At 39.7% G+C, this 576,716-nt stretch overlaps 5 protein-coding genes, 1 long non-coding RNA gene, 1 other non-coding gene and 3 pseudogenes across 19 annotated transcripts; 6 read left to right on the forward strand and 4 right to left on the reverse strand.

Annotated features, from left to right (window-relative positions):
• Positions 1-21,150: 21,150 nt before the first annotated feature.
• Positions 21,151-79,918, reverse strand: LOC109455937 (X-linked retinitis pigmentosa GTPase regulator). Of its 3 annotated transcripts, XM_019747893.2 has the most exons (18): positions 79,702-79,918; positions 77,857-77,982; positions 77,335-77,427; positions 75,820-75,882; positions 73,503-73,661; positions 71,881-72,030; positions 68,775-68,933; positions 62,738-62,893; positions 59,344-59,468; positions 57,021-57,206; positions 55,559-55,730; positions 49,390-49,490; positions 48,965-49,030; positions 45,730-46,668; positions 35,311-35,457; positions 33,840-33,897; positions 32,451-32,539; positions 21,151-21,804 (listed from the first exon to the last, which is right to left on the reverse strand). In XM_019747893.2, the coding sequence occupies exons 1-18, from the start codon at positions 79,862-79,864 to the stop codon at positions 21,601-21,603; spliced, it is 3,156 nt and encodes a 1,051-aa protein (XP_019603452.2). In that variant the 5' UTR covers positions 79,865-79,918; the 3' UTR covers positions 21,151-21,600. The 3 variants fall into 3 exon arrangements, with proteins under 3 accessions (XP_019603452.2, XP_074179653.1, XP_074179652.1); XM_074323552.1 differs by lacking the exon at positions 45,730-46,668 and having other exon boundaries at positions 79,702-79,917; XM_074323551.1 differs by lacking the exons at positions 75,820-75,882; positions 77,335-77,427; positions 77,857-77,982 and having other exon boundaries at positions 21,458-21,804.
• On the reverse strand, positions 43,960-45,585 carry LOC141569702 (uncharacterized). The gene is made up of 2 exons (XM_074323989.1): positions 45,573-45,585; positions 43,960-45,160 (listed from the first exon to the last, which is right to left on the reverse strand). The coding sequence occupies exons 1-2, from the start codon at positions 45,583-45,585 to the stop codon at positions 44,097-44,099; spliced, it is 1,077 nt and encodes a 358-aa protein (XP_074180090.1). The 3' UTR covers positions 43,960-44,096.
• On the forward strand, positions 64,666-64,739 carry TRNAI-AAU (transfer RNA isoleucine (anticodon AAU)). Its single transcript has one exon. It is a non-coding gene; the product is annotated as a tRNA-Ile (tRNA).
• A 3,708-nt stretch (positions 79,919-83,626) lies between the features above and the next one.
• LOC141569739 (uncharacterized) lies at positions 83,627-288,575 on the reverse strand. Of its 11 annotated transcripts, none has more exons than XR_012493501.1 (9): positions 288,442-288,575; positions 281,553-281,636; positions 254,685-254,915; positions 253,790-253,964; positions 239,957-240,119; positions 179,074-179,286; positions 169,220-169,316; positions 104,563-104,687; positions 97,932-101,938 (listed from the first exon to the last, which is right to left on the reverse strand). It is a non-coding gene; the product is annotated as an uncharacterized LOC141569739 (long non-coding RNA). The 11 variants fall into 11 exon arrangements; XR_012493500.1 differs by lacking the exon at positions 104,563-104,687 and adding an exon at positions 109,791-109,852 and having other exon boundaries at positions 97,933-101,938; XR_012493505.1 differs by lacking the exons at positions 104,563-104,687; positions 179,074-179,286 and adding an exon at positions 83,627-83,740 and having other exon boundaries at positions 101,472-101,938.
• On the forward strand, positions 103,026-159,681 carry OTC (ornithine transcarbamylase). Its single transcript, XM_019747855.2, has 10 exons — positions 103,026-103,243; positions 112,708-112,846; positions 114,313-114,394; positions 124,936-125,023; positions 140,556-140,709; positions 142,817-142,939; positions 149,784-149,837; positions 149,918-150,067; positions 152,619-152,756; positions 159,512-159,681. The coding sequence occupies exons 1-10, from the start codon at positions 103,167-103,169 to the stop codon at positions 159,569-159,571; spliced, it is 1,065 nt and encodes a 354-aa protein (XP_019603414.1). The 5' UTR covers positions 103,026-103,166; the 3' UTR covers positions 159,572-159,681.
• On the forward strand, positions 129,047-129,468 carry LOC141569703 (thymosin beta-4-like; annotated as a pseudogene).
• Positions 202,486-218,262, reverse strand: LOC109455909 (uncharacterized; annotated as a pseudogene).
• A 124-nt stretch (positions 288,576-288,699) lies between the features above and the next one.
• On the forward strand, positions 288,700-417,026 carry TSPAN7 (tetraspanin 7). The gene is made up of 8 exons (XM_019747856.2): positions 288,700-288,857; positions 393,049-393,237; positions 397,235-397,309; positions 400,313-400,408; positions 401,825-401,980; positions 407,901-407,984; positions 415,735-415,810; positions 416,078-417,026. Exons 1-7 carry the CDS (start codon positions 288,777-288,779, stop codon positions 415,801-415,803), a joined length of 750 nt encoding a protein of 249 aa, XP_019603415.1. The 5' UTR covers positions 288,700-288,776; the 3' UTR covers positions 415,804-415,810; positions 416,078-417,026.
• Positions 417,027-455,384: 38,358 nt separating this feature from the next.
• Positions 455,385-455,720, forward strand: LOC109455919 (protein FAM136A; annotated as a pseudogene).
• Positions 455,721-516,185: 60,465 nt separating this feature from the next.
• MID1IP1 (MID1 interacting protein 1) lies at positions 516,186-518,535 on the forward strand. Its single transcript, XM_019747894.2, has 2 exons — positions 516,186-516,444; positions 516,703-518,535. The coding sequence occupies exon 2, from the start codon at positions 516,963-516,965 to the stop codon at positions 517,512-517,514; it is 552 nt and encodes a 183-aa protein (XP_019603453.1). The 5' UTR covers positions 516,186-516,444; positions 516,703-516,962; the 3' UTR covers positions 517,515-518,535.
• The last annotated feature ends 58,181 nt before the right edge of the window (positions 518,536-576,716 follow it).

Consider the following 576,716-nt stretch of genomic DNA (forward strand, 5'->3'; position numbering starts at 1 on the left):
AAAGAGATTTCTTCTCTTTCTAGAATGAATATTCAGAATGAAACAACCCAAGCTCTAGGGGATGAAAACATTCTGTATCATAAGGGAAAGGGACTATTTTTACTCTAAATATAAAAAGGAAAACATCACTTTTACGAAAATAATAAGCTACAAAAAAGGAAAAGCAATTTTAGAAAATATCAATTTGGTGTATTCAGTAAAACAGTCAAGAAAAATGCTTTTATAAATAAATAGGAATAGGTGATCATGCAGATAATTGAGACATGCAGGCATACCTCAGAGATATTGCGGGTTCCGTTCCTGACTATTGCAATAAAGTGAGTCGTATCATTTGCTCATGGAGAATCTTGCCTTTAATTTGTAGAAAATGCAACATCTGTGAAGCACAAAAAAAATGAAGTGCAAGAAAATAAGGAATGCCTGTATAAGAATGCAAAAATTAACCACTTGTGGTTTCAATTGCCACATGCTTGGAAGTCATCGTTGTTATCCTAACAACAAGAAAAAGCTAGGCAAACAGAAAAATCACTCTTCTCTGATCCAACAAAGAACTGAGTTTTCAGGGCAAATCGTCACCCATCACTACCTAGAAAGATAGGCATATCCAGGAAGTCGCAGCCAAGATCTGCTTACCTAAATCAGAAGACATTCAGGAGCTTACACTGGTAGGAATACTTAAATGGCAATTTAAAAAATTGCTGGAAACTGAATGTAGGCTAATAGGAGAGTGAGAAACTTCTGGGGGCTATGTTATAGGAGCACCCAACCCCGGCTGTGGGCTTTACCTCCAGAACCCTGCCAGGTTTTCATGATAAAGGTCCAGAGTAAAGACCCTTCTGCTGTGGCAGGAAGAAAGGAAGAGTAATCACTCTGAAATACGCTCAGAGACTTCTCCATTAAAAAGAACTACTCTACAAGGGGAAAGACTTCACCAGGGCCTTAGCACCTCGAGAAGGGCATTTTCCTTACTCATCTTGATGATGAATTCCCAGAGACACATTTGGGGAACTGCTCCTGTGGTTTTGGAGGGGGCCTGCCAACCACAGACACTCCAAATCTTGGTCATAGGTGTGGTTACGTGAATCAGGCTGGGTCAATAGTAGAACTTTGTCTCCAAGCCACTGTAATTAGAGGGGTAAGTCTGGGTCTGAGACAGGCCAATCAGAGGCTTGTTCAGAGATGTTCAAAACTGAGGCTGGTTGAAAAAATCCCTCTTATCTTCCTCTTTGGTTAGGCATTGTATGGACGTGACATAAGAAAGGCTAGTTTTGAGTGGGGCTCACAACAGGAGAAGACTGCAATATGTCTAGGCTTCTGTGCAAGCTGCTCTGCCACTTGGACCCTGTGATCCAGGCGATGTGGTGGTATTCAAAGTGTCAGTGGCAGATAGAGATGCATTTTGAAGTCTTTGGCAAGCCCCTATAGGCGAGGAAAAACCTGATCCCTAGAATTTTGTAGCAAATCCCTGCCATCATTTGTGGATAACTACTCTCCTCTACAGAAACAACATTTGGCTTGCAACTGGGCCTTAATAGAGACCAAACACTAAACGATGGACTACCACGTTGCCATGTAACCTGAGCTGCCCGTCATGAACTGGGTGTTGTCCAACTGACCAAGCCATAAAGTTGGGTGTGCGTAGCAGCACTCCATCATCAAATGGAAGGGATACACACGTAATCAGGCTTGAGCAGGCCCTGAAGGCACAATTAAGTTGCACGAGGAAGTGGCCCAAAAGCCCATGGCCCCTATTTCTGCTACATTGCTTTCTCTCTTCCAGCCCTGATCTCTGGCCTGATGGCGCATTCTCTGTGACCAGTTGACTGAGGAAGAAAAAACTCAGTGGAGAGTGGTAGCACTACAGCCCTACCCAATGACAGGCCTGAAGGGCAGCCGTGAGGGGAAATCCTCCCAGGAGGCAGGACTTTGAACAGTCTACCTGGTTGGTTACTTGCATAGACACACTAGCTATGGGTTTTCCTTCTCTGTCCACATGCTTCTGCCAAAGTTACCATCCATGGCCTTACAGAATACCTTATCCACCATCACGGTGTTCCAGACAGCATTGTTTCCAATCAGGGAACTCACTTCACAACAAATGAAGTAAGGCAATGGCCCACGATCATGGAATTCCCTGGTCTTACCATGTTCCCCATCATCCTGAAGCAGGTTAATAGAAGTCGAGTGGCCTTTTGAAGACACAGTTTATGGCACCAGCTAAGTGGCAACACCTTGCGGGGCCGGGTAAGGTCCTCCTGGATGCCGTATATGCTTTTCAGTCAGCATCCAATATACGGTGCTATTTCTCCCATAGCCAGTATTCATAGATCTACGAGTACAGCGGTGAAAATGGAATTGGCACTGTTCACTATAACCTCAAGTCATCTATTAGAAAGATGTTACTTCCCATCCCTGCCATGCATAGGTGCCACTGGTCTAGAGGTCTTCATTCCAAAGGGAAGAATGCTTTCCCCAGGGACCCAACAATGATTCCACTGACATGGAAGCTGAGACTGCTGCCTGGACACTCTGGGTGCCTCGTAACTCTGAATGAACAGGCAGAGAAGGGGGTTACTGTCCGGCTAGGGTGATTAATTCTGACTGTCAGAGAGAAATCGTGCCACTATTATCACTCAATGGGGCCAAGAAGGAGACGAGCTGGAAAGCAGGAAATCTTTAAGGCTGCCTCTTAACATTCCCATGTCCTAGAATTAAAGTCAACAGAAAACTTCAACAACCCAATTCAGGTGGGACTGCTAATATCGCAGAGCCTTCAAGAATGAAAATTTGTGTCATTCCACCAAGCGAAGAATAATGAGGTGCTTGCTGACAGCAAAAAGAATACATAATGGTAGACTATGGTAAGAAGGTATCATAAATATCAGCTATGACCATGTCACCATTGCAGAGACAAAGACAGTAGTAGATATATCTCGTCCTCATTTTAATACAAATGTGTTTATACATAGCAGATATTTTTGTTTTCCGTCCTTTCTCATCACTTTATCATCTAACACAGATATATTAATAATACTTAACTTTATATCTCACTATTTAAGTTATAAGATATTAAAGAAGTGTGTGAATCAGCTTGAAAAAGAATGAACATCACCCAGGGCCAAAAAAGGAACTTCGTATTTTCTTCTGGGGAAAAGAGTTAGCATTTTTTGACTTGCCTGAGGGATAGTTGTATCTTGCTGGGCAAAGTAGCACTTTGGTATTATCTTTATTCAGAGATGAAGTATACTTTAAGGAGATGTGTCTGGATGCCAAGTTGACTAGGGGTGGAGTTTAATGGCTTTGTAATGTGTCAGCTTGGCGAGGCTGAGCTATATTTCCCAGAATTCATTCTCTTGTTTGCTTCCAGTTAAGATCGGCCACAGGGAGATTCTTGGGGGATTTGGAGGCTGGGAGGAAAGCAGTGGCCATTTTGTAGCTCACACATGGTGCTGATTTGCTGACTTACCTCGATGGTATGAAGTAGCAGCTGGGCCTGCAAGTGCTCTACTATCCCTTCAGATCCTCCTTCCGTTTCTTAGACTCCTAGGCCAGGTGGGTGTGTTTAGCTCTGTGGCAAAGAGCCCCACTTTGGCTGCATATCCTCATGACCAAGGGCAGCGGCAGCAAGAGCTAATACCGTGTTTTCCCGAAAATAAGACCTAGCTGGACCGTCAGCTGTAATGCGTCTTTTGGAGCAAAAATTAATATAAGACCTAGTCTTATTTTAATATAATGTAAGACTGGGTATAATATAATATAATAATATAATATAATATAATATAATATAATATAGCATAATATAACATAATATAATATATATTGGGTCTTATATTAATTTTTGCTCCAAAAGACACGTTAGAGCTGATGGTCCGGCTAGGTCTTATTTTCATGGAAACATGGTATGAGTTCCAGTTCTTCCTCAGGGGGCTCCAGCTCATGCTTGTTGGTTCCAGCTTGCCCTTGATCTCCTCCCTCCACTTTATATCTTTCCTTCCCTATTGCCTGCCCTGTGAACTTCAAGCTCCAGCAGAGACTCAGAGACAACAGCCACACAGAAACTGCTTAGCAAGTTTCCACAATTGCATAAGAGCAATTCGCTGTAACAAATCCATACTGGCCTTATGTGGTGTGCGTATATCCCCTACTGATTCTGCTTCTCTGGTTGAACTTAGACTGATACAGGTGAGGAGCCAGTATATGGAGAAGATGAGTTGAATTTTGAATATGTTAAGGTTGCAATGCAGGTGAAACAACAATGTGGAGATGCCTAATGCTAAGATAATTTGAAATTCAGAGGGAAAGATGACAAGAAGTGTATAGGTTTGAAATGCTTGCATAGACGTGAAAGCTGAAGTCACAGCAGTGAATGAGATCCTTGAGGACACTGGAGAAAAGGGAATAAAAGGGAAAAAACGATATACAATTCAAGGAGGGAAAAGTGAGGGAAGCCACAGCAAACATTAGCTTCTGGATCTTGACAGGGGACATCTGAGTCCCAAGGACCTGTGTTTGTTTTTTTTTTGCGTGTTTGTAATTTTTTTTTAACCAAATTAAAGCTGTGGAAACGATGTAGGTGATGTTGGATGTGCCGGCAGTTTCTGAGTGTGGGCCGGGATTGTGTCTCGTGAAGCCAAAGAATGGACACAGGGACCAGGGAGAGGCAAAAAGTTGTAAAGGAGGATAGTTTATTAGAGGCAGGAGAAGAGGTTGCAGCTCCCGAGCGGGACGGGGTCCCGAATGGGGGTGCCCGTGACTGAGGCAAAAGCTCTTACTTTTATACCTTCCCTTGCCTGCTTGGGGAAGGGGAGCTGTTTGAAGAACGGAACTTGTTTGAAGAAGGGAACTGGCGCCTTCTAATGAAATTCGCCTGCCAGGTTTGTTCTGCTTGCCCATCCTAAAGGAATTAGCAAAGAACCCACTCTTATCTATCAGATCTGCTCCGTTTGTCAGGCCAAAATGAATTTTATGATTAACCTCAAGGCCTTGTTACATTATGTCCTAGAGTGAAGGAGTGATTTCAAAATCTGAAGTTTTAGGATATGACTGTCTTTGTTTATTCTACCAGGGACCTCCCTGTCTACCTAGGGACATGCTAACTCTCCTGTATCAGAAATACATACAAGGGAACATGACCCAGAACTAGAGGCTGATAGAAAATGGAACAAAGTGAGGGCAGATCAGTTAGATCCTGTGACATAATCTCTTTCCTATAAGGATTGAAGGCCAAACTTCAAAGCCCTCACCTTGGGTTGTAACTGTGATTTGTGGCACTAACCTCCCAGCCTAACAGAGGAACAGAGAGGCAGGAGGCCAGGACACTTCTGAGGCAGCAATACCTTAATGTGGTAATAAGGACACACTCAATTTGTATTCCAGAGGCTGTGCATTGGAAAAGGAGGATAATAGTGTGGGACTGGGATGCTTTTGCATAAAAAACTATCCTCAGAGACAAGCCTCCATCAAACTACTATGACATCGATTTCCCAAAGAAGATCCTAGTCCTTGGCCCCGTGGGGTCCACCCAGGGCCCTGAAGAGGTAATTCTGGCCTTTTCTCCCTTTATCCTCAATAAGATTCTTGGGCTGCCAACTTTGAAGATAGGGTAACTGACACTCCGCAGAAGTCTGCGTCCACGGAACTGTCTGTCTCCCCACTCTCTTAATTTTGCTGATTCTGTTGATGGTGGTGCATCCTAGGGCCTCTGTCTTTTAGAATGCTGATTCATCCAGAAAGCATCTGCTGGAGGTAACAGCCTTGTCATGTGTTTCAACTCAAAAAAGGATGTGCTGGAGGACAGGGAAAGCTTTCATTTACTCTCTTGTGAGCAACCCAAAGGTCAGCATCTCTGTGAAAACTTAAGGCTAGGAAGTTAGTCCTGGCGGCTAAAGAAGGGCTTCCAGCTGCCAGAAGAACAGCGAACACACATCTCCTGTATGTGTGCGCACAGTATAGGCTGTCTCTCCCTGTGGTTGTGCCCATGGCCTTTCTCCTCTTTTTCCTAAAGACCTCTCTTGGATCCTGAGAGTTTCTGGCTCATTGTGAGGTCCTCAGGGAGGCCAGAGCACACGCAGAAGCCCTGCTGTTTGGCCAGAGCTCTGAGGGCTCCAGCCAAGTACAAAAACAAGCCAAGTTTCGAAACAATGAGTTAATAGTCCTTCCTGGGTTATATCATGCTGGTAGTGATAACTAATCAAGTGCTTCATTTAGTCAAATCCTGTTGGATATTTTTTTGTTCCAAGTGCTTTTCAAGGATCAGCCTTTCTCTGACCCTGGTAAGTAGCCAAAGAAAAGTTGATGCATGGAAAAATTACAAGACTTGCACAAAGGCCCACAAGAGTTGAACACATCCAAGCTGAATAAAGATTCTGAGCTATCAGCCTTGGGATTTTACAGTAATATTTTTCAAGCGGCTGCTTGAAGCTTTCCTGTACTGCTCTGGTCCTTCTCTCTCTATGCCAGAGTGGGTCCAATTTCTGTTTGTCTGGACAGATAAGATATAGGCACTTTCCCCAGTTGCCTCATGCTCCTGTAGAATACACAGTGATACCTGTCTCTTGAGTGTATGATCTGGTACAACGAAACCCAAAGTTTGGAATAGCTTATTCTCAAATGAATGCTATTATGTGAGGGTCATATTATATAGTTTTCCTCCAACTTTTTTTTTTTCCTTTCAGAAATGTTATCTAATCACTCTGACTCCATCACCCTACTCCAGTCTGGGTTGGCCCACATTGCTCCTCTCAAATAATTCTTGCCATCATAACCTGCATGTCATTTGCACCAATAGACATGTTTCAGTCCTCATCTTTATATGTCTCAGAAACACTCAACGGTAATGACTACTTGTCACTTCTAGCAACACTAATAATTTTTTTTAAAAAGAGGAACAGGACTTTATTGAGGAACAGTGTGTACTTCCAGGACTTTTTCCAAGTCAAGTTGTTGTCCTTTCAGTCTTAGTTGTGGAGGGCGCAGCTCAGCTCCAGGTCCAGTTGCCGTTGTTAGTTGCAGGGGGCACATCCCACCATTCCTTGTGGGAATCGAGGAGTCGAACCAGTAGCCTTGCGGTTGAGAGCCTGCGCTCCAACCAACTGAGCCATCTGGCCACCAGGGAGCTGAGCTACAGCTCATTGACTTCATTCTAGTTGCGGAGGGTGCAGCTCGCTGGCCCATGTGGGAATCGAACCCGCAGCCCCGTTGCCCAGAGCTCGTGCTGTAACCAACTGAGCCACCCGTCCACCCCAACATAATAACCTTTACCTTCCAGGATACCGAACTATCATGCCCCCAACCTCTCTGAATGCTGCGTAGTCTCTTTGGCCATCCATCAGTCTCCGGGCAACCATTAAATGTTGAATCCCATGAGAATCTCTGTATTCTCACCCTAGATGACCTCATTCACACAGAGTTTTAATTACCAGCTAAACACTGAGAACTCATAAATCTGTATCTTTAGGCCCTCTTATGTGTTCTTAACCCTACTACATAACTTCTCTTGATTGTTCAAATGCACCTCCAACTCCACATATATTGAATAGATTTAGGACTTCTAACCTGCAAACCTAATTATACTCTAATATTCTTTGTCTCTGTGACTGGCACCACTATTCATCCTGGACTCCTTCCATTCCACCCAACCCATCCCTAAGTCCAGTTGATTTTCCTCCTTAGGCTGCTTCAATTCTGCCATGTTGCTCCATCTTCATTGCCATCCACTGGATTCCTATCAATGACTTTCTAAGCTGTCTCCTGCATCCACTCCTGTCTCTCCTCAAACCTCAGGATACTCACCACTTGCCGCAGCCAGAGCAAACTGTCACTCACCAGCTTAAAACCCTTTGCTTGATTACTGGTGCAGGTAGATGAAGGAACAAGATTTTGAGCACAGCATATAAGGTTCTACTGATTTTGCACACTGTCTACCTAGCCAGCCTCAACTCTCACCACCATTCCCATCACTCTCTGTACCGCAGTCACAATGAGCTATTTTTGGCTGTGCTCTGTTACTTTCTGTCTCAGAATCTTTACACATACTCTTCCTTCTGCTTGTTTTTCCTACTCCTTATTCTAGATAACAACTCCTTAGTCTCGGATCTTATCTTCAAAGACATTTCAGGGAAGTTTTCCCAGACTCTCTAGAGTTTTTTTCTTACTTCCATCTCAAGCCAAGGAGGGGTAGTTCATGCAACAGATAATAAGGCTTGGAAAACTTGTAAAGAATGGGAAACAAGGCATAGGTACAAGAAAGTACAAAGAAAGTATCCGTAACACCTAGATCCTGACAGCGTATGGGGCATGATGATTTCTTTTTTATAGTAGCCACAACCTTGTTTTTGGAATGGCCAAATAAATTAGATGGGACCAATATTCTGGCAAATAGTTTAAGTTATTGATATGGTAGATATGTGTTTTGTGATAGCCTGATACCTCTTCTAAGGGGTACCCCAATTTCTTTCTGGGGAACTACTTCTCCCTATTGTGAAAAATCTGGTGGTATGAGAAATTCAAAAGGTTCCTTCTCTCTGGACACCCAAAGGGTTTTAGGAGGTAACATCCATTTGATTCTTTCTTATTTCCCCAACACAGTGTAAGGCAGGCATCTTTCCCTGGTCATTTGGACCTCGAATCTAGAACAAGTGACAGAAAAATGACAAAATATTTGGATTTTTAAAAACCCAATAGCAGTGCCTTAGACTGTTCCTATAGTGCCCATTTCCCTGTGCACTCCACCCCCACTCAAAGCTGCCCTCATTTTGCTTGTTTCCAAATCTTTTTCCTTCTGCCTTCCTGCCAATATTGTGCACTCCTGAAATCCAGCTCACTTTCCACAAATATCCAGTCACTCTCTTTAACAACAGAGCTCGTGAACTTTAGCTAGGAACTCGGATTCCCAGCTCAGGATGATATTTCAGCCTCTCTTGCAATTTGGTGTGGTCAGGAGACTAAGTTGTGGTCATTGGATGTGAGCAGAAGTATTATATGCTATTTCCAATTTGTTCCCCTACAATGGAAGGTTCATGTGCTCTCCTGAGCCTGTCCCTTTAATCTTGGCTGGGAGATTATGAGAACTGGACTCAGGCCATCATGAGCCATGTAATGGAAGCCCCATATTGAGGATCACAGAGCAGCTTTACTCGCCTTGGGCTGCACATTTTAAAATTGTGATCTGAGAGAGAAACATATACCTTGAAAAAGTCACTGAATCGTGGGTCTCTGTTGCAGCATCTTGGCATGTGCCTGAATAATATCATTTCCAATAAGTCAGTTCTTAATTTATGATCAAACTTATCTGATGTACCTAAGAAATTAATGTTAATATCAAAATATTAATAAAATTCGAACTTTTATGGGTTTTGGTAGTTCAAATATTGGTGGCCATGAACTATTTAAACAGTTCTGCAGCCAAGAGAAGCTGCTGCAGACACTGGAATATTTATAGTGTAAGACAGGAAGAGTCATGCTATTTGTGTTTCCATAAGGCTAAGGAACCATTTTCATCTTGGATCCAATCTAGAAATGATTTTTCCTGCCCAAGCCTAACTTGGATAAAATCCTCTCCTTCACCAATGTGAAGCAGAAGCCATAGGAGGAGAAAACTGAGTTTCCACTCAACAGAGAACAGAGCCACAGCACAGAGCTTGTGATCTTATTTCCAGAGTTGTATGATGAAAGCAATGGGCCTTTTGCAGAGTGTTAGAGGGGACAAACCTGCCTAGTAATCTCGTGGCTACATCTCAGGACTTTAAAGTCAACTTCGAGCAACTACTCATGTAGACATAATTTTCTAGAAATTTTCTGAAAGACCCTATGATACAAACATTTATTGACCACCAAATATCTACGTGCACCCCTACATTTCCTAGCATTCTTGCAATTAAGTAGAACCATGTGGCTGGTTCTGGCTATGAGAAGTATGATGCGTCACTCGTAGGCTTTAGCATTCAAGAGCCAACATGTAGTTAAAAATCTTCCCACAAAAAAAAAAATTCCAGGCCCGCTTGACCTTATTGCTGAATTCTACCAAATATTTAAGGAAGAAATAATACCAATTCTCATAAACTCTTAGAGAGAAAATTGAAGAGGGAGGAATATGTCCCAACTCATTCTGTGAGGCCAACATTATTACTCTGATAGCAAAAGCAGACAAAGATATTACAAAAAAAAAAAAAAAAAAGAAAAGAAAAGAAAACGAAAACTACAGATCAATTTCCCCCATGAACACAGATGTAAAAATTCTTTAAATGTTAGCAAATTGAATCAAACAATATATAACATAAAATATAAAAATGTGTAATAGGGAGTTTATCATAGGGATAAAAATGAGTTTTGCATACAAAATTCAATTAATGTAGCTCACCACATTAACAGACCATAAAAAAGAAACTATATGATAACCTCCAAAGAAAAAGTATTTGACAAAATTCGACAGCCATACCTAGTAAAAATTTTCAGCAAACTGAGACTGGAAGGAAACTTCTTCAGCTCAATAAATAGTATTTATTTACAAAAGCACTGCAGTCGATGTCATATTTAATGGAGAATGACTGAATGTTTTTCCAAGATCATAACGTTCACTGTTGCCACTCCTATTCAATATTGTACTGGAAATTCTAGCCAGTGCAATTAGGCAAGTAAAGGAAATAAAAGTATTCAGATTGGAAAGAAAAAAGTAAAACTGTCTATTTTTTAAGATTAAATGATCGTCCATATAGAAAATTCAATGGCATCTACAAAAAAGTAATTAAAACTAGTAAGTGAGTTCTCTATCCTATATAGTATACAAACAACTGGAAATTTAAATGTAAATGTAGTACCACTCTTAATAGCATTAAAACTATGAAATACTTAGTGATAAATCTGACAAAAACTTTTTTTAAAAGATTTTATTGGGGAAGGGGAACAGGACTTAATTGGGGAACAGTGTGTACTTCCAGGACTTTTTCCAAGTCAAGTTGTTGTCCTTTCAATCTTAGTTGTGGAGGGTGCCGTTCAGCTTCAAGTTGTTGTCCTTTCAGTCTTAGTTGTGGAGGGCGCAGCTCAGCTCCAGGTCCAGTTGCCATTTCTAGTTGCAGTGGGCACAGCCCTCCATCCCTTGCCGGAGTAGAACCGGCAACCTTGTAGTTGAGAGGATGCGCTCCAATGCAATGAGCCATCCGGGAGCTCAGCGGCAGCTCAGCTCAAGGTGCCGTGTTCAATCTTAGTTGCGGGAGGTGCTGCCCACCATCCCTTGCAGTAGCCGAGGCGTCGAACCAGCAACCTTGTGGTTGAGAGCCCACTGGCCCATGCGGGAATCGAACCGACACCCTTTGGCATTAGGAGCACGGAGCTCTAACTGCCTGAGCTACCGGGCCAGCCTAAAACCTCTTTCTTTCTTTTTTTAATTTTTAAGGAGGGCGTAGGTCACAATGGCCCATGTGTGGATCAAACCGGCAACCTCGGTGCCACCTGCACCACGTTCTAACCAACTGAGCTAACCAGCCACCCCAAAATTCGTTAAGATCTGAATACCAAAAACAATAAAATACTGTTGAGAGAAATTAAAATTAATGGATCAGACTCAATACTATTAAAATATCAATTCTCCCCAAAGTGATCTATACATTAAACTCAATCCAAATGGGAATCTCAATAGGCTTTTAAAATAGAAATTAACAGACTGATTCTAAAATGAATGTGGAAATACCAAGGACCCAGAAGAGCAAAAACAACTTTAAAAAAGAACTAATTTGGAGGAATAACTTTCCTTGACTTCAAGATTTATTAAAAAGTTACATTTATGAAGACAATATTGTATTTGCATAAAAGTAGACAGATAAATGAAGCAGAATAGAAAGTCCATAAATAGACCCACACGTATTAGGTCAGTTGATTTCTGACAAAGGTGCAAAAGAAATGCAGTGGAGAAAAGATAGTCATTTCAACAAATGGTGCTGTAACAATTAAACATTCATAGGCCAATAAAAAGGAACTTGAATCCAAACCTCACACTAAAGACATTAATTTAAAACTCATTTAATTTGATGATGAATAAAAATAAATTTTGAATTCACTAATTCAAAAAAGATTCATAGTGGGCAGCCAGATGGCTCAGTTGGTTAGAGCACGAGCTCTTAACAACAAGGTTGCTGGTTCAATTCTTGCATCCCTGGCAACTGGACTTGGAGCTGAGCTGCACCCTCCACAACTAGAATAACGACTTGGAGCTGATGGGCCCTGGAAAAACACACTGTTCCCCAATAAAAAAATTTTTTTTAATTAAAAAAAATATCTTTAATAAAGAAAAAGATTCATAGTTCTGATTGTTAATAAAACTATAAAATATCTAGAAGAAAACATAGGAGAAAATCTTTGTGGCCTTGGGGTAGGGAAAGATTCTTAGATAGGACACCAAAAGCACAATCCATAAAACAACAAAAAAAAGTTAAATGGACTTCATCAAAATTAAAAACATTTGCTCTTTTAAAGACAGTGTTAGGAAAATTAAAAGACAAGCCACAGATGGAGAGAAAATATTTTCAAATCACATGTCCAGCATATATAAAGAACACTCAAAACTCAATAATAAGAGGGGAAAAAAAACAAATTTGGAAAAGACAATTCACCAAAGTAGATATATGGATGGTAAATAAACACAGAAAAGATGCTCAACATCATTAGGAAAATTCAAATTAAAACCATAATGAGCTCACTACAACCGCTTAGGATCACTAAAATTTAAAAGACTGACCATATATATCAAGTGTTGGCTAAGATGTGGAGAAAATGGATTGCTTCTATATTGCTGATGGGAATGTAAAATGGTATAACCAATTACTTTGGAAAATAGTTTGGAAATTTCTTAAAAAGTTAACCATACACCTACCATATGACCCAGCCATCCCACTCCGAATAATTATGCTGAGTGACTTTAGCCAGATAAAAAAGTACATAATGTATTATTTCATTTATATAAATTCTAGAAAATGCAAACTAAACTATAGTGACAGAAAACATATCAGTGATTGCCTGGGAGAGGGGCGGAAAAGAGAGGTTACAAAGGGGTAAATATTTTGGAGTGATATGTCGAGTATGTTGATATATACATGTGTGTATATATCATATATACATATGATATATATATATATATATATATATATATATATATATATATATGTGTGTGTGTATATATATACATATACATACATATATATATATATATATATATATATATATATATATATATATATATATATGAGAGAGAGCCAAAAAATGTATACACATTTTAAGAAAGGAAAAAACTGTATTAAAATTGTAATACTCGGGTGGCCGGTTAGCTCAGTTGGTTAGAGCGCAGTGCTCTTAACAACAAGGTTGCTGGTTCAATCTCCACATGGGCCACTGTGAGCTGTGCCCTCCACAACTAGATTGAAACAACTACTTGACTTGGAGCTTATGGGGCCTGGAAAAACACACTTCAATAAATAAAAGTTAAAAAGAAATGTAATACTCAATATATACTGATAACAAAAGATGAACACGAGTCATGTGTATACCTTTTCTGGCACCATATATATATATATATATATAGTACACTTGTCAAATTGCATATTTTAAAATGCGTACAGTTTATTTTATTTCAATTATATCTCAATAAATCCACTTTTTCAAAAGTGGTATTGGGTAAAGAGGAGATTAAGGATGTGGACCTCAATAAAATTACTCACTTGAATAAAATTACTTGGGGAAAATACCTGATTAAGATTATGGTCTTCTCTGACCTCTTTTAGATTCCCTCACCATTGAATCAGGAGAAAGATATGGGATTTAGAAAATAGCAAAAAATGTGCCAGATCTGTTAACTATGTCCCAAAAAGAATTGTGGGTGTGATTGCTATATGGAATTGACTACAATCACATATTAAGAAATCTAGTACATTTTTATTGAGTTTATTTTTAATGTATAATTCAGTGGTGTTTAGTATGTTCACAAAGCTGTACAACCATCACCCCAACTATCTAATTGCAGAAACTTTTCATCACTCCAATTAGCAGTCCTTTCCCTTTCTATCCTCCTCCCAGCTTATAGAAACCACTAATCTACTTTATGTCTATGGATTTGCCTATTCTGGATATTTCATATAAATAGAATTATATAATCTGTGATCTTTTGTATCTGACTTCTGCCACTTACCATAGAAGTCGGACAATTAAGTTCGTGAACTTGTTGCAACGATGTTGCTAACTTCTTTGATATCAGAGGCATTATTCATTATGAGTTTGTACCAACTGGACAAACAGTTAACCAAGTTTACTATTTAGAAGTGCTGAAAAGGCTGCATGGAAAACTTAGATGACCTGAACTTTACACCAGCAATTCATGGCTCTTGCATCACGACAATGCACCAGCTCACACGGCACTGTCTGTGAGGGAGTTTTTAGCCAGTAAACGAATAACTGTATTGGAACACCCTCCTTACTCACCTGATCTGGCCCCCAGTGACTTCTCTCTTTACCTGAAGATAAAGGAAATATTGAAAGGAAGCCGTTTTGATAACATTTAGGACATCAAGGGTAATACGGCGACAGCTCTAAAGGCCATTCCAAAAAAAAAGTTCCAAAATTGCTCTGAAGGGTGGACTAGGTGCTGTTGTCAGTGCATAGCTTCCCAAGTGGAGTACTTCATGTGAAAGGTGACCATACTGATATTCAGCAATGAGGTATGTAGCACTTTTTCTAGGATGAGTTCGTCAACTTGTCAGACCTCATCATGCTTTAAGGTTCATCCACATTGTAGCATGTGTCTCTACTTCATTCCTTTTTATGGCCGAATAATATTTCATTTATTTATCTATTCATGCATTGACAAGTCTAATAAGTTTTTAAGAGTCTTGTACTGCTAGAGAAGCCACAAGCAAAAACAAAACAAGCCTTTGACTATTCAAGATTGAAAACAAATCTTCTAATTTTAATTTTAATCCCCAATCTTCTAAGGGTAGCTGACAAAGCTACATAGACTCAAGGAGGGCATATATGTTCTTCAATAACGATTTCAGACATGGCAAGGAGCACAATAGAAAAAAGGAAGCAGCTCCAGACGGCAGATACAGGGACCATAAAGAAAAGTGGACAGTGGAGTTTCTCCCAGAGAGAAAATCAGGACCTGATTCAGAATGTCCTTCACTCTTGGCATCTGAAATGATCTACAGAGCAGGGTTTTAAAATCATTACATTCTGGTAACATTTATGTGTCTCCATTCTTCCACTTTCCAAATAGGAGTATTTATTTCTGCCATTATACCTTAGGTGTTTGTTGGAGGGCAGGCCAGATAATTTGTCTTTTTTGTTAGTCCCCTAGACCAAGAAGAACTGGTCCTGATGTGATTACCATGTATCACCCAGAGATGCAGGGTTGTGAGCTAGATTCATTGATTAGATGGGACTTTGGTGGTCTCCCTTGGAGAAGGGTGGAGGGTGTTCTATGTGTGGGAATGTTTTAGAACAGATTTCCTAGAAGTAGAGTCTAAGATTCTTGTTCAAGTGATTTGTTGGGGGCATGTTCTCAGGATAAAGAAATTTAGGGAAGGAAAATAGAGCAGGAGAAAAATCTAAGCAAAAATGTGGTATGAGGTATAGAATAAATTTGGTCTGATACTATGGAATAGTTGTAGAGCACTAGAATTAGCCCCACCCCGAAGCAAGGGAGATTGGCCTTTGGAACTCTGTGTCATTCAGTCATTGGCTGAGGTCCACCCCTCAGGGATAGAGGCATCACCTTCCATTCAAACAGGCTTCCCTTTGGCCAAGGGCAACTTTCCAGAAGAGGGAGAAGCTGGGGATATGTGCACCTTCTTGATGAAAGGCATCAAGGTGGGGCACCAACAACGTCCACTACGGGAAGATTGCACATAGGGGTATTTGGTGAACAGAAGTGTGGACTGTGGCAGAGACATATACTGCTCATTGAATGTGTTTCTCCATATTTCCATGTCCCCTTTATAGTTAAATGTAGTCATGTAGCTAAAGGGCTTGAGGAAATAACATTTATCATTTTTTAGCCAAAGAATTTCAAAGTTATCCAGTCTCTTTTTCTTCTCAGCAATCATAAAGCCTACTTGTTGAGATGTCAGGCTGCCCATTGATTGGCCTGTGTCCCTGAGTCACTATGTGGATCGGAGCCACCTTCAACACCCACCTTGTTGACTTGCATTGAATATGTGATATGGAATTTGGAATTAATGATAAGGATTAGACCTTAAGCAATTGTGGAAACTGGTGAGAAACTGTATAAAGAACTGTTGTCTCTGTATATGGTGATGAGCCTGAAGTCACTCTAGGTAGCAGGGCGAGCAGTCAGAAAAGCGAAACTGAACATGAAGAGGGAGCGAGCAAGGACAAACAGGAGCCCAGAAGGACAAACAGGAACCCACAAGGACGAACAGGAACCCACAAGGATAAGAATCTGTGGGCCCAGCTGCTGTCCCCCGCTAACAAGGTAGGCCAGCATGTCAGCAGCAATATGTGCACTCTCCAGCACTGCCGGGTACCTTCTGCTGACCTTCCGACAACAGTTACTACTTAATGTTTACCTTCTAAAATCTCTTGTGGCCAACTTGAAACCAGAACCACACAAGGAAATCCTGGGAAACAGTTCTGGGTTAGCTAAGTTGACACAGTACAAAGGTAGCTTCACTTACCAGATCTCAATGGAGATGACACGTGAGCCCAGAAAAGGATTTAGCAACAGCACTTGAGTAAAAGTAAAGCAAAACAAGATCCAAATGAAGACCATTTTCTTAGCTACACCTGGCTAAGGATATTCATTAGTTCCTCAGAGAGGAAAAATGGAAATGAATGTAAGAAATTCATTACAGTGCTCTACACAATTTAAAGTATAGTGGTTAAGAGCACAGGTTTCATAAAGTCAGAAATCCAATTACAATCGGTGTGTTCTTATGCAAGTTAATTATCTTCTCTGTGACTCATTTCTACATCTGAAAGTGGGGATAATAAAACTTTTCTCATAGGCTTGTTGTGAAGATTAAATGAGTTAATAAAGAGAAAGCACTTAGAACAGTGTGTGGTGTATAAATGCTTATTAAATATTAATGTTATTACTCATAATCATGCTTTAACTTTACAACAAAATACATACATTTATGATTCTCCCTAAATTTCTAGCTCGCCTTCATAGAGTTCTGGATGAAATGCTTCATCTGTGTGTTATGTGTCTCTGCCTGTTGTTTGTACACAAGATTCTGGTGTCTAATGGGGTGAAGGCGAAGGGATTAGAAAGTACAAATTAGTAGTCACAATATAGTCACAGGGATGTGAAGTACAGTTTGGGGAATATAATCAATAATGTTGTAAAGATTATGTGGGATGCCAGATGGGTACCGGACTTATTAGGGAGACCACTTTATGGTCTGTGTAGATGCCTGACCACTGTGCTATACACCTGAAGCTGAAGTAGAATAATATTGAATGTCAACTATAATTAAATATATATACCGGGGGTGCCAAAAACATGTATACAAGTGGACACTTTGGTCAACGTTGCTCAAGCAGTTCGCTGTAATCAGAAGCGTGGAAGCTGATGGTAACCACTTTGAGCACCTCTTGTAATTGCAGAAATCAAACGTGACTTGTATTCATCTTTTATTATCAGTATATATTGAATATTACAGTTTTAATACAGTTTTCTTTTCTCTGTATACATTTACAGAGAGTGCCAAAAAAATGCATACACATTTTAAGAAAGGAAAAAACTGTAATAGAATTGTAATACTCAATATATACCAATAACAAAAGATGAATACAAATCACATCTGACTTCTGCAATTACAAGAGGTGCTCAAAGTGGTTACCATCAGCATCCAGACACTTCTGATGACGGTGAACTATTGCTTGAGAAACATTGACCAAAGTGTCCACTTGTATACGTGTTTTTGGCACCCCTCATATATCCATATATATAAAGTACAGCATAGGGAATATAGTCAATGTATTGTAACAGTTATATACAATGTCAGAGGGGTAGTAGATTGGGGGGGTTATCACTTTGTGAGGGATGTAAATGTGTAACTATGACATTGCTTTGTATACCTGAAACTAAAAAAAAAGATTCTGGTATCCAGAATGGGGAAAACCAAGTCTGCTGTCTCTCTTGCTGAATGCTTTCCATTCAATAAAGTGTCTGAATCAATACACACCTCATTAGCAAAACTGATTACCACTTCTGTATATTTATGTCTCATCAACAGAGGACTTCTAGAAAAACAATATTTACACTCTATATATAATCACAGAGAAAGCAAAAATGTTCTACTTAAAAAAAGACTTCTGAATTCTGCCCTGTGTGTTCAGTGAAGACTTCTTCTTGGGTAAATAAAACCAAGATGTTCAAGCAGGTGCAATTGTGGTTTATCAGACTCAATTCTGGATCTGGGATGATTTTCACTAGACTGTGTGTACATGTGTGCATGTGTATGTGCATGTGTGTATGTGTTTGAGAGGTTGTTACCAAATCAGAGTTTGTATTTAACACATTTTCACAGCTGATTTGTCTGATTCTATGTGTTACTTTAAAACATGCAGTACGTATTTGGGGGTAGGCCTGGGGAGCCATGATTGTGTTAGACAAAACTGGTTGAGGAAGTTTATAATAGAACCACCTCCTTTTTGTAACTTAGATGTAGCTGAGCCTTTCCAATGTCTGTTACCCAAAAGAAGTCTTTAATGACATATTAAAAAATCATGGAGTTGCATCTTATAAAAATTTTACAGTATATAAAATTATCCATAGCCATAACATGTGCACCATATGTGTTAGCACATAGGAGTATGATAAATTGGATGTGGTCAATGGGATGGGCATTAAGAAGTATTCCAAGAAGAATGCACATATGGAACATCCCTTATCCCATTCTTTACTCTGCATTGAAGTGCTAAAAAATGATTTTAAGCATAACAGTACTTCAGTCTGGGAGCAACAGATCACACACAAAAAAATATTCTTGTGCGGCCAGATGGCTCAGTTGGTTAGAGTGGGAGCGCTCAACAACAAAGTTGCCAGTTCAATTCCTGCATGGGATGGTGGGCTGCACCCCCTGCAACTAAAGATTGAAAATGGCGACTGGACTTGGAGCTGAGCTGCGCCCTCCACAACTAGATTGAAGGACAATGACTTGGAGCTGATGGGCCCTGGAGAAACACACTGTTCCCCAATACTCCCCAATAAAAATTATATTAAAAAATGTTCCATTGTTTACAGTCTCTAGTCTCTTACATTCTTACTGTTGAATTGTGTCTCCCTTATAAGATATGTTGAAGTCCTAACCCTTAGTACCTCAGAATGTGATATTTGGAAATGGGGTCTTTAACAAGGATAATTGTTAAAATGATGTCTTTACAGTGGTTTCTAATCTAGTATGACTGATGTGTACGTACAAAAAGAGAGTATTTGGAAATGGAGCTAGACACACACAGAAGGAAGACAATGTTAAGAAATGTAAGTAGAATGACGTTGAGGACACAGGAGTGGAGTGATGAATGGTGTATCTACAGGCCAAGGAATACTTGAGGCTGCCAGAAGTTAGGAGAGAGGCATGCAACACCCCTAACTCCTTCAGAGGGAGCACAGCCCTGCTAATACCTGGATTTTGGACTTGCTAGCAGACTCTCCTGACTCTCCCTTGCTGGCGTTGATGAAGGAAGCCACCACATAGACAGGCCCTTCTCCAGAATAAAACTGGTATTAGTTTCTATGGCTGCATGACAACTACCATAAACTTAGTGGATCAAAACTAGATATACTTATTATCTCATAGTTTTCATGGATCAGGAGCCTTGGCACTGCTTAACTGGGTCTTCCACTCAGGGCCTCTCAAGGCTATAATCAAGGTGTCAGCCAGGGCTGTGCTCCAATCTGAGGATTGGGTTCCTCTTCCGGGCTCACTGGTTGTTAGCAGAATTCAGTGCCTTCCAGGTGTAGGACGGAGGCCTTCGGGTCCTAGAGACTTCTCACCTTTCCCTGGCATATGGCTCTCTCCTAATGTGGCAGTTTGCTTCAAGATCAATAGGAGGGCATCGCTACTTCTTTGAATAGTTCTGACTTCTTCCATCTCTGCTGTCTAGAGCCTCTTTGAAAGGGCTCACCTCATTAGGTCAGGCCCACCTAGGGTTATTTCCCCTTTGCTTAAAGTTAACTGATTAGGAATTTTAATTACATCTACAAAAACTTTAACCTTTTCAATATAAATAACCTAAGCAATGGAGTGATATTTCATCATATTCACTGGACCCACCCACACTAAAAGGGAAGGCTTTATTCAGGGCAAGTACACCTGCAGATGGGAACCTTGGGGCCATCTTAGAATCCTGCCTACCACAACTGGCATGTCTAAGTACTATCTGTGAGCTTTACTTCTACTTGGCTCCTGTAGTTTATATTTTAGCAAAGTATTTTTGCAATACTGTACTAATATTATACTATAGTGGCAATAGCAAAACATTTGATTAAATTTACCTTTAATAAAATTAGATTTCTACTAAACGTAATATTTACATAAAAGCTATTTTGTAACAATTCAAAACCACATCTACTCTAGACTAACATCCTCACAATCTGTGTGCATGAAACACAAAGACAGAGTTATACTTTTTTAAAACGGGGCAATGGTCAGTGATTGAAGAAGAAACTGTTCAGAAGCTAGAATGGGGAAAATGAAGGTAGTTTGCTCCATTAAATAAGCATCGTCTGTGAGCATAGGGAAGCAACGTCTGTATCAGCGTAGACTTAACAGCTTTTCCTTTTTTATTCCTGTGGCAAAGCACTTTGTGATGGAGCCAACCTTGATTACTGCTGTTGAAATGGCAAGCCTGGCTATGTTTGGTCCTCCTGAGGTGGCAATCTGTGGCGAGGTCAAACACTCCAGATCACACCACATAATTTGCAATGTCTTTATGCCAAATCACCTCACTGAGGGAAGGAGCGGGAAGCAAAGAAATTTCAACAGTTTCTCTATAAAGATGTACTGTTTACACAGTTGTATTTTCTTTACTCAGAGGTAAATGCATTTTATGTCTTTGAATAGTTTTAAATTAGACAGATTTTTTTTTTGCCCGTTTTGTCAACTGATAACTCCAAGTACATCCAAATTTCACTCATATTCATTCATTTAAATGGCAGAACTGACCAGATAAGTTTATTAAAATACGTTGTTTGAAAACAATTTTGACTCAGTTTTTAAAAATTGCAAATACATGAAAAATTGTTACAGTGTTATAAGATTGTACATAATGGCCTTATGAAATTATAAGAGGTAAAACTGTTTCATAAAAACTATGAAATATCTTAATTCAAACTTCACATATGAAAATATACTCTTTATGCAACACTGAACAGTTAAGGCCACAACACTTGAAAAAGAGTCTGACATACACATATTTTGAAATTGCTTGTCAAAAATATTAGCATAAATAAATATCAAAACTGGTCATACAATTCAAAGCAAATAAAACATATTATTAACTTATATCTTTAAGATTTTTACCAGAAATATTTCTTCAGAAGTTATGTTTTTCACAGATAAATTATACTGTACTTGGTGACCACATATGTATTTAAAGTATTACACAATATTTTGATGTTTTTGCTGAATTTTGGCGTGAAGTAGCTTGACGATTTTGCCCCTTGTTGTCCTGGTAGTCATCTCTGTTGTTTTTATAAGGTATTTGATCTCCCATTGGTTTTATTTCTGAGAGTGGCTCATTATTATTCTCCATAACTTTTTGACTTATCGATGACAGTCGCTTAAAGAAGAAAATCTAGAGAAAACACAGAAAGAATGCATTTCATTAAGTGAGATATTCACTTAATAGTATTTTGGGTTATAATTTTCAACAAGTCTTAATATTGTTGCATCACATCTTTATGGGGCATCATATATACATTCTTAGCATCCATCAGGATTTTTTCTTTGACCAATGACAATCATCATTCCTCCCTAAAACAAGACCCTTCAAGGTTTACCCTTCAACAACAACCCATACTATCATCTTCAAGTGAACAGATACTGAAAATGTTAACTACAAAAGAAATCTATGACAGAACCTTCTAAAACATTTCTTCAGAAAGAAGAAAAAGGATCCCAGAAAGGACATCTGAGATGTAAAAAGGAATGGTGAGTAAAGGAAGTGGTCTAAAAAATAATAATAGCATTTAATTTGTGAGGTTAGAAAAATTAAAATTCTGGATACATTAACATCTAAAATGGGAAGGAAGGGGTGACAGGAGAGAAAATACTTCTAAGATCCTGGTATTATTTGGGGAAAAGTTAGGAACATTGATTAGCTTTAGATTTTAGGTATGTGTGTTAAAAATTTAAAAGACAAAACAAAGCCTATACACCATTTACAAAAGACACATCTAAAACACAAGAAAAAGTAAAGAGTGAAAAAGAAAAAGATTCATTTCCAGTCAAGATGGTAGAGTAGGTAAATGGTGTGCTTGCCTCCTCTCATGACCACATCAAAATTACAACTAAACTACAGAACAACCATCGAGAATCGCCTGAAGTCTAGCTGAATAGAAGCCCTACAACTAAGGACATACAGAAGAAGCCACCATGAGAATGCTAGGAGGGGCAGAGATGCAGAATGGACTGGTCCCACACCTGCACATGACCATTTAAAATCGTAAGAGATAACTTGGCTGCAGAGATACCCCCTGGAGGAGCGAGGGGTCCCAGACCCACACCAGGCTCCCCAGTCTAGGGTTCAACTGCTGGGGAGAAAAGTCCCCACAACATCTGGGTGCAAAAACCAGTGGAGATTGTGGCTGAGTGAGAGGAGGGCGACTGGAGTCCCAGGCATTCCTCTTAAAGAACCCATGCACGGACTTACTCGCTGACTGACTCACTTGCTCTGAGCTCCAGCACTGGGGCAGCAGCCCGAAAGACACCAGGGACAAATGGGAAGGAAATGAATTGTCTGGGTTCGGGATGGGATGGAGAGACAGCTTTTTCCTAGACAGAGGAGCTGGTAGAAGCCATTGTTTCTTTGTTGAGCCCTCCCCCCTCCCCAAGTAGGCTGCTGCCATATCTGAGTCTCCATCAATCTGGCTAACACAGATCGTTTACTCCACCCTGGTGATTCCTTGAGACCCAACCCAACCAACTTTCTGGCATACCCAAGTCGCTTCCAGTGGCTTTCCCATATAAGTGACCTGTCTTGGCCTATGCTGCAGACTTTCCTCAAGTCTTTCAAAGGTTCACAAACTCCAAACAAGCAGCATCTGCCTTGGGCATGCCCCGTACCTCTTTCTGAGCAGCCCTAAGCCCTGCAATAGTGACAGCCTGCCTTGGGTCGTGGCTTGGTCTCTCAAGGCACCTTCAAGCCCAGCATGGGTGGTGGCCATATGTGGATTGCTTTGTGGCTCATGCCAGGTGGCTCTGGGAAGGGCACAGCCTGTGCCTGAAATTGGCCGGCAGTGGGGCCCCTCCCTGAAGACCACAGGGCAGGCATTCCTGGCAGGCAGACCAAGCTGGAGCAATACCCAGCCACCTCCAAGGATGACACACCCAAAGGGCAGACTAGGCAGGCACCAGAGCCCTCCTAAAGCGAATCCTGCTCCATAGGGTCATCCCCTGCACAACAACTCATCCACTGTAGTCACAGCCATGCCTCACAACCAATCAGCCTGAAGGTCAATCCCTTCCACTGACATGTAAACAGCAATCAAGGCTCAACTACAACAGGAGGGCACACAAGACCCACACAAAGGACATACCTGGAGCACCTGGCTCAGGTGACCAGGGAGGCTGCGCCACTGGGCATCACAGCACACCTACTACATAAGGCTACTCTCCTAAGACCAGGAGGCATAGCACCTCCACCTAATACATAGAAACAAACACAGGGAGGCAGCCAAAATGGGGAGACGAAGAGACATGTCCCAAATGAAAGAACAGAACAAAGCTCCAGAAAAAGAGCTAAACAAAATGGAGACAGGCAATATACCAGGTGCAGAGTTCAAAACACTGGTTATAAGGATGTTCAATGAACTCAAAGAGAACTTCAACAAAGAGATAGGAAACATAAAAATGGAGATAGAAAACATAAAAAAGAACCAGTCAGAAATAAAGACTAGCTGAAATGAAGAATATATTAGAGGGAATCAACAGTACGGTGTTTCCCCAAAAATAAGACCTAGCCAGATCATTAGCTCTAATGCGTCTTTTGGAGCAAAAATTAATATAAGACCTGGTCTTATTTTAATATAATGTTAAGACCGGGTCTCTATAATATAATATCCGTCCTTATTTTAATATAATGTAAGAGCAGGTATAATATAATATAGTACTGGGTCTTATATTAATTTTTGCTCCAAAAGACGCATTAGAGCTGATGGTCTGGGTAGGTCTTATTTTCAGGGAAACATGGTAGATTAGATGAAACACAGGATCGAATCAGTGATTTAGAAGATAAAGTAGCCGAAACCATCCAATCAGAAAGAAAAAAAGATTCCAAAAAAAATGAGGATAGTTTAAGGGGCCTCTGGGACAACACGAAGCATACCAACATTTGCTTCATAGGGGTACCAGAAAGAGAAGAGAGAGAGCAAGGAATTGAAAACCTATTTGAAGAAATAATGATGGAAAACTTCCCTAACCTAATGAAGGAAATAGACATACAAGTCCAGGAAGTATAGAGAGTCCCAAACAAGATGAACCCAAAGAGGCCCACACCAAGACACATCATAACTAAAATGCCAAAGGTTAAAGACAAAGAGAGACTGTTAAAAGCAGCAAGAGAAAAGCAGTTAGTTACCTACAAGGGCACTCCCATAAGACTGTCACCTGATTTCTCAACAGAAACTTTGCAGGCCAGAAGGGACTGGCAGAAAATATTTGAAGTGATGAAAAGCAAGGACCTACAACCAAGATTACTCTACGCAGCAAAGCTATCATTTATAATTGAAGGACAGATAAAGAGCTTCCCAGACAAGAAAAAGCTAAAGGAGTTCATTGCACCCAAACCAGCATTATAAGAAATGTAAGAGGAACTTCAAGTTGAAGAAAAATAATAATAAAATGTCGATAACTACATATCTATCAATAATTACATTCAATGTAAATGGATTAAATGCTCTAATCAAAAGACATAGGGTGGCTGAATTGATAAGTAAACAAGACCCTTACATATGCTGCCTACAAGAGACTCACTTAAGATTGAAAGAGACACACAGACTTAGTTACAAGATGGGAAAAAGTTATTTCATGAAAATGAAAACCAAACCAAATCAAAGCAAGCTGTGGTAGCAATATTTATACCAGACAACATAGTCTTTAAAAGAAAGGCTATAACAAAAGACAAAAAACCCAGTAATCCCACTTCTGGGTATTTATCTGAAGAAACCCAAAATGCTACTTTGAGAGGATGTGTGCATCCATATCATCCATATATTCATTACAGCATTGTTTGTAATGGCCAAGATGTGGAGGCAGCTTGGGCGACCGTCAGTCATCGAATAGATAAAGAGTAGGTCGAACATATATATAATGGAATATTGCTCGGCCATGGAAGGGAATGGGTTTTTGCCATCTGCGGCGGCATGGATGGACCTGGAGGGTATTGTGCTGACTAGGGTAGTCAGACAGCAAAAGACAGAAGCAATGTGATTTTACCTATATGTGGAATCTGAAGAACAAAATGAACAAACAAAACAGAAACAAACTTACAGATACAGAGAACATTTTGATTGATGGTTGCCAGATGGGAGGGAGGTTGTGGGGGGTGAGTCTAAATGGGGAAGGACTTAAGAAGCACAAATTGGTAGTTACAAAATAGTCATGGGGATGTAAAGTAAATAGGGAATATAGTTATTAATATAGTAATAACTATGTATAGTGCCAGGTGGGTATTAGATTAGTCGGGGGATCAGTTCTTAAATTATATAAATGTCTAACCACTATGCTGTACACATGAACTTAATATAAAATAACATATATATATATTTCCCTTCTTCTGCCCGCCCCCTCCTGTTCAAGCCGTTGTTTCTCAGTCTAGTTGTGTAGGACACAGCTCCCTGGCCCATGCTGGTATTATGAGCCTTGTGCTCCTCCTGGCTGAGGCAGTAGGTCACCGGTCATCAGTCGGCCACTCACAGCAGCTCACGGCAGCTCTCGCCGGCTGCCAGTCACTCATGCTGGCCACTGGCTGCTCCTGGCAGCACACGGTAGCCCACGGCAGCACAGCACCCTACAGCAGTTCACGCTGACCTCTGGCTGCTCACGGCAGCCCAGTTCCAGGGAGAGCTGTTGTTCACAATCTTAGCTGTAGAGGGTACAGCTCACTGGCCCATGTGGGAATTGAACTGGCAACCTCAGCTTTAGGAGCACTGCACTCCAACCACCTGAGCCACCGGGCGGGCCCAATATAAAATAATATTGAATGTCAATTGTAATTGAAAAATTAAAAGGGGTGGCGAAAGGAGCAGGGAAGTAAGAGGTTCAAATTTCTAGGTATAAAACAAATAAGTCATGGAGATATAATGTACAGCACAGGGAATATAGTCAATAATATTGTGATAGCAATATTATTGTGGTACAGTGTCAGATGGTTGCTGGACTTATCATGGTGATCACTTCTTTAGGTATATAAATGTTGAATAACTATGGTGTACACCTGAAACTAGTATAATATTCTGTTAGCTATATTTTAATAAAAATCTCTAAAAATGAAAAGAGATACATGAGGAAAATGCTAATATAGCTATATTAATATCAGACAAAATAAACCCGCATTTTTTAGGGATGAAGAATATTATAAATAGTAAGATGATAGATTTAAACCTAACTGTATCAATAATCAGATTAAATATAAATTGTCTAAATGCTCCAAAGAAAAGGCAGATATTTTTCAGATTAGATAAAAAAAAAAAAGACCCATCAATATGCTGCCTGTATTAAATGTATTTCAAATTTTTAAAAAAAAATTTATTGGGGTGACAATTGTTAGTAAAATTACATAGATTTCAGGTGTACAATTCTGTATTACATCATCTATAAATCCCATTGTGTGTTCACCACCCAGAGTCAGTTTTCCTTCCATCGCCATATATTTGATCCCCCTTACCCTCATCTACCACCCCCCACACTGCATTTCAATTTTAAAATCACAAATGGGTTAAAAGCAAGAGGAGGGAAAAAGATATACCATTATAAGTAAAATCAAAAGAAAGTGAGAACGGCTATATAATATCAGAACAAGTAGATTTCAGAGCAAATATCATTGGGATAAAGAAGGCAATTTCATAATAATAAAGGGGTCAATTAAAAGACTATAATTATCCTAAACATTACGGAATCTAACAACAGCTGTAAAATATATGAAGCAAAAACTAATATAAGTACAGGATAAATCTACAGTTATAGTCAGGTACTTTAATAGCCCTCAAGAACAGAACAAGTACAAAGAAAATCAAGAAGGATAACGAACACTTGACCTACTTCACATTGACAGGACAACTCCACCCAACAGCAGCATTTTTCGCAACCTTCTTCTCAAGTGCACATGGAATACTTAGCAAGATAAACCTGATTCTGGGCCTTAAAATTTAAAAGGTTGGGTCACTAAATTTAAAAGGACTCAAGTCAAGTATGTTCTCCCGTCACAACATAATTAAATTAGAAATTAATAACAGAAAGATCTCTGGAAAATTCCAAACATGCTGAAAATAACCCATGAGTGAAAGAAGAAATCATATGGGAATTCAGGAAGTTATTTTGAATTGAATGAAAATGAAAATCAGTGACCCCAACTTTTATGTTAAGAAACTAGAAAAAGAATAGGGCCGGCCCGGTGGCTCAGCTGGTTGGAGCTCGGTGCTCCTAACTCCGAAGGCTGCTGGTTTGATTCCCACATGGGCCACTGGGCTCTCAACCACAAGGTTGCCAGTTCAATTCCTCGAGTCCTGCAAGGGATGGTGGGCTCCGTCCCCTGCAACTAAGATTGAACACAGCACCTTGAGCTGAGCTGCCGCTGAGCTCCCGGATGGCCCAGTTGGTTGGAGCGTGTCCTCTCAACCACAAGGTTGCCGGTTCGACTCCCGCAAGGGATGGTGGGCTGTGCCCCCTGCAACTAGCAACGGCAACTGGACCTGGAGCTGAGCTGCGCCCTCCACAACTAAGACTGAAAGGACAACAACTTGAAGCTGAACGGCACCCTCCACAACTAAGATTGAAAGGACAACAACTTGACTTGGAAAAAAGTCCTGGAATTACACACTGTTCCCCAATAAAATCCTGTTCCCCTTCCCCAATAAAATCTTTAAAAAAAAAAAAAAGAAACTAGAAAAAAGAAGAGCAAATTAAATCCAAATTAAGTAGAAGGAAGGAAATAAGAAATAATAAAGACCATAGGGGATATTAATAAAATAGAAAACAATACAGAAATATCAATGAAGCCAAATACTGGTTCATTTAAAAGATCAATAAAATTGATAAACTTCTAACAGTTAATCAGGGAATAAAAACAGAAAACACAAAATAAATCTGACAAAATATATGCAAGACCTATACACTGAAAAGTACGAAACATTGCTAAGAGAAATTTAAGAAGACATCAATAAATGGAGAGAAATATCATCTTCATGAGTTAGGGGACTTAATATTGTTAAGATGTTAATTCTCCCCAAATTCATCTATAGTTTCAAAGCAATTCCAATCAAAATCCCGACTGGCATTTCTGGTCTCAGTAATTGACAAACTGATTCTAAAAATTCACACGGAAATGCAAAGGGTCTAGAACACCTAAATCAAGTTTGGAAAAGAACAAAGTTGGAGAACTAACACTTGTTGATTTCAAGACTTATTATAAAGCTACAGTAATCAAAACAGTGTGGTATTGGCGTAAGATAAACTGATCAAAGGAACAGAATACAGAGTGCAGAAATAGGCCCACAAAAAGTCAACTGATTTATGACAAAGATGTAAAGGCAATTCAGTAGAGAAAGGCTAGTCTTTTTTCCAACAAATAGTGCTAGAACAACTGATGTCCATATGTTAATAAACATGAACTTCAATCCCTACCTTCACCATATAAAAAAATTAACTCAAAATAGAATATAATTCTGCAATAAATATAAAGGAATTAACTATTGATACTGCATGGATGAATCTCAAAACAATTATGCTGAACGAAGGAAGCCAAACCGAAAAAGAGAGTACATAGTGTAGGATTTGCAAAAACCTAGAACTTGCAAAATAATGTATGATTACAGAAAGCAGATGAGTGGTTTACTGAGGATGGCAGGGGATGGGGGGTGTATATAGGGATCACAAAGTGTCACAAAGAACCTTCTGCCTATAATGGCACTGTTCACTCTCTTGATTGTGATTATGGTTTCCTAGGTGTATACATATATCAAAACTAATCAAATTACATACTTTTAATATGTGCAGTTTATTATATATACATTATACCTCAATAAAGCTACTTTTAAAAAGCAGAGGCGTAATTATTGGGTGAGCCTGAAAGAGACAATCTCAGGTTGTAAGCCTGGGAAAAACTGAGAGACCGCATGTATACTGCAGATTTTCCTCACAAGGTAAAGCTGATTGTGTGCTTGAGGTGAACATGCGGAGCTACAGCTGTGATGGTGAACAAAGCGTAGCATCAGAGAAAGGTAGTTGCCAGGAAAGGCAAGTATCCACAGGCATAGTTTTGGTGGAGAAATTCTCCTCTCAGACTCTTTTATTTATGGTAGTGACAATGCATAAGAAATCTATTCACTGTGAACTGGCATGGGGAACTATCCCGGGAATCTGCCATGTTCCAGCTAGTTTCTGAGGGAAGGCACTGGATCTTTAACCTGTGTATCTGCAGCCTCTAGCCTTGTGCCTGGCACATAAGATATACCCAATTAATATATGCTAAATAAATACACACATAAACTAACTCCATGATGGAAAAAAGTTCTTTTTAATAACTGAAAAGCTTATTGCTTTTTTCATTAACTTACTTGGGTGGAAGGAAATTAAGCCAGTAACACAATTTCCTCAGTGGCTAACTGTGGATCCAAATAATCAGCACTGACTACACTTTAGAAAAGCAATATTTGGTAATTTCCAGATGTGACAATCACCTATCAAAAGATTGCTGCTGCCAATTAAAGTCATGAGCCCTAACCTGGCTATCTGAAATGTTAAAATCATCAAAACAAAATTCAATGGTGAATTCTGTCTTGCAGATACCAAGAATGCAATTCTTTCTTTTTCTTTTTGTCAGATTATCTTTGGAGTGTCTGTCTAATTAAGTGGGTGTGTGGGTGTGTGTGTGTGTGTGTGTGTGTGCAGAATCTCAAACACATGTTTATTTTGATATGAGTTAATGCAACATTAATTTTCCAAGTTTTAAAAAGTTTGATTTGTTTGGCTTGGATGGTGTAAATAGGTCAAAGACATTCTAGATTAAAAAAATGTCATGCGGGAATGATAAAAGTCTCACCCAAATCATCTACTTCCTTTTTAAAATATGAAGAATAACAGCATATTCCTTAAGTAGGGAATATACTTATTACTGTTTTTTGATTTTTAAAATATAATTTTCATTACCTTTTGTTTCCTTCCTTTAACCTAGGAAATATGTGTTTGCTGAAATATATTTTTCCATTGGGTATAAATGAAAATTTAAGCAGAATCGAAGTTTAAGATGAATTCTTCAGCCTGGCACTTGCAGCCCTGTGTATCCTCACCTTTGTCCCATCGACTGGTGCTGGCACTAGGGGGCCTTGCCTGTTGTGCTCCTACAGGCGCCTGCCACTCTGCCTCCCACACGGCATCCCTTTCCTGGCTCTGCCCTCTCTCCTGTCTTGCGCACCCAAATCCTACCACATATGGACAATGATGAAGACTGGAGAGTCTGAAACATTCCTGAAACTTGACTGCGTGTTCTAGAATACACATTTTCATTCGGTTGGAGGGTGTGTTTTCAAATACTTTTTTCTGCTGTTTCACTTCACTTTTCCTCTCCTTAGATTTTTACGTCTCCTGACTCCTTTACTTTTCATCTTCCTCCCTCATATTTGATTTTCTTTTCCTGAGTCTTTCCCTGAGCTCTTAAAATTGGAAAATCTATTCACAGCGACACTATGAAGCATAGTAGAGTACCTGTTAAATGTTCTGGTTTCCTAGACAGAGAATCTAAAAAGTTCCTAAACCTTGATCAAATGCTGATGATATATCTGTTATAATTCTAAGGACAATTCCAAAGTGTCATTTGAGCCAGGTCATGACTACCTTTTTGGGTAAAATAATCCAAATTTATAAGATAATGTTTATAAACATAAAAATGGTCATGACGTAATTTTTAGGAAAAGATAACAACATGGGGATCAGGGCCAAAATAACTTGAAATTGCTGATGTAATTCTGAGAGGAATTTCAGAGTGGCCTATACCTCCAAAGATGGCAAGACAGGTTGTTTACTACTCTAAGCGTGGCTCCTAGTTTTGCATCATCATCCTTTCCTCTTTCTTACTCCCTTACAGTTTACAATTCAATGTCAACCAAAAACGTCTACTGAGCATTTACCACGTACCAGGAACTGTGATAAGTGCTAAGGATATACTGGAAAGCAAAACAGAAAATCATTTCTGTCCTCATGGAGCTGAAGGCCAGTGGGAAGATAGAGCCATAAAGCAAATATATAAATGACTATGTAATTGCAAATTGTGTTAAATACTAAGAAGAATAAAAATGGTGTTTATGTGACAGAATAATAGTGAGATATAATAATTTATATAAGTGCTGCTGGTCACAAAAGGCCTCTATTTGGAAATAACATTTAAGCTGAGACCTGAAGGTTGAACAGTAAGAATTAACAAGGCCTTTCATTTATCTTTTCTTCCACGTTTCCTCTTTTACTGTGAAATGTAGTCTCATGATTAAAGAAAGTTTTCCTGCAAGTGAAAAGAGTAACTTACTTCCAAGGAGAAGAAATGTATTCATCAGACTTTTAATAACTCCAAACCAGGTATTAGTCGTCTCCTGAGAGACTGAAGTAACATGGCATAATGTTTTCTAAGCACAATTATCTTTATGTTTTCATTTATCCTCTCTATTTTGTGGCTTTGCCTTACCCTCTTCTAGGCTGTCATGATTATTATACTCTTATAATTTAATAAACTTCATTTATGAATCTTTTATTGCATGATGAATCAGCATGGATGGGATGATTGAAAGAAATATGCTATTAAATTTTGGCAGAACAACCTGAGTCACAATCTAAAGTCCAATAAAGAAATAAATATCCACGTTAAAAATGCGAAACATCACCTGAAATTCTTCACATTTCTGGGCCATAAAAACTTATATTAAGGGAGTTAAATTATGTGGATTACCACATCAAAAGTAGAAGGAGCAATTCAATACTTTGGTCTTAACATTAAAATGAAAAGTTCATTTCACTTACCTTCTTTGACACTTTAATGTCTTTACCTGGCGTGGGTTCATCTTTCAGGAATTCTGAAGAACTGAAATTTGCACGATAATACATGCTTCCTATAATAGAATATATTTAGAAAAATTTTTTCTAACTAATGAGACAAAGAAAAGCCCTGATGTTTTCAGCGAAACTCTATCAAGTCTGAATTATGGGGTAATACTAAAAAAGCGTATCACTGGGGTAGTGGACAAGGTCTACACTGCTTATATGCTGAAAAGTTGAGCAAAAAGCTCAGAATGACCTGATCAATTCTGTAAATATTTAAATGACCAGTACCCAAATATAGCTACAAAAGTAACAGTAAATGTTAGGGAAGACTTCTGTAAAATATAAATTACCTTTTTAAAAATTAACCTAGTTATAATTAAATTCTTTTTACTCAACTGGACGTGTTATTTTTCCCATTCCAAATTAATCCACATGTTATATAGTGGAATAATGATCTTTAAAGTATATTCATGAAGCATATGCATTCTTTTAATTTATATTATCATCTACTTAAATCGTACATTTAAGTTCTTTTTAACATTTTAGGCTATATGTTAAGAATACTTAAGAGATGACAAATATTTTAACCTTTTTCTTTAAACATTCTAAAACTTACTTCTCTTTCTATAGAAGTTAGAAGGGAAAAATATTAAGGGAACTTCCTTCTCTGCTTAAGTTCAGATCAATTATCTACTATTATGAAAGTTATTTTTAATGAAAACACAGTAAAAGGCACCCTGTGATGTGATGGTGTGGAAAGAGGGGTCATACCGCAAAAACGGATGATTTGGGTGTAGAAAACATAGGTCTCATGGACAATCACAGTCTCTTCTATCTTGTGGCACCTGTTCTCTGACACCAACAGCTAAGCCTGGGTAAGGATTCCTCTTAAATGTCCGGGGTAAGATGGAAAACTCAGGTCTGGGCTCTGGGGGAAATAACTAGATGGCTTGGTGTGGCGCTAGGCCAGCCTGGTCATCGGCAATGGGGTCTGGCAGTGCTCACCAGAGATATAAATCGAAATTTGGGGCAAAAGCTCAAGTTAATACTACTAATTGAAAAAAAAAAAAGGTAGTTAAAAGATTGTCCTAAACCACTTGACATTGACACATGAGCAGCTAGGAGTAATGCGAATATTTTTATATGAAGGACCTATGGTGGTTATCAATGAGAACAAACAAGCCTATGTCACATACTTCATAGCTTGTTATGAGGGTCATGTGAGAGTAATAAGCGTAAAATAGAATACATGTGTGTAAGCTATAATTACTCAAGTATGGCACATATACGCATATAGATATATGTATGCATGTTATGTATCTAGCCTTTTTTAAAAAAGTCTTCTTTTGAAGTCAAATGGGCTCACACCTTTTGGATTTTCATTGTAGTCACAAACTGACCATTCCTCTTCGCTGGGTTTTTTGTCCTATAAACAATAAAGAAACAATATAATAAACATATTTGTGCTGTACTAGAAAACCTAGTCTTACTTTCTAAGCGGGGTTCCAGAGTTGGCCTGCAGCTAACAAAATAAACATGTGACTATTACTTCACTTTGCTGGGCTCTTGTCTTAGATAGCAAGTGATTGTTAATGTCACTCTTAGCTTAAAATTGTATGAGTCAAAAAAAACACACTATATGATTCAAGAATTCTACTAAAAGAAGATTTAGGAACATTAATCAATATATGAATTAGCTCAGTATCTTACAATACCAAATTGGACTTTAATGAATTCAAAGGTAAAGAACTTTAGGGACCACTCTAACTAGAACTCATAAATGTTCCTTATAAACAGAATCTTTCCCTCCCTCTTAAAACTGCTAGAATACTTTTTCAGTGCGAGTTAGAAAAAAGAAGGATCGAGAAAGAGAATGACCTCTATAGCACAATATCATTTTTTAAATTAAAAATACATGCACACAAAACACACTTTAAAAGGACACATTCAAATAAAAGGACAAGCATGTTTCAGTGGTTGTTTATGTTAGAGAGAAGGGGAATGGGGTTAAAAGGAGACCGATTTAAACAAAGGGAGAGGAGCCTTGCTCAGACCAATAACGACAGTGTTTCATCAACGATAAGGCATGATTAACTAACTCAGTATTCCACGCAAGAGGTCCAAAAAATGAAAACGAATCAATACAGTGTCGTTCAGTTTGGGTTTCTGAATTCTACGCCTCTGAAATTAATCCAGGGTAGTGACAGCAAATGAATGATTTCAAACCTACCAAAGATCTCCTAGCAGAGTCACTGTTAGGCAACACTGCCAAATGGAAGAGACGTTTCTGGCATCCCTTGCTCTACTTCCAGGATGCCTTTTTCTTCCTCAGTGATACCGCCTCCTATTCCTCCTATAAATGCTTCCTTCTAGACTACAGCTCTGCAGAGCTGGTCACAACCTCAAATACTGCTGTGGGCAACTTTCGTTTCGCCCTATACATGTAAATACACATGTACATCGGCACGCACACATCCCATTTCTGCCACCAGCACCGGGCTCCTAACTTTGTAATTTCATCATTTCAAGGACCCAGTGCGGAACTTGTTAATTTCTCAACAGTACACGACACTGGCCTGTATCAGTTAATTTCCACTCCTGCAGGGAAAAGAATGCTACCAAGAAGTGTGGAAAGAAGGCTAGAAACAAAGTGTGCCTCATTCATAAAATTGCCAAGCTTTTCCTACAGTACCCGAACAAAGTTATTCATAGAAGTATTTCTGCTTCCACAGAAGTTGGAATCTGCCCTCTGCAGACCAGGGAACCCATATACTTTTTCTTAAGCATGATCTCAGGATTGAAGCATGTATCATCATACATTTTCAATGGTTGCCAATACCTTTTCAACTGAGTTGTCACTGGTTTCACTGCAGCTATCTGCAGGAACATTTTCATTGTCTACCACAGCTTTCTTCTCGCCTTCCAGATGTGCACCAATTTCCTCACCGCTGTCTTCTGAATCTTCGTCTTCCGAAAGTCTGTTATCCTGTCACAAAATTGACAATTAGGGAAGTTAGATTTTCTTTTTTAAAAACCAGAGATTTGATACTACTTTCATAAATAATGTATACCATCTCAAAGAACACACAGATATGAATTCAAAAACTGAATTCAAAGAAATAAAATACTGCATAACCCACACTGCATATCAAGTGACTATATTACCAAGGATTTTGTACATGTTGCTCGATTTCATTTTTAATGACTAGGATTCCCCAAATTCTATTAGCACCTATGGAAAGGTTAAAATGGAAAAAAAAAAATGCTTTCAGGGCTGTCTCAAAAGAATGCTTTTAAACTTTAAAGAAGTTAAAAAGCTTTCTATCTACTGTCACATTATACCATAATCATGTCTACATATTCATTATGTTCATTTTCCAAAACATAGGGATTTAAAATCACTTCAGAAGTACACTTTACTGATATTCACGAGAGGTAAGTATAATTACTTACATTGCAGGAAAAAGACAAAGGGACATAGGCAGTTTAAGTGGTTTGCTCTTAGTTACTTACAGCAGAAGGAAAACCAAACTGAAGCACAACTTAGTCCATCTGACTCCTGCCCAGCTAATCCAAATGATATAACAGCCTGTCTGTTGATTTGATAGTCTGGGTGCAAATCATGTGATGCTTAGTAAGTATAGACATGAAACATTAGTTTTATCCTTTATTCTATATTGAGATTTCTTTTTATTTGCAATTTCATATTTGGGGTGGAATACTGCTTATTTTTTGTCATTAAGAGATTAGGCTCATTGGATTTTGTCCTATGCTTTTCATTTATGTGCATCACTGAAGGTACAATGACCTCTGATAGGTGAGGCAGCAAGTAATTGGAACCATTCGCTCCCTTGAAGAATGGTTTTCCAAAGTTCACCTTGGCCCCACTTGCCTCACACCACATGGAACTTTATGTCCCTTCAACACTAACTGCCTTCTCGTGGTCCAATTCCTAAGTGGCTGTTTGGTTAAGGACCAGCCTGACACCCAACAGAATCTTTAGTGGATGGTTTGAAAACAATGCCTCTAATAATTAACTCACCTTTCTTCTGGCAAAAACAAAAATACTACAGCTCAGACTAGGAGAGGATATGTTTATATTTCACACCTTAGTAACAGATCTAACTGGCATCCTCAAGCCAGTAGCCCTAACAGTGTGGCCTAATCGCATTCCCAGTGAGGACAAGCAATCCGGAAGTGAGGCCTTGAAACTTAAAAAAGAATTTCAGAAGTTACTCTGGGAGGGCTTGACTTAGGTTAATCAAAGGCCAGGAGAAGTGCACGCTAGAGGGGAACGCAGGAGAGGAGAACAGGGTACCAGGGCAGACATGCTTAGGATGGGGAGGGTTAACTACAAGGTAGCTACTATTTACCAAGAACTTCTAAGGCTTTCTTTTTTTCTGCACGGTTTCCCCCCTAAGTGACTTATATTATTTATTAGGCCTAGTCAGGTATACATTATGGATAGCTAAAATGAACAGACACAGCTTGACTCTGGAAGGGAATGGAAAGCAAGATTACTAGATTTAAGACTTTGGGCTGATAAATAGATGTATTCATAAATGTATATAAATGAAGGCCAACTAGAAAGAACACTGCTCATGACACAGAATTTCAGACTCTGCCCTTCTATTTCCCAGAGGGAGGAGCAGTGAGCTGTGTTCAGGCAAAATCCTCATTACTTGGAGAGTTTGGCTATTCTAGCACCTGGGGCAATTCCAATTGTGCTAGTTAACTAACATATTAATGTAACCATGGGATATCATGATATTATAAAAAGAAACATGGAATTTTGCCTTATTTTAGAAATAAGCAAAACACTCATCTCTTTTAAATGAACTGTAATTTTACCCATTAACTTTATGAAACTCTGTAACAATGAAGAACTGTTAGAACTATATAATTTTCTAAATTTGAGAAAGCTCTTAGCAAAGGACATTTTCATGACAAATCACACCATTAATCGTAGCACTTCACACTTATTAAGCACATTTAAATTAATCTATACACATCTGGACAAATACTTTAACTCGCATACAGCACTTACCTTCAAATACAAACAACTTAGGAGAGCTTGGAAGAATACTGTCATTTTATAAAAGAAAAGATAAAAGTTTAAATACGGTCTTGTCACCAGCACCACGTAAGATGTAAGGTCATCTGGAGTGGTCAGTGGACACGCATCTTGTGTTAAGACCACAGTAAAGAAGCGTATGGGCCTGGGTACCACAAAAGGACCCTTGTTTCATTGGTCAGACAGCACTGGAAGCTGCAGTCTTTGGTCTGGCCCAGCGCACTGCTTTTTACATTGCTTAGGGGAAATACCAAGAAACCAAAGGTTCCTTCTGAGGTTTCAGTTTCCTTAGGAATCTGATCACATTGTATGCTTTAAAAACTAGAGATTGCTATCAGAAGTCAGTGTAGAGGTCACCCTGGGATGGGGGATGGGAAATGGCTGGAAGGGGGTTAAAGGGGAGCTTCTAGGGAGCTGACACTGCTGTTCCTTGATCTGGGTATTAACTACATGGGAGTGTACAGTTTGTGGAATATACATTAAGTTATACATGCACGAGATACTTTCCTGTGTGTATATTAACTTCAAAAGAGTTTTTTTTTAAGTTTTTAAAAAAGGACTATAAGGCGTAAAATTTTATGCTACAATTCTGGATTTATGACATGCCTCAATGTCATATAGGGTAGAAAATATTTTCCAAATAGGTTAATAGAGCATGGACCTTTATAACTAAGTCATATCAGGTGGGAAAATGTGTATTTTTAAGTCTCAATTTCAAGGTTTCTTTAGGACAAGAGTTAACATGTAAGTTCATGCTTAATTACACTAGAAATCACTGAGGCAGGAGTAGAGAGTGGGAAGGGCATTAAGTACAAAGACCTCAGCACTGCTTTCCAAGCCTTTCTCCATGACTCATGGCCTGAGCAAGGCACCTAATTAATGTACTTTACAGTCTATCTGTAAAATGGGCAAATGACATTAGCAACACCTACCTTGGAAGGTTTATGTCGAGATTAAAAAGATTATTTACAGAGAAAATAACAGGAGCAAACAGTATTTGTATGTAAATGTAAGTGTTTGGTGAAGGCCCCTCCGTAAAAAGTAAGATAGGATCCCTAGTGCACACAGAGGACCGTCAAAAACCAAGAAGTGAGGACACACACATTTTGGCATAATGTCCCAGGTCTTAGCACTAGAAAATAGTTCATTGAAAATGTTCACTTGTGTATTCTACGCTCTTGTACACATCCCTTTGTTCTTTTGCCCGGCAGCCAGAGAGAGTGAAGGAAGAGGGTGGCACGCCTGTCAGGAGCAGCCGGGACAGCAGGGGGACAGCAGGGAAGTGGCGGAATGGCCTGGGCTGGACTGCAGGCCGGTGCTGCTGCAGGGTATGGTGCTCCCAGACCCTCAGGTTTTCCAAGAGAATCCATCCCCAAAACATCTTTTCTATGTAAAATCTGATGTTTCAATGTTGGCAATGGATTCACATGTTTAAAAAATCACTATGTATACCAGACAAAAATAAATCTGCAGATTGTACCCATGGGCTGCCAGTTGCGACTTCCCAATTGTTAGCTTCCAATGACACTACTTTAGAATCTCTAAACTTTTCCTTCTTTTTATGTACCAACCCCTTCCTTCATTCCTAATCCTGTATTTTACCACCAAATACATTAAAGTTTGACTCTGATGAGCAAAAAGGAACACAACGCTCAGGGTACAGAACATCTTGCTGGTATAGTTTTATTCTCGTTTCACTTTTACTCTTTTATCCCCCCTCTTTTTTCTCAGAAAAATTATTTTCCTTTTAGCTTAAACAAATGCATGATACATGATTGCGCTTCATGTGTGAATTATTTTTTAAAACTATTTTGATAAAAAACCTTAGGACGCAGAGATAAATCTACGGTCCCTGTGACAGCACTGACATGTAAATTGTAGGCAAACCATAGGAGTGCGATCGGCCCTTCATCACACTATCATCACGCTGAGGGGCAGTATTTGACCCGTATATGGTGTGTAACAGCAGAATTTCATTCTACTCCGTATTTACGGGTTCTCATTACTGTAATCCATTGCATTCCCACAGATCTATTTCCATAAGCCAATTTGGGGGGGCAGTTGCTATGTTATAATTAAACAAAAGTGAGGTTCATAGAACTAAGCTCATGAGATTCAGGAGGGTATTACTGCACCTGACTCAGTGGGATTAGAAAGGAGAATTAAGAGTGGTACAGGTCACCATTTGCTGAGTACCTCCAATACATTTCATGTGTTAACTAATTATCAAAAGACCCCCCGACCCTCTTTACTAAAAGAGGGAAATAAGACTCAGAAAGGTTTAAAAAAGAAAACACTTTTCCAAGTGTCCACAACAGCTAGTTAGTGAAAGGCTGAGGTTTGAACTCATGCCTGCCTACTGGACTCCAGAACCTATGCTCTTTCCCAACTCTGTTCAAATAAACTGAAGACCATAATGGCTACTCTCAGAGTCCCCCCAACACCACTGATATTGAAAGCACTGCAGACTCCTTTTTGCTGACAGCTCACTTCAATAACATCCCAGTCTTATATACCATTGTATATAGTAACAGCAACTAAACATTTAGGATTTTCCTTTCCCAGAGCACCAAAGTCTCTGGAATACATATCCCCCTTCCTAAATTGAGAAATATGCCAATAGCACTCTTTGTCTGATATTGATTTTTCAAAGTCTAGTTCTGATTCCATGTCCCTGCAAAGCAGACTTGCTGGAGCTCACTCTTTGCTGGCTATGTGGGTTCTGCCTGGCCCTCTTCTGGGCCTCTCGCAGGCCCTCTCTGCAGCCTTCTTCTTCCTCGGCTTGGGCAGTACCTCTTTCCTGGAAAGTGTTGCTATCCCAGCTCCTTCTCACTTCCCTTTCTCAACCTCCCCTTACCTACAGATGTTGCCCTGCATTTTGTCTTCAGCTCTCTTTCCACCCTATGACTGTTGCCTCTCATTCAGCTGCACAGTTTTATCTGCATACATGTGCTGGTGACACTCAGCCGTCTCCCGAGCTCCAGACCCAGGCGTGTATCCGACTGCTGAACATCTCCTGGATCAACAAGCCCTAAAAGTCTCCCGAACCTGCCCCTACTCTTCTGTTCTCAGCCTTGGTGAACGGCACTCTTTCCAGCCAGTTCTCCAGGCCAGAAACAAGAAAGGCTTGGCCTTTTCACTCCCTCCAAACTCCATCTTTTACTAAGCCCTCCAATTCTATCCCTAAATCCCCTCGATCACATATGTACCCAATTCTCCATCCCCACTGTCCCAGTCCAGCCCCTCTCCAGTCTCTGCCTGGTCTCCTCTTACTGCCTCCTAACTGGCACCCCTGCCTCTGGTTCCGTTCCCTTCCAATCCACATTGCTGCCAGAACGATGTTACAAAAGCCCAAGTGTGGTCATATGACTCTTGCTGTCTCACGTCCTCTACAAACCCACAAGGCCCTTTGCTCTTCTAACCAGGACCAAAAATGCCCTAGGCTGCACTGACATGGACACTCTAATGGCTTCCATCAGCCTGGAAAGTCCTTGCTCTCCACACGCCCTCTGCCTGCTTAGCTTTCACGTTCCATGACTCAGTTCACTTTTCACCACTGCTCCTTGGAAGCCCTTTCCTAGCCTTTCTCTGTGGCAGCTGCAGTGCCACTCCTGAAGTACTCTCTCATACTCGCAAATTTTCTGGTCAGCCTATAGAAATAGCCAACGGTTCCTTGAGATCAGAAGCCATATCTTACTCTCTGCACACCCAGGGCACAAAACCTTTTCTTCTTATTAATTAAGGGATTTAATAAAGGAAAGTCATCGATCTGTTTTCAGATCATATTTTTATCTTTGTGCAGTCCTGGCTGAGCACATGGGGGTATCAAGAAACCAAAGGGCTTTGTTAAGCAACAGTTAAGGCAGAGTCACAGGAACTCCTCTTACCTGTTCCTTCAGGAAACCTGTGCCTACCGAATGCCCCTGACAGGGAAGAGGGCCGCAGGAGGCTGACTAAGCGGCCCTCGCTTCTTCAGAGCCACCTGGTTTGGGGAAGCATCTGCTCGCTTTTTGGCGCTTGGTATATAAATGTCAGTTGAATGAATACTATGCACCAAATACTAAGTTATGTGTCAGGTACTGGGCATTTAATACCACATTGAATTTTCACCGTAGAAAGAATGAAGGAAGGAATGACAGCGCCTTCCTCCATGGTAGCATTTTGTTTTGTATATACGTGTCCAGCAAGTTTTATCTCTCTAGTGAAATAATAACAAACATTTCAATTGCACTCACCTTAAGGGCTGCTGTTCAGCAGCAGTAGAGCCTTCTGGGGTACTCCTTTGTAGCTTACCTTTAAGTATTTTCTGCCAGAGTCCTCATTTGAAACTGTAACTCAATAGATTCTATGTACACAACTCACACTTGCCTCAAAATGATCACTGATAAACTACAGCGAAAGCCTGATCAACCAGCAGATGGGGCAATAAAGAAGGAACCAGGCAGGTATTTCAGTCTATTTAACCAAGTATTAATTCAGGTCTAGGACAGTGTTCTTTTGACCAGAACACTATGCCAGCACGAATTACTGCTTCTGAAAGTACACAACATTTTTTTGGCCAGGGAAATGTGAAGAAATGATGTTTAAAAAAATGGTTATCTAGATGAGTTCGAATACTGAGGTGGACACATTTTCTGAACATCATTTCAGTATTGGTGGCTGATTATCACTTCAGTGGAAGATGAATAACTTGCGTTTCAGCATTTCTTATCTCCCTGCAGGTTTGTCCTTTGTGAACTTCACTTCTGTCATCCATCTTAATAACCTTTTTAAATAACCATGCTTCTCACTAGAATTAACAACACAGCACATATATCTTTTAAAAGTATGAATTCTATTCTACTAACACTTTATGAATGTGGTAGAATGTGGCAGAATTTGGTAGAACCCTGCAATGCCAAATCAGCATATTTGGTTAGTTAGGGGAAACTACCAGAGATCCCTGCAGCTAAGACAAAATTTACAGTTGCTTCTAAGAATTTCTTCACTTCATATTCTAGTCTTTCTCCTTTTAGTCTTTCTCATTCAAGGAGAATAAAATGTGCAAAGAATTCAACTACACAAAATTCACAGGAAGTTTACCATCAAAATCCTCCTTGAGAAAAGAAAGTACAAGAAATCCCTCATGTCCAAAGAAGGACTGGGGAAGGAAATCAGTTGAAAAGGGAACTATGAATAAAGAACAATCAAACAAACTAGCTGCATTATATACATTGAAAATGTTAAGGGTAGACTGAAATTAGTGGAAATCTAGCCTCCAAAATTCAATATCTAAGATTAGTTTCTCTTTTCACAATTACTGACTGTATACACTTAATTTTTATTTCACTTGAAACATTCTGACAAGCAACAAACAGAATTACAGAACAGTCAACAGAGAATACATTGATAGTACATATACATCCTGGGAATGAGGTTCTGACAGTACAGTTAAAGCATGGAAATCATAGGAGTTTAGAAATACAGAATTACAGAAGACAAGAGACATTAAAGCTGACATAAACTTTTAAGAGGCAAGAACAATATTTTACAGAAAACTAGATTAATTTTAAAGTGTAATTTTTCTTAAATATTTCTTATGCAAACAACAAACATGATAGAGTAAATCATCAACCTAATAGAACGAAAGAATTTAAGAGTTAGAAGTATTGTTTTCTTATTATCGAATCCACTCCATTTTACAGATGCGGACACAGAGGCCTAATGAGTAGCTTTGCCTGGCCTATAAATACTTAAAGACTTACAATACTTCCCAATTATATGTTTAAGTTAATCCCCATTTCATTAGATAAACTGCCATTTGCCTAGACAGTAACTAAAAGAAACTACATTATTAAGATCTGAGCTCTGAATCCAACTGTCACTTGGTCGATTGTTGCAAAAGGACACATAAAATGTAGAAAAGACATCACTGTTTCTTTAAAATGTGAATTCCTCATGGTATCTTTAGAATACCATCCTTTCCTTTTTTTTTTTTCACTTTTATTTATTTATTTATTTATATTTCAGGATGGCGCAGCTCACAGTGGCCCATGCAGGGATTGAACCAGCAACCTTCGTGTTATGAGCACCCTGCTCTAACCAGCTGAGCTAACCGGCTAACCTACCATCCGTTCTTATAAAATTACGCTATGTAGTAGGTAAACGGTAATCAGACTGAAAATAACTGTGCTAACAGATTTATAAGAAATCAGATATCTTTATAGCCCTTAAGGATCTATGTCATTTTTGTTTACACGACAAAATACTCTTCTAGTGTACTCCTATTACCTAAATCTGTCTTGAATGAGGAATATATAATTATCTGCTATGACCTTTTGATATTTTCTAGTTACAGATGAACAATTTTTGGTGAAAATATAGCAAGGTATTCGTCTAAGAGGAGCCAAAACTTAAGAGTCCCTTGTGTTGTTGTTATCAGTCACTACTGTACCACAGGGAAGGTAACCATGACATAAAATCAATTTAATAAAATGTACTGAGGGCCTATTACATGGAAGGTGATCAAATTGTTTTTTGGCTGGACATAATCAGGTCAAATTTTAAGCTTGTTACTTCAGTTCCAAATAATGTGGTAATACATGACTCCAGAATTTTTTAGAACCTGGTGGCCTGTTTTCTAAAAGTTGTTTTGACTGTACTGGCATTCTGAACCTCTGTACTTGATGCTCTCGCCCCTTTCCCTCTGTGTTAGTAACCAACTTTTTTGGATATGTTTTATCTTTGTTATATATCACAGACCCTTTAATTTTGCTCACTTTTTTGGACTCTTTGCCTTCACCCTCTCTTCCCCGCCTTTCACTCTCTTCATTGACCGTCTTTCGGCATTTCCCCTCCTCTTCCTCATTGTCCTCTTCTTCCTCTTCCCTTTCCTCCCCTTCCCCTGTATCATCCTCCCCTTCCTCCTCTTCCCCCTCCCCTTCCTCCTCCTCCCCTTCCTCCTCTTCCACCTCCCCTTCCTCCTCCCCTTCCTCCTCTTCCACCTCCCCTTCCTCCTCCCCTTCCTCCTCTTCCCCCTCCCCTTCCTCCTCCTCCCCTTCCTCCTCTTCCCCCTCCCCCTCCTCCTCCTCCCCTTCCTCCTCCCCTTCCTCCTTGACTTCCCCTTTCCCTTCCCCCTCTCCCTCCTCTTCTTCATCCCCCTCTCCCTCCTCTTCTCCCTCTCCTTCCTCTTCTCCTTCCTCCTCCTCCCCCTCTTCTTCCTCCCTTTCTTCCTCCCCTCCTTCTCCTTCCCCATTCCCCTCTCCCTCTCCTTCCTCTTCTCCTTCTTCCTCCTCTTCTTCCTCTTCTGTGTCTCCCTCCTCTTCTTCCCCCTCCTCCTCTCCTTCCCCCCCTCCTTGCTCCTCCTCTTCCCTTTCCTCCACCCCTTTGTTTCTTCCTTCCTCATGGCCTTGTTCCCTCTCCTTTTGCTCCTGTTTCTTCTCCTCTTCTAAATCTTTCTCTCCCTTACCCTGGCTCTCCATTTCTCCTCCTTTGTCTTTGGCCTGTTGTCCCTCCTCATTTCGCCTATGTTCCACTCCTGAATTACCCTCCTTCCAGATTCCCTCATCTCCAACTTCAGGCACATCCTCCGCTTCTCCCCCTGACTTTCCATCACCTTCACTCACCTCTGCTACGTCTGTAAGGTCGTCTGACAGGATCTCTGCTTCCTCCTCCTCCTTCCTCCTCCCCTTCCTCCTTGACTTCCCCTTTCCCTTCCCCTCTCCCTCCTCTTCTTCATCCCCTCTCCCTCCTCTTCTCCCTCTCCTTCCTCTTCTCCTTCCTCCTCCTCCCCTCTTCTTCCTCCCTTTCTTCCTCCCCTCCTTCTCCTTCCCCATTCCCCTCTCCCTCTCCTTCCTCTTCTCCTTCTTCCTCCTCTTCTTCCTCTTCTGTGTCTCCCTCCTCTTCTTCCCCCTCCTCCTCTCCTTCCCCCTCTCCTTGCTCCTCCTCTTCCCTTTCCTCCACCCCTTTGTTTCTTCCTTCCTCATGGCCTTGTTCCCTCTCCTTTTGCTCCTGTTTCTTCTCCTCTTCTAAATCTTTCTCTCCCTTACCCTGGCTCTCCATTTCTCCTCCTTTGTCTTTGGCCTGTTGTCCCTCCTCATTTCGCCTATGTTCCACTCCTGAATTACCCTCCTTCCAGATTCCCTCATCTCCAACTTCAGGCACATCCTCCGCTTCTCCCCCTGACTTTCCATCACCTTCACTCACCTCTGCTACGTCTGTAAGGTCGTCTGACAGGATCTCTGCTTCCTCCTCCTCCTCCTTTCCTTCAGGCACCTCCATATTTTTCTCTATCTTTTTTTGTTCCTCTATTCCACTTCCTTCTGAAATCTCTGCTCTTTCCTCCTCTGGGACCTCTGTCAAGTGGTCGCACTTAACATCACATTGTGCCCCAAATTTGGACATTTTGTGTTCAATCTCTTCCTCATGTCCTTGTTCAATAACTTTTGTGTTATCCCATAAGGTTTGCTCAGTTTCCACTTCATCATCATCTTTTTCTCCACTACTAAATTCTAGTGACTCAGGCGGCTCGAAGCCATCTGTTGTACCCTGCTGACTTGCATTTTCACCTTCTACGTCACTGTCTGGCTCCTGTATAGATTCTCTTTCACTCCCAAAGATCCCGTCTTGCTTGTTCCTTTCCTTAACAAAATCATCATTTTCTTCAATATCCTCATTTGGTAAGTCCTCAAAGGATGCACTAATATTTTTTATATCCTCTTCACTTTTTCTTATATCCTTCAGACCTGCCATTTCTGCCAGCTTAATTTCCTTCTCAGAGACTATTTCTTCTGCTTCTGAATCCTGTTGACTGCATCCTCCATCACTTTTGCTTTCTACTTCCTTATCATCAAGTGGATAAATATCATGCTTATCTTTACATCTAAATATCTGCTTTTGCAAGCCCTCCGCATTGGTGTCGGCCTCAGGCCCAGACTGGCTTGAGTCATGACCTACATCCTCATCATCTGAAAATGCTTTCACACACGTAGATGTTGATATCATGTATGTTCCTTTCGCCAAATGTTGTTTATACACTTTCCCTTCTTTTGATCGTTTGGACATCTCTTCACTTTCATATTCACTGCTATCATCGCTTTCAGTACGAGCTGTATGCTGCTTCAGTTTCTCAACTGTTTCTTGTTTCTGTAAATTTGTTGAAGTAATCATCATACTACTATTAGTTGACAAAGGTAACTTACCTACTACAAAAACTGCCAAGATTTTACATTGTCATCAGTTTCACTAGGAGAACAAAAACATCCAGTTTTACTGGACATTTCACTCAGATTTTGTTTTCTTTGGGGATAATTTATGCCACTCTCTAAGTCTGTGGTACATCTAATTTTGATTTAGTAACATATGTCTGTATTTAATTTTCAAATTCTTAGTACCTGCCATAATTTTGCCATTACTCACAGTACCATTAATATTGATTCTCTGACCCTTAATCTGAGTCAATTCTTAAATGTAATACATTTCCAGACTGATTTTACAAAATACTGTTGAAAATGTATACTTTTCTTGCATGCAGTGTAGTTCAGTTTAATTTTTTCTACCTTTCCTATCACTTTGTCAAACTTTGATTGACCTTTTGATTCCATGAAATTTTATATAATTAAAATAAATGAAAATGTGAAAAATTTAAAAATTGAAAAAATCAATAGCTTATTTCTAGAAAAAATAACAGAACTAAAAACTTCAAATGAAATCTTTATTGATGTACTAAATAATAATGAATATATTTTTCTTTTCAAAACAAAATCTTGGGTTCTCAAATTTTTGATCTTATCTGTTATATTTTTTAAATATAATTATTTGCATATATGAAAAAACCACTATAACGAAAATACTTAAGGTAAACTGTAAGATTTTTATAAAAACTATGAAATTACACATTGGGATTTGAATGATACATTAAGAATTTGAAATTAATTTCCTTCTGGACAAAATAAGGCAAAAATCAAATTACTGACCTAAATTCTAAAAGCTAATGAATTGAAATATTCGATGAACTTGGTGGACAGTGAAACCTCACTAAATCAAGTTTCAAAAATTGTGATCAGTGCTAGGCCCGGAAGAGGTAAGTTTTGCTGCTTAAACAATTTATTTAGAAAGCACAAATTAAAAATTTCATATATAGAAATACTATAATGAATCTTTTTTATTCATCAAAGTAGGCCTGGTAGGGCTTCTACTTAAAGGAGTATGTGAAGTATAAAATATGTATCAATTTAAAAAGAAGTGCCTTCTTTTCCTCTTTGTTCTAGGTCCTATTCTTTAAATAGTCACAATTCTTTCAAGAGCCCTAAGAGAGATACAGGCCTAGGTGCCAGACACGATTTCCAAATGTAAGTGCCTTTATCTCCGTAGCACAATAAAGCAGCACAGAAGAGGAAGAGCCCAGAGTCTAAGACAAGAGGAAGGAAAGACACAGGAAAGCTGTTTGCTTGGAAGTATAGTCAGTCTATAAGTCAGTCAGCATTCACTGAGCTTCCACAACTGTGTTAGGAGAACAGCTCTCCCACATTAAAAAAAAAGAAAAGCTCTTATTTACCATGCCTCTCAGTAAAATATAGATAAGACTAATGAGGATTGGCACTAAATTTTTTATAATTTAGCAAGATTCTCTTGCATTTCGGTGACTTTGATTTTTAAAGGATTTTTAGCTTAACAATGTGGCAAAGGCACTAGAAATATAAATTCAATGTTTTCTATGGCCTCCTTCCTTCAATTTACATTTCTCCAATTTAGTCTTCTTATCCCCAAGCCCCTCATCCTTTCACCCAACTGGTCCTTAAAGTCAGGAAAAGCAAAGGATTTTTAGGGTAGGCCTTTATCTCTCCAGGGTTGTGAAAACAAAACTATTCCTTCCTTTTGCTATTCATTAAAGGTCTTTTTGTAGCACCGTGCACAGTTTGACTCATTTCCAAATGTTTAATCTTGTTTTTATGCTATCAATTCATTGCTAAATTAAAGCCTATTCCAAACACTGGAAAAGCAATTGTCAAATATTTTCACCAAAACCACAACATTTTAGAGCTAGAAAAGATGTTAATATCATCCTGTAAGGTGAGCACAGTAACTCACCCACAGTCATACTCAATTAAAGTCCGAAGAGCCACTCTGATAAACAGTAACCTCTTGGAATGCTTAAGACCTGCAACAGTAATCTCTCACCCTGGTGGCAAGAAAGTATGGCTATTATGACTTGTTAGTGACTCCAAAGAGCAAATTTCAGCAATGAAATTGTCACTCTTGTTGCATCACAGAAAATATATACCAACAAGCCAAAATTGAGGCTATCTACATTGTATTCCTCTTTAAAATTTGAAAATAAGTTAATGCTTACCTTTCTTGTATTCTTTCCAGAAACCTTTCAAGAAAAAAAAAATTACACTGTTCTTACCCACCATAATAAAAATAACTTTCCATACTATACCTTTTGTTTTTGAATTGGTGATAATTTTAAACACTTGTCATTGGAATTTAGACTCATCACGTGTGTCTGAAATAAACAAAAAAGTATATGTTCTAAAAATAATAAAGACTACACATGATTATATATTTATATATTCTAAAATATATATAGATAAATAATATAAAACAGTTCAGATAGTTACAATACAATCAACTCTCAACTGTAAGGAACTCTCAAGCATACTTATGATGTTAGGATTGACATAAATTTTCTTGTATGTAACCTATACCTTAATAAAGCTTATTTTAAAATAAAATGAAACCAAAACAAAAAGCTTTTTATGCATATAACAGAATAGGAAGTACACAGATACACATACACACACAAACATATAATGAAATAAAATTCAAACTTATATCTAGATACAGAAATAAGAAAACCATTACCATATTTAAGACATCAGTAGTTTCTCCAAGGCTTTCTGAATCCTCTGCTGAAGAACTCTCATCTGCCTCTTCCCCTTCGGTCATTTTATCTTGAAAATTATCTGAATGATTAAAGGGAAAAGAGAAAATCAGATTCCAAAGGAAAAGGAAAAGACAGCTGGACAATAAACAGAAATTATTCTATAATATAAAGTGCAGCTATAATTTTACTGAAGGTCCTTTAACCCCATGTTAATGAAATTGAACATGATTCATTCATAGTAATAACAGGTTTTAAAACATATTTTTGAAAGTTTGAAGATTTTGACACTGATGAGATAATAATTGCTTCATTCACATGAACAGGCAAACACTATTCCTTCGGGATAAATACTACCCAGGTATCAAGCACTATGATAGCCAGTCCTCGAAAAGGGCCCCAGTGACCCAAACCTTCCTGGTAGGCATACCTCAATGTAGTTCCTTTCCACATTTTATCAGATTGGTCTGTATGGCCAATAAAATAAAACGAACACAACTATGATGTTATTGTGGTTTACGTCTAGCTCCCCCATACTGTCTTTCTTGATCACTTTTTCCGGGGGAAGCCATGTTGTGAGGGAGAAGCCCATGTGTTCAGGAAGTGAAATCTCCTGACAATGGCCACATGAGTGAGCATGAAAAAGGATCCTCTAGCCCAAGTCGAGCCTTCAGATGATTGCTGTCCCATCTGACAGTCTGACTGCAACTGCATGACATGACCTGAGCCAGAACCACTCAGCTAGGCTACATCTGGATTCTTAAGCTTCAGAAACTGTGAGATAATAAATGTTCATTGCTTTAACCTGCTAAGTGTTAGGGCCATTTGTTATGTAGCAACAGATAACTAGTACAAGCACCTAGAAACTTTCATGGAAAACTGCAAGGTTCTTACATCACAAAGTAGATAATTAAAAGTTATAAACTATATTGACCTTACATTTTTCTCAATTATTATAACCCCATTTAGCACCCATATATTTATTTGAGAGGAGCTCCTTAATGAAATCTTCACTAAAAATGCCAGTCCACATTGATCTATCCCCTTGTAAATGCATTCAATATAAATTAGCAAATAATCAGTTTGTGTTTGTTCCATGTGATGTAATATGCAGGAGGTATCAACTGAAGTTAACTATTAATTCTTAATGAGCTTGTAGTATAGAAGGGAATGTAAACTATTGGTAAAGGAGAATGAGAAATCACATCTGACTGCTGGGAAATCAGGACGTTTCACTACGGAGGTGCAGGGAAGGATGAGTAGAATTCTGAGAGGCAGAGATGAAGGTGGATGGAGAAGAAAATGAAGCCCAGTGCTACCAGACGCAGAATGGCTTGTCCTGAAGGGTTACCATGCGCTGGGAACATATGCTTTTATGGTATGTCAGGTTAACCTTAACCCTGTGACAACAAATGAGGCAAGTATTCTATCTCCATTGTACAAATGAATAAATTAAGGTTCAGTGACCCTTTTGGTACTATATGTCAATCTTCGGTCTGTCTTGACTTCATAGCCTCTCCACTAAGTCTGACTGTGAAGAGTTCAGTTTGATCAAAATTAGGGGTTGGCAAACTTCTCTGTAAAAGGCCATAAAGTAAACATTTTAGGCTTTGTGGCCATATAGTCTCTGTCCTAACTACTCAAACTCGGCCATTGCAGTGTGAAAGCAGCCATAGACAATACATTAAAGGAATGGGCATGACTGAGTTCCAATAAAACTCAGTCCAAACACCGGGGACTGGCTAGATTTGGCTCATGGGTCATAGTTTGCAGACTTGTGACCTCAATTAAACTTCTAAGAAAAAGACTATTGAGAGATGAAGCTAGAAAAGCAGGTGAGAGTCATATGGAGAAATTTACACTTATTTTTTAAAAATATTGGGGATCTTGTGAAGACACTGGAGCAGATGGGAACTGAACTGCATCTGAGGAAGATAAATGTAGAAAGTGCTAAGCAGGATAGACTGGAGAGGGCAGAGAACAAAGGTTTGAAAAACAGACAGTAGATCACTTAAGTTCATGGCCTTGCCTTATACTTGACTGAGAAAATAGAACTCATCATCAGACCTGATCTGCTTTCTCTTCTCACCAACAAATATACACATTTACCTACATTTTCCTGTTAAAATGTAGGATGTGCCTTTCCTCTTATCGAAGACTGATCTGTATGTCAGCCCCTCCTGTCTTCTCAAGAGCTCTGCACTTTTTATTACAGCCTCCCTCTCAAGTGCTACCAATCTCTCGGGGTCTACTGGCTTGTGTCCATTAGCATACAAATATGCTCTAATATTTCCTAGTGACCTCACATCTCCCTCTAGTTGCCAGCCCATTTCTCTGCTCCTCTTCATGACCAAAATATGCAAAACAATTATCTACACACCCTATCTCTGCTTCACTACTTCATTTCCCATTCATGCCTCAACTGTTCAGCTTCTGCCCTGATCGTCTCCTTGAATTACTCATCAAGATCACTGGCAATCTCCATGATGTGGAACCATGGGCTGCTCCTTTGAGCTCTTTTTCCTTGACCTTTGCTCGGTACTTTGAAATCATGACCCTACTCTCTCCTAATTTCTCTCCTACACTACTGGCTAATGAGGCTGAGGAAGGCTTCTTTGTTGGCTCTTCCTCCTCTACCTTCTAAATGTTAGATGTCCTCAGGGCTAAATCCTGGGTTTCTTCTCTTCCTACCCTACTCTCTAATAGGTGATTTCACCAACTCTCATGGACTGTAAAGATCATCTCTATGCTGATGGTTTCCAAATTTATACCTCCAGTCCAGACCTCTTTTGTGAACTTTAGGCTTGCATTTTCAACTGCCTGCTTGATATTTCTGCTTGCATGTCTCACAGATACATCACCCTCAATTTTTAATTTTTTTCCCCTCAAAATTGTCAACCATCCTCCTGCCTAGGAATCATTTCTTTAAAAATAAATTTTGGGCCGGCCCGGTGGCTCAGGCGGTTAGAGCTCCGTGCTCCTAACTCCGAAGGCTGCCGGTTCGATTCCCACATGGGCCAGTGGGCTCTCAACCACAAGGTTGCCAGTTCAATTCCTCGAGTCCCGCAAGGGATGGTGGGCTCTGCCCCCTGCAACTAAGATTGAACACAGCACCTTGAGCTGAGCTGCCTCCCGGATGGCTCAGTTGTTGGTTGGAGCGCAGGCTCTCAACCACAAGGTTGCCAGTTCAATTCCTCGACTCCCACAAGGGATGGTGGGCAGCACCCCCTGCAACTAAAAATTGAACACGGCACCTTGAGCTGAGCTGCCTCCCGGATGGCTCAGTTGGTTGGAGCGTGTCCTCTCAACCACAAGGTTGCTGGTTCGACTCCCACAAGGGATGGTGGGCTGTGCCCCCTGCAACTAGCAACGGCAACTGGACCTGGAGCTGAGCTGCGCCCTCCACAACTAAGACTGAAAGAACAATTTGAAGCTGAACAGAACCCTCCACAACTAAGATTGAAAGGACAACAACTTGACTTGGAAAAAAAAAAAAAAGGCCTGGAAGTACACACTGTTCCCCAATAAAGTCCTGTTCCCCTGCCCCAATAAAAAAAAAAATCTTAAAAAAAAAATTTTATTGGGAAATATTTGGGGACAGTGTGCTTCTCCAGGCAGTTGTCCTTCAATCTAGTTGTGGAGGGCGCAGCTCAGCTCCAAGTCCAGTCACTGTTTTCAATCTTTAGTTGCAGGGGGTTCAGCCCACCATCCCATGTGGGAATAGAACCGGCAACCCTGTTGTTCAGAGCTCGCGCTCTAATAAACTGAGACATCCCGCCGCCCCTAGGAATCATCCTCCATTTTTCCCTTCTCTTCACATTTATCAACAAGTTTAGCAAGTTCAGTTGTTTCTGTCTAAAATGTATTTCAAATCTGTCCCCTTCTCTCCATCTCCACTGCAAACACCTTGGTCCACACACCATCTCTTACAAAAGGCTCCCAAGTATTCTTCCTACCTCTAGTCTGGCTTCCCTACAATCCACACAGACAAAAGGGATCATCTTAAAATATAATTTGGATTGGAGCACATCACTCTACTGTTTAAAACCCTTTAATGACTTTCTGTTGCACTTAAGAAAAACACTCAAATCATGTAGGCTTGTCGTGGCCTATAAAACCATGAATAATTTTTCACTTTCTCCATCATCATCTTGTCCTGCCTTTTCCCTCATTCTCTGGCTCCAACAGTTGTCTTTCCTTTTCTTAAAAATTGCCTTCAAACCTTAACATATATTATTTTCCTTGCCTGGAACACATATACTGTCATCTCTCTTTGTGTGGCTATCTTTCATATCCTTTATGTTTTAGCTTAAATGTCACCTTCTCAGCAAGGTCTTCAGTGACCACCTTCCCTCCAAGATAAACACCGAAGTCTGCAAATTACTTGAGAAAAAAGTCACATAGTATGTTGGATACAACTTTCAAAATGCTTCTTTTTAAGATAGTTTTAGCAAACAGTCACAAGATAAGGGATGGCTTTTCCTTTTGATTTAGCTACAAAATTCTGTATATCTTCACATTCAAATCTCAAAGTGGGAAACAACCTCCCTCAAACCACAACCTTCTCTTTTCCTTGTACACACTATTGTCAGAATCTATTTTTCCTGTGTACAGAGCTAAAGAGTGCCAGTGATTCTTATCTCAAAAGGTAACATCCAGGGGGCAGCCAGTTGGCTCAGTTGGTTAGAGCGCGAGCTCTGAACAAACAGGGTTGCCAGTTCAATTCCCACATGGACCAGTGAGCTGCGCCCTCCACAACTTGATTGAAGACAACAAGCTGCTGTTGGAGGGGAGGCAGGATGGCTCAGTTGGTTAGAACGTGAGCTCTCAACAAGGCTGCTGGTTCAATTCCCACATGGGATGGTGGGCTGTGCCCCCTGCAACTAAAGATTAAAAACGGCAACTGAACTTAGAGCTGAGCTGCGCCCTCCACAACTAGATTAAAGGACAATGACTTAACTTGGAGCTGATGGGCTCTGGGAAAAACACACTGTTCCCCAATAAAACATTTTTTTAAAAAAGGAAACATCCAAAAGTTCTAGGTGAGATGCAGGAAACTGTCTCATTATCAAGGTCCTAGTTGTAGATAATATTCCATTCCCATGGCCCACAATTCTTGCCTGATTCCTGATCCTTTATTACCTCAACTTTTTGTCTAGGTTCCTGATGCCTATGATACTAAAATTCATCGGTGCCATGGTTCTTAATCCCAGAGGTCTAGGTTACCTTCGTAATTCCAAACCTACTGCTTACTCTGATTTCCTGGTCTTGGCTTCTTGTTCTGCACCCTATCATCCAAGCACATGCCCTGAAGTAACATATACACTCTCCTAAGACACACAAATGTCTATAAACAAAAGTATTTACAAGAGATGTATAATAGCTAAAGAGCTGGGATTATAATTTAAAACATAAAAGCTATATCGACTAGGCAGTGAGGTAGAGGTATTAGTAATAACCACGACTATGTGTACTATGGGGTTTCTAGAGGTGTTAGGCTCAATGCTAAGTATTTTATATGCCTTATTTGTCACAATCACTTTCTAAAGTAGGTATTATTAAACTCATTTCAAAGACAGGGAAACTGAGGCTTAGGAAAATTAAGTAACTTTCCCAAAGTCAGTTACATAGTAAATAAATGTCACAGCTGGCATCTGGTCCCAGAACAGTTTAACTCCATATCCGAGGCTCTTAACCATTATGCTATACCGCCTAAATGCAGAACTTCACATAGGTCCTGAAGACCTGCATTCAAACCTGTTTACTTCATTTATAAGCAGAGCGACCTTGGACAAGTCACTCAATCTCTTCAAGCCTTGCTTTTCTCATCTATAAAAATGAAAAATATAACTCCCACCTAATTCACAGAGTAGCTCTAGGGTTTAAAGGAGATAATGTAAGCGAAAGTACTGTGTATGCCAAACTCTGCCCTATAAAGATATGTTGATGTTGTTACATGGTATTTTTAGAGTCATTGACGATGCTTTCCACTTTTAAGAGCATTCCTGGATTTGAGTTCAAATGAGAGATGTCAGTCTCTAGGAAGAAAATTTAATTGGAGAAAACTTTTTAAGATAAAAATGAAAACAAGAGGCATAAAAGGTACTTTTTTTTTTCTTTGGTGAGAGCAGGCAGAGTATCAAATGTTACCTGGTTCCATGGGCTTCCTGGGATCCTCGTTTTCAGTTATCATTTTCTCTGGCAAATCATCTGTAGACTGCCATGTAGGAAATGAATTGGGCTGAAAACAAACAGATGATCTAAGAGTCCCTCCAATTGGAGGTAGTACTGGTGTCATTTGAAAAGGATCTGGAGATTTCTCCTTTAAAATAAAAGGTTAAAGAAACTGTTAGATGATGTTATATATTTAATATAGACATAAACTACCCTGGGGTTGCTAAAAATATTTAAGAGACGTCAAAGTTGGCCAACGTCCCACACCTTTCACTTTAAAATAATCCCCAAAGGCTCAAAAATGTTTTGTTCTGTTGTTTCTGTATCTAAGTTGCTCTGAATTGTCAATTTGGAAGCCTGTTTTTCACATGACAGGGAAAAGTATGTGTGTGTTGTCTCTGCCTTCCCTGAGAAACAAAAAAATTACTCATGAGACCTAAACAAACAACAACTACAAAATACTTATGGGAAATTTCTCAATCTTTCCACAGATATTTTTTCATAATAAAAAGCCAAACTTAATCTTTTACTTTAAAAGGAGTATGTTTTGGAACTTAAAGTACTTTTTTTAAAAAAGGAATGGCTCCTTTAAAATTATTTGGCATTTTATTTTTAAAAAGTATAAGTATCATTGAAATAATTTATTTATTTTTTAATTAAATTTATTGAGGTGACAATTGTTAGTAAAATTACATAGATTTCAGGTGTACAATTCTGTATTACATCATCTATAAATCCCATTGTGTGTTCATCACCCAGAGTCAGTTCTCCTTCCATCACCATATATTCGATCCCCCTTACCCTCATCTCCCACCCCCCACCCTAGTTTTTAAATTTATTGGGGTGACAGTTGTTAGTAAAATTACATAGATTTCAGGTGTACAATTCTGTATTACATCATCTATAAATCCCATTGTGTGTTCACCACCCAGAAACTCATAGACATTGAAATAATTTTAAAGTACACAATGAGAATCTCTAAATTTAATTGCGGAAAAACACTGCCTCTCTCAAACTGAAGCCCGCCTTTCTCTCTCTTTCTCTCTCTCTCTCTCTCTCTCTCTCTCTCTTTCTTAAGTTTCATTGTTTACCGTATATAATCTTCCACTGCTCATGAGGTATAACTAAAGATAAAAGCAAGGCAGAAGTCATTCCACATAAAGTTGAGAAAACTCAGCATTCAATCTGAGTTGATAAGACAGTGACCAGTATCACTGTTTATAAGCCAAGATTATCCATGATAATTTGAATTTTGTACTTTGCGTTTAACAGTTTAACCTGAGCTTCCTTTAAAAGTTTGTAAGCCCTTGACTCTAATCATTTTATTTAGTAACTTTATCTGACAAGAACCTTATTTTAATTAAAAACAAGGATGTTCTTCCTTGTTTTCTTTGCAGTGCTAGACAACACTATTATATAGAATAGACCACAACCATACCCTCACTCTTCGCCGCATACGTGCTGATAAAGTTCGATGAAGTACATTTCCTGAGGTCAGATCGCTAATGGGCAAAGAAGTAAATGTAGATACGCTAGAATCGTACATTTCACCAAACTCAATTTCTTCTGCCATACCAACTCGTGGAGAAGCAAAAACTAGCATGTGACATCCACCACAGGCAACCTGCAGCATAAATCCACAGATAAATTCATTGACATTGGCTTCAAGTACAAATGGGTTTTAAACAGTTTTCAGCTACAAAACATTTACTTAGTGGTAGACTTACTAGACTGAATGACTCTCTCTCTCTCCACACACACACACACACACACACACCACATACGAATTACAATATACAGTTGACCCTTGAACAACGTGGGTTTGAACTACATAGGTCCACTTATATGCAGATTTTTTCCAATAAATAGACAGTCGGCCCTCCATATCCCCGGATTTCACATCCATGGCTTCAACCAGCTATGGATTTATTATAAAACAGTATTTCCAATCTATAGTTGGGAATCCATGGATGCAGAGGGCGAACTCTTTGCACTATTCTACACCATTTTATATAAGGGGTTTGAGCATTTGTGAATTTTGGTATCTGTGATGGGTCCTAGAACCAATTCCCCCATGGATAACCAGGGGTGACAGTGGGGAGGGGGTGGCAGCCTTAACCCCTGCAGTGTTTAAGAGTCAGACATATATTCTTTAAACACTGATTGAAAATTAGAACAAGTTTAACACACTATTTTACTTTCAATTTGATATAATATAGAGAAAAAAACTATTTGGCACTTTATAGTTCTCCTTACAAGTTAGAAAATGTTATTTTAATCTGAGAACAACATTAACAACTTGAAAAAAATTACTCAGAGAAGTTCTACATGGAAAAAGTGATCCAGGAATAAATCAGTCTCTTGGGCTAATTATGTCTCCAAGCCTTTTTCTTTACATGAACATTTTTTAAGTTTAATGCTTAAAAGTCCTTAGAGCAAAACGCAAACATGCACAATGATGGAGCATGGAAAAATGACATCATCATTCAAAGGATTTTGAGAAATAACTGATTTTCAATAAAGTGTTTAAAAAACATTGTGTAGTATGTGCAATACACAGATTTTTAAAAGCAAGTTTATAGTGTTGTACATGGTGGCATAAGAATAGCATACTCTGAATCTTTCCTTTATAATACTTTCAAAGTTAAAATTTCTATATTTTTGTATAGTACTTTAAAAAAATGGTCTTCCTTATAAGACCATTTATAAGCTCAGTGAATGAGGATTTGGTTATTTTGGTCATCACTGTATGCTCTGTATGCCTTATACTCAGTCCAATATCTTGTATAGAGCAGGCATTCATTAAGTGGGTGTCATATCAAGGAATGGAAATGTTCCATAGTATGACGCACTGAGTTTTAGGAGAACAAATTCCAAGTGATATAATCATCACCAAAGAAACAGAATTTTCAAGTCTATAGTTCTTAACTGGCAAAAGTGTTAGAAACAGGGCGGCCGGTTGGCTCAGTTGGTTAGAGCACAGTGCTCATAGCACCCAGGTCGCTGGATCAATTCCCATATGGGTCAGTGAGCTGGGCCCTCCACAACTAGATTGAAAACAACGACTTGACCTGAAGCTGAGCTGCGCCCTCCACTACTAGATTGGAAAAAAAAATGACTTGACTTGGAGCTGATGGATCCTGGAAAAACATACTGTTCTCCAATATTCCCCAATTAAAAAAAAACACATTTAAAAACCCACAAAAAACAAAAAAACAGAAAACGGGTGGTTTTGTTTAAAAACAAAAAAGTGTTAGAAACAATAGAGACATAATGCCTGCTGGGGATGACACTGAAACAATACCTTTTTATCCAAATAACATTTACACAATAAAACACACTTCCAAAACTCTTCATTAATTATCAGATTTTCTCTTGTGCAGGACTTGAGAGTCTCAGTACTATCTAATTCACCAGATAGCTACAGATGACTACTGTGAATAAGGCACCCTGCTGGGTGCTGCAGGAGTCACAGAGCTTTCAGGCACGGCACAGTCCTGGCTCTCAGGAGACATGAGAATGAAGCAGAAGAGTCAAGATTAGGCCAAAAAGGAAGATGTTAAAGGAGGAAAATTCGGAAAGGAACAGATTTTTAGAGTGACATGATGTCTGACATTTGGCTTTTAGGAAACGAGTGTTTTTATTAGATATAGCCGTAATCTTCTTTCATATAAACATAAAAGTACTTATTTTCTATGAAATAGTGAAAGACTCAAATAAAGGAATATGAAAATGTAAATAGGGAAATGTGATACCCTTACCAATTCAACCATAAATTTCAAAAAACTAGAGCACAGTGTAGGAATGAACTGATTGGTAAAATTCTCCATTCCAAGTCCTAATTTTCCGTATTGGCCATTTCCAAAAGTATAGATAAGGCCTATATCTAAAATGCAAAAGAAGAGAGAGAAAATTATAAAAGTATTACTTGTATGAATCTATTTGTAAATACAGAAATATATTAACTTACATCGTAATTGTAACATTCCCCTCAAATTCTGCACTGAATTTATCCTGATCCACTGATGTTTCCATATTCTCTATGGTCTCTGTGGTCCCACACAAAACATCAGACCACAGATACTGTGAGAATAAATCCCTAAGCCCTTAGTGGTTTGCAAAGTTGAAACCCAGTTGTGCAAGGCCTTGTGTGGAACAGTAGCAATCCAGCATGAGATGTCACGATACACACCATCTTCTCAAGGGGAAAGAGATTTCTGTTTTCTGTCTCTCTACATCCCAGTACAATCTATTTTCTTTTCTCATTTCATTGATTAGATCAGGGTTTCTCAACCTTGTTACTACTGGCATCTGAGGCCAGATAATTCTTGGTTGTATGGGTTTGTGCTGTGCGTTGTAGGAGGTTTAGCAGCATCCTTGGCCTGTACCTAATAAATGTCCACAGAATACCAAGCTTCTGCAGTTGTGATAATCAAAAATGTCTCCAGACATTGCCATGTGCTCCCTGGGGGGATAAAGTCACCCCTGGTAGAAAACTACTGGGTTAGATCAATCCAACTGTCGTTTTTACTAATTCTGCTCCTGGGCTGTGGAACGCTGCTGGCAGAAATGCCATAAACCAACCATGCAGATTGGTCCCTATACCAATACTAGGGTCCCTCTATATATCTGGGCCCACAATGATGATGAGTAATTTTGTTGCTTCTCTCCAGTTTACCTTTTGCCCCACTACAATAGTGGCTATTCTGAACATTCACTCCTCAAGCCCTTCCTTCATACCCTTCATCTCAAGTGGGATATGTGCCATGGAAGCAAAAGTAAAGGGAAAAGTGCCAGTATGGGTGCAGAGGAGGGGGATTGCCTACTAGTCCAGGGATTAGGGAAGGCTTTCAAACTGGAGCGTAAGGATGATTAAACTTTAGCTGCAAGAAGACGGGAGCAAAGACTCTTCCAGGAGAGTCAGCAGTACATACAAATGCTCTGAATCAAGAGAAAACAGCACAGTTAAGAAGCTGAAAGGCAACCAATGTGCCTGTAGTACAAAGGAGAGAGTGGTAGAGATGAGTCTGAAGAGGTAAGAAGGAACCACAACACAGAAGATCTTGTTATTTCATACCAAGAATTTCTGAACTCTGTTAAGGGTAATCATAAGCTAAAGGAATGGTTTTAAACTGGGACGTAGTAAGATCACATTTGGGGACTTCTAATAGCTGAGGATGGCAAAGTAATTGCATACTAAGAAAATGCAAGAGGACTGAAAAATGATTGGATAATAATATAATTCTTTTAAGTGACAAGTTCAAAAAATAATACGCAAAAATGGATTCTGCACAAATCAGCAATGACCAGTGTTTAGGCTCTAAACTAACTCTTACAATTTTTACTATTAGACATTTATGTCCATTCTTTACACTGTGTTTCCCCAAAAATAAGACCTAGCTGAACCATCAACTCTAATGAGTCTTTTGGAGCAAAAATTAATATAAGACCCAATCTTATTTTAATATAGTATAAGACTGGGTCCTTATAATATAACATAACATAACACCAGGTCTTATGTTAATTTTTGCTCCAAAAGATGCATTTAGAGCTCATAGTCCGATTAGGTCTTATTTTCTGGGAAACACGGTATTTACCTCTTAAAATCTTTTTGCCTTCCTTCTCCTTCTTTTGACCCTGATTTATCCAAAACGTTTCTTAAGGCTTGCCTTATAATTTCATTATCTTTAGTCAGAAAAAAATTAAAATCTGGTTGAAGCTTCCTGACTGCACTTCAACCTCAGAGAAGCTTTCAAAACATGAGCCACTGGCTATAATGGGGGAACTGGCAAGAACTTACAGATAGCTCACTACATACCTCTCATTAGTCCTGGAGAAAAAAATATTCTCTACCACCTGTCCCCTGGGGAGGCTTCATAAGCAAAATGGGAAGCAAAGTTAATGTTCAATTATTTGTGCTATAACTTCTTTCATCAGGAGGAAAGGTATTATGAAAGTTTAACCAAATAATCTCTTTGTATGTTAGATGATGCATAAAATGTGTGTGTTTACCATCAATGGCAATTTACAGCTGATGAAAAATGGCAGTAAAGGCAGAGAAACTGAGATTAAGATCCTGTAGTAAGGGGTACATATCAACAACCCTTCTGGGAGTATGAATGAATAATTCTTTACAGTACATATAGTTCTATTTCATGCAACATTAACAAACACTCGGTACTTGAAAATGGGCAGGTAGGTCTCTCTGAAAGGTTCTTGGAAAAGAAGAAACAATGTATAGTAGTACTCTGTATTTGCTGACTGCTATGTCCCCTAACCAGGTACATTTAAACGAGCTCCATTGTAGCAGTAGCTTTTTTAAAAGAAGGAGGAAAATGTAGAAATACAAGTATCTGGATTATTCTAAAATACTATATGATTTCTAATTTTTTAAAAATAAAGCTTTACTTCATTTTTAAATAGAAATGTGAGCTAGAAATAGTGAAATTACAGAGCCTTCTGTTCCAAAGCAATTAAAATTGTGGAGTATATCAATTACCTACAAGTAACTGAGTCAGTCATTTTAGGAAGGACCTTCATTGAGTCCTACATTAGCAGCACCTTGTTTCTCAGATTGAGAAGTCAGCTCAATGCAGCATCTCCCTGGATAAAGGAGAAACTACAGAGTGGAAGGTCTAGTGGACCCAGGTATTCGCTTAGGGATCTTTGAGGTGTCTTTCTATCACTGTGGAGAAAACAGGGAAGTCACTCCTCAAAGCGCCTCCTAGTGGCAAAAGCATCATAAGAATTTACTCAGCCTGAATGCAGCTCTGTCAGATTGAACAGGAATGTTTTAAAATAACTTCTTTCTTGTAAGATTTTTTCCCCTCTGGTCTGAGGGAAGAGTTAAGAGCCTTCAAATTGATACAATTTTAAAAAGATTCCAGCTTTCTGTCAAAGTAAAATACTATGCTCTTACCACTGACACCACTGACATATTTTGAGGGTCTAAATCTTTGGATTATTTAGACTGATTTTAAATAGAATTGAAATTAAAAAGGAGTTTACAAATTCATACTTTGGAAAATTAAAGAATTCCATTTCCTCAGTTATTAACTCATTTGTTTAAGTTAGATACATTCATTCCATATAGTATTTATTTTGTAATAAAATGTACACAGTTCTATAAATATATAACAGAAATCCGATCTGTACCTGTTATCAAAGCTGTGTGATTTTCTCCACAGGAAACATAAATTATCTTCTGGTCCTTAATAGGCTCAATGACTCTGGGTTCTGCTGTTTCAAAGAGAAACGTGCCAAGACCAAGCTGACCGAATTGTCCCAGCCCAAAGGTGTACACAGCTTTCTCTGGAAGGGAAGGGGCAAATATAAGAAAATGATTGCAGGGAAGCACTGTTACCATTAGCTCTAGAAAAACTGTAATATTCAATCTTCTACAATGAAGATTAAGTGTCTCTGAAAGAAATACCCATATAAGAATATCTAATACTTAAGTATACATTTCTCAATGATGAAGGATGAGAAAGACGACAAGGTACACAATTGTAAATACTATGGCGGGGGCCTGATTTAATCTTTTACATATAACCATAAATGGAATTACTAAAAAATACGTTAAGTTGGTAAACTACATGCAATGTCTCTAATTATCATGCAGCTCTTTAAAAAGCATCAATTGTCACTAAGCTAAGTCCCTTCACTGTCTTAAATAAAAAATGAAGTGTTTCCTACAGAAAAGTCCTTACTTTCAAAAGTAGTTTACTAGAATAGTGTATTTTATAAAACAATTTCAGAAGAGAATTTGCATGAGAATTAAAACTTGCAGTAGATACTACTAGATTTATTCACAGGTAATTCTGCTTTACCAGAAAATGCAATAATAATGAAAGAAGGGTAAAAAAAAACTTTCACCTATATTATAATAATATTTTTAAGTGATTCCAAAGGACCTCCAATAACTTAGTAAATATTATGCACATATATTCTCTAGAAATGGAAGAGCACAAAAACAGGATAAATAAGTGGTGATGAAAGGGTCCTTTTAGACACACTACTCTGGCTAGCCCCTGTGTTAGGAAGTGCAGTGTTTATTACATTAGTCTACTCCAGAGTTAATACATTGCCTCTCCTGATATAGAGGAGCCAGAGCTTTGGATTCAGACAGGAGCCCAAACCTTCATTATTAGCAGCAGTGGCAAGTAGGCAAGTTACATGAATTCTCTGACGTTATAATCCTTTTCTAATAGAGTTGCTATGAGGATTAAATGAGAAAACATTCAGGCAGATTTTAAAACATAAAGGGATGCTTAGTTGTAAAGAACATTTTTCTAAAAAGTAATTACCTAATCAACTCATCTTATTCTGACAATTGAGGATACTGAGGAATGCATTATTGTCATATGGCTTTATATTTTTTCTGCCTAATAAGAATGTTTACTTCACAAATAAGACATACAGATATTACTTCTTAAAGAAAATATGGTGTGTCAAGGATATGAAGCCACAGGGAGGCAATGGCAAAAACAGATCCTTATTTCAAGTGTCAAAAATACCATCTCTTAGTTTCATTAATAATCACATGTCATACCTCCAGTTCTGAATGTTTGGCTTAAGAGTAAAATGTTAGGTAAATTAAAACAACTGTCTCTCTAGCTGGCCAACAATTATTGTAAGTTTCTTGAGCCATCTGACATTGGCCTGTAAAATTAGGTCTTTTAGGCCGTCTGAATCGTGTTACAAAAATTTTGTTCCTTATCCTGTTAGGTTCGCTTTCAGGTGCTTGGATAATTAACGATGACAATAGTTTCTATTTTTTAAAATGACCTAAGACTCTTTCATCTAAGAACATTACATATAACAACTAATATAATTTTTGGTCGTATCACCTTTGTAACATTAACAATTCAGTTTTAATAAATATTATTATATTGGGAAAACAGATTTTATTAATTGGCTTCAGATCAATACTACTCTAATTTCACACAATACATTTGATTTCATGACTAGTAACTTGTTGCCCTGTAGAGACCTTGAATTTGTCCAAACATACCGGATTTTGCCATGCATAATGCACACTTTTTTGCCCAAATTTGTGAGGGAAAAATAAGGATGCATGGGGTGGCCTGTTAGCTCAGTTGGTTAGAGTGTGGTGCTAATAACACCAAGGTTGCTGGTTCAATCCCCGCATGGGCCACTGTGAGCTGTGCCCTCCTTTAAAAAAAAAGATTCTTAAAAATAAGGATGCAGAGGCGGCCAGGTGGCTCAGGTGGTTGGAGCGCTGTGCTCCTCACACTGAGGTCGCTGGTTCGATTTCCGCATGGGCCAGTGAGCTGCGCCCTCTACAGCTAGATTGAGAACAACAGCTCGACCTGGAGCTGGGGTGCCATGAGAAGCCAGCGGCAGGCGTAAGCTGTCCTGTGCTGCCATGAGTGGCCGGAAGCCGGCGAGAGCTGTAGTAAGCGGCCACCCAGCGGCCAGCGACCGACTGACTCAGCCGGGTACAGCCGAGTGCAATGATCGTAATACCATCATGGGCCAGTGAGCTGTGGCGTCCTCCACAACTAGACTGGGCACAACGGCTTGACTCGGAGTTGGGGGGAAGGGGGGAAAAGAGAAAAAATAAGGATGCGCATTATACACAGGTAGTATTAATTCTGTATCTATATAAATGTTTTTAATTCTTTCATTTATGCTTATGAGTTAAAAGTGTAACTCTAGAAATCAATAACAATATCCATATGCAAAATAATACCCTGGAATATGATAATTGGTTTTTTTAACTTACAACAAACTTGCAACGACAAAGAGTTCTTGGCCTTCTATGATGTGTATATATCGTAAATTTATTACTGGTACATAAAATTTCTTGTACCTTAATGTTAAAAAATAAATGCTAAAATTCCTTTATAATACAAAAAACAAGTACCTAAATGTAAACAAACAGAAATTTGAATTAAAAAATTAAAACGAAAGATTTTTTCCCTGAAAGTCTGGGCCAAAAATGTGGGTGCGCATTATACACGGAAGCACATTATACATGGCAAAATACGGTAATCTGGAGAAGTGAAGATAAATTCTTATTTTCCTTGGGATTCAGATTTCATTACGGACCCCATCTTATAACCAGGACTTTCTCATCTGTTGGTAACTACTGTGGACGACATACACAATGATATCTACCACTCTGCCTCACTTAGTGTGTCCCAAGTTCCAATCTGACAACTTCTCAACACCAGTCCATTGTTTCCCCAATTCTAAGGAGAAACTAATATCATCACTACAACCAGTAGTTGTATTTTCTAATTTATCATAGTCACATTTAAATATGTTTTAAATAAATTCATCAACAATTAATTTAAATTAGTTCTTTGAATTATTTTAGTAAATTAAATCTTTCAAGCATTTTAATGAATGACAGCGAAATAGATTTTAAGATCAGAGTTACAGACACAAGAAAAAACAGAGGTAGGGATGACGCCCATAAAAGCATCTAACACAAGCCATTTTCTTTAGTGAAGGGAATAATCTAGAACAGATGGTTAGCTATTCTATCCTTACAGGTCTTGCAAAGTACTGTATAACTGTTAGGTACTTAGTCAAATTGATGGTCAATATACTCTTCAGGTCTATTTCTTCATCAGGTAGAACTAAATATTTAATATTTCTATTCACACTGTGCTCCAGAATACAGGTTTTTCATCACGGCTGGCTCATAATAAAGCTCTCACAGGTCCACAGAGAAATGTGAAAAATAGGCAAAGTAGTGAATTTTCCACACAAATAAATTTATACAATTTAAGGGTATGTCTTCTATTATTAAATTAAGAGCTTAATTATTGTTTTGAAAATGCCCCTTACTTCATGATAAAATGGTAAAAACAGACTGCATTTTTTTTACAATGTCCCCATTTAGCCAAATGCAAATCAGAAGTTGGCAAATACTGTTGGTCCTCATATTTTTACAAAAAAAAAAACACACTAAAATATAAAAACTTTACTGGTCTGTGAGATCCCAAAGTCTGTAAAAATCTGGAAAAAACAATCAGTTTCTGAAAATATGGTTTTAAACCTCAAAAGAAAGTCCACAGGAATATAAATGTCGATAATGTTGTTAAGAAAATACAACACACTTAAGTGCAATTTTTATTTTAAGTATAATTAAAAGTATCATGGATTATCTTGGTGCTCATTTTATATGAAAATATTTTATAATGTATGGTTGAATGACATTATTATTGTATAATCAACATCTGTATACTTCAGAATAACCTTCAATCACCTAATAAATTTCTCTAATCTTTGTATAAACTAGAGAAAATACATAACAAGTTGCATTTTTGCCTATAGAATGAATTTTCAGATGATTTATAAAGGTTAATTTCAGTTTAATTCCTAAAATAAATTTTCTGTGGGGGCCGGCCCGGTGGCTCAGGCAGTTAGAGCTCCATGCTCCTAATTCCGAAGGCTGCCGGTTCGATTCCCACATGGGCCAGTGGGCTCTCAACAACAAGGTTGCCAGTTCAATTCCTCGACTCCCGCAAGGGATGGTGGGCAGCGCCCCCTGCAACTAATATTGAACACGGCACCTTGAGCTGAGCTGCGCTGAGCTCCCTGATGGCTCAGTTTGTTGGAGTGCGTCCTCTCAACCACAAGGTTGCCAGTTTGACTCCTGCAAGGGATGGTGGGCTATACCCCCTGCAACTAGAAATGGCAACTGGACCTGGAGCTGAGCTGCGCCCTCCACAACTAAGACTGAAAGGACAACATCTTGAAGCTGAATGGCACCCTCCACAACTAAGATTGAAAGGACAACAACTTAACTTGGAAAAAAGGCCTGGAAGTACACACTGTTCCCCAATAAAGTCCTGTTCCCCTTCCCCAATAAAATCTTTTAAAAAAAATGTTAAAGAACTTTAAAAAAAATTTTTTTTCTGAAAATATATGAAAATTTATTTTGTCAGCAAAAATTCAAAAAAAAAAAAATCTTAAACCTCAGAATTATTTCCAAATTTAGAGTTGAGGCCTTGAAAAAAAATTATTTCTAACTTGGAAAAAGACACCATCTGGAAATTGTAATTCTGGGAAACCATAGCTTAATATGCATGACTGGGACTAGAACACGAAGTCAAGGGAAAGCTGTGTTAGAGAGGAAAATCTAAAAATATGCCTAATTACCTCGGGACATTAAGCATATCATCTGAGAATTGGATATTACTCAAAATGTGTCTGGAACACTTCGAACCTCGGGTTACTGAAGATTAAATGGCAATTTCAGAAACCATTCATTTATCTTCAACCAAAAAAAATCATAATTCACTACCTAACTATATTACCTCTATAATACTCATCTAAAATAAAGTTAATGCTAAACAAATTTGGGAACATCAATTTAGTAAGCATATTATCAAGTATAAGTATATTTTAATATATTGACTAGAATCCTGAGAAATGACATGTCACACCAAACACAAAATTCAGAAGTGACATTACTATTAAGGTTCTAACTTCCTTTTATTATCTGTAATTTTCTGTAATTTAAAATCTTAGCACTTTTTAATGAATTACTATAACAGAACATAAAAATCACAGAGAAGTCACCAAGTTATACATGGTGAATATCACAAAAAAAAGAATTATCAATGACTGTGGAAAATAGCATGGAAAGGGGGCTTTCCAAAAGAAAATTTTTCAGGAAAAAATAACATCAATTTTAGATAAATATGGAATATATATATGGAAAATGTATATATATGTAAAACAGTTTGTCCTTGAAAATGAGCTAAAAACCATGTCATTTGCTGCCATTAAGGTGTTAAGATCATACAAATATCAATTATGTTATTAGCAAAACCAATTCAACAAGATTCATTTTTTTCTAGTTAAGAAATTCTTCCATAGGCCAGAAATGTATATTAACTATAGAAATAAAAGGTTGGTATCTTAACAATAAAAGATTCAAGGCCAATTTATATGAGTTATTTGAAATAGTGAAATGTAGGAGCAGAGACTGAAATGGTGGTTGCCAGGAGCTGGGAGAGGGTATAGTTTCAGCTATGCAAGGTAAGTTCTAGAGATCTGCCACACAATATTGTGCCTATAGATAATACTGTATAGCACTGTACACTTAAAAATCACTTAAGAGGGTAAATCAGATGTAAAAAAATAGCACTTTTTTTTTTCGTTAGCGACTACAGAAAGCAAGGAACGGGGCAGCAGGGTCCACACATACCTGTGAGAACCACCGTGTGCCCTCCGCCACAAGCTACTTGGATCACTTTATCAGGAATTCCAGGCACCATCTGTGGCACTGTGTGATTCATCAGCAGCTGTTGGGGAAGACCTAACTTCCCACACTCAGTTTCTCCAAATGTATACAGTTCCCCCTCAACTATTAAAGGAAAAGAACAGTGATCAATGATGACATAAATATAAACAAGATACTGGTCTTTTTAGTACAGGTTTTCATGTTCAATAAAAAATTTAGGAAACGGCAACTTAATCAATTTTAACTTTCTTGAGATATTTTTACTGTATGGTGAGTAAATACAGCCAGATTTTCTTTTCCCCTTGATTATTCTAGTCCAAAATCTTCATGAATACTTCATGACCATCACTAAAAATTATTTCAGCTGTTTCACAAAAGAGAGACCATCTTACCTCTTTGACTTCCTTTTAATCAAACAAAATGACCAGGCATGCAGCCCACATAAGGACATGGATTTTGTTTTGCTCATTATGGTATTCCAAAAACCTAGCAGAGTGTCTAGTATGCTGAGCGTTTAATGAATACTTGTTGAATAAACGAGTTGCTTTTTATAAAACTTGTTTCAAAAAACTCACTTATGTGAGTAAATATGTGGTATAGTCTTAAGATAACAGATTTTACTCAGTGAGATGGTACTTCCTCCAGAAGGGCTCTCTTATCAAGGAACCACTGACATTTCATCACTGCCTTTTCCATACCAACACTATTGATTTGCTTCTGTTTTTACACTTACCGTACCATGACCACGAGCTTCCTGAAAGTAGGATTTCTTTATTCATTTCTATGAACTGAACTGAGTTCTATAAAGCAGCAACTTAAAATCCTTTGTAAATATATAATTTAAAGAATGACACAGAACATATCACCACTGGTGTGAGGAAAGAGGTAACACAGCAGGTCTTGCGGCTGATTAACTACATGTCTCCAAGAGAACCACCACTGACCACTGACCAATCACTGGGAATATGGCCCTTGGAGTGTTCTTTACGTTAGTGATCGATGATTTTGTTGTATACACTTGGAGCAATGAATTATAACGTCTTAGCTTCTTAGGGTTGCTTTGCACAAACATCAACATTGATGAGGTACACCTGGTTTCACCGTTGAGGGACCTGAGTTTCAGATGCTGTGGCCAGTTGCTAGCCGGATGTACATACATGACCTGCACCCCACGTAAAAGCCTCAGACCCTGAGACTAGCGTGGGATTCCCCGGGCAGAGGCATTACACACATGTCCCTAAAGTTGGCTGCCAAAGAGGAAGCATGTCCTGTGTGGCCTGGGAAGAGGAAGGATGAGGAAGCCTATGCCAAACCTCTCTGGACTCTGCCAATACACATTCTTTTACTGTTGCTTTAGCTCTGTAATAACTGTTAGCCGCGAGTATAACCTGCTATTGAAGCTTAGGAGTCCTTTTAGCAAATCACAGAACTTAGGGAAGTTGTGGGGCATCAAACACACATGGTATGCGCCACTTAAAATTTGGTCAAGCCTGAAACTAATATAATATTGTATGCCAACTATACTTTAATAATAATAATAAACTTGGTCAAAAACTGCAAACATAGCTATACTGATGTTTTGGATTGATCTGTACAGAAAATGAAGTTTTCTCGATCCCAGTTTTCTAAGAAGTATTTAGCAAACACTGGCACAGGGGAGGTGCCCAGTAAGGCAGCCCCTGCCCTTTCCCATGCCTTTTGCCTCGCATGTGAAATGAGTTACTGAGTCCACATGAGTCTCTTTTCACCTCTATCTAGAAATTCATGCTGCTCTTTGTACATTAACATGGGTGAATCGTATGCTAGGTGAGCTGTATCTCAACAAAGCTCTTTTTTTTTGAAGGCATGTAAACAAAAAAACAAACCAAAAAAGCGCAATTTAATGCGTTGGTTAAGAGGAACAATTCCACTTGTTCCTCTACTGACTAAAGCACAGTTTAGTCATAAAAGTGATTCTGGCAGTTTTATTAGAACCCAAGAAAGACAATGCTTTTGATTGAGATTTTTGTTTGTCTTTTTCCTTTTTGTTTTGCTTTATGAACAAAGCGAGCATAGACTACAACCACCCCAGGAGCCCTAAAGTTACTAGTAAGTTGGTAGATGGTATTGCCCCAAGGAACACAATCAATTGGTCATTCCTTCACTCGCTCCCTCACTGGACAATATTTACCGATTATCAGCTTGTTCAAGACACAAGCTGATACAGCGCTGAACAATATCAACCAAGCAGGATTTCACCCTCTCTTGGTACCATCCTGCTACCAGTTCACTGGTAAACCTGGGGAGCACTGGGATCAGTCAATTGGCACTTCCTAAAACTGAATCTGAGGTACGTGGAATAAGGAATAAATTTTAAAAAAAGATTTAGAGAGATTGCTAACAGGGGCCACAAAACTATTTCCTCTAGGTGTTATTACTATTAGAAAAACCATCAATAAGATGGAAGGCCATGATTGTACTTCTCCTATTATTACTAGTGTTAATGTAGATTATAGTAAAGTCCAACATTTCAAATATTTTAACCAAGGTAAAAAAAGTTGCCAGTGAGCCCAGGAAAGAGAGACATTGAGGATGCTGAGAAAAGTCTCACCAAAGAAATCGTATCCCACACTGACCTCGCTTCCTTTCCATCTAGTCTTCACTCCTGTACCCACAGTGAAAGTATATGCCTCACTTATTGAAACAATAGAAGAAAATGATCAGAACAAGAGGAGAATAGGTCAAAGTACAGGGGCAAGTGGATCCAGGGGAAAGCAGCCCACAGGTCTCGTTTTTCATGCCAAGAGTCTAAGAAACTTAGAAGGATTTCGAGCACAAAAATTTTGTTTTTTTCTAATATACGTAATAGTCATGTAAAAAGTTAACATGTCAGAGAGAGTTGGACACGATAAACTCTCATTATTGAAATGGAGAAACACTGTGACCTAAAACAGACCAAATTATTTCATTACAAGGACTACCATGGGTATTATCTGTATGGAACTGTAGGATGGCCTATCATTTTATTACCAATTTAGTAATAACTTAGAAATGGGAGATAACATGATGAATCCAAGATATTCTCTCTTACTTGTTACAAAAGCTGAATGGTAATATCCACAAGAGATCCAGGCGACAGGTTTTCCAACGGTCACTTGATGGGGAAGACACACATTAGGAACGTTTTCTAAACCAATCTGTCCTTCAGAATTATCTCCCCACATAAAAAGCTTTCCATCCTCTATAAAGAAAACAAGGAGGAAAAAAAAGTTTTAAAAGTGGCAGGGCTATCAAGTAATTATATTTCCAACAGCCCATTTATTTTTTAATTTAGAAAAATGATGTGTCTTGAAAGAAAGTACTACTAAGACATTTATACCAGCTAGTTACTTAAGAGTTCAATTTCTATTATGAAATGCTTCTATAACAATAAAGGACAGAGAATACCCTGATGTAAATCACTTTAGTCATGTCCATATTTTTATCTCAATAGCAAAGACAGAATGTCCTTTCCTATAATAACCTTTTCTTATTTTAATGTCTCTAAATAGAAAATGGTTTTATCCTTTCGAGCAGTCTGAACTGAATGACAAGTCCCAGGTCGCCATGGCCTGGAAGAGCTGGCTCTGAGAACGCTGCGGAAATGCTTTAAAGAAAGAAAAAAATAAATGTATCCCCTCCTTTTGTTTTACAATTTATACTTGAAAACATGTAATTTAGCTTCAGAGAAAAAGGAGATATATAGCATCTCAAATACAGGTTAACTTATGTTCTTTCTTGAGCAGGGTTTCGATGTCAGAAAAAGCTAACCTAGAAAAATTATTTTAGAAAGAAATCATAGGGGGGTGGTAGATGAGGGTAAAGGGGATCAAATATATGGTGATGGAAGGAGAACTGACTCTGGGTGGTGAACACACAATGGGATTTACAGATGATGTAATACAGAATTGTACACCTGAAATCTATGTAATTTTACTAACAATTGTCACCCCGATAAACTTTAATTTAAAAAAATCATCTAGACTTATTTATTTACCTTTTAATTAATTTTTAAAATTTAACCTTTGAAGGAACTTAATAATAAGGCAAATAAAAGGCAGATTGAAAATAAGAACCAGGAGAAGAATGTCAAAATGCTAACTGTACACGCTGACAGAACTGAGGGATGGAGCCATGGAGCCGACTCTGGCTCCTAACAGCCAGAGGAACAGCGCTCCGGACTGGGACGAAGAAGCACACTGGCAGCTTCTTCAACGAGACCAGGTTTATCTTGGCTCCAAATGTTAAAGTTGTTTCTCATACAGGCTTTTGATAGGGAGGCAGAGAGATGCAATGACTGCTACAAACTGTATTTCAACAACATATATCCAACAGATTTCTAAGATGTTTCTGACAGCAACTTCATTAAAGCTGCAAGTATAATTTTCAGAACATACAATAAAGATATTTAACAATATTAAATAAGTAGATAGACAGCATAACTTAGAATTTATTTAACAATCACCTTCAAAATGTAAGTTGACATCTAACTCTAAATAAGCATAAAATTATAATGTATGTCATGATTTAAAGTTCTACTTAAAATGCATCCTGAAAACACATCGTCAATGAAAGAAAACTAAATGGCAATGGTGTCTTCAATTTACTGAATTGGTAATATTCTGGTCTAAAGAAAAGGGATGTGCACCAGCTTGAAATGGAAAAATGTCTCACCGGTTAGTGCAGCTGAAGTGTTAGATCCAGCAGAGAGCTGTTTAAGCTGATGCTGGGATGTGAAAAAATCAATTGGATGAAAAGTGCTTCTGTCTTCAGTGTCACCAAGTCCTAGCTGTCCTTCATTGTTTCCTCCAGCTGCATAAACTTTGCCTTCTTCTGCACGTGGAAAAGAAAACATCAATATACTATAGTCACCATCTTAATAAGCAGACCAATGTATACCAGCTATTTCCTCGATTAACAGTGAAGAAAGTTGAAAGCTGACATTATCCTATAATTTGGTACACAACTTCATTCCATCATCAAAAAAAGAAAGAAAGAAAGAAAGAAAGAAAGAAAGAAAGAAAGAAAGAAAGAAAGAAAGAAAGAAAGAGAGAGAGAAAGAAAAAGAAAGAAAGAAAGAAAGCAAAACAAGCAAGGCTATATATACATTTTTGTGAGATTTAAAAAATGATTCTAGAGTTCCAGTAGCAATTGAAATGCACAGAATGTGTGGAATGTATTTTCTTACTCATGCAGCACTCGATTAATTCAGAGCAGAAAAGAGGAAAGTAATTTCCAAATTAGTTTACAATCCAAGTCAAACTATTTTAAAAGTGATATGGTTCATTAATTTTAACTTCCATACCTATTAAAGCTAAGATGTAATAGGTAACAAATAAGTAAAATGAGGCAAATCCAAGAAGAATATAATTAGAAACATGAAAAATCTATGTTGTTTAATTCTTTTAATTTTCTAGCTAAGTAGGAAGGCAGTATAGCATTGCATTTAGGAGAGAGGACTCCACAGCCAGACTTCCTGAGTGCAAATTCTGGCTTGTGTGACCTTGGGCAAGCTATACCTAGCCTCTCAGTGTCTCCTTTTCCTCATCTGCAAAACAGGGGCAATAATAGCGCCTACTTCATAGAGCTGTTATGAAGATTAAATTGGTAAACATTTATAAAATTGTTAGAACACCATTTGGCTTATTGGAAGCACTATATAAATGTTTGTTAATTATTTTCTTAATTAAGAAGTATATCACGCCAGTAAGCTCAAAAGTAATGAAGACTTTTTGAAACATACACATATTAAAAATTAGCAATATATGTCATAAAAGTGCACATGAAGTTAAAGCCTTGCTAAATCATAGGGGAAACTGAGGGCAAAAATCAGCCTGAATCAGTAAAAATTTAAAATCAGATATTATATTTTTAAAAATGAAACCTAACTGAGGAAACAAGACTAGCTTTTAAATGGAAGCTACTACGAGGCCACATGGAATTGGACCACACAATTTAACACATATGGAGCCAACCAGAGTTGGTGAAATGCTTAAAGCAGTTCAGAAAACCACATGAGTAAAAAGTTGAATAGTCACAAAAAGCTCCATGGAAGAAGTAAGACATATGGCTGCATCTTGAAAGATAAGAATCTGAGTAAGTGAAAAGACATTTCAGCAAGGGAAAGTATGAATGCAGGCAGAGAGCTAAGGAGGAGCCAAGGCAGTGAGAAGAGCCTGAAGACAGAAGCTGTTGTGGGGAGGAAAGGAGATAAGAAGGACTGCTCAGTGGTCAGGTGTCTAATTGTTTCGGCAGCATTTGTTGACAAGACTACCTTTTCTCCATTGAATTACCTTGACACCTTTGTCAAATATTAGTTGGGCATATACATGTGGGTCTATTTCTGTACTCTATTATGCTCTATTAACCTTTGTCTATCTTTTCACTAATAGCACACTGGCTTGATTACTGCAGGTTTACAGTAGGTCTTGTAATCAGATAGTGCTAGTTCTCCAGTTTTGTTCTCCTCAAAACTGTTTTGCTAGCCTAGGTCCTGCGCTTTTCCATCTAAACTTAAGAATAACCTTGTCAATTTCTACATATACTACCCCGCCCCCCACCACACACACACACACATACACACACACACACACACACACACGCACACAGAGCCTGTTTGGATTTTGATTGAAATTGTGCTGACTCCCATCAGTAGGGGTGGATGTGAGGGTGGGGGTGGCTCCCACTCACCCTCAGAAAAGAAGAAGGAAGAGTAAGATCAGGAACAACCAGCCCCTGAGATGTGCACACAGGTAAGGAGATGCTATCCCTTGACATAATCCAAGAAAACAAGCTTTTTCTTCAGCCATTTAACATTTATCTGCATATTTTCAAAGGCAAACAAGTGTACTAAGCACTTACATTTTTAAAAAGTCCTAATCTTACTGTTGCCAAGGTACGATTACTATTAATTTTACAAAGCTACGAATGTAGTGGAGGGGGACCTCAGTCCTCACACTGGGCAGGAAGTCATACAGATTGAATACCATACCTGTTGAAACGAGGGTGTGGTTCCGACCACAGGCAGCCAATTTCACCTTTTCAGGTTTTAAGGCTAAAAATATGACAATTAAAATATTTTTTGGTTATGAAAATGATAAATAACATAGGTCAAATGGTAACTAAGTGGTAGAATTGCAAATTAAACCCAGGCCTGTCTGACTCCAAAGTTGATTTCCAAACTACTAAACCAAAAGTTCTTAGAACTAGTTGTGCATCATAATAACCATTGGATCTCTGAGAAAAATACAGATAGCTCAGCCCCATCCCTGAAGAATGAGTCAGAAGGTCTAAGCTAAGGCCTAGGCAGCTATGTATTTTTAAAAACTCTGAAGGTAAGTAATATGTGCGGAGATCTATTACATTCTGTTATACTGCCTCCTTACCAACCTGTTCTATCACCTAATCTGCCATCACCATCATCACGTTCACCTTTTACCTCACTCAATGAAACACTGTAAGTCCAATATTCATAGGCGTACACCTATGTTAAAGTTCTACATTTATTCATTTACACATTAAAAAAAAACCTTTATAGAACATCTCTGAAGTGCTTAGCATAGCAGTTGCAAAAATCACTAAGACAGAATCCCTGGTCTCAAGGATCTTGTCATCTAGACGATCCTGTTAGCTTGTCTATTAGACATTTGAGAGGAAGAATTATAGGCATGAATATACCCAACCGCTTAGTAGACTGTGCCCAATACATATTTTTTGACAAAGTACAGTACTTTAAAAGTTCCATAGCAACACCTATAAATAGCATGGGTATGATAAATTACACTGAAATTTTTAAGCTGAAATTAAAAATTTAGCCAGAAAGATAAAGTACTGCTCTTGTCATATCCCAAGGAATTTCTATCGTCATTCAAGTTTAGTTGATGCTCATAGGTTATATCTAAACAGAAGCTTTACACATAACAGCGAGAAAGCTTTGTAAAGGTATTATATGTTCCCTATTTTCTAGGACAGTCCTGATTTAAAATAGTTTGTCCTGTTGTTCTTATAAGATCACTAGTACTAATCAACCACTAGTCTTGGTGTTTTGTTCAGTACATCTACTTACTAGATACAGCAGGGTCAAGTGTGTTTTATAAAACCAGCAACTACAAGGAACCATGACGTCCACAAGTCTAACAAATGAGACAGAGCTCAAAATTCTAACATTACATTGCTTGTTCTCTTTATATAGAAAGATAGTAATATTTAAGTGGATTTACAAACAAGGAAAAAATGTTCAAGTGCAATACTATAGAATCATTACTTCCTTTATGGCCTCTAGGTTTAAAATCAATGTGATTTTTAGATCCTAATATATAAAAGTAGTTCTAAGTATCATATAAAAAATAAAGTTAAATGCCAATAATATTCAAGTAAATATCAGAAAATAAAAAACTAAAGGCTTTATTACTTATAATATGACATTAAAGGAGTACACAATCAATATAAAACTACTTTATATAGTTTGTTACATATTTAAAGTGATAAAGAAAAAAAGACCCCAAACCTTTGACACACGTTGGTTTGCTAACAGTTGACTTTGATCCTAATCCTAACTGGCCCCAGTTGTTACTGCCAAACATGTAAAGTTTATTATTTCCTGGTGGAGAGGAAAAAGAAATAATAAATTGAAGCATTTTCAACATAAAGTAATGTGAGATGAAGTCATCACAAAGCAATAAAAATGTTATACTTAAAAGGTGTCATTGTTTTCCATGTTGAAACAGGTTAGCCAGATTCTGTTAGTTATAAAAGAATTTCTAAGATTATATGCTAACAGTTTTTTTATTATATGGCTATAATAAAATAGATTTATTCAAAAAGGTTGTGTGTGTAAAAATTATATTTAAATATACCAAGGAAACTTAAAATTTAAAAGACTCTTGATGAGATTAATTTGTTAATTCTTTGGCAAAATACAAAACCCCAACACTTTCTATATATTTTCAATATGTTTAAAACACGGCACATCTATAATATTTAGGATTCTCTAAGTATTACTATCCTCATTTAGGATTTTAATACTAACCTGTAACAATAGCAGTATGTTCATCTCCACATGCAAGATATGTAGGTATATCATTTTTAAACCAGAATTTGCTGGGAATATTTTCAGCAAATTTTGTTTTTCCAAATGTAAACACAGCACCCGAATCTGCAAATATATGATAGTTTCTATTTTACAATTTTTACTATGTTGCCTGTTGCTAAAATATTTTTTCAATAATTTATTCAGATTCCTCACCTCATGATAGTTTTGCCTCCGCTATAACACTGTTTACACCCTCCTCCCTCTGCCTTAATTCAGTCTTACTCCTCAGACTTCATTCTAGTTTTATTTATGACATCTACTAAATTAAATATGTATTATTCAGTTACTGGTGCAAAGTTAAGACATATACCATCACAAGGAGGGTAATCCTTGACTACTAACAGTCCTGCTGTCACCAGGTGGACCATCTGCTCCCTGGAATGAGCTGATACAGTTGGTGCCCTACTCACACTGGTGAACCCTTGACTGAGGATTGTTTCTTCACACAAAGAAACAGGACAGTATTGAGTTTCATCATTAGCATCACGAGGATGCAAGAAGTTTCGTCCAGTACCATTTGGAGAACCAAAACTCGTATCAGTTCACAATAATCATTTAAATACACACACACACACACACACACACACACGCACGCACGCACGCACACACCCAAAGCCAGATCCAACTTTTGAGGAAACCTCAAGGAGGGTGATCACACATAAAGAAACTAATAGGTACTAGAAAGGATAACATAGTGAACATAAGTATTAATAATAAACATTAATGTGCAAGAGAGTAGCCACATGGAAAACCTTTAGAGAATAACTGTGAGGCATCTCAGTTCTGATAATTGAGATTTGGGAGGCCAGGTTCTAGAATAGGCTGTGGGTTTCCCTAGAATGAATAATTTTTAACTGTTTTGTCCTGCTCTGGCTTCCCAGGAAACCCTCCCTAACAGCCTCACTCCAAGTCAGGGTTTGGTGGTTCTGCTCTGTCCCCCTGGCTTCTATTGTCAAATGGTATGGGTATTGTCATTTTGTTTACTTTCTTGTATCCGTCACTAAGCTGTGAACCCTAGGAGGGCAGGAAACTATGTTAGAGCCAAAAGCATGGCAGAAAATGCAATACTTTTTTTCTGTGAATTCATGATTCTGCTCTAATCCAGTGGTTTTTTTCTTTTCAAACTGTTAGTCATGACCCAGTAGTGGATCAGAAAGTCAATTTGGTGGGTCACGATGACCATTTTTAAAGGACTGTATTATAGAAAAGATCTGGGCGCATCCGAAGTGCTTCGAATAAGCACGGCTTCATGAAACGTCTATTTCAGTTAGAGCTTGTATTCGGTAACGTATATATGTCGTCACAATGCCAAACGTATTTTGGAACTCAGGGAAAAAAGACTTTAAAAATCACTCGCTAACGGTTCCCTCCTCGACCCCTTTCTCTAAGTCGTTTTCCTCATCCTTTTACCTCCAGCCCTAGTATGACCCACTCTTTATGGCATTCAAAACATAACTGGATCCTGGGGACCTCGTAGGAGGTACTTTGGGAAGTTTAGAGAGAGATACAAACTGGCCCGTGCCTTCGAGAAACTCATCGAAAGCGTATTTTAAAATAACGAAAAAGACAAGCACCCCCTTCTCCGTTGTTCCCGCTCAGGTCCCTCCCTTCCTTTTCCCCCTCAATCATTCGCGGGAGCTCGGCCAGAGCTCCGGCCCCACTCGGGCGGCCGCGGCCCGGGCTTGTCCCCCGCCGGGGCCGGCCCGGAGGCGGGGCCTGGCTGCCCGCCCTTCCGCAGACCCTCCCTCTGGGCCCGCCGCCACCACTGCGGGCGCGACTCACCGGGCACCACCTCCTCAGGTTCCACCATGCCAGGAGCGACAAAGGGAGACTGCCTCTGAGCCGGGAAGACGATAGGGGCAACTCGACTGGGCCTAAGGCAGCGCCATAGCTCCAATTCGGGCTCCGGAAGCCCCTCGTGCCCCCACGGCGATACTCTAGGCATTTGCGACGGCAGCGTTCCCGGAAGTCAACAAACAGAAACCAAGGGCAACGAAGGCGTGGCGTAAATTCGAGGGGCGGGGCGAATCGGGCGAGGCGGGGCGAACCGGGGCAGGGCGGGGCGAATCGGGGCGGGACTAATCGGGGTGGGGCGGGACTAATCGGGGCGGGGCGGGGCTAATCGGGGCGAGGCGGGGCGGGGCGAATTGGGGCGGGGCGAATCGGGGAGGGGCGAGTGGGACGCAGCGGGGCGGGGAGAGCGGAAGCCGGGGGTTGGTGGGTGCGCAGGCGTAGACGCAGCGGAGGGGCGGGGAGGCCGCGCGCCCCCTGGTGGCCTAGAGGGGTGGGGCGGCCACGCCGCGCGGTGTTGCTCCGGAGCGTCCAGGCTTGTGGTGGTGGGTATAGTTCAAGGCCCCGCTGGGACCCTGTCCGGATAGTTTCAGACGTCACAAATATCACATGTTCTCACTCAAGCTCTCACATAGGCAAACGTCGACACACAACTGTAATAATACTAGTGATAGTGACCATTTATAACTAAATGAGATAGGCACTCTGCTAAACATCCCAAATCGCGTTTGTATCCCTGGCATCTAACAACAAAGTGGGCATATACTAGATGTTCATTAAATCTTTATTGAATGAGTCAGCCCTCCTACAGCCCTATAAAGTGGTTAATGTCACCCCCGTTTACAGATGTGTAAATTATATAATGGGAGAGTTGGGGTTCAGTTTAGCCAGTCCAGCCTGTGTGCTGAATGGCCCCCTTGTATCCTCCCACAGGAGAAGACTAAGGTGTACAATCTGTGACAACAATATGATCAAAGAGGTTCACCAACAGCAGAACATCATTGCTCTAGAATTTGCCCAGAGATGTTATATTTTTCTGGAGGCAAACAGTTTCCAGTGCATCAACACCTCACCATCATAAAACAAAAAGGCAAAAAGCCATCTTCCAGGATGAGATGTTATGGGCATAGGCTCTAGAATTAAACAAAGCTGTATTCAAGGATCCCTGAATTCCTGTGTGTATGGAAGTGTGTTACTGACTTTTTTAGGGCATTTGAATTACAGTTGGGAGGGGGGAGATGCCACTGGTATTTTGATAGGGGTTGCATTGGATCTATAGATTGCTTTGGGTAGGATGGACATTTTAACAATGTTAATTCTTCCTATCCATGAGCATGGTATATGCTACCATTTATTTGTATCTTCTTCAATTTCTTTCTTCAGTGTCTTATAGTTAGTTTTCCGAGTATAGGTCTTTTATCTCATTGGTCAAATTCATTCCTAGGTATTTTTTTTGATGCAATTGTAAATGGGATTGCTTTCTTAATTTCTCTTTCTGACATATGATCTCACTTATATGTGGAATCTAAAGAACAAAATAAACGAACAAACAAAACAAACAGACTCATAGATACAGAGAACAAACTTATGGTTGCCAGAGGGGAGAAGGGGTTGTGGATCTCAGTGAGAAAGGTGAAGGGAATTAAGAAATATAAATTGCTAGTTATACAAAATAGTCATGGGGATGTAAAGTACAGCACAGAGAATATAGTCAATAATGTTGCAACAACTATGTATCATGCCAGGTGGGTCCTGGACTAATTGGAGGATCATTTCATAAATTATATAAATGTCTAACCACTATGCTGTACACCTGAAACGAATATAAAAAAATAATATTGAATGTCAACTGCAACTGAAATGCAATAATTAAAAAAATTGGGAGGGTAGCTTAAACTATCCAATACACAAATAACTACTTACAAAGCAAAGTGCGAACTACTATGAAAGTTTAACAAAGAGCATTGACTTGGTGTGAGAGGTTAAGGAAAGCTTATGAGAAGAAAGGACATTAAATGTAAGAATTGAAGAAGAAGCTGGGAGGGGTAAGAAAGCTCTGGGCAGAGAGTAAATCACATGCAAAGGCTCATAAGGAGCTTGGCTCTTTCCAGGAGCTCAAATAGGTGACACTGGCTCATGGCAAGGTGGCAGGGTCTTGGGGCTGTTAAGGATCTGAGATTTTATCCTGAGGACCATTGGAAGCCACTGAGGGCTTTCAAACAGTGGATTGCTAGGATCAGTTATGTGTATTCCTGGAATCATTCTGTCTGGCTGCTTTGTGGAGAATAAATTGGAGCAGGGAGGAGGTTTCAGAGACTATTGCAGAAATTCAGACAAGCAGTCACACTGGCTTGGAATACAGGGCATTGGCACCAGAGAGGAGGAGGCAGATGTGAAAATATTTTAGGACGTACAATCAACAGGAAATGGCGTCTGACTATTGACTCCTAGGCAGAGCAGGAATACCAAACAGGTCTTAGAGCAACAGCAAAGAAGGGGCCCTAAATTATTTTGCAAAGGATTGGATATTATTTTTTAAAGTATTATTGTGTCACTATGGGAAAATCAGAATTCTTAAAGGCTTACTGTATATGATATGCATTGATTTGTTTCTTTTTCCTTTCAAAATATAGTAAAGTGCATTTTGGTGCTGAGCACTCCCGAATATATCGAGGTAGCCCTACTCTCAGGTTTCCAAGATAGGTAGACAGGGGAAAGGTGGTGCTATTTACTGAGTTGGGGAACACCGAGGAAGGAGCAGGAGGTTTTGGAGTTAGGTAGGTCTCGTGGGGAGAACATGACAGTTCCTGACATCAAAGTGGAGGTGCTGAGCTGAGCAGGCAATTGAGCAGAAGCTCCAGATGGAGGCACATTTTTGGCAGATGCCGGGGTCTGGGTGGTGATAGCAGCCTTGGGAAAGACTGCTAGGTGAACAACTAGAAAGTGACTACAGAATGAGACGAAAAGTGAGGTAATTATGAGATGTGATGAAGGCCCAAATTTAATGGCCCAGCAACAGATGCTGAGGCTGAAAAGAAGATAGAGTGATTAGAGAGGGACAACCTATGGAATAGGGTTTCAACAAGGAGGGTGTGGTCAGTTGTGTCATGTGATGCTGAGAAATCAAGTAAGGTGAAAACTAAGTGCCCACTGAATTTAGGAATGCAGAGATCATTAGCAGTGTTGAAAAGAGCTGTTTGGTAGAGTGCTGGAGGAGGAAACAATGTTGGAGTAGTCAGAGAGTGGGAGAAGTTAAGGGAAAGAAGTAAGGGTGAATGCTTTGGAGAGAAGAGATGGAGATGGTCTAGGAGAAAAGGGAAGATAATCATTGGAGGAAGAAGAGAGGTGGATGGAGGGCTTTTGTAAAGCTTGGAGAGAGTTGAGAATCCTGAGGGACAGACACACTGAATAGAAGGGGAGAAAACACAGGTTCAGGAGACCAAAGGAATAATCAATATTGTAAGGGAGGAAGAGATGGCATCCAGATCTCATGTGGAGGGACTGGCCATAGCTCGAAGGAGAGACACGACTTCTAGCATAACAAGCGGAAAGGAAGAAAGCGTCCTTTCACAGTACGCTCCTGAAACATATGCTAGATCTATATCTGCATATAGATGATATGTATAGACTATTGATATGTATGATACAGATATATATTATATATGTCACATAATATATGATAATACTATTGTCTATCTCAGAAGGTTGTTGTGAGATATTACGTAATGCATGTAGAATTCACAGCTTGCTGCCTGCAATAGAGTAGCACGCAACAGTGTTAGCTATTATCAATAAGGCAGAGTCGGCTGTGTTCACTATATTCGTCAGCATAACCCAGGCTATGCTGCAATGCAAGCAACACCTCGACCTCAGTGTTTAACACAAACGAAAAGTTTCTTTCTCATTGATGCTACACGTCCAGTTGAGTCAGCGAGGGGATCTGCTCCATCGGGTCCCTCGGGCCCAGATTACTGGTGGAGGTTCAGCTGTCTTGTAGCTGCACCAGATGGGATCCTGACCTCTTCGGTTGCTGTAACAGGGCAAGAGAGAGGGAGCAGGCAAGTCAGTGCTTCAGGCCACATGTGACACGTGTCCCCTTCTCACAACCCATTGGCCAGATCCAGTGTCCTGTGCCCCTGCATACTGTCGGGGGGCTGGGAAATGTGGGAGCACCCATGACATTCAGTAAGTAGGAAATACCTCTGCCACAATCCCTGTAGCCAGATGGTTTCAGCCTGTGGAGTCACCTCCCTCGTGTTGGAGAAGGCAGAGACTTCAAAGGTATAACTTTGTGACTCTCCTTTGTGTGCTCTTTTGATAACTCCTTCATACGAGGTCTGACAATTACGTGCGCGAACTTGTTGCAATGACATTGCTGACCTTTTTTGATATCACAGGGATTATTCATGATGAATTTGTACCAACTGGACAAACAGTTCACCAAGGTTACTATTTGGAAGTGCTGAAAAGGCTGTGTGAAAAAGTTAGACGACATGAACTTTTGCCAATAATTCATGGCTCTTCCATCACGACAATGCACCAGCTCAAACGGCACTGTCTGTGAGGGAGTTTTTGGTCAGGTAAACAAATAATTATTGGAACACCTTCCCTGCTCACCTGATCTGGCCCCCAATGACTTCTTTCTTTACCCGAAGATAAAGGAAATATTGAAAGGAAGACATTTTGATGACATTCAGGACATCAAGGGTAATACGATGACAGGTCTGATGGTCATTCCAGAAAGAGTTCCAAAATTGCTTTGAAGGGTGGACTGGGTGCTGGCGTCAGTGCATAGCTTCCCAAGGGGAGTCATTCGAAGGTGACAGTAGTGATATTCAGCGTTGAGGTATGTAGCACTTTTTCTAGGATGAGCTCACAAACTTAATTGTCAGACCTCATACATAGCCAACCACTCATATACTCCTCAGGAAATCATGTTGATGTACAGAAGTCACCACCCATCTGACAACATATACAGCTCTTGGCAATTTCCCCTATTAATTCTAGTTGTTATTCATTTCTGAAGAATTTTGTGTCAACTAAAAATAGAGACATGTATGAACAAGGAAGACATTTGATTGATTATACTTTTTAGCTGAACGTGTGCCTTTTTTGACAGCATTCAACAAAACTTCCAAGGCTTGTATTTTGAGTTGCATTACAATGCAGCCGCCATCGCTGTTTATTTCCCTGTTTGGAATCAGATAAACAGGTGTGTCTCCACTTTGAGAACTCCATTATGAAATCCCATAAGCATCTGAATTTACAAATCAGATTCTTATGGCTTCTTTAATTTTTGAATGTTTGCTGTGCAGCTCCAAGATATATGAAGTGAACATGCTCAAGTCCAAAGCCAGGGAGTTTTACATAAAAAGAGTAATAGGTAATATTTAATGAGCATTTACTACTCATACGTGACAGGCACAGTTCTAAGTACTTTACATAATATGTTAACTTATTGAATCCTCACAAAGCTTTCTGGGTTATATTTTACTCAGTTTCCCCATTTTGCAGATGAAGACAATGAGGTATGGAGAGATTAAGTAACTTGCTCAAGGTCAAACAGTTACTAAGAGATGGAGCCAAGATTTAAATTCATGTCTGTCTGACTACAGAACTCTAGCTCTTAGGACTATACCATCTGCCTATTAAGGAAAAATTAAAATATTTGAGGAAGGAAAAATATGTTAGAAGATCCTAGTTGATACCAATCAGAACAAACTGGCTATCCATTGATTACTGTACAGATTTTGAGCATGGACTAGTAATGACTGTGTCCCTTTAGTGCTTTTATTGTATATCAGTTATGTACTTGAGGCCTTTTACCTACATTATCCTTTTAAATATATGCTCAGAGAGTTCTAGCTTCCAAATATATCTGCAAACTCATCACGTCTCATCACCTCCACTATTACCACCCTGTTCCAAAACACCATCACCTTTCACCTGCACTACTGCCATCACCCCTTAATTGGTGTCCCTGCTTCCACCCTAACAGTATTCACAACCCAGGAGTCAGAATGATCTTTTTAAGGGCATGACATGCCTTCCCCTTTGTCAAAACTCTCCAATGGCTTCCCCACTGACTCAAAATCCAAAGTCCAAACAGCGTACAAGATGCTGCATCGCCTGGCTCTCCACCTCACTGAGCTCATCTCCCTCTAAACCTGCAAGCAAGGAATTACAAAATACAGATGTTAGTGACCTGTAAATGATTCTATTAGCAAATTTTGTGCCAGGAATAGAACCTAGTTTTATTTGACACTGATTATTGGATTCCCTACATTACACTGTGCTCTGATAAAAATGGTTATTTTTTTTTGCAGTAAAATGAGTATTATTTTTGATAGATAACTCAGACATTTCCTCTTCTTGGGGAGGTAATTTAGTCTAGCATTGCTGAAATTGCTGATAACATGCTTTGCCTCTTCTCTTGGAAGAGACTAGAGCTAGGGGTATGTTTTTGTAAAAAGTCACAGAAGTGAAAATCCTTAATCACTGCATTTATATTAGATTTTAGAATTATTTTACAGAATAATTTGAAACTTAAATAGACAAAACATATAAAGGATTTTCAAGAAGACAAATATCCTTTGAGGTGACAAATAAAGGGTGACTATAAAGAAATGGCTCTGGATGATCTTGGGTAGCTCACGCACTAATTCAGGAGACAATTCCAAAAGAAGAATTGTGGGAGTGGGGGGTGGGGGAAAAGGTGAAGGGGAATAAAAGGTACAAAGTTCCAGTTATAAAATAAATGAGTCACGGGGATGTAATTTACAACATGGGGAAAATTATCAGTAATATCATAATAACTTTGTACAGTGACAGGTGGGTACTAGACTTACTGTGATCACATCGTCAGGTATGTAAATGTCCAATAACTATGTTGTACACCTGAAACTAATATAATATTGCACGTCAACTATACTTTAAATAATAAATTAAAAAACACAAAAGAGTTGTGAGGGATCTATGGCAGTAGTTGTATGACTAGGTAATTTCCTGAATGATTACTTTGAAGGATCATGTAATGTGATGATAAGGGCTTAGATTATTAGACTCATGTTATGTGCCAGATATTGGTCTAAGCCCTCTCTGTAGTAATTCTTTAAATTTGCACATTACAGAAGAGAAAACTGAGGTACAGAGAGGTTAAGTTACCCAGGGTCTCCCAGCTAAAATGTGGCGGGGCTGAGGTTCGAACACACGCAGTCTGGGTCCTGAACCTATGCTTCTAACAATTGCACTATACTGCCTCTTGAACGAGCATGGAGCAGGGGGGCTTGAAACTTTTTAGATTACACATCCTCATTCATAACCAACCAGAAGCCAGAAGACTCGAGAGCTCATTGATGTAGCCCATGCAAATCAGCCTGCCTGGGTAGGTACCTAGCACTTGAGGCCATCAGCTGGTGCACCTTATCAGTGAGAAGATTGAGGAATGACGCTCAGAAAGAAATAAAGGCAGAGATCAAGGAAAGCTATCCAGCAGAAGCAATACATGGGTATTTACATATTTGTATGCATGTACTACTGTACTCATATATTTATATTGTAAAACATGTACAAAAAGATTTAACATGATGAGATAAAAATAAACATAACTAAAAGTTCTAATATTTGGTTTGCACCACCAAGATGGATGTTTTCAGCATCCCCTGGGGAACACCTCAATTTGGAAAATAGTCTTGGGATAGCATGGTTTTAAATTCTGGCTTTACCACGTATTACCTGAGTATTCTGGGCAAGTTGCTTACTCTTTGCCTCTGATTCTTCATCTGTTAAATCAGGATAATAACTCCTAATTTGCAGGATTGTGTCGCTGAAGTGAGATGATGTGTGCAAAATCTGTAGTGCCAGCCTTTCAGTAAGCTGTTTACCTATTATTTACTTTCTCTCTTAATTTTAATTCCCATTATTTGTTTTATGGTCTGTGTTTTAAAAATTGTATTATTTTGTACATACTCCTATAATGAAGCTGGAGGCAGCTCTGCAGTTAGCCTTGGTGCATCTAGATGGAGCCAGATTAATAGCTTTTTCATGCTCCAGCATTACAGACATGGTGCAGCTGCGTCTCTGACAGCAAAGAACACTGTGGAGGAGACATGTGGAAGAACCTATGTGCATTTTACTTTGTGCTAAACGCCATATGAATTGGGAGGGAAGGAGGGAGGACTTAATGACTCTTCCGACACTTAAAAATGAATGGCCCGATTGTTCAGCAATTATATATCTGTAACAGAAGCTCCCTTTCACACCAGCTGGTAGCCATTGCTCTTTCGTGATTGGCAGTCAAGCTTGAAGACTCTCTAACTGGATTTTGAGCTATTTTTTATCTGTGCCTTTCCGTGGGTGACTTTTTCCTCACAGGGTTCCTTGGCTACATTAAGTGTCATTTATTACCATTCACTGAAAATTTCACTTTTGATCCCAACTCTAGGCTTTTGTTTCTTCTTTCTCCTCCTCTTAAGATGCTAAGCCTGTTGGGTTTCTTCGGCTCACAGTTAACCAGAAAAGACGTGCACTCGAAGGCGTATCAGTCAGGTTTCTGACAAACAGATGGCACCCTCTTATTAGGATAATCTGAGAAGGTTTTCTTATAACAGAACTAATTTCAAAGTATAGGAAGGGGATTGGAGCAGCCACAAGGCATAGTGCAAGGACCCAGGAGTCATAGCAGTAGAGCGGTCACTGTCCCTTGGCCCAAAGAGATGAAGGGATGGGCAGGCATCTACACAATCTATGAAGTGCGCTGTACACCTGAAGCTGAAATAGAAGAATACTGAATGTCAACTATAATTAAATATATATGTACATACATACTGGGGGTGCCAAAAACATGTATACAAGTGGACACTTTGGTCAGCATTGCTCACACAGTAGTTTGCCATCATCAGAAAGCACCTCTTGTAATTGTGGAAGTCACAGGTGACTTGTATCCATCTTTTGTTATCGGTATATATTGAATATTACAATTAATAGTTTTTTCCTTTCATAAAATGCGTGTACATTTTTTTTGGCACCCTCTGTATATATAGTCACGGGATTTAAAGTGCAGCACAGGGAATATAGGCAATGGTGTAGTAACAGCTATATATAATGTCCGAGGGGTAGTGGACTTGGAGGGGTTATCCCTTTGTGAGGGGTGTAAATGTCTATTACATTGCTTTGTACACCTGAAACTAATATAAAAAGATTAGAAAAAGAGATGAAGGGATGGAGAGTTTATTAGAATATGGAAGGGGAGAAAGGAGAGAGGAGTGTGAGGCAGGCCACCTTGAGAGGAACAGGGAATTTGTATTGAGGAACAGCCAATGCAAGGTGACCTCACGGGAAACCATGCGAACAAATATTCCGACTTCACTCTCCTCTCTCCCTCCATTTTCCAGCTTGGATTCCAATAGCCAAATTCCACCCAAAGCTAGAAGACATGAGAACTCATTGAGATAGCTCATACAAATCAGCTTTCCTAGGTAGATGTCTAGCACTTGAAACTATCAGCTAGTACACAGAATCAGAGGAAAGATTGAAGAATGAGGCTCATAAAAATAAAAAGCAGAGCTCAAGGGAAGCTACCCAACAGGAGCAATCTAGCTAGGTAGGACACCACTATTGGATGCAGCCACTGCTTTCGCCATCCTTCTGATCTCACTGTTCTTTCATCTTTCGGTCACATTTTTGAGAGCAGAGTCCGGGGGAGGAGCATCCAATTGGCTGAGGCTAGTTCACTTACTAGTTCACCCTCTTTGCCAAGGGGTGGAGACGGAGTATTGCCTCATTTGGCTTCCCTGGGGGAACTGGGCTGCTGCCTTCTTTCAAGGCTCACACATTTGAGGATTTGTGAATATTAAGAAAGAGCTCAAAAACAAGGCAGGTCAAGTATATGGTAATACATGGAAACTAGACGTGAGGTGGTGAGCATGCAATAGAGTGTAGAGATATCAAATTATAATGTTGTACACCTGAAACTGATATAATGTTATTAACAAATGTTACCTCAATAAGAAAAAAATTTAAAAAGAGGCAGTTCTGTCTCTTCTAAAAAAGACAATCTCCATTAACAGATGACCTCCTAAATCTCCTTTACTAATCTGCAGCAGTAAGACTACTAGACAAGAGTATGGAGATTTGTTTTTACTTCCAGTTCTCTATCTCTCATTTCCTTCTTTCCCTCATTTCCTGATCTTAGAAAGATTCCTTAATCTCTTTAGATCTTTATACAAGACAGCAGGACTAAGATCCTCAAACCTAGTTGGGGGTTCAAATGCTGGGCAGCCAAATATATATATATATATATATATATATATATATATATATATATATAATCTCAACAGAATGCCTTAATGTTTTCTTGATAAAACGCCTATTAGGCTATTAATACCTAAACTCCATTGAACATGTGTCATGCGGGGTGGCCTGCGGGGTCTCTGGTCCTACTCCCCACATAACGCAGGATATGGTGAGGCCAAAAAGGAACACCCACGGAGCCACAGGCAGGGGACTCATACCACTATATTCTCTCTGGCAGCACTATACTCTCACTAGAGGCTGGATCCACACTGTCCGCAAACCGCCATCCACACTTGCCAGCCCAGCCACCATCTTGCTAGCCCCCATTCTTCTCTCTTTCCTCTCTCCCTCTGCTAGCATACCCACAGCAGTTATATTAGTGGCCAATGGCTCACTGGTTACAGCTGACGGCCAACTAGCCACAGCTGATGGCCATGCAATCACAGTTGGCCATTTACTACCTGAGCCAACACCTTTCTACGTGAGGCCGAGAGCCTGGAAACTACTTTCTGGGGCTCTGCCCCCACACTCCTTGTCTTCAGTCTTTAATCTTTTTCCTTTGATGTCCCTAATCATCTGGTCAAGCCACTAACAACTGCTTATGACTTGGTATAGACCCATTACTCGAGGCTTCTCTCTCTCCAGGTAAGGTGCCAGTGAGGTGTACTGCTTGAAGTTTTGTCCACTGGAAGCATTTCCCTTCGTCACCCCTCAGATTCAATATAGCTGCTCAATCCACAATGAATCTTGAATTGTTGGATCCAGACCAATCCAAAATTACATTTGTCATCCTTGATCAAGTATGCTTATACTCTATTCCCACACACACTTCCCTAGAGTTTTTCCAATATAAACTAGAAATCCAGGAGTTCTTTGGCCTTCTATGGCTTTTGCCTTTTTCATTGCCACTCCCCTCCCATCCAGGGTTATGTGGAAATCTGACAATCTTGGGAATTGGTGGGGGGAAGGAGGACGATGAAGTGAACTGGCTTCATCTTACGAGGTAACTCCCTCAGGTGAAAGAGCATCTCCAATCAAGGGAAGAACTGTTTCATCAGACAAGCTAGAAGAGATTTCTTGAGCTGGCAAGGGAGATTCAATGAGAATTAAGGGTGCAGCATTCTTAGGGTCCTCTAAATCCTTTCATATATTTCCATGTCGATTTTCCAGCTTTCAGTCTAACCCAGATAATGCCACAATATGCACTGAAGAAACCTGTCAGGACTGTGAATACCACTGTGATATTATAATTCAGCAGCACACAGGATCAACCCAAAATCTGAGTTTATCTTTGACCATCTCAGATCTGCTGAGGCAGAGGCCTTTTTTCACCATTAAGCTATTCATTATAAGAATCAGCCACTTCATTGGCTGTCATTAAACTCCTCACGCCCTTCATACTAATCTCCTTAAATCCTACTCTAAATCACCATTCCAGGTGACCATAAGCAAATGTTTAATCAGCTATATTGCTACTGTATTTCTAAGGGGGAGTTTTAATGTCAGTGAACCAATCCCGGTTTTATCACTTTTCCTTGAGGGGTCAGTTGCCTGCAGTTCACTTTGTGGTACCAATTTCTGAGTGAGTCAGAGTTCTTGGGGGACAAAAGGAATTTAGTGGGAAATCATCAAGGAACTCATAGAATTAACAGAGTGTCTGGAGAGGAATGCTTAGGCAAACGGCGGGGGGGGGGGTAACTAGGGAAATGAGGCAGCGGGAAATGGGTTTAGGATGTTGCTGCGGATTTTGCTGTAATTCACAGCCACCACTGGGCCTCATCACCATGACACCATGACGAGTGTGCTAGCCACGGGGCACAGCCAGGAATGCTGGTAGATTACAGTTTTGTGCATTTCATCGCACTGGCTCTTTTTCTTTAATCCTTCAAGATTCAAAGCCCCAGGTGAGAGCATGTGCTGGATCACGTGCCCCGTGACCTGGCTTTGCGGGAGGTGGAGAGAGGGAGGGAACATTTTTATACTAAGATGCTACAGTAAGACTCACGATGAGAACTGAAGGGGATTTCGGATGCTGGGCCCTAAAAAGCCCTCTTATTCTGTCAATAAGTAATGGAAAGACCAAGGAGTTCAGAAGCTTTTTCTGTTTCTCACTCTCTCACTTGTGTTCTTTCTCCTTTCCTACCCGATTTTAAGAAAGTCACTGTATTTCCCTGGTCCTGTGGAGGAGAGAGTTTGACTAAAATATTTAGGGTCCATCTATGTCTAAGACTCCATGATCTCAGACTTCTCAAGAATCTAGTAAATTAAAAAAAATTTTTTAGAAGGCATTATGCTTACATTAAAAACTTAATAAATGCATAGGCTCAGATCTTTCCTTTTATCTAATCACTAGTTTAAAATGATCATTTTGACCCAGTTTTTCATTGTATATGAAACTTCTACATACGTCAGCAAGTCATATTTGTGGAGTTCCTTCTATAATATTAGACATTGAAGCATTTTAACCTTAATTGCCTTTGGATAGTTCATGTTGATTTTAATAGCTTTCTCAGTACTCCCGCCAAAGTTAAAATGAACATAAAAATCAAGGTGAACCTTAGGAAGAACAGTGATAAAGGAAGTTAATATTCTGGGAGGCCTTAGGGTCTTATCAGGGTTGGTGCATCAGTTTTACTTTAAATCTCTTATCTATCTAATTATTTCACCACTTTGATTAAATGAAGCTAAAATTGGTATTGATGAAAAGAGAAAGCACAATCAAAGAAGCAGATAAGCAAATAATTGAATGCAAATAACTCTTAATTATACTCACTTAATAAAGTTAAGGAATAGTGTCAGGTGCCAACATTACTTTGTCAAATCAAAGGGCAGTGTCAGGATAAAAAAAAAATAGCACGGAATGTTCTGAAAATTGTGGTCAATTTCAAATTGTTAAATACTTTCATATGAGTTTGGTTCCAAAACAACCCTGAATCCGGGGCTGTGAGTGTGTTCAGATACTCCAATGGAAACCCAATTCTTTGTATCCCGCCATATGTCTCAATCATTTGTAAAATCTTAACTAGAGTCCTTAGGCTTCCCCAAACACAAAGAAATAGATGGGCTTCCACGTATGGCAGTTACACCTGGCAAGTTTAAAATGCTGTCCCATTTGCAATTGTAATAGGAAAACTACCAAATAGCTTTCACTTTAAGTTGATCAAACAGTTTCTTCTAAACTCAATAATACATTTACACTTTGTCCCCTACCTAACCCAAGGTTACCGGGATTATTTATCCTCTCTGTCCAGTGTCCTGCTGCTATGATGCATGGTGCATAGGAACAAACATCTGGTAGTGATATAAACTAATACGTGCAGAAGAGATATGAACAGCACATTCATTACAGAAAAACAGCTTGTGTGTGGGGAAGAGACGAGCTGCCTGCGCTAGCTACTCAGCCAATAGACTGACACAGGAGTTGGGTCATAGAATAAGCGTTTATTACCGGTGATCTGAGAAGGCAGCGGGTTAACACCTCCAAACACTGCCTTAACATTCTCAGACTGGCTAGGGGTATGGAAGGGAAAATCATGGCACTCTCCCAGAGGCTGCATGACAAAGTCCCAGAGGTCTGTTTTCCTTTTGTCATGCTCCCTGTCATCCTATCTCTTGTGGCGCCAGCGGTCTGGGAACAGTGGGGGAGTAACCTGGGAAAATGCTAAGCGATAGAGTTTGTAATTAGCAAGCATCTACAAGGTGATAATCTAAGATAAGGAGCCGGAACCTGGACAGGGCATCCCTGAGGCATTCTGAGCTCAGCCACAGGGGGTGTGGAGCCCACCTGGATGGGGGCAGGGCACCCCGGAGGCATTCTGAGCACAGGAGGCCCAGCTGGGCCCTGCTTCATTGTCATTAGAAACTGAAGGTGATCATGATGCATTATTCTCATGTGGACTTTGCAAAATGCATTGCTGATGTCTCCAGAGTAATTTTGTGTGCAATTGATCAGAGACACATAGTTTAGAAAACGACTGGATTGTTTTTATGTCCCTCATTGCTTTGAACAAACAGGCTGCAACTGTAAATTTAACTGGCTAAAAGAGCAGTGGCCATGGTAGCAAAGAGATTTTATGATCCATTTTTATCATACCGTTTCATTATACTAGAAGGCAATAACGACCCTTGGCATTTATAGAGTCCTTTGTATTTTCAAAGCACTTAACAATCATTAATTACTTTATCTCGTTGCCATCTCAAATAGGATAGGTTGGTTAGCAGGACAGGGTTACAGAAGGAAAATAGTATCAGACCATGAAAGATTAGAAACTTGTAAAGTTAGGCAGTTGAAATACTGAGGGAGAACAAAGTCCCTGGTTTTCCCATCATTTAGGAGGAAAACGAAAAGAGAGAAGAAAACATCATAGGTCCTCATTGAGAAACTTTGTTTCTGTTTCTTATTTTTGATTAGTTTAGAGGACTAACGGTAAAAACAACAAAAAAGCAGCGTACCTCAATACCTTTATAAGCCAACAACTGGGCTAGGGGTGGGGACTCTCACCACGTGTACTGATGCTAGTAAATAAGGAAACATAGATAACTTTGAACACCGAGCCAGGTACTGTGCTACAGTACTCGATATCCATTATCACATTTCATCTGCACAATCAAACCATGAGATAGGAGCTGCTAGTACCACCAATTAACAGAAGAGGAAACTGAGGCTTAAAGATGTTGAGGAATTTGCTCACAATAAATAGCTCTCCAACCTTAACTGACTCCCCAATCCCTGGATTAATTCTCCTCATATGGCTTCGAGGTGATCTGCATATTCCTGAATGGTACTACTCTGGGTAACAACCGAGGCTGACCTAGCAACCCATTAACTCCTTGGTTCTCTGGAAGACAGGATGCTGAATTCCAGTTGAAGAATTCTGGAGGATGAAATCTGTAAATATGAGTGCTCGATCTCCATGATCCAGGCTCCAAACAGTCAACAAAACTCCAAGAAAGGGGCTTGTTTCTCTCTTGTTTTGGGGACATGATTCCCATAGTCTATCTTCTGCACCATGGGCAGGGCCCATCTTTACAGGCCACAGAATTGTTACGAGTGGAGCAGCCTTAAGAGAAGAAGGCTGTGTTTAACCAGTAGCTTGAGATGAGGGCAGAGCCCTTGCTTAGCAGACATGGCCTCATAAAACAGTCATGAACAGATCAAGAGGGCTTCCCAGGTAGTGTCTAGAAAGAGGCAGCAACCACAAAGATGACTGTAGGTTTCTCCAAGAACTAGAAATAGGCAGGAGAGGCATTCACTAAACAGTGATTGTAAGGACATCAAGGATATGTGTCCTGGACTTGAGGGGAGAATATTGCCACGGAAATTATTATCGGGACAGCGCTTGTAGACAAGCCCTGGGCAGTAGGAAGCAATGCCAATAGCTTCACGGGAGCCCCACATCACTCAGACTCTAGAATTATCTGGCAATTCTAGGGAGCATCAGGGAGGATCATTGAGACACTGGTGAAATTTGAACCCCTGTGAGTTCCCTGTTTGCTTAATGTTTGATAGCCTTTGGTCTGCTAATAAATCTTTATGCACAGCGTGACCTCTGTGCTTCCCAGGGGAGGAATTGGAATCAGCCTATGGGGGAAGAGATGGCTCGAGGATTCTGGGTGGGAGCTTGAGCAAATAAAAGGGCACCCACGAAAGATAACCTTGCCTTTTGCATCTCATCTGTTTATGAGACAAAAGGTTAGATCATTAACCATATTTATGTACCCTTTTCCTACCTCATAAATTGTGTGTGCATTTCCTAGTCTTTTCTTCTAATGCCAAAATTTATCAGATCACAAAATACAAATTATCCGGTATGAAAAGTTGCCTTTTTGTCCCTATCTAAGCTCTGAAAAATTCTAGGCTCTGCTTCATATCAACAACTGCCAGAGTAAATGAATAACAGAAGAGTGACTTCCATAAAAATGTGGTTTACATGACATGAGAGATGAGAGATTGCACCTGAATTTGATGAGCAGCATTTTATGCTCTGGTTCAGAATTTTGGTCTTTATACAGGACCCTGTTTACCTTTTTCACACGCCTCAATTAAAAGGGTATGGTGGGAAAAGGGGTGGAGAGAGGGTCAAAGATAATCTTCACTGATTTCACAATTGCCCCCAGGGTCCGGCATGTTTGAACAAATACTTAGCAGTGATGTAGCAAGAAAACACCCCTGAATCAATATTTTGACAAAGTCCCATTACCATCTGTTAATTAAAAAGTAATTTTCAGAGTATCTGTAAAGCAGGAGCTCTGTGGGTGACATATATACAAGTGAAGAGGAAAATAGTAGCCAGCAGATGGGTGATTTACTTCACTATTATAATTCTAATTTATTTTCTTTCGTCAATTCCCATGCAAATCCAAGTCACATACATAATAAAACATTCTTACAGTAGGCTACAGCTTTATACTTTATGCAGCATTCCAGGTACATGAGCACAAAAGGATTTTGTAGATTCTTCAGGAAATTGTATATGACCTAGGCCATAGAGGGCCTTTAAGAAAAGGAAAATTGGACATCCATATGCCCCCACAAAAGTTTCCACCTGAAACTACACTTTGAATGAAACTTAACTCAAAATGGATCACAGATCTAAATGTCACTTGGAAGGCTATAAAAATGTCAGAAGACATAGGAGAAAATCTTTGTGACCTTGGGTTAGGTAACGAGTTCACAGATATAGCATCAACATTGTTATCCATAAAAAGAAAAAATGGTACGTTGAACTTGATCAAAATTAAAAACCATTGCTCTGCAAAAGGCACTATCAAGAGACTGAAAAGACAAGCTACAGACTAGGAGGAAATATTTGCAAAACACATATCCAATATAAAAGTCTTGTATCCAGGGTAAAGAACTCTCACAATGAAACAATAAGAAAACAAACAACTCAATTAAAAAAATAAAGTAGGCAAAAGATTTGACAGACACTTCATCCAAGAAGATGTATGGATGACGAATAAGCACAAGGAAAGATGCTTAAAATCATTAGCCTTTAAGGAAATGCAAACTAAAACCACAGTGAGAAACCACTATATATCTACCTCAACAGCAACAATGAAAAATACTGACAATCCCATGCATTGGTAACTGGAGCCCTCATCCAGTACTGGGAGGACTGCAAAATGGTATAGTCACTCTGGAAAATATTTTGGCAGTTTTTTCTAAAGTTAAACATCTACCTACCATGTAATCCAGCCATTTTACTCCTAAATATTTACCCTAGAGAAATAAAACTTATGTTCACACTAAAACCCATACACAAATATTTGTAGCAGCTCTATTTGTAAGTTCCAAAACCGGGAAGCAACCCAAATGTCCTTTAATGGGGGAATAGATAAACTATGATATATCCATACAAAGAAATACTACTCAGCCATAAAAAGGAATAAGCTAGTGACAAACGCAGCAATGCAGGTGAATCTCAAAGGCATTTTGCTGAGTGAAAGAAGCCAGTCTCAAAAGATGACAGATTGTATGATCCCATTTATGTCACATTCTGGAAATGGCAAAAGTATAAGGGAAAGAGAAAAGATCAATATGCCAGGAATTAGTAGTGAGACGAGGGTGTGACTACAAAAGGACTTAAAGGGGAGTTTTGGGGGGAGATAGAATTGTTCTGTATCCTGACTGTGGTGCTGGTTACACAAATCTATATGTTTACACTCAGCACTGTATACCAAAAAAACCCACTTACATTTATTGTAAGATAATTTTTAAAAATTAAAAAAAAACTCCAAACATATCAAGTACATTCATTCATTCAACAGACATTTTAAAAATAAAGGAGAGAAAAAGAATATTGTTTCCATTTGCAGGTCAGGAAACTGACTTGCCCAAGGTCATTCAACCAAATGATAGGTTCTAAACTAGTCACATCTTTGAAGGACATCATTCTTTTCCTGTTGTTACATGAGAATAAAAACCTTCGAAAACCTAAGCTCAATTATGTATCAGCATGCATTTGATTGCAAGCAACAAAAAAACCCAATTCAGAGTGATTTTTAAAAAAAGGATATTTATTATTTCATATAACAAGGTGTCCAGTTGTAAAGAGAGTCATGAGGTCGGTTGGTTTTGCAACTAAATGATGTCATACGTGACCAAGATTCCTTCCTTCTTCCGCTGCCAAACTACAGCTTCATTCTAAGGCTGCTTTCTTCCTGCTCATAGTATGGCCACTGGTCTCAGGTAGGGATCCGTGCTTCTTTGTTCATATCCAGTGGAAGCTAGATCACCAGCAACAATCTCACAAAGCTTGTAACCAAAGTGTGTACTGCATGCAAATGCTGTGGTTTCCTAGGGTCTTAAAGATTCCAGACGACCAGCTATAAAAAGTACTTATGTAATTAGCAACACTCTGAGATAAACAGAGTTTCTCACTGCTGTAACAGCTGTATGTCTTATTTGCGCAGAGCTCAAATTTGCGATAGATCTTTGGTGATAACCACGCTGACGCTCGTAGACACTGTACCTCATGTTTGGTTAGCATGTTAAAGTTTACCAAGCAGTGTAATAGCTCATTTTATAAAACTTGTAGTTGAAGAGAGGAGGATTCTCAGGGTCTTAGGAGTCAAGTGACTTGGCCAAATTCACCTTCAGTTAGCGATGCAGCCAGAGGTCACATTCGATCTTCAAACATCCTTTTCATAATTCTTTCCTTTACATCTCATGGATTCCGTCTTCAATGCTTAGATTTCACTAGGGAGGCACAGTAGCAATTTCAAAGAAATATTGCAGCTTCATACATTGATGCTTACAAACTTTAAATGTCGGCAAACTCACACTGTTTATATCCCTAATGGTAACATTTGGCTATTTGGAATTTTAGACTCAAATGAGATAGGACAAACTTGAAATCCTGAAGTCTCATCAACTTGTCCATCTCCCTTCCCTCAGTGTCCAGTCAACTGTCCTGATAGGTGGATTCTAATCCCTAAATATCTCTTGCATCATCCCGTTTTTTATATCCACAGCCCCAGTGTGTGCTCAGGCCCTTGTTATAACACAGTAACCTCTGTCCCTTTGACTCCCTTTTCTCGCCACCGTTACTTCTTACACAACGGTGCTGGATTAATGTTTTCGAAACACAATGCAAGTAATGACATGTGTCTCCTTGTCTGCCCCAGCTCTAAAACTTTATTAATTTTCCTTTTACTATAAATTCTTCACTCCATAATCTTTCTATGGCCCTCAACAATCTGATTCCAATATTCCTTTTTATTTAATAAATTTTATTGGGGAATATTGGGGAACAGTGTGTTTCTCCAGGGCCCATCAGCTCCAAGTCATTGTCCTTCAATCTAGTTGTGGAGGGCGCAGCTCAGCTCTAAGTCCGGTTGTCATTTTCAATCTTTAGTTGCAGGGGGCGCAGCCCACCATCCCATGTGGGAATTGAACCAGCAACCTTGTTGTTCAGAGCTCGCGCTCTAACCAACTGAGCCATCTGGCCACCCCCAATATTCTTTTTCAAATCTTGACAAAATCCTCTTTCTGGGTGCGGGTTGTAGGCAGTAGCGTACTGGAGTCAGCTTACAAAGCTTGTGAGAACCAGTCTTACACCTCTCTTCCCAACCCTGTGTTCAGTGATGTCACATTGGTTGCTTGAAGCTGACCATGTTGCAGGGTAACTAGGACTAAATCTGAGAGTAAAGGTTCCTTATTATATGGAGGGAGGGGCAAAGATGTTGACACTGAAAGCCCTGTACCAAATCAGAGCTAAGAGGGGCTGGGGGAAGCGAACAACAAGCAGAGCGTTGAAAAATCGTTGAGAAGGTAGACTTGAGCAAAGATCGAGTTCCCACAGAAGCAGCCGTTGAAAGGGATTTGAGTTCAGGTGGTTTATTTGGAAGATGATCCCGGGATGCACTGGTAGGGGAGTGAGGGAAGGGAGACAATGAAGGAAAGGCAGCTAATACGGATGAGCAGGTTTCTATGTGGGCAATTGAGGCTCAGTCCCACTGGGGCATTGGGGGAGTGGGTAAAACATGCCTCATGGTTGCCCACGCAGGGGTGTTTATCCTTAGGCAGACAGCTGTGGGTGCTTGCATTAAGAAGCAGCAGGTATGTAGGGGAAGACCAAATGCAAAGGAGATATGAGTAGGACATGGACACTCATGGTTTTATGTTGTTCATAACTTGCGTGGTAGTGGCAGGGCTTCATATAAATGGTCAATGATGGGGTGGGTCCACCCCTCCAGTTGTTAACCATTTGTTGCTACTCCACACACCCTATTTGTTCCTTCCTCTGGGTCTACTCCAGGTTCCTTCCTTTGCTATATAATATTCTTTGTAGGTCCCTCCAGTTTTGATAATTCCCTAATTCTTCCCAAGTCATCAAGGATCAGTGCCACCTCCTCTAGGAACCCCATTTAGTCCCTACCCCAACCTCCCCACCCCACCCCCGTGCTGCAAGCTGGATGAGGAACAAACCAAGCTGGAGGTCCCAGGAGGTCTGAAGCAAGGGAGCAGGGAACAAGCCCCTCCCCCTTGGTCAGAATGCATGGGGTCAGGGGAAAGAGACAGAAGGCTTGCTGTGGGGTCATTGCAAATGGTGAACTCCATGTGAGAAAGAGACTCATCACTACTGTTTATCACTATATCCCTCAGAGCCTCCCCAGCACAGACACCAGGCCTATTGTGGCTGCACAGTTGTTGGTGGCAGAGAAAAATGAGCGAATGGAGGGCTGGATAGACAAAGGGAACTAGGTAGCGAGCCAAACCAGGAAGTTGAAGAGGCATTAGAGGAGTCACGGAGTGAGTGGGTCAACAAGAGCACCTGGATGCATTCTGAGGATGGACGTTGTGGGGGCAGAGCCCCAGAAAGTAGTTTCCAGGCTCTCGGCCTCATGTGGAAAGGTGCTGTCTCAGGTAGTAAATGGCCATCAACTGTGATTGCATGGCCATCAGCTGTGGCTAGTTGGCCGTCAGCTGTAACCAGTGAGCCATTGGCCACTAATATATAACTGCTGTGGCTACGCTAGCAGAGAGAGAAGAGAGAAAGAATGGGGGCTAGCAAGAAGATGGCGGCTGGGCTGGCAAGCGTGGATTGCAGTTAGGATGGCTGGTTGCGGACAGTGTGGATCCAGCCTCCAGTAAGAGTATAGTGCCGCCAGCGAGAATATACTAGTATGACTCCCCTACCTATGGCTCCTTGTGTGTTCCTTTTTAGCCTCACCATATCCTGCGTTCTTGTATGGGGAGCGGGAGCAGAGACCCCGCAGGCCTCCCTGCACGACACATGGCGCAGCGAGCAGGGTCCCCCGCATGACAGACGTCAAACCCTGTAAGGTGTTTTTCCACATGTGACCCAGATGTCATTTGAGATATATTGTTTTCTGAAAGTCAGTGAAATTGCCTTTAGCCTCATCCTACTTTTGGGGCAGCTCCTCTCTTCCAGTCTCTCTGGGGGTTATGGGTGGTTTAAGTTTGTTTTGTTGTTAATCCCTCTGATGGACTGAGCACCTACCTCCATAGAATTACGATGGTTCATGGGTTGATTTGGCGTCTTAGAAGTTCTGCTCACACTCTACCACAGCACTGCAGACTCTTCTTGATTTGTTCCCAAATGTTGTTGCTCATACAAGTTGTTTGTGTAGGTAGCACAGTTGACTGAAGATATGGGCTTTCCCTTAGCATGGAGTTTGATCTTTTCTCCCTCAGTCTCCCTGCAAACATTCAGTTTCCTTCCCCGTATTACGTAGAGCAATTTCGCTTTCTGAAACAACTGTCCTGTTTCGCCTCTTCAGAGATGCTTTGTGGTCTCTTCAAACAAAGCAGCCATCCGTTCTCCCACTTGGAGCATTCGCTCTATACCTTTTTACCTCCAGGCCTTTGCAAACACTTGCCTCTGTCTGGAATATTCTTTCCAGAACAGAAGATTTGGCAGAGGTTTGGGAATTTCAGTCTTTCCTTCTCTTTATCCCACATCATTCTCTGTAAGTAGAAGGGAATAATGTCAGGATTTATTTCCCTGTTGATGTTAATTATGACATCACAACCATTCCTGCCCCCGAAGTGGCCATAGTTGGTTTTTAAATAACACTTTTCTTGCATTACACACACTTCTAGCAAGTCCTTATCTGGGTTTGTTAAAGTCAAATGAACTGACCGGGGAGGCAGCCCACACCCCTTTTTCTTTTTCCCTGCCTCCCACCTTTCCCAGTTTAGAGCATTCATTCCCCTTTCCTGTGATGTGGTAGCACTTTATCTGGACCTCTCCTATGGGCTTATGTTATGGATATTTAATTACAAATCTTATCACCCTTACTGAACTGTAAACTCTGCAAAGGTGGATCTTCTTCCTCCTCTGAAATTCTAGGCTAACCTAGTATCTGACACAGGATAGATTTTGAAAACATCCAATTTATAACTGAATGAATGAATGAAAGTGAAGCTTTGGATGGCCCCTTACTGATCTGGAGAGGCTGCCAGGAGAGGAGCATATGGTACCTCCCCTCCCTACATCTACTGATTCTGGGTTCCTGCTAGAATTAATAGGCGACTACTAATTTATTGAAGACCTACTATGTGCAAGGCACAGTGGGAGCTCCAGGACTGAGATCTTTTTACTGTACTTCTATCCAGCTTCTTGCCACCAAAACCAACCAACCAACCAACCAAACAAGCCAAAAACAACTTCCAGGGCCCTTCTTTCAACACTTCTTTCTATTCGTTTTTGTGGAAAAGCTGGGGCTTAGAGGTAGGAAAGTGATACCACAGGAAAGTCAGGGCTGTCACGTCTACATCTGGCGGTTAGCACTGCCAATTCCTATTTTCTGAATGAGTTATTTCTGTGTGCCTTCTCGGCAGCCATCACTGCAGTGCCTTGCATATATTATACGCTCAATGAATACTTGTCAATTGATTTTGTACAAATATGTGACAGCATAAATATATTATGAAAAATGAGGAGTCTGGGTACCAAAAGAGTCAGGATTCCTTTTCAAAAAAAACAACAAACAAAAAGGAAGTGGTGGAGCTCGGCTTAAAGTTCAAATGCCCCTGTACTCTGCCCTGCAATATCTCTAAACAGGGGAATTTGATAAGGTAGTTGAAGGGTAATACTACCTTTGCTCTCAGTGCAATTGAAAGCATTCCTAGCTTTTAGGTGGACTCCACTGGCTACCTTCGTGAGGCATTTTCAAGAGCATAGCAAAAGAAGATGCTGTTTAATTTGAGGAGCCTACTGAACAATGCAGCTCTTAGAAATGGTCACAATTTCATGGTTCGAAATTTTCGGTAAGTGATGACAGCCAGAGATTTGAGTCTGATGTCGGAACCATGGTGATAAATGAAATTTATCTATTCTGCAGCTTCAAAAGGCCTCTTTCTGCAGGGTGTAGTGCCAGGTTCAACCCTTATTTGAGACAGCTGTCTCTAATTCCTGCAGAGCTTTCATTGCTCAGTTCTCTGTAATCAGATTTCATTGTGCACTGGGGGGTGTGTGTGTGTGGGGGGAGGGGGGGACTAACCACGCAGGTATAACAGACTAAATGTTCTTGACATTTTCCGTTTGTGTACATTCCAAACGAGCAACTGGCTGAAGAAAATTAGAGGAACTAATTTACGTAGGGCCTTCAGCTTGTATTCGGGTTTGCTTGAAAACAATATATGATTCTAGGGCATGGGGATTAATCATTTCTTTAAAAGAACAGACCCTAAATAGCAACTAGCTTTATATTTATAGAGCTCCTGCAAAGGGGCCTTGTGTGTGATGAGGAGAATGATGTTTTAAAAACAAAGTACAAATTGGAAATCCATCCCTGGAATTCTCAGTAGCATGTGCAAAGGAGGCTGTCTCCACTGAATTCACTATAAAATCTCCATTCCGCTTATAGGCATGGAGCCTGTGGTGGAAATTGGTGCAGGATGTTTCTATGGGGAAGGAGACATGAGGGGTGAGCTAGTTGGGTAAGCAAGGCTATCAAATGTGGACTTCATTGCAAGAAAGCTTCTGGAGTAGCTAGAACAATGAGAGTTTTCCCAGAGCCTCTTTACAACTGAAACCAACCTCAAAACAACTTCACTAACTTCCTAAAGGAGGAAGCTTCTAGTCTGAATTCTTTTCCCACTGTTAGGAAGCGGATGTATGACAGTGGCCCTGGGCCTCCCTTCTCTGGGCCATCTCATAGTTCTGAGTTCTCTGAATTTCACCATTAGCACCACTTCCTCGGTGTATATGAGACTCAGAAGCCAGAATGACATTGTAAATGATGTTGTAAATTAAGCCCATAGTATTAGACGTAGGTGGGACCTCAGAGCCACAGAATCATGCCTCCTTATTATGCAGGTAGGGTAAATGAAGTCCAGAGAGATTAGGGGCTTTACCAATTAGTGCCGGAGTTAGACCATATATCCAAGAACCTGGAGGAAAGCTCAGGTTTTAGAGTCTCAAGAACTAGGTTCAAGGCCTGGCGCCACCACTTGCTGGCTATATGACCTTGAGCAAGTCACTCAACTTTTCTATAATGTTGCTTCACCTATAAAACGGGAAAAAGAGGAGTATCTGCTCTGCTCTAGCACAGGGTAGTTCAATTATTCATTTAATAAATACTTACCGAGCACCCACTTTGTGCCACACCCTAGGCAAGGTGTTGGAGATAAGAGTGGTAAATAAGATATTTCATTCCAGACACATGAAGTCACAGTCTACTGATAATCAATGAGATAATGTGTGTGAAAACTGTAAAGTGACAGACAAATATTCATTATTTTATTATTCTGTCTCACTGAGTTACATCAGATAAAAGTGTGATGAAATTTTATTCCATAGTCTTTAGCAAAGAATCATCACTGAGCTGAAAATAATCAACTGAACGAATAACCAAAGCTTGAAACTTAAACTTATATTCTTTGTAAATTTCAGTGATGATTGATTTTTTTTTTTTTTACAATTATTACAAGTTAAATTTTTGCAAGCAAAACCTCTTCCAAATATTGGGGCTTTTTTGACATTTACTAATATTCTATTGTCTATATCCAGTAGCCAGACTACAATTCTGGAACTCCTGGCTAGCCATCTGTCACAGTGAATGGGGGCTGACGATGAATCAGCCCGAATCCATACTTGCTATTTGAAAATGTGAAAGCGTCGAATCACCCATCTTATTAGGAACTTGAGAGTGTGAGTCTCTGTTGAAAAATGGAATAACATTGAAATGGTGTTGTTCTCATGTGGCATGGCTGTTTTTCTTTTTCACTCTTTTAGTTAGCCACACTACCTGCCAGCTAGATGAATTCAGAATGGCTGATCTCCAATAAGACCTACAGCATTTGATGACCCCTCAACAACAGAGAAAAGCTCCCTGTCAACTCTGCCTATATTGTACTTTTACTTTGATTTTCAGCCTTCCACAGAGATTGGACTACCCCCCCACCCCCACCCCCCCGCCGCGCTGCCCCATCTCTCTTGGGAATGGTGGAGGGCCCTTCTTACAAAACCTACCACACGAATTTACCACTAGAGAGTAATAGGAAATATGTGGTTAGGGTTTGGAAATGTCACAAAACAGGGACTACACAATTTTGAAATGAGCAGTCATATCACTATGGACGAGATAAAATAACAGCTTAAGTGAAGGTGAAAGCATCCACGCTGCCTCCTGGATCAATCACTTTTAGTCAATTATTATTATTATTATTTTTTACAAAATCAATAGGATCAGACACAAAGACTGCCGAAAACACCCAATCCATAGGCTTTTCATCTTACAAACGAGGCTCTAGAGCCCAGCTGTGTTTGGCTAATAGACAGTGTCCTATGATTTGTTGCCTATTAGGAAAACCACTTATAGCTTTTAAAGAAACCACTAAAAAATCTCTTTCTTTATCAGAGAAGACCAATTTGTCAGTGCAGTTCAATTTCATCTTACAAATAGAAATTTCTTCAGAGAATATTGAGCTAAGCCACACAATTCTGTGGAGGTTATGGATTGGAGCCGGAGGTGACTGGTTTTCAGGTATTTCATTCCAGACCTATCTAAGGGCTTACATAACTCATTATGTTCCCTTCATCCCCCACACATGCCCATCTATACACACATGGACACACAGACCAAGCAATCACAGGCCATCCGTGTTCTTGCATAGAGAAAAGAATCCTCTGATTATTCACATTTTCTGTCATAACTGAACATTATTGCCTTTAAAAAAATATATTTCTTGACTTCAGAAAACTATATATAGCATAAGACCAGGCATGGAGTGGGGTCATAATGTTTCCCTTGGCCAGCAGTAGAATTTGGGTTTTATTTCTAGTTTGTTGTTTTTAGTAATTCAGTAATTTAACTAAGATAAAAGAAGTAGAGGCAGCCACAGATTTTCAACAGTTTTGGGTTTCCATCCCTTTAATAGGAGGTCTGCACAAAGCTAACCCTCATCTCACTCTTCAATTCTCAGATGAGGGGAAATCTCACAATTTTAGAATATTGACAACGTAAGGTATCTTAGAAACCACCTCGTCATCCAATTATCAGTAGTAATTTATACCTCACGTGAGTATGTGGCAACAGTGAGAGAGGTTTCAAGTATATTTTTATTAATACATTATTATTATTATTATTATTAAAGAAATTTGGAAATGATTTGCACTTTTTTTAATCAGTAGGATCAGGTTCAAGGGTTTTGTGAAAATAAAGTGACTCTGCCTTGCATGTATTGCAATATGCCTTCTCGAGATGGAGAGAAAGTAAGGGATGGAGGAAGTAAAGTTAGGCCCCTGAGAATTCAACGACGCCAGTATGGCCTGTGGGAAATCTTGTGTTTATAAACTTCATGAATGTTGTGGAAGACAAAGAGATGCAGGATCACTGACTTTTAGTACATTTTCTTAATTTTTCAGAGGAGGAATTGAGGCTAAAGGTGGGCAATAGTCTTCCCAAGGTCATACTTGAACTAGGACTAGAATTTGAGTATTCCAAACCACTGATCTTTCCCATCCACTGCTTTGCTTACTTTGATCCTTCCAAATTGATCAAGTTGGCCAATCTACCCTTGCACAATATCCTTTTTTTTAGGTACAGCCAAAATATCTCAGTAAAGAAAAACACACCAAGAAAATATGCCTTAACTGTTGCATCAATCTGCACAGTTAAAGTAACACCAGACTCTCAGCCATAGGGGCTATTGGCCCTCTCTTATGCCTCCAGAAGCTAAAGTCTTTATCTTAAATTCTCCACGCTGATCAAAATATCATTTAACATGGAATTTTTTCCTACTCTGGCAAAGTCTGTTTCTGACTGACCACATTTTACTCAAATCAAGCATTTTTTCTTCCAACAAAATACAATTAGACAAGGGAACACATCCAGGTCTCCCCCCTTGCTCCAAACAATTTAGCAGAGTTGGAAAATGTAGACTCTAGTAATGAAAGGTTCATTCTGCCAATAGAGAATACTCTTCCATTTTCTAGCTGGGAAGATATTTGGGTAAAGCTAACACATGGATCTACTATTACCTTGGCTTAACTTCTTAGTATTCAGTGATTTGGGGTGGAGAAATCTCTACAATTAGTTTTTCAAGGCATAAAATTAATGTAAAGAACTAGTCTTGCCTTTTTCAAAAGTTCTGGCTTTAACCGGGTTGCAGTGACAGTTTTGACAGAAAATCTGCACGTGGTTCCCATTGTTTTCTAGAATACTGTCCTCCCTATTATGTGTTGGCTGAAGAATGATAATGTGGTTTAGGTCTGGTTTACCAAGGAGACACATTTGAGTACAAAAACACCATGCATTTTATGGGAATACTAAAATAGTGATTCTGGCCCTGGTCTGGGAGCTTGTGAACCAGACTAGGCTGCCTCCAACTGAGGCATGGGGTCTCTATGAGAACATAATAGCCATTTATGCCAGGGGTTTTTACTGGGCTAATTCTCGTGTGGGTTTATCACCAGATAAACAATAAATGCTTGATAGAGACCAGAAAAAAGGGCCTGTGGTGGAGGCATTTCAACATGGTACAATTGTGGAGCTCGTCTACTTTTCTCTAATTTTTAAGTAGCTTAGGAAAGGGGTGTGGCAGTCTCATTTTGGAGCCAAGGGGAGGTCTAGGAGGAGATAGAAAACAGGATAGGAATTTAAACTGGATCCATTGTGTTTGCTTTCCTTCCAGTGATAAATTTTCCTGGTTAGCTCTTGATATCTATGAAAAACAGCTCTTTCCCAAGCAAACATTTCCTGCCCCACCTCCTGGATAGAACTGAGAAAGGTGGTGACTACTCTAATGATTTTTCAATGGTGTAAACAGTATGACCCCCTTCACCAGTTGAGGTATAATTAAAAAAAATTTTTTCCGGTTAATCACTCATGCCCTCACATTCCAATATGACCAGATGTACAATATCTATCTCTCCACCCTTTTTATCCCCAAGAACCTTGGGGACGTGTTCTGTCCTAAAGGGGTTAGTGGAGAGAGGGAACTGAAATATCGGTATACTGTAGTTCATGATTATAGCACTTTGGATTTTGGCTCTCATGGTGCCATGGGCAAAAACTTTTCCCGTCACATCCTCTCACCAGTTTCCCAGGTTTCCTAGGATCCAAGGTTATAATGGTCTCGTTTCACACGCGCATGTCCAACCATTATTTCCAGTAGTGCAAATACTGTACTGGAGTGGTGGAGCCCTAGGGGATTTCAACTGTAGCAACACAGTAGGCTACAATCAATTCTCCTCTGGGACTCTTAGGCCTGGGCCACAGCCGATACTTGCTCTTGCCTCAACATTCATTCTGTTTTGGGGTTCTCCGTGTCTTTTTTTGGTCATCAGATCTTGGTAAGGGCATTGAAAATCCATCATGACAAATTTCTAAATTCATTCCTAGAGATCTGCTGAATTTCTTACACAAATTGATTTACTTCTGCCCCAGAGACATACTATCATTCATTCATCCATTTACTTAAGAAATATTTATTGAATACCTACTATATATCCCAGACATTTCAATAAGCACTGCGTAAATATTAATGAATAAAATAGGCAGGATCCCTGACAGCATGGGTCATATAATCCAATGGGAAGATAAAAAGTAAGCAATAAATAGACATAAATACATATGAAAAATTATGGTCAGTGTTATGAACAAAATGAAGGCAAAGCAGAGACTACTTAGTACAGTCAGAGAAGAAATCTCATAGGAGGTGGTATTTAAGCTTCCAGCCTAAGGATGAGAAAAAGCCCCCCTTGAGAGCTGAGGGGTGAGTGTTCTGGACAGAAGAGTCTTACGATGGGAAAGCATTTGAAGTACAGGTCGTCCTTCCTTTGCATGGTCCCCATGTGCAGGAATTTCAATTACCACAGTTTAGTTAAATAAGTCCAGTATTACAAGTACAATGTTGAAATTTCAGTTGCCATGGTATATTCATCTTGAATAGCTGCAGAAAGTAAAAACTTCACTGCTATCTCTTCAGTCCACAAATCACTATGTAAATAACTGATGCACACCATGATCAGTGACCAATCACATTCCTTCTTCCGAAGTCTGTTGTTTATTGCTCACTGTGCATATGTTATTCAGTTCGCATACAGACAGCAAAAAGTACATAGTCGTGCTGCCGTCTTGTCTCCCAATGATAAACCCATGTGACATTTTATAAAAATGGATGACTGAAAGAGGGAATTGTCTGATGGAGATGAAAGTGCAGCAGAGAAAAAAAAATAACACTGGCCGTTAAATTTGAATCAAATGTTAATGTATTTATGAAAGAAATAGCTGACTGGGATTGTTGACCCTGCTGCTGTTTGGGAGGCTCTAGATATGCAGCTAGGGGAAGTTAGTGAAGACAAACTTACCGTCATAAATAGGGAAAGTGGTTGTGACAAAAAGTATGAAGACGTTCCAGAGGAAGTGACACCTGCAAAACACTTCACATTAAAAGATTTCTCAGAGATATTTCAAAGTATTGAAAGGACCAAGGATAAAATGTTGGAAGTTGATCGAAACTTCCAAAGGAATATGACGTTTCACCAAAGCATAGAAAAGATGCTTGCTCTGCATCATAAATTTTATGATAAAAAGATGGCATGCATTGTTCAAACTACTCTTGACAAATAAAACACTATAATTCTCAATGTTTCTAGTGTTTTAAATTACAGTGTACTAAATATATATCAGTTTTACTATCTTCCTCATTTTCCTATGTATTTAGACTGACAATAAGAGACTTTTTAATGTTTTGATTAAAAAAATTAAAGTCACAGAACAATTGTGATTTTTCCCATTGATTATTAAGATTGCTTTGCATGGGTTCAGATTTAATGGTTATTCACAACCCCACACTACGTCTCAAGGCCAGAACTGTCTGTATATAAAAAGAAAAGCTTATCTGCTAACATTTATTGGAGGTGTAATGCCCAGGCAACAAGAATGAGGGCGCCATTATCAGTGGCTGGAGTCCGGAAGAGGTATTCTTCTGATTGTTTGTGGTCTAAGAAAAAGAATTTGAAATAAAGTTTCTGTCCCTATACAAATTTGAAAATGAAAGGTCTGGACAAAAAGGAAAGATTCAAGCAGGATGTTTGTGTTTTCTTTCTACCTTTTATACTCAGATCTATCAGTGCAGAAATGAAAGGAGTAGCATCTCATCATGTGATCTCAACAGCAGAACATTAACCCGAACCCTAAACCGAATCCTAACCCCACCTCCAACTTAGAAACTCCTTGAAGTGTGTAGGGACAAATTGGAGAAAAACCCAATCTGTCTTGTAATAAAGGCTGGAAGTTGGAGCTTTTTTTGAAGTAGCTAAAGGTGTTGTTCATCCTCTTTCACTATTATTTTCTATTTCCTTCCATGGAAAGGGGAGAGAAAAGTTTAGTTCCCTGCAAAATTTTCATTTCTAATTATTTTTCTCTGTGATTCAACAACTCAATTCTAAGATCTATGATATTTTCTTAAATGAAAGCTGTAGCCCCATGAGCATTTAAAAGGGAGTGGATACAACAAAGTCCTGTAGGGCCTGAGACTGAGGGAGGGTACTGAATCCCTTAAGTGTAGCAGTTTCGAGACTCAGCTTTTGTGGGCTCCAAAATAACTAGGAGTTTGAGCTGGAGCTCTAGGCAAAAAATAAGGCCTCAAAATTAACCCATGGCTTGTTTTTCCTGTTGTTGATGGATATGAGCTCAACAACTATAGTGATGTTTCCCAAATTCCTTGAATCTTGGGGACTGAGATTATCCAGTGAAGTTTCTCCCCTCATTTAAAAATAATATTGAAGGAAGTGTTAAACCAAGGACTATTAATGTATTATTGCAAGACATAGAGTCAGGAGAGTTTATCTTCTGTGACTTTATGTTGCTTGGACCTTATTCCAGAAGAAAAAATAGTTTCTGAACTGCCCTAAATATGAATGGGGAAAGACGAAGCTACCATGACTCCATTCCAGGGCAGACCTGTTAAACCTGTTTACAGATCCCCAGAAGAAAAAAATCCAGTGGACTCTGAAAAATGCATGAATATCAGTCAAATGATTACTTCTCAACAATATCAGTACTTGTATATTCTAGGCATTGCTTAATATTATGACTAATTAATATTATCAGAACCAAACATATAACGAAAACATGTATGTAAAAACAAATTTCCTGCTTAAACGCTATGCTATGTCTCTACAGTTATCAAATTGCTGATTGCTACTGTCTAGATTTTGGACAGTTTTGTAAACTTTTTACTAGGGTTCCAGTAGAAAGAAGAAAATGAAGGTCTATTCTAGAAAGTTCTTTAGCCAGCAAAATATTTTTCGTATATTTACAATTTATTTTAAAAACATTTTGTTCTTCTTAGTCTCAACTTTTAATTTTTTTTACTTATTTTCTTTATGTTGTGCTATGGACATAAACTATTAGGATAGTAATGCATATATTATAAATAAATAAACATATTGTAGATCCATTTCAAACACCTACTCAAGCACCTTCACCAATGCTGGATTGTTAGAACAGAACCAGACTTTGCCTGGCCCTTAACTCCTCAACTTCCCTTGGCTTTACTTGGAGAAACTGAAGGCAAGGAATCAGAAGAAACAGCTCATGGTCCCTCTTCCCTCTAGAGAGGAGGCCAGCTTGAATTAGGCATGGGCTGCAAGGAAGAAGCTGCTAACCTGCAGTACATTTCTTGAAGTTCAAAAAAATCATTATTATTATTTCACATCATTTTACTTGGACTCTTGGGACAAGTAAAAAGAACAAATCTCCAAGAATAGATTTGAAGGGCAGTAGGGGAAAATGAATGGAACTGTTTTCTATTGTATGTACATTATAAATTCTGATTGTCCAATCTAATGATTTCAATAATAGCTAAATTCTATCAAATGCTTATTATTTGCCAGGCATTGTCTGATTTCCATGTATTAAATTATTTCATCCACACAACGACCCTCTAAGATTATTATACTCATTTTCTGGGTGAGAAATTTAGGTGCAGAGAGAGCTTAAGTAGTAAGTGGCAAAGCCACTTGTAGGGCTATTTACAACAAATAAGAATTCAATCTCTTTCTTCAAATTCTTCTTTTCTCTCAAAAGTCAAAATATTGGATGTCTAAAATGTAAAGCACAGCCATATCAATTTCAGTGCATTAGCACTTTGCAGACACACATGAGGCTACATGTAATTTACTATGTTTTGTTTCAAGAATAAAACGATGAGTCACCACAGGACATGTTTTGTTTTTTTTTTTTATGGAAATATATATTTCTCTTTCTCTTTTTTTGTAGAAGTGGACAACCGCTACAAAATAAAGTACAGCTGAAGGGTCGTGACCTCCTCACTCTAAAGAACTTTACAGGAGAAGAAATTAAGTATATGCTATGGCTATCAGCAGATCTGAAATTTAGGATAAAACAGAAAGGAGAGGTATGTAGCATTTTCATCTTACTTTCCATTACTGCCAATCAGCCTTTTTAAAGACAACCTTTCCAAAGAAATATGGAAAAGAAAACACATTAAAATTCCGAAACAGTAGCAAGTAGTGAAACCACACAGTCAAGGTAATTGATTATCACTGAGTGTACAGGCATATAAAAAGCATAAAAATCAGTTATTCAATGACAAGTCATTGTACTTCTTTCATGTGGAATGTTGAAATTCATTATTAACTGGGTCAGAACCTAAGGAATCATTTCTCCAGAAAGATTTTATTTTTATACTTCCTTTCTTTTCTCTGTGTGTTTTCTATTAAGTTAAAAATAAGCATGATACTTTTTTTCTAGCAACAAATTTCAATTGTGAATGCATATCATATATATGATTATTAGGATAATGTAAAAAAATGTACAATGATGTGACAGTGTTTAAAGAAAATTAGCAAAGAAACAATTAAATGGTAACCCAGTAGGAGAAAAGATGGGACATGGTGCTTAGCTATAATCATTATTCTGCATTTTGAGCAATTCATGTTTGAAATACGCTTAATTAATGCAGTAGCTTCATTTAGACTGCTTAATCGCAAAAACATTGTCATATTCCAAGCTTGTTCAAAAGCTTTTTTCAAGAGTTGGTTGCAGGTTGAGAAAGTTGTATACGACTTTCATTTTCTTATCTAGTTCACAAGCTCTCCAAGTTCCTGAGAACAAATTGCAAACAGGAGAGAGTCCAACTGAGATGAGTTGATGTCCCTATAGAAGACCTGAGATACTGAGAAAAGGTCTCCCAAGATTCCAGGCCTTTGTTATCTACACTGTGTGAGAGGAAGCTTAGCTGGCAGCAATCTATTTGTTCCAGAACTCATCCTATCGGGAGTGTCCATCCATAGATGAGGAAGGAGGAAGAGCCCCACCCCACACCAAACTCTCCAGATTGTTTCCACAGGACTTTCAGAAACAAAGCCTTTGCATTCCCATGAGGTTGCACGAGGAAAGTGTAGCTGACACTCTGAGGCTGTATCATCAGGAGTCTTGGTGCCCCATGTTGTGATAGGGTAGCGTGTTCCTAGCTGAGAAAACACTTCTGAACCATGCATCTTCAAGGTCATTGGACATTGATGGTCATTTCCATGCATTTAAGGAAGAAGATGGTTCCAGTGTGAAATATGAATATCCTTTGGAACAACTGTTCACATTGAACCCCGGGCAACTAATAATCCTCTCTAATTATATGTCAATAAGCTGTGGGAGTTTCTGCTCCCTTCCCCCATTTGTATAGAACATGAAAAAAAACACTTTAAATTCACTTTTTAAATACCATTTTGAACACTTATATGGAAGCAGTGATGAATTCTACATTTTCTGATAACGTAAAGAATTAAGTTTTGAAACATAGTCCTTGATATTGGATATACATATATTTTTCCTTTTAATTGCATTTTTGTCCTTGGTTTTCAGTATCTGCCTTTATTGCAAGGGAAGTCCTTAGGCATGATTTTTGAAAAAAGAAGTACTCGAACAAGATTGTCCACGGAAACGGGTGAGTGCACAAACTCACCTTTGTGTTGAAGAAGGGGCTGGAGGGTGAGGACCTGGGAAGTGTAACCCAGTGGGAGGATTTGTCTCTTTAGCAACCACAGAGGGGAAACGCTGGCCCTGGAGGAGCAGTGCAAACCTCTGAATGCCTCTTCCAATTCTCACAGAAGCTGCAAGTGGAAAGATTAGCTTCCTCTGTAGGAATTCGATGAGGACTTGAGCAGAAGTCCCAAACAGCAATTCATGTTCGGTACAAAATGCAAGCAGGCACAAATTCTCAGGCCTCAAACTCATGTGGGAGATAAATGTGTATTATTTTTAATATGTAAACAACTTTTCCTTGTTTTTACCAATGTTGCTGGATGGTGGAAACCTAATCTCTGCAATGTTAGGCAATCCTCAGTCATTTCAGGGTTTGCTTTGCCACCTAGGGTTTCCTCTCCCTTTCCGCGCGGTCATGGTTCCGTCCTGGAGACTATCTGAATGTCAAGACATCGAGGGCTATGGGGATCTGGTCATTGGTCATCAGGACATCATCATCCAAGATCCATGCTGGAGACTACGGGGACTTCTGTATCCCCATTGGACCTTGGCTGTCTCCCATTCACTGTGGAGTTGGCTTCACTCTGATTACCAGACCTGAAATATGTCTTAGTTTGGCTCTCTCAACCTCTTGCCAGGTCTCCAAGCCACACTGGACACAGAGACCCTGCAAGGCTCTCTCTACTCATGCTGGGTACTAGGGAGTTGTATAACATTTGTTGCCTCCTGCAGCTCTGTCTTAAAAGCACAGCACAGGTGTTCTCATCTCTGGGGTTCCCCAAATTCTTCTGAAATTTTCATCATGCTCCCCACCCTTCAGTACTTGGCCTGGGGACGGACAGGAGGGTACAGTGTCAAAGGTCCATCAAATTCTACTTCCGTTGCTTCTCTCTCGCTCTTCTTTTTCCCCTTCCAGTTCCCAGTATTGGGGGCCCAGCGATAAAGTAGGAGGGAAAACTTGCTCTGACTTTCCATGTAGTATTCTTTCAAACTTATTGTTTGTGCCTGGACTCCTAGGCTGTTGAAACTCAAAATTTCTTCTTTCTCAAACTAATATCTGTGTACTGAGTTTCAAAAAGTCTATTTTGAAACGTGTAACCTACACCTTGCCTTTTTTCTTTCTCTCCGTGTTTCTGTTCTACCAGACCTCCCTTGAATCAATGATATGACTGCCCCCGGCGGCCGGTTAGAGCATGGTGCTCTTTACAACAAAGTTGCTGGTTCGATTCCCACATTAGCCAGTGTGAGCTGCGCCCTCCACAACTAGATTGAGACAACTACTTGACTTGGAGCTGATGGGTCTTAGAAAAATACACTTAAAATAAATAAAAAATTAAAAAAAATAATATGACTGCCCAAATGGGCAAATGGATAGGACTGAGGAGGAGGTACCACTGACAAAAATGCATTGGTTGATTCTTCAAATCAACAAGCATCAGAGCTTTCTAGGGCTTAGAAACAAACAACAACTTCACGCAAATCTTGCCTTGTAATGATCAGTAATGAAGTTCATCAAATATATAACAAAAGGAAGTTCAGAGGGATTAAGTGATTTGCTAACTTCACTCAATTAGCACCACGCTCTAACCAACTGAGCTAACTGGCCACCCCACTTCACTCAATTAATACAGATAGCACCGGGATTCAGATGTCAAGTTCAATGCTCTTGCTAATGCACGCCCCATGTCCTCTGAGAGAAGGAAAGAGGAAGAGGGGAAACATGTACGGTGTCGCCTAATCTCTAAAGTCTTAGGAAGAAAACATGAGAACATTTTGCTATTTACAGCTGGCTCCTTTAAGAGATCATGTTGACATCTACCATACAGTAAAAGGAAAATGAATATTGCGTTAAGCAGTTGGTAATTCTCAAATTCTGTTCCCTTTTAACAGTGGTCTTCCATGAACTGGGCAGAATTTTATTTTATTTTATCATTTTTAATCATTAGTACATAAGAGGGGTGTTCTTTTTTGAAGTTATCAAATCAAATTAATGCAGAGACATTTCTCAATTTTAAATATTTTTAAATTAATTTTTCTTAGTTGTTGGTATTTTCCCACCCGTCTTCTCTGTTCAAATGTTATGTTGATATCAAATATCCCTGAATAAGTGATCAGTTTTACCATTCACATATAATGTGGTTGTTAAGCTATTAATAAAACCAAGAGTGAAGATTTAATAAGCCTTTAGGTGAAGACCCTGTGCCAAACACTCTACATTAATTACATGGATTATCTCGCTTAATCCTGACAACTCCATGAGGATGAGACCATTGAGAAAAACAGGCTGAAACAGGTTCAGCAAGTGGCCCACTGACACATTGCTAATAAATGGCAGCCTCGGGATTGGAAGCTATTATTAAATGTATTTTTTAAGTATCTAATTTAGTTTGGGCATGTGATAGTCATGTTTTATTCCAGGAAAATTGTTTCTATAGGTGGCATTAAGCATTTTGTTAAATGATGGCTTTCTATAAAGAAGGGCTCTGAAACCTGCACAAAATTGCCAACTGTAACAACAAATACATGAGGAAAAGGAACATATGATCATAAAAAGTTATGGTTCACAGAGTATTCATTATTAGCCTCAATAAATATCCGTGGTTTTAATTGCGTATGGCATCCTGCCAAACTCAACAGTAGGAGAATCAGGCAGAGGAAGTAGCTGCTTTAAACGTTTACAGAAACTGTAAACCTCAAGCAAGAAAACATGGCAGAGCATTTGTGTTGTGTACACGTGCATCTTAATAGTTGTCCCCTGGCACAATTTTTCATTAAAACCTGTTACCTTGGTATTTAGAATGAAAATAGGATGTAATTAAAACTGCCTGTTATTGCCCCGGCTTTGTGCCAGCTTCTGGGATGGGGTGATCCTCACAGGACAATCCGTGAGGAGTCCATCCCAAGCCTGAGTCGTGGAGATACAGCCGTATTCCCCTTTATCTCAGGGGACAGAATAAAATTCTCCACCCCACTTAAGCCATATTAATTGTTCGTGTAATATTTTTATTACAGTGTAACCCACCTACGGAAAAGTGCACAATCAATAAGCGTATAGTTCAATGAATTCTTTAGGTGAACACTGCCTTGTAACTAATACACAGATAGAGAAACAGGATACTAAATAGCAATCAGAAGCCCTCCCTTGTATCTTCTTCTAGTTGCTACTCCCCCTAAAGGGTTATCATTATCCTGCCTTCAAACATCACAGATTAGTTTTGCCTGTTTTTGAACTTTATATCATTCAGCATATGCTCTTTTGTGTCTGGCTTCTTCGGCTCAGCATTAGGTTTGTGAGATGTATCGATGTCTCTGTGTGTAGTTGTAGATCATTCATTCCTCACACACTCTTTGTGTATGCCTGCCTGGCAAACCGTGCAATTCTCCTGTGTGTCTACTGATGATTATATTCTTTCACTGCAAGTTAATTGAGCAGATAGACGGGTAGATTTATTAATCTCGGTAAGTGCAGTAGCTGATACAAAAATGCACAGGGCATCCTAAGAGACGGCTCTTTTCATTATTTAACATTGGTATTTGACTTTCAAGGTGACACAGAAGCCAGTGCTTCCCAAGCTCTTTCAAATTCATCATCTTTACAAAGGTGGCAATATGACAATTGTGATACTGCTCTGCAGGTGGGAAAGTGAAGCACAGAGAGGTTAACGACGGCCTTAGTTCTATCAAAAGAGCCCTCAGATTTCCAGTGCATGAATTGTATTTATACCCTTTCTTCCAAAGCTTGCAGGGCTCTGTGAGGAAAAGAAAGAGCAAAGTAAGATGTACTTTTATTTTCCCAGACAGAAATTATTACTAGAAGAAACCCTTCATTCAAAACTATCTGATGTGAATATACAAACAAATGAAACAGATAAAAAAGCAGACTTCTCTGGATGAAGCGTGAAGAAAGAGTATAGATAGACCTGTCCCTTTGCTCTCCTCTCCTCAGCCATGGTAGCTCCTGGTGGCTTCTGGGAACCTCTGATGCCCTGGTGAAGCACTTATTACCACCCAGGTCTGATAAACTGGTGAATACTTGACCTGTGATTTTGGACTGGAGCCTGAGGCTTCTTTCTGATCAGTGACCAGAACTGCAGAGGCAATTCTTTCCTGGAGGCAATGGCCCCCATTTTATCTCCTTCAGGAACTGCTGAAGGCTTTGACACTTTCTGTAACTGCTCTTCCTACCCCTACCTCGTAAGTCCAGTCTTGATGTGAATCTTTATAACACAAAGAGAGAAATGAAAAGGCAAAAAACGAATCTTGGGTTATTACAGCAAAAGGCTTCTAGTCAAAGTAAGAGTGTGACTTGGAGCAGACATGCCAGGACGTCTTAAATTTTGTGTGAAACGTTCCTCCATAGTCTTCAACCCTTAATGACATTCATCCCCTGTGCTAGGCACATAGTAGGTACAAAATAAATACTGTCTTAATGAATGTGCAGTATTCATATTTGTTTAGGTGACTTTACCTGTTTATAAACAGATTAAGTGCTCAGGAGTGATTAGTGATTACAATCACCACTAAATTCCATTAGCTCACTTCACATATAATAGAACATTCTGTTCTTTTTGTTAACAAAATTAGGAGATGTTTGCAAGTGAAAAGAATGAGTCCTTGGGGTGGCCGGTTAGCTCAGTTGGTTAGAGCTGGTGCTGGTGGTACCAAGGTTGCAGGTTCGATCCCCGCACGGGCCACTGTGAGCTGTGCCCTCCTTAAAAAAAAAAAAAAAAAAAAAAAAAAAAAAAAGAATGAGTCCTCTCTCCATAGTAAAAATCCCTTCTACATTCATTCAACTAGTATTTGTTGAGAATTTATTATGTACCAGCATTTATTCTAGGTTCTTAAGAGTGATACACCAGTGAACAAAAGAGGAAAATCCCTGCCTTCATGGAACTTACATCCTAGAGAGTATACAGACAACACACAATAGACATAATAAATAAGTGTATGATACCTTATGTTGGAAGGTAAGTGCTCTCAGCAAGGAGAAGTATGTGCCTGGAACTGAGGGAAAAACATGTATTCCCTTATTTAAACTTTGGCTTTTACTCCGAGTGAAATGGGAAATCTTTGCAGGGTTTTGAATCAAAGAGGGCATGATCTAACTTGCTTTTTAAAAGAATCTCTCTGGCTGCTCTATTGAGAATAAACTGTTGGGGTGGGTGTGGAGACAAGATAGAAACAGTGAAACTTGTTAATAGGTAACTAGTACATAGAGGCTGGGGCCAGGGTGGTAGCGATGGAGGGCTAAGAGGGACACATTAGGGCTATGTTTTGAAGGGAGAACCGATGAGATTCCTGACGTATTGGGTAAGAACGCGACATCAAGGCTGACTTCAAGGTTTCTGTCTAGCAACTCTGAGCAGGATGGAGCAGGAGAGAGGGGAAGATCGGGAGTTCGGTTTTGGAACGATTGAGTTTGAGATGTCTATTAGACACACAGGCAAAAATGGGGAAAAGATAGTTAGATATTAGTCAGGAATAAGGGAGTGCGACTTGGCCTACACATATTTGGAGTCATCAGCATACAGGTGACATTTAAGGTCATGAGACTGGCTATCATTGTAAAAGGAGTGAGTGTAGATGGAGGGAAGAGGCCAATGACTGGCCCTGGGGCACCTCAACATTAAGAGGTCAAGGAAAAGAGGATTCTCAATGGAGATTGAGAAGGAGCAACTGCCGAGGTAGATGTAAAGGTAAGAAAGTGTGATGTGCTGGACAGCGTGTGAAGAAAGTTAATTAAGGAAAAGGTGGTAGACAACGTTGGTAAATGCTACTAAGAAAAATGAGAACTTACATGGCCAGTAGATGTAGCGATGTAAAGTTTATTGGTCACCTTGGTGAGAGGAGTTCTGGAGCAGTGTTGGGGGGCCACTGCCTTATGGGAATAGATTTGAAGGAAATGAGAAAAGAGGATCTGGAGAGAGAAAGAAAAAAAAAAGAGTTTTTCTGCAAAGAGCAAAGAATTGAAGGGATACCTGGTGGGGGAAATAAGACAAGAGAAAGTTTGCATTTGTTTTTATTAATGAGTGAAAAAGTGAGAATGGCCTATTCAAGATGTAGGTAACGTAAGGGAGAAAGGGAAGAACTGCGAGAGCAACATCTTTGAATAAGCAAGGGGGTATGGCTTCTAGTGCATTCCTGGGGCATGGAAGGTTCATCTATGCTTAACAGGAAAGAAAGCAGAATATATGGGTACAGATGCTGGCAGGTGGGGAAATGGAGTGGGGGAATCTGGAAGTCCTCTGATCGCTACCTTTTTTCTCAGTGAGGTAGAAAGCAAGGTCATCAGCTTAGTGCTGGCCCCACTTTGAAAATACAGAGGGTGCCAAAAAAATGTATACACATTTTTAAAAAGGAGAAAACTGTATTAAAATAGAAATACAATGAATGACGCTAGCATTCATTTGATTAACACCATCTTTTGAGCGAACGTCATACTACACATTGCTACGTAATTCAATTCAACTTCGAAAAGTAATACATAGATAACATCTCTCAAAATGTGTATACATGTTTTTGGCACCCCTGGTATATCAGAATCCAATCACTTTCTCATCACTTCAGCTGCTACTACCCTGATCCAAGCTACCAACTCTCACCCAGATTTTTTTTTTTAAAAATTTTATTAGGGAATATTGGGGAACATTGTGTTTTCCAGGACCCATCAGCTCCAAGTCAAGTCATTGTCTTCAGTCTAGCTGTGGAGGGCGCAGCTCACTAGCCCATGTGGGAATTGAACCAGCGACGTTGGTGCTATGAGCACTGCACTCTAACCAACTGAGTTACTCAGCTGGACTTCACCCAGATTTTTGAAACAGTCTTCTGACTAGTTGCCTTGCTTTGGCCCTACTACAGATGTTCGATGAAAACACAAACCCAATCATAATTATTCCTCTGCTCCAACCTTCCAATGGCTTCCCATCTTATTCAGACAAAAGTCATAGTTGTTGCTTCCTCCCCACCTTCCTCCTGTAACCTCAGCCCTTACTATCCTCACACACACTGCATGTTACACACCAACCTTCTTGGTGTGCCTTGAACCTACAGTCATGACCCTTCCTCATGAGCTCAGGACATGCTCCTCCCACTGTCTGGTATGTTTCAGTGTGGCTTCTTTGACCACGTGAAGATTACAACTCCTATTCCTTATTCTCCCTATCCCCCCTCCATCCTCTAGTTTTCGTATAGTACTTATCAATATCTGCCATACAAGGCATTTACAGTAGTCCCCTCTTACCCACAGGGTATACATTCCAAGACCCCCAGTGGATGCCTGAAACCGCAGATACTACCAAACCCTCTCTCTCTATTTTTTTCCTATGCATACATACCTATGATCCAGTTTAATTTATAAATTAAGCACAGTAAGAGATCAACAACAATAATGCAGTAGAAAATTATAGCAATATACTGTAATAAAAGTTATGTGAATATGGCATTAGTAAGTAAAATAAGGGTGACTTGAACACAAGCGCTGTGATCCCGGGGCAGTCAATCTGGTCATCCAGATGGCTACTAAGTGACTAATGGGCGGGGAGCGTATACAGAATGGATACACTTGACAAAGGGATGATTCACATCTTGGGCAGGAGGGAGCCAGACAGCACAAGATTTCATCATGCTACTCAGAATGGCGTGCAATTTAAAACTTATGAATTCTTTATTTCTGGAATTTCCATTTAATATTTTCAGACTGTGGTGGACCACGGGTAACCGAAACGTCAGAAAGCTAAAGCACAGATAAGGACAGCCTATTGTAATTTACTCATCCAGTTTATTATCAGTCTTTCCTCACTAGAATATAAGTTCCATGTAGGCAGGGACTTGTACCATGTTTACAGTGCTTTCCGCGGTGCCTAGAACAGCACCAGGCATGTAATTTTAGAATGAATGAATACATTTCAGAACCATGTTGTGAGGCCAGGACCTGCTTGGTCACTCCAGACAGACAAGATGGTCTCCCACCAAAATTGGTTTGATTGTTGACAGTGAGGGCACCACACATGCACCAAGAGAGTATGAAAAGTTTTATTACTCACATAATGTGGTTTTCTGGGGAGACTAGGGGTGGCTCCCAAGCTGGTCCAGAAGTGGCATTAGAGACTGGGGAAATGCTACTGGCCTGGACTTCTACTGTGGTTAGGGGTGGGGCTGTGGAAAGGATTACCATGCATAGGCCAGGACTTGCATAGTTGGAACTTCCTGCTAGCGCCAAAGGAGGGATCACCTGCACTTTCTTATTGGCTTGCCCAGATGTAGGGCAGATGGAGAAGGGAAGTGATGGCAGGCTTGAAAACTTGTAGCAGTCAAACATCACAAATGGAGTCAGATGCTTTATTACAGGACCCTTAGCAAGTAGCACTGTTATTGTGTTTCATGTTCTCTGGTTCTACTTGGGACGTAGCTGCCAGGGGTCTTAGGGCTCTAGACAAACTGCCTGATTTTTCAGATGAAGAAGACTGAGTCCAGTTCCACCAGGTTGTCCTGTCTCTGTAGACCCCACTGTAAGTTGGCTCAAGGACTGGCTCCCCTATGGCAAGCCCTTGGACTCTAGGTTCGCAAAAACAATCTTGAACACATTTTTAGACTCTCTGACTCTTGGAAGATGTCAGAGGGGTCCTAGCTTGGGGAAGGGGGGTTTTCACTTTGTGAGGGGTATAAATGTCTAACTAGTATGTTGTTTTGTACACCTGAAACTAATAAAAAAAATAAAATAAAAGAGAACACCTTTAAGTACAAAATAGGTAGATTATAATTATTTCATTTTATGCAGTAACAGAAATGAGGACTATTGTTTTAATGTGGATTTTTCTGAGTTTCACTTTTAATTAAGAGTTATTAAACAGAAAGTAGAAAGATTAGCATAACGAGCATACCAATGCCCCTTACATCAATCTAACAACTGTTAATATGTTGCCTTCTTTGATTTATCTACGCATTTTTGTTGCTGAAGTATTTTATAGTAATGTAAAGCTATAATGACATTTTATCCCAAAATATATCAGTAAGCATATTTTAAATAAACAAGGATAGTTTCCTATATAACGATAATATCATTATCATACCTAACAAAAATGATTCCTTAGCATCATTTAATATCCATCCATATTCAAATTGTATCATTCAAATGTGTTAAGACTTAAATGGGGTGTTTCATGAGATTTTGGGTCAAATTCCCCTTCCAGGGTCTAAAACTCCTCATTCCCCAGTTCACTATGAAATTATTTCCTCCTTTCTCATGGGAAACAGATGGGATTAGAAATTTCTGACTGTTGTTTATTTCCCGAAAGACAAATTAGGCATATTACAAATAAGAAGGAAAACAGTAATGTCTGCAAAATTCCTCAGACATGTCTTTATCTTGTAATTATACTTATTTGCCCTTACATTGTGTATCGAAGGTCTGCCTACTGAAGCAGTCTCAAATGAGAAAGTAAAAGTTTGACTGGATGTCACCATTTCCCATCATTTTGCCCCAGGGTGTGTTATAAAAGGGCTCTGCTTGCACTAACAGAATTTAGCTGTGGCTTTGGGTGACACAGGATGACACAGCCCCCCTGTGTCATCCTCTTCTGACGAATGGAACATGCGGTGCAGGTGGGGCAGGAGCCATCCTCATCTGGTGAGATGGCTGCAATGATTGCACATTCCACAGAGAGTTGAGAAGTGGTGAGGGTAATATGTGAGCACTGTTTAGCTTTGTCTTGGTTGGAAGACACATAAAACAGTAGAGGGACACTTTGACTTGGCTGACTTTTAGTGACCCGAAACCACCATTTCAATGCTTACTTTGTTTTAATTTAAAAAAAATTAAAGTATAATTTATATATAGTAAAATACACAGGTCTTAAGTGTATAATTCAATCAATGTTAAAGAATACATACACCCATGTAACCTACAAACTCTATCAAAGTATAACACATTCCCATTACCCCAGAAAGTTCACCAATGCTCCTTCCCAGCCAATCACCCTCCCCAAAAGCAACTATCGTTGTAATTTCTGCCACTCTGTTTGTTTTGCCTGTTCTAGAACTTCATATAAATGAAATTATACATTGTCTAGCTTCATTCAGCATAAAGTGTGTGAGAGTCATCTACACTGTGTGTATTCATAGTTCATTCCTTTTTATTACTGAGTAGTATTCCATTGCAATCCGTGATATCCCATGCTATGGTTTATTTTTCTGTTCTCCTGGATAGACATCAGTATATATTTTAAACAATAAATACCAGGAGTAGCCTCTGAAAGGGGAACAGTGCCCCATTATTTCCAGGTTCTGAACAAGAGGGTGGAAAAATGGGCACACATCTGAAGGAGAGTTGAGTGTTTGTACAGAAAATTCCCTCAGTTGCTCTGCCTAGGAATTCCCTATCAGAGAAGTTGGAGAACTTGAAAGATTTTGACTTTTCAATTGAGATGGTGCCAGCTCCTCATAATTGTGTTTCCTACTTCAGTTCCTTTTTTCAAAATGATTTTGTTTCTCTTTCTTTTATTGTAGGCTTTGCACTTCTGGGAGGACATCCTTGCTTTCTGACCACACAAGATATTCACTTGGGTGTGAATGAAAGTCTCACAGACACAGCCCGGTTTGTACATTTTCTTCTCTTCAAAGCTTATTTCAGAATTGATGGATACATGTCAAAAAGAAACTATGCTTCTCTTCTAATAGTGTTTCCCCCTTTCACTGTCCTTTGTACTGTTCTCTGTTTTCCTTCTTTCCCTCTTTACTTGATGTTCTGAATGCCCTTCTCTTATCCTCTGACCACTTTCCCTAGATTAAGATCATTTTTTTCTTAGCAATTTGAAGAGGTTTCTGATTATAAAATTTCAAATTTCGGGAAACTTAGAAATCATTAAGCATGACTCTTACATTTTACAATTGAAGAAATGGAGGACCAGGGAAACTGACATGTTCAATGACTCATAACTAGTTTGCATTGGAGCAGGGCATAATATTAATAGATATCATTTACTGAGCATTTATTATGTGTCAGCATTGTTCTAACTCATTGAATCCTTATAACAGCCCACACAGATTGGCATAAAGAGGTGAAACTTAATTAGGGACATACTAGCTACTTCAACACAAAATCTCAAAATGTCAATGGCTTAACATAGTACAGGTGTTCCTCATTGGTAAGGGAAAGACTGATTATTTGTGTGGCCACTGAGAGACTCTAGATGAAAGTATTTCTACAATCTTTAACATGTGGCCTCTAAGGTCACCCTGGGTGTCAACATCCAGCCACAAGCTAGGGGAAGAGAACATGGAGACGGGATACTTGCTTCAAAGCCACCTTAGCAGGGAAGTGGCACAATCATTTCTACTCACATTCTGTTGGCAAGTATTAGTAGCCCACCCCTACCTAGATGAAAGCAGAGGTGGGAAAAGGCTCGTAACCACTATATTATAAAGATTGAATGGGCGGTCGGGTGGCTCAGTTGGTTAGAGCACGAGCTCTGGGCAACGGGGCTGCCGGTTTGATTCCCACATGGGCCAGTGAGCTGCGCCCTCCACAATTAGAATGAAGTCAATGAGCTGCTGTTCAGTTCCCAGGTGGCCAGATGGCTCAGTTGGTTGGAGCACGTCCTCTCAACCACAAGGTTGCCGGTTCGACTCCTCGACTCTCACAAGGGAGGGTGGGCTACGCCTCCCGCCCCCAAAAAAGATTAAAACACAGGCCCCCTGACTCCCTATGCAGTATTCTCACCATTATATCATGTCTGGTCGAGAAATGCAGAGCAAATGTCTTTGTTTAAATATTTTACCCTTGATGTGGAAGCCTACTGACTTTTTTTCCTGAAAATGATGTGCCATAAAGTAACTCCTTGCAGACACTTCCTGCTTTTTATGGCATCTACCCTAGTATATACTAAAGAAACCGCCTCATTTGAATTGCTAAAGTGATTTGAAATCACTCATCTTTAAACATTTTTGTCACATTATTTCAGATGAGACAATATTAGTATTAAGAAGTGTGGTGTTCATCTTCTGGATGTAAAGGACAAAAAGAATAAATAAACATAAATGAGGTTTTCTTCCAAATATGCTGCCACTGACTGGGATTTATATTAGCCTAATAATTCTCTTTTCACAGAAGTGAAATACAGTTTACTCGAGAGCAAATATTACAAGCTGGTTAAGGAATGAAGCCAGGGATACAGCCAGGAGAGAGTTTCAGTGGGGATCCTCCGTGTAGAACCAAGTGAATGAGAGTGAATGAGTCATGTATGAACTAGTGGTTGGAAAAGGGTACAGTTGGAGGAACAGCTGAGCATCCAATAAAGAGTTAAGGAGTGCAGACTGGCAGCCAGACAGAGGTCAGGGCCCAGAAATCAGTGGAGTGGGCAGGACGCCAAAAGCAAGAGACCAATAGCCAAGCATAGCTCAAAAGCTGCGGATGAGTATAAACAAGTTCTTTTCTGTGCTTGCTCTCCACGTAACGATTCCCACCGCAAGTTCTTAGAGGAGCTCTGCACAGATCTTGAGAAAAACAATATGCTCACAAGTTCCAACGTCATTGGGACCTTTTAGTCCATATACATAATTAGTTCCATTGCTACATGGATATATGGATACATAAAATTTGACCCATAGAATTCCTTCTGATCATTGCATCTTATCCAAAAAACTCTGAATAAAAACAAAAGCTCCTTCTTAAAGGGTGTATACTATGGACCTCTTGTGATATTATCTCAAATCTTTGTAAAAACCTTACAAAGTATTATTGGCCCGATTTTACAGATGACAAAACCATGACTCAGAGAAGTAATGGAGCTTAGAAGCTAAGTCAGAATTTAAATCAAGTTGTTTTTTGTTTATTGAAGGCTATGCTGTTTTGACTACCCCTACTGCTTCTTGCATACATCCCATGAGAGGGACAGTGAAATAAGTTGTGGCAATCATTGGCTTCTGTGTCATTAGGTCCCCAAGACCACCCCATGTTTGATGATTCACCTGCAGGATTCACAGGACTCAGCATATAGTCCTGCTCATGGCTGTGATTTATTATAGTGAGAAAGTATACCAAGCACAAGCAATGAAGGGAAAAGGCACATGTAGCAAAGTTCAAGGGAAACCAGGTGCAAGCTTCCAAGAGTCCTCTCCCAGGGGAGTCACTCAGGACATGCTTAATACCCTTCGCAATGAGTTGTCACAACACATGTGAAATGTTGCTCCTTAGAGACTCAGTGCGCAGGGTTTTCACTGGGAGACAGTTATATAGCATCCTCTGTTTGACATGTACCCAAATCCCAGACTCCCAGGAGGAAAGCAGGTGTTTACTTTAAACCACATTATTTGTAAAAATATTTTAGGCACAATGAGCCACTCTTATCAGTCCTGGAAATGGTGGAAACCCTGTCAAAATCGAAGTTCCCAGATGCCCTCCAGGGGATTCTTACAAGCAGGACTTTCAAAGGACAGCAGTCAGGCCTGCTCTGTTACCTCTTTTCTGCATGGCTTGGGTATCACAGGACTTGAGATCTAGTCTAAGCTTTGCCCCTTACCTACTTTGTGACCTGACTAGGTGAAAATTTTCTGGATCTTAGTTTCCTTTTCTAAAATGTTAGGGAGTTCTGATCCTTAAGGTTCACTTTATACTCTCAAATGCACACAAATGTATCAGATACAAAGTTATAGTCTTTACACAGAGGTGTGTCCCAATGTAAACCATGTGTAGAGAAATGTGGAGTAATTTGGATAGGGGTAGAGACAGAAAGTAGAGAGATAATTTCTAATTTTGCAGGTTAGGGTTTAGATGGTGTCTCGGCACCTACATTTTTTATTTATTTATTTATTTTTTTTTTAAAGCAAATGCTTTTTATTGTTTTAAAGGAGGGCGCAGCTCACAGTGGCCCATGCAGGGATCGAACCGGCAACCTTAGTATTATTAGCACCACGCTCTAACCAACTGAGCTAACCTGCCACCCCCTGGGCACCTAATTTTAACAAGCTCCTCAAATGATTCTGTTGCCAGGGTGGCTGGACCACACTTTGAGACCCTGAATTGTAAGGTTGTACTGTAATCCTGAGCTGTTGTGCTGTCAATCTATGCTAGTGCATTAGGGAAAGGGATGGTAAAGAAGAAACAGCTAATGAGATATTTTATATGGTTTCATGATAACTGATTATGAAGGGTGCATTGACAGTGGAGACAAAATGATTTCAGATTAGTTATTATTAAAATATGTATGTATATATTAGCAGAAGAAGGAAAATGAAAGGAGTTTCTGCTTTGGGGAGGAGGTGATAGATTAGGTATTGACCTACTGCATTAAAGGTTGAACCTCCAAGTACAAATGGCCACAGGCCACTGGGGATAAAGGCCTTGAGTGAAGTTGAAAGCTGGAGCAATAGAAGTATAAGCTCAGTGGTAGAAAATGAGCTCCAGCATCTCATTGTGGGAGAATTGCAGAAGGCTGAACCTTGAGGAGAGCTGCAGTTACGGAGGGGCGGGAGGAAATCCTGAGAGTACAAGGAGAAAAGGATAATGCAATCAGAAGAGGCTAGAATGGGAGATGGGCCTGTCAGAAAGGGGGATAGAGTAGCTGCTGTGGAAATCTGACTTTCTGTTGTGTACCGCATTACTGCTTAATCTGCCAAAATATCTGACAAACAAGATATGGCTGAGATTCAGAAACTCAATACATTTAAATTGAAGAAGACAAGAGAAACCCACTGCCTTTCACAGAAGCAATTGAACAGGAGAAGCAAGGAAGTGAATCTTAATGACATCTACCCTGCTGATACGCACCGTACCATCCATAGCAATTGCCTCCTTGCTTTTTGTAGAAGTTAAACTTTGTAAGATGCAAAAAGACTGGATGATGTTTAAATGACAGTGCTGGTCCTTTCAAATCAAGAGAATAGCGCACACCTGACAGTGACTGATGGCTTTGCTTCTCCATCTGCCTGTCTGGCTGCTTTGGGGTCTTGGTGGAATAAAAAAGTGACTGCCCATTGGTGAAAGAAGAACCTGACGGGCAATACAGTGAATGTGGCAACAGGAAAAGAAAAAAAAAAAAGGCAAAATTGGGCCAGTCTCCTGAAAGCTGTTAAATGTAATTTCCAAGTGTCTCTCTTATTTAGCCAAATGATTTAATTATTCATTTATTCAAAAATATTTGTTGAATGCCTAGTTTTTCTTCCAGGCATTGTTTTAGCACTGAGAATAAAATGCTGATCAAATCAAACAAAATCATTGTTTGAGTGGCAATTATAGTCTAGAGGGAGGAGGCTTTCACCAAACAAATAAATAAAGCATGAATAGACTAGCAGGTTGAAATAAGTGCTATGTTGAAGCTTCAAACAGGGTGATCTGTGGGTGGGGTGGAGGCTACTTTAGATTGGGTGGTCAGGAAAGGCATCTTGGAGGAGGTGACAGTTGAGAAATTGTAAAGACAGAGTCAGGTATGCAAAGCTCTGGGAAGAGCATCCAGACAGAAAGAACTGCTGATACAAAAGGTTAAGGCAACAATAAGCTTGATGTATTCAGGAACAGAAGGACAGCCAGCAATGTTTTAAAGTCTGCAAATAAACATATTTTAAATCCGCACATAAAAAAATAAGTCCACTTATGAGTTGGTCCTGTCTCAACCACCAAAGACAGGAAAAATAAAATCAGATCAAGGAGTAAAAAATGTAAATACACATTCAAAATAGAACGTGTTCCTCTTTTCTTTCTTGATTACGATAATAAACTTTAATTAAAAAAACCCCAAAACCTGTTATCTTCAAAATATTGTGGGCAAATCCTCCTTAGTTAGTTGAGTATTGTGTAATCTGAGGGGATGCTAGCGGGGAGAGAAGGGGGACACTGAGATGGAGTTGTGGGCTGGTACTGTGGACGAACTGGTATGTCAGGGGTCCCCAAGACCACCCCCAGGTTTGGTGATTCATTAGGACTCACAAGACTCAGCAGACGATCATACTCAAGAGCTAAGACTCATTACAAAAAAAGGATTCAAAGCAAAGTCAGCAAAGAGAAAAGGCACATAGGGCCAAGTCCAGGGGAGACCAGGCACAAGCTTCCAAGGGTCCCCCTCTCCCAGTGGAGACATACAGGACATGCTTAATTCACCCAGCGACAAGTTGTGGCAACACGTGTGAAATGTTGTTTACCAGGGAGTCTCTAGTCAGTGCCCAAGATTTTTATCAGGGGCTGGTCACACAGGCATCCTCTGCCTAGCATGAACCCAAATTCTAGACTCCTAAAAGGAAAGCAGCTGTTCAGCACCATCTGTACTGTTTATACAAACAGTTTAGGCAGTGAGCCATCCTTATTATTTCTGGGAATGGTAGGAACCCTCCCCAAGTCGAAGTTCCCAGACAGTGGCCAAGGGCCAAACTTGTAAGCAGACCTTTCAAAGATAACCATCTCAGGACTGCTATGTTAACTCTTGTTTGCACAACCTGGCTCTCATCTCTCTTCTGGATTTTGGTAACTGTCCTTTACCTCGATCTACCCTAGCTGGTAAGGGAGTGCGTCCTACACTGATGGGGGACAACAGCCTTAAGATTTGAATTATTTCCTCAGTTCAATGTGGGTCCCTGTAGGGCCAGACACCCATCGGATATAATCAACCATTGCTTACTTCCCTCTTTGGAAAAGTCTCTCTTGGCTAATCTCTTCCACTCCCTAACATGTCGGAACACACAAAACATATACACATACATTCAGTTACATTTGCTTCAGATTTGAGGGTATTTTCAGATGTTGCCAATTCTCTGGTGCTCTGCTGGAGTTAAGAGTTGGATATTTTATGTTTCCCCCTTGCTCTGGGCTTATTCTTTTAGGTGTGTCACCAGAAGTGACACCTTTGCATGACTCAGACCACTGGTTTTTTTGAAGTTGAAAATCGGATGGACCTTAGGAACAGCAGAGAGACGTTATCAGTCCAGTTTGAAGGCTTTCTGTTTCTTCTATAATGACAGCTGTTCATGCCTAATGCTCTGAGTCCACTATTGAAAGGGACGTAATAGCTTCACAGTCATTTTCACTTTAATACAGTTCGTAATGCAGCTTCAGAAACCACGTGTATGAAAAGCTCCATATAAAACCAGAAAATGTAACGTTGTTCTACTCTAATTACTTTCCCTACAGATGTAATTTACTTATGGCGGTGATTGCTAAAGTGTGTTCTGTCAGTGTAAAACTCGTAGAAAGTAAAATCAGCACAAACCACTGTATTAGTTTCCTAGGGCTGCCAAAAAAATGACCACCAAACTTGGTGACTTTAAACAACAGAAATGTATTCTCTCATGGTTCTGGAGTCCAGAAGTCTGAAATCAAGGTGTCAGCATGGCTGCGCTCCCTCTGAAGGTGCTAGGGAAGGATCACTGTCGTGCGGGAGACCCTGCTCACTGCGCCATTTGTCGTGGGCGGAGGCCTGCTCGCCGCGCCATTTTTCAGGCGGGGCGGCCTGCAGGGTCTGTGCTCCCGCTCCCCACATAAGAACGCAAGATATGGTGAGGCCAAAAAGAAACACCCACGGAGCCATAGGTAGGGGAGTCATACCACTATGGTCTCACTGGAGGCTGGGCCCACTGGTCGCACGGCCTGCCGTCCACCTTTCCGCCAACCGACCGACCGAGTCTCCTCCACTCTCCGCGACTCTGTTCCTCTCCTGTCTTCCGCTCTCCTCGGCTCTGCTCGGCTCTTCGGCAATCCTTGGCAGTGCTCGGCTCTCCTCCGTAGCCGCAGCAGTTATACCAGGGGCCAATCTGCTAACCGGCCACAGCCGACAGCCAATCTGCCACAGCCAAGCCAGCACCTTTCCATGTGAGGCCAAGAGCCTGTAAACTACTTTCTGGGGCTCTGTCCCCACAATCACTCCTTGCCTCTTCCCAGGGCTCCTTGGCATCCCTTGGCTTATAGTGCATCTGTGGGGACAGGGTCCCAGAGAGCAGTTTCCAGGCTCTCAGCCTCAGGTGGAAAGGTGCTGGCTCAGGTAGTAGATGGCCATCAGCTGTAACTAGTTAGCTATTAGCCACTGATATAACTGCCGTGGCTAAGCTAGCAAGCGCGGATTGCAGCTAGTAAGTGAGGTTGGTTGGCAGAGAGAAGTGGACGGCAGATTGCGGATTGTGTGGCTCTTGCTTCCTGTGTCTCCAACCCAGCCACCAGCGAGACTATAGTGGTGTGACTCCCCTATCTATGACTCCGTTGGTGTTCCTTTTGGCCTCACCATATGCTGCGTTCTGGTGCAGGGAGCGGGACCAGAGACCCCGTATGACACCCTGCGTGACAGCATCACTCCAAACTCTGCCTGTCTCTACCTGGCCTTCTTTTCTGTATGTGTCTGTCCTCTCCTCTTATCAGGATATCAGTCATTGGATTTAGGGCCCACCCTTCTCCAGTCTGACCTCATCTTAACTAATTACATATGCAAGGATCCTACCTGCAAACGAGGTCACATTCTGAGTTTCCAAGGTGGACATGAATTTGGGGGACATCACTCAACCCACTGCAAACCACATATCCACATGCCCTGCAGCAACATGGGAGGGTTTCAAGTCATTGTCATTCTGAGCGTTCAAATAATGGAAGTTATGGAGGAATTTGTGAATGAGACAGTCTTCAAAGAAAGAGTGAACCACTGTCATATTGAAAAGAATGTTTAAAAAAGCTGTGATATTGTTATTAAGGTATTTATAGCAATGATAGTAAGACCAAAAAAGGTAATCTTTCCTAAGTTTTAAAATATTGGCATTTAATGGGAACTATGTACCTAATGAGGTATGAATAAATTGGTCTCTAACAGGAAATATGGTATTACCAGGAATCTTTACAGAGGCCACCAAGAAGCTAGCAGGCTTGGCCTGCTTTGACAAAAACATCAAAATAGGAAACATCCATTTTTTTAAATGATTACAGGGTTATCAATGGTGTCATTAGGCACAGCCAAAAATTCCTCCCACTGTTTGCCAGTCAGCTCATCTACTGACAGGAGATGTCACTGGTAACAAACTGGAATTTAGGGGGCACGCAGTCTGATTCAAGGCAGGATGGAGTCAGAAGGAAGACTGCATGGCAAGACCCTGTGAGAATATAACTTGTGTTTCTTTTTGGCTTTTGCAACCGATTCCCTATGTTCCAAAAGTTTAGGAACAACTGAAGTCTAAAGAGCATCAAGATTGCTGTGTGATTGTCCATTTTATCAATATCCATGTTTGCTCTTAAGATCTGGCTCAGCATACAGCATAATATTAGAGGTTTTTTGTTTGTTTTGAGTATTTGTTCACCTACCCACAGAAACTCTGCAGCAGGCGTGATTGAGGCCATTGAGGCCATGGAGAACTTGGCTTATGGTGTTTTTTGTTTTGTTTTGCTTTGTTCTGTTTTGGCCTTCTGGATGTTTTAGTTAAATCATAAATAAGTTTTGATCTTATATTAAAGGAAAAAATATCAACAAATAATGGAAACTTGAGGTTGGAAAGGTCTTTATGAGTTACTTAGATCAACCATGCTTTTCATGACTCCACACCATTCCTTCAAAATTGTCCTTGAGCCTGCATGAAAATATCCAGTATCAGGGTACTCTTTACATACTGAGCTGTCATACTCCATTTTTATACAGTCTCTGACTGTTCTGAGGAGAGTTTATACAAACTGACTGAGAATTCACTTTCAAATTGAGTTGAAATTGGTATTGCTATGTCTTCTCAATGTTCTTCTGTCTTTTTAGTATCTTTATAAATTCATGCATTTTAATATATTTTAAAGTTTCAATTCATTGTAGTTGTTCTTACTGATGCTCAAATTGTCCCATATTTAGCCAATGTGATTTGTCTTCAAGTTGGCTACTAGATCATTTTGACATAACTCTTTTAGTCTTGGATAGTTTCCTTGCTTTTTGATATGACAAGATATTCCAGGCTCATCTTGCATATTTCTTTACCAAAGCCAAGCATTAGTCATTGCTCTAAGAAGCCCTTTCATTTTCAATTTCTTTCAAAATCATGTTTAGGAGGATGTTTTTTGAATTTTTTCCCCTGGTTATTACAATACTCCTTTTGGTAGAAACTACGAGATTTTTTTTTTTATTACACAATATGTTTTTTTTTCAATTAAGGTTTATTAGTGTGATAATGGTTAGTAAAGTTACATAGGTTTCAAGTGGAACTACCAATATTGCCATCATCTAGAAATAATCAATGTTAACATTTTATCTCCTGAACCATTTTTCCATTTAAAGTCCTATGCCATGATTCTTTTTATAAACAGTAGGAAAGAGAGATGATTGAGGGGGAAAAAACACCACATTTTAAACATTTCAGCAAAATTAAATTGAATCAACTTTTAAATTTGTTAATTATTAAAAAAAAATCATATTGTTAGCTTTAAAAATCCAGAGGGAAATGATATGTGTGAGAAACTTTAAATTTGGATAATTTGGATTTTGCAAAAGCAGTTTTGTTACCATTGTGGACAGATACCTTAAGATTGTCTGCAAAGTTTCAGGAATCAATCAGAAGGCAAATAGCACTCTCTATATTCAAGGGAAATGAAAAGAGACTGAATTAAAAGTCATTACAGAGCCAGAGAGTATTTTTAACTGGTCAGCCTTTTATTTTGTAGCACATATAATGAAGCTCTTACGATGTTTAAAGCCGGGGTTTCAAATTGATGGAGAGCTATAGAAAGCCCAATTACTGTAAATGTGCCTATAAGCCCAGCTCTATTTACAGGTTTCTTATTTTACCAGGGAAAAGGTTTTCGTTTTGTTTTATTTTAAAGATCTTGAGTATCCTGGAAGAAGAAAACTAAGAATGGTGATTTCTCTCTGATTTATATCAACTTTAAACATAAAGTAGACAGCAACTTCATTGACAAAATATTATGAATAATTGTCTAGTTAAAGATCTTTAATGTCTTTGTTTCCCCAAGAGATTACAATGTGAAGACAACCTGGGATCTGCGCCTCCCCCGTGTCCCAGATTCCACTTCACCTTCTGTGCCTAAAAGATTACAGGGCCATTTTTTTTTAAATCAAGCTTTTGCCCATAGATGCTTTACTGTCCAAGGGGCTTTCTGTGTTTATAGGAATATTGCCTACTCTGCACTTTTTTTACAGTCCAATCTATTAACGTTATGAATTATCAACCATTAGCATTACTTTAAACACAAAATTGCAAACATTCCTCAGTGGTTCTCAAAGTGTGGTCCCCAAACCAGCAGCATAATTTGCTGTTAGAAATGCAAATTTGGCGGGGAGGGGACCAACCCAGACCTACTGAATCAGAAACATGATTGGCTGTGTTCTAACAAGCCCTCCTGGGGATTCTCATGCATGTTCAAATTTCAGAATGTTTGCTTTAAACTTTCACATGTTACTTATCCAACCAATAAATCAAATACATATTAAATGAACAAAACAAGTCTCCTCAACCGGTTAAACACTGATTGCAAAATTAATCAACTGCTTTTAAACATTTAACTTAATCACAAACCTAGCATTTCAGATTTCCTTGAATGCTCTACACATTTTAAAAAGGAAAAAATACACATAAAATACCACTTTGATTACAGAGCTGATTAATATTTAACAAGAAAACTGGGCATAACACTGTTAATATCGTACACTTAATATTGTTTTACATTATTATCCCTGCTTTTATTTTATCCTTACATGGTCCTGGAATTGAAACTTTATACACTACTGGGTTGCAAGGATTTCTACTGGAGATTATTTTTATACATTTTCATGGTTTATATATGTCATTTTACTGGAGTGGAAGGAAAAAATATCTCAGGAGGCTAAGAATGCAAGTGAAGTGGATTGCTGACCACTTAATCTTGGTTGGGTTTTGGGAACTGGTTGCTTTTAAGTTCAAGATGAATTAAAGTCAAGGTACTGGCCACTAGGATGAATATATTTTTATCACATAGTTTTCACTTTTTATCATGAGCTCTATATTGGATTGCTATTACTGCTTTAACAAATTACCACAATATTAGTGGCTTAAAACAAAACAATTTATTGTCTTACAATTCTGGAGGCCAGAGGTCTAAAATGAGCCCACAGGGCAGTGTTCCTTTTGGAGGCTCCGGGGGAGAATCCATTTCCTTGCCCTTTCCAATCTCCAGAGGCTGCCTATATCCTGGGGCTCCTGGCTCCCTTTCTCCATCTTCAAAGCCAGCGGCATAGCTAGCATCTTCTCTCATTTCTGACCACCTGCCTCCCTCTTATAAGGTCCCTTGTAATTATATTGGGCCCACCCCAGGATAATCTCCCTATCTCAAGTTCCTTAATTTAATCACATCTGCAAAATTCCTTTTGCTATGTAACATATTCAGGGGTTATGGGGATTAGAGTGTGGACATCATTGGGGTGCATTATTCTATCTTAAGATCCTTATTCCTGTTTTTCATATAAATTCTGATTTCTTAAAGAGATTTTATTGGGGAAAGGGAACTGTGAATTCCCAGGACTTTATTGGGGAACAGTGTGTTTTTCCGAGGACCCATCAGCTCCAAGTCAAGTCATTGTCCTTCAATCTAGTTGTGGAGGGCGCAGCTCAGCTCCAAGTCCAATTGCCGTTTTCAGTCTTTAGCTGCAGGGGGTGCAGCCCACCATCCCATGTAGAAATCGAACCAGCAACCTTGCTGTTGAGAGCATGCACTCTAACCAACTGAGCCATAGTATTTTAGGTGTCATAAAATTAACCAATTCTTACGAAATAGGAAATTGATAATAATTATAGACTTTTTTGGGATAGCTGCCTCCATTGACATTACTTTCTCACGATAGAATTAAACGACTGCATTCTATAGTATGAAGCATCAGTATATCTGTACTGGGAAGGGAATTTGTATTAAAGTCTTGAAAAAAGTAAAGATTTAAAATTCTTTTAACATAATAGCCTATGCCTTAGAACAATGGTTCTCAAACTTTGGAAGGTTATCTGAGTTACTTGGGAAACTTGGTAACAAGTAAAACTACCCAGACTCTACCCTATTTTGGCAGCGTGGGCCTCAGTACTTTAAGTTCTTCACTTAGTTTTGATACACACAAGTTTGGGAACCATTGTCTCGGGGCATCCAATTGGTCAAGGTAGCTGGTTACTCTAATGAGGGGGCCTTCAGGGAAGGGAGTGGATTCTTCATTTCTTAGGATTTGAGATGCTTTTCTCCTTCCATTGAACTAGAAAGCACTCCCTGCCAGTGAGATTATGGACCAAGTCCTCTGTCTTTCTGGGCTGCCATCTCTTGAATTTTTTTGGCGGGCTGGTGCTGCTTAGGGTTCTAAGAAAAAAAAAAAGGATGGTACTTTCAAAAATATGGTGGCCTCAATTCCCTCTTTTTGGGAGTCTCAAACTTTAATATGAAAATGAATCACCTGAAAAGTTTGTTAAAATCCATATTCTGATTCAGTAAATCTGGGCGGGGTCTAAGATTCTCCAGTTCTAACAAGCTCCCAGGTGATGCCGATGCTTTTGACCTGAGGAGCCAGGTGCTAGCTTTGGTTCTCAACCTTGGCTGCATATTGGAGTTTCCTGGAAAGTTTTTAAAAATACTGATCCCTAGGTCCTACCCTTCAAGATTCTACTTTTCTGACATAATTGATAGAGATTATGGCCTGGGTATCAAGAGTTTCAAAAACTCTCCAGGTGACTTTCATGTGCGGCAATATTTGAAAACTCTTTTCTTAATTAACCATCAAACATCACCTGTCTTGCAAGAGAAATTATAAAGTGGCTCTTTTATGCACCTCTTTCATGCTATAACATAGACTGTGCTTAGATAGTTCAGAGCACTGGTTCCTAAATCTTGACCCCTCCACTGATACCCTGCCATGAGAAGTTTTCATCAGAAATGGTAGAATAAGAAAAATAAAGACAATATAGTGAACTCCACAAAGCAAAATTCAATTTCAAGGTCGTTCACACCTTTTTTTTGGTGTTAAAATATCGCTTTATTAAGTGAAGATACTAACATATTACATGTGTTTATTTGCTTGTTTCCCATTGTCCTTAATTTGCCAAACAAAAAGTTGGAAATTTTATGTTGATCTCCATGTTATCGGAAATTTTGCTGATCCATGAAATCTGAAAATCTGGGAACTATGAGTATGAGAAATCAATGAAAATTTGAAAATATCTGAGTCTAGAAAATATTATAACAATATAGTTTTCAACCTTTGATTCCCTAATCCCTGGTAGCAAGGAGTTATTTTGTGGTCCTTGAATTTTTTAAGCACCAATAGTTTTCTATAGACTGAGTAAATAATATGTCTCAGATATATGAGAGACTAATTTTCCAAATATATATGATGATTAAAGTACAAACTTGTGAAGATCTTACTAAATACATACTAGCGTTAGTTTTTATGCATTTTCTTTTGACACAGTAATAATATCTACTACTTTTTGATCTCTTACTATGAACAAGGCATCATACGATGCATATAGGGTCTCTCATGTAAATCTCACAGTAACCCAGTGGGATATGTATTGTTATTATGGTTTTACAGACCAAGAAACTAAATCATAGAAAAATTAAATGACATGTCCAAAATCACACAGTAACTTACAGAGCGAGCTGTAGAACCCAAGACTAACTGGATATCTTAAAATTATGACTCTATTTTTAATATAACTACCATCATGGGAGGCTTTCCAAATTTTTTTGCTATTAAAAAGAGTTTCTTAAAACTGAAATGATTGGAAGCCTCTGTTGTGAGGGTTTCCCTTAAATAATAAGAAACCAAGATTTTAAATGAAACGCCATTCTTGCTATTTTTATAAGGCTGAAGCGTTAGCTGAGGGACCACCACCACTCTTACACATGGGAAAAACTTAAAATCTGGATCCCAGTCTCTCCTTTCAGATGTTTATCATCTGCAAATTTGAGGCCGTGTGTTGTAATGGTAAAAACATGGACTTCTGAGTTAAACTGACTTTGATTTGAATACAAGCTCCTCCAACTTATTTAGCTGTGTGATTCAGGGTAAGTTACTTAATCTGTGTCTCAGGTTCTTCACTATAAAATGAGAATAATAATATCCATCTTTCTAAGAATTACTTGAATTTGTGGCCATGATTTGACTTGTGTTGCTTTTTTTGGTGTAGTGTGTGTATGTGTGCTTGTGTTTGTGCTATGATATTGAACGCTTTGTGTCTTTTTCAGAGATGCTGATAGCTATGCAGAGAATAGGAGTAAGGGCCAAATGCCTTCTCAGGCTAAGCCCCTGCAAGAGTTCATTGCTAGCTGTGTCATTTCAAGTTTACTGAGAAGCAGACTCCAAGGTGGAATTAGATATGCAAGAGATGCATTTGGGGAGAACAACTGTGAAGAATTAAGGAGAGAGGAAGCAGGAGTAGGCAGGGAGAGCCTTCAGAAGGTGATGCAGCTCTGACCCCAGTGAAAGGAAAGGAGGAAGGAAGGAGTCAGTTGGAAAGCAGCTCAGACACAGTACAGCTCTGAGAAAGTCTCAGCCAGGCTGATGAGGAGCCTAGAGCAAAGACTGCCCATCACAAAAGTCCTGTGTCAGGCAGAATGGTCCAGCTCTGGTGTCCACACCATGCTCAGTTATTGATGGGAACAGCGTGGGGAGAGTGTGGTCTCTGCAGGAATGCTGCAGTGGATCCTGAAGGTACAGCAGTTGAGGGCTGTCAGCTAACAGCACTCCTAGAAGGTTCTCTCTTGTGAGGCAATCTGTGTGCACCTCTGTGGCTCCCCCATTTGTACTTTCAATTTTATAGTGAAAATGTATTTGTCTGCAGGATGGTGGAAAAGAAAATTAGCCACATGCCAGGTCATTAACATTTTTCTGTACATTAATGTTTTTCTGTTTTTGTCTTGTTCCTTTTAACTTTACCAACTGCCATTTATCAATTATAATTCATCATCATGACTGTTAGGCCCATGGTTAATTTCTTATCTTTGTAAAAAATAGTAAAATCAGTGGTCACTGGATATCAGTGGAACAACAGCTGCCTTCTGTAATGACTACATGTATAATATTAGCTTTTAAATCTGTCGCGTTGATAGGTAGTTGTAACTTAGTAAAAATTCTAATTTATTAGCATGTTATTACTGTTAAAGATCCTGTATTAAAGAAGGAATTAGTAAGCATAATTCACTTAGATTATCTTTTCTTGGTTTGCTGCAGCGTATTGTCTAGCATGACAGATGCAGTGTTGGCTCGAGTGTATAAACAATCAGATCTGGACACCCTGGCTAAAGAAGCATCCATCCCCATCATCAATGGGCTGTCAGATTTGTACCATCCTATCCAGATCCTGGCTGATTACCTCACGCTCCAGGTTAGCTTATTTCCTTGCTTATACAAGAGCAAAATCAATAAATAGTCTTGACCATCTCTAAACGGAACCATTTAAATCATGGTATTGATATTTTGTTTTCAAATATCATCTTGGCAAAGAATTATAGCACATGGGTGTATATTAGACATCCAAAGAACAGATAATTGTTAAAAACAGATTATGAGAGCCTACTGTTTTCAACCCGATTCCCAACCTCTTTCAGTCCATCTCTCATCACCTAGTTTTTAATTGTTTCACTTTTTGGTGACATATTTAACACAGTGGATGAATAGGGAATGCTGGAACATACAGATAGGAAAAGCTTTATGTAATCCTACATATCAAGCTCTGTGGTTTGGGAGTGAAGACTGGTGGAGTGTGCTTTAAATACTCAAAATGGTCAATTACTAAATCACTTTCTAAGAAGGAGGCCATTTTCTATCATTTTAATAAACTGTTTAAGGCTAGGATTAAGAACATGCAGATCTTATGGAATTGAGGCTCAAATTTAGCCATGTCCCCCCCCAAATTAGGAAGTTGAATAACTTTGAAAGATTGATCTTGTTTGTTTTGCCACAGTCAATCTACAGAGTTTTGCCACTGGGAATCCTGACAACCACGGTTTCTCTGTCTATGGACTTTTCTGGGGAGATAGGGAAAACTGCATTGGTCCATATTCGTCTTCATTTGAATAAGCTACACACATGTATATGTGAGGTTAAACTAAAAATGAAACTCAATTGGTGATAGGATAAAATTCATGCAGAGAGGGTAATACAACGATGTTAGATACGAAGTGGCCGTGGCTTTACATGTACAGCAGATAATTTAATGCTTCGCCTTGAGGCTTTATCATTACTAGATTATAAATTCACTGAGGGACAGTGAAATGTCCTAGTCATCATATTGTCCCCTGCAGGATATGGTGCAATGCCTTCACATAGGAGATACTCAAAGTGAGAGTTGAATGAATAAATCGTTTATTAAGAACATGGAATCTAAATCAGATGGACCTGGATTTAAATCGTAGTTTAGCCACCTAGTAGTTCTGTGATCTCCAAATTGCTTAGTCTTTCTCTTTTTTATCTTATATGTATAAATATAAATACATATAAAACCTACAGATACTTCAAGAAAAATAAAAAATAAACCCACATGCCATCCACACAGTTTTGTCAAATCTTACTTTAGAATTTTTTTGCTTTTAAATACAATATTACAGATAAGAGTTGAAGCCCACTGTTTAACTCTCCCTGCTCTCATTTCCTCCCAACCCTCAAGGAAATTATTATCCTGAAGTCTGTATTTATAATTCCCAGGCATGTGTTTATACTTTAGCTATACCTGTCTATATTAATAAACAACCAAGATTATTAATGAGAATGTTTTCCAACTTTGTATAAGTGGGAACATACTCAACTACCATGCTACACTGTTTTAGGTGCATTGTATGTCCCCTTTCTTACACCAACGAATGGAAGCTCCATAAAGGCAGTGACTGATTTCTCCTTTGTTCATTATTATATCTCCAGGGCAAAGAAAAGTGTCTGGACATGGATGGTGCTCAATTAGTGGAATGAATGAATGAATGAATGAATGAATACAACAAAGATTCAGATTTGAAACGTATGAAAATATGAGTCTCATACAAGTTCATATGATGTCTTGGTTTAAGATATTAGGACATTTTGCTATTTTTTTGTGATTGTACATTTATGTTATTGAATTGCTCAGTATAATGCAAGAAATTAGTACAGTAGTACCCCGGTTTTCGAACGTCTCCATTGACGAACATTTCGGTTTATGCACGCCGTAAACCTAGAAGTAAGTGCTTCGGTTTTTGAACATGCCTCGGAAGTCGAACATGTCATGTGGCTTCCGCTGAGTGCAAGATCCTGAGGCCTAGCTGTCGGCTGTTTTCGAACGTTTCAGAACTCGAACAGTCTTCCAGAATGGATTACGTTCGAAAACCGAGGTACCACTGCAGTTTAATTATTCCAACAAAGCATTAAAATTGAGGTGAAGACCATTTATTTTAACCCTAATAATTGTTTCACATCAGTGGATTTCCTCCCAGATGTAATCTCCTCCATCCCTTCCCTTTCAGGAACACTATGGCTCTCTGAAAGGCCTTACCCTCAGCTGGATTGGGGATGGGAACAACATCCTGCACTCCATCATGATGAGTGCAGCGAAATTCGGAATGCACATTCAGGCAGCTACTCCAAAGGTAGGGAAACTTTCTGTCTTGAATTCACCTCCCCTTAAATCATCCCCAAATGCAATTACCCAGTGAAAACAAGCCTCTCATCCATTCAAGAGCACAGGTGAGGCCACAAAATTTAGGTTGTGTTAACAGTCCTACTATTATAGCTATTTGGCCTCTTGAGTGCCCAATATGCCCAATATCCCATCTCTACAAAGAGTCTTGGCTGATGCCTTTCATCCTGTGAGTTTATGTTAGAAGTATGTCTGAATTATCCTTCGGAATGTGCCGAAACCAGCCAGTGTGATGACTAAATCTTTGTGCATTGCTACCACAAAGTCTGAAAAAAGCAAGCAAATCCAGACAAGACAGAATTCCCAAGGCACAGGGAGGGCTGTCATTCTCTAATACAGCAGTCCTCCCCTATCTGCGGGGAATAGGTTCAAAGACCCCCACTGGATGCCTGACACTGGGGATAGTAACAGACCCTCTATATAGAGGGTACCAAAAAAATGTATACACATTTTAAGAAAGGAAAAATTTTTAAAACTAATACTGAATATATGCATATACCGATAACCAAAGGTGAATACGAGTCACATTTGACTTCTGCAATTACAAAAGGTGCTCAAAGTTACCGTCAGCATCCAGACACTTCTGATGACGGCGAACTACTGCTTGAGCAACATTGACCAAAGTGTCCACTTGTATGCATTTTTCTGGCACCCCCGGTATATTACATTTTTTTCCTATACATACATAACTATGATAAAGTTTAATTTATAAGTTAGGCACAGAAGAGATTAACAATACTAAGAATAGAACAATTAGAACAATATGCTATAATTAAAGTTATGTGAATGTGGTCTCTAGCTCTCTCAAAATATCTTGTTGTTCTGTACTTATCTTCTTCTTCTGATGATGATGTTAGATGATAAAACGCCTACATGATGAAGTGAAGTGAATGAGACATGATTAAGTAAAATAAGGCTGACTTGAACACAAGCGCTGTGATACCGGGACAGTCAATCTGATAACCGAGACAGCCGCTAAGTGACTAAGGGTGGGGAGGCTGTATTGTGTGGGTACGCTGGACAAAGGAATGATTCATGTGCCGGGCAAGATGGAGTGGGTGGGCGCGAGATTTCATCATGCTCCTCAGAATGGCACAGAATTGAAAACTTATGAATGTTTGTTTCTGGAATTTTCCATTTAATATTTTTGGACTGTGGTTGACCATGGGTAACTGAAATGGCAGAGAGAAAAACTGCAGACAATGGTGGCCTACTATACTACAATCTGATAGAAAAACGTCAGTCTAATATGAAGCTCACAAAACTCGTCTCCAGGGACCCTTCAGCTTTTTAAATCCAAGTCCCATATGGCTGTGAACCTGACTCCCATATACTTTCTATCTTGCTGCTAATCTTTCATAGAATGTATAGGAAGCATGATTTCTTTCTTAGACCCAAAGTGACCTTTCTGATACTCAAGAAACTGGTAATAGTTGTTGCCTCTGAGAAGGGGAACTGGGAGGTTCAAGGATAGAGGTAAAAGGATGACTTTCTTTTCACGGTATATCCTTTCATGTAGTTTGAATTTCTTAACATGTAAATATGTGTTACTTACATAAAAACATCCATCCATAAATAAATACACCAAAATAAAAAAAGTCAGATCCCTTTAGGAGAAGCCCTGTGTTACGATACCTGCACACTCATACAAAATAAATAGGCCTTTCAGATGATAAAAATTAACCCTACAAGAGATTCATACAGAAACCAGTCTGGAAGGATTCCCACAGAACCTTTGAAATATCTCATCTCTACTGAATTGTTTTCCCCAATATGTTTCTCATTGGCTACTGATATTCTATCAGGAGTCTTTTGAGTGGAATACTCCCCTAAATAGAAACCATTTCAGAAACAAAGTAAAAGACAGAATTGACCCTCTCATTAAGAGACGACTATTCAAAATTATTGTGTACCAGTGTGTTTCTGACCAAGCATGCATTTGCTGTTATTTCAGTAGTTGCCGCCGTGGTTAACTCTGAAAAGCTAAGACATCCAGAGATGACTATATGAGTCCTGAAAATTCCTCCTTGCCTCTGCTTCTTGAGTTTGAGATGTTTATTTGCCAATCAACTGGGAACTTGAATTACACAATGTAGATTAATAGCTAAATTTCTCCAACAGGAAAAACTCAAATCCTTGAGGCGTTCATGCACTCTTCACCCTCTACCAGAGTTTTGGGCCAGGTTCTCCACAAGGAGACCTACCATGGATTGGTGTACAGGTGATTTATTAAGGAAGTACTCCTAAGGCAGACCTGTAGGAGAATAGGGGGAGCAGAACAGAGAAAGGGAAGAATCTAAGCAAGAGTGCCATTTACGGATCAACCATTCTAGTTTTCCTGGGACTAGGGATTTTCGGGGACATGAGTGCAAAACTGGGAGAGTCCTAGGGCAAACCAGGATGATTTGGTCACTCTAGTGCCATGTCAGGTACAGTACCACAGAAAGGAGCGTCAGTGTGATCCCACAGGTGCTCTGCAGTTTAAATTATGCCCCCAAGTTTTCCCAACCTGAGGCAAGGAAGGCGGGTTTTCATCCTTTGAACCAATATTTGGTCAAGGGCAGCAAGGGGATGAATCTCCCGGGTGGTGAATCTCCCGGCACTTTTGGCAGGAAAAGAAGCTGGGTAGCCAGAGGGTCATCAGAAGAAGAGCTGCGAGTGCTGTGAAAAGCACACTGAAACGGGGATAGGGAGGAAAAGTTGTAAAAATGGACCCTCTGATGGCATCTGGGTAGAGCATCAGCATTGTCTGCTGTACCCTGCCAAAACAAAACAAAACAAAACAAAACAAAACAAAACAAAACAAAACAAAACAAAACAAAACAAAACAAAAATGTTTTTTCCTCGTGTTCTTGCTGGACTGGTTTGAGTCAATACACCCTGTAGCCTTAGTTTGCAAGGGCTGCCATAACAAATTACCACAAACTCGGTGGCTTAAAACAACAGAAATTTATAGATTCACAGTTCTATAGACTAGAGGTCCAAATTCAAGGTATTGGCAGGGCCCCACTCCCTTTGAAGCCTCTAGGGAAGGATCCTTCCTTGTCTCTTCCCACTTCTGATGGTCCCAGAAATTCCGTGGTTTGTGGCTACAACACTCCAGTCTCCGCCTCCATCTTCTTCCCTTTATGTCTGTTTCTCTTTACAAATGTCCCTCTTTCTATGAAGACCGTAGTTACCGTGTTTCCTCAAAAATAAGAGCTAGCCATAATACATCTTTTGGAGCAAAAATTAATATAAGACCCGGTCTTATTTTACTATACTATAAGACTGGGTCATATAATATAATATAATATAATATAATATAATATAATATAATATAATATAATATAATATAATATAATAAATAATATAATACCAGGTCTTATATAAGACCGGGTATAATATAATATAATATAATATAATATAATACCGGGTCTTATATAAGACTGGGTCTTACATAATATAATATAATATAATATAATATAATATAATATAATATAATATATATAATATAATATCGTGTCTTATATTAATTTTTGCTCCAAAAGACACATTCGAGCTGATTGTCCGGCTAGGTCTTATTTTCGGGGAAACAGGGTATATTAAACTTAGGCCCAACCTGATCCAGCATGACCTCATCTGAACTAATTACATCTGCAAAGACCCTACTTCTAAATAAGGTCACATTCTCAGATTCTGGGTGGGAATAAATTTTTTGGAGGACAGTATTCTACCTGACATACTTGCCATAGAACAAATGACAAGCATAGGCAACAGCATGCATTGGAAGCCACCCTATTATAGTAAACTTTGGGGACTCAGAGAGATAATGTTTACAACAGCTAATTCTCTATTGTTCAGCATGAACTGAAATAAAGGGTCAGATCTGACATGTGCTTAAGGTGGTTCCTCCCTTTATGGAAAGATTTAACACACTCTCACTACAAATCTAGTTTGAAGAAAAAAAATCTATATTAATGCAAACTATTACTGCATTTAGTTTTAGTTTTTACAGATAAAACATACATTAACAATAATTGTTCCCTGCTATAAGGTGTTTTTATAAAGGCTTTATTCTGTTGGAAAAATATATGATTTAAACATTTTATTGCATGTCAGAGAGTTTTATTAGCATCAGAAGAAAAAATTCCAATATTACAGAGTAATTTCAGCATTGTTCTTATGTAGAAACTCATTTAAATGATAAAGAGTACTAAAACCTGGTTAAATCTCGGTGGGAGTAAGAGTTTTAAAAAGTCTTCTGGAAAGACTGATAGTATAGAAGTTGTTCCATCAATTTATAAGTAGAACTATTTCCTTTAAAGATAAAGCTAGGAGATTTATTGTAAATTTAAGAAGCACTGAAAAGTTTCCAAGGCCATAATTCATCTATTTCTCCATTCTTCAACCAAGAATAACTTCCATGTTCAAGAAAACATCATTTTGTCCTTGATTGCAAAAATTGCTGCATAAACTATTGATGGTAATGATTTTAACATTGTTCTAAGTGAATATTTAGACTGAACTAGGTTTGTTAATCACCTTCGTCTGGTTTGAAGATTTATGTTAAAGCCAATGAGTGATTTAGTATTGAAAGCTGAGCTGTGAGTAAAGAATTCCTTTTTGTATTCTCAGTCATAGCCCAGTGGATGCAAGGTTGGGTGATTTTCTAATTTCCAAATCTCTCTGTTGGTTCTCTAAGTGCTTATTGATTCCTTCTCTAAGACTGATTATAGTTAGGGAGTATAAAACCTGCTCTCCAAAGGGAAAGCTAAATTTTCAGGGCAGGAGGCACATGAGGTAATAGCCCAGTCTCTTAATTTATGTTTACCAGTATGAATGGTCACAACATTAGTTACTAAATTAGCAAGCCTTTATTAATTACTTCCCCAAATCCCGATAAACAAAGCCCCCAAGTTTATGGCTATTTGAGGGTGGTGAACCTGCTAAAATGTCGGCAGCCATCATCAGCAACATATGAGTAGTTTCTTTCCTCAAGAATTTTGTAATGAGAGAAGAAACTACGGTAGACAATCATATGCAAATAAGTACAATTTCAAACGAATAAACTTGAATATACTGTCACAGGTTGAGATTCCTGGGAAGCAGACTCTGAGACAGAGTTTAGCATGCATGATGTTTACCAGGGCGTGCCCTTGAGATCAAGGCCTGTGGAAAGGAGGGAAAGGAAGCAGGAGTGAGCAGAGGGAGAAGCCGCGAGCTACGATATAGGCCCTACCACCACCTAGGCTGACCTTATGGAGAGTTCTAGATCTGAGATGGCCATTCACAGCTGTCCGGATTGGGAGGAGGGTGTCAGATTTTCATACCCTTCTGTCAACCAGTCACGGAATGTAGGTTGCCCTGGAAAGGTATATGACCTTGGGTGAATCGGCTTTCTGCTACTGAGGCAGTGCCCAAAGAGACTGACAGCCAAAAGCCATCTTCTAGCAGCATTCCCACTGCCTTTATTCATGAAGGGGGATCTGGGTGGCATATCGCAGCGTCCACCACAGTGTCCTACTGAGAATTTATAAACACCAACTCATAATCAGTGCTAAGAATTCAGGAAAATGAAAAGGATGAAGGAAGGTGAGAATAATTATGGGGTTTGGACTGACAAGACTACCATATGGAGGGTCTGAAGGTGAAGCTGGGCTAGAGTTTTGACAAAGGAGGAGCTGACGTGTTCCGATGAAGACGCCCCGGAGAGGAGGACAAAACGGGAGGTGAGAGGCTGTGATGGCAGAAAAGGGCAAGACATGTGCAGGGATGACAATAATATTGGCTTTCCTGCAGCAAGATGTTGAGACGAATTAAAAGAGACAGAAACAGGGGATGTCAGTGGGGAGCCTTGATACTCTTAATCAGCTTTGACTTAAGAAACAAGTAGTAAACATCGAAGGCTTCAAAGAAAACAATTCTTGCTGCTGTGTACAGAACAGATTAGAAAGAAAAGATGGAGACAGAGGGGCTACCTGTTGTGTATGGAATAGCTTGGGGGGCTTTCGTTGCTTCCATAATGGCCCCTCACCTAGAGTTGAGACGAGGGTGAGCAAGCGAGGCACCGATGGTGCAAAATCTGTGCTTTCACGACTCTGACAGTGAGCACTTCCTTAGACTTTGTGCCTTAGGCACTTCGCTTGCCTTACCCAAGTCCTGACCCTTCCCTCACCAAGCCACCGTACACAAATGTATTTCAGCAAAAACAGTGTGCTTGCTGTGTAAATGCCATTTCAGAGCAAGTGCCCGGCACTCAGAATACTTGTTGGTGAGTGCAAAAGAATAAGATGTGTGCGTGTAGACTGTTAGTACTTAGCTGTAGTGATCAGGGAAGGTTTTTCTGAAATACTTGAACTGAGACATGAAAGTGTTATGATACGGAGTGGATATGGAAAAGCATTTCAGACGAAAAAGCATTAAAAAACAAAACAAAAAAAAACAGCTCATGGAAAAACTGAGACCAAAATGCATAAGGTAGAATTATATATATAATCCTCTTAAGCTATTACAGGAACAAGAAAAGGTGCTACCGAGAGCTCAAAAGCACCCCACCCTGTTTGTCTTTATGACTAAGGAGGTCAAAAACGATAAAAGAAGAATGGGGCAATTGCTTATTTTTTGAAATTCCCCAAAGCAATATAAAGGTTTGAAATTCTAGATGTAAATCATATACTACTGCACATGGTTGGGCTTCAACTTAAAGCAAAAAAAGGGAAAGAGAGTGTGACTATTGTTGAAAGGAAAGTAACGCATATGTAAGAAACCATATAGAATAACATTACCTAACAGTTACACTCTTCCCCCTGCAGGGTTATGATCCGGATCCCAATATAATCAAGGTGGCAGAACAGTATGCCAAGGAGGTATGCTCCTTATATGTAAAGTCCTAATTGCCTTTCTCTGTCCCATGAAGTTGTTTAACTGGCATGCTTGTGTATGCTAGAACAGTACCAAGCTGTCGCTGACGAATGATCCACTGGAAGCGGCTCGTGGAGGCAACGTATTAATTACAGACACTTGGATAAGCATGGGACAAGAAGAGGAGAAGAAAAAGCGGCTCAAGGCTTTCCAAGGTTACCAGGTTACAATGAAGGTACAAATTGATGCCTCTCTGAAGGTTCATTAATTCCATTCATAAAGGCCAGAACCATCTAATCACTCATTCACTTTGGGGAGAGCAGACTGTCCTTTCATTCCCTATGAAGGACTCACTGACTGTATCCCCCAGGGATTTTTCTCCTCCCTAAGATTAGCTATGTCCTTTGCAAAGACACTTTTGTCCTGGTTGAAGGAATTTGAAACCCAGGCAGAAGAAAGAAGCTGGTTTTCCCCTCTCACAGCAGTGAAGGCATTGGAATGCTTTTACTCTTTTTGTGTTTAGAGACATAAGGTTACTTCTGTTGCATGCAGTTTCTTCTGATTTCTTCTAAGAAAAGCCCCGTTATTATGTTCTTTAGGCTGATCCTTGCTTCTATTTTCTAAGGACTCGCAAATCCAGTTGAGTTTTGCTAACTGACTCCAGGGCATTCCCAGGGGAATCCCACCTAAGCTGATGCCTTTCATTAATTAAAATCTGAAACAATGCTTCTCAATCTTGAGCATGCCTTGGAATTGCCTGGAGGAGGTGTTAATACACAGCTGGCAGTAGGTCACTCCCCTGTGGATTCTGAATCTGTAGGTCAGGGGTAGGACTCAAGAATTTGAGTTTCTATCTAGTTCCCAGGTGATGCAGCGCTGCTGCTCTAGGGTCACACTTTGAGAACCATCATTCTGGAGGAGGACCCTAAAAGTCAGGTGTGCATTGGGATTTTGTCAGCAGAGAAACTAATCTGTTTAATGGAGAAAGGGATTAAGCAATTATAGTAGACATCTTATTGACAAAGTAATATATAAATACAAGCTCCTTATTTAATATATGGCAATATAATGAAGTTTGAAAAATAAAAAGTGAAAATGTCTTTCCCTTCATCCCTTACCAGTGACTATTCCCCAGAGGTAGCCAGTGTTTTAACACTTTGATGTGTCTCTTTGCAAATCTCTTCTGTGTGTTTACATAGTATGCCTACACACACACACACAATTATTGATTTATCATAAATGGTATTTTAAAATATATTATTCTGACTTACTTTTTTCACTTAACAAATCTTAGATTTTCTTTTCCATTCATTTAGATATTTTTCATTCTTTTAAATGGCTGCATAAAATTCCAAATTATGAGTCGACCATAATTCACCTAAAATGTTTCCTGTTGATAAATTAGGCGATTTCCAGTTATCCCAATTACAAACAATGCTGCAATGCACATTCTTATACATATTTCTTTGTGCAATTATTACTAGAAAATAGATCCCCAGAAGAATTTCCGGGAGAAATGGCAGATACTTTTTTAAAATATGGGAAATGCTGCTAAATTACCCATCCAAAAACGACTGGCAAAAACAAAACAAAACAAAAAAACGACTGGCAACTTATGCTCCCTCCATACTCTCTCTATTCTTAGCTATTTACATTTTTAATTAAGAAGTTTGTACCTCATATTTTTAAAAATTTGCGTTTTCCTGATTACTATGAAGTTAAACATCTTTTCATGTTTATTGGCCATTTTCCATGTCTATTTCTATAAACTGCTATCCTATCCTTTGCCCATTTTCTATTTTTCTTGTATGTTTTTTATTATTGGTTATAGGAGTTATTTATATATTATGGCCAATCCCTTGGCACATATATGGCAAATCTTTTCATGGAGAAATTTTAAGTTCCCTGTGGTTTACCTCATACCTACTTTGACCAAACTTAGATGTTTTTCTGGTGCTCGAACTGTAGGCATGAAGAGCAGGAACCTCACTGATGTATGACAAGTTAAAATATTACTCCTTTCCCTTGTCACTTTTCCAGTATTTTAGAAACTCAGAAGGTTCTGAACCTAGAGCTAGAGTGGGAGGTAAAACAAAATTTTAGTATAAAGGTAATAATTTTGAGGTAAGAAATTCTGATGGAATGCAGTTTTGAATTGTTAAGTGAACAATGGAAATGGATGGGAAAATGTAACTTTCAGGAATCAACTGTTGGAGAAAATGAAAACTGTTAGGATATTTGCATTAAGAATGAAACATCTAGTTCAGAGTGCTCATAATCCTGTTTAATGCATTCCTATCTCAGCGCTCTTCTTCAAAAATGTTTAACTAGTGATAACGTATGCTCCAAGTGCTAAAAACCAGAATTTGGAAATAAGCTCAAAACGTAACATAATTACATAAAAGCAACTTGTAAAATATATTGAGGTATAATTGGTGACTTTTGCTATCAACCACATATTACACTACTAGAGTTCTTTACTGAAATGTCCACTATCCCACTAGACAGAGTAACAGAAAACTGAGTTAGTGGTTTAATTTGGAGTGACGATCTCCCAAATAATCATAATAAAAAGACTATAAAGTTCCATAAGTTGAAAGTACCATGTACACCCCTGGGTGCCTTGAGCTTACACCCTCCTTTGTCTCTTTGCATGGCCTTTGGTGTCTCCCTTTGCATTGATCTGATCTCTGACTCCATGCCATATGTGTTTTTAAATACTGAAGACAAATGTGATAGCCACATATAAGAGTCAAAACACAGACTTATCCCCATCTCTTCTTTAGACTGCTAAAGTTGCTGCCTCTGACTGGACCTTTTTACACTGCTTGCCCAGAAAGCCAGAAGAAGTGGATGATGAAGTGTTTTATTCTCCACGATCACTGGTATTCCCAGAGGCTGAAAACAGGAAGTGGACAATCATGGTAAGCAAGAAACGGAGAATGGAGAACAAGGAGTTCTCTGTGTGGCCCCAACTTGGTCAGTTACACCTTTTGAAATTATCCACCTACATTACTTGCTCATATGGAATATATTTTTTCCAGAAAGTTCGTAATAGATTTTTATTGCTTATTATCATTTATAGCATATTTTAATGAAATGAAACTAACCCCCTTCAAAATATATCTATTTTAATCAAAATTCTAACTCCTCTTTATCAGCCTGAGCACCAGCCACCATTGCCTGCCAAGCATTATAAGTTGCATAACTCTTATTTTACAATTCCCTTTTAATGTTCATAGAAGTGCCTAATTCAGCGCCTGGTACAAAAGGGGCATTTGAAGTAATCTTATTTCCTTCCTCTTCTCTTTCTTCCTTTCATAACTTGCCTAGATAATTGTTTTGGTTCTCTACTTGACTTTGGCAATACAGACACATTTGTTTTTAGGCATGGAACATTTTCAGAATTGCAACAAAACTAACTTAAAATTTATTCGTCCCTTTAACAATGCTACTGGTTTCATCGTCATCTCTGCTATTCTATAGTAGGAAATATTAACCTCATGTCTCTGCTTTACAATATCCCAAACTTCCCCTTCTTCTATGGAAAACTGAATACTCAAGTGCCATAATTTGGTACCACCATTTTTTAGCTTTTAGTGATTTAACTGATCTCAATTACTATACCAGCTAGGGTTTTACTGGCAAACAATACAGTTAACTCTAGTTAGGTAAATGGAAAGGAATTTATTAAGGCACTAAGCAGCTCCCAGAATCTCTGGGGAAAGACAGTACAGCAAATCATTCTTGGACACCCCATATTCAGAAACAACACAGGCAGGAAAATTGCCCAACAACACTGTGGTTCTTTTATAGCCAAACACCACTGACACAGCCACCCATAACCTGGTACGTAAGGCCCTTGAAACTAAGTGCTAGATATTCCATTATAGCTGCCCCAGATGAACCAGGTACCACCAGCTGCATTATGGATCAGAAGACCCAATGTTCCAGAGAATGAGTTCCACTGCATTTGGTTCACTTATGGCTCCCAGTCTTGAGTAGATGCAGTTGAGTGGCAGCTGCAGAGGAGTCTAGGAAATGTAGTTTATAGCTTCCAACTTCTGGATTAGAGAAAAATGAGCTAGAAAGGACTGTCTATTAATTATTTATATATTTTATAATTGAAGAGAGATAAAGTTATTGTGAGTATTAAATACATGTAAAGCATTTAGTGTGGTATCTAATACACCATAAATACTGTGATTATAATTAATAAATTAGTATCCCCATCAGCATCTTCATTGTTGATCTAATGTAGTGACCAGAAGAGATTCGAGCTCCACTATGGCTTCTTGGAAGCCATTCATGACTCCCTTTGCTGAGGAAAGTTGTATATCAGGCTTAAATTTGTCATATCTAATAAGAGGGATGATTGTTTTTCTTATTGTTCCCTTCAGCTTGCCACTTCAGGACACTAATTTTGGCTAAAATGGGAATTGCCCTGTCATCTAGACCAGTGCTTCTGAAACTTTAATGTCCATTTCAATCACCTAGGGATCTTGTTAAAGTATAGATTTGGTTTCAATAGGTCTGAGGTGGGACCGAAGATTCTGCATTTCTAACAAGCACCCAGATAATGCAGATGCTACTGTCCTGTGAACCACATTTTGAATAGCAAAGATCTAAATGATGAAAAGGAAAATGTGAGCAAACAGAACAGAAAAGGTAGAATCACACTCAAATCAGACAGCTGCAGGCATTCAGAAGGAATATTTTAAAAATGGAGAAAGAAGACAATTGATGTGTTGATCACTGTTCAGGCAATATGCTTACTCAGCAAATGCTTTAAAAAAAAAGAAAAGAAAAGAAAAGAAAAGGTGAGCTCTCCAATCATATACCTCAGGAAGAGACATAGCAAAAAATTGTCCTCAAGTTCTATTCTTCTTATTTTAATTTTTAAAAATTTTTCATTAAATTTATTGGGGTGACAATGGTTAGTAAAATCACATAGATTTCAAGTGTACAATTCTATAATACCTCATGTATATGTCACATTGTGTGCTCACCACCCAGAGTCAGTTCTCCTTCCATCACCACATATTTGAACTCGAGCTCTATTCTTTATCAGAAGATGATTGAAGTTACAAAGAAATCAACCTAAATCCGTTAAAATAGGTCCTTTTAGAAATTCAGGGAGGGGAGAGCTAAAAGAAAGTTTTCTAAAATATCCTTTATGGAGAAACTGCGTGTCTGAATTTTTAAAGAGCTTATTAAACATCTTTAAATTAAATTTACTTAAGAAATTAAATACGTAATGTATTCACATGGTTGAAATGTTTACAAGGTTACACACACACACACACACACACACACACACACACACACACTGAAACCTTATGCCCACCCATTTTCCATCCATCTAAGTTTGACTGCCATCTCTCTATCCCCCGCCTTCCTGAGGTATTCACTATTATTAGGGGAAGTTATATTGTAAAACAAACTAGAGGCATAGTCACATTAAAATGAATGTGGAGAGTCGAAAATACAAAGAAAACTGGGAGTGAGGAGCCGTGAATTCTAGAACTTTCTGTAAGAGTAGTCAGCTGTGTCATCTTAGATAAGTATTATCTTTCCATTCCCCTGTTTCCTCGTATATAAAATAATCAGATCAAGCTGTATAGATGGCAAATAAGTTTTAATTTTAGGTCCTCAATCTCATCAACAGGCTACTTGGAGTCCTGTGTTCAGAAGGTATTAATAGTTCTAAGCCTGCCTATGGTCTTGGAAAGAAAGAGTGGCATCACTGACTAGTGATACTTGACATGGATTCTGGAAGGGAGGTGGTGACACACACTGCACTCTGTCTCTAAGCTAGATGTTTTGGAGGCCCATTGAGCTAAGTTCATTTTAGCAATCATCTACGGAACATCTACTTGTGCCAGGCCCTCTGCCAGGAATTGGAGATGATAAAAAAAAAAAGACTATTGTGCGGTCCCCATGCAGCCTGTACTGTTCATAGAAGCATAACATTTTCAAGTGGGATGAGACCTTAGAGACTGTCTAGCCTAAATTCTTACTTTATAGCAAAGAAATTATCTTCAGTTTATTTAGAATGGCATTGAGGCTCAGCACCTCTGTGATCGATTTTTCTGGGATGTTCTAAAGGCACAATACTTGTTTTCCTCTAGAATGTCCTTATCCAATATAGTAGCCACTAGATACATGTGGCTATTTAAATTTGAACTTAAACTAGTAAAAAAACAACAACTTAAGATTCAGTTCCTTAGACACACTAACCACGTGTTAAGTGCTCAACAGCCACATATGGCTAGTGGCTGTACTATTTGTACTTGACAGAACACACATAGAACATTTCCATCATTACAGAAAGTTCTATTGGAAAGCACTCCTGTCTAGAGAATGATTTCCACACACACACTTTCATTTAAAAACAGGATGGAAGAAGGAAGGAAAGATATAATCTAGCTTCAAGTTCCGAGATGCCCATAATGACTGGTATATAATAAGGTATAAAATTAAATAGGGTGAAGGGCTTGCACTAAAAGCATATATAACCTTTTAAAAGTAAAAATGCACTCTTTCAGCACTCAGAGTAGCTTTTTAAGACCTCCATGCTGGGTGATTCCCAGCAGTGCTATTCAGAACATTCCAGTAATCACATCATTTTCTCCATAGTACACAGGCCTTTTGATCCCCGCCCCCCTTTTTTAAATATACCCTCTCCTCCCCACAAAGCTGGCTTTTGTATTTTTCAGTAATTAGTAAGGCTATAGGACTCAAAAATCAGGAGTGTTTCTTCCTCTGCCCACAATTTACTGTGGGGCTAAAGTAACCTAAACGGACCCTACAAAACAAGCTGACACTTCAAAGCACTACTATCAGGATGACCCTCAGGTACACAACACCATTGCGAATGTAAGTCACAGTATTTTATAGTCTCTTACTTCTCTCCTTGTTAGGGGTGCCCGATACATTACAGTTAAACTGAAATTTCAGATAAACAAAGAATTCTTTAGTATAGTGATATCCATGTAACATTTGGGACATACTTAGAGTTGAAAGAAATTGTTTACCTGAAATGTCAATTGAACTATCTGTCTATTTATTTAGTTAAATCTGGCAACTCTATTCCAAGTAGATGTCCTAAGATTTTGCATTTGAAAATAAATTTGACACATGCAATGACAATTAAAAACAAAACAAAACATGAGATATGTTCCCAGGAATCCATAAGAAAGTTTAAAATATTTTACCTGAAAGAAGCTTTTATCCCAGTTTGGCCTTCCTACTTTCTTTTTGTCATTCAGATCTCAACTTAAAAGTCACTCCTTTAACAAGGTCTTCCCTGGCCACCCACTCTTAAGTGATTCCCCAGGCCCCTTTATACCATTTTTAAAAAAAAGATTTTTATTGGGGAAGGGGAACAGGACTTTATTGGGAAACAGTGTGTACTTCCAGGACTTTTTTCCAAGTCAAGTTGTTGTCCTTTCAGTCTTAGTTGTGGAGGGCGTAGCTCAGCTCCAGGTCCAGTTGCTGGTTGTTAGTTGCAGGGGGCGCTGCCCACCATCACTTGCGGAAGTTGAACCAGCAACCTTGTGGTTCAGAGCCCACTGGCCCATGTGGGAATCAAAGCGGCAGCCTTCGGAGTTAGGAGCATGGAGCTCTAACCGCCTGAGCCACTGGGCTAGCCCCCATTTTAAATTTTATTTTATAATGACATTTATCATTACTTGATATTTTCTTGTTTGTTTGTTGCCTGTCCCCTCGCCATTATAATGAAAACTGCTTCATAAGAGCATTGATCTAGGCTGTAGTGTTCTTCATTATACCCAAAATCGTGCCAGACAAATACCCTAAATATGTGGTCAATACATTTTCATAGCCTGACGGCATTATAAGATATTGGTTCTAGAACATAAGCTTTGGAAATCAGGTTAAAGTTCTGGCTCTCTGTGTGACCTTGGGCAAGTGCTGTAACTTCTCTAAGCCCAGTTTATTCACATGAAAATGAGGATAAAAATAGACACAACCTCATGTGGTTGTGGGGATTAAATGAGGTAAGTAATCTGAACATAGTGGTGAAGGTCTAGGGACAAAGAGATACAGATCCAGCCCTTACCAGCACCACTCAGGAAAATGCCCACGCCTCGGTTTCCTCATCTGTATTTTATATCTCTGACCGCCTCACACAGTAGGAAAGGATATTAAATGGTAGGATGCACAGAAAGCATTTAGTGCAGGGCCCAGCACATGGTAACTGCTCAGTTAATGCACTCGATGAACACCTTTGAAATATAAGACCTGCCCTTTTTGTTTTAATTAAAATATGTTGGGGTGATACTTATTAAAAAAAACTAGTGATGCCAAGATTGCACTGAAATAAACCACTAATCTATTACTGATAAGAATCTAAATTGAGACAACTTTTCTGGACATTAATATGTAAACTGTACCAAGCATTTTAATAATGTTGTGTAGTATTGATCTATTAATATTATGTCTAGGAAGTGATTTTAGGAGATTATTCAGAGATACGTATAGAGATTAATAATAGGGAAGTTTATCATAGTAAAATAAGAATGATGAAAGTTCATTAAAATCCTAAATATCCAATACAAAGAAAGTAAATAAATGAATCTATATCTATATCTATACCACATTAAAAAATATGTTGGGGTGACAATGGTTAGTAAAGTTACATAGGTTTCAAGTGTACAATTCTGTAATACATCATCTGTATATCACATTGTGTGTCAACACCTACACTTTTGCTATAGGCTAGGGACACATGCAGAGTATGGTCGGAAGGAAAGAGCAAGTACGCGAAAGGCAGTAAAACAACCTCTTAAGAGTGGAGTCAGAGAAAACTGGGTCCAAAGCCAGTTCTGTACTATCTGTTGTTTTCAGGATTGATTTCCTCTTCTATAAATGATAATAACAGAAGCTACCTTAGAAGGTTGTTGCATTAAATGAGATAATGCATAAACATTTATCTCTAGCTCACCACAGCACCTAACACAGTGCCTGGCAAATATTTCTTAACTAACTAACGCATGATAAGGCACTTAATTTGGTACACAGTAAGCACGCAATAAACATTTGTCACCATTTTTTCTGATATTACTATTGTCGTTATTGTGGAAGTTGGGAAGAGTGAAAGTGAAAATTACCATTTATGGCTGACAGCCTAATGAGAAGCTGTACTCTTGGTTCTAAATATTCTTTCATGAGGACCCAGATTCAGATAGACACTACTTGTTAGCCCAAATGATTGACTTTTGTTCTACAGCTGATTTATTCTAAACTTCTTTAGGTTACAGGTGACCAAAGCACAGTGTAAACACAAGGATGGGAGGGATTGCGTTTCTCTGAAACTAGCCCATACCTAGGTTTTACTTATGACTGGAAAATCTAATCATGGCTACTACCATAGGATCTCATGTCAACTCTCTAACCCACGAGTCATGGAAAGAGGCCTAAGTAAGCATGGTGTTTGTGCCTATATTTGGTCAGTCTGATCCCTCCTGACCTTCCTTTATCTAAATAAAAATAAGTATTAGATCGGAACTGTCCCCTTATCATTTCATCAAGTAAACACATCATAACCGTAGGCTTTCAAAGCTAGAACCCAGTTCCCCTTCCTTAGGTCCTCGAGCAGACTCTTAGTAACGCTTACCCATTTCTTCATTTCTCTCTCTTTGTTGTATCATCCTAGGCTGTCATGGTGGCCCTGCTGACCGATTATTCACCTCAGCTCCAGAAGCCAAAGTTTTAATGCTGTGATGCTTGTCAAGAGGGAAACGATGTTCTTCAGTAACAGAATGAGTCAGTTTATGGGGGAAGGAGAAGGTAATCTAAGAAATAAACAAATCCTGATATGTGGTATATGTGAACAATATATTGCTTTGCCATTCTGAAACTTTCCTAAAGGCCTTTATTTAAGGGTTGATGCCCTGTAATACGTGGCTTGACTTGGTTTATACTCTCTAATTCACAATTTCTGAGTTACATTTGGGTGTCATATTAATAATCATATACATTTGCTTCAACTAAACATAAAATATTGTGTTCATAATGTATAATGTCTAAGCCATTAAATGTAATCTATGCTTATTACCTTAATTAATTATCACCCACGCTAATTTATAAGTAAATATTTACCAGGCAGTCAGCTGCTGGTAGATCTGTGGGCTGTGTTCATATCCCTCAAGACCAACAAAGAAGCCAAATCATCCATCTTACTGATTTAGTGCAATTTTCAGGCAAATGAGGTAGATAGACTTTCAGTTATGGAGGCAAATGATGAAATTCTTAGAAAACAGCTATAATTATGCCCAAACTCTGGAGTTCTTTCCAGTCACTTGTGGGAAGGAGGGTCCTTCTAGAGCACACATCTCTTTTCTGTAATGAATACTTAATGTTACAAGACTAAAGAAGCCTTTGTGAACAAGTGGTAAAATCATGGATGCCTGGGTAGGAACGTAAGATCCATCAGAGAGTGATATTTTCGTAGGTTCAAATTCTCCAGCAGGAGCAATTTAGTTTTTCATGTTTGTGCTTATCATGCATCTATTCATACCAGATAGTGGATATTTCCATAAATCCACTACTTGCCACATTTTAGCCCATTTTTTTCTCCAATTTTTTTCAGGATAATAAAAATTTGCATTACTGGATTATTATAATATAATTAAAGCTAGGTGTCTCTTGTGGGTGGCTAAAATTTGAAATGTTGAATTATTATGACATAATTTGAATTTTTTTAGTTAAAATTTTAAATAACATAAGTGGAACTTTAAAAAAATAATGTATTTTATAGAGGAGAAAAATAGTAATTAACTTTGCATTCTACCTCCACTATTAGAAGAATGTTTCCAGGCTGGTTGGCTGATACTTTTCAGGAGATAGCTATGACTTAAATGACTGAGTAAGGGGTGAATTACAAATTAGATTTGTAATGAAGATGCAATAAAACATATTTTGTAGGGGAAAAAAGGTTTGTAATGTTACAGGGAAAAAAATCATTTTTTCTAGTAAATATCAAAGGTGACTTTCATGTCTATGGTAATTTATTGGGAGCACTTAAGAAAGAAAGAGTGGGGTGGACGGGCGGCTTAGGTGGTTAGAGCGCGAGCTCTGGGCAACGGAATGGGGCTGCCGGTTCGATTCCCACATGGGCCAGCGAGCTGCACCCTCCTCAACTAGAATGAAGTCAATGAGCTGCCTCTCAGTTCCTGGGTGACCAGACGGCTCAGCTGGTTGGAGTATGGGCTCTCAACCACAAGGTTGCTGGTTCGACTCCTCGATTCCCGCAAGGGATGGTGGGCTCTGCCCCCTGCAACTAACAATGGCAACTGGACCTGGAGCTGAGCTGTGCCCTCCCTAACTAAGATTGAAAGAACAACAGCTTGACTTGAAAAAGTCCTGGAAGTACATATACACTGTTCCCCAATAAAGTCCTGTTCCCCTTCCCCAATAAAATCTTTTAAAAAAAGAAAGAAAGAGTGGAGTTGTGTGGGCTATCTTCTTTCAGCAGAGTGTACAGGAACCATTTAACCAGATAGTAGAAGCTCTCCTTTAAACTGCCTACATGTACTTTCTAAATGGTCCCCAAGATGATGAGCTGTTATCTGTTTACTGGTTATTCTTTGAACCAAGTGGAAGTTATAATCTTCTTCCCTCCATCGAAAAGAACTTATAATCATTTTCTTGCCAAAATATGGTCACTTTACCTCAGAAAGCCCCAAAGCTTTCTTTTTAATGTACACACAAGTTAACATCTTTCTCAACCCAAACATGTAGAAATTTGCTTTCTTAACTTTTCATCTTAAAAATATATTATTTATATTACCAGGAATAAAGAAAAAAAGGAAGGAAAATTTAGCCTTAACTTTTCCAAGGCGATTTTTATCTCCTGTTTCTGTTTACCCTTTCTTCCCTCATTCCTTTTCCTGTTGAACTACTATGACAACAAAGATGAACGAAAATTCTAGCAATGAACCTTGGGTCTCTGGTATACATAACAGATCCTATCTATTTCATTAATATAACTAGCCAAAGTGTTCCTTTCTTCCAGGCTTTCTCTATTGTAACATTGGAAATAAAAACATCAAGTGATTACACTGCAATGATTTCAATGTCAGGGAAGAATCATCAATTTTTTTTCAGTGATAAGTTTCCAGAACTTTAGAAAAATAATTCAATGTCAGATGTTTCTAATGGACATTGTGCTAATGATATGACTATTATAAAACTCCCAGGAAGAAAGATCTGCACAGATTAGCATGGCAGTGCCACATGAGAGCTCATATGCAAGCAGGTGACCGTAGAATCTCAGTGAAAATGGCAGGGGCGCCTTGACCCAATGCTGAAGTTCCAAGGCAAGGCTTCTCATGTGATAAAAATGAATGAAGAATACATACAGAGAGGGTATCCAGAACACATTCTTTTGGGGGCCTTTTTGTCTTAGAAGTTCTCATCAATGTCTAGATTATGGAGATGCTTGAGGTGCATGGGATTGATGTCTTTTGACAAATATGAAAGGCCATATCAAAGAGTGAAAAACTAGTCAAGTCACAATGCTCAGACTCCTACAACCAGAAACACCAAATACTGATGTGCAAGTTGTGCTCTGTGCAAAGGTCTCAGGTGAAAGGTCTGAGTAAGGGTTGAAACCTGGTCTGTACTTCAGTTACCAAGTCTTATGCCTCCTTCCAGGCCTTACAGCCAGGAGGAAGGCAAGACTTCTTTGTGAGTTGTTCTCCTAGAGCGGACACTTTTCAGTATTCCATAAGCCTGAATAGGTGCTTTGTTTTAGGTCACACAAGGGGCCAGTATCTGGTGGTGGGGGGGGCCCGACCATCAACTATGTATCAGGATTTTTAAAAAATATCACATCGTATTTGATTAAAAAGATACATAGGGACACTTCAGTGATGGTGTTGGTGTTTGCCTCAGTTTCTGCCACAGTTTCATTAAGACTGCGTAATGATAATGTTTGTCCATCTTCGTGTGTCAAATACATGACACAGATCATTGAAGCAGGAATTTGGGACCAACTCTGCAGTTCTTTAATATTTTAAAGAAATTCATCCCTGATAATTATCCAGAAAAATTTTTTTTCTTTTTTTAAAAAAATTTATTGGGTTGACAATTGGTAGTAAAATTACATAGATTTCAGGTGTACAATTCTGTATTACATCATCTATAAATCCCATTGTGTGTTCATCACCTGAGAAAATTTAATGTTGATTATTGGTAAAAGAATCTTGGTCAGAACATATGGAAGTGAATTCTCTGATATGGACTAAATCTTTTCACAGTTTTAATAGTGCCTGACTTATATCAATGACACCAGACTCAGTTTCTGATCAATACTTTTTTGAAACTCATTCCCAGACGAAATATGCAAGCACAACAACTGCCTTCTACAGTGAAATCGTTAGGCAAATGGATTTTTCAACCGGAATGAGGTTAGAAATAATCCAGACTACCACTTCATTTTACAAAAGAAGAAAATAGGAATAACAAGAAAATGTTCCTAGGATAGGAATATATTCTATCGGGAGCGATAATGCATGTGTTCAACACCCTTCTGCAAACTATCTGGGATCACACAAATGCAGCCACTTGATTTACCTCATAGCTGAGTGGGGAATAGGAAGCTGGCTGGTCCAAGACTATGGTTCTGTGAGGTCAAGGGATAGAGAGGAGAGGTCACACCTGAGGCAGGGATGCATACAGATATCCAGGGATATGAACAGACATCCAGAGATATGAACAGACATCCAGGGATATGAACAGACATCCAGAGATATGAACAGACATCCAAGGATATGAACAGACATCCAAAAGACATCCATATAGTAGATGCTGTTGGTGCCCCATCCAGATCCCTTTTACCTGGGTTTGTCTACCCCCCAGCTGCTGTCACGGTTGGCTACTAATGGCTCACAGTTACTTCTTTTTCTGAAGAGCTACCCTCAGTTACCAGGAACCACTTAGGCCAGGAGGTTAAGCTCTCAACTCCATCCCACCACAGTCAATGAGTGACTGAAAGATGTAACAAAATTTGGCTCCTTTCCTTCCAGGTAGGACCAACTCTGGTAAAATTCATTCAACAGAGCTCCCCATGGGATCAGGCTGAAGCTAATGTCTGAGACCACATCCTTGGTTAGCTTTCCCTGCTGCTAAGCTGCAACCCTTGCTTCCCTTCCCCTCAGAGTGCTCACTCAATAAATCATTTGCACCAGAATCTCCATCTCAGGCTCTGTTTCTAGGGAATCTGATCTCAGATGATCCACAAATAAGATTTTTCAGACGTCTGTACTATACTGCTCATCCTTCAGGAATCGAGGGCACAGTAGACGGGGTAAGAGGCCCACTGGTAACAAATGGTGAAAAGCTTGTGCTTAGCAAGCACAAGCTTTTCTAGTTACCAGGATCAGTCTTTCTTAGAAGGAAGCAGAACATTATATGTAACAAATATTATTTTCTGTCACAGGTTCAAATTCATAACAAGGAATTTATTAGCTTCATGGAATAAGAAACCAATTTGCTTTCCCCAGAGAAGAGTATATCTGAGTTAACTGACACAGTATTTCTGATTTATTTTTGTGATATTTTAGTACCTTTCTAGATTGGCAACCCTGGCAGCTATTTAGTTGGCCTGCCCTTTGCATTGGCTTCTTGGCTTGCCCCAAATTTAGCAGTTCTAGACTGGAGCCTGAGAATCCGTGTGTTTTTAAAACTAGTTTCAGGTGTACAAAACAACATAGTGATGGCTATGTCTGGTGTCAGATGGGTTGTGGACTTGTTGGGCTTATCACTTTTTGAGGTGTGTAAATGCCTAATCACTATGTTGTTTTGTACACCTGAGAATCTGTGTTTCTAACAAGTTCCCAGGCATGCTCATGCTGCTGGTCCAGAGACAACACTTGGAGAATCACTGGCCTAAGACAATTCTAAAGACTTATATGAGGGGTTTTCATCCCCACATCCATAAAGTACCACCATAAAGCATCTGCCACAACCCAAATCCTCTAACTATGAATCTGTCTTTGGAGCCACTGAGGCCTGGGTTGCATTCCTCATCTGCTATGTAACAGCTATCGAACCCTGCTATCCTCCTCTGCTAAATTGGAATAATAATGCCCATCTCATAGTGTTGTTGGGAGGATTAAATGAAGTAACATGGATAAGAGTATTTGGCTTAGAGCAAGTGCTAAATCAATATTAGCGCCTTTTTATTTGAACCATTGTTTCTAACACTTCATATTTTTTCTTTGGTCCTTGGTAACAAAATTGTATCCCAGCATGAGAAATATATTGAATGGAATACTTGGTATCCAAAAAAGTGCAAGGAATGAGCTTGTCTTCTGAAGTTGGCAGAACCCAGCAGCTGATGCTTCGGCTGTGCCATCTCCCTCTAGGATCTGGTTTGTGAATAGGTGACCCAGGTGAGCGACCTGGCTCTTTGCCAAAGATGGATGGAATCAGAGATGCCAACAAGCCCAAAAATCTAATCAAGGTGACTATACACTGCTTAGAAAATCATAGCAGGAATATATATTTATATAAGACAAATCAAATATATTTGGCAATTGTCAGCCTTGGGGTCTAGCTGATAAAAGGGGGAAGGGATTATGGAAACCTCATCAGGGTTTATCCATCTTTGTCTGAGGCTACAATTGCTCCAAGGAGTTTTCAAACTGTTCTGAAGGCAGCAGTTCTCAAACATTTTGGTCTCAGGACCTCTTTACATGCTCATAAGTTATGAAGATCTAGCTTTCGTTTCTGTGGGATATATCAATATATATATATATATATATATATATATATACCACATTAGAAATTAAAACAGAAATATTAGACGTATTTGCTTACTGATTTTAAAATAACAATAGCAAACCTATTATAGGTGTTATATATATATGTGTGTGTGTATATATATATATATGTATATATATATGTGTGTGTATATATCTGTATATATACATATACATATATATGTATATATACATGTATATACACACACACACATATATATATAACACCTATAATATATATACATACATATATATATCAAAAATAACTGCATTTTCCAAAACAAAGTTAATGAATAAGTGGCTGACCTTGTTTTACAATTTTGCACGTGTCTTCGATGCCTGTCTTTATAGACGACAGCTGAATTCTCACATCTACTTCTGCATTCCATCTGTGGCACTATGTTGGTTTGAAGTACAGGAAGACTATCCAGCCTCACACAGATAAGTATTTGAAAAGGGAGGTCTAGCCTTTTCAAATAATCACAGATATTCTTTGATGTTATACTGAAACTCCACAAGTGATAGCTCCTTAAACATTAGTTGCAATATGGAATCTGAAATCACATCAACGAACTTTTCTACACTGTTACATTAAACTTCATGTCTATTTTGCAGTTAGAATAGATCTTTTAACCATGTGTGATTCCACATTGGTCATTTGGAAAATATGAGTCCACTGAATTATGCAGATATTCCAAATGACGGCACATTATATTATAAAAAAAAAATCACAGTTGTTAATATCACCACTGCTATGGTAAATGTTTGCATCCCTTCCCCAAATGCATATATTGAAATCATAACCCTTAAAGATTATGATATTAGGAGGTGGAACCTTTGGCCATGAGGGTGGAGTCCTCATAAATAGGATTAGTGCCTTATAAAAGGGACCCCACAGAGCTCCCTAGTCCCTTCAATCATGTGAGGACACAGTGAGAAGGCACCAGCTATGAACCAGGAAGAAGGTCCTCACCAGAACATGACCATACTGACACCTTGATCTTGGACTTCCCAACCTCCAAGACTGAGAAGAAAATGTCTGCTGTTTACAAGCTACCCAGTCTGTGGTACTTTGTCATAGCATCTCAAATGGACTAATACAACCACCTATCTCATTAGAAAAATCTTCAAATATTGTGAAGCAAATACAAATTCTACACAATTCTGACTTTCTTTTGCAAGCTCGAATTTATCTTTGGCAAAAAATACCGGCAGTTACTTTCCTTGAAGTGACAGGTTCACGTTCATTTTTAAGACGATGTCTGCCAAATCCCCAGGTTCTAATGACCATAGTTTGTGAGTTGTTTTTTATCTTTCAGTTAAAACTGATGTACCATACAAAAGGCACTAGTTCAACAACTCAAAAAATTGCACAAGTACTTTTCAATCATCACATTTCCTTATACAATAGAAAGGCATAATGCTTACTTCTCATGTCATCACACAGAATATTAAAGAGGTGAGTACTCAAAGGCTGAAACTTAATATTAATAATTTTTACTGCTTCATCAAGGACATTTGTAAGTTAATTTGACTTTTGTAAAAACTGCCTGTCTGTGTTAGTGAAGAATAAAATGACTTTTGGTTCTACTGCCTTGCTTTGTGCTAAGGCGCCAGCGGTTTTACTCACCAACCCTTGTGTACCATCCACCGCTGCTGCTTGTTCAGAGATCACCCATTACAATGCAAGTTCCTATACTGCCTTCAGGGATCCAAGGGAGGCCACGTGGGAAGAGCTCTGGAACACTCTTCTGATTAAAGCAGAATAGCTGACTCTACTCTGATTTTATCTGTATTATTCAGTAGCATTCCCCAAAAAGATTCTGCTGGAAAATAAAACGTTTATGACTCACTTCTATAAAGCAAGTCTTGGCTGCACTAACTATGGATTTAATCCATATTGAAATCTCTTTTTATTCATCTTATGCACCCAAGCCGTCTATTGCTTTGCATCCCAGCTTTGTGCCAGACACTATAGTGGGCATGGGAGGACACAGTAATCGACAAGAAAGACATGAACCCTGCCTCACGGTGCTTATAGTCTAGAGGGGAGACAGACAAGCTTATGTGAGAAGAGCTGTGAGGGATACAAATAGGACACTCTAATGGAGAATAAAGGGACAAAAGAAAAGGTACACATTTGGATCAATACTTCTCAAACTTCGGTGAATATGAGAATCATCTGGAGAGCTAATAAATAATACAGAGGCTCTGGCTTATTGAAGTGTGTGTGTGGGGGGGTGGGTGGGCAGGGGCTGGGCCTCTGTAGTTTTACCAAGTGATTTTCCAAAATTTGAGTAGTGCTGTTTTAAATGCAGTGTCCAAAGAAAGCCTCTTGGGGAAGGTGACCTTAAAACTAAGTCTTGACTAATGAGAGTGATTGGGGGACCTGAGCTTTTCCCTGGATGTGAATCAGATTTTTCTGAGGTGATGCCAGTTCTTCTACAGCTGTAGGAGGAGCTGTAGGGCCGGTAAGTTCATTTACTGCTTAAGTGAGCCCATTCCATTTCTTATTACGAAAATATTTTACACTTAAGTGAACAACAACAAGTTCCTATAATAAACATGTTTTATGCGCAGAACTTACGCTAGTCATTTTGTATTTACAAGCCTTGTCAAGGAAGACCTCACTAAAGTTCTTCTCCCATTAACAAAGGACAGAGCACATAACTTTATCTTTAAAAACTTACGCCCCTACTGACTGTTTTTCCCACAGTGCCTTTTTATGCAGTTACTGGCATGCAAATGCTCTCTAACTTCTTTTTGTTATCTTCCTGGGACTTGTACAACCATCACAACACTTTGAGTTAATTCTCAAAATATTTATGCTAGTAAAATTATCTTCACTCAAGCTTTTCATTAAATATAATTCTAAAAATTACGTTTCTTTAACTAAGGTCAGTAAAAGAAATTAAGGTATTTAATTTCTGATCCCCACGTAATTCAGTGAAGAATGGCAGAAAAGTGTATTTCAGCTAGAGGAAATAGTGTAGAGGTTGGCGCTGAGGTAAAAAAACACAACAGCTTGGCTTCTTAAAGGAACTGGAAGAAGATGAATATAGCTAGAGTGTAGTAAGCAAGAAAGAGAGGAACACAAAACAAATCTGGAAAGTTTAAAAGGGGTTAGCCAATGTAGGCCTTTGAGGTGAAGGCAAGAATTTTGATTTTTGTTGTAAACGCAATGGGAAGCCATTGATAGGATGTATCCATTAGGAGTATTCTGTGAAGACAGCTATGAGTGGAGTGTATTGTAAAATAAGCATCATTGTGTATGAATGAATACATTGTTAACTGGTTTATCCATTAATCTTTTAGATATTTAGTTGGTATGAGTTAGTCCTTAAAATCTACTCAATTCTTGACAAACCAATCAAATGGTATTCCCACAGCTTTAAAGCTGAGAACCAAGTATCTGACTGAATTTGAGCCATTTAAGAATCATCAACAGGTCTGTTTATAAAAGGAGGACTCTGAAAGACAAGTGTTCACAGAACCAGCTCCAGAATCCTAAGCCCCATGTTATGGACTCATGCTTCACTCCATCTTGTCATTTCTCCGCTGTTAATTCCTGCCCTCTTCTGCTTCATTGTACTCACCTTCCTCTTAGTCTTCTGGTGTGTTACATCACTCCAGTCTCCTGGTCTTCCTCCTGGAGCAACTGGAACTTCAGATCACATTTAAGTGCACGATAACCTAAGAGATAAGAATATGGCTATTTAAATGACACCTCTCCTCTACAGTATGGGGAATATAATCAATAATGTTGTAAAGACTATGTATGGTATCAGATGGGTACTAGACTTATCAGGGGGATCACTTCTTAAATTACATACATGTCTAACCACTGTGCTGTACACCTGAAACTAATATAAAATAATATTGAATGTCAACTATAATTACACACACATATATATATATATATATATATTCATGCGATATAAAGTGCAGCATAGGGAATATGGCCAATGGTATAGGAATAGCTATAAACAATGTCAGATGGGTAGTAGACTTGGGGTGGTTATCACTTTGTGAGGGGTGTAAATGTCTAATCATTATGTTGTTTTGTATACCCGAAACTAATAATAAAAAAAGAAAAAATATCCCACCTCTCATCTTATTAGCTGAATGACCTTGGCTAAGTCCTATAACATCTCTAAGCCTCAGATTCCTCATTTGTAAATAGAGGATAATAATAATGTCTACTTATAGAAACAAGTATGCAAGTCCAGGAAAAATAGCACATGACCTGCTGCATAGCACTTGCTCCAAAATGTTACTAATATAGCTTTAATTTTCTAATTAAAATTTCCATTTATATTGTCACCTCACATTTTGAGCTCCTTCAGTTCAGGGAGTATATAATTTATTTTCAAATCTGCCATGCCACCTTTCATTCTGTTGTTACTCTGTAATTAATTTGTTATCGTTTAATACAACTGTGAAATGCCACACGACTTCAGGGAAAGGAGAAAATACCTCCTGTGCGGGACTGATAAGGAAACCCTTTAGGTCGGTGGAGTGATGTGATTCCATCATGGCAGGACTGGCAACATTTGGATGGGCAAAGAAAAAGGTAAAGGGCATTCAGGTTGGCAGGACTGTGAGCAAGGGTGTGAGATGGAAATGTTTCAAATGGGAATTCTTGTGTGATGGTCAAGCGAGTAGTCCATATTGTATGAACTAGAGGATTTGTGAATGCAGACATTTGGAAAAATATGTTGGTGTGAAACAGAAGTACCTTTGTCAATAAGCAACTAAGCTTGGAATTTTTCCTGTAGGCTTTGGGAAGCCATTGAACAGTTGGGTATGAGAGAGAGACAGAATGAAAGCAGTAGTTCATCAATATTGATCTGGTGATACTGTGAAGACTTATTTGGGAAACCAGTCTCATAATTATTTTGTTCCCTGAACTAGAGTAGCAGTTGTGGAAATGGAAGACTTGATCCAGCAGTAAACTAACAAGACTTGGCAGCTGAATCTAAAAGTCAAAGAGAAAGAATAAATATTTTGAACTTGAAATTATCATGAAACATATAAAAGCAGATCACATCACCTCTTTGCCTCAATAGATCTATCTTTAATAAAATATAATCTCTTAGCTTCACAAGGATAAGAAGAGCTTAAGCAAGATACTTGGTGTGAAGCATAAATATGGTAACAGATGCAAGGACCCCTAGCTCCTTACCTAGCACAAGCAAAGCAATTAATAAACATTTTTTTGTTTTTAATTATCTTGATACCTTTGGAAATAGAGCCCCATAGACAAATCAATGCAGTTTTATAGGGTGAAAATAGTTAAGGGAAAGTATTAAAGGAGATGATTGATCTATATTTCTTGTCTTCAAATCTTGATTTACAGATTAATAGATCAAACAAACATATTTCCTGTTCATGGGTGTGAGTGTAGAGCACAGAAGGGAAACTACTTAGTTATAATTATTAATGGCTTTCCTGTCCTTCCTCTTTCATCAGTAAAACTTCAATAACAGCAGAGCCTTATGGATGTAAACATCTGTTTCTCTGACCTAAGTTATTTGATAATTAAATTATTAATCCTTTAAATGCCATTGAGAAGAAGTTAGACACATTTAAGTAAGAGTGGATAGTTATTTTCAGTAATAAAATACATGATACATGCCTTCCTCTGGAGCTGGCCACTTCTCTGGCCCCTGAAGTGGCCGTTTCCCTCCTTGTACCACTTGTTTGGGTCAGAGACTCAATTTTCAGTTTCCAGGAATCATTTCCAGTGGATTTTCTAAGGGCCTTCGTAATTATAAAACTTTCTTTGGTTATTCTGTAGGCCTACTTCCAAAGAACTAAGAATGCCGTAATAAATAGTCAATAAAATAAATCCACATGAGAACCCTGTGTATCTAGCAGGATAAATCCACCCCAAGCTCTCTAAGAGGTTCTGAGAGCACTAAGGTGCCTTTTTCCTGACTGATAATAGCTCAGTTAGTCTTACTTAAAAGTGGGGAATTCCCAACAGAATGGCTGAAATTTAAAGGAATTACAATACCTACTGTCAGTGAGGATAGGATAAGAAGGGAACAACTAAAACTCTTACACCTTGCTGATGGGAATGTAAACCGGTGCAACCACATTACAGAACTATTTGGCAATATCTAACAAAGCTGAAAATACATGTGCCACATGACCCAGCAATTTCACTCCTGGATATGCAGTCAGAAAAATGAGTGCTGAAGTCCACCAAAAAACATGTTCAAGAATCCATAGCACCTGTTTTCATAATAGCCTCCAACTGGCAACAACTCTAATGTTCATCAACAATAGAATGGGTTGGTAAATTATAGTATATTATATAGTATATAGCAATGAAATATTACACAGCAATGAAAATAAGTGGATACGTCCAGTTATCCACAAAAACATGGAAGAATCTCACAGACATATGCAGAGTGGAAACAGCCAGACAAAAAGGAACTCATGAAGTTCAAGGACAGACAAAATTAACCTGTGGTTATATAAGTCAGAATAGCGGTTACTTTTATGTGGATGAGTATTAACTGGGAAGGAGCATTAAAGAGCTTTCTGAGGGTCCTGGAAATGTTCTATATCTTGACCTGATTGGTAGTTACATGAGTATATGTAACAATTAATTGAGATGTTATTTTAATATTTGTGCACTTTGAAGTATATAAACTTTACCTCATTTAAAAATAAATAGATTTCCAGTCAAGATGGTGGAGTAGGTAAACACTGATTGCCTCCTCTCATGATTACATTAAAATTACAACTAAACTACAGAAAAACCATTGTTGAGAATCACCTGAAGTCTAGCTGAACTGAAGTCTTACAACTAAGGACATACAGAAGCCACCTGGAGACTAGTATGAGGGACAGAGATATGGAACAGGCTGGCCCCACACCCACGTGTGACCATTAAAAATCAAGAGGTATATCTTGGCTGCAGAGATCCTTCCAGAGGAGCGTGGGGTCCCACCCCCACACCACACTCCCCTGCCCAGGGTTCCAATGCCAAGGAGAGAAATCCTCAGAACTTCATGTTAGTTTTGCATTCACCAAAAGAAAACCTAGTAGTGATGGCCTGGTGGCTCAGGTGGTTGGAGCTCCATGCTCCTAACACCGAAGGCTGCCGGTTTGATTCCCACATGGGCCAGTGGGCTCTCAACCACAAGGTTGCCAGTTCAATTCCTCGAGTCCCGCAAGGGATGGTGGGCTGTGCCCCCTGCAACTAGCAACGGCAACTGGACCTGGAGCTGAGCAGCACCCTCCACAACCAAGATTGAAAGGATAACAATTTGACTTGGAAAAAGCTCTGAAAGTACACACTGTTCCCCTTCCCCAATAAAGTCTTAAAAAAAAGAAAAGAAAAAGGAAACCTAGCAGCTCTGATAGACTCTGAAGACCCAGCTTCAAACATTCGTTGAGTACCCTGAGAGGGAAAAGAACAGAGTAAAATGTTACTAGCTAATATGATCACATCAGACCCCTGCTAAAGTGAACCCTGCTCTGTAGGGTCAGCCCCTGAACAACAGCTTCTCCACTGTAGTCACAGCCAGTCCTCACAACCAATCAGCCAGAGGGACAATCCCTTCCACTGACATGCAAACAGCAACCAAAGCTCAACTACAACAGGAGGGCACACAACGCACATAAATGATACACCTGGAGCACCTGGCTTAGGTAACCAGGGTGACTGTGCCATTGGACCCCAAAGGATACCTACTACATAAGGCCACTCAACTAGGACCAGGGCACATAGCAGCTCTACTGAATATATAAAAAAAAAACACAGAGAGGCAGCCAAAATAGGAAGACAAAGATTAATGCCCCAAATAAAATAACAGAACAAAGCTCCAGAAAAAGAACTAAATAAAATGGAGATCAGTAATCCACCAGATGCAGAGTTCAAAACACTGGTTATAAGGACGCTCAATGATCTTAGGGAGAACTTCAACTAAGAGATAGGAAACATAAAAATGGAGATAGAAAACATAAAAAAGAACCAGTCAGAAATAAAGACTACCATAACTGAAATGGAGAATATGTTAGAGAGAATCAACAGATTAGATGAAGCAGAGGACTGAATCTGTGATTTAGAAGATAAGGAAGCTGAAAACACCCAATCAGAATGCAAAAAGAAAAAAGAATCCAAAAAAAAAAAGAGGACAGTTTAAGAGGCCTCTGGGACAACATCAAGCATACCAACATTTGCTTCATAGGGGTACCAGAAGGAGAAGAGAGAGAGCAAGGAATTGAAACCTATTTGAAGAAATAATAACAGAAAACTCCCCTAACCTGGTGAAGGAAAAAGACATACAAGTCCAGGAAGTGCAGAGTACCAAATAAGATGAACCCAAAGAGGCCCACACCAAGACACATCATAATTAAAGTGCCAAAGGTTAAAGACAAAGAAAGAATCTTAAAAGCAGCAAGAGAAAAGTAGTTAGTTACCTACAAGGGAGCTCCTATAACACTGTCAGCTGATTTCTCAACAGAAACTTTGCAGGCAAGAAGGGAGTGGCACAAAATAGTCAAAGTGATGAAAAACAAGGACCTATAACCAAGATTACTCTACCCAGCAAAGCTATCAGTTAGAATCGAGGGACAGATAAAGAGCTTCCCAGAAAAGGAAAAGATAAAGGAGTTCATCACCACCAAACCAGTATTACAAGGAATCTTACAGGGACTTCTTTAAAATGAAAAAAAAAATTAAAAAAATGAATAATAAATGGCAATAAGTACATATCTATCAACAATTACTTTAATGTAAATGGATTAAATGCTCCAATCAAAAGACACAGGAGGGCTGAATGGATAAGAAAACAAAACTCCTACATATGCTGCCTATAAGAGACTCACTCACTTCAGATAGAAAGATGTACACAGACTGAAAGTAAAGGGATGGAAAAAGACATTTCATGGAAATGGAAAGGAAAACAAAAATCTGGGGTAGCAATACTTATACCAGACAAAACAGACTTTATAACAAGAGACAGAAAGGACCCAGTACTCCCACTTCTGGGTATTTATCTGAAGAAACCCAAAATGCTACTTGGAGGGAATGTGTGCATCCATATGTTCATTGCAGCATTGTTTACAATGGCCTGGACGTAGAGGCAGTTTAGGCATCCATAGATGGATGAATGGATAAAGAGGAGGTGGTACATATACTCGTATACAATGGAATATCGCTGGGTAAGGGAAGGGAATGGGGTCTTGCCACATGTGGTGGCATGGATGGACTTAGAGGGCATTATACTGAGCAGAGTATGTCAGACAGAGAAAGACAGATACAGTGTGATTTCGCTTATATGTGGAATCTAAAGAACAAAATAAACAAACAAAACCGAAAAAAATTCATAGATACAGAGAACATTTTGATGGTTGTCAGATGGGAGGGGGTCGGGGTGGGGGTGAAGAAGAGGAAAAGATTAAGACATACAAATTGGTTGTTACAAAGCAGTCATGGGGATGTAGGGTATAGCATAAGGAATACAGTCAATAATATTGTAATAACTATGGGTGGTGTCAGATGGGTACTAGATTTATGAGGGTGACTGATGGTAGGGGGGTTGGGGGCAGGGTGAAAAGGGGGAAGGGATTAAGAAGTACAAACTGGTAGTTACAAAATAGTCACAGGGATATAAAGTAAAGCATAGGGAATACAGTCAATGATACGGTAATAACTATGTATAGTGCCAAGTGGGTCCTAGACTAGTTAGGGGGTTCATTTCTTATATAAATGTCTAACCACTATGCTGTATACCTGAAATTAATATAAAATAACATTGAATGTCAACTGTAAATCAAAAATTAAAAAGTGGGATTAAAGGTGAAGGGGAATAAGAGGTCCAAATTTCCAGGTATAAAACAAATAACTCATGGGAATGTAATATACATCATAGGGAATGTAGTCAATAACAATGTGATAGCATGGTACGGTGTCAGATGGTTGCTGGACTTATCATGGTGATCACGTCTTTAGGTGTATAAATGTTGAATAACTATGGTGTACACCTGAAACTAATCTAATATTGTATGTTAGCTACATTTTAATAAAAATAAATAAATAAATACATGCATTTACATTTTTAATCATTAAAAAAGGTAGGGGAATCCAAAACAGGATTTAAATGTTAAATGAGTTGTCCAAGGTTATCCTTCGTCTAGATTTGGAAATGTACTCCACTGCACTGCTTCAACTGCACTGCTTATCAAAGAAGAATTACATTTTGAAAACATTTTATTTGATTAAACAAATTTATTAGAATGAAGGTCTGAACCTTCTGTAATTGATAGATTCACCAAATTTCTGCTCTGCGAAACTGCGAGATAAGACAGGTCTTCAAGATTGAAAAGCCAGAAGGTTACCAGAGGGGATGGGGTTGGGGAGCTGGGTGAAAAAGGTGAAGGGATTAAGAAATACAAATTGGCAGTTACAAAATAGTTATGGGGATGTGAAGTACAGCACAGAAAACTTAGTCAATAATGTTACAACTATGTATAGTGCCAGGTGGGTACTGGACTAATCGAGGGGATCACTGTATAAATTATATAAATGTCTAATCACTATGCTGTACTCCTGAAACTAATATACGATAATATTGAATGTCAACTATAACTGAAATAATAAATAAATAAACAAATAAACGATTGAAAAGCCACTGTTTCTTCCCAAATCTACTGCTAAAACTATCCCCAAAATAGGACTTTTCAGCTGGGATCCTTAGTGGATATCCATTCAACATATTTGGTTTATCTACAATGTATATATTACTATACATTATATTAAGAGGATCTAGGCCCCACCCCTTTTTAATGAAGAGGCTCTAATACATCCTTAAGGAATTTATAGTGCCTTAAAGAGGTGTTGTTTATGTTTCAAATAAAAGCCCACAGCTATCTAGTCTTGTTAAATGAGATCAGCAATAAATTTTGAAAACAGGCATTCTTAAGCGCCCATGGGGTCCAAGGAATGGACTTGAGAGGGTCCATGAACCCCATGAAATGACACACATTTTTACATGTGTAGATTAGTATTTTTTTCTGTGAAGGGAAACAAAGCTTTTGTGGCAGCCATGAAGACAGATGTCTCAGATCTCCTGCGGCACCCATCAGATGGTTCCGCTCCTGCAGTCTGACATCCATTACTGTGTTGATGCCAAGGCCACACGTCTCACAGCCTGCTCCAAGCCAATGATGCAGGGCCTGACAGCACCTCTGGCTCAAGGATTCTCTGACAGCCTTGTAGGACACCTTCAGAACTGTGCTGCAGTCTAAAATGCTTCCACCCGACCTTCGTACCATCTTCCTCCCTTCTGTCACTCCTTCACCCAGAGTCAGATCTGCTTTGAGGTCTTCAGCCTCCCGCGGTTCTGTGCTCGTATTACCTCATAGGCCCTGTCCTAATACATCTCTTGCGTGGCTAGTTCTGTTGTGGTATCTACTTCTCCTAAGACCCAGACTGCATAACTGCTACCAGGAATGGTCTGAGGATATAGACAATAAGATATGGAGCTGGAATTTGGTTATTTATTGCCCTGCAGATTAAGATGACACTGCCCTGGTTGGGAGGTGGGACACAGATAGTCCCTGGCACAGAGCAGTGATTTAACTGCTGAAGATTTTATTGGTGGTGATCCCTATGGAGGGGTCCAGCGGTCAGGCACACTTGGGAATACCCCCTCCAAAGTAAAAAACAGTGCTGAATCTTACAACCTCTACCACAGAGAAGGAAGCACAGCAACTGGTAGACTTTTGGGTTCTGGAGGGAGCTAAAGCACGTTTCATTCCTAAACATTTCCCTCTGGCATGGAAGACTGCCAGCTTTAAGTGGGGTCCAAAGCAAGAAAGGGTTCTGTAGCAGGTCCAGGTTATACTTCAAGCAATCTTGCCACTTGGGCCATATCATCCAGCAGATTAGATGGTGTTAAAAGTGGAACAAGATACTGTATAGGGATTATGGCAAGCTCTAGCAGGAGAAAAACAATGTAGGCCCTAGGGGTCTGGAGCAAAAGCATGCTTCCCATAGCAGGAAATGATATGCCATTTGAGAACAAGTCCTGGTATGTTACCATGCCCTGGTAGGGACAAAACCTTTGACCACAGGCACCAAGTGACCATGCAGCTGGAGCTATCCATTACGAGTTGGGCTCTTTCTGAACTGTCAAGTCAGAAAGTCAGAGAGGCCTAGCCATCAGTCCATAATAACATGAAAATGGTACATCCAGGATGGGGGCCGGGCAAGACCAGAGAACACAAGTAAACTGCATGAGCAGGTAGCCCAGATCCCCGAGTCACTCCTAAGAGTGGTACCAGTGCCCCACCAAGGCTTGAACCTATAGCCATACGGGGGAGGGTTCCCACACAGACAGCTGGAGGAGGAGAAGAAAGCTCTTGTTTACAGATGGTTTGGCTCAGCGTGTGAATGAAGCTGAAAATGGATGGCAGTTACATTACACCACATACTGGAGAGGCCTTAATTATAATGAGAGGGAAAATCTTCCCAATGGGTAGAGCAGAAATGGTGCATCTGGTCATCCACTTTGTGCGGGAGGAACAGGGCTCTGAGGTAAGAATATTTAGATTCATGGGAAGTGGCCAATGGCCTGGAAGGGAAGGCTACAAGATCAGATACAAGGAGTTCTGGGGTAAAGGCTTGTGAGTAGAAACATGGGAAGGGGTACAAAATGTGAAGATCTTTGTATCACACATAAATGTCAACCACAGAAGAGGCACCATAAAACCAAGTAGAGAAAATGAGTCAGCCAGTTGACAGCAGTTCTCCTTTGTCATCAGCCCCCCCAGAATTGACACGATGGGCATATTCATGAAGTGGCCGTGGTGGCCGAGATATAGGCCGATAACATTGACTCCCACTTACCAAAGCTGATCTAGCTACTGCTACCTCTGAATGTCCAACCTGTTGACAACAGAGTCTCATAATGAGCTTCCTGATATAGCGCTATCCCTTGATCATATGGTGTCAACAACACTGAGCCCCTTCCATCCCAGAAGGGTCAGCAGTTTGTCTTCACAGGGATAGATACTTATTCCATGCGTGGGTTCAGCTTTCCTGCCTGGAGAGCCTCAGACAGTTCCATTACCCAGGGGACTTTGGAGGCCTGATCCACAAGCATGGAATTCCACATAGCATAGCATCTGACCAGCGGACCCATTTTACAGCAAAGGAGGAGTGAGATGGAGCCCATGACCAAGGCCTCCACTGGTTGTATCACATACCACACTATCCAGAGGCAGCCAGCTTCCCAGAACACTGGAATGGCTTTTGAAAGGAGTAACTGAATTGCCAGTTTTGAGGCTACACTCTGAAAGAAGGGGGTGCCCTTCAGGATACAGTGTAGATATTAAATCAGAGACCTCCATCTGGTGCTGTGTCCCCTGCAGGAAGAATACATGGATCCAGAGAGCAAGGGGTAGAAGCATGAGTGGCCCCACTTACCACGTGAGGACTCTGTGCTTCCAGTCCCATCAGCTCTGGGCAGGGCAAGGTTGGTGGTCATGGTCTGCAAAGAGGGCACACTTTTGCCAGAAGATGTAGGAAGGGTCCCATTGAACTACAAGCTATGGCCACCACCAGGACACTTTAGGCTCCTTGTGCCCAGGGATCAGCCAGCAAGAAGAGGAGTCACAATGGTGGCAAGAGTAATTGATGCTGATCGTTAAGAGGAAGAAAAAAAAAAGACACATTAAAATAAAAAAATAAAAATAAAATAAAATATAGGTATTATATTTAATATAACATATAACTTTCAAAAGTATATAGTACTTAAATGGAAAGAGTACTTCATTTTCTCTTGAAATGAACATAGTGAAAATGAAAATAGTGAGGCATTGAATGTTAATGAAGGAAAAGAATTAATATCTGGTACAGTGTTTTACAAACTATAATAAAGTAGAAATTTAAAAAAAAAAAAGAGGAAGAAGTCTGGCTGTTTTTACATGATGGCAGCAGGGAGGAATGTGTGTGTTACGCAGGTGGTACACCTGGGCACCTATTGCTACTCTCTTCCCCAATTATGACTGTGAATGGGCAAGTGTAGCAATTCCAGCCTCGAAAGAGTATGATTCCCAAAGGCTTAGGCTTCTCAGGAATGAGAGTTTGGGTTATACCAGCAGGTATAGCCAGTAAGACCTACAGACGGGATCGCTGAGGGCAAGAGAAATTTAGAATGGATAGTAAAGGAGAGAGGATGAATAGCGACTGTAGCTCCAAGACCAGCTGCAGCAACAGGAGTTGCAATTCGTCCCACTAACCCTCCTTTTCTGAGCTTTCCCCTCAGGATGAGAGGTCCATGGGAACCATAGAGAGTGTTACTGAATCTGTGAGAAGTAGATCTGTGCAGCGCAGGGAGTAGACTGGCAGCCATGAGAATGACCCTCTTAGGAGTGTACGTGACTGAGAGCCCCAGTGGCACCGAGGGCAGTGAGTGAGCATGGCAGGGACGCTAAGGCATGCATGTTCCTGGGAGTCGTGACTCCTCTGATAGACAACTTTGGAGCTAGGACACCTGAAAGCCTTGTAGAACTCTCTTAAAACTGCACTGAAGTCTAAGATACTTTCACCTAATCTCCCTTCCTTCCCTCTCTCCTCTACGTGGGGTTGGATCAGATATCCTTCTCGGCTCTCCTAGCCTCCCCAGTTCTGCCCTCCCCACTCATTTCCCCTCACCAGTCTTTCTCTCAATAAATCTCTTTAACAGCGAATCCCATCTCAGAGGACCCTGGTCAATGCAGCTTTCATCAGATACTCAAAAGGTTTGTGACCTCAAAATGGTTACAACCCGTTCGCCAGATGCTGAGTTTGCATTCCTGCCTTGGAAGATGAGGAACAGAATTTGGAAGAGTTCTTGACTCAGGTCAAGGGTCTCATTTTTGCCATATACTTGATCAAGGAAAATCAGATTGTGCTGATGCATTTGGGAAGATGAGTCAACACTGGGAATAAATTTAGGCCCAACAGTGATTTTTCTTCCCTCTGGCCAGGCAGGTCACCCTAAGCAAAAGCAGTCAGTCTTACTATATAAACTATGGGGACTCAATGGGATGTCACAAAACCAATTCAGCTGGAGGAACAGTCTTCTTTAAATTTACATATTAAAATAATACATTAAAGAGCGTAAACATCCTTCCTGAATCATCCAAGTTGCAGTGCTATCAGTCACTCCAAGAACTTGAAGTGTACCATAAACACACTGTCTTTCTCCATCCTGAAAAATGCAGTGACAAGGGAAGATAATTGCAAACCATTTCAGGAGCAAATTAAATACATCCATTTTAGAGTTCAGACAGTTGAGCTTTTTTATAAAATGTGCGTTCCTCGACCACCCTTGAGCTTTCCCCATGACATGAATTGTGTTCTGCTAGCAGGGAGAGGGACAATAGCTACCAAATAGATCTGTTACCCATGGGAGAGTGTTTAAGAGGTTGGTGACGTCCTCCTCTTATTAGTGACAAGGCTGATTCAGAGCAGTCCTTCCTGACCCATTTATTCATGGGTATGTTATCAAGAATAATCTTAAACTTTCTATTTCATAGCATCATAAACAACAAACAAACTCAAGCAAAATTCATACTCTGTCCCACTTTTGTGCTGGTAATATTTCCTGGGTCTTTGCTACTCAAAAGAGCAAAATCAAAATCTTATTGTCTAACATTCCATTTCTGAAATCCCTCCAAATTTCAGTCTACTTAAAGTAGCTGAGGGTATGTTTCTTCTAGGGTAATGTGTGGAAAGAGGAGAGATTGCAGGTGGGGTCAGGATATAGGCAGGAGTGAAGGGAGTGAAGCCTTTTTCAAAGCACAAAAAGCCCCAAACGTTATTTCCTCGAGAGTAATGTCACCCTAGTGTTCACGGCAGAATATTAGGGTGAAGAGGCTGCTGGAACATCAGTAGGTTTGATCGGATCTTCCCCTCATTCTTATATCTGATGTAGCTGATCCAGTTGCCAAAATCATCTGGGTATTCTCTTAGGGAGAAAGCATTACTGGAAGTTGATTCCAACTCTGCAATTTAATAAATCAGGAGACTCAATTCATCAAGTGACCCTAGAGAAAGCAACTAATCTCTTGCACCTAAATTCATCCATTTGTAAAACTAAGATCATGTTACTTATCGGTTCTTCACTTAATAGGTTCTTATGAAGGGGAAAAATGGCCCAATTGTAATTGAATCAGGCTAAATGGCCCAAATAAAGTTTCAAATCTGATTCATGGGAATCTTTCACCATTATCCATGTTAGCTTTGCATTCACCAGAAGAAAACCTAGTAGCTATCACAGACTCTGAACACGCAGCTGCAAACATTCGTTGAGTACCCTGAGAAGGAAAAGGACAGACTGAAAATGTTACTAGTTAGTATTACTACTTTAAAGGCAATACTATTAGTGTTATAAAACCATTCCTCAAGTGGTGTTTTCAAAAGAGCACATTTCATACAACTAAAAGTACATTTTAAATAGGTTAAATGTTTTACTTATGTTTCAGGAACTCCATGAAGGGAAACACACAGCCCTCAGCAATAAGCCTTAAAACTCCCGTTTTTATTCCTCTCCCATCACACATCACAGGTGCTTTCCCGTCTCTCTCCTTCCAACCAACACCTTGAACATCCATGCTTACAGGGATGTGTTAGCCACATCTAACAACTCTTGATTCCATGAAACTCTTGTCCACAAATCTGCTTCACCATTTCCTTATGATTCCTCCAGCACAGACGCTCTCAAAAACAGTGTGTCACCAGAATTCCCTCCTTGGATGGCAAGAAAAGGAAAGGGCAAGAAAATGGCTCATTTTAAAGGGCATGGGAAGAGTAATGGTCAGAAACTCTAAAGCGTCAAGAATTTTGACTCCATCACACTATGATCTAGCTCTCATCTACCATATTACATATTTATAAATCCTACAATATTTCCTAAATGCTTTTCACTAGTAGCATATGAAGAGAAATGGTTCTTATGGGAGAGAGAAACAAGCCATTGGAGAGGGAAATAACAATAGACTCTGTTTCTAGCTGGTCAGCTGCAGCTCCAGCAGTAACTGGATGTTTTCCAAGTCTTCGTTCACCAAGAATTGTTCATAATGATGCCTATGAGAGGAATTTTTCCTTTTAAATTTCACAGAAATATGTTCATGTGCTATGAACTAGTTTCTGCATTGGATTCTACCTTGTATTATTGTTATTTGTTAACAGGCCTGTCTCCATTAGCTCATAAACCTCTTGAATACAAGGGCAGTATCTTCTATTTCTTTGTATTCTCTAAAGCAGTGCATCCCCAAGACTTACTTGTTTTACATGTGGAAATTTGGATGTCTTATTCTCCTTCACCTTTCCCCCCTTTTTGTTAATTTTTCAATTACAGTTGATATTCAATATTATTTTATATTAATTTCAGGTGTACAGCATAGTGGTTAGACATTTATATAATTCAAGAAGTGAACCCCCTGACTAGTCTAGTACCCACCTGACACTATACATAATTATTACCATATCATTGACTATATTCCTTATGCTTTACTTTAAATCTCCATGACTATTTTGTAACTACCAATTTGTACTTCCTAATCCCTTCACCTTTCTCACTCAGCCCCCTAACCTCACTCGCATCTAGCAACCATTTGTTTGTCCTATGAATTTATTTCTATTTTGTTTGTTCGTTTATTCTGTTGTTTAGATTCCACATATGAGATCATATAGTATTTGTCTTTCTCGGTCAGACTTATTTCACTGAGCATAATACCCTCCAGGTCCATCCAGGTTGTTGCAAATGGTAAGATTTTATTTTTTTAAAGCAGAGTAATACTCCATTGTATAAATGTAACACAATTTCTTTATCCAATTGTCTATTGATGGGCATTTCCGTTGTTTACATATCTTGACTGTTGTGAATAGTGCTACAGTAAACACAAGGGTGTATATATTGTTTTCAATTAGTGTTTTGGATTTTTTTGGATAAATACCCAGGAGTGGAATTGCTGGGTCATAAAGTACTTCTATTTTTAATATTTTGAGGAACTTCCATACTGTTTTCCATAGTGGCTGCACCAATTTGCAATCCGATCAACAGTGCATGAGGGTTCCCTTTTCTGTACATCCTCTCCAACACTTTGTTGATTTATTGATGATGGCCATTTTGACAGGTGTGAGGTGATATCTCATTGTGGCTTTAATTTGTATTTATTTGATGATTAGTGACGTTGAGCATCTTTTCATATGTCTGTTGGCCATCTGAATGTCCTCTTTGTAGAAATGTCTATTCAGGTCTTCTGCCCATTTGTTAATTGGATTGTTTGTTTTCTTGGTGTTGAGTTATACGAGTTTCTTAATAAATTCTGGATATTAATGCCTTATCAGATGTATCATTGGCAAATATCTTTTCCATTCAGTAGGATTTCTTTTCATTTTATTGATGGCTTCCTTTGCTGTGTAAAAACTTTTTAGTATGATGTAGTCGCATTTTATTTTTCATTTTGACAACCTTTGATGATTGTTTCTAGAAATGCTGTGCATCAATTATGTAGTTATCCTAAAATATAGCTTATACAAGGAACAGAATATTTGATTCTTTATTAATCAATTTTTAGAATAATGAATTGATATTCCAGTAACTTTCAAAGAAGCTCACCTTTTTTTTCAAATATTATGAACTCATGAATATTTATATATTAGTGTGCTTCATTATTCCTTTTGATGCTCAAATTGACCTGTCTTTCATCAGCAGGAATCTTTTTGTCATAAACCCAATAGATACTTTGATACCTTCCTTGCTTTCTACAACATGTTGTCTCAGATTCGTTTTATACATTTCTTGCTCCAGACTTGGAACTAAACATTATTCTAAGGAGTTCTGTTTCCTTTTTGTGGCAAATGCTATTTAGACCATAATTGGGATGTTAGTGGTCCTCATTCCTACTGGATTTTCATTGGCTCTACACTTTTTCAGTGAATAGAATTAGGAAATAAGTACATTTTTAGAAAGTGAAAAACAAATAATGAGTTTATATTGATACTTCTAAGACAAATTTAAGTTTACAAGATTTTTAACTTATTTGATTTTATATTTGTATCCCTTTTCTTTTACAGTGAAAAATAATTATTTCTAATTAAATTCACATAATAATTTGATTTATCCTACTTCATGTATCATAATCTCAAAAATGACTCTGGGTGATGAACACACAATGGGATTTATAGATGATGTAATACAGAATTGCACACCTGAAATCTATGTAATTTTACTAACAATTGTCACCCCAATAAATTTAATAAAATAAAATTAAAAAAACAACAACACTATTATTATTAAAAATAAGAAAATTGAGTGCAGTGTAAGATTTCTTTGAGGTTATTTGGTCTTTATGCTATATTCCTCAAAGAATGTAAAAGGATTTAGAAGGAATACATTTTAAGTCACTTGAAATAATTCTTCTGTGGTTATACCACGAAATTGATCTATAATTAGGTCCTATCATTAAAGTTTGTTTTATATTTAGTGATTGCTTTGCTTTTTATTCTAGCTTAATTTTGGTTTTTATTTGTGTAAAAAATATCTATAATTCCAAAGTCAAAATTATAGAATAAAATACATTTAGAGACTTATAGCTTCCATCCTTGTTCCTACTCACATATTCCCTCCTTCCTCTCATAAGTGATACTCTGCATTCGTTTTTTTCCCCATTGTTTCTTTTGAAAAGAGGGCAGGCATGTGTGCATGTGTATGTGTGTCCTAAGACCAAAGGTAGCAAGCTATACCACACATTTTACTTCACTTTTTATTTATTTATTTATTTTTTTACTTTTAACAACGTATCCTGGAGGTTACTCTATAGCGGTACATAGAAATCTGCCTCCTTTTTAACACTGACTAGTTCTTCATTATTTAGATATACCATATTTTATTCAACCAGTCTCCTATTAAGGAACATTTGGGTTATTGCCAATTTTTTGCTATTAAAAATGCTGGTGAAATTAATAGTTTTTTGCTTAGCATTATATTCTCAAGATCCATCCGCGTTGTCACAAATGGCCCTATTTCATCTTTTCTTACCGCTGAATAGTATTCCATTGTGTATATATACCACAACTTCTTTATCCATTCATCTATCGAAGGACATTTTGGCTAAGAAAAATAAGTGAGACAGAAAAAAGCAGAGAACCATATGATTTCACGGATATGTGGTATATAAACCAAAAACAACAAAAGAACAAGACAAACAAATGAGAAACAAAAACTCATAGACACAGACAATAGTTTAGTGGTTACCAGAAGGTAAGGGGGAGGGGGTGGTAGATGAGGGTAAAGGGGATCAAATATATGGTGATGGAAGAAGAACTGACTCTGGGTGGTGAACACACAATGGGATTTATAGATGATGTAATACAGAATTGTACACCTGAAATCTATGTAATTTTACTAACAATTGTCACCCCAATAAACTTTAATTAAAAAAAGAAATTAATAGTTTTTTAATGTATGTCAGCTTGTATTTTTGTTAGATTTCTAGAAGTGGGTTTGCTTTTTAAAAGGGTATATGTAACTTCTTAAAGATGCTCCAAATGCTCCAAAGAACTGCAGTTCTAACAGCTCTGTAATGCAAGTGCCTGTTTCCCCACACCCTAACCAAAGGAGTATGCTGTCAATCCTTGAAATGCTTTGCCCCTCTGACAAGTGAGAAATAGTATCTCAGTGTAGTTTTAATTTGCATTTCTCTAATCATGATCAACGTAGATCATCTTTGCACATGCTTGAGGGCCATTTACATGTTAAGTTGTATAAATCTCTCTTTGAGACAGGAAAGATTGGATGCTCTTCAAATTATGCAACATGAGTGTCTCTGGTTAGGTTGCCCAAAGGCAGACCTTGAGACAAGGATTCATGTGGAAGTGAATTATGAGGAGGTATGGAATAAGGAAGGAAAGGATGCCAAGGCAAGGTGTGATAGGAAGCACAGTTCCAAGGAATATTGTTTTGGGTTAATCTGATAGGGGAGTTCTGGAGACAATGTGAAACACAATTGTCCCCATCAGGGGGCAAAAGGGCTTGGATATTCATTCTCTATATTGTCATTCACTGGTTAAGGGCTGCCCTCAGGGATTACAGATTCCCAGGCCTAATTTTCTATGTCTCCAGGCAAAGCAGGCCCAAGTTGCCTGAGGGGAATCAGCCAACTAAGAGATTTAAGAACTGGCTGTTGGAAATGGTAAAGGGATTGGAAGGGTTATGGTGGAGCACTAGTAGCATCTGCTTCAATGAGTGACTACCCTCCACACTCATGGCGGGTTAGCACTGTACAAAAGGAACGTTTATCAGGCATGATTTCAAAATCAACACCAGTGTCTATGCTGAATGAGAGAGCATCACTGGCATTTTATTTACTTTATTTGACTTCATAACTATTTGCTAATCACATGTGTTAAATGAAAATTAGTGTTATTTTGTACAGCCAGTTTTCCCTAGTCACACTGTGGAGTTAGATGGCTCCTATGAGGCTTCCTTAGAACTTCCACAGTTGCCTAAGCTAATCCCTTTGTGTGAAATCAACACCCAGGTCTGTGTTGGAATTAAACCAGGGTCCCCCTGACACTAGCATGAGGAATAAACAGAACCTTGTTTTCCCAGGTAATGAGAGCAAACAGCTTTATCCCGGGCGGCGGGTGGCATTCCTTTGAGGTTTTATAACTGTAAGATAATCACACACAAGCAAGAGGCGCAGTTTAACTATCTTAAATGAGAAACAAGGAAAGGAATAGGACAAAATGCCTTGCTTGAGACTATCAAGTGTATTAACCCTGTGGCAAGTTTCCTGACAAAGCAAACATATGTGACCTCTTAGGCCTTTGACCTTGGAGTCCATGTTTTGATTCATAAAAGGACTTAAGAGCTGAAAGATCTCAACATCTCAGAGAAGAGAGCTGTTCTTCACTTCTTTTCTTAATACTTAAAACTAGTGAGTTGAAATAGAGATTATGAGAGAAGAGCTAACACTAACGGAAGTTGACCTGAAGGGTAATTTCCCCATATCCAGACTTTTCCCCCTTCATGCTAAAGTTGAACCTTGGGCAATTTTAGGGTGATCAACTCATCTCAATTTGCCTACGACTTTCTTGGGCTTAGCTCTGAAAGTACTAAGTCCAGGGCAACCCCTCAGTCTCAGGAAAACCATGATGGTTGTCACCTTAGTGATTTCTTGAATAATTGTGGTTATGCTGATGGTTTAGGACAGGGCCTCTCAAATTAAAGTGCATCCAGATTTCCTGGATTCATTGTTAACATGCTGATTCTGATTCAAGAGGTCAAGTTGGGCCTGTGAGTCAGCATTTCTAGTTCCCAGGTGATGCTGCTGCTGGTTTACCCATGGACTACACTTTGAGTGGCAAGGGTCCAAGGCAGCCATAATATTGATGCCATAGCTTTGCTGTAAATCTCCAACACTTGAGATTTAATTTTAGTTCATCTCTGCTTTTAACTTAAGGAAAGAAACGTGCTGTGTGATAATATTATTCCTTTATGAATATTTGTAGTGAAAAGAAAGACATTAATTTACTTGCCAATTGTGCATTTGTGTCTATGAAAAACATTTTAAAGAAAGGGTACTCAACTTACAACAAAGCAAATTTTAACTGATACAAAAATTGTAGATGATGGTTGTTGCTCTATTTTTTATATTGTACTTACTATTCACCTTTTATTTAGTTCTGTTTTTTGGATTTTGAACAAATTTTAAACTTGATATTTTTAGATAATTTTAGTTTCATGAACATGTCTGTATTGTCCATTCCTATCACAATCACATGCAGGCACCATCTGTATCTTCTAATAGAGGTGTGTGTGTGTGTGTGTGTGTGTGTGTGTGTGTGTGTGTGTGTTTTGCCTGATTTCCTTATTTTTAGTTTACAGGGACATATTTCTTTATAAATTTTATATATTTCATATAAAAATATGAAAGTGCTTAATAAGGCTTCTTCCTAGATTTGTTTCATCAACTCCTTACCTAAAATTTCATTTATTTACTTTTCTTTGGACACATTTCCCAATAGCAAATCTCCTTTGAACAGTACACTTGATCAATGCTGTAAGACAGCTTTGATTCCAGGAAAGAAATGCTAATTTTGAGTATTCCTAAATACCACAGCAAGGCTTATAGCTATTAATTTTTATTGCAAACACTAACATGATAAACATATCAAAATCCATACCATAAATTTCCAATGAGTTGTCTAGTATTATTTCTTGACAGTTTCTCAACTACAGGGTGTCCACTATTTATATATGTGTGTGTATATATATATATATACACACACATACACACATATATATATATATATATGGTGTTTTTTTAAATTGCTATCTATTTAGGAGAGGATTCATAGAAAACAGCAAACATTTCATTTATTAGTTCTATCACAGTTAAGAGATATCCTCTCAAATCCATCAACTTCATTGGATTTTTAAATCTATTAATGGTTAATAAGTGTGTCTGTGTATATACTAGTATGTGTATAAGTATAGTGAGGCAAAAATACATATTATTTTTGTTTGTAATAAAAAACCCAAATAAATTTATTTTATTTTTAAAATTTATATTTCACGTTGTACTAGAAAGGATTTGATATAACTTGCATAGATGTATTTCAACATAAAAAATAGCAAGCATTAAAAATGGGGTGAAAAAATAAAATAAATCAGAGGGTAAAGTCAAACTAGACGTAAACATAGAAGTAGTACAATAATAATATTCACATCTAGAGTTTAAGCTTCTAGAATCAGATATAATAGTACCCAAGAGATAAAATCAGGCAAACTGATCTATATCTTGTACAGGATTAGTTCATGTAATATTTCATCTTGTTCCAATGGCATCAGTGCCAAGAACAAAGTATTTGTCATAAGAAAATTAAACTTATTAATCAATGAAATCAACATGTTGTCTACATACATTAAAATTTACCTGTTTTAAGTGTATAATTTGATGAGTTCTGACAAATTTACATATTTGTGTAACTACCACAATCAAGATGCAAAACATTTTCAAAAACCCTAAATGTTCCCTTGTGCCCCATCCTCTCCACCTTGGATTAGATTTGTCTTTTCTAAAATGTCACATAAATGAAATCATTGAGTATGTATGTGGTCTTTGTGTTGGGTTTCTTTCCTTCAGCACAATGTTGTTGAGATTCAGCCATATTTTTGTGTGTATCAAAAGTCCCTTTTTTAAATTAAAATAATATTCCATTGTGTGGATATACCACGATTTGTTTATCTATTCACCAGCTGATGGACCAATGGTTGTAAGAGAAGGAAATTTGAAACAAACAAACAAACAAAACAAACTGTAAATCTGCCACTTTGGCTTTATAAATAACAGAAGATATAAAGAGAGTGGGATTCTTGCTAATATATTAATTAATATCAAAAAACTAATATTTTGGGCTGTAGCAGAAATTTAGGACTGAAACGAGGAATAAAATGTAGGTTTCCCAAGCCCAATGTGACTCCTCTACTCTGTTCCTATCCCCTTACCCTGGAGTGGACTCAGCAGGCAACTCACAGCCCCCTTCTTATCCCCACCGCAATTACCTCTACTCACTTCAATGCAAGCAGCTGGTCTATAACTTGTTGTATCTATTGAATTTTCCATGCAAGATTTCACTTGCTAAAATGGTTCTCAGATTAAAAAATACTGAAAACCCATTGAACCAAATCATCCCAGAAAAATGAGGGTTATCTCTGTTTTAAAATACAAACTTTCAGTGATAGAACAATGCCTGCCACTTATATGACACTTCTACTTCTTTAAAGAGCCTCCACAGACATTTCATTTGGCCAGAAGAACAAAGTTAATCAATAAAGGCAATTAATTAAGACTGCACTCGAAAATGTGTTAAGTCCAGTTAACATTTAATTATCCTTGTTAATGGGAAATACGCGTGCAAAATCTAGACACAGACTAAAAAACTTAATTAGAGCAAGTAGTTTCTAACTTCTCTCTCTTTAAACTTTGACTGGAGGTCCTAAAAATTATCCACAGTGGCAAAAAAAAAAAAAAAAAAAAAAAAAGGCACTATTCATGGGTTTCGTTTTCTGTCTCTCCTGCAAGAGAGTGGTGGTGAAGAAGTGAAATAAGAACCTTGGGAAAGCAGATTTTTTAAAACCCTGAAAATATGACTTTTCAAAAACGGATTGCCAAAACTTGACATGACAAAGACAAGTTTTTAAAAAGTGATTTAAAAGTCTTCCAACAGGCAAATATTAAAACATCAACAACAGCATAGCTTAACTTTGGGCCATTACTGAGACCAGGAGGAGAGGCAGGCCGTAGCTACAGAGTGACAACCGGTCCCAGTTTGCCTGGACGGTTACGGTTAACAACGGTTGTCCTGGCATCATTGTTAGCAGTGCGCTCTTTCACTTTCACAGGTGTCCTAATTTCGACAAATTATACGGTTATCCTAGCTATAAGGAAACAGCACTGAAGCACAAATAGCCAAAATGGGAAAATTTCCTGCCTTTTTCCCATTTCTCCTGCCCCAAAGATGCTCAACTGAAACACTGCACTATCTAAACTGTACCTATGACAAGACTTCCTGTCCCTTTTATTCATTCCAATCAGTGTGCTCATCAGAATCACTGAAAAGCTTAAAAGTACTGATGCCTGAGAAACAACTTGGAACAATTAAATCAGTGTCTCTGGAGGCGGGGTCTAGTCCTTGATATTGTCTCAAAGCTTCCCAGATAATTCTAATGTGCAGCCAGGGTGAGAACCACTGATTATGATAGTTATCAAGTAATTATTTCTATTACAAGACACCTGATATTTTGAGTGATGTATGAAACTTCATATCTCCTTGGGGAAGAAAGATGTGCCTGCCTGCCACCCTTAATCAAGGACCATGGCATACCCCCCTTTGTTCCATCTTCTGGGTGGCCAAAGGTCCTGTTCATTCTTATTTTCTTTTCACACAAGGATAAACCATTCTACTTTTTCCTCTGAAATCTTCAATACCTGGAGTGATAAAATAACAAAGCTTGAATTATAATAGTCCAAACGAAGAGCTTCTTTACGCTGGGATAAAGGCACTTGAAGTGATAAGTAATAAAGAAGTTTGAAGGGACCTTCAAGTTGGCCACTCCTTGTCATTTGATGGAAGCTCTGATATTCTGAAAGCTAAGCAACTGAAGCTAGGTGGCAGTCCTGCTTAGGCAATTAAAGACACCATAAAGACAATGATAAAGAAGACCCACACAGAAGGAAACCAAAAAGAAGTTACCACTGATTTAACACGGGCATGGGAACAACAGGGCAAAACTGACTTGCTAACATTGTGCCTTTCAATAGTCTTCCTTAGCCAAGTTGGGGGATTTCCCTAAAATTATGGGCAACTCTTGAACTTTTCAGATGCTTCTCAATATTCTTTATAACTTCTTCACATTCCAGGTTTTTGGAGATTGCCCTCCACCACCACCACCCCTCAGGCGTGTCTACAAATAGATACTGGCTAGTCATTTATCTTACTTCTATAAAATGAAAGAATGTGAAGAGGTTCTGGAAAATATTGGGAAGCATCTGAAATGGCAATATATGTTACAGACACTCAAAACAATGACGAAATGGGATTTTATTTTTTTAGGAGGGTGCAGCTCACAGTGGCCCATGCCCGGGATCGAACTGGCAACCTTGGTGCTTCCAGCACCATGCTCTAACCAACTGAGCTAACCAGACAAAATATGATTCTTTAAAAGGACTTATAGAACTATAAGGATGTTTACCAAAATATTAGTAGCATTTATCTCTAGGTCAAGGGGTTTGAGGAGATTTTTATACTCTTTTTTATACTTTTCTGTCTTGTTTAACTTGCTTTACAATAAGCATATATCCTTTTATTTTAAAATTTCAGTACTTTTATGAGTTATGTCCTTCAAGTCACTAATGTCCATTAGTAATTAGACAATTAGCAGATCATGACTTTTTTCTGTCATGTTTATTCTCAGCCCAAGGCTTGCTTTACTTCAATTGATGGCTCTCCTAATTATAGTTGTTAATTGATGATGCCAGTATGTGTTCACCCCAATCAATAGATTGTGCTTGTATTCACTCTAATTTGGAAAACTAACCAGAAGTTGATGTTTTTGTTTGTTTACTGTTGTTCTGAGGAATACCAATGATGAAGCTAGGGCGTATTTAGTTGTGTAGGTTTCATACATCCTTAAGTGTTTAAGAAACTATTCCTTAAAGAAGACGTAATTTTAGAAATTACAAGATAAATTGCTATATGAGAACTAAGAGGTCAGAATGACTTTGTGATTCATATATATATATATATATATATATATATATATATATATATATATTCATTGAGTTATTTGAATTAAGCATAGCACATTAATAAGTACAAGTACAGATGGGAACACAACTGAGAGTAACAGTTGTGTATCCCAACGATCGATCAACTGTTCTCAAAAAAAAGCTTCAATATTTAATGAATCCCAAACAGGATAAATAAAAATTGATCTATACCTTCATATATCCTAATGAAATTGTGGGATAACAGAGACAGAGAAAATATCAATGTCAGCCAGAGATAAAAGACGAATAATCACTTATAAAGGAATGTCTATTAGATCAATAGCCACAACTGAAGCCAGAAGGCAGTGGAATAATAGCTTTAATATTCTGAAGTTAAATAACTGTCAACTTAGAATTTTGTACCCACAGGAACTATATTTCAAGAATGAAAATGAAATTTAAAAAAAATTAGCCAAACAAAAGTTAAAAGATCTTTATCAATAAATGCTCATTAAATTCTAAAGGACTACCATTCAAGCAAATAATCTCAGAGGTAAGACCTGAAATGCAAGAAGGAAAAATAATGGATAAAATCCATTGAGTACTGAGTATATAAAACAAGTGAATATATAGCTAGTAATGTCTAATCTTTAAAGTGGAAAATAACATAGAACTGAAATACTGGATAACCAGGTAAGTATGGAGAGTGGCCATCAGATATAATGCGAAGGTCCTTGAGTTGTTCAGTAGGAGGTTAAAGATGTTTTTATCTTCCTCCATATTTTATATCATCAAGATAATATACAACTTCTAAATTTGTGTGTGCCTAATATATGTAAGAATATGAAAAAAAGGTGAAATAAACAAATTCACTAACTTGGGGAAATTTTAACACATTTCTCTTTGGAATTCATAAAATAAGCAGAAAAATCAGTTAAGAGATAGAAAATTTGAACATGACAATCAATAAGCTTGGTCCGATGGACATACATGGAACACTGTATGCTGCAAAGCACGTTTTTTTCAAGCACATAGGGAACACTTATATGTTAGACCATAAAGTAAGCACAGAAAGAGGAGATGCACCTCAGCTCATTTGATGAGGCTAGCACAACTTTGATTCCAAAACCAATCAAGGATAGTACAAGAAAGGAAAATTATAGGCTGTTCTCCTTGATGAACATAGATGTAAAAATCCCAAATACTGTGTTTCCCCGAAAATAAGACCTAACCAGACAACCAGCTCTAATGTGTCTTTTGGAGCAAAAATTAATATAAGACCTGGTATTATATTATTATTATATTATATTATATTATATTATATTATATTATATTATATTATATTATATTATATTACATTACATTATATTAGACCTGGTCTTATAGTATAGTAAAATAAGACCAGATCTTATATTAATTTTTCTCCAAAAGACGCATTGGAGCTGATTGTCTGGCTAGGTCTTATTTTTGGGGAAACACAATCCTATATTAACAAACTGAATTTGGCAGTGTTTAAAAAGATGACCATGTTTAGTTTACTCCAGAATTCAAGATTAATTTAATATTAGAAAATTGATGAATGTAATTCACTACACTGATAATTTAAAGGTGAAAAACCATTTGGATACAGAAAATAGGTCTGATAACAAAGTCAATATATACTCATCATAGTAACACTCAGCAAACAATAAAAGGGACCTTCTCTAACCTGATAAAGCACATCTCTGAATATGATAGCAATTATTACACTTAATAGTGACAAAATTAAAGAATTACCTTTAAGATCAGAAAGAAAAAAAAAGACAAGGGAGACTTCTATCACCACTTCTATTCAACATTATACTGGACATCTTAGCTAGTACAATAAAACAAGAAAAACAATTTTAATGTATAAGAATTGAAAAGGAAGGAAAAGCTGTCATTATGGCAGATGATGTGATTATCGGTGTAGGAAATCTGACAGAATTTATCATTTATTAGAGTTAAGAAAAGTTTAGGACAACCAAGAGGGCACAGTATGTAAACGCTGTGTTTACCTTCTCTCACAACCACATCAAAATTACAACTAATCTACAAAACAACCATTATTGAGAATCGCCTAAAATCAAGCTGAACTGAAGGCTTTCAGCTAAGGACGTGCAGAAGAAGCCACCTCCAGACTGGTAGGAAGGTCAGAGACGAAGAACAGGTTGCTCTCACACCCGCGTGTGACCATTAAAGATCGGGAGGGCTATTTCGGCTGTGGGGGTCCCCCGGATATAGAAGCCCCCTCACTATAGAAATTTTAAGTCTCCTTTTCCCTAGTTTTTTAGCTCCTTAGCCCCTGGCTTTGACTACACTTCTAATCAGTTTGTGAATCCTAGACTAAAGATTGCTCCTAGCCCGAATCACAGAATGTCTCTCACCCCTGCTTCAGATAACTACTTAAAAGCCTGTGACTTCCCAACATCCCCCAAGCCATTCTGGACCCCCCAGACCAGCATACTTGTTGACTGTAAACACTAAAGCCTAATGTTCTTTCCAACCCAATCTGGGCCCAGCTCCTGGACAACTGAGGCCACCTAAACGACTGGTTGAATGGCCACAGGCTCTATAGAGCTAAGGGATTTATTAATTAAAATATATTTTTCCTCATTCAGGGGCCTTGGGGATACAGAGGATACCCCAGCAAGATTGCCAGTCCCAACCAAAGAAGCCAATACGGGCTTCCAGGTGGATCCTGAGACCCCTTTCTCTCATCTGAGATCAGATAGGGCGAGAGTTCCGTGAATCCCCCAATAGGTAGAGACAGCTCTACACCCCTGTCCAGCAGGAAGCAGATACTGAAAAACAGAACTTCTGTCCCTCAACTTCCCATAGAGATTTTATGGGGATCACGTCTCTCAAGGGGAAAACAACGCAGGCAGTTAGACATCGAGTCTCTGCATTACCGACCAAAAGACCTCCCCTCTCTGTCCAAAGCTTTCACTTTTCATTGTAAACAAATGGGTACAAGATACCTAACTAGATCAAAGCAGCCACTCACACCTGCTGTGCAGTCTGAAAAAATGAGGTAATAGCCTCTTGTCAATCACAGGTATCAATCAAGTGGTCCCACGCCCGGAAAGGAACAGCCCATTTGAGAGAAAAAGATAAAAACTCCAAGTCCTCGCCAGTCAGGGCCTTTTGTGAGCCCGAGCCCTTGCCCTTTGGGCCTTTGAGCCTTTTGAGCCTCTTCTTTTGCTTGGCTCGCTCCAAACTCTTTGGAGTGTACTATCCCTTTTAATAATGGCCCTTGAGCCACTGCTTTCTGCCTGGGCCCGCTCCTATTTCTTTGAAGTGTACTATCTCTTCAAATAAACTGCTTTTCACTACTTTACTTTAGTATCTCATTCAATTCTTTGCTTGAGACGCCAAGAACCTGGATCCTGCCCTGAGAAGAGCCCACCCTCCGGTAACACCCCCATCCCCTAAAGAAGCGAGAGATTCCAGCCCCACCCCAGCCCAGGGTTCCAGTCCTGGGGAGAGAAGTCCCCATAATTTCTGGTTATGAAAAATAGCAGAGATTGTGACTGAGTGAGACAGTGTGGCTGCACTCACAGGAGCTCCTCTTAAAGGGACTGCGGGTGGACTTAACCACCAGTGGAATCACTCGCTCTGAACTACAACACTGGGACAGCAGCTGGAAAGGTGGCAGGGACAAACGGTGGGTAATTGAGTTGTCTGGTTTGGGACGGGCTGGGGAGGTGGCTTTCTCCTGGATGGAAGAGCTGGCTGGTGGAGGCCATTGTTTCTTTGTTGAACCCTCCCCCTTCCTGGCATGTGAACACAGGCGGCTGCCATTTCTGAGTCTCTGCTGTGTGTCCACCCCACCCTGGAGATTTGAGACCTGGCCCTGCCAAACTTTTGGGCACAGCCAGGCTGCTTTCAGTGTCTTTCTCATGCAGACCACCTGCCTTGGCTCAAGCCTTGGCTCAAGCTGCACTTTCCTAGGGTCTCTCAAAGGTTCCTGGAGAGCAGCATCTGGTTTGAGCGTATCCTGTACCTTTGGCTGAGCAGCCCTAAGCCAGCACTAGTGGCAGCCGGCCTTGGTTTGTGGCTTGGCCTCTCAAAAGCGCTTCCAAGCTCAGCACGGGTAGTAGACATCTGCGGATTTCTTTCTGGATCTCACTGGATCTCCCGGGTAGGGCACAGGCTGTGGCTGAAGTAGACCTACAGTGGGTCCCCTCCAAGGTGGTCCTGGGGCTGGCACCCCCAGTGGCCAGCTTCAAAACGAGCTGGAGTATCACCTAGCCGTTTCCAACTACGACACACCCAAGGGGTGGATTGAGCAGGCACCGGAGTCCTGCTGACACAGATCCTGCTCTATAGGGTCAGTCCCTGCACACCCTGCACAACAACACTTCCACTGTAGTCAAGGCCAGTCCTCACAACCAGTGAGCCCAAGGGTCAGTCCCTCACACTGATGTGCAATTATCAACCAAGGCTCAACTACAAAAGGAGGGCACACACAACCCACACAAGGGATGCACCTGGAGTGTGTGGCTCAGATGACCAGAAAGACTGTGCCACTGAACCCCCAACACACCTACTACATAAGGCCACTCTACTAAGACTGGAAGACATAGCAGCTCTACCTAATACACAGAAACAAACACAGGGAGGCAGCCAAAATGGGGAGACAAAGAAACATGTCCCAAATAAAAGAACAGAACAAAGATCCAGAAAAAGAACTAAGCAAAATGGAGATAAGCAATCTATCAGACACAGAGTTCCAAACACTGGTTATAAGAATGTGCAGTGATCTCATAAAAATGGAGATGGAAACCATGAAAAAGAACCAGTCAGAAATAAAGGACACAATGGAAATGAAGAATATATTACAGGGAATCAATAGATTAGATGAAGCAGAGGATCCAATCAGCGATGTAGAAGATAAGGTAGCAGAAAACACCCAACCAGAACAGCAAAAAGAAAAAAAGAACCCAAAAAATTGAGGAGAGTTTAAGGGGCTTCCAGGACAATATCAAGCGTATCAACATTTGCATTATAGAGGTACCAGAAGGAGAAGAGAGAGAGCAAGGAATTGAAAACTTATTTGAAGAAATAATGACAGAAAACTTCCCTAACCTGGTGAAGGAAATGGACACACAAGCTGAAGAAGCACATAGAGTCCCAAACAAGATGAACCCAAAGAGGCCCACACCAAGACATATCATAATTAAAATGCCAAAAGTTAAATACAAAGCAAGAATCTTGAAAGCAGCAAGAGAAAAGCAATTAGTTACCTACAAGGGAGCCCCCATAAGACTGTCAGCTGATTTCTCAACAGAAACTTTGCAGTCAAAGAGGGAGTAGCAGGAAATATTCCAAATGATGAAAAGCAACGACATACAACCAAGATTGCTCTACTTATCTAGGCTGTCATTTAGAATTGAAGGACAGATAAGGAGCTTCCCAGACAAGAAAAAGCTGAAGGAGTTCATCACCACCAAACCAGTATTACAAGGACCTTTAAAAGGGACTTCTTTAAGATGGGAAGGGGTTTAAGGATGGATGAAAGGGGAAGGGATTAAGAAGAACAAATTGGGTGTTATACAGTAGTCATGGGGATGTAGGGTATAGCATAAGGAATATAGTCAACAATATTGTAATAACTAGGTATGGTGATAGATAGATACTAGATCTATCAAGGTGATATTTGGGAACAGGGTTGGGGGCAGGGTGAAAAAAGTGAAGGCATTAAGAAATATAAATTGATAGTTAATACACCATGGGGAATATAATCAACAATGTTGTGAAGATCATGTAAGGTGCCAGATGGGCACTGGACTTATCAGGGGGATCACGTCATAGACTGTAGATGCCTGACCAATGCGCCATACACCTGAAGAGCTGAAGTAGAATAATACTGAATGTCAACTATAACTAAATATATAGGTATATATAGTCATGGGATGTAGAGTACAACATATGAAAATAGTCGATAGTATTGCAACAGCTATATAAGATGTCAGAGGGGTAGTAGCTTGGGGGGTGGGTTATCATTTTATGAGGGGTTTAGATGTCTATTACGTTGCTTCGTACACCTGAAACTAATAAAAAAAAAAAAAGAAGAGTTTAGCAGGTGGGAAATGTAAAATGTACTATTATTTGCAGAGTCTCAGTCTCAGCATCACCACGTCTACCTGATGGGTCTACAGGTCTACAGAAGGGTATGTTTGGAGCTGAGAGATTAATAATTAGCATGCTCATTCAGTATCAAAATTTCCAGGGATATAGTATGCTATTCCCATCTGTATATTCAAGGCTCCTTTTGTTTCAGCAATGTTTCCTGGATTTATATCTGTGAACTTTTCTGTTCCACTGTTTGGTCCTTAGGGTTTTTTTTTCTTGTGGGCTACAGACAGGTGAAAAGAAGCCACTTCATGCATATATGCCATATGGTAATATAGCTAAATTAATGTTCAGTTTGTTAACAATGGCATATGTAAATCTAGCAACATGAAAATGGCTACCCAGTGCAGCATGGCTCTGCACAGCTTTCAGAGGTCATCACCATCATCACCACCACCAAGCCCTTAACACGGGAACTGCAGGGACAGAGCCCCAGAGAGCAGGTTCCAGGCTCTCGACCGCACGTGGAAAGGTGCTGGCTCGGGTAGTAGTTGGCCATCAGCTGTTACTGGTTAGCCATTAGCCACTAATACAACTGCCGTGGCTGAGCTAGCAAGAGCGGTTAGCAAGCGGATTGTGGGTTGCAGATCCTGTTGATTCTACTTCCTGTGTCTCTCCCGGCCACCACCGAGACTGGGGTGCAGAAAGACCCTTCGTTGGGGTACTGGCGGATGTTTGCTTTTGTGTCTTGACCAGCCGCCATCGAGACTATAGTGGTGTGACTCCCCTATCTATGGCTCCATCGTTGTTCTTTTTGGCCTCACCATGTCCTGCGTTCTTGTGCGGGGAGCAGGATCTGAGACCCTGCAGTATAGGAACATAGCTGCCATTGTCAAGGTCTGCACAAGGTAGGGTCTTTCTGTGTCTAAGAAGATTAATTTCATGTTTGCAATCCAGGATGCTACTCTGGGACAATACTAATAATGTCACAAAGATAGCTTTACTTTCTTTATTCCCAGGCCCACTTTAGAACACCAAATCCCTTCTCCTGGTATCTGAGAAAAGAAATCCAAACAATGACAACAAATATATATATATATATACATACACACACACACACACACACACACACACACACACACACACACATATATATATATGATAAAAATAGTATAGGGACTAGTTTTAAGATTCTTTCATTTCTGGTTCTATTTAGAGTCTTTGACTAACAAACTTGTCTCCAAATCCTTACCTTTATAAGTATCAAGAGTGACTGGGCACATGAAGATCAACTGAAGGATATTTTACCTGTGTGCTAGTGTAACCTTTAGTTAGCAGAGAGAGCAACAATTTGATGTGGAAATTGTATTGTTTTGGAGTGGCTGCTCTCCTCCATAATGATGAATGTGAGGTGGGTGGATTTGCGAGCTTTCACTGCTAGCAGGCATTCACTATGCCTCACCTTGATACAGTCATCTTTTGCAAATTACTCTCTCAAATGGCAAGCATCATCTGAAATTAGGCACTTTGCTAGAGACACTATTTGAGGAACAGTTTGGAAGATTCTAAGCTTAAAGGGAATGGAGCGGGAGTGATAACTACATCAACCACAGGAAGCTGTAATGAGTTTATTTACCTGACTGGTGCCTGCAAGGACAGGAAGAATACATATGTTCTCTTGACCTCAATCCCTTCTGGTAACACTTTAGATCTACTATATCAATTTATATTTTTAATTACTTCTGTTTTACTGTCCCTTTCCCTTGCTTACATTTTTAGGTCTATCCTATTAAAAAATAATTATATCCTAACTCCTACAAGCTTCCAAACTCACTGCAATCAAATTTCTTGAAAGAAATTATCATAACCTGCTCATTGCTTATCCCTTTGAAGTGTGGATTCCATTTTTGGTGCCCCACTGCAATGACTCACCAATGTCACTGATGACCTGCTAATTGTCAATCCCACTGCTGTCTTCTCTCTAGCCTCCTTCACCATCCTTCTCCTTTTTTTTTTTTTTTTTTTGGAGTGACTGATTCCTTATGTTAAAAAACGTCAATTTTCTTTTTTTTTTTTTTAACATTTTCTTATTAGTTTCAGGTGTACAAAACAATGTAATAGTTAGGCATTTATCATTTATATCCCTCACACAGTCATAACCCCCCTCCCCCCATCTACTACCCTTCTGACATTGCACACAGCCATTACATTTCCACTAAGACATATCAATTTTCAGTATCAAAACATTGCAGTCTTGGTTTCTCTTTCTCCCAGTCAGCCCCCAAACAGACCACACCAATGGAGAACATTTTAAGCCAATAAGCTGCAGGATGCACACCTAACAGACCTCACAGAAACCTCACCAAAAAAGGGGGTACTGGGTAGGGAAAAAAACTTTTAAAGATCAGCACTTTGCCAGAGCACAGGCTATCGAGAGCTCTCACAGCCAGATGGGGTGGCCAGTGTGTCCCAACCCCAAAGAAGCAAAGTTTCAAAATAAGATAAAATTTAAAAACAATTTTGTACATAAGCTATTCAAGATTTCTCCAGCACTATCTGATACAAAGCACAATGAGATGGCACTTTTAGAGACAGCAGCTTCAGACCCAGAAAACCATGATGAGATGACTTTCATATGGCTACATCAGTGGCAAAAACCATCACTTTCTTTCTTTTGAGGAGGCAGGAGAGCAAGTAACTGGTCACCTCAATATAAGGGGCACATGATCCATTCTGTGAGCTGTTGGGAAGGGGGGTAGAGATGAGACAAGGATTTGATCTCAGAGGTCTCTTCATTTAATTTTATCACTTTTTGATGCAAAAAATAAAAATAAAATTGCCCAAAGATACCTTAAAGCTAAAAACCTGAACAGCACTTTTTTTGGGGGGGTGGGGTGGGGTGCTAAGTCCTAGAATCACCTTTCTGGTTTGGCTGGTACTCTGTGCAAAGCAATAAGTTTCCCCATGGTGGAGTCTTTCTCTGGGCTCTGTTTGGCTCTCAGTAAGGCAGACCCATACCTCTTTCCCTCCTCTGTGGAAAGGACAATTTGCATTAAGCTGAAAAATTACCTTCTAAAAGTGAGAAAGGGATTAGACTGCTACTTCAGAACTGTGGAATTATTTGGAATGCTTCCAAATGGTTGCTACATCAACAACAATAGAAAAGGTAATTATAAAACGTGTACATCCCATGATTTTAAAGACACTTTGCACTGTGCTCACATCCCCTTAAATGCTGTTCCCAAAGGTACTCAGCTTCTAACCCAACAGGAATCTCTAGGGAGAGGCAGAGACAGTTTGGTGTAAAAGATGCAGGGGTTGGGGTGGGAGGCAGTAAAAGGAGAAAGGAGCCTTTCAATTAAAGATCAGGCCTCAGTTTAAAGGTCAGCTTAGGCAGGCTGGCCTCTGGTGGAGTCCGGGTTGGAGGGAGGAGCAGTGGCAGCGCGGGACTGGGGCACTCTGCATCTCATTCAGGTCAGGCAGTTTGGTTGGGTCTCCTTTGCGTAGAGAGGTGTTCCTCTTTGGTGCATTTCAGTTTATCTTCCAAATCATTGGTTGTCTTTTCCAGCTTGGCTACCGATCTCTCAGCAAACTCCGCCTGGGTCTCTGCCTCCTTGAGTTTATCAGTAAGAATCTTTATCTCTTCTTCATATTTGTCTTCTTATTGAGAGTACTTTTCTTCAGCGGCACTCAGACACTTCAGGTTCTGGTCCCCGAGTCTGATCTGCTCATCCCATCTCTCAGCAACGGGACTCTTCCAGTTCAGCTCATTCCTCTGTGCATTACAAGGCTCCCTCAGTAACCAACAACTTACGGAGCCACCTCTTCATGCTTCCTATCTGCCTCTTCTGCGATGTTGAGTTCTTTGAGTTGGATTTCCTAGCGTTCCATCTTTTCTTCATCTTCTAAAGCTCAGTTTTCAATAACCTTCATACCTCTCGCTCTCAGCAGCTTTCTCAGCTTCCTTCAGCTTTTGCAGAGCAGTGGCCGTGTGCTCCTGAGTGTCATTCAGCTCCTCTTCAATCAACTGAATCCTAAGTTTCAAGGATGCCGCCTGAGCCTCGGCCTGTTCCCGGGACCTCCTTTCGCCCTCCTGTTCCTGCCGGAGGCGCTGGGCCACGTCCTCTGCGTCATGAGGCTGCTGCTTCAGAACCTGGATCTTGTGCTTCTCCGCCTCAATGGTGGTGATCCTGGCCGTGGCGCCCACCCAGCTCCTGCCTGCGCTCAGCGCTGCAGCCTCTTCTCTCCATTTTTTTCATGTTGTTCTTCAGCCTCTCTCTTTTCCTAACTTTTATGACACGGAAGTCTCTTTGTTCTATCTTGTTCTGGATGCTCTTTCTCTGTCTCCTGCACTGATTTTCTTCCTCCTCTTGCTCCTAAAAGTCTTCCAAGACTCTGCCATTGGTCATTATTTTTTCTCTCCCTTGAACCTTGGTGAGTTTACCAATGTTCATCGCATTATCTATCAAACCTACATCTCTTAATTCAATGATTTCCTCAAGCTCTATCCCTATGTTCACAATTTCCCAATGGACATAAAACACCCTGGATAATCCAACAGCATCTCAAACTCAACAGGTCCAAAGGTAAATTCATGTTTTCCCATAAATTATCTCCTTTCTCAAAGGCTTGAAGCTTGTTCTTTGCTCCTCCCTATATCTAATCTGTTGCCAGATCTGTAAACTGTCTGCCTTTGTAGCAGCTGCGCCTGCCTCCTATATCCCATTCTCACTACCACTGCCCTACTCCCAACCCTCACAATCACTCATATTGTACTTTGTAATAAGCTTCTAATTTCTCTCCTCTACCCTTCCTTTCCTATTCCACTATATCCAGCAAAATCAAAATAATTTCCTAAAGTAGGGCAATGATGTCTTACTTGCTCAAAACCCCTCAGGAGCTCCCCAGTTCCTTTCTCAGTGAGTCTAAATCTATCCCTCCTACATTCAAGCTTCTTTGTGATCTATTCCCAACCTATCTGTGCTTGGCTTTTCCCCTTCTCCTACTATACAAGAAAACTGAATGACTTGTTCCCTAGACCTGTCCCCAGATTCTCTACCTCCATGCCTTTTTTCATACCACTTCCCTCCTCTTTGCTTGTTAAAATCCAGACCAGTATTCAATGTCATTTTGCAAGCCTTCTCCTCTGTCTTCTCTTATAAAGACCTGGTTGAAACCTTTGCCAAGACCCCATCTGAAAGTTCAATTACAGCAATTATTACATTTTGCAATTAATTACAGCATTCTGTGAACCTGTTTTATTCCACTACTCAGCCTGGAACCTCTGTTTTTTAATTGGGCAATACAATGGGTAATACATGGGGAATACCCCCAGGATCCCCCCATATGTAATCCCCTCCCCTTGAGTGTGAACTGGACCTAGTGATTGTCCTCTAACAAACAGAATAGGGCAAAAGTGTTGAGAAAACACTTCCCTGATTAGTTATACAAAACATTCCCTCTTGCTAGCAGACCCTCTTGCTGGTTTTGATGAAGCAAGCCTCTCTGCTGGGAAGGCCCATGTGGCAAGGAATTGAGAGTGGCCTCCAGCCAAGAGCCAGCAAGGAAGTGAGGCCCTCAGTCCAAACACCTTCAAGAAACTGAATCCTGCTAACCATGACGGGAGTGTGCTTGGAAGTCAATCCTTCCCCAGGGAGACTACAGCCGTAGCACACATCTTGATTGCAGCCCAGGGGAGATCCTGAACCAGAGGGCTCAGCTGGGAGATACATGTGTGGTATTAAAAAAAGAAAACTGCTGTCAGGAAAGCGGAGAAGGAGTCATTCTTGTTATTCTCTGTAGCACTTGCAACTTCTGGCTCAGCCACTTACCAGTAGAAATGCTAACTAATAATCTATCACTTCTGACGAATTTTACAGTCCAATAAACTTCGCTAGGATGGTGGCAATAAACCGCTCGAAAAGCATTAACTTCCCAGTATGATGGGTACTCTGTGCCCTTACAACCAAGTAGACAACAAATAAATTATGAGTGAGGACTGGGTAAAGAATTGCTTTTAATGCATACAAAATAAGCCTTTGGTTTTGTGTTTGTTTCAATCAATTAATCAATCAAGAAGGGATAATGCAAATTGGGCACCAGCTGGCTTACAGTGCAATGGTAAGGAAAGCTATGCTCAGTGCCTCCCAGGCAACCTTGTGTTTTCCAACATGCGCCTGTTTGTGCCCCTGCATCCCCACCCATATATAGCAGAGTTGTCATGTAAATGCACATCAGCCAAGGATGCTTTCCCTAACTCTTTATTCCTCTTGTTGCCATGGGATGACAGATGAAAACTCAGAGTAGATGTAAAATTGAAAAATATGTAGCCCTCCAACTTCTACAGCAACAAAAGGTCAGAAAGGAATGGATGACATTGAGCCACTTAGCCACAATGATGGCAGGAGTAGAACAAGTCCAGAAGATAAAGGCAATTGGGTAATGACCCACAAGGGAAAACGTACACCTTCTCTATCCTTTGCAAACAGTAGTTGGCAACAACTGTCCTGATTTGTCTGAATTTGTTCCTGTTTTGGCATTGAAAATCCTGCATTCTGGGAAACAGCTGAGTCCTTGGTAAACCAGAATGGTTGGTCACTCTAGCAATAATCATTAACTCCAAAAGGGCTCTGCTCCCATTGAAGTTTGCTTTCTTATGGGAGATGTCAATAAAAACCCATTTTCTTAAACTTTTCTCTTTGAAAGCTATAAGTATTCTACTGGCAAAGCTTTTTTCTTTTCAGGTAGTGCCATCATTTCTGTTGCTTCCACTAAAAAGTGAAAAAGATATTGTCTTTTGGAAAAAGACATCAGAAAGATTTTAAATCTTACTCACGTGATATATTTCAGCTGAAAGTTGGGGGATGAGATAGGGGAGTCAGTGTGGAAGACAGAAAGCTGTCAAAAATATGAGCTAAGAACACATTTGAATCCAACAGTATATTAACTGATGGAATCATTTGGCTGAAGACAAGGCACAAAGTTAATTATGTTAATGGTCACTTTTCACCCCTAGAGATTTGGTCCTTAAAATTTGCAAATTTTACAGCTAGAGGATACCCTGGATGTAATCTACTCCAAACTCTTCCTGTTTAGATAACAATCAAGGAAGCTTAAACTTCCACTTTGCTGCCTGTTACAGAACACTGGTTTGGGGAGATCTTAATATGTTTTATCTGATAAAAGGGCTCCTTGAACATATAAATTGGAGAAATGTCAAGGAATATCAAACAAGTTTCTTGACTGCAGGAATTTTCTAGGCATTTTATGTGCTCACAGTGACTTTTATTCAAAAATGTACATTTGGATCACCTGGGGAACTTTTTTTTTAAGTTTATTGGGGGTGACAATTGTTAGTAAAATTACATAGATTTCAGGTGTACAATTCTGTATTACATCATCTATAAATCCACCTGGGGAACTTTAAAAAACAACAACTATATTTAACTGGGCCCCACCCGGATCTAGGGAATAAGAGATGAAACATCACTCTCTGAATAGGTCTGATGTTCACCTCATTCAGAATCACTGCCTAATGTGCACTGTGAATCTACAAGAGTAAGACAATAGATGCTCCGAAGAAATCCAAAACACTAATTCAAAAAGACAGATGCATCTCTGTGTTCACTGTACCATTATTTACGGTAACCAAGATATGGAAGCAACCTAAGTGTCCATCAATAGACAACTGGATGAAGAAGAGGTGGTACATATACACAATGGAATATTACTTGGCCATGAAAAGAATGAAATCTTACCATTTCTAACAACATGGATGGATCTGGAGGGTATTATGTTAAGTGAAATAAGAGACAGAGAAAGACAGAAACCATGTCATCTCACTTATATGTGGAATCTAAAAAAACAAAATAAATGAACAAGCGAAACAGAAACAAACACATAGACACAGAGAACAGTTTGATGGTTGCCAGATTGGAGTGGGGTTGGGGGTGAGAGAGAAAGGGGAAGGGATTAAGAAGTACAAATTGGTAGTTACAAAATAGCCATGGGGATTATGAAGTACAGCATAGGGAACATAGTTAATAATATTGTGATAACTATGTATGATGTCAGGTGGGGACTAGACTTCGTAAGTTACATAAATGTCTAACTACTATGCTGTACACCTGACACTAATATAATACGGTATGTCAACTGTAATTAAAAAATTAAAATAAAAAAGAAAATAGATGCAGTATTTTCTAACCTTACCTGATCATATATCTTACTTTCCTCTCTCTTCCCTCCTCCCTCCCTTCTTCCTTCTTCCCTTCCTTCCTTCCTTCCTTCCTTCCTTCCTTCCTTCCTTCCTTCCTTCCTTCCTTCCTTCCTTCCTTCCTCCCTCCCTCCCTCCCTCCCTCCCTCCCTCCCTCCCTCCCTCCCTCCTTCTCTCTCTCTCTCTCTCTCTCTCTCTCTCTCTCTCTCTCTCTCTCTCTTTCTCACTCTCTCTCCACATACACACACACACTTTGTTTGGGGGAAATACTGATTTATATTTTGAGGTCTTGTTTGTTTGATCAACCATTACAAGGGGAGAAAATAGAAACTTATAATGATATCTGTAAATAGAACTTACTTAAAAACATTATTTTACACTGTCACAACTACGTTCCCCTACAACTATTAGAGTTTCATTACTATCATCTGTGAATTGACAAATAAGCTAATGTGTGTGTGTATTTAGTTGCATAACACATGGACATCTTGATTCATCTATACCCTCAACCACTTTTCCCGTCTCCCCACCACTAGATTTTTTGAAGGAAATCCCAGATAATCATATTATTTTACTCATAAATATTTCAAAATATATCTCTAAATCTAAAAAATAAGGATAATTTTTAATATAATTGCAATACCATTATCACATCAAAAATTAACAATAATTCTTTAATATTATCAAACATTCAGTTGGTATGCAAACTTAAAAATTAACAAGGTGCTGACACCTTAGTGATAATATATTTTCCTAACCAAGAGCATGGTATGTCTTTTTATTTGTTCATGGGTATTTTTGTGCATTTCAGAAGTGTGCTATAGCTTTTCTCATATAGGTTTCGGACTTTTTAAAAATAGGTGAAGTTTTCACCTAGGTGTTATATTTTATTTATTTGGACTTATTCTTTGCTGTTTTAAAAGGGGTCTTCCATCCATTAAATTTTTTAACTTGTTATTGTTTGCATATATAAACTTTATTAATTTTAATTCACTTTGTTAAGGTATAATTTACATACAACATGCACCGATTTTAAGTGTACAGCTCAGTGAATTTTAATAAAAGCATATACTCATTTAACCACCACCCCATTATTGATTTTATATGTTGATTTTATAACCTGTTAATTTACCAAATTCTATTTTTTGATATATTCTTTCAAAGTTTTTACTACCTTTCGGCCAGTCATTTAAAAAGACCTCATGTTTCAATTTCTCTTTTTGGTTGGTTTTACTTCTCACTCTATCCTACCATGCCAAAGAGATTTTCCAGTCAATGCTGCTATAGGAATAGATTCAATGTCAATTTCTGACTGCTTCTAGAGATTTAAGTTGTTATTATAGGCATAAAGAAACACGATCCTCTTTGCAACAGGTGTCATGCTAACCACAAGTTGACTGATGTAAGCAGCTAATAATAATTGGAATGTGAGCTGACTCAAGAATCGACATCCGGCTCATTAATATTTGCTTCAGAGAAACAGGCTCAAATGTTCTTCTCCAGTCTCAATGGGTCCATGACCTGGATGTTTAGATGAATAAATTTACAGCTGAGCCCAGTACTAAGGTTGTCATTACTCAGACAATTCCAAGTGACCGCTGTCTGGGAAAATGTGTTTACCAAGCCCCAGCTGTTATATTTATGAATATTTAGGAAGCTACAGTGACTGGCAATGGTCTCAGTGCCCCCAAAATGGGATAATTTTATTTGAAAGTTGAAAGGCAGCCAACTCTCTCACCTAACTGAGACCACAATAAGAGCAGCAGCTTTGCATGGGAGTCGGGGCTTTCCAGGCTGTCCTGGGGCAATCAACACCAAGAGGATAAACTGGTACCTACTTAGCCATATATGGAACAAGGTGGTGAGAGCAGAAGGGTGAGACATTCTGGTTGGAGGATATTAGGAGAAAAGAATGGGTTCTTCCAGAACTTCCCAGAGCTGATGGAGACTGTAACACATCATTTATTATACTTCATTTTTGTCTTAGTCTGGGGTTCTGATAAAGCAGACTCTGAGCAAGGATTTGGATGCAAGTAGTTTATTGGGAGACGAGGTATGATCTCCAGAAGCCTAGTGAAGGAAGGAAGGATAATTCATAAAATTATGAATGTGTAAATGAAAGGGTTACTGCTATGCAAATGGGCTCAATCTCACTGGGCACTCCCTGAGATACTGTGTTAAACATGCCTCAGAGTTGTCCTACTGTGAGCTGAGGACACTGAGGTATTTATACACTAATTTCCATCCCTTATCAGTTCAAGGTCACTATTAGAAAAGGGGCAGAAGTTAACACTCTGTATTTCTAAACTCACCCACATGTAGACCAAGCATGCAGCTGAGGCCAGAGAGTATCCTCTGGCAAAGAGTTGTGTGGGAACTATTTATAAGCAATTTCCAGAGTAGACAAAGAAGATCCGGGTGCTCTAATTCTATATTGCTTGTGTTACTCTCTGGCTGTTTTTATACTTGAGTTTCGTTTCACCAACAGTAATGTAAACTCTCTGAATGCATGGGCTACAGCTTATATTTGTATTGCTTCCTCCATAAATTCTGGTGAGCTCCTGGCTACTGCAAGATGAAATCCACTAAAGTCCACCATGACCTGGGCCTTGCCCAGATTTCCTCTCCAGACTTCCTTCCAGTCCACTTTCTCATTCCAAGCACCTGTTATTCCATTTACCTCAAGCACCTCCTCTCTGCCTGGAATACCTCTTCTTCCCTCGCCCAACTGCTCAACACTGATCACCTTTCAAGATCAGCTAAGTAACTCTTCTTTCATAGAAGTGTTCCATGTTCCACCCAATTAGAGTAATCCTGCCTTCTTTTGCAAATCACTACCTGGCTGTTACCTCTATTATAGAATTTATCATACTGTATTGAAGTTATATTTTTACGTGTTAGTCTTGCCTACCAGAGTGTGAGTGCATTGAGAAAGTAAACTGTGTCTTATACATTTCTTTATCTGCAGCACTTAGCTCAGTGCCTGCTATAGAGTAAATGCTCAATAAGTATATTTTGAATGAATAAATGAACATGACCAACAAATCCTCCAGATCAGGTGAAACAAGAAGCTGGACATACCTGTTTGGACACCCTTAATAATTCCTCTCAAATATTTGTAGATTGAATGGAAAATATTCCCCAGAATAGCATGTCATTGCCCTTCAGCCAAAGACAAACAAGAACACACCTGTAGTTAAACAAGTTGGAATTCTACTCCTTGCAGAAAGAGAACACACGTTATGAAGGACTCTGCGGTGTCTCAGTAAGAGTATGTTAGAAAGGGAACTATTCTAGGATTTGGGCTTTGGATAGATGATTTGGGGGAGGGACCAAAGAAGCAGAGAGTTGCTCTACATTGGATGCTGTCTGAAAGCAGGGGCGATCCTATCATGGGGCATTTTGTGAGAGGTATATAGTGACTTTGATTTTGTCTGTGCTTAGACAAAATTACAAAGTAACCTTGTTATTTTTTTTTCATTTTATCATGGTCTCGGAGTAACTGTATCTGAATTTGGTATTCTATGAGATTGTTTACGTCCAACAGAACAAAATGGGCTGGCTGTGAATGTTTGACCAGCCTGTAAAAATACTAAGGTCTAGTTGTGAACATCAGATAAAGTTCTGAACATCAGGGAATGCTTCCCTCCCCTACCGCCACTTTTTTGAGAAGATGAGAGGAGAGGAAGGCCTAAAAGAAAGGTTATTTGTACAGGTATTGATAGCATCCATAAGTGTGGAATGAGAGCAGAAAAGAAGGGAATAAAAGTGAAAATCAAACTGAAATTTCCATCCTGCTCTGTGACCTTTCAGGTTGACAAGAGTTTTAAACCCTGAAGCTCTGTATAGTACTAAAGACATATAATGGCTCAAAGATTTTTTCCCTCACAAGAAAGCAAGTAGTATAGATTCTTCTTCGAAGGCATAAAACCATAAGGTTTGGAAAATTAAAATACTTAATTCAGCAGCAATATCATTTGTGAAGTGATAAAATAATAGGATTTCCTGTTCTTTGTCTCCATGTTCTGGCCACTCTCTTTTTTAAAAAAAACCAAAACTGTTCCCAATAAATTTAATAAAAAATAAAAGTTGTTGATATCCTTTGTGGGGATGAGGGTTAGATAACAAATCTGAAAGTATATAATTTATATTCAGGAAGGAAAAAAAGAATTTGGAATTTTCTGGTAGTTAAATTGTTTATAAAGGTCTGTGACTGGAAATCTAAGTCTACGGGTCATTAAAAAGCCATTACAATATTCACTCAACAAATTAGTTTTGGGCACTTAGTATAAATTAGGTACTATGCTAGATGTAGTAGTTACAGGTCTAAATGATCTGTGATCGACTTTTGGGGGACTTTTTATTTAGATATAGTTTCAAACTTAGAGAAAATTTGCAACAATAGTTTACCCTTCATAGAAGTTCACTAATTGCTTTTCCTAACCATTTGTGACTGAGTTAGAAAAATTGTGCCCAGCACTTCCTACATACATTCGTGTGTGTTTTCTCAAAGCAAGGACATTCTCCTTCCTTACTACCATGCAATTATTTAAATCAGGAAATTTAACACTGATACGATACCATTATTCAATATATGGTCCATATTAAAATTTTATAAATTGCCTCAATGTCCTTTATAGTTCTTTTTCTCCTTATGCAGGTCCAATCCAGGATCATGCATTTAGTTGTCATGCTTTTTAGTCTTCTTTAACCTGGGACAATTCCTCAGTCTTTCTCTGCCTTTCCTGACCTTTAAACTTTTGAGAATTGCAGGTCAGTCATTTTATAGAATGCCCCTCAATTTGGGTCTGTCTGATGTTCTCGTTATTAAATTCAAGGTGTGAATATTTAGCAGGAATACGTACTTCATTTTAAATCTCAGAATACGTGCCTCAATCTACATATCCCCCGCTTTGACCTGACACTGCACAGGTCGGGGACCTTTGAAGTCTCCTGGTAAAACCCAGACTTTTTTCTGCTTCCTTTTATGATCCTTAATTTAGCCATCAGAGTTGGTAAACTCCGGATGAGGATGTCTGCTTCTTGGGGAGTTTATACTCAGCTGAAACCTTACATAAATTGAAAACTCTTTCCTAATGTGTGCCTCTCCCACTCCCCCCATGGATCAGTGCCTGTTTCACTGTTACTGTGAAGACAAAATTATTCATCAAGGCGGATAAATGACTTATGGAGATAAATAAAACGACATGAACATAGTAAAAACGTTTCCCTCTTCTAAATAAGTAGAATTTTTAACCCAACCCTTTAAGACTGTACATCTTTATGACAAAGGAGAGTCAACTACATAGTGTCCCAAAAGCAAGAGCTTTAAACAGGCACTACAGTAAAGAAGAAATTCAAGGCCTCAGTGATGCCTGCAGTTTGGATTGTGCCTATTTAGTCCCGGCTCCCTCATGCTGACATATCCAAAGCTACCACAAAGTAGAAGGAGGAAGATGTGTGGGTGAAAAGCGTGGGAGAAGACTCCCAAGAATTGGAAACTATGCAAAGAGTAGAAACCAGCAGTTAATTAGTTTCAGCTCTGAAATGACCCCTTTGTGTAGCTTGTCCTTCCTGAGAGGTCAAAATGCTGTCATGCCTGCTTTTAGCAGTGTGGTAATTAACTAATCCCGGGTCCCAAATAAGGTGCTTCCACTTATTTGGCTGAAGAGTGGTCCTCCTTCATTTTCTTTTATCCTTTCATACTCACTGAACATCACATCCAAGAAATGAGCAAATTTTTACATTTCATTTCCACATATAGGGCCTATTGAGAGGGAGGAATGATCATTAAGGAAGATTCTAAAATCTAAAGTTATCCCTGAAACTGAGAAGCAAGCTTATTTTAGGATGTTACTATCTTAGCTCTCTACTAAGCTCTGTTGGGATATAAAGTCAGTTGATAAAAATAGTTAACATTTATTGTGCATGTAGCATGTGCTAGGCCATGACTTAGGGATTTCACATGGTTTGTCCTACTTAATATTCCTAAAATCTATCAATTGGATAGTATTAGGATCATGACCAGTTTTTCAGGTCAGGAAGCTGAGACCAAGAAAAGTAAAGGGAGCCGGCCCGGTGGCTCAGGTAGTTGGAGCTCCGTGCTCCTAACTCTGAAGGCTGCCAATTCGATTCCCACATGGACCAGTGGGCTCTCAATCACAAGGTTGCTGGTTTGACTCCCGCAAGGGATGGTGGGCTACGCCCCCTGCAACTAGCAATGGCAACTGGACGTGGAGCTGAGCTGTGCCCTCCACAACTAAGATTGAAAGGACAACAACCTGACTTGGAAAAAAGTCCTGGAAGTACACACGGTTCCCCAATAAAGTCCTGTTCCCCTTCCCCAGTAAAAAATCTTTTTTAAAAAAGAGAAAAGTAAAGGGACTAGACCAAGATGAGTTAGCCTAGAGGCAGGATTTGAACACAGCAGTCTGGACCAGCGCCCATTGCTCAACCACTGTGCTATTTGCCTTCCAGCTTACAACTTGCCTAGTGTCTAATGGATTCCATAAGACAACTGAAAGAAAATGAATCCATGCCAGAAACTGAGTTGGGTTTGTCAGGGAAGATTTCATAGAAGGCAGATTGGAACTGGGCAGAAAAGTGGACTGAGTTTGATTTGGTGAAGACAGGTATGAAGGGCCTTCCAGGTGAGGGAAACCACATGAAAACTGCAAATATTAGGACAGCAAACTGAGCACTTTGGCTGTGACAGAGAGCTCCTCCAGTCTTTCACAGGAGACATTAGCAATAGTACAGGGTCACTGCAATGGCAAGGCAATGGGGCCGCCATGCTCCTCCCACTTCCCTTGTTCCACCAGCACTGCCTTTGGTTCCAGTCTCCACTGGGATAGCATGTGAGGATGAGCCTGCCTCTGGCCAGCCCAGCATGATTTCTGTTCTCTCTGTTTCAGCTTCTCTTCCTGGAACTGGGTGGTTGAGTTTAATTCAGGATGTGGCAATAGAAAGTTCTAACACATTCTCCAATTTGGTTTTACCACCAGTAAAGCTATCTTGATTTCCATCTGGCTTCTTTTGTGTGTTCTAATTGATTTGAACTTGGATAAAAGGTAAGATGAGCAATTAGTACCCCAAAAACTTCTAACAATGGGGAAGTAGAAGAAAACTTATTTTAAAAGGTAGATTAGACATGGTAGAACAAGGAGGGCCTTGAAGACTGGTACAAGGAATTTAGTTATAGCCTACAGGAATCATTTATAATTATCTGTACAAGTGCGTGTGCATGCGCACGTACACGCATTGGTTAGCCTTAGAGAAATTTATGTTGGGCCTTGTTTTCAAACTAACCTCTAGAATTTTAATGTCATCAAATCCCCATTTTTCCACAAATAAATTTGCCAAGAACCTTAAGTCATTTTAAAAAGCCAAACTAATATTTTGTCCATATGTCTTTGAATCATTTATTGTCTGCTCAGCAAGGTACTGTTTTTCAAGAATTATTTGATCACTAAAGAACATTTCAGCCTATTTGGGAGACTTTAATAAAGCTTTCTCCTACATCTCCATTCTTGACATTTAAAGTAATGGTTGGACAAATATGTCATTATTTGGAAACATCTTTCTTCCCAAATAGTCTACCTCAAATTATAGTTTTTCAATTGATCTCATGTTATTAGGCGATTTTTTTTCTCATTGGCTTATGTGTTTATATTTGACCAATAATTCAAAAATAATTTTGATTTTAAGTATGTATTTTAAGTACAGAGATTTGAGTTTTAATCCAAATATAAAAATTGTTAACTGTTTCCTTATATCTCTTACTTCCAACTACCAGAAAATGGGCAAAACTCTTTTCTTGAGTAATAAATTTTCCAGTATATTCTTTTTTTTTATTATCAAAAGACTGCATGAAAACAGGAAGATAAGGTTTTCTCCTTAATTGAGCAAAACAGTTGCCTCAATCTCTGTAAAATATTCTTCCTGTGCCTCTGACCTTTGTAGGATAAGATAAGTGATAGCATGCCTTTGGTCTTTCTGCTCTAGGAAGGAAAGTTGTAGGAAAAGAATTGATTTTTTCCACTCTGTAATTTGAGAACAAACTTATAACTCCAGATTTTCAAACAGCAAGGAAAATAATACACAATTATTAGATTGCTATCTGGGGGACACAAATGTATGAATTTAGTAGAAAACAACTCACCAGTAAAACGAAACGCATTTTTAAAAGAATGCTGCATTTTACTGCTTTCCCTCTTGGCTTCTGGAATTTAACCTCTGTCTGACCCACCTCTATTCTAATCACTTTGGCTCTTTTTGCTTCCGTAAAGTTGTCTTCTCTTTTGTCTAAAATGAACTGCAGAGCTATTTTTTAATCTGCATTTTTAAAGTTTACTTTATCTACTTATACACAACCTTGTTCCACAAAGAGTTTAAGGTGACTTAAAAGAATCCCTAAAATACACCAAGAAATTAGAAACACAAGAACCAGGAATGAAGCTTATACAAAAACACTTATACAATCCTACGCATTTACTCTGGGTGGACCACAAATTTGACTCTAAGCTTTCTAGCAGGCAGTCAAAAAAGGAAAGTTACTTAGTTATATCATTTACAGTGTCCATAAAACAAAAACAAACCAATTATCCAAGTGATACACTGTTATTCCTAATATTAAGACCAGAAAGAAATTTCTCTTGAGAGGCTTCATAAAGAGGTCAGTGAATGATGTAATAATCAGTGTTCTCAATAGCAACTCAATGGGAGACACAAAGATGAATTTCACAGGGCTCTTTCTTACTGTATTCAGTATAGGCAGATAGCATCACACCAACTTGGAAATCAGGAAAAGCAATTTACTTATGAGCTTGGGGGTTGAGGCAGGGATACAAATATGATATTGGTCAAGGTGCTCAGCTGTCTGCTCTACTAGGCAAAACCAAAGATAAATTTTAGAACAATAGAGTTTAATCCAGTACCCACAAACTAAAAAGCTTTTGCACAGCAAAGGAAACCATCAATAAAACAAAAAGGCATCCTACTGAATGGGAGAAGGAAGATATTTGTCAATGATACATCTGATAAGGGGTTAATATCCAAAATTTATAAAACACTCATTCAACTCAACACCAAAAATACAAAACAAACAAAAAAACAACCCAATTAAAAAATGGACAGAGGACATGAAGAAACGTTTCTCTAAAGAGGACATATAGATGGCAAACAGACATATGAAAAAATGCTCAACCCCACTAATCATTAGAGAAATGCAAATAAAAACCACAATGAGATACCACCTCACTTCTGTCAGAATGGCCATCATCAATAAATCAACAAACAACAAGAGCTGGCGAGGATGTGGAGAAAAGGGGACCCTCATGCACTGTTGTTGGGATTGCAGATTGGTGCAGCCACTATGGAAAATAGTATGGAGGTATCTCAAAAAACTGCAAATGGAACTACCTTATGACCCAGCACTTCCACTCTTAGGTATCTATCCAGAGAAATCCAAAACGCTAATTTGAAAAAATATGTGCACCCCTATGTTTACTGCAGCGCTATTCAAAATAGCTAAGACATGGAAACAACTGAAATGCCCATCCCTAGAGGACTAGATTAAGAAACTGTGGTACATTTATACAATGGAGTATTATTCGGCCATAAAGAAGAAAGAAATCTTACCATTTGCAATGATATGGATGGACGTAGAGAACATTATACTAAGTGAAATAAGTCAGACGGAGAAAGACAAATACCATATGATCTCACTTATATGTGGAATCTGAAGAAAAGAATAAATGAGCAAACTAAACAAATAGTCTCAGAGATATAGAGAAAAAACTGATAGCTGCTAGATGGGAGGGCGATGGGGATGGGGGAGAAGGTGAGGGGATTAGAAAGCACAAATTGGTAGCCACAATATTGCCATGGGGATATGAAGGACAGTTTGTTGTAAAGATTTTGTAGGGTGTCAGATGGGAACGTGTATTATTAGGGAGATCACTTCATGGACAGTGTAGATGCCTGATCACTGCAGTGTACACCTGAAGTTGAAGCTGACTAATATTGAATGTCAACTATAATTTAATATATATATATAGTCACAGGCTGTGGAGTACAGCATAGTGAATAAAGTCAATGGAATTGTAACAGCTATATGCAGTGTCAGAGGGGTAGTAGATTGGGGGAGGGGGTTATCACTTTGGGAGGGGTGTAAAAGTCTAACTATTACATTGTTTTGTACACCTGAAACTAATAAAAAAAAAATCCAGTACCCAGAGAGGCTTCAGAGAAATTATGAAACCACCAAAGTTGTATGCAACATTTTATGAATAGATGCATTTTTTTCTTGTCAGAGAAAACATAGTTTATCAGATGTTCAACATACACAGATGACTCACAAGTTAGAAACAATTTCTTTAGAAAACCTAGAGAATTAAACAGACTATAAATCCTTCACACTATTCTGCATGCTTTCCCCCCCTCACAGCTTAGCTTTTTCCCCTCTACAATAAGAACCTATTTTGTTTCCATTTGGTCTCACAGCTTGGGCAAGGGTTTCAAGGTGGTTAGAAAGTTGTCTCCTGGCTGGAGAAAGAGGCTGGGGCAGAAATCCTGATGACAGGAGGATGCAGACGGATTCCTCAAAGTCTGCTGGGCTTGGGAGCCTTCTAGCGGCGCTTGAGGGTGAGCCTTTTAAGAGAAACTTGCCCAGCCCAGCCTTGGGGGGCTGGCTGGCCTGTGGCGGTTGGTCATGTGGTCGGTCATTTTCTTGATGAGTTTCCGCGCATCTTCTAGGAAGGGGCTCTCCACAATGTCACAGAAATGACAGTCTGTGTTGGCAGACCCCACGGCATGCAGATCTAAAAGGGCCTGGTTCGTGATCTTGTCCAGGCCCCAGGCAGCTTCCATGGCATCCATGCTGCCCCTCCACTCATCTTGAGACTGCTTTTTCCCATCCTGGTTGAGGACACAGCTGCTCCACTGGGTTTGCATCTTCAAGAGAAGCTTGGTGCCCTTGGGATTCTCCTCAGCCAAGTCACTGAAGAAGAAAGAGGTCTCCACTGCGCAGGGCCACATCATCAACTTCAAAACAGAAGCTCAGAGAGAGGTAGGTGTAGGATGCAGGTTAACAGATGGTGGGTGGCAGCCTCTACCTTGGCAGGAATAATTCTTGTTGCTCTTGGTGCTCATGGTTAGTCAGCAATGAGGAGCGAACCAGAAAATATATTGTTGGCTGCTCCCAGAAGCAGGGAATAGCTGAGAAGATGGTGCCAGAAATTGCATCCGAAGGGGAGGAGCGGTGAGAGGCAGGCCCAGGTAGGAGGAAGGTAGGCAGGGGTGGGAGTACCCCATCTAGTCCATCCAAACACTTGAAGCAAGAGACAGGTCGAGGGGACTGCAGGGCACACTGTCTCTCAGTCCAGCTTGTGATAAGAATTTAATTCTAATTTCTTGTCTTATTTTTAGAAAGGAGTTTTATCTGTCATTTTGCCCCATTTTTTACCATAATTTTAAGACGAGGTAAAAATGTCCGAGGTTAAGAACGTCAGAAGTATTGATATTGGAACCCCTCCAATCTTCATTTGTGATGTAAAACTCCCTTGTTTTTTGTTTTAGAGGCTGTATACATATACAGAGGGTGCCAAAAAAATTTATACACATTTTAAGAAAGGAAAAAAAAACACTATTAAAATTGTAATACTCAATATGTACCGATAACAAAAGATGAATACAAGTCACATTTGACTTCTGCAATTACAAGAGGTGCTCAAAGTGGTTACCATCAGCGTCCAGACACTTCTGATGATGGCGAACTACTGCTTGAGCAACGTTGACCAAAGTGTCCACTGTGTACATTTTTTTGTCACCTCCCATATTTTTCCCTGCTCCTAATCCCTCACTGAGAGGGTGACTATTAGTTCCAGTTTTCTCAGAGCAGTCCTGTTGTCCTGTTGTAATTATTAACTTTACCCCATAAATAAATGAATAATTTTTAAAATAATACCCCCTTTCACACTCAAAAGTATTCTTGACCAATATTACTTGGTCACCTTATTCATTGAAAACGAACAAAATCCACACTATGGAATGTGAAATGGGTAGTTTGCCAGACACTGAACTTGAGCATAATTTGTTTTCATAATATTAATTAATCATACCAGTAAGAATCCTATCATAAGTTTTCTAGAATTCAGCCTTCATTTTTTTCATTTGTTAATGCATTTATTCCTTCTTGTAAAAGTTCTACTGAAGAGTGTTTGTGCCAGGTGTTTTGTTAGGTCCCGGTGGCTCCTTGTGCTTATCCAGATATTCCACCATTAACTGAAACATGTCATGTGGATGGGCACTAAAGAAGAACATGCAGATTTATAAACCCCACCAAAACAGAAAATAACATATATAGGCTGAGTTAGCCATTCTCAGCTGGAAGATGGCGGCAGAACTAGGTGTGTTTGTAGGGTCTCTTCCAGCTTGTGATTCCATGCTTAGCATTTTATTTTCCTAAATACCACGTACCTGGGGCTGCTTCACAATTAGAATGCTTTCACGTGTTTTCTATCAAACAGGAAGGCACATTCTATTCAGGGCAAACAATATTTGAACCCCAGACAGGAGAGTTTTGCTCTCAACTTTGGACCTAGTTCTAAACAAAATAAAAAAAACATTATTTTGCAGCTACTTTCAAATTTTATTTTCTCTGTTGCTGAAAACTGACATCTTAAAATTTCAGAAAGAGAGCTGCAGTCTCTTTTCACTGCTGAAGCTAAAATATGAACACATATCCTGTATCTAAATACAGGATATATTGTCAAATTTTTTTTTCAGGGAAGGTTCTTGTCCAAAACTGTTCTCATATTGCATTTGAGGTTTGCAAAAATGGCTAGAATTCAGGAATAGCACATTTTTCCATCCTGGAGGGAATTAATTGGATAAAACAGGAGTAGTTCTGCAGCCTTTCTGGCTTGGTTCTGGAGGAAAGAAGAGGCTGGGGGTGAAGAGGGGGAAAACAAAAATTCAAACCCAAGAACAATCCTAGCACGTACTCAAGTAGGAGAGAAATTATACTAGATGTAATATGACTGCATCTCCAAATGACTGCAAAGAAAATGATCATTTTCTACTTCCGGCATAAATCATTAATCATCATATTGACCTTATATTAATAACAAGAAAATGCTAAGCTTAGAGAAACCGTCACCATATTACATATTTTCTATATTGTAGCATTTTAGGCTCATTTAATATATTTCAATTTTCTATACATTTACTTATTCTTTCTGAAAAAGAAAAATGTCTATATAAACCCTCTCACATGAGATAGTTTTCTGCCTTGTGCAAATGCTGACAAACTTTTCCTTCATCCCTCTGGAGAGAAGAGAGCCAGTGTCGGAACTGTATTCTAGTGGGTGGTTAAGCACATATTGTTGGAATCAAACAAACGTAGGCTCAAATCTCAGCTATACTACTTACTACAAGTGTAACCTTAGGCAGCTCGCATAACCTCTTTGAGCCTCAGCTTTCTTGCCTGGAAAATGGGAATAATATTAATATCGCACAAGAATACCATAAGGATGAAATGATATAATGCATGAGAAAACACTGTCAAACAAGTGGAAAGCACTCAAAAAAAGTAGCACTTGTATCATCAATTGCTTTTGCAATAAAATTGTGGAGACCCTCTCAAGTATCAGGAGCATCTCCCGATTTTTCCTTTTTTCTTTTTTTTAAGGAGGGCGCAGCTCACAGTGGCCATGCAGGGATCGAACCGGCAACCTTGGTGCTACCAGCACCATGCTCTAACCAACTGAGCTAACCAGCCACCCTGCAATATGCTTTTGATCCAACTTTCCTCACTGCAGACCTCTTTTACTGAACAGCTATCTTCTGTGGCAATGTCCTTTCAAGTATGAAAGCAGAGAGGCACGGCTTTAGGTGTCCAAGATCTAATTCATTTAAAACATTAGCAAAGCCAGCTTTTCTTCCTTCCTTTGGCTAAGTGAGATTCAACATCACCTCCTGAGGTCCTTTGCGGCCCTGTTGCCTGTGGAGGCAGGGGGAGCAGTGCATAGGTGGCAGAGGTCTACTTGTTTTCTAAGTAATCTAGCCTAAGACCATCATCCATTACAGCAAGAAACATCTAATGATGTTTCTTATAGGAGAGGGTACAATTATGAAAGATCCCATATGAATGGTGGAATTTATCTCCTCTCCCACTCAAATATAGACTTTGGGGTACTTAAGTATTGGTTCAGATTCCCCAGAAGCAGACCCTGAGATGAGGATTCCTGTGGGAGTGATTTATTGGGAAAGTGCTCCCAGGGGAGACCAAAAGAGTGGGGGAAAACAAGACAGAGAAAGTAGGGAAGCCAAGAAGCAAGGCTGTGATTTTAGGAGAAGTCTAAGTTTCATAATCATCCCAGTGTGTAGCTTTCGAGTGTACATTATACCTAGTTTATTTCAACATGAGGCAAAGGAACTGCACTTTCATGTTCCTGCCCAGTGGCTATGGGCCTCTCCATGGGGTTGCAAATTCAAAGGGTCTATGTATAGGTGAAGCAACCCCATTAGCCCTAGGGAAAGCCAAAGAAGAGCACAGGTGCTAGTCATTAGCAGACAAGCACACAAATGGGGTGCTGAGCATAGCAAACTGGTGAGAGGGATCTGATGGGATTCGGCCACAGCATGTAGTGTCGATCACTAGCTTGCTTTCCTACTTAACCATGGAAGGCACTGGAAAACAGCGGAAATGAGAAACACCAATTAGCACCTTTTTACCAGGAATCCAATGGATCAAATGAAGACTTTATCATAGGTATTAACCTGTATTTGTACCTCTTTACTACTTCCACTTACAGAGAATCCAGGGGTTTTGGAGTCTATGGCTGCCATCTCCTTTACCAGCCCTGAAAATCTGTAATTCTTCGGGGGTCTCATTTGCACATACACCAGGTCAAACCAGACCCAAAGCTCCAGCTAAGAAAACATTTGCATCTTTTATCGGACCCTCTACTCTAATTGACAGCATCCTCCATGTTGCAACTGCATATGGATTTTTTAAACAGCTGCACACAAGTGCTTAAAAGTCAAAACATCCCTAGCAACCCAGAAACCGACAGGCTATGAAACGGATGCTTAAGGGTCTGTCATCCAAGCTGAACTCACCTGAAAACCGATGTTGTATAAACTGCAAAAACTGTCTCTGTGTGCTTGTCATTTTTCTACAAGGAACTGTAAGGGTTACAATTTTGTTCTGAGCTGTTCATGTACTTTGGACAAGGGACAGCCTGGCACCAGGCAGTTATGAAACAGGAAGAGTTCATTCATAATTTTCCTCCACACACATACACACACACACACACACACACACACACACACACACACACACACAGCGTCACCCCCTCATTCCACCTGTGCCTTCCAGTAAACTCTAGAGCTCACTGAAAGATTTGTTCACAGCCTACCCTACATGTCTCCCTCACACAACCTACCCTCCCTGTGCTTCCCACAGGCACCTCAGACAAGACATGGTTCTTAGGTGGCGCTGAGTTTGTCCCCCAGAAGACATCTGGCAATGTCTGGTGACATTTTTTTGTTTGTCATAACTAGAGGAAAAGCACTGCTGGCATCTAGTAGGTAGAGGCCAAGGACGCTGCTAAACATCCCGCAGGGCACAGGACGGTACCGCCCCTCCCAACAAAGAATTCTCCAGCCCCAAATGTTAGTAGTGCCAAGCTGAGAAACCCTGTGCTACTGGGTAAAGAATGTTGGTGTCTTAGTTTAGGTCTCCTCAAAAGCAGACTCTGAGACAAGGGTTTAAGTAAAACAAGTTTCTTTGAGAGGTGATCTCTGAAAGCACTAGTAAGCGTGAGGGTAAATGAGACAGGAAAAGGAAGAAAACTAAGAATGGGTGTGTTGAACGGCAGCTTATCCCTATGGGCAACTAGGACTCAACGCTGCTGGAGAACTATGGAAGACTATGAGGCATGCCTCAGAGTTGGCCCACAAAAGGACAAGGAATATTTATCTTCCAAATCCCATCCTTCATGAGCTGAGAACTGCTCCCAAGGATATTCAGTGTCTGGTACTACTACCTGTCCAGAACCAAAAGAAATCTCCCTTAGGTAGAGAGTTTTGGGGGCTTGCGGCAGGGCCCCATGGGCATGTATGGGAATACTGAGTGCTGAGTGTTCTGCGGTTGGTCCTCCATGCAAACAATCATGGGAATATATCTTCAGTGGCTTTTTCCGAGGATGATGTCTTAGCCAAAAAAGTAATGCTAATCATGACTGTAGTAGGTGTCCTAGGAGACAAGCAAGAGTGATATGTTTCAGTTAGAGAGACCTTGTTAGAACCTGCAGTTGGAAGGATTCTTAGAAACCAGCATTGCAGCCCTATACCAACCAACGCATGAACCCCTGTAAGAACTTTCTGGTAAATAATCATAGTCTTTGCTTGAATACACCAGGTTACCAGGAACACCTTAGCTCATGAGGGATACCCATTCCATTTTGAGGGAGTGTGATGTGGGGAAACAGCCACTTGGGAGCGAAGCAGACCTGAGTTTGAACCCAACTCTTCCACTTACTGTCTGTGTAACTTTGGGCATGTTACTTGATCTCTCCGAGTCTTAATCTCTTTAGCTATAAAATATCAGTAATATTATCTACCTCTTGAGGTTACATTGAAGATTAAATACAAGGAATTTAGCACAACTTCTGACACATACTACCCTGTTTCCCCGAAAATAAGACCTAGCTGGACAATCACCTCTCATGCGTCTTTTGGAGCAAAAATTAATATAAGACCCAGTGTTATATTATCTATTCTATTCTATTCTATTCTATTCTATTCTATTCTATTCTATTCTATTCTATTCTATTCTATTCTATTCCATTATACCGAGTCCTATATTATAGTAAAATAAGACTGGGTCTTATATTAATTTTTGCTTCAAAAGATGCATTAGAGCTGATTGTCCGGCTAGGTCTTATTTTCCGGGAAACATGGTAGGTGCTAAATAAATATTAGCTGCCTTCACTCCTTTCCTTCTCCATCTTCTCAAATCTCACATGTTAGTTCTCTGCTTAATAATGTTTGGTCCTTTCATTCTGGTTCTAACTTCCGGAAGAATATAACATAAGTCCAGCCCACCTTCCCAATGATTAAAGATTTCTCTTCTCCACCGAAACAGGCTGGCTTCCTCTACTATTCCTCACACGGCCTGGCTCTGTGGGCCTTCGCTCCGGTCACTCTTCAGAAGTGAGTGGAGTCCCCCCAGAGAAACAGCTTCAACCACACCATTACCTGGGACAAAATACACTTGGAGATCACATCCTTTTAATTTTGATGCATGTGGATCCAAATGGGCTTTGTATGGAATAGTTAACACAAAGAATAAAATCTGTCTAGTCAAGAAAAGAAGGCAGGATATGGTTTTTTCTTTCTTTACCATGCTCCATTTTAACGCTTGCAAATGTTTCTTCCAACCTGCACTTGCCCCTTAGCCCTCCATAATGAAAAGTGCTTTCTGTTACTTTTTTAAAGGAAAAAAAATGTAACGTTTCATGGAAGGGAACAAGATTTACATTCTGAAGAGAGGTGGCCTCATATTTCAGAAGGGCTGGCAAGTCTGCCCTTGGTGGTTGCCAGGAGGTGGGTTGGACAGACACAGCTTGAGCTGGAAAGAACATCCAGCCTTGAAATGTGAAGTGGCAACTTTTCCAATTCCACTCTCCCTTCCCCAGCTTGAAGCCCCTGAATGCTCCTTCTGGTCATGCTGACATCTGGCTGGAGAAGAGAATCACCCAGCAAGAGATTATTTTGCTTTTCATTAACTATAACATGATCCCATTTTTGTAAATACATGTATGTATGTGTGTGTGTGTGCAAACACATATACCAAAATGTTAACAGTGGTCTGTATCTGTGTGTGACAAATTTGTTACTTCTACATTGCTATATTATCTGATTTCATTTAGCAATGAGCATGTATATAAAATTACTGCAGAAAAATCAGGAAAAAAGACCCTGTTCCTCTTTTCAAAGAACAGGTAGGTCATGTGACCTTGGTCCACAAAGCAATGAACAGGGCTCGGCGTTTGTCTCCTTGAGCCAGAGTTGTCTGGATGAATGGCATCCTCTAGCCTGTGGGTACCAAGCTACTTGGCATTTGAGAAATTAAAATTCAGGAACATGAAGAGCTTCTCTCTGCATATCCCCTCCCCTACTTCCTTGGGATGTCACTGGCAATCCTTCTACCTACTACCAGCCACTGAGAACCTGAGGTTCAATCTGAGGACTGGGAAGAAAGGAAGTCCCTCCTGGGCCAGAGGTGACTTGTAGGACAGAGATGCTGCCGTCTGCTCCTTCCTTATTCTCTGGTGGGCCCGGCACTGTGATCGACACAAGTAATCACAGATTCTCAGGGATGATGAAAACTCAAAGGTCATTTGATCCCAGCCCTTATTACCACTGTCACTGCTTCATAACTGCCTGATAAACAGATTCAATGTGACTGCTGGTTAACTCAGCGACTCAAGAGGTTTGAGCCACAGAGTCAGACGCCCCAATGCATCTCCCCAGCCAGTCCCCTTTGCCAGTGCCCAGGAATACAAAGACATGACTCAGCATTTATGCTTCCACGAGTGGAGCAGGAGGGGCCACGGACCCATGGTGGGACCAGCACCAACCACAGGTCCCATGTACAGCTTCTGGGGCTGGGGATGGTGACACAGCTGGTGTCAGTACAAATCTCCCTCCCACAGAACCCCTCCTTGGGGTGTATGGACATGGTTGAGGGCCAAAACACAGCACTGTTCCTCAGTTCAAGATAAGGAAATATCTTTCTGGGCCTGACTCTCTATATAAGCACCAGATGGTCATGATTAAAATTAAATTAAATTAATGTTTGACAGTCCGTGAAGGACATAAATTGCATGGTGTGCTGCTTGTCCAATCTGTCATCTTGTTTCCCTTGGCTCAGGTCAACAAACAATAGCCAAAGGCTTCCTCTCTGGGTCAAACAGTAGCTTATTTCTTTGCTATGGGAATGGCTGCTCGGTTTACTAAATTGTAGGCTCCTATGCTGCCAAAATTGTGATTAAGATGCCTTAAAAGGCAGAGAATTCTATCTTCTTGCCACAATCTCCAGCAACTATCTCCCAAACATACTGTAACGGTAATTACTGATTAGAATTCAGAAACTGGGAAATCTGGCCTAAGAGCAAACCATTGCCAAAATCACAAAGCAATTTCCAGCTCTAATGACAGCCTGCTTCATTCACATGGTTTCTAGAGCATGTGGGCAGTGTTGATGTGTTATCAAGTTGCAAAAGAATCCATGATATCACATTTTAAAATCTCCCGTCTGCCAAGTACTCCCTTGCAAAGAACTTTCAGATTTAGACTTCTGCTCTTTCCTCCGGTGTTATTCAGGAATTAGTGTTCCAATATTTACATTGTCTTTCTAGCTGCTTACATCCAAAGTAGAATTTCAGCCTTTGTACTTTTGCACAAGAACTTTGATGACATTTTCAAAATGTTTAACATATATTCTTTGGTGGCAAAGATCGTTTCTCCAGGAGGAAGCCAAATAGAACAAGCAACTGAAGCACGCACAGGGTGGTAGAAGCTGGGATGTACCACCCAGATGGCCCCTCAGGAATGAAACACTTAATCCTCCAGCTGCCAGGAGTGCTGCTGGGAGGCGGCCTTCAGCTGTCAGTCCACTTTGGAGATCGCCTCCACTGAAGAAATCTGCCTCGCCCAAGATCTCCTCTCTTTCTAAGGGCAGCCCACATCTCCCAGCTTGAGAAAACCTGGAGAGGCCTGCTTTTCTTGCTGTTTTCTCTGCCTGGCCTTATCTTCCAGATTACTGCCTGACTCCTTTCCTCACTTCATTCAGGTCTCTGCTCAAATGTCATCTCATCAGAAAGGCTTTTCCTGATCTTTTTTTCTAAAAAAGCACACACTTCCCCCTTCGCCACAACCCCACCCCCATGGCTCCCTCTGCCCTTACCCTGATTTCATTTTCTTCATAACTCTTACCACTCACATTATTTAGATATTAATTTATTGTTTAGTTTATTGCCTGTCTCCCTACTATAGTATAAACTCTATGATGTCTGGGACTTTAGCTGTTTTGTTCTTTGCTTTTTCTCCATGACCTAGAAACATGCCTAGCACATATATAGAGGTGCTCAGTAAATATTTGTGAATAAATGAATGAGTGATGATTTGCCTAAATCTTAGCTACTTCGCAGTACCGAGGCTGCCTAGCTCTCTCCGTTCACATCCTGAGAATCAGAAACGCTGCCAGGGTAGCATAATAGTCAAGAACACAGGCTTTGGAGTTAGGCTGACCTATTCACTTAGTTCACAATAACATAGTTCTTAAACTCTGTCACATTGCTCTCAGTACTGTAATGATATTCATGTACTTAATGCTCATAAGAGTCAATAAGAGGTGGGTATTATAATTATTATTATTCCCGTTTTAAAGATGAAGATACTGAGAGGTTAAGTAATTTTCCAGGTCACACATCTAGTAAGAGTCAGAATTTGAACCCAGGCAGTCTGTATATAGAACCTCTGCCACTTACCAGCTATGTAATTTTGAGTAAGTTCTGAATTGGTTTCTTTGCCCGCCCCCAAAATGGACATAATAATGCCTACCACACAGAGTTGTAAGCCTGAAATGAGAGGACATACATAAAGTGCTTAGTAGGGTCCCTGATCCACATAAGCACTTATTAAAGGGTAGTTGTTATCATTTTTTGTGTGCCAGTGCCTTGCCTTCCCCTCCATCCCCGCCGACTTCACTGACTTCCAAAGATCACCCCCATCTGACTTTTGTGTCATTTTGGACGCCCTATATTGACGGCTTGACTCTCGCTGAAGGTCTTGGATAATATACCCACTCATCATTCTGATGCTCCGTGGACAGCCCCAGCATGTGTCACCTCCACCCTGGACTCCACTTTAGCTTGCCTCACCCCTGCAGTTAGACCTATGGCCAGGTTCAGAACTCCTCACTTCTGCCCTTCCTTGTCAGATCTCGAAACAAAATAATTATTAGAGTGAGAAGCAACAAAACGCAGGTGGCATGACTTGCCTTTCAGTTCCTTTGGGTTCCCATTTATGTTATAATCACTCAGATAAGCCACAGCCCAAATCTGACCAGGTGTGGTGGCCGCTTTCATGCAGTGCCCAGATCCACCTTCAATAAAGTCCTTCTTGCTACAACTGCTAGGTGTTCTGGTGGTAGACAACCCTCAGCTCTTAGCCCCTTCAGGGGCTGCCTCAGCTGCAGAGAGCCACGTTGGCCAAAAGGTGGTGTCCTTAATGACTTTCTGAGGTTGTCCATATCCAATGACAGATCAATGCAGGAATCCAAACTCCCAGCCATTTTGGCCCAATTCAGGACAACTCTGAAGGGCCATTCTAGCTCTAGAGCTCCCTGTGGGTTGACGGAGGCTGTTGTTGGGCCTGCATCACAGCTTAGGTTCTCCCTCTGCCAACTCCAACTTCCTTCCCCTCCTTTCACCAAGTGTTGATCCCAAGGCCATGCCCTAATCAGCCTCCTACTTCCTATGCTCTCGCTCAGAGTCAGCTTCCCAGAAATCCCAGCCTACAACACAAGGTCAAGTCCACGTCACTCACACTCATTGTCATGGTCTCTGGAGTCCTCCAGAATTAAACCCAGGAGATAAAATGGCCTCTCAGGATTACAGCTCCCTGGTCAATCCCCCAACCCATCCGCAAACATTTTTTCACTTCTTCTCAGAGGCATTACTAGTCTAGCCTGTCTGCTTACATAAGCACATAAATGAAGCCAGAAAAATGATCTTCCCTGATGCCCATTAATCAATTTGTTACCTACTGTTCATCCTCTCAGCTCAGGACTTCTCTTTCCTCAAGGAAGTGAGACAGATGATCATGGGTTGCCACACAACACTGGTTCTTTACTTTGACCTCTTGTGTCCTAGATTGATTTACCAGCAAACAAGTTCATTTAACTATACATCAGAAGCAGACAAAGAGTCGGTCATTAAGGGAATATAAACAACTATGTGCTTCACCTATTTTGTAAAGCTAATATATTTGTAAACATGCCCTTGGGCAAGAGTCAGCCTCAAGGATACCCACTTTGGGAACAACAAATCCCAAACCACTTATTTTTCATGACCACAAATGACATTTTGATCTGAGTAATCGTTAAAATATCTGTACTTTGAATGGCCCATAAAATCCTAACGTGCTTCCTTACATGTCAGTTTTCCTAAACTACAACTGGACGAACCTCATAGCTTCCATTTGATCTTTAAGAATAGATAAAATAACTGCCCTACTTAAGTGTGCAGTGCTGTGTGTTTGAGTGTGTTTGATAAGCTACTAAAATCATAAAGGATCAAAATGCAGTGGAGTGTAACTGCTTATTTTTCTGCAGGAAGATATTTTATCTTATTAAGTAATCTTCCTAAGCGAATCCTTTGCTCTCACAGCATGCAGCCTAATTCTTACAAAGGAATTCTTGACAGTCTATTGGTTTCTCATGTTAGTTTTTGTCTTATTATGTCCCTTTGGAAATATTGTTTCATGTTTGATCTTAGACTTTGTCTCGATATCTAAATTGGAGCTAGTATTGTTAGGCAAGCACGGGTACAGATCAATATTCTGTCCTTTATAGTGAAAGATGATATGATTCATACTAACCTCAATCTGTATGGACAATTACAGCTGTAAAACCAGATGCTACTCTCTCAGGCCCATTTCAGCCATATGTTTTGATTCAAGGTGCGGGGCACTTGGCAGAGATGCTGAACATCTTGTGTCAGTCAGCCTCTGATACGCCTGGACTATCTGAAGATTATTTTTTTTAAGTAATGATTCATTGACGATGGGGGCTAACCACCTCTATTGCCTCCTAGGATCCTACAACGCCCATGGGCCATGCTCTAAGATTTTGCCTTTGTGCCCCAGATACTTATAACCACCACATTTCAGCACCCACCCCCATAAAGTAGTTATTTGGGTTACTTGGAACAGTGAATTGACCAGGGCTTTTAAAAAACATTCAGTATATAAAAAATTATGATTGCTAACATCACTATAGGGAAAACTACTGCAGTTTAACATCTACCTATAGGAGCTCCAAATTTATTGGGAAAGAAAAAAGCAAAACAGAGTGATGTCTGCCATCACTGAAATAGGTTGCGTTATATGACCACTCACATAATCTCAAAGTGAATCATGAGGGTCCTTGTTAAAATGCAGTTCCCACTGCAGATCTATTTAATAAGAATCTCTGGATTAGTGTTGGAATCTGCACCTTTAACAAGCTCCCCAGTGAGTCTCCTGCACACAAAATGTTCAGAACTGTATTGCCCTAGAGGCTGATTATTTCAGCCAAGGCATGGTTCCTGCAATACCACCACTAGTTAATGGTTCTTTGTGTTTTGGAAGGAAATGGTAGCATTCGGTGACTATGACCATTGAAATGCACGATTCATCCTTATAATAATGCTGTTAATGCCCCACCCAGAGCTCCTTTACCAGTCTAATGCACCCATCCCCCAGCTGCTGACTCCATCTTTCCCACAACCAAGATCGGCTCTATTTCCTATTTAGCAGCTGTGAATGTTGGCTGCTAGCAACTCACAGCTGCACTCTTCTCTGAAGAATTGTTCTCGCCTGATGAGAGCCACCTCATCCAGAGATCCCTAGGAGGTTATATAGCCAGCAACCTGACCAATGACTGGCTGGTATGAAGGAGCAGAAGACCAACTACTTGGCCTCAAGGGAGACCACTCCGTGGTGCCATTTTCGCTCTAGAGCCCTATGTGGAATCAGGTTGATGATAGACTTCTACTGTAGCCACCTCTTTGCTTAGCTTCCTCTCCTGCTTTTCCTGCTTCCTTCACTTCCTTCCTTTGAGGTTTCTCCTGAGATCACTCCCTCAGTAAGAATCCCTGTCTCATTCTCTGCTTCTAGATTACTCTACCTAAGGTACCACTTATATTTAGCAGTTGAGGAGGTTTTTCCAAGGAAAAAGAGTTGTAAAAATAACAAAAGAGATTCTGTGAATAAATGCAGAGATATATATTTGTAGTGACAGAAAAGAACTAGGAGGTTCTGCTTCTAAGTAAAATGGGGTAACGACATCATGTTTATCCCATTCAATGCAGATATAAATCCTGGATTGAATGCATAGGGCAGCTATTTGAGGGTTCTCAAAAGTAAATAGTAGCCCACAGAGTGGGAAAGAAGATAGACCAGAATCCAAAGTACTACCAACCAGTGGTGAGTTTATTATATATTTTTCTTCTGCTATTGCTGGCCTAGACTCAAGGCAGCCCCAAACCTAGAAGTGGAACTAGAGCATGGACAAAAAGATCCAGAAGAGACCCTCTAGTTCTGTCTGGAAGGGGAGGAAAGAGATGACCTGATACTTAGAGAGAGTAAACAATCTCCCAGGGTTTTTTTTTTCCTTTTCTCTGTTCTCTTGTGTGGGGACAGAGCCAGGAGTGCAGTTTCCAGGCTCTTGGCCTCACGTGGAAAGGTGCTGGCTCAGGTAGTAAATGGCCATCAACTGTGATTAGATGGCCATCAGCTGTGGCTAGTTGGCTGTCAGCTGTAACCATTGAGCCATTGGCCACTAATGTAACTGCTGCGGCTACGGAGGAGAGTCGAGGAGCAGAGTCGAGGAGAGTGGAGGAGAGTCATCGTTCGGTTGGCAGAAAAGTGGACAGCAGGTCGCACGTCCTGTGAACCTAGCCTCCAGTGAGACTATAGTGATATGACTCCCCTACTTATGGCTCCGTGGGTGTTCCTTTTTGGCTTCACCATATCCTGCGTTCTCTTGTGGGGAGTGGGAGCAGAGACCCTGCTGGACGCCCTGCACGACACATGACATAGTCGGCAGGATCTCCCGCATGACACATGGCACAGCGAGCAGGGTATGGTGCCAGCCAAAGCTCTCCGAAGGGCGGTAGAGCAGTTTGTGTGTATGAACACCCAGTCACAGGAAGACCAGGAGGAGCAGCTGCTGGAGAGCTGGACCCCTGTGGAGGGGTGGGAAGATGTGGACGGTTCCCCAACCAGCATAGGCCGGAGAAAGCAAAGGTTGTTGCGGCCCTGTCGGCTGAGAATTTCTTGCTGAGGCAGCCCGGATGCAGGACTTGTAGTCCCAGGAGGAAACGCTTGCTGAGTCCTTCGTGGGAGATGAGGGTGAGGTCAAGGTCGTCCCTCACCCCCAGGACAGCCCTGGCGAATGACTATGGACTATGGGGAATTGCGCTCCATCCTTAATTTAATGGACAGCTTAACTGTTTGCTTGGGAACGTACCACCATGTAGTGGAACTGGCAGATGTTTGGCCCTGGCTGTATCCAGGGGGTTTGGCTGTATCCAGAGAGAGTGGCAGTGCCCTGAGAGCCCTGGCTGAGCCCAGGCAGTCTGGCTGTGCCCACAGAGCATGGCAGTGCCCTGAGAGTCCTGGCTGAGTCCAGGAAGTCTGGCTGAGCCCAAAGAGAGTGGCAGTGCCCTAAGAGGCCCTGGCTGTGTTCAGAAAGACTGGTGGTACCCTAAGAAGCCCAGGAAGTCTGGCTGTGCCCAGAAGTACTGGTGGTGCCCTGAGAAACCCTGGCTGTGTCCAGAGAGCCTGGCTGTGTCTAGGATATTGCATTCACCTCCAGGCTCCTCGCACAGGGCCCCTCGCAGAAGATGCTTGTCACGTAGATTGTGAGGCGAGAACCTGTAGGGGTGGAGTGTGGGGACAGAGCCAGGAGTGCAGTTTCCAGGCTCTCGGCCTCACGTGGAAAGGTGCTGGCTCAGGTAGTAAATGGCCATCAACTGTGATTGGATGGCCACCAGCTGTGGCTAGTTGGCCGTCAGCTGTAACCAGTGAGCCATTGGCCACTAATATAACTGCTGTGGCTATGCTAGCAGGAAAATGGGGTCTAGCAAGAAGATGGTGGCTGAGCTAACAGGAGCAGATTGCAGAGAGGCGGATGCCACCAGAGAGAATATAGTGATATGACTCCCCTACTTATGGCTCCGTGGGTGTTCCTTTTTGGCCTCACCATATCCTGCGTTCTCTTGTGGGGAGCAGGAGCAGAGAGCCCACCGGACATCCCGCATGACATCTTGAACACGAGGAAACCTGCAGTAGCAGCAGCAGCAGCAGTAGAGACAGCACCAACAACGGGGGCCTACAAGTGCCTAAAACTGATGTAGGGGAGCCATGATATCTGATCAGAAGAGCTGTGTCCCAAGAGGATGTAGTGAACACCCATTGCTGTTTTTCTCTCCCTTCCCTCCTGCTGTTTGATCCCAGACATGGGTACAACAGTGGGAAGTGCCCGACATAGTAGCTAAAGCCCCATCTTCAGTCTCTGGAGTCAGAGACTGAAAGGTGAGCCCCAAGGAAAAACAAGTAACGGAAAAATGTTGAAGAGTGTGGAGCTTGTGAAAACAACCCTATAAAATTGTTCATTAATGCCTAGGCTCACTCCTTAGCTTGCATAAGTGGATCTATCTCACTCTAAAAAACATAAAAATTTTGAGAACTGAATCATGGGATAGCACACACGTGAGACAAATCTGAATAGTACTGCAAAGCCTTTGAAACTCAACTGACATTGGAACCATAAGCCATAGAAGGCTGGTTGGAATGTGCAGCCTGAGCTGAAACGACTTGATTGCCTGTTAAAAATATCTATATTACCCAGAGGACTGAAACAACACCCAGAATCTCATAACCCAGAGTCTCCCAAAATAACCAGGATAAAATCTAATATTATTCAGCATACAGCGAACTAGGAAAAATCTCAATGTACATGGGAAAAGACAACCAACAGACACCAAGGTGACACATGTTGAAATGCCAAGGTGACACATGTTGAAATTATCAGACAAAGACTTTAAAGCAACTATTATTAAAATGTTCCAAGAAGTTAAGGAGAACACTGTTTTACTGAAGTATATAATTGACTCACAATATATTAGTGTCAGGTATACAACATAGTGAATCAGTATTTATACACATTACGAAGTGATAACCACAGTAAGTCGAGTTACCTTCTGTCACCATACAAAGTTATTACAGTATTATTGGCTATATTCCCTATGCTGTTTGTTACTTCCCCATGAATTACTTATTTTATAACTTTAAGTTTGTACTCCTTAATCCCCTTCACGTATTTTGCCCACTCCCCCACCCACCCGCTCCCATCTTCTGGCAACTACCTGTTTGTTCTCTGTATCTAGAGTTTGTTTCTGTTTTGTTTTGTTTTGTTTGTCATTCATTTTGTTTTTAGATTCCACATGTAAGTGAAATCATACCATATTTGTCTTTCTCTGTCTTACTTATTTCACTTAGCTAATACTCTCCAGGTCCATCAATGTTGTTGCAAGTGGCAATATTTCATTCTTTTTTATGGCTGAGTAATAATCCATTGTGTGTGTGTGTGTGTGTGTGTGTGTGTGTGTGTGTGTGTGTATCTCACATCTTCTTTATACATTCATTTGTGCATGAACACTTAGGTTGCTTCCATGTCTTGGCTATTGTAAATAATGCTTCAATAAATATAGGGGTGCATGTATCTTTTTGAAATAGTGTTTTCATTTTCTTCAGATAAATACCCAGAAAAGGGGTTGCTGGGTCATATGGTAGTGCTATTTTTAGTTTTTTGAGGAACCTCCATGCTGCTTTCCATAGTGGCTGCACCAGTTTACATTCCCAGCAAGAGTGTACAAGGGTTCCCTTTTCTCCATATCCTCACCAACACGTGTTAGTTTTTGTCTTTTTAATAATAGTCATTCTGACATCTGTGAGGTGATCTCATTATGGTTTTGATTTGCATTTTCCTGATGATTAGTGATGTTGAACACATCTTCATATGCCTCTTGGCCATCTGTATGTCTTCTTTGGAAAAATGTCTATTTGGGCCTCCTGCCCATTTTAAAATCAATTTGTTTGTTTTTTCATCTTTAGTTGTGTGGGTGCTTTATATATTTTGGCTATTTACCCCTTATCAGACAAATCATTTGCAAATGTCTTCTCCCATTCAGTAGTTTGCCTTTTTGTTTTGCTGATGGTTTTCTTTGCTGTGCAGAAGCTTTTTAATTGATGTGGTCTCATTTGTTCACTTTTGCTTTTGTTGCCCTTGCCTGAGGAGACATATCCAAAAAATATTGCTAAGACTGAGGTCAAAGGGCTTATTGCCTATGTTTTTTTCTGGGATTTTTTTATGGTTTCAGGTCTTCCATTCACGTCTTAGTTTAGTTTATTCTTGTATATGGTGTAAGATAGTGGTCCAATTTCATCTTTTTGCATGTATATGTCCAGTTTTCTCAACACCATTTATTGAAGAGACTGTCTTGTCCTGACGGTATATTCTTGCCTCCTTAGTCATAGATTAATTGACCATATATGTGTGAGTTTATTTCTTGACTCTCTGTTCTATTTCATTGATCTCTGTGTATGTTTTTGAGCCACTATCATACTGTTTTGATTACCATGGCTTTGTAGTATAGTATGAAATCAGGGAGTGTGATACCTCCAGCCTTGTTTTGCTTTCTCAGTATTTGGCTGTGGTTCTATACAAATTTTAGGATTATTTGTTCTAGTTCTGTAAAAAATGCCATTGGTATTTTGATAGAGATTACACTGAATCTGTAGATTTCCTTGGGGAATATAGTCATTTTGACAATATTATTTCTTCTAATCCATGAGCACAAAATATCCTTTCATTTATTTGTGTCACCTTCAATTTCTTTCATCAATGTGTTGTAGTTTTCAAAGTACAGCTTTCACCTCCTTGGCTAAATTTATTCCTAAGTATTTTATTCTTTTTGATGCAATTGTACATATGATAATTTTCTTAATTTTGCTCTCTGATATTTTGTTAATAGCATATAGAAACACAACAAATTCCTGTATTTAATTTCATATCCTGCAACTCTACTGAATTCATTTATTAGTTCTAGTAATTTTTTGGTGGAGTGCTTAGGGTTTCCTCTATATAATATCATGTCATCCGCAAAAAATGAGTTTCACTTGTTCTTTTCCGATATGGATGCCTTTTATTTCTTTTACTTACCTAACTGCTGTGCCTACAACTTCCAATACTATGTTGAATAAAAGTGGTGAAAGTGGGCATCTGTTTCTTTTTCCTGATCTTAGACAAAAAGCTTTCAGTTTTTCACTGCTGAGTATGATGTTAGCTGTGGGTTTGTCATATGTGGCCTTTATTATGTTGAGGTATGTCCCCACTATCTCCACTTCATTGAAAATTTTTTTTCATAACTGGATGTTGAATTTTGTCAAGTGCTTTTTCTGTATCTATCGAGATGATCATATGATTTTTATCCTTTGTTTTGTTAATGTGGTATATCATATTGATTTGTGGATGTTAAACCATTCTTACATCTCTAAAATGAATCCCACTTAATCATAGTGTATGATCCATTTAACGCACTGTTGAATTAGATTTGCTAACATTATATTAAAGATTTTTGTATCTATGTTCATCAGGGATATCAGCTTGCAATTTTCCTTTTTGGTAGTGTCTTTGTCTGGTTTTGGTATCAGGGTAATGCTGACCTTGTAAAATCAGTTTGCAACTGTTCCTTCCTCTTTAAGTTTTTGGGATAATTTGACAAGCATAGGTATTAACTCTTCTTTAAATGTTTTATAGAATTCACCTCTGAAGCTGTCATGTGTGAGCACCTTCTTAGCCTCTAGGTATGTAGGAAACCTGAAGTCTCTCCCTCAGGCTAAATAAATATGCATTTTCCATGGGAAGATTGGGTTTGTGTTTCAGTCTGCTGTTGGTTATCCCGGACTTTTGTTTTTTAGGAGTTCTTTGATTACTAATTCAATTTTGTAACTAGTAATTGGTCTATTCAGATTTTCTATTTCTTCATGATTCAGTCTTAGAATATTGCATGTTTCCAGGAATTTATTTTAGATTGTCCAACTTGTTGGCATATAATTGTTCATAGTATTCTCTTACGAACCTTTATGTTTCTGTGGTATTAACTGTAATTTCTATTCTTTCACTTCTGATTTTATTTATTTGGGCATTTCTCTTTTTTTTCTTGATGAATCTGGTTAAGGGATTATCAATTTTGTTTATCTTTTCAAAGAATCAGCTCTTAGTTTCATTGATCCTTTCTATTTTTTCAGTCTCTATTTCATTTATTTTCACTCTAATCTTTATAATTTCCTTCCTTCTACTAACTTTAGGCTTTGTTTGTTTTTCTTCTTATAGTTCCTCTAGACATAAGGTTACATAGTTTATTTGAAATTTTTCTTATTTCTTAAGGTAGGCCTGTATCACTTTGAACTTCCCTCTTACAACTGCTTTTCCTGTATCCCAAAGATTTTGAAATGTTGCATTTTCATTTGTCTCAACATATTTTTTCATTTCCTCTTTGATTTCTTCATTGACCCTATTGGTTATTTAATAGAATGTTGTTCAGTCTCCATGTGATTTTCCTCCAGTTTTCTTCTCATGATTGATTTCTAGTTTCATACCGTTGCAGTCTGGATAGATATTTGATAAGATTTCAATCTTATTAAATTTACTGAAACATTTTTGTGACCTAACATGTCACCTATCCTGGAAAATGTTCCATGTGCACTTGAAAAGAATGTGTATTCTGCTGTTTTTGGATGGAATGTTCTGTATGTACCAATTAAGTCTATTTGGTATATTGTGTCATTTAAGACCAATGTTTCCATATCAATTTTCCATCTGGATGATCTATCCATTGATGTGAGTGGGATATTAAAGTCTTCTACTATTATTGTAATGCTGCCAATTTCTCTATTTCTGTTAATGCTTGCTTCATATATTTAGGTGCTCCTATATTGGATATATAAATATTTACAAATGTTATATCCTCTTGTTAGATTGATCCCTTTATCATTATGTAATGTCCTTCTTTGTCTTTTGTTACAGTCTTTGTTTTAAAGTTTATTTTGTCTGATATAAGTATTGCTACCCTAGCTTTCGTTTTCATTTGTATGGAATATCTTTGTCCATACCTTCACTTTCAGACTATGTGTGTCTTTACGTTTCAGATGAGTTTCTTTTAGGCAGCATATAGATGGGTCTTGTTTTTTTTTTTTTAATCCATCAGCCACCCTATGTCTTTTGATTGGAGAATTTAGGTGAAAAAGCTACCTTTTTCAGTCTCACGTGAGTGGCATTGTGTAGGTGAGAATCCTGCTTATTCACCATCATCCTAGCTCTTGGTTGTCTCTTGAACCTTTGAGATTGTGTAGTCTGCCTGAGTTATTCTTGATATGCCCCCGATTTTGAGGGTGCACCAAGACCTGTCAGTGTTCCAGGGGGAGGAATCTCATTCAGTACCTACTTTCAGGCTGATCGGAAGGCAGACGCTCAGTCAACAGCTTTTATACTATGTAAATTTGTACAGTCCTATGGGGCCAAAGTAGTTATCTCTGCTGGCTTCTAGACCAGGAGATCTGGAGGTGTCCCCTAGGCAACAGTTGCTGAAATCAGGACTCCAGATGAATGTTTAAGCTCCCTTCTGGGAAGTCTCATTGAGCTGTAGTGAGGCAAAGGGGGTGTGCAAGGATGGTCTCTCCCTGCTTTCATTCTCTGGGAGCACCTCCTTTGCCTGTAGTTATGTAAGAAACCTGAAGCCTCTCCCTCAGGCTGAACTGCCAGGCCAAATAAATATGCATTTTCCATAGGAAGACTGGGTTTGTGTTTCAGTCTGCTGTTTGTGCAGTGCCTTGGGGGTGGAAGCCTGCCAAGAACTGTCTTTTGGATTGTTCTAGTCCTGTGGAGCTCAGTTACGCTAGCTGTCTTGGCCACCAGGGTCAGACAATCGAGGGGCATCCCCTGTGTGGACTGCACATGCTTGCTGGCTTTAGGAAGACAATTGTAGAGTGTAGGGAGTGGGGCTTGCTCACTGGTTTCAGGAAGGCCATGGGAAAATGTCTTGACTATCTGTACCCACAGGCTTCAGCAGTGCCTTGTCTGTGTGTGCCCCCTCTAGCTTTAGGCTGGGGATGGAAGAATGCCATGACCAATTGTGCTCACCAGCTCTATCCAGGGGGCAGTGGGATTTTGCAACTGTTCGTGCTCACAGACGTTAGCTAGGAAGTAGTGGAATACCATACCATTCATGCTCACCTGCCCCATCCAGGGAGCAGGGAAATGTTGCAACCACCCACACTCTCTGGTTTCAGCAAGCCATTGGAGTAGTGCTGAGACTACTTGCCCCTGCGTGTATTAGCAGGGTGGTGGTAGGGTGCCATGTCTGAGCTTGCCCACTTGCATTAGCAGTTTAGGTAGGGAGTACAGTAATAGCGATCACCAGCTCCTCCATCTGAGTAGAATTTCAACTATCCCCTGCCCCTCTAGCCAATGGTTCTAGGTTAAGAAGTGAATCTCCTTGCTATATAGTCTGGGCACTTTTGTAACTGCTGTTTTTTTTCCCACTGGGTCTTGGGGTGAGTGTGACTGCATGTGACCTTTAAGAGGGGAGTCTCAGTTTCTCATAGCACTTTGGGTCCATCTAATTCAGCCCCATTGGTTTTCTAAGGCAGATGTTTGGGGATTTGTCTCTGGTGCAGTTACCAGGAGTTGGGGTGCCAGATGTAGGGCACCTCACTCCTCCCAGAAAATCACCTGTCTGGTGAGAGCCCATCCTACTGTGTGTCACTACACCAGGGGTGGGTTGATTTTTCTTTGTTTGTTTTTGCCAGAGCGTGTCTCTGCCTCTCCTACCTGTCTTGATGTGGTCCTTTTATCCTTCGTTGTAGAAAGTAGCAGTCATCTAGTCTTCAGAGAAAAATCATGATCCATGTAGCTGTAAATGTGGTGTGTCCATGGGAGGTGAGTGCAGGATCTTCCTATGCCACAATCTTGGAATCCACCCTTCAGGAGAACCCTTTTGAAATGAACAGAAAGATACAAAGTCTCAACAGAGAAACAGAATATATAAAGAGGAATCAAATGGAAAATTTGAACTGAAAAGTACAATAACCAAAATAAAAAATTCACAAAATGGGATCAATAGGAAAATGAAGATAATAGATGAAATAGTCAGTGAATTTATTGATAGATCAATAGAAATGATTCAATCTAAACGACTGGGAGAAAAAAATACTGAAAAAAGTAATGAACAAAGCCTCAGGGACATGTAGGATAATAGTAAAGGTTTAATATTTGTGTCATTAGAGTCCCAGAAAGATGAGAAAGAATGTGCTATAGAAAAAATATTTGAGGAAATGATGGCTAAAAACTTCCCCAATTTGGTAAGAGACATAAATCTATAGATTTAACAAGCTCAGTGAATCTCAAATAATACAAACCCAAAGAAATCTATGCCCAGACACAGCATAATCAAACTGCAAAAAACTAAATACAAAGAAAAGGATCTTCAGAGTAGCCAGAGAAAATAACACCTTATAGAATAACAATGTGAATTCCAGCAAATTCTCTTCAGAAACCGTGGATGTAGGAAGAAAGTGGAGCAACATTTTTTTAATCTACTGGAAACAAAGAACTGTCAACTCAATTCTTCAGTAATGAGGATTGTCAACTCAAAAAGAATTGTCAACTCAATCTTTCAGTAAAATAAAAGCATTATCAGACAAAAGAAAACTAAGAGAATTTATTTCCAGCAGACCTTTAGAAAAAACAAACTTTATTTTACTAGAGAAGTTCCCCCCCCCAATATTTTATTGGGGAAGGGGAACAGGAATTTATTGGGGAACAGTGTGTACTTCCAGGATTTTTTCCAAGTCAAGTCGTTGTCCTTCAATCTAGTTGTGGAGGGCGCAGCTCAGCTCCAAGTCCAGTCGCCATTTTCAATCTTTAGTTGCAGGGGGCACAGCCCACCATCCCATGCGGGAACTGAACTGGCAACCTTGTTGTTGAGAGCTTGCGTTCTAACCAACTGAGCCATCCGGCCGCCCCTCTGGAAGCTCAGCAGCAGCTCATTGTCTTCAATCTAGTTGTGGAGGGTGTAGCTCACTGGCCCATGTGGGAATCGAACCAGCAACCCTGTTGCTCAGAGCTCGTGCTCTATCCAACTGAGCCATCCAGCCACCCCCTCGTATGTCCCCTTTTGAGCCGCTGCCCCAGCACTGGAGCTCAGAGTGAGTAGGTCTGTTGGCAAGTAAGTCCATGTTCAGGCCTTTTAAGAGGACTGCCTGGGACTCTAGCTGCCCTCTGTCTCCCCCAGCGACAATCTCTGCTGGTTTCCACAGCTATAATTTATGGGAACATCTCTTCCTGGCACTGAAACACTGGGCTGGGGAGCCTGCTGTGGGGTTAGGACCCCTCGCTCATCAGCGGGGGAGGCTCTGCTGCTGAGATATCCTTCCCGATTTTTAACCACCGCACATGGACATGGGGACCAGCCCATGTCTCTGCTCATCCTACCAGTCTCAATGTGGCTTCTTCTGTTTATCCTTATTTATAGGACTTCTAGTCATCTAAACTTCAGGTGATTCTCAATGATTGTTGTTCTGTAGTTTAGTTGGAATTTTGATGTGGCTGGGAGAGGATGCAAGCACAGCCTTTAGCTAATTCACCATCTTGACTGGAAAATCTGCATGCCTGGATTACATTAATTAATTTTCATTAATTAATGGTTCATTAATTAATTAACCAGTCTTGCATACCTAGGATAAGTCACACTTAGTTGTACTGTATACTCTTTTTTATTCTTTTTGGATTTGATTTGCTAAATATTTTGTTGAGGATTTTTGCTTCTGTGTTCATGAGGAATATTTGTCTGTAGTTTTCTTTTCTTGTAATGTCTTTTTTTCTGGTTTTGGTGTTAGGGTAATACTGGCCTCTTAGAATGAATTAGAAAGTATTCTTTCTGCATCTATCCTGTGAAAGATATTGTAAAGAACTGGCATAATTTCTTCCTTAAATGTTTGGTAGAATTCACCAGTAAACCCACCTAGGAGTGGTGTTTTCTGGTTTGGAAGGTAATTAATTATTGATTCAATTTCTTTAATAGATATACACCCATTCAAGATAATCTGTTTCTTCTTGTGTGGGTTTTGGCAGATTGTGCCTTTCAAGGAATTGGTGCATTTCATCTGGGTTATCAAATTTGTGGGCATAAAATTGTTCATAGTATTACTTTATTTTCCTTTGAATTCCCATAGTGATGCCCCACTTTCACTTCCGATATTACTAATTTGTGTCCTCTCTCCTTTTTTCTTAGTTAGCCTGGCTAGAGGCTTATTGATTTTATTGATCTTTTCAAAGAACTGGCTTTGGGTTTCATTGATTTTCTCTATTGATTTCCTGTTTTCAATTTCATTGATTTCAGCTCTGGTTTTTTTTGAAATTTTAAAAAATACATTCAATTATAGTTGACATTCAATATTATTTTATATTAGTTTCAGGTGTACAGCATACAGGTTAGACATTTATATAGTTTATGAAGTGATTCCCCCGATAAATCTAATACCTACCTGGCACTATACATAGTTATTACAGTATTATTGACTATATTCTCTATACTGTACTTTACATCCCCATGACTATTTTGTAACTACCAATTTGTACTTTTTAATCCCCTCACTTTTTTCATCCTGCCCCCCAACACCCTCCCATCTGGTAACCATCAGTTTGTTCTCTGTATCTCTGAGTCCGTTTCTGTTTTGTTTTGTTTTGTTTGTTTGTTTGTTCTTTAGATTCCACACATAAGTGAGATCATATGGTATTTCTCTCTCTGTCTGACTTCTTTCACTTAGAATAATACTCTTTAGGTCCATCCATGTTGCCACAAATACTAAAATTTCATTTTTTATGGTGGAGTAATATTCCATTGTATTTTGATTTAATTTGCTCTTTTTTTTTTAGTTTCCTAAGGTGAAATCTTAGATATTGATTTTAGATCTTTCTATTTTCAAATATATGCAGTCAATGGTATAATTTTCCTCTTAAGAACTGCTTTCACACAAACTTTGACAAGCTGTGTTTTCATTTTGATTTAGTTAAAAATACTTGTTAATTTCTCTTGAGATTTCTTCTTTGACCCATGTGTTATTTAGAAGTGTCTTGTTTAATCTCCATGTATTTGGGGGATTTTCCAGTCATCTTTCTGTTATTGAATTCTGGTTTAATTCCATTGTGGTCTAAAAGCAGACATTGTATAATTTCTACTGTTTTAAATTTGTTAAGGTGTATTTTATGATCCAGAATGTGGTCTATCTTGGTGAATGTTCCTTGTGAGCTTGAGAAAAATGCATATTTTGATGTTATTGGATGAAGTTGTCTATAGATGTCAATTATATCCAGTTAATTGATGGTGTTGTTGGGTTCAACTATGTCCTTACTGATTTTCTGCCTGCAGGATTTGTCTATTTTTGAGGGGTGTTGAACTCTCCAACTATGACAGTGGATTCATCTATTTCTACTTGCAGTTCTATCTGTTTTTGCTTCATGGAATTGGATGTTCTAGTTAGGCACATACACATTAAGAATTGTTATGTTTACTTGGAGAATCAACCCTGTTCTCATTATAATATTGCCCTTTTCTAATCCTGATAACTTTCCTTACTTTTTAGTGAGCTCTATTTGAAATTAATATAGCTACTCTGGCTTTCTGTTGATTCGTGTTATTTTGGTATATTTTTCTCCATCCATTTACTTTTTAATCTACATGTATCTTTATATTTAAAGTGGGTTTCTTGTAGGCAACATATAGTTGTTGTGTTTATATATATAAATATATATATTTTAATAGATGGATTAAAATTGACTTTTTTTTTAATTGGGGAAGGGGAGCAGGACTTCATTGGGGAACAGTGTGTACTCCCAGGACTTTTTTCCAAGTCAAGTTGTCCTTTCAATCTTAGTTGTGGAGGGTGCCATTCAGCTTCAAGTTGTTGTCCTTTCAGTCTTAGTTCCAGGAGGACGCAGCTCAGCTCCAGGTCCAGTTGCCGTTTTCTAGTTGCAGGGGGCACAGCCCACCATCCCTTGTGGGAGTCGAAACCAGCAACCTTGTGGTTGAGAGGATGCGCTCCAAGCAACTGAGCCATCCAGGAGCTCAGAGGCAGCTCAGCTCAAGGTGCCGTGTTCAATTTTAGTTGCAGGGGGCGCTGCCCACCATCCCTTGCGGGAGTGGAGGAATTGAACTGGCAACCTTGTGGTTGAGAGCCCACTGGCCCATGTGAGAATCGAACCAGCAGCCTTCGGAGTTAGGAGCATGGAGCTCTAACCACCTGAGCCACCGGGCCGTCCAGTTGTTGTGTTTTTTGATCAACTATGATAATCTCTCTCTTTTCATTGCTGCATTTAGACCACAGGTATTCAAGATGATTGTTAATATAGGTGGATTAATGTTTACCATATTCATTCCTGTTTTCTATTTGTTGCCTTTGTTTCTTGATTGTCTTCCACTCTTTTTCTGCCTTTCGTGGTTTTAGTTGAGCATTGTATATAATATCATTTATCTCTTTTCTTAGCATATAGATATACATCTTTTAAAAACTTTATTTTACTTGTTGCCCTAAAGATTGCAGTATACATTTATATTTAATCTAAATCCTCTTTCAAATAAGACTGGTAGTGTGAGCACCTTATAATAACAAAATAATCCTAATTCCTGCCTTCCCTACCTTGTAGCATTGCTGTCATTCATTTTACTTACATATAAGCATACATAAGCATATACAGAGGGTGCCAAAAAACGTATACACATTTTAAGAAAGAAAAAAATTGTATTAAAATTATGCTGATGGTAACCACTTTGAGCACCTCTTGTAATTGCAGAAGTCGAACGTGACTTGTAGTCACCTTTTGTTATTGGTATATATTGAGTATTACAATTTTAATAGTTTTTTCCTTTCTTAAAATGTGTATACATTTTTTGGCACCCTCCGTATATGTTATATATATATGTGTGTATCTATCTATCTATCTACCTATATATATATGTATAATATATATAAAATATATATATATAATATATATTTGAATACATTGTTGCTGTTATTATTTTGAACAAATTGCTATCTGTTGCATGAATTAAGAGTAAGAAAAATTAAAAAAAACACTACCTTCACTTATTCCTTCTTTGATGCCTTTCTTATCTTTATGTAGATCTGAGTTTCTTACTCATATTATTTTCCTTCTTCAAAGAACCTCTTTAACATTTCTTGCAAGGCAGTTCCACTGGCAAAAATTTCCTCAATTTTTCCTTGCCCAATAAAGTCTTTATTTATCCTTCGGTATTGAAGGATAATTTTTCAGGGCACAGAATTCTATGTTGGTGTTTTTTTCTCTCTCAACACTTTAAACATTTCACTCCACTCTTGCATGGTTTCTGAGAAGTCAGATGTAATTCTTACATTTGTTCCTTTATAGGTAAGGTGTTTTATTCTTCTGGCATCTTCCAGCAATTTATCTTCGATTTTTTTGCAATTTGAAAATAACATGCCAAGTTGTGTCATGCAGGGTGTCATGCGGAGTCTCAGCTCACGCTCCCCACACAAGAATGCAGGATGTGGCTAGGCCAAAAAGGAACACCCACGGAGCCATAGGTAGGGGAGTCATACCACTATAGTCTCACTGGAGGCTGGATTCACACGACGTGTGACCTGCTGTCTGCTTTTCTGCCTGCCAACCGACCCCTTGCTAGCTGCAGTCCGCTCTTGCTAGCTCAGCCACCATCTTCTTGCTAGCCCCCATTTTTCTTGCTCGTCCCCATTTTTCTGCTAGCATAGCCACAGCAGTTATATTAGTGGCCAATGGCTCACTGGTTACAGCTGACGGCCAACTAGCCACAGCTGATGGCCATCCAATCACAGCTGATGGCCGTCGACTACCAGAGCCAGCACATTTCCACGTGAGGCCGTGAGGCCGAGAGCCTGGAAACTGCTCGTTGGGGCTCTGTCCCCATAGTAGGTTTGTTTGGTTGTTTTTGTTATTGTTGTTTGAATTTATTCTACTTGGTTTTCTCTGAGCTCCCTGTGTCTGTGGTTTGGTATCTGACATTAATTTGGGAAAATTCTTAGTCATTATTGTTTCAAATATTTCTTCTGTTCCTTTTTCTCTTTCTTCTCTTTCTGGTATTACCATTACACTTATGTTACACAGTTTGTATTTGTCTCACAGTCCCTGGATATTCTGTTCTGTTATTTCAGTCTTTGTTATCTTTAATTTTCAGTTTTCAAGTATTCTATTGATATATCCTCTAGCTCAGAGATTTTTTTCCTCAGTTCTGTCCAGTCTACTAATAGGCCCATCAAAGGCATTCTTCATCTCTGTCACAGTGTATTTTATCTGTTCCATTTCTTTTTGGTTCTTTCTTAGAATACCCACGTCTCTGCTTACATTGCCCATCTGTTCTTGCATGCTGTCTACTTTATCCATTAGGGCCCTTAGCATAAATATCACAGTTGTTTTAAATCCCCACTCTGAAATTTCAAAAGCCCTGCCACATCTGGTTGTCATGCTTGCTCTATTCCTTCAAATTGTGTGTTTTGCCTTTTGGTGTACCTTATAATTTTTTTCTTGATAGCCAGAAATGGTATACCAGGTAAAAGGAACTGCTGCAAATAGGTCTTTAGTAGTGTGGTAGTAAGGTGTGGGGGAGGGGAAGTCCCATGATTAGGTCTCAGTCTTTTAGTGATCCCAAGCCTCTGGACTATGAACTTCACAAGTGTTTCTCAGTTTTTTTCTCCCCTCTTACGTGGGACAGGATGGGTAGAGTGGGCTGGAGTTGGGTATTTCACTTCCACAGGTCAGTGAGGCTCTGATATTACCCCAGCAAGTTAGGCTCTGGTGAACTAGTTTCCCTTGAGGGCCAACCTTGTTAAGAAGAACAGAGTGCTCTGGTGTATTTCAAAATAGTTCCTTTTCCCCTCCCCCTGCTGGAAGCCTGAGGGGATTTTTCTCTGATATTTTCTATGGGTACCTGGTTGAGTTCCTGGAGGTAAATCTCACAGTGTTATAGGGGCTCCTCTATGTGTAGATCCCCCTGGAGTTTTAACTCTCAGAGTTTTCAACACTGAGCCTCCAGCAATTTGTCAATTATAATTCAGGTTTCCCTATCGCAACAATAGGTCCCGCAGGGGTTTCCACAAGTGAGTTTCTGTTGCTGTAAGCTTCAAATCCCTTTATTCTCCTGTCTTTCCAATCTTGGGTGCAGTGGTTGGCCCTATGTCTTGCCCTCTCTTATTGATCTGAGAAGAGTTGTTGATTTTTCAGTCTGTTCATCTTTTTTATTTGTTAGGACAGACTGGCGATTTCTAAGCTCCTTACATGCAGAACTGGAAATTAGAAGTCCCTTGCCATCAGACCTTTTCTGAAAGAACTGCTAAAGGAAGTTCTTCAGACAGAAGGGAAATGTTACCAGAAAGAAACTTGGAACATTAACAGTGAAAGAAGAGCAACAAAATGGTAACTATCTCAGTAAATAGAATATTCTCTCCTTCTGAGTTCTTTAAAATATGTTTGGTGACTGAAAGCAAAATTTATCACATTTCCTGATGAAGTTTTTAATGTATGTAGAAATACTACATAAAAAGCAACAATATAAAGGGGGAGGGTAAAGGGACCTATATGACAGTAGTATTTTTCCACTTGAAGTAGTAAAATATTGATTTGGAGTAGAATATTAAAACATGTTTAAGTAATCCAAAAGGAGGCAGGAAAGGAGAAACAGAGAAATGAGAAATAGAGGGAACAATCACAAAATGAATAATAAAACAGTAAGCCTAAATCCAAATTTCAATAATTACATGAAATGCAAATGTAGAAGTCAAAGATTGTTTAATTAAAAAAACAAGAGCCAATTGTATGCTGTGTATCAGAGACTCACTTCAAATATAATGGTATAGGTACATTAAAAGTAAAAAAGAGGGCGGACGAGTGGCTCAGTTGGTTAGGGTGCGAGTTCTGGGCAACGGGGCTGCCGGTTCAATTCCCAACTGGGCCAGCAAGCTGTGCCCTCTGCAACTAGAATGAAGTCAATGAGCTGCCACTCAGCTCCCAGGTGGCAAGACGGCTCAGTTTTGGAGCACGGGCTCTCAACCACAAGGTTGCCGGTTCGACTCCCACAAGGGATGGTGAGCTCCACCCCCTGCAACTAAGATTGAACACAGCACCTTGAGCTGACGTGCTGCTGAGCTCCCAGATGGCTTAGTTGGTTGGAGCGCGTCCTCTCAACCACAAGGTTGCCAGTTCAACTCCCGCAAGGGATGGTGGGCTGCGGCCCCCTGCAACTAACAATGGCAACTGGACCTAGAGCTGAACTGCGCCCTCCACAAATACGATTGAAAGGACAACAACTTGACTTGGAAAAGTCCCGGAATTACCCACTGTTTCCCAATAAAGTCTTGTTCCCCTTCCCCAATAAAATCTTTTAAAAAAAAGTAAAAAAGATATACTTTTATGCAAACACTAAAAAAACGAAAGCCAAAGTGACTGTAATAAAAGAAAACAAAAACTATGGCAAAGTCGTACAATGTGGAATCTAAGCTACTTGTCACCAATAATTCCTTAATAAATTATTTACATTCTTTTCTGAGGAAAGTTTTATTCCATCTTACCCACAGACCTTCCAGGCATCCATATATAAAAATGTTGCCCAGTGCTAGCTGGCTAGTTTTTGTGAATGTTCATGGATTGCCAATTAGAATCTTGAAGACTGCTCTAATCTAATGGCTTACTTTAAGAACACAAGACATACATTTTCCTTCTTAACTTTCCCAGTTAGGTGCAAGGTAATTTTCCAGGCAGATCTCTGTCTCCTTTAATGAAAACAGATCTTTTTTCCCTATTTCCATTTTACGCCCTCTGTAGTACAAAGTCTTATGCTTCAAATCTGTAAGAAAACAAGGTGGTCATATACCTAACATCACTTGCCTTGAGTCTCATTTGTCAGTTATGAAATTTATGTGGGGCCACCAAAGGTAAGGAGATACCATTATTCTGAAACACTTCTTTATAAAAATAGTTTTTTAGAAGGACAATTTTCTACATTTCCTACATCATAGCACACATAGAAAGTGATAATATTTATCAGACGTTCTGGATAAGTAGAGAATGCTCATGGCCAGAGGCAATTGGCCAAAGGGGTTTAGTTCCTCTAGGCTGCACTGAGCTGCCCTGAAGGCTACAGGGAGCCACTGCATTGAAACACCTGTAACCCTTTTGTGGGAAACTGCACAGAATGATGGGAACTATTTTAGCATAAAACGCAAGTTCATGCTATAGCAATCCCTGTGGGTTTCCCTTTTGAGTTTCTATCATATTCAGCTTAATTTTATGTAATGCCTTTCGCTTTTTAACACTTCAATTTTTTTTCAGTTAAAAGAGAACATTAAATACTATTACACAGGAGTTTCCTCAGACATGAAGAATAGCAGTACAAAGCTATGTATGCTAACTTCCCGTGGGAATGACAGGCAGAGAAATAATAGTGATTTTTAGACCTGGTTTTCTAAATTTTGGAAAGTTACAGATCCTTTCTGGTTTCAGTTTTCCATTAGATAATGGAGATAATAACACCTATGTGATACGGTTGTTGTGAATATTAAGATGAAATTCCTTATGACATGTGCTTAGCGTACATAGTGCCTGGCACATACTGAGGACTCAGTGAAAATAGTTGGCTTCCTCTTCATTTTCATTCCCTAGACTACTTTTTGCTAAAGAAATTGAGAGTAAGGAGATATTGTGTCACCTCTGAAGCCTCAGAGATGGCTTTGTGGAAGGTATGTAATGATCTTGGTCTTGAGGGGAAGCTGAGATTTGATGGACAGTAAAAAAGAATAAAGGCCTTCTCGGGTCCTGGTAATAAGATGGCATGAAGCTAATCTTTGAGGCCTCAGGCAGCCAAAGGTAGGATTAATGAATCAAGAACACTTGATAAGAAGGAGAGATAATGATTTGGAACCTAGACGTCAGGAAACCAATGAGAAAGTCTTACTTGTGTGGGTGTGAGAGTTGACTTCAGGTTAGACCATGACCACATGGTGAAATAGGCAAACTGTTCCTTTGGTGCTTTTCCAACACGACTTTGCTGTCTTTTCTTTCCTTTCAGCATCACTTCTCCCAAGGACTCCATTATATTACTTATGCTTAACTATCACATATTTGGGAAGAAAATGGGCTAAGAAATACCTAATTCATACTCAAGAGTTTTTGACCTTTTAAAAGAGGTCATCAACATTTTAAAAGAGAATCTTGGATTGCCTTATGATTAATCAAGAGAAAGGCTCTCCTGTGAGGAATTTCCAGCACTTCTCTGGAACAGGGAAGATATTTTTGATTATAGAGGCTACCCACTCAAATCCTATCACAAAGATAACTTCCCACTCCATCCATGGGTGATAAGCACGCTAATTAACAGACCTGAGCATGCACAGTCTAGACATAATCACGCTATAATGTCAACATTCTAATGAGGCTCAAAAATAATTTGTCTGAATAACCCCTGTGCGGGTGTCAGGGCTGAATAATAGGGAGAAGCATGGCAGAGATTCCTGGCTGAAGCAGCCCTAAGTACAAAGAAGTAGAAAAGCAAGCAAGAGAAGTCAAGACCCAAAGTAACAATATTACATTTAAAGGGTCACATGCGTGATTGCCAAGCATTCTCCCAGCTTTGAGAGTTAAGGGAGGTGGAGTTCAAAATGGGAATTGGTCAGCATCAACTGCTAAGTCCAAGGGGGTTCCAGTGACCAGTCCATCCGTAACACCCATGGCTCATGTTTCTTATTCAGTGGCTGCCAGCTGTGACTGCCCACGGGATTAGTTTAAGAGGTTAAAGGCAGGGGTAAATATAAAGGATGCAGCAATGGACTTGTGGTGCTATGGGAAATTTTAAAATAATATTACAGAATCATTGGTAGCTATTAAAATACAGAAGCTCTGAAGCTATTAGAATACAGAAGTTATGGCAGATGCATCCAGAGGAGGTAGTAAAATCACTATTTAAAGACTCATTAGATATCCATTCATTTTTAAAACAGGATTTAAGAAAACTAATGAGATCTATCTTGTGGTAGTGCTGAGATATGAAGTGAACGACCCACGAGAGGTCTCTCTAAACCCAAGAGATTCTGTTTAAACGTTAGAATCCATCTGCTGCAATGGAAATTAAATCCGATAAGCATTCTCCTTGGAAAAACATTGCTTTATATGAGCAATGCTCTATTTGCTCTTCTCTTTCTTTCTTTTCATCCCTTCCAAATTAAAAACTGGCTCGAACCTATCTCAAAAGTAATTTTCTTGATATTAACCCCTAAGAACAGGATTCATAGCCTAATATACCAAGAATGGCAAAGAGGCTTCATTTTGATAGAGTTTTCCTGAACTTTGTGTTGAGAAATATTCTGAAGCTGCATTCAGAGGGCTGTGTCTGATCAGCAATGCCTGCCCTGTTCAGGAAGGAGGGATTAGAGCATGCTTATCAGGTATTTGCTACTCCTGCTATATGACAACACAAGGAGTATTTATAATTAAAAGCGATACAAAAGTAATCTAATATTTTAATATTCTGAGGCATATACGTATGATCTCCCAGGTATCACCAAGATTTGGTGCATGACCTAATGGACTCCTTCCAAGAATATGTAAATAAGGGCCTACTTATTGTTAAAAAAAAAAAAGATCCAATAGAAGAGGAAAAAGACATAGAATAAACTATTTTGCAAATCCCCTAGCCTAAGGTTGGAACTCTGAGGAGGACATTTAGGTATGATTTAAAGGAGAGAGGAAACAGAACTAATATCATTATTGCCATATACCATAGTGCTTGGCCTAATGGAAGACACAGATAATATTCTCCCAATATTGATTACAAAACTGATTTTAGAGGCATAGAGCTAAACTGCAATTGTCATCCATTTCCAGAGCCATCTTGTTAACCCCAAAGCTATACTGCCTAAATCTCAGCTGGAACTCTGACCCCTTGCAATGCTTAATAACTTTTATTTCTTTTGATAGTCAAGCCTACTCAGCTGCCTAATGGCTTTCAGGGGCCAGAGGGTAAATCTTGCTGGTAATATCACGTTGGTTTCCTGAAAAGATCTTTCAGGGGAGTCAAGCCCCACATCATCGCTCTACAATCTAAAGTTATAGAGATCTGTCATGTGGTTCTGGTGGATTTGGTAATGTGGAAGACCCCAGGACATGGCATACATTCCTCCAGCCTCCTATCTGCTGTATCTGAGATGACTCAAAGGGGTGTGTGTGTGTGGTAGCGGGGGGTGAGGTAGCAGGGTATATGAGGGAATATTGCCTGAGATATTATTGGAACTCAAATATTTATCAAATGAATACAGTCGTTGAATGAATGAGAGAAATTTTGGGGACCACTTTAAATAGTGGAATGAAAAGTGCCTTCTGGCTTGGGAAAAACAGATAAAGCAAGACAGAAAAGTAGAAGCAGACCACTGTAGCTAAGGTTAGTGCTTCCCTACTTCGCTATTACCAATCATCCTCCTCTTCAGGCAGGAAAACTGGGATGGCTTTGCACAGGAGGCTTGATTGTTGGTGGTAGAATCCCAAGACGGGAAGGTTAACCTTCTAATCAGCAGGGGGAAATCTAGGCGGGCATGATGAAATGGAGCGCCACTTATCTAGCAGTTCTCTAGCATGAACAGGACGGGAAAACAGGGTCAGGCAGAAGATTGTTCAAGTATATAGTTGGTTCTAACTCTGAATTGGGGCTTGGAAAAATAGACTTTTGACTCTAACAGTATATTGGTATATTGGGCAATAAACAACATATAAAATTCTGCAGCTTTTAACACCTTTTTTGGAGGAAACCACCTGTGCTTAGTTTTAGCGACCAAAGATTAATTTGAAACAGTTTCTGAATTTAAAAAAAAATTGATATTGTTTTCAATTTAATCTTCTCTGAAGTTTTCATTTTGGGTTTTAAGCTGTGCTGCTATTGTGACTTTTAAAGAAAGAGTTTGGTGGTGGTTGACCATCTAAGTACATTAGTGCACAAGGCTGTATAAAGGTGGCTGAGTTTAGGCTTCATTTAAAAAGCACCTGTGCAGAGGACATGCAGTCCTGGGAATGAGTGGTACCTAGAATCCAGGACCAGAACAAGTTTTCCCTCGGCAAATGCCGATTTTGTTTTACAATTACTTGGACAGTGTTTCTGCCTTTTATGTTTCATTGATTTCAGTTATTTACAAACAAATTATTAATTATGAAATTAAATATGTAACAATCTCCCCTTCGGTTTTGATACCATTCTAACTGAAATAACTCACTATCTACTTGGTGAAGTCACGTGGAACTAAAAGACATTCTTAACTCCAACTTACCCAGTATCATGGATTGTTGTCAATTGAGAAAACATACTTCATGTCACAGAGGCAACGTATTTTGAACATAATGCTCTTCTACATAACTTGTTAGATTGCTTAATTCAATCCATGATTGGCACATGGATAGAAACATTTAAGTCCTTCTGTGCTCTTGGGCCCAGAATGGAACTGAGTTTTCTCAGGAATTTAGAAAAGTAGGCATTTACAAAATGTGTGCTTTCACGTTTAATTAGGAAAATATGAAATTATGTCATTTGGAGATGAGAATGAATTTTCATAGACTTCAGAATACCTGAATATTCCGATATTCTGCAGGGCAGGCTGTAGTGCTGGGAAATTAAAGCTCACTGGGCGCAACCCTCATGCGCTGATGGATGGGAACTGGTGAATTAGGACTCCCGCTCTAAAGCCTCTTGGGTGGGACAAATCTGAGGTGCATGTCAACATCGCAGGTCAGCAAAGTGTTTCTGTAAAGGGTCAGACAGTAAATATTTTAGACTTTGTGGACCACATGGTCTCTGTTGCAACCATCCAACTCTGCTGCTGTAGAGTGAAGGTAACCATAAATGATTCATAAATGCATGAGCATGGCTGTGTTCCAATGCACTTTATTTAACAGAAACTGAAATTTAAGTTTCACATAATTTTTATATGTCACAAAATATTAGACTTCTTTTGATTTTTTTTAACCATTAAAAACATAGAAACCATTCTTACCTCACAGGCTGTATAAAAGCAGACTAGACTTGGCCCACAGGTTGTAGTTTGCTAACCCCTGTCCTACATTAGCACTCCAAGTTTCCTTTGGGATCCCACAGTGGTATCTAGCTGGAAAACTCACACTTTATTGCTTTCTTTATCTTCCCTGTCTCACTTCCGCACTCACCTAAGTAGTCCTGGGAATCACCGCCCAAATAAGCTACTTGCACTTGGATACCTGTCTTGAGGTCTGCTTCTGGGGGCAGCAAAACTAAGAGAACCAGCGTGGCTGATTAATCACTGACCTGAACATTCGCTGCTTTGGCATTATGAATACCCCCAGAAAGGCTCCTGGAATCCTAGGCGTAGAGTCAATAAAAGCCTCTTTTCATGATATTCTCATGCTGACAGTGCAATGGGTTAAATGTGTAACGCTCACCGTTCCAGTCTTCTGACTTGCACCCAAGGAAAACTGAGAGTGTTAATACCTGCAAGGATCCCAAGGCAGCCATTTCATCTTGAATTCATCATTCTCAAACCCTCATACTGGGCTTATCAGCAGTGAGGACGTCAAAGTGCTTTACAGCACCATGTGTCAGTGAGTCCACCAAGCCATGTAACGGTCCACAGGAATCATAGGGCGCTGGATGCGATGATAACCATTGCAGCAATCTCTGTAGCCACGGGGATTTATGAAATGGGTTTCCTCCCAAAGCTCCCTGAAAATAACCAAAGAACTAAATTATTTCTAGTTTAAGAACAGCAGGTAGGTAGATAGGGCATTCATTTTTCAGTCCTATTTTACTCATTTTATGTAGTAATTTCTTTCCTTGCAAATTGAAAAAAAGCTTTCCTCACCCTATTCCATGCGGCTCCAGATGGCTGTACCCTCTCAACCTGGCAGGTGCCTGCCTGTTGGCAGTGAGGCTGTGAACTTACTAAGTACAGCATTTTCAGATCTTCAGACACAAATGAAGCAACGTAGATTCTTTTATTAATGACAGGCTCCTCTAATAAAAGGATAGGCATGACATGTGGATTACAAGGAAACTGTGAAGCCAGAGCTGGCTCTAAAGTGGTAGGGACTTCTGCACTGTCTAAAAATTGATTAATAGAGACTGATTTCCTCTAGTCCTACTTGGTATGCAACATACAACAAAAATGTAATTGTAAACTTAAAAGAGAGAAAAGCTGGCATTCTAGAACTAGCTCTAGGGTGTTTACAAGTTCTAACAAAACCTTGCAAAACTGTGTTTTAATTGGGTTTCTATTAGCAAGTTTAATCCATTGGGACTCTCTAATTGCTAAGGTAAGTCTTAGCTCCCTTTCATCATTATTTTCTCTCTTAAAGTCCAAACTAGAAAGAAAGAAGTTCTCTTTATTAAGATGTGAATTTTAAATTGAGCATGAGCCCAACAAAGTAAGCTATCACTGGCTCTTTCTGAGCCTATCCCTCTGGAGGGCTTCATTTTAAAATTCAGATACAGGGAGATTATTTGTCAGTGTGGTTTTGGCAGCGACAGAATTACCCCTTGAAGAAAGCAAGTTGGCAGCCTTGCAAAAAAGGAAGCAATTTTTAATTATTTATTTATTTTGTGTGGGAATTGGGTTCTACAAACAAATGCCTGACTACTGGGGCTTAAAAATTGCTGTATGGTGTTCAAATAAAAAAGGAACATGAAGCCAGTGAATACCCATGGTCACGGGGTGTGGGAACTGTAGCCATGGTGATAAAAACCCAAGTGCCAGGGCGTAGCAAACCAATGCTCAGAGCTATAAGCTGGCTGAAATTTCTACTCTAGGCTCCACATTCCTGCTTGGAAAACACCTCCTCCTTGATCAGACACACACGAAGGCTGTGTTTCTGTGGTGTAGTAGGATGCCTCTAGGGTAGAGTGTGGGGCATACAGGTTATCTTCCTGTTTGTAACAATCTCTGGGGTCACATGCTACAGGCTGAGGCGGAGGGAGAGAAAGGACCTATTTCTTACCATCAGCCAGCTTCCCAGCTCTGGCATTTTTCATCAATTTGCATAACCAGGAATAGCAGGTGTATTTTAGAAGCACATGGACCACTGCCCCACCTTTCCAATACACACGTATCTTCACTTAGGTTTCCCTCCAGGCCCATTCTATCATACGCATTCCCATCTGGTTTTGTTTTTTTTTTAAATTAAAGTTTATTGGGGTAACAACTGTTAGTAAAATTACATAGATCTCAGGTGTACAATTCTGTAACACATCATCTATACCCATTGTGTGTTCACCACCCAGAGTCAGTTCTTCCATCACCATATATTTGATCCCCTTTACCCTCTCATCTGCTTTTTAATGCTGAAAAGTTCACAACTAGGGGTCTATTCATTGGAGGTAAGGCCTTGTTTCTTTGTAAGATGCATATAATCCTGGGATGTATAACATATTTAATCCCTTAGCTTTTGAATTTAAACAAACCCACAATGTTCACTGAAATGAACTCCTTGAAAACAGTCTCAAAATTAAAATGGATATGCTCTACTAATCACTTGTACTTCACTGAATACAGTTTGGGGGAGGGTTAGGCAAAGAAGGATACAACAAGGGAAGACTGTGTGATCTCCATAATGATCAGGTCAGTGGAAATGAAAACTGCCATTATTCTATTCAACCCAACCTCTCATTGCCATAAAGAAAGATTCCACACAGGCATTCATTCTTTATACTTTCTAAGTATATTCTTTTCTGTGAATGAAATACATAATAAAATGCATTTTAAAAATAAGATTCAGATTAAATACCCTGTTTGGGAACCTGGCAACGAAATTTATCAGACACTCTTTGATTTTATCCATTTGGCTAGTAGAGATATTGTTATATGGCATTTCTCCAAGTCCTCATGCTTATTTATATCACTTTGCTATCCTCATAACATCTGTTCTCTTAGGAGAATAGGAATATATTTAACTGAATACTTTTCTGTTTAGTTGGAAGAAGATGCATTAAAAACATGGAAACATAAGAGCTGTCATGTTTAGGGAACGTGAAATACTCATAAACAGTTGGTTAGAGCTTAACTTGGGTTAGAGCTTAAGTTGGAAGACAAATTTGACCATTTTATCAAAATGTATCATGTAATAAATTTACTGTAGTAGTATTTTTTCCAGAAAGTTATTGTATGGACACCCTAACAAACAAGTGAACCGAAGTATAAGATATGTGAGACACAAAAATATTCATCATAACATTGTAAATGTGACAAATGCTGAAAAAATCCTAAATGTTTGTAAGTAGGTTATATAAATTATGGATTAATCACACAAGACAATATTACATGGCCAGTGAAAAGAATTAAGTAAATTTATATGTACCAATATAGGAAGGCACCCCAAATATTTTAAAGTAAACTGTACGTACAAGGAGTGATCAAACAATACAATGTATGTTTAAATAAAAAAAAATTACAGTAAAAGACACATTACTATTAATCCCCCTCAAAATACTCCCCCTTGCTTTGAACACACTTATCCATCATTCTTGCCACTTTCTGAAGCATTTCGGGACATCCTCTTTCATGAGTGTCTTTAGTTGTGCTGTCGTGGCTGCCTCAATTCAAAATGTTTACTTTTCATGGTCATTTTGACTTTGGGGAAGAGCCAGAAGTCACACAGTGCCAGATCCAGTGAATATGGTGGATGAGGACACACCATAATGTTTTTATTTGACAAAAATTGCCATACCAAAAGCGATGTGTGACACGGGGCCTTTCTGTTGTGATCAAAAGATACAGTGAATATGGCTGCCGAGTGCCATCCAACAGAAAGTCAGGGAGCTTCAATATGGGAAGCGGTGCATCAAACCTTAGTAACAGTGTGTGACAAGTTTCAACTTGTTCGGTGCAGTCAGTTGGGTGTGAGCTACGGTTGAGAGAAGGTGTGTTTTATTTATTTTTTTTTTAAACTTTTATTTATTTAAGTGTGTTTTTCCAAGACCCATCAGCTCCAAGTCAAGTACTTGTTTCAATCTAGTTGTGGAGAGCGTAGCTCACAGTGGCCCATGTGGGGATCAAACCAACAACCTTATTGTTAAGAGCACTACACTCTAACCAACTGAGCTAACCGGCCGCCCAAGAGAAGGTGTGTTTTAAAGGGTGCCATAAATCATCCTCCCTCATGACAATGCTCCGTGTCATACATCCCTTCTGGCATCCGGCAATTTCTGTCAAATAAAAACATTGCGGTATGTCCTCATCCACCTTATTTATTGGATCTGGCACTGTGTGACTTCTGGCTCTTCCCCAAAGTCAAAACGACCATAAAGGTAAACACTTTGAATCTATTCAAGACATTGAGGCAGCCATGACAGCGCAACTGAAGACATCGACAAAAGAGGACTTCCGGAACTGCTTCAGAAAGTGGCAAGAATGATGGGATAAGTGTTCAAAGCAAGGGGAAATATTTTGAGGGGGATTAATGGCAACGTGTCTTTTACTGTAATACATTTTTTTTAAACATTCACCATACTGTTGGATCACACCTCATATGTTTGATCACACCTCATAAACAACAGGATGTACTGAAATGTTCCCCCCACCCAAGAGACCAAAACATCTCTCCTACAGCTTGAAATGCCAACATTCCATTCTGTCTTTAAGAGTCCCCAAATAAAAAATTATTCCTGATAAGCCATAAATGCTTGTATCCCTGGTAACCTTTTCTTCCACAGAAAAATGGGACCTAGGTTCACACATTTATTTTCTCATGTATTTATTTAATAGGACTATAAAAAATACCAAAAGTTAAATCACACCTAGTCATACTTTTGAAATAAATAGTCTACTGAAAATAAAAAGACTAGGTGAATAGAAGTATAGAAGAAGCTCCACATATTTGTTGAATGTTGGATGAATGAAAAGTTAATCAATATGTATGTTAATTATTCCTCAATAAACTTTAAAATTTAATTTATAGGAACTTGGATATTTGAACTGGGGCCTTCTGACGTCAAGTTCTCTATCATATAGTGTTCAATCAGAGAAGCAAAACCACACACACACACACACACACACGCATGCACAAAAAGGATTTGTCACAGGGATTTGACTTTACACAATTGTGGAAGCTAGTTAAGCAGTCTGTAAAGCTGTTGTCTTTGCTTCTGATGCTGGAGCTCAAAGTCCACAGATGAGGCAATGGGGGAAGGGAAGATGGATATGAAGTGAGGGAAAGCAAGAATGAGTTGGCACCCACAAGCACAAGCTGAAGACCACAGGATGGGCTGAAACCTGTGTCAGTTCTTGTTGCCTCTGACCTTAGTAGGATGGCTGTCCTGTGAAAGCTTGGGACCCTTCATCAGAGTTAAACCCACACACCTAGCTCAGAAGTAGAAGCAGCTGAAGGTGGAGCCAACGGATGGTGGAGCAGTTGAAAGTCCAGCTGCTGTCTCACTCTAATGAGATGAGTTAGCAGATCAGTGCCAGTGTGTGTGAGCTACAAAATAGCTGCTGTTCTATTCATCCAAATCTCATACAAGAATCTCTCGTGTGGCCCACCATAACTGGAAACATAAGAAAGGGATTTCAGGAATATGTAGTTCAGCCTAGCCAAGTTGACACACTACAATGCGACCACACTAGTTATACACTCAGGGAGATGAGAGAAGTGCTAAGAGATTTATGAGTCTCAAAAAATGAGACTGAAGGTCTTTGCACAGTAGAGCAAAAAGAAGGCAAGGGAGCTACAAGGAGAGGTACGAAGGTATGTATTTGGTTAGTTGCCCTCCCTCCTTTTATTCATTAAAAATGTGTATTGAGCATTTACTCAGGCCCTGTACTAAACTGTATGTCCTTGGACAGCCACATTAATGTATCCCTTCCAGTATGTTCATCTTACACTGTAATGTTGAAACTCCTGTATCAAGAGATGTGGTCTATGTTCTCTTCCCTTAAATCTGGACAGGACTATGACTATGGCAGAAGTGACACTGCATGACTTCTGAGGTTAGGTTATAAAGGTTATTGAATTTCTATCAGGCTCTCTATCTCTGTGGAGACTCTCATCATCAACAGTCGCCATGTTATGAGGAAGCCCCGGTGCTCAGGGAGAGGTCACGTGTACATGTTCTAGTTGATATTGCCAGCTAAGATCGTAGCATCAACCAGCTAGCATACGTCACTAAATATGTGAATGCGTTTTCAGATAATTCCTGCCCTGGGTCACAACTATTACCGCCCCTTCCCCGCCCTCCCCCGACCCACACAACTGATGCCAAAATGGAGCAGAAAAATGGTCTGGACTCACTGAGTTTTGCTCAAATTACAGATTTGTGACAAAGTAAATTTTGTCATTATTTCAAGCTACGAAGTTTGGGGATAATTTGTTACACTGCCATAGTAACTGAAAAGGGCAATTTGCCAGACTGATAGGGATATAATGACTTACATGTATTATTACATGGAATCATACATAATTACCTAAATGCTTTGGCTGTAATATTAGGTCCATTGGCTTGAAGCTAAGTTTTTAATCAATACTGTTGTTTAAATAATGGTATGTTTTTATCTTTAAGTAATTGTAGATTTGCATGCAATTGTAAGAAATACTACAGAGAGATCACATCTACTCTTTATGTAGTTTCCCCCAATGGTGTTAACATCTTGCCTAACTAGAGTACAATATCACAAGCAGGAAACTGACATTGATACAACTCACACATTTTATTCAGATTTCACGAGTTTTATATAAAATTATTTTTGTGTATACTGAGTTCTATGCAATTTTATCACATGTGTAGTTTCAACCGATATAGTCAAGATACAGAACAATTCCACCACGAGGATCTCTTATGGACCCTTCATAGGTACAACCACTCCCACCCCCACCACTATTCCCAATCCCTGGCAACCATTCGTATATTCTCCATTTCTATGATTTTTGTAATTTCAGGAATGTTATATAAATGCAATCACAGAGTACGTAAACTTCTGGGATTACTTTTTTTCACTCCGCATAACTCCCTGAAAATTCATCCAAGTTGTGCATATTATTAGCTCATTCCTTTTTATAGCTGAGTGGCATTTCATGGTATGGATGTGCCACAGATGTTTAAGCATTCACTCATTAAAGAACAATTGGGTTGTTTCCTGTTTGGGGATATTATGAATAAAGCTCTATGAGCATTCATGTACAGTTTTTTTTGTGTGAACATAAATTTTCATTTCTCTGGGATGAATGCAAAGGAGTGAAACTGCTGGGTTGTTTGGTAAGTACATGCTTGGTTTTGTAAGAAACTGTCATACTCTTTTCTAGAGTGGCTGTACCATACATTCCCATCAGCAATGTATGAGTGATCTGGTTTCTCTGAATCCTCATTAACATTTGGTGTTACCACTATTTTGAATTTTAGCCATTCTGATAGCTGTGGTTATTGATATAATAACATATTTTGTAGTATGTTTTGACCAGATGTGTGTGAACTCTGTCCCTTCTTGTTTACCAGTGGTCTTATTTTCTTCAGGGGCTCTAGGCCCAGTGCTTGCTCAGAAACTTCTCACTCATGTCAAATGGTGGGAGGGGACATTTTTTGTTTTTTAACTACCAACTTTTCCCCCTTTACTACCCTCTTTTAAAAAGAGAAAAGAATGAGTTACTTGGGGTCTGTAGCTAATGGCTGGCTTTACTTTCTTAGATATCATTCCTAATAGATATGCAGAGGCATAATTCATTGCTTTGATCCCCCCAAAAGATTTAAATAAATTTTCTACAAGATATTTTAAGTAAATGAGGAATTCAAAATAAAGATAGATAAGGATAGGGAACAGATTAAATCTGGAATAAGGTTAATTAATAACCCTACATGTATTATATATGTATATGTAAAACTTTATATGTATGTATTAAGATGTATTTTATATGTATATAAAATGTAAAAGGTCTCTTGTAAATGAGTCACAAATTTGTGCATTTGTAGAGTTAAGAGGGAGATATCATGAGTTATCTAGTTCACAAAAGTCAAAAGGAAATAATAAACCAGTTGCTCAGAAAAGGCCAGCCTGGTTCTGAGACCAGAGTGAAAATTCCTCCATGCCTACAAGGGGCTGCATAGGTAATGTAAATGAGTGAAGCGGATTGGGAATAAGACAATAGGGGGTGGGGCTAGGGCTGTGTTAACCTGGAAAGCACATGCAAAGTCAAAGAGGGCAGGAACTACTCAGCTTCAGTCAATATTGCCATGAGGGAAAAGTAGGCCCAATGTTGCCAGATTTTCTGATTTAAGACAGGCTATAGTCAGATTTGTAGGAGTTATCTCCTGATAATACATATATTAGCAACTATATCAGTTAAAAGTCTGGCTGAATAAAACACTTTAGCAGTCCAGAGTTGGCCTACCACTGCCAACTGAAAACCCCTGGCCTTGAAAAGTACTGAAAACCCCTAGCCTTGAAAAGTAGGTGGGAACATCTAATGCAGTCCTTATAAATATGATCTTTCTCTTTACCAAAGCTCAGCTTTGGGTAAGTACTGAATGTCACTGAGTTGGTGGTATGCTCTCTGACATGTGTACAGAATGCAGATTGTCTGTGTGGTTGGTCAAGTGTGCCATCATATGGTTTCATAGCCAGCCAACAATGAAAAAGTGAACAAAAGACTTGAACAGGTACGTCACAAGAGATATCCAAATGGCCAAAGAATATTAAAAGATGCTCAACATCATTAGTCATTAGGGAAACACAAATTAAAATCACAATGAGATAAAACCATACACCCACCACAATGGAAAATATTAAAAACACCAGTGTGGACGAAGATGTGGAGCAACTGGAACTCTCAACCACTGCTAATATGAATGTAAAAATGTGCATTCTTGTTTCTAGCAAAATTTAATATATTTCTTCCTCATAACCCAGTAATTCAACTTCTAAATATATATTAACCAAAAGAAATGAATGCGTGCATCCATATAAAGACTTATACAAGTTCAGAGCAGCTTTATTCAGATTAGCTATTAACTAAAAATATCCCAAATGTCCATCAACAGAAAAATGGATAAATAAAAAACTTTGTAGTACATTCATACAATTTATGAGCAATATAAAGAACTAATTAGGATGCATCCAAAAACATGGATTAATCTCAGAAACAGTGGGTTGAGTGGAAGAAGCATTACACAAAAGAATACATGTATGATTTCATTTTTATGATGCTCAAGAACAAGCAAAATTTACGGTAATTTAAAAATTGGTTGTTTCTGTGAGTGGAGGAATTGACTAGAAAGGAGAATAAAAGATAGTTCTGGGAGATGGAAATGTTCTAAGTTTTAACTTGGGCGATGATAACATGATGTATACATTTGTTAAAATTTTCCAAACTGTACACATAATATCTGTGAATTTCCCTGCATGTAAATTATACCTCAGTAATATACCAAAATAATAGCTGAGTCTTAACAGAAACAACTAGACAAGGACATTGCTGGCCTAGCCCAACTAACCCATGCATCTTCATACAGGGAAGAAATGTCAGCCTCCATGTTGACATGTTACACTTGGGTGCACGTGCTGGGCCAGTTGCACACAGAGGTGGCAAAGCACGCATAGAGAGCAACTGAAACAGAAAATACTTCTTTTCCAAGAACATCCCCATCATACAGAAAGGCACTACATGCTAGTGGTTATGAAAATAACTTTGGAGTCAAATAGCATAGATTCAAATCCTGGCTTACCCAAATATTATCTGGGTGACCCTGAACAACTTTTTTTTACTATTCTAAGCCGTTTATTTCACATCTCTAAAGTGGGCAAAATACTACCTTCTTCAAAGTATTGTCATGGAGATTGTTTTTAAAGTGCTTACCTAACACAATGGCACACATATAACAAAGCATTCAATAAATGGTAGCATTTCACTCTATAGTCTTATGGGAACCAAACATCTGTACACTTATCCTTCAAGGTTTGTCTACTGCCTTCTCCCTAAGATCTTTTCACCATTCTAATACTCCTAGGAAGAGTAACACAGTAAGTTCTTAACACCTTAGTGCGAATACCTTTAGCAAGAAATGACTTCCTCAGAGACAAGCAGGATGGGTAGGTTATAATTTACTTGGGGTGAAGGGAGGGGAAAGCACTGCTAAAGAGGGATGTGTCAGGAAGGGTTCACTGTACAAGTAAGTGAAACATGTTCTGCTGAACTGAAGGAAGAAGGTTGGGAAGGTAGGCTTAGGAGTCTGCAGAAAGCTAAGCTCACTCTACAGGCCTAGGCCACCGAACCCACAGCCACCAACTCGAAGCAAGAAGTGGCTAATTAGTGCATGACCTCCAACTGTCTTTGTGCATCAGTTGCTCAAGATTCCAAGTTTCAGGAGAGAGAATCCTATTAGCCAAGCTCAGACCAACTTCTCCAACCCAGCTCTTAAAGTGGGCAAGACAAGGAAGGACTGAATGCCTTTGGCTTCCAAAGGGTGAGGCAGTGACCTGGGATTACATCACACCAAGACCATCCTAAAGAGGGAGAGACATTTCCGCAACAGAAAACTGGGAAACTCTTGGGAAGTGGCAGTAGGTTTTGGACAGCTGAAAACAACAAATGTCTACCAGAGAGTACCCAAGGCAGGGTAGTGGAAGACCAAAAAAGGCCTTCTCCCCCTTTTCCACAGGTTCTTAATTGACTGTATTTGGAGCTTAATAACCTTTTTAGTGACCACACTAAATTCATCTCAACAACAGCTCTGAGCAGCAGAGAGCTCTGACCATCAATTTATCTCACTAGTGACCTGTTCTGGATCTCACTGTATTTTTTAAGCATCCATGTGCTTTCCGTGGAGGTAAGCAAGAAGCCTACAATAAATACCAAATAATGTAATTTTGTGGTACATATTTTACACATATAACAGTTAAAAGATATGGGTGACTTCTCGCACAAATCAGAGGAAAGCAACTATACTAGCAAGATATACACAGTAGTCATTAGAAGATGGAAATATGGAAAACTTTAATTTTCAATTCATGTAAATATTGCCAGAATAAATATTTTACCTTCATAGAAATATTACTTTAGTGTTGCCCACTATGGCCTTCTAGGGAAGGAGGCCAAAATCTAAATTTGAAAGTTGTAATATACCTAAAGTTGATCTTAATTTTTTAAAATTTCCCAGTCTTTCCTAAAAGTACTTTCCTCAGCTTGACAGAAACCATGTACTTCCATGTTAAAGTATTGTTTTACTCAATATCAACTTTATTGCAAAAGTTTTTTTGGTTCAGTAATATGTGTGTATAAGTATTTGTGAATTTTGACAACTGCCTTTTACATTTTTAAAGAAATTTTTTATTGGGGAATATTGGGGAACAGTGTGTTTCTCCAGGGCCCATCAGCTCCAATTCGTTGTCCTTCAATCTAGTTGTGGAGGACGCAGCTCAGCTCCAAGTCCAGTTGCTGTTTTCAACCTTTAGTTGCAGGGGACATAGCCCACCATCCCATGTGGGAATTGAACCAGCAACATTGTTGTTGAGAGCTCGCACTGTAACCAACTGAGCCATCCGGCCTCCCCTCTGGAAGCCCAGTGGTAGCTCGTTGTCTTCAATCTAGTAGTGGAGGGCACAGGCCACTGGCCCATGTGGGAATCAAACCGGCAACCCTGTTGTTCAGAGCTCACACTCTAACCAACTGAGCCATCCGGCTGCTCCTGCCTTTTACATTTTGGTTGTTATAATATCATAGTTTTTTAGATTCAGTTTGGAATCATCTGTGTATGTCAACCAATTCCAAGTACACTTATGCTCCACAGGCATCTTCACTTAGTAAAATCCTGGTTTTCACCATGACACCGACTTTCACAAAATATTATTTTATATTGTATCACAATACAAATAACTGTATCTTTAGTGTTAAACTTTTTAAACTGAATTTTCAATTGAATTAGTGATTATGCCATATTTTCCCTTTGACAGAATTCTAAAAACTTTACTTTGATTTCACGAATTGGGTGAAAATAAAATTGAACCACCATTCCACAAAAAAACTATTAGAACTGACAAATGAATTTAGTAAACTAGCCAGACACAAAATTACTACCCAGAAATCAGTTGCATTTGTATACACTGATAACAAACTATCAGAAGGAGAAATCAAGAAAACAATTCCATTTACAATTGCTTCAAAATCAATAAAATACTTAGGACTAAATTTAACCAAGGAAGTAAAAGATCTGTACTCAGAAAATTATAAGACATTGAAGAGAGAAATTAAAGAAAATAAATGGAAACATATACCATGCTCATGGATAGGAAGAATTAATATAGTTAAAATGCTCATACTACATAAGGCAATATACAGATTAAATGCAATCCCTATCAAATTACCGATCATATTTTTCACAGAACTAGAACATATAATCCTAAAACTTATGTGGAATTATAAAAGACCCCAAATAGCCACAGCGATCTTGAGAAATAAGAACAAAGTGGGAGGTATCATGGTTCCTGACATCAAATCATACTACAAGGCTACAGTAATCAAAACAGCATGGTACTGGCATAAAACAGACACATAGATCAGTGGAATAGAATAGAGAGCCCAGAAATAAATCCATGTCTATATGGTCATTTAATCTATGACAATGGAAGAATTTATACTGGGTAAAGACAGTCTATTTAATAAATGGTGCTGGGAAAACTGGACACACACGTGCAAAAAAATGAAGCTGGACCACCTTCTTATACCATATACAAGAATAAACTCAAACTCGATTAAAGATTTAAGTGTAAGACCCGAAACCATGAAACTCCTAGAAGAAAATATAGGAAGTAAATTCACAGACATTACCCTTAGTAATATTTTTACCCCGGGCAAGGAAAGCAAAAGTAAAAATAAACATGTGGGACTACATCAAACTCAATTTTTTTCACAGCAAAGGAAACCATCAGTAAAACAAAAAGGCATCCTACTGCATGTGAGAACATATTTGCCAATGATACATCTGATAAGGGGTTAATATCCAAAATTTATAAAAAAAACTTATACAACTCAATACCAAAAAATACAAACAACCCAATTAAAAAAATGGGCAGAGGACATGAAGAGGCATTGCTCTAAAGAGGACATATAGATGGCAAGCAGACATACGAAAAAATGCTCAACCTCACTAATCATTAGAGAAATGCAAATAAAAACCACAATGAGATACCACCTCACCTCAGTCAAAATGGCTATCATCAATAAATCAACAAAGAACAAGTGCTGGCGAGGATGTGGAGTAAAGGGAACCCTGGTGCACTGTTGGTGAGATTGGTGCAGCCACTATGGAAAATAGTATGCAGGTTCCTCAGAAAATTGAAAATGGAACTACCTTATGACCCAGCAATTCCACTCCTGGATATTTATCCAAAGAAATCCAAAACACTAATTTGAAAAAATATATGCACCCCTATGTTTATTGTAGCGCTATTCAAAATAGCCAAGACAAAGAAACAACAAAATGCCCATCGACAGACAATTGGATAAAGAAACTGTGGTAATGGGGCAGCAAGTTAGTTCAGTTGGTTAGAGTGTGGTGCTGTTAGCAACAAGGTTGCTGGTTCGATCCCCACATGGGCCACTGTGAGCTGTGCCCTCCACAACTAGATTGAAACAACTACTTGACTTTGGAGCTGATGTGTCCTGGAAAAACATACTTAAAAAATAAAGCTGAAAAAAAAAAAAAAGAGAAACTATGGTACATTTATACAATGGAGTGTTACTCGGCCACAAAGAAGAATGAAATCTTATCATTTGCAACGATATGGACGGACCTAGAGAACATTATGCTAAGTGAAATAAGTCAGACGGAGAAAGACAAATACCATATGATCTCACTTATATGTGGAATCTAAAGAACAGAATAAATGAACAAACAAAACAGAAATAGACTCAGAGATATAGGGAAAAAACCTGATGGTTGCTAGACGGGAGGTGGGTATGGACGAGAAGGTGAAGGGATTAGAAGGTACAAACAAGTAGTCACAATATAGTCACGGGGATGTGAAATACAGTATGGGGAATACAATCGATAATGTTGTAAAGATTATGTAGGGTGCCAGATGGGCACTGGACTTATTAGGGAGACCACTTCATGGACTGTGGAGACGCCTGACCACTGTACTGTACACCCGAAGCTGAAGTTAAATATATACCTATATATAGAGTCATGGGATGTGCAGTACAGTATAGGGAATATAGTCAATGGAATTGTAACATATATGATGTCTGATGGGTAGTAGATTGGGGGGGTTATCACTTTGTGAGAGGTGTAAATGTCTAACTATTACATTGTTTTGTACACCTGAAACTAATAAAAAAATGGAACCATCATTGTGATTAACATGTTTTCCATTTGAACCTTCCAATACTACTGACATAAAACTGACCTCACTTAATTCTTTTTTCAGTTCTTGTGCTAATGGATCAAACACAATAATGTCTATCATTTCATTTTTAATATACGCACATAAAAACTTGGAATAAAAACTTATGATATTAGTAAAATGATTATTTGATCTGAATGAAAAGTCACCCTTTACAGAGTGATCTATAAATACACCTTCTGAAGATGTACATATTAAACTATTGTTCTCAGGCCCAGGCTTCTTAAATGAATTACTAAGTTTCAAAATGAATATTTATACATTCTTAATTGGTTCATATTTCTTTTTTTTTTAGATTTTTTTTTTTTTTATTGGGGAAGGGGAACAGGACTTTATTGGGAACAGTGTGTACTTCCAGGACTTCTTTTTTCCAAGTCAAGTTGTTGTCCTTTCAATCTTAGTTGTGGAGGGTTCTGTTCAGCTTCAAGTTGTTGTCCTTTCAGTCTTAGTTGTGGAGGGCGCAGCTCAGCTCCAGGTCCAGTTGCCGTTGCTAGTTGCAGGGGGCACAGCCCACCATCCCTTGCGGGAGTCGAACCAGCAACCTTGTGGTTGAGAGGACACGCTCCAACCAACTGAGCCATCCGGGAGCTTAACGGCAGCTCAGCTCAAGATGCTGTGTTCAATTTTAGTTGCAGGGGGCGCTGCCCACCATCCCTTGCGGGAGTTGAGGAATTGAACTGGCAACTTTGTGGTTGAGAGCCCACTGGCCCATGTGGGAATCGAACCGGCAGCCTTTGGACTTAGGAGCACGGAGCTCTAACCGCCTGAGCCACCGGGCCGGCCCCCAGTTTATATTTCTTGATTTTACATAGTCAATTATAATATTTTGGCTCCCAGGGTGGATGGTAAATGTCTCCCAAAATTTTGTGCAAATTACATGTCTATGACCAACTTTTTCTAGAAATGGCAGTCCAGTAGTTCATTTGTCATTAATAAATCATGCACTTCATTGTTTTAGCTCATTGTAACTGAAAGGGTTTATTGCAAAATAAAAAGCATTATCAAACAATACAACAAATGACAAAACCACTGTAGAAATACTCTTCAGGCTAATTTCTGTATCTGGGGTTGGCAAACTCCTGCCTTAGGCCAAATCCAGCCCATGACCTGTTCGTGTAAATAAAGTTTTACTGGAACACAGAGTTTTACTGGAACACAAACTCTCTCTCTTTCCTTTATGTATTGTCTATGGTTGAAACAGAGACCATATGATCCACAAAGCCTAAAATATTCGCTCTCTGGCCCTTTAAAGAAAATGTTTGCCAACCTCTGTTCTACATGCAGCATGGCAGGGTTGGTCACTCTATTTCCTGTACATGTTTTACATACACCTAACCTAGGGTTTCTCATCCTTGGAACTATTGATATTTGGGGCTATATAGTTCTTTGTTGGGGCAGGAGTGGGGGCTGTCCTGTGCATTATGGGATGTTTAGCACCATCCCTGATCTCTACTCTTTGGGTGTCAGTAGCATCCTTCCATTTGCACAAGCCAAAAATGTCTACAGATATTGCCAAATACCCTCTGGGGGGCAAAACCACCCCTGGTTGAGCATCTCTGACTTAACCTATAATTGCCCATCGATACCATCAATTGGGACCTAGCAGTTTCATGCATCTTGCAGGCTGTGGCTTAATACATACCACACTGGCTGGTACTCCAAGTGGCCAGCAGGGGCAAAGCAGTGTCGAATATTTTTCCCACCACCTTCCAAGGCCAGTGGGCATTAGCTGTCTCTAGTCACTGATGAAGCACACTTTATTGCATCACTGAGTGCCCTGCATTCTGTCCTTGGAAAGGGTGCATCTGGGTTATTGCTATCAGTTTTCAGATTTAACTACATGTTATACTGGTGACTTGGTCCACTGCCTATTTATCTCACACACAATTAGAGGAGATTATGGCAGAAGCTCTAAGTATAAAATATCAAACCATGTGACCTGAATGGGTGAGCATAATAAATCCACTACAATATTTCTATCTTCCTGCCTTTGGATTCCTTCACCGATATCACAGCAAGAAACTTTTAGCATCTCAAGTTCCCTTACCCTGGCCTCCTTATTGAATCTAACTGAACAAACCGTTAGAATCACTTCCAGCACCTTAAGCTAGCAAAATGAAATTGCCTCATAAGCGCTTCCTAAACAATGAATTCAGCCTGATCTTACGTTCTGTTCTGATTTCCTTGGTATAGCACTCATTGAACATATTCTGATTTTGCCAATATACAGTATTAATAGTAAATTTGTAATTTGCCAACTGGAGCCTGCCATGACCCATTGCAGTTTAGGTGTGGCAATAATCAGGAGTAGTGGGCTAAGGGTGAAATTCTCTCTCCTTTTCAAGGTAACACTCTCAGCAAGGTTGTTACAGAGTCTTCAAGGAATGAACAGCCTCATCAACCAGGAGAGGAAGGAAGGCTCTATGGAGTTTGGGGTACTGAGTTACTGATGTCCTACGGGTCTCCATTTCAATTCTGGGATCCCACTCCCTCACAATCCAAATATAAATTTTATGTAAAGTATCTGGTAAATCAATGGTTTCATACAGAAACCTAAGAATCAAAATTTGAGTTCTGTTTTAGCTATCTTAGTCCAGTGGCTGCAAATGGTAAGAAAGTCTTTAAATAAAATCACAGAAACTGCACAGCTTTCTGCTTTTGCCTTGACATGAGCCCTTCTCTTTCTTTCAACTGTCAAGTTCAGTTAGAAGCAACTAAATTCCACCGTAAATTTTAAATTCCTTAAGCCTTTCATATTATTCCATTACACCTGCACCTACATCCCCAGAGCCTTACTCAAAACAAGCCTGGTGTTCCTAGTAAGCACAGATAACTTAATTAGCTGTTTGATTGATGCATGTCTTGGTCTGACTTCGCACCACTCAGGTTTTCAGAAACGTCAACACTTAAAAGAGATAATCAACCAGCGATTTACCCCAATTTTCCTGAAGATAAATTGCCTGCAACCACTTCTGGTACCATTCTCTTGATCAGGTGCATTATTAAGCAGAAAAGTCACTCATTAATAGTTGTCACTATTGGGCAGTGGGCTCGAGAATTGGGTTTGAAGCTAAATTTCCAGGAACAGAACCCAAAATGCTACCTCAAAACAGACTTGATAAACTACTACTGCCACTGATCACTAAAGGAAGCCCTCATTGCTGTCATCCTGATGCTGTATCTGTGGCAGGAACTCAACTTTGCAAACACCAGGAAACTCCTGTCATTGCCACCATTAGAGGCTAAATACATCTCAGAAGAAACAGAAGCATCACAGATTGCTTACTTCTAAACTGGAGTCTCACATGGGTGCATCTGACTGACAGGGTCTAGGTCACATCCCTGCAACTCGATGCAAGTGGGGCTGTCAATTTGAGTTTTTACTCCTGTGTTGGGGAAGCTGGACTCTGATAGGGGAATTTCCTTGTTCTGGTTATCTACTGGTGTGTAATAAACCATCCACAAATTTAGTGGCTTAGGGCAACAACTTTTATTTTGCTCACAAATCTGCAATTTGGGCAAGGTTCAGAGGTTAGTCTGCTTGGCTCAGTGTAACTGGGGGCTAGAATTCTCTGACAGCTCACTCACTTACATGTCCAGTGACTGACGATGGCTTTCAGGCTGTGACTTTCCCTGGGGCCACTGGCCAGACACCTACATGTGTCCTCTCCATAAGAACCAAAATATTTACCCCTTCACAGCTTACTTTCTACATTAACTTGAATTTACTATTCCACCATATATATATATATATATATATATATATATATATATATATATATATATATATATATATATTTTGCATAACTTTAGTATTCCAGTAGACTGCTGCCCAGGAAGATAAAATAATTTTTGTAAATAAAATTATTGTTTTTGATAGGAACTTCCAGAAAGAACCATCACTCTTCAACAGAAGTGTTTATATACCAAGACGGTTTGAGCCTCCAGCTTCAAAATGCTCACCTTGTGGCCACCAATCCTAAGATCTTTACCCAAATCTATTCAAGTCCTTATATGGAAAGACCCACTTCAAACCCACCTTCCAACTCTCAGTATATCACCAGATATATTGTCTTCCCTCACTGAGACACTCTCAAACTCCACAAGATAGTGCTCCAAGCAATATACTCAGCTTTGTCTTATCGATGTGTTGGTCGGGTGACATCTGGAAAGCCAGCATTTGACATCATGGGGCCTGGGCTTCTTTCCAACATGATGGTTAAGTTTCAAGGGTGAGCATCCCAAAAGACAGAGCTATGTAGAAGTGGTATAGCCTTTCATAACCTCGGGTCAGAAGTCAAACAGCATCATTTCTGCCACATTCTAGTTGCTAACTACAAATGTTCACCAGGTTCAAGAAAAAGGGGATTAGACTCCACCTTTTGATGGGATCAATAATTTTGACATGGGGCCAGCCCGGTGGCTCAGGTGGTTAGAGCTCCATGCTCCTAACTCCGAAGATGGCCAGTTCAATTCCCACATGGGCCAGTGGGCTCTCAACCACAAGGTTGCCAGTTCAATTCCTCGACTCCCACAAGGGATGGTGGGCAGTGCCCCCTGCAACTAAGACTGAACACGGCACCTTGAGCTGAGCTGCCGTTAAGCTTCCGGATGGCTCAGTTGGTTGGAGCACGTCCTCTCAACAACAAGGTTGCCGGTTCGACTCCCGCAAGGGATGGTGGGCTGCACCCCCTGCAACTAGCAATGGCAACTGGACCTGGAGCTGAGCTGCGCCCTCCACAACTAAGACTGAAAGGACAATAACTTGATTTGGAAAAAAAGTCCTAGAAGTACACACTGTTCCCCAATAAAGTCCTGTTCCCCTTCCCCAATAAAATCTTTAAAAAAAAGAATTTTGACAGGTTTTAAAACCATTATACCCTCCTCTATAGAAAGATTATCCAAAGCTAATGGGTAACCATGAATATATGGGCTATGATGGGTGCCCTCTACAAAAGGTATACACCAAAATACTGAGAATATTTAGCTTAGGGAGTTGAATCAAAGGATTTTTTTTTAAATTAAAGTTTATTGGGGTGACGATTGTTAGTAAAGTTACATAGATTTCAGGTGTACAATTCTGTATTACATCATCTATAAATCCCATTGTGTGTTCACCACCCAGTCAGTTCTCCTTCCATCACTATATATTTGACCCCATTTACCCTCATCTGCCACCCCCCTCCCCCCTTACCCTCTGGTAACCACTAAACTATTGTCTGGGTCTATGAGTTTTTGTTCTTTCAGTTGTTTGTTTTGTTCTTTTGTTTTGGGTTTATATACCACATATCAGTGAAATCATATGGTTCTCTGCTTTTTCTGACTTATTTCGCTTAGCGTTATAATCTCAAGATCCATCCATGTTGTCACAAATGGTCCTATTTCATCTTTTCTTACCGCTGAATAGTATTCCATTGTGTATATATACCACAACTTCTTTATCCATTCATCTATCGAAGGACATTTTGGTTGTTTCCATGTTTTGGCCACCGTAAATAAAGCTGCAATGAACACTGTAACACATGTGTCTTCATGAATAAATGTTTTCAGATTTTTTTGGTAGCTACCCAGGAGAGGGATTGCTGGGTCATATGGTAATTCTATTCGTAATTTTTTGAGGAATCTCCACACTGCCTTGCATAGCAGCTGCAAAGGATTTTTCTTGTATATATTTCCTGAATTTTCTTCAATGAACAGATATTCCTTAATTTACAAAAAAGATATGCAAACACATCTTCAAATCTAAGTTTGATAATTAAGAAAAAAATTCAGGATAAAATGTCAAAAAGAATACCTGTAATCTGAATTTTTAAAAACACTTTAACGGCTTTATTGAGATTTAATGTTATATCATAAACTTCATTTATTTTAAGTGTACAATTAAATGCTTTTTAGTAAATTTATAGTTCGTAAACATCACCAAAATCCAATTTTAGGACATTTCCACCGCCCCGTTAAGACCACTCCTACCCACTTTTAGTCACTCTCTATTCTTTAAAAAAAAAATTTTAACTCCCAGTCCCAGGCTACCACTATCAAATTTCTGTCTATGTGGATTTCCCAATTCTTGTATAGCATGTAGGCTTCTTTGTCTGCTTTCTTTCCCTTAGCAAAGTGCTTTTGAGGTTCATCCATTCTGTAGCCTATATCAGTCCGTTGTTTCATTTTATTGCCAAATAAAATTGCATTGTGTGGACATGCCACACTTTGTTTCTTTACTCTCCAGTTGACAATCATTTGGATTGTTTTCAGTTTTTGACTATTATAAATAATGCTGCTATGAACACTCACGTATTAGTCCTTGTGTACACGTTATTCTCATTTTTGGGGGATAGATAACCAGCCGAATTGCTGATTCATAAGGTAAATGCATGTTTACCTTTTTAAGATGCTGCCAAACTTTTTCCAAAGTTCCTGTACCATTTTACATATCCACCACCAGTGTATTAGGTTCCCATTTCTCCATATCTTCCCTAACACTTTTTAATCTCTTTCTGATTGTAGCCATTCTTGTGGGTATAAGGTGGTATCTCATTTTTGTTTTTATTTGCATTCCCCTAATGACTAATAATATTGAGTATCTTTCAATGTGCTTATTATCCAGTTGCATGTCTTCTTTGGTGAAATATCTATTCAAACCTTTTCCTCATTTTAATTATTTTTGTTACTGAGTTGTAAGAGTTTTTTTATATGTTCTGGATATATGACTTTTATCAAATATAGAATTTGCAAATATTTTCTTCTAGTCTGTAACATTTCTCTCAGTCTAGACCCTATACTTTTACGCTTTCCATAGTATAATTATCACCACTTACTTGATTTTGTTTATGGAATGCACCAAATTTGAAGCAAATTGAATTAATGAGAAGGTATGCTTTGGTAGAACTCAGCTTCCAAGGTTCGAAATTGAAAAGGCAATTGTAGTTGTCTAATAGCTGGCAATAATTCAGCTACTTTAGAAAGCTTATAAAATTATATCTTGACCATCAACTAGTATCAGGAGAAAAAAAATAAAGAAACAAATATACAAGATGACTAAATATATCCCAAAAAACCAAATCAATAAATTGTATAGTCTCTACCACTGGTTTAAGTTCCAGTAGTGTTGAAAATTGTTTTGCCTCGATTATCTAGGGATTGGAAATCAAAACACCAGAGCATGTTTTCCAAAATGCTAAAACTAAGGGTTTTTTGAGATAAGCATTTCTCATTTCAAAAGGAAGGTAGTGGTTCTAGATTTTAATTTCACAACTGAAATTTAAATCAGTTTAACATTTTATCTGTACCTCGCTGATTTTTTTCAATGGAAAATAAAGCAGGTGGTTGAATTCCCCAAACATTTATTGAGCATGTGTTAAATGAGGCCCTGTGCTAGGTAAGGCAGGGAATACAGGGGTGAGAACAATTGCTCAATTGTGATTTAGTAGATGAAGTAACCGATAACCTAAGTGGTAAGATGTGCAGGACAATTTTATGACTTTCGACTGATAAGCTCGATACTGCATTCTGCTAGTGAAAGGTAAAACTGTATAAGAGGATATAAGAATGAAACTCTTTTTGCCTCAGTTTTGGTTGAGTTCCCAAAGGAGGAGAAAACCCAGCAAATTCCAAATACATTCCTGTGCTTGAGGACTTAAAAAGAGGATGGAGCAAAAGTAATGTTTTTCAATCCTTAGCACATCATCTATCTTAAAGACACATAATTGGCTTCCAGGTGGCTGCTCAGCTTCACGTGTCTCTAGGTTTGGGAGATGTCTGATGCTCTCAGAGATGAGTCCAAATGTTGGGAAGCTTTGTTTTTGAATTATTAGTACACTTCTTTATACAAAGGGGAGGATTTAACATACACATTTTATTATTTTACCTCCAGTTTTGAGAAAGTGGGTATTTAGTTTGCTTGCTTGTTTACCCTACCAGTGTTTGAACACAAATATTTGTATTTCCTTTTTTTTACACAAAAGTTAGCATATGTATGGTACTGCATCTTGCCATTTTAATTAATATTTTAGATTTTGTAGCTTATCAACACATAAAAAGCATCCTCAATCTTCTCAAATTTGTATAGCATTTTATTGTGTGGATGTATCATAATTTCTTAAACCAAACCTAAATTGATGGACAATGGTAGTTTCCAAAGCTTTAACTTTTACCAAAATAACAAAAGCTACAGTGAACAATGTTGCATATACATTTTACACACACGTGGTTGATAAATGTCCATTTTGATGCCTATAAAAGTCTCCCCAACTAATTAGGGACCCTAGATTATCTATATAATCTATTCAGCTATGAAAGAGACACTTGACAGAATAAGTGACATATATGTGCACACATGTACGTGTCCAAAAGTAGAATTCCTGGGTCCAAACTACATCTGTAATTTTGATAAATATTGCCAAATTGCCTCTCACAAGAGATATACTATTTTCCACCAGAAATGTATATGGGTGCTTATTTCTTTGCATGGAGGGCCATAGTTTTCAATGAATTCAATTGTTTTTTTAACCAAAAAAGCGAAAAACCAAAAACTAGTTTATAGTCCCTCAGCCAGAATCAGGCTTAATTTTTTCCCTGTGTAGGCAAGTTCATTCTTCTATCTTGCAGACAGGCTAACCCAAGTCCAAGTAGGTTTTTTCTAAACATGGGCCACAAATTATTACATTTCTAAACATCTTTTCTTCTGGTTTCTGCTAAAATTTCTGTTTACATGATACATATCCATTTAACTATTTCTTCTTAAAATTTTGAAATATTTGATCCATCAGGACAGAGTGGCAGTAACTCCAAATGGAGAGATAAGCTCATGTTAATACATACTATAAAATCATTCCACTTCTTTAATCAAAGAAGGGTCCCTTGAGGCTAAGCATTATCAAATTCTACCTTACTGTCAGAAATGTTACCAGCTTGTGAGACACAAAGAACTAAAGTCATTTGTTCATAAAATTATTTTTCAGATAATTTGACCATAAGGAAAAACAGGAAAACAAGCTTGGTGTTACCATTACCATAGTTTGCTTTTAAATAATGACATGAGTTTGATCAAAAATTTATAATGTTTTGATGTATAACGCCAAACGAATAAGCAGAATTTGGGGTCCTATCTAGGTATAGTGTTATAATAATGACCACAATAATTCACGTTTTTATGGTTCTTTATAGTTTACAAAGCACTTCCAAGTACATGATAGTAATTTCAGCTGCCACTGATTGTATATGCCAGGTATTTTGATAAACTATACACTAGAAAGTATTAGTCTCTTTTTACCCAAGATGAGGAGAATGAAAATGCATTATTTGCTTAAGGTCAAAAAGGCAGTGAATGGTAAATCATAGAGACAGGAAGTCAAATTGTGGTTGTCAGGAGCTAGGGGAAGAGGAGAATAGGGTATTATTGTTTAATGGGTATAGAGTGTTAGTTTTGCAAGATGAAAAGAGTTCCGAAGATGGATGGTGGTGACAGCTGCACAGCAATATGAATGTACCTAATACCACTGAACTGTATACTTAAGAATAGTTAAGGTGGTAAATTTTATGTTGTGTATTTTAGCACGATAAAAAAATTGGAGGAAAAAAAGCCAGTAAATGGTGAAGCCTGAAATCTTATTTCATTTCTATCCAACCATGTCTTTGTACTTAGAGCAGTTATTATCCCCAGGTTCCAGACCAGGAAACTAAGGCCCAGAAGGACTGAATTGATTTAAATCAAACAACTATCAAGAGGCAGAGGTGGAGTCAATCCAATGGAGGCGATTTTACAACCAGAAGCTAGGAATAGGAAGTCAAAATAAAACCAAGGGCTCATCTGACCACTAAGGGTTGGATAATCTTGGGTTAATCACTTTACCTGTCTGGGCCTCAGTTTACTGTTATAAAATGAAGGGATAGATATAGATCAGGATTCTTTTTTTCAATTCAACATTTTATACCATGATTTACAGTTAAGAAATATTTTATATTGACCCAGTGCTTGCATGCATGCGTGTGAGCATGAGCGCACGCATACACACACACACACATATGCCCACTTTGTCCTAGGTCTGGTTTTCTAGAAGCAGACCTTCAGATAAAGACTCGAGTGCAAGTGATATATCAAGGATGTGTTTCCCGAATAAACCAGTATGGAAGTAGAGGAGGCAGAGCAGAAAAGGGGTTGAAATCAACCAAGGGTAAGATTTCAGGTGAAGTCCTAGCCTGATCCGCTGGGGAGCTCTGGCACAGAAAATGCACCACAGAATTTGACTCGCCTTGAGGCAGAGAGCTGGGATTTCCTATTTCATCCCTACTTACTCACTGGTTACAGCCCACTCCAGGAGGATGTAACATCCCAGGCATTTCAGCTCATGGCACCTGTGGTAGCCAGTCCCCAAAGGAGACCCCCAGTGATCCCCGCCTTGTCGTATTCACACCTGTGCATAGCTAACCTCCTACACTGTTCCATGGTTGGTCTGTGTAACCAAAGAAATACAGAAGTGATGGTATGTCACTTCCCAGATTAAGATATAAAAGACAGTGGGTTCTATCTTAGATTCTTCCTTTCTTGGATCACTGCCTCTGGGGGAAGCAAGGTCTCACTTCATGTGCAGTCCTATGAAGAGGCCTATTACATGGGTTCTCATAACAAGGAACTGAGGCCCGCCAACAACCACGTGAGTTTGAAGGCAGCTCCTCCAGCCCCAGTTGCGCCTTGAGATGACTGTAGCCCCAGCTAGTAACAGCTTTACTGCAATCTCATGAGACACCCTGACCAGAATCACCCAGCTAAGTTGCTCATGGAGTCTTGACCCTCAGAAATTCTGTGAGATCATACCTTTTTGTCTTTTTAAATCACTAGATTTCTGAAATTTTTGTTATACAATAATACAAATACATTAGGCTAATGTGTCTCCCACAGCTGAAGGTTAGTTTACAGGTAAGATTGATTAGGAGTGAAGCACAAACATGCCGGGGGATGGGCAGAACCAGCAGAAGAGACCTACAGGTGATGACAGAGCATGAACTCTATTTGCTAGCCCTCTAAAACAAATGTTGCATGAAACAACACTTACCCTTATTACATGCAATGCACTTTGATAATTTCTATATGGTTATATTCTTATTTGCATTACTAAATGCTGACATGAGCCCTTAAATTGATTTCACAATCCACTAACAGGCTGTGACCTGTAGATGAAAAACTATGAACTTAGTCATCTTTGAGGTCCCTTCCAGATCTAAACTTCTGTAATTAGGAGGTGGCACAGTGTTATTACAATGACAAGTAACATGTATTGAGCACTCACTATGCCAGAACTGTTTCAAACACTTCACATATATTGCCTCAAGTGAAGACAACAAAGTGGGTACTATATTAATATCCCCATTCTATAGATGTGAACACTGGTGCGTGGCAGAGGCCAGAAGGGAACCCAGGCAGTCTGATTCCAAAATCTACTGTCAAGAGTGCAGGCTCCTACATCAGACTCTTTGGGTTCTGATGCCAACAGTCAATCAAGAAGTGTTTCTAATTATGATCATGATATAATTCAGTTATTGGAAGCCACCAGCTCATTGATGGGGATAATTCTAACAAAAGGAAGTTTAGGGTCAGGGTTACGTATGTTAACTAAATTCAGTGGTTAACTCACTGATAATCAGCTCAGTGTTCTGCTCTGCTGTAGCCATGCTGGCCTAGTCTTAACCCTAAATTTAGCCACTTATGCATTGAAATAAGATGGGGCTCTGGCCTGGGTTATAAAAATCTTCATCCTTGAATGTCTAAAACACATTTCATTGTAAGTAGATAGAAGGAATTTCAATATACTCATTTTTACATATTGGTTTATTAAAGAACAAAATAATTCTCTAATAAATGCAACTAACTGAAATAGATTAGTCACCATTATGTAGAGGATATTTCTACTGAATCCATTAACACTAATTAGTGTTCGGATTTCAAAAATAGGGTCAATAAAAATTATGATATAAATGACTAAAACGGTAAAAACCAAAGGGAAAAAACCACTAGAGAGAACCTGGATACCTGGAACTATCATCTTTTTGGCTGAATTTTTCTGAGCCAAGTGTCCATCAGTTATATCTTTCACGTCACAGGAATACAGTATTCATCACAGGTATTGGAGTCAGTATAAAACCCTAATATCCTTTTAATAAAAGATTGTCAGTAATCAAAGATTCATATACCTGCTGAGTGAATTATCTGGAGCTGGACACATGTAGGGGATACGTGTCAGGAGGACGTTTCAGCAGCTGCTGTGCGGTAAGGTGACTTAGATTATTTAGAAAGAGAGCACAAAGAAGAAAAAAGCTGTTCATATCCCACTTCAGGGGTTACTGCGTGATTATGGACTACAGGGCAATAAGAGTGACTGCAGTCTAGCCTGGAATACTGTTAACAGAGTTAAGACACTATTCTCTTGTCACCGATTTTTTAAAAAATAAATGTCATTTTAAATATATTGCTAAAGAGGGGAGTTACAGAAGGTATGATGGCTCCCCAAAACCAAATATCAATCTAGATGTCCTGAAAAATTAATTTAAAATAAGATGTTTTCTAATTATAAAAAAATACATGTTTTGCAGAACATTTACTAAATGAAGAAAACGTAAGAAAGAAAAGATCACAGAATGATATCAGATCATGAGGTAACACTGATCACTATCTGGGTATGTAGCTTCAAATTGGCATCATACTACATTAACTTTTTATAATTTCATTTTTTACTTAGAAACACGCTGTGAGAATTTCCCTGTGTCAAAGTGTTCTACTTCAACATGAATTTGATGGCTGTTGTTCTATGGACATAGGCATTTGTAACAGTCAGAGTGTTTTCTGTTTATCTAACAGTATCCAGTTAGGCAAACAGAAAACACTCTATACGTTGATGCAGAAATGGACTTAATGCTAATAATTTATTACACAGTTATAAAAAGTCCTACAAAAATAAGAAAGGCGTGTATTAGTTAGCTATTGCAAGCATACATACCCTTTGCAGGTTCAGTTTTAGCCCTGTGAGATGTTTCTGAATCTCAAAAGTCAGAAAGTCATTTTGGGTGTTCAAGTAGAGACCCTGGAAAGATAGAAATTTAGATGAATGGACATACGAGTATGATCAAATTTCATCCAAGTAGCTTCTCAAAACAAGTCAAGGTTTTCTCCCTTAAGTCCTAAAACTTTAATGTTTTGGGTGGGGGCTTCTTTTATAAAATATTCTTTTCTATTCTAAATGGTATACAAGGTCTGACACTTAAGTTCGAGAACTTATTGCAACAGTGTTGCTAAACTATTTTGATATCAGAAGGATTATTCATTATGAATTTGTACCAACTGGACAAACAGTTAACTATTTGGAAGTGCTGAAAAGGCTGCGTGAAAAAGTTAGACAACCTGAGCTTTTCACCAACAATTCATGGCTCTTGCATCACAACAATGTACCAGCTCACACGGCACTGTCTGTGAGGGAGTTTTTAGCCAGTAAACAAATAACTGGATTGGAACACCCTCCCTACTCACCTGATCTGGCCCCCAATGACTTCTTTCTTTACCCAAAGATAAAGGAAATATTGAAAGGAAGACATTTTGATGACATTTAGGACGTCAAGGGTAATATGATGACAGCTCTGACGACCATTCCAGAAAAAGAGTTCCAAAATTGCTTTGAAGGGTGGACTAAGCACAGGCATCAGTGCACAGCTTCCCAACGGGAGTACTTCGAAGGTGACTGTAGTGATATTCAGCAATGAGGTATGTAGCACTTTTTCTAGGATGAGTTCACGAACTTAATTGTCTGACCTTGTATATGATATTTAGAAATTTCGCAAAATAGAGCTAATATAAAAAAAGGAAATAAAATCACCTATAACCCCACTACCCAGAGCAACCAGTGTGAATATTTCCTATCCATTTTCTTCTGATTTCTTTTCTATGTTTTTACATAGTTGAGGTCATAATGTATATACGGTTTTCTACTGTTCTGTTTAATATTATAATAAAAACTTTGCTTTGTGACTAAAAGTTTCCTCATACACATACTTTTTAATGAGTGTAAACTAGTCCCTTGTTTAGATGTACTATAGATTGGAATTAACACATTTTAATAGCTGTCCTCCCTGAAGAGACATTTCTCCAAAGAGGACATATAAATGGCCAATAGACATATGGTAAAAATGTTCAACATCACTAATCATCAGAGAAATGCAAATAAAAACCACAATGAGATATCACCTCACCCCAGTCAGAATGGCTATCATCAACAAGACAAATAGTAACAAGTGTTGGAGAGGCTGTGGAGAAAAAGGAACTCTCATACACTGTTGGTGGGAATGCAGACTTGTGCAGCCGCTATGGAAGGCAGTGTGGAGGTTGCTCAAAAAATTAAGAACAGAATTACCGTATGACCCAGCAATCCCTCTCCTGGGTATCTACCCAAAAAATCTGAAAACATTTATTCATAAAGACACATGTGCTCCAATGTTCATTGCAGCTTTGTTTACGGTGGCCAAGACATGGAAACAACCAAAATGTCCTTCGATAGATGAATGGATAAAGAAGTTGTGGTATATATACACAATGGAATAGTATTCGGCAGTAAGAAAAGATGAAATAGGACCATTTGTGACAACATGGATGGATCTTGAGATTATAATGCTAAGCAAAATAAGTCAGACAGAAAAAGCAGAGAACCATATGATTTCACTGATATGTGTTATATAAACCCAAAACAACAAAAGAACAAGACAAACAAATGAGAAACAAAATCTCATAGACACAGACAATAGTTTAGTGGTTACCAGAGGGTAAGGGGGGTGGGGGGTGGGAGATGAGGGTAAGGGGGATCGAATATATGGTGATAGAAGGAGAACTGACTCTGGGTGATGAACACACATTGTGAGACATAGATGATGTAATACAGAATTGTACACCTGAAATCTATGTAATTTTACTAACAATTGTCCCTCCAAAAACTTTAATTAAAAAAAACAAAGCCGTCCTCCAAGTTTACTCAGAGTAGAAGGAAGTCCTAGTCAATTCCTCCTTTTCTGTCATTGCCCGAATCTATTCAGTGCTGAGGGCTGTCTATTCTATTTGTGAACAGTTTCTATCCCAGAGGATTCAATCCCAGCTGGAGCATCTGGGGAACTTTTAAGAAATACTGATTGTTGGGGCCTCACCACAGACCAAGTCAATCAGAAGACCTGGGGGATGGGACCCAGGCATCCATACATCTAAAAGCTCCCCCAGTGGATTTTAATGCAGCCAGGGTTGACACGCACAGCTCTGGCCCCTCCTACAGCCCCACTGCCACGGCCTGAGGTCCAGCCTCATCAATTAGGTTATTGCCGTTACATCCTCTTTTCCTGCAACCTCTAATCCTGTATACTGCCTCCCAAATGACTTGCCTAAAACATAGATCAGATCAGGTCACTCCATTACTGAGAGCCTTCACTGCTCCCCACTGCTTACATGAGAGAGTCTAACCTGAGCAAGGCCCCCCTTCACCACAGCCCCACCTACATTGCTGTACCCTTCCTATTCTAGGTCCTCCAGTGCACCTCACTACTCTGCGAGGCTTCCTGCTTTTGTTCATCCTCTTCTCCCAGCCTGTAATGATCTTCTCCATTCCTCAAAGATCACCATTATCTTATCCATACTTCAAGGTCCATTTCAAATAACACACTCTTCTTCAGTCATTGATCATCTACTGAGTGACTATTATGTACCATCCATTTGTACATTTTTTTTGCAGTTGCTATCGTCCCTAGGTTCTGGGGATACAACTGTGAACAAAACAGACAAAAAGACATGTCCGTGTGGAGCTTAGTGGGAGATGCGGACAAGCTCATGAATAAGAAAATGTTAGATAAGGAAGGTATAGTAACTGCGTAGCTATTTTCATTTGAAATGGCCGTTCCGAGGAGATGACACCTATACTGAGATCTGAGTGACAGGAAGGAAGGGACCAACCATTCAGAGTTTAGGGCGCAAAGCATTCTAAAGATAGGAGCAGGCGGTGTGAAGGTATTCAGGTAAACTAAGTCTGACTGAAGAACAGAAAGGCCAGAGCAGCTGAAGCACAGGGGCAAAGGGAGAGTAGTGGGACAGGCAGTCAGAGCCAGCTCATGTATCCTTTCTAATCAGGGGGAAGAGTTGAGATTTGATTCCTTGTACAATGATGGGAAGCCACTGGAGGGTTTTAAGCAGGAGAGTGACATGATATGGTTTGTGTTTGAACAAGATCACTCTGGTTGCTGTGCAAACAACACATTGAGAAGGTGACAGTAGGAGCAGGAACCAGGTAGATGCTTTGGTGGCAATCCAGTTCTCCTTGATGTCCTTGCTGAATTTAAGGCAAATAAAAATCTAAAGCTTCCTTTGCTTTGGGGCAAAATATTAAAATTCTTGTCATCTAATAGGGCCTGGATGGGTTGACCTCTCTCCAGCCTCCTGTATACCATCTCTGCTCCCACTATTGAGCCCTACTGACCTGTCAGCTCCCAAAGGCACAGTTCTTTCAGGCCACAGGGACTTTGCACTTGCTGTGGTTATGTTGTGTGTGTGTGATAAATACACATCACATAGAAGTTACTATTTTAACCATTTTAAAGCATACAATTCAGTGGCATTAAGTACATTCACAATGTTGTACAGCCATCACCACTATCTAGTTCCAGAACTTTTTCATCACCGCAAGAGGAAACCCCTTACCTATCAAGCAGTCACTTTCCATTCCCCTCTCCCTGAGCTCCAGGCAACATTAATCTGCTTTCTATCTCTATGGATTTGCTTGTTCTGGATAGTTCATACAAGTGTAATAATAGAGTATGTGGTTTTGTGTCTGGCTTCTTTCACTCAGTAGTTTCCAAGGTTCATCCATATTGTAGCATGTGTCAGTATTCCATTCCACTTTATGACTGAATAATAATATTCCATTGTATGGCTATACCCATTTTGTTTATCCATCCATTCATCAGCTGATAGCCATTCATTTGGGCTGTTTCCACCTTTCAGTTGTGACTAATGCTGCTGTAAACACTCATGTACATGTTTTTGTTTGGACTGATGTGGTAGCTGTGGTTATATTTTGAAGAACTGGAGATCAGGGAATCTTAGATATGTATCAGTACCACAAAATGGGTGGCTTAACACGATAGAAATTTATTCTCTCATAATTCTGGAGGCCAGAAGGCTGAAATCAAAGTGTCTGCCGGGCCATGTTTCCTTTGAGACTGGGTAGAGTCCTTCCTTGCCTCTCCCCAGCTTCTAGCGGTGACCTTCGATCCTTGGCATTCTTTGGCTTGCAGCTGCATTATTCCAACCAGTCACATGGCCTTCTTCTTGGGTGTCTCTGTGTCTTCACAAGACCTTCTCCATGTGTCTATTCTTTTAAGACATATTGGATTAAGGGCCTACCCTACTCCAGTATGACCTCATTTTAAATAATTACATCCGCAACAACCCTATTTTCAAATAGGGTCACATTCTGAGGTTCTGGGGTGAGGACTTCAACTTGTTTTTTAATTCATTTAATGATAAACTGACATTACTATGCATCTGAATTCCCTGGGGATCTTGTTAACATGGGCTTGGGGTGGGGCCTGAGGTTCTGCCTTTACAACAAGCTCTCTCAGCAATGTGAATGCTGCTAGTTCAGGGATACGGTAACTGGCTTGTTCTGGTTTGCACAAGACTTTCCTGGTTTTAGAGATGAAAATCCAAAGTGCAAGGAAATCCCTCGGTCCTGGGGAAACTAGGATGGCTTGTCACCCTATTATATCACAGACCACAGTTTGAGGAGCAAAGATCTAGCTACAAGCTATGTAAATTGCCCCATTAATTACATTACTGAAGATTCATATGTATCTTTACATTTCAATAATTTATTTTGCCAGAACAACTCAAGTTTCCAAGAATCTGGACCTAACAGATACCCTAAAAAAACTCCAGACAAAACTGTGAAATGGTGAGTTCGTTGAGCTGATGGGTACCATCGGTGAATATCATATACTAACTCATGAAATTCTCAATGACGCTCAGTAGTGTCCCTGTTGGGTTGAAAATTGAGATTTCTAACCCCTTTACAGAGTAACTATGAAAGGGCAAAACCTTTTGAGGCTAAGGTTACCCAGCGTGTTTGTAGTCTTCAGTATTGTCCTGTTGCTGCCTGGAAACTGTAAAAGTAGAGGGGGAAAGCTCCTTTCTGAAGTTGGATTTAAGCGTATTGAAGTAGGGACAATATCCTTCCACTTGACTCCTATTAAGACCACCTGAAGAACTTTAAAAACTGCCGAGTCTGCACCCCACACCAAATGACTCAGGCTACCTGGGATTCGGCACAGGCAGTCTTAAGTTTTTTAAGCTCTCCAGCTGATGCAAATGAGCAACCAGAGTTGAGAATCATTGTGCAGGGTCTTCCTTTGCCAATTTGTTCCTAATCTTTTCCCACCAGCACCCATATTCCTCTCCACTCCCTTCTATGCCCACATAAACTTTTGTTATGGTTGATCATTTCCTTGAGCAAGTTCTCCTCCTCCTCCTGTTTGTGTCCTGTTTATACAATGACCTCACTGACCTGGGACCATGTACAACTCATTGGAGGTAATAATTACTCCTGCAACAACTGACTTTGGCTGGCTTTCCTCAAGCCTTATTGACTGTTTTTCACTCTTTCGTAAGAGTATTCTTAACATCACCCACGATTGAGTTAGCCTGTGGTAGTGTTGCTGTTTTGACTGCAGTCTCGCAGGAAGCAAGCTAAGTCTCCCACAGAATCTATACTGTGTGTTTTCCTACAAACCAGCCACAGGAAATCTGGATGGAGCGTATACTATTTTTTAAATTGGGATATAATTCACATGCTATAAATCTCACCCTTTAAAAGTGTACAGTTCAGTGGTTTTTAGTATATTCACCAAATTCTGCAACCATTCTCACTATCTAATTACAGAACATTTTTGTCACTCCAAAAAAGAAATCCCTTACTCATTAACTGTCACTCTTCATTCCTGCTGCCCCCCCCCTGCAACCAGTAACCTATTCTGGAGGTTGTCTATAAATGGATCATTTGATATGTGGTCTTTTGTGTGTGGCTGCTTTCACTTAAGTGTATTTTCAAGGTTCATACATGTTGAATCAGTACTTCATTCCTTTTTGTGGCCAAATAATTTTCCAGTGTATGGACATCCTTACTACATTGTGTTTCTCCATTCATAATTGATGGACACTGTGCTTGTTCCTGCTTTTTGGCTATGATAAATGGTGCTATGAACATTCATGTACCAGCCTTTGTGTGAACAAGACATGTTTTCACTTCTCTTGGGTATCTAGGAGTGGAACTGCTAGGTCATATGGTAACTCTATATTTAGCTTTTTCAGGAACTTCCAAATTGTTTCTGAAGATTATTTTTTGACCTTGATACAGCTCTCTTTCCTGCGTGTGAAGTGGTCTGTACTTGTTAGGGTAGGGAAAAGGATTCTCAGGCACTTTAAACTTTTTTCCTGTTACCTGTTAAACATTGTATGTGCAGGGAGAATGGTCCCTCCACAGAGAAACTTCTTGTCATTCAGTTTCATCATTTCCAAATGTGAGGAAATCTAAAAAGTGGAGCACCTGTGGTGGCAAGGATTCGGGGTGTCTGAGCTCCCAGGTTCCTGATCAGCCCTCCAGCTCTATCTCCGGCCACCTGTCTGTTCCTGGCACAGACAAGGCCTGCTTGTTCCAAGGACATGTCTAGGGCCACTTCCATCTGAGAAGGCCTGGTGGGGCGTCCAAATGCAGCAACGGGACTGCTTTTCGAGGACACCAATAAATCTCATGTAGCCAGGTGAGGAGAGCCCTGCAAATGTAACGTCCTACTATGTACAAAGCAGAAACTTACGTGCCACGGCGGCTTGGAAGATGTTGCCCTGACCTCCGACCCAACCTCCAGGTTCTCCCATCCCTCCCTGTCGCTGGTCCTGCTCCTCCGCTGGGGGTCTGAGCCTGCGCGGGCTTGCGGGGGCGGGCGGCCTTCTCAGCATGCGCAGTCGCTGCCGGGCTCGCTCCTTCAGTGGGTGCCCCGCGGGGTACGCGCTCACGCACGCGCACGGCCTCGCCTGCTCGCGCACGGGGCCTCTCGCGGCACGCGCCCCGCCCCGCCCCGCCCCGCCTCCTCCCCCCTCCCGCGCGCCCGCCTGCTGCCCGCCGCCGCCGCCGCCGCCGGAGCTCTGTAGTATGGCATCGAGGAGAATGGAGACCAAACCTGTGATAACCTGTCTCAAAACCCTCCTCATCATCTACTCCTTCGTCTTCTGGGTGAGTGGTCAAGCCGGGCCGGTGGCCAGGCCGCCGCCGGTCAGTCCGTACAGTGATGCTCCGAGAAAGGAAGGGGGGAGGAAGAATCCCAAATCAAAAATCAAATCTTGGCCCCCTCCTTAAGGAGACAGGCGCAGGGTGGTGCTGGGCTGGCGCTGCAGGATGGTGGGTGCAGGTTTGGGGCTGCTCGGACCCTGGACCCCGCCGGGCGCAGGCTGCAAGGGGCTGCGTGGTGGCGGTGACTGCAGGTTGTCGACCTTTCCAAACGTTGTTTAATACATTGATTTATTTTTTAAGCTCTCTGGATGGGGTCAGCCTCTGGGGAAAGTTGCGGATTTATTTGGCTATTTTCCTCTTGGGAAACCTCCTCCCCAACCTCCCTTACCAGCCTGTTCGCGGTGCTACTTAGAGCTAACCTGTGGTCAGCTGCGAGCGGGCGCGGGAGCGCAGGGTTTGATCCCAGATTCCCGGTTATTCCCGACTCCGCGGAGCTGCGAGAGGGATGCGCCAGGAGCCTTGTCCCTGCCTGGCAGGGCAAGGGTGGCCAGAACCCCTCAAGCGCACTGTTTGGGGGTGGGGGCTCCGCCGCCGCGCGAAGACGCACGGACGTGAGAGGGTCTTACATAAACCAAGGGCATCTTTGAGCTTTCTCAGCGACCCAGGAGATGGGTCTTGCGACCCTTTTCCCACTCCCCTCCACCCTTACAATCTTTATCTGGCCTTTCTGTCATTGCGTGAGCTCAATCCGCAGAGCCCTGGGGGAGGACTCCCGCCACTTGGTGACGGCAATAGCGCCCCAACTCTATTCCCCATCTAACTGGTGCTGCTATCAGTCCTTGAAGCTCAATGCAGAAGGGTGACGTCAGCTCCTCAGCCAAGGCCTCGGGGGGCTGCGTGGTGCACCTCGCGGAGCGATGCGCCCATCTGCGCGCGGGAGGGGGGAGAAAGAGGGGGCTGGAGGACTGTGCCTTACCTCATCCTGTTTGGCAATTCGTGGAATCAGTGCGGGACTGACACTGCGGTGATTCACTTGGAGGGGTGGGTGGTACCTAAAGAACATTACCCGTTATTTCTCTTTACATGTAGAGAGCCTCCCTCTCCCCAAGTTCCTCATTTCCACACCAAGCCACAGCCACCCTGCTGGAGAATGAATGTCTCTCATTTCCCCACCATCACCCATTCCCCAATAATCTGGGTCATTTCAGCTTCCAAAGCAGTCATTTTGAAACCTGAGGCTCTGTAGAAAAAAGCCAGTCCCGTCTCCGGTTGTTTTTCTCCTTGCCACCTACCACCTCACCCCCCACCCCCCAAAAAAAAGAAAATTAGCCCTCGTTTTGGTTTGAGACTGGACACAGTGCTCTATGAGGTACCCAGATTGTGCTTGATGGTGAACGAGGCTGTTTGTAATTACCAAGGCAGGAGCTGAAATTTATTAAGGATAAAAAAAAATCCCTAATGCTTCCCCACCCCCACCCCTGCTAGCATTTCCTTGTCACTGGCATTGGTGATTCTTCAGGTCAGGGAAACTGGACTCTGGGGACCAGGCATACCAAGAGCTCTGCAATGAGACAGGATATATTAACTGGTATATAACACAAGGCAAACACAGAAACACACTTTATTTGGACTGAAAACAACACAGGTTGAAAATTTTCAGTAGTGGAATTGTAAGCTATGTATGGATCATATCTTAGGTTCTGCCTGGAAAAAGCAATAATGCATGTTGCTTGCTGAAACTTCGCAGTAGCCATTCCTAGGAACTGTTTTAGGTTTTCATTTGTTTCCTTATATTTCTTTCTGTTTAGCCCTTTAGTATTTACTTGATTTCATTTTTGTTACTGGAGTAAATCATATGGGTGATTATTTTTAGCTTCCTGAAAAATAAAGTTTACAGTATATACAAAGGAGTGTTGTTCTTTCAGCATCACTGCAGGCTGGTAGAGAAAGGAGTCTTCTAGACTGAGGCTTTTCGTGTGAGCTCCTTAAGTCTTCTTGCTTACCTCCCCCCCTTCCCATGATTCTAGTAATTACTTAATGCCCCCTGATACATCTTAAACAAGCATTGCATTTCCTGTCCTCTGGTGTTCCTTGATGCCTGCGTTTTAATTTTTTCCTACTTTCAATATTTTATAGTCTTCAATAAAATGTTAACCTGGAGCATTTTCAATAATTTAAATAGCATTCAATAATCATTTCCTACTTCACAGCCAAAAGAATGAGATCTCTCCAGATGTGAGGGTATTATAAATACGTCATTTTTGTTATTAAACTGTGATCCAAATGCTGTGTTTTCCATTGTACCTTAAATGCTGTTTTTTTTTTAAACCAGCCTTATGGAGATACAATTTACCCTTTTTAAAGTGTACAATTCGTTGGTTTTTAATATAGTCACAGATAAGTGCAATTGTCACCCCAATTTTAGAACATTTTCATTCCCTGAAAAAGAAATCACATACCCGTTAGCTATCATCTCACCTTTCCCCCCAATTCCTCACCCCTCCTTGCTCTAAGCAATCACTAATCTACTCTATATATTGACTTCCCTATTCTGGACATTTCACATGAATGAAATGATATACTATGTAGTCTTTTGTGAATGGCTTCTTTCACTTAGCATGATGTTTTCAAGATTCATCCGTGTTCATTCTTTTTTATGGCTAAATAGTACTCCATTGCATGACTATAACATTTTGTTCATTGTCCATTGATGGACTTTGGGTTTGTTTCTACTTTTTGGCTATTATGAATATTGGTGCTGTAAACATTCATGTACAAGTTTTTATTTGAACATATGTTTTCAATTCTCTTTGCTGCGAATTGCTGGGTTGTATGGTAACTCTATGTTTAATTGTTTGAAGAACTGCCAGACTGTTTTCCAAAGTGACTGCACCATTTTGCATTCCATCCAGCAGTGTATGAGGGTTTCGATTTCTCCACATCTTTGCCAACATTTGTAATTATCTGAGTTTTTTATTCTAGCCATCTTAGTAGGTATCTCATTCTGGTTTTGATTTGAATTTTCCTGATGAGTAATGATGTCGAGCATTTTTTTATGTGCTTGTTGGTTATTTGTATATCTTCCTTGAAGAAATGCCTATTTCTATCTTTTGCCCGTTTTTAATTGGGGTTATTCATTTTTTATCATTGAGTTATAAGTGTCTTTTATATTTTCTTGATTCAAGTCTCTTAAAAGATACATCATTTGCAGATAGTTTCACCTGTTCTGTGGGTTATCTTTTCCCTTTCTACATGATGTAGAAAAGTTTTGAAGTACAAAAGTTTTTATTTTTATTTTGATAACGTCCAATTTACTTATTTTCCTTTTGCTGTTTGTGCTTTTGGTGTCATATCTAAGAATCCTTCACCAAATCCAAGATCATGAAGAAAATGCTGTTTGTAAGTGATTTATCAATTCAGCGAATGCAGTTGATACATTTCTCTTTCTCTAGCACCTAAAGCTATGTCTGGCACATAGTAGATACTCAAATATTTGTCAAAACTTCTGGGGTTATGTTAAGTAATTAACAAAAAAGATGACCTTGGTGTTGTTTTAAGTGGAAGATGGAGGAAATATTAGGTAGAATTCTTTTCTTTGTGTTCTCTATGAATCATTTTAATGGGACTACTTCGCTTACTGCAGTTTAAATTTAGGACTAGTAGACATTTGAGCTTAAAGTTGTGATAGACCAGTAGCATTAAGAGATTGATGTACTTGAGCATATACTAAAGCAGAAGTCTACAGTTATGAAACAGACTTTTGTCTTATCTGGCATCCCCTTCTGTCTACAATCTTTCTCTTTGAGGTGTTCCTCTAAGGCAGTGGTTCTCAGCAGGGGTTAGTTTTGCCCTCCCAGCCGCCCCTGAACATTTGGCATCGACTGGAAACATTTTTGGTCACAGATGAGGGTGAGGTGCTATTGGTATCTAGAGGCCACAGGTGCTGCTAAACTCCCTCTAAGGCAAGGACAGCTTCTCACAACAAAGAATTACCTGGCTCAAAATATCAACAGAAACTCATAGACACAGACAATAGTTTAGTGGTTACCAGAGGGTAAGGGGGGCGGGGGGTGGGGGTGGGAGATGAGGGTAAGGGGGATCAAATATATGGTGATGGAAGGAGAACTGACTCTGGGTGGTGAACACACAATGGGATTTATAGATGATGTAATACAGAACTGTACACCTGAAATCTATGTAATTTTACTAACAATTGTCACCCCAATAAATTAAAAAAAAAGTCAACCGCGCCTGCAACCTCTGCACTATTGAACTTCTACATAGTAGTAAGTCCTATGAAGAGGAATAAAGTCTTATGCAAAACTCACCATATTTACTGGGTGTGGAGCCACCATACCAGACCATGCTCAACATAGTCGCAAGTAAGAAGAAAAACTTTTACTAGTACACCGTAATTCTTTATTTGAAGACGAAAGGTAGGTAGTTCTTTGTATAATAGTGTTGAAATGGGTAGGATGATTTGTCTTAAAGAGTTAAATGACATCACCTGAATGCTATGCAAATGGATTCTTTATTTTCCTTGATTTCTATGTTTCGTTTTCAGGTTAATAGAAGAGGAGGAAAAAATACACCTAGGAGTAAGTTACTCTGTGGTTTAAAGACTAGCAAGCAGTGCCTGGCATATACCTAGGAGGTTTACTGAGGAAATGTTTACTTAATGAATGAGTGAATGATGAATAAATAAAATTGTATTGACTACTCTTGGGCTCATTTATTTATTTCTACTCACCTCAATTGGGATACTTTTAAAACAATGTTATTTCCAGTATATCTGTGGTGATTTAAATGTGTTCCTGACACTGATGTATAGAAATGTGGGACAGAGGACTTTATAAAGATTTACTTATCCTAATGATAGTTCATTTTTTATATTTTTATGATCAGCTAGTTTACCAGACATTTTAGATATCTAAATTTTTAATTGGAATTTAATTTGTTAAGCTTGAATTAAAAAAACATATCTATCTTGTCCTAATACAAAACAAACATCCCTCCTTCACAATAAATACATTTTTTTCAACAAGCGGGAAAACTTTATAAATATGCTGCTTACAAGATAAATTCTGTTTTGATTTATAAGTTTCTTCATGTATTTTAAATACTCATCTGAGTTCTAAGCTAAGATTTAAATCCACCGTATCTAAATCTGCTAAATAATATTGTGAAAAGAAATATTTTTTGCATCATTCCAGTGTATCTTAAATTTGATTTCTTCTTTGGTTATTCAAGGAGGTAATTAGCTATCAATAGTGCAATAAAATTCTCTTATGGTGAAATAGGAGTGCTTTTTTTTTTCATTTGGGAAACATCACTAATCTCTTTGGGGGAAGATTTTTGTTAGGTTAAATAGAGGGGGGTGAATCTTATAAAGCAGTCCCTAACATTTGACAAATGTTTACAAATGTTTGAATTTGGGCACAAACTAAAGTTTATACGTATTATTTTGCATGTCAGTGCAACTCAACAAACATTCACTGGATGTCTTTTACATGCCAGGTATTTGAATAGAATGTTTCCCAAGTTTTACTAGCTGCTGCATTTAGCATTTTACCTTCGTTTCTAAGTCATGTACTTATTTGACCACTTCTTGACTTTTCAGTGTTAGGTGTTATATATTGTCTTTCTACTATGGAACATGGAGATTTAACTCTTATACTTCTTTCTCTCATTTTCACATCTTTCCTGTATTGGGGTAGACCCCAATATATCATTTATCCTTTTATTATTGTCACTTTTCGTTTTGGTTAGAGTAGTATGCGGTGATTCCATTAATGCGACTAGGTAAGCCTGTTCACAGCTGAGCCATGTAGTATGCACATTAGGATTGTTTGCACAGCTTTTTGTTTTCCCTGTAGTTAAAATTGCTTTGTTTTATATCCTTTGCTTGTTAGTCTTCCGTGTTCACCACCAATTTATCTCCACGCTCTCCCCAAGAACTGTATATCTCACTCAGTATATTCAAACCCTTCATGTATCCTATCAGTTTCTATTGAAGACGTTCCTCTTAGAACATTCTGACCTTCAATCTGGGTCTTTGAAACAGCTGACATTATTATACTCTCTACCCATCACCCTGGGGAATCCTGTCTCCTTTTATGCTGGATCCTTAGTTTCCTATATGTCCGTCCTCTCATTCTTTTTTATTGGTTTCTTCCTTCATTTCGATGGAGTAAATCTTCTAGTAACTTTCTGGAAAAGAGTGTATTTAAGCCTTACAGATGTGAAATTTTTATTTTGTTCTTGCACTTAATTTGATAGTTTGATAGAATTCTAGTTTGTAAATCATTTACCTTCAGAATATTGCTATCTCCCTCTGTCCACTCACCCGGTCTTCTTGTTCTTGTTACTGTTGCAAAAGCAAATGTTATTTCTGATTTTTCTTAAATTCTGATTTTTTTCTCTGAGAGCTTTTGGAAACTTTCTTGTTCTTAGTGCTGTGTTGTATATTTAATTTCATTGCTTTCAATCTGGAAACTCAGGTCCTTCCTTCAGTTTGGGGAAATTTTCTGGCATTGTTTTTGTAAAATTTAATTCCCTGTCTTTTCTGTTCTCTCTCTTTTGATGTTGGACCTCTTCTACAGATCTTCTAATTTTCACAATTGAATTTTCCATTTGTTTTATGTGTTGGTTTCCATGAGCGCTTTTTTGATGTCTGAATGGTTTTCTTATTTTTGGATCTTTCTCTTGTTTCGTAAGTGTAGTATCTTTTGTAAAGCCCTCTGACAATATTAATGCTATTTTAAAAAAGTTTGCTTTTTTCTGCATAGTTTCTTCCAAACTTCTCTGTTTTCTGACATATTACAGACTTTCCTCAAATTTCTGGTGACCATTTGCTGTGTTGTTCTGTTCATGTTTAAGAGTAGAGCACTAAGAAGCTGCTTGGAAGCTCCTAGCATGAAGTGCGAGTTTGTTCATTGTAAGTTGGGTGATTTGCCTGGGCAATTGAGTTTGGGAACCAAGGTCAGTATCTTTAGGTCTTTCCCCCTGGTCCAATCAGATTTCCTGCAGAAGAATCTTCCAGTCTTCTTTCCGAATGAAGAATGTTAGGGAAATGGGTGTCTGCACATGCAGTATATAAACCTTTGTTTAATCTCCTATTTCCAGTAGAGAATCCATGTACACAACACTTTTTTTGTTTTCCAGGTCAGAGACTCTCCCTAGAAAATAAATCTTTGAACCTGTGCTGGAATGCAGGAGAGGCCAGAGACAGGAAGTTGGAGGGGACCTAATTTCTTTTCAGACAGCTTTTTACCAGAGCCTCCTTATCTGAAGCCCCCCCCTTTGTCCCAAGTTCTAGATGTTCATGGAGCCACCTTTTTTTTGGGGGGGGGGACTTGTGTGCAAATATTTCATTCTTGACTTTTCCCACAGCTGCCGTGAGATTTGGCTTTTTCTCAGCTTCCAAAAGGTCACTGTGGTTGTCTCCTCTTCCATTCTCTTTGTTATTGTGGGTTAAAAAAATCCTTTAGGTATCATTTCAGTGGAGTTTTGGGAGATAGCCAAGGTAAATGGATGTGTTCAATCCATCATCTTTAATTGGAAGTCCTTTCTATCTGTATCTCTACATTGCATGGTACTAATTAAATACATAGGTGAATGTGAGTGATTAAATAGAGCATCTAAAATGGCAATAGTTGGGCTATTCTAGTAGATATTGGTATCTACTTTACAAATTTCAAAGAGCTTTTGGATATCAAGGGGAGTGTTCTAGGCTGGATCAGGTTGAATAAGTCACCTGGTTATTGGGGACTGGAGTTGGACAAGTAGGAATGAAGGTCTGAAGGTTGCTGCTGCTTTTCTCTGCTCTTCTAATTTTCTTCCCACCACGTGAAGGCCCATGTGTCTTCTGACCCAATTCAGACCTCGCTAGATTAATTTAATGTGAAAGCAGAAGAATTCTAAGTATGGTGGGGACAGGGGTGCTTGATGTTAAATGGGTCATTGTTCTGCTGTTTTTATGTTACTACAATGATAACCCTTCATTTTTATTATAGGACTTGTACGTTATAATCCGAAGAGTCTTTTTATTTAATCAAATTTACTTCCCATATGCAACATGCAGTTAGGGTATGTGCACTACCTTTTATAGCATTTAGAGAACATTAAGTCTTTTGCACTTAGTAGTTGCTTAGAAACTAGCTCAATTTTTGTCCAAATAGAATGAAATACTTTCTTGAATTTTAATTATAGCTAGAGTTCTTTATTTGACCTTACTGTGAGCTACATATGATTCATTGACTGTTTAGCATTATATACTGTTTTAAGTAAGCACCTCAGAAGGTGCTGAAAATTGAAAGTCATCTGTAACTGTATTTCTTTGTTTAAACATATTAAACCCTTGACAGGGGTGACTAATGCACTGCTAAACCATTTTGAAACGCAGTTTTAAAATATATTCTTATGTCTTTTCCTCCTTTGGTCCCATTAGAGCAGCTTCCAATTTGGGTTATCTCATGGCAACCAGATCGTTGGATTACTGCTCCTAACAGGTGTTTTTTTTTGGCTGTTATTTCCCTTGCCATGACCAAATGCTTTTCATTCTTGGCTGAACATTTTTGTCCTGTTTTATATAGAGCCCCGATATTCATCAAGAAAAGGACTCCGGGATGAAAAAGATAGGAGAGGGTTTTCTTTGTTTTGTTTTTCCCTTTTGGTTAGTTGATCAGCTGAACATGTAAGCATGTTAAATAGTTTGGTGATAGGATTAAGGATCCCAATTCTACTTGGAAAGATTTTCTTTAGAGCTTTTTGTAATGCATGATGGGCTTTTTCATCATCATCTGTTTTAGATGGGGTTGTTCAGCACAGGTACTAGCTGAGCAATCTAGATCAGTGCTTCTCAATCCTGTTTACCCATCAGGAGTTCCCTAGGAGGACTAAAATGTATGCTTACACCCACCCTAAGAGATTCTGATTCAGTTGGTCTGGAGTTGGGTACCGGCATTGGTATATTTAAAATAATTTTCCAGGTGATTCAGCTGTACAGGTAGGATTGAAAGCCATCGATTTGGAGAGAACTCAGTATATAATAGGCCTAGGGAGTATCTAGCATTGGCCTATTGATTTTGTCTGCTTTGCCCAAAAGTCTGCACTAGGTCTCCAGTGTATCTTAGTAAGGTCACATGGCCTTGTCACTCTTAGGAGACCTCGCGAGTTGTTCCTGACTGGAGGAGTACTCATCAGAAATACTAAGGGACTTTTGAAAACACAGGTCTTTAGTCCTATCTCATGCAGTTTCAATTTTAATTGATCGGGAGAGAGGTTTGGGTATGTAATTTTTTAAACCATTCCCAAAGTGATTCTAATTCCTGGAAGGTGACTCCATGGTCCATAATGCAGTTTGTTATAAGTAAATTCTTACCATATGAATGCTTTCTTGTGAATTGACCTATGTTACCATAAAACTAGTTTGAGGAGAAGGTTCCACAAGCAAGATGTAGCCAATGTAGTGTTTTTCTCTCTCAACTGGTCTCTGGCAAGAGTCTCCAAATGAACTCTTGGAGTTTGGTGTAGTTTCCATTCCTTTGGGGGAATCTATTTCTGTTCACGGTTGCACTGAGAAGTTAAGAAGTCTCTTGGTTTGCCGTCTGTTAAAAGATGAGACTATCATCCAATATGTAAAACACCAAGCTGAATTCATTACTTACCAAAGTAACAGGGAGCTGTGTTAGTCAAGCACAGTTTATGAGTGAAGCAGCTTGCTGATCTCTCTGGGAAGTGTGGTGTTTGGGGGTTGCTTTGTTACAGAGGCATCAGTGGTTGACCTTGGCCTTAGAACCATGGCTATTTGGGTGAAGCTGGTGTTCATTGACTTTGAGAAGCGTGTTCATTGCAATGTGTCTGTTGCTGATTGGTTGACCTTGAATTGTATGAGACTGTCATTGTGATTGGCTTCCATAAGTATGTTCCCCGAAGCAAGTTGCCATCGATAATTAGATTGACGTATATTGTCATTGATCAAATAGGTTTAAAAGCGGGTGCTGGTGGTTACTATTTACCATTGCCTATTGAATAATCAGTCTCCCCCTACGCCACCCCAAGAGCATAGACTTTTATTCTTGTCTCTAACTACTGTTCCTTGCTTCTCTGGTGAAATGAGGTTGCTTGCGCACCTCAATTACAATTCCCCAAACATCATCCTGGTGATGTATAGAATTCCTGGATCAGTTCATTTTTCTAATCTAATGAGAGTTTCTGATTTCCAGGGATTGTACTAGGACCTCCCAAAAGTAGACCCTTTTGGGTTGAAAAGGAACCCAAAGCTTAATAATTAGGCTGGGTGGTAAATGTTCTTACACATCCCTTCCACATCCTTGTCTTTTCTTGTGCTCAGTTTCTATTTCTGATGAGGCTTTTGAGGATTTCTTGCTTCTCCCAATTTCTGTTTCATATATTCTAACCTGTATCGCTCACTTAGTATTCTTTTAACTATTGCCTTCTATTGAGGGGATTGAAAATTAGTACTGTGTGAAGTCTTGGCTTGGATATTTTCCAGGTGACCTTAGGCAAGTCACATAGTCTCTTTGAGCTTTAGTTTCTTCTTCAGAATTGAGAATATCTGTGCTTATATGCCTCAGTCAAGTGTTGAAGGCTAAATGACATTCAAGTGCTTTGTGAAGTTTGACACATATGTGTTGGCAACTTATTCGTTATGGTGTAGAATGTTGCTTTTTTCTTAATTTCTTGCACAGGGAGTTACTATATCAATATTTGTTAAACATGTAAGTTGATCAGAATGCTCCGTATCCTGGAAATTAAGAATGATTACCTTTTTGGGTTTTATAGTTTGCAACCAAAGAGAGCAGAGATTCCAGAAGGTTTTGAATGGGAACCAAAAATATAATAAGTTTAGGTTGCTGAGTTTAGCCCTGTCATTGGAATAAGGGTATTCCTATCTAGGATAAATAAATACACTCAAAATCAAATGAGGAATTGATGATTTCCCTTATTCTTTTAAAATAAACTTTTAATTTTAGAGCAGTTTTAAATTTACAGAAAAATTGTGGAGATAGTACATAGAGTTCTCATATACCACACGACCAGTACTCCTATTGTTAACATCTTACATTAGTTACAGTTAATGAAGCCAAGACTGATATATTATTAACTAAAGTCCATACTTCATTCATATTTTCTGGATTTTTATCTGATATCCCATTCGAGTTACCAAATTACATTTAGTAGTCATGTCTCCTTAGACTTCTTTAGGCTGTGACAGTTTCTCAGACTTTCCTTGTTTTAGATAACTTTGACAGTTTTGAAGAATATAGGACATGTACTTTGTACTATGTCCTTCAATTGGGACTTTTCTGATGTTTTTTTTTTCATGATTAGACTGGGGTTATGTGTTTTGAGGAGGAAGACCACAGAGGTTAAGTGTGCTATTTTCATCACATCATATGAAGGATACCTACTATCAACATGACTTATCACTGTTGATATTTTTTAATTTATTGGGGTGACATTGGTCAATAAAATTTTACAGGTTTCAAGTGTGCTATTCTATAATACATCATCTGTATATTGCATTGTGTGTTCGTCAACCAAAGTCAAATCTCTTTCTGTCATCATATATTTGATTCACTTTACCATTTTCTACATCTCCCTTCCCCCTTTCCCTCTGGCAACCACTAAACTGTTGTCTGTATCTATGAGTTTTTGTTTTTTTGTCTTGTTTGCTTGTTGCTTTCAGTTTTATATCCCCCCTATGAGTGAAATCATATGGTAATCACTCTTCTGGGTTTCTACCCCCAAAATTTGAAAACATTTATCCATAAAGATATATGTACCCCTATGTTCATTGCAGCATTATTCACAGTGGCCAAGACATAAAAACAACGAAAGTGTCCTTCGATGGATGCTTGGATAAAGAAGATGTGGTATATATATACAGTGGAATATTAGCCATAAAAAAAAAAGAAGTGCTACCACTCGCGACAACACGGATGGATCTTGAGATTATCATGCTAAACAAAATAAGTCAGACAGAAAAAAAAATCACTGTTGATACTGATCTTGATCACTTGCCTGAAATAGTTTTTGAGGTATCTCACCGTAAAGTTACTCTTTTTCCCCCTTTTCATACTATACTCTTTGGAAGGAAGTCACTATGCCTACTAGCTCACAATTAAGAAGTGGAGAGTTATGCTTCATTTCCTTGAAGGTGGAGTATCTACCATTCTTTTTATTAACATAGATAATTTCCATTCAACAAATGTTAAAACCAACAGTAAATACTTGATCTAGCAAAGAGTAAAATACTAAAAACATTTGAGTCAGTTGGGAATTGGACAGGGATTCTTGCTTACCATTATTATTTATTATTTTGGTTTATCTAGTAAATGCAATAAGATAAAAATAACTTAATGTTGGGAAAAGAAGAGATGAAATTATTTTCTCACAGATGCAATTGTTATATGCGAAGAAACCCAATGGATTCTAGTTTAAAAAAAAAAACACAAAAAACCTAAGAATTTGCTAAAATAGTTGGATACAAGATAAAAATACAAAAATTAATGGTTTTTCATTATTTTAGCATACCCCTTTAAAAAGGAGAGAGAGGAAAACATTCTAGTCTCAGTAGCAACAGAAATCATAAATATTTCAGAATAAAGTTAGCAAGAAAGGCAAGGCTCTTATGTGAATAAAACTAAAGTCTTATGGATGGTCATAAAATAAGATCTGAACAGATTTAAGGATGCTGTGTTCTTGACTGGGGAGATTTAATATAAAATATCAGTTTTCTAAAAATTTGTTTAATACAATTCCAAATAGAATTCCAACAGGAATTTTTCTGAGGGGAGGGGGTGGTATTTGATAAAAATGTTTATGTAGCACAATAAATACCTGAGAAATCAAGAGAAATTTGGGGGGATCCAGACATCTGCTCTAATGTGTCTTTTGGAGCAAAAATTAATATAAGACCCGGTATTATATTATATTATATTAGACCCGGTCTTATATTAATTTTTGCTCCAAAAGACGAATTAGAGCTGATGGTCTGTCTAGATCTTATTTTGGGGGAAACACGGGACTGTGGTAGACAGATTATGAAATGGCTGCCACCTTGATCCCCACTTCCTGATATTCATGCCCTTGTGTAATCTCCTCTACTTGAGTATGGTCAAGACCTGTGTCTTGCTTCTAACTAATAGCATACAACAAGGGTGTTCAAATGTATGTCAATATGTACATGATTGTATTAGATAAGACTATAATATCTATCTTCCTGAGAGACTCTGTCCCTTGTTGGCTTTGAAGAAGCAAGTTTCCATGTTGTGATCTGCCCTATGAAAAGGGATACATGGCAAGGAATTGAGGGCAGTCTCTGGATGACCAACCTGAGGGCCTCAGGTTGGTAGCTTGCAACCAACAGAATGACGCCAACAATCAAGTGATCTTGGAAACAGATCCTTTCCCATTTAGGTCTCAGATGAGACAACAGCCACCTGACACCTTGATTGAAGCTTTGCAAGACCCTTAAAGAGAAAACCCTGTAGAGCTGTGCCCAGACTCCTGATCCCACAGAAACTATGAGATAATAATTGTGTGTTGCTTTAAGCCTTACGTTTGCGGTAATATTGTTATGTACCAATACGTAACTAATACAATTATAAAGTCGCTAGTTGATTCAATATGATTTTGACTTAGAAATAGACAAATAGATCAGTGGAACAATAGAAAAATCCAGAAATAAATTACAGTGTTTATGATTTAACATATGAAAAGGGACATTTCATTTCTGTGAGAGAAAGCTAGGTTTAAATGGTGCTTATACAACTGAATACAATGGAAGAAAATATAATTGGAACCCTTACTTAAAATTAGTATATTAAAACTTCTAGTTGGTTTAAATGCTTAAGTATGAAAACAAAAAACAAAATACTATACGAAAATGTAGAGATCATATGTATAATACTGGAGTCAGAGAGATGGCCTTTAAACAAGCTGGAGACTCAGAAGCAATTAAATTAAAAAATCATTGTATTTGCTTATAATTTTTAAAATTATATGGCAGAAGGTACAACAAAGTCAATTTAACGATTGTGGTGAGATAAGGAGCTAGTGCCAGACTGTTAACTAATATGTTGCTTTCTTCATTAAGGAAGTCTTGTCACAAAAACATCTATTTATATTCTGATGCAAGCTCCTTCTCATTCTGGACTGACAACAGTTTGCTGACCAGCACTGGCCCCCTGACCACACTGGGAGTTACTGCTCTAGGGTAGGGGTCTGCAAACTGTTTCTGTCAAGGGCCAGATAGCATTTTAGGCTTTGTGAACCATATGGTCTCTGTTGCAACTGCTCAGCTCTGCCATTATCCTGTGAAAGCAGCACAAATTTAAATGAATAAGCAATGCTATATTCCAATAAAATTTTATTTACAAAGAGAGGTGGCCAGCCAGATTTGACTGATGACCTGTAGTTTGTTGACTCCTGATCTAGGAGATACCTATATAAGGATGACATAATCCTTAGCTTCAAGAATTAAAGTTTGAAGTTTTATATGGGCCTATAGGAGTGGGAATGAAGCAAACCTCAGAATTTTTAGCCAGAGAGAGCTAGTCATGCACTATCCAATAAGGCAGTCTCTTGAGCACCTCAAATGTGGATAGTCCAAATTGAGATGTGCTCTAAGTGTAAAATACACAACAAAGTTTGAAGATTTAATATGAAAAAATGTAAACTATCTCAAATTTTATATTGATTATATGTTGAAGTGGTAATATTTTGGACATTGCGTTAAATAAACCATTGGAATTAATTTCACCTGTTTTTAATTTGAATGTGGCTACTAGAAAATTTAAAGTTGGATATGTAGCTTGCCAATATATCTCTATTGGACAGCAATGGATTAGAAGTACTGGAGGTTTAAATTAAGTACTGTGGGACCAAGGGAGAGAACTCATCAAAAAGGAATTAAGAAAGGTCCTGTGGACAGAATTGACCTTGGAGAATGACGGGATTTTGACAAGTGGTGCTCTGGGAGGATAATGAAGGCTATCAGATGGAGGACGTGGCATAAGTAAAGGTTTGGAGAAAGCACTATGGTTTCTGTGTTTGGGACAGGAGTTTGTTTAGCTATAATAAGGGACAAAGCATGTGATGAATCTAGGTAAGTAGGCTTAGGCTTATTGTGGGTTGACTTGCATGGGTTAGGGCTTTGGACCTATTGGCTGGAGGGGGCTGGTGGTGAGGTGGGGATGAGGCCATATTTCGAGCGAGGAGTGGTAACTTTGGAAGCTGTTCATAGGTCTAATCTAGAAACGGTAAGTTGGTGGGATTGGAATAAGAAAGGCAAGAGGTGGTGAAACCAGGTTAACGAGGAATGAACGAAGGTATAATACAGGATGGCAACAGGAATGAAGAACAGAGGACATGAGAAAGCCACTTGATGATGTGGCAAGCATATTTGTGAATGAGTGAGAATCCTAGGGTTACTCGTATGTGCTTGAAGTACCTGCATGATGGTGATGCCTTCATGGAAATGCAGACCTTAGAAGAGACTGGCTTGAGACTAATAGGATGTTTTCCATTTTGCATGGGTTTAGGTTGAGATACCATTAGATTTAAAAGGTAGGCCAGCTCTCCGAAGCTTGCTCACGTATGTTTTTTGCTGACAAAAGTGGCCCTGGGCAGTAATCTACTTTTGGCCATTGCTGTACTTCCTGACCCTTCCCACCGCCCACCGTGGTCACAGTTAATTGACTGGCGAGAGGATCTGATCCCTCCTTGGGTATTTGCTTGTTGGCTTGTCAGTGGAACTTGAGATGATCAGACTTGTACGATGTGAATGGAACAGTTCTTTTTTTAGGCATTTGAACTTGAGATACAAGAGACACAGTTGGTATAGAGGCAGAAGGAGAAACAAACATAGGGGGAAGTAGCAGGGACAGGAAAAAACTAAGTCATGGGAGTGGTGGATAGCTCAGTGGGACGAGTGAACTCCTGGCCACTAGATTGTGTAGGCTCCTGGACAACTCTATACTGTGTTTCCCAGAAAATAAGACCTACCCCAAAAATAAGCCCCAGTTAAGATCGTCAGCCAGACGGACGCATTTAGTACATTATGATGATGTTCCAGAAGATGACATGTATTTGAATAAATGTAGATTGTTGTATAAAAATAAGACATCCCCTGAAATTACGCCCAAATGCGTCTCTCGGAGCAAAAATTAATGTAAGTCCCAGTCTTATTTTGGGGGAAATATGGTATAAGACCTGGTCTTATTTTCGGGGAAACATGGTAGCAGCCCATACTTTCCCCTTCTGGCCTGGAAGAGTGACTTTTCATGGTTCCAGCCAAGCAGTTGATTCCTACCCATTTTATTCTTTCCTTTTTCCTAACAGTAATGTGCCTTGGCTAACCAAGAAGGGTGATTAGGTAGATGCTGGAAGCCGTTAGGAAGGCAGGTTTAGAATTAAAAGAGGAGTTTGGTGTGGTGATGCAAAGTTGAGAAAAGCCTACTTGTCCATATAAGATGCATGAGATCATAAGCAGTATTCTTTTCAACTGCACAGTGATTCCAGAGTGAAATGTAGTTGACGTTAAATTGCTTGCTGATAATAGGTGTGAATAGGTTTATTGAAGCATCCAGCTAGCAGCACTAATGGAAGCCTGAGTTTCCAGTAGGTCTTGTTTAAGGGATGAAGGTTCTACTACAGGATAGGAGCCAGTTATTTGAGCAAGTTATTTATTAATCTTAACAGCGGCTGCTCTATTTGCACAGTGCGGCTAGCAGTTGTTTTACTTTATATCCTTCAGAGATGTTTTGAGGACAAACAAGTAACTGTTTTGTGTTTTGTATTCTTCATAAAATAATCCTGGTATACAGAAGTGGTAGCTACCCTGATAGCTTCTATAAATGGCTTAGAATAGGCAGCTCGCTGAGTGGAGTCTCAGTGAGTACTTTGGGGGCGGGGGGTTGATTTAGTCTAGATGACAAATGGAGGGGAAATGCCCTTCTCCCCAGCATTGGAAACTGAAATCAAAATATTTTAAACTAAGATGTCAGGAGTGAACTTTATATGTTTGGCATGGGAATTATTTGGAGATAAAGATACAGGAAAAGAAATGTGCATACATGAATATTCTAATAAAAAAGATGTTGCCCGTCCTAGAAAATTGAGGCCAGGGCCCTCTTTTCACATTTTTTCCTGTCCTCCCAGCTCAAAACTCCAGTTTTCCAAGTGTGAGTTCTACTGCTTCACAGATAGTGGATGCCGAAAACTGTCTGAGGACTGGTAATGCCCAGTCACTTCCAGAGGTTTGAATCTATAATATCTTTTCCCACCTTCAGTTGTGGTTGGTGTGGGCAAGACATAAGAAATCCTGAAAACTTTCATGGGGATAGGTATTCTTTCTACTCTGTCATTAAAAAAATATATATTATGCCAAAAGGACTCCAAATTGCTGGCCCAAACTGCATGGGTATTATTTTCCTGCTGCTATGAAACATGGTAAGGATGTGAACTTGTCTCCTGTGGCTGTAAGCGCCCAACCACTCTGAAAAAGACAGAAGCCAAGGCATGAAAAGCTGCTAGAGATGCAATTTTTTCTTTGCTTTAAAGAAACAAAGTGGAAAGCAGCAGGAATCGTCAGGCATTTTCCTATGGAGCTGACACTAGCTTAAAATGCAGTTATCTAATCCACACATGGACACACAGATAAAGCTCATTGGCACAATTGCCAAGTAAAAGTTTTTCAGCTGGGGTGATCACGCTCCCTCCCCTGAACTTGCTTTCAAGCAATAATCTGACCAGTTATTTATACCTCCTGTGAACGGCAAGAGGCATTCTTGCCTGTATCAGGGTGATGAGCTATATTAACTCTGATGAAAAGAATTTAAGATGTTACAGTACATTTAGAGAAGGTCCAGTTTTAAAAAGGAAATCCCTTCTAGGCTGTTAAAATCACATCTCGTAGATGGGTCTCTTTTACTGCTTGTCAGGCCAACTGTACACCAATAGCAGTGATCATAATTCATCATACATTACAGATTACAAAGCTCATTAACATAAATTATTAAGTTATTTGTTAAATTAATTAGTAAACATGTGTTCTACTTCTACTATCACCCAAATTGGGATAAGATTCTCCTGTCCTAGATCTATCACGTGACAGAAGCAAGTGATTTGAACCTTGGAGCCCATTGACTTGGGGTCTAGCTTCAACAGACCTGGCTTAAATCTAGTGTTCCTGTGTAACCATGGCACCATTTTTCTGCTCTGGGGCCACTGACTTCCCTCTGCATCAGGGCCCAACATTGTAAGGTTTGAGTAAAAATGATTTTGGTGGATTAAAAAACATCTATTTGTAGATGAGGGCATTGGCCAGAGAGACAGACAAAGATGCGTTCAGTTTAAGTGTAACTTGAGCAGAATGTGCAAAACTATGTTGTCTTTTGGATGTAAGGTAGCTCCTCACCCCCCAGAAATTAATGGAGTGTTATTTTTCTCTCGTTCCTACCTCCCCTAAACTCCTTTAAATATTGTGTGTGTGTGTTTGTGTGTGTGTATGTGCATATGTTGTATCCAGTTACCTAAGGTGTAAATGCCAGATTTTTGCTTGGCCTCAATCTCACTCATATCCCATGAATCACCAAGACCTATTGATTCTAATTCTTAAATAGCTCGCCCATGGCTTGCTTTTTCTCTCCATCACATTGCCACACTTTCCACTCACTTTAATCATTACATCACTTTCATGTTTTCCCTACCCCCAGCTTCCTCATTTCATCCCATCTATTCTGTTGAAATGATTTCTCTAAAACAATCTGATTAAGGAAAAAACGGTAGTTGTTTGATCTTACCTAAAAGACTAAGTTCAAGTTTTTTGTGTGCTGATCAAAGACCCTTCATGATCCTCACTGCACCCCACCACCTTTTTAGCTTCCTTTCTGGTCACCAGCTCCAGTTCCTCTGCTTAGTGAATTTCACTTGTCTTCAAGGTTTAATTCCAATGTCAAATTCTCTAGGAATGTTGTGGCTGCTCGCTCGCGGGCAGACAGAAATACTGAAGGAAGATTTATTAAAGTAAGAGGAGGGTTGGCTGGGCAGAGTCTGCTAGAGACGACTGTCTCGAGTCTGTTTCATCTGAAGTTTTATATTTTCTAACTAGGATGTAAATTGCTTCAGCCTGTAGTGGAATCTTCTATTCTGTTCGGTTTTCTTGGGGTGGGGGAAGCAGTTAAACTGGTTATTGCAACCTTTGCATGTTATGTAGATTTAAGTTGGAGCCTGTAGTGGCTCCCATACAGATGCAGAACCTCTCCCAAGTCACAGGGCCAGCCAACTAAACGGAACCATTGAGACTGGCATAGTAAATGTACAGCAGAGAGAGCCATCAAGACCTGGCAGAAAGGAGGCAAACTAAAGAAAAGAAAGATTTCAAAAAGTCCCAAGCTAAATTACACTTGTTAGATCGAATTATACCAGAGATCCAAATCTCAAAATAGATTTAGTGCCACCGTTACAATCCCCCTGTCTTACTTATCAAGGAAGCCTTGCCTTTCTTGGCAGCCTCTCCCTGCCACTCTGGAGTCAGTCTCCTTCCGCTATGCCCTCTTTGAACTTTGCCCATCCATTTTAGTACTCACAGTAATCATTTATTTGCTTACCTGTCAGCCTTCCCTATTTATTCATTACATTTACTGAAGGAATAGTCTAGGAACATTGAGTGCCTGTTACATGCCAGTTTCTGAGATTTAACTGGACCTGATGAACGAGACGATCTGTTAGGAAGGGAGGAAAATAGACAATAAAAAGAAAACAAATATTATCATTTCAAGCAGTGATGGGTGCTCCAAAGGGAAGAGTTCATGGGATCGTGGTGTTGGGACCTATGTGATAGAGGGATCCCAGAAAGCCTTCCTGAGGAGGTGACATTTGACCTGAGACCTGAAGAATAAGGAAGATCCATAATTTAGAATCGAGATGATGCAGAAATCAATATGTTATTTTACTATTTGCTGAGCATTGTTAACCTGACCATTCCAGTTCTCTGTGCTGAAGCAGATAGCCTAGAAGTCACTTTACTCTTTTGGATTGTGGTCAACTCCCCCTCCCCCCACAGCAGCACCGGCTTTGTCTTTGTAAGTATCAGTTCTTTGAGCATGAAAAAACCACGAACCTGATTTTTTTTTTTAAGAGAGGGAGATAAACAGTGTAGTACAAATGTAAAAGACCTGTCTTGGTTAATCTACATATTGGCAATTAATAGATGGTCATGATATAAAGCACTTTGTTGTTAAATATAATTGTGATGTGGATGAGCTAATGAAAATAGGGTGGGCCATTCTTCCCCTTTCTGAAATTTTCTTGATCCTTTCCTTATCTCATTTCCCATACATCTAACCTTGAAAATTTCTCCGTTTATTTCTTTTATCTAAATTGATGTGTCTTCATACCTTCCTCACACTTACAATCTCTATCTTTACTGATTATCACCACTAATTTTTTAAAATACAGTATCCTGCTTTATAATGACAAAAACTTTTTACCACGACATATAATTGCCAACTCAAAATTCTCTGGCTGACAAATATTCATTGTAGAATTAGTCCACGTCTAAACTCGTGTACACAATCTAAGTCTCTCAAATCCACCTTGTATATTTGCCTCCTGAAAGTACCTATTAAACATCAATTCAGAGACTTGTGGTTATTCTAAATCCATTGTCAATTAGACCTCTTTTTGTATATTAGTTTTTTGACACCACCAGCTCTGGATTTAATTTGCTGTGTGACATCAATCAACTAGTTTTGAAGTTATGAACCTAAGCACTCCTGCAAGAAAAGCCCCTAATGATATCACTTCTAATTAGCCTGTGGTCTTTGTCATTGTACCTTCATATCTGTGCAATTGTAATCATCCTAAATACACTGAGTTCTGCTTTTTCCAGCGAATATTATTCAGATATGGACTTGCATGTGTCAAAATGGTCTGTGTATTGCTTTGTGTTTAAAAAATTAAGCCTTTATGTTGTGGGAGAAACATAAAGTACTATGAAAACGTTTATATACCATGTAAAGAATAATTAAAACAAATCCTCATGTAGTTTACCTCCCAGGTTAAGAAATAAGATGTTTAATAGGCAGGTTAAGAATATACACAATGGAATACTACTCTACCATAAGAAAAGATAAATAGTGCCATGTGCGACAACATGGATGGATCTTGAGAGTATAATGCTAAGCGAAATAAGTCAGACAGAAAAAGCAGAGAACCATATGATTTCACTGATATGTGGTAAAGAAACCAAAAACAACAAAAGAACAAGACAAACAAATGAGACACAAAAACTCATAGACACGGATAATAGTTTAGCGGTTACCAGAGGGTAAGGGGGGTGGGGGGTGGGAGATGAGGGTAAGGGGGATCAAATATATGGTGATGGAAGGAGAACTGACTCTGGGTGGTGAACACACAATGTGATTTATAGATGATGTAATACAGAATTCTACACTTGAAACCTATATAATTTTACTAACCAATGTTACCTCAATAAATTTAATTTTAAAAAATAATTAAAAAATGAAAGAAATAGAACATTGTCAGTACCCCCAGAAGCCACCCTAGTGACCCTCCATCATATACTCCTCTCTCCCATCTCCCCTCTGTAAGGAAACCCTATACAGATTTATTCACCACCTCCCTGTTTTTCTTTATAGCTTTGCCACTTATGAATGCATTCCTAAGTGGCCTCTTTTCTCTCTATTTTGTTTTTGTCTATTTTTGGATATTATGTAAAGTGGATAATACTCTGTGTATTGTGTGACTTTTTTCACTTAACATTGTATGAGATCACTCCATATTGATGGTTGGGGCCACATTTGTTCCTTTCCATTGCTGTATAGTATTTCATTGTATGACTATACCACAAATTACCCCTTCTGTTATTGGACATTTGGGTGCTTCTCAGTTTGCTTTTATGAATAATGCTGCTATGAACATTCTTTTGTTTCCTGTTGAATATTTGTGAAGGTATAGGTGCATCTTTAACCTAAAAAATACTGCTAACCTGTTTTTTAAAGCAATTGTAGATTATTAAGAATTTGAGCTATTTCACATCTTCTCCAGCACTTGATCTTGTTAAACTTCTTAGTATTTTTCCAATCTGGCAAATGTTTAAGAGTATCATGTTTCTTTTCATCTATGTTCCCCTGGTTAATAATGAGGAAATACATTTTTTCATAATTTGCCCATTCTTATATCAATTTGGGGGCAATATTTTATTTCCTCATAAAAAAGCATCTTATTTTTTCCCTAATTCTTATGATTTGAAAGAATTTCAGTTAATCATTGCATTTTTAAGAATGTTTTTATAACTGTAATTTCTTATATTTGTACACAATATATTTGCATATAAATAATGATTTGTATACAATACAAAAGTATGCAATTGCTAATCGCGTCATTTATCCTTCTGACTGTGCTTCTTTGTTTCTCTGAACCTTGCAGCATAGCACCACTACCTGAAGCCTTGGCCTAGGCACTTTCTTAGAAAGCTCTGGAAATGTTCAGTGGGCCCTCTTTACTACTTTCAGTTCCGCTCAGTGGTTTCAAGACCAGACATTGAACTAGAAACTCAGCTTTCAGCTGTCATCTATGTGTCTGATAAAGCATTATGTCTGTTTTTTTTTGCCTCAGTTTGCAGAATTGGGAGTTGTGTAATATTTGATATCAGGGATACTTTGAATATTTTTATCTAATTTCTTTTGGGGATTAATTTATTTGGAATATATTTCCAAATGTGGAATTACTAAACAGTTTATTTCTTTTAACCTGGTATCTCACAGGTTAGGAGATGAACTAGATCAAGCTAGCTATTTACCCAGTCTATTTCACATATGGCCTTATTTAATATGCAGTTTTTAAAGTTTAATTAGTCGGCAGAAGTAGTATAGATTTTTCTTTTAAGTTGACTAAATATCAAACTTAGGGACCTGAGTTTTAAAAAGTCAATTCCTTGAAAAATCATTTATTAAAAGTCTAGCGCCTATTTGCATCGTGTCCTCAGAGTATATGATCAATTCTTTAATTCCCTTATGTTCTCCTGGAGCAAATGACCAATTTATGAAGTTATTAAGAGAGTTGGTCAATGGTGATGATTTATAGCTATGAAACCTCACATAAGTTTAATGACGACTCGTGGAAAAATGTACTCGAGATATTTCCAGATTTACTTGTGCTCATTAGCTGTGGAGGAAAGCATTGATAATATTGATTACCTGTATTTGAAAGTGTCCTAAATAAACCCAAAGTCATCAACATTCTCCATTTTTTTTCTTTCTCTGGGATAGTTACCTTTCACCACCGTTAGCTTTAGCTGAATTTGCGTAATAGGTATTGTTATAAGGATCTACTGCAGAGGTGCTCAACCCGGGGTGCTTTTGCCCCCTCAGGGGACATTTGGCAATGTCTGGAAATATTTTTGGTTGTCACAACTGAAGAAAGAAGGTGCAACTGGCATCCAGTGGGTAGAGGAATGCGGTTAAACATCCTAGAATGCCCAGAACAACCCCCCACAACAAAGAGGTATCTGGCCCAAAATGTCAGTAGTGCTGAGGCTGAGAAACCCTGCTCTGGTATAAACAGGTTTCTTTTCCTCTGTTTCCTCCCTAGTCACTGTTGTTTCCATGTTTTATGAGTGAATTATCAGTTCACATTCATGTTCCATGGGGATGTAGTATGATTCATATTGTTTAATCAGCTTTGTTGGGGAGATTTTATATACTTGTATATGGAGGGTGCCAAAAAAATTTTATACACATTTTAAGAAAGGAAAACTGTATTAAAATTGTAACACTCAATATATACCAATAACGAAAGATGAATACAAGTCACATTTGACTTCTGCAATTACAAGAGGTGCTTGAAGTGGTTACCATCAGCGTAATTTTAATAATTTTTTCCTTTTTTAAAATGTGTATACATTTTTTTGGTGTTCTCTCTCTCTCTCTCTCTCTCTCTCTATATATATATATATATATATATATATATATATATATATATATATATATATATATACATACATACACACACATACACACACCATACACTTAAAATTGGCAAATTTTATTGCATATATGTTGTGTGTGTGTTATGTATGTATATATAATATATATATTTGATGAATTTTGACAAATGTATACAGTTGTGCAACCACCATTATAAGCACATTTAATATGTTTACTTTTTTTTAAAAGGTTTTATTGGGGAAGGGGAACAGGACTTTATTGGGGAACAGTGTGTACTTCCAGGACTTTTTTCCAAGTCAAGTTGTTGTCCTTTCAGTCTTAGTTGTGGAGGGCGCAGCTCAGCTCCAGGTTCAGTTGATGTTGCTAGTTGCAGGGGGTACAGCCCACCATCCCTTGCGGGAGTCGAACCAGCAACCTTGTGATTGAGAGGACGCGCTCCAACCAACTGAGCCATCAGGGAGGTAGCTCAGTTCAAGGTGCCGTGTTCAATCTTAGTTGCAGGAGGTGGAGCTCACCATCCCTTGTGGGAATCGAACCAGCAACCTTGTGGTTGAGAGCCCGTGCTCCAACCAACTGAGCCGTCTTGCCACCCAGAAGCTGAGTGGCAGCTCATTGACTTCATTCTAGTTGCAGAGGGCACAGCTCGCTGGCCCAGTTGGGAATCGAACCGGCAGCCCCGTTGCCCAGAGCTTGCGGGACTCTAGGAGTTGAACCGGCAACCTTGTGGTGGAGAGCCCACTGGCCCATGTGGGAATCGAACCGGCAGCCTTTGGAGTTAGGAGCATGGAGCTCCAACCGCCTGAGCCACTGGGCCGGCCAATATGTTTACATTTTAATTCTATAGTTTCAAATATGCATTCACTAAGTGATATTATATTCCAGGAAAAAAGAAAACTTAAAGTAATTCAGGTATTGATGGGTAGCTTGTGACTGATTGGCGGACTGTATATGGTAATTCATGAAGGATAATGCCCTTGGACTGAGTTCTGAATTTTACTCTATTGTAATATTAATCTGGTGGGTACTTTATTTTAATTGGAGGGTCACATTTAGACCTCTGGATGATTGGCTAGGGGATCATTGTACATTGCACATTGTAAAATAGGAAACCGTATCAGCCTCTATCATAAGATACCAAGTTTTTTTTTAAATTTTTATTTATTTAAGTGTGTTCTTCCAGGACCCATCAGCTCCAAGTCAGGTAGTTGTCCCAATCTAGTTATGGAGGGTGCAGCTCACACTGGCCCATGTGGGGATCGAACCAGCAACCTTGTTGTTAAGAGCACTGCGCTGTCACCAACTGAGCTAAACAACTGCTCCCATAAAGTACTGAATTTTACGTCCACAAATTTCTGGATTCCCTTTACATTTTCTAGGTTCTTTTGTTCATGCAGGTAAAAATAAAACTGGGTGTTTGAAAACAAACACAGAATATACACTTCTCTTCTAAAGGATAATTTCCAGAATGTTGGCCACTTCAGTGGTTGAGTTTAACCTCGGTAAGTAGCAGCAGTTGTCTGCGGTAAAGTGAATGGAAACCCTTGCTTACATTGTTGAACTACATTCTCCGAGGGGCGGAAGGGTGTGTGTGAGGGGGCTTTACCTTGACTACTAATTGCTGTAATTGGAGCCTGGGAGATGATTTGAGATGAGACTTGAGTGATAGGTTAATCTGAGTGCTTGGCACATGTTTTCTCTTTTCCCCTTTAGTTCCCTTTCCAGTCAAGCCGATATTCGTAATCAGGGTTTCATAGTGAGTTTGTTCATGTGTCTCAAGGAGAAACACAGAAATGTTAGATGGAAAGGTGCAGCCGTAAATCTCTTGTTTTGTGTGCTGTAATGAGAATAAAACAATTCTTGTTTAATGGCAAAAAAAAAGAAAAGAAAAACGAGGTAAGGATTGGAGCATTGCAACATTTAGAGGTATTTAACTATGTTTTAATATTATAGGCTACAGCTTTGAACAACCATAGGTATCTTGCTAGTTTTATTTGTGGGTTTATTTTAGGCAAGTACCAACAGTACTGAAATGATACTCTGTGAAAAGGGAAAAAAAATGTACCCACAAATTTAAAATGCTATGTTTCCTGGTTTTCCTCTCTTGGCCTGATACACCAATCAAGAATTGCTGGAGAAAGAAATCATGTTGAACAATTCTGCCAATTCCACCATATAATCTTGGGGTCATTTGTATTTGAATTGCCCCTCATGGTAAACTTAGTATTTCAGAACACTCTTGATGAAAACAGTCTTCCAACATGAGAAAATCAGGACTCTTTTGGAACAACATTTCAAATGCTAAGAAAAGAAGATTTTCCTGTGGGTATGTTTATCCTGAGTCCCTTCTCCTTGACCTCTTAGCCCAAGGTGCCATCTTAACCCCCGGCAATCCAGTCCCAAGAGTGAGTGTCTTGTCCTGATGAAGTGATATTTTGAAATGGCCTTATCTTTGTTTGAAAGAAAGCATTAATAACATGATCCCAGTTTATTCTTAATAATGGATTGCATCATGGACAAAAATCTTAGGCACTTAAATTCCCCATTTGTCCCTATTTTTCATCACTGCCTTACTTACTCTTCTCTACCATTTATTTATACTGTCCCTCTTGACCTGGAGGATGTTTTGCTAATGGATTTGTGGTTATATAACCCCCAAGCCAAGGGCAGGTTAGCATTAGAAGGATAGCTTGGAAATTCTGAGTTCAGAATTTCTGTTTGGTGATGCTTAAGGCTTTAGTTGGTTAGCCACATGATTGGCGAGATACTAATAGGTCACAATTTCATGGAAGTGCTTAAAGAGCAGCACAAAACTTTAGAAATCTGGAGGAGTGAGACAGATTTGGAATCATGCTGTTCTAAACATATTTGTGTCCTAATATTTTTCATTTTTAACCAGAATTTTCCCATGTCTTTAAAAATTCTTTAAAAACAGCATTAAATGGCCATGTATTTTTCTATCCTGAGGTTCATTTATTAAACAGTTTTCCTGCTGTTGGATATAAGATTGTTTCTAGTTTTTCATTAATATAAGATTGTGATTAGTAGCCTTGCACTTAAATTTTTGGCTTCACATTTTTCCCCCCTTCTTCCGCCTCCCCCGCCCCACTCCGGTTCAAGCCGTTGTTTCTCAGCCTAGTTGTGTAGGACACAGCTCCCTGGCCCATGCTGGTATTATGAGCCTTGCACTCCCCCCCGGCTGTGGCAGTCAGTTGCCAGTCCTCGGTTAGCCACTCACAGCAGCTCATGGCAGCTCTCGCCAGCTGCTGGCCGCTCACGAAGGCTCACAAAGGCACACAGCAGCCCACAGCAGCACACAGCAGCCCACGCCAGCTCATGATGGTTGCCGGCCACTCACGCTGGTCACCGGCCGCTCATGGCAACACACAGTAGCCCACGGCAGCTCACAGCCGGCTTCACATTTCTATTTGCTTAATTAAGCTAACTTCCTGGCAGAATTAAGTGTGAATGTTTTATAAATATTGAAAACTTTTGTTGGAAGTGCTTTTAGAAAGGATGTTTGCCAATATCCCCCTTCTAATTGTATGAGAAAATGTCAATCATAGCACATTCTTGCCATTGACAAGAGATTTTTAAAACTTTAGAATTCATAGATTTTAAAAATGATAAATTATGTACATGTGTATGTATATATTTAATTATAAGGTATAACTTTAAAACTCTATTTTTATTTTATGAATTATCTGTTCCTTTACTCTGGCCATTTTTCTGTTAGTGGTGTTTTATTGTTTTATGAGTGTTTCTAAATTAAAGCTATTAATCCATTTTTGTTGGTGTTGCAGATTACCTAATTTGACATTCCTCTTGTAATTTATGAGGTATGAGCCATATAAGTTATGAATTTGATAAAATAAAATGTAAATTCATTAGATAGCTATAATGCTATAGAGTAGGTTTGTATTAATATCCATTGACTTTTCCATCAGGACCTAACTGGGCATAATCTAAGTAAGGCATTGTGGCTGAGGCTTTCTGGTCTGGTCTGGATTCTGCTTTTTTCTAGAACTTTTATAGGACTTTTCTAGCTGGTTAGCTTGCCCCCTTTTTTCTAATTGCCTTACATCTCATGAACTGGGTTGGAATGTTACTTTATTGTATTAAGGTCATCACTACTAATTGCAGAAAGGTTTTAGTCTTTGCTACTTAAGTCCTTGATCAAAGTTTCCTGATAAATACTGTCTTTTAATTTCTAAGTTTTCCTAATTTTGCAATGCCATCGGCATGTTTATTGGGAATGGTTCATGTCTGTTAGCCTGGCCAGAAATGTGTGTGATAGTCGTTGCTCTCAGGGAGTTTATATTCCAGTGGTGGAGGGCATGCTATAAATGTGAGAAAAAAAAGGTAGGATTTTGCTACACATATTTGTTTGCTTGCTTGATTTTTTTTAAATAATTTTATTGAGGTATAATTGACATACAGTTTTTTTTAAGTATAGAATTTAAGTATACAATTTAAGTTTTGGCGTATGTATACACCTGGGACACTATCACCACAATTAAGAAAGTGAGGATATCTATCATGCCAAAAGGTTCCCATGCCCTTTGTAATCTGTCATCATGCCTCTTCCCATTCCCCATTCCCAGGCTACTACTAATTTGCTTTCTACCACTATAGCTTGCATTTTCTAGAATGTTATATACATGGAATCATACAGTATATACTTTTTTGTCTGGATTTCTTTCACTTCACACACTGATTTTGAGATTAATCCATGTTGTAGTGTGTATTTATTTCATTTCATGTTTCATTTCAATTTCATTTCAAATTTATTCATTTTTACTCCTGAGTAGTTTTCCATTAAATGGCTGTATCTCAGTTTGTTTACCTATTCATCTGTTGGCGGACAGACATTTGTGTGTTTTCCAGTTTTTGTCAATTAGCAATCAAACTGCTATATATATTTATGTACAAGTGTTTCTATGGACTTATGTTTTCATTTCTCTGGGGTAAATACCTAGGAGTGGAATGGCTAGATCATATGGTAGGTATCTGTTTAACTTTTCTAGAAACTGCCAAACTGGTCTCTAAAGTGGATATACTGTTTTATATTCACATTTACAGTTTCAGTTTCTCCATATCCTCACCAACAGTTGGTATGGTAGGCTTTTGAAGTTTTCTTTTTCTTTTAATAGATATGTAGTGGTATCTCATTGCAGTTTTAATTTGTATTTCCCTAAATGATAAATGATGTTAAACATTTTTTGCATGTGCTTGTTTGGCATCTGCATGTGTTCTTTGATGAAGTGACTGTTCAAATCTTTTGCCCATTATTTTTTGTAGGGTTATTTTCTTACAGTTGAGTGTTAAGGGTTCTTAATATGTTTTGGATGCAGGTCTTTTACTACATACATAAATTACAAATATTTTCTCCTATTCTGTAGCTTACTTTTCATTCTGTTAACAGTGTCTTTAGAAGAGCTAAAGTTTCTAATCTCAGTGAAATCTGATTTATCAATTTCTTCCTCTAAGGGCACACTTTTGAGTTCATATCTAAGAAATTTTTGCCTAACCACAGGTCACAAACATTTTATCCAATGTTTTCTTTTAGATATTTTATACTTTTATGTTCTACATTTAGGTCTATAATCCATTTTGGTTTGATTTTTGTGAAAGGCACAAAGTATAGCTCAAAGTTTATTTTTTTGCATATGGATGTTCAATTATTCCAGTACCAATTTGTTGAAATGACTCTCCCTTTTCTGTTAAAGTGCTATTGTTTATGCAAAATTTGGGAAATTCTGGTCAATAATTTGCAAATATATTTTTCTGTCCTCACCCTTTTTTGTTTCCTTTTATTGCAGAATGGTGTTTAGAAATTAGGACCTGGGTCCTAGGTGTGCTCATTTGATACCGAGTGTCATTGCTTTTAGGCCCTCCCAGTGGTTAGGACATATACAGAAATACAGAGGGTGCCAAAACAATGTGTACACATTTTAAGAAAGGAAAAAACTGTATTGAAATTGTAATACTCAATATATACTGATAACAGAAGATGAATACAAATCATGTGTATATATTTTTTTTGGCATCCCCGGTATACTAACCATGCAAACATACCTGTTTTCTATCTTCCTTCCTCCCTCCCTCCCTCCCTCTTTCTCTGCTTCCATCCCTCCTTCCTTCTTGTGTGTCTGTCTATCTATCTGTCAAAATTAGGAGCTCATACTGATACCTCTGATTCTAATCCAACATCACATTGTTCATTCTAGCCTTCTTTCTCTGATGGTGAGAAATCTGGCTGTCATTATCTGTAATATATGCAAATATATTTACTTATTTCTTTAATCTTAGTATACACAAAAATAATTTCAAAACTGCGCACCCATACCCTTGTGAGAAACACATTCACTAGCTAGAGTACCATTCTGGGTAAAGTTCTTTTTTGCCTTAATTTACAGTAGCCCATCAAGATACTGTTTTTCACAGTTAGTAAAGCTAGTTCTTTTCTTCCTCAACCCTTCAGTGTGGTTACGTTGTTCACTTGTGATACATTTGGTTCTTCTGTTAGTGTTTGTGTTCCATTTTGCCCTCTTCCTCTAAAACACAGACATCCTGATTGATTTCAATTATTTATATTTTCAATCTATTAAACATTACTCTAGCTCTCAGAGTCAGGTCTATACAAAAAGCTATACTCACAGGTATCACTCTCTCCTCATCCCTACTACGCCTTCCCCTTGCCCCCTTTTTTCACCCCTTCCCATTCACCCCCTTCGATTAGCAATTTCTTTAGTTTCTTGTTCACCTTTACCGTATTTCTTTTGCACAAGTGAGAAGATACATGAATGTTTTCTTATACGCCCCTTTTTCTTATATGAAGGACAGCATACCATGGATACGTTTTTTTGTACTTATTTTGCTGAACAGTTTCTCCTGTAACTCATTCCATATCAGTTCATAGAGATCTTCCTCATTCTTTTTTACAGTAGCACAATACTCCACTGTGTGGCTTTAACCACTCTCCTATTTATTGGCATTTAGGTAGTTTCCATTATTTTGTAGTTGCAAACAGCTTTGCAATGAATAATCTTATGCATATGCGTTTTTGTATTGGAAGTGTTTCGTTAGTGTAGATTCTAGAAGTGGGATTCCTGGGGAAAATAGCCCTTTTTGTCCCTCTGTTTGCCTGAAGAATATCTGATTTGTATCAGAAAATAGCAGGGTTTTGTTTTTTTTTTATTTTTATTTTTATTTTTTTGCATTTCCTTCCTCCCATGGCTTTGAATGAAACAAAAAAAAATTTTTTTGCCCCCATGGGAATATAGGTGAGGACTTTTCCTGACTTGTCTGGTATTTCAAGTACACTCCTCCTAATGTCTGTCATCCTTTGAGCATTAGATTCCTATAGTCATTCCCCCCTCTTTCTTTAAATATCTTTTTTCATAGAGCTCTCTTACATATGTTCTGAACTGTCTTCAATTTGTAGCTTGAGCTGAGATTTGCTCACTGAAGTATAATTATCTGCATTTTATCTTTGTCAGGTTTAAAAATACAACAAAACTGGTGTTTCATCAGTGACAAATAGTCGATTGAAGACAGTTATTTTTTTCTTAACTGCAGCTGGTACCATGTGTGCTGAAAGAAACATGGTTTCAAGAAAAAAGACAGCTGTGGATAATTCTCAAGTTGCATGGAAAATCATACTTGCTTGAGTGGTGGAGAACCCTACACTTAGTCTCAAATAGAACTTTGAATCTTTAAATTGTTAAACACAAACTATCAAATTGGAATCCGTGGGCTGGAAGGATCAATCTTGAGTATCCCAAAGGCCCGCAAATGTCTGCCCCTCTGAAGCACCAGTGAACACATTCTTCTTTTTATCTACTTTGCGGTTATTTTTGTAGCTCTGCAAATCTTTGTGGGAGACTAATGTTCCTCTGAATTATATCTTGGAAGTCAAATTTTCACCGGAGCTTTTGCATTAATCTGTTCTTCTCTCAGGCTCTGTGGTGCCAGATTTCCTTCCAAAATGACAGGTCACCAGACCTGCAGTTCTACTACCTTTGTTTCAAAGTCATCTTTGATTTATGGTGTATCTGGGATAAGAGCACAGAGGCAATAAGAAGCAAATGTCTTTATCTACAGATAACAGCTTCCTAATAATCCCAGCCCTTATCTTCATGTTAAAATGGACAAGTGGTGCTTTGTCCACTTGTATGTCAGCTGCCTGCATATGAAGCATTCTGTACCTTTCAGATGATGGTTTCTTTACTTCCTTAATGCTGCTAATGGTCCATTGGGAGAGGAGACAAATACTCCCAAACCCGAGGTTCTATTTGGAAAGCAATATTGAGATCCTAATGTACTTTGTTTTAATTTCTTTACGATACTGATAGATACAGATAGAAAAATAAATGGCATTGTCTATTCTGAGTCAGAATTTGCATTATTCATATGGTCTCCAGGGGATTTACAAGTACAGTAAAGTTTGAACATAGAAGGTGGACATAGAAAGTGGACAATTTTAGGAATCAGGACATCTCAAATTTATTCTTGGTCTTTTTTTTTCTGAAACAGGAACATGTTTCTTCTCCAAAGCATCGATTTTCTCTCATTTAAAAACTGATTTATAACTAGGTTTTCCCAGGCTCACAGGAGATAAGCAAAGGGGTCATTTTGCTATGTCTAAGGAGACATTTTGAACTCATTGGGGAAAGCACATAACTAAAGGTTTGGCATTGTTACTGACTTGCCCAGCCCACCTATGAAAGTGCCTTTTGACACCTCAAGGCAGGGAATGATCTCTTCCAGATACGATCAATCCTCATTATTTGTCAATTCAGTATTTGTGAATTTGCCAACTTGCTAAAATCCATTTGTAACCCCCAAATCAATACTCGCAGTACTTTTGTAATCATTCACAGAAAAGCACAGAGTGGTGAAAAATTCGAGTCGCCTGATGTGCACATTCCCAAATGAGGTGGGACGAGGCGACGCTCTGCGTGCTTGTTCTCACCCTGTAAACAAGTGTCCTTTTCTCAGTCCATTTAGTGCCACATTATTCCCATTTTTGTGTGTTTTGTTGGTGATTTTGCTGTTTGAAATGGCTCCTGAGTGTGGTGCTAAAGTGCTGACTAGTGTTGCTAAGTGTTAAGAAGGCTGTGATGTGTCTTATGGAAAAAATACATGTATTGGATAAGCTGTGTTCAGGCGTGAGTTACTGTGATTTTGGCCATGAGTTAATGTTCATGAACCAACAATATATATTAAATAGGTGTCTTTGAACGTAAATCCACATAAAACAAGGTGTTTGTGGTGACTTTATAGAACATAACTGCTGAAAATAATGAGAATTAATGGTATGTTTAAAATTCAATTATACTGGGATTCCAACTGGGCATCATTTTCTTTCTTATGGCTGGTGATGAAACTAACTTGTTATAAGAAATATTTAGTTGTACTTTGTGAGCTCATTTCAAATAAAGATACCTGGTAATTTACAAAAACATACTTCACCAATATTTGGAGGCTTTCTTGGGATGGAAACAATATGAAAAGGAGGAGGCTTTTGTCTCCCTGTGGGTGAGGTTACATTCTTTTAGGCATGGCATGTGAAACAATTGTACTACAGTTGCTTTTAGACACCAATTTTTGTTAAGCTCATTTTCTTTTGGGTCCATGTCCTCTGTTTTTAGTCAGTTTTCCTGCATGTCACAGAAATCCATGTCCTCCCACCTGCATCCATGGTCTATGCAGCTGCCTCATTTCGGATCCACATCATTTATAGCCTGGATCTTAGACTGACGTCCCCCTGCTCTTACCTAAAGCCCACTCCAGTGCAGCGCACTTTCTACTGTGGTAAACGCGATCCTATCTCCCCTCTGTGAAGTCTCTCCGTGGCTCCCATTTACCTTGGGATAAAATTGAAGATGCTCTGAGATTTGACCTCTGACTTCCTTGCCACTGTGCTTAAATTTGAAGATCCCTGACTGCTTGATCCTCTCCCACCTCTGTGCCTTTGCATGATTTGTCCCTTTGTTTCACTTCATCTACGAGGCAGTCACCTTCTGGTCTAAGATATTGAAAATTACCTCTTGTATTGGGATTGTAGGATTCCCCCCACCCCTCCAGTAGGCAGTGAGAGCCTTGACGGAAAGGAATGGTTTTGTTCAGCTCAGTGCCACTAGTGCCTTTTCTAGGAGTGTCTGGCCATGAGGACACTGGAAGTATTGAATAAATGTGAATTTAAAGGTGAGTCTGATCTTATTAGTGTCAGAATAGACAGGCATTATGTCAACAGCCCTGGTCTGTGCCAGTTCTGATATCACTAATCTCCAAGGAAACCAAGTGTAGAATGCATACTAAGCATTCAATCCTGGAAAATACAAAACGAAAAATTGAGGATGAAGAAATAGCTATGAAGTGCAATTGAAACAGTAGCAACTTGTTTTATACGGTAGATTTTAGTGATGCGTAGTGTGGCATTTGTTTGTTAAGAAGTAAAGAATGTAGAATGAATTAATGCAGCAAAGCATTTTAATTTCCCCTTTCCCTGATTCACACAATGAGTAACATACAGCAGTCAAAATGAATGAACTGTTGTAATCTAGAACACTGTGAAAGTCTTATTAATATAATAAATGGAAATAAGTCCCTCAAGATTACGTGATTGGGCTATATCAACATTCAACACAAGATTCAGATAGTGGTTACCTTGGGAGGAGAAAGGTAGGGGAAGGGAATGGGGATGACCACATGGAGAGATGTAAGTTATTGTCCGTGTTCTAGTGTCCATGTTAAGTAGTAGGTTCACGTATGTATGTGTGTATTAATATAATAAACACAAATGAACAAGAAGGCCATGATGAGTGGTCATGAAGTAAGTATTTTGATTAACATGAGTTATCCAATTATTTTTACCTGAGTTCTATACTTTAAAAAATCCTTGTTTGGAAATGTTGGGGGAGCCTCCACCCTTTTACCCTTTCTTGAAGGTGAATCAAACACATATGTAAAAATTTGAAGTATTTCATATGGGGAAGAAGGTGAATAAAATAACCAAATATAAAATGTAATATTAGTGGTGAATTCAAAGACAATAGGCATTATAAAAGTGAGAAGATAATGGGAACATTGCACAAATAGCCTGGCTTGTTTGAGTCAGTCGACTACTGGAGATGTAGAGATGGATTGCCATCAGCCTTACAACATTTAAGTCCCCCATTTTGTGGTACTTGTAAGAGCTTGTCCTACATTTTCTTGGCAGCAGGAAGAAAGCAAAGGGCACTCACTATTCAAAGAAAAGCAACTGTTAGGCTTGTGAGAAAAGGATGCATTCTGTCTTTTCTATGTTGCAATTTTATGACACTCTTCATTTGAAATGATTTTGTTTTACATTTTCCCCAATAGTACTTGCTCTCCTGCTCAGCTTCTCATCAATCCTGCATTCCCTTTTCTGCTAGAATCCTTGAAAATCTCTTTCTAGCAGCATTTGGTGCAAGACAATGTGCATTTATTTCGGTGGCAGCCTTTTCTAGTTTTCATGCCAGAATGTCTGCCTTCACAATGAGCTAGTTTTAAGGCACTTTAGATTTCAGCTGATTCCCAGTATCAGACATGAACAGACAAAATTCTATCTGAATTCTATCTCTTTTTAAGCAGGAGCTTTATTTACCCTCTTGGCAGAGTCCAGAGAGAAGAAGAATCGAGCGTTGCTTGGATTCCTAAGTCATTTAAAAAATATATCATGAGTGTCTTCCTGTATCCTTGGTGATATGTGACCATTTTCCTCCTGAAAGAGTTATTCATTATATTTTTAGTAACAGCAAGAGAGGATATATATTTGGGTGAGTTGTGTACCCAGCTGGGAAGCCTAGGCAGACAAAATGTCTTAAATTTCCCTTCATCTTGTTTGTCTCCCCAGCCCTCTATTTTTTTTTTTTTTTTGTACAGCACAGAAATGGAAGTCCCACTTGTGAAAAGCACCTCACTTAGGGCTTACTGGCTGCCATTCTCTTCTTTGGCCCTTTGTTCTGTTTCTTCCATCTGCAAGGGAAGCTCTTCAGCTCTGCCAGCTGTTTGTCACTTCCAGAGATATTATGCTGTTTCTGTCACGTCTATCCAGCCCAGCTACATAAGAGTGGAATCTTACTCTTTGATGACCTACAAATAGGAGGCCCGAGAGACTAATTTAGCAATGTTTTTGTGTTTTCCAAGCCTCATTTCTCTTGTCTGTTCAGATAGCAGGTGCCATAAACTTATTGCCTGATTTAATTAGGATAATTTCTAACTAAAAGCAATGTTCTTTTGTCACAATTAGCAGGAAAGCTACTTTCTGTTCTTTCTGGTAGCATTAGGCACTTTCTCTACATTCTCTCCCATCCTCTAGGAGGCCAGCCTCAGCTTTTTCACGTCTTAGCAGAGGAGTTCCCAGACATAATGCATATGCACCCTTCATGCCTCTATCTACATAAAGTTTGCCAGAGTCCCACTAGCCAAAGCAAGTCACATCACCAAGCCCAGAGTCATTGTGGGATGGGAGACTACACAAGGGCGTGGATACAGGGAGGTGTGACTCACTGAGTGTGTTACTCAGTCTCTGACAGTAGACTTTTGAGTTGCCAAATGCTTTCAGTGAAATGGACAAAGAGCTTCTGGTTGCTGTGATGAGGGATGAGAGCTGAGAATGGAGAAAAACCAAGTTTCTGCAGTTGGTGTGATGAATGTGCTGTGTGAATGAGAAATCATAGGACACTGGCCAAGGGATTTTCATGAAAAGTATCTTAAGTATAAAACCTAATCACTTTTGTTTATTCTTGGGAAGATAAGGAACTAAAGGTAATGAATCTATGTAAAGACTAATAGACTACATAAAAAGGAAGAACTCTTTTTTTAATTTTTATTTTTTTTAATTGGGGAGTATTGGGGAACAGTGTGTTTCTCCAGGGCCCATCAGTTCCAAGTCGTTGTCCTTCAATCTAGTGGTGGAGGGCGCAGCTCAGCTCCAAGCCCAGTTGCCATTTTCAATCTTAGTTGCAGGGGGCGCAGCCCACCATCCCAGGCAGGAATTGAACCGGCAACCTTGTTAAGAGCTTGCACTCTAACCAACTGAGCTATCCCCTGAAGAGCACTTATATGGTAAACACTGTGAATAAACAAGAAAACTACAGCTAGGGGCGGCCCAATGGCTCAGTTGGTTAGAGCGCGAGCTCTAAACAACAGGGTTGCTGGTTCGATTCCCACATGGGCCAGTGAGCTGTGCCCTCCACAACTAGATAACGAGCTGCTGCTGAGTTTCTGGAAGGGTGACCAGATGGCTCAGTTGGTTAGAGAGGCAACCAACAAGGTTGCCAGTTCAATTTCCCCATAGGATGGTGGGCTGCGCCCCCTGCAACTAAAGATTGAAAATGGCAACTGGGCTTGGAGCTGAGCTGTGCCCTCCACAGCTGTATTGAAAGACAATGACTTGGAGCTGATGGGCCCTGGAGAAACACACTGTTCCCCAATATTCCCCAATAAAATTTTAAAAAATATTTTTTTTAAAAAAAGGAAACTACAGCTGGGGAAATTATGGATAGCAGACAAAGGGGTAATATTCCTAAAAATTAACAAGAAAGACAAGTATGCCACTAGAAAAATCAGAAAAGGTCATGAACAGGATATTTACAAAAGAAGAAATATAAATATATACATGGCTCCCAATAAACATTTAAGAAAACACTTGTTTTAATCAGTAATCAAAGAAAGGCAAACAAATGTAAGTTTCTGACAAGTGTCAATTCCCGATATATTTTCATAGCACTTATATAATATAAGAGTAAGGGAATGGAGAGATGGGTGGGGGAGTTGCAGTTTTAGAGACAGCCTCTCTGAGGTGGTGACATAGGAGCAGAGGCCTAAATGAAATGAGGGCACAGGCCATGTGTTCTAGAAATGTTCCAGGCTGAAGTAAGAGCAGTGGTGAGCTCCTGAGCTGGTACAAAGCAGTGGAAAAGCCAGCCAGTGTGTGGCTGCAACCACCTGAGCTAGGGAATAGTAGAGAATATGTTGAGATTATATATATAGCAATGCAATCAGACACAGTGTGATAAGTAAAAAAGCAGGTGTCACAGCCCACAGAATGGGAGAAAGTTTTGCAAATCATGTATTTGAAAAGGGACTTGTATTAAGAATATATGAATAACTCCTGCAAGTCAATAATAAAAAGGCAAATAATACAATTAAAAGTAGTCAAAGAGTCTGAATAGACATTTCCACAAAGCAGATATCCAAAAGTCAATAAGTACATGAAAAAGTCTTGCTATCATTAATTTGGAAAATGCAAATCAAAATTACACTGAGATACCACTTCACACCCACTAGAATGTTTATAATAAAAAAATACCAAGTGTTGGCAAAGATGTGGAGAAACTGAAACCGTCATAAATTGCTAGTAGGATTGTAAAATGATGAAGCCCCTTTGGAAAACAGTCTGGCAGTTCCTTAAACACTTAAACATAGAGTTATCATGTGATGAGGCAATTCCACTTACATGCATATACCCAAGAGAAATGAAAACGTACTTCCACACAGAATGTTATACATGAATTTCACAGCAGCATTATTCATAATAGCCAAATAGTGGGTACAATCCAAATGTCCATCAACTGATGAATTGATAAATAAGATATGCTATATACATACAATGGGATATTATTTGACAATTAAAAGGAATGAAATACTGATTCATGCTACAACATGGATGAACCTTGACAAGATTATGCTAAGTAAAAAAAGTCACAAAAGATCATATGTTGTATGATTCCATTTATAAAAAGTGTCCAGAATAGGAAACTCTATAGAGACAGAAAGTAGATTAGTATTCACTTAGAGTTGAGGGGGGGATGGGAGGATTTGGGAGCAACAGTTAAGGGGTGCAAGATTCTTTAATGTTACTTTAAAACTATTAATCTTATTATGCATATAATTCATCCTTTTATTATAAAAAGGAAATATAAATAGGAATGTTTTAGAAAAATCAGTGATAAATGGAGACTATAATTACAAAGACTAGCCCAACTGAGGAGGGAGAGGGGGAGTTGGAAAATGTGTAAGATAAAGTATCAGTTGATTTTGGTCTTGGTACCTACAAGAACCACAGCTACAGCCTTCCTCAAGGTATTAGTTCAGAGTTTTCTAGTGTAGTAGCTGATATGGTGAGAGAGATCTTTTGATCCTGGGATCCTGAATCTGGAGTCCATGGTATTGGTAGCCTAAGACCTGGCGGTGTTGAATGCCGCAAAGGACATCTTGACCCCCACATTCGTGCCTCACCAGAAGCTACTGCTGTGACCCCCACACCCAGAGGCGCCCCTGCACAAGGGAAGTCCCCTTTGTGAAGATGCTTCTAAATGGGAGCTTGGAACTTTTTTTTTTTTTTGCCTAGTGGAAGCCTTTTTAAATGGTTAAGTTTTTTTTATAGTATCCGTTTTATTGTAAATCTATTGATGAGACATCTAAGATAATTTATAACATTGTATGAGGCAATATGTCCAGGTTTCAAATAAATGATTTAAAATGATCTTTTGGGAACTCAGCTTTTTTGTGAGATTGAACTGCCTACAGTTCAGAGCTTCTCTCTGTCTTGGTGTGGGTTATCAAGGAGGACAGCCTGAGAAAATAAGATAAGGGGCTCCAGTTCTCCTTGTAGATTCATGCGTAGTCAAATTCCTATTTCGTGTTTGCTGCTCCGATGTTCTGGGAGCTAATGTAGAAGTGTGCACTTTAGCTCGTTAAATGTGATTTGCATGCAGTCGACATCCCAGAACTCCAGTGTATAATGAATTTCATTAATCCAGTCATTTGTAAAAAGAGTTTGAATTAAACGCTTCTTCATGCTCCAGAGACTGCATTTGGCTGCTCTGTATTGGTTGCCACAGTTTCTCCAGTGTAGTGATGTAAAAAGGAAAAAAACAGCTAGGAATGAAAGATAATCCAGAGACCAGCAGGTACAATATTGCAGATCTTGAAACAGGGAAAGCAATATAGCTTTATTTAGATGTCTTACTCAGAATAACTACTTGTTTCCCCTCTAGTTTTGTGAAAACAAACAATTCTACCCTTGCTGTGCTTCAGTTTCTTATTCTGAAATAGCAGTTTTCACTTAGCGTAGCTTTAAGCACCTGGAGAACCAGTAAACCTGCAGCTACCTGGGCCCCACCCTTGAGCTTCTGGTTTAGTAGGCTCCTGATGGGGCCTGAGAATTTGCATTTCTAACAAGCATCCAAGTGATGCTCCTAAGCAACTACACTTGTGGCAGCGTTTATCTATGAAATTTAGAAAGCCACTCTCAACTCCAATGTTCTACAATTCTCTGATTTCAGGTTCTAACATCTGAGGCGTGTGCTTCGGACCAGAAGTGAGCACTGGCTACTGAATTGCTCAGCAATCTTTAGGACTCACTTTCTTCTTGACCATGCAGAAACCAAATCATGGCCATGCTTAATGTCCACAGAAGCACTGGTTTCTGGTCTACTTTTAGCCCTGAGAGAAAATGCTGGGAAAGAGCAGAAGCCATTTCTAAATTGGAATTAAGATTATGAAGTGAATCTTAATGGTCCGGCTTCAAAGCCCTATCTTTTTGTTTCCCTGGTATCCCCAAACTCTGGCATCTCTTGAATCTCCCCTGATTTAGCCTGGTCCCTGGTGGAGAGGAAAATATGGGATAATAGAGGAAATAAATCAAAGGGGAGGAAGATGAGGAGGGCAGAGCATTGTAAGAAATAAGTCAAAGTTAATTTGGGACACTAAGCTTTTAATTCTCTTTAAACATTTGTTTTTTATAGGCAATTCACACTTCCAGAAGAGTTCTTAAGAGGCAATTTAAAGAGAACAAAGTGAGGGTAATTGAACTGTTAGACTATACCACAGTTAGGGTCTTGAGAACCTAACATTCCAAAAAATACCTGTCTGCCAACCACCCCGACAGCAGAATCTAGTCTGGGCAGCCCTTACCTCTGAAGACAGTATTTAGTTTTAAAATGTTCAGTCCCAAACTGCTTTTGTTTTCTGGCCATTTCTTAGTGGATACAGCTGCTGTGGGTAACTCTTTTTTCCTAGGTGTTATTCCTGAAGCTTGTTGTATACAGCTCTTGAGAAATGTGGGAAAAGTTTAAACAGTGATCTGCTGTCTTGTTTATTATTATGTTTTTTATTATACAATTTATCTGTATTACATTTTATTTTTAAATTTTTATTTTATATTTTACTCACTCATTTAATTTTACCAGCCATATATAATCAAGTAATTAGAAATTACTCCACCAAAGAAAAACTCCCACAATCCCATTACTCAGAGATAACTTCCTTTAACATTTTGGAGTACATCCTGACATACACTTTTCTATAACCAGTATCTTTATTTTCTGCAACAATGGAGTCCTGCTATCCAAATAATTTAACCACCTTTTTTTGGTTAACATTATTGCAGATATTTTTCCATTTTTCTCAATACAGTTTTATGCCACAGGAATCCTCTAGGTAACCAGTGCTCTATGATAATTTTGTTCCCTTTTTAGCTATTAAACAATGTGATGAACTTACTTGCATATGCATTTTTACATGTGTGTCCCATCAATTTCTAAAGGGAAATCTTTAGAAGCTGAACCCTGGGTCGGAGGATGTACTGTGTTTCCCCGAAAACAAGACCTAGCCGGACCATCAGCTCTAATGCATCTTTTGGAGCAAAAATTAATATAAGACCTGGTATTACATTATATTACATGATATTATATTACATTATATTGTATTATATTAAAGACCCAGTCTTATTTTACTATAAATATATATTATACTTACTATAATATACTATATTATATTATACCAGGTCTTATATTAATTTTTGCTCCAAAAGATGCATTAGAGCTGATGGTCCGGCTAGGTCTTGTTTTCGGGGAAACAGGGTATATACACTCTGGAAATGCTTTTGATAACCAGTGCCAATTTGCCCTATAAGAATGTTGGGCCTGTATATATACTCTCTCAGCAGTATCTGATTAGTAATCTGCATGTTTCAAAATGGGTCTTAAATATTTTTAAGAAGCTGCTTCATGGCATTAGAGAACTTAAGTGCCGGTTTTTTGAATGAAAGCATTAGCAAGCTGGATCTATTGCTGGTGAATATCATTGGGAACCCACCCTTCGCACAACCTTTCAGCAGCCCTAGATCCACCAGTTCTATTATTAGTGGAAGACAGTGGGCGAGACTCTGAAATGTTTAACCACCGAGTTTCTTCTGTGTTTAGGAGCTGCATGTATGAAATATATTTCCTCAAATACTACTTTATACTTATTCTTGTAGTTTAAAAGCTCATGCAGCCAAATATCTGTTTACTCAGACGTATCAAGACTGTATTCAGTTTTGATCTCCTGTTTTAAATATCTTTTCGAATGAAAGGATTTCTGTACGTGGTGCTTGGCATACAGCTTTTTAAAAAATAAAGTTAGAAGAATTCAGGGACCTCTGTTTCCTACAGTGGTACAGAGAACTCTTTGAAAAAATGCTCCTTTACCTCCTTTATCTTCTGAGTGAGGCAGGGACGTATTCCTTTGAAAAGAAAAACTTGGAATTCTAAAGCCGTTCTTGCCAATTCCTGCTAATACAGTGCTCCCATTTCATACCAGTTATTAACAAAGACATGGATGTCTGAAATGATGAAAAGAAGGGTGGACACAGAAAGGAAGAATGTTGCTATGTTACATTAAATTTCCGTCTTGGACCTCAAAAATGCCCTTTTTGCCAGAGCTGGATAAAGTTCCATTGTGTAAATAAGAGGTAGTACAGAAAACTTGAGGGATTTTGGTCCCCAAAATGTGCATTTGGCATCTAAAGAAAGTTTTATCTGATTCTGAATTATTTTAGTTAACACAATTGCCAATTTCTTCTTTAGTTTCACTTTGTTTGGGGTTTGACAGAAATTGGCTTAATATTACACTTAACAAACATTTCTAAGGCATGTCCTGTGTCATAGCCATTGTTGTAAGCAAGCATTCTGTAAACATCAACTAATTTAATACCCACCATCCTGTGAAGTGTGTGTACTAATATTAGCCCATTTCACAAGTGAGGAAACGGGCATAGGGCAATTATATAAATCGCCCGAGAATACTCAGTCGGTAAGTGACAAAGCGGGTAGTTAAGCCCAGGCAGCTTGACTCAAGATGCTGTGTTCCTAATTATTTAGCTGTGCTGCCTGGCATACAAGTATATAAGCACCCACACAGCAGTGATGGGTTTTGGGAAATGTTGGTCTATATTTTTGACAGGAAGCAATTGGTCACTGTTATTCTCTAGTTGACCATAGTTATCATGCATGTTGGAATCACCAAGGCACTTTTCAAACTCAAGTAGTAGGCCACACCCCTCACTTGGTAAACCTGTGGGACCCAGTCACTAGTAGTTTTTAAAGCTCCCTAGGTGATTCCAGTGTGTAGCCAAGGTTGAGAAGCTCTGATCTAGAAGAAGACATATTATTGATGGTCATTACTTTATCAGAAACATCAGAGGCAAGAGAGCACTGTGGTGTCTTGACTCCGCCAAGTCTTCTCAGAGATGAGATTATTCACAAAGGAGCAATCTCATTTCAAGTGGAGGCAGTGGAATGTGGGGAACATGATTCCTTCTGAAGATTCTGGTTCTGACAATATTTTAGAAGAGTAGGGGGTGTTAATCCATTGGTGTTAAGATAATTTCACCAGCGGTTGCACTTTATTACTTGGGTGAATGGAATACATGCCCTTACTCAAATCAGAGGAGGGGTTTTGATCTTGGGCATGTGAACCTCTAGGTCACCTCCACAAGAGGTACCAGAAAATCATTGGCAGTCGGGAAGGAAAGTCATGTCTCAATCAGATGGCTGAACAAGGGTAAGAAGTTTGGGCTGCAGCATCTTCAATTCCCTGAGAGAGCTGTAGAGCGATTTCTTCTTTCTTTCTTTGACTGGACATAGAAGAAAAACATTGAGCATGTGAGAATTTGGAATGAGTGTTTCTACTGGAGCAGCTTTGTGCCCTTGCATAGCAAAATGCCTTTCAAGAAAAATGACTTCTAGTCATGGTGGTGTGAGCGGAGCGTACATAGCATTTAAGGAAATCTCCTAAACATGGGTCAGTAGTTAACGGTACATATTTTTGCTCTTTCATCTGAATCATGCTGAGAAAGTGAACGTGTTGTTTGGGGTATCTATTTTGGAATTGCCTTTCTGTTCAAACAAGACGACAGTGTGTCAGGGAAGTGGTGAGCACACGGTCTCCTGACTAGACATTTCAGTTTGTGTCAGAAGCCTGTCGGCTCGTGGGAATCCCACTGGTACAAGAGCACGAAGGCATTTCTCATTATGGCTGTACATGAAAGCTAATGACAGAAGGTCCTGTTTCTGTTTGTTCCTGTTGTCAAGTGTCTTCTGGAATTGCACTTCTGTGACTGCTGTCTTGGAGCACATAAAAGGATTGTGATGAATGGAATAGACTGTCTACTGTTGTTTTGGGGGACACCAGAGACAAATGATACAGATTCTGTGGCATGTGTAATATAATCGGTGACCCAAATAATTTTTAAATTCCAAAATGCATCCTAAATCCAGAAGAATGTTTAGTAGCTATAATACGCTACAGAGATTAACCACCCATGTGCCCACGCCCCACTTTAGGAAATGGGACGCTAGCAGCTCCGGAAACACCCTTTCCCTGCGTCCTTCCCCAGTTGCGTGATACTCCTTCCTCACAGAGATAACCACTACCTTGACTCATTGCTCATTTTCTTCCTTTTCTTTTAGTGTCCCCATGTATGTATGTATCCCTAAACACTGTATTTCTCTGTTTTGAAAACCATTGCTTCTGTTTGATGAAGGTCCCAAGAGAAGGAAAAGTGAGCCAAGTCTCTGAGAGAAGTTTGTGTTCAAGTGCCATGAGGTTATTCTGGCGAAATTGGTGGACAAGGCCACGAGTGACTCCAAGGAAAAACGGGGCTCCTCACCTTCAGGATCTCTGACAATGCAGTAGTGTAGGGCCGGATACTGGATGCCCAGCAGGAAGATGGTGGGGAAAATTGGGAGCTGGCACCGGTATTTCCTGCTTTTCAATTCGCTGGGGCCTGCCTCCAGCCCTTGGGAATAGGTCAGAGGAGAACGCTGCCATGCAGTGAAATGAAGTCCTCTGCTAATGCAGGCAGCAGAGCATGATGAGAGAGTGGGGCCACCATCAGTCATGGTCAAGAAAAGCAACACTGGAAGGATTTGGGCCCTGCTCCTCTGGTCATTCTGTCCTCAGATTTCATGGAAGCAAGCGTCTTGTGAGGAGAGTCCTCAGCGGACCCGTCCCTGGAGTCACCTGGCTCCATCTGGACTGTTTGCCCTCTTCTTTCAGGGCCCAGCTATTATCCTGGGCTCATCCTTCATGCATCTGGGGCTGCCCTTGACCATTCCTGTCTTAGAACTGTTTTCTCTTCAGTATTGTTTTCCTCTTTGCTAGTTTTTGGTGGTGCACATCCTCCAGTAACTTTGTGAGGAAGGGTACGTGGGAAGTCAATTTTCTGAGGCCTCGCATGCCTGAAAATGTCTATTCTACCATCATGCTTGATTGGCAGTTTGGGAATAGAATTCCAAGTTAGAAATCAAAGTCCTGAAGGGAAATGAACACATTGCTCCATTGTCCCCTCTTTCCACCATTGCTGTCAGGAAGTGTGAGGCCATTCTGATTCCTGAAAGGCTACTTAGGCCCTGATTTTTTTTTTCCTCTGGAAACTTGTAAAGTCTTTTTGTCCCCAAGGATCTGAAATATCCCACTAATGGGCCAAGACATGGGTTTGTTTCCACCCTCTGTGCTATATGGTATATGACATTTCATTCTGACACCTCAACTTCTTCAGTTTGGGAAATTTTTCTTGAATATTCCTTTTATTCTCCATTTGTTTTCTTTTCTCATTCTAAAACTAACATTCAGGAGCTGGACTCTCCATAGCAGTTATTTGATTTTCCATTTTTAATCTCTGGATTTGCTCTAATTTTGAATGATATCTTTTAACACTTCTATTGCTTTTAATTTCTCATAATATTTTTCAATTCTGAGAGTGTTTGATTTTGCGTTTTAATTTTCTGGGTTTTGTTTTCTATCATTTTCTTATTCGTGGATACAATATCTTATCTCTCCAAAGATATCCATGATCTATATTTGCTTAAGTTTTCTCCAAGCTTTGTAGCCTCTGTTCCCTCCAAGTTGTCTTCTGTTTGTTTTGATCTCTGTCCTCTTTGGTGGAGGCTTTTCACAGATGCTTTGTAAGCAATCCTTCATTGCTTGGGGACTAAAAAGCTGTTGTGAAACTCTGAGCAGGTGGATGGAGCTTAGTGAACTTATTTCACCATAGGGTGATCTGGGTTGGCCATTTATTGGAAAATCCCGATGTCTGCATCCCTTGGATTGCTTAACTGCCCTTGAAAAGCCTTCCAGTCTCCTGCTGGGAGTAGTGAGTCTGGTAGTCAGTCTGGCAGCTCCTGAGAAAGGGGACTGAGGTGGGGGCTGTGTCTGCATTCAGGGTTCAGCATGAACCTTTCTAGGAACTTCAAGACCCTGTTGTCACCAGACTAGCCTCACTATGTCTCCCAAGGCAGATGCCCTGTGTTTTACCCTCTTCCGAAAGTAATACTCTGGAGATTTGCTTGGGTGGGGAAGGGGCAGTTAGTCAGTGGAATGGCGTGAAGAGCTAGAAGCGATGGCTTCTAAGATAGCTTGCCTTCCAGCCGTTTGCACTTTCGCCACCTTCTTCATTCCCAGTCCTGGGGAGCCCGGTGTCCATGTGCAGCTTTTCGCCGTGATGGTTTGAGGTCGTTTTATTTGTCTCCTCACCTGCTCAGTTGGTTACCATTCAACTGTCTGCTTTGTAGCTTCCAAAACTTTGTTGCTGTTGCTCCCTTTCCTTTTCTCCTAGGTTTACCTTCAAACAAACAAACGAAAAGAAAAAATTCCTTTATGTGGTCTTAGTGGGGTTACAAGAGGGTGAAATTAGGTGCATGTTTTTAGTCCACCAATTTAACCTGGAAGTTGGAACTTACTTTCCCCTTTCTTTCCCTCCCTCCCTCCCTCCCTCCCTCCCTCCCTCCCTCCCTCCCTCCCTCCCTCCCTCCCTCCTTCCCTCCCTCCTTTCTTTCCCTCCCTCCTTTCTTCCCCCCCATGATTGAATCCAGTACATTTTTGCTTACGTGAAGCCAAAGGCCACATCCATTAATGAGGTTTCTGACCGTGTATGGAACACCTTTGTGCCAGATGCTGTTGAGCCTTTTGCATGTGTAGACATGCAAGTGGGAATAGATGTTAGTTTACAAAAGACAAAACTGACTCAGATTAAGCCATGGACCCAAGGTCACTGCTAAAAAGTGGCAGTGCTGTGATCTGAATCCAGTCCAAGATTTAGGCTTTGAAACCCTGTGAGAGGTTTTTACAAGCCCAGGGCTTTCTCTGTCCCAGGAGCTGATTTGAACTAAGGCCTGTGAGTTTTATGGGGATCTCTGAGTTCATTGGACTCTGAAGGAGAAAAATATTCTGACATGTGTTGGGTTGCCACCTTGCCTGGGCTTTTGAAAAGTGAGTGGGGCACCCACAAAGTGTGAGAAGTGCCTGCTTTACCCAGCTGCACTGCCTCGCCCCTCCCTGCTAACTTGGTGTGTGGCTGAAGGTCATTCATAGGTACAGTTGTGCTGTCCATGCATAGAACAAAGCGTGCATGGTTTTCTGGCCCGCCCACCCAGGAGAATGTGTCCTACTGGCGAGCCTGTGCTGTAATGAGGGACTTGTCTTTTGTGTGGCTACAGGGCTGGGTAACTCACTGCCTATTCAATGTCATCAGCACTAGCATCTCATTTCCCTATTGACAGTTTTGCTTTTCACTGCAACAGCATGAAGCCATTGATTTGCAAAATAAATACAGCAGTAAATAGAAGCTTTAGAGTCTTTACAGATTGAGTTATTTATTATGGTTTTTTGCAAACCTTATTGAAACCAAATTTTCAGACCAAATTATGTATCAAAAAAATTATGCTTCAGAGCTAAAGTGTTGCCTGTAGCTTTAAGTATGGACTAGACAGGTTTGACTGTTAGGGTGTTAGAAATATCGGTAAGCAATGAGACCTTTTTTTCTATATGTTGAGAGTGTTATAACAGGTTTCAGCTTTAGTGAGCTCTCTTAAGCGTGGCTACTGGCTTGTTAATAAGATTCTGTTCATATTCTTTACCATAACTATAGCTAGCCCTTTGCCTAGAAGATTGAAATATAAAACACCAAATAGCTGAACATAAGGGTTTGTGTTTTTTTTTTTAAAAAAAAAAAAGCAAAGTAATACCAACCTGCCTCTACACTCTTGTGTAAATTATCAGCAGTTCCATTTTAATACAGCATTTCAAGCCAAATAATTTTTAGTCTCTATGGAGAGAATGCTTTTCATTTAAAGGAATTAAAAGAGTGCTGGACCAATTTCAGCTGCTCTAAAATGCACATTTGGGGCCTTTTTATGTTCCCTCAAGTTCTAAAGTAAAGAACATTATAAGGACACTCTGTAAACTGCTTTAGAGTACTGGCTTTCAAACTGAACTAAATCTTTACCTAGGAGAGAAAACAATGGATAATCTATGCCTTGAGTATTTAATTTGGGAGAAATAAAATGTTTTATCTTATATTTTAATTTATTTTTTAACATTTTTCATCACGGAAAGCCATCTTTTCCATTCTTATTACTAAAAAAAATATATTTAGGTGTCTGATATCAGAAAAATCTGTTATACCAAAGCCAGATTTTGAATCAGAAGAAAAATTTAGAAGACCTTGTCAACACAGACCTACAATCCCAGAGTCACCATCCCTTTAGAGCTTTCATGAGGGCACTTCTACTGGAAAAAGCCTGGACTTTGGAGTTGGATGTAGGTTTCAATTCTGCCCACAACTTGCATTCTTGGAAAAGTCACTTGGCCTCTCTGGTCTTGTTTCTGCATCAGCAAAATGGGGATAATTCCCAACTTGCATGGTTGTTTAAGGTCTAGAGAGAATACACGGGGTGAGGGCGGGGGCTACAACAGCAACTGGTGTATAACCGGGGGCGCTAATGCTCTAATCATAATGTTGCACTAACTGATAGCGTTTGCGGCCTGTTAGCCTCTGTTCCATGGGTTTTATGTGCATTAAATCATCGAAGCTTTACAACAACCTTCCAAGGTACAGTATTGTAATAACATCCCCATTTTACAGATGAGAAAACTGAGGCGCAGAGAGTTTAGTGTGCTCAGGGTTAGACAGCTAGTAAGTGATAGAGCCAGGCTTTAAACCCAGACTGACTCCAGGGCTTTTGTCTTAACTAGCACACAGTGGCAGCAGCTAGTGATGTGTTGCATTGTGGTCATCTGCAGGACTGAGCTTCTGCCTCATTCATCTGCGGTGCTTATTGTATGCTGTATGTATGAGCGGGTGCTCCGTAAGTGCATGCTGAATGAGTGCATGAAGAAATTTCCGTAACTTACTGAGGTGGGTCCATTTTGCTACACACATTGTGTTTTTCTTTCTTTTTTTTTAAGGGGAACAGGACTTTATTGGGGAACAGTGTGTGTACTTCCAGGAATTTTTTCCAAGTCAAGTTGTTGTCCTTTCAGTCTTAGTTGTGGAGGGTGCAGCTCAGTTCCAGGTCCAGTTGCCGTTGCTAGTTGCAGGGGGCGCAGCCCACCATCCCTTGCAGGAGTTGCACCGGCAACCTTGTGGTTGAGAGCCTGCGGTCCAACCAACTGAGCCATCCGGGAGGCAGCTCAGCTCAAGGTGCCGTGTTCAATCTTAGTTGCAGGGGCAGAGCCCACCATCCCTTGCGGGACTCGAGGAATTGAACTGACAACCTTGTAGTTAAGAGCCCACTGGCCCATGTGGGAATCGAACCGGCAGCCTTCGGAGTTAGGAGCATGGAGCTCTAACCGCCTGAGCCACTGGCCAGCCCCTTGTGTTTTTCTTTAGAGCCACTCTATTCAATTTCCCTGAGCCCCGGTGTACCTCCTTTCACCTTAGGGTGCTGGTGCCAAAGCCTTAATCTCTGGATTTGTGCTAATATTTGGAATAAAATCCAATTTCCTTCTGAACTTTCTACTGAACTTTTCTATAGCAGGGCTGTTGCCCATCGCCAACCTGGGCCCAATTGCCTTACAGTAACTGAAAGATTTGCTTAATAAATACAAATCTTTGAAAGCTATTCCCTTAGAGCAGGGGTTGGCATAGTGTTTCTCTAAAGGGTCGGATAGTAAATATTTTAGGTTTTACAGGCCATAGAGTCTCTATCACAACTTCTCCATTATAGCTTGACAGTAGCCATAGACATTAAAGAAAAGGATGAGTGTAGCTGCATTCCAAGAAAAGTATTTACAGAAGGAAACTGGCTGGCCACATTTGACCTGAGAGCTGTGTTTTGTTAGTCTTGCCACAGAGTACTCCTGGTTGTGCCTCTTTGCAGTGCTGTAGAGTCACCTAGAACATACCTTTTTGAATAGATTCCTGGGTGTTACCCCTGTTAAAGGATAACTTTCAGGAAACGGTAACATCATTGATTTCATGCAAATATAAAAATGAACATGTGTTAACGATATCATTTTACTCATATTAGGGAAACTAGCAGATGCTGTAAGCACTTCAAAGGGATAAAGTCAAAGCATAAATTTATATTGAATAAAGGAATTGAATTGCAAATGGAGGCAAAACTGATTTTTTTCTGCAAGCGGGAGAGAAGTCAATCAAAACGGGATAATGAGAGGTTTTTTTTTAATCTTTTTTTTTAATTTATTTTTAAAATTTATTGGGGTGACAATTGTTAGTTTTTATGTCTATAACCTATAACCTAAAGAGCTGCAAAATGGAACAGGCAATGAAAGCTTGAAGCCTGATAGTAGTCTGAAGGGGTTTGCTATATGAAGACAATGTACAGTTTTCCTGTGAGACACATATTTTATATACCCTAGAGAGACTGGTTCTGTAGGTCTGCTGCTAGACTGAGAAGTCTGCCTTTTGAACACATCTCCAAAGCTTTGGTCCAAGACTTCATACCACACTTGGAGGAACACTGTATGCAGGTCCATTGTTTGTTCTTTTTCCTGGAATATTCCTCTCTGCTCTGTACTCCTCTCCCCTGATTTAGGGACATCAACCCTCATCTTGTGAGGTTCACCTCCCTATTTGACTAGATGGATGACAAATAGTTTCTTTGTTGTAGGGTGTGGTGGGGACGGGGCAAGGCTGGCTATTGGGGAAAACTCATCATCTTCTAACTTTGCTATTTGTTAGCTCATGTCAAGAGGAAAAACCAAAGGGATGGAGGGAGATTTAATCTGAATTGATCATAAAAATAGTTTACATGGACTAAGGAAAGGGCGTTTGCATTGGAGGATGATTAAATCTTGAAAATGCTTCATGCAGTTGTAGGAAGGTGGAGGAAGGGAGACTGGGAGATTTAGGCCAGCACGGGAGGGATTGTCGGGTGAACACAGACTGGGAGAGCAGGAAGCATGGATTTTAAACAGGACTACACAGACCTCAGTAAGCACGTTGTGGACGTCAGAACTCAGTAAGTTGGCAATCCATTATACATTTACTTTCTTGCAGATTTTCAACTGCCAGCAGCTGTTCTGCTCCCTCAAATGCTGTTCCTCCTTGGACAAAACAGCAAATCTGGCTTGTGCATTTCCCGAGGATGCGGAAGTTCAGAAAAGCCCCAGACTGTCAGCAAACTGACTTCCTTTCTACTAGGTTTTCTCTGTGTGAAAAAGCAAAGGGGCGGATGGGTGGGTGTCCTTGATACAGGGTACCTGGAAAGTACCGTCAAGTCAGGGTGGTTGAGACCTTAATTTCCCTCCGATTTGCTTTCCGGTGGGAGTGGTCCTTTGTGTCTAAGAGTCAGTGTGGGAGAGGAAGGAAAGCTCAGTCCCCCACAAGTCTTTCAGTAAGTTCTGGCTTCTCAGACTGTATCCCTAGTCATAGAGCTACCTTGAACATAGTACGATTTCCTGCTAAGAGGAGAGCCTTCGTGTGAACTCCCTTTCTCAGTGAGTTCAGCAGTTTAAAGGGAAGACATTTTTTCATCGCCTAATTCTCTGACAGATGCTGTGCTAGGTCCAGGGGCTTCCAGGGACAGTGGACACACATCCTGCCTGTGTGGAACTGGGAGTAGGTGGCCAGTCGTCTGTCTGTGGGTGGCAGCACATAGGGAGGCATGCCTGGTGTCACAGACTGGGCAAATGGCTGTGTTCCATTGGAAGCCAGATGGTTTTGCTTCCTGGCATTGAAATGCTGGCTTTGAGCACTTCGTGCTCCTCTCACACCCATGTCTTACTAACGATTCCTCCCCCATCTTGTCTTTGCTCTGAGATTATATCTCAGAATCTGCCTGTTTTGCTGGCAATGTCAAGTTACCACTCATTCTGAAATCTTAGCCAGCCCAGAAATCCAGTTTTCTGCTAGTGTCAAGAGCCTAAATGGTAAGAACATCCAGGTGCCCCTGGGATGTTTCAGGCCTCCTGTGACCAGGAGGCAGAGGTACAGCAGCCATGGCAGCTGTTTGGGCCCCAGTCGTGCCAGGAATGTAGCACTAGAGTCTTCCCTGCTGGAATTCGGGATGCCCAAACGTGAACCTCACACTGCTGCCAGCCCCTGCTGTGGTCACTCTGCTTGGAGTCCTTGGTGCCTCCTATGTTCTCCTTGGAAAACAGCAATAGTGTGTTCTCTCTGTGCCTGAGATATTCTTCCTGCTCTCACCTTGCTTGCACTTCAAAGGGCATCTGAGATGGGGAAGGTTATCGGTGTTCATTACCTGAGGCCGGGCCTCAGCCTTGAGTCCCTTAACGAAAGCCACCTGAAAGGTCTTTGCGTGGTGCCAGGTGGGCACTAGACTTATCAGTGTGATCCCTTTGTAAGGTAGATAAATATCTAATCACTGTGCTGTACACCCGAAACTAATGTAATATTGTATGTCAACTCTGAAAACTAAATTTATAAAAGGTCTTTGTATGGTTTCCGAAGTGATCCTTGGCTGCTTATTTTTAAGCTGCGGAAGCCTTACGGGGGCTTCTATCTATGCGAAGGGCAGGAGCCTGTTTTCAGACAGGACATACTGTCAGTTTGGATTCATAACCCTCGTTCCTAATTTAGCCTGGAAACCTGAGCGGCGCGTGACTGCCACAGTGTTGACGTGCTCTATTTTGTATTTGTGGGTTGCCAGCACAGAGCACACTGACACTGAACTGCAAAATTGCAGACCATTTAAGAATGGGATTTTAGGATTATTGGGGGCTTTTCTACATTGTATACATCACCTTTTTGTTCGGGGGATGTAGATAGTAATAAATACATGCGCTTTTAAAACCTACATGGGGAGATGAAATGAAAAAGAAAAGTGAGCTATCCAAACGAAAAACGAAGCTACTCAGATTTTTCTAATTTAAAGATAATGTATTTTCCCATTCTTTTCTCTAAGACAATGATATCTGCTGTGCTAGAGAAATGAGTGGGATGTATTTATTGTTCTGCAGGTCAATTTGGAAGTTCCTGAGGGACATGGCAAGGGTGGATGGACTTGTCTGCCTGTGTAGCAAGGTGGAAACCATATTTTAGGAGAGAAATGACGGGACGCGGAGGAAAAACAGGTGGGGGATCCTTGAGTGGAGCAGGCTGACTTCTGCGAGAACACAGTTCTGACAGTCTCCTTACCTTTCAGTTGCAACTGCAGGCCGTCAGGAAGCTCGTATTCCTGGGTCGCACTACTCTGACCACAAACAAGTAAAGAATTCCCCTCCTTAAAGAAGCAGATGGGATGGCCAGACCTAACTCTTGTCTCATTGTCGAGCAAGGTCCTGCCTCGGTCTTTGAGTCCTTATTGGGAGATAGGCCCGGAATCTATGACACAGGAGAACAGGTGGCATTTGAAAGTCCTCCTCTGATCATCTTTGCTTTAGAAATTGCTTGCCTTTTCTGTTGGAAACTGACAGCCAGATTGTTCTTAAATCTGTATCCCAAATGAAGCGAGGGAGTTGTCACCATGGGCTTACATTTCTGTCTAGAAAACAAGTTGTGGGAGGAGTCAGAAGCCTCCCTCCCTAACTCCAGCAGTGGCTCTAAGGTGCCGCTAGTTCCTCTGTTGTCCACTGTGAGCCTTCCAGGGAGCAACCCCAGCTTCAGAACCCACTTCCGCTCAGGGCCGGGAGGTAACCTACCATCAGGCAGAGCGCTACGTATCGGGCGGGTGGGTCTTAGTATGTTTTGGCGCAACATTTGATAAGGAATAAAGACTGTAGGAAACCTTGTAACTCAGCTCTACCCATTGGTGTCCTGAAATTGCTGACTCCTGGAGGGCAGAGCATGGCTGTTTTCATCACTCTATTCCAGACATTTAGCACGATGCCTGGCACATGGTAGAAGCCCAGTACGTATGTACTTAGAGCCTGCCAGAATTCAGGATGCTTTCCCTTCTGGATAGATTGGGACAGTCTATGGATCCTGGAGGCATGATAATGGGTAACCAAGGGTATTGCATTCTGGTAGTCAATTAGTGAAAAATTACTATCTATAAGAAACAGACTGATGCTGATGTGAAAAGGCTTAAGATATTAAGTCTGGGTATCAGCAAGGACAGCATATATTTAGAAACACAGACATTTTAATTTACCCTGAGAACATGCTGCTTCCCTGGTTTTTAAGCAAGATCAGCCCATGATACAGAATTTTATTATTTTTAAAGACAATTTTCTTTTTACCGTCATTTGGCACAGTGGTTGAAGAGGTCCTGGGAAGGTGTACCTGGTTATTTTGTCATTGGAAGTTTTTTTAACTTTCAGGACGTAATCCTACTACACCAAACCTGAGCCTCTGAATAAGATATTGTCTGCCATTACAGCGATAGGAGAAGAGTTAAAAACCCTGGCTTTTCATGGTGGTTTTTGAATGACATATCCTAAACAAAAAGCCAGCTAGAGAAAGAACAAAGAGTAAAGTAATAAGATCTAAGACTATAAGGAAAAGAGTGGGAGATCAGAGGAATTCTCATTAAAATATTCCATTTGTGTCCCCTGAACACAAACTGGTAATGGTGGTTGGCTCCGGGAAAGGGAACTGGGAGGTCAGGGGTGCTGCGATTCTCTTCACCATATAATTCCTTTGTGTCTTTTAAATTTTGTGTTACATTCATTTACGATCTTTCAGAAATTAATTAAAAACAAAAACACAGCAGCTTCTTGATGAGAAAGAGGAAATAATTGCTGTCACTTGTCTTTCAAAAACAGCATCCAGCTCTGATGGTGATTGTGTTAACCCATCCTACTTGGTTTTGCTGATATAATTACTTTCCAACGAGGCTTATTTCACAAACAGATGCAGATGCAGAATTTTAATCTAGGGTATGCTGTATAGATGAGTAACTTCTACATTTACATACTACCATTTAGCTTTTTATAGCCAATAGTCTATAAACATCTAATTTATAAAGCCAAAAAGAACTGGTTTAATGTAGTACTCTGCTTCTGGACCCCTGAAGTGAGTCCGAAAATTGTCAAGTTGCCAGGCCTTGCCCAGACCACAGTCTATTGATTATTGGCCTTGAAGTTAGTCCTTTAAAATAATTTGAAAATGCTTAGTTTTAGGATCTGAGCTTTCTTTGATTTGCCTGGGACTGAAAGGCTCTAAATAAAATTTCCTTGGTGCTAAATAAAAGACTGTAACTACTGTGGTTAAAACTCTGACTGGTACATGATATCTCGTGTTAAATCAGCATTGAGTCCTCTTGGAAAAGAGCAGGAATCGATAACCATGTTGGCAATTCACCTTCAGTAGAGTGTAAAGTAAAACTGGTGAGGCAAAGAAAAACAGGTCTATTTCTCAGGCCTGTGTTTCATTTTGGTTTCCCCAACTCTTTCAGTTCAGACTTGGGTCTTTACATTTCTTTCCCTGATGATGACCGTGTGATAGTGCGATCCACAGAGCAGCATGCAAATACGATTGGCTCACGTATTTCTCTGTATTTGGTACAGCTTTGCCTACTGAGGATCAGAAGAAGCTGGTTTTCTCCCCATTTACATAACAGGCAATACAACAGGGTGTGGGAGACAGAACCAAAGATTGGAGATCAGAAGAGCCAAGTTCTCCTCTAGCTTTTCTACACCCTTAGGTGGCCAGCCTTGAACAAGTCTCAATTGAGCTGTAGATTTTTTTTATCTGTACATTTGAGTACAACCCCTCCTCACATCATAGGGAGGCTGTGGAGTTTGAAGGCTAGCTGTGTACGGCAGCACTTTGTAAACACTGTCGTGTGATCATTGTTAGTTCTATTTATTCCCATTTGTCAGTGTTACTGGCCGATCCTATGGTTTTTGAGCAACTTGGCTTTCACTGGAATGATGAGACAAACTACTGAAAATAACACTATGTGGGAAGTCAGATCAAAGACCTTCCTGGAGCTCAGCTTCCATCCTTCCAATGAAGCAAGAGGATGGAACTTCAATTGGTAAGAATTTTAAAGCTCACCATACATTCTAGGAGATTCTCTTGACTTGACTTCCAAAGTACCCCATTCTCTGGGTTGCCCGTATACCTCCCTGGTTTTTTCAGTCTCCTTGACTAGTTCTTCCTCTTCTCCCCAATCTCTTAATATAGGCACGCCCCAGGTCTCAGTCTGTGCCTCTCTTCTCTGTGCTCACTGCCCTGGTGACTTCGTCCCATCTCATGACTTTTTAAATACCACGTAAATCGTGAAAATTCCCATTTTCCTGAAACCCAAACGCGTATCCCACAGCCTTTTCTACTTTGATATCTCCAACTGAATGTGTCCCCCGGATGAACCGATCTCTCAAAACCAACAACAAAGAAGAACCAGTTCTGTCTACAGCTGCACCCTTCCTTAAGCTCCCACTTTTTTCTCTCCCAAATTATGTTATAGATATTTCTCCATGCTCCCCCCCCCAAGTACATGTGGTAAAATCACATGGAGGAGAAATAAGCAGCTCAGGCTAGAACTTAAACACGTTGTCATTCAGTTCACTTATTTTAAGGCTGAGGGCACAGGCCCAAGGTCTCACAGCCAGGTTTCATGGATTCTTGTTCTCTTGGCAAATAGCTGTGTGAGCTTTTAGGTGTTTTATTTTTTTTCAGAGCCAATCAGTGTAGTCATATATAAAGATGGAATGGCCCAGGCTGGCTCCAGGCAAAAGGTATAATCAAATAATATACAGGTATTAGCCATGATTTTCCTTTCAGCATTTTTGTTTTCTACCCAGTGAGCCACAATCTTCAGCCCTCAAGAGTGCTGTTATTTAAAACTTTGAATCATAAAGCTGCATCAAGCCTAGCAGCTGGAGGAAATGTTGCTGCCAGATTGGTTCTGACCATACGCATCTCTTGAGACTCTTAAAACCAGATTCGCAATGAAAGGTGCTATGGCAGGGCAAATTACTGTATTTATTTTTAGGTTGATAAATTATTTATGCTAGCAGTGGAGTAACTTCTTTGCTTTGTGACTAATAAATGTTGACTTCTCTTAGTAGGGTCTTAATAGGGCTTAGTAAGTTCACAGGTCCTTATAAATAGGTTTTAGTATCGATGTTCTCTAAACTAAGAAACATTGCCAAGAAATAGTTCCTAGAGCCTAAAATATTAAAGTGAGAAGAAAACAAATTATCAAGGCAGAATTATCTTGCCTGGTTATAAGTAGTGAATTTAATCTTTCTGTATCTTGCTCACTTGAATTGGAATGTAAAAATATAATGTGAGTGTCCGTTTTTTTAAGGTGGTGATTCTCATCCTTGGCCGCAGTCTGGCATCACCTGGGGTGCTTAAGGAACATGGATGCCTGGGTGCCACCCCCAGAGAATCAGGATTTTTAAAAGCTCCCCCAGGGATTCTAATGTGCCACCAAGGAGTGGGAGTTCTTATAATAGGGACTGGAAAATAATTTGAAGCTATCTGAACAATTTTTTGTTTTCTGGAAGAGACAGGAACCTCCTTGAAATTTTCCATATCTTTTACTCATTTGTGGAAGATACGAAAAACAGTTCCCCCTCGTTTTTAAACTTTATGCTTTTCCAGAATCTGGAGCACTAGCTACGTGTACATAGCCACTTACAGGAGCATGGAGCAGATAGATTTCATGCCCTGTTCAGTGTAGGAGATTCTTATTAGTGTTCTCCCTTAATATGTCTAAACCCCGCGACCATCTCACTATCCTCTGGCCAGGAAGTTGCAGGCCTGAGATTTGAACCCTCACCTTTCTGAGCCCCAAACTTCTTTGTCTAACCACTGGGGCAAAGTCTGTTAGGATTCACCAAGAGGCATTTCATCTTCTTGCTAGGCACACAGGTAGACTCCCTTTCCCAGCCTCCCTCCACGTTAGGTGTGGCCATGTGCCTGGGTTCTCGCTCGTGCAATGGAAGCAGCCATAGCATATGCCGCCTCCATGCCTGGCCTCCCCAGATCATCCTTTATTCTTTCCTCACCTGCTGGCTACAAGGGAGGATGACCTTGGGATGGCCACCTGCCAAATATCCACAGTATAGTTCTACATGAACAAGAAAAATAATGTTAGGGAAGAGTTTGGGGGGGTTACCTGTTTGAGCAGCTAGTCCTACCCAGATACAAGCACTGTGCGTTAATGATTCAGTGGAAAGGGAAAGGCTGAAGATTATATGGAGAGGTGAAAACAGTGGAATAGAGATCCTGGGATATAGGAGCCAGAGCACAAGTGGAAGTGTTCGTTTTGAACAGGTGAAAGGACATGTGTTTCGATTTTGACAGTTGGGAAGGAGGATGAAGTGAGTGTGGATTCAGGTACACTTAGAGGTATGGCAGGAAATTAAGGTGATTTTTTTCTGATGGCTTCAGCTGTCTTTGTGATGCATAAGAGATAAGTCTCCTATGGGAACTTCCTAAGGCAGCGCAGGTGGTTTGAGGAGACAATATTTGAAAAAGCCCTTGTGGAGAATGTGAAAGAGATGCAAGGGAGATAATAGCGGGTAGCGTCAAGAATTCACTAAGGATGGAAATCATGGGAATTTGTCACTGCAAAGACTATGTTTTTCATTCATTGCTATTTTTCTTCAGTGCCCAGTATTGTGCTTGGGACATGGCAAGTTTTGAATAAATGGTTGACTGGAGAATAAATATAGTGACACTAAAGAAGTGAGAGCTGGAAAAATGGCGGGTATGGGCAGAAAGTGGGATTTTTAATTTGCTCCTTTGGAGTTAGAATATTTCCAGGTGCTGACAAATTTTGTGTTGTGGCCATGGGAGTAGGTGGTAGCAGTGGAATGGAGGTGAAGTTGCCATTGGGGGGATACCTCAGGACTGAAATACTAAAGGCAGGAAGTCAGCCTGGAGGATAGGGCATAGACTAGAGGGTAAAACTGTCAACCAGTTGTCAATCCTTAAAAACAGAAAGGGACTGGTACTGTAACAGGAAGAGGTAGAGTGTAGTATACAGTATAGCCAGACGGTCTGAGCATCAGCGGAGAAGGAATGGCTGTTTGCGAGCGAAAGGGCAATGGTCTGGAAGTGACGCTGGATCATGAGAAAAATGCTAACAAGCTTCATGGCCATGAGTGTGTTGGATATAGGGGAAAAAGCCGCAGAAGACATGGTATCCTCTGAGAAGAGCTGGCTTCTGCAGAGGTCCAGGAGTTGAAACAGACATTCAGAGCAGAGGAGTTTATTCCTCAACAAAGGAACTGAGTTTCAATGGGAAGACTTTGGAGGGAGTTTGCAGTCTGTATCAATGATCTCTCACCATATTAATGCTGCTTATCAATCAACCAAAAAACCTCAGGGGTGTACAACAATAAGTGTTTATTGCTCATGTTTCTAGAATCTGATGGGTGTCACGTGGGTAGGTCTAATGCTTTCGGTTGGGCTTACTCATGTGTCTGGGGGTTAGCTAGCTGTCAGCTGATCTATGCTGGGCCGACTTGGCTTTGTTCTGTGCATCTCTCATCTTCCTGGGACCAGTAGACTAGCCTGAACATGGCCTTATCTTAGTGATGATAGCAGACAAGAATGGAAGCAAGCACGATTGCTCACCTGCTTGTCAAGTCTCTGCTTGGGTCATATTTGCTAACATCCTGTTGGTCCAAGCAAGTCACATAGCTAAGCTTGGAATAAGCCATAAAGTTATATGGCCATAGGTATGGCTATAAGGAAGGATAAGAAATTGGGATCATTTCTGTAATCTGCCACACTTTGGGAAACTAGATAAGGAGAGGAATTGAAGGGACTAGGAGGATTTGATTCTAGGACCGAGCAAGGATGACTTGTAAATGAAACAGGTGTGGCGTATGGCTGGTTCCAGTAGCCCTCTGAAGGATTGAGGATGGGCAGTCTGAACCCGCTCAGGAAAAGTACGAATCCAGGTACTTTGTTGACCTTATGTATAAATGGGGATGCTAACATTTTTTAGATTGTGAAGACTACAATGAGGTAATAAGTTTGAAAACATTTTGTGAATGATGAACTTAAGATGTGCGGGTAGGTGTGCATCGATCAGCTGGCAGATAGCTAACCCTCAGCACGTGAGGAAGTCCAGGCAAGATTACAAGAGCCACACTGAGGAATGTTGGGGCCAGATTACCATATAAATACAGTCTGTATATACCGTGTTTCCCCGAAAATAAGACCTAGCCAGACAATCAGCTCTAATGTCTTTTGGAGCAAAAATTAATATAAGACCCGGTCTTATATTATGTAAGACCGGGTCTCATAGCATAGTAAAATAAGACCAGGTCTTATATTAATTTTTTGCTCCAAAAGAGACATTAAAGCTGATTGTCTGGCTAGGTCTTATTTTCAGGGAAACATGGTAGGTGGCTCAAACCCCTACCAATACTTCAGTGACTCCAACCACAGGTCTCCTGAAAAAAATATTCTTTATCATTAGGAGACTGTGAAAATAAGTAGCTTTCGCCCCTGGAGTGGACGGCATGGATGACTCATATCAGACAGCACAGAAGACAGACCCTAAAGCAGTAATAATGCATGGCTCCTCTAGAGGGCAGTGTCCTCTACCCAGCCCCTGCTAAGTATTCCGGTGGCTATAGTAGGACTTCATAGCTCTTTCAGAGAACCTGCTTGGAGCCCTCTGGCCTAGAATCTGGAAAACGAGCCTTCCTGACTCCCAGAATGGCTTGCTCTACGATGACTCTCTGACCTCCCTTGGCTAAACGGAACTTCCCTCTGATTAGGGGAGGCTTCTCAGGTGCAGGGGTCTAGACCCTATCCCATTGGCATTCATCCCAAGGGCTCTTCCTATGCCACTCCCCAATGCCCACCATGGGCAAGGGACAGTGTGTTGGTAAATGGACTTTCAGGAGGGTTTGACAGGTCACAAGCCAGGTATGCAAGTGACTTTCGGAGTGATCTTGGTCATATCTATTTGCTACCCATTTGTGGCTATGAACATGGCTCCAGAGGGACTGCACCAAACATGACCTTTGCATCCTGGGAAGCTTTGCGGTGGCAATTCTGTTTTTTAAACAATCTGCAGCCTATTTTACTGAACAGGGAAAGTGCCCTTAGCAGTATGTGGTGTGGCCAGGTGCACAGTGGCCATCTGTGGAGATTTCCAAATGAATGCCATGCATCTTAAGTAGCACAATAAATATTTCTGCATGCGACATTTCATTATATGCCTTATTGCTCCACGTTTCATCTCAGATCTGTATTAGAGCCATTCACTAGGGTATATTTAGGTTTGTTTTGTAAAACTGACATATGGGATATGTCTAAAAACTGAAATCTGTAATGAGAAATTTCTGCCTATTTACTTTAGAAATCAGTAATGTAGCTTAGTATTGGCCAAGTGTTGACATGTGGATTCCTACTGTGCAGTTTTAAATTTTGACCAGAGGCCAACTTGTTTACAAATTTACTGGAACAGAGATACATTACAGAAACTTGGCAAACAGTTTCAGAAGCTCAAAAAATGATAATCAGCCTGTTCTCTGCTTATTTATTTAAGGAAATGCTCCTGCCACTGAGTCTTGGTGCCTGGAGCAGGATTTATCCGAATCAGCGTGGGGACTGTCATTGCAGCATCCAGAGGGGTTGGGAACAATGATCACAACTCTAGTGAGACACTGCAGTGACGTTCATGGCTCCTGTAGTTGTGGCTCTTACAGCTCGAAATGGGGCGTCCTTCTCTCCCTCAGCCACCTTCCTCGGCTGAGATCACTGGCCGTGACCTAACTTGACTTGGTCCCAGGGTTTTTTCTTCTTCCTAAATTATGTACCCCATTGCTGCCATTTTTAATGGCCAATAAGTTTTAGGTCTTAGATTGTTTTTGTGTTTGGGCTAAGTAGCATAGATATCATGAAGAACTATGCCATGTACTTCAAATGCTTTCTCCCATTGATATTTTTGTTTTCTTTTAAGAGAAAGCCTACAACGGTTTGTTCAATAGAAATAGAACATGAACCTCACGTCGTTTTCATTTTCTAGTGCCCATATTAAAAAGTAAAAAGACAGACGTAAAATGCATGAGTTATTTTGCATTCCTTATTTTTCATACTAAGTCTTTGAAATTCGGTGTGTATTTTACACTGAAAGCACATCTGCACTAGACACATTGGAAGTGCTCAATGGCCACTGTGGATAGTGGCTACTGTAATGGACAATGGACATTTCAGATCTATAGCATTAAGAGGGTGATGTGATACGGTGTGGAGAATCTCCCACCACAGTTCTCATACTTTTGTTGTTGTTAACAGCATCGTTTTTGATTAAATTTGGGGCGATACACTTGAAGTGTTTAAATTGCATCCACAATGATCACATTGTTCATTTGATTACCCTTCAGCTCCTTGTTGTTGTGTTTTTTTTCCTTCTTTTTTTTGAGTAGCCTTGATGGAGAACTTGTGGAGAACCACTGCTCTTTCTGAAAAGAGCTTTGGAATAGCATAGCTAAGCAGACAGATTCAACCTGACTGTGATCCAAGCCAGGGTTCATGTGGCTGCGTGTACACAATGAAAGACTCACCGCTTTAGTCACTCCTCTGATGAAAAGGGACAGGTGTGATACTCGGAGCTAAAATACCTAAGAGCATTAGAGCTGGTTACAGCTTAATGTTGCTCTGACCCGAGGGCCTCCAATGCCTGGAAGTATGGCTGGCATTGCATGTTTGTAGGACTTTCAGAAAAGTGGCCTTCTCATGGTTCCCACCCCCCCACCAGACGTTTTTTCATCTTTAGGTCTCTGCTCAGTTTAGTATTTGTTGTTCTACAATGATAGAGTGCTTTTGCAGCCTTAGTCTATAAACTCTGGAAACCAGGTCATCATCTAAATGGTATTTTCTTTTTCTTTTTTTTTTTTTGCACGGGGCGGGGGAGGACCGACTCTGGAATTGGCCTAATTGTATAGTTATGGCCAGAGTGAGTTTGGCTTGCAGTTTATAATGTTGTACTATGGAAGGTTTAGGATTCTTGTGGTTGTGCTTAGGAAGAAGAATGAAACATTTTCAAAATTTAGAATGTTACAAAGGAGAAAAGAACAAAAAGTGATCATTTATCCATGTTAATTTAGTTATTGTATGCCTATTTACAACCCAAAATGTCCAAGTCAGTTTAGAAAATTGTTCTGTCCTTCATGTAGTCTAAAAGGTGTTGCCATACACTGTTGCATTTATGATTTTGATTTGTTGCCATATGCACTTGCTTCCAGGAGAAAACATGTAATGGATATACCTCTCTGGTCTGTAGCTGTCTTTACATTAATGATTGTTGAAAATCAACAAGCTATGGGCTTAAAGGTTGGTAAATGCTCAAGCCTCTCCTAACAAGTATGATAATATTTTAAATGAGTTTTGTAAGGTTTAGTTTTCTATTTCCCATGGTAGGACTGGATTTCCGTCCATCTAGACTCAAAGTTAGACCTAATGGTGAGAACTATGCCACACTGGTATGCCCAGGTGAAAGACTGTGGATATAGCAATATCCTCCATATAATGTGACTTAAAATCCATACGTGGCTACAGACGGGGATCAAATACATGTAGGGCAGTTTTTGTGTATAGCTCTACTCGCCTGCTGTAGTGATTGTGTTGTGTGTACTAGATACCTGTAGACCACTGAGGGGCCAGCATGTCTTTCTTTTATAATCCCTCTTTCTTTCTTTCTTTCTTTCAACTTTTACAGCTGTCTTTATGGTATGGTGTAGGATAGATTTAGATGATCTCATTCTAGTTCCGAGTCACCTTGAGAAGACCCCTGCAATCCAGCAGCACATTTGTGCAGAAGTGCCCCATGTGTGACAAGGGAGCCCTGCTCGTGTCCACGTGTGTACAGTGCAAGGGCAGAAGTAGAGTCCTGAGCACTAGAGAAACCTCGGACCCTAGCCTTTTGGCTTGTGCTGCCCATTTCAACATTTCTTTGGAGCGAAGTGGGGCAGGGAGGTGTTTTCCCTTTCCATTAGATCATAAATGATCCATTTGCTAGAATTCTTCATGATTCATAGGTGTAATATTTTAATTTTTTAATCTACCAAACTTGAAAGTAGATAGTTTACATCCAAATCTTTCAACATTAGTTATGATTTTGTTTTTATTCTGGCATCCTAATAGTGGTGCATTTTATGGGAGGATGTTTGAGAACAACTTAAAGGAGAGCTGGCGAGGATTGGCGTGGATGTGTCTATGAATTGCCACAGTCGTTCTGGGGATTTCAGTTCCCCACTTATTTAAATCGAGACCATTTGAACAAACATGGCCTTGCTCTTTGTTTTGAGTTTTTCCAGAATCTCAGGTTTAAAAGGGAGTAATTGCTACATCTATTGCTCCCCTAGATGTGGACTGAAGAAAGAGCAGTTGCTTTTTGGCTCTGTGACCCATTATACCTTAGTATAAAGTTGAATGTACTTAAACTCTTGGCTCTCATATTGTGACATTACTTCTCTAGGACAATGCTTTCAACAGGTATAAAGCTTCCAAAGGCTTTGTCAGCTCTGGTAAATCTTTGATATATTTTACGCAATTGTATTTGTAGGTCTTATGTCTGTGTTAAGCTATGGAGAAAACACATCATTTAAAGAACGTCCGTTAGTGGATTGGTTCTAAAATTACACCTGCCTTAATTGGTGTGAACTGTTCACTTTCTAAGTGTGATAATGCCATTAAGGTTTCAACAGTATGGCATTCTGAAGTCGCCTCAGACAATTGATCTTCATTTGTACCTGTAGCAATGATGATGGTAATTAGTAAAATTCCACTGGACAGAGTTGTAGGATTCCAAGTTAGTATTTATTTCTTCGGTTTGCATAAAGCTCTCTATACCCAGTTGCCCCCAAATCAGTGGCTGTTAACCCTTTTTTGGAAATTTTATTTCTGAGCAACCCTAGTATAAGATGTTCTAAAAAGTAGAAACCTTAAAATATTAAGTGTGAGCTAGGGGGAGAGAATTGTGTTAACAAGCAGAATGAGAGTTTATTTCAGCTACTGATTCTGTTGAGCTACTGTACCCTCACGAGTTCCTTTCCGGCTACCACCTGGCAAATGGAAGCGAGAGTTTCAAATGGTTGGCCTTCTGGCACTTAATTAATCTTGGAAAAAGTTGATGTCCAGTTTGATTTCATGACTTAATGCTGTAATATTCATTGACTGTCATTTGTCAGCTTTACACTGTCAGGAAGGTATCTCTACCAAGTGTTACACATGTGAATATTTACAAAATGGCTCTTATCAGGAGGGAACATTTTAAGGCTTGAATATTGAGTGATGATTTCATTACTGTCATCACTATGGATGAGAAAAAATTTACTCTAGTACTCAGTATATAAACCAGACCAATCACTGATAAAAAGAAAGATAAGCTGTAGCAGGGTATCCTTAGGAGGATACGCAGCCTCACAAGGAGAGAAGACTAGAGGTTATTTGGTTCTCCTTTTCTTTTTTATTTACAAGTCTCTTCTGCCATTTCCTGGATCAAGGAGCATCCAACCTCCAAAGATGGGAAGCATACGACTCCGCTAAATAGTCTAAGGCAGTGTAGTATAGGTTTATGTACAAAGAAATTTTTTTAAATATGCTTTTTAGAAACATCTTTCAGTCTTGGTTTTACTTTGGCGAGCAAAGCAGAATAAGTCTTCTTATCCTTGCATATGATAAACCTTAAGATTTTTAAAAATATCCATAATGTTTTTCTCTGATGCTAAGGTCAACTCAATTTAAACTATTTGTTAGAGTATTTTAGTTTTTCTAGTAAGAAACCAGTGCTCCTAATTCATTCAACCATCAGATGGTTATGGAGTACATACTTTGAAGAAGGCCTTATAGAATTCTGTAATGTTTGAATTTGGCCTGAAGGGAAAGAATCTAATAATAGAAGCTATGTACACAAATGATGGTTCCAAAGTGCACCACAAAACCGGTACTGTTATAGATGCTAGTAAGTTTAATTTTTAAAGGAACCTCTAAGTTTTCAGCAAAAAGAATCATTACATCAGAAAACTATTTGTTAACTGAGCATATTTACAATGTTTATTGAGGTAGAGATGCAGCTACTTCCCCAAGGAAACCTAACTGGTTAATTAATCATGATGATTCTCATTAACATACACATTCACAGAGAAAGCACTTTCTTTACCTTTTCATCCATTTGTTATGGAATTTGAAATTTTGATATTTTGTTCATGTCAATGTGAACTAATTATTGGGTTATATAGCTAATTGAGCATTTCTTATTTATGGGTTAGTGCCATTTGGTTTCTTAATTTTTATTTTCCTTTTACATTTGCAAATGCTTTCTCAATTTGAATAAAGTAGATCATAGAAGGACTAATATTTTATTGACACAGCTCTTTGCAGCATCCAGACGGTCCTCATAAAATTTCCTTCCAGCCTCTCAGTGCCTTGTGAGATAGGGCAGGGACACGAGAAAATTGAGACTCCGAGGTGCAAGAACTAGCACCTGAACCTCAACTGTCTGATGTCTCTAAACCTCTGCTGCCTGTGTGCATACACTGATAAGAAGCCATGGTCAGGAGCCATCTGGGAAATGAGCCCTTCCCCCACGAGGACACTTATCTAGGGCAAAGGCCACAACAGAAGCAGGATGTGCCCACCAGGCGGGGCTGTAGCGCTGGTTCTAACTCCAGAGTTAACTTCCAGGCAGTGAAGCCTGCCTCATCCTGAACTTCAGTATCTGCTGCCTGGACTCTATGTAGACTCTCTTACTGCCATTGAAGGGATCCGCCTTCCTCTCCTTGTTGGATAGCTGCCTTACACAGACGTGTATTTGCGGGGACTTCTATGACTTATGACTTCCCTCTGTGAAAATAAGTGACATCTTTACCTGGAACTCTGAAGGTTGGAAGAGAAAAGAGCTAATTAAGCCAGTCAGTAAAATCAATTTTCAATTGCTTTTAAAGGAAACATATCCCCAAGACCTAGTTTGAATGTTCTACTTTAACTTGGGTGGAAGCATTTTCTAGTAGAGGCTGAGGTGCCTTTGCATAAAGAAAAATGTTATAGAATGTCTCTTCTGTAACATTTTGGCAAGACTTTGGGGGACAGAGACAATGTCATGAAAGGATCTTGCTTCTTTACTCTTTCCATTTCCTGAGGAAAAGGATGTAGATCTCTGGTGAAATTGCTTATGAAATAGACACCGTTTCCCATTGTCTGCTGACGAGGATTCATGCCATTTCATTTTTAGAAATGCCCTTGCCAGAAAAAAGAAAAATAAAGCAAGCTTTGGAATCATCCATAATAGTTATGCTGAGTGTTAATTTTTATTGAACACTTACTGTATGCCTGTACTGTGTGTTTCCTCATTTAGTCCTTAGCACAACCTTGTGAAAAAGGTAGTAATCTAATCTTCACTTAACAGATAAGGAAACTGAGGCAGAGAAGACGTAAGTTGCCCAAAGTCCCACAGCAGTAAATTGCAGAGTGGGACTCTCATCCTTTTTCTAAAACCCTTGCACTAGCTGTGTGGGCCCTTCCAGGTGAGGTGGGCTGTGGTTCTGTGTGGCTACCCGTTGCAAACTCCAGGGGGTGCCATGCAGGACTTAGTTTATGAGTAGTAACCCATGGAGTTCATTGCAGGCATCCTATTTCTGGCAAAGGATTCAATTGCGCATTTTTAGACAAAACTTTAAAATTCCTTACTGGCAGCCCCACTAATTTATATGCACTTGCTAATTAGGGGGAAATGTTTTTGCAAAACTCACATGGGTTTTATCCTAGCTCAGACAGGCCACATCTGAGCCAAATAGTGCAGAAACCTCTTGCTATTGATAATTAGAATAGCTTAAGTATATCTGCTCTCTCCACTCTTTAATAACTCAAACCACTCAGCAGTAGGACAAAAGCAGTATTTTTTTTATCCCCCCTTGCTCAAATTGTTTCATAATCAGTATTATGACTTTGAGTTAACTATTATTTTTTCTTTCCACATAGAGAAACATCTAAAATTGCAAACAGTTGTCACTGTTCACAGCAAATTTGTTTTATTTATTAAATGTATTGGGGGTGACACTGGTTAGTAAAATTGTATAGGTTTCAAGTATACATTTCTATAATACACGACCATATATTTGACCCCCTTTACCCTCTTCTACCACCTCCCTTCCCCCTTACCCTCTGGTAACCACTGAACTGTTGTCTGTGTCTATGAGTTTTTGTTTCTTCATTTGTCTTGTTCGTTTGTTGCTTTCAGTTTTATATCCCACAGATGAGTGAAGTCATATGGTTCTTGACTTTTTCTGTCTGACTTAGTTCGCTTAGCATGATCATCTCAAGATCCATCCATGTTGTCACAAATGGCACTATTTCATCTTTTCTTACGGAAGAGTAGTATTCCATTGTGAATATATACCACAACTTCTTTATCCATTTATCTATCGAAGGACACTTTGGTTGTTTCCATGTCTTGGCCACAATAAATAAAGCTGCTGTGAACATCAAAGCACATATATATCTTTACAGATAAATGTTTTCAGATTTTTGTGGTAGATACCCAGGAGAGGGATTGCTGGGTCATATGGTAATCCTATTTTTAATTTTCTGAGGAACCTCCACACTGCCTTCCATAACGGCTGCACCAGTCTGCATTCCCACCAACAGTGTATGAGGGTTCCTTTTTCTCCACAGCCTCTCCAACACTTGTTATTATTTGCCTTGTTGATGACAGCCATTCTAACAGGATTGATGTGCTATGGCGTGGTTTTGACTTGCATTTCTCTATCGGCTAGTGAAGTTGAGCATTTTTTCATATATCTGTTGGCCATTTCTGTGTCTTCTTGGGAGAAGTGTCTGTTCAGGTCCTCTGCCCATTTTTAAATTGGATTGCACAAACAGATTTCGTACACTCAGGATCAGTGATGCCACTAAACAAATTTCCGAGTTAATTTTGGGATGAGAATTAGCACAAAGAGTAGAACATCATGGAAAAAGGTGGAACTCCAGCACCAGAGCCATCATGTTGAGCAGTCGTGAAAGGTGACACCAACAATGGAGGACAGTGCTGAGGTGCCTGGTGGGACTGGCCAGGCTGGGGGACCGCAGGCCTTTGCACCTTGTGACAAGCAGAACCAGTATAAGGGCCAGGCAGGCATTTTGTTCTAGTGCATTCTCTAATAAAACTATAGTCCTATTGAAGAAGCACCATGGGGCAAATTGCCAAGATGTCACAAAGCATGTGGCTGTAAGAAATGACTCCTTCGTAATCCCAGTTCATTGTTGCATCCTGACTTTCTGGGAGGTTTTTCCTTGGCTGGCCACACCGCAAGTTCCTGTGTCCTGGTAGGATTTCATCTTACTGCTGCTGTCGGTATCCTGCAAATTGACCTTTGAGTATTCTACCAGGCAAATCTCCTTCCTGTAAAATTCCAAAAGTGCTATTTTTAATTCATATGACCTGCGAGTGCCGTGAATATGGTTATTCTGATGTTGCTTTAACCTTGTGCATCATGGCTGCCTCCAAGACTCCTTCCCCAGTTGATTTCTGTGTCACATGCTCAAGGCCATATACATATCTAAGAGCTGTATAATCTTGTGTCTTTGGTCCTAGACTTAGAAATGTCATGGCAGTCATTGCTTCCTTTCCATTCTGGGTCCCTCGGGTGGCCCAGCTCGTCAGAGCTTCGCTTCCTTTCTGCGCTGCTGAGTTATTGTTGGGGATGCTGAACTCAGTTTTTCCTTCCCAGTGCTTCTTGAAACACAGCCATCTTTCCTCACAGGAGAGCAAGTCCCAGCTGATAGGAAATCTTTCTGTGTGCACATGCACACAGCCGTTTGCCAGCGGGGATGGCTGCCAATGGTTTTCTCTAGTTGCAAGGAGTTTGTTTTCCCTGGGTGGCAGCGCTGCACCACACAGGTGGCCTACAATATCTAGGCTCCTCACTGATAGATGTTTCTTCATGGCGAAGTACCTCTGATGTGTTTGGGGTTCCCACAGACATTTGTGACAGTTGAGTGATGCAGAAAATGTTTTCATGTTGTAGTGGATTTTGGCTTATGGTAAAGCAGAAGATGTGTCCAGATTAGTATATGCTGTAGGCCCCACAAGAGGTAACGGACTACCCCAGCCCCAGGAGGGTTGGCTGGCTGTTATGTCAGACCTGGAGCCCCTGAGAGTCCCATAGAGCCCCCTTGTTTGAATCATCTGTTGAAGAAAAGTGTTAAGGATTCTCCACTATGTACCCTAACTTTTAGGGCATGACGTGGCTCTCTGGCTAACTCTGTGAGGGGGATGAAAGGGCAGCACCCTAGAACTACACCTCAGGGAGCTATACCTCTCTCCTCACTCACTCCCCAATCCTGGCAAAATACTGTAGCCTTTAATCTTTTGTCCATTTTTAAATTGAAATTATTTTGAAATCTTAACTATTTGCGACAACATGGATGGGCCTAGAGAGTGCTATGCTAAGTGAAATATGTCAGACTGAGAAAGACAAATACCATATGATTCCACTTATATGTGGAACCTAAATAACAAAATAAGCAAACAAACATAATAGAAACAGACTCATAGATACAGGGAACAAACTGATGATTGCCAGAGGGGAGGAGGTTGGGGAGCTGGCTGAAAAAGGGGAAGGGATTAAGAAATGCATTACAAAATTACAAAATAGTCACGGGCATGTAAAGTACAGCATAGAGAACATAATCACTAATGTTGCAACAACTATGTGCCAGGTGGGTACTGGACTAATCCAGGGGATCACTGTATAAATTATATAAATGTCTAAGCACTATGCTGTACACCTGAAACTAACATAAAACACTACTGAATGTCAACTGTAACTGGAAAAAATAGAAAAATAATGAAATTGTATTAACTTATCACCTTAACCATGGTGAGCTCTCTCTCTCTAAAAACACAGAGCAGGCCCTCTTGGGTGAAACCTAATTGCTAGTTATAAACAGCTTTTACAGTAGGGTAGAAAATACCAGAATGCATGCTCATAGTGAGGGTAAGCATTGATTTGAGAAACTGTTTAAAGTTGGGTATACGGGGTTTCAGTCTAAATCTTACTTCTTGTGTAGATCGATCATGGTCAAGTCTGAAGCCCATGAATTGGAGGGTCCTATCTTCTGTCTTAGTCTGAAATTGCCTCCCATTTACTTGCTTTTGCAGTTGGCCCAGCTCCTGCTCTGCAAAGCCTCAACCGTGTGGAACCCTCCTTAATTATATGGACCTGGGTCACTGCTGGGCCTTAAATCATCAAAGACAGATTAAGTTATGAACACAATGCACTTTCTGAAGCAAAGTATATACTCAAGGACTTACGTTTTTATGATTTAAAACAAATTGGTTTTCTATTCTCAGTTAATAAGAAAACTCAGTGAACCCCAGCATGACACTCTGTAAGCATTTTGGTTAATCTACACACCCCTAGAGTGCAGGAGTGTAAAGCGACAGCAAGCAGGGACCTTCTCTGGGGAAAGGGCAGTCTTTGGTACCTTTCCTTTTCATGCTTTAATAGGTGAGGGCTTCCTAGTGTCCATGAGGAATACATTTACCTATCTGTACAACACCTGTTGCCTAGCAAGTGAAGGAATTGTTCTGGCAAGCTCTTCTGAGCAACATCTAGAAAGTCTGGTCAAAGGCATGTTTAGTTTTTAGAAGGAGAACGGGATGCAACTAGTAGCACTGGCAGTTTACTGGGTATTGATGGTTAGGCATGGGCCTAAGTAATTTAGTTTACATGATCTCATCTTGTCCTCTTAACAACCCTCTCAGGTGGCTATCGTCATCCTCCTTTTATAAAGAAGAAAAGTGGGTCTTCAGGAAGTTCAGTAACTTATCCAAGGTCGCCTGCCTGAGTGGTGGAGAAAGGGTACAAATGGGTCCAGCACATGAGCCCAGCACTCACATGCAATGTTGTCTTGTTTGGTGATTGTACACGTATATTCCCTCCTGCCTAGAATGTTCTCTCCTGTCCAACCCCGGCCGTCAGAACATAGTCCACCTGGCAGGCCCTGGTTTGGATGTTAACTTTCATGAAGCCCTTTTTGCTCCCCCTGGTGAGAAGTGATTCCCTGTTCTCTGTACCCATGTGGCACATGGTTGTTCGTCTTGTGGCATGTCACATTCTGCTGTGTATTGGTGGACCTGTTCTTGGGTTGCAAAACTCAATGGATGATTCTGTTGCTGCTGCTTTGGTTTGGGTGAGGAGGTACTTACTGTCTTCATGAGTGGGGTCTGCTTTGGTAATTTCAAGTTCAGGCTGAACCTTCCCTTCATCTTTGAACAATGATTCTTGTCTTTGAGGGATGAGAATATTTTCCTTCACCTTCATAGTAATCTTTAGGAAGTAATTTTATATAAGGATCATTATTTTCTGTTTGTAACTGTGTTTGCCAGTTACAGTGATTCTTCTAGAAACCTCAGCCATGAATAGGATAGGTTTTTGGAAATATATATAGAAGCAAAAATTGGCAGCTTTTATTCTGTAACAGATCTGTTCCATTTTCCGCCGTTACATACTTTCACGAGTTTTGGAAGGGGATGGGGAAAAGGCCAGGAGGAATAGAAGTAGGATTAAAATATGCTGATATCAAAATGGGATTTTCATTGCATTTAAAAAGTCTGAAGGTAATTGAAACTTGGCTTAGCAGGGTTGGGTGTCTAGGGTGCTTAACTTATGATAGGGGAAGGGAAACTTCATTTTCCTGACACCCTGCTCTGTGCTGGGCTCCACATTTGTACTCCTCCTGGTTTCCTCCCCACCCCCTTTGAAAACTCATAAATAGCATAACAGCAAAATAGGGGAACAAATGGGCCTTCCCAAGATTCCATCTTATCACTGTTTTTACAGATGTGGAGACAGGCTCAGTTAGGTGCTGCTCAAGTTTACAACAGTCCCTATCTGATAAAGCTTGAATTGGAACCCAGGCCCACCTTTCTTCAAGGCTCTTTGTCCACAGGATTTGCTGTTCAAGGAGAAGCCCTGGAATTTTCTATGTACGACAAGAGGCACACTCTTTCAGTTCGTGTTGCGTGAACCCCTCCCCCTCCTTTTGCCAAGGCTGACGAGATCATTTACACTTGGAGATGAAGTGCTATTTTATTGACTATTAAGGATATTTTTCTCCCTTAAAATGCTAAAATTTAACTTAAGCCTTTGCCATGACTGTCGGATATATCCAAATGAATATTTCCATCTGCCGACTGCAGATGGAAACTTCCAGAAAGGAAGTTTAGGAAAGCAGATGTACATTTTCCTCTATTTTTGTGTTTTTTCAAGAATGAATAACAATATGAAATTTTGATACATAAAAATAATGTCATTTATATGGAAAAGCAGCTCAAATTGTTATTATTGAATGCATAAAATAGTCAAAATATCAACTTTTGTTTTTGGGGGGATTTCTGACACATTTTGAAAAAAAATCTTGAAATCAGTTAATGAAGTGAAAGAGTTAATATGCCTTTCAAAGTGAAATTTCAGGGACTCTGACATGTATATATGAAGGAAAGATTAGAGCAAGATCATACACCTCATACTCCTCAAATGACATTAGGTAGGAGACATCCGTCCCGGCATGGAGGCTGATTTTTCCTTGGAGGTTAAATAGTAGCAGTGAGCAATACATTTATTGAGCACTTTCTAGGTTTTAGGCCCAGTGCTAAGCACTTTAGGTATAGTTTATTTAATCCTCACGATACCTCCATGAAATAAGTATGGTATCCCCACTTGACACATGAGATAAGGGAGGCTTTGCCCAAGGTCACGCACAAAGTTAGGTAGTCATGGGAGCTGGGTTTTGTGTCGGGTCAGAAGGAAGGCAAAGCCCATGCTCAGTCTTTGTACTATAGGATTTGTGTGTACGTTCTTGGCCTTGGAGAATAGTGAGAGGTCCCAAATATGTTTGCAGCACGTTTGTTCTCAGAATGCAGCTACCTCTCTAAGTACTTCTACTGTCTGCAGTTCCCAAGAGAGGCTTTGAACTTTCTCAAATGAAAATTATTTGGTTTTCCTTCTAGATGTTTGTTTCGAGTTGAAGAACAGAGAAAATTGCACAAAACTAGTAATGAAGCTGCCCTTGTGAAGGCATGTGCCTTGTTCGTAACTTGTCAAACCCGGCTTCTGGCTTGTTTTTATCTTCAGGGTGACGTTGATGGAGTTAACTATGAGGAAAGGAGTCTCTGAAGGAGGTGGTAGCAGCCCTCTGGCCAGCTCTACCCAACAGCAGAGCTCCCTTCGTTCATACCACTTCCTCGGTGTACTTCTCAGAGCGCTTTCCCATTTTGTTTCAGAGTGTTTCCCATTTTGTCCCCAAGGCAGAGATTATCTTCATTTTACAGATCAGAGGTGGAGGCTCAGACCAAAAATGGCAAAGGTAGGATGTAAAGGGAGAGGTTAAAAAAGGAACAGAAAAGAAAAATGCTTTTCCCCTCTGGACCATCTCCTTTAGTCTTTTGGAAAGCCCTCTTACCATTTTATCTTGGGATTTGTGAGGTCTGTCTCCACTCGCTGCCACCTCATGCTGCTACTGCCCCTTAATTTTCATTACAAAGTATAAAATACTGATTTCCATTAGGCATGAAGAGCCTTCCTCCTATTACAGTAGGTATTTGTCACCTTTCTTCCTGAAAGCCATTAGCAGTTTCTTTTGTTCTCTGTCTGGCATGCTCTCGTGCGCGCATTTGTTTTGCAAGAGTGAATTTATAACTGTCTTCAACCCTGTCTGCAGTGACTCCTGGGGATTAAAGTGAACACATCTCAAGGCGATAGGTTTCACTAAATCGGGCAGCTGCGGCTAGGACATCTTAAGACTAAACTTATGGTTCAGGGTGAGCATGAGTAATAGAAGTCAGCAGAAGGATGTTGAATGAAGGCAAGTTGACAGTACCATCATGGGAGGGGAAAGCCACCAGTCTTTCAGTGGATGTTTATAGGACAATGACACTTTAATCATCACTGTGCTGAGTGCTGTGGTGGACTCAGAAAAGGCTGGGAGGTGGTCTCCAACTTCCACCCATAATCTATTTTGTGATCTAAGACCTAAAACATGAAACAAATAAGGAAAGAATAAGCATCTCACTATAAGCGCAAAAACAGGGTGGCCTTTGTAAATGAGGGTGCTCTGAGAAATTGGCTTCAGGGCAGCAAACATGGGATGTATGAAAAGTTCAATCAGATACCACCTCTGACCTAAGGGGGGTTCCTCTGACCTAAGGGCAGGGGGCTCCCTCTACTGAGAAGGTACACATGTAAGTGACCCCTCACATGTGTGATATAAAGCAAACAGCAGCAAATGAACAAACTCATAGATGCAGACAGCAGAAGGGTGGTTGCCAGAGGCGAAAGGGAGTGGGGGGTGGACAAAGAGAGTAAAGGGGATCAGATATATTGTGACAGAAGGAGACTCATCTTTGGGTGGTGAGCACACAATGCAATATACAGATGCTGTATTATAGAATTGCACACTTGAAACCTATATAATGTTATCACCCAATGTTACCCCAATAAATTGAAAAATTTTACACGTATTTTGTAAGCATGTAATGGAAACGTACACAAGAGTAGGCAACTAGAGGCAGTGGCTAAAAACATAGACTGGAATGATACTGCTTGGGCTCAAATGCTGGCTCTGCCACTTACTGATCATGTGATCTCGGGGAGCTTATTTAACCCCTCTGTACCTCTACCTCCTTATCTGTAAAATGGGGAATAATAATAGTATCCACCTCATGGAAGGTAAGACTGTTATAAGGATTAACTTAGTCAACACACACACGCATGCACACACGAGTTCCTAATACATGGCAATGCTATGTAAGTGATGGTGAAGAGCAGTACAGGAGGGGAAGACAACCTCTGCTGGAAAAGGATAGGGTGGAGGTAAGTGAAAGTTGTACAGTGGGTCCTTAGCACAGGGTCTTTAAAATGTCCAGGCAGAAAATGAGTAAAGACACAAATTGGCTGGATGGGTTATAGCGAGCTGCAGCTCATTGGGTATTGTTTAAACATCAGACTTGAGTGTAGGGGATTTAAACCCCAGAAAAAAACATGACCCAAGTTGGGCTGTGAAGGATGAATCGAATAATGATTAGTGGAAAGAAATGCTTTTCAGGTTGGCGAGAATGTGTGAACAAAGGTATAGCGTTGGGGCTGTTTGTTCAAACAAATATAAAAGAGTATGCAAACAAGGTCATAAGGGGGACATTTCAGCAATGTGGTTGGTTGCTAAGATTCAGGAAAAAGGACTTAATACTAAAACATGGAATTGAGATTCAGCCTATAATAAACTAGAGTTTCCCAGATTCTATTAAGGAAAACAAAATTGTGGGGATGGAAGTTGGGCGTGAGAGGAAAGAGATCAGTGACAAGAGGACAAAGCATGCGTTAAGGAGGGAAAATGGGGAATTTCAACCAGTCTTGATTTGGTGGTAATGAATGAAAGATGATGAGAAGGAAGGGAGGAAAGGCTGGTGTCTTGGCTATAAAAGACTAGCAAAGTAAGTCACCAGAGTTCATAGCATCCCGTGAATGCTCTGTGCTCCTCTCACTCCAACAGTATGAAATTTGCACTCGGTGTAGGATGGATGGCTCCAGTGAGTGTCATAAAATTAGGGGAGCTCAAACTCCCCCCTCTTCCCAAACTGTGCTGACCTCAGTAGACTATGCACAGGAGAGAGATTTTGATTCAATAGGGTGATGTATAGGCTAAAATTATTCTGAGTCACCTGTTTTGGGGACCATTTTGCTGAGAAGTGCTGATGCTTCTGACCTTGAGTTTAAGAAACAACCACACTGTTGTTCTGGTGACGTTCTATGATGTGAAGTCTTTATTTCAACCTTGTGTGACCAGAGGACAGTGGTCGGGAATGGGGAGAAGGCACACTAACATCAAAATCAATCTTTATACATTATACTGTAGCTTGGTTTTTCAGTAATTTAGCAAGCGTCCTTTTTGATTTGTCTTTTGCATTTCCTTAATGATTTTTGAATTTCATAATAAATTAAATATTGTCACTGTAAACAGTCCTAATAAATCTACCCATGTTCCCTAGGAACTCTTTTATGCTTCTCTCTGTGATAGAAATGATTTAAAGGCATTTAAAGGGAACGCTTTGAAGACTTTGAAAGAGAATGTAGAGGTGAGTGAGTGGCTTGGATTTTAGTCCTGGTTCTGCCTCTAAACTAGCTGTGTGATCTCAGGCAAATATTTTGCTTCTCTGGCCCTCAGTCATCTCATTTGTAAAATTGTGGTGGTTGGACTAGATGATGATGTTGATGAAGAAAGTAGCTAACATTGATTGCCTCTACCGCACCAGGTAGATTCCAAGTGCTTTACACATATTAACTCACTTAATCTTCCCATCAACCCTTTCACGGAGGTACTGTCGTCATTGACTCCATGTTGCAGCTGGGGGAAGGAATACACACAGGGAACTTGCCAGAGGTCTCTCAGGTGGTAAGTAGTGTAGATGTTTATTCTAACCCAGGAAGACTGCTGCTGAGCCCGTTCTCATGGCCACTGCCGCCTCCTGCCTCTCACTCTCCCCTTGCTGACAGTGGGTTATTTCTAACGTGGCATCCAGTAGGGGTTAGGCGATATCATGAGCTCAGTGTTTCTAGTGAAGTCACCCCACTCATCGGCACTATACTCTGACAGCATGAGGTTGTTGAGCCCACGCAGGCTGCTCATTGCTCCTGTGATGTGTGGGGTTTCTTGAGGTGGCTGGGGGTATGGAGGGAGCACCCAAAAGCTTCTTCTAGTCCTGCTACTCTAGGAGCACCTTGTTGCCTGGCTGGGCCTGACCCCCTTGACCAAGGTCCCTACAGAGTAATCATACAGCAGACCTGCAGGTGAAGGAGCTGACAAACTTTGCACCTCTTCCAAGAGCTCAATTTAAAACAGTTTATCAGGGATTTGCAAATGATTGAAAAAAACTTTTTCTTTAGAAGGCAGAGATGGCTGTGCAGAAAATGAGGAAATGAGTATTCTCTAGCTTCAAACCAACATGGCTTATTTTTCCTAAATGCCAGAGCAGATCTCTCGATTCCTAACTGTCTAGATGCTTAACAGAATAAAACACTTGCCCACGAGGCAATTCCGAACATAAAAGGATTCTAGGCAGTACAGATTCTTGGTAGCATTCATGGCTGCGGAAATATTTGGAGGAGCTTAATAATAACAATACTAATAATAAATTAACAGTGGCGTAACCAGTTTTTGGTTAACATTTCCTGCTTCCCAGGCCTGAATGGTTGCTGAGTATATTCTTCAACCCAATGAAATAATAAAGTAGAACCTCTGTAAACATGAAGAACTTGGAAGTGTAGAGTTGTTTTTATTGTTGTTTTTGGTGTCTGCCCAATTTATGTTTAACTTAGAGTATTTCTTGTCAATCACCTGGCAGTGAGTTACTGACCTGGCAAGTTCCGGACATTTATTGGTCAAATAGACTTAAAACTTTGGTTTTTAATCTGGTAATAGTTGACACACTTTCTAAGGAATCCTATAAAGATTTTAAAATTTTGTCGGAAAAATGTCTTCTGACAAAAAGTATAGATACAGTACCACAGAGCTTTTGCTGTAATATCACTTTATTACATGTTCACTAAAGAAAGGCGAGGCTGCAGGATTTTGTGGCCAATGGGGTGTGGCTGTGGCTTTGATTAATAAATTTTGTTTGGTAATTTAGTTCATGCAAATTAACATGGGTAGCTGTGGGATTTTGTGAAGATGGCATTTGTCTTCCCTCTTTCCGAAACTGAGGTGACAGTGGAATAGAGTAGAAAGATTGGGAGGGATGGGTGCATGTGAAAAAGGGGTTCTCAACATGGGAGGTCAGAAACCAGATGAGAGAGATGAGTATAAATGGATGAAGTATGTTCACTGTTACCATTACTTGGAACAGTTTTTGAAGTTCCAAATAATCTTAAAGGAAGGCACGAACTTTTCTGTGTTCACCAAAAGGAATGTCCATTTAAAAGTTAAGTTTTAGTGACTTCACAGTTCCAGTACATAATGATATGTGAGATATATGCTGTGATTAATTATATGCATTCATGTGAAGTGAAATGTCCCTAAAGTTTAAAAACATGTGTTAAAGTGATAGATTTGGGGTATTATTCAATTTGTGAAATTCTGCCTTTAAGCAAGAGAGCAAGCACATGCGCAATCAAGCAATTTCATTGCTTTCATCTTTTCTTCTGGGACATTTGTGTCTTCAGCTTGCCAGAGACTGGGGGCCATGGGAGAGCAGGTTGTTTCAGTTCGTGACCCTTCAGTGAGGTCAGCACTTACATTCTCCCACGCTCCACTTACAAAGAACAGGGCTGATGTGTGTCTTGAAGATAACTTGAGAATGATCTGAACTTCAGGGAGCATTAAGGTGCTGGGGGAGGGGGTGGGGAGAAGATCAGCAAAGAGATTTGGAGGGGCTCATAGGATGTAAAGTACAGCATAGGAAATGTAATCAATGATATGGTCATAACTATGTATAGTGCCAGGTGGGTATTAGACTAATCAGGGGGATCACTTTGTAAATTATATAAGTGTCTAGCCACTATGCTGTACACCTGGGACTAATACAAAATAATATTGAATGTCAACTGTAATTGAAAAAATAAAAACCAAAAAGCAATTTCCAAAAAAAAAATTATTCTTACTGCTCTGTTTTAACACAGAAATTTCTACAGGTTGGTTTTGCTAGCTAGAGACCTTTAGTTAAGCTCTGTAAATTATTCCCCCAGTTGGATTAAAGAGAGAGAACACATGCAGTTAATACGTAAACCATCATAATAAATTTCTCCTGACTTTTACTGAAGTATGTTTTTTGCAAAACAGAATTTTGTGTCAAGGATTCTGTTTTTAACACTATTAATTTCTAGAAGGTACCAAATCTGTTGAGAAGATAAGCATTTCTGGAGTGGGTGCTGTAAGTAGGGCACCATACTGGGTGCTACTGGAAATATAAAATAAAATGGATCAGTGCCTAACGTCACCTGGGTGCATGCTATTAAGATGAGAAGACGTCAGATATTGGCAGTTTCAAGTCAGATGAAAACTACAATCTGCAAAATGACATAATTGTGGCAGTATTAATTTGAGAAAGTTTTATTTTTAACTGTTTAATGTTCAGTCTTTATTCTCAGGGTTTGAATACTGAAGAGCCCTGGACGCTGGATGCTAGGCTTAGATGGAGTCCTGTGGTTTGAGGCAGATGGTCAACTCTGATTCGAGTACCTTTGGAAGATGTTAATAAACTCATTTTTCAGGAGAACTTACAATTTGGAGAACCAGGGCAGGCACAAGTTGGCTACATAACATAAAATCAATTAAACCAAGTACCAGAAAGCTACTTTAGAAGTTCCTGGTGTGGTGTAGTCAAAAAGACTTGACCTGCAGTCAGGGCATTAGGTTTTAGTTCCGCCTTGGTCACGTACAGACTGTGGGACTTGGGTTAACATTTAATTTTCTCTAAACCTGCTTCTTCATTTTGCAAGTGGGCATGCTGATTATGTGGGCCTCGTGGGGTTATTAGGAGTACTAAATGGAATTTTATGAGGGAAAATACTTTATAAACTGTAAAGCACATTATAAGTGTGAGATAATAATTTAATTGTACTTGTTAATATAAAATCCAAGAGCCATTTTCTTCTCTTGCTGTCTCTAATGATTGTATAATAGCGTTTCTTCACTTGTTCTTTTCCTGCTTATGTTTTGAGAGAGGACCTCAATGAGGATAAAGATTATCTCTGTCATCCCCTGTGCCCCTGCCTGTCAGTCTCGTCCCTCCATGGATAGTCACTCTTAGGATTTCTATCACCATAGGTTAGTTTAAGCTTTTGCAATTGAAATGTCTTATGAATCAACTGATGCCACAATTACGTTATTTCGGTTGGGTAAGGAGGGCCCCTGGTACAATCCCCAAAACTTACTTGCTTTTTTATTTACTATATCATTTACTTAAAAATATTTGTATTAATACCCTTCTAGCATTTTGGAAGGTGCTTATTTTGTATGTGCTTGAGCCTCAGGCTCTTTCTAGCCCCAAATGAATATGTTAACAGATTGTGAAACAGTGTGACACTTCTGCCTACACTGTACTGTCTATATTTATCCATTTCTCTCCCAACAGCCCAGCCCTCGTTCTCATGTTAGTGGAGTCCCAACCGTAGTAGTAGAAGCCACTGTCCACCGAGCTGGCGAGTCAGAAGAGGAATGGTATTTAACCCGAAATGGAAGGCTCGGTGTAGGCCCGTGGATGTCCAAAGCATCCTGCCAACCCCATTGGATCATTTATGAGAGAACTACTTTGAATGGTCCTTAGAGGACACAGGTCTTTAATAGGCTGGTTACTTTAGGATAGTGTCTTCATTTATTCAAGGTCATTCGGCATCAAGCCTCACATGTGGTCAAGGTCCTGAGCCACGTTTGGGGAGGAGCTGAGGGAAGGATCTGGCCTCCATGCAGTCACCCCAGTTAGGCAGCCAGGGCTTCCCGTCCTGCAAGCTGCTTCTGGCTGCCAGAGTAGAGTTTCCCCAAGGCCTCTTCTGGACAAAGGGCTGTGCTGGTGATGGGGTGATCTCGAAAGGCAGTGACTTGGTCTTGTTCTCCCACCAGAATTTTCTGCTGCTGCACAGACCACAGAGTGTTTAAGAGTGTTTAAAGTAAGGCTGAATAAGTAGACTGCTTCCTAGTCCCTCTCCCTTATTCCAGGAGGAAAGAGATGTCCAGTCCTCTCAGGGGCAGGTAGTCAGTGGGTGACCCTGCTCACAGCTTTTTCTGAGCCTCTGTTCTCCTAGCTCTTGCTCCTCACATGGGGCATAGGGACATGATCCTGTTCCCATCACAGACGGTTATGTCAGAGAGATAACCTGACTTGAGATGGTCCCTTCACATCCTCTCCTCTGCCCATTTGAAATCAGTGTCCAAGGCGGTTTGTTAGTCCGTGATGGATATTTGAATTGGGAGGTGCTCCAATGGGGGCTTTTGTCACTATGTACAGAGAGCCAGTCTGCACAGATGGAGAAGAAGAATGTGGCAGATGTGCAAGAGAAGCACTTCCCAGAGCGCTCGCTGTAGCGGAGGGAAAGGGTAGGTTCCCAGGCTCCATTCCTTGGAGTTACCAGCTGCTTGTTCTGCCCTCAGGATGCCCGTGGCCTTCCAGAGACCTTCCTTTTCCTCAAGGTAATTTGTATGGCTTTTCCCTGGAGCCATATGGTCCATGGTTACGAAACTTTCTGGTTGAACACCACAAGGTAAAGTGAGTTGGAAGAATAGCTTAGCAAAAATAGCAATGCCCATTGGTTTCAGAGGTCAGACTATACCCGTGATGCCTGCTGGTCCACCCTGCCAGCAAGTCGCTGCAGTCCTGTGGTGACAGTCACTCGCTGTGTGTGCCAGGACTTCTTGGCTTTGAGTGCAAACATATGGTGAGATCCGGTGGCTTCCTCTAGGCCCAGGAAAGAGTGTCCTTGATCATTACCTTACGTGGAGGAAGGGGAGGGCTCAGCCGTTCTGGCCCCTTCCATGCTCCTTTATAGAATGGTCAGTGGGCCAGTTGCTGGCTGCAAACACTGTCAGTGAGGAAGGATTTCTGCTGTTTGCTGAGAAGCCTAGCTTTCCAAGCTAAATTGCCAATGGGGACTTTCAGGGAAGGCGGGGGACTGACATTCGTGGTTCCTGAGTTGGAGGGGCCTGATTACCAAGTTGTACTTTGCTCAACTGCTAACGTGCCTAAGTCCCCAGCAGTAGTATTTGCTTCTAAGCGCAACATGGAAACAATGCAATAGCCTTTATTACTGGTGCCACACTTGACTGTTGGTGTCTCTCTGGTCCTTTTTACCTGTCTGGCCCCCAACCCACCTCTCCCATCCCGTGCCCTCTCAGCACCCTCAGGGGCCAAATGGCATGCCCACTGATGTGGCCTAGATGAGGCCCATTTGCTACCAAAGTGCTCTTTCTGATCATCTTTTGTTTTCCAAAGCAAGTGCCAGACGCCACAGGATATATATAGTTATAACACCGTTCCCACAAGGGACTCATCTGGTTTTGGAGAGTGGGTACTTGGGCTCAGTAAGGATTTCACACAGGTGTAGAACGCAAGGTAATCGGCCACTCATAAGAGATACGTGGACAATCTTAAGCATGTTCAGACGAGGATAAAATGATTATCATCTGCAGTGCTTGGAAAGGCTTTTCGATGGAAAAGGCATTTTAGTTGGGCTTTGGAGGGCAGACAGGCCCTGGCTGTGGGAAGGGGGCTTACCAGGTAGAACCAGCATGCAGGAGTGAACTCAGCAGTGGCACCTGTGTCACCTGAGGGGCAAAAAGTGGAGCTGTATTTACCCCCATGACCATAACTAAGAGCTACTTACATAGCTCTTCTAAGGAGCTATGCACTTCTTTTTATTTATTTATTTATTTTTAAAAATTTATTGGGGTGACAATTGTTAGTAAAATTACATAGATTTCAGGTGTACAATTCTGTATTACATCATCTATAAATCCCATTGTGTGTTCCCCACCCAGAGTCAGTTCTCCTTCCATCACCATATATTGGATCCCCCTTACCCTCAACTCCCACCTCCCTCCTCCCTTACCCTCTGGTAACCACTAAACTATTGTCTGTGTCTATGAGTTTCTGTTTCTCATTTGTTTGTCTTGTTCTTTTGTTGTTTTTGGTTTATATACCACATATCAGTGAAATCACATGGTTCTCTGCTTTTTCTGTCTGACTTATTTCGCTTAGCATTACACTCTCAAGATCCATCCATGTTGTCACAAATGTTCCTATATCATCTTTTCTTACCGCCAAATAGTATTCCATTGTGTATATATACCACAACTTCTTTATCCATTCATCTATCGAAGGACATTTTGGTTGTTTCCATGTCTTGGCCACCGTAAACAAAGCTGCAATGAACATTGGAGCACACGTGTCTTTATGGATAAATGTTTTCAGATTTTTTGGGTAGATACCCAGGAGAGGGATTGCTGGGTCATATGGTAATTCTATTCGTAATTTTTTGAGGAACCTCCACACTGCCTTCCATAACGGCTGCACCAGTCTGCATTCCCACCAACAGTGTATGAGGGTTCCTTTTTCTCCACAGCCTCTCCAACACTTGTTACTATTTGTCTTGTTGATGATAGCCATTCTGACTGGGGTGAGGTGATATCTCATTGTGGTTTTGATTTGCATTTCTCTGATGATTAGTGATGTTGAGCATTTTTTCATATGTCTATTTGCCATTTGTATGTCCTCTTTGGAGAAATGTCTCTTCAGGTCCTCTGCCCATTTTTCAATTGGGTTTCTTTTTTTTTTTTGGTGTTGAGTTGCATGAGTTCCTTGTATATTTTGGATATTAGCCCATTATCAGAGGCACTGTTTGCAAAAATCTTCTCCCATTCAGTTGGTTGTCTCTTTATTTTGTCGATGGTTTCTTTTGCTGTGCAGAAGCTTTTAAGTTTCATATAGTCCCATTCATTTATTTTAGCTTTTACTTCCATTGCCTTTGGAGTCAAATTCATAAAATGCTCTTTGAACCCAAGGTCCATAAGTTTAGTACCTATGTTTTCTTCTATGCAGTTTATTGTGTCAGGTCTTATGCTTAAGTCTTTGATCCATTTTGAATTAATTTTGGTACATGGTGACAGATAGCAGTCCAGTTTCATTCTTTTGCACGTGGCTATCCAATTCTCCCAGCACCATTTATTGAAGAGGCTGTCTTTGCTCCATTGTATGTTTTTAGCTTCTTTGTCAAAAATTATCTGTCCATATTTATGTGGTTTTATTTCTGGGTTCTCAATTCTATTCCATTGGTCTATGTGTCTGTTTTTCTGCCAATACCATGCTGTTTTGATTATTGTAGCCCTGTAGTACAAGCCAAAGTCAGGAAGTGTGATACCTCCATTATTGTTCTTTTTTCTTAAGATTGCTTTGGCTATTCGGGGTCTTATGTGGTTCCAAACAAATCTGATGATTTTTTGTTCTATTTCTTTAAAATATGCCATTGGGATTTTGATGGGGATTGCATTGAGTCTGTATATTGCTTTGGGTAATATGGCCATTTTAACTATGTTGATTCTTCCAATCCATGAGCACGGAATGTCTTTCCATTTCTTTGTGTCTTCTTCAATTTCTTTCAAAAATGTCTTATAGTTTTAAGCATATAGGTCCTTCACATCCTTGGTTAAGTTTATTCCTAGGTATTTTATTCTTCACTGCAATTGCAAAAGGAATTGTTTTTTGTATTTCTTTTTCTGAGATTCACTGTTAGTATATAGGAATGCAATGGACTTTTGTACGTTGATTTTGTAGCCAGCAACTTTACTGTATTCGTTGATTGTTTCTAATAGCTTTTTGGTGGAGTCTTTAGGGTTTTCTATATATAGCATCATGTCATCTGCAAAGAGTGATAATTTAACTTCTTCATTCCCAATTTGAATGCCTTTTATTTCTTTCTCTTGCCTGATTGCTCTGGCAAGGACTTCCAACACTATGTTGAAAAGCAGAGGTGATAGGGGACAGCCCTGTCGTGTTCCTGAACATAGAGCAAAGGGCTTCAGTTTTTCACCATTAATTATGAGATTAGCTGAGGGCTTGTCATATATGGCCTTTATTATGTTAAGGTATTTTCCTTCTATACCTATTTTATTAAGTGTTTTAATCATAAATGGATGTTGTATCTTGTCAAATGCTTTTTCTGCATCAATTGATATAATCATATGATTTTTGTCCTTTATTTTGTTTATGTGATGTATCACATTGATGGATTTGATGTTGAACCATCCTTGTGCCCCGGGATGAACCCCACTTGGTCGTGATGAATAATCTTTTTAATGCATTGTTGTATTCGATTTGCTAGAATTTTGTTTAGAATTTTTGCATCTGTATTCATCAGAGATATTGGTCTGTAATTTTCTTTTTTTGTGTTGTCCTTATCAGGTTTTGGTATCAGGGTAATGTTGGCTTCATAAAATGAGTTAGGGAGTACTGTCTCTTCTTCAATTTTTTTGGAAGAGTTTGAGCAGGATTGGTATTAGATCCTCTTTGAAGGTTTGGTAGAATTCACTAGTGAAGCCATCTGGTCCCGGACTTTTGCTTTTGGGAAGGTTTTGGATGACTGATTCAATTTTGTTACTGGTGATCGGTCTGTTTAGATTTTCCAGTTCTTCATGGTTCAGTCGTGAAAGGCTATATGTTTCTAAGAACTTGTCCATTTCTTCTAGGTTATTGAATTTGGTGGCATATAGTCCTTCATAGTATTCTTGGATGATCCTTTGTATTCCTGTGGTGTCTGTGATAACTTCCCCTTTTTCATTTCTGATTTTGTTAATTAGTGTCTTCTCTTTTTATCTTAGTGAGTCTAGCCAAGGGTTTGTCAATTTTGTTAATCTTTTCAAAGAACCAGCTCTTTGTCACATTAATTTTTTCTATTGTCTTTTTCTTCTCTATTTCTTTTAGTTCTGCTCTGATTATAGTTATTTCCTTTCTTCTGCTGACCTTTGGTTTCATTTGTTCTTCTTTTTCTAGTTCTTAAGGTGTAACATGAGGTTATTTATTTGGGATTTTTCTTGTTTCTTGAGATACGCCTGTAAAGATATAAATTTACCTCCTAAAACTGCTTTCGCTGCATCCCAAAAATTTTGGTAGGATGTATTTTCATTGTCATTTGTTTCTATGTATCTTTTGATCTCTCCTCTAATTTCTTCTTTGACCCGGTCGTTCTTTAAAAGTATGTAGTTTATTCTCCATGTATTTATGTTTTTTCCTGCTTTCTTTTGCAGTTGATATCCAATTTCAAAGCCTTGTGATCAGAGAATATGCTTGGTATGATTTCAGTCTTCTTAAATTTGTTGAGACTGATTTTATGTCCCAATATATGGTCTATCCTTGAGAATGTTCCATGTACACTAGAAAAGAATGTATAGTCTGATGTTTTAGGATGAAGTGCTCTATAAATGTCAATTATGTCCATTTCATCTAATGTGTCATTTAGGGCTACTATTTCGTTATTTATTTTCTGTTTGGATGATCTATCCATAGCTGTCAATGATGTATTTAAGTCCCCTAGTATAATTGTGTTTTGGTCAATTTCTCCCTTTAGTTCTGTTAGTAGTTGCTTGGTATATTTCGGTGCTCCCTGATTGGGGGCATAAATATTGATGACTGTTATGTCTTCTTGTTGTATAGTCCCTTTACCATTATGAAATGTCCATCTTTGTCTCTTGTTATCTTTTTCACCTGAAGTCTGTTTCATCTGATATCATTATGGCTACACCTGATTTTCTCTGGGTACCATTTGCTTGGAGTGTCAATTTCCACCCTTTCACTTTGAGTCTATGCTTGTCCTTGTAGCTGAGATGTGTCTCTTGGAGACAGCATATGGTTGGGTTTAGTTTTTGATCCAATCTGCTACTCTGTGCCTTTTTATTGGTGAGTTCAGTCCATTTACATTTAGGGTGATTATTGATATGTGAGGATTTCCTGTCATTCTATCTTTAGTTTTCTGGTAAGGCTGTGTCTCCATTGTTTCTTTGCCTTTTTGTTGTTGTCTATTATTTCTGTGTGGTGGTATTCTATGATGTTTCCTCTGTTTCTTCTTTTATTACAGTATATATTTCAGTTCTGGATTTTTTTGAGTGGTTACCCTTAAGTTTATGTAAAAGAAAGTTTGATATTTAGAGTATTCCATTTTCTTCAGCACGCTTACTTTCTCCATTCCCATATTCCGTTCAGGCCTTTACTCTCCCCTTTTTATGTTTTGGTTGCCACAAATTGTCCCTGTTGATGGTGGTCGAATAGCCTCCTTTAGTATTTCTTGTAGTGCAGGTCGTATTAGAAAATTCCCTCAGCTTCTGTATGTCTGGAAAGGTCTTTATTCCTCCTTTATATTTAAAGGATATCTTTGCTGGATATATTATTCTTGGCTCATAATTTCTCTCTTTCAATAGTTTGAATATTTGGTTCCACTCCCTCCTGGCTTGTAGAGTTTCTGCTGAAAAATCTGATGATTATCTAATGGGCTTTCCTTTGTAGGTTACCATCTTCTTTTCCCTGGCTGCCTTGAGGATTCTTTCTTTGTCATTGATTTTAGACAGCTTCAATACAATGTGTTTGGAGAAGGCCTGTTGGCATTGAGGTAATTAGGTGTTCTATTTGCTTCTTGGATTCAAGGATCCAGTTCTGTCCACAAGTTTTGGAAGTTCTCATCGACGATTTGTTTGAATATATTCTCTGTTCCCTTCTCTCTTTCTTCTCCTTCTGGTAAAGCATCACTGATTTTTAAAGTCAGCCAAAATTTGTACTCTAGCTGACAAATGGTAGAATGTAGTTGCCTAGGGAAAATAGAACTGTTGTAACAATAAGGCAAACACTCCTTCAAGGGCCGTATCCCCTTTTAAAGACCGCAGCTCATTTTAGTTACAATCTCATTATGTTCACCAGGTATTTGTCTTGCTCTTTGTGTAACAAAATTATGTGGCCTATCACTTATTTTTGGAGATCAAAGAATATATAACTCAGAGTCTGGGAAAATAGTTTCCTTGGTTCCTGTGTTGTTAAAGCTTCTATTCATTCATGTATGAAAATCCACGGAGATAATTGTCTAGGAAAAGCACAAGACTTCCAGGACAATAGGATCAGACAACTTCTCAGGTAATTCTGCCTTTTCCTGCTGGCTTCCCATTCATAGGACTTCTGTCCCATGGTTGCCTCTGCAAACTGTGGAAATGCCCAGAAAGCTGATTACCTTCTGTTGTCACATTTGTAAGACAATCCACTCCATTTTGGGAAATGCCTATTACTATAAAGCTCTTCCTTATATTGAGACAAAACTCTTGTCTCCCTATAACTTCCCCAATACTGGCTTAACTATAGACTTTCGAGGATTGGCCTAGAAACACAGGTACAGTGTCTAACACTGTTTCCAAAATACAATGCATTCTGAGTTCCAAGCATGCAATGTATAAATAATCTTCTGGAGCACAACCCCATTCATAATTGGAGCATGCCCACTAGGGGACACGGGAAGCATTCCCCAGGAATGGAGAAGAGAGAAGATCAGTGCTCACCGGGTCAGTCTGTAGAATCCATCTCTTCCCCCTGCCTTTTCCCGTGTTTCCTGCGTGCTGACAATTAGAAACTGTCTAAAAAACTTGTAGAAATTGGTTTAGAATGCTAGTTTCCTCATTACTCACGCTTTTTAAATTAACTTGATGCATATTGGGGTAACATTGGTTAATAATGCTATATAAATTTCAGGTGTACAACTCTATTATATGACATCTGTGTACTCTATTGTGTGCTCACCACCCGAAGTCTAGTTTCCTTCCATCACCATATATTTGACCCTGTTTACCCTCTTCATCTTAAGAAGCACTGAGGCAGTGTAAAGAAAACCAGGCTTCTCTTTGCATCACTCACCTACCTGGAGGATAGGGCCAGGGACTGGGTAATACTGGGCAAAGAGAACCTCAGCCCTAGGAACTGCGCTGTTTTGCTCACATTGCCACAAGAAGCAGAGAATTCGTGATGGTTGGGGAAACTGCCTTCAAATCAGACACATAAATTTAACCCTGGGCTGTACCACTCATTAGCTTTCTGACTTTGAGCAAGTTGCCGAATGTTTCAAAACCTCAGTTTTCAAAGCCTGTATTTTATCTGCAAAACAGAGATTAAGAATAAATGTGATGAGGCATATAGAAGCACAGTACAGCTCAATAAATGCCATTTATCCCAGGCACATATGCAGTTAACTATATTTCTGGACTGTGACCTTAGTTTGTGAAAGACTGATCCCATTCCCCTTCCAGGCTATGGGGCAGGCAAATAGGACACCACTTCCTTAGCTGGCTACTCAGCTCATCGCTTTGGGCCAGAGCTACTTTGAAAATCAGATTATTTGGGCCGGCCCGGTGGCTCAGGTGGTTGGAGCGCTGTGCTCCTAACGCCAAGGTCGTGGTTTGATTCCCACATGGGCCAGTGAGCTGCACCCTCTACAGCTAAGATTGTGAACAACGGCTCTCCTTGGAGCTGGGCTGCCGTGAGCAGCTGGAGGTTGGCGTGAGCTGCCGTGGGCTGCCATGGGCTGCTGTGCTGCTGTGGGCTTCCGTGTGCTGCCATGAGCGGCCAGTGGCCAGCATGAGAGGCCAGCAGCCAGTGTGAGTGGGCGACAGCCAGAGTGAGCAACCATGGGCTGCTGTGTGCTGCCATGGGCTACCATGAGCAGCCGGCAGCCAGCGTGAGTGGCCGGCAGCTGGCGAGAGCTGCCGTGAGCTGCTGTGAGCGGCTGACCAATGACTGGTAACCAACTGCCTCAGCTGGCGGGGAGCGCAAGGCTCATAATACCAGCATGGGCCAGGGAGCTGTGTCCTACACAACTAGGCTGAGAAACAATGGCTTGAACCATAGTGGGGTGGGGAGACGGAAGAAGGGGAAAAAAAAAAAAAAAAAAGCACAAACCATTCTATACTAAGTCCTACATCAGAACTGACTAAAATTAAAATTGAAAATACTGAAAAAAAAGAAAAAAAGAAAATCAGATGATTCCATAGCTTCAAAGTGAGTTCTCCTCATGTATATTTCAGCCACAGCCTCTTGTTTTTCTTCTCAGGGCTAAACGCAGAGTACTACTTTAGTTTCCTAAACTTTGCTCAGAATATGCTGCAGTTTCCTGTTTGTATGTCAAACTTTAGTGATTCTTCATATTGGTCCCTGTGTAAATTTGTGTCTGCTGTGCGGGATATTTAACATTTTTGGCTCATCCTGACATATACATCAGAATATTTATTTCTCGTACTGGTTTTCAAAGTATCAAACTGTAGCTTGGAGCAGAACATGTTTACATTTCTATAGATTTTCCTGCTTGAAAGGGGAGAGATAATGGATAGTGTTTTAAAATAAACTAGTGACTACACCTGCAGATTTTTTTTAGTTGTAGCAGTCAAGTTCTCATAGTTGAGTGCCAGGTTGGATAACACTGGCTTGTGAGCTTTTCTTATAGAAAAGTCAGGGGTAGAGGATTGGGGAGAAAGAACCTTCTTTAGGTCAGGCTGCTTAAGCTGGCATAGAGGGAAGGCATTAGTTGAGGGCCAGGGCCTTGAGTACGTATTCTGCCACTTTGTGATGACGACCTTAATAAAGGTTATAGGGTTATTAGGAGGATTGAGTTAGATAAAGCATTAAAGCACTTAGCATGTAGTAAGTGCCTACTCTTTTCCCACCATTGTGCTTTTCAAAAAATTTTTTATTAGGGAATATTGGGGAATAGTGTGTTTTTCCAGGATCCATCAGCTCCAAGTCAAGTTGTTGTCCTTCAGTCTAGTTGTGGAGGGCACAGCTCAGCTCCAAGTCCAGCTGCTGTTTTCAATCTTAGTTGCAGGGGGTGCAGCTCACCATCCCATGTGGAAATAGAACCAGCAGCTCCGTTCTTAAGGGCTCATGCTCTAACCAACTGAGCCATCCCGCCACCCAACTTTTTTTTTTAAAGAGAGAAATCTTGCTGGTATAAGCACTGCTCATTCTCCTAACCATCAATTACAGACCTCATGGAGTTACAGAATGTTAGAGTTTTGGATTATGTTTCCAGTAATGGCGATGGATTAGACTGAACCATTCCCATGCTTTCTCCTTTAGTCCCCCTTGTGGTCAAAAGCAGACATCTATAAAGCATTGTGCTGGATTAGAAGCGGATTGGCCAAAGAACAGGTACTTATCTGAGTGCAACTGCCTGGGCCTTGTAAGAGTCAGGTCTACTCTTTGGCTTCCTTAGAGTAGCACTAGTGATGATAGATCTCATGGCCTCCAAAGCTCACACGTGCTCACCTGCCTGTCATCTTGTATTCAATCATTTAACAGATATTTACTGAGCACTTACTATGAGCAAGCATTTGTCTTGGCTTTAGGGATACGTCAATAAAACAGGCAACATTCCCTGCCCTCATGGAGCTTACATTCATTTTGGGAGACAGACTAAGAATGTAAATTAAATAGTGTTCAAAGGTGATAAGTGCAGTGGGGAAAAATAAAGCAGGGAAGCGAGGGAGGAAGGAATGCTAGGCGGGCAGGGTTCTAGTTTTAAATAGGGTCGGTCAGGGAGACCTCATTGAAGAACAGAGACTTGAAGAAATGAGAGCTCTTGGATGTCCAAGCAGAGGGAAGAGCAAGTGCAAAGTCCCAGAGGCAGGAACCAGGCTATTACTGTTTGAGGGCAGCAAAGAAGCCTGTGAGGCTGAGTAAGCAAGCAGGGGAGCCAGTGGAGGTCACATCAGAGGAACTAGTGAGGAGTGCAGGTCAGGATGAGAACATTGGCTTTCACTCGGGGAAATGGAATGTGTGGAAGGGTTTTGAGCAAAGAATTTATATTATTGGACTTGGGTTTGAACAGGATCACCTTGACTGCTATGTTGAGAACACAGCCTGGGGACATGGCGGAAGGCAGGGAGAGTTGGAAGCTTGGCCCAAGAGGTAGAGGTAGAGACGGCAAATTGTCCTCTTTGTGTTTTCCTGAAATGACTGATTTTTTTCTTTTACCAAGATCCAAGATCATGTGTTACTTAAAGTTAATTTCCCCCCCACAATATCCTCTCAACATTAGGCATCTGAAATTTCTCTGTATGTCTTGTTGATGGCAGTATCACTTATATGTGCAGTGTGGATATTTGACTGTTGAGAGAGAAGTCAATTGCATCACTCATTGAGTGTTTTTTTTACCCCTAAATCAACACAGGAGAAAGTTAGGGCCACTGAAAGGCAAACACCACCTCACTGTTTGTATAGGAATCTTATTATTGAATGCTGCATGTATGTTTCTTTCACAGATTGTTTTAGTCATTGAATAATAAGTCCTCCTCTGGCATTATGTGTTATCAGCTCCAATTTTATGGGCAAAGAGGCATGAGTTCCTCAAAATACCCCACTGCCTCCCCCTCCCCCATCAACTCATAGCCAGATAGAGCACAGGCCTTAAGGGATTTCTTCACCATCTGAGTTCTAGCTTCTTCCTGTTTACACAGGTATGTATACAGTATAATGTATATATGTAGGATTATGGTTTTATTTTTGGTATTTTGAAGATGATAATCCTATATAGAAATTATCCAAAGAAAATTCTCCCTTTCGAAAATAATGGAACTCCCAGAAAGCTAAATCTGTTCAACAACATAACCATGAGAGAGACGTGTGCTGCTCCATGTAGGTTCACATTTAATAATTGTTAGGGCTAGTTTATCCAGGTTCATTTCCAGCTAGTAACTTCCAAGGACATGGCCACTTTAAGGGAGCTGAGTTTGAAGACGAGCTCACCACTAAGGTTCATTTTGCATTTATTGAGCTTTCACTATGTACTCATTATGGCACAGTGACTGGCTTTCAAATAAAAAGTTGAGAATCATTGTCAGACAAGCAGTGATTCTACTTAAAAATGGGTATTAGGACAGAATGCCTGAATGACACACTGTCTTAGAAAATCAGCCACAGGACATGGGTGAGGCTTTGGTGTTTACAAAAGAGGTAAAGAACCTTATTTCCTCCCACAGGACTCTTCAAATCTTGATGTACACACAATTAACAACGCAGGGCAGGATACATGTGTGATCAGCAGAAACTTTCTGTCAACACACATTAATAATATAGTTGTAGCTCTTGTTTATAAGCTTACACTGACACAATCTTCTTTTAAAATATCTTTCCTTATTAGTGTGCAATTTGATCCATCTTTTCACAGTGCTGGTCTAATCCTATGTCACCAAGGAATGGAGGCAAGCGAAGCGGTTTTTCCCCACAGCTCTTCCTGCACTTGGTTGGCCACCTGCTAATAACACTAAGGCTGTTGGTGCTTCTGGAACTCATCCACCTTTGTGTGTGTCAATTGGGTCAACAGATTTTATATACGAGTGAGATCAACTGGGGGTTCCAAGGAGGAGGTGTGGCATAGAGGGAATCCCCCAAACTTTAAGCTTCTGTCACTTGAGCCACTACAGCTGGTGCTGATTTCTAAGCACTTTAATCTCCTCGTACATAGCTTTGCTGGCCCCAATTCCTAATAGGCATTCACCTATATGCCATCTATTTATGTATCTGGGTCAATCCTGAAACCAGAAGTCTGAGCTACATCCAAACAGCCTTAACCTCTGGTTTGCTCACTTCTTCTTTTTACATGCTCTCAGAGACTTGAAGTTGGAGTAAGACACCCCAATGAGTGTATATCAGACACCTAAGTCCTGCTTTGAACATCTTCAAAGAGAACTCATCAACAATACTTACAAATAAAAAGTAATGCCAAGAGGCTCAGAATAAGCTGCCTTTAAAATGTCTTCCTGATACAATGGAACAGTTCTCAGTGTGCTAATAAGCACATTGAGTGAAATTCTTTTACTTCTGGGGCCTTTCTTTGGGGATTTGTTTTTTTAAGAGGGAGGAGACCTAAAGTCCAGAATCTTTTAGGGTAATACACAGGAAGCGAGAAACCAATTCAGGGCCGTCCATTTTTTCTCATTTCCTAGTGAGATATACAGAGTTCCTAATAACATGTTTGGAAATTTCCTGTGACCCTTTGTTAAATAATGGAATTAAGTATAAGGTGGAACCGCTTGGGCCTCATTTAAAGGGATTTGGTTATTCAAGTAGTAAAAGGCTATTTTTAAGAAGTGTTCTTTATTATGATTTTAGTAGCTATATAGCCCTGATTTTCTATGATAGGCCTATTTCAAATGTTTCTACCATGTTCAGACCCAGTTTTTAATTCAGAAAGGACCATCACCATATTGATCAATTTCTACCACTTCCTGAGCACTTAGAGGTTATTCAGCCTCCAGCCAGTCACATGCTTGAGTCACTGCCCAGCTGGACTTTCTCAGTATGAGTTCAAAGCCGAGCTAGCACAAGCCCTCTGTCCTCTGTCATGCTGTTGACCAGTGTGGTCAGCATCCTAGCTAATAGCTGGGCTTGATCTTGGGCCTTCTGAGGACCATTGGGCAATTCAAAGAAACACATAAAACTTGAGCACTGGAAGGGCTCCTATAGATGTTACTAGAGCCAGTCCTGTCATTTCACAGATGAAGAACTAAAGCACAGATATGCAACATGACTGGTGCAAGCTGCTGGTTACATATTAAAGACATCTGGGAGAAGGAAGCATTGTTTGCTGGATTTAAAGCATTCTTGGAGCCATTTCCTATGAAATGATCAGCAGCTTCACTACACAAGTGAAGAAGACCCTACGGTGGGCCCACAGCCAGAGCCAGAATTCCTGACTTTTCATAGTGCCATTCAAAGCCCTTTTCATACTTTTAAAAGCATCTATGGTCTGTTAGACAGTCTGTACTTCAGTCCTTTCTATATAGTCATAGGTAAAATCCAAATAGAAGCTAGAGTTTGTGAGAGAAATGACCTAGCTCCTGGAACTTGAATTCTGTGAATTGGCTACAGGATGAAACAATATTTAAATATAAAATACAACTTTCATGGGCTTTACTGAGTATCTAAATAAAGCGTGCCATGTCTGCTCATTGGCATACCTGGGGTCAATGAACTGTGCTGGTGTTTTGTTTGCTGTCAGTCTTTGGAGGAGAAAAAAGTCTCTTTTCTTCCATGTCTCCTACTTTTCCTACTTGTAGCTATGTTCTTAGACTTGTCCGTTCTGTTCTGTGTATCCTCACTGCTCTCTGTCTTCTGGTATTGTCCTCCCATGTTTTAGTGCCCATCTTCCTTAAGCCTTAGTACTTGTCCATCCCACCATCCTCTGCTTCGGTTTCCTGAGACACACTGTTTTCTCAGCTGTCACTTCTGGCCTCAGCCCTCACCTACATCTCTGACTCATTCCTGAACTCCAGTCCTACATTCACAACTGCCTTCTGAACATGTTACCCATGTGGCCTTTGGTCACCTCAAACCCAACAGAAAACAGGGCCTGGACCAGATGGTCTCTGAGTTTCCTATTGGTTCTCAAACTCAGATTTAGCAAACCAGCATTTAAGATCACCTCAATTCTCTCCCTCTTAACTTCCCTATCCGTTTTGAATGATACCACTAATCTCCTCACCATGTAATGTGTGTTCTCTTCTACACACATACGTGTACACGTGTACCCACACATATGCATAGACATAAACGTGAGGGAGAGAAGGACTGAATTGGATAACATACCTTGCCTAGCAAGAAACAGCTCAAGGCATATGTCTTGTTGCTCTTAAGATAACAGTGTCATCCTCATAAAGAAAAAGTAAAGCTTGTTGTCATGCCAGTGAGCTTATGAATTTTTAGATGTCTGTGTAAAACTACAAGGTGTGACTTCCTGGGCATTTTTCCTTCCCTCTCCCAGCAACCACTTGTCACCTTAGAAAGCTGGCAGAACAGTGGGCTTCAAGTCCAGAAATAACCAACTTTCCTCCTCCCAGTGCTGATGATTTGTCACTCACCGGGAGTACCTCATAAATTCTTGTGCTTGTTTGCCCAATGGCACATCTATAAATATATTTCAGAGTCAATAAGCACGTCAAGTTTGAGATTCAGATTTGTTGTGTCCAAATGTTAAAGCTGGGAGAAGCACTGGAAATCAGATTTTTCCACCTTCTGAGCCTACTGAACAGGGAACTGAGGCCCAGAAAGGTTAGGTGATCTACCCAAAGTCACACAGCTATTTTGTGGCAAAACTGCAACTGAAGCCCTGATATCTGAACCCCCAGCCCAGAGCTCTTCCATTCACCTATTTTTTAAGATTACATCTGCCCACTTCTGCCACTCATCTGGAGTGAGTTCTCAAGCCTGCTGTAAAACCCCAATAAATTCTGGTTCTTAGTCTATTTTAAAACGTTAAGTATTTACACAAATAATTCTTAATAAAATCTTAAGTTGTAAATACGACAGATTCACATGGTTCCTTCTTCAAATTTAAAGAGAAGACTGCAAGATTCTGGAAGCTTCTGGTTTCTCTGCCTTTCTGGTTGCTTTATCCACCTCTACAAAATCAGGTCAGAACACTGTGCAAAGACTCACCTTCGCCTGCTGTCTCCTCAGCATACACGGTCAAGTAAGACTAGGCCAAAAGCACAGTTTGCTGGCTACTTTTCTTCTTGAAAGCTAACTTCTGAGTACCCTGTATTGTAATTCTTGATGATAGGTATGCAGTTTCTGTGTCATGCATTTTTTGGTCTGAGTTCTAGAATCATCTGGAGAGGGGGAAGAACTTTTTATAATACCTCTGTGTGTAGCTGCTGTGAGTGAATTAACCTGTCAACCTCTAGGAAGATTGAATTGTGGTTTTCACCTAACGTGCTATCTAGCTGAGATTTCTGCCTAGGATTTCTTCTGTGTTTCTTTTGGCTGGCTTTAGATCCTGCTTTATCCCCCATATGGCTTCTTAGGACGGGGTGTCTTCTAGAAAACTTGTGCTTCTATAATTCAATTTTCCATTGTCTTTTTCCTTTAATTGTAGACTACATGGTTCATGAGCCCCATCTTCTACATGAATATATAGACATTATTCTAACGATGACACAAGTTCATTTTTAGTATATCATGCAATTAAAGAAAAAAAAAGTATATATGGACTTTCCACTGTTAGATCCAAACCTGGCTCAACCTTTCATGGGCACAAGAGGAGCTGCTGCAGTTTAATCAGAAAGCCTGTGGTCTGCCTGCAGAAAAGGGAGTGGGCTCGAGGAAAATGCCTCTGGGCATGTGAGAAAGGTGGAAGTACAGTATCCTTTTCTCCTCTGTCAAGATCAGGACGCTACAATACAAGGACAGTAGGGAGACTTCTCGGCATTGGCTCTGTTGACCTGGCAGGAGCAAGAAGAATCATTTATCTCTGCTGCCTGCTCCCCAATATCCTCTGCAGGGTGAAAATAAACCTCAGTAAGTCTCTTCTGGAGCATTTCAGACACCCGTTGGTATATTGGCAAACCTGTCCTTTTCTTTCAACATAATTTTTTAAACTATTTTTTTCCAGTTACACTTGACTTTGAATGTAATTTTAAAGTGATATGAACTATCACAGAAAAGCTTTTCGAGTTCTGATCTACCTTCCTTTTCTGATGCTACCATTATAGGTTTTTCAGCCTCATCTCCAAGCCTAAATCAGAAGTAGGTGGAGGTACTCCTACCCAATATTTTGAGCTGTGCTTTAAGCAGACAGGTAATGTCAAGTCCCCATGAGATGCTGGAAATAGAGACTGAGAGCCTCAGCCTGGCAACTACTGCTGGGCACTGGGCCTGCCCTCCGGGCTTGTGGTTGATGTGGGAGCATGTAAAGTGGTGGTGATGATGCCTTCACCAGGCCTTTTGTTTGCTTTATCTCTGGGCTCTATTGGCTGCTTGCTAATTGATTCTTCTGAGAAAGAAGGAAAACTTCCATAAGAAAGCTAAATCAGTGACACACTGGTTGATTTAGAAATTTCAGGTCTCTCAGGAGCTCAGACACAAAGTTGCTTTGGTGAGCTCCAAACCTACTCATTGCATCCCAAAAGTGGAAGAGAGATATCAAAAGAACCTGTCCCTTTTCACCTTGTGTGTGTTTGTTTGCAAAGTTGTCTGTATGGGTGAGTGTATGTATGTTGGCAGGAACCAAGGGGAAAAAAATCATACACATAACAATGACATTTGTTTTTGGCTTGTCTCTGTATGTTTCTTATCCTTGGTAAGAAGCATTATTATAGTAGGGAAAATGTGAGAAAGCACTAGTTTATTGTGTTTTATGGGTCTTTAACCCTTTGCTTGTAGTTTTTTTCCTTCAACTGATATTTTTTCCCTAATATTCACTCCAAGTTCACCACCACTACCACTACCAAGTATGGCTTTATTCACACAGGGCACACTGCAACCCAACTTTTTTCTCCCTTGTCTGTTTAATCTTGACTTCTTTGTCCTTAGATTGTTGTTTCCCCAGATTACAATGCCTGCTCACCTTGGCATTCTTACCATTTCTGATAGATGCTCAGAGACGGTCCGAGGGTATAGCAGGTAGATGGCTAATGTGAAACTTCTTTCCCCTTCTGACATCTACAGTTGGCTGCTTATTCATTCATTCATCAGACATATTCTGGACACTGACTATGTGCAGGGCACACAACCCCTGCCCTCAAGGGAATCAGTCCTGGATGTACATGGGAGGGGGATAGGGCACAGTGTGACGATGGCATACTACAGAGTAAGTTCTCTTTAGGGGGCCTGGAAGAAGTGGGTGCAGTGTACCATTAGAGTTTAGGACGTAGACAGGTAGTGATAGGAAGGGTAAGAAATCGAGGTAAGAGGATCAACATGAGCAAAGGTTGGGAAGCAGGTAAAGTATGCAAGGTGCATAGGGAACAGCTCAGTTTTCCTGGAACTACATAGAGTGCATTAAGAGTAGTGAGGGAGATGAGGCTGAAGAGGTGGGTTTGCTGTGTGGAGTTTGGGCTTCCAAACACAGCTAGTGCATCAGGAATGTTTGAGTAGGTGAAGCTCAACATTGGAGGAAGCATTTTCGCTCTGGTTTGGTCTCAGATGCCTAGCACACGGGTGCTGGAAGGGGACTACCGATCCCAGCCTCCATGTCATTTAATGGACGACTTTCTTGGAGGATGACTGACTTGGTCAAGGTCAAGATGTTGGCTGGCTTTTCTCCCATGCAATATGGTGCTTGTAGTGCTGTGTTTGTGCCCATTGGCAGTCTTTGAGAGGCACCCTCAAGGTCTGCAAAAATAGTCTTTTTGAGCATTTTATGAATATGACTCCAAAGGCAATGGAAGTAAAAGCTAAAATAAACGAATGAGACTATATGAAACTTAAAAGCTTCTGCACAGCAAAAGAAACCATCGACAAAATAAAGAGACAACCAACTGAATGGGAGAAGATTTTTGCAAACAGTGCTTCCGATAAGGGGCTAATATCCAAAATATACAAGGAACTCATGCAATTCAACAACAAAAAAACAAACAACCTAATTGAAAAATGGGCAGAGGACTTGAAGAGACATTTCTCCAAAGAGAACATACAAATGGCAAATAGACATATGAAAAAATGCTCAACATCACTAATCATCAGAGAAATGCAAATAAAAACCACAATGAGATATCACCTCACCCCAGTCAGAATGGCTATCATCAACAAGACAAATAGTAACAAGTGTTGGAGAGGTTGTGGAGAAAAAGGAACCCTCATACACTGTTGGTGGAATGCAGACTGGTGCAGCCGTTATGGAAGGCAGTGTGGAGGTTCCTCAAAAAATTACGAATAGAATTACCATATGACCCAGCAATCCCTCTCCTGGGTATCTACCCAAAAAATCTGAAAACATTTAGAGATAAAGACACGTGTGCTCGAATGTTCATTGCAGCTTTGTTTATGGTGGCCAAGACATGGAAACAACCAAAATGTCCTTCGATAGATGAATGGATAAAGAAGTTTGGTATATATACACAATGGAATACTATTCGGTGGTAAGAAAAGATGAAATAGGACCATTTGTGACAACATGGTTGGATCTTGAGAATATAACGCTAAGCGAAATAAGTCAGACAGAAAAAGCAGAGAACCATATGATTTCACTGATATGTGGTATATAAACCAAAAACAACAAAAGAACAAGACAAACAAATGAGAAACAGAAACTCATAGACACAGACAATAGTTTAGTGGTTACCAGAGGGTAAGGGGGGTGGGGGCTGGGGGGTGGGAGATGAGGGTAAGGGGGATCAAATATATGGTGATGGAAAAAGAACTGACTCTGGGTGGTGAACACACAATGGGATTTATAGATGATGTATTATAGAATTGTATACCTGAAATATATATAACTTGACTAACAATTGTCACCCCAATAAACTTTAATTAAAAAAAAGTCTTTGCAAAAAAAGAGGAATATGTGTGTAAATTACATTATATGAACATTGTAGCAAGTTGATATTATCGGCTTTGTACTTTACATGAGGAGGGGTTTCATCTACAAAGTAATGGTTACACTCAAATAAATTATTTTTTTTAAGCGAAGAAGTGTCATATATTTAATAAAATGCAAGTATTTCTCATCTATTTTGGAGAACTGAGATATCCAAGATTTTCTTTTTTTCTCTCTGTTTTTTAAGTTTATTGGGGTGACAATTGTTAGTAAAGTTACATAGATTTCAGGTGTACAATTCTGTATTACATCATCTATAAATCCCATTGTGTGTTCTCCTTCCATCACCATATATTTGATAAAGAAATTATTTTTTGAAAGGAGAAAAGGAATAAAAATGTCAATACCAATACTGTTTGCCTTAAAATCACGATTTCTTTTAACTTTGACATACTGCATATAATATTTGTTATGGTAATAAGTGAACTTTATGGAATCACTGGTCACAGAAATATAAGATAATATCAGACTCTAAAGTTGGTCAGTAGTATGTACTGGGAGTGCCAAAAAATGTATACAAGTGGACACTTTAGTCAACGTTGCTTAAGCAGTAATTCGCCGTAAACAGAAGTGTCTGGACGCTGATGGTAACCGCTTTGAGCACCTCCTGTAATTGCAGAAGTCACACATGACTTTTGTTATCAGTATATATTGAGTATTACAATTTTAATATAGTTTTTTCCTTTCTTGAAATGTGTATACATTTTTTTTAGCACCCTCTGTACTTTCATTAAAACAATCACATTCCAATAATGACTGGCAATAGTAATGTATAGAATGCAGCTGCTCAGTATATGTCTGAAGTGTTACTTAATATTTAGGGACAATCATGTGAAATTGCAAGTCTTTAGATGAGACTTATAGTCAGCCTATGTAAACAGTGACTAGTTTAACTGAATTTTTGGTTTTGTTCAATACATTTTCATTGCGATATTTACAGCTTTGGGCAGATAATGCTAGAGTAGGGAGTAGGGGAGAAAGTTTCTCTTTGATTCCATGTTAGGTTACCTCATAGTATTTACCTGATGGAAATGTTTTGTAAGTATTTGGTGTTTGAAAGACTTTGTTTCATAAAATAGAGGTTCTAAGATCCAGAGAAATTAGATGTATTTTGTTTGCCAATGAATATTAAGCAATTATTGTGTGCCTGGCACTGTGCTAAGCGCTAAGTAATAAAAGATAGCTTGGGCACTGCCCTTTCTACCTAATGTCCAGTGCATTCTTCCCCCTAATGAATGGAGAATTGAATCTTAAATTTTGATTCTAGTGGGTGAAAACTGTTTTATGTTTCCTTTTGGAGGAGTATGGAAGAGGCTGTTCAAAGGAGGTACTTTCTTTAGCAACCACCAGGTGTCAGCAGAGGACTTGGCAACGTCTGCATTCTCGATTTTCTTAACTCACGAAGGCTCTCCTCCATTGGAGCTTTTTTCAAAGGCAGTAGACCTTCACTGGGCCACCGTCTCCCAAATATTAGTGTCCAACACTTTCTCTTCAAGACTGTATAACCTCCATTCACCTTTGGCTTATAAAAGTAGCATTAGTTCCTCAATCTTTCTCTGATTTAAACTTCTTAATTCTTTCATAGTGATGGTTCTACAAAGTAGAGAGGCTATTGGGGTGGGTGTAAAGGGGTTGTTCTCGTCCGTGCCCCAAATAAACGGCGCCCACTCTTACCTGCCATGGGAAAGGTGCAGGGTCCCTTATTTTTCCTGCAAAGAGAAACAATCTGATGGTGGAGCTTGATGGCGCTAAACTGCAGAAGGAGTTTTCAGAGTATAAAGGCGAGGCCTTGGCATCTCCACTAGCCCAGCCATTTGGTTCCTCATGTAGCATATATCTGGTGGTGTTCTCTTACAGGTGTTAAGGGGCAGGGTGTTGAATGACGGGAAATCTTGGTGAGGTGGGTATTGATTGGTATCATATTGGTTTTCTCCAGTTTCTCATCCGGCCTCCGCACTTGAATGGACAAGCAACTGAGGCATTTGGGATGGGGACAGTGGGTGATAGGGTGGGACCAAACTGGGGAAGGGCTCCCTTGGACACCCAGGCTTCCTTGAGCCTCATACTGTTTCAGAAGTGGTGGCACTTAGAGGCCTGTTAATTTGCATGAGTTGCTAAGCTGCTGGTAAACTAAAGGAGACATCAGCTAGAGAGAGACAAAGTCAACCACTGGCTTCAGTAGCTAAAGCTTCAGGGAATGGAAAATAAGGCATAGCATGCAGCCCCAAGTCTAACCCCTGAAGTAACGGCCTCACTGACACAGGTTCTAGATTTTAGGCATGCGGTGGGAATTTCCTTTGGACTGATGGGCGGGGTTTGACAAATCGTATTACAGCTAATTCCAGGAATTATTTGGATTCTTCTATTGTTTTATATTGAATAAAATACTATAAATAGGGCAGTGAATCAATAGGGATTCAAAAATATTTGGAATGTTTTCCTTTTATAAAGATTTTTGTGAAAGTAGGCAAAAAAATTACCTTGTTCCTTAAAACATGCGGGATGTCTTTAAACATACTTTATGCACACATGCCATTGAAGAGGGTGGCTGATGTTCTCACTGGGGTTATACCCAGCTCGGCATTGGGCAGCAGCTCTCAGACCAGACCTGAAAAGGCTCTGAGACCTGTATAAGGATGTACTTCTTAAGCAGCTTAAAAAGTTCTTTATTGTTGACTTGACTTCCAATTAATATAGTAACTGCATATGGGATTGGGTAAGAGACAGGTCAACTTAGATAAAATCAAAATGTCTTTGCTCTGTGCGACATTTCCGTGGCTGTAGGGGATCCTACAGCAAGTGCCATCTTGCTCACGGAAAATCGAGCCTTCAGATTCAGGCTGTAGTGCTGTGTTGATTTCATACTCCCTTCTCCCTCTCCCCCTTTTCAGATCACTGGGGTGATCCTGCTGGCCGTTGGAGTCTGGGGCAAACTCACTCTGGGCACCTATATCTCCCTTATCGCCGAGAACTCCACAAATGCTCCCTATGTGCTCATCGGAACTGGCACCACTATCGTCGTTTTTGGCCTGTTTGGATGCTTTGCTACATGCCGTGGTAGCCCATGGATGCTGAAACTGGTGAGTATGTCACAACATCATACTGCTTTCTCAATTCCTTTTTGTAAAAATATAAATCCCATGAAAGTGAACTGGCCCTTCTTGAAGCCACAAACAAGACCTTCCTATTCATTGACTCTAATTTTAGTCCAGACTCTTACATAATCCACCGTTTAATCCCCTAGAGGGAAAAACGACCCTAAACACACAGCCTGGCACCAAAAAACTCCAGTCCTGGTCCCTCGAGGTAGATGATGACAAAGCAGTGGCTCGCAGTTCCAATTGGCCATTGATATCCTCATGGCAAGACTCCCTGTTCCAGTTTTGAACCTTGTCTTAGAAATCTCTTCAAGCATGTGATATGCAGCTTTGGTGGGCAAGGGAGCATCCCAAACATAAGCAGCTTTGCATCTCTAAGTTCCCACTGGAGAAATACTTTCTGCCTCCTTGAGCTTGGCTGTGCTTGGATGAATGGGCACGCTCTTCTCTAAACCTGCACACCCTGGCTCAGTGCTATGGGAGTTGAGCTAAGCCAGGGTTTCCCCACTGAACAGAGGGTTGGTGCAGTGCCATGGATTGGCTACCAGTACCAGTGCTGGGTGCCTTTATTCTAATCAGACAGAGACAGCAGTGATGTTTCCCAAAGAGTTTAGGGCAGGCTGTTAAAAGGTTGTTCCTATGATTCTTAACTTTTGGGGAGACTAGTTGCCTAAGTCTCTACTTACTGCCGATGCTCTTCATTAAGAGTTCATGTTAAAGGATTTTATAGATAAAAGGTAACAAGGGCCTCTCCTCAAAAGAAAATTTTATTTAAAAGGATTTTTTTTCAGACGTCTCCTTCGGTGAAAGTGGGGAGCAGAGATTCCATCAGTACTGTGTTGCCTGCCCTTCCTTGTTTAGTTCTAGTTCGTAGTAACATTTAAGACCATCTAGTGACAGATATGGGTATGAGGGTAATTCACTCCAAAGGAAATACCTTCCAAACTGGCACAGGTCAGTGTCTTTGTTGGCAGTGTCTTGGAAGTTGTGCTTGATTCAGCATATTCTGGTCTATAGTTGCCCCGGCCACCACTGATTTCTTCCGGGTTGGTGGAAAAGCCATAGTGAGGCCAGATGGAGCCACTTCTGGTGCTATCACCTGCCATTCTATGCTAACGTCCTGAGTCTACCTTCTGGTATTTCTTTAAAAGCACTAGGATTTCTTTTGTTCCAGTGTCATAGTCCTCAGCTTCAGATGCGTGCTTAAATCACCTGGGTGGCTTTTTAAAAACACCTTTGCCGGGGCTCTGCTTCCAGCCAATTGAACTGGAATCTATGGCGGCGAGGCTCTAGTATCACATTTTTTAAAGCTTTCCTGGGGATTCTATTATACAGCCGGGGTCGAGAACCTCTTGTTTAGTACAATGAGTAGCAAGAGGAGGATTCATTTTAGAGGCATAGAAAAGAAGGATTGCTAAAAATCCATCCGTCCAAACAAGAAGGGGAGACCTGGTCATGAGACCTGACTGATTCTGACAGTAACTGGCTTAAGTCTTTAGTGGCACGGTTGTAACCTCTTTGGGCATTTGTCTTCATTTATGAAAGAATGGTCAAGGTTTCTTCATCAAAGTTTCTTCCAGCCCAAATACTATGACTGAAGGGGGGGCAAAAGAGGAGTACAGTACCGGAATAGTTTTCTCTGCCCTCTTCTAAAGGTGGTTTCATACCACGCTGTCATTTTCTCCTAACACTTGGGAGCTCACTGGCAGGTGAGCCTTTTGGGGAGTAGAGAAATTTTTAGGGTTTTGTTTTGTGTTTGGTTTTGGTCTTTTAAAAACCATCATTTATTCCTTTTACCTGCTAGATGCTGTCCTGGGTACATATTACAGTTTATTTATTCCTCACCACCACTGTGAAATGCAGGTTGTGTTTTCATATTAGGGGATAAAGACTTTGAGGTTAAATAACCCGCTCAGGTTCACACAGCTAATGGGGGGAGAGCTGGGATTCGAACCCCTATATGTCTCTTTCCAGAGTCAGGATTATGTTACCACGGTATGTTCATTTGGAGAAAACTTCAACGCTACCACCTGTATTTAGTACAAGCTCTTCCCAATAGGCTTTTGGCCAAGGCCTTCTGAAGGTGAAGGAGCTGTTCTCTGGAAGCTCCTGGAAGCAGGGGACTTCTAGAGACCAAAAATTGCTGATCTGGCTGACGAGAGCAGAAGCCATTTGATTAACTGCCAACCTAGAAATTTACAGTCGTCACGTCACCTCATTAATTGCAAAACAACTGAAAATAACTATTTCTACTTTACGGAGGCCCAGAGAGACTGCTTCTTTTCTAAGAGTTAGTCTGCAGCATGGCGAGGACTCAAACCTAGGAGGACTTGTGACCACAGAGTCCAATATCCTTTCTCCCACCGGCCTCCTGACAGTTAATTTTCCATGGGACTTTGTGGTGGAGTCTAGGTCTGGTGTGAGATTCTCCCTGGAATAAACTGTGCTTCTACCTGCATTTTTGTACCAACTTGAGAGAGAGAAGTCATGTACATGGGACATTCTACTCATAACTGTGTTTGATATTTTAATGGCTGTACTTAAAATGTGTGTAGAGACTTTTGTTAATATTTCAAATGAAACTGGCATTTTAAGGCAGTATTTCTTCCTTTTAAATATGTATCGCTAGCTGAGAAAGGTAAGTTTTGGTCCTGTGTACATATGTACACAGTCAGGAGATATGTACACTTTACAAGTAAGTCATGTGGCATGTGGAGTCTATCTAAATTCTACAACATCACCTAGGGCCGTTCCAAATGCTGAGGACTGTTGAATTTCATTTTGAGATGAGAAAAAGAAGATTTTAAGGCATATACCTCGTAGGAAAAGAAAAGATTGTCTTTCCTTTTATCTGCTTTTCAAAGTCACAAAAATGGAAACCCTTAATGTCTCATAAGTACCATGTAATATCCCTGAACTTAGTCGCGCACGCGCACGCGCACACATACAAAATCAACTTGGAAAGTACAGGAAGCATGAAGTGAATAAGAAGCACTAAGGATTTTAGATGTCTGAAAACACTGGTAGTCAGTACTGTACCATACTTGCTTTTTTAAAGGCTATCCAGTCCACGTAGTATGCAGAACCAGGGAGCTAAGCAGCCCGCTGGCCACTGCTGTGGGTGCCGCATCCAGGTCTGACCGCAGTATTGAGGACGAAGGCCAACCTGAGCACATTCTGGTCTTCCTGTGAGGACGGGAGGGATACGATGCCGAAGGAAGGGAGTTTGAGGCCACTTTCTATGAGATGGTCTTAAGGAAACTAGAGAGGTTTGTCCAAATGAAGAAAAGCAGCAGGTTTGACCCTGGCTGTTTGTACATCTGAAGGGTCTGTTGTAAAGAAAGGAGGTTAGGCTGGTTCTTGTGCCTCCTGAAAGCAGATCCAACCCCAGCAAATGGAAGTTACAAGTGGAAGACTACACAGTAGAAGATTGTGGCCGAGGGAAAGGAAGTCTTTCCAGCAGCTGAACAGTTTGAATATTGAATAGATTGCAGGGGGTGGGTGGGTGGAGGGAGTCGGCGTGGCTTGCAGATGCTAGATGGAGGATGTGGGCAGATGCCAGACGACCACAATGAGGAAGGTGGTATGAAGGATTCCCAGTCAGAGTAGAACTGTGTCCTGTGACTTCCAGAGTACCCTCTAGCTCAAAAATTCTAATGTTCAAAATGGCGGCTACCTTAGTATTAAAAAGCTCTTTCAGATTTCTCCTGGTTGAGCCTGCCAGGCATGAGGCCAGTTCCTGGATGAGCTCGCCTCAGCATGTCTGCCCCAAAATGCTTGTGCATATTAAACAGACACATTCCTATATTGAGGCTCATGTGGGTAAATCTGGAGACGAGTAGTTTTAAACTTTTCGTAAACTTTGCTAGGGAATATGAGGATTTGTCTGATCCCCCCTGACAAGAAGCAACCTACCCCAAAGAAGCACTCTTCGGAATCTTGACATATCTGACTTTGTCCTTATCCACTTGATTTTCAGTATGCCATGTTTCTGTCCCTGGTGTTCCTGGCTGAGCTTGTAGCTGGCATTTCAGGGTTCGTGTTTCGTCATGAGGTGCGTATACACAAACTGGAGCTCTCAGCTAAAGGGTCTTTGGGAGGAGGAATTCTGAAACCTCATGAAATGTAAAAAGGGCGCATATAGGCTACTTGGCATCTCTAGTGGTATCGCTATTTTCCAAATGTCATGTAATACGGGCTGAAATGCCAATAAAATTTTAAATGTAGGAATTTTGCCAAACTCGAAACCTTAGGTGTTGATCCTCACGCTGTTTCTTTATATAGCTATGATAGAAAATGATTCTCCACCTTGTTTTAAAGCAGTGACCTTCAGTATAGATTAAACACTCCTTTTAAAACAGCCTGCTTCAGCAAGGTCCAAGTGTGTATCTGTATAACAGGATTCCTGAGATTGCAAAGGTAAGCCAAACTAGTTGTGGCCCAAAGACAAAGCACTAGATTTCCCCAGAGCAGCCCATGCTCTCTTCTCTCCTCCCCTGCCGCCCCAGGGGTAAAATCCACAGCCCAATAGTGAGGAGCCCAGCTGCTTTGCGTGGTGCTGAGGGAAAAGGGGAGAAGCCAGTCGTGATCCAAAACCCCTACAGCGCTTTGTTTTGAATTCACATGTAAAATTTTAGATTTTTAAAGCTGGGGGAAAAGAATTCTGAATACCGTTTTGTGATCACAACGGTTGGTTTCAAGGACACTGTCAGCTGTCCTGTGTCTCATGTGGTCATCCTTCCATGTACTGTCACTGTAGCTGTTCTAGACGATGGATCAACGCTAATGCAGAGACGAGATATTCTCATGTTGCCTGTACCCACTGTGGTATCACTTTTCAGATGTGTACAGAGGGTGGCCAAAAAATGTATATACATTTTAAGAAAGGAAAACTATTAAATTGTAATACTCAATATATACCGATAACAAAAGATGAATACAAGTCACGTTTGACTTCTGCAATAACAAGAGGTGCTCAGAGTGGTTACCATCAGCATCCAGATGCTTCTGATTATGGTGAACTACTGCTTGAGCAACGCTGAACAAAGTGTCCACTTGTATACATTTTTCTGGCACCCCCGCTTTATTGATGACAGGTTAGAAAGTGTGTATGCTACAATAAAGTTCTGGTTTTAAATCCAAAAGTTTAAAAATCCATTATTGTAAATCCGTTATTGTACCCCGTAAATAGCAGTCAAACCGGATACTCATGTATTAGAAAGGAACAAAGTAGCAGGATCCAGGTGGAAATCACACTGAAGCTGTGTTTCTGTGGCTCTTGGAAGTCTGGCATCGTCTGTCTCAGGTCCTGCTATTGTGCTCGGAACAAGTTAAGTGCCCAGTGAGCCTGCTTTATGCACTTTCTGTCCCTTTTCCCTATTGCCCTGGTTTTTCCCTTTATCAGAGATGGTATCTCAGATGCCAGGGCTGACTTCCAGAACCCATTTCATATGCACGCTGTGTCTGGAATTAGAAGCCCCATTCTTATTCTCAGGTGAGGCGAAATCTGATGACATCACAGCCTTGACATCCCTAGAAGTATCCCCAGTACATGTGTTGTGAACTCCATTCACAACCTGGCCGGCTCCTATCTGAGCCCTTGCCCACCTTCCTCCCCTGTGCTGCTGTGACTGGGCTCCACTTAGGGGGTGTTCTCTTAATGGTTCCTGATACCTAGGGCCTGGAAGACCTCATCCACCTAAGTTTTTCATCTGAAACACTTAGGGGAGTGGTGGGGAGGGTTTACAATGCCACTCTTTGTCCACCAGTACTGGTTTTGAGTGTGGCTAAACAGTCAAACACGCATGATGACAATAGGTGACATTTAGCACCATTTACTCACAAGCATATGGTAAGAGAAGCACAGCAGGGCAGCAGTGGGTTTGTTTCTTCAGAGGGAGTCCTCAAAGTGGACACCCACCCGCCCCTAAGAGACCGTACAGGTACAGTGAAATGAGAGGACACAGCCGGGTGTGGTAGCCACCTGGGCTTAGAAGCTCCATGTAACCAGTGTCTCCTTTTCTCTGGTAAGTGTCCCGTGGGCATAGCATCCAGTATCTCAGCAAGGAACATGCCTAGTTAGGAGAGTCACTATACTTAGCCCTAAGCCGCCCACCAGGTAATTATTGTCATTTGCTGTCCTCCCAGTCCAGAGTAATTTCACTAGTCAGGGTCCGTTTTACCGTGAAGTGGGGTTGCCTGGTGACACACCTGACCCTCCACCTTCAGCAGGTTTCCAGGGGGAACAGAGCTTGAGAGGTAACCAAAGGTCAATGTGTTCACAGAGGAGAAAGGGTTTTGTTAACCATTTATTAACAACAAAGGTTCGTGTTCTTTAGCATCTTCTTTTGGGCCTTAGTAAAGACAGATAAGTGAAAGTTGGTTTTGCCCCACTCCTCTATGCTAGAATGAAGGTGTTTCTGGTCAAAACATGGGTTTTCCTGACCCCAGTGGCTTGTCCTTTGTCATTCTTCTGAGGAAAGGCAGAAAAGTTATAGAAAGAAAGATGGCAGAGGGTAAGGGGGGAGGGGTATGGTAGATGAGGGTAAAGGGGATCAAATATATGGTGATGGAAGGAGAACTGATTCTGGATGGTGAACATACAATGTGACAGATAGATGATGTATCACAGAATTGTACACCTGAAACCTATGTAATTTTACTAACAATTGTCACCCCAATAAATTTTTAAAAAAGAAGAAAAAAAGAAAGATGGGCACTAATTAATTCAGAGAAAGTAACTAGAAAACCCAAATTTAGCGGTTCACCACCAAAGCCCTTTTACAAACTGACCAGCCACTTCAGTGAGTCCTTTCACCAGGCAGGCTTCCTCTGGATTAGGGGTAAAGGGAACGATTTCTTTTAAATTCCTGAGCTAATAAACCCCTGGGCGAATTTCTTGAGCTCTTTCGTCTCAGAAAACAGGGCATTCTCTCTCCCTTGCCTAAACTTATTCCGAGACTTTAGAAGAGGCTCTTTTGGGGTAGAAGTTGGTAAGACTCTTGAGTCGGTTTGGGCTGCCGTGGAGCAGAACCCCATTCCTCCGTGTCTTCCATAGATCAAGGACACCTTCCTGAGGACCTACACGGATGCCATGCAGAATTACAACGGCAATGATGAGAGGAGCCGGGCGGTGGACCATGTACAGCGCAGCGTAAGTTCCAGGGGAGGGAACGGCCTGCAAAGACTGGCCTTAGCCTTGTGGGCTGCTGCTGATGTTGGACCAGTAGCATTTGCTGTTGATTCCAGTTTTCCAACTCTTGGTCCAGTTCTGTTTCCAAGGGTTGATATCTAGTACATGTCCAGGGTCCAGATATCCAGGTAATTAGTGTCAAGACCAGTCTCTGGTCTACTTTTCATTGGTAAGGATGGTGAGTATCCCAAGGAAAGCCAGTTTGCCCTTAAAGTCTGAAGCCTTGGGAAAGAGGTAGGCTGTGAGTGTATTAACAGCCTCGTTTAGAGTTGGTTCCCAAAGGCTGGCGTTCTGGAAATAGTGTCTTTAGTCTGGGTGGAGAGCTCAAGTAAGCTGCGTTCACTGGCTTGGGCAGTGCAGTGGGGATGGAGAGCGGACCTAGAAGAAACTGAAGATCAGTCAGGTGTGAGTGGCCCCGGCTGCCTGGTGCTTTACAGAGGATCTGAGGAAAATAAGTGTTTCCTTGTCTGGACTCACTCAGGAGGGGAGGTGCTAGTGCTTAAGCCCATCAGGATCACCCATGGAGGCTTATGGTTTGGGGGTGGTTTTCATTTGTTTGCTTGTTTATTTTGTTTTGTTTTACTTCAGAAGCAGTATTTTAATTTGGGGGGATAATTTATTTTGATAAAATTTCAAACTTATCCAGAAAAGTTGCAAGAATGGTACAAGGAACTGTATACTTTTTACCCAGATACACAAATTATATTTTTGCTCCGTTTGTTTTAATATTCTCTGTGTCACTGGTTAGGCAATCTTTCCGTAAATTTGAAGGCCATGCAGTCTCTGTCACAACTACTCATTTCTGCCACTGTGGCACAGAAGCCACCATAGACAACACGTAAAGAAAGAGGCCTGGCTGTGTCCCAATAAAATTTCATTTACAAAACCAGGCAGCTGCTGGGCTGGAGTTTACCAGCACCAGCTCTCTTTCTTCATCTATGTGCATCTTTTGCTTTCCTCAAACGGTTTGTTTAGTTCTCAGTATAGATCCTTAGACGAGCTTTTGAAAACCATTTTTGCCTCAGCTCCCCCATCACCAATCCTCACTGAGTTGCTCTGTACCTTGAACATCACCCAAACACACAGGTGGTTTTGATGGCTAGCCAGGCCAAAGAAACACTGCTGTGCTTTGTGGACGTGCTACGAAAGCCAACACGGCCTGTCATCTGGGACGACCTTCCTTCTCTGAGTTCAAATGGGCTTCCCATTGAGCATCATTGTTAGTGGAGCTTTAGCTCATCTTTACTCACCAAAGCTGTGCCTGTTGACTTAGAGGCTTGGCCCGTGTTTCTCTTTGAAAAGTTGCAGGGCGGTGAGTGAGGAGAACATAGTCTTTGATCTGCCACACTTTGATTCTTTTCCTTTCCCTGTTAACAGCTGAGCTGCTGTGGTGTGCAGAACTACACCAACTGGAGCACCAGCCCCTACTTCCAGCAGCATGGCATCCCCCCAAGTTGCTGCATGAATGAAACTGATTGTAATCCCCAGGATCTGCACAACTTGACCGTGGCCGCCACCAAAGTTAACCAGAAGGTACTTGCTTCCTCTCTGCCCTGATGGGATCAGTGGTGAATGTTTGGGGAGGGCTGTTTTGTTTCTGAGACGTAGGTTAGACATGGTAGTCTTAAGAGGGAGTCAAGAATACTCCTTTGTGGTCCTTTATTGGCTGGGAGAGGCCCTCGAGGCTGCCCACTTCTGAAGGAGAAAGCTGTGACTCAACTCAGCCTGGCATTCCTCTCACAAGAATCGGACCAGGCATATAGTTAGGAAGGTTTAGCAAGTGGTTTCTGTTAACCCTGATGGTGATGTCAGGGAATGTTGGCTTTCTTCTTTCTGGGTGTCTTTCTTCTGCTTAATATATCTTCTCAACATGAAATTATTCACAGCTGGGTGTCAGTCCTTAGCAGGAAGGGGGAGTCAAGTTGACAGACAGCATCTGCTTCTGCTAGGAGGGTGGCCTTTATTTTAGGGAGTTCACTGCTATAGGAAAAGAAATCAGCAACTCCACTGTCAACTCACTGTCGACATCCTGACTCCAAAAGAAATTAGAGAGAGAGAAAACAAAACTGACTAAAAGAAATGTGAAATTGAGTATGTAGTGGAAATGAGGGAAATGAAATTTCAGCAGTCAGAGAAATGCCAGGTAGAAAATCGATTTTGGTGAACACAAGGGAGAATAAAACCCTACTATTGAGTTTACCTGTGGTTATGTGACCATGTAAATTTTCTTTTCTTACGAAGATAAAGTTCTGTTCTTCTAAGATCTTCAACATTCTATGTGATCTGGGCCAACTACTGAATCATTCGTTCTCTCAAGATTAGAATTTTAAGAGATATTTTCTGTATTTTATCCATTTAACGTTGGTGTTTGTAGCATAAATGCTGCCAAGCATTGTTGCCATTCTGGAAGCTCATTTTGTCATTCTGAGCTTATTACTTTGCTATTGGTGTGGTACGGTAAGGTGTCGTGTCTTGGCTAAGAGGACATCTGCTCCTATTGGAGTTTCCTTATGAACCCAAAGTTGGAGGCCTCCTTCACCTCTCAACAGTAAGGTAGCTTCTGTTTTCCTCATGGATATCCCCACTGCATATCCATACATGTCATTATGCTGCCATTTTATGAAGTGCCAAGCTTGTCTAGCAGATGGTGGATACTCTGACTTATAAAAGGCAAGACGCGCTTTATGGCAGTGAGATGTTGGCATGCCAGAGCCTCAGGAGATCGTTTATAGACACAGCAGTCATCAAGCTTTGATAAAAGTCTTTACACCCAAATTTTCTCTTCTTTTGTGAAAGTGGAGGGTCTAGAAGTCCAGAGTACGTGGTCTGGAGTCAGACTCCACTTTAAATTCTGTCTCAGCTACTTGCTGGTCATGCGATCTTGATCAAGTGTCTTAACCTTTCTCGGTCTTGTTTTTCTCATCTGTAAATTGGAGATAATAGTTCCTGCTCCATAGGATCGATATGAGGATTGAATGAGATAAAGTCTCTAAAGCATGGTGCCTGGCACAGAGGAAGGACACAAGAAATGTTAACTGTAACATGTGATGTTAGCTGTAATGTAAACGTCAGGATGATGAGGGTGAAGTTTGCCTTCCCCTGTACCACACTGCGGCTTTTATTAGAAACGATGCAGCTGCTCCTTGTAGGAAGGATGTTTTGTTAGTACTCAAAAGCAAGTTTACAGGCATATCCCATAGTGCACTTGTATAATCCTGACAGTTATTTCCAGAATGAAAGAGAGGGTAGCCTTTTTTCATTGCATTGATAACCTACAAATTGACCTCACTCCCTGCCCCTCCCCACAATCCTACTTTATATTTTCCTGAGCACCTCAAATACCCGGAAGAGGTGCTCAACATGTCTCTCACTTCCCTTGTACGCTGCAGCCTGGCTCCCTGAGAGGAGAAAAAGTGAATGAAAATGGAAAATCATTCGTTGAGTTTCATTAGATATTCTCATTTAATGCCCACATGAAACTCTGAGACAAATTACTGTGTTTCTCGAAAATAAGATGGGGTCTTATATTAAGTTTTGCTCCAAAAGATGCATCAGAGCTTATCTTCAGATGTCATCCTGAAAAATCATGCTAGGGCTTATTTTCCGGTTAGGTCTTATTTTTCAGGGAAACACAGTACTTCTCAGGTCTGAGTCTCTGATCCCTCATCTATAAAAGGTGGGAAACAGGGATGGGTAGAGATAGTAATAGAAGATGCTCATAAAGATTAGCCCCCCTACTGGCTCCCTCCCCCAGGAGGCGTTAGTACTGCCTCATTCTAGTTATGTGGAATCCTGTAGAGAGAATCCTATAGAGAGAATAAATACATTCTAAATCCTCATAGGTCTTTTGGTGTTTTGAACCCTCTGCTCTGACAGCACAGAAAGACGACTCTTGGCTCTTATGTGGCAGCCTGAGAAACCTACCTTGTACAAATAACTGGGAGATGGCAGGAAGGAGGGGAGAACAGTTAAGCAGGATATTTATTGTTTTGTTTGGGGGGCGGAGTTTATTTTGCTTTTGTTAACAGGATGATGAAATGTCTGCAGGTTCAGTTGGCCAATAGCCATTGACTGTGTCCCTCCTCCATAGGAAATCCTTGACATTTTTTCAGAGCAGAGGCAAGAGGATGAGAGTTATTCAGGTCGGCAGCTACTGAGATACCACTTCCCAGAACCTGTCTGGGACTAGCCGTCTACCCGTGGTATTGAAAGTCTGCCACTCACACATGTTTTCCATTGGTGACCGTGTTGATTTAGATGTGCTGAGAGGGTGAGCAAATTACCTGTTCTGTTTCTGGGTGTTTCTTAGGACACTTAGCAGGCCTCTGTAGGTTTATCTCATGCCTGACAACCAGGCTTTCGTTTTAGGAAATTAAAAGAGATCGTTGTGGGCGATAAAGTCATCGTTTAGTGGAGAACTTCAAGTGGAATGCAAACAGGGCCTGGCCTTGTGTATCAAGGCAGTTCTTGTAGTCCGCAGATCTATGCTGAGATCTGGAAAATGGGCTTGTGGGTCCACATGGTGAGTAACAGAGCTAAATCCAGAGGTAGAAGTCATTGATTTTAACCTTGGTCTTGTATCGTTTAAACAAGGAAGCTAAATCACTTTTATCTCCTCATTTTAAGTAACCCTGTTACTGATATGATTCATTAGTTTGGTTTCTTATTTGGAATAAAAAATAGTGGGGCAACTTTTCTTATAGAAGAGTGCTGCTCAAACTTTATTGGTCATGTGAAACATCTGGGGATATTATTTACATTCGTTAAAATGCACTAAAAACAAATAACCCAGGCAGATTCTAATTCAGTAGGTCTGGAGTGGGGCCTCAGATTCTGCATTTCTAACTAAACCTCAGGTATTGCTGCTGCTGCTCGTGGAAGAACCCCACTTTGAGGAATAAGGTTTAGAGAGAATGATTTTGCTGCAATTGTACCAATGCCCGGCATCTACTTCGTTTTTCTGATTTCTCTTACTGGTTGGAGTGAGAGGAAAATATCAAAAATAATGTGACTGACTCTGAAATCTCCTAAAATGGAGTAGAAATCATACTTCAGAAAAACATATTCAGCTTATATGTAGAATTGAAGTTCACAGGAAAAAACGTCTATGCCAATCTATTGTGTAGAATAAGATAACAGCCCACCTCACTTCTTTCTAGTTTTTATTATTGGGTTTGTGTTTCCATATTTGGAGCTGACCTAACACTGGTGCTAGTCTGAACTTCATTCCTCTGCCCAACCATCGACCAGCACTGTGAGGAGGATACAGTCATGATGGCCAGCACGGCAAAACACTATTTTAGCTGCTGCCATTTGGGAAAGTGTTAGACTAGCCACCTCTCTTCTCGCTTTGAATTCTTCCTAACCCAAACGGCTCTCCCTTCCACGACCTTTTGAAAAATAGTGCGATATACAGTTTCACTAGTAAAAATGAACCCAGCAAGCAAGCGTCTACTATAAAGAGAGAATCAAATTTCAAAACTCCCCATGAGCAATAATGTATTTCCTTTCCCACCCCTGCCCTGGCCTTCGAATTTACATCAGGTAACTATGGAGTATAGTCTGTCCATTGCATTGGAAACATGTGTCAAAGCACTGCTGCTAAGTTAATGTGTCTTTTTCTCTGCAAACAGGCTGTGAATGCATAAAATATCACTTATTAGAAGATTCAGGTTTTTCACAAGCTATGAGAAATGTTAAATTCTTCAAGTTTGAATTTAACAATGGGAGACATAGTTTTTGTTCTTCAGATGTTATTGCAACTTAATGTGCCTTTCTTGACAAATAACAATCCATTTTACTCTGTTTATAAAATTAATGTCTTGATTTTTCACAGACTTTATACATTCAAGTTGAAGCCCTTTTTCAGAAAACTGGAAAATGACCGTGTCTTCCAAAGCTGAATATATCAGTTCAGAAGTCTAGGTTGATTTGGCCCAGTTCCAAATGAACATACACATAAATTCTCTCTTTCTCTTTCTCTCTCTCCCTCCCTCTTTCTCCCCGTTTCTCCTTCTCTCCCTTCCCTCCTCCTCCTTTCCCCCTCCCTTTTCTTTTCCCCTTCCCCTTCCCTGTCCCCCCTGCTGTTTGGGATGTAACAGGTAGAGTTAGTTCTTGCCTTTGTATTATTGGTGATGTACAAAATTTGGTGTTTCCTACCTGTACTAGATTGATAAAATGTAATCGAAAATGACAAGAACAAAAAACTTGTTCAGCAACATTGTTGAATGCCAACCAGATCATTTCTTTTAAAGAAAGGTGAATAATGAAGTTTTGAACTAACACTGGAACTGGTAAAACTGGTGTTGCTTTTAATCTCAACATTCAGCGATTTCGTAGTATGTTAAATTCCCTTCATTTTATGGATAAAGTTATTGACACCCACAAAGGGGAAGTGACTCGTTCAGGGGCGTATAGGAAATTTGTGGAAGACTCTAGAACACAGGTTTTCCCTATTAATAATAATTTTTTAAAAAACTTAATAGTCTCCTTAGAAAGAATCCTAAAATGCTGTAAAGTTGGCAGTTATTCAAACATCTCCCTCTAACCAGATGATTTCACTTTATACAACATTTTGCCATTTGGTGTCGAAATGTTAGTAACTATGCTTATGATGCTGATTCTTCCTGTTCAAGGATGTGAAATGCCTTTTCATTTCTTTAAGTCTATTTCTGTATGTCTACAATGTTTGCATCATAGATTTTACAGTTATCTTGCTATATTTAATCCTACTACTGAAACATTTGTGGATCAAAATATAGTTGACCCTTGAACAACACTAGTTTGAACTGTGCATGTCCACTTATACACAGGCTTTTTTCAATAAATGCCTGTACTCTTTTCGATCACAGCTGGGAGTCCACAGATGCTGAGGGCCAACTATATGCATTGATCTGCACCATTTTTTACCGGGGACTTGAGCATTCTTCGATTTTGGTCTCCACAGTGGGTCCTGGAACCAATCCCCTGCAGATACCGAGGGACAATTTAAGTTTTAGGGGAGTCATACATAGATTTTTGACCGTGCGGGTGGGGTGTCAGCACCCCAACCACTGTGTTGTTCAAGGGTCAACTCTGTATATATATATATATATATATATATATATATATATATATATATATATATATATATATATGATTTTCTTTAAACTAATCTAGCCAGGGGATGAGAGTTGGGGAGATTTAAGTGAAACGAGATTAGCCATATGTTAATTGTGATGTTAGAAGAAGGGTCATTTGCAGGTTCATTGTACTTGCTCTCTATACTTTTTTGTAGGTTTGAAAATCTTCATTTTTTTTAAAGTGTGAACATAATGCTAGTAATTCCCTAGGGTGCATTACAGTTCTATTTGACGAATGAAGGTTGGAGTGCACGTGGGAGTGTTGCAAGTTAACACAGCCCAGTCTGGCCTGGGTCAAATACGTCTCCAACACCGTCTCTCTCCGTTTCCAGGGTTGTTATGATCTGGTGACCAGTTTCATGGAGACTAACATGGGAATCATCGCTGGAGTGGCTTTTGGAATTGCATTCTCCCAGGTAGCCTATGTAATTGTGTAGTCCGGTCAAGCCTTTCCCCTGTCTCCTGCTCTCTTTTCCGTCCCTGGTCTCCAGACTCTCTGCCTGCCTCCCTGTGCCTTGGGAGAGGCTGATAGATGGGGTCAGAACTCCTTGCTCATTAGTCCTCAGGTCATCTGTTTATTGATTTTCCTTTTTCAACTTAAATGAAGTTTTGCCATCAAGGGAATATCGGTTACAGTTCAACTAATGACTAGCTCCAGAAAAACAACTTGCTTCTTCTGTAGGTCAAATGGAGGTTAACCGAACAAAAATGCTGGCTTAATTGGAGCATAAACAACTCCAAACATCAAATGGCTGATTGGGATTTAGGGGGAGGCTTTTTCCCTGCTTGACCTGTCTGTCCCTTTTCTGTTCTTAATTCCTATAGATCATGCACGAGACCTCTCCCTTTAAAGAAAGCCTAAATTTAGCCAACTTCATTTTGTGGTCAGTATTTTAATCTCTAGGTTTGACTATTGTTTCTTAAGAGGAAAGTGACTTCCTGCATATTACATTTTATATCCCTTTATCTCTACCTAGTCTCTAAAAAACAGTGGGAAAAGTAATTATGCAAAGTAAGTAAGCCACAGATACTCAAGGATGGAACAAGGTTAAGCTAAATCTAAAATTTTGCCCACCTTCACCAGGCAGCATACTATCCCACAGGCTTCTGATCTCCTTGCTAAATGACATATTATTGCTATAATATTGCTATAGGTGGATGGATTGGCATATATACTTAATAGCCAAATAAAAAAATTATGTTTCATGTGGAACTGTTTCAGACCAACAGGTCATTTTTTCAACAAAGCCCAATTAATATTATCTCAGTAATGTATCCATGGCTCTAATTTCACTTGGCTGAATTATGTATTGGCTCTCTCAGACTATAGTTACTTTTTCTCCACTTCTTTGTACCTCTTTCTTTCCTGCTGAACAATAATCTTATTCCAGTTTGTTCCTAAAACTTTTTTTTTTAAATATGGCAACAAATTATAAGTATTGTAAGTATATAGCTTAATTGTCACAAAATGAACAAACCCCAGTAACTGTCACTTAGATCAAGGAATTGAACATTAACCAGGTAGTTTTTTGCAAATACAGGGCTTAGCCTTAGATAAGTGGCAAAGTTTCCTTTCTAAGCAGTTACAAAAACCCATGTGACACGTCACCTCACAAGTGCATGTGGACTCAGCCAACAGGAGTGTGTTTCTTATGGCGGTTCCAAAATTCTTGGCCGTGCTTTGTTTTTCGCAACTCATGGAGTAAATTAAACCCTCAATACACCAACACACAGACAAACCAGAGTGATGTCACAAACAGTGCAAATGAACCAGTCTCCAGAGGCTTCAAAAGAAGTTACTGCCCTGAATTTTCTTCTGGTTGCTCTCGTATTTCAGTACTAACACTTCAGTGACTTACCTTTAATGGCCAGGGGACGTTTGAGAGGCTCCCAGATCTTGTGTTCAATGCAGATGTCCAGGGTGCATTTGACAGCTTGCACATAAAGTGTACGTTACACGTGTATGTGCAGCATTCACACCTATATGCAGGACAGACTGGTGCTGGGCATTGGAGGAGGAATGTCCCCTTGGAGGAAGGAGTAGTGCTAAAGTCTTCCCTAATGGCTGTCTTAGAGCCATAAAGGGACATGATGCCAGTACTTTATGTGGGGAGAAGAGAGCCTCAAAGAGCCTGGAATCTCATGTGTGAAACATCTTATCACCCAAGAATATTCCCATGTGGCCATGATGGGGTGGGGGGGGGCAATCATGTTTTCATTACTGAAGTGACCCAAGTCATAAAGGGCCTGACTGATACTTCTCCTCCACTTCTTTCTCATGCAGCCCTGTGAAGGGATTTGTGCTTAGACAAATGGTTATCTGGCCTGATGAGCATTAATCTCTCCCTGCTACCTTGAAGAAATCCCTCACACAGGAACTGTTGAGTTTACTCTGTGGTCCTCTGGGGCAGTGAGAGAGGGGCTGTGGTCCCAAGGAACCACCATACAGAAACTCTCTGCAGAGAGTTTAGGTCTGATAAGGTATCATCCAGTTGCTGGCATAAGAAAACAAAGCACAAAGCCTGGTGGCATTGCACAGTCAGTATCATTCACCCACATGGCCACACAGATGCAGTGGGGAAGAGACTTAAGTCTTGTTATGCTCAGCAGGGAGAGGAATGGCCACGGCTGGCTTTTATTAGCCAGATGTGTTAGGAACTGCAGCTTTTAATGGTGCCAGCAGCCTCAGGGTTCCTGGAACCTGAAGTTGGCTTCCAGATGCCAGTAGATCCCCTGCATTTCTGGGACATTGGTGGCCACTTACCAGATGCCTGTTTAAGAAGAAGCAACCATACTGATTCTGGTCAATAACCCAGAACCAAAGCTTTAGCTACATGTGTTCAAAATTGTAGGACCCATGTCACAGTAAAACTTAGCAAATGTTGGTTAATATTGATGAATCAATCATGTTGGCCTATGTCTTAGCCTTCCTACAGTAAAGCAAGCTCTACTGAGTAGAGGCCACAGAGAGATCAAAGCATATAGGAAACAACTGAGCTCTCTCTCTCTCTCTCTCTCTCTCTCTCTTTCTCTTTCTCTTTCTCTACTTTTCCTCACCTGCCTTCTACCTTCCCCTTGCCCTTTTCCTTACCTGCTCTTGTGACTTCCATGCTATCATCTTTTGGAACAAACTGGCCTTGCACATCTGAGGTCTTGGAAATTAAAGGTGGTATAAAGTACAAGACAAACTAAGCTGAGTCTAGCCTTTTAACAGACCGCAAGAACTTTGTCCCTATTGGCTAATTTAGCTAACTTAAAGCCCTCGAGTTCTATTTTTGGACAGCAGGATTTTGGCAGGCATTTAATATTAGGTTGATGCAAAAGTAATTGCGGTTTTGCAATTATCTTTAACCTTTTAAACCATAGTTACTTTTGCACCAACCTAATACTTCTCTCAACAAACTCCCATTGCCTTTGCACTCTCAAGGAAAAGCCCATTTGTCTGGACTTGATGGGCAGGTTTTGCTGCCCTATAAATTTATAGCAGGAGGTTGAGTGTGTTTTCATAGGGTACTCCTCCCTACTTGTTTGGCAGCTACTCTTTCACTCAAGAGGGTTTGAGGAGATACACACACACACAGACACACACACATAATGCGGGGCATTACGTCCCCTGCACCCTGGCCTGGAAGCCAAGAATGAGGGTGTCTGAGTCTGAACACTTGCAGTGCTCCATTTGTGACACTGCTTCCCACCTTGGTTGGCCTTGGTCTGTGCACGTGTGTGTGTGTGTGTGTGTGTGTGTGTGTGTGTGTGTGTATAGGAGTAGTCGTGGTGGTGCTGGTGGTGGTGTGAGGTGTCCCCTGCACCTCTGTATTTAGCACTTCTATATCCAATATAAATAGTAGACACAGGGCTTTACTAGACTTAGAACCTGTTAGACTGGAATAAATCCCCACATCACAGAATTTTATAGTCCTGAGTGTGGACAGTAGAGCTATTTTGCAGAAGGGGAGAGGAGAGTGGCTTGCTTGAGGTTGAGTGGTTACTATAGGTCCAGGATTACAATTCTGACGTCCTCACCTGGTCTGCTGTATTCAACATTTAGGCTCAAGATCACCCTTGCTCTTGCCTCAGATAGCACTTAAAGGGAACTCACTTTGTGCCTTTATACCTAAAGGGTTTGAGTCTGTGGAATCGGAATGGAAAAGGTACTCATCAAAAACTACAGATCCTCTTCCTACCCATCCATCCCCCGACCCTCATCCCTCTCCCAGAGCCCAACGAGCTTCTGGGATGATTCATTATGGGCCAGAATTCTTTCCTGGGACTTCTTTATATTCTCTACGTAGAGGCCAGGACAAAGCTGGATAGCCTTGATGAGACGTGGTCGAATAAGGCTAACGGAGCTATTTACTCCTTCATGATGGTCCTTAATAGCATTTACACAGTTTTATTTCAGACAAGATTCCTTGGCATTTTCACAAGGACATAATAATTTTGTTTCCCAGTTAAGTCATTAACATAAAATCTCCACAGGCATTGTAAGAATCTCAATTTTCAACCTATTGCCCGTCACTATCTTGTGAAGAAATTTGCCTTTGCAGCTTTTGGCTGTCCTCTCTCTGCCCCTCAGGAAGCAGGGATTGGGCCACGTTTGCTTCCCATGGTGATGACAGGGAAAGAGACCCTTGCCCTTTGCCTTTAACATCTCATGTCTTTGTTGACTTTGGCCCCGCCTCTCTCTTAGCCCCTCACCCCACCTTTTGAAGCTGGCCTGGTTACTGGTAATTTGCAGAACCCCAGTGATGCAATCTGTGTTACTAGAGCTTTGTGTTGCCCAGACCCCTCAGCTCTCTATGTGGGGGGTGCCTCCAGAAAGCCTGGAATCAGCCTTTTGTAAGTAGACGGCCCTTCTTGTCTCCCTCTCCGGCTTCTCAGTTCTTAAAGCAGCAGGGGCTCCCAGAGGTTTTCACGACCCAAAGCAAACAAGAATATAGTACTGATGAGACAGATAGTGGTAAAAGTAAAAAGTTACTTCAAAAAATTAGAAAGTCTTAGTTAACCAAATTAAATAATCTGATCGAAAACTCCCTAGACTGTGCAGGATTAGTCATTTCGCCAGCCATGGGAAGGGTGAGTGGTGGCTGTAAGGTCTCCATCCTGAGGGGTGTTTAGCATAAAAGACAAGCTCTCCTTTTCCTGTCTCCCTCCAGGGTTTAAAGCAGAAGTTCGTCCAAGTGCCCACATACTGCAACCTTAATGCATATCAGCAGTGTTCTTCTGCAGGGCAGCCCAGAATCCCACAGAGCCTACCTCTGCTCTTTGAGGCACTTTTTACATATATTTAACCTTTTAAAAAAAAGGTTTCATTTATATAAGGATAGATTTTTCTATCTAAAGAGTAATTGGGTCTAATGGCAAGTGAGCATTTTGTCTGCCCCTGCCTGGGGAAGAGGACATGTCTTTAGGCTGAACAGGCTTTTTGTTATGTACTTAAAAAGAATCTGGTAATAATTGACATTAAGTATAGGATGCTTCCACCCTCCACCTCCACTTTTCCTTAAGTTGGTACTTATGGAAATTAGAAATCAAGGTTTTCTCTCGAATATGGTGAAAACACTATTAACAAATTTGAAATCAGTAGTCCTGTGAATAATTCAAAACACCTACATTATTCCAAATCCTAGTTTTTCTTGCACTAGAGTTAACTAAAAAGCCAATGTATATAAAGCACTGTTTTCACATAGCTTCTATGTATATGTGCCTCAGTTCAGGACATATTTTTAGGAAAATAAATTTCTTAGTAGATATTAAAAAATAATTTTTAAAAATCTGTCTTCTTCCATGAGCAAAAAGAAGAAAGTATGTTCTTGCCCCAGAAATGCAAAATATAGTAAGTTTAAAAGCAAATGTTTTTTTTCCCTTATATTTTGAAAAGTTACTGCTTCTGTGAGAAAGTATGTCCAGTGCTTAAAAATGATGCTGTTCCTGTGTTGAGAGAACAACAGCTGGAGGGACGTGGTATATTTCCTTGAAAGCAGAGATTTCAGATACAAGAAATACTTAGGTGTTCTAAAGACTGTCCTGGCCATGTGGCTCACGAATTACCATGTTGGCCAGGATCATTGCTAACTGTGAGGTGGAATGGCGACTATTGTAAGTGCTTAAAACACACATGAGGGCAATGAGAAAAAACTAACGTGATAAGCTTTACAAAGAAAGGAAAGTCTAGGAACTTGAAATCAAATAAAGAGATGCCCACTGGAAACCCTCTGCTTAAAGTTTGCAATGTAAGGCGGGAGGAACCCCTGGTGGTGTGAGACCTAGGACTTATTCTGGAATGGAAAGGGGTCTAGTGCTGGAGTGGGGGTGGGGGAAAGGGGCTATTCTTAGCTAGGGGATGAGGGTGGAACCCTCAACTCTGTGTGGGTTACTTGTCTGGTTTGGGGGAGATTTTTTAACCTTCCCTGAACCCATTTCCTTATCTGGAAAACTGGGATGGTAATATTGCACAGAGATGTATTAAGGATTAAATAACTTCATATACCTGAATGTGCTATGCATCTCCAGTACTTATTTGTTTCGGCTGGAAGCTGGTTTTTGAGAGTATCAAGTGCATTCTGGTGTAGGTTGGTCCTGGAAAATGGCAGTTCTAATGAGACGGGACAATGTGTAAGGTTCAAACTCCTCGCACTCGTGGAGAGAATTTTAGCTTCTCATTTGGCGCAATATTCTGGAATTTACAGCCACGGTTCCTTTGGCCATCTGGCAGTACATGCATGATACGATGTATTTTGTGCCACAAAATGATGTTGACCAGAACCTTGGTAGGAGACAGGGTAAGTCCAATAAGGTGGTGATTTTTCCTTACCTGACAGATGGTACAGTTTCATATTTCACAGCACAATTTCAATTTTAAAAAGAAAGACAAGAATCAGGCATTTCAGCAAGAAAGACAAGCAGGTGGACAGGAGCCTGCATGGGTGGGGAGAGAGCCAGGAAGAACAGAATTCAGGTGTTGCCCTGACCAACAGGAGGGCCCGGTGTGGCCGCAGGTGTTTCACCTGTAAGATAAGGGTGACTAGATAGATGGATTAGATGAGTGGTCCTCTCACCTGGAAGGCTTATTAAAACACCAATTGCTGGGGCTCACCCCCCCAGGTGTCTGATTCAGCGGGTCTGCGGTGGGGCCTGAGAATTAACATTTTTAACATGGTCCCAGGGGATGCTGATGCTGCTGGCCTTGGGGCCACACTTGGAGTGACACTGTACCAGACAGTCTCTAAAGGTCCTTGCCACTCTGATCCAATAAAACACAGTCAGTTGCTTAAGGAGAAGGGACTCCGTTTGGCTAAGAGAAGCTGTAGGCCTCCAGACTCAAGTACACAATTGTCCAAAGGATGCTGATCGTCCGGAGTCAGGAGAGAGAATTGTGGTTTGCAGTGAGCAGAACAGATATGCTTAAGGATGTCTTGATAGTGTCACAATGGCTTTTATTAGCTCTACCTATGCTATGGGTTAAGTCAAAGCACAAACACAGGTAGAGGACTGAGGTCTTCTGAGGAGGTGGAGATACCCTGTTATTGGTTGTTCTGGGGCCTCTGAAAAACTAGGAGGTGGACCTTGGATGTAGATGGGCCTATTTAGGCCTAAGGTATCTACGTGGTTGAAAGACAAAAAGAAATTAAAACCCCTCTTCCCCTCCACCCCCCTCTCTCACACACCATAACTTTATTACTTTTTCACTGGCAAACTCACCCAATTAAGAACAGTGTCTTGTTGTCTTGAGGGAAGAACTATTCAGTCAGCCAGGTGTGGCTGGGGTATCACAGTACATTGAGATATCTTCCCAATGCATGTGTTTATGGTTTTAAGTTAAATTTTGGCATTTTAAAAAATACCTCACTAATTCTGTGTACTGAATTTTTTTCATTATTCTCATAACACGGACACATTTTAATACTACTTATGTGTCAAAATTTGTTTCTAAATGGCCACAGTGAGCTAGAACCTTATGGCCATTTTGAGAACCTCCAGCTGTCCTTCACTGGTAGTTAGACTCCCTGAGACATAGATTTCACAACTGAAATCAGGTTTGACCTTTTTCTGTAGTGCCCTTGCCCTTCGTATACAAAAGCCCTACATTGTTAAAAATTGGGGGTTCAATGCAGGATGTAGTTTAGTGACTTGAGATTGCCATTTTCATTTTTCTTCCTGGAACAGCTTATCGGCATGCTGCTGGCCTGCTGTCTGTCCCGGTTCATCACGGCCAACCAGTATGAGATGGTGTAAGGAGAAGGTGAGTGGCAGTAGGGAGTGTTCAATTTCAGGTTTCTCCCTTTGGGGCACGTACTACCCTTTAAATGGGCAAGGGTACTGCCCATCCACTCAACTACCTGATCTTAGTAGTACTTGTCCATATGCCAAAACCTCATTTTTGTGGTGCTGGGGAGGAGCTGTGATCGTTGCTATGGTGGGAGATGTACAAATGCTCTTTTTGGCTTATTACCTTATTTGAAGTCCTTATTCGTGGTGAGTCACTCACATGTTTTCATCTCTCTCTTAGTCTTTCAAGAACGACGGAATAAGAGACCTGATTTTAAAAAGAACTGCAGCAATCCTTGAAAGACTTCCAAAGAATGTTAGAGCACAGTACATATGACACCTGCCCTGCTCCCCCTAACCCCCCCCACCCCGTGCACAACTGACACTCCCCCCCAGTTTCTGCCCTGCCTTTCAGCCCGAATCATGTGTAGTGTTCCATTTTGTGAAGCCCTGTTGTGCCAGAGTGTAGCCAGGTTCCCTGCATCTAGTCCTAGTGGACCCCACCCGAGGCTCCTCCATCTGTACTTGGTCCAACTGCCGCTCATCGTAGGTGACTGGTGATCGCACCATCACTGGCCCCGCTGGGCCTTGCATGTAGTGTAGGAGGCTCCTGTTTGCCCTTCATCATGACTGACAAATGCCACACCCCTTGATGTAGATAAACAGCTCTCTCTTCTTTTGACTTAATCTCCTTTAGTTTGGTTTGCCCTTTACTAAGGCTTTTTCCTACCTTCTCCAGGCTGCCTAGGACATGTAAAGAGGTACATCATAATTATTCATGAGGAGAAAAAAAGCATGCATGATGCATGAAGGAAATTGTTGAGCTTTAGGTGGCCTCCTTCCTCATTATTGTCACATGCCTGGGTATGTATAGTTTAGTGCTCCTATGCCTCTCAGTTGAAACCCGTATAATCCTATTACAAAGCTGTATTGTTGCTTCCCGTGTGGGAAATAATATTACTTCTGTTTTCCCCCCAATTAATTGCCATTGTGTTATTTTACTTTCTGTATGTTTTCTTTGCATTGACACTACAGACATCAAGGACAATTGAAAAATGAGTATGAAGGGGGAACAAAAGTCAAAATATTTTTCCAAGATCTTACATAATGCCTCTGTCTAGCATGCCAACAAGAATGCATTGATATTGTGAACATTTGTGATACATGTATTAATAAATAGTCATTACAAATTGCTGTGTCCTGGTTTTGTTCTATGGTTATTGCACAAGTTTTAAAACACATATTTCTATTCCACCTTGTCCCACAAGTGATTGGCTAACAACCACCTTACACACTGACATACCCCTCCATACATGCTCTGACCCCACCCCACCAAAATAGCACTGGGGAGCATAAAAGTTGAAGGGTTGGAAATTTTTTATGGAAATTTCAGAAAATTGAATCATTGATCATGAGAAGGATATATTGTTGGTTGCAAAAATAGAACCTTCATATTCCTTCAGGCTAGAGGCAGAAACATTTCAGGAGAGCTTTTAAAAGTCTGGATGTCATTTTTTAAAAAAGGAAATGAGCATCTAGTCTTTCCTTCATCATTTCTAATAAGCACATATTCTTTCCTTCCTCCTTTCTTCTTCTCTGAATTGAATACACACAATCCAGAGAAGAGAAGTCATCATACCATACAATTTAGTGGTTCCCATGCCCTGGTTTGAACTAAGTATGAAATCCTTACACTTCATTTAAAGAGCATTTTAGCAATAGGTATAATATATATTACCTGTGATCTATTTTTTCCTTCTAATGAATCATCACCTTAAAAAAAAACCAAAACTCTGTATTACATCATCTATAAATCCCATTGTGTGTTCATCACCCAGAGTACACCTGAAATCTATGTAATTTTACTAACAATTGTCACCCCAGTAAATTTAATTAAAAAAAACCAAACCCACCAAAACTAGTAAAAGCATATATTGATCTGTTCCCAAATAAATGGATCTAAAAAGCTCCCTTTTCTCTGTAGAACAACCTGTGTAATTAGGATGGAGATGGCGTTCTAATTATATGCATTCATTTGCCTGAACTCTGCATGGGGTAAACCCTAAAAGGCTTACAAAGGGCACTGTCCCACACCTTCGGTTGTTTCCTCTTCAAAAGGAGATCTCTTCTAGGGAAACATAGATAGCTCAAAGCTTTTCAAAGTGTCATTTTTAAATTTCTATTTTATTATATATTGAAATGAGGCTTTTCTATAAAATCCTAAATAGCCCCACCCATAGTTCATCTTTTTGCAAACTATGTATTCATTAGTATACTAATATTGGTATACTCTGGTTAGCAAGAAATCTACACATTTTCTAAATTGTGTTCAGATCTCATCATCATATAATTTCAATGGGAAACATTTGGACCAAGGTTGATTTGACTTTAAAAATGTAAAGTATTCATGTTTCAACCTTGAATGCCTTGTATATAATGTACATTCCTCCTTTGAAATGAAAAAGACATAAATTGAAATACTTTTTTTTGAGGTGTAACATTTACATATGATAAGTTGCACAAAATGTAAGTGTGTGGCTTGAATTTTTACAGATGTATAAACCAATATAACAGCCACAGAATATTTTCAGCACACCTAAATGTTCCCTTCTGCCCCTTCTTAGTAACCACCACTACCACCCCAAGAGTAACCACTACTCGGAATTCCATTACTATAGGTTAGTTTTTTCTGTTCTTGGACTTCATATAAGTGGAATGATGCAGTATGGACTGTTTCATGTACCTTCTTTTACTCAACATTTTGTCCCCAAGATTATGTGGTACATGTAAACATAGTCTTGTCTTCATTATTGTGTAGGAGTTCACTGTATGAATATAGCATAATTTATCCATTCTGCTGGACATTGGCTTGCTTTCAGGTTTTGGCTACTATGAATAGAACTGCAATAAGCATTATGGTATATGCTTTCTGGTAGACATAAACACATGAGTGGACTTGCTCAGAAATAAGGTATATTTAGCTTTAGAGGGTATTGCCTAACATTTTTCCAAAGTGATTACACTAATTTATACTCCCACTGCAGTGTAAAAAAGTTTTAGTTGTCCCACATTTTCACCAACTTGATATCTCAGTCTGTTTTATTTTAGCCATTCTATGAGTGTGTAGTGATATTTTAAATTGCCTTCTCCTTATGAGTAATGATATTGAATATTCATTTTGCCATTGGCCATTTTGATATTTTCTTTTATGAGGTGTTCAAGTCTTTTTGCATTTTTAAAGACTCATTTATCTTAATTTGTAGGAATTCTTTATGTATTCTGGCTACAAGTCCTTTCTTGCACATGTATATTGCAAATATTTTCTCCCAGCCTGTGACTTGCCTTTTTCGTGTACAGTCAATTCTTTTGTTCCCCGGCCTTTATTGAGATATAGTTGACAAATAACATTGTATAAGCTCTAGGTGTACAACATAATGACTTAATACACTGATATATTGCAAAATGATTACCATAGTGGGGTTAGTGGACACCTCCATCACCTCACATAATTACCATTTTTTGTGGTGAGAGCATTTAAGATACACTATCAGCAAATTTCAAGTATATCATACAGTATTGTTAACTATAGTCACCATGCTGTACATTCGATCCCCAAAACTTCTACATTTTATAATTAGGAGTTTGTACCCTTTGACCAACACCTCCCCATTCCCGTTACCTCCCAGCCACTGGTAACCACCACTTTATTGTTTCTCTGAGTTTGGCCTTTTTAGAGTCCACATATAAGTGAGATCATACAGTGTTTTTCTTTCTCTGTCTGACTTATTTCACTTAGCATAATGCCCTGAAGGTCCATCCATGTCACAAATGGCAAAGTTTCCTTCTTTCTCATGACTGAATAATATTCCATTGTATATATACACCACATTTCCTTTGCCCATTCATTAATAGATGAACATTTAGGTTGTTTCCATATCTTGGCTATTTTGAAACAGGCTTCAATGAACATGGGGATGCAGATATCTTTTTGAAATCCTGATTTCATTTCCTTTGGCTGTATACCCAGAAATAGGATTGCTTGATCTAGTTGAAGATTTTGAGGAACTGCCTACTGTTGTCCATGGTGGGTATACCAATTTACATACCAATTTACCAACAGTGCACAGCGTTCCCTTTACAACTTCACCAGCTTTTGTTATCTTTTGTTTTTTTGATAGTAGTCATTCTAATACCATGTGTCACGCAGGGCGTCCAGAGGGGTCTCAGCTCACGCTCCCCACACAAGAACACAGGATATGGTGAGGCCAAAAAGGAGCCATAGGTAGGGGAGTCATACCACTATATTCTTGCTGGGGGCATCCACCTCTCTGCAATCCGCGCTTGCTAGCTCAGCCACCATCTTCTTGCTAGGCCCTATTTGATGCTAGCATAGCCACGGCAGTTATATTAGTGGCCAATGGCTCACTGGTTACAGCTGACGGCCAACTAGCCACAGCTGATGGCCGTTTACTACCTGAGCCAGCACCTTTCCACGTGAGGCCGAGAGCCTGGAAACTGCACTCCTTGCTCTGTCCCCACAGTATGTTTCCCCGAAAATAAGACCTACCCCCAAAATAAGCCCCAGTTAAGATCGTCAGCCAGATGGATGCATTTAGTACATTATGATGATGTTCCAGAAGAAGGTAACATGACTGTATTTGAATAAATGGAGATTGTTGTACATGAAAAAATAACACATCCCCTGAAAATATGCCCTAATGTGTCTTTTGGAGTAAAAACTAATATAAAACCTGTTCTTATTTTTGGGGAAACACGGTAGCTATTAGGTGATATCTCATTGTGGTTTTGAGTTGCATTTCCCTGATGATTAGTGATGTTGAGCACCTTTTCACGTACCTGTTGGCCATTTGTGTATTTTCTTTAGAAAAATGTCTATTCAGGTCCTCTGCCCATTTTTAATTGTGCAGGGGGCTTACCCCACTGAGTGAGATTTGCCTCCGTGGGTTCTGGTGCCTGTTGAGACCACCCTTTGGGTGTGCCACTTGGGGGGCTAATTGGGCAGTGCTGTGCTGTGATCTGAAGCCAACCTCCAAGTTATATTGGTTCTGGGGCCTTTTGGGAGGGGCTCCAGTGAAGGCCCAGGTGACCCACTGCCTGTGACTGGTCAGGGACTACCTGGTAAGAGCTACAAAGCTATCCATGGTTGTTCGCTGCCTGTGCTAACCCTGGAGCCACGCTATGAACCGAAGACGTCTGCCACAGTACCGGCCTGGGTAGCTCCACAAAATTCCAGGACATCCTGAGGCCTGATGCCACCTGCCTGCTCCCTTAAGGTTCATCAGCCACTGATAAAGTCTTGGGGGATATGCAAGTTGGGTAGGGCGCGGCCCAGCGAATCAGCAGAGCAGGGCTGTGGAGCTCAACAGACCAATCAGATTCAGATTTGGCCGTAAGCATAGGGGGCGGGGTCAACACAGGAAAGATGGCGCCCACCTGCTGGCTGACCGGAAGGAGGACCTCACAGGGAAAATGCTGAATGTCCTCCAATCTGTCTTGAAGCCACACAACTCAGGCTGGCCCCTGTATGTGCCTGACATCCCCCCGAGTTACCGTCCCTCCGCTGGAGCCCAAGGTGAGTGCCTAGGAGTGAGAGAGTCGATGTGAGGGCCATTTAAGAGGATGCCTGCAGCCTTCCATCCCACCTTGATGGTCGGAATCGCCACTATTTTTCACACCTAGATGTTGTGGGGGATCCTCTTCCTGGCACCAGTACTGTGGGCTAGGGAGGTCAGTGTGCGGCTGGGGTCCCTCACTCTTCTGGGGAGAACCTCCATGGCCAATATCCTTTCTGGTTCTCAACAATCACATGGAGGTTTGGGATTAGCCAGTTTTGTGTCTCTGCCCCTTCTACCAGTCTTGACGTGGCTTTTTCTTTATATCCTTAACTCTTCAATCAGACTTAAGGTGGTTCTACACGTTGATTGTTCTATAATTTAGTTGTAATTTTAGTTTGTTCACAGAAGGAAGCAGGCACTATGTTTACTCCTCCATCTTGGATTTCCTGATTCAGTCAGTTCTTGATTAACCACATTTCTAGGGAGAGGTGAATGCGGTGATATAGACAATCTAAAATATAAAAAGTCCTTTCTTCCTAGCAAGAGCAATGTTTGATTCCATAGTGCCTCCATTATTTGTGGATTGATTTTAGAATTAGATTTGTCTTTTTGTTGTGTTCATTCTAATACAATTAGCTTAAATTTCCTAACTATGTAAAGATTTGAGGCTGAAAGGAGAAAATAATTGGAGCATGTCATTAAAAAATACTGGGAGAGTCTAACCAAAATATTAAGATTAAAGTAACAGAAAATACACAAAACAAAGATTCTTATTGTTTGCATACATTTAATTGTCAGTGCTAAAAGCCTCTGAAAAAAATTTAGGCTGAAAGATATTTGAAATTATAATCATAGACCATCCAGAGGCTGATTTCTAAGGGTTTGACCTGGACATTGAGTTGCTTTTTGTTTTGTTTTTTAAAGCTCCCCAAGTAATTCCAATGTGCAGCTATGGTAAGGCACCTCTGTACTACCGTGTTTCCCCGAATGTAATACCTAACCGGAAAATAAGCCCTAGCATGATTTTTCAGGATGACATCCCCTGAACATAATCCCTAATGCGTCTTTTGGAGCAAAAATTAATATAAGACCCGGTCTTATTTTCAGGGGAAAATAGTAGAATCTGAATCCAACTTATTGTTTTCGTCTTATGCTCCACTTTTATCCCATTACTTGAGATTACCTTACTCTGCTTAATACATGCTTGTTTTCACCCTATAATTTTCCTCTTGGTTACCCTGTTTGGCATGCCTCTCCCAAAGCTTCCCATATCAAAGACCATCTCTTCTGCGATAATCTTCCTGATGACTCTAGTCCCATAGCAATTTTTTCTCTCTGTGCCCCACATTTTAGAGCAGCTATTTTCTAGAACATTGTCCACTTCTATCAAATTTATGAAGCTGTTATAATGTCTCATTTTTGAAATTTTTTTTTCCAATTTATTGGGGTGACAATTGTTAGTAAAATTACATAGATTTCAGGTGTACAATTCTGTATTACATCATCTATAAATCCCATTGTGTGTTCACCACCCAGAGTCAGTTCTCCTTCCATCACCATATATTTGATCCCCCTTACCCTCATCTACCACCCTCCACCCCCTTACCCTCTGGTAACCACTAAACTATTGTCTGTGTCTATGAGTTTTTGTTTCTCATTTGTTTGTCTTGTTCTTTTGCTGTTTTTGGTTTATATACCACATATCAGTGAAATTATATGGTTCTCTGCTTTTTCTGTCTTATTTCGGTTAGCATCGTACTCTCAAGATCTTGGAGACAGCATATGGTTGGGTTTAGTTTTTTGATCCAATCTGCTACTCTGTGCCTTTTTTTTGGTGAGTTCAGTCCATTTACATTTAGGGTGATTATTGATATGTGAGGATTTCCTGTCATTCTATCTTTAGTTTTCTGGTAAGGCTGTGTTTCCATTGTTTCTTTGCCTTTTTGTTGTTGTCTATTATTTCTGTGTGGTGGTATTCTATGATGTTTCCCTCTGTTTCTTTTTTTATTACAGTATATATTTCAGTTCTGGATTTTTTTTGAGTGGGTACCCTTAAGTTCATGTAAAAGAAAGTTTGATATTTAGAGTATTCCACTTTCTTCAGCACGCTTACTTTCTCCATTCCCATATTCCGGTTCAGGCCTTTACTCTCCCCATTTTTATGTTTTGGTTGCCACAAATTGTCCTTGTTGATGGTGGTCGGATAGCCTCCTTTTGTATTTCTTGTAGTGCAGGTCGTGTATTAGAAAATTCCCTCAGCTTCTGTATGTCTGGAAAGGTCTTTATTCCTACTTTATATCTAAAGGATATCTTTGCTGGATATATTATTCTTGGCTCATAATTTCTCTCTTTTAATAGTTTAAATATTTGGTTCCACTCCCTCCTGCCTTGTAGAGTTTCTGCTGAAAAATCTGATGATAATCTAATGGGCTTTCCTTTGTAGGTTACCATCTTCTTTTCCCTGGCTTCCTTGAGAATTCTTTCTTTATTGTTGATTTTAGACAGCTTCAATATAATGTGCCTTGGAGAAGGCCTGTTGTGATTGAGGTAATTAGGTGTTCTATTTGCTTCTTGGATTCGAGGATCCAGTTCTGTCCACAAGTTTGGGAAGTTCTCATCAACAATTTGTTTGAATATATTCTCTGTTCCCTTCTCTCTCTCTTCTCCTTCTGGCATGCCCATTATTCTTATATTGCTCTTTCTGATGGAGCTAGAAAGTTCTTGCAGAGTTCTTTCATTTCTTTTAAGGCTCAAATCTCTTTCTTCTTCCATCTGTGTCATTTCCAGGTTTCTATCTTCGATGTCACTGATTCTTTCCTCCATCTGGTCAACTCTACTACCTAAACTGGCTATTTCATTCTTAATTTCTTCTATTGAGTTCTTAATCTCCAGAAATTCTATTTGGTTCTTTTTTAACATTTCATTCTCTTTTGTAAAATGCTCATGTTGTCCTTTGATTGTGTTTCTGAGTTCATTAAATTGCCTTTCTGTGTTTCTTTGCATCTTGTTGAGTTTTTTCAGAACTGCAATCTTGAATTCTCTGTCATTTAAGTCACATATTTCCATATCTTTAAGTTTCTTTTCTGGAAACTTTTCACTTTCTTTCTGAGCTCTCTTGTTGCCTTGGTTATTCATGGTAATTACTGTTTTATTAGTTCTCTTCCTAGACATCTACAGGAGTGGCTTCTGCAACAGGTTGATAGGAAGAGGTCTTTCTTGTTTCCCAGTACTTGTTGGTAGAATGTTTTATTTTCTTTCCGACTGCAGCCTTTTTTTCTCTCTCACACGGTAGTGTTATGTTTTCCCTGCACTATTCCAGCTTCTCACACAATGCGGGTTTCCCTGGGAGATGGGCTTCTCCTCTGTTAGTAGTTCACCTGGGTCACAGGGCGCAGTGTCTCAGTGGGTATGCAGAGAGCTTTTGAAGTTCCAAAGCTCTTCCTGCACCAGATTCAGAGCCCGTATGTTTCAACAGTTCTGTTTACTCCTGCAAGGATCTGACCAGATAGGTGGGGCCAGGGGCAGGGTGAGTTGTGAGAGGTGGCCCAGAGCAATGGTGGTGACCACCACCACAGCCAGTCCTGCTTCCACAGCTCCCTCCCCTTTGCCGGCACTAGTTGGGCTGCGAATCTCTCTGAGGACTACAGTTCTCAGAACAGCAAATATTCTGTTCTTTTGATCTGATACTGCTACTGTTCTGCTTCTAGCATCGGGCAGGTGGGGGCGGGGTGAGCTCTGGGAGGGGAGGGAGGGGGCGCCTAGTCTCAGTGCCTAAGGCTTCCGTTCTCTGCTTGGCAGTGAGAGCTTAAACCACCATTTTCATCCTTCTTCCCTCAGTCTTTTCTCCGAGGTCTCTGCCGTGAGCGTTGGGTTCAGCTGTGTTATGTGCTGTCCCTTCAGCCCTGTGGTCCATAAGCGGAGCCCTAGCAGTCCCAGTTCTTCCCTCTCCTGCAGCTGCGATAGTTCCGGGAAGCAGCGAGCTTGGAGCACTGAGCTAGGTCTGCGTCCTGCGCCCACGCGGCTCTGTCTCCGCACTTCTCCCTTCCCTCCCCCCCACTCGCCGAGTCCCCCACCTTTAGGTGAATTCAGTAGTGGGCCTCTTCGTCTTGCCTGTCTGCTGTGCAGGGAGTTCTTTGTGGAGTTTTTGTTGTTCGATTCGTTGTAAATTCCAGGGTTACTTTACAGAAGCTCACCTCATGCCACCATTTTGATGACCTCTTGTTGTTTACTTTTTAAAATCAGTTGTTGAGAAAGGAGCATTGAAACATTCAACTATAATTGTGGATTTCTCTATTTCTCTTTGTAGTTCTATCAGATTTATGTGATTTATTTATTAGGTGTGTTAACTTTCAAGATTGCTATTTCTTCCTGATAAACTGATCCATTTATCATTATGAGATGACCTTCTTTAGCACTGGTAATACTCTTTACTCTGCCATCTAATTTGTCTAGTAGTGATGTAGCCACTTCAGCTTGTTTTCAATTAGTTAGCATAGTATATCTTTTCCAACCTTATACTTTTAACTTATTTGTGTCTTTATAAAGTGTGTTTCTTGTAAGCACCATATAGTTGGGTCTTGCTTTTAAAAAATCATCCAATCTGACTATCTCCACCTTTTAAGTGGGGTATTTAGACTATTTACATTTACTGTGATTACTGATATGGTTAGGTTTAAATCTATCATCTTGCTACAGGCTTTCATTTTGTCCTGTGATTTGTGCTTTTTCCTAATTCCTTTTTAAATTGAGCACTTTTAAAATTCTATTTTATCCCACCTATTGACTCCTTCATTATAACCTTTAAAATTTTATTGCTTGCTTTGGGATAGATACATCTTTAAATAAATAGAATCTAACCTTCCATTGATATTATACCACTTCACATATAGTGAAAGAGACTTAGAGTAGCATTCTTCCACCTCTCCCCTCCCAATCTTTGTGCTATTGTCACACAATTAATTCTTACACATATTATACAACCCACACTACATTGCTATTATTTTTGTTTAAATAGTCAACTATATTTTAAATATATTGAAACGACAGAAATAATTATTATATATTTACCCAAGTAGTTATTTCAGGTGCTCTTCATTCCTTTGTGTAGATCCAGATTTCCATCTGGTATCATTTTCCTTCTGCCTAAAGGACCTCTTTTAACATTTCTTACAATGTCGATCTACTGGTGATGAGTTCTTTCATTTTTTTCTTTATGTTTAAAAAAGTATTTCCCTTTGCTTTGAAAATAAAGAAGTCTAGGTTAACAGTTTTTAAAATTTTCTTCCCATGTTTTAAAGATGTTTCTCCACTATTCTATTAGTCTCTTCTGGCTGCTATAACAAAAATACCACAGACTGGGTGGCTTAACCAACAAACATTTATTCCTCACAGTTCTGGAGGCTGGGACGTCCAAGATAAAGGTGCTAGCAGATTTGGTGTCGGGTGAGGTGCCTGGCTCACTTCCTGGTTCATCTTTTTGTTGCGACGGCATATGGTAGAAGGGGCTAGGGATCTCTCTGTAGTCTCCTTTATAAAGGCACTAATCTCACTCCTGAGGGCGCTTTCCTCATCCTTTAATCACCTCTCAAAGGCCCCACCTGCTAATACCATCACCTTGAGGGGTAGGACTTCAACATATGAATTTTAGAGGAACATAAATATACAGTCCATTGCAATGTTCTTCATACTTACACTTTTCTTTCCAAACAGAAGTCTGTTATCATCCTTATATTTGTTTTTCTGTACGTAATCTCTTTTTCCTCTGGTGAATTTTTAAGACTTTCTTTTTCTTGCTGATTTCATGCAATTTGCTTATGATGTGCCTTAATTTAGTTTTCTTCTGTTTTTTTGTGCTTGGGGTTTGTTGAGCTTCTTGGACATATGGGTTTAGAGTTTTCATCAAATATTACCCACTGTGTATTTATAGGAATACAAAAATATTCAGTACTTGCCTCACTAATGGGGAATAATTAGCCCTAGAATAAACATGGCTCTAGTCCCCCCAAAGAATCTTAAAAGGAAGACTTGGAGGGATTTAATGGTTTTAAAGTAACTGAACTGTGTCTCACATCCTTTTGAGTACTTTGCCCATTGCCCTGTGAATTGTGAGTTTTTCTAGTCTGATGGATGGGAACAGGCAATATTCCTGTACTTGAGTGAGCCCCAAGTACTGTTTCCCTGTTGCCTTTGGGGTGATTCCCCAGCCTCTGGTCATTTTCCTACATGTGTGTACCAATCTCTATTCTACTAAATATTCAAGGTAGTTCCTTTGTAATCTCTGGAGCTCTCTCTCTCTGTTCACCTCTCTTCTTTCCAGTACATTGTCCTGCAAACTCTAGCTGCTTTGGCCTCCCTACTCTCTCAAACCTGTCTGTGCAAATCAGGGATTCTGCCTCAGTGAGTTCTTGCTCCCTTCATCATGGCCTGCAAACTCTCTCAAGGCAGGCAGCTGAGGGAATCACAATGGGCAAAAAGCAATATACCATCAAAGTTATTGCCTTCTCTCTCTAGTGAGAGCAGCTTGCCAAGGTAGATAGAGGGACTTAGAGAACTTTGGCCTCATGAGTATGATTATTTTCCTATTTGAAGACATGAGACACCCATGGCTGGTTTTCCAGGTGCTGGGTTCACTTCACTCTGTGCCACGCCTTTATTCATCAGGTACTGGGCTGAAGATAGCACTGAATTAGGATAAATGTCCCTGCTATAGCCAATTACTTTCATAATAGTCTCACCTATTTGTGAAAAAGCTATAAACTGCCTGAAGGGCAACAGATGTGACTGATCAATTCTCACCTTCTTGCCTATCTAGATTAGTTTTAATATATAGTTGTTTTGAATTTTAAACAGTATCTCCCCCAAATCTCATGAGATTCTCTGGGAAAGGGCACATTTATCCTCATTGCCCAGCCCCTGTCTGAGAAGTTATTAATGACGCTTTTTCTTTTTCCCATGAAATTCTTTTGGAGTTAGTTTCTGCTAGGCTGCTGGTTTGAAGGTAGGGGACAGGCTGTGAGTGGCTTTGGAAGAGATATGGTGGGTCATCCTTGGGCTTTCCTGGGAATTATACTTTTTTAGAATCTCATTTTTAGGAGACTACAGAGATAAGCACAGTACGGTAGTGTTGATATTGCATTGGAAATAACTCACTACCTGCTGATAGGCTGACAGCGAAGATTTCGTCAATGTGTTTCAGCTATAATCTGGAAACCAGGCTGTGGCTGAATATCAGTCCAGAGGAATGCCCGACCTAACCCCTGAATTTTCCTGCCAACATGGCCCAATGGCACAAACACATTCTCAAGGTTGCCAATAGGAATTTACTTACCTAAGGCTTTTGAGGGAAAGCTACTGGGTGGCCTGGAACAGGTGATCTGAAAAAATATACTATGTAAACGGACATTTTTTTAAATCCTAATTTCTCGTTGACTTATATTACAAATTCAGAGCCATTGTACTTTATTTCTGGTAGATATTCCATTGGCAGTAATACCTAATACTTTGGCTTTATGTTTCCTTCGACTCTTATTCACCACCACCCATCCCAGGAAAATGGTTACATTAAGGAATTCCTGTTTTGAAAGCTTCAAAAATTTCTTGCAATTTTGAAGTTAAAATCTGAACAAGACTAGAGATTGCCTAGCCTTGTAACTACCTTTGTGGTCAGATTCTCTATTTGCAAAGTACCCGTCCCTCCAAAATATCTTTCTAATTCTTGGACTCAGAATCAAGAAGTGAACACACACGAACACACGAACACACACACACACACACACACAATGGATTACTATTCGACCATAAAAAAGATGAAATATTGTCATTTGAGACAACATGGATGGATCTTGAGAGTATTATACTAAGTGAAATAAGTCATAGAAAAAAAGTAAAAAACCATATGATTTACTGGTATGTGCAATATACTCATAAAACAAAAATGTAACAAATGAACAAACAAAACAAAAACAAACTCATAGGTACAGACAACAGTTTGATGGTTACCAGAGAGGAAGAGGGGTGGGGGAAGGTGAAATGGGTAAAGGGGGTCAAATATATTGTAACTGATGGAAACTAGATTTTTGGTGGTGAGCATACAATAGAGTATACCCATATCAAATTACAACATTGTACACCTGAAATTTATATAATGTTATTAACCAATGTTACCTAAATAAAACATTGGAAATATCTAATGCAGATTGAATTTGTCGAATCAAATTTCTGGGAGATGGAGTCGGTGAAAGAAGGAAGTTTCCCTCCCAAAGGTGTCCTTTTCTGATGTTTAGTCACCTTCTCCCCTCCCTCAACAACCTCTTGCTGTTTGCTTTATGACTAAACAAATGCATAAGGTCATTCTATTTACTGCCTTCAGAGGTTTGAGCTATCCCTGTGGCTTCCTTCCCTGGAGGAATTTCATAGATAAATTATTGCACACAATTACATAAAATAAATTTAACTGGATAGGGTGAGTAGCAGGCAGGCTAGTCTTTCTGAGTGTTTCTGCTGAGTTAATCCCTGGTGAAGAGGGAAAATCACTGCATATAAATGAGCTCTCACTGCTATCTAAACCAGCTGATAAATGATACCATCTACTAGGAAGGAATTCTCAGTGCCCTTGCCACTGCCCCCCTTACAAGAATAGCCATTCTCCGTTCATTATGTGCTAGATTTCATACGCAAGGAGGATGTTGGGCTGAGGTGGGGTAGGGGTGGGGGTTCTATATAGTTGACTTACACTATAAACTTGGTTTGCCAGGTGGCCAAACAGCCAACATTTTCAGGATACCGATCAGTCTGTGGCCTAAATCAGTGTTCCCAAACTTGGCTGCACATCAAAATCCTCTGGGGAGCTTTCACTCCCAGGTGATTCCAAAGCAAAGCCAAGATTGGAAACCAGTGGCCTAAATCAGTACTTCTCAAATTTTCGTGAATATGAATCCCCTTGAGATTGTGTTAAGATGCAGATTTGGGGTGGGGCCTGAGATTCTGCCTGTGTCACCAGTTCCCGGGTGAAGCCCACACTGCTGAGCTAGGCCACATGTTGGGCAGGTCTGATTCCTCTCAGTACTGTCATAATTGAACTTAGTGATGTTCAAGCCTTTTTCTTAAAGCCATGAAACCCTTTCTTCCAATCCAATCTCACAGGAAAGCTCCATATACAACACATAGAACTGGTACAGTTCCCAGGGTGAAGGGCCAGAGCTCATCCATAAAGCTAATCAACCATGATTATAGCATGCATAGTCCTTGTTAATGGACACACCGTGCCCATTGTCACGCCCTTCTGCATGAAGTTAACTGTTCTTTGCAAGGGAATAGTTATAATTAGAGATTAATTGAATTTCTGGGAGAGTCTTCAGGGTCTTTATTTGGGGACTGTTTTTAGCCTTGTTTGCATAACCATAAATGGCTGATTTCCATATATACAAACAGCCACCTGGGGCCACACTGCCCCACCCACATCAAGTATGTACAAATCTGACTTCAGCCCACCTTTAAATGAACTCAGATGAGATGATTGTCAGAGTCTGATTACCCAGGCTCAAAAACTAATTTAAACATATAGTAAAAGTTGGATTGTTTAAAGTAACATCACCAATGTTACCCGTTTTCATTTTCTTCCTAAAACACAGCACTAATTGTATTCATTCATACATGTATCAGCTTCCTGCTTCCATAAAAATGTAAGGCAAGGGCCTACTTTGTCTTGTCACTACTGTAGTCCCACATTCAGAACAGTGCTTAGCATAGTAGGTGTTTAATAAGTAGTAGCTATGGAATGACTGCATAAAGGAAGTCCACCAAAAATTCTTGTTTCTTTTCATCCAAACCAGATTGGTCTGGAGTTTCCCTCAATATGGTGTCCAAGTCAGCCTCACCACTGCCGTCACTCTGGGTTTCTATCCTTTCAGCCCTGTGGTTGGTTGTTAACAGCTGACCTGTACAGATCTATAGTTCCAAAGATAAGCATGAGCTGGCTATTTGAAGATGGAAGTCACTGGCATATACATAGTCATTGAAGCAATAGGGGTGGATAAAAATGCCCAGGGGGAGAGCGTGCAGAAGATGGTTCAGGCTTGAGCTCTCGTGAACTCAATATTTCAAGGAGAAAATGTCCGACATGCTCCACTCCCCTGCACAAAAACCTGCACAACAAGACTACTACAAATTCCGTCAACCATAACATGATTTCTAGACCCTTACTATTATGGAGAGTACTTTGGACATATTCATTTATTAGCTTATCAATGTCCTCTTAAAATGTTAATCATTTTGCTACCAAAGAAATTATAAATAAGACAAATAACCCCACTGCTCCATTTCTTTACCTGAACCAATCATCATTTAAAAGAATTAATCCTCATGAAGTAGAGGTAATGGAAGAAAGGGTAAAAACCAAATACCAAGTCATTTATTTTTAAAGATTTCTCTTCATGGTTATTTTAACAAAAGGTGTGTGATATCACAGAAATGAGATAACTACTAGATCGTTTTCAAGAGAGAGAGTAGACATGGAGAAATTAGAAAATCTTCTAAGATAACAGAAAAAATATCTCTGATATATTTGAAAACTTGCAGCATTTGATTTTGCTGATCGTCAGGAATTTGAACCCCTAACGAGAAATATTTCAGGAGGTGGTGCCAAAAAAAAAAAAAAAAGCCTTGGGTAATAATGAAAGAAATGGAAAACACCAAGATCAATGAGAGTGCAGGGTAAATTTACTTATAAAACAGTCTTCTTCCTTAGTTTAGTTGCCACTCTGTTAACTGTTGTGCATCGTTGAATAAGTCCCAAAGGGAAGCAAATCAAGCATAGTTGTGGCAGGCAGCCTCTAAGATGTTCCCTGATGATCCCAACCTCCTTGTATTCACGCCTTTGTGTAATCCCCTCCCCTTCTGCTTGAGCTGGACTTATTCACTGACTTCTCACAAACAGAATATTACAGAGGTGATGGCATGTGAGGTTATAAAAAAGTGGCTTCTGCCTTCAACATTCTCTCTTACTCCCTTCTCTCATCTCTCAGCAAGCTAGCTGCCAAGCACTGCTATGGAGGCATAGGGCAGCCCTATGCCTACATGGCGAGGGACCAAGCCTGTCAACAATTACCTGAATGAGCTCAGCAGCTGATTTCCCTTCCCCAGATTGAGCCTTCACAGGAGCTCACAGCCCCAACCAGTAGCTACAACTTCATGATAGACCTTGAAAGCCAGAGGCACCCAGCTAAGCCACACCTGGATTCCTGATCCACAGAAACTGATAATAAATGTTTGTTATTTTAGACTGCTAAGTGATGGGGTAATTTGTTATAAAGCAATAGATAACTAATACAGCTGTATTTGTAGAAGGTGTCATATTGGCCTTTTCACAATCAACTGTACAAACCTGAATTATTCTAGTAGAAAGATTAGTAGCTTGTGTAATCTACTATAGACATAGAAATTAATTGACACTTCTTGAAGACAGACATTTTCTTATGCTTCCTCACATGTTCCATGGTCTACATCTAGTAGCTGTTCAATTAATTTCCTTTGAATTAAATTATATTACTCCATGGAATCATCACACTACAGGTCAAAAGCATCCAAGAATAGATAAATGAACTCCTCTCAGCCCAGGTAGTTCTCTGCAACAAACAGTCCTGGGTAATAGGTCAAACTTTATGTACATACATTACCCAGTATTGTTTGTTGCAGAGAGGTACCAGTGTTAGGAGGAGTTATCTGTTCTTAGATCCTTTCCATGTTTATTAGTCTATTTGTAAAAGTTATGTTAGGAGTTCTATTAGGAGACAGAGGACCACTTTCCTTCTCCAAGAAAGAATCTGGTTCTGACTATAAGTCTAGACGAGCATCCAGGTTGGATCATATCCGTACTACTCAAGGCATGTTGAGTTATTTATTTTGAGGATAGTGGGAGGGAGAAACTATGACACATCCATGATAAAAGCAGTGATACATTAACTGGAGTATAAGACATGAGGCAAAAATAGAATGCCACAGAATATTAGAGATAAAACAGCAAATAGGACTCAATGATAATAAACTAAGAAAACATATGTACCTAAGACCAGTTAAGCTTCTGGCACATAGTTTAAGGACATGGAGTTTATTCATTCATTATTTGTAAAATAATTTGAGAATCTGAAAAGTTCTTAGTTATGTGCCAGTCACTATGGTGATATAAAGGAAGTATTGACATTGTCCTTACCCTCAAGAACATTACTGAAAGATACTGACTAACTATGAGTGAAATTATTTACACATGAAATAATTAGAGAACAAGAAAGCAACATGTAATATATTGCAAATGACAGAATATAGATCCTAGCAACATGGCAAACTGAAAAAAACAAAATGAAGCCACACACACTGGGCAGAACCTCAAATACTGGATAAAAATATGTTTAAGAATTAAATATACATCTAAAAACAAAAAGATGAATCTTCAAGAGACAGAAACAAAGAAACTTAAAGTTAGAACAATAGGCTCATGAGCTATGTTCCATCAATGACCAGGAGGTGGGGTACTGTGGGATTTTAAACCTACTATACTCCTCAATGCCTTGAGGGTTTAACCCCTACAAGGGGTAAAAAGAAATGTCCTGGAGCTCACACTGAGCAATGATCTGCATTCTATGACCTTGCTTAGATCCAGTGAAAGGGGAAATAGCAAAAACCATGCAGAAATAAGAAGCCATATACAGGTGTGGAGACAAAATTTATACTCCCTATGCTGTGTATGACTCCTCGAGCTGATAAGGTAATATGAAATCTGGTTCTGGAGGAGAAAAACTCCTAGGGTGTCTGGCTAAACAAATGCAAAATCTCTTTGTAGGGATAATCATATAAGCCAGATTGCATGGTATTGACGGTACCACAGAAAAAACTATAACTTTCTAATAGTAATATGGTAATCCTGCATTACATCCTGGAACAGAAAAAAGACATTGGAGGAAAAACTGGTGAAATCTGAATAAAGTCTGGAGTTTAGTTAATAGTAATGTACCAGTATTGGTTTCTTAGTTTTGACAAATGTACAAGTGTAATGTAAGGTGTTAATATCAGGGGAACTGGTTGGAAATCTCTGTATTATTAGGTTGGTGTAAAAGTAATTGTGGTTTTTGAAAATATTTATTTATTTATTTTTTAACATTTCAAAAGAATATATATATATATATATACATATATTTATTTTTATTTAATTTATTGGGGTGACAATTGTTCGTAAAATTACATAGATTTCAGGTGTACAATTCTGTATTACATCATCTATAAATCCCATTGTGTGTTCACCACCCAGAGTCAGTTCTCCTTCCATCACCATATATTTGATCCCCCTTACCCTCATCTCCCACCCCCCTTACCCTCTGGTAACCACTAAACTATTGTTTCTGTCTATGAATTTTTGTTTCTCATTTGTTTGTCTTGTTCTTTTGTTGTTTTTGGTTTATATAGCACATATCAGTGAAATCATATGGTTCTCTGCTTTTTCTGTTTGACTTATTTCGCTTAGCATTATATTCCCAAGATAATGCAAGAAAACACAGAAAGGCAGTTTAATGAACTCAGAAACACAATCAAAAAACAACATGAGCATTTTACGAAAGAGATTGAAATTTTAAAAACGAACCAAACAGAATTTCTGGAGACTAAGAACTCAGTAGAAGAAATTAAGAATGAAATAACCAGCTTAGGCAGTAGAGTTGACCAGATGGAGGAAAGAATCAGTGACATCGAAGATAGAAACCTGGAAATTACACAGATGGAAGAGACTTGAGACTTAAAAGAAATGAAAGAACTCTACAAGAACTTTCTACCTCCATCAGAAAGCGCAACACAAGAATAATGGGCATACCAGAAGGAGAAGAAAGAGAGAAGGGAACAGAGAATATATTCAAACAAATGCTCGATGAGAACTTCCCAAACTTATGGAAAGAACTGGACCTTCAAATCCAAGAAGCAAATAGAACACCTAATTACCTCAATCCCAACAGGCCTTCTCCAAGGCACATTGTATTGAAGCTGTCTAAAATCAACGACAAAGAAAGAATCCTCAAGGCAGCCAGGGAAAAGAAGACGGTAACCTACAAAGGAAAGCCCATTAGATTATCATCAGATTTTTCAGCAGAAACTCTACAAGCCAGGATGGAGTGGAACCAAATATTCAAACTATTGAAAGAGAGAAATTATGAGCCAAGAATAATATATCCAGCAAAGATATCCTTTAGATATGATGGAGGAATAAAGACCTTTCCAGGCATAGAGAAGCTGAGGGAATTTTCTAATATGCGACCTGCACTACAAGAAATACTAAAGGAGGCTATTCGACCACCGTCAACAGGGACAATTTGTGGCAACCAAAACATAAAAAGAGGGAGAGTAAAGGCCTGAACCGGAATATGGGAATGGAGAAAGTAAGCGTGCTGAAGAAAATGGAATACTCTAAATATCAAACTTTCTTTTACATAAACTTAAGGGTAACCACTCAAAAAAAAATCCAGAACTGAAATATATACTGTAATAAAAGAAGAAACAGAGGGAAACATCATAGAATACCACCACACAGAAATAATAGACAACAACAAAAGGCAAAGAAACAATGGAGACACAGCCTTACCAGAAAACTAAAGATAGAATGACAGGAAATCCTCACATATCAATAATCACCCTAAATGTAAATGGACTGAACTCACCAATAAAAAGGCACAGAGTAGCAGATTGGATCAAAAAACTAAACCCAACCATATGCTGTCTCCAAGAGACACATCTCAGCTACAAGGACAAGCATAGACTCAAAGTGAAAGGGTGGAAATTGACACTCCAAGCAAATGGTACCCAGAGAAAATCAGGTGTAGCCATAATGATATCAGATGAAACAGACTTCAGGGTGAAAAAGATAACAAGAGACAAAGATGGACATTTCATAATGGTAAAGGGGACTATACAACAAGAAGACATAACAGTCATCAATATTTATGCCCCCAATCAGGGAGCACCGAAATAAACCAAGCAACTACTAACAGAACTAAAGGGAGAAATTGACCAAAACACAATTATACTAGGGGACTTAAATACATCATTGACAGCTATGGATAGATCATCCAAACAGAAAATAAATAACGAAATAGCAGCCCTAAATGACACATTAGATGAAATGGACATAATTGACATTTATAGAGCACTTCATCCTAAAACATCAGACTATACATTCTTTTCTAGTGTACATGGAACATTCTCAAGGATAGACCATATATTGGGACATAAAATCACACTTAGCAAATTTAAGAAGATTGAAATCATACCAAGAATATTCTCTGATCACAAGGCTTTGAAATTGGACATCAACAGGAAAAAGCAGGAAAAAACACAAATACATGGAGATTAAACAACATACTTTTAAGAAATGACTGGGTCAAAGAAGAAATTAGAGGAGAGATCAAAAGAAACATAGAAACAGATGACAATGAAAATACATCCTACCAAAATTTTTGGGATGCAGCGAAAGCAGTTTTAAGAGGGAATTTAGATCATTACAGGCCTATCTCAAGAAACAAGAAAAATCCCAAATAAATAACCTCATGTTACACCTTAAAGAACTAGAAAAAGAAGAACAAATGAAACCCAAGTTCAGCAGAAGAAAGGAAATAACAAAAATCAGAGCAGAACTAAATGAAATAGAGAACAAAAAGACAATAGAAAAAATTAATGTGAAAAAGAGCTGGTTCTCTGAAAAGATTGACAAAATTGACAAACCCTTGGCTAGACTCACTAAGATAAAAAGGGAGAAGACACTGATTAATAAAATCAAAAATGAAAAAGGGGAAGTTATCACGGACACCACAGAAATACAAAGGATCATCCAAGAATAATATGAAGGACTATATGCCACCAAATTCAATAACCTAGAAGTAATGGACAAGTCCTTAGAAACACATAGCCTTCCAAGGCTGAGCCATGAAGAACTGGAAAATCTAAACAGACCGATCAGCAGTAACGAAATTGAATCAGTCATCCAAAACCTTCCCAAAAGCAAAAGTCCAGGACCAGATGGCTTCACTAGTGAATTCTACCAAACCTTCAAAGAGGATCTAATACCAATGCTGCTCAAACTCTTCCAAAAAATTGAAGAAGAGAGAGTACTCCCTAACTCATTTTATGAGGGCAACATTACCCTGATACCAAAACCTGGTAAGGACAGCACAAAAAAAGAAAACTACAGACCAATATCTCCGATTTATACAGATGCAAAAATCCTAAATAAAATACCAGCAAATCGAATACAACAATGCATTAAAAAGATTATTCATCACGACCAAGTGGGGTTCATCCCCGGGGCACAAGGATGGTTCAACATCCACAAATCCATCAATGTGATACATCACATAAACAAAATAAAGGACAAAAATCATATGATTATATCAATTGATGCAGAAAAAGCATTTGACAAGATACAACATCCATTTATGATTAAAACACTTAATAAAATAGGTATAGAAGGAAAATACCTTAACATAATAAAGGCCATATATGACAAGCCCTCAGCTAATCTCATAATTAATGGTGAAAAACTGAAGCCCTTTGCTCTACGTTCAGGAACACAACAGGGCTGTCCCCTATCACCTCTGCTTTTCAACATAGTGTTGGAAGTCCTTGCCAGAGCAATCAGGCAAGAGAAAGAAATAAAAGGCATCCAAATTGGGAATGAAGAAGTTAAATTATCACTCTTTGCAGATGACATGATGCTATATATAGAAAACCCTAAAGACTCCACCAAAAAGCTATTAGAAACAATCAACAAATACAGCAAACTTGCTGGCTACAAAATCAATGTACAAAAGTCCATTGCTTTCCTATATACTAACAATGAAATCTCAGAAAAAGAAATAAAGAAACAATTCCTTTTGCAATTGCAGCAAAAAAAATAAAATACCTAGGAATAAACTTAACCAAGGATGTGAAAGACCTATATGCTGAAAACTATAAGACATTTTTGAAAGAAATTGAAGAAGACACCAAGAAATGGAAAGACATTCCGTGCTCATGGATTGGAAGAATCACCATAGTTAAAATGGCCATATTACCTAAAGCAATATACAGATTTAATGCAATCCCCATCAAAATCCCAATGGCATTTTTTAGAGAAATAGAACAAAAAATCATCAGATTTGTTTGGAACCACAAAAGACCCTGAATAGCCAAAGCAATCTTAAGAAAAAGAACAATAATGGAGGTATCACGCTCACTGACTTTAGCTTGTACTACAGGGCAACAATAATCAAAACAGCATGGTATTGGCAGAAAAACAGACACATAGACCAATGGAATAGAATTGAGAACCCAGAAATAAAACCACATAAATATGGACAGATAATTTTTGACAAAGAAGCTAAAAACATACAATGGAGCAAAGACAGCCTCTTCAATAAATGGTGCTGGGAGAATTGGATAGCCACGTGCAAAAGAATGAAACTGGACTGCTATCTGTCACCATGTACCAAAATTAATTCAAAATGGATCAAAGACTTAAGCATAAGACCTGACACAATAAACTGCATAGAAGAAAACATAGGTACTAAACTTATGGACCTTGGGTTCAAAGAGCATTTTATGAATTTGACTCCAAAGGCAATGGAAGTAAAAGCTAAAATAAACGAATGGGACTATATGAAACTTAAAAGCTTCTGCACAGCAAAAGAAACCATTGACAAAATAAAGAGGCAACCAACTGAATGGCAGAAGATTTTTGCAAACAGTGCCTCTGATAAGGAGCTAATATCCAAAATATACAGGGAACTCATGCAACTCAACAACAAAAACAACAACAACACAATTGAAAAATGGGCAGAGGACCTGAAGAGACATTTCTCCAAAGAGGACATACAAATGGCAAATAGACATATGAAAAAAATGTTCAACATCACTAATCATCAGAGAAATGCAAATAAAAACCACAATGAGATATCACCTCACCCCAGTCAGAATGACTATCATCAACAAGACAAATAAGAACAAGTGTTGGAGAGGCTGTGAAGAAAAAGGAACCCTCATACACTGTTGGTGGGAATGCAGACTGGTGCAGCCGTTATGGAAGGCAGTGTGGAGGTTCCTCAAAAAATTACGAATAGAATTGCCATATGACCCAGCAATCCCTCTCCTGGGTATCTACCCAAAAAATCTGAAAACATTTATCCATAAAGACACGTATGCTCCAATGTTCATTGCAGCTTTGTTTACGGTGGCCAAGACATGGAAACAACCAAAATGTCCTTCAATAGATGAATGGATAAAGAAGTTGTGGTATATATACACAATGGAATACTATTCGGCAGTAAGAAAAGATGAAATAGGACCATTTGTGACAACATGGATGGATCTTGAGAGTATAATGTTGAGCGAAATAAGTCAGACAGAAAAAGCAGAGAACCATATGATTTCACTGATAGGTGGTATATAAACCACAAACAACAAAAGAACAAGACAAACAAATGAGAAACAGAAACTCATAGACACAGACAATAGTTTAGTGGTTACCAGAGGGTAATGGGGGTGGGGGGTGGGAGATGAGGGTAAGGGGGATCAAATATATGGTGATGGAAAGAGAACTGACTCTGGGAGGTGAACACACAATGGGATTTATAGATGATGTAATACAGAATTGTACACCTGAAATCTATGTAATTTTACTAACAATTTTCACCCAAATAAATAAAAAAAAGTAAACAAAACATCATCAAGGATCTAGTAGACTTGAACAACAAAATTAACCAGCTTTGTACAGAATATTTACCAAGAGAGAACATGCTATGGCCTGCAAAACAAATCTCAGCAAATTTAAAAGGATTTAAACTTAAACAAAGTATATTCTCTGGCCACAGTGGAATTTAAGTAAAGGGATCGATAATAGGAAGTTCTCTTATGAAGTATAATAAGTCCATATAATGGAATATTATTCAGTAATAAAAAGAAATGAAGTACTGGTACATGTTACAATATAAATGAACCTTTAAAACATACGTGAAAGAAGTCAGTCAGAAAAGATTATATATTGTATGACTGCTTTTATAAAATATAAATGATAGGCATATCTTATAGAGACAGAAAGTAGGTTAATGGTTGCTTAGGTGTGGGGGTGTGTATGTTGGGGAGAAATGAGGATTGACTACTGAAGCTTACAGGGTTTCTTTCTGAGGTTCACAATCGACTGTGGTGATGGTTGCACAATTCTGTGAATATATTAAAATGACCGAATTGTATACTTTAATGGGTGAATTGTATGGTAAGTGAATTACATTTCAATAAAGCTGTTTTAAAAATATGTATGTCAGGCCAGCCCAGTGGCTAAGGTGGATGGAGCTCCACGCTCCTAACTCCGAAGGTTGCCAGTTCGATTCCCACATGGGCCAGTGGGCTCTCAACCATAAGGTTGCCAGTTCAATTCCTCGACTCCCACAAGGGATGGTGGGCAGCGCCCCCTGCAACTAAGATTGAACACGGCACCTTGAGCTGAGCTGCCACTGAGCTCCCAGATGGCTCAGTTGGTTGGAGCGCATCCTCTCAACCACAAGGTTGCTGGTTTGACTCCCTCAAGGGATGGTGGGCTGCGCACCCTGCAACTAGCAATGGCAACTGGACCTGGAGCTGAGCTGCGCCCTCCACAAGTAAGATTGAAAGGAGAACTTGAGTTGGAAAAAGTCCTGGAAGTACACACTGTTCCCAATGAAGTCCTGTTCACTTTCCCCAAAAATTGAAAACAAAAAAAGTTTTAGTAAAAAAATATGTCTGTCAATTATTGTTTGTTAATTATTTTTTAAGAGGTATATTTTGTGTCACTGAGTTCTTCTGAGTCTTCCCCTAAATGTGGCTGGTAAAAAATAGTGACTAAGATCCTTGTGCAGGTTAGCAAGAATTCTGTCTCCACTGCATTGTGTCACATTTTCTTAAGTAATGTTTATTCAGGTTGTAACATTATACAAAGGATGTTTGAATTCCTTGAATTCTTAGCACACCTGCTTTCTAGATAGTTGTTTCTCTTTCACTGTATAATCATGTCTCTGTGTGTTAATATTTTAAAAATGTGTTTCTATAAGCAATTATGTGCTTTTCCTGGCTATGAGATTGCAAGGTCATCATGGAAGGAAGGGAATATCTTTGTTTTTAAACTTTTCACTGAAGCGTAAGAGCCATACAGAAACTGCTCCTATCATAGACATGTTTTTGATGATTTTTCACAAACTGAACACATTCATATGACTAGCACCTGGATCAAAATATAGAATATCTCCAGCTCCCCAGAAATTCCCTCGTGTTGAGAAGTGAATCTTTTTTAAAAATAATAAAAAGCACACATTGTAAAAACTACCATCTTAACCATTGTTGAGTACACAGTTCACTAGTGATAAGTGTATTCATATTGTTTTGCAATCTCCAGAACTTTTTTATCTTGCAATCTGAAACTCTATACCCATTAAACAACAACTTTCCATTGTTCCCTTCCCCCAGCCCCTGATAACCACCATTCCACTTTGTTTCTATGCATTTGATTACTTTAGATACTTCATATAAATGGAATCATACAATATTTGTCTATTTGTGACTGGCTTATTTCACTTAGCATAATGTCCTCAATATTCGTCCACGTTCTAGCATGTGACAGGATTTCCTTCCTTTTTAAAGCTTAATAATATTCCATTGTAGGTATACACCACCCTTTGCTTATCCATTTATCTAATGATGGACATTTGGGTTGCATCCACCTCTTGGCTATTGTGAATAATGCTTCAGTGAACATGGGACTGTAAATATGAGAATGTCTTTTAATACTAAAAATAGCTAACATTGATTGATGATATTAATGTCAGGAACTGCAGTAAAGGCTTTTTATACATTATTTCATTTCGTCTTCACAGCAACGATATGAATTAAGAAGCACTCTCACTATGTCCATTTTACAGAGTAATAAACTGAGCAACAGAAAGGTTAAGAAACTTTCCCAAGGTCACACTATGGAGCTGGGTTTCTCACTGAATCAGACTCGCACCTGTGCCTTGCACTTAACTACCATGCTCCACTGCCTCTTCTTTATTTTGTATAACGATGCTACAAAGTATCACCTATGGAGTACTACATGTGAGTGCTCTTTAAATGGTCAGGACTCCCCATCACACCCCCCCTTTAATTAAAAACACGAGCATTCTCTCTTGGAGCCCCAAATTTCTTTCAGTTTTGACTCATTTACAAACTGCAGTGTCATAAAGCATATTAAACACTCGACCTTCTAAAGCTCCTTTTCTTGTTCTGGCCAAGCATTTCAGATATGCTGTATATTGGAAAGAAGAAATCAAAATTAGCTTCATGTACTCAATTTTATAAAAAGTTATTAGCAATTAATGTAGACTTAAGGGGGAGGGGAGTAATTAGCCCTCTTGCCCTGAAAATTAATGGGTTCTTTTCATTATACTCCTAAGGGGTATTTTACCCAATAACATTCCATTTCAGATTAATGTAAACTGAAAACTACATTCTTTGAGAATGCTGGCTACAAAACAATTACAAACCACAAATCTCACAAAGATTAACAAGGAAGGAAGATCAAGTGGAACAACAAACTATTAATAATTCTAGACAGGACGAAGGTAATAAAATCAATGTGTCAATCATTCTCCCAGAATCGAGAAGCCATAATATTTTTCAAGGGCATGTAAAGTAATAGTTGATATAGTTTTTTATAGGTTAACCTAGGCTTTCAGGAGTGGGTAGTTCCTGAATAGTTAAAAAATAAATGAAATATACTCCATAAATTCCAATTTTAAATTCAAGGGCCTGCACACAGAGATACTCTTTTCTCATTTCTAGGGAGTATCATCTTCCCTCTCTGTATAAAAGGCCAAAAACTCTTCAAGGTTAAGTGTCAACAGCTATAAATGGACCACTAGGGGGCAGAAGCAGACAGAAACTGGCAACAAGTTGCCCTGAGAACCCATTCACACTTGGAGTGACTTGAGATAGACTGCTGATAATTTCCTCCTATATGCTAAGTTGAATTTGAATTTATCATATTTCCTTACTAAGAACCAGAAACCAAGATAAAATTGCCTATTTTTCTTTTTTTGTTTCTGTTCTGATACTTAAGTCACCATTTGGTGAGAAATACTGACCCAAGAGCCATAATAGCAGTTACATGAATACAAAGCAATTCTGTTTTATTTTCTGTTCCTCTCCAACTCCACTTTTACAATCCTCTTCATCCTGACAGCCACTTGGTTTATTTAGGCTTCTGCTTGTGGTTTCCCTCATCACTTGACAACTTGTGGTCTCATCCCAGAAGCAATATCCAAACAAATCTGATTTTATGAGGCAGCTCGCTGGCACACACATTTAACCTATACCACAATCATTTCACAACAGGGATAGAGTTCACTTCTCCCACTCTGCAATACTGTGTTACAATTTAGCCAGGAAAAGTTGCAAAAGAACAAATAAACAAGTATCAAATACATGTAATAAATCATGGCATTCATGCCAATTTCTGAAACCTTTATCCCCCATAAACCCACAAAGACATACCTTTTATAAGGCAGTAGAAGTGGATTATGAAGTATCCTAAACAATTTCATCTGTATATCATTGCAATTGTCTATACACTGAGGAGAAATAAACCCTGATGTTTTTCATTCAGTGAACTGGGTACTTAATATGTGTCAGACTAAAGATGTATAAACTCTGAACCATATCCTCCTGGAGCTCACAATCAAGTGGGAAGCCAGATACAGAGAAGGAAAAATATCATAAGTACAATGCTGCATTCTACGTGAAATCATAATGATTTAGAATAGGGTATTGCTTAGCTGTGAGTTGGGAACTGAAATGGGAAGGATCAGATATCAGAAAATGCTTTGCTTCCTGGGGAAGGACACCTTGAGTCCAGTGTTAAAGGATGAACAGAAGTGGCCAGGTAAAGAAAAGGTGGAAGAGCATTTCAGCCAAGGAAGACATTTGGAGCAAGTGACAAGGCAAGAATATAGGCTAGGGATGGTGGCAGGTGGATGGGTAGGTACCATAGTCAGTTCTGTGCACGGAGCTCACAATCAAGTGGGAAGCCAGATACAGAGAAGGAAAAATATCGTAAGTACAATGCTGCATTCCATGTGAAGTCATAATGATTTAGAATAGGGTATTGCTTAGCTGTGTTCAGTGGGAGTTGTGAGAGACAGAGCACTATGGGCCTTATATCAGGCTGAGAATCAGACACTTCACCCTGTAGGCAACAAAGAGGTGGGGAACTGTTTTGAGCAGGGAAAATGGATCATATTGGAAAGAGTTGAGGGATGTGAGATTCAGGTCAGAGAGACTACGGAGTGGCTACCATTATCCAGAGATGATGCCAGCCTCAGCGAAGGCACTGAGAGTTGGGGTGGAAAGGGGTTACATATTGGGATTCAAATCTGTAGGGTTTGGTAATTGATTGGATATGGGAATGGCATGTGGGTGAAGGAGGAATCAAGGATGACTGTTGGATTTCTAGCTCGGATGACTGGGACAATGGTGGGGCCACCAGTGGAGATGGAGAACACAGGAACAGGAGAAGGGCTGGGAGATGACAATGAGTCCTATTTTACGAAGGGCGAGTTTGGGTGCCTCAGAGATACCCAGGTGCAGATGTCTGGTAGGCATGTGAATCTCAGCCAGGTGGGCCTGAGTTTGGCTCCGGAGTTTGTTTAGGCTACACTCTTAAGTTACTGGTAGCAGACAATGTGGGGTAGATGAGATTTTTCCAGAAAAGGAGTAGAGCAGAAGGGCAAGGACTGAATAGTTAGAGAACCCCCGTATGGAAGGGATAGGTGGAGGATGTGGGTCACCAGGCTGGGGCAGAGAAGGAAAAGTCAGAAGCAAGCATCTTGTGGTAGAAAGTTCTGAGAAGGACCTCACCTTACAGGTTAGAAGCATCATAAGACCCTACTCATGCTGTTCGGTTAGTAAATATTTGAGTGCCTACCATTGTGATAGTCCCTGTGAGGGGAGGGGGCCACTGGAAAATTTACCACAGGACTCGGCCTCAAGACCCTTATAATAGAGAACTGACTCTGGGTGGTGAACACACAATGCCATATATAGATGATGTAATACAGAATTGTACACCTGAAACCTATGTAATTTTAATCATCATTGTCACCCCAATAAATTTCATTTAAAAATATAGAGATGAAATAAACAACAAAAATGAGCCTTAGAATCAAGGTGAGGGAACAAAGCTCACTCATAAAAGAATTTAAATGAAAGCCTTAGGAAAAGGCAAACAGTCGAGGAGGGTGAGGTCAAGAAGACTGTGGGAGCGAGGGAACCAAAATCTCAAAGTGAAGCAGGACCTGGCTGACCTTGGGCTGGGTGGGCCATGGGGGAAGGGTTCTCCACAGAAAGGAAACATGACAACCAAGACCAAGACGAGGACAATGTAATGGCTACTGTGGATGGAGCAGCCACTTCACATGGGAGAACAGAGATGGATCATACTGGAAAGGTAGCCCAAAGCCAGGTCTGAAAAGGGCATGAATGTCTGCCTGGGGAGTTCAGATTCTATATAAATGGAAATGGAAAGTTCAGAACAGGAAAAGGGTTGCCTTCATTAACAAGCATTTGCTAAGTGTGTATCCTGCAAAGAACAGTAAGATGAAATGTTTCTGACCTTCCGAGAGAACGAAAGCAGTGTTTTAGAGAAATTAATACAATGCTGGTGTATCTTTTATTTTCCACTTTTGAAACAGTCTGACAAATCAATGTATTTTCAGAAAGTATGGTTTTCTGCCCTTTTTTTGTCAAATTTTTGGTTACTGTTATTTTTCAGTGTAACCCTCAAACTTCAAAAAAAGAATGAAATTCTCCCTCAGTGTGACTTAGCCTGTGAGATTCTATAAACTTTATACTTTTATAGTAACTTTTCTCCTTCAGAGAGCTTCAGAGAAATCTATGCCCAGATTCTTCAGAAATCACTAAAATATGGTTACATTAGTCAATTAAATGATAAACTATAATATCAGTGTGGTACTAAATAGCAAAAGAACTTTCTAAAATGTGATTGAATCTCACCCCTATTTAAAATCCTTAAGTCTTACAATTCAATAAAAGAAAGGTGGCAAGTTAATGTAAAAATAGGCAAAGGACATGAAGAGGCAGATCAAAGAAAAATAATTATAAACAGCCTTAAGCACATGAAAAATGGTTTCTTTCACTCTTATGCTTCACTAGCATTTAAAGAAATGCATATAGAAACAGACAAATGACTGCTTTTCACATCTGAAAATGTTTTCTATGATCCCGTTGGTAAGAGTGTAGGGACTCTTGTCCAGCGTTAATGGCAGTGTAAATTGGTGCATCTTCACGGAAGGACAATTTGGCATACACTTTCACATCGTAAATGTAAACATTCTTTGACCCAGCAATTCCACTCCTAGAAATTTCTCCTACAGCTGTTCTTGCACAAGTGTTTCAAGATGTGTATAAAAGGATCTCCAGTGCAGCATTTTTTTTGTTGATTTTTCTTTTACTTTTTCTTAGAAACAAAATCTAGATCATCCAGTAAGAGGTCAGAGTAAGAGGGCTAGTGTCACTGTAGTATCTACAGATACTGGACACTGGAAAGTCATAAACCAAATGGTGTAGATCGGGGTGTGCTGTTGTGACCTGGGCTATGATCTACACCCTTAGAGACCCTCCACATCCTCCCTCAAAAACCGTGATCTGCTCCTGAAAGCCTGGCCACTAAGTGAAGAGCTGTTTCATGATAAACTACCTACATCAACTTGACTGGGAAAATTGTGTTGTGCTCTAATGCAACCTCAAATAACCAAGAATGTTTTACTAATAGAAAAAGAAATCAGGTGAACGATGAAAACAAGTTTGTGTAAGTAATAAACATCAGTTTGCAAGTGTGCACATAGTGAAGGTCCACTGTTCTTGCCCAAAGGGGAAGCAGGGGTGTCCAAACTGCGGCCCATGGGCCAACTGCGGCCCGCAATCCATTGTTAATTGGCCCGCAGCAAATTCCAAAAATATATTTAGTTTACTTAAATAACCCAGGTGAGGCAATACGTACTTCACCTCAAATGAGTGGCCCGGCTGTTTGTGTATTTTACCGCATATGGCCCTTGGTGAAAACCATTGAAAAAAGTTTGGACACCCCTGGGGAAGAGACTTAATAGTGGGTGATGGGTGGTAGGATGGGGTGCAAGGGAGTCCTGCCTTGGAAGGTGAATTCTGCTTTCTGTGCCATTTTCTTTACTTTTTGTTTTTTAATTTTTATTGGGGAATATTGGGAACAGTGTGTCTTTCAAGGACCCAACAACTCCAAGTGAAGTTGTTGTTTTCAATCTAGTTGTGGAGGGCGCAGCTCACTGGCCCATGTGGGAATCGAACTGGCAACCGTGGTGTTAATGAGCACTGCACTCTAACCCACTGAGCCAACCAGCTGCCCCCATTTTCTTCACTTTTATGTGGGCTCATGGTTATATTGCCATGAAATTGTCCTTAAACATAAAGTTATAGCATAAAATAATGTGAGGGTGACGTAAAGACTAAACACAGAGTGCTTTGATCATGTGGAAGTAGCATACGTGAACTACAGACTGAAGACGTGTGAAGGCGATACTGCTTCATCGCTCTTGCTTGCTCTGCGCATACCAAACAAAACATTTTGGCTTCATCCAAACATGGTGCACAGTTCCAATTAGTTCTGTATAATCTCTAACTAGAGACCATTATTCAAGTAAACTGGTGAAAGTATCTTTGCCTGAAACTATAGTGGCAAAATTTTCATAGTACATTTATTTAGTATGTGTTGTGGAAGTCACTATACCAATTAAAAAAAAAAAAAAAAAAGGTATCGTTCCAAAAAATGGTGTGGCTTTTCAAGAGCAATTATAGAACAGATTAGTAATAAAGTGAAAAAAAAAAAAAAACTAGTGCAATCTCCTTTTAAAAAGGACATATACCCATAGTATTTGCATGTTTCTGGAGAGAAAATTCTGAAAAAATGTATAAGAAATTGTAACAGTGGTCTTTTTAGAGGAGAGGAGTGGGGGCTAAAAAGACTTGTGTGCTATTTAAATTTTTACTATGTGAAAGTAAGATTTTTATGATAAAAATCAGGCTTAATAAATCCTTCAGTGATTTCCCACATAGAGAAAGGAGTTAGAGTTAGGATTCAGGTATTAACATAGAAAATACTGCAGGATCTGTTTGTCCACAAGGCACCGCCCATGCCCCGTATGCCTCATTACAGCCCAAGCAAACCACTTGCCATGCTCAGAATGAACTGCGCATCCCCGAACTTCTTTGCTTTTGTGCTGTTTCCTCGGTCTGGAATGTCCTTTCCAAGCTCATATATCAAAAACTCCCTTTCATCCTTCAAGACCTAGTTCAAGTGCACCCTCCTATTCGATGTCTTTCCTGACTTCCCCAAACCCCAGTCCCTCCCTTGGCAGGTATGCCCAAATGTGCTTTCCCTGACATGAATGTCTGTGGTTCAGCTGATGTACTGTAAATGGCTCCTCCTGGGCCATGCCCAGCTGCTTGGGCCACCATTTTTCAATCTGAAGAAAGAGTAGCTTAAGGTAGGGTATGAGCTGCATGTACCACCTGCCCCAGTCTGGGTGCAGGGTTCACTCACGAATGCCATGGTGCTCCCAGTTTTCATTCATCAGAGCCGAACAGCTGCTTCTGAACCCTTGTCTTAAGGTTGTTAGAACTGAATCCAAGAGCTTATGTATTACTGGCTTAGTTCATCCTAGGACCTGGAAAGATGGGGCTCTGACTACTGTGGGCTCAACTACTTTATTTTACTTGGTGAGATAATTCTTCAGAGCAAGTTCTATTGGGTTATGTTGGCCAATTCAAGGTTAACCTTAGATTCATAAGAACACTCTCCATCTAAACTTGGTAATTTCATTTAGCCTCAGTTTTAATTTTTTTAACAAGGAGAGAAAAATCATCTATAAAAAGAAGTTCCTATAACATATGCAAAAGTCTCCTTCATCCTTCATGTCCTCACACCCAAGGTTAAATGATCACTAACAAAACTGTAAGAAATCTTTACTACAAAATAAGCAAGAGTAACTAGTAAAATTCTGAAAAAGAAACAATATAAGGACAGTGACCTTACCAGAAATTAAAACGTACAGGGATGTCTCAGCAATTGAAAAGTGCTTGAATAAAGAATGCGACCAGTGGAAAGGAATGGAAAGTCCAGAAATTAAACCAGGTATGTGCTGTTAATATATGATAAAGATGGCATCCCTAATTGCTAGTTCATGAGGATTTCAGGCTACTGGGTTGTGATCTGAAAAAGTACAAAGTTGAATCTATACCTCAAAATGTACAACTGTACACTAGAACAAGTTCCAAATGAATTGGAGATTTAAATGTAAAGAAAAGAACAAGAAGAAAAAAGAAACCATAAAAGCATTTCAAGAAACATGGGTGAATAGACAAAGAATATACATGAACAGTTCACAAAAAAAACAAAAACAAAATTAGTGGCCCCTAAAATATGTAAAAGTATGCCCAACATCAGTCATAATTATGGAAATGCAAATTGAAATTATACTGAGGTATTATTTTTAACCTCTCTGATTGGCAGAAATCTAAATGTGTAACAACACATTCTCTTGGTAAAGTTTTGGGACAGTAAGTATTTTCACACATTACATCTATTAACGTCTATCAGAATTACAAATGTGTTTACCTTTTGAACCTATTGCATAGATACACTTGTACATGTAAGAAATGACGTGTTCATGATTATTCATTGCAACACTGTAATTGCAAAAGATTAGACACAACCCAGTTGTCCATGAATAGGGGACTGGTTAAGTAAACTTTGCCATATCCACACAATGGAATACTATGCAGCTGCTAAAATAGAATGAAGATGTTCTTCTATGTTTACCGATATGGAAAAAAATCTCTAGGGTATATTCAGTGAAAAAAGGGGTGAAACATCATACGTAGTATTCTTCTTTTGTATAAGAAATGGAAAATATAAGAATAATTATTCACATTTGCTTATATTTGCATAAGGAAGCACTGGAACACAATAAACTAGTGCAACTAATTACCTAACGGAGACTAGAGGAGAAAAAAGTGGATGGAGTCAGTGGTAGAAGGGATATGCCTTAATATATGTCTTTCCATATCACTTTAACTTTTGGCTATTGTGAATATATTTTCTTTTCAAAAATGTATAAATAAAATTTAAAAATGTACTCTACAGAAAACTTTTGCCAAAGTTAGAGATAAATAACACAAGAGTGGAGTAGAGCTTATGCTTTAGAAGAAATCTAAGTTAAATGTGTTTTATTGTATTGTTAACTTCATCTCCTTATTAAGATCAACTATGACCCTTTGCTTGGTGTAATAGTTCTGTCCTATGTCAAACTAGGATGTCAGTGTTGACAGGAGAAGTCTGGCGAATACTAATAACACACTACACCCATAGGTTAGAAAAATATATCCATAAAAGGTACAATATATATTACCACTAATTATTGATTGAGAATACATATAGTGGAGGGTGGTGGAATACTTTGTGGGTTAATAAAAATGTGATTCTTGACTTCAAGAAAATATAATTTGATGGTCAGAAAGCAAATATAATGGTCAGAAAGAAAATATAATTTGATGGTCAGACTAATGATTTCTAAGTGCGAACTTACAACCAAGATTGCCTCGCTAAGATTAAGCCATTAAACATCATGATTGTTAGGGAAACATACCTTGGAATCTTGCTCAGGCTATGTGGCCCCGAGGCTGATTTTATCCTCCACTGTACCAATCCCAGAAGGTTTTGCAGTGGTGTTCTGGATCAGAGAAGTGTCATAATTCAGGCTTTCCTTTTCACATCTCTATTAACATCTTTTTCTTCATCTTCAGCATTGGGGCTCGCTTGGTTCTCTCTCTCTTTCTTTTTGCCAGCACGTCTCTTTCTCCCCATCTCTTCGATGTTGTTCAGTCACCTAGAAAGATGTGCAGTGGCATTCACAAGCAATGATTGGCATTAGATTTCCCTCATTATTCTACCATACAGTCAACATTGAAATCGATGGGGAACCAAGTGCAATCACATGAAATTGATTGCCATTTGGGTCCTATTGATTATCCTGCCAAACCTACGACAAGAAGAATAGCTGTGATGGATGGCAAAAAGGCAGTGACTACACATGCTTCAGCTGCCATTTGAGGTCGACTAAAATGGCATCTACCTATTGATCTAGATCAGAAAATAAGAAAGAGATGGCCTTACAAAAAAGCATGCCAGTGGAGGGAAAATATTTGTCCTTGCCCATTAATGATGGCCTCTCAAATTTACCTTCAAGGACAGTCATTCAATAATTCTCCTTTTTAAAAATTTTTTTATTGGGGAACAACTGGGGAACAGTTGTTTTTCCAGGACCCATCAGCTCCAAGTCAAGTCGTTGTCTTCAATCTAGTTGTGGAGGGTGCAGCTCACTGGCCCATGTTCAACTGGCCCAAGGTTGAACCAGCAACTTTGATGTTATGAGCACTGCGCTCTAACCAACTGAGCCAGCTGGCTGCCCAGTTTTCCTTCTTTTAACCTCAAAAAAATTGTTTGAGAACTGAGGACTTCTGGGAACATCTTGGGCTGAGTTACTGTAGATGATCCTCCCACTAGTAACACATAGAGATGGTGGATAGAATATATCAACAATAACTTTAAAATATGTAGCTTAGTTAAAAATAAAGGAAAAGAAATCCCTTCCTACAAATGCAAAACTAAGAAGGAATCAAAATCAAACCCTATGGGTTTGAAGTGGGGATAGGGTGAAGCATCAGACCCAGATATAGATCTTAATGGCCAAGCATTGGAACTTAATGGTCATATTGGGACAGAAGACATGGTCTTGTATCCATGCAAGACAAGTTGGACTTTATTTTATAAAGCCAGAATTCCAAAAGAGCTGTCCCCTCAATGGAGATACACTAGAAAAATTCTCCTGATTGGCCCAAGGATTTAACAGGGAGGTCATCTCTGTGTACAACTCTAGATGGATTTTAAAAGTTTCTGTTAGAAGAGAAAACCACAGGTTTGTGCCACAAGTGGATGTGGAGTATGAATTTTCACTACCTATATGGTATGAGAATCTCCAAGCTGAGAAATCAATATAAAAACTGGTTCCAGACCAACAATACCTCTCAGCCCCCTGGCTAAGGGAAATGGAAACACATCCTGTAGGAATTCTACAATCCAGGACACATGGGACTTCAGAAATGTGGGTAAAAGGGATCAAATATATGGTGATAGAAAGAGAATCGACTCTGGGTGGTGAACACACAATGTAATATATAGATGATGTATTACAGAATTGTGCACCTGAGAACTATGTAACTTTACTAAAAATTGTCACCTCAATAAACTTTAATTTAAACAAATAAAGAAATATTGGCCAAACTGTTATTTATATCCCACTGAGTGTTGGGGTCTATGTCCTTTCACTTAAATCCAGGTAGGCTTGTGACTGCTTTGACCAACAGAATACAGCTGAAGTGATGCTACATGATTTCTGATGCTAGACTTTAAGAGGTCTTGAACCTACTACCTTAGTTGCTGAAACATTCATGCTGGAGCCCTAAACCTCCACGTAAAGAAGTATTACCATCCTGAGGCTGCCGTGCTTGAGAGTTCACATGTAGGTGTTCCCACCTACATGTCAGCTGAGCTGTTGGCTGATAACTAGGTTAACTGCCAGCCTTGTTAATGAGCCATCTTGGATGTCTAACCCAGCAAAGTCTTCAGGTGACTCTAGGTCCAGTTGGCATTGGACTATGAAAACATAAAAGAGCTCAAGCAAGAACTGCCCAGTCAAGCCCTGAATTTCTGATCTCCAAAATTGTGAGCAACATAAAATAGTCATTTTAAGCCACTATGCTTTAGAGTAATTTGTCTGTAGCAATAGATAACAAAAAAAAAAAAAAGAGGTGGGGGGAGGGGGACTCTCTGGTGAAAAGGTGCTCACTAACACAAATTATGAACATGAGAAGAAATGGTTCTCAGTGAAGGAAGTCCACAGACAATATGCAAGGAGATACTGAGAACTGGAGACAATGTAATAACCTGAAAGAAACTGTATGTCAGGTATAGCATTTAATGTATAATATTTAAAAATGATTAAAGAAGTTTGACACACACTCAGTGAGATTGTAGAGAATCAGGCACTTTTCATGCATTGTTGGTGGGACACAAAATGTTCTAACCCTATGAAGAACAATTGGGTTACAGCTATCAAAATTGCAAATATAGTTATCCTTTGACCCAGCAATCCACTCTGTGACGCTATCCCACAGATACACCGGAGTGCATGTAAAATGACAAATGTATAACTTATTCACTACAGTATTATCTGTAAGAGTAGAAGGCCAGAAATAACCCAGGTACAGGGTACTGGTTAAACCAGGGGTGTCCAAACTTTTTTCAACGTTTTTCACCAAGGGCTATATGCAGTAAAATACACAAACAGCTGGGCCACTCACTCGAGGTGAAGTACGTGTTGCCTCACCTGGTTTATTTAAGTAAAGTAAATATATTTCTGGAATTTGCTGCGGGCCAATAAACAATGGATTGCGGGCCGCAGTTGGCCCGCGGGCCACAGTTTGGACACCCGCTGGGTTAAACTAACCATGGTATATCCACACAATGGAATGCTATCTCATCTCAAAAAGAATGAGGTCATGTTTTTATGTGCAAAAGGTAAAACAGGACAGTATTCATATAGTATATGATGCTACCTTATGGTAAGAACAGGGAAAAACCAAAATATATGTTCGAAAATCCTTATATTTGCCTAAAGAAACACCAGGAAGATACACAGGAAACTCATAAATGAAGTTACTTATTGAGGAGGAATATGTTTTTTTAATTTTTAAGCTATGCAAATAAAATGAGACTTTAAAGTGATACATTTAAAAATGGTAAAAGGAGTCAAAACCATAATAAAAGACATTATGATAAAAGGTAAGTAATAAAGGGAAATGAAAAATAGAGTTATCAGAATTAAAAAACTCAATGCGTATATTGGAAACAGCTGAAAACAAACTTGGGAACTAATTCAGCAAAGAGAAATGAAGAAGTGGAAAATATGACAAAGAGATTAAGAGATATGGAGGTGAGAATGAGAAGGTCCACCATACATTGATAAGAGTTTCCAGAAGGAGAGATTAGAGAGAATGGGGTAGAGATCATCAGAATAAAACTGCAAAATACCAAAAACAAAAAGAAAATTATAATGCAATCAGCGGGGAAAGACCAAGGAAGAAAAATTGGACTGAAAACAGACTTATCAACAATTATGTCAGAAGACAATTGGCTACTATCTTCAGCTGTTAACTTGAATTGTAGTCTCAGTGTCATGCAGGGTGTCATGCGGGGTCTCTGGTCCCACTCCCCACATAAGAATGCAGGACATGGTGAGGCCAAAAAGGAACAGCCACGGAGCCATAGATAGGGGAGTCATACCACTATAGTCTCGCTGGCGGCTGGGTTGGAGACAAAGGAAGCAGGAGCCACACTATCCGCAACCTGCCATCCGCTTCTCTCTGCCAACCAACCTCACTTGCTAGCTGCAATCCGCTCTTGACAGCTCAGCCACGGCAGTTGTATCAGTGGCTAATGGCTGACCGGTAACAGCTAAAGGCCAACTAGTCACAGCCGATGGCCATTTACTACTCAAGCCAGCACCTTTCCACGTGAGGCTGAGAGCCTGGAAACTGCTCTCTGGGACTCTGTCCCCACACTCAGCTAGATTTGTATTCAAGATTGAGGCAAATCAAAGACATTTTTAGAAAAACAAAGAATGAGAGCTGACCACTCATAGACCTTTGCTGAAAAAATTCCAAAGGATGTATTTCAATAACAGGGAAACTGAAGGGAGTCCATGGGGGCACCGCCGAGGCCAGGTGCAGCGTGGGGTCGCCATGGCAGAGCTGCAGCAGTTCCGGGTGGAGGAGGCAGTGGACTCCATGGCGAAGAGTCTAGAGAGAGACAACATGTGGAAGATACAGGGCCTCATGTGCCCGTGCAGCACTAGCTTTTGTGAGGAAAGCCAGGCGACCAGGCAGCAGGTGCACCAGGACATTGAGTGCTGCCATGCACCTCTGGCTCAGGCCCTGGTGAGCAGCGAGCTGGAGAAGTTCCAGGACCGCCTGGCCTGGTGCATGATGCATCGTGATGCCAAAGCCAAAGATTCAATACATGCTGGGAGTAAAGAGCTTCAGGTGAAGCAACAGCTGGAGAGTTGTGTGACCACATGAACCTCATTCCAACCATGACCAGGAAGGTGAAAGAGTCTGTCTCATCTATTCAGAAATCAAAGTCCTTGCCATTGGCCATCAGTGCTGAGGACAGGAATCTATTTAAAAAGAAGAGTGAGAATTTTGTTCTTTTAAGTGAAGTTTATGAATGAAGAAATTAAGGATGGCAGCAAGTTTAAGGCATATGTCGCTTGCCTCTGGACACTGGTTCCTTTATGTCTTAATCCGAGAAAATGAGATGGAAAAACTGGTGCTAAAATTTGGGTCAGAGAGGGTGGCCGGTTAGCTCAGTTAGTTGGAGCGCCGTGCTCTTAGCAACAAGGTTGCTGGTTCGATCCCCACATGGGCCACTGTGAGCTGCACCCTCCACAACTAGATTGAAACAACTACTTGACTTGGAGCTGATGGGTCCTGGAAAACACACTTAGAATAAATTTTAAAAAGTTATAAAAATATGGGTCAGAGAGTTTTTGAGAGCCTAAATTTCTTGTGGCAAATGCTTATCCTGGCAGTAAGCGTCTCCCTTGTACTAAGCCAGAGCCCTCCAAGATACCAGATTCTTCTTAGTCCGCAGGTACCAATATGCTGACAGGTTCCGCTAATGTCCCAATGATCTGTGAGGAGAGCTGTTTCTGTTCGCTGCCAACCTCCTATTTACCAGAAGCATCATCACACCAGTTTCCATAAGCTATAAAACAAAGTCCATGAGGTCACTAATTTAAAAGGGGAAGAAAGTTTTCTGGGTCTTTTGTTTTGCTTGGTGTTGTCTTACATACAAGGGCATGAAGTTGATGTAAGATGTGGAGTTGGGAGAGGTGGTTTAGGTAAGAACTTTGAAAGGTTCCTTTGGATATTCATTTCTGGCCATCAGATGTGGCTGTGCATTTCATAAAGTTCTCACACATTACATCGTTCAGCCTGGAGCCGTCCAAAAACATGAGAGGGATGTCACAGTGGGTATGGGAAGCAGACCTTCCTTCTCACTGGCTGCCATGATGGGCCCTGAGGCTGTCTGCAGCAGAGTGACAGGACCATCCTGCAGTGACACTCTCCCTTGAAGGGAAAGAACCTTTTGATTGTGCTATATTTCTGGTATTCAGGAATGAACAGCGGAAGAGGGACTGTTGGGTGCTTAATTAAGAGAGTTATGAAGTACAAGACTTGGAAATAACCTGGTTTTCAGGAATGAAACCTACACCCAGTGTTGCTTACTTAGCCCCTTGAAATAAAATAGCCCTACTGAGACAATCCCTTGACGACAGGAAGGTCAAAGGAGAAAAAGTATGCAACTCTGGTGAGCTGTGGCTCCTTTAGAGCAAAAGAGGGGCAGCCCCCTGTTACCAAATACTACTTTTGCCTGGGGCCTTTGCAACATGCAGTGTGCCTGCTCCAGCTCTGGCACCTTACTGTTTTGATAAGGACCTTGTTGTCTTTTTAGCAGCCTCTTACTTGAAATGATAATATAGCCTGTCTGCTATTTCAGGACTGTGATATATTTTCCTAGTGGTCTGGTTTTAAAAAACAAATAAAGTTTAATTTTTCCTCCAAAAAAAGAAAAAGAAAATAAAGAGGGAAACTGAACCTGGAAGTAAGAAGTGGGATGTAAGAGGTAATATGAATTGTCATTGCTGAACATTCAGTTAAAATGTAAGTAAGTGTAAACTATAAAAACAATAACAATGATAATGAGTGATGGGAGGTTAAACAAGGGGCAACTAAATACTAGACAACCAAAACATGGAAAATGGGAGGATTTTTGCTTGCAGATTGTGTACCGAGTTCTTATCTTGTTTAGAAGGAGGGTAGAGATATTAAATTTTTAGGTCAAATATGCATATTAAACATTTAAAGGTTCCCTAAAAGAATAGAAATGGAACGATAACTTCCAAACCAGAAGATAAAAAAAGAGGAAACAATAAAAAATCAATTCAAGGAAAAAGGAAATTAAGGCATAGTACAAAGAAAATGCAAAATAATGTTAGAAATAAACAAAATAAAAAAGAAATAAATAAAAACATGTCAGTAACCACAATAATATGTATGAATTCAGCTCAGAAGTTATAAAATAGTTTCTCACCTCAGAATATTTTTTAATCCAGAAAAACTGAAATGTGATGACAGAAAAGGGTAGAAGGTAAAGGAATGCAGAAGAAAAATATGCCAACCAAAGAATAACACAAACAAATCGGACATAGCAATATTTATGTCAAATAAAATAATCTTCAAGGTAAAAAGGCAATATTTGAGATTAAGTAGCTCATTGCATAGTAATAAAAGAAAAAGAAAATAGGAATATATAACAGTCACAAACTGGTATGCATCCAACAATAGATCTTCAAAATATATTAAGCCAAAAAAAAAAAAAGAAAAATTCAACAATAATGCATAGAAAAATTAAAACTCCACAATTAGTGGGAATTTTAACACATCTCTTTTAGAAGATACAGATCAAGAAGAGGAAAACTTAAGTGTATAGAAGAGTCAAACAGAATTAAAAGGCTTGATTTAGTAAAATGTGTAGAATTCAATCCAACAATCTGTGAATAGATATTTTCCTCAAGAACACCTAAGAATATACACAAAAATTGACTACATACTTAATTATAAAAATGTCTCAAAAATGTCAAGTAATATCTCACTATCAGGCAAAAATTACTATATAGAAATTATCATACTACCTTATATCATCTATTATTTGACTTAGTGTTTGCTCAAATGCACATATCTTTGGAGAATTGATGAAGAGTGGAAGTTGTCTAAAAAGAAATAAAGGTTATTTTTCCTATTTGCTTGAGATACTGTCTCCTATGATTTCATTATGCACATGTTGCTATTTTCGTTGTGTTATTGAGCTATACATGGGAAGGGTGGTGTCTGATTGGCAACATTTGTTCTAACGTCTATGAATGAAATTTGTGAACTCTCAGTTTGACCTCAGCTTGAGGCTTTGGTGGCAAGGATAAAATGTAGGGTACTAGACAAAATAAGAGTTCTTAAAAATATCTTTTTTTCTTTCTTGTCAACATATTTAAACATTCTCATTAGCTCCGTAGTCTTACAAGAAAAGAGTTGACATATAAAGAAACTCATTACTTTATTAAACATTCTTCTGATCTTAGTCCTGTGAACTTGACAGTATAAGAAACTGTATTAGCAGATTGATGACAAACAAATGATGAACTGAGTCTGACCTCTTTCTCTATCAGGCTGAGACACCCCACTGATATGGTAGACAGATGTTTTGGTGTTTGTTTTTTACATCAAGCTCAGTACAAAAGTGTATACTTCTTAAGCCTATGATACTGCCTTGTTATGAGCAAGGTCTGACAATTAAGTTCAAGAACTCATCCTAGAAAAAATGCTGCATACCTCACTGCTGAATATCACTACGGTCACCTTTGAAGTACTCCCCTTGGGAAGCTATGCACTGATGCCAGCACCTAGTCCATCCTTCAAAAAAATTTTGGAACTCTTTTTCTGGAATGGCCATCAGAGCTGTCGTCGTATTACCCTTAATGTCCTGAATGTCATCAAAATGTCTTCCTTTCAATATTTCCTTTATCTTCGGGTAAAGAAAGAAGACATTGGGGGCCTGATCAGGTGAGTAGGGAGGGTGTTCCAATCCAGTTATTTGTTTACTGGCTAAAAACTCCCTCACAGACAATGCCGTGTGAGCTGGTGCATTGTCGTGATGCAAGAGCCATGAATTGTTGGCGTAAAGTTCAGGTCGTCTCCCATTTTCATGCAGCCTTTTCAGCACTGGTTATATAGTAAACCAGTAAACCTGGTTAACTGTTTGTCCAGTTGGTACAAATTCATAATGAATAATCCCTCTGATATCAAAAAAGGTTAGCAATACAAACACAACAAAGTTCGTGAACTTAATTGTCAGACCGCATATGACAAGTTTAAAAATTAGGCCTGTCTTTTAAAAAAATTGCAGATGGTACAATTTCCAAGTGCTATTCTAATTGTACATGACTGGAGCTTGGGACAAAAGATCTTGTATGTTACAGGAAGCTAAATATTTATTCTCTAAATCTGTCACATAACTATGGAAACTTCTGAGGCACCGACCCAATTTTAGAACACCAATGCAAAATTTATAATATCAATTGATATGCAATGTTGAGACTTGTAAACCTATTATATTGGTCTGAGTTGAGAATATATCGAGAAGAATGCAGACCTATAATTGTACACAAAATATATATATAGACATGAGGCACATTGGGTGATGCTCATTTACTTCCCCAGGGCCGCCTAGCTGGTAAATGACATCTCAGCATTTGACTCTAGGTGTCCCTGATTCCAAAGCTTATTTTCTTCCCACCAATAAAGTTCACCTGATTCCCCTAGATGCTCTACAAACTGTATACTTTGAATTAAGAGTTTAATTCATTTGAAGGTATATTTTGTATCAGCACCAGTATCCTTATGTACCTTGCAAAAGAAAGTCAATATTGTTGTATCATTTAAGTCTCAAAAGCAGCTCCATTCTTCCATATTTTGAAGAATGCATAACCAGTTCTATCAAATTTCATGTAGCAAACGACACATCTTACGTTTTAGTTTACAGCAATTAAACTATAATCTCATTTAGTCACTTGTTCCCCCTTTAACAAGCATTTATTAAATATCTGTTGTGTGCCCAGTATCACATTAGATATTAGAGAAAATAAACGGCAATACAAGATATGGCTTCTGTCGTGGAAAAGCTTATAATACGGCTGGAGAAAAGCAATTGCACAAATAAACACTTCAAACAACTGTAGAATGATTCTAAAATAACATAGAGACAAACATGAGATGGTGTTATGGGATTCAGAATTCAAAGAAAGGGAAATGTCACTACAAAATGGAGGCAAGGCTAAACTGATAAGTGGAATCGTAAAGACTTAAAGAACAGTGTGATGTAGTTCAGTTATGAGGGCACCTTGGGTTTAGAAAATAGCAGGAACCAAAGTCAGAATGTGGAACTGAGCCCTCTCTGACCTCCTAAACTTAAGCAGGTTTCCCTTTTTTGGTCCCAGCTTGAGCACCCATCACATGCTCTGAGAACTTCAAGTCTGCCTGCCTAATTTCCAATGAGCAGGAGCTCTGTCATCTCATCGAAATATCTCTGGCACATGGTATGTTTCACATATGTGTGGTAGATGAGTGAATGAATGACAGGTGAACTTTGTTGAAAAAGGACTTTCTTGGAATATCAGTATTGATTCTAAATACTCTTGATACATACCCCGCTTCTACCAAAATAAATAATGCTGCATACGCTGAGTGAAAATTATATAGTACTACTTCATTTTATTTATGATATAAATGATTTTTCTAAAAACAACAGTGTATCTTTTGCTCGGTGTTGATTGGGCAGCTCTTATCTGCTTTAGTTATCCCAAGGTTGACTATTTTGTGAGATCTGGAGAATATGATGGACATATGTATGTTCCCAGCTTACACTACTCATGACTAGACCTTTGTTCATTTTGTGAAGGTTTTTTTACTTTTTAAGCCAAATTTTTAAAGTGATTTGAATGTTCAGTGCTTAAATGAGACCACATGTGCCCTGCTAAGTACACCTGAAATCTATGTAATTTTACTAACAATTGTCACCCCAATAAATTTAATAAAATTAAATTAAAAAAAAAAAAGAATTACCTCTCTTCTCTTCCTGTTTTACACTTCAGCCTCTTAGATATTGTGTGCCTGGAGAAAGACTGTTATAGAAGTAAGCTTTGAAAATCTGGTGTAATAGTAGTTAATGGATAATGGTTCTGTAATAAATGCATCAAATCTAAAAATTCTTATAGTTGGGACAAGATGGTGATGGCAATGTAGTTTTTAAATCTCTCCAAATACCCTCATAACAGCTAGGATAGCAAAAGAAACAACACAACCCACGGACAACATCTTCAACAAAAGTAAGTAGCAAGGGGGGGCCAGATGGCTGAGTTTGTTAGTTAGAGCGTGAGCTCTGAGCAACAAGGTTGCCAGTTCAATTCCCGCATGGGATGGTGGACTGCACCCCGTGCACCTAAACATTGAAAACGGATTGAAAACAGTGACTGGACTTGGAGCTGAGCTTCACCCTCCACAATTAGATTGAAGTCCAACGACTTGGAGCTGATGGGCCCTGGAGAAACACACTGTTCCCCAATATTCCCCAAATAAAATTTTAAAAAAGTAAGTAACAAATATGCCCATGAACTCCAGAATACTGGTGGGTGGGTCCAAATCCTGACAGTAACCCTGACAGTAGCAGGACCCATGTGGGTTGGGTTTAGTAGCTGTTCAAGGTTAATAGAGGGAAGATAAAGCAGTGTTCTGATCATCCTAAGAGACCCCGGACACAGAAATTGCCAACAAATGCTTCCAAAAGAAGAGAATCTCACTTTGAGTGGAATGTTCAGTGAGCAGGTCCAAGAACAACCTGAGAGACATGTTCATAGTTTCCATTTGTAGGTAAGTTCAGAAAGGACCATGAGGACCTACTAAGGAGTCCTCTACAGGAAGGTCACAGGGTACTAAGGTGAATTAAGCCTACAAGAACCTCAGCTAGCCAATAACATCCACCATCCAGAAGAACCGAGACCCTCCCTGAGAAAAGAAAAATCTTGTTGGGAGTGGAATCCAAATTGAACAATCCAGACACACTGATGGGAAAGAGAGAAGTTTCATATACTGGCCAGGAGAGGTCCAGAGAGGGCTGTCTTCAGAACAGGTGGCTACAGAGAAGTCATGTTTCTTAATACCCCTTAGCAGGACCAGTTGCATAACTTGTAGAGCACAGTGCAAACTGAAAATCAAAGGCCCCTTGTTAAAAAAATTATTACAAATTTCAAAAGAGTAAGACCAGAGCATGGAAACCCAAGCAGGATCCTGTGCGACTACACAGACCACATGGTCATGAAGCCAGCCCTGCTTCTGAGTCAAAGCAGAGAGGGAAGCTAGGAAAACAGCTCTGCTTTGCCCACCCTCTATTCAGCATCCTTCTCCTAAAGGCACAGGTAAACCCACCTTGTTTAAACATGAACAATAGAAAAAGATCATGTTCAAACCCGTTACAACGATATTATAAGGAAAAAAGAGGAATGAATCAAATAACATACCAACAGATAATGAAGGCATGACAGAAAAATATGACAAAAAAATGAAACCTCTTATTTAATAATACAAAATAAAGTTAAAAGAAAGTAAGAAAACTATAAAGCAAGACAAGAGCACCATAAATCAGAAATGGCAAAGCTCTGAAATGCTATGGCTAACCAAGAAGAGGGTGTCAAAAGAGTTTTCAGGATTTAAGAGAGAATTAGCAAATAAAAAAGTCATTCCATAAATGAATACTCAAAGTAACACAAAAGAGAATAGACTCCCTGTGAAGTACAGTAAGGGAAATAGAGGATAGAAAAACAAAATGAAATAGTCAAATAGAAATAAAATCCTCTTGTGAAAAGCAGATTTCATAATCTCTAACCACTTGAATCCTATCTGACAAAAAAGCAATAAGTTTATTTTTTTACTTAATTTGGTGAAGTTTGATAAATCTTACCCAAAGAGGTTATAGTTAATTAATTTTTTAAAAACTCCAGTTTCAAATAGATAGTCTTGAATCCAGTTTTGCATCCATATTCTTCACAATTCATTTGATAATTCGAAAACATTAACAAAAACATTTTTAATCTGCTTTTCAAAAGGAACATCTGTGCGTTATTATTTGTGACAGTAGCTTTGTTATAGCAAGTGAAACATCTGGAGAGACTTGATTACTTGTTGACAGAAACTCCAGTGCAAAACATAGGTGAACAACAATGTATTCTCAGTGGGCTCCAATGAATAAGCCCAGCCAATGGTGTTAACCTAAGCTAATAAACTGGAACACAGCAGTATTTGGATCCTTTATTTCTGAGCCATTCCTTGTAGTGAGTCTATATTTGTGGCCAATTTTGGTTGTTACCCAACGTGAAAGAACAAGAATTAAGACCTCTTAGCTTGTGGTTTTTACTCTGGGTGTCAGGAGCCGCCTGTTTAGTCTCCTTAGGCAACTTTTTGCTAGAACGAAACAAAATCTATGTCTCAACAATCTAGATTTTTTAAAGTCATGTTGATAGGATTTTTCAGTCTTTTTAATATTGGTTATCAGATCATTGGTTATTTGAATCAGTTGGGTAGTATTCTTATTTGCTAATGACCAGCTCTAGGGCTGCAGAGAAAAATAAATAAGTAACTTGTAAGACCCCAGAAGGTAATTTACCAACCATCCTAACTTTATTACAGCTTAATTAGGTAAATAATGTAATGCACGTGAAGGTGCCTAACGGGGTACTAGGCATGTGCTAAGAATTCAATAAAAGTTGAATCTAAATGTGGAAGACACTGCTCATTATAAGCACAAAGGCCATTTCATCTTCCTTTCTTGATGGCAGAGAGCCTCCCATACCAAAGACTGAATATGCCAGTTTCTCGCTTCCTAGCCTCTTTTGTTGCTAAGGCGTGGACGTGTGATCCAATTCTGGCCAATGAGAATTGAGGAAGGGGGCTTCTGGGGAAGGCTTCCTCCCTAAAGAGAAATCCCTCGTGGGTGGAAACATCTCTCATTTTCAGTTGGATATTGCTATGTTTTCATCCAATGCCTGGGACCACGACAATGACTTTGCAAACATAAAAGCACAAGCCTAGGTACCTAATACCCTGGGGAGGGCAGAGCAGAAAGATGGAGGGAGCCTGGATCTTTGGTGCCATTATGGAGTCACTGAATTGACCTTGACACCACCCACCTCTGGAGTTTTTGTGTATTAAATAAGAATATTTATTTATTATTTAAGTATACTAGTTAAGAATAACACTATCCTACTGTTGATGAGATTTTACTTGGGTATTTACATGCAGCCAAAAGCTTTATAACTAATACATTGAAGGAGCTCTCTCATTTTCAAATATCTCAATAGAACCTAAACCCAGTTTTCCTTTAATGTGCCTGACAAGATGACCAACAAGTTGCCACTGGCGGGAGTGCGTCCTCCCCAAATCCTGAGTCCATTTCCACACTCACCACTGCTTGCCTCAAATCTTCTCCATTCACAAAATGGAGTTGGTTGCTGTTTCCCAACTCATTAAGTGTTTATGATGACTGATACCTTAATTAATTTGTGGGCCCCAAATTATGGACACTAGAAAAGATTTTTGTTTGAAGAGGGTGCAGCTCATTCACATCATTTACATCTGGGGAACCATTTACATTGGCAGTTCCTGCCAATTCCTCAGTCAGAGCTTGGGGGTAGGTCAGAAGGTGCTGGTTGAAATAACAGAAAAAGGAAGAAGCCGCCAGAAGCAGGGAAGAAAGAATCATGAGCTACATGATGTAATGAAGAATGATAGCTAGTTGTGCAGGACATTTGACCCATGCGGGGATCGAACCAACAACCGTGGTGCCACCAGCACCACGCTCTAACCAATTGAGCTAACTGGCCACCCCGAAAAGATTTTTTGTTCTTTATTGGACAATATTGGGGAACAGTGTGTTTTTCCAGGACCCGTCAGCTCCAAGTCAAGTCGTAGTTTTCAATCTAGTTGTGGAGGGCACAGCTCACTGGCCCATGTGGGAATCGAACTGGCGACCTTGGTATTATGAGCACTGTGCTCTAACCACTGAGAAAACTGGCTGCCTGAAAAGATTATTTTTTTTTAATGGTAGTTTTCCATGTGAACTCTGCCAAGGATGGGCTCTAGTTTATGAATGTGCTAACAGGCTAAAGGACAGAGTGATCTGTAATTCACCAGCAGAGCCCTGAGAGGCTGCATAACGTACGTTCCTCCTCACCATCACATGAGTAATAACCATCCGACACACTGGTGAGCAAAGAGTACCTCCCTTGTTTCGGAACTTGTGTCCTGCATTGGATCCAAACCCTGTGCCCAACAGCCTTTAGCGATAACATCCCAAAGAGATCAGGAGCCCCAACAGGAGAAGAGCGAATCAGCACAGTGCCTCACAGAATCCAGCCCAGACTGAAAAGTAATGAACAATTACAGGATATCAAATTAATATTTAATTAAGATATAAATGATGAGAGTTAATACTGAGTTGCTTGGTGAAATCTATTCCAGCAAGAGAAAGCAGCAATGGTCTGTAGAGGGGAACTGTCTTTCTCATGAGCCATTGTTCTTAAACTTCTCTCCAGCTCTAGCTGAGGCCTTGGCTCAGATTCCCCAAACAGCTGACAGTTACAGCTAGAGTGAAATCAATCTTATAATCCTCCTAGCCACTTTATTCTTAATTTCCCACTTTATCCACCCTTTCTCTCTGCTCAGACTGTGCACTCAGAAACAAACTCCACATAGGGTTTCTGACATTAGGCTTCCCTGTTGCCAACATTCTGTATGTCCCTCTGTCAGCTGGGCGTCTGCATTGCTAAGGGGGACATGATGACTCCAAGGCAATTCATCACCTCTGCAGAGTGAGGAGAGCTGCTGAGCCCACTTGTGTCAGAAGTTCCTGCCAATTCCTCAGTCAGAGCTTGGGGGTGGGTCAGAAGGTGCTGGTCCATGAACTAACACAGGAAAAAGGAAGAAGCCGCCAGAAGCGGGAAGAAAGAATCATGGACTACAGGGTGTAATGAAGAATGATAGCTAGTTGTGCAGGACATTAAGCCCCTAGCGGCCAAAAGATGCCAGGGGCTACTTTATTGCTCAGTTTACTCTTGGGTCCCCAGCTAGAAGAGGCAATAATCACGCTAGGGGCTGGAAGCAAAGAGAGTTTCCAAGCAAAACACTTCCCCAACTAACAGTCCCTGCTCTCAACCAAGCTAGGGACTGAAAGATGAGGGGCCAAGCCCAAAGGTTTTACTGTTTTCCCAGGTTGGTGTAGGAAAGAGTAGCTTCTTTTTTCCCCAGGGAAAAAGGGTGTATCGCCTTTGGTGGTGTACCAGCGCTCCAGCAGTCTGTAGAAATTGCTTCACCATGTTGGAGGTGGAACTTCATCTCCAGAGCAGCCAGGCTATGACATAAGCAACATGGAGCCCTCCGTAAAGCTGTCCAGGCCCCAGAGGAGGTGGGCTTGACCCTCCCTGATCATGATCATGTCCACCCCTTGTGCAGCCATTAGACCTCCCCTTGCCCTGCCATCGTCTCAGGGAGACTCTGCAGAGGAGAATCCCAAGGACAGCTGCTGCCGTTGGAAGATCCACACTCTTGCTCACATACCCTCTCTCCCTGCTCCAGTATGCTCACCAGGGACTAGAATGGTGAGAACGGCTCCTCAGTCACTGTCATCACCTTGCAGAACTGTTGCTGTGCTATCTGGTAGCTCAGTGGGTGGCTTCCTGTCTTAACCTATTTTATTTGTGAAGACTGATTCTAGGACCTACAAGACTCTCGGTCCCACACTAATTTTTTTCTCTTCTCTAAATAGACTTGTGAAGGCTCAAGTGAGGTTACATGTCATAGAAGATGAAATATTTTCTCCTGCAATGCTAGAAAGAGAAACCACTCTAGGTATTTCAAACAGAGGGGGGTTAATACCAGCAGCTGGTTATATAGGTCAGAGAAGAGTAAGAGGCCAAAGAGGTGTACGGAGATTAGTCACAGCAGGAAGGTGTTACCACCCTTAAGACTAGGGGGGACATGGGAGGAGGTAGCGTTACTAGAGCCCAGAAGCTAGGGTCGTTTGGCAAGAGCTAGAGACATAGTGAAGGCTGTCAAGTGGGTACTGGGAGAGGCTACCAGTTGGAGGCTTGTATTTGTCTATTGGTGCATAACAAATTATCCCCAAACTTAACAGCTGTAAACAACAAATGTATTACCCCATAGTTTCTGCTGGTCAGGAATCTGGGAGCGACTCAGCTAGGCAGTTCTGGTTCAGGATCTCTCTCACAAGACTGTGGTCAAGGTTTCAGCTGGGGCTGCAGTTATCTCAAGGCTCAAATGGGAAGGATCTGCTTCCAAGATCACTCATATGGATGTGGGCAGACCTCAAGTCTTCACTGGCTGTTGGTTGAAGACATAAGTTCCTTGCTACGTGGGCCTCTCCATAGGGTTACTCAAAATATGGCAGCTTTCTTTCTTTAGAGCAAGGGCAGAGAGAGAGAGAGAGAGAGAGAGAGAGAGAGAGAATTTGAGAAAGGAATAGTAAATAAAAAAACATAAAGAAATAAAAAAGAAAGGAAGAGCAAGATGGATGTCACAGTCTTTTTGTGACCTAATCTTGGAAGTGACATCCCGACCCTTCAGCCACATTGTATTCATTAGAACGGAGCCACTAGGTCCAGCCCACACTCAAGAAGGAGGGATTACAAAGGGCATAAATACCAGGAAGCAGGATGATGGGGGCCCTCTTGAAGGCTGCCTGCCACGGGGTCACAGCCACAGAGGCAGAGGCAGCTCCAGGTTTGGGGGGCCCAAAGCTTACACAATCTGGGGAACCATTTTTCAGACAAAGAATGCAAAATTACAAACATAAAATCATACTCACGTCCAGCCACGGGTGAATGTATAAACAAAATAAGGAATACCCATACAATGGAATACTATTTGGCAATAAAAAGGAATGAAGTACTGACACATGCTACAACATGGATGAACCTCGAAAACACGATGCTCAGTGAAGAAAACCAGTCACAGAAGACCACATACTATATGATTCCATTCATATGAAATGTCCAGAATAGGCAAATCCATAGAGGAAGAAAGTAGATTAGTGATTACCAGAGCCTGAAATTAGGAGGCAGCATTGACCGCAGAGACACGAGGAAACTTTTTGGGGTGATGGAAATATTCTAAAACTGGATTGTGGTGATGGTTGCACAACTTGATAAATTTACTAAAAATCATTGAACCATACACTTATAATGGCTGGTTTTTATGGGTTGTAAATTATATTTCAATAAAGCTGTTAAAAAGTTATACACACAGGGCATTGGAAAGGGCCTGTACAAGTGAGAGGCCCTGGAGCTTAAGCTTCATTAACTTTTCAGGAAATGTATCGCTGTAGAAGAGATACAGCTATTGCAGAGATGCTGCCTAACGCAGTGAGAAGATGGGGAAATCACAGGCTTCTCCCCTCCTCTTTCTCTCCAGTTTTCTGCATGTACCTCCTATTGGCCTAACCTTCCCGCATGCCAGGGAAATGGAGTGCTTTGCGATTCAGAGTGGAGGATGTGAAGGGCTGGGAATAGGTCTGAGGGCAAAGAGGCAAATGACAGGCTCGTGGGCCATACTCTGTCTTGGCATTAGTGGTACCTTTACACCCTAATGCCAAGACACCTTGGAACCACTGTAACTTTTGGTGTTGAGAGATGTCTGAGAAGAAATCCAGACTAGGTCCATGTTTCCAAATGAAAGCTTAAGCCATTGATTATTTATCATCAAACAATCTAGAATACTGGATTTGTTGGTTAGCTTATCATTCATTGTCTGGTCACCTGGAGGCTCAAAATCATTTATATATATATATGCATGGGGGGATGGAGAGCAGGCTTTGAGTAGGTAAGAAGACGGGGATTAGGAGATAACTCATGGAAGAAGAATACTAGATATATTAAATATTCAATATTGGATGCATTGTCCTGACAGCTTTTCTCATTTAACGTTTGCAGGAAATGGGTACCAAGGGCAGGGCGGTGGGAGCGATCAGCCCCAGATGCAAATCTCCAATAAGAGGATGAATTGTTTGTGGAATTAAAAAGAATAATAAAACCGACTAAACGTTGATATCTTTTATTATCAACATGTCCAAGTAATTCTAAACAATGTCAGTCATAATACTCTTCCTCTCCCCTCCCAAATATCTAATTGGTTTAATTTCTAAAATTGCCAAGGTTACTGTTGAGTTTTAAACAACATACAGAGGGTGCCAAAAAAAGGTATATACATTTTAAGAAAGGAAAAAAACTGTACTAAAACTGTAATACTCAACATATACCGATAACAAAAGATGAATACGAGTACATTTTTTTGGCAGTCCCGGTATGTGTAAGCTTGAAATGAGCAGTTTCATGACTTACCCTTCAGTAAACATCGTTTTCTGCATGGAAGATGATACAGAGAACCCTCAGTTATACAATAGGTCGCATGTGACTCAGCCACACACGTTCAGTTTTAGAGGAAGTTCGTGTTGGTTCAGAATCATCTGAGCTCATTTTAGGTGCAGTTTTGTCTCAGCCCTGGTGGTGCAACATATTCCAGCTTTCAAGTGGTAGATTGGGAAACACAATGACTACAATGACTGTGAAAATGAAGAAATAGCACGTAAGATGCTTCAATCTGTCACTCTAGGTGCAAATCATTCTTTGGAGCATGTGGTGTTCACTCTATTGTACATGTTTCTTCATATGGTTTTTCCCCTCCTTAAAATATACATTAATATCAATAAAACTATGTATCCAATTTCTTGTTCCTTTTTGGTACTGGAATATTCATTTTTATTTTATTTTACATTTTTACTAGAATGAAACTGTTTTGTTTGTTTGTTTGTTTTTGTTGGTGTTGTCCAGGGTGTCTGAGGTGACACAATAATTTTAATAGTTATTTTAAATGTTGACTTGACCCGGTTGTTAGACCCTGGTAGAGGCCAATCAATTCCCCCTTTTTTTTTCTTTTTTTAAATTGAAGTTTATTGGAGTGACAATGGTTAGCAAAGTTACATAGATTTCAGGTGTACAATTCTGTATTACATCATCTAGAAATCCCATTGTGTGTTCACCACCCAGAGTCAGTTCTCCTTCCATCACCATACAGTTGATCCCCTTTACCCTCATCTACCAGAATGAAAGTTTAATAAAAGGAAATTTTACACTGTGTTTCTTCACTGGCCGTTATAATGTTTTGTTTCATTTCATGATTATTACTGAAAAAGATGTTGTCATATAGAGGAAGAGAGTGTTAAAAATTATCTGCTCTGAGTGTCAAATATACTAGATATGCTACTGCTTATAACCAAAAAGAGTATCCCCACAAAAAAGGAAACTGAGGCTCAAGGAGGCTAAGAAATTTGCTTAAACTCACAAAAGTAGTAAATCGTAGACCAATATTTCAAATATATATATATTTCAGTCAATAAAGAAAGCACATATGCTTCCCATTTATGAATTCATTTAATACTAACCACAATCATATGAGAGGATAGTATCAGTGTCCCCATTTGATAGGTGAGGGAATCGAAATGCAGAGACTGAATGAATGACTCACCCAATGTCCCACAGCTAGTAAATGGCAGAATAAGGATTTGAACCCTGGTAGTGTTCCGGCCGCTGCCTGTGTAACCTTTACACTGGGCTTCCTCATCAACTGACGTCTATTTCTAAGGCTGTGCTCCATCCTCATGGCTGCTGAAGCTGAGTGACTTTGACCTACTTCTGTCGGCATTGTCCTCTTCCAACGTCCATTGCCCCCAAGGAGGAAATCTCCCAGCAGATGCATGTGGGTGATTTCAAAAGAGACAGGTGCAGTATATTATGAATTTAGCTCAGGTTGGTTGTTTACCAAAGACTTTGAGAAGGGAAGGATGAGAAAGACTGACTTTTTAGAAATTAGGATCCTTGGTGTTCTAAGATAATTCAACTCCCGTAGACATAGGCATCTTCGCGAGCTTTAGTAAAGGCTGAAGAAAACTACGCGGTGCTTCCGTCACAGGTAATACTAACCTTCAACACTAGATGGCAAAATGGTGCTGTGTTACTGTGTTGTGATCTGAAAAAGCCTGATATGTCTTCCAAAAAATTCAAACCCACTGAGCTGTCCTTAAAAAAAAAATTGTTTATTCTTGGAAAACAAAGTTATGTGAAGTTAATATCTTAATTTTTTAAATCATTGTTTAGAAATGCCCTATTTTGAATTGTCCTAGTCTCCTAGGCTCTATCAAGTAGGTAAATATATGTCTCCTTGCCTAATGGCCAGCTGGTCAAAAGCTACCTCCTAATTGATCAGATAAAAACGGGAGGATAACAGAAGATAATGGAGATAGTATGAAATGTACTTTCAAAAGCTGCATGTTAACATAAATGTGACATAAATGTGACAAATGTATATGGCACAGATGTCATCTGTCATGGCCTCTTCTGTTTAAATAAACTTAGAAGCAAATAACAAATTGGACACACTGCTGTTTCTCATTTCGTTCGTTCAAGAATAAGCACCTCTTATGTACAAGGCAGTTGTAGGCAGCACAGAATACAAAGAGAATTCTACTCTGGCATTTAAGAAATCTGTACTGTCAGCCATCAGCCCCAGGATCATTCTCCAGAGCCTCACATTTACAGTTGCTGATCCCCTCTGCCTTCCCCCACCCCGCAAGCCTTAGGACCACCCAGGGTCCTGGTGGGGGGGCGTCGAGGGGGCGGGAGGGAAGAGGGGGCAGGCAGCACATCAAGATATCAAGATTGGCCCCATCCAGCAGTAGCTCAGGCCTGAGATTGTATTGCTCTCTGAATTGCCTTGGTAAATCAAATCTAGCAGAATCCCTGCTTTATCAAGGGTGCACAATAACTAATAATAGGAGGGGTGAGGGACCATGGTATACAGCCATGGAGGAAAATTGTCCAGGAAGTTTTCTAGAACATCACCATATACAATGAAAAGAACGTGGAATTACAGGCATAGAATATCTTTGGCAAAGACACAGAGGCAGAGAGCTCTGTCCTAGTCAGAGGAGCCTGCAAGGTTTAGAGCAGTGGTCCTTCAAGTGTGGTCTATTCAGTAGCATGAGCATCTCTAGGAAACTGTTAGAAATGCAAATTCTTAGACTCTGCCCTACAGCTACTGAATGAGAATCTTTCGAGGTGCAGCCTAACCATCTGTGTGTTAACAGGCTGCCCTTGTGATTCTGATGCAAGCTCAAGGTAGAGAACCCCTGGGTTAGAGCAAGTCCCCTTCCCGGGAGGGGTGATAGGGTATGCTACCTGCCACTGAGGCAGCTCCGACTCCTGGCGACCCTATGAATGAGCGATGTCCACCATGTCATGTCCTCAACAGCCTGGCTCAGCTCCTGCAGACTCACGCCTATGGCTTCTTTTATGGAATCAATCTATCTCCTAGTTGATCTTCCTCTTTCTGCTGCCTTCTATTTTTTCCAGCATTATTGTCTTTTCCAAAGAAGCCTGCCTTCTCATGATGTACCCAAAGTAGGACAGCTTCAGGTTTGTCATTTTCACAGAGGTTAGACCTTGAAGATCCTATGCTAGGAAGATTGTGGGTTGTTTTTTTTTCTGTTTTATCTTGTAGGCACTATGAGAGCCACTGAGGGTATGGAAGCAAGAAAGTGACCAGAACAGATCTGTGCTTCGAATCCATCCTCATGATGGTGTGGAGGAGGATGTGAAAGGAGGGCCAATGCCCTCCTTAGGGCATCTCTGGTCTCTCTTTATTACAAAGCTCCAGCCCTGATCTCTTCTGTTCTTTTTCTCTGGCCTTGTCTCTTGTTGATCTCACCCACTCTTCTAGTGTCAGCCCCACCCCAGCCAGGTAATTACTAAACCCACCTCTTATTCTGTATCTTGTGCCAGGCAGACTGGCTCAACTTCCTGGATATCTAGCTGCCATGTCATACTCAGCACAGCCAAATCTGAACTCATCATCCACAAACTAAAGATTCCTCTTCTGCTTTCTCCACTGCTGTTAACGGCATGATGGTCGACACTGTTCTTTAGGCTACAACTGCCCTTGGGGTCAACCCCAAAGCTTTTTCAACCCCTAGACTCATTTCATCATTGCCTAGTCAGCATTCCAGGAGTCTTTAGCACAAGCGTTTATTCCAACATATTGACATGAGTGTCGGTGAGCATCTTAAGGGGGAAAGAGGCTTTATTTGTATATGCATCAAGCTGGCACCCAGCAGGGAAGCTGGATAGGGTCAACCGCAGATGTTTAGTGAATGAAGGAGTGAATTCCACCCCTTAAAGCTGAGGAAGAAAGACCAGAGAAAAGTGGAGACATGCGTGCAATGCCAATTGTTATGCGGGCTGCAGAACCCGTAGAGTGTCCCTGGTAAACCCCTGAAGCATGTGCAGCCCAGTGGTATGAGGGAAAGATTGTTTGTGAGGAAGTGGAATTAGATTACAAGAAACTACAGAGGGATATTGAAGCAGAGGCAGCAGGTATAGATTAAGCTTTCTAGAACACTGGGGGAGAAGGGATGGGAGACAGGCTAACATTTCATAGGAGAAGGAAGGTAAAAGGAAGGGTATTTTGGGGGCATTGTTTTCAAAGGTAGGGAAAACTTGAATATGCAATTCAAGAAAAAGCAAAAAAAAAAAATCACTGGAGTAGGAAAGACTTCAGATGACAGCGAAGAGTCGGGTCAAAAGAAGAGGGCTCAAAAATCACAAAGACCAGGGGTGAATGAGATCATGGATACAGAGGAAAGAGCTAGTCTAAGAGCAGAGGATTTGTCCCGAGGAAATCAGCCAGTGGGCTGAATTTATGGTTTCTGAGAGTGTCATCTCTGAGATTGGTGAGAAGAAAGTGGAAAAAGATACAGAGGTGGCCAGAAAGAAAAGTCAGCAAGTTCACATGGATGTCTGTAATGTTGAAGAGAGGTAAATGGAGTCAGGGAGGGGTTGGTGGCCTAGGGGAGAATAGAAAATGTTTGAAACATACAGAATTTGATTGACAGTCAGCAAGAAACTCCAAACACGAACTTCCCAGCTTTTTTCACACTGGGCATACCGCCTATATTGCCTTCGCTCCTTACCCTGCCTGTGGAATGCTTTCTTGTCTTCAAGCCTCAGGACAAAAGTCACTTTCTCTCTGAAATCTTCCGTGATGTCCTCCCTCATCCTTCCCCAGACACAGCTGTTCTTAATAATAAAAATATGTAAAATACATTCTTCAAACAAGCCTACTGATTCTTTGAGACCCGGTCCAATGACAATTTGGTCTTATTTTCCGTTAGTGGCATCTTCTCCAGATTAAGTAAACATAGACACTTCTACTTTTTTCCTCAGAAAATGCATTTTCATTCTTTAGGTTTCAAAGTGATTTTGTTCAGACTTCTCCAAATTATCCTTAAACCTTTAAAGTCATGGAGCAAGAAATGGCCTTAGTGACTTCTGAACCATCAATGCTTCATTACTCGTGATCTCGCCTGGGTTTGTGATTGGCTTTGGATAGCTTTTCTTTCTAGTTACTGAAAGATGCTAATAGGCACAATGAAGGTCTCGCCCCTAATTTCAGTTAGTATTACTCTTCATTATTAAGCAGTAAGGCCTTTTGTCTTGAATGGCATAGTGGGCCACTGTTTTTTCCTGAAATCAACCAGGGTAAATTCTAAATATGCAGTTTGATTTTAAATACATCCCAGTGATTTTGGTCTATAAACAAGTCAGAATCTTCTGCTTGACCTATGGCATCCAAGTGGGAAATAAACAGAATGACCTCTCTAAAGTCTAAAACTAAGAGGGCAGGTTGCCTTAATCCAAACTTCACGTACAATTTCCTAGAATTTATGGGATCCCCAGCGAGAAGAAGGTGATGGAAGCCATCTTTTAACACTGTGAATACCACTTCACTGCTGGCTGTCATACTGTGGAAGCCATTCTTAGCTCCCCTTCTCACTGTCGAGATCTGCAGGGAGACAGGGATTGTGGTGAAAAGGTACAGTGTGCCCTAAACTGGGCTGCACATGAGGATCACTTGTATGTGTTAAAACTATGGATTTCCTGGGCCTCACTCCCTTGAGATACTGATTCAGTTCGTATGAGGTTGAGCCAGAGCATGAAAATAAAAAATAAATAAATAAATAAATACGTGTGTGTGTGTGTGTGTGTGTGTGTGTGTGTGTGTGTGTATTTAAATTGTCTGAGGTTTAATTCTTTCAGAATCAGACCTTGAGACAAAAACGTAAGGACACAAGTTTATTTGGGAGGTAATTCCAGGAAGTAATGATAGGGTAGTGAGGGAGAGGCGAAGTCCAACAAGGCATGTGGTATTGAGCAGGTACCACTGTGGGAAACCAGAGGTCAATCCCACTAGAAACTCATGGGGACAGTAAAGATCACATTTTAGAAATATTCCACCCAAGGTACAGATAAGCTGGGGTATTTGACAGCTTCTGTCATTGACTCCCTGGCAATGCCAGCCTGACTTACAGGTGAACCAAGGGGGCTCTGGCAACCAGAGAAAGGCCGAAGGCAAAGAGTTGCAGATGTGGTCAGTTGGAGGTCATCTGGTTGGCTTGCACAAGGATGGTGAATGTCCAGAGGATATGGGTGAGGCACTAACAGTGTCTGCTATGACAAGCATCCCTGGGTTATGGCCAACTCTCAAAACAGAAGATATTTGGGACATCTCATTAGGATTTTATGCAAAAAGTCAATAGTTTTATTTACCTTTTTTTCATGATCTTTCCAACCATACACCTTCCTTTGACAATAGCCATCAACAAACATGACAACTCCAACCTTTTGAATCAAATGGATTTCAATCCACTCTGAAATTTCAGCTGCAACACTTATTACCAAACAACTCAGGTGAACAATGCATAACTTACAAGAAATGGCTTAGATTAGAAGAAAAGAAAAAAGCGCAGTGTCGCATCTATAGCTACAGAGAAAGGAGAAAAGGGTCACAGTCCACATAGAGGTGTCTCAATTGTCTCACAGTGATGAAGCCAAGAACATTGACATTTTCTATGCATCAGGACTGCCTGGGATGCCTTCCAGCTGCAGCATTGGGACCTTAATAAACGAGCCATATTATGTTTATACTTTACTGTTTAAGTAATGCTATTTCACTCTATGTAAAGCCACTTAAAATACCAGTGGAAACACATGCATGGACCATGAAACAACTTTAAATGGATAATCAATTTTTATCACATATTGAGGGTTAGACTGGTGTATCTGAGTGAATTATGAAAGTCAGTATGTGCTCTGGCTAGGAGTGTTTGCATACCAAATCTTTTTCTTTGCTACAGAATCAATCTATTGTAAGGGAGTTGGGAGTTTCCAAACTCTAACACTGAAAAACTTTTATTCTGAAAGAATTTTTCAGGACTTGAAAAACATGGGTGTATATTATTTGGACTTAGATGTGAAAGACTGTATTAGAACATCTTCATTCCTTTCGAAAATAATTCTCCCCCAAAATAGAGGGGATAGGATTAACATGTAAAACACCAAGAAGGTATGGCCACTATGAACATGAGCTTATTGATGAAAGTCCAGAATGTACAGTATATCCTAAAACGTATACGGCATGGTTTTAGAACAAACATGACGAATTTGTTTATGCAGTGACTAGTAAACACATGGAATTCATTACACCCACAGAGCTGGGCAGGATGAGAAGGTAAATGTGGTCAAGGAGAATTTGGATCAATTCATGGATAATAGAACCTTATCAGTACACTAGGGGAAATTAGGCAAGTTCAAGTTACATTCGTAAACTCTGAGGATGATGTCATGGATGCAAATTGTCGCATTCGTACATGGGAATGGTATCACCTTCCCATACAGAACACAAGACTGTTGGACCACTGATCGGACACATTGTGACATTTCTTACGTTAGCTAGAGGATGTTGAAAATGTCATAAAACCTGAGTGCCCGGAACCACCAGCTCTTTGATTTCCCAAGTTCCGTGTGTCAGCTCTTGATTTCCTAAGTTCCTTGAAGCACTCATCACTCCTTTTCCGGTCCCAAAAGTAAATAGAGTGGAGAAGGTGCCCTATCATGATTACCCTCCTCATACATTCCACAAAATACACACTAACTGTGAACGATGACTTCCTAAAGTACCTCCAGAACCAATATTATTCTCTACATGTGTTTGTAAATGAGGACCCAGAATTGTGAAGGGCAATAGGTCAATCTTTGTTTTTTAACTCAAGTTTATTGGGGTGATTCTTTAATAAGTGATTCATCCATGCCTCATTTAGACATTAACTCATTAATTCAGCATGCTTGACCACATTCTAAGCACTAAACTAGGTTCAGGATCTGTACTCCTGCTAACATGTCCTGATCACCAGGTGGCTTTGATTCAAAATTGACCTAAAAATATAAGAAAAACACAAAGAATCGAAAAATATTAAAATATGAAAATGATTGCTGTAACTAAAGCCAACAAACTATAACATTCTAAAGGTTTATTTTTATTTTTATATCCCTGCATCAAATCCTGGGACCCTCAGTCTAATCTCCTAGGATAACTCATTGGTAAATAATAGCAAATAAATAAATCCATTTATTTGTTTAAAAGCAGTTTTGAGTACCTACATGTCTTATGTATTAGACATGTTATGGGAAGAGTTGAAGGGGGGTTAAAAAGTTTCAAACCATTTCTAAGTTGAAATTAAATTGGCAAGCAATATACATAAAACAATCAGAAAATAATAAAACAACACAGTAATAAGGAAAATAAAATAATATAGCATAATCTGTATACATAAAAACTGAAAGGACATAGATGAAATTGTGTGGTTTCACGTTAGAAAAAGAATTTACATACCCTGGTAATTGGGGGGGGGAAAGACATATTTTATACACATATACTCTACACACACACACACACACACACACACGCACAATTAGACATTCCTGTTGCTTCCAGATAACACTGGTAACCACGTATTTTTTTAGGTATTCACTGTAGTTTCTATTTTTTAATTCTTTAGTTGGAGTTTGGTAGTAATTCAGCAGTATTCAACAAATCATAAATTAAGCGGAAATAGCAGATAATCTTCCTAATGGGGGAAATCCCCATATACCCCTGAAATGAACTTCAGCTCTGCCTAATTCATGTAGAATTCCTCACGTATTTGTTTCCAATTATTCCACATTAGGCAAAAATATGCGAAATTGCTAAGTTCTACTCTAATATTCTTCTTCCGCACGTCTCTAAATCCTAACACATTTATAACATTCATTTGATGAACAATAACATTTCGGTGCACTGTGTAATACATATGTTTTTTATTTGCCACAAAGAACTGTATTTCCTCAACTGATTTATGTACCACCTGGACAAAATTATTTTTATTATGGTTTATTTCATTTTCACCAGCATCCACAACTGAAAAACACTTGTGAACCGCCGATGACAATGGTAAAAAGAAAAAAAAAAAAAAAAATTAAAAAAAGACAGAAAGAAAGGAAAAGAAAAAAAGAACAACCTCGACATTTAAAATCCGAACTCCACATTTCTTTAGAGAACCCCAGTGAAAAATGCAGCTGCAATACTTTTAAACTAGCAAATTCAACAGCCACCGATTTTTTGCTGTTTCCTTATGGACAACTAGAAAAAATTCACAGAGAGTGCCAAATTTTTCCAAAACAGAGATAACTATTTGGATTTAGAGTTTGCATAAGGGACTTGTAAAGAAACTATCCAAACCATTAAAAAATCATGACACAGTAACAAGGAAAGTTAATGATATTTTCTAATCACATGATTTCCATATCCTGAACTATACTTCATCTAGGACCTTAGAAAAAGCACAGGGAGTGCTCTCCTATTTCTATATTAAAAGTCCTTCTTCACAGATCATTTTGCGGTATATCATTTTGATGGCTTTTACTGAATTTTCTCAATAATTTTTAAACAACGAAATTGCAACATGTTAAAGCCAGCAATTCACAGAATGTTTGGGAAACACATCAAATGTTTGAGGCCGTTTGCCTAATGAATATAACACGGACTCATTTCATTCCTCTTTTCCTGGAATAGCTTTGAATTTCAAACATTTGTTAGCCATTAGCTACACATTGCATCTAATATTCCATATGTGTATAATGCATTTTAGATTCCACATGCAAAGCTAACTTATTTGTGATCCTGTAGCTCTACTAATGGCCCTGCCCAATAACCACTAAAGCCAACCCTTCCCCCTACCCAAATCTGAGCAATTAGTTCTGATTTGGGGAAAAACAGATTAACAGGACCCTTCCTCCAAAAATACTTTATGTGCCTTTCAAAGTCACCCAAGCAAAGTTCTCCAGAATCTTTTCTAAATGGTTTATTGTTTTGTTTTTTTCTGTTCAATTTTAAGTTCTACCTAAGTCAACTCTTGCATTACTATAAGCCCACCTCCAGAATGTGGTGACACTTCAGTTACTTTTAGATGATTCTGTGAAGTTAACCAAAATAGAGATGCTCATTTGCTAAAGAACAGGTTCACAAATATAGGCCATAACACATGCACACAAACATACTCACTCACAACATAGGTATTTCTTGACTCGGGAATGCCTAACTCATGAATGCTGTTATGCATGCAAACAGCTAACCACAACTTACAAGGGTACATGTTATTTGATAGAATTGAGAATACGTCCCTCTTCCTCCCCTCCCCAATTGCTTTGTAAGTAGACTTAAGAGTCTTCTCTAATGCCTGGTTTCATTCTCTTCTCTGACCCGAAGACTTTGGGGAGGGGAGGAAGAGTGACATATTCTCAATTCTATCAAATAACATATACACTTGTAAGCTGTGGATTTACAAAGTAATTACACAGCCCACCCCCACCCAACACTCATACAAATGCTAAGTGGTGTGAGCTCCACAAATGCTCATTCCCATGCAGACAGCGTGTCTTCATATATGTATTAAGAATTACCCAGTAGCTTCTAGGGTCTTCCAGATATATTCCACATAACTGATTTGGGTCACAACCCCAGGACCAGCAGCATTGAGTGACCCATATAACCAACTTGGGGGCTGCAGGTCAGTTCCCAGAATGGTACAACCCGACTCTCATAACAGCCAGTAAACTCAACTGCCTGGGTTGAGTTATTCTTCAGTGTGGCCATAATAAACAATGACCCTTTTATTTTGTAAACAAGCCTCTACAAAGGTATTTCAGGTTCCAAACAACCAAAAGGATAATTATTCTCATTCACCTTTTGAAGAATGAACTTATTCTACATTTATTGAGCACCTACAGTGTTCAAAACTGTCCTGCTTATGGACAAAGACACACACACACACACACACACCACACACACACACACACACACACACACACACACACACACTACCAGACCAAGGAAAATATAGTTGTTGCTATAAGAGAGACTCAAATGGAAATGAGAATTCAGAGGCAGAAGATATTATTTTGACCAAGGAATTCAGGGATGACTTTATGGAGGAAGTCTCGGTTTGGCTATGCCTTAAAAAGACGGATTTGAATTCAGTGGGTAGAAATTGGGTTGAAGGAAGGAGGTGGGCATTTAGGCACAGAAGTCGAAAAAGTACAGTCACTGAAGAGTATAATCTGATTGGATGATGGTGTACATGATGGGGAGAAGAGAGAACCAGATAAGACTAGGAGCTGGGAGCAGATATGGGGAGTTCTAATTAATAAGATGGGGAATTGGGTGGGCAGTGGAGAAACACAGCAGGGTTTTCATTAATTGTTTTTAAACTGTTTTCGTAATTGTGGAATACAACAGAAATTCAGAGAAGTGTATAAATCATAAGAGTATAGGTAAGGGAATTATAAAGGAAACACCTATGGGCCCACCACTCAGGTCAGGAAATAGAACACAGCCAGTGCTTCAGAGGCCTGCTCCTCAGGTGTCTTCCTAGTCACTATATCAGCCCCGCAAAGGTAACCACTCACCTGTTATGATAATGACATCATTGCTTTCCTTTAGAGTTTTATCACCTCAGCACGCACTCCTTAAACCTAGTTCCATATTGCTTGTGTTGTGAGCGTCATATAAATGCGGTAATGTAGTATATATTCTTTCGTGTGTCTGGCTTCTTACATTCAGTGTTGTATTTGTGAGCTTCATCCGTGTTGCTGTGGTAGCTGCAGTTCATTCATTTTCATTGCTTTAGAGAGTATGCCTTTGTATCAATTCTACTGTTGATGGATTGTTTCTAGTTTGAGGCTATCACGAATAGTGCTGCTAGAAACCTTCTTGTATCTGTCTCTTGATGCATACATGTACCATCTCCTAATCGTTGCAGCAACGCAACAACACATGTAGCTGGAATAGCCTGTAGAGAAACTAGTGACAAGGAAACTCCTTTGAAGAACAGGAAACTAGTTAGGCAGCTCTTAACTAGTCTTGAGGGTCTGACTCAGGATGTTGTCTCACTTGTCAAAAACTCACTAGGCAGAACGTCTTTGGTTTCCAGTATTCTAACCAAAGTAGAAATCTTTTCTTTCCTTTTTTTTCCCTTTTAGCACTGGATTGTACAAGCAAAGAATTGGATTTATCAGAATCCTTTGTCCATGACGGACTTTATCATTGGTCCATTCATGGCCTGCTTCAATTAATTTTTCATTCTGTTTATTTGGTTAGTTTGAATCATGTAATAATCACCTGCAAATCCACAGCTCAAAACAAAAGCCATGACCTTGGTAATAACTACAGCTAACCCTATGTTGCCTCCGTCATTCCGTCCTCTGGCCTCTCCCTACCTGATGTAGAAGTATTTTTGAACATTACATAAAACCCTCAAAAGGGGCTATTGGCCCCAAGTAAGTATCCATTTGTGCTACGCAAGTAGAAAAGAATATTGATTTCATTCTCTTTATGTCCTGTTATTTCCAGGGAGGCAGATAAATGATAAAACAATAAGTTGTGTGAATCATGTGAACACACATTCTTCCAGGACAAAGCACTTGCAAGGGCTTCACTGTTTTTTCATATATAAATGCTCATTCCTTTTAAAAAGGTTTTTAGCAGAAATACAGCTTATGCAACAACAGACTTCAAGATAAGCCAGGAGATCTGAGAAACCTACACCTAGATGATAAAATTGAACAATGCCACGAAGTTTAAATTCCTTTTTATATGTTTTGCCACCCAAATTGCTTGGTTTTCAGTTTAACCATGAAAACACACCTTCGGTGAACTGAGTAATGCCAGGACAGAGTAAAGGAATCTAAACATCACAGTTTTAAGAAAAGGATGATAAATCCAGTATTACAAAGTTACAGTAGATGGTGCTAGATGGGTGCAAAAGACGTCAACAGACATTTGGGCCACCTTCACGATTTCTCCTGAGCTTAGCAGTTTAGAAAATGTGCAATTTAGATTTATCAATTCAGGAGAGGCACTCAGATAAAACAGTTGAATTAGTGAGATCAATGAATGCAGAACCCTATAATTAGACAAATCTTAGGGTTTTTATGGAAATTAACAAGGAAGACAACTTTAAAGCTGAGGTCAAATCGTCTATCTTTCTGGGGTATTGGTGCCAATGTTCTATTACCGAAAGAATGATTTTCTCTTCATTTAAAATAATTTCATCTGTAAAGTTAAGTTTTAAGCTAATTTGCTTTTGGTATAAGTTATTTATCATTTATAAAGTGTTTGTACATTTTGTAGGTTGGCTTCGAGATTTAAACATCCTGTATAATGTATGCAAAATGACTAACAAAGCATTACATGGTATACATTATTCTATAGATGTAAAGTATTATTATTTTATTATTATTACTTAAAAGTGCTTTTTAAATATTTGTGTTCATGAGTTTTTTATAGCCACTTTATATGGGATATTCTTCTTATTCTTTGAGTTTTTTAAATGAACCAGCTGAAACATCAGATAATGAAGGGAACAACTTTGAACATGTATATTGCCCCCTTGCAGCCACAGTACAAAATGACTCGCAAACCAATGAGCTAGACATCAGGCAAGCACCTGCCCTTACTGAGAGTGGTATCTAGGGTTAAGAAGAGCAGCTCCAAACCATCTCACTGGGCACATCTCTGTAACAGATGCTTCCTTCTCATGATCTGCTGAGCACTCAGTGGATGCATTGGTCCTTGGCTTCCCTCGAGAAAGGAGCAACATGACAGCGCTAACCATACACAGGATGTGACTTATCTCAGAATCTGTCAGTGACTGCAGGAAAATGTCGGATCTCGTGTAACTCACCCCCTGTCTCTCTCCAGAGCCACATTCAGTCTTGGTTCATTTATCGGACGGGGCGTGGAAGGAATTCCTTTTCTAAAAGGTAACCCACTTTCCACAGCATTCGGCAATATGTCCAGCCTAAAATACTCTCTTAACTGCATATTAGCAAATTCTTGGAACTCTGAAGGTTTTTTGCCGAGCCTGGAAGATCACATCCATTTAAGTGAACTCTCTCTCTGTATTTATGAATCATTATGGCCTATTGATTGCATGTATGAGATACAGTTCTAATACACCCGTCTGCCTTATCTAAACAGAGTATAAAATATCCTGTGGATAGGGATACTATCTATAATGATGAGGTTTCGGTACTATTTGTTCTTTACAGACTGTAGCACCTAAATACTTAAATAAATATAATATTAGTATTAGCATTAAATAATAGTAGTAATATGAATATTTCTCTTATTCATTTTCCAATATGTGTTTAGTGTTTATTGTCCCCGGAAGAATATGTCTTGCCCTTGCTGTGATCAATAGTCAAAGTAGTCATGGTGGAGATGGCTTCTTCGAAAGCAGTGACAGTATATCCAGAAACTAATATGCAATAGGCCTGTCCAGTAAAAAGGATGAGAAAAATCCATATTTTTAAATGTCATAGAAGCTATTCCTGCAGTTGCCCGGCAGCTGACTTTCAAATGTTAATAATTAGGCTGTGGGCCAGGCCTATTGCTCAGCAGCTAATGTGCCGTGCGTGCTACACACGGGAGGCCTCGATCTGACGCTCGCAGGAAGCTCTCCTGTCTTCCAGCCTGAGCCAGGAGCACTGTGGAGGTGACACTGGGCACCTTTAGAGGAGAGAGCTGCGTGATGTATCACCCCTCACCAGCCCTCGTCAGAGACCTGTTCAGAGGGAGATTACAGTCTCAGTAGAGCCTCTCTTTTCTCCAGGTCGCGGGGTTATGGCGCACTTTACAACTTGTGCTACAGGAAGGCAGGGAGGGATGTAAATGCAAGACTGGAAGAGCCTCTCTGTAAACCGCAGCCAGATCAAACCTGATTCACAAGAAGTTTCTGCTTCCTCTGCCTTAGAGGTGGCCAGATCCACTTTTATATATATAAGAAATGTAAACTTGAAAACATGGAATGGAATATGAGTCGAACGTATTTTATCTGATCACAGATTTAAGACAACTTGGGAAGCCCCTGAAATTCTGGCAAGAGAAGGGCTCTTTCTCAGTTATCTTTATCACTGATCTCTACGGAGCACCTACTGTTAGGTCAGCTATGGGCATGGTCAAAGCGGCCAGGAGCCAAGTCATACCCCTCTGCCAAGTCAGACCCCTCCTCGCATGACGGAAACTGGGGCCCCTGGCATTTCCCCGAAGAGGCAGCAGACCTTTGGTGCGATAAACAACTCTAGATGCAGCCGCTCGCGCCCGATCTGCACTGGGGGGCCTGCCCAACTGCCACCTCACTCAGCCAACCCCCACCCCAAAAATCGCATATATGCCTCCCTCGCTCTACCCTGGGCACGACTTCACCAGCCCCGTCTGCGGACCCATGAACCTTGTCCGGGAGCGCAGAATAAAGCACTCACCTTTCTCAACCTGCCTGACTCTCAGCTTTATTATCTCGCCGCAAGCCTTACACCTACTGACGCCAATGGGAGAACAACCCTAATAAGGGCAACAAAAATGTTCTTGTAATAGTGTTTATTAATAGTGCTGCTCAGTGACTGTTTAAAATTGTAACTGTTATAATCTCTCCCATGGATGAAATATTTTGTTTCATTTTTAACCATTGCTTGGAATTCTATGATTTCCAAATCTTCACCTATGCTCCTTACCTTTACACAATGGGATTTATAGATGATGTAATACAGAATTGTACACCTGAAATCTATGTAATTTTACTAACAATTGTCACCCCAATAAATTTAATTAAAAAAAAAAAGATATGATCTAACATTTTGTTGATTAATATTTTAAATTTACAATTTCTGGGAATGGTCTTAGTGGTTTTTGAAAGTCAATCCATCACAAAATGAAATAATATTCCTTTCTTGAAATTGCTCAGTGTTACTATCAAAGGGCCCATCAGCTTCCAAACTTTATATAACTTCATCCCTTTGTCTCCCTCCCCTGCTCAGCCTCCCCCATACAATTTACCACAGAGCCCAGCTTTTTTCTTCACAATATCTCTAATATCTATTTGTTAATCCATTAAATATGTATTAAGTGACAAGAAAATTGCTATAAATCGGGGTTCTGTGCTAGAGCTAAGCCTGGGATCTACTTATTTTCATAGTCATTATCCTGAACCAAGTCTGTGGTAGGTTAAAGATGGCCACAAATTCCTTGACAGTTCTCCCATGGAGAAGTCTCATATATCTAACAAGACTGTAATCCTTTTAAGGTATAGACTGTATGCTCTATTCATATACTGAATAGGTGACCCACCACTACTAACATTTGTTAACCTACCAAAAACATTCATGTCAGAATTTGACAGAATCCCATGAGTGTTGATATGACCATTGGGGTCTTCCAGAAAGTCTGGAAAGACATCTCTAGAATCAGAAACTTTGTACTGCATTGTCTTAATTTTGATTAAATTCCCTTGAAAGAGCTCATTACAACTTTTATTAAGCTGCTTAATAAAATTTGTTTCTTTTTCTTGCAAGAAATAAGTAAATCAAATATTTTCAAGGATTTTCTAGTAGCTTCCAAGAGATCAGATCTGTACACCTGTTAAAGATACCCTATATATGGTTTGAATCTGCCATAGCAGTTTCTCTGGGCAGTGACAATTTATGTCCTTAAATTCAAGTGTTGATTTTAAGTTATCAATAAATCATTTGAACTCTACAAGTGCTTGGCAGTCATTCTGAATAGAACCTAACTAACTTAATTTGAAGTTTAGTGTTGCTGGCAAAAAGCTATTAAGAGGAAGGTTGATGTGTCAAAACATGGTAATTTTAAAACTACATAAATATGCTGTACAAAACAAAAATAACAACCTTTAGTTATTCAGAGAACTCTTTTTTCTTCAGGAATTGCTTTGGGCCCTCACCCACCACCCAGTAGAGTAAAACAAAGCAAGTTAAAGGATGAGTGACATTCATTTGTTTTTTAAAGCCATAAGCAATGTTGGCTCTAGTTATTATGTGTGCTTTATTTTTACAGACATTTAATAAAAACAATTCAACAAGTATTATTGAGCACTTAACCATGTAAAAGCTCTGTGCAGGAATTGTTTTTCCATAATCTACTGGGGTGATGTGTATATAAATAACCAGAAACACTGCATGATGTAAATTGCAAAAAATGAAATACTAAAATGTAAGTACAATGCTTTGGGAATACCATGGTGAAGTGATTAATTGCACCTGGGGGAAGGTGTGGTTGGGGACAGGAATCAGTGAAGGTGTCCTCGAGAGATTACTTTTCTTCTAGGGATTGAGGAATAATTTTAACCAATGTGGAGGGAAGAAGTAGAAGGGAAGGGATGGGAGGGAAGAGTAATTGCAGTTGAGGGAACTGCATGAGCAAAGCGCAGGGTAAATTTGGAGAATGGAGAAGAAGACAGGTTCCACTGTGGCTGCTACACAAGGTTAATGGGGAGGGAAATAAGTTTGGGAAGGTAGGTTAAGATGGGCTTTAGAAGATCTCCTAGGGCATTTGGATTTTGCAGACAATGGAAAGCCACAGAGATTTTTGAGCAAGGGAGTGATATTGCTACCAAATTTATTTTTATTAAATTTGTTGTCAGTAAAAGGATTTGAAATATCCCAGATGTTCAATATAGAGATTGGTTGGAAAAAGAATAGTGCATCCCCACAATAGGCTAGTAAGCCACTATAAAAAAGAATGAGGATGATTTGTATACAGTAATACATCTCCAGAATACGTCTTTAAGAAAAAAGACACAAAGCAGTGTATTTGGCATGCTATCTTACATTAAAGAAAGGGAGAAAATGCTAATAAACACATGTATAGACACACATTTTTGCTGTATCTGACAAAAATAAAAATCACTGGAAGGACAAATGAAAAACTAATAAAAATATTTACCTGTAGAGGAGAGGGAGGAAGCAGAGTGGAGGAACCAACAATTGAAGCGGAACTTTTCTGAACAAAGCTTGTATTATTTTGACATTGGAAATGTAGAGATAGTTTAGATAATTAAAAACAACTTTAAAAGGAAACGAATTGGTGACAAATATAGCAGAGAGACTGGAAGCAAGGATGCTTAGGAGGTTGTTGCGATAATTCAGTCAAGAAACGATAAGATGAAAAGAAATGATCAGAGTCCTGAACTACATTCCTGGGGGCAGCAGGATGGGAAGGAGAGGCCAGACACTGGTGGGGGTGAAGTCCTCACCTCTGAATGCTGCTTTCCCATGCCCTACTGGAAATGATTTTCTGCTTGAGGACAATTCATGCAACTTCAAAGTTTACCCATGGGGACAATAGAGAGTGGTGGGAGGACCACTACAGTTGAGTGAAATAAATAGTCTGGGAAATGAGACTTGCATTTTATTCAATATTGATTAATCCTGACTTGCTCAGCCCACACTGGCCAGGAGGATGGACAGATGAAGGTGTGGTTAAAAATGGCTACGGTAACGAAAACACCTTTGGCGCTGAGCCCCCTCAACTTCACAGGGTTCCTAAAACATTAGTGTCCCTTCCACCTCTCCCAGAATGACTCAGAGTCACTCAGTTAGGTAGCAATTAAAGTTGTCTCCTCAGATTAGTAGCTACCCACGTTTTCCTGCTGCCACCACAGGTGCTGTTGCTGCTTATGATGGGGTCCTTGCTTTCTCCGCCTAGGGCACTCATCATGAGCTGATCTAGTAACCAGCACAGACCTCCGCATATCCCCTAGTCACCTCCCCACTTTGATGCCATTGCTCCTGTTATGGGAGTCTCCGTTCTTCTTGTCGAGGCAGTGAAGAATCAAAGGTCAGCAAGTTGATTAATATGCAAGCAGAGTTTAGTACTAGTGATACGTTATCAGGGAAGAGAAAGCGGCTAGCTAAGGTGCAAGAGAGAGGCATAAGCTCCCAGTATTAGAGATACATTCTCAAGGAAGAGAATGGGCCTAGCCCAGGCTGGGCAGAGGGGCAGAAGGGGAAAGGGAGGGAGAGAGATAGAAAGAAAGAAGGAAAAGGGGGAGACAGCGAGGGCCAGAGAGCTCAAGGGACAGAGAGAGAACTCTTGCCCCAAGGACTTAACAGTTTGCTGGGTGGGGTGAGGGACTTACATATTGACTTGGCGGGAAAAGTAGTGCATACTCTTCCATGGGAGGGCATGACCTCCTAAGGTGGGTGGAGGTCTGTTGACTCAGATCCTTATCTTGCTTCAAACCACCTCTTGTCATGTGTTGTTGTAAAAACAGATACGTGGCTGGAGGCAGTTAATCAAAGCTAGTTCTGAGCTTTTTCTGTAGGCACTATGAACCCCCTCCCCCCTCCCCCAACCCCCCCCAATCCTTCTACATTTTCTATAATAACTTCTACCTAACACTCCCAAGCCTGCTCAGTTGACCTCAACTAGGTGGCCTTGTTCTGATATCAGCCCCTCTCAGTGCAGAAGTTGCTTGAGGCTGGGGAAGGGAGCATCTAAGAAGCATCCATAAGAACTGGACCTACAGCCACCAACTGATCTTGATGGTCTGGAGAAGCAAGGGCCTGCTGGACTCTGAGGGATTGTAGGAGCTTTTGTCTTCTTTACACTGAGTTTTAATCCTAGGACCCATTTGTTAGTTAATTCCAATTGTGGTAATCTCAATGAAGGCCACTTTGAGGAACTGTCAGAAACAAGTATATTTGCCTTAAACTGAGTGGTGGATAATATTTTTTTATTGTATCATGATTCTTTATACCTTACATATAAGTTATAATTATTCCTTTGTAGTTATTCAATATTTAATCAATGTTTCAAAAATATTCTATCAACACTTCAGGAGAGTTTTGAGGTTTTCTTCACCTGGGTTCATGTCCCAGCTCCCACATTTAGCAGCTGTGTGACTCTGAGCAAGTAACTTAACCTACCTAAACCTTAATTTCCTAATTTGTAAAATGGGAATATCATAATATTCCTACCTCATAATACCTACCTCATAAGTAGTTGTGAGGAGAAAATGCATGTAAAGTGCTTAGCCAAGTAGTAGTGGGTACATAGTCAGTGCTTATTAATATTCAGTATAACTTAAAATACAGTGATGATGGGAAATGATAGCAAAGAAAAATGTGCATAATATAAAGTGGAGTGGAAGAAGTGTAAGACTCTGTAGCCTTAAAATTATATCTATATCTATATCTATATCTATATCTATATCTATAGACATATCTATAGACATATATAGACATATATATATGTACTGGGGGTATATATATATATATATATATATATATATATATATATATATATATATACTGGGGGTATATATATATACTGGGGTGTATATATATACTGGGGGTGCCAAAAATGTATACAAGTGGACACTTTGGTCAGTGTTACTCAAGCAGTAGTTCGCCGTAATCAGAAGTGTCTGGATGCTGATGGCAACCACTTTGAGCACCTCTTGTGTTTTTTTCTGCAACTTTTTTTCCTTTTTTCTTTTTTTAAAATTTATTGGGGTGACAATTGTTAGTAAAATTACATAGATTTCAGGTGTACAATTCTGTATTACATCATCTATATCTCACATTGTGTGTTCACCACCCAGAGTCAGTTCTCCTTCCATCACCATATATTTGATCCCCCTTACCCTCATCTCCCACCCCCACCCCCCTTACCCTCCGGTAACCACTAAACTATTGTCTGTGTCTATGAGTTTTTGTTTCTCATTTGTTTGTCTTGTTCTTTTGTTGTTTTTGGTTTATATACCACATATCGGTGAAATCACATGGTTCTCTGCTTTTTCTGTCTGACTTATTTCGCTTAGCATCATACTCTCAAGATCCACCCATGTTGTCACAAATGTTCCTATATCATCTTTTCTTACTGCCAAATAGTATTCCATTGTGTATATATACCACAACTTCTTTATCCATTCATCTATCGAAGGACATTTTGGTTGTTTCCATGTCTTGGCCACTGTAAACAAAGCTGCAACGAACATTGGAGCACACGTGTCTTTATGTATAAATGTTTTCAGATTTTTTGGGTAGATACCCAGGAGAGGGGTTGCTGGGTCATACGGTAATTCTATTCGTAATTTTTTGAGGAACCTCCACACTGCCTTCCATAATAGTTTGAGCACCTCTTGTAATTGTAGAAGTCAAACGTGACTTGTCATCTTTTGTTATTGGCATATATTAAGTATTACAATTTTAATACAGTTTTCCTTTTTTAAAATGTGTATACATTTTTTGACACCTATAACACATATAAAATAATATCTTGATCTTCTGTATAGAAATAACACTGGAATAAAACAAGACAAACACTGTTAGTGGCTGTCTTTTAGAAAGCATGATTATAGGTGACTCGCATTTCTTTGTAAACTTCTCTGTATTTTCCAATTCTCCACCACTGAATACAGTTACTTTAATAATTTGAAAAAGAATAATAAATGTTACCTTAAAAAAGATAAAAGAAGGGGAGACTGACTGGGGCATCCTAGATTTGGGGAGCCAGAAGCAAGATGAGACTGAAGAGCTAAGCACAAGGCAGGGAGGGCTTCAGGGCTTTGAGACTCTTATCTTTTAAATGGCAGTGGGAGGCTAGTCAAAGGCTTTAAGGATGGGAGGGGCAGGGCCAAGGCTGGTTTTCAAAAAGCTCACATTCACGTGATTCAGAGTTTCCAACAAAAGTTGCCAGAATGGAGGGGGGTTGGGGAGCTGGGTGAAAAGGGTGAAGGGATTAAGAAATACAAATTGGTAGTTACAAAATAGTCATGGGGATGTAAAGTGCAGCATAGAGAATATAGTCAATAATGTTGCAACAACTATGTATCATGCCAGGTGGGTACTAGACTAATGGGGGGAATCACTGCATAAATTATATAAATGTCTAACCACTATGCTGCACCCTTGAAACTAATATAAAATAATATTGAGTGTCAATTGTAACTAAAAAAATAAATAAATAATTTTTTTAAAAGATGGTGAAGTAAAGGTATATTCGTTACACTCTTTTGCTCCAAGCCCATAGATTGAACCGAGGCAAACTAAAGGAAACTCCATCCACAATGAAACTAAGAAATGGCTACTACAACCCAAACAGTGAAGGATTTTGCCAAGTACAGTGATACTTGGGCAAAGTTATTGGCCAATGCTGGCAGCTAGCAAATAACTGTCCGCATTTCAAGCAGGGTGTGAATATCTCTGCACATAACTGAGAGGGTTTTGGGGCATCTACAGGCAAGCCTTTAGATGTACTGTCCAGTATGCGCTGGGGAGTGAGTGGGCCAGGTGGAATAGGGGTCATCACTGTATATGTTTATTTTCACCCTAAAGAGCTACAGGCAAAGCAATGGTGAAGAAAGGACGCTGAGGATACGCCATTTTTGTTTTCCCCAGCCCAGATAAGGCAGGGGTGTCTTTTCTTCACCACCTGGATGACGCAGGGGTGAGAACGGCTTGCCATAAGGTTGCTGGCGGCCAGAGTTAGAGAACAAAGAAAAACCAATCAATCAAACCAATCCAAACCAAACCAAACCAAACCAAGACAAAAAATATAAGCCTGTGAAAGAGAAAATTCCAGTGAGTTGTAAAGTTAAAGCAACCAATCTCTCCTCTGAATGATATCTTCCCCTTAAGGGTGTGCTAAGAGCTGGTGAAGACAGGTCACCCCCAGGGATGAGATACAGATTTGGCCACAAAGATTTCTAAGCCACCACACCTGATTTAAAGCAGCAGGCTACCACAGCATACTTCCTTTTATCTTCCTCACAGCGTTCCTTTTGTTTTCTTTTTGTTCGAAGTAAAATTTATCAACAACAAAAGGCACAAATTTTAAGTTTACAATGCAGTGAGTTCTAGCAAATGTATACCCTTCTGTAATCACCATTCTGATAAAGAATAAAATAGAACAATTCCATCACCCAGTAAAGCTCTTTTGTGCCCCCTTGCAGTTAATTTCTAATTCCTCTTCTTCCCTCCCCTCAACTATGCACAATCTCTGTTCTGATTTCGATCACCACAGATTAGTTTTCCCTATTCTTTTTTTTTAAAAATTTTATTAGTTTCAGGTGCACAAGACAAAGCAAAACTTAGACGTTATATCATTTATATCCTTCATACTGTGTGAACCCCCTCCCCCATCCACTATCCCTCTGACCTCGCACAGAGCCATTACATTTTTTCCCTATTCTTAAACTTCATATGAACATAATCATAGAGTATGTACTCCTTCGTGTTTGGCTTCTTTTGGCCAACATAATGTCTTTTGAGTTTTGTCCAAGTTGTCCCATGTATAAGGAATCCATTCCTTTTTATTGCTGCCTAGTATTCCATTGTGTGAATATAACACATTTTATTCATGCAGTCTTCTGTTAATAGACATTTGGATGATTTCCAGTTTTTGGTGATTATGAATAAAGGTGCTGTAAACATTCTTATACAAGTATTTTTTGTGGACATGAGTTTTTACTTCTCTTGAATAAATTGGAGTGAAATTACTGACCAAGTACAGGTGTATATTTCACTTTACAAGAAACTGAGTTTTCCGAAATGGTTGTATCATTTTATACCCCGACAGCAATGTTGAGTTTTAGTTACTCCACATCTTCATCAAAATTTAGTGTTATAAGGCTTTTAAATTTTAGCCATTTTAGTGTGTGTGAAGTAGTATCATATTGTGCTTTTAATTTGCATTTCTCTGATGACTGATGATGTTGAATACCTCTTCATGTGCTTATTGGCCTTCATATATTTTTTGTAAAGTATCTTTTCAAGTATTTTATGCATTTTAAAATTGGGCTGCTTGTTATTTTATTATTGAAGACAGTCTTTATGAATTCTGGATATAAGCCCCTTGTGAGACATATGTATTATGAATATTTTCTTCCAGACCATGACTTACCTTTCCTTCCTTCCTTCCTTCCTTCCTTCCTTCCTTCCTTCCTTCCTTCCTTCCTTCCTTCCTTCCTTCCTTCCTTCCTTCCCTTTTCATGATTTTTAATTTTTCAATTACAATTGACATTCAGTATTATATTAGTTTCAGGTGTACAGCATAGTGGTTAGACATTTATATAACTTACAAAATGATCCCCCCAATAAGTCTAGTACTCACCTGCCACCATACATAGTTACTGACGTTGGATGAGCATTCGTTTTTACTTTTGATGAAGCCTAATTTACAATTTTTAATGATTAGTTTCTTTTGTGTCCTGATTAGGAAATCCTTGCCTACCTAACGTCATAAAGATAGTCTCCTAAATTTTATTTGAGAAGTTTACTATAGTTTTAGCTTGTTTGCTTAGGTCTATGATTCATCTAGATGTAATTTTTTGTATGATGTGATGTAAGGTTTTCTTTGTTTTTATTTTTTTAACACAGGGCTGACCACTTGTTCTACAAATACTTTTTGAAAAGACTTTTCCTTTCCCATTGAATTTTCTTGGCCTCTTTATCATAAATCAATTAACTCTGTATCTTTAGCTATCAATTTATTTATGTATTATATTTTGTTTCATTAATCTATTTGTTTTTCTCTGTGCCTTGATTTCTGTCTTGATTTTGGTAACTTTATACTAATCCTCAAAATTGGAAAATGTTAGCCCTCCAACTTTTTTTTTAAAATCCCAAGACTATATTGGCCATTCTAAGTCTTGCTCTGCTCAGCTTCCTTCTCTACTACACTGTCAGAAAATTCCATGTGCTTCAGCTGCTCCAAACTCTGATGTCCTCAGCTCAGTGAGAATGTATACTTTGCTCGGTCTGCACCATGATCCAAAAAGTACCCTAAGCCAGAAGGCCTCACCTTCTGAGTTTCTGTCCTCTCAAGGCCCACACTCCTGTACTTCTTGTTGTCCAAAGCCTGAAAACAGTTGTCTCATATATTTTTTCCAGTTTGATAGTTTTTGTGGTTGGAGAGTAAGTCCATTCCCAATTACTCTGTCCTGAATGGAAGCAGAAATCCTCCTCCCATTATTATTAAGTAGTGACCTTTTTCAGAACTGCCATCATTTAAAGATAAGCAAAGTGAAGGAAGGATCCTGCATGGCCTATATATAGACATCAGTACCACTACCACTCCCCCTCCTTTAAAAGTAGAAAGAGAAGAAAATAAACCTATAATACAAGCTGGAGGAAGAATTTAATCAGAAAAATCATTCTTGGAAACAAAAAATTGTCAGATACTCTAGACCAGCACTGTCCAATAAAATTTTCTGTAATGATGGAAAAGTTCTATCTCTGAGCTGTTCAATATGGTAGCCACCAGCCATATATGGCTATAAAGCACTTGAAATGTGACCAGCGCAACTGAGGAAGTGAATTTTTCATTTTACTTAATTAATTTAAATTTTATTTAACTTTAATTGATTAAATTTTGATAGTGGTTACCAAATGTTTAGTGCAGCTCTGTATTCTCATTTTTTTCCCCTTTCTTCCTCCTCCCACCCCCTCTCCAGTTCAAGCCATTGTTTCTCAGTCTAGTTGTGCAGGACACAGCTTCCTGTCCCATGCTGGTATTATGAGCCTTGCGCTCAAATGTCTGAAGACATTTTTTACTGAGTATCAAAACATACCCAAAGGTCACTTCTATCAAATCAATATGATATTGACATAAGATAAGACAAAATACTCAGTGTAAAATAATAGACAATCCAGAATTATATCCCAACAGATATGAGAAATTAATAAAGGACAAAAGTCATAGTTCAAACCACTTTTTGGGAAAAGAATAAATTTGTTAAAAATACATTATAATTAATTTTAATCCATCTGAAATAAAATTAAAGTGGACTCCATCTTCCATGATATAAAAAATAAATTTCAGAATATGTAAATATAAAATTAAACAACTAGAATCTTTAGAGAAAATTAGGTGACTACAATATAGGGTAGGGGATAACATTTTTAACCAAAGTTAAAAACATAGAAGCTATAAAGGAAAAGATATATGTATTTGGCTATACATAATCAAAAATGTATCCAGCTTGCAGGGAAAGTTGTTGATGGTGGAAGCTTGATTGTACCACTCTATCTAGGACAGAAACCTCAGTGGTGGGCCTGCAAAATCAGGCTCTCCACTGAGGGCTACTAAATGTATGACCATTTTCTCCCTTTTAGAATGGAAATGCCTATCCTATGCCTGTCTCATCATTGTATTTTGGAAGCAGATAACTTTTTTCCAGTTTCAGAGGTCCACAGATGTAAAAGAAGTTAGCCCCAGGATGGATCATACCCCACATCTTACCCATGCCTAATTTAGACGATTTACATGATGAGATTTAGAACTTTTTGAGTTGATAATATACAGATGAGATTTTGAATGAAGAGCTAACGCTGGAATGATTAAGACTTTTGGAGATGAGATTTGGGGGGTGGGAAGTCAGAGGTTGGACTGTACTGGGTTGAATGATGTCCCTGAAAGATTCGTGTCTACCCAGAACCTCAGAATGGGACTTTATTTAGAAACATGGTCTTTGCAGATGTAATTAGTTAGGTTAATATGAGGTCATAATGGATTAGAGAGGGCCCCATTCAATGACTGGTGTCCGTATAAGAAGGCCATGTGAAGACACAGGGAAGGAGACGGTGCAATGATGGAGACAGAGATTGGAGTCTTGTGTCTACAAGCTAAGGAATGCCGAGAATTGCCGGCAAATACCAGAAGCTAGGAAAGGGGCGTGGAACAGATTCTCCCTCAGAGCTTCCAGGAAAAAAAAACCAAAACCTTGCTAACACCTTGATTTCAGGCATCTAGAACTGTGAGACAATAAATTTCTGTTGCTTGAAACCATCAAGTTTGTGGAACTTTGTTACAGCAGCCCTAGGAAATGAAGATAATGCTCTAGCTGAACTCCTTCTTCAGTTCTAGTTAACCCAAGTGGGGTTTCTTTTGTTAAATAACAGTTGTTGGGGTCTCAATCACATGTGCTTTACTTGTGACTTCTCATTTACCTCTCTCCTTTTTCAATTTTGTAGAGGTATTATTGAAATGCCCTATTTCATTTCTTTTGCATGCACTGAGGATTTAGGAGAAGCTCCAGGCAGTGTCAAGAGATGACCCCCTCCCCCACTCAACCTCCCGATGATTACACTGGCTTTGCCGGCATAGTGGTGATTCTAGAACCATTTGATTCAATAAATATTTAAACAGTAAAAACAGCCTCAAACAAATTTTTGCATGACCAAGGATACCATAAACAAAGTCAATACAAATAACACCTGGAAAATATTGTAGCCCATAAGACAAAAACATACTTTCTATAATATACAAAGAGTTATTACAAATTGACAAGAAAATGAAAAAACAATTCAAGAGGAAACTGAGAAAATGGTATAAACAGGCTAGTAACAGAAGTGCAAATTCAAACGGCAAAATTGTGTGAAAAGATGCTCAAATTCATGAGAGTTACAGAAATGAAAAAGAAATATGCAATGGTCATTTTATACACAACAAAGTGGTAAAGATTACTAAAGAACAACGCCACTACTTCTTGACAGCAATGTAGGGAAGCATGTCATAAATTGCTGGTAAAAGTAAACCATCACAGCCTTATTTGAAAAGTAACTTGGAAATTTCTATTAAAATTAACAATACACATATATTTGACCCAGGAAACCCCAAAGAGATTTTTTTCTACACTGTTCAAAATGAATGACCAAAGAAGAAATGAAACAAGTTGAATACTAATCAAGAGGTTAAATAATTATTCTAGATTTATAATATGGAATAATATGCAGCCATTTAAAAATAGAACCAGAGATAAATAAGATGACTTAGAGGTATTTCCATGAGGTGCCGTTGAGAAAACCAACATGCAAATAAATTAGATAATATGATCTTTTATGTAAACCACTCACTAAATGAAGGCGTATATGTTTGTTTATCATATCTCTTTATGAGATAGATTGCATTAATAGTCCCAATTTTGTGCTCCTTCCTGTATCCATGCCCTTGCTGTAGTACTTCACAGTGTCTTCCATCAACAGATGGAATAGATTTCCCTACCCGTTGATTATGATTTTAGCCAATAGGATGTTAGCTGATGTGACACAAACAGACACTTTAAAAAGTGCTTGTGTGATTGGACTTGCCGCTTGTACTTCCACTATCTCAATGGGAAGTATATTCTTGAGCTAGCCCACTGATTCCAGGAGAAGGATGACAGATACATGAAATGAGTCACTCTAGCAAAGCTAAAAACTACTCCAGACAAACTCAATCTAGAGTAGAGACCCAAGCTGATGCTGAGATGCATGAGCAAGCCCAGCCAAGAGTGACCAAATCTCTTTCTCTCTCTCTCTCTCTCTCTCTCACTCCTCTCCCCCGTTTATCTGTGTATGTACATTCTGTCTGCATAGATTAGATGTCTGTGGATAAAAGTAAAAGGATCCACAACAATAGAGTAACCTGGACTATGGGAGTAGTATGATGTAGGTTGATGTGGGAAGAGAGGAAGAGAGAAGAATCAAGCAAAAAGGAAACTATAAATCAATCAATATATAAATAAAAGGACTGCTGTAACATAAAAATACATGTATACTATGTCATTTATGTCTATGTACGTACACACACACACACACACACACACACACACACATACACATAATGGGTTAGATACCGTTTCCCCGAAAATAAGACCCGGTCTTATATTAATTTTTGCTCCAAAAGATGAATTAGGGCTTATGTCCAGGGGATGTCATCCTGAAAAACCATGCTAGGGCTTATTTTCCGATTAGGTCTTATTTTCGGGGAAACATGGTAGTGCCCCTCCCCAAAGATAAGTCCACTCCCAATCTCAGGATGTGACCTTATTTGCAATAACGGCTTTTGGAGATGTAATTAAGGTAAAGATCTCTAGATGAGGTCATCCTGGATGAGGGTGGGCCCTAAATCCAATGACTGGTGTCCTCATAAGAGACAGAAAAGGACAAGGCCTAGAGAGAGAAACAGAGGGGAAGGCCATGTGAAGACAGAAGCAGAGATTAGAGTAATGCATATAGAAGCCAAGGAATGCCAAGGATTGGCAGCAGCCAGTAGGCACCAAAGGAGAAGCGTGGAACAGATTCTCCCTCAGAGCTTCCAGAAGGAAGCAAATCTGCCGACTCCTTGATTTTGGAATTCTGGCTTCCAGGACAGTGAAAGAATACATTTTTGTTGTTTTAAACCACCAAGTTTATGGTGCTTTGTTATGGCAGCCACAGGAAACTAACACATACTGCATATATGGCGTTCATCAGTCAAGACAGTGTTCAGCTGCATATACCAGAAAACTGACCACAGTAACTTAAATAAATAGGAATTTGTTTTTCTCATGAACAGGGAATATGAAGGTAGACTGTTTGTGGCTGACAGAGCAGCTCGTAGATGTCATCTACACCCAGTTTCTTATAGATTCATGCTTTATTATCAGTATGTGCAGCTATCTCCCTTATGGTGATAAATGGATGCTGCAGCTGAGGCACCAAGCTGCTTTTCTGATGGTAAGAGGGAAGGAAAAATAGGAAAAGGCAAAAGGCACATGGCAGTGTTGTTTACCCTCTCTTGAAAAGTTTTTCCTGAAAGCCACTGAGAAGCTTCCTGTTTCATGTCATTGACCTCTCCTAGCTACAAGGGGGCATAACATGCAATCATATCCTGGAGATATTTTGATGTTTGAGCCACAGTGATTTATTGATGGGTTCAAGGTGGAGTTAGGAGAGACATAACAAGTTAAAAACGCACAACTGAGAAAATACAGCTGCCCTCGATTAAGAAGAAATCCACAATTATAAATAAGTTACACGGAAAGATTGTTTTAAGGAGGAGAAGGAAAGGGGCTCAAAAAGAGATAGTAAGGGATGATAAGATGCTGAGAAATAGATATAAAATATATTGGCAGGACTCAGGAAAAATGGATAATAAAACAATTATAGAAATAAAACGTGTATTTGTAATGTAAACTATGGACTTTGGGTGACGATTATGTGTCAATGTGGGTTCATTGATTGTAACAAATGTACCACTTTGGTGGGGATGTTGATAGTGGGGGTGGCTCTGAGTGTGTGGGAACACGGGGCATATGGGGACTTTCTGTATTTTCTTCTCAATTTTGCTGTGAACCTGAAACTGCTCTAAAAATAAAGTCCATTTAAAAAAAAAAAACCCAAACAAGCATACCGAAAAATATAAAATATAAAGCATAATACACAACCCATGTACCCCAACTCAATTTTATAAAATATTGGCGTATTCACCATGATTTTTTAAAATTTAAATGAAGTATTTCAGATTGTTTTAAAAAAACACGTTTGAAAGACCAAAGGAGAACAGATATTACTGATATCAGAAGTGAGTAATGTGGAGACAGCCTTGAAAAAAATTATCCAATATGAATTGGAAAAGGACAAATAAATGAACCTAAATAGGGAAAAAGTGACAGCTATGAAATAGAGACCAAAAAATGCTAATAAAATCCAGAAGAAAAGGATAGAAAACCCACAGGAGAAAAAAAATTTCAATGAGAAAATGAAATGAAACTTGCTTGCAATTAAGGAAGACATGAATCTGTGGACTGAGTGGACCCTAAATTGAAGGAAAAAAGTGATTTAGATTGGTAAATAGTCAGATATATACTAGTGAAGTTACTGGACCTCAATAAATATATCAACTCTTATGTGCATCCATAAAACAAAGCTGGAATAAATCAGGGAGACTTCAGACTTCTCCACACCACAGTCAGCCCTGAAAGATAGTAGAGCAATGTATTTAGAGTTCTGGAGGTAGGGAAGGAGTGACACAATAGTGTTATAGCCAGTCTAGCCGATCGAGCTGATCTCTCTCTCTCTCTCTCTCTCTCTCTCTCTCTCTCTCTCTCTATATATATATATATATATATATATATATATATATACACACACACATATACATATATATGTATATATATGCATATATATGACAGAAAGATATTTTAAAACATACAAAAGCTCAGAGAATAATGCACTCACAAGTCTTCTTGGAAAAAAAAAACTCACCTGATGACAAAACCCAGCCAACCAAGAAATGAATTGAAATTTAAAAAACAAGGAATGGGGAAGCTGGTAAAATCCAACTATCAGAAAAAGAGTTTGATATACAGAGATTTAAATTAAAACAGTGGGCAAAAACATAAGGCAAATGGAAGCAAAGTGAAAATAAGTCACCGAAACTAATATCTGATAAGGTTGAATTTTAAAGAAACACATAAAAATGGTAGAGAATCCATTTTTAATGATAAAAAATACAATCCAAATAGAGAACTAACACATATTTTTTCACTAGATAATACATATTTGAGGTGCATGAATTAAAAACCTAAAGGAAGTATAATGAGAAATCCATAACATGCTCAAAAGTTGGAGACTTTCAGAGGTGGCCGGTTAGCTCAGTTGGTTAGAGCGTGGTGCTAATAACACCAAGATTGCTGGTTCGATCCCTGCATGGGCCACTGTGAGCTGTGCCCTCCTTAAAAAAAACAAAAGCAAAAAAAAGTTGGAGACTTGGAATTACTCTGCAGTAAGACAGATTAAGTATACCACCAACTCCCCACTTACCACCATCATCAAAATCTAAATAAGGTTTTATAGAGGATTTCAATAACATGATAAAGACAATTGATTAAATATATATACATATACTTGTATATTGACCTTTATACTCTGAAAACGGAGTACTTCTTCCTTTCACATATCCATAAAGCTATAAGAAAGACTATGTCTTTAATTCCAAGATTTCGTCAACAGTAAGATACACCAATCATTCAAAAGTAGCTGTAGGGAAAAACTAACAGTTGGTAAATTTCTTTCAATAGGGATTGTGAGGTATGTTACAATTTTAGAATGATTTAAACAAAATGCATTCATCAAATTTAAGATGCCATCAGATTTAAGATGTTCCAATAAGAAGGTAAGAACGCTGCCAATTACAATGGAAAGATATGTGGGGTGGGGGTGGGGTAAAAGAATTTAACACTTTTCCTCTCACCTTGTGAGTTCTTCTAGCTGGGCTAATAATCAAATTAATAGAGATATTAACAGGAGAAAATCAAAATTTTAATACATGTGCATGCAGAATTCACATAGTGATGAAAATTCCAAAGACAGTGAGGCAACATTGGGTATATAAGACATTTTGGACAAAAGAGAAAAGAGGGGGATTTCAGAAGTGAGAATGGACGATTTACAGGTACTTGAGGAACAGTGGAACATACAGGCAGGAACACTCTTGCTGGGCACCTCAGAAACAAGGGGACACAGGGGGTGTCTAGCTAAAGGCGCCTGCCCGATGTCCTCTTATTTCCCACACTTAATTCAAATTAGGCTAAGGCAGCATCCTAAGATTTCCTTCCTGAAGCAGGTTTCTTTGTCTGAATCTCTTGGGCAGGAAATGGGGGAGGGCCAAAGGTTCTTTCTGAGACTTGTTTCTTAATAAACAGCTTAACATGAATATCCCAAAAAGCAGCTTCAGGGTGGGAACATTTTGGCTTCTTTCAGATACCACTAATTCTTAATACAATTTCCCCATTTCAGAGACATTAAAATATGTCTTAGAATCAATAAAAAGGTCAGTAAAATAAAAATGTGTATTAGAATGAAAGGAATAAGGCATAAGCAGAGAAAACTTTAATAAAGCTCTGAAAGTGGAAATCATGCAGATCCTATATTTTGCCCCTAAATAATGAAACCTAAGTTAATAGCAAGCATGGAAACCAAAATACTTAATTACATAGAACTTTTAAAACTTTCAAACAACTCTTGGACCAAAGAAGATACCCGAGCCAAAAATAGGGTCGATCTAAAGAAGAATAATTTAAAAAACTAAAGCAGCAATCAGAAAAATCCACACCCTTAAACATTTTCACTGCTAAATAGGAAAGATAAAAAACAAATGAATTAAATAATCAACCTAATAAGTTAAAAAAAAAAAAAAAACAACCAAGGAAAATAGAAGAAAGGAATTTATAAGATAAATAAAAATGTATAGTAAATTAGAAAAATGACAGAATTCATAAATAAATTCAAGAGCAGTTGTTTCTTCAGAAGTGGGACAAAAAAAACTAGATGGGCTAAACGTGAAAAAAAGCCAAATATGAAAACAAATGCAAACATCTACGAACGAGATTAGGATTATCATCAGAGAAACAGAGGAACTTGAAAGAACTAGAAGAAAATACTTGGCACAACTCTGTGGATGAAATGGATAATTTTCCAGGAAGATAGAAGGTATTAAAAATGACTTCAAAGATTTAAAAAACCCAAATGGACTAATAACCAAAGTTGTTTTGTCAGTAAGGGCCCATTCAAGAAAACAGTAACTGCACTAGGTATTTTAATAGAGAGGTTTTAATATGGAGAATTAATTACACAGGTAGTGGAGGCTGAAAGAACGAAACGGCAAAATTGAGGCAATGCAGAGATAATAGCTGTAAGAAGCAGCTACCCCTCACAGGTTGAGGGAACAAGAAAGAAGAGGTTGGCAGAACTGAAATCTAAGAGATCAGAGAGGAGGCCTGATGAAGTTGCCGCTCAGACCTTTGAAGAGCGGTCCTGCACAGCTGCTGCTGGTGTCCCAGTGCTCAGAGGAGCACCTCCACCGGGCTGGGGGATTTGTCTGAGACAGGGTGATTAGAGAAGACCGCTCTGAGTTGAGATCTGAAAGACAATAATGAGCCAGCCATACACAAAGCAAGAAGAAGATACCAGACAGAGGCAAAGGAGTTGAAGGTGACAGATTTGAGATATGTTTAGGACTTTGTGACTAATTGGATGTGAACGATGAAGGACAGGGATGTCAAGCATGACTTCCATATTTCTGGCAAATTTCTTTCCAAATTTCTGGCAAAAATACTGTAGCTAACTGACCGGATAGTGGTGCCATTTCATGAGAAAGGTAATACCAAAGGGAATCATGTTTGGCAGGGATAAAAGTATGGTTTTGGACATGCTGAGTTTGAGATGTCTGGGAGGTATCACGTGGAGAAATAGGGTGACTATATGGATCAGAAGTTAAAAAGAGGGATCTTGGCTAGAGACACATATTTTTGAGTCAATCACATATGGATGATGTTTGACACCGTGAATGGATGATACTGGCCAGGGCAAAAGTGGAACATGAGAAAAGAACAAGGGCTAAGAGCGAGTCCTTAGGAACTCAAACATTTAAAGATTGAGTAGAGAAGGATCAGCTAGCAATGGAGACTGAGAAAGAGAGAAAGGAAGAAAACATGAAGCTGAGGAAAGAGCATATTTCAATGAGTACGTGGTTAGCACTGCCAAATGTTGACAACCTGAAGTATTAATGAGAACAGAAAAGTGGATTTGCACCATGGACAGTGACTAGTAGCAGCAGCAAAAACAATTTTTGTGGAGTGATGGCACTGGAAACGACAGTGGAGTGGGCTGAGGAATGAATAGGAAATGACAGAGATGGTGGATAAGTCTGGGGAAGATAGGCTGTGAAGGGAAAGAGCAATGGTGTAGCTGGTGAGGGGCCAGGAATATTTATTTTTGGTGGTAGATTTTTATAATCAAAACCTTTCTAATTCACTGCACTCTTATGAAAACTGCAATTTGGGGCAGCACTTAAAAATACTATCATTGAAACTCTTATACCTGACCACTCATGCAGTGTTTCTACTCGATGTCTAATGGAGCTCTCCGAATTAACATGTTTAAAAATGAATTTTTGATCTTCTCACTCAAACATGCTATGTCATCAGTCTTTCCCATTTCAGCATTAGCTTGATCTTTTTGGTTGCTTGGATCAAAAACTTGTCTTCCTTGATTATTTTCTCTTTCTCATACCTAAATGTGATCCATCGGCAAATTTTACTGGCTCAACCTTTAAAATATACCTAGAACAAAACCACTTCTCACCACTGCCACCTTTATCTAAGTTACTTTTATTTCTCCCCTGGATTATTTCAGTGGCCTCCTAACTGCTCATCTAGCTTCTACCCTTGCTCCTCTAGGAAGACTATTCTCAACCCATCGAATAATGCAGGGCTCCTTTTATGTGTAAATCAAATCATGTCATGCTTTTGCTCAAAACACTCAATAACACCTCTTCTTCCAGTAAAAGCTAAAGTATTTAAAATAGCTTACAAGTCCTTATGTGATCTGACCCCATTGCCTCTCTGATCTTATTACCTAACACTCTATCTGCTCCTGCCACACAGGTCTAGTTGCCATTACTTAAATACTCTAAGCATATTTCTGCCTCAGGGCCTTTGCATTGGCTGTTCCCTCTGTCTAACCTGATTTCCCCCCAAGGTGTCTACATGGTTAACTTTTTATCTTCCTTTAATTTATGATTGCTTCCTAAATTACTTGTTCTTCAAATACCACCTTTCTCAGCTATATAGTTTGAGAGATTTAAACCACAAGTGTTGTAAATGTTCACATTATATATGATTAGGAATTTGTGGACTGTTTCAAAAATGTGTGCCGAAAAAAAAAAAAAAAAAAAATGTGTGCCGACAGAAAGCACAGTGAGAGCCTTGACAAGAGTCAGAGAGAAAGAAAGAAAGAGAGAGAGAGAGAGAGAGAGAGAGAGAGAGAAAAGAAAAACTACATCGTGTATCCCCAAAACTTGCAAGTGGAAAAGTTTCAAGACCCCAAACAATGCTTCATATTACAAAAGATAAATGAGTTACAAAAACATATAGGTGTTTATTGTCATTCACAATTCTCATATACAGCATCATGATATAGACTTATAGAATATGCAGTGAAAATGTATCACAGCCAAGTGACATATTTACTGCCTACCATATGCCTGATGTTCTATAAGGTGCACACTTCATCTTTAATCCTTCCATTAACTCTACAAGGTGAGGAAACTGAGGCTTACAGAGGGTATGTGTCTTCTCTGAGCTCACAAGCTAGGAAGTGGCAAAGAGGTGATTTACACCGGGGGGGTGCAGACAGGTCTGACTCCAGAGTTTTGCTCTTTTCATTGCATTATGTAGTCTGCCGCCCCCACCCTCTCAAGTAAATAGAATGTTTGCTAGAGAAAACTTATTTCCACTGAATTTTGGTATTATAACACAAATTTACTCAGGTGTTTCTAATGGCCTTTTAAAGAATACATTCATCATTTTAGAATTAATCACTTACTTTGCAATATGTGGTGGGTTTAATTTTTCTGTTTTGTTAATTTATTATATCATTTTATATTTATAAATAGTATCTTGTAGTTGAACTTAACCTCCTTGTACATTTTACTTTTTTGAGTGGATTATAGAAGGATTCCAAAATAGTTAGGGACTTGAGAGTGCATAATACTCCCATTAAGAATTCCTCCTATTTCAATTTCTGTCCTTTCTGATGGAGAGAGGGAGTGGGAGAAGAAAAGAGGGGAGGGGAGGAGAGGGAAAGGGAGGGGAGGGGAGAAGGAGACTGTTCTGTCTGAAGGATAGGTCAAGGGCTGTGTTGTGGAAGGAAGGCAAATTAATACCTTATGTTTGAATAAATAAAAGATAGACTTTTGAACAAACATGACATTAGGTAGTAATAACCCAAGCACTCTATTTTCTAGCCATAGAGAAATTACAAATGGCACAAAGAAATGTGAAGTACTTGAACCAATTGGTTAAAAGAATGAAAGGCTGTTTCCATGTCTTGGCAACCGTAAACAAAGCTGCAATGAACATTGGAGCACACGTGTCTTTATCTCTAAATGTTTTCAGATTTTTTGGGTAGATACCCAGGAGAGGGATTGCTGGATCATATGGCAATTCTATTTGTAATTCTTTGAGGAACCTCCACACTGCCTTCCATAACGGCTGCACCAGTCTGCATTCCCACCAACAGTGTATGAGGGTTCCTTTTTCTCCACAGCCTCTCCAACATTTGTTACTATTTGTCTTGTTGATGATAGCCATTCTGACTGGGGTGAGGTGATATCTCATTGTGGTTTTGATTTGCATTTCTCTGATGATTAGCAAAATGTCCTTCGATAGATGAATGGATAAAGAAGTTGTGGTATATATACACAATGGAATACTATTCGGCAGTAAGAAAAGATGATATAGGAACACTTGTGACAACATGGATGGATCTTGAGAGAGTAATGCTGAGCGAAACAAGCCAGACAGAAAAAGCAGAGAACCATGTGATTTCACTGATATGTGGTATATAAAACAAAAACAACAAAAGAACAAGACAAACAAATGAGAAACAGAAACTCATAGACACAGACAATAGTTTAGTGGTTGCCAGAGGGTAAGGGGGGCGGGGGGTGGGGGGTGGGAGATGAGGGTAAGGGGGATCCAATATATGGTGATGGGAGGAGAACTGACTCTGGGTGATGAACACACAATGGGATTTATAGATGATGTAATACAGAATTGTACACCTGAAATCTATGTAATTTTACTAACAATTGTCACCCCAATAAATTTAATTAAAAAAAAAAAAAGAATCAAAAAAAAAAAAAAGAATGAAAGGCATGGTCCCTACAGTAGGTCAAGAAAAAAAATTATAAAAGCAGCTGAACTGGCCATTCTAATGGCATCCAATTTGCTTCAGCCTAGATCTAACAAAGCTGAATGTGCTGTCTGAAACTAAATGAAAAAATAGGATTGAATGAACAAACATGAAATCCACACTTAGCGTTTTTCAGTTTAATATTCCATAGACTCCCAGGAATTTTCAATTTGGAATATTCTGGGTTCTGAATCCAAGCCCAGTGATTTAGATAATCTTCTAGTGAAGGAGACTAAACGAGAGAGACATGTTTTAATACCTAGCCGTGTTGTTCATTTTTTCTCTTACAGATATTTTGCTAAGTAAGTCAAGGTTGTTCTTTCTAAAACCCAAAATCTAATTACTATGTAAATCACCTCAGCATTCCAATTTATATTTGCTAATAATTTAAGTCAGGATTGAAACAATATTTGAATCCCACCAATAGGAACCAAGGAAGTCATCTCTATGAACACTGTAGCCTAAAATAAACATTTAGGAAATATTGCTGACTGAACTCCACGCCACAAACCAACACTTTATACTTCTGACCAAGGTAATTACACACCTTGCACAAATGAAATTACACGAGACACTCTGTGTCTTAAAGTTAGAAAACATATGTTTCCCTGTTTAATATTTTTTCCAGGAACAAAATGGTAATTGTAGCAAAGTTTAAGGCGCTTATAATGGTGTCCACACAAATTCATTTCCAAATTTCTACTAATTGTGAAACCATTTAGGAAAAAAGGAAATTGACCATGTGCCCCACTTGGATTTTGGACTGCCTAAAAGCAATGCTGATCTAAAAGTTCCATCTTTGCAGGCCAAACTAGGGTGCTAAGCAGTATATATACTATAGATAAATAATATACCCCTCTGGCCACGTTCAAGGTGTAGTTGACTGCATGGGATACTCTTAGAACTTCACTAACATGAATTCTTCTATCTTTAGGGCTTAAGAAGTGCAAACTTCACAGAAAGAATAGTAGATATCAGGCTTCCAGATATTTCAAATTATCTGCAATAGATGAATAACAGAGACTACAACAACAAAGGCAGATACCCATTGATAAATGTGCTGTGCAAATAAACTTTCAGAAAGTTTTATTGAAAAATACTGTTTTAATGGAATCGTCTCCAAGAATATGATCTGTCCAAGATCAAGGCTTGGAAGCTCCCAACTTCTTAAACTGCAGTTGACAGGAACAGAGAGCAAGAACGTAAGAGCCTAAAGTTCAAAGGGCTTACTGCTTTTCTACTCCCACTTAATATTTGGGTTCAAAAATGTTATTATAAAAACAATACTGAGAGCATTTAATTCCAAACCAGATCATCAGATCAGACTGTTGACTCTCTCTGTCTCTGTCTCTGTCTCTCTGTCTCTCTCTGTCTCTCTCTGTCTCTCTCTCTCTCTCTCTGTCTCTCTCTCTCCCTCCCCACCACAAGATTTTTATATTAATGGAATTTCAAAACATTTATTCAAGTATAACATATATGAAGAAGAATGTTCAAAAATAAGTATCAGCTTAACAAATTTTCACATATTGAACACACTTGAATAACTAGCACCTAGCACTCAGGTGAAGAAATACAACATTATTATACATGCTACTTTAAATGAAATGTTAAAATTAATTTTACTGGAATTTTGAATAGTAACTGAAGTGACACTGAAAGAAATACTGAACTTTAGAAGAGATTCTTTGCTACAAAATATATTAGTTCCTGCAAGATTCCTCTAAGTTCAGAAAAAATATTAAGATGTTGGTGTCTTCATTTTTTTAAATGGCACAATTTTATTTTTTAAACTTTTATTTATTTAAGTGTGTTTGTCCAGGACCCATTAGCTCTAAGTCAAGTAGTTGTTTCAATCTAATTGTGGAGGGTGCAGTTCACAGTGGCCCATGTGGGGATTGAACTGGCAATCTTGTTGTTAAGAGCACAGCACTCTAACCAACTGAGCTAACCGGCCACCCCCAGAATTTAGTTTTAGACTGTAATGAAAGTTGATTAACTCTGCTACTTTTTATTCCCCCATCTTCCAATTCTGTTGCTTGCTTTATTTTTACATTGTCAGGGTTTAAAATATGTATTCTGCTCTGCAACCATAATACCCACACTGTTTAGTCTTATTTCTATATTTAAATAGATTCAAGCTCACCATGAATCCTTTCTTCAGGGTTTCTCCATTCCTGAGTTTTTTATTTTGATCCATTATTTTAGTTAACAGAGTTTTATCACTGAGTAATTTTGTTTCAAGAAAAGCTCTGCATTCATATTTGAGAATGTCTGAATCCTGTTTTTAACTTGAATGATATAATATTCTTGAATCACATATTCTTTCTCATACCGTGTTTCCCTGAAAATAAGACCTAGCCGGACAATCAGTTCTAATGCGTCTTTTGGAGCAAAAATTAATATAAGACTCAGTATTATTTTACTATAATATGAGACCGGGTATAACATAACATAACATAACATAACATAACATAACATAACATAACATAACATAACATAACATAACATAACATAACATAACATAACACCAGATCATATATTAATTTTTGCTCCAAAAGACACATTAGAGCTGATTGTCTGGCTAGGTCTTATTTTCGGGGAAACACGGTAGTTCCATTGTCTCCCATCATTGAGTGCTTGTGTAAACCTAGCTTGATTCTACCCTCCCGTGCAACCACCAACTTTTTGGTACTTCTTTTCCTGTTTGGATACTTGAAAATTTTTCTTATTCCTTGAAGTAAAAAAATATATATAACTAGCTTGTTTTTCAATGTCAACTTTTCTGAATAATTTCACTTGGTATACAGTGTGCCTATTAAATCTGCAGATGACAGTGTTTTATCAAGGAAAATTTTCTATATTACATCTGAATTTTTTTCTGTTCCACTTGTTGAGATCGCTACCTCTGTGACATTAATTATGTGTATATTGTGTTATCTTTGTCTTCTATATTCAACATTTTCTCTCTATTTTCTTTAACTCTTTGTGTCTTTTCTCTGTGATTATCTGAACCCTTCACTATATGCTGGTAATTTAACTTTCTGTCATGCTTTTTGTTTCTAGTTCATTTATTAACTCTCTAGTGGTTTGTTTTCTGTTCAAATTTTGTTTCCTTTGCTCTGCAATTTCCTTTTAAAAATCTTCCTAATGGTTTATTATTTTTCCTATTCTTACTAAGGTCTTCTATAGCTGGAAGAACTTGTGGGTTGTATTTGCTTCCAGATTTATATCTTTGGCATACTGTCTTTTGGGGGGCTTTAGTTTGCTATACTATTCTTTTCTTCTTGGTCATGATTATGAGATTAGCCTAAGTACTCTGTCCAGACCTAATATGATGTATGTGAATTCTTTTCAATTCCAGTGCACATTGTCTAGGTCCCATTTCCTTTATTATTAGAGTTAAAAGGGTAAATTATGGCATTGAACTATTGAAACTATCAGATAATATTGTATTTATGACATTGTAGCTTCAAAAACCAGTTGTACATATAAATATGTAGAAATATGTATATATGTAAATTATATATAAACATGTATAATATATAACAATAAAATAAGATATAGGTATAGTTTTATATAAAACCATATATACTGGGGGTGCCAAAAACTGTATACAAGTGGACACTTTGGTCAACGTTGTTCAAGCAGTAGTTCGCCATAATCAGAAGTGTCTGGATGCTGATGGTAACCACTTTGAGCACCTCTTGTAATCGCAGAAGTTAAATGTGACTTGTATTCATCTTTTGTTATCAGTATATATTGAGTATTACAATTTTAGCACAATTTTCCTTTTTTAAAATGTTTATACAGTTTTTGGCACCCTCTGTATATATTATATTTAAAACTTAGGTTAAGATTTGAACATATGAAATATTGATAATTATATATTTTCCCCTATGTTAATTTAATACTATAATTTGTGAACTTTTAATCTAATTTCAGAATTTAAAGTAACCAAATTGACACACTAAAACAGGATAGAGTGAAGGAAGAACACACATCATTCCTTCTATGCTCAGTAGTCAAATGTTCAACCTTTGAGCTACAGCCTCTCTCTTGTTTCTTCTATGCTAATGATGCAAGAATTCTTGAACCATTCTATACTAATGGTCCTGGAATTCTAAGAGATCCCGGAATAATTAACTTGAAAAGCTCCTGTATGGTAGGTAAGCAAACTTATAATGAGTCTTGCATTTTTCTTATCTATCATTCAAATTAAATGCTTCATTTTCTATATGGTTTATAGTTCCCAAAGATGGAGAAATGTTGAGGAATAACAAAAGGTAGTCTTTAGTATTCTCAACTTTCCTGTGCTCTACTCCTCCTGAATTTGAGGCTAAAGCGTTTTGGTTTTTTTTTTTTAAAAAACAACACACACAGGATTGTGATAAAATGCTAACTCTAACATATTCAGGCATGCTAGAACCTGAAAGCTTAAGGTTTGAGGCCATCAGACTCAGGACTGCCATGTTCCTAGGTTTTAGCATTTTCCTGTCTTCTCCCAACTAAATCTTCATGAGGGTGTTTCCTATACTGACAATTACAATGAGATTACTCCCCAATTTTAACTCAAAATATTATGATGCCATTTCTGCCTTTTTGTATCATGTGACAGTGGTTGTTCTGTGACAGATGACAAAAGTGCCCTGCTTCCTGACTCTATAAAAGGAAACCTGGCTATTAGCTTGGGACTTTAGCAAGGCATTTAGCAAGGTCTCTCATAATATTGTGTGGTCAAGAAGAAAAATACAGGCTAGATGATTATACAATGGATATGATTCATAGTTGGCTGAAACAGCATACGCCAAAAGGTGCTAATTAATGGACTGATAGCAAGCTGAAGGAGCTCTCCAAATGTTCTACAGCACTTTGCCCTTTGCCCAGTGTTGCCTTTCACCTATTATCAATAACTTGGATGGATATACAGAACAGCTATCAAATGTATGGGTAAGGTCCAATTACATTAGAGCACAAATTAGAACCTAAAATGTTGAAACAGACTGGAATAATGTGCCAAAACTAATAAGATAAAGTTGAAGTAGGGTAAGTATAAATTTCTGTATTTTGGTCCAAAAAGTTCTGCCCTGCTCACGAATGGGATACATGCAGTTTTGTTAACCAGCAGCATATGGATGTAACTGTTAAAAGAAGTCCATTAAATGTTAAGCAGCATTGTAAAAATAGATATTTTTGGGGGTAGTGGAAGGAACATTGGTTCTAGCATCAGAAAACTTGGTCAAATCTCAATTCTGCTACTTTGGCCACTTAAAATTCTTTAATCCTTACTTTTTTTCCTCAAGTTTATTGTGAACTTAAAATGCATTAATATGTCTAAGTTCTAAGCACTTGTGTGCAATAAATATGACCTAGAAAAGTTACCGTTTACAATAAAGTAGGTGGCCGTGCCACTCTATTTTGTCCTAGAGAAGATGGTGCTTGGAATGAATTCCAGGTGTCACACTTACAAGCAAATTGGAGCTACTTCCAAAGACAATGACCAGGATAGATGAGCAACTCGAAAGAATATAAAGAACTGCTTCAGCAACTGGAAATAATTGGCTTGAAGAATACTGGATTCAAGAGACACAGTATCCACTTTCAGATATGCAATGGTGTGCTGCATGGCCTCCTGGAGGGCTCCAACAGGGAGAATTAACAATGGAGGATGGACATGACAAGAATGTGGGCCAGGGTACCATTTGGGCATGCTGTGTGAGTGATTTCAGCACAACCGAGTGGTTGGACTATATGGCCTTCAACAAGACAGTCTGATAGTCTGATGTCATATTTCTAGGACACTGTTCATAAAGTGGTTTCTAATAAGTTCTGCCTCAAAGCAATCCAGAATCTCCACTATGTTGGGTTGGGCTGGTTTCTAGCCTTGCAATTATACCGCCTTCCTTCCAACTCTAAGACCAACCTCTTATTGCTTCAATCTGCTTTATTTGACCTGTTTACTCTTGCACTCTACTTTATGAATTTCTGGTCATTTAAAATGCCATCTTTTTACAAACTATTCAAAGGACACAGTAAAAGGGGTAATTTGTGGACACTTTGGGGGAGATGGGCCAGCAAAGCACGATCTCTTGGTTGCCGAAGGAAGAAGGGAAAGTGGGAATTAAGAACGGGAACTTAAAAGCTCCAGAGTTGGAGTTGTGGAGAAGAAGTGGGGAGGGCGCCAAGCCCAGACAAGGCTTTTCCTGAGAATTTGGCTTATTGAGGAGGAAGTAGAGACCAAAGGCCTCTAGCCTTGAGCCTGCTGGCCTATAGCAAGTACTCAAAAGTTGTTTGTTCAACGCATGACTTCCTCTGTTTTCCTGAGGCAAAAGGAGGCCTGGGCTGGTTGCTCAGCATCTCTCCAGCCTGTTTCAGATCGCAATTGGGAAAGTGCCCAGGGCAACCAGAGAGGCTGCCCACCTCCCGCAGGGCCAGGGCTGGTCCGCTTCCCTCCTAAGTAACCCCAGGGAATCTTTTTTTTTTTTTTTTCAGTCGCTTGAAGGGGAAAATTGGCAGCGCGCCGGTTGCCAGTGACGCGGCCGCCAGTCCGGCGCGGCTAGGGTGAAAGAGGACGCTTGGGGGAGGGAGCCCAGGCTCCTGACTGGCTGGGGCGCGAAGGCTTATTTGCATAACGTTGTCTGACGGCATCTGATTGGCTGAAGCCAGAGGGGCGGCGGTGGGGTGATTCCAAGGGCCCCGCAATTCTGACCGGGAGACCTTTCCGTTCCGGATTTACCCCAGTGGCCGTGAGTTGTTGCGCCACCCCGGGGGAGCTGAAGAGGCTTGATTTGGGAAGTTTTGCAGGCAGGTGCATGAGCCATCTTTCTCGTATAGTGTTTAAGAAACGTGAAAGAACAAGGGCTGGAGTCAAGAAACTGGGGGATGGAGAGTGAATTCGAGAACCGAGGAAGGAAAAAAACATCAGGAAAGGGGTGGAGGCCAAAAAGAAGGCGATAGGGGCTTTCTCCCAAGGTGGGATTTTTTTTTTTTTTTTTTTTTTTTGCTGGAATCCCTTTGCCAGATCACTTGCATTTGCGTTTTCTGCGAGTTACTATCACATTTTGCTGGACCTGGGAAGAAAAGGCAGGATTGTGGAATTTCATTACTCAGACCTGAATACCAAGTTTTCATCAAGAGGCATAGGTACCTAAAATATGAAGAGGGTCTGTCATTGGGGACAAAGTATGTTTTTATTAATGAGTAGTTCAGCTACTGGAAACTCGATATGTGTTTTTCTCGAGTTTTTGTCTTGCAATGCTTTGTATCTAATTGGACATAAGTATTTGAAATCAACCTGCACTATTTTGTACTCTTGCTGCCTAAGCACTGGGGGGGGGGAGGGGTGTGTGTCTGTGGCTTATCATATTTCCACATTATTAAGGTTTCTGATTCTTCCCATAAATACCTCTAGGCTATGATGAGGTCTGATACTATGTACAAATAATCTTTGTAAAGTACTTTACAGTTTACATAATTTTTAGATCCATTATCATCAACCAAAATTTGGCACAGCCCATGGGAGAAGCTCCATTTTATTGATAAAGAAACTGAGGCTGAAAAAGTTTCTAAGTCTCCATGGGTGCAAAGAGGGAGAGTGAGATTATTTTAATGCTTCAATTTTATATTATGCTTTTTGCTCTATATTTTTCTTTTCATTGATCCTCCCAAAGACCCTGGGTTGAGCAGGTAACATTATTTCAATTTTATAGATAAGAAAACATGGGCTATAATCTGGAGCTAATAAGCCTTGGGAGGGGGTTCCCCAGACTGGGATCTGTCCCCAGGGGTCACTTGTGTTCCATTGTCAACAGGTGAGTCCTTGTTGCACCAAGTCAGATTTTCATTCAAGACAATTAGGAAGATGGTTTGCCATGGAAAATTTTTTATAGATTGTAAGGTAAAAAAAGAGGGAAAGAAATCCCTTTATTATATGCTCTCTTCTTTTGGCACGTTTTGTCCTTCAAGAAAACACTATACCGCAAGCACTGCTGGAAGGTTTAAAGAGAAAAACACTTTAAAATCAGAAACTCGAGTCTTGTTGAGTTATCTGTAGGACTGCTGGAGAAGAATGGCAGATGAAGGATATGGCAAGGGAAGTGAGATGGTAAAACAAAAATGAAAATCGGCTGTGGTTTGGAGTCCCAAAGTGAAATTTATGGTGCAGAGCTGTTAAATCCAGTGATTTAGTACATAGACGAGGCCCTATTAAACGACTTTGCTTTTTAAGAACTATCTTTGGAAAGGAACATTTCAATCTCCCCTCCCCCAAATATTATTGGACACCTTCCCACTTTTCTGTTAAATGATAAAAGATCTAACAGCAGCCCTAACTACTGTCACCCTCTCCTGGCCATTTGCACCTGGCTCTCCAGGATCTCTGAGTAACGGGATTTGGACAAAAGTAAGGAATTTGGCTACTTCTTCCCATTGCCACAATTGATCTCTTTGAAAAAATTGCAGATCTGATGGTGGGTCTCTCTTCATCCCTGGCAGCAGCTATTAACAGGAAAAATTGGGAGAGACCTCATCAGGAGGGAGGCAAATGCCTCAGAGGCTCCCCTCCCCCAGCAGCTGGCCAAGGCCAGGGCCACAGGGGGAGCACTATGTGTCCACGTGCACCCAGCAAGCCCAGCCACCCTTCTTACATAAGAGACCCCAGATAGAGTTGCGGCTGCTGCGGGTTCTTCTTCCCCGACGGCTAACAATAAACCAGGACAGTAATTTCCGCTATTGATGCGGGGTTGAGGGGCTCACTTTGCAATCTGGGCGCGTGCATTTCGGTCATCCCACTCTGGGAGCGCATGCAAGGCCCACCCAACCCCGGCACGCCAGCCCGCCCTCTTGCTGGTCCGGAAGCTGGCGCCTTCCTCACCCGCGCAGTGCCCGGCCCTCCCCCGCCTGCCTGCTCTGCTGTTCCAGCCCTGCCCCGCCACTGCGCCCTCCCTCCGCCTGGGTATCAGGCGAGAGGCGGAGCTGGCCCAGCATGCCCCGCCCCCGCTGTAGAAAGGTCCAGGAGAGTGTTACTTGCGGTCATCCTGGCTCAGGACTTTTATCTCTGCTCAGCCGGGAGGCGGGAGGAGGAGACCTCGGGGGTGGCCCTGAGCCCCGGCGACACCTTTCTGGGGCTCTATAAATTGAGCACCTGGGATGGGTAGGGGACCGACGCCACCACTGCCGCCCGCAGTCACAGTCGGTTCCCTGACCACAGCAACGCCCGCAGGCAGCAGCCGCAAGCAGCGAGAACACTGAGCTACTCAGCAGCAGGGGATCTCCAGGAGCAAGAGGAGGTGGGTGCCCCTGCCCCATCTCTGTCCGGGTCAGCGTGAGTGCTTGGACTCAGGCTTTTCGGAGGAAGACTGGGGTGTGGAGCACCCCCTCCTCTCCGTGGTCCTAGGGAGAGGAGGTGGGACAGCCGGGCTGCGGGGAACCACCTGGGTACCGTCCCAGGCGAGCAGTAATCGGGGGAGAGAGGTGCGGGCGGCCGGCGGTGCCAGGCACCTTAGCCGGGTGAATAATCTTCTCTTTCGTCCCGGTTTCCCAACAAGGCCAGGGCTCGACCCACGGACCACGCGCCGCCATCGCGAGCTTTCGGACGCCAAAGCCAGGAGAAGCAGCACATCCCCGCAGGGTCGGGCTGTGAGCGAGACGATAGTTGGAGAGTGTGGAGGAGGAGTCGGGAATCCCGTCGCGGCTCGTGCTATAGCCAGGCTCCCCGCGCGGGCATCTGAGAGCTCCTGAAGGCGGGAACACCCTCGCCCCAGCCGGCCCTCCCGTGCCCTTGTGCTTCGGCGCCCGCGCGGCCACCATGATGCAAATCTGCGACACCTACAACCAGAAGCACTCGCTCTTTAATGCCATGAACCGCTTCATCGGCGCCGTGAACAACATGGACCAGACGGTGATGGTGCCCAGCCTGCTGCGCGACGTGCCCCTGGCCGAGCCCGGGCTGGACAACGATGTCAGCGTGGAGGTAGGCGGTAGTGGCGGCTGCCTGGAGGAGAGCACGCCCCCCGCCCCGGGCCCGGGCAGCGCCAATGGCAGCTTTTTCGCGCCCTCTCGGGACATGTACAGCCACTACGTGCTGCTCAAGTCCATCCGCAACGACATCGAGTGGGGGGTCCTGCACCAGCCGCCACAACCGGCGGGGAGCGAGGAGGGCAGCGCGTGGAAGTCCAAAGACATCCTGGTGGACCTGAGCCACTTGGAGGGCGCGGACGCCGGCGAGGAGGACCTGGAACAGCAGTTTCACTACCACCTGCGCGGGCTGCACACTGTGCTCTCCAAACTCACGCGCAAAGCCAACATCCTCACCAACAGATACAAGCAGGAGATCGGCTTCAGCAATTGGGGCCACTGAGGCGGGCTGCCGCGGCTGCCCAGCTCCCTTCCCGGCCCCATCTCTCACCCTCTCTCTTTTCTCAAAGCTGTTTTCTTTCTGGCTATAGGGCTCGTTGGGCTGACTGCAAAGTTGAAGGGCTGCGTACTTGAAGGGGGCGCGGCGGGGCTGCTTGGGGAAAGGGACTTCTTTTGGGAAAGGAGAGAGAAGGAAGTGGTGGCGGAGGGTGCGTGGGGATGGGATCAAGGACCTCCTTCCCGCAGGGTGGTTCTTTCTTAATGGGAATGGGACTGGGCTGACGCCCTGCATTCGGCCTCCTCCTTTCCTGGAGTTTCTTTTTTGTTCTTTCCGGAGGAGAAGGGGCCATGCCAGGGCGCGGCGCTGGGTTGCCACACTTGGGAGCCCCGCCCGGAGCTGGGCGCTGGAGAAGGCGGGGCGCGCAGCAGCCTCCCGCCTCCCCGTGGTTGGGCTGGTGGAGGCCACAGCGTTGCTAGGATTGCATCAGTTTTCCTGTTTGCACTATTTCTTTTTGTAACAGTGGCTCTGTCTTAAGTATTTCGAACCTCCTCCTTGCTGTGAAACTTGGGCAATTCCATTGTGATAAGCGCACAAACAGCACGGTCTGTGGCTAACCGGTACTACTTTATTAATGATTTTCTGTTACACAGTATAGTTGTCCTGTGGCACTCCTACCCTGTGCCTTTCACGCCACCCCTCCCCCTCCCCAGTATGTGTAAGTTGGCACTGTGCCGACTTGTACAAAGCTTGCCACTCAGCCAGTGGAAATAACATTATTATGAGAAAGTGGACTTAATCCGAAATTGCACCAACTGACATTCTATCAGTGTTGTACATAGAATGATGAAGAGTTCCACTGTTGTTTTATGTCTTAAATTTATTTAAAACATTTTTTAATCCAGATGTAGACTATATTCTAAAAAATAAAAAAAAGGCAAATGTGTTAACGAAACTCACAAAAGTTTGTTGCTCTTTAATCTGTTGATCAATGGCTTAGTAGTTAAATAAAAATAAATTTAATTGAGTTTTTAACAAAAGTAAATTTTATTTTCCCTCTGGTATTTCAAAGTGGTGGATAATCATCTTTCAATATTCAGATTTGTTTGGGAAGTAGCTACAAGACAAAATTTACTTCCAAGCTTCTTATTTCAAATTCAGTGCCAAGGTAGGCCCAAACACCTCAACAAAATGTTCATAAATAACCCAAGTATTTAGAACGGTACATATATTGTTTTCCAACCAAGTTGACCAGCTTATTGGACTCCTTAATTAACATTTTGATTTTTTTTAAGACCCTCAGCCCAAACTGAAGTGTTTTGAGGCATGAAATCTTATTTCAAAGGTGGAAATTTCTCTTGCCTACTGAGCAATAAAGAATTAGAAAAGAAATACTGGATAATATTAGTGCACACACCTTGCAGGCCTTTATTTACAAGTGTTTTAAGTTGATCTTAAGAGATACTTAAATGTGTTATAACATGTGCTCTGGCCGCTTTCACTAGTTCTAGTGAAGTGGGAAACTTTGTTAGGCAGTGTCCAGCAATGCTTCCAGTTTTCCAGTGAGCCAGTCTGCAATTGTGGATAGGAGATCTGGTCACGGCTGCAGTAGGGCCCTTGGAAACACTTAGATGCCATTATGATGCTTTTCTGGGGTGGTGGGACGACAACAATACATGGCTGGGTATTTATTTCATTATTTATTTAGGGGGAAATAAATGTTAAATCAACTTCAGTTTTCAAACTTGCAGTCATGAGACATCTCCAAACTCATAGAGCTTTAATTGAAAATACATATAATGCTGCAGTTTTAGAAAGTTTTTTGTGGTGTGGACTGCTCAAGGGGATTATCAGCTTGTAGCAGCAGTGAAAAATGGGCAAGTGTCAAGACGGGTGTCTGCCATCGCCAGAGAAAGTTAATCATGAATATATAAAGATAAGCTAGGCAGCACCAAAGTAAGGTGTACAGCCTCTTGCTTTGTATCCCCTTTAAAATATCAAAGTGCGAGCAAAAAATACAAAGGAAACTATAGAAGCCACATGGTAGAAAGAAGCACCAACATTTTGGAGCTAGAACGTTCAAGTCCTCTTGTTACTACTAATTAATTGTGAGTATTTAACCATCAGGCTTGCTGCCACATTTGACATTAGGCATAACTACAATGCTTACTTCATGGAGCTGCAGTGAGAATTAAATGAGGTGATACATAGACAGTCTGAGGCTTCAAAGTTTTTTTAGGCACTCCTGAAGGGTTGTTCGTGTCTCCACTGACCCCCTTGACCGCCCCAGGAATATATGAAGCACGGGACAATAAGTTCATTTTAAGTAAAAGCGTAATTTCAATTACAGACATGAAACAACAGGTAAACTTACTTCCTTTCTCAAAGTCTTGAGGGAGAGCCTGAATTAAAACCATCAAGTCAGAGTTTGGACAGATAATAGCAAGAATTTTGAGATGCTAACTGCACGTTGTTTTCAGACTTCCTGTAGTTTATAGAATACACAAAAGTACATGATAACAAAACTAAACTGTAAGTAAAGAGTTATCAATGTTAACTTTAGTTTTGAAAATATTGCTTTATGTAAGAGTAGTTTTATATATAGTGATTTGATTCTTACCTAGGTGTAATGATCACTGTTAAAAATGATTGGATTTTTTATGAAACTAAGGTTTCCCAGGCCCAGTCAGTACTATTCCACTCATAGTAACTACTATTTTCATCAGTTTATGAAAACAGGTCAAATCCCCAACAGATTCCTGTTAGAACTTATCAAGCTATTTAAAATTTTGCTTAACTTCTGAGGTAAAGTGATAAGGGACTTTATATTTTCAGGTCTTTCTTGAGGGAGCTCAAAATACTTTATAGATTTACAAAGTTGCACACATTGTGTGTCACCTCTTTGAGAGCGCTCAGAGATCCTGGTTGTCTGACAGTGCCAGTCCCCATGGCAGTTTGTGATTAAACGGCAGGCACAGATAGATGAACTAGACAAAAAGAAACAGCTTAAATTGCAATTGATTACCATCCAGACATTTACACTTGATAAGAATTTTCTACATCAAAACCTCACACCAAAGCCTTTGAAAAGGCCTGCTTTGGCCTCTAAAATGGCTTTCTGCTTTGCTCACTTGGGCTTTTTCATGTTTTACATTTACAGTGTTCCTTAGTCGTCTGTCCTAATTTACTCTTTCTCTGAACCTGAACCTAATTGTTAGAGAGCCTGTCACGGTAGCTGGGATTACTATTTGGACCAACTTGAAAACTAGTCTAACTCGTTTTTTTTTAACATTTTTTTTGAAAAATGAAAGTAATTGTCATTTGCACATGCCTCATTTTTCCTTATTTTCCCTTGCTGAACAAAAATAATTTGGGAAAGAGTGTCTCCTCTCCACCTTCCCTGCCTTCTCCCTTTCTTCTGGGGTTCTCAGATGTTTGCAAATTGGACACAATTCTGGTTGAACAAGGGCTCAAATCTTATATCATCATATACCCTGTTTTTTTTAAAGGTAATTATCTTTTTATGGGACATCTAGGACCTTTATACCAACCATTACATCCTTGTATGATTTATTTTGAAGAGTTTTGCACCAAATAATGACAGAAGCAATGTTTTTTTTTTAATTTTAGAGGCAATGTTTACCTCCAAATAAAAACATCTGGATGAGGAGCTTATGAAAACTTTACACATGTAGACTATTGGATTGGTCTCTTAAACTTAATTATTTGTCTTACTAAAATTTCAAACTTTATGTCGTTTTTGATCAAGACTAAATTTCTTTAATTTGCAAGATAATTTAAACTTAAAATGATTTTTTTTCTTTTAAGGTCATGTCCAGTTATTTTTTTCAAAAGTCAGGAATTTTTAAAGGTTGTTCTTGAGTTACTGTAAACACTTGATTAGGCCTCCAGTTAGTTCATTTGGGACTGTGTAGAACTTTCTGATAAGTGGTGGAGATTATGATAGTCTAATACCAATAACCATTTCTGTATGTGGAAGCCAGTATCATGTTTTGCCTCATGCAACCAGAGCTCACTTCCTGGACCCCCCACTTTAGAGGACCCCCATGCTGACTCTTGCAAGGCCTTGTGACTCCCCGTAGGGCAAGGAATCCTCACAGCCAAGGGAAGGCCCAGAGCTTGTACCCTACATCTAGACCACACATGGGTACTTGGGTTCCCAGAGTTCCCTATCCAAATGGCCCTGATCCCATTCCAGGAATTTCATGGGCATTTGCCCTGAGTTTATCCTCCTGATGGTGGACAGGGCTTGGACATGCAAACTGGGTTGTTGAAGGATGAAGTTTGGATAGGAAAATAAGGGGGAGGAGTGTTGGCTGGAGGACACCCCTGGGTTTTAGGATGAACAAAGGGTTTGAAAGCCTGCAGAAAGGAAATAAGTGAAAGCAGCTCAAGCTTTAAGATCTCTTCCACTATTGGCAAATGAGCATGCCATGGTTTTTCTCCCTATTTCCCACATTCCTTTGGAGTCTCCCTGATCCATTGAAAGAATGCTAGGTAATTAATGAAGTGTTGGTTAAGGAAAAGGAGAACCACATTTGTACACAGAGCTTTTCTAGCTGCTTGCTATTCAGTGTTTGAACGGTGGTGATTATAGTGAAGACCCAAACAGATACATCTTCCATGAAACCATAAAGATTTCACTTCCTCAAATTTTCTTTCATCCTTTAAAAAAAATTACTGTTAGCTGTTTTCTTTTTAGTGTCAAAAATCTTGGTCAAGGTAGAGCCAAAAAATAATAGCTGTGCATCTGTCTAAACAAGGCCTGTTAAAACCACAACTGTCTCATCAGCCCTTCCTGTTTTGGCATTCTCTGCTTTTAAGAGGAACATTATTTTTGGTAACTTCCCATTCCTTTTCTTATATTTTATTACTTCTTGGTCTATTGTCTCATAACACTTTGCTGAGCAGTTTTAAAAATTTATCTGTTGGTATGCCCAACTTCAATAATCTCAAACTGGTAAGAATTTTGATTAAAGAAAGTTCTTATAATTTAGTTAAGAAGAGGGATATAGATGGTAACTTTTTGACCTTGAAATGTTTAGAGAAAGTGCTTTCTAACACAGTAGGTAAGAAGCCTGAAAAAATACTAGCAAAACATAGAACCCAGTTCTTTATTTCAGCTAGCTAAATAAACAATGTTGGTGGTCGGGAATTTTCTAGAATCCATTTTACTTTTCAATACCAATCTTACTAGTGTTGATAGGTGCGAGCATTCAGTTAACAGGATGAAACTGAACATGATTCGTTTGATGTTTTCAAAGGTAGAAACTAACTTTGTAGTTTTTTTTTCCTTCTGAATACCACACTGCTGAGGTAAAGAATGTTGTAGCTTGTGGGTGAGCTCAATAGGGCCAATTAAAACCTGACTACTCTTCCACCATGTTGAAATACCTGACAGAACTTGCTGTGTCCTTGGATAATGGCATTTTTTTTTTCTCCTTAGCTGACATCTAATTGAGGAGATTTCCTGTTTTGTAGTCAAGGAAAGATGAAAACGAAAGTACCACATTGTTGGTTCTGACCAAGGTATTTAAAATTTTCCAGTGATCACAATGTGATATTAATTGTAAGCCCTGCTTTTTTTTAAAATTAAGCATACACATTGTGAAAGAACACGTATATGTTCTATAGTAGTCAAACTATGTGTAGAATGCAAGGAGTGTAGTTAGTGTACTTTAGTCATTCAAAACAAGGTGTAGTATTTTGTAGCATGTAATTGACAATGCTGCTTGTAACTCATGGATGCTTTGGGGGTATAATTTAGTTTCTGTTGTGATAAGTACCTGTGGATCATTCTTTCATAGCTTAAATATCTGGGGGGGGGGGCGGGGAAGTTCCAGAAATTTCGATGTTTAACCCAGGTGTTTGGGGCTGGGGGGGAATCTCAGAAGCCACAGCTCTGGTTTTGGGAGCAGAGGAAAAGGCCTGCTCCCTGTAGCCAGATTGGGCCCAAGTGGAAACAGGGAGGCGCCAAGATAAGCCTGTCTAATTTAGTCTTTCCAAATTTACCAAATGTCACCCCGCTGTCCCTGGGTCTGTGTGATAAGGCGAGTGGTGCAGAAAGGCAAAGTGTGTTTTGGACATTAGCATCCACTGGACGCCTGAGGAGTAGGGAGGTAACCATGCTTTTCTGATAGCAGGTTGTGGTGCCTTTTTCTCTGACTAGAAAGGCAGCAAAAATTAGGTCGAAGCATATGATAAGGCCATATTTGTCAGTACGGGATAGTTGAATAATTCCTGATTCCAGCAATTAGGTGTCCCTCTGTAGACATACTACAGTCCTCTTTCATCACCTTATGAAACTACTGGTTGCCATCTCAGGGTTGGCCTGATTTTGAGGTAGAAGGAGTGAGGGACAAAAAAAGACCAAGGGGGGCAATTATATAAGGGAGACAAATAGAATGGAAGAAAGAGGAGACTTAAAACGAAAAGAAGAAATTGAAAACTTCCAGCGAACCTGTGGAAAATTGTATTTTCTACAAAAGTTTGCCAAGTTATTTCTGGACCTACATTCTCTTCTACCACATTGTCACCTTCCATAAGAGGTACACTCTCGTCTCCTTATCTTGAATTTAGGTGGGGCTTTGTGGTTGCTTTGAGAAAATAAATGTGGCCATCACTTCCAAGACCAGGCCATAAAGGGTGATACACCTTTCTTTTCTATGAGATCCATACAAAAGATGCTTGCCTTTGGACCTCAGCTGCAGTGCTGTGAGGAAGCCCAGGCCGCATGGAGAGGTCACATGTAAGTGTTGCAGCTGACAGCCCCGCTGAGGTCCCAGTCAATAGCCAGCATCAACTACCAAACATGTGAGGCAACCTTCCATTGATTCTACCCTCAGCTTTCGAACCATTCCAGCTGACATCAAGTGGAGCAGAGACAAGCTGTCTCCATCAAGCCCTGCCCAAATTTCAGACTTGTGTGCAAAATTTTTTCATTCCTGTGAGTCACTAAGTGGTTCGTTACACAGGAATATTTAGTTGGAACAGAGACCTTTCCCCACATTTCAGGAGATTGTAGAACTAAGTGAACACAATTGAAAGTGGAATGTAATCTATGGAACAGGGTCTATTTTTTTTATCGCATTTACTTAACAAATAAACAGCTTATAATAAACCTGGAACCTTTGGAGACATTCATCTGATGGCTGGTGTAGAGAATAGAAGGATTAGAAGTGATGGATGATTAGAGAGATGCTACAAGTAACATTTTACTGTTCTGTTAAAGCTCAGCACAGTAGGCAGAATAATGGGCCTCCAAAAATGTCCATGTTTTAAACCTTGGAACCTGTGAATATATCACCTTACATGGCAAGGGATAATTAAGGTTGCAGCTAGAATTAAGGTTGCTAATTACCTGACATTCAGATGGAGAAATTATCCTGGATTATCTGGATGGGCCTCATGTAATCACAAGGGTCTTTTAAAAGTGGAAGTAGGAGGCAGAAGAGTCAAAGTCAGAGTGACGCAGGGTGAGAAAGACTCGATTTCCCTTGCTGGCTGAACCGAAAAACGCAGGCAGCCCCTAGAAGCTGGAAAAGCAAGGAAACATTCTCCCTGGAGCCTCCAGAAGGCACACAGCCCTGCTAACACCTTAATTTTAGCCCAGTGAGACCCATTATAGACTTGTGACTTCCAGAATTATAATAATTTTGCATTGTTTTAAGCCACCAAGTTTGAGGGAATTTGTTACAGAAGCAATAGGAAACCAAAACACTCAGCCTCTCGCCTCTGGACAGAAAACAAGAAGGTTATATGCTCTTGGCACTTAATCCATTCATTGCCTTTGGGCTGGCTAAAATATAGAATTTCAAGCACAACTTGTTGAGAACAGTATTGAAAGGTTCTTTTCGTCTTCTTTTGTGAAAGAGACTTTATTTTTCTTTTAAGCTCTAATCTTGATGACAGTAGCCCTGCATAAACAGACACTATTTATGGTACTGCCATTGTATTACTGAAAGGGCTTGCTTCAGATATAGCAGCATTATTTATTATGCCTTTTGTGGTTAAGACCTTGGACCCACTCTCTGTTTATTTTCATTTTTTAATTCTTTTTTCCCTTCTAAAAATATTTTGTCATCTTTATGTATAGTATTTATTTCTGTACCCCATCTCTTTATTATTCTTGTTTTTTACCGAGATATAATTACATGCAATGAAATGTACAGACCTTAAGTATATAGTTTTTAATTTTTGATAAATACATATACCCTTGTAATTGACACCTCAATAAATGTACAGAGTATCACCATCACCCTAAGACGTTCCCTCATGTTCCTTTTTGATCATCCTCTTCTCCCTCACAACCCAGGCAACCACTATTCTGATTTCTATCCCCATATATTAGTTTTGCCTTTTCTTGAAATTGATATAAATTGAATCACACAGTATGTACTCTTTTGGGTCTGCTTCTTTCACTCAACATAATATTTTTGAGATTCGCCCTTGCTCTTGCCTAAGTTCATTTTTTTAAGTCTTAAAAAAAAAACCAACACATTTTATTTTGAAATAATTCCAAACTTACAGAAAACTTGCAAGCATGGCACAGAGAATTCCCATATTTACCCAGAAACCACATTCAAGTTTTGCAAAGGGTCCCAATTATGTGCTTTATATTACCTATAAAGGAACCTAGATTGGATCTAGGTACATGCTTTGCAAGTAGTTGCTAGGTCTCTACAGTCTGTTTCAATCTGGGACAGTTTATGAGTCTTTGAGTTTCATGCCCTTGACATTTTTGAAGATTATAAGACATAGTCATTTTGTAGACTGTCCCCCAGTTTGGGTTTGTCCAATGAATCCTCATATCCTATCAAGTGGCACATGATGTCAATTTGTACAGTGTCAGGAGGTACAATTTATTTATTTCCTATTGATGGACATTTAGGTTGTTTCCATTTAAAAAATTTATTTCTTTTAGCTATTATGACTAAAGCTATAAATAGCATAACATTCTAGTTCAAGCCTTTTTTTTTTTTTTGATAAATACATAGGAGTGGAATTGCTAGTTCGTAAGATAGGTATATGTTTAACTCTATTAGAAACTGTCAGAGTTTTCCACAGTGGTTATAGAATTTACCCTCTCACTAGCCATGTATGAGAGAGCTAGTTGTGCAGTCTCTTTTGATTAGTGGTGCTTTTACCACTGGTACCTAGTGCTCCTAGCTCTCATTGAATGGTGATGAGTTAGTGCTGGGATGGAGCATAAAAACGTTTTCAACGGAGAGAGTCATCTTAGATGCTGTCTTGGTGAACATGAGGATTATAAGAGAGGTGGTTGTAGCGAGATGAGGTAGAAAGATAGGTGGCACCCACTAGTGAAAGAAAACCTGGATTTAGAGTCAAAGAATCTGGATTTAGCCCCAGTTTTATCAGTTTGTTCTGTTTCCTGGAGGAGTTAATTAGCTTCTTGGATTCTTCATTTTTTGTTTTGCAAAATGGGGATATTACCTCACAGGCTTAATAGTAATAGCAATGAACTACCACCCAGTGCACACTTATTTTGTGTACTTCCTTCAAAGGAAGAAGAAAGTCATTTTTGCTATGACTGGTGCAAACCTCATGAATTATCTCATTTTTCCTCATGAAGTAGGTATTAATATTATTCTTATTTTACAGATGAGTAAATTGTGTCAAGGACTGCTTGTTGTTCTCCCTTTATTCCTTCAATTTTTAGTTGGGAACTCGGTCACCACAAATAAAAGCTACACTTCACAGCTTTCCTTGTGACTAGAAGTGACCATGTGACAAAGTTCTAACCAATGAACTGAAGGCAGAAGTGTCATATATGACTTCTAGGAGACGTCTTTAAAGGATGAGAGAGTAACTTTGTTCCTTTCTTTTTCTTGTTGAATGGAATGATATGGGATGGCTGGAGCTTCAGCAGCCATCTTGGATAATGGGGTGGCAGCAATGTGTTAAGAACAGCAAAGCAACAAGAAAGAAGGGACCTGGGCTTCTGATTATCATGGATCGCTTACTTCTGGACTTTGTTTTCAAAAGCCAGAAAGAAACGGCTGTCTTGTTTAAGCCACTACTGCCATTTCTATTGCTCATGGCCAAATCTAATCCTAATACTGAAGTAAGGGTTTAAAGAAGTTATTATAAGGAAAACAGTCTTCAAGGTATTACAAAGATTATAACATGAAAAATCTTTGAGAATTTGTTCGTTGTTAATTAAATGTGAGGACTAAGGAAAGAAGAAAAAGGAAACCCTTGAGGAAGGAACACCTTTTATTTCACCCGATTTATTATTTTAGACTTTATAAGATACTGCAACTAAATGCTGGATTATTCTAATTATTTAATCTGTGAATTTTCCAGGTCTCTTTTTTCTTTCTTTTCTTTTCTCCTCCTTCATTTACTTTACTGCTTATTAGTATATGCACTGATGAGAATTCACACTAGAAGCTTTAGATTCTTGTTAATAACTCTCGTAAAGACTTTTAAAAAGCATAAACTCAACCTCAAAGCAGTCATTCCTCAATTGGGGCTGACAGGGAGTGGGAAGGCAACTAAAGGAACTGAAATGGTTCCCACCCTGCACCCTTCTCCAACGTGATGTTGGGAAGCAGAATAAACAGGAAGTGGGGTGTGAGGGGGGGTAGGAGCTGGGAGAGACACTCCAAAACAGTCTGCACCTGCTCAACACAAACTCAGGAGGAACAAAGTTCTAACACAAAGACCCAATCCCTCCTTCCCTTCCTTCTTTCTTTTCTTTCTTCTGTGTAGGGTACACTGGAATCAAATGCAAGAGCTTAGATGTAGTTCCAGAAATTTCCAGTCTACCAGGGAAGATTAAATGTAGACACACAATTCAGCAACATCATGAAGGAAGTAATGGCGTTATGTAGGGCTCTGGAACATGCAAGAGGAAGTTTTCATGGAAGTGATGCTTCATTCAGTAAATATTTATTGGGCACCTACTATGTGCCAGATATTGGGCTATGCTGGTAATGATGTGAACATTACACAGTCCCTGCTCTCAGACACTGATAGTCCAGTGGAGGCTACAGACAAGTAAACAAAACCTGATAAGTGCTATGATAGGGGGGTGCAGGTCCTATGGGAGCTCAGAGGAAAGGTCCTACATAAACCAGGCCTGGGGATCGAGGGACAGTCCCTTGGACAAAGTGACCTCTATGCTGAGATCTGATGAAACAACGTGGATTAGCCAGGTAAAAATGGCGTTGGGATGGATTCTCTAGGGCTATGTCTGAAAGCCTGGAAGCAGGGATGGGTAGAGGATGAGAGATGAAGGTGAGACATAAGCAACATCCTGAAGCAACTCTCAAGAACATGCTAAGGATCTGCCTCCTGGTATGAAGCACTGAGGACACATCACTTCTGTAATTGTCCTGCCCAACATGCACACTATATATGTAACCATGAGGGAACATCAGGCAGATCCAAATTGAGAGGCATTCTACAAAATGGCTGGCCTACACTCTTTAGAAGTGTCAAGGTCATAAAAGGCAAAGGCTAAGGAACTATTCCAGAATAAAAGAGGTTAATTAAGGAGACAGGAAAACTGAACGCCAATGTGATCTTGGATTAGCTCCTGGACCAGTAATGTCAACAACATCCATGTCTATATCTCTTTTGCTATAAAGAAGATAATGTGTTTTATTGGAAAAATCTGAATGAAGTCTGTGTATTAGATAATTGTATTGTAGCAATGTTAATTTTCTGATTATGAAAATTGTATTGCAGTTATGTTATTATTCTCATTCCTAGGAAATATACACTGAAGAAGTATTTAGGGGTAAAGGGGTATTGCGTCTTCAAATGATTATCAAATGATATATCTATATCTATATCTATATCTATATCTATATCTATATCTATAGCTATATCTATATCTATATCTATATCATCTATATCTATATCATCTATAGCTATATCTATATATCTATCTATATCTACATCTATCTATCTATCATCTATCTATCTATCTATCTATCTATAGAGAGAGGATATCTGGATGAGGGGTATATGGAAAGTTTTTTTATATTACTTTTGAAACTTTTCTGTAAGTCAGAATCTATTTTAAAACAAAAAGTTTTGTTAAAAAAAAGTGTTTAACACTTTGGACTTTATCCGAGGACAAGAGGAAATGGTGAGTCATAGAAGGGTTTTGTGCTTTTGAATGATGTCTCATTCCATAGTGCACTGAATGGTTCAGTTTGGTGTGGACTCATCGCCAGTTCTTAGGCTGGTTTAATGGTCTAGATGAGTGATGATCATGACCTCAAATAAAGTGCTGGCAATGGAGGAGAGAAGTGGATGGAGAAATGAGATACCTAGGAAGTAGAAATCAGAAGACGTGATGGGGTGTTATGGAGACTATGGAGAGGGAGGAGTCAGGGGTGACCTTTGGGATTCTTCTTGGAATGACTGAGTAGAAATGCATTAAATTTGTGAGATAAGTACTAGAAGCAAAGGAGCAGAGTTTAGAGGGAAGGGTGATTTTAGTTTTGGACCTTACCAGCAAGCCAGCTCTAACTACAGCCTTTCCCATTTAAGTTGATGGCAACTCCTTTTTTCCAGTTGCTCACGCCCAAAACTTTGGAAATACACCTGAGTCCTCTTTCTCTTACATCTCACATCCAAGTTGTCAGGAAGTCTTATTGGCTCTGTCTTCATAAAATACCAAAGATCTGACCACTTCTCACCACGTCCACTGATATTGTGCTGGTTCAAGCCACCATTTGGATTATTTCACAGCTTTTTATCAGGTCTCTTGCATCTATTAGGTTGGTGCAAAAGTAATTGAGGTTTTTGTAATTATTTTTAACTTTTTAAACCGCAATTACTTTTGCACCAACAGAAGCCAGTTGGATATCATTCAAACAGAAGTAATGTCACCCCTCTGATCCAAACTTTCCAACGACTCCTAATATCTCTCAATATAAAAACCAATGTCCTTGCAAAGGCCTTTAAGAGTCTGCATGGAATGGCTTCTAGTACCACTTTCATCTCATCTCATATTCTTCTGCTTCTTCACTCTATTTCAGTTACACCAGCTACTTCGATTTTCCTTAAACTTGTAAGACATGCTCCAGCCTTGGGGGCCCTTGCCCTTATTGCCCTCTCTTCTGGAATGCTCTTTTCTCAGATATCAATATGAGAGAAAACCCTGAAATGACAGGAACTTAAACAAGGTAGAAACATTTCTCTCTCTTTTATAAAGGAAACATGAAGGTAAGGCATCCAAGGATGCTAGTGTGACTCCACGGTGGCCATTAGGCCCCAGGTTCAGACTTTTTTTTGTTTCCATAGCTTCTGCATCCATCTTTAAAGGTACTTCATGGCACAAGTTGGAGGCTGGCACCCCAGATATCATGTTCATATTTCACGCTGCCACCAGGAGGGTAGGCAGAAAGCAACTCTCAACTGAACCAGTTTCATTATAACAGCAATCCCAGACCATCTACAAATAATTCCTGTGTATATGAGTAGTTCTTTGGTTACAACTTACTCACAACTTACAATTTGAAAGCCTTTTGAAGGACTTTGGCCTTTATATTGAAAGACCACATTTAGTTGCTAGGAAGGCTGGAAAACGCAGTTGTTTATTTTAGGTGGCAACATGCCCAGCTAAAAATCAGAGTTCTGTTACTAAGGAGAAAGGGGGGAATGGATATTGGCGAAGGTAGCTAATACACATCTTATTTCTAATGCTGATGATTTCACCATTACCTTAGCCTCTGCCAGCCCAGCCACAGGACCCATTGCCTATCTTCATTGTGGGAGGTGGGTGGTGGGTAGCCTGGCTTTCGAGCCACGTTGGTAAGGTAGGAGGAAGGAAGGACAAGTTCAGAGAGAGGGTGTGGAAACCCTGGACATGTGGAAAGGGGAGAGGAAACCAGAGCTCTGGTCTTTGATGAATCTATGACTAAAGTGAAGTTTGAGTCTTACTGTTGATGTTTATCCTTATTTCTCTTTTCTCTGTAATCATTCCCATTCAGGGTGGTCTGTGTGTAATTTGGCATGAGATGTAGGTGTTCTGCTGGGCCTTGGTGTGAAATGTGTCCACTTTCAGAGTTTCTGATATTTCCCATTCCTTTTTCATTTTCATTTCAGCACAGGACATGAATGCGTTTTAGCCACATGTTATCACATGTTACCTAGTGAGACTTGAGCGAAGAGACCCAAGTGTGAGTGAAGCTTTGCTACGAAGAGAGACAGGACTTAACATTACAATAAATTGTCATAATATGTTTTTCTGAGGTGTAAACTTCTTTGTGAAAGGAATGTGTATATAAATTTATCTGTTTTAATAAGTAAAATTGAGGGGTTGCTAGAGTTAAAAAAAATTAAACACCAGGTGATCATTTCCAAGAATTTGACACATTCAGAAATACCTTTTAAAAACAAAATACCGGGGTTGGAGATGAGGGTAAGGGGGATCAAATATATGGTGATGGAAGGAGAACAGACTCTGGGTGGTGAACACACAATGGGATTTATAGATGATGTAATACAGAATTGTACACCTGAAATCTATGTAATTTTACTAACAATTGTCACCCCAATAAACTTAAAAAAAGAAACCTTTTAAAAGCAAAATGTACATATTATAATATATTCCCAAGAAAAAAATTTTTAGGGCTATCCAATATTCTCCAGCTAGCTACTGGTTATAGCTGCATGAGTGACAGAGGAATTTTATTTTCTATTATTTTGTTTTAAAATGATTCGTTTGTATAATTTCTTTTTCTGTACATAAAACCCCATCCTCAAACCCAAGGCATGACAAACAGCAAAGGGGTGATGCATATTACTCAATGATTAGGCAGCTAACATGTGAATGCTCCCATGTGACACAAGTGATGCAGCCTGTGGCATTGCAGTGGTGGCACATGGGTTGGAGGTGGAGGGAGCTGACACTTACACCAACTGAGTTACCAAGAAACTCTGTTCTAACTCCATATACACGAAAATTCCTTTGGGGAGATGTGGTTGGGTAGTTTCCCATTCTGTTATAAGGATAATATCTAAACAGGAAGTCCCTGGGTTTGCTGTGTTCAGACACACAAGGGTACAATAACAAAATCATGGCCAATACAAGTGATGTGTTCTAAAATTTCCAACTCATATAAAGATTTACTATGCAAATACCTATTTGGGGGAAGATTGGAGAAAGGATAGGGATCTTTTAGGGGTGGAACACTGGGAAATGGAGATTATTTCAAACTTTTAAGCCAACAGTGATATGGACACTTGGCAAAATATTTAAATGTATGCTGCATGTATAGCAAAAGGGAATGTAGAAGATGGGGGCTTGGGTACCAAATGGTGGAAATGGAGCCAAAGAAGATGAGAGACTCTGACCAGCATGGATGGCAACTCTGATGATGGCAAGGAAACCATGAGGAGAATGGCATAGCTGGGAGGACAAGCCCGCTGTTGAGGAGAAGATGAGAGTCCACATGCAAGGTCAGAGCCAAGGTCTATGAGAGGAGAGGAGGGGAGGAGTCAATCTCAACATTTCTCCTCTGGAAAATGCCTTTCAGAAGGTAGAAATAAACATCTTGATATTTGTGTTTTGTAGGATCAAATGCATTCTCACCTCAACAAGCTAATTCCCTCCCCAAAGGTGTGTTTGTAACTCTGTAGAAACAGCTTAATTCTCTAATATGATGGCTGGTAGGAATTCTAGCCTTTTCTCTATAAAGCTCAATTTCTTACTAGAGACTCTTCTCTCATGGGAAGACACTATTGTCTGAAGTTAGTTACAGAGATCTGATGATTATTCCAAAAGAAAATAATTGTCTACATGTCTTGATTTCAACCTTTTGCCAAAAGAAACTATTTCTTCTTTCAATTGAGAAAACAATCTTATCTGACAAGAGTAAGTTCTTCTTTGTGGTAGAAATTCCCTTTTCAAGGTGAGCCTATGATTCTCTGTGTTCGTGGACACCATGTCTTTTGACAGTTCATAGCATCACGAGCATCACTGTTATCGTAGAAGGGAGCACTGCGTAAGTTTTACTTCTTGACTCAGGTGATAATGTTACCTGTGTATCAATGTGAGGGCAATATATTTATTTAGGTTCTTTTTTAACAATATAATTATCTCTACTCCTTATGAACATCATGGTTTTCAAAATATGGTTTGGTCACATATGCTTGCAGCTATTCTATTTGGATTTTATTCAACAGTGTTTTTTGTTTTTAAATCATGTAAATTAAAATGCAAAACATAAACCACTGTGGTATTTGAATCAAAAATTGTAATCCCTAAGTCAAAGAAGTCAAGGTTCCATTTTTATGGCCAGTAGAATTTTCAGGTGACCTTATTGTTTATTTACTTTTGTCCCTAGGATGAATTAGTGGTCTTACAAAAGTTTTCACACCAAGAGAATTATTGAGGTTCACACTATTAGGCTAACATCAGAAATGTCCCTTCCAACAGGTTTTTGCCCAGTGGAAAACCAGATGATTTTATGACCTGAAAACAATCACCTGAATAAGGGTAAGTCACTGAGGGACATTGTGTGGAAGAGATATGTCAACTACTGAAAACCCACATATAAAAAGAATAATGTAATGCATGGAAAAGTTGCCAAAATGGTAATCCTGACTATATGAAAATGAAACACCCAAGAGATGACCTTAATTATTCCTTAGAAGCAGAAGCGATGTGCTCTGCTAGAAGCTTGCTCTGACAACAATTGTACCCCCTCTCAGCTTCTCATGGTTTCAAACTAAGGTGGCATATATTCCCTTCAAAGTTAACTCCATTTATACTTACTTTCTTCCCAAAGCAATTTCTTTCCATTTGAATAACCCAGGCTGCCTGTAAAAAGTCTCCCATGAGAATTAACTTGCATATGATACTTAACCAATTAGTAAACATTAAAGTGCCCTATGAATGCTTAGCCTTACAACAGGGGAACATAAATCTACCTGAAAATAGAGTTGTAAAAGGCAATGCTAAGTTTTCATCAGATTGTAATTTAAAAAATTAATGAAGACATTTTAGTATTATAATTCTAATAAGGTGAGTAGTAACTCTACACAAGAAAAAAAAATAACAAATGTTTCTAGTCTAATGCTTCACCCACCTCAAGATTACTCAGAAGTGAGTTAAAACACTCTGATGAAAAGGTGGCTTATACAAATGTATGTAGTCTATTATTCATGTGTGTATTGAAAACCAGACAGTGGAATTCTTAAAAGGTTAGAGCTGAAATGAACCTTAGAGATCATCTACTACATTTTCCATTAACTAGTCTGTGACAGAGGCAAACCTGGAATTTAAATCTTTCAACTTCTAGTCTTTCTTCCTTTCATTACACTGAATTCTCTATTGTCTTCATTTAAATTATTTAATTTTTTGAGAAAATTAATAATTTCACCAAAATTTTATCTTTGGATATAAATTTCTAAAATTTGGGGGATAACACCAGCTTCTAAGGGAAAGGATAATTTCATAATGTATATTATAAATAATTTTTATGCCTAAGAAATAGCTTTCTCTACCTTGAACATGGGTTAGGAAAGCTGATTAGCCAAATAAATCTTTACTTTTAACCTTGAAACGATTTCACTTTTCTTTTATGAATTCTGTAAACTTTTTCTTCCTTGATAGTCATGTTGAGGCTCTATATAAACCAAAGATTCAATTCCCAAACTCTTTGTAGGAAAACAAAGGTCCAAAGTTTTTGTAGTACAACTTTAAGGAAACTCCAAAGTCCTTTCTTTGTCATTGTCTCATTCAGATCATAATAAATATTTCATTCCCAATCTAATGGATTTGGCTTGGAGGTACCTTACACAGCCATATTGTGATGTTAGGGTTTGGTTTGTTTTAAAAATTTATAGCAGTTCCAAGCAGAAGTTAGATCTGTTCTCACAACTGCCAATACCGCAGGCCATTTTCTATACACATCTCAAAAAAAAAAAAAAAAATCAAACACGCATTACCCAAAGAACTGGAGACACAGCTGTTTTTGGTTCTGATCTTAAGAGACATCAACTTTTGCTTAGCAAAGTGCAAGTGAGAATGGAATTGATGAAGTCTGATCACCTATTCCAGGGAATTTTGCCTGGGGACGGAAAAAAAAATGGTAGAGGATGTCTCTGACATCACTTTCTTATTTAATTCAAAACTTATTTCCTAGCTGAGATGAGAAAGTAGAAGAAGTGAGAGAATCCATATAGTCCAAAATGAGATAAAGAACCATTTAGTTTGTCTTTCTTATTTTAAAAATATAAGCCCTTTGAGTTAAACGTATACTTACCATATGACCTAGCAATTCCATTCCTAAGTATTCATCCAAGAGAACTAAAAACATATGTTCACACAAAGACTTCTACGCAGTTTTTATTTTACTCCTGAAATTCCCCAATTGGAACCAACCCAAATACCCATTAATAAACTATAGTATAGCCATACAAAGAAATACTATTCAATAAAAAGGAACAAACTACTGACACATAAAGCAACATGAATGAATCTCAACATTATGCTGGGTGAGAGAAGCTAGAGACAAAAGGAGAAATAAAGTATTATTCCCCCTATATGAAGTTCAAGAACAAGCAAAACTACTCTACGGTAGAAAAACATCAGAATAGTGGTTTCCAGGGATGGGGCGTGGAGAACTGACTGCAAAGAAGCACAAGAAACTTGTAGGACGCTGCTATGTCTTCATTGTTGCTACTGACATTTTGGGTTGGCTATTTCTTTCTTGAGGAGGGCTGGCTTGTGCATTATAGCATATTTAACAGTGTCCCTGGCCTTCACCCCCTAGATGCCAGTCACACCTCCCCTTATCTCAGATGTGGCGACCAAAAGTGTCTCCAGACATTGTCATGTGTCTCCTGAGTGACAAAAATCACTGCTGGTTGAGAACCACTGTTGTGAATCATCAGTTCTCATCGAACTGCACATTTTTAATGGGTGCACTAGTTTTATTGTATATAAATTATACCTCAATAAAGTAAATAAAAATAAGCCCTTTGGGAACAAAAGAATAACTCAGAGTGGAGAAACCTGACAAACACTATCTCAGCCAGGTGATCAAGGTTAATATCAACAGTGATAAGTCATGTTGATAGTACGTACCCTTGGTATAATGTAATGAGAATCTAACTTTACCTCTGTGCTCTTCCCTCCAAAAACACTTAACACCAGTGTAATCATTAGAAAAACACAGAGAAAGTCCAATAGAGGGACAATCTATTAAATACCTGACCAGTACTCCGCAAAAGCTTCAAAAACAAGAAAAGTCTGAGAAACTGTCCCATCTAGAGTAGCCTAAGAGAAAATGGTAACGAATATAATGTGAGATCATGAATGGGATCATGTAACAGAAAAAGGACGGTAGGTAAAAACTAAGAAAACAATTGTCACCCCAATAAATTTAATAAAATTAAAAAAAGAAAAAAAAAGAAAACCTGAATAAAGTATGGGCTTTAGTTAATAATAATGTATCAACATTGGTTCATCAATTGTGACAAATATATATCACTAATGTAAGATGATAATAAGGGAAACTGTGTGTATGGGGGGGGTGTATGGGAATTCTGTACTATCTATGCAATCTTTCTATAAACCTCAATCTTTTCTAAAATAAAGCATTTATTAAAAATAAGTTAGTATTGACACTGAGCTTATAGAGCATTAAGAAATCTATAGACTTACGTTTTGTTGTTGTTGGTTTTTAATACTGCTAACCAAAACATGCCAAAGACATTTTATTAAGTAATTGCCATCTACTCCTAGACCTCTGATCTCATAAATGACCTTAAAATCTGCTTGGGACATGCTGAGGCCAAATAAGATTTAATTAAATTTGATAAAAAATTTTTGAGCACTTACTATATGCCACACATTGAACTAGTTACTGGGGACATGAAGATGGATGAGATCTGGTCCCTGCTTTCCAGGAACTCAGAGTCTTAAAGGTGGGCACCATCTGGTGTAATGGTGGAGTTATTTATTACAGGAACATCAAGGTGGAAAACATTATTTTGTAATGGGAGAGACTTTTCTCTCCCACAAAACAGATTGTAGTGATTCTGGCCAAGGGAGGGCCCAAGCCTGGATTATGGTGGTAAAGGGCTATTTGGAAGAAGAGGGGAATATAGGTCAATGGGAGGTAGGAATATTTCTTCAACATGTTTCATCATCCTCATTACTCTTTCAGTGTTGTCCTGTGGGAGCAGTTGGGAGACTTTTGTGAGCCATGTTGCTTACTTTCTGTAATAACAGCAGCAGAACAATTGTATTCTGCCAGATAGGCTTTTCTGCCTGATTGTGGGCTCACCCCTAAGTCTTCCTATGGCACAAGTCTCCACATCTGGACAGATCTGTAGAAAGTTTAGGCCAGATGTTGGATAAGTCACTGAAACTTCCTGCATTGCCATTTTCTTATCTGCAGAGAAAAGAAAATCCCAAACCTCATGGGATGGTTGCAGTAGGATAAATAAAAATTCTTTAGAAATGGTTAGGTGCTTCCCAGATGTTGGTGGTTTTCACTACCCAGATCTCTATCTTGACCTGGGACTTACATGGACACTTTTATCTTGGGATCCTTTACGGTTTTAGAAAATTACCTAGCATGAGGGAGATGGTGCAGTGTGGTGATTAAGAACACAGACTTTGGAGTCAATGACACTCTGGGTTTAAATCTCACTTGGCAATTTACCAGCTGTGTGGATAGAGCTGTGCTTCTATCGGAGGTTCCTGTGAGGATTTGATGGAATAATGTACAGCTAAGTACACAAGTATATAGTGCCAGGTGTGCAGCAAGCTCCTGATAATGAAAGTTGTTATTTTAACCCATTTCTTCACCTACGTTCTACCACAATGTAAGCTCCATGAAGACAGGACTTTTTGTTTATTTCACTCACTGATGTATTGTTCCAAGTACCTGGAACATTAGCTAGCATATGGGAGGTGCTTATCAAATCCTTGTCAAAGGAATGGCTGAACTTGTGGGTTTCACTCCAGGCTCTATCTGCCACACACAGTATGACAGACACTCTGGTAGGGACAGACAACTGTGTGGCTCAAGGATATTTGTGCAAGTTTCTAATATTCCCAATAGTCCCATTGCCTCAGGCAAGCAGATAATGCATTCAAGCTCCTCAGTTGTGGTGGACTGAAGATGGCCACTGGTTTTTGACACTCCTTCATAGGGAGATGGGGTCCATGTCTCCTCCCCTTGAATCTAGGCAGGCTCTGTGAGTGCTTCGACCAACAGAATATAGCAGAAATGAGGTTGTGTCAATTTTCAGGCCCAGACCTTAAGACGTGGCCTCCATTTCGTGTCTACTGGAAGACAACCACCGTTTAAGAAGTGGGAGTACCCTGAGAGCATTATGCTGTGAGAAGCTCAAGCAACACAGAGAGGCCTTGAAGAATGATGCACCATGTGGAAAGAATAGATAACTGGAGCACCAGCTATGGAGAAAGTTTCTAGCTTTGGAGAAAGAAACTACAAACTGTTTGGGGACCATGAAACTTGGAATCAGAGGATCAGTTACTGATTTTCATCTTCCCCTCCTTTTGTTCCCAGAAATGAAATGGATGACTTGTCCATTTTGAGCGGAGAAGAGAAAGGGGCAACTTGCCTCATAAATGAACCCACCAAATCTTTTTGGGTAACATTATGAAATTGGTGGGCCGACAAGTTTACCATATTATCTTTGATGGCCACTGTAGTAACCAGCCACCAAAATCTCCATTGATCCTCATCTCCTGGTATTCAATCCTCCTCTAGTCTTTTCCCAAATGAATAGGGCTGACCGGAGTAAACTAATAAGTTAGTGTGGGAATGATGGAGTTCAATTCCTGAGGCTGGATCATAAATGATGTGTCAGCTTCTATCTTACTTGCTCTGGGGGAAGAAGCTGCTATGTTGTGAGGCCATTCAAGCAGTCCTATGGAGAGGTCAATGTGGTGAGAACCTAAGGCTTCTACCAACAACCAGCATTAACCTGCCAGCTGTGTAAAGTGAGCCATCCTGGCAGTGGATCCTCCAGCCTCATTCCAGCCTTCAGATGAACGCAACCCTGGCTGCTGACATTTTGACCGCAACTTCATAAAACACCATGACCCAAAAATCACTTAGCCAAGCTGCTTACAAATTTCTGACCAACAGAAACTAAGATAATAAATGTTAATTTAAAGTTTTTGAGTAATATGCTAGACAGCAATAAATAATACAGCTACTCTCCCCATCCATACTGTATTTATTTTTGTTTCTTTGTTAGTTTGTTGCTGTGTTCACTCAGGTTTAGCTTACATTTGGAGCTCAGAGATTTAACAACAAAATTCTTTTCCAGCTCTATGTTTTCTCAGGAAGCTAGAGATGTTTATTGATGTTCTGTACTTCCTTTAATGGTAGGTAGACCCCACCTTGTCATGTGCCTTACAAAAGCCAGGCTCTTAGAGGTGGTGACACTTGCAAGCCAGCCCAAAGTTGCCCAAATGGACCCATGTTTTCTGAACCATATTAGTAATGTTTCTATTTCAGCTGTATATGCCTCTGATTAAAAAAACAACATTATTTGTATGGGGAAATTCATGCTGAGGCCCCACTAAGCCATATCTTCAGGTCAGGTCTTTCCCAAGCACATGCATGCACAGATCTACAAAGAAAAGGGATGATGGAAGAATGAGAAAATTAGAGACTCTTATCCTTAGTAACTAGCAGTAGACATTCATAATATCATGACTTGGGCCCTGCTTTCCCTGCCTCCTCTCCAGACAGTGTTTTGGCAGTGATAACGAGGAACTCCTCACCTAGATTTTCTTAGAAGTTACTTTTCTAGATGAGTGGTTCTCTAAGAGTTCAGAATTAATTAATCAGAGCAGGGGCAGTTGTCTACACCGTAGGGAGGAAGCTTTTCATGTGGACTTCCTCACTCCCCATCTGTCCATCTGACTGTGCTTTCAAAAGTTGATGATTGCCTCAGTATAAAGTGATCAGGGAGTGGTAGAGACGAGTCATAAAAAGTTCCACACTATGCTTCCAGAGAGAACAAATAATAATAATAATAATAATAATAATAATAATAATAATAATAGGGCAGGGGATAATTTCATCAAGTCTAAGGACTTTTTGTCAACTGGCGCCAGAGAACCCAAGAATGGGTTTCTTGGGAAAGAATGAGCTGGGAGTGTGTTGTTATCATTCCGGAAGAATTTTAAGAGGAGAATTAGCAATGATCTCACCCAAATGGTTTGCATTTCTTGTCTTATAAGTAGGACACTGGATCATACAACCTCAAAGATATTTTGGTCCAACTCTAAAATTCCATGAAAAGTCTACCTGTTATAGTTTCTTCTCTAGATGCCATACTACTTTCTCATTTGTAAGACAACCTAGGAGCTTTAATAGCTACTTGTCTTTATTCTTGTTGTCTTGTGTGGATGTCAGTTATTATAGTAATGCAAGTTGATTCTGTTTTTCTACATCTTCTTTCTCTTTGTACAATTTCATAAAGCAGGTTTATGCCCAACTTGAATATCTCATGAATATGTAGGAAAAAATAGTTATTTATATTTGTATCAAAATAAGTTCAATAAGGCTGAGCAGGAACAGCAATAGAGGTTAAAAGTAACTCCAATTGATGGACTACGAACAGGATGAGAAGGGAGATAATTTGTAGCCAACTGGCAGCTGGAAGTGTAGTGAATTGATAAGGCCACAGTCACAGACCTTTAATTGACAGCTCTACCATCTGTATAGAAACCATGTGTAAATAAGAACGAATAGTTTGGGCCCAGAGCTCAAAGTGACTGCGATTGTGTCACAGAAAAGGAGATGGCAAAAAAAAAAAAAAAAAAAAATCAATTTAATCCTCATAGTTTATGTTGCTCAGTCTCCTACTAGTTGAGCATGTTTTCCTTGCCATGGCTGAATGAATACTTTATTTTTACGACTCAAGTGCAGAAGCTTCTACAACAATGCGATAACAACAGGACCACAAACCTCTACCTAACAATTATCCTGTGTTGGTACATTCCGGTCAAGTCTCTCAAGCAAGCAAGGAAACAACAATCATAAAAATGATCTGTATGCGTTTGTGTGGACCTGGCTTCTTCCATATGTCCACATTTCTTTAGCTCAGGCTGTATTAGAGAGCTAGTGACAAAAGCCCTGTATTTCCAGGTGTCTCCCATGTGACATGTCTGTAGTGGTTCAGATTGAGGATTATGATCTGCTTAATTTGTCCTCATGGGTAAGGTCACCACATGAATCTCTGATAATTGGAGAGGGCTGAGCATCTTCACAAGCACCAGAAGGTGTGTGGGACCTGCTCGTTTGAAGGAATGGAGAGGAGGCCTCAGGTCATCCCTTGCAACCCATGCTGCAAAGCAGGGTTATATGGAAAAGCCACCTCAATCCATCCACATGATGCTCAGCTCACAGATGAAGATACAGAAATGAACACACAGAAACATATATTACTTTGAGGTCCCAGCAAAGCAAGTATGTTGGTGCTCCTATGACCAGACTCCAGAGCAAGTGAAGGGTCTTTACTGTTGTGTGAGCCCATATTTATCTGTGGGACATGAATACCTCTCACTACTTTGCGTTTTCTTAACAACCTTTCTGTTTTTCTCTTTATAAAAGTAATGTATTGATCAGAGTAGAAAATTGCATAATATACTAAAATTAAAAAGTCAAAAATAACAGTTCCCTACAGAACCCCCCCTCAGAAATAAACACTGTTAATATTTGGTGCATTTCATGAAATTTTTTCCAGTGTTTTGTGTGTGTTACAAAATTAAGATGAAATGCGTACAATTTTCTCTCTTGTCGTTACTCAACATTAAATTTTTACCCTTTCATTAAAATTTAATTTAAATGCATACTATTCTATAGTCTAAAGCTGTTGTGTGAGTAAGTGCTATGGAATCAGACAGAGCCTCATTCCGGTCCTAATTCCTTCAGCTTCTAGTCCTGTGAATGGGCAAATGGCCGCAGTTTAACCATTTATAAAAAGGGGATAATATTAACTACTTCAAGTGGTTTCCGTAAGGATTAGATAATACCTGGAAAGCCCTGGCATAGTTTCTGTAAATACTAAATGTGAAATATATGTTAGCTAGTGCTGAATCATTGCTCAGTTGTTGTAAATGGAGTCTGTTCCCAATATCTTTGCTCTTTATAATGTTGCCGTATTTGCCTACCCTTAAAATGATTTCCTTAGGATAAATTCCTGGTAGTGGAATAAAGGGCATAAACATCATGAAGGCTTGATTTAAATGCCTTTTAGACTGGTTGTATCTATCTGCACCCACGCCAACGTTGTATAACACTGGCCATCTGGCTCCATCCTTGAGAGCACTATGTATTATTATATTTTGTAACTGTGCTAATGTAATAGAATAATACTATCTCATTTAAATATGAATTTGTTGTTTACCTAGTGACATTGAATATTTGTTCATATATTTGTCTTCTTTTGTAAATTGCCTGCCTGTCAATCAATACATATGATCATGTGCCACTTTTGTGCCAGACACTGCTAGATATATCATGGGAACGAATCTGCATCAAGACAGACACGATCCAAGCTCTAATAACGCACCATTTATTGAAAGTGCCCTTCGTGTTCAGATACTGGATGCTTGACTTGATGATAATGTGAAACACTTTGGGTTTCCTGGTTAAAAATTAACCTCTTTTGGCTAATCTGAAGTCTGTTTTGCAGCTTTCTTATTTGGAGCACATTCTTCAGAGTCGAGAATGCTATGTTTATATATTCTGGACAAGTAAACTTCTACGGTATGAATTTAAATTTCATGCACATAACAAAACAGAGATGGGTGGATGGACTCACACAAAAGGTATAGAGAAGAGATGTATAGTGCTGAATTAATAACATTTGGGTGGCCAGAAGAAGCTGAAGAATATATAAACCATATAAACCAAACTAAGCAATTTGAGCATGTGTAGAGCTGGTACACTTAATCCAAATTAAGTTGGTGTTCTTTGAATCCTCAGGTTGAAAAGCCTGTTCTGTATTTGACACCTTGAGCGGAAGCATCTTATGGTTGGAACCCCCATTGTTCGATTATATCCTGGATTAAAAGATCGACTTTTGCTTGACAACTGCACAGAGGCATCTTTATTGCCTGTGCAGGTAGATTATAACAGTACAATGGCAGGTACAGCTGAAAAAGTTTCTCCTTACTTCCAATGGTACGTAAAGGAGTCCCCAACATCTTACAACATGCTCAGAAAGTTGTCATTCACAGAGGTGTTTACATCCCCTTCTGATGTACTGACACCTTCCAACTTAGCGGGGTATTCTTTATTGCCCCGTGCAAAGATGTCACACAGGAGAGAGGAAAGGCTAGCTCATTATCATTCCACCAACTTATATTTCCATTGCAATTTAAGTATTCAAATAGTTTTCACATACCTGTATATTATGACGATGATTCTGGGAGGTGTTGAAAGCTGGCTCCCCAAATATTCCCAACACATAAGACAAAGCTGAACTTCCTACTTTGGAACTATCTCAGAGGGACAAAGGTAAGGTCAGAGTCTATTGAGAATTGGAAGGTTGGTTTAAGGCAAGTCTTTTAGTGCAGTGGGGAGTTGATTAGAATCGGGTCTAGGATTGGTGAAAAAAAGCAGATGAAGATTTGCAATGATGGGGTTCAAAGAATATTAGTGTGCAAATTGTCTATTGATGTTTTTTCATTGAAGAGCTTGTGGTTCTGTTGGCAAGGTCCCATAATAAATAACCAAACCATTTGCTTGGGCAGGACAGTCCTGAAAAAGTGAAGTAATACTAATAAAGACAGTGGAATAGCAAAGTCATGTAGCCGGTAAGGTGTGATTTGGTGTCCAGGCTGAGAGGGGGGTAGACAGTTTCAGTTCTCAGAAGAAATAGTCATATATTCATTTCATAGCTGAAGAAACTGAGGCTCAGGAAATTTAAGTTGCTTTCCAGGGTCACACATCTAATTAGTTCTGGAGAGAGAACTAGTCCTGAGATTTTTTTTCTGTCTTGCCCAGGAATCACTTTCCTTCTTGTGCTGTTCATTTTGCCCTTTGTCTCCAATCTCTCTGGGCATTGATGAGCTGCTACAGCAAAAGGACATTTCAAATGGATTTTAAGGTTTAGGCCACACAGTCTTACGTGAACAAATGATAAAATGCTTTGTTGAGAATGGGTGTGTGCAATGAGTCTAAGTGCACTTCCCTCTATGTTTCAAAGATAATTCATGGATGATGAATAGGGAATTGACTCCTTACCAGAAGTTTGATGTGACATATTAATTGTGAATACAGAACTGGGTGCTATATCAATAGTATGCAGGGGACAGAAATTCTTTATGGTTTTTGCAGGAATTTGTTTTCATAGGGATATCTGTAAGTGGGGGCCAAAGAAGAAGGGAGAGAAAGAGGGAAAAATTGAGAGAGTGGGTTCTGTTCTCTCTCTCTCTCTATCTCTCTCTCTCTCTCTCTCTCTCTCTCTCTCCCCCCCCCCCATTTGTGCTACATATGCCTGGATTTTCTCTAGTTCATATTCATCTCCCTGGCTTCTCTGTCCTCCTAATTGCCATCCCACCTCACCCTCACCTTCTATATGGTTCAGCTGCTTCTGTGGATATATCCCATGAAGTTAAAATGCCCCTAAAGCAAAATCACTGTAAGGAGTAATAAGAGAAATGTGGTGCTGAGGAACTGAAAAAGTTTATTAGTGGGAATCTAAGTCTTAGTGGGGTAAATGGGATACAGATTATTTTTCTGTAAGTCCACTAGAATGTAAGTTTCAGATGCACAGAGGTATAATCGCTTTAATATTGGATCTCTAGTGCTAAGAGCATACAATAAGCACTCAAAAACATTCATTGAAAGAACAAATGAACAAGCAAGTGGACATCAGCTACTACCGTGTTTCCCTGAAAATAAGACCTAGCCGGACCATCAGCTGTAATGTGTCTTTTGGAGCAAAAATTAATATAAGACCCAATCTTCTATATTATATTATATTATATTATATTATATTATATTATATTATATTATATTATATTATATTATATTATACTATACCTGGTCTTAGATTGTATTAAAATAAGACTGGGTCTTATATTAATTTTTGGTCCAAAAGACGCATTAGAGTTGATGGGCTGGCTAGGTCTTATTTCTGGGGAAACACGGTATTTAGCTTTTGAGCAAAATGTACCATGCAATTCAGGGTGCCATTTTCTTTTCTTTTTTTTTTTCCATTAATTTTTATTGGTACCATTTTTATTTTCTTAATTTTGGTCCTGGACATACTGATCAGCACTTAACCTAATGTCAGTGGTGTGTGAATCAGGTCACAGGTTGTCAAACAGTGATAGGGTTTGGTGGTATCTTTGGCCTGCGGCTGCTGCTGCTGCTGCTGTTGCTGCTGAGAGTGTCAAGTGCTTATCCAGGTGTGGGTGGAGATGGGATGAGGGAAACAGAGGCTTGGGGAAGAGGAATCCTGGAACAAATGAGCACTGGAACAAATACTTTAGTAGAGATGGAAGGGACAGGCACAAAGAGGTGGGGGTGACACTGGGGAAGCAGAGCTAGTTTGATTGGAAACAATGGATTTTTGACAGGTTAGCTGGTTCAAAAGTTTTTCTATGAATTGTGTTCTCGTGGTGCTCTCCATGAAATAATTTAGAATTAATCCCTAAAATCCTAGATCAGAGACTCAGGCACCAGGTCCTTCCAACAGCTGATCAGATGTGGAGAGGAGACTTTGAGTTTTAGAAGAGTGTGTTATTCACTCTGGCCACACATTTTGAACTCTTTTCTGTGATTTTTACAACTCAGCCTGGGTAGACAATTTTTTCAACTAGAGGAAAAATTCCAACTGTTATAACTTATAGGAAACCAGAGAGCTCGGTGGTAAGCGCAGTGCAGCCAAAGCTTCTTGTTTTAAAAACTCATGTAAAGATATTTGTAGAAATATTATTGATTTCATTGCAAATTATTAGCCCCTCAGATGAGCTAACAAATATTTAAAATTTTTACTGTAGGATGTTATATATTTTGACATATATGTTTCAATATTCTTACTTCTATGTATATATTATACTAAAGACAATTGCGTGGAAAAAACAATTTTCCAGTTGATTGTGAATTTTATTTTATTTATCTGTTCAATACTTAGAGCTCAGATCTAATTATTAATTTAAGAGCACATCACTCAAAGTGTTAGTAAGTAAAAGTATCTTTTGAGTCTGGTTAATTTGAACAGTTATGGGGCATCAAATTAAATATGAAATGCAAATATACACAACATGCAAATACAGGAACAAACTGATAAAATTGCTAATTGCTCTGCCTTTTAAAAAATGCTTCTGTGTGGCAAGCTTACATAAAAATCTATTGCTACTGGTTATAAAATTTCCTTGTGCCAGGCTTGAATAGGGATATAATCTGTCACATTTATACATGAGAAGTTGAATTTTTGGAGAGAACAACTGTGATGAGCATTTTTAAACCTATTTCTCTGGAATTATACTTATATATAATTAAAAAGTAAACTATTTTTATTTCCTTTTTAAAAATAGAGTTCCAAGATTGGCAGAGTTATGGACTAGCCAGTAGAATAGCATGATTTAACCACTATTTGGTGGTCGTGATGTCTTTGTGGACAACAGGGAAAAGGAAAGGCCAAATAATTCTCCAGTTTGTGAGTTTCAAGATAACCTGACCTTTTAAAAACTATTAGATTGGTGTCAATTTCGAATGAGCTTTTTGGCTGTGGGTTCCAGACCTCTAACCTTGGCTTTTCTTTTTTCACTTTTAGCAGCTATTTGAATGAAGACCTAAAAGACACGTGAAGCAAATTTAGAAACGAGCCGAAGCTAGGAGAGAGAGTCAGGCTATGTTAGGTAGATGATGAAATGAAGATTCGAAGATAGTTGTCACGAACTGGAATTAGAAAACAAAAGCAACAAGATGAAAACTCACAGAGATAAATGCAAATTTCTCATTAAGGGCTCATATCTTAATTACATGGGTTTAAAATGGAGGAAATCTCAGAAGTTCTTAGGAAAATAACCAGGAGGACTGGCTCCAAGTTTAATACAAGCCAGTAAGTGTAGAAATGATTTCTTTGGCTATATAAATTACTGAAGGAGTAATATCCTGTTTTCCCTCCTTCCTTCAATCTACATCTGGGGAGGAGGAGTACTGTTTTGGATTCATCAGATTCTGGGACGTGATTATGCCATTTTGCCAGAGGACACTTTCACTGTATGTTAACAGGTCAGTGCTAGAGTGTGGCTGTTTTGCTGCACGTCCTGAAACACTGCTGAAGCGGGAAGGGGCAGGGACTACCCTCCATGGGAGAGTCTCTTCCTCTGCCTTCATTCTCTGCCATCCATATGGTAGAAGTGATAAGCTGACTCAAGGCCTACTGTCTTGGAGCATAGCCAACCAACGAACTCACTTTTCTTTTTTCTTTACATGGGGCTGGATTATGGTAAGATCTAAAATTGGGGGACAGGTGAAATATTAGAAGTCCTCACTTGCAACCTGCTTTGGGCTGAAAACATCTAGACTAAGTAACCTTGGAAAAGGTTATGTGCCACATAGCCACATGTTTCATATGGTCCATGCTCGATGTGGCCCAGCCTAAACATCAGAGTATCTTTTTGGCACGAGGTCTAAGCTCAGATTTATTAAGTTTTCCTTTTCTATTTTTGTGTGTGTGTTTGTGTCTCTTTCATGAACCTGTCAAGGGAAGATAGCTAGAGTGGGATACACATCTTCAATTCTTTGATCATAATACCATTTAAGAGCCCAACACCCTAATCCCTCCGCTGTCTCTCATAGCCGGATTAAAAGGACAATATAGTAGTTGATGTTCCTCTACACCCAGACATATGTTTTTGTTTGTTTGTTTGTTTTAATTTTTAATGAGGTAACAGTGTGTTTTTTCCAGGACCCATCAGCTCCAAGTCCAACCATTGTCCTTCAATCTTTAGTTGCAGGAGGCACAGCCCACCATCCCATGCAAGAATCGAACTGGCAACCTTGTTGTTAAGAGCACACACTCTAACCAACTGAGCTAACCGGCTGCCCCAGACGTATGTTTTTAACTATTGTATATCCCTATCCGAGTGTCTCATAGCACCTCAAAATTTTATTTTCAAAATTTAACTTACCTCTTTGCACTCTCTTGCCCTGATTCCCCACTATTACCACCAATTTGCAAATGCACATCTGTTGCTACTTGAGTTTTCCCTGGTTCATTGAATGTGTCACCACCTACCTTGTTGGCTGCTCCTTAACCCTCCATGTTTAGGTGGTCATCAAATTCTGTCATTAAAAAAACAAGTCTTTTGAACATGTCTACTTCTGCCCTCACCTAGTTTGCCTTCAGTATCTGTCACCTGGATTATTTTAAGTCATGACCTGTGTTTTCATTCCTGCCACAATGCTTGGCACGTAGTGTGTAACTGACTATGGAAAATATAGCTTTTGCATTGTTTTGTACACCTGAAATAAATAAATAAATGTTAAAAAAGATAAAAAAGGAAAATATAGCTTTTGTGTTTATCTTCAAATGTTTAATAGAACATGATATCAAGAGTATACATTTATTTTGGTTTGCTTCAGATGTCATCAGGGAAGCAAATTTTTATCAATATAAGATAGAATTTAGAATGACTCTGACTGTGGACTAAATTTATTTCCTAAAGCTTTGAGCTCTTCACTATAGGGATTATTTAAGGAGAAACTGGTTAGGCATCAGAGAGGGTGCTGTTGAGAGGACCCTAGTTTTGGTATAATGCTAGACAATATGACTTCTAGTGTCCCTTTTAACTGTAGGACTTGATGATTTCTATATTAATTTTATAGGTTTGCGTAAAATCCAAAGTATTTATAGCATTTGTTCTGATTGGTAGGATTAGAGATAGGTATAATTTCCTCAATGATTTTTTTTCTGTATTTTTAAAGTTTTCCAAAATAGAAATATAATACTTTCATAATCAGAAACAATTTTTTATGAGTAAACTCAAAAATGGTTCACTTTTAAAAAACATTTGGTCTCCTTCAAATATAAACATAACCTTTTGTTATAGGTATCAAGCATTTTTATTGTTGTATATATGCCAGCTGTTAGTTTGCTTTAGGTTTATCTGCATATAGCAGCAAATAAAAAATTGACAGTGGCTTAAACAAGCTAGAAGTTTACTTCTCTTTTATGTAAAAAAAAGCTTGGATGTAGACAGCCTGAGGTGGTATGGTGGCTTCACTGTGTCAGGTTCCAGCACTCTTTTATCTTGTTCAGATGTGTGTGGCTTCAATTCCCAAGGTCACCTCATGGTCCAAAATGGCTGAATACCACTGAATACCAACATTACATATGTGATCTGAACAGCAGGAAAGAGGAAGAAGAAGATGGGCCTGCCTCCATCACTTTAAAGATCATCCCAGAAATACCAGACAACACTTCTATAAAAATTACCTTTGTGAGAACTAAGCCACAAGGCCATACCTAGCTGCAAGGAATTCTGGGGAAGAAAATCAAGGCTTTGTTTCTAACGAAGAACGAGAGAATGGCTATTGGGAAGCTAAGCTGTCCCTGTTATACCCAATGACTAAGGGCAAGCATAATACAGAATCATTTTTTAAAATGTCACTGGCCACAATTTGTTTGTTAATAGTTTTAGAAACTTTCTATTGGGCTCCATTTGTTTATACCAATCAACAATTATTTACTAAAAACTTCCTATTTGCCTCATTTTGTTTTCATTTGTAAAATGGATCTGTACCTTCCCCATGGAGTTATAGTGAGTATTAAATGAGATGATACAGGTAAAGCACTTGGAACAGCATCTTGGAACAGATATACATTAAGTGTTCAATAAATGTTAATTGCTACCCTGATTAATATTAGTGTTTGTGATTTTTTCTTTTTTTTAAGGAAGTCGCAGCTCACAGTGGCCCATGTGGGGATAGAACCGGCAACCTTGGTGCTACCAGCACCACGCTCTAATCAACTGAGCTAACTGGCCGCCCCAATATTAGTATTTGTGAAAGAATATAAGTGAAATTGGAGGCATAGCTCCTGCCTTAATTTCCGTCTCTTTTGGTTGAAAAGACAAGCTACATGGATGTGAAGTAACTTCAGAATGTGTACAATGAAGAGACAAATATCAAGCACAGTGTAAGTTTTCTAATAATTAAAAAAACTGAAAAGGTCATATAGTGTGTGTGTGTGTGTGTGTGTGTGTGAGAGAGAGAGAGAGAGAGAGAGAGAGAGAGATTGAGATATGAGATTCAGGAATACTTTTGAAGACCTAAGGCTTTAGGTTTCATGAACTTCTTAATTATCTCCCTTGAGTGGTCACATAATTTGGTTATACCTCCCAGAGAAGTTAGCTGCTGGCTTACACCATTTTAGGCTGGGAAAGATATTCTTGATTCTTTACAGTTCCAGGGAAAAGGCCATATAGGCTCCCCCATTTTCCTTTATGCCCATTTTTGAAACTATTAGTAGTAGCCTTTTTAGGGCAAAAACTCATGAAATAAAGTAAGAATATTTCTTCTTAGTTTAAGAATACGCTACTTACTAAAAATTGCATCAATTGAGTGAACAACAACACAGGTGTGGGTGAGAGTGGATAATCTATTAGAACAGATATTGCCTGCTTTTTATTTTTTATGAGAAAGAAAGTCTTTCCTAGCCTTGCATTCTATTTTATGCAGAACATTTGCTAAGAGAATTCAAAAGAAAAGATCGGGCCCATTGTCCTTCATCCCAGCAGTATTGAAGGCCCAATTTCATCTTTTGAGGCTCTTAAGGAGCATACTACATGAAAAGGAATGGACTGCTTGCTATTCAACCATAGCTGGAATAGCAATATCAATCATTATACTGTTATCTATTTGAAAAATGTGGATTTTACTTGGAAATGGTATTTATTGAAGCCTGCAAGAAATCCGCTTTCTGTCTACCTGGCAAGAGTAATTTGAAATGGAAAATTCAAGCTCAGAGATCAGTTGAAATTTGACCTTCTCTATATTGCCATGGATTTCGGTATGATGATATATGCAGGGGTTGGGGTGAGGGGTGTCCATTGGCTTCCAATCCTGTGCTGGGTTTGTCTCCTGCTGCACAATAGGGTAATCTAAGAGAAACCTTCTGCAGCTTTATTAAAATGGTAGAGGGTGTGGGTTGCTGGGGGCTGATGCACTTAAAATGCGCTTTGTAGCATCATGGAAATTTTGCAAAAGACTTTTATGTAGCAACAATTCTATTGATAGAGTCAATGAGAGTTTTGTCTGTGCAAGAACTGAAGGAAAAGACCCCAAGTCACATGCTTTCAAAATTATTCTCCCTTTGTTGGATATCACAAAGGATATTTTCCCATGAAAACAAGATCTTTTGTTTCTTATGAATTCATTCTAATTGTGAAGCCAGCTGATAGGGTTACTTCATGTTCTTCTCGCACTGGCAGGTGGCCTGAGGAAGCTGGTGAAATGGGCTCAATCATCTATTAAGGCTTTTCCTGGCCTTAATGTCTTTCACTTCTCATCTAAAACCATAGTCTTTAATGTTCATTTCCAAAGGAGATAACAGTAAGGTCACAGATAGTGATTTGTTCCTGTTTGGCTTTTAAAAGCAGCAGGCAAGATATCTCTGTGTTTCTGGTTTCCCTACCTTTTTGTATGGCTAACAAAAAAATGCATAGTAAATATAGACAGATAGGGAAAGTTTAGGCAAGTTACAGCATCAGTTTTCAAAGAAACTTATTAAATAGCATACGTTAGGTTCTGTGCAGAAAATAAAACAGATATTGTGCCCTCATCCTGAGGACCACACTTGATCCTGCCAGTGTGCTGTGTGAAAACATTTAACAGTGATTTGACAAACATTTATGTAAAGGAGCTGTAGAAGATCTGTGCTAACTACTGAGGATTCAAGACAGGTAGGGCCTAGGCTGGGCCATTAAGGAAGTCCTGCAGAAAATGCTACGTAATGATGTGGTGGCACAACAGCAGAGAGAGAGAGATGAATTTTCAAGTGCCATAGGAACACAGATGAAAGGAAATTCAGCATATATACATGAAAGACTGTAGTCAAAAGTGCACAAAATATTCAGCTGGTATACGAAATGTATTTTTTTAAAATTTCCTATGTAACTTATTATGGAAAGCCTTTTGAACTGAATTCTTTAGTAAGCCCAATGCTACGTTAAGAAATGAGAGGGTGCACGCTGTGCTGTGTTACAAGATTGGAGTTGTGGGGTGTGGATGTCTCTAAACAGTAATAGTCATCTGTGGACTGTGCCTGTACACATGTACACACAGGACCGTTTGACCACCAAACTTCCAGAGAGCCTGTGGAACAAAGGAAGGTGGGAAGAGAGAGCCTCATCCACTCATTTCATATCTTTGATCTTTTTAAAAAACTAATTATTTTTTCAGTTACAGGTGACATTCAGTATTATTTTATATTAGTTTAGGATGTACAGCATAAGTGGTTAGACATTTATATAATTTATGCAGTGATCCCCCCTGATTAATCTAGGACCCACCTGTCACTATACATAGTTGTTGCAACATTATTAACTATATTCTCTATGCTGCACTTTACATCCCATAACTATTTTGTAACTAGCAATTTGTATTTCTTAATCCCTTCCCCTTTGTCTCCCAGCCTCTTAACCCCCCCTCCCCTCTGGCAACCATTAGTTTGCTTTTAGTATCTATGAGTTTGTTTCTGTCTTGTTTGTTTATTATGTTCTTTAGATTCCACATATAAGTGAGATCATATGGTATTTGTCTTTTCCAGTCTGACTTATTTCACTGAACATAATACCCTCTAGGTCCATCCATATTGTTGCAAATGGTAAGATTCATTCTTTTTCATGGCTGAGTAATATTCCATTGTATATATGTACCACTTCTTTATCCAGTTGTCTATTAATGGGCACTGGAGTGCTTCCATATATTGGCTATTGTAAATAGTGCTGCAGTGAACACAGGGGTGCATATATCTTTTCAAATTAGTGTTTTGCATTTCTTCGGATAAATACCCAGGAGTGGAATTGCTGGATCATAAGATATATATATATATATATATATAATTTTTTTGAGGACCCTCCAAACCATTTTCCATAGTGGCTGCACGGCTGCACCAATTTGCAATTCTACCAACGGGATGGAAGGAGTCCCTTTTCTCCACATCCTCACCAACACTTGTTATCTATTGATATACTGATGATAGCCATTCTGACAGGAGTGAGGTGATATCTCATTGTGGTTTTAATTTGCATGTCTCTGATGATTAGTGACGTTGAGCATCTTTTCATATGTCTATTGGTCATGTGTATGTCCTCTTTGGAGAAATGTCTATTCAGGTCCTCTGTCTATTTTTTAATTGGATTGTTGGTTTTTTTGTGTTGAGTTGTATGACTTCTTTATAAATTTTGGATATTTACCCCTTTCAGATGTATCATTGGCAAATGTCTTCTCCTATTCAGTAGGCTGTCTTTTCGTTTTGTTGATGGTTTCCTTTGCTGTGCAAAAACTTTTTAGTTTGATGTGGTCTATTTGGGTATTTTTACTTTTGTTTGCCTTGTCCGGATACAGTTTGTTCTCTGTATCTGTGAGTACAGGTCTTTTACTTCCTTGGTTAAAATTATCCCTAGGTATTTTATTTTGATGCAATTGTATATGGGATTGCTTTCTTAATTTTTCTTTCTGACAGTTTGTTATTGGTGTATAAAAATGCAACCATTTCTAAATATTAATTTTGTATCCTATTACTTTACTGAATTTATTTATCAGTTCTAGTAGTTTTTTTGTAGAATCTTTAGGATTATATATTATCATGTCATCTCTAAATTAGGACAGCTTAATTCTTCCTTTCCAATTTGGATGCCTTTTATTTACCTATTTATTTTGTTTGATTGCTGTGGCTAGTATTTCTAATATTATGCTGAATAAAAGTCGTGAAAGTGGCACCCTTGTCTTGTTCCTGATCTTAAGGAAAATGCTTTCCCCCATTCAGTATGATGTTAGCTGTGGGTTTGTCGTATACTGCCTTTATTACGTTGAGGTATGTTCCTTCTATTTCCACTTTGCTGAGAGTTTTTATCATAAATGGATGCTGGATTTTGTCAAATGCTTTTTCCACATCTATTGATATGATCATATGTTTTTTTATCTTTCATTTTGTTTATGTTGTGTATCACATTAATTGATTTGCAGATATCGAACCAACCTTGCATCCCAGGAATAAATCCCACTGGATCATGGTGTATAATCTTTTTAATGTATTGCTGAATTTGACTTGCTAATATTTTGTTGAGGATTTTTACATCTATGTTCACCAGGGATATCGGCTTATAATTTTCTTTTTTTGTAATGTTTTTGTCTGGTTTTGGAATCAGGGTAATGGTGACTTCATAAAATGACCTTGGGAGCTTTTGCTCCTCTTGAATTTTTTGGAGTAGTTTGAGAAGAGTAGGTGTTGATTCTTCTTTGAATGTTTGGTAAAATTCACCTGTGAATCCATCCAGTCCAGAACTTTTGTTTTTTGGGACTTTTTTGTTTACTGGTTTGATTTCATTAGTAGTGCTCAGTCGGTTCAGATTTTCTGTTTCTTCTTGATTTCAGTCTTGGAAGATGGTAATTTTCTAGGAATGTATCCATTTCCTCCAGATTGTCCAATTTGTTGTCATATAATTGTTCATAATATTTTCTTATAATCCTTTGTATTTCTGTGGTGTCAGTTGTCACTTCTCGTCTTTATTTCTGATTTTATATATCTGAGTCCTTTCTCTTTTTCTTGATGAGTCTGGTTAATGGTTACATACACGGGAGCCTCCATAAGACTGTCAGCTGATTTCTCAACAGAAACTTAGCAGGCAAGAAAGGATTTGAATGAAATATTCCAAAGTGATGAAATGTAAGGGCCTACAACCAACACTACTCTACTTAGTAAGGCTATCATTTAAAATTTAAGGTGAGATAAAGACCTTCCCAGACAAGAAAAACCTAAAGGAGTTCATCACCACCAAACCAGTACTAAAAAAAATGTTAAAGGGACTTCTTTAAGAAGAAAGAAAACAAACCCCACAAAGATGAGTAATAAGATGGCAATAACTATGTATCTATCAATGCTAGTTTAAATGTAAATGAATTAAATGCTCCAATCAGAAGACATAGGGTAGCTGAATGGATAAGAAAAGAAGACCTATACGTATGCTATCTACAAGAGACCTACCTCAGACCAAAAGACACACATAGACTAAAAGTAAAGGGATGGTAAAAGATATTTTGTGCAAATGGAAATGAAAAACAAGCTGGGGTAGTAATACTTATATCAGACAAAATAGACTTTAAAACAAAGTGGTAGGGTGACCATAGTCTTGAATCAGGAACAGGGAAAAATGGTCTGTGAGAGGATGTATCCAAAGAGGAATAGAAAAGAGACAGGTGGTGTAGGTAGGGCATGTGATTTTAGTAATGATGGTGAGGAAATAACCAGAGTGGAATTGTATTAAAATAGGGCTTCTAGTGAAGTCTGTATTGCAGAGAGAGAAAACTATTGCTTTATATCCATCAAGCAGCATCTATATGAGACAGTCAAGGTCTTTGGATTGCATTAGGTGCTTATTATACTGCTTTGTCAGCCTTCAGAAGGCCCTGGTCACACACTAGCCAATAAATGCACAAAAGACAAATTTGGTGCTCAGTACAGGAAAAAGAAGGTTTTCTTTTTCATGTGTTGTTTGGAAGAGGGTGTTAATGAACTCAAATTGTTCTCACCAGCAACCCCATGTTAGAAAGGGACTTCCACCTGAAGGGAAAGCCCTGAGTAGGATCGCTAAGAATTTTCCTTCCCTGTTGCTATTCTTTCCCTTTTCCCGACCCTAACTCTAAACATCTTTAAGAAAAGCACTTAGAAAAATATAAAGTAAAAACACCCAGGGGAAAAACCCTACCTCCAATATTCTTTGTCAACGCGGCAGTTGCTAAGTGAGCCAAAGCCACGTGGAAAGTGCTCTTCCTTGCTGAAGTGTCTGAAGATTTTGCTCTGGATGATTTCTTTGAAAATCTTCTTGACATAACATGATGTGTCATCTTTCTCTTAGGTAACATGCAGCTGTATCTGACCCTAATTTTGTCACTTGCCAGAGGCAGGAACTGGCAGATGTATCTTCCAAATTTCAGATGTTTGGATCAGTGTAGTCATAAGTGGACTAATTCAGCATTCATAAAATCCAGAATTCCACAGACTTAATCAAGGCCAAAAATGTCAGTGGGCCAAGTCTACCACAATTCCTTATGATAACCCCACCAGGAGCAAGGCAGGACCCTTTATTGCCTAGCTGCCTAATAGGCAAAGGACAGCAGACTTTACATGAACATACACCCAAGTAGTGGCTGTTACAGAACAGGTCCTCAATGTTTGACTGCATGTAATGTTACCAAAAACCTTTTGGAGACTTATGATCTTGTCCACCACTTGGTTGCTTCAGCACTACAGACGATAATGCAATAAGGATGAACTGAGTCGTTGGTAGAACACTGAGGGGTACGTCTAGCTTGTGCTGTCAGTGGTGTGCTGGAGCCTGCTCATACTGGCTCACAAAAGCCATGTGTGAAATTTTTGAAAGAATCTTGAAATTGGCAATGGTAAGAGTATTTACTTCACAAAAATTAGCACATATACAAATCAAGGCTTTTTTTTTTTTTTTTTTTTCATTCAGAGAGCTGGTTGTTAAACATTTACCAGCACAACACTGGCTTGACTCTATTCCTAGAAACTAAACTCATTAAAAGGCTACAGAAACAACATGGATGAATCTCACAGACATTATTCTGAGTGAGAGAAGCCAGACACAGACAATCACATGCTATATGATTCCATTTACTCATATATGAAGTTCTAGAACAGACAAACTAATCTATGGTGAAATATATCGGGATGGAGTCACCACTGGCGAGGGAAATTGACTGTAAAAGGGCATGAAGAATTTTACAGGGTGACGAAAATATTTTATATCTTAATGTGCATATGGGTTACACAGGTATATGCATTTGTCAAACACTCATCGTATTGTACATTTAATGTCTGTGCGGTTTACTGTATGGAAATTTTACCTAAAAAACTGCAAACAAATATTGAATCTTACTTAAAAAGTTTGCTTTGTACAATTGTAAGGCTTAGCGATTTTTAAATTGTTTGGGCATTTTAGGTTTGAACAAATGAGTAAATATATTGAGGATAATGGGAGTCTGGTTTCCCACTGTTGGAGAAAAAAAGTCCCCAGGAAGAGATCCCAAAGTAGAATGCATACTGCAGTAAAAATAATTTAACTGTATTACAAATGTATGAAACAACCTCACTGAAGGGGATGTGAGAGGAGGTACTGATGTAAGTAATTTAGGAAATGATTGTATTCTCTAATAAGACGAAAGGCAAAAGGAACTGCACAGAAGCACTGTACCCACAGGGGTCCAGATAAATAATTCTCATTCTGGTACACATGCATACTGGAGTTGAGCAATTTAGTAAATGTTTGGTGGACGGTTGAAGCCAGGTTTCTCACTGTTGGAGTGGGAATCTACAGGTAAGCAAGGGGAGAAACCTAGAATGATCCATATCATAATGGATTCAAGTTGGAGACATAGGTTTGAACACATGTTTGGCTTAATATTGATACAGATGTTACATATAGAAATATTTATAGCCATGTGTGTATATACAAGTTAGTATACACATATATTTCCTTGCTCTGTCAGCTGAGAGGAGCTAGAAGCAATGACACCCCAGTAGCAAAAGCATACCTAGTGCCAGGATCTTAGTTTCTAATACAATCCTCCAATAAAAGAACACAGGGCCAATGATCAATTCTAGGACTAGGGCAGAAAATATACAAGATGAACCTGGAGCATCTTGCAGTTCCAAAAAGTAACAAAATGTTAAAAACAATTCCAACTATGGGAGTATGTCAAGGGGATGCAGGACCCAACTGAAAGAGTCCCCAATGGCCAAAGCTGGAAAAGTCTCAGCAAGAAAATAAAATAATATTGGATTAGTAACAAAAGTGTTAAATAAATATCCATGAGCCCATACTGATATAAATAAGTTATTGAGTAAATAAATAAATGGAGGAGAAGAAATACATTCTCAGTGCAGAAGAATTCCGAATAATTTATGTAGATACTCCCCCAACAAAGATGTGGTGCATAACTCCCGACATCTTAAAGTGTGTCCTGCACATAATAATTTCCTTCCAAAGAGTGCAGTGATGGAAAGGGGGGGAAAGAGTAACTTGGCAGTGGAGAAACCTGACAAACACTAGTTCAGCCAGGTGATCAAGGTTCATATCAACAGTGATACACGTATATCTTGTTCATAGTATGTATCCTAGATATAATGTGATGAGAATGACACTTTACCTCTGTGGTCTTTCATCCCCAAACCCATAACCCCGAGTCTAACCAAGAGAAAAACATCAGACAGATCCCATTTGAGGGACATTCTTCAAAATACTTGACCAACACCCCTCAAAACCACCAAGGCCACTAAAAATAAGGAGAGCCTGAAATATTGTCACAAAATACTTGACCAATACGCCTCAAAACCACCAAGGCCACTGAAAATAAGGAAAGCCTGAAACATTGTCACAGTCAAGAGGAGCCTAAGGAATCATGATGACTAAATGGAATGTGTTATCTTGAAACAGAAAAGGGACATTAAGTAAAGACCAAGGAAATATGAATAAAGTATGGATACTTGTGAATAATAGTGTATCAATATTGGTTTATTCATTGCAACTACACAAATGTACCACACTAATGCAAGACGTTAGTAGTAGCGGAAACTGGGTGTGGGATATATGGAAATTCTGTGGACTATTTGTAATTCAACAGCTACAATTTTTTGGAAAATCTAAAATAGTTCTAAAGAATATTCTGTTAAGGAAACCAAAGCCCTCAGACACAGATTGCTGGTGGTCACCAGCTTGGGCATGTAGAGGAAAGTGCAGCGGAGATGTGCTCAGGGCACTGACAGTACCAGCACCACCTGATATCTTCAAATAAGACTGACCATGACCGTCCTAGGGTGCCCTCCTGGGGGATTTTGAAAGTTGCCCTCTGTCCCAATGGTCTTTTATTAGAGGATTTGCACTGCACATCTAATCTGCCAGCACAGAGTGGGCTCTGATTAAAGCCTGCATAGCAGCCTCAGGAGGGTAGGGAGTCCAAACAGACCCCCCAAAACAGTCTGGAGTGAGACTGGGGCACCTACTGCCTCAGGGGCTCTGTTGCCCCTGTGTGTATGGGGCAACACTTGTTCCTGGGAAACATAAGGATGCTGCCCTCGTCTCTGGGATGTTTTCTTGGGGCTTCATAAGGATCTAACTCGGATGAATCAAGAAGTTTTGCTTTGAGGGTTTCACCTTATTCTCCCCATACAGTAGGAGCCGGCAATTTCCGCTGAGAAAGTTCCCAAACTACAGAACTGAGGGAAACAGTCTCCTTCCTGCAGACTTTCACTGGGCTGTGGCTGCTGTTTGTGGAATTTAAATATCTAAACAGGAGCTGAAGGTGCCATGTCTTAGTTTCAGGGAGAGTCATGAGTCTTTGTTTGCACACCACAGGTGGCCAGCAGCACAGACTTCTTTACTCATAACTGGTGTATTTTGGTGAAGACAGGGTGGTTGAGTAAGTTGACATCAACCTCAAAGCAGCCATGTCAAGGAAAAGGTTGACTCCATGTTCCAGGGTACCAGCCACATATGGTCATTAGCCAATACTATTTGAGAGTGGTCAATACTTCCTGATTTTTCTAATTTCTTTTTTAAATTTTAAAATTGGGAACCTGTTGTCCCTTTGCCAGAAAGTAAGGTGTTAGATGGCAATTAATGTAGGCCAAGTGCTCTATCCATTTTGTACATTAGTTTTAGGAAAAATACTATTGAATTATGTGTTGGGCCTACATCAGACCAGCACAAAACTAGTATAATTGAGATGGAAACAAAACATTAACAAGCTTTAGTGCCTTCTCTCTTGCCCCAAAATGATTTCCCTCACCAAGAGACCTTGAGAATTGGGCCTTGGAAAAAATATTCTCTCTAACTTTTGGTTTAGTCCATCATGGTAAGCAGATATCATCAATGAAATTTTATTCTTAACTGACTTTGAGATTCAGTGTTTTCATATACATGTGCACAGGTAAGCCCACAAGAGTTGAAAAGGGATGCCTGGCTCTGTATCTATCGATCTAATATTGGGATTTACTGCCACCTAGAAAGTTCTACCCAATTTCAGCTTTTACAGTATACCCAGCAGAGGAAATGATAAATACCACTGTGCCACTGGGGTTGTCACTTTACAGAGTGGCATGAATGATGATAAAAGACAAACACAAATTCTGGAAAAACTTGCATTGCCTTTCCTGTCAACACTACTGAAATGTGAGATGGGAAACTATTGATAGAGAGCACTGAGTGTTCCTGATAAAATGTTATGTAACAATGACTATGCGTAACAATGTGTAAAGGCACATTTCACTGTCTCTGGAAAAAAAAAGGAATATGACCTCCTTGAGAAGCCTGCTTTTAGAAAAGATTCACATATTTTCCTTCTAAGGGAAATCAAAGCAGAGAAAGAATGGGATTTGAAACATTTCAGAAAAATTTTAGGAAACCAACCGAAACCCCAAGGTTATGTTTAGAAAAGTCTCTGACTACTGTATCTTCCTTACTACTTGAAAGCAATGACTTAATTTAGGTTTTGAAAAAGTGGCTTGGGCTATTTTGACCAGTTTATTGTGACTTGAGTACTTGCTTTCTCTGTTGTCTAATGAAGGCAGCAACACTTAACTGTTTTCAAGGAAGCTAATAAGTTATGTAAATAACCACATCAAAGGTACTTGGGGACATGGTACTAAAACCTTCATTTTATTAAATTAGTTAATATACGAAGGTTGGACAATTAAGTTTGTGAACTTTCCACCATGCACTTACACAGTAGAAAGAGAACAGTGCCTGGAACATAGTAAATGCTCGATGAATGGTGGTGATTGTAGTAGACACTCGACATCCTGCCTCATATTCCCATAAACCCGACCTCTGAGGTTGCCTGCAGCTGCCTTTGAGGTCCTGTGCACATCGGCAGGTTCTTATTTGGAGTGCTGGGTTTTCTTGGTTTCTCAGCCCAGGGGCCTCCTCAGGCACCTCCAGAGTTTATTCACTGCTTGTCAGGGGAGCCCAGAAATGTTGGGAGATATGGGTCCCAGGAGCAACCCTCAACCAATAAGAAATGGGACTTGGTGCATAAGTATCCCAGCTTCCCTGTTCTTAGGTGGGACTTATTCTGAGGCATGTTTTGCAACATTCTTTAGAGGGTCCCTAGCAGGACTAAGCTCCAGCTGCCCACAGCGGAAGCCCATTCATTAAAGTACACGTTTTTTTGTCTTCTCTCCATTTTTTACCTCACTTTCTCCACCCTCTCAACTGTGCTTCCTGGGATCACCTCCCAAATAAACGGCCTGAACCTAAGTCCTTTCTCAGAGTTTTTTTTTGTGTGTGTGTGTGTTGGGGGGGGGGGCGGGCGGGGGAGGAGGGCTGAGTGGTAACCAGAACTGAGAAAAGTCTCCTTGGCCTTATCCACTGCTGAGCATGGAAAGTGGAACCATAAAAGATCGTGACATAAAATTCATTATCTGTGGCTACACAATGAAGCCAAATAGATGCATGCTGATATTTGGATTTGCAGAAAATGACCACAAATTATTGTAGCAATAAGAAACAGGCTTCTGGGATAGTGGCTATAGCTAGAAAACAAAGAAAAATGATCACATATACTAAAATGTGTTGGCTGCATTGTAACATGTAAGCAATTCCTCTGCTTATGGGCCATAAACTTTGCCACTTCCATCATGTTCCAACATGGACAGCAAAACATATGCAGTATGTATTATAGAGGTCTGCAAAACTGCATTTGCTGCATGTAAAAAAAATAAACAAGCAAAAAAAGCTGTCCGAAGCTTTTAGTTCAGTATAAATTCATTCCTCTAAAGGAAAATGCCATTCTAAACATTTTTTACTTGCAAAACAATCTACAAGCTATAGAGCAATTTATTTCACATGACATTTACAGAAAATCAACAGAAGTAGCTTTTATAATGTGGGAATCCACAAATCACGTTTCCTTGCTATGGCTATGCATTGAAATCTCTTGAGGTCTCCTCCGGTGCTGCCCCTGGGAGAGAGCCTTTAGAGATGATTGTTTCTGTTCACATAAGTATCCTTTTCTCAATGGAAAATTTATATTAGTCCCTACTGGAGCACCACTGCTTTCTCCCTTCCCAGGCCCACAAAGGCTGTCATTGACAAGGATTGCTACATTCTGCCTTAATGCGGCCATTGTCTCCAACCTTTCATATGGAGCTTTACTTGCAACAAATAACATTTTTAGAAAGAAATAAAAAAGACAAACTGAAGACACTGACAAAATATTAACAGAGTGCAATTTAACTGATATAAAAATAATTGAAAGGTGGAAATTTGGGTGAGTTCAATGACTATCATTACAACAGAATCCAGGAAATTTTGATGACAGCCTTAGTGTCCCATGACCCTTTCCCCCTTCCCGTTCACTCCCTTCAGTGCTTGGAGGGTGGCTTTCATGATGCCAGCTGAGCTCAGGGGCAGAGAGGGCTCCCATTTGGTGATACGTGGCCACAGCATAGTCTCTCCAGCCAGGGTTACTGCCGTTTTCCATTGAATACCGGTCAACAGAAGACAGATGGTAGGCAATTACTTTCTGATGGCTTGTTCCAAAATAATCATTGTATTTAAAAATTTTATTTATTATAGATGTTTTTCTAATTAAGCTTAGATCCTTGATCAGAAGGATTTATATGTTTTGAGCGAGGACACAATGTTTGGCAAAGCAAAGGTAAATTAACATCGAATACTGGGGCAAGCTTTCAAATGAGTAGTGAGGTGGAATTGGAAGGGCCAAGATTGTGCTGCCAGTGAAATGTAGGTGAGCACAGGGTTTGGCCGTGATCTACATAGTTTGTCTACGGTAACCTAGGCATCTGGATAATGGTCCATAAGAAAGTAAACCTCTGTCTTAGTCCATTTGGGTGGCTATAACAAAATACCATAGATTGTGTGGCTTAAACAACAGACATTTATTTCTCACCGAGCTGGGGGCAGAAAAGTCTAAAACCAAGGTGCCAGCCTGTTCTTGTCCTAGGAAGTCCCCCTTCCTGGACTGCAGATGGTTGTCTTATTTCTGTATCTTCACACGGATGAGAAAGGGCTCTGGTCTTTCTTATAAGGGCACCAATCCCATCATGAGGGTCTCACCCTCATGAACTCATTTAAACTTAATTCCGTCCCAAAGGCCCCACCTCCGAATACCATCACATTTGCAGATTAGGCTTCAACATAGGAATCTGTGGGAAACACTAACCTTCAGTCCAGAGCACCCCAAAAGAGGTTTATATTGATTGTCCATTAGCCCAGAGAAGGCAAAGGTCTGGCCAGATCCTCTCCCATCAGCTAGTCTTTCTGGCATTGCAAACAGCCTTTAATATACAAAGCCAGTCCATGCAAGTGAACTGAAACCGCTTCAGGTTCCTTTGGAAGAGTTTGGCTTCTAGAATTATGTGGAAACTGGGGTGGCCAGTTAGCTCAGTGGGTTAGAGCACAGTGCTCTTAACAAGGTTGCCGCATGGGATCCCCGCATGGGTCAGTGTGAGCTGCGCCCTCCTAAAGAAGAAAGAAATAAAGAAAAATAACTTGGTCCAAGTTAAGGACCAAAAATATTTATTGGAAAGCACAATGGCCTTTGCAGGAGGGCCTAAACCAGAATTTGGGCTGCTTTTTTTTTTATTGCAGTAAAATTCACATAAAATTCTGCATTTTAAAACAGCCTTGGATCCCATTGGCAGTCCAGCAAAATCCATGGATCCTTTCTCAGAATCAGGTTTTTAAATGCATAAAATAAAATACATAGATTCTCAAAGGAAGCCAATTACTTTGAAATTTTGTTTTCAAACTTTTAAGGAAAAAACATGTGAAATAGTATTGTATGAGTTTCTTAATTCATGTGTTCATAGCAAAACTTAGCAGGCAGGACTAATAACTGGTATAATTTCAAACTGGTGATGAACAAAGATAATGATTTAGCTGCAACAATTGTAATGTGAAGTGAAAATATTTGTGCCTTCTCTTGGTGGCAATGGTCTTAGGTACTGCTAATACTGCTGTGGTTGGTTGTCTAGACTCCTAATAGAAACAAATGCTACATGTTAGTTAGAGGCTCACGAAAATAAAGAAGTAACATTTTCTATCTGAGTTTGTGGACCCCCTGAACTCTTCACTCCAGGTTAAGAACCCCTGCATGAAATGCAAACCTCTTTTGTCTGGTTTTCTAAGTTTGGAAGCAGACTGTTCCGGTAATGGAGGGAGGGGGAAGCAGTTGGAGCAGAGAGGGACTCAGCCTGGAGGGAAGGAACAAGGTGAGGATAGAGCAGCCATGATGGTGAGGTAGCCACAGGGCACTTTAAAGCCCGTGATGCCTTACTCTAACGCAGAAAGTTGTTTGCAGCATGTGATGTCAACCACTTCTCTGTCACCCCCTGAACTCTTCAGTAAAGTCTGGTATGTTCTGGAATGTATTATGAGAGGTGACTTTCTGTGGCCTTTGAAGAAGGGCCTGCTTTACACACTTGAGAATTGAATCTTGCTGATTATCCAGGCAATTGTAGGAGGCCTGAGAACCTCAGGCCTCTGGGGAGTCTCGAAAGTCCTGTGGAGGGTTTTGGACTTCTGCGGCACATAGAGCTGGGGCTTGAGTTTATCTAGACCCCCAGGGAATGGAGGTCCCAGATGATATGCAGTTATATTTGGTTTCTTTATCATTGCAGGAGGTGTGAGTCTGACCCAGTGAGACCCCCAGAACCCTCCCCCCATTTCAGCTGACTTCTGACGTCTGGAGGTCCCCTGTTTTGGAGTGGAGCTGAGGAGTAGAAACTAGGATTTGAGCTAACTAAGCAGTAGCATCCTTCCTGTTCTGACCTTATGCAGAAGTCATTGCTTGCCCCATTATTTGGATTACTCCAACTACCACTTGCTCACTGTCCCCTGTCACCATACTGCAGGCATATCTGCGTATGAGAAAGATGCTGACTCTGCAAGTGGAGCACTTCCATGGGTTCGAGAGCCTGAATAAGGTGGTGTGGTGTAGTGGGCAAGAGAGCATACTTTGGTGCCTGATCTGAGTTTGAACTCTGGCTCAGCTCCTTACCTGGGGCAAGTCCCTTCACCTCTGCAAGCAACAGTCGTCTTCTATGTTAAGTGAGGATTAAACCCAATAACATATGCAAGGTTTTTAGTGCAGTTTATGGTACATTAATAATGTAGCTATTATTATTATTATTTAAAACTTCCTCTTATAAGTTCCTTCCTCTTATAAGAGAGGTCAATCATAGTTGTTTTTAATTTTAGTAAAAACTAAGAAAATCCCTATATAAAAGACTGAAAATATTCACAATAAAACCTCTCTACTTCACTCCCTGTCAATATACACGCCCACCATTTCATTTGATTTTCTCTTCCTTGCCTTCCTTTGGAATAACAGGTTACATTTTTTTTCAGCAGGATGAAAGACTTCTTGAGAAAGTAGCCTCACCTTTTGCTCCCCACTTGCTACCGCTGTGTAAACACACACACACACACACACACACACACACACACACACACACACACTCATTCCTCTTTCTTTCTGCAGTAAGAGAATCAAATCCAGGCCTCCTGCCTGGAACTGCAGAACATTACCATCAGGCTGGTCCATTAAATATCATTTGAAAGTCAATTTTATCCCAGAGTGGTAAGTAGTATGCGTGCTTATGTCTTCATCTACCTTAATTAGGAAAAGCAATTTGCTGCACATTTCTTTAAAAAAGAAAAAAAAGCTGATCAAATTTGAGCTCCTGATAGATTGAAACGCAGTGCATATTGTGGTGATGGTACAAAGATGTGAAACCACTTCCCACATCTAAATTATGGCTTGGTCTAAAAACAGTCCAGCCGTATGACTTGCGTGTTTTCTAAGTAACTTACGCAATTGCTCATAATTGTGGAAATAGAGGCTGTCTCCTGAAAGCCAGCCCCCCCTCATTTTGTTTCTCAACCCAAAATAGAAAACTCCATTTTGAGTCTATCACTGAAGATGTTTTGATCCCATCATATTTTCTATGATTCTGTACCATTAACAATCTCAAGATCATTTTCTCACATCTTTTGCCAAATGGTTGGAGCGTCTAAGAAGCTACAGCTCTGTTGAACATAGGTGTCTGCTTTTCTCATTGGTTTCTTTGAATTAGGCCAGACCAATTTTTAACTCACATGGGTGCCTCTGACTTGAGTCCTCCTGATACAATGGTGGGGTGCCACCATCACCTGAGGTAGCACTCAGATGGCCTGGGAATGTCTGGAGGGCTGCAAGGACAAGGCCATTGGAAGTCTTTGTATTTGAGGAACTATGGAGCCCCTTAAGAGAGCACAACCCCTAAAAGAACAACGAGCCAGAGAAGAAGCAGCCAGGTCTAAGGGACTTGACCTAGTAGGAGAGCTCTGGACTTTTGAAGGAGGTGTGATTATCACTACAAACTGTATGGTCACTGGCACTAAGCGGACCCTGTGTGCCTCTGAACTCACGTCTGGGTCCTGGTGAGAGATGAGATGTCGTCCTTGCCTTTCCCCCTTCCCAGATTCCATTTGTCACTTCGTGGGTAGATAACGATGTCCAAATCATGAATTAGATCATGCCACTCCTCTGCTTAAAAACCTGCTATGGCTTTCTACTCCATGCAGTGGTTAAATAAAACTCCCGATCAGGGAGCCTACAGAATGCTACCTAAGCAGCTTCTGCCTGCTTCTTCCACCTCATCTTGCAGTTCTCTCCCCTTTGCCTTGTTTGCTTCAGCCACAGGGCCTTCTTTCTCATTCTTTTTTTTTTTTAAATTAAAGTTTATTGGGGTGACAACTGTTGGTAAAGTTACATAGATTTCAGGTGTACAATTCTGTATTACATCATCTATAAATCCCATTGTGTGTTCACCACCCAGAGTCAGTTCTCCTTCCATCACCATATATTTGATCCCCCTTACCCTCATCTCCCACCCCCCTTACCCTCTGGCAACCACTAAACTATTGTCTGTGTCTATGAGTTTTTGTTTCTCATTTGTTTGTTTTGTTCTCTCATTGTTTTTGGTTCATATACCACATATCGCTGAAATCATATGGTTCTATGCTTTTTCTGTCTGACTTATTTCGCTTAGCATTATACGCTCAAGATCCATCCATGTTGTCACAAATGGTCCTGTTTCATCTTTTCTTACTGTCAAATAGTATTCTATTGTGTATATATACCACAACTTCTTTATCCATTCATCTATCGAAGGACATTTTGGTTGTTTCCATGTCTTGGCCACCGTAAACAAAGCTGCAGTGAACATTGGAGCACACGTGTCTTTATGGATAAATGCTTTCAGATTTTTTGGGTAGATACCCAGGAGAGGGATTGCTGGGTCATATGCTAATTCTATTCATAATTTTTTGAGGAACCTCCACACTGCCTCCCATAACGGCTGCACCAGTCTGCATTCCGACCAACAGTGTATGAGGGTTCCTTTTTCTCTACAGCCTCTCCAACACTTGTTACTATTTGTCTTGTTGTCTTGTTCTTTTGTTGTTTTTGGTTTATATGCCACATATCAGTGAAATCACATGGTTCTCTGCTTTTTCTGTCTGACTTATTTCGCTCAGCATTACACTCTCAAGATCCATCCATGTTGTCACAAATGTTCCTATATCATCTTTTCTTACCACCGAATAGTATTCCATTGTGTATATATACCACAACTTCTTTATCCATTCATCTATCGAAGGACATTTTGGTTGTTTCCATGTCTTGGCCACCGTAAACAAAGCTGCAATGAACATTGGAGCACACGTGTCTTTATCTCTAAATGTTTTCAGATTTTTTGGGTAGATATCTAGGAGAGGGATTGCTAGGTCATATGGTAATTCTATTCATAATTTTTTTGAGGAACTTCCACACTGCCTTCCATAACGACTGCACCAGTCTGCATTCCCACCAACAGTGTATGAGGGTTCCTTTTTCTCCACAGCCTCTCCAACACTTGTTACTATTTGTCTTGTTGATGATAGCCATTCTGACTGGGGTGAGGTGATATCTCATTGTGGTTTTTATTTGCATTTCTCTGATGATTAGTGATGTTGAGCATTTTTTTCATATGTCTATTTGCCATTTGTATGTCCTCTTTGGAGAAATGTTTCTTCAAGTCCTCTGCCCATTTTTCAGTTGGGTTGTTTGTTCTTTCGTTGTTGAGTTGCATGAGTTCCTTGTATATTTTGGATATTGGCTCTTTATCACAGGCACTGTTTGCAAAAATCTTCTCCCATTCAGTTGGTTGCCTCTTTATTTTGTCGATAGTTTCTTTTGCTGTGCAGAAGTTTTTAAGTTTCATATAGTCCCATTCGTTTATTTTAGCTTTTACTTCCATTGCCTTTGGAGTCAAGTTCATAAAATGCTCTTTGAACCCAAGGTCCATAAGTTTAGTCCCTATGTTTTCTTCTATGCAGTTTATTGTGTCAGGTCTTATGCTTAAGTCTTTGATCCATTTTGAATTAATTTGGTACATGGTGACAGATAGCAGTCCAGTTTCATTCTTTTGCACGTGGCTATCCAATTCTCCCAGCACCATTTATTGAAGAGGCTGTCTTTCCTCCATTGTATGTTTTTAGCTTCTTTGTCAAAAATTATCTGTCCATATTTAAGTGATTTTATTTCTGGGTTCTCAATTCTATTCCATTGGTCTATATGTCTGTTTTTCTGCCAATACCATGCTGTTTTGATTATTGTAGCCCTGTAGTACAAGCTAAAGTCAAGGAGTGTGATACCTCCAGTATTGTTCTTTTTTCTTAAGATTGCTTTGGCTATTCAGGGTCTTTTGTGGTTCCAAACAAATCTGATGATTTTTTGTTCTATTTCTTTAAAAAATGTTACTGGGATTTTGATGGGGATTACATTAAATCTGTATATTGCTTTGGGTAATCTGGCCGTTTTAACTATGTTGATTCTTCCAATCCATGAGCACGGAATGTCTTTCCGTTTCTTTGTGTCTTCTTCAATTTCTTTTAAAATGCCCTATAGTTTTCAGCATACAGGTCTTTCACACCCTTGGTTAAGTTTATTCCTAGGTATTTTGTTCTTTTTGCTGCAATTGCAAAAGGAATTGTTTTTTGTATTTCTTTTTCTGAGATTTCATTGTTAGTATATAGGAATGCAATAGACTTTTGTACGTTGATTTTGTAGCCAGCAACTTTACTGTATTCGTTGATTGTTTCTAATAGCTTTTTGGTGGAGTCTTTAGGGTTTTCTATATATAGCATCATGTCATCTGCAAAGAGTGATAATTTAACTTCTTCATTCCCAATTTGGATGCCTTTTATTTCTTTCTCTTGCCTGATTGCTCTGGCAAGGACTTCCAACACTATGTTGAAAAGCAGAGGTGATAGGGGACAGCCCTGTCGTGTTCCTGAACATAGAGCAAAGGGCTTCAGTTTTTCACCATTAATTATGAGATTAGCTGAGGGCTTGTCATATATGGCCTTTATTATGTTAAGGTATTTTCCTTCTATATCTATTTTATTAAGTGTTTTAATCATAAATTGATGTTGTATCTTGTCAAATGCTTTTTCTGCATCAGTTGATATAGTCATATGATTTTTGTCCTTTATTTTGTTTATGTGGTGTATCACATTGATGGATTTACGTATATTGAACCATTCTTGTGCCCCTGCATGAACCCCATTGGTCGTGATGAATAATCTTTTTAATGCATTGTTGCATTCAATTTGATAGAATTTTGTTTAGGATTTTTGCATCTGTATTCATCAGAGATATTGGTCTGTAGTTTTCTTTTTTCGTGCTGTCCTTACCAGGTTTTGGTATCAGGGTAATGTTGGCCTCATAAAATGAGTTAGGGAGTACTGTCTCTTCTTCAATTTTTTGGAAGAGTTTGAGCAGGATTGGTATTAGATCCTCTTTGAAGGTTTGGTAGAATTCACTAGTGAAGCCATCTGGTCCCGGACTTTTGCTTTTGGGAAGGTTTTGGATGACTGATTCAATTTCCTTACTGGTGATCAGTCTGTTTAGATTTTCCAGTTCTTCATGGTTCAGCCTATGAAGGTTATATGTTTCTAAGAACTTGTCCATTTTCTAGGTCATTGAATTTGTTGGCATATAGTCCTTCATAGTATTCTTGGATGATCCTTTGTATTTCTGTGGTGTCCGTGATAACTTCCCCTTTTTCATTTCTGATTTTGTTAATTAGTGTCTTCTCTCTTTTTATCTTAGTGAGTCTAGCCAAGGGTTTGTCAATTTTGTTAATCTTTTCAAAGAACCAGCTCTTTGTCACATTAATTTTTTCTATTGTCTTTTTGTTCTCTATTTCATTTAGTTCTGCTCTGATTTTTATTATTTCATTTCTTCTGCTGACCTTGGGTTTCATTTATTCTTCTTTTTCTAGTTCTTTAAGGTGTATCGTGAGGTTAATTATTTGGGATTTTTCTTGCTTCTTGAGATAGGCCTGTAATGATATAAATTTCCCTCTGAAACCTGTTTTCGCTGCATCCAAAAAATTTTGGTAGGATGTATTTTCATTCTCATTTGTTTTTATGTATCTTTTGATCTCTCCTCTAATTTCTTCTTTGACCCAGTCATTCTTTAAAAGTATGTTGTTTAATCTCCATGTATTTGTGTTTTTTCCTGCTTTCTTTTTGCAGTTGACATGCAATTTCAAAGCCTTGTGATCAGAGGATATGCTTGGTATGATTTCAATCTTCTTAAATTTGGTGAGGCTACTTTTATGTCCCAATATATGGTGTATCCTTGAGAATGTTCCATGTACAGTAGAAACAAATGTATAGTGTGATGTGTTAGGATATCTTTCTCATTCTTAACTAAGCCCATTCTAACCCTACTTCCTTTATACTTGCTGTTCCTTCTGTCTAGAATACTGTATCTTCTCATCCTCTAGGCCTCAATTTAAATGTCACCTCCTTAAATGGTCCTTTTCTGAGCCTTCTGTCTAAAGTGGCTGCCCTTCTCATGCTCCATAACTCTCTCGCATCACACGTTTTGCTTTACTCCTAGCCTTCACCACAGGCTGACATGATCTTGTTTGGTTGCTAATTCATTGTCTCATCCTTCTTGAGGACAATGTATGTCTTAATTTGACTTCCCTTTTAAAAGCAGAGCCTGAGATAGGGTTTGGTGCAGGTACTTTATGTGGGAAGACAGAGCTACTCTAGGCAATACAGAAATAAAGCACTTGAGTATAAGACTCAAAGCTTGCACAAATATGGGAGGATGTGGGAGAGTGAACGTCAAGAAGACTGAAACTGGAAGACCAGGGAAACAGTTCTGAAGATCCCAGCCTAGAGCAAAGCACTGAAATGTCTGGTTCTCAAAAGTTATCTGGAAATTAGGCAGAAGTACATGAATTGTGTTACATCTGGCTTCCATAACTTCCCAAGAATAATAACCTCTTCTAACTTCTTTCTTTCCAACCTCACATAGGTCCCTCTTGGTCGCAAATTCTAACCTATACCCAGGTAGGTAAAATGTGTTGAAGCCTGTGTGGAACCGTTCACGGCAGCCATGGCTGGGGTCGGCAATGAGGCTGAATGTACATGAGGTGTGTGACCCTAGGATGTTGCCTGTCTTTTAATTTCTCTATGACTATCACCCAGACCCTGGAATAGTGCCTGGTGTATCATAGGTGCTCAATAAGTGCTTCCTGAGTGACTGACTCACAAAAGGGCTGTAAGAAAAAACTAACAGAGTTGTGACACTTAAATTGGGAACCCAGCGGCATACAAACCATGTTGCTATGGGATCCCTCTAATAGAGGGTACCTCAAAAATCTGAGAGGCATTCTTCATCTATTACTGCTCCAGGTAGTTGCTCAAGGTTCCGGACTTCAATGACGGTGCTCAGGGGGAAGTAATAGAACAAATATGGCTCCCAGTGAGGAGCGGTGGATAGACACAGGGATATCTGAGCAAACTTGTTCAGAAGCACATGTGAGACACCCTGGGCCTCCTAGAACTACTGCGGATAAAGGCAGGGGTGAGTGAAAGCTTTGCTGTTATTTGTGATATAAATCCATTAGTACCACTTCTTTGGCTGGGGGAAACTCAAGGAATAACAATATCTGTGAGAAAACATGTCATAAATAAAGCCTCCAAAGATGGGGCACCTCACTTAAAAGTTCAGAAACTTCTAGAATAAGTTGGCTACCCATGGAATTCCATTAGCCAGTGGGAAATCATACTGGTCAGGAGGAGAGAGGAGTATATGAATTTGTTTTAACAGTGTCATTCCTGTGACTGTTGATACTGTGGCCACAGAAGTCAGCATGAGCCCATAGGCCTAGGGCCTGAAAGAAATCAAGTGGTGGAGAGAGAAATTAGAATTTAAATCAAACAAGCAAACCAAAGTGCAAGTGGTATAAAGGGCAGTGCATTTAAAACCCCTCTACCTCTGTGCAGTATAAGCCTGCTGAAGTCTGGGGATTAGTTGATGGAATAGATGAGTGCTGTTCCAGGAATTCTATAATGGAAAGAGACGTTGTCCCAGAAGTTATTCAGATAAGATTTTTATAAACATCTGTGCAGTGTACAGGTAGTTTAATCCTCAGCTGTTACTCGAGTCCTCCTGGCATGAAAATTGGTCTTCATCACTTTGAATATGCTAGTTTTATGTTCATATATTTAACAAATAGTTATTGAGATCTTACTACGTATGTGCCAAGAAATGAGGTAAGCACTAAGGATATAGAAGTGAGCAAAACAGAGCTAACATTGCCCATTTATCTAAAAGAAATGAGAACATATATCCACACAAAGACTGGTATGCAAATGTTCAATGCAGCTTTATTTATAATAGATAAAAATAACCCAAATGTTCATCAACTGGAAAACATATCAACAAGCTGTGGTATATCCGTATGATGGAGTACTGCTCAGCAGTAGGAAGGAAAAACTATTGATACATGCAACCACATGGATGAATACCAAAACGTATTATAGTAGGTGAAAGAAGCCAGTCACAAAAGGCTACACACTGCATGATTTCATCTATAGCACACCATCCTGGAAAAGGCAATATTATAAGGACAGAAAACAAATGAGTGGCTGCCAGTGGCTTTAGGGGATTGACTGCAAAAGGGCACAGAGTAACTTTTGGGGGTATTTGAAATGTTTTGTATCTTTATTGTGGTGGTGGCTATATGACTAAATACATTCGTCAAACTCATTGAGTTCTACACTTGAAAAAGCTGAATATTATTGTATGTAAATTGTACCTCAATAAACCTGACTTTAAAAAACAACAGCTCACATTCTAATAGGGGAACAGATGTTAATTAATAAATATATAAGACGGAGCAGACCCATTTGGTGCCTCCAAACATTTCCTGTCAGCCCACTTCTGATTTCACCTGCTGCTCCAGGGGACAGTTCCCTGCAAACTCATATGTCACAGTGTCTCTTTCGAAGTGTGTACTCCATGTTCTTTCACTTTCTGCTCTGGAGCTTCTCTAACAACTTGGGACTGTTCAGCCTTCGGGCAAGTCACCTTGCTGTGTAGGTGAGTTAACTCTCTGGGGTAAGTTGAAGGTTTCAGGCCAAAACTTCTGAGAGGCATTCTGTATACTTTTCAGGGTGGTCCTATTGGAACCGAGACCAAGAGACCCAAGTCCATGGTGGCCCAAGTGGCAACCTTGATAAAGCACATTTACGTTGACTTTTCCTCTTTCCATGTCTCATGCTACCCATTTCCTCACTCCTGATTGGTGGAATTACTTCCCAAATAAGCTACCTGTGCCAGAGCCCTTGTCTCAGGCTCTGCTTTCAGGGGACCCAAACTAAGACATAACATTACGTCAGACAATATGAAGCAAAATAAATCAAGTAGAAGGATGGAGAGATAAGAGTGCTACTACAGGTAAGGTTAAGAAAGATGTCTATGAAGTGGGAATCTCTGAGTGGAAACCTGAACCCAGCAAAGGAATGAGCCATGTGGCTATTCAGGGGAAGAGAATTTGGGTCTGAGGAAACAGTAAGGCTAAATATGGCACATTCTAGAAATGACAAGGAATTCACTGTAGCTGGACCTCAGTGAGCAAACGATGAGGACCTATATGTAGTAGAGCAAGATCATGTAGGATTTCATAGGCCACAGAAAGGACTATGGATTTCATTCTAAATCAGCTAAGAGGCCATGGAGGGTTATGAGCAGAGGAATAAAATGATGTGACTCACATGTTTAAAAGAACTACTCTGGCTGTTGTGCTGCGATGAGACTGTAGGGGTCAATGGTGGAAGTAGGGAGAACAACCAGGAGCCTGTTGCAAACGTGCAGGTAAGAAAATGATTCTAGATGAAACCGTGCTGGTAGTGGTAATTTCTGCTGAGAAGTGGATAGATTCTGAGTATATTTTACAGGTATAACGGACAAGATTCTCAGGTGGATTGAATGTAGGATGTCAGAAAAAGAAAGAAGAGTAATATTCCATTGTGTATATATACCATGTCTTCATTATCTATTCATATATTGATAGACACTTAGATTGCTTCCATATCTTGGCTGTTGTAACTAATGCTGCAATGAATAGGGTGCATATGTCTTTTTGAATTAGTGTTTTGGATTTTTTCAGATAAATACCCAGAGGTGGAATTGCTGGGTCATAAGGTATTTAAAAAATTTTGAGGAACCTCCATACTGTTTTTTACAGTTATTTCATCAATTTACAATCCCACCAACAATACATGAGGGTTCCCTTCCCTCTACACCCTCACCAGCACTTGCTGTTTGTTGATATATTGATGATGGCCAGCATGACAGGTGTGAGGTGATATTTTGCTGTGGCTTTAATTTGCATTTTCCTGATGATTAGTGATGTTGAGCATCTTTTTATATGTCTGTTGGCCAGCCATAAAAAAGAATGAAATCTTGTTATTTGCGACAAGATGGATAGACCTAGAAAGTATTATGTTAAATGAAATGAGTCAGGCAGAGAAAGACAAATACCATATGATTTCACTTATATATGTGGAATCCGAAAAACAAAATAAATGGACAAACAAAACAGAAACAAACTCATAGATAGAAAGAACAAACTATAGATGCCAGATGGAAGGGGGTCTGAGGAGATGGGTGAAAACGGTGAAAGGGATTACGAAGTATAGTTATAAAAGCGGTCATAGGATGTAAAATACAGCATAGGGAACATAGTCAATAATATCGTAGTAATTATGTATGATTTCAGATGGGTACTAGACTTATCGGAGTGATCACATCATAAGGTATATAAATGTCTAATCACTATGTTGTATACCTGACACTAATATAACACTGCATGTCATTTGTAACTGGAAAATAAAATAATTTTAAAAATTAAAATTAATTTTAAAAAAAGAAAAAGGAGAAAATTCAGGGTTGACACCAAGATTACTGTCCTGAGCTATTTGAAGAATGGTATTATTTACTGCTCTGGGAAAGACCCCAGGAAGAGCAGGTTTGGGTGAGGAGAATTAGAGATTCTGATTTAAGAAATGTTAAGTTTGGGGAGCCTAACTGATATCCAAGTAGAGATGTTGAGGAAGCAATTTGATATATAAGCCTGGAGTTCAGGGGAGTCATCAAGACTAGAGATTTAAATTTGGGAGCACTCAATAAATAGGTCATACTTAAGGCCCTGAGACTCCGGGATGAGAGCACCTAGGAGAAGTAAGTGTACACAGAGAAGAGAAGAAGTCCAAGCACTGGATGCTAGTTCCCTTCAACATTTGGAAGTCAGAAAGACGAGGAGTGACCAGCAAAAGGGACTGAGAAGGAACAACAAGAAAGGAAGAGATCCAAGGGTGTGGCATCTGCAAGGCCCAGAGAAGAAAATGTTTCCGGAAGGAGAAAGGGCTGAGGAAAGATGGTTCTGAGTCAAGTTACGGTGAGGTCTGAGAATTAGTCTTGGACTTGCTTGTCGGGGTAATTGGTAACTCTGAAAAGAGCAGTATCAGTGGGATGGTGAAGATGAACGCCTTGTAAGAATGAGCTGAAA

The sequence above is a fragment of the Rhinolophus sinicus genome, chromosome X (genome assembly GCF_036562045.2).
Source record: "Rhinolophus sinicus isolate RSC01 chromosome X, ASM3656204v1, whole genome shotgun sequence".
Taxonomy (NCBI): Eukaryota; Metazoa; Chordata; class Mammalia; order Chiroptera; family Rhinolophidae; genus Rhinolophus; species Rhinolophus sinicus.

Coding starts and splice junctions, on each gene's coding strand:
- LOC109455937 (XM_019747893.2), bottom strand. CDS start 79,864: ATGCCTAGAGTATCGCCGTGGGGGCACGAGGGGCTTCCGGAGCCCGAA. Junction 59,469..62,737: donor TCACACAGCTTTGATAACAG/GTACAGATCGGA, acceptor TTTGCATTTTAG/ATATAGGCCTTATCTATACT. Junction 57,207..59,343: donor TGAAATTTATGGTTGAATTG/GTAAGGGTATCA, acceptor TTTATGCTGCAG/GTTGCCTGTGGTGGATGTCA.
- OTC (XM_019747855.2), top strand. CDS start 103,167: ATGCTGTTTAATTTGAGGAGCCTACTGAACAATGCAGCTCTTAGAAAT. Junction 142,940..149,783: donor TTCAGGCAGCTACTCCAAAG/GTAGGGAAACTT, acceptor TTCCCCCTGCAG/GGTTATGATCCGGATCCCAA. Junction 150,068..152,618: donor GTTACCAGGTTACAATGAAG/GTACAAATTGAT, acceptor TCTCTTCTTTAG/ACTGCTAAAGTTGCTGCCTC.
- TSPAN7 (XM_019747856.2), top strand. CDS start 288,777: ATGGCATCGAGGAGAATGGAGACCAAACCTGTGATAACCTGTCTCAAA. Junction 397,310..400,312: donor GGTTCGTGTTTCGTCATGAG/GTGCGTATACAC, acceptor TGTCTTCCATAG/ATCAAGGACACCTTCCTGAG. Junction 401,981..407,900: donor CCACCAAAGTTAACCAGAAG/GTACTTGCTTCC, acceptor CTCCGTTTCCAG/GGTTGTTATGATCTGGTGAC.
- MID1IP1 (XM_019747894.2), top strand. CDS start 516,963: ATGATGCAAATCTGCGACACCTACAACCAGAAGCACTCGCTCTTTAAT.